This window comes from Phalacrocorax carbo, chromosome 2 (genome assembly GCF_963921805.1).
Source record: "Phalacrocorax carbo chromosome 2, bPhaCar2.1, whole genome shotgun sequence".
Lineage (NCBI taxonomy): Eukaryota > Metazoa > Chordata > Aves > Suliformes > Phalacrocoracidae > Phalacrocorax > Phalacrocorax carbo.
Window position 1 is genome coordinate 20,992,696 of NC_087514.1, and position 576,716 is coordinate 21,569,411.

The 576,716-nt window shown below is 40.2% G+C and overlaps 3 protein-coding genes across 13 annotated transcripts in view; 1 reads left to right on the forward strand and 2 right to left on the reverse strand.

Annotated features, from left to right (window-relative positions):
- The first annotated feature begins 75,983 nt into the window (after positions 1-75,983).
- Positions 75,984-84,498, forward strand: ABRA (actin binding Rho activating protein). Its single transcript, XM_009502367.2, has 2 exons — positions 75,984-76,796; positions 82,210-84,498. Exons 1-2 carry the CDS (start codon positions 76,048-76,050, stop codon positions 82,685-82,687), a joined length of 1,227 nt encoding a protein of 408 aa, XP_009500662.2. The 5' UTR covers positions 75,984-76,047; the 3' UTR covers positions 82,688-84,498.
- A 7,196-nt stretch (positions 84,499-91,694) lies between these two features.
- On the reverse strand, positions 91,695-382,066 carry OXR1 (oxidation resistance 1). 9 transcript variants are annotated; one of them, XM_064442238.1, is made up of 17 exons: positions 381,930-382,066; positions 344,115-344,194; positions 235,843-236,039; positions 164,877-164,959; positions 156,442-156,549; positions 155,179-155,298; positions 149,144-149,296; positions 139,817-140,001; positions 135,718-136,505; positions 131,690-131,858; positions 128,430-128,592; positions 107,640-107,720; positions 104,145-104,270; positions 103,308-103,460; positions 94,991-95,086; positions 94,331-94,404; positions 91,695-93,568 (listed from the first exon to the last, which is right to left on the reverse strand). In XM_064442238.1, the coding sequence occupies exons 2-17, from the start codon at positions 344,129-344,131 to the stop codon at positions 93,433-93,435; spliced, it is 2,649 nt and encodes an 882-aa protein (XP_064298308.1). In that variant the 5' UTR covers positions 344,132-344,194; positions 381,930-382,066; the 3' UTR covers positions 91,695-93,432. The 9 variants fall into 9 exon arrangements, with proteins under 9 accessions (XP_064298308.1, XP_064298307.1, XP_064298309.1 ...); XM_064442237.1 differs by lacking the exon at positions 381,930-382,066 and adding an exon at positions 244,849-245,014; XM_064442239.1 differs by lacking the exons at positions 107,640-107,720; positions 381,930-382,066 and adding an exon at positions 244,849-245,014.
- A 177,295-nt stretch (positions 382,067-559,361) lies between these two features.
- Positions 559,362-576,716, reverse strand: part of ZFPM2 (zinc finger protein, FOG family member 2) — a 322,358-nt gene continuing 305,003 nt past the window's right edge. For all 3 annotated transcript variants that reach the window (XM_064442248.1, XM_064442247.1, XM_064442246.1), the window contains 3 exons: positions 571,490-571,696; positions 566,853-567,077; positions 559,362-563,707 (listed from right to left, as the gene is read on the reverse strand). In XM_064442248.1, coding sequence (XP_064298318.1) covers positions 561,219-563,707; positions 566,853-567,077; positions 571,490-571,696 — 2,921 coding nt within the window. In that variant the 3' untranslated portion in view covers positions 559,362-561,218. The remainder of the gene's footprint in view (positions 563,708-566,852; positions 567,078-571,489; positions 571,697-576,716) is intronic.

Sequence of the window (576,716 nt, forward strand, 5' to 3'; positions counted from 1 at the left end):
ATGCAAACCCTCTGCCCCAAAGGCCATGCACACATTGGCAGACATCTCACAGGGAGACCTGCTGTGATACTTACTAACCCAGACCATGATCTCTTCCAAGCATTCATAAAAGACACTCACATGCTATGCTTCAGTATGAAATGCCACAAAATAATCTTTGCCTACACCCCCTTGAAATACTGGATCTGTTATACTTACTAGAGACGCACAGGTGCCAAAACAGGTTAAGACTCTTGTTATTTTAGAACATGAAATAAGAATATATGAAAAAATGTCACTAGTTTGGACAGTAGACGATGTAGGCATCTAATCAGAGTTATGCTAGCTAGTATAAGATTTTATATGTTATTCTTTCCTTCAACAGGCAATGAATTGTGATAATACTAAATATGGCGTATCAGTAAACAAATAATTACATTTTACCCTAGAACTATTAATGAAGAGAGTGTGTGCTTGGAAAAATCCATTTCATTATTGTCTGAATGACATAATGCTTCATATTATGTATTTTTTTCCTTTGTACAGTGGTAAATGAAACGTAAAAGAGAAAATTCTAATCCAGTCTGTAATAGCAATGTCCTTGCATTTGAGTCACTGACTGCTTTTTTTTTTAACAGAGACAAGAGCTCAGTCATAGCCAGCTGGCCAATCTTTTATGCTACAATTCCACTGTGAGTAGTAATTTCTATATAAATGTTGTGCAAATTTTAGGAGGGCATGGGGGATGATTTTCTTCCAAGATAAAAATATAAATAAGGTATTTTTATCTCAATTAAGCAATAGCTAACACAGTTGTGATGACACAATTTATGCTTGAAATACCTGTAAAATAATAATGGTAATTAAAGTGTAATAGCCTTCATACAGGATCCAATTTACCAAAAAATTTATAGTAGTGCGTTATTGCAGTGTGGTGTCCACCTGTCCTGGGCATTTATGTATGAAGAACCTTGTTGTGAGTTCTCTAAAATGTAATAAAGTATTATTAACACAGTGAATTCTGGACAAACGTCAAACTGGTCCCAGCCTCTGCTGCTAAAGTGTTGCCTGCAGTAGACCGCACAAGGGCTGGAGCTAAGGTGAGGAATTTAAACTCAAGGTTTAAATCATGCAATACCATGTGCCTCTGCTGCTGATGTGCTGGGAAGCACTTGCATTTCCTACGGGCCCAAGTTCCTTCCAACAAAACTACCCAAACACCTATCCAAATACCTTGCCCCTGAGTGCAAATGAGCTGGGTATTTTTATCAACAAGCAAGATACTATGTTTGAATGTGGTGTCACCTTCTAGGTTTTTTAAACTGTCTTGCAAAATGGGAGGCTACAGTGTCCATCATGTTTCATGATGGGCATCTCAGAGTCCTGCTATCTGAAATTGCACTTTCCCGATAAAACAGTTACATTAACTTAGTTAAGAGCATGAAAATGGCTCTGTAGGTTATTGCATTCTCTTGGACATAAAGCATTCTGTCCCGTTGAATTTAGCTGAGTATCTCGTTTTCAGGGGACTGATTAGTTAATGAAATTACTGGTAGGATCAGTGAAGTGTCTTCTCCAACTACAATGACCCATTTTCATGAAAGTGAAAGATTTGATGTCAAAGCCACCTTACCTGTCTTCTGGAAAATTTAAGGAGGTTCTTCAGGGCATTTCAGAGGGGAAAATAAACCTGAATTTAGTCTAATCATTGTTTCTGAGGGGCAGAAATTCTTTATAAAGCTAGCTGAATTTTTCAGTCCAAGCATAACGTGTGGTAGGCTGTCCTTAAATCTACTGACAGACACAAAGTGTAACTTTATACAACATTAAAGTTGTGCTTGGCTGAGAACTCATTTTACACCAGAAAAACTTTTTTTGTAGGGTTCTCTGAAAATGCCATTAAAACCAGGAAAATCTCATGATCTTTCCTGTCTTCTGTACATCTGTCACCCATTCAGTGTAATGCTTGGAGCAGCATGATCTTCTTGACAAAGTACTGGGGATGTGTATTTTTACTTGAGTTGACACTTGAATTATGACTTTGGGTATCAGAATGCCACAGTTGTTTTCCATCTGAGATACGGTCTTTTCCTAAAATGTTGAGCCAGGCAATTCAGTAAGCAAGTATAACCTGCTTAGTATGATGAATTACCACATGCCCAGAATTTAGCACCGTGTATATGTGTGTGTTCTTTGTTGGTTCTTTCCCTTGCCCAGCAGAAACCTCACAGACCCTTTTGTTGAGGATGTGTCATGAAGAAAGGACTTTTTTTTTTCCATGATTGACGGTTTGTTGATGTCATGATAGCTGGATACTGTGCTCTAATATAACAAATATCTTTTGAAAATTCCCAAGAAAAAACTAGTTCAGAGTAACTGACTTGAGAAACAATTTTTAATACTTTTGTATCCCTGAACTTTAATTTTGAGAATTCCCAGATGTTTACGTACGGTACTGCAGGAACAGTGTTGATCCTGTATGAGGACTCAGACAGGGTTATGTAAGATACTTCACAATCTGTTAGAATGTGACAGTCCCAATCCCGATGAGGTTTTTTTAAAAAAATAAAATTAGAAAAAAATAAATAAAGCCAAGTCAGACAAAAAATAGAAAAGGAACCAATACAGAGATTATATGAGCTTTTCAGACAGCAAATCATTGACAGTATCAGAAAAAGAACTGAAATATTGTTTGCTTGTCCCAACAAATGCTTATCTGGGTTACAATCCCATCTGATTAACTGTCAAGCATGTCTTATATTTAGCCTGTTGAACTGAAATGCCTACATTAATAGCCTAAATATTCTCACCTCTCTTTAAAAACTCCAAGGAATAAATGCCTAAACCATATTGGGGTTTCAAAGTACCACCTGGTAACAGAAGTAGACTGAAATTTTTTTGTACCAACTGGTACCTCCCTGTTGGTTTCACATGGGATTTAGAGATCACTTTGCTTAAAAATTCCAGCTCTACCTGATTAAGCTGAGACAGCATTATTCTATGTAGATTAAAATAAACAAATGACCCAATGCATTCATATAAAGAGGAGACAAAAGTGTGACCAAATTGGGAGGTAATGGAAACAAGATATGAAAGCTATAAATCTATTTTAAATGAAAATTTATGGAAATATTTATAGCTAAGGCCAGAGTAGAAGAAACCTATACAAATATTACCATTTTGTGCTGCAGTGGACACCCGTAGGTGCTCTTCTGAGAAACCAGGAAGAGTATGGCAGTCTAAGATTTACATTGTTTTAGTCTATATAAATTACACTATTGAAATAAGCTTTTTTTAATTTACTCTCCTTTCCATTCTGTGTCTGTTGCTGGGTACACTGACTGTTTTTCTAGTGAAACTTAGTCACATAGTACAAATATTAATAAGCAGAATGTGAAATATAATGAAAATACAATTTAGTTATGCTTGGCTAGAGTAGGCTAAAGAATATCAAACACTATCAACAGAGATTTTCCTTTTATGGTGGAATGTGATACAGTTGTAAAAGAGGGCATGGCAGGAAGAGTTTAAAGTTATGCTAAATTGGCTACAGCAGTTTAATTAGGGATTTGGACATAAAATGGTTTTTATTAAGTCCATGCCTATTTTTAACAACTCCTTTAAAATTGTGTAATACACAGATGTTTTACAAGCATGTGTTATTTACTGAAGCATGTTTACTGCTGAAACACAGTAGATTTACTGCCAAATAATGCTCCCTAGCTGTTTTAAATGCCAATAAGTAACAGATATGTTTTTACTGAAGTTTATCACCACTGTTTGGGCTGCCGAAAATTTCATAAGGTGACTAGAGGTCTCCAAGAGGCCTCAGCTCATAGAAGTGAGAATACAGATGTTTGTTCTTTCACCCAGCTTAGCTCAAGTTGGATGTAGGAGCTCACATCAAGAGTGCTTTTGAGCCTGGGCCTCCTACTTTAGAAGTTAGGACTTCCTTGGATTATGCAGCAGTGTTAAGCCATCATCACAGCCAGTAGTCCTAAATAATCCTGTTCTGAAAATCATCATGGAGATAGCAGATATGTCTGAAAACTTAGTCTGCACCCTCCTCAGACATCACAGCTCACAGTTACATCAAACCACAAAAGGCAGCTTCAGAAAAGATGCTAGCAGAGTATGAGTTGTGTTGAATGTCTTCTCTTCTGCTGCCCATGGTATGGTGTTGGTAATTTACAGCAGACGGTCAGGGCACACAGCAGTAGCCTACCACCACCTTTAGTGCCATGGCTAGATTCATCTACTTAAGCCCTTGTTAAAGACAAGCGTGAAATGCATGCGTTCACTTTGGTAATGCAGTTTTATTGTAATGTTACTAGGCAAAAGTTAGCAATGTATTTTCCCTCTTCATTCAATGATGATTGTACTCAGACACACAGCTGCAAGCTCAGGAAGTTCTTGAGTCACAAAATATTGGAGGCTGGAAGAATATTTTGGAATGACTAAATCCCTGACTGAGTATATCACTATATGTTTTCTCTGTTCTGAAATTCCTTATGAGACCTCTGGTTTTGGCCCTAGTAAAGGAGATGGAGTTGGTGGTGGTGTCAATGAGGTGTCTGCTCTTAGCACATCAACCTCTGTTTTCTTTGAGCTTAAGCAAAGACAGGGTGACAGCAGAGAGATCAAGCAGTGCTTGGCAACTAGGAATCAAGAAAAATAATGAAAAAAAGAGTACCAGTTCCAAGAAAGGACATAGAAAACAAAACCACATGGTAGGAAAGCATTTATCTAACCACATATCATAACCACACAGAAGGCAGGAGACCTACACAGGCAGATGCTAACATCCGAAAGAATAAAGAGCACCTAAAAGTAAGATGGGACTTGGTCTTCACCTCAGTCTATAATCAGTCAGGATGAGGCTCTGTATGATCTTGCAAGAGACTTTAATGTTAACATTCTGCCACAGAAGATTTACTTACCTTATTGATAAATAATGGCAACAACTGAAGCAATGCTGTAACTCAGAAAAGCTGACTAGAAAAGCAAAACACTAAACTGTCTAAATAGCCATTTTGTCACCAACATCAGGAATAAACCTCATAACACCGAGGTAGTGTTAAAAGGCAGGCATTCTTTATTTGCGATGCCAGATGCACAGGGGATTGCTCCTCCTAACATGCATATCTTACACACCCTTCCCATGTGATTTATAGACCAAAAATATACTTATTCATTTTATCCATACATATTTTTCTCTTCGGTGATTGGCACAAACTTGCTCGCTTCACACGTAAATTATTGCGCAGACTCAGTTGTCCTTTCCCATTGTTCTCTTTTGAGTAGGTGGTATTGGGTAGGCGGTCCATGAGTCAGTGGTCGTGATCTCCCCCTGCCGGAATTACCTTTTACCTACTTGGTTCTTAATCCTGGCAGTCCTGGACAGTTTTCTTGGTCCACTGCACACAACCACATTTTGTCATCCTCTTCTGACATTGTCTCTTGTTTTGTTTGCATTAATGATTACCTAGAGACTAAAATACAGATCAATGACTACACTGATTTGTATACTCCATGTCCCCAGACTTAATGTCCATTGGATAGGGCTGTACAAGGAGTATAGCAACATCCATGGCTGGTTAATTCCATCACCCTGGTTACAATTTCAGGAAAGTTTTATATGAGAAGGTGATGAATAGAGACTGAGAAAAGAATTTGTGAACCACTGCAACTATAATGACAAAAATCCCTCAATAAAAACCAAAACACATTGCTTGACCAGCAGTGTTTCATTTCATTCTTACTGTATGGATGAATATGCATTCCCTACTAAGTTCCTAGAGGACACCAGTTACCATAGTTTTAATTTCACTTGTATCAAGCACAGTGAAAGACTTTATCCCACTATATTGGTACTAATGATCATTACCAAGGTCCCAGCCTATTGAGTTGTGTAATGTGGATAAATTCCTGAAGACATACAGAAATCTTTCCGTGACAACCACACATTGATCTCAACAAAGCTGTGCAGAATCTGGAAACAGACCATGGCTACACCCACCTTGAAAACACAATGCTCAAAATGTGAAGGCATGGAAGGTATATTCCCTGTCTTCAAGAGAGTCCTAGGTAATTATCTACTATTGAGGCACTTTAGTCAGATTTCAACAATGACCCATCACGAATCCATGTCAAATTGTTTTAGGCAAGTGTACAAAGTGTAATAATAATGATGGCATCACCGATGGAAAATAGGAATCTATATGATAACAGATGGGTAAAATTAAACAAGACAATAATTGAACGATCTAATAGTTCATACTCTGATCTTATATAAATGCTGTCCTAGAATAAACAAACCATTGATTTGTCCATATAGTAATGTGATCTAACAGATGTTCTTTAGTAATCCGTTTAGTTCTTTCAAATGAAATCAGAATTTGCTAGTCAGTGTCTGTTACAAAGTACCATAACAAAAAAATGCAAGTATCTTTAACTTTACTTATTTTTTGCGTATCCTTTTGCTCTAGTTTGAAGTCATAACATTGTCAGATTTCACAAGCAGTAGCTGCTCTTATTTTCAGAGCAACTGCCTTTCACTACACAATGGCAGCTGCAACTGTATTTCCTAATTAAGGTGCAAATCTTCCTCCTCCCTCTGCGTGCATGGCACCTGTCTAGAACTACCATTTCCCAATTATCTTTACCAGTCTGAAGTGCTGCAAGGGCACAAAGAAGTTTATTTTTCAACCTCTCTCTCCTTCACCCCTTTTTTGTGTGAAGCTGTGCTTGGAGCAGAAAGCTAAAGGCTGCACATTCTTTCCATTTATATGCACCATTAACTGCAGCTCATTCACAGAACAAATCACTAATTGCTTCATAATCCTTTCTCTCTTTTGTTGTGTATTTACAAATGCATTTCTTTCAACAGCACTATCTTCTGCATCCGGAAGTGCAAACATTCACCTTTAACTCCCTGCTTTTGCAGCATCATGGCACCCAATCAGATTCTGAAACAGCTCAGACATCATCTGAGTCTTGCCATCCCACAATCCTGAAACGCCCAATACTGGGAACATTAAAAAAAAAAATAAACCAAACCAAACCAAAACACTTTTACACAAATTGTAGGGGTAAAAGAAAAACATTAAACGATAAAGTAACAAACGCTAAGGAAAAGATAAACTGTTTCTCCAGTCAGTTTTCCTGATGTTCACCTATTTACGGTGAAGGTGAGAAATTCCTGAAAATAGACTGCAGTGTAACTGTGTTTAAATGTTGTTATGCATTTTGCCTGTTATGTGAAAGTATCCTACAAGACCTGGAATGAAATGAGGTGCTTGCTTGCCCTCCAGCCTCACTTTCTTCTGAGAGTAAAACTGGTCACAAATACATTTGATTCTACTGATTTCTTTTTGTAGGAAATAAAAAGATCAAATTAAGTAACAATGCACTGAGCCCAAATCTACTGTGTTACTGAGGTTGTTCCAGTGAATGGGAACAATATGCAACTGAATGGATGGTATTGTGAAAAGCAGTCTACTTAAATGCAAGTAATTCCCAAATCTCAAACCAAAACTGAATTATTGCAGTATAATGTTTATTGTATTCAATTTTATTGATAACTCTGCCAGATATAAGTTTCAAAAAGCTATTGTATATGATAAAATAACATAAATCAGTCAAATACAATTTGGACAAGGAAAACCAGGATGTGTGATGTGTGTACTGAGTTTGTGTATCTTATGCACAGGGAGCTTTTCTGATTTTGATTTTCATGAAGATGAAATTTGATTCTAAACACATAAATGTAGCCAAGCTAGAAAATGCATTATCTTGGCCATAATGTGTATGTAGACAAAGTGTTTGCATGCAAGCTTTAGCCATTTAAATGTTCAGTTTGGTCTAAGATACCCCTTCATAAAGAAAATCGCTACACTTCTTCCCCCTCCCTCACTTCTCCTTCCTCCATTTCACTACAGTTCAAAATACTCTCATCTGAGAAAATCAAGGTTATGTTATTTGTGTCCTTTGTTCCTTTTTAGAAAACGTGAGGTCTTCAGCAATGCTGTTCTGCTGCTGGGGTGAAGGAGGGTACGTTATTTGTAAAACAGTGGTTTCTTTAGTACATAGAGAATTAGTAAATGCTCCAAAGGGGTGAAGGCGGGTACATGATTTATAAAACATTAGTTTCTTTAGCACATAGAGAATTAGTAAATGCACCAAGGGTTCTGTGGTCACATTTGATTTATGAACACAGACAAATTAATTCACCATATTCACTTGGAATATTTAACATTTTGTACACTCCTTTTTATGCTCCTACACTTGCATTTCAAAGTCCAGAGAATACCTGATATTCTACAAACACAGGCACAATTATCCAAACTAATGCATCGTACCAAGAAACAGAGAAAGTTTGAGGAAAACTGGACCACAGGATTGGAGGGGAAACTCCTAGATTATGAAGTCCAGCAACCACATTATAAGATTCCTTTATAATTTCTCAAATTTGTCAAGCACTATTGGGTCATTAGACCAGAGCTGTTAGCCAGCAGAGCAGTCTGATTTACCAGATGCCCTAAGGAATACTTGTACCACACATAGTACTAATATCACATGCCAGAGCCATGCAAGTCACTTGTACTAGAGGCACAGACAGGACTGTGACAGGGCTTTGCTGAGCATGACATAGACATGACCTTATGACAGCAGAGTTGACTGAATGAGAAAAAAATGTAATAACTTGGCAGTGACTCAGATGAAGATAAATCTTAGCAATAATTTAGGCTGCCCCTTTCCTTTCCTCTCCATGCAGGGTAGCTGCAACAGAAGTGTCAGACTAGTGGGTTTGGCCCAATAGCTTCTCTTAGACACCTATGGCATCTAGGGGAATATTTTTAAATATTCTGAAGGCAGAAGTTACACCAAGAAAATAGTATAAGAGTCAGTAAGACAAAGTAATATTTTACATGTGCTTTGTGATCCTTTCCGGGTTAGGCCCATGAGCTTTATAAAGGTGAACAATAAAAGCTGGTGATGTTGAGTATCCATATCCTGTACAGCATTCTTTGAAGGGAGGTAAAATGTCTGCAGAAATGGAAAATCAAAACAATACAATCTTGCCTCAGAGTATTTTAAAAATTATTTTACTGGGCTATTTGCAATGTTTCATTGCATTAATAGTAGAAAACAAAAAAGGTAATTTTAAAATTATTTCCTATTGGTCTTCATGATTTTGTCACCAAAACTTGCTGATGACATCACGAATATATTTCTATTGCACACCTCCATCACCCATCTTGCAGCACTTTCTGGGGGGCCAGGTGTCTCCAATTTGGAATAAATTATTAAAATCTGTTCAGCTGGTTCTGCATCAAAAAGCTCTGTAATTGTTTCGTTCTAGGGCTTTCTGCCATCTGAGGCTGAAATGGTAACCATCTGTTAAGAATTCTTCCACTGAGTAATTTTCATATTCTGCAGAACAACAGAGAAAAAAAAAGGCTTTAAAAAAACAAAAACTTTCTTAGCTATAGTTTGTTTTTGAATGAAGTTCTGAAACATGCATCTCTCAGTCATTCTTGTTGTCAAGTTTCTGCACTGGCTGATTATACAGTAGAAAGAATAATTTACTTACCATGAAATATAACTACTTTATGCTAATAATAACTCACAGGAAAAAAGAAGCATTGTTTTGCTATTATTCATTTATCAATATAATGCTTACAAGGTGCTGAGAGCTCCACAGATTAAATTAAGGAGAATTCCTGGTATAGGGAGCATAGGATTTGAAGAATGGTCTTCCCTATAAAATAGTTTCTGTAAAATAAATGTTCACATTCTACTGTTTAAAGTCACTTTGTCATTTAGGGTAAGGTTTAACATAAACAACTTGTGCCATCTCAAAGTTAGGTGTCTAATCAAAACCTAGTCCTCTAGGTTTCCTCTATAGTCAATACTAAGGCACAACACATCCACCAAACATGGGCTCATGTTTAAGCTGGAAGAGGTGAATCAGCTTGTGGAAGTATGTCTCCACCTATTCATCTCTATGCTGCAGAAATCCAACTTTGATGGCCTTGGTGCTTCAGATCTCTTTCCATAAAAAGAAGTGCTTCATTTCTCCAACTCTTTATGTATTTTCCCACTTTTACAACTGATGAGGCCACATACAGCTCCTTAATAGAACTTCATTTTCAGACACCGACTTCCATTGCGTTTAGTAATGGTGAAGAAAAATGAAGGAAAGATTATATGATTAAAGAAAATATCATAATATATTTACATACAGGAATATTAGTTCTATGATTTCTAGATTCTGAAAACTGTACATTTTGGGTTTTGATTTTGTTTGTGCTTGGAGAATGGAAGGGAGGAGATAGTATCACTCTGTTGCCTAAAACATCTCCTGTCTTAAATGACAACCACACAAGACAACTTTCCCCTTGAAGACCCTAAAGACCAAAAAGACAGTGTGAGTGGATGATTTTACAGGTGGACAACTGAGGAACATAGAGGGACTGATCAGTGAGTTAACCAAAGATTCAAATGATATCTAGAGCAAGGATTCGAGTCCACTCTTAATTTGCAAATTCAGGTTTTTGCATTCATCACTGGAACCTCTTCAGCTTTTCTGCAGGGCTTCTCTTTGTCAGTTCAACACAAAACTGCCAGCTCATATCTGGAGAAGTCAGCACTCTGCCATCATGTCCCATGTGCCAGGCTCTTAACATGTAGCTTTATTCACAATTCTCCTAATACAAAATCTGTGGAAAAGACTAGAATTTTGGATTCCTGGATGTTTACAATATTTCAGAGGGAGGACAAAATGTTGGAATGAAAGCCAGGAGATTGTGGTAGAGTGAAACAGAAGAGTTCCAGCTTTTATTGCTCACCTTTGTAAAGCTTATGGGCCTAACATGGAAAGGATCAGGAAGAACATGTAAAATGTTACTTTTTAACTTACTAAACATATTAAGTATTTTCACCCATTCTCCCACAATTCCCTCCTATGGAAACGTTTAAGAACAAGTAGGCTGGAGGTATGCTGTAATGACTGCCTGCCTTGCACATTTGAAGCAGCAACTGATTTCTTGTCCTCTACTTGTACAGTGAACAACACAATAAGGCCTTGATTGTGAGTTTGCCTCATTGATACTGTATCCTTTAATGCATTATTTCAAAGTTGCTCTTAAATTATATACATTTTAGATAAGTATGAAAATAGCAAAGTAGGGACTTCAGTTTTCCTTTGTCTTTTATCTAGGTCTGAATCATTACTGATCCCATAGGAAGACCAGCTGATCATATACTAATGTGGGTCTTATTCCTAGACCCAGCAATATAGTAACAGTTCATAGAAGTCACTCATAACCTGACATTTTTTACAATTTCTTCCTGTCATATCATTGTACCAACTTCTCTTTAGTCTCCCTGGTGAAGAGAAGCAATAAAAAGGAGCTTTCTACCGTATCAGTCTCTAAGCCATCATAAATTTCAGTCAGATCCTTGGTCAAAAGCCAAGCCATTCTCACTCTTCCCCTTCTACTGCAAGCAACAGGGGATTCAAAGTGATAAAACAAGGGCTAGGAGGTACCCACAGACAGCTAAGGGGACAATATGCATACACTTTGGTTGCCACTAAGACAATAATCTCATAGAGGCATAACAAAATGCTGGACTTTTGTGCAGAGCAGTGTTCATCTATCACTGGAAGGACAGACAGATGGCCATGAGCATGTGTTTTCAATTCATGTGTTTTATGACATTTGGAAAGTGTATTTTACTGGGGATTGGGATACTGCTTTGTCCTAAAGCTCCTCTTCTCGATAGAGCTCTCCTTACCAGCAAAGCCCAGTCTGCAATTCTTCCCCAGAGCCCTCTGAACGGTCTTTTCTGTCCTGCCATTTCTTCAGGACTCCCAGCCCCTGGCAGCCTGTGAGTTGATGCCCAATCAAAGCAGAGCACTCTCAGACAGCCCACTGAGTTGTGGTTAGCCCCAGGGCTGGCCACTTACCGATACAGCCTGCAGTCATCTCACCTCAGGCAAAATGTCCTCTGGGGACTGTAAACTAAGCCACGTACTCCTTTATTAATTCATTAACATCCTTTAGTGGCTCTCAGATCATTGTGGTAACAGAATTACTGTGACCATGAATGCTGTTTTATGGCAAAAAAATAAAACTGGAGCTAAATTGAGTGTGACAGTGACCATAGAGAAGAATAACATTGCTAATGGAGCTCTTGCACTGCTCAGGTTCCACAGACAACACTGGGATTGTAAAACAAGACTCAGTTTGATTTTATACATATCAACAACATCAAAACTGACAGAAACAAGGGCTGCAAGAGAGAAACGTACCAAAACCATGCTTGTGTCAAAAGAGTTTTGGCTAATGAACTGAAGACAGGAGGTCTGAAGTAATATATTCAGTGCTAAGGTTAGTAGCAGCACTATAACTTAACCAAATATGTTTTTCTCGGCTCCATTTTGCTTCTAGTGAGAGACCTGCCTTATTTCTTTGCTGTTGTTAAATTGAGGAGACATAATGCCAAAAGACACTGCTTTATGGAACAGTATTATCACAGCAAGCAAAACACTGAACAATTGACACTACATCCTCATGCTCAGCCCTGCCACCTCCAGAGCATGGCATAAAGGACAATGGACCAAGATATGTGAGGAGCCATCACTAACAGGTGGTAGAGTGCAGAACACTGGGGTGACTTGTAAGAAGGAGTCTCCCACAACAATATGGCTGGCAACAAACCAAGAAGCTGTCATAGGTGTTTTCAGTTAGTTAACAGAAGTCACGTTATCATCCTGGTTTGAATGAAGCCTGTTGCAATGTGGAGATCTCTGTTACAGAAATCTAAAACAGCAATTGTAGCATGCAGGTTCATATCAAAGACGGAAATGAGAGAAGCAAAAACTGAGATTTGGTCTAATGCATAATGTGCCATGCAAATACTCTCTTCATGTAATCACTTTTCAGAATTCAGAGAATACCTTAAACTTGCAATAACAATTGCTGGGATAATAACCAGGCAGTACTTTACACAGAACTTGGAATAAATTCTCCTTTCTTTTCAACAAAGATTTAAGTAGAAGAAGATACATCCGGCAGCAATCAAAGTGATTGAATTTGTCAAAGTTCAAACAGGTAGGTAAAAAATAGAAAAAATTAAAAGGCTATTCTTCAATTCTTCATATTGAGCTGTCAGTATCATCATAAAAATAAAGATAAATTCCAACTTTAATAACATCCAGCCATCCATAAACTGTGTTGGCACTGGTAGTGTCTTTCTGGGGAAGGGCAATAACCTCAAAGATTCAAACTTGGAAGTATTTGCAAAATTCTGCTAGCAAAAATATTTTAGAGCCTGAAATCCAAAGGAAAAATAAGTGAGAGAAGTAAATGTAATAATCATGGTTGTGCGTGCATAAGCCTATGTAGAAACTCTAATGCAGAACACTTGTACACTTCTTTAGATTGTTTAGCTGACATGAAAACTTCCTCAAGGGAGATTTCCAACCCTTAAAAAGCATCCACACCCTTCAGAAAAATGCCCCTCAGAATATAGTCAGATTCAGGGAGAAATCCTGTAAAAATGGTGTGCTGATGTAATTCATCATGTGTGTACACTCACTGGGAGCAAGTGAAGCTGGCCGTGTAATTAAGTTTTTTACAGGGTTTTTTCTTGTTTGCTTGCTTTTATTCAAACTATGGAAAGAAGAAACCGGAAGGAAGAGAGAATTCTGATAAACTCTCTTCTGGGAGACCTAAAATTAATTTTTATTTTTTACTTTCTAGGTGCTTGAACTTTTTTCCCCTTCTACAACTGAACAGGCTGCTGCCCGCTGGAGCTGTGCCTTTTCAGTGTCATGGTGGCTCCAGGCCTAAGCTGCCTGCCTTCTGGGAAGATAGCATAGACTAGTGGTCTGAGAAGCTTCTTCCCTGGGAGAACAAATGCTGAGGGCACCCCAGCTTGAATGACAGGGCTGATGCATTCCCATGGGTCAGCAGTATCCAGTGACATCTAGCTAGAACCAGGGATGACAGTGACACAGCAGAAAGCCATCTACCTGACTTAGAAATGTTTCCACCAATGGCTTTCCAAGAACTACTTCAGGAAGCAGTACTACATCTGTAAAATAGTGAAGGGATTGTGTCTGAGCATGCTTCCCCAAAAGCCTGTAAAGGCACTCCATTTTCTTTGGTGTACTAGTTTATGCTATCTGCTGGTGCACGAGGCCAGTGACTGGTGCACACATGTGCCAAAAGCATATCCCTTTATCTGCCAAGATTAAAAGAGAGCTCCAAATACAGGCATAACATTTATCTTTGAAAGGATCTGCTAGTGTTAGAAGCCAACTGCATGCTCAAAACCACTGCAGACAAGTTCATCTAAGGGCAAATTTTGGCCCTGAAATTGCATTACATGAAGGAAGTGCTATGGGGAGCAGTTAAGAAATCAACATCTGCCAACAAATACACAGTTATTTTCTGTTGGAAGTATAGGGAGGGAGTGATATATTAGGTACCATTTTGTAATGACAACCACGGTACCAATGTGAAAGTTTTAAAACACTCATGAGGTCTTTCACAAACTAAATCCGATGCCCTTTGTGTCATCAGAACAAATATACGGCACACAGAGGAAAACCAGGACACACCAGAAACTGTGCGATTAGAGCAATTACGCTCAGACCACAGTCACTAGGCGAGGTTGCAAAAGCATGAAGGAAACAAGACTGTATAATATACAATTTCAGTTCTAAGGATTTATACTTATTGAATGTTTATAATTAAAAGTATAATGCAGTTGGAAATTACACCTTAGAGAAGTTGCAGTTGAAGTTCAAATCATATAAAGAATTATAATGTTTTTAACAAGAACACTAGCAGGCATTTCAGAGTTTTGTGCTACCTCTGAAAAGCCCCATAGCTTTACTACTAAGTATTAGTAAGATTCAATCAGAAAGTCTAGTTCTACCATGAAAAGACAACTGCTTTTCTGATTTGGTTAGCTTGAACAAGGACTTGCTTTTGCCAAGTTACAGATGCAAACATAGACTACTATGATTGTGAATAATGGCCTCCTGCACAAGCTTGTCCATATGACTTCATGAAGGTGTATTGTAAGTGAAAGCTGCTGATGAACAAGTATGATTTTAAAATTCCCAGAGATAGAGATTTTTATAAGCTTTGAGACTTTCTCATTATTGCTTAACTTTTCCGTTACGGTATCCAACTACCGTATTACTTCTGTATATCTCATTACATTATCATATTGCTCTTATACATAAAAATTCAAATTTTCATATTAGTCAAAAGTATTGACATTTTATTTTAAAGTGAATTTGCCTCCTATTGACTTCTATCCATCTGATTTTCTATCTTTTCCTGTTACAGTACAGCCATCCACTAGTGAAACAGAGCTCTTATAGAATACTTACAAACAGTGATCAATCACCATGTCATTTTCTCCTCGATAAACAGTCTATTTTTCAACATCTCACTATGAAGTATAACTGTTCAAATATTTAATTACACTCTGCATTGTTTTTTGGAACATCATGCAGTATTTTAATATCTATCTTAAATTGCATACACTAATGAATACCTGTGAGGAACTCAGAAGCACAAAATACTAAGCTCTACATCACGTACCTACTCCTCCTTAATATTTAGCTTTCTATATAAAAGATAAAGATTGTATTAACAGTGTCAGTCAGAGAAAATCTTCAAAGCTTTACAGTGAACTGACTGTGCTTATCCATCATGATCAAGTCAATTTAGTCTTTGCTCCTCCAAAACGTCATCACTGTTGTAACCACAACTTACTTTTTTGGTCCCTGTGAATATACCCTTCTCCCTTGGCTGTGAAATAGAGTTGTATACCATAGGTTAGGTGTCATCTACAAGGTGATCCACACCACTCCAGTCAGTTACTTTACCTCTCTCCTAAGCCTGGAATCATATGTAACTAAAATCAGTGATGACTTTATCTTTCTTTCAAGTCATTTATGATAACATTTAAAAGCCTGGGACCAAGAACCGTTCCAACAAAATGCATTTTAACACAAGTTGCCCTTATATGCCAGTAATAAATCCCAATTTACGTTCACATTTAGTCAGAGTTTAATTCATTTAAAATACATAATTTATAACACTCTGGTTTCCTAAATGAAACCACACTGGTATAATAATTCGAATATTTAACAGAACATTCAATACACTATTTCATTAATGTTCTGTCTTTTGAGCAAAGAGATTATACAGTTTTAATATGAATAGATCTACAAGTCCCTGTTGACTATTATTAATGTTACTGCCCCTCACTAATTCTTTAATAATTGATTATCATACCATCATTTATCAAAGTTATGATGACAGGTCTATGAATTATTCAGATTTTTCCATATCCCAATTTTGGCTTGACGTTAGCTTAGTTTGGATTTTTTCTCACTGTTCCCTGTTTTACTGAAAATAAATATGAATAAATGAGGCAGCTCCCATGCCATATCTTTTAAATCTCTTGGACACAGTTTATTTGGACCAGTAATGTGAAAATACCTTAGCTTTAGTAATTACCTTATGACATCCTGCTAAGTTTCTACTGGAAAAGAAAGTACATGTGTAACATTATGTGATACAATCCCATTCTATTATCCTAAATATAAAAAATAATTGAATTAACACTTTCAAATTTTCTGCATTATTATGAAATCCAATATTAGTATTTTAATATTCCTTGTTTCTAACATAATGTATGAAAATTCCTTTGAGTTCTACTTTACTTTGCTTGGCTAATACTTTTCCTTTCATTTCTTCATTTCCATAGCATCCTTTATGTTTCATTACAGGTATATGCTTCATAAAAGAATCACAGAATCGCAGAACGGCAGGGGTTGGAAGGGAACTCTGAAGATCATCTTGTCCAACCCCTCTGCTTGAGCAGGCACACCCAGAGCAGGCGGCACAGGAACGTGTCTAGGAGGGTTTTGAATGTCTCCAGGGAAGGAGACTCCACAATGTTGTCTAAAATTTCTGACTCCTCATTTATAGCCATTGCTATCAAATTCAATTTAGATAATTCTATTTCCTCCCTACACCAGGTTGTTATGCTTCTGGGTTGGATTTTTTAATCAGCTTAGACTTTTTTTTCCCAGATTGTGATTTCTGAGGAATTCCGAAAAGTTTTCTTTTGCATTTTCAGATATGAATCATACTTTTCTGTTTAAATTTTATTTTGGGTTATTTGACTCATAATTAACGTGTTCATTTTTATGATGTCATTTGCCTTAATTTGCTCACAATCTTTATAATCACAGAATCACAGAATGTAGGGGTTGGAAGGGACCTTTGGAGATCATCTCATCAAACTCCCTGCTTGAGCAGGGACACCCAGAGTGGGGGGCGCAGGACCATGTCCAGGTCAGTTTTGAATATTTCTGGAGAAGGAGACTCCACAACCAACCTGAGCAGTCTGTTCCACTGCTCTGGCACTCTCACAGGAAAGGAGTTTTTCTCATATTTCTCTCTACTTCTGATAACCTTGTTGTCCTCTACATGCCTGGAGATGACCTCCAGGATGAACTCCTCCATCACCATTCCAGGGATGGAGGTAAGGTTGACTGACCTATAGTTCCTCAGGTCCTCCTTCATGCCCTTTTTGAAGACTGGAGTGACATTGGCTACCCTCCAGTCCTCAGGAACCTCTCCTGTCCTCCATGACCTTTCAAAGATGATGGAGGGTGGCTTAGCTGCCAGCTCCCTCAGCACTCATGGGTGCATCCCATTGGGCCCATGGATTTGCTAGGTTATAATCTAAGTATCCACCAAATTTTGATTTTGGGATTAATTCTTTTCTATCTGACAATACTGGAAGTAACAGAATTTCCCATATTCACTGCAACTCATTCATTTAATAAAAGTCATCTATCATTTCCAAAAATTGTGATGTTTAAATATAATCAATAAGACAGCACAAGCAGCTGCTTAAATTGAATTCCGCCACGATAATACACATTTTCCCTTCAGTCTGTCATTCTGTATTTATGTATAATTTGCTGATTAATACTAGCTGCCATCTAAGTGACCATATTCTGTGGTATCCATTGAAATACTCATCCTGAGCAGAAATTAAAGTAGACGATGTATCTTTCCTTTTCCCCTAACAGATTAGAACTCATGACTTTTAATACTTCAGTCATGCAAAGCTTCTGAAGATATCTGATTAACACTACAAGACAAATTTCACCCTTCCTTTTTCATCTTAGCAAAATGCTTTTCTGCCTTATGCATCAATTTGTTCCCTCCGGAAAGGAAGATGCTGTTTTGACTGAGCTGTGAATGGATTCAGACCACAAAATTTCCATCAAAACTCAAACTGAGAGTGAGTTTAGGCATACAAGTCCTCAAGTCTCAGGATTCAGATCACCTGTTCTCCTGCACCTAAATTTATTCAGTAACAACTTTTGGGGCCATAACATGGAGTTTCTTAAACGGGATCATGAATTGCTTTGCACTGGGGAGCATGTCTAAGCCCTGGTGAAAGATACGTGATTTAAATCTAAATTCCCACAGGGAAACAGTCCAATAGGTATGCTTAAACTCCTAGCTCCCTTGGACAGAATTGAGTCCAATGCAAAGCTCACCCTCTCTAATTGTGAAGCGTGCACAGAGGAGCACAAAGAGAGGTGTTTACCTAGGAAGAATGACCTACTCATGGGAGCACGTGCTCAGGAGATTGGAAAACAGGATTTTTGATTCACTTCATATTTAGATGGTTTGAATTCACTTTGCTGAACAGCAAAGTGACAACTGTGAGGTTAGAAGTTTTCCAACTTTAATTTTAAGGCTGGTACAGTACCATTTAACACCAGAAATAGGATAATAGAGAAGGCAAAGACTTGAATGAGGATATTGACTCTGTGCTGATCAAGGATCAATGATAATTTTGGTACATGCTGGAGTAAGATCAGCAAGGAGAGCATGTGGGATCATCCCTGATGCCTTAGCTTACCTAGAAAGGAGTGGGGAAATATGTGACAAATGTAGAGTTATGCTGTTATAGGCAACAAATATCACAGCTCTCTATGGTTGGTTACTAATTCCACAGATACACAACATATTACGCTAAACCCCTTTTTTATCTCCATTGGTACATTACCCAATATTTTATTTTGAAGCCTCTGTCTGATTGCTGGTCCCAAAGTGAAATCGTGCAGAAGCCACGTGCATGTGGTCCTGCTGCATAGCACAGCTGCTGTATCACAGCTCTGGGCTAGAAAGGGTTTAGACAGTGGGGTCTGAGCCAGAGAGGCCAAATTGCTCTCCCTTGAATGAGTTCATTTAAAGATACCAAAAGAAGGCAAAGATACATGGATGGGGCTGAACAGCAACACCCCAACCTTCCCACTGTGTAAAGCAGTGTGACTCTGCCAAAGCGTGACCCCACATGGAAACACCCCACTGTAAGACAAGCCCAAAACACAGAGGCATTCCTCCAGCCAGGGACTCCCACTGAGTCTCCCCATCTGTATTTGTCACAGACATGCTCTATGACCACGAACAGGACAGTGATACACATCTGCCCCTGCTCCCTGTAAGACATGTAGGAATGACATAACAGGGTGTTAAAATCCCCAACACAGCTGGGAAAGCGTTCTTTCAGAGAGGGGAAGACAACATTGCACATACTCCAAGGACTCAGTCCAAAGCCTTGGAATAATTCAATCATGTGTTATGTTTTCCTGGACCCCGAGTGACTCCTAAACTCAAGCACTTTAAAAGATGACAGCACAAACACCTCTGGGGCAAACAAACACTCATGTAAAGGCATACTTACAATTTCCCTTTCCCCAAATATACTTTTGGATGCTATCTGAGATAAGAATTTCTGAAGGAGAGCAATGTCAAAGAAAAAATTTTGCGTTTATTCAAATGAGTGTTGAAAGATCTTGTCCTTGTTATTTAAAAGCTGAGTTTGTGACACTTAAAATAAGACTGCAGCTTACTTTGCAAATTAAACCATTGGTGAAAACCTGTGATTCTAAAGGAATGGGCTACATGCAATGATAGAAGAAAGAAACATAAACAAAGAAGATGAATACTGAAAATGTTAGCCTGACAACGGCATAGTGAGGCTATGTATGTATTAACAGAGAACACTACTTGGTAATAAAACAGTAAGACCAAAATGTATCTGATAAAAAGGCTTTGAGAATGAGAGAAACCCACATCACAGAGACTATGTAAGTTTCATTGCTGTGTTTCATAAACATTGCAAATGAAAGATAAGGAGTGAGACTGATCAGGGCTATATGGCACTTTTATTTATAACATTTAACACGATGTATACTGCGTTAAATTTTTTTTGTGCCCATTAAAATGTGGGATCACAATTTACCATCTAGAGCTATTCTCACTGAATTCAGCCTACTGAGAAATGCAAACACTGGCACATACATGGTAATTAACTACAGATGTGATTATTTGACAAATAATCATAACAAATAATTGTCACTTCCTTGTTTAGAAACCACTAATTTAAAACATGTGTGTGCTGACCTAACCTCACTAGTGCACCCTTTTCTAATGTGGGGAGAGAAGAGGGAGAGAGGTTCAAGCTGTTATCCTTTCTACAAGAAAACTAACCTTTTGTTCTCTAGTTCTAACTTTCTGCTTCACAGAGTTACTTTGCTCAGAAGCATGTTTCACACTGGCTTCTGTTTTGCAACACTTGTCATAAAAAGCCACTTTAGGAGAGTGGAGTGGGAGGACAGAGGCACAAGACACGATGTGTTGTGATACTGTTTCTTCCAGATATACCAGTGACAGTCATTTACACTATTAGAGTGCTGCACTCTTCCAGACATGAAGAATACATAGCTATCTTTTCAGTCAGAAGAATCTTAACTTAGATTAAGGCAACAACTAAACTGAGAAATGTTTCATGAGTGAGAACATGGGTACCTCATCTTACATTTTGCACTAAATACCAGCAACAAATTTACTTTGAACTGGGCATACCAGAAGGTTGCCCAGGACAGACTGGGGGCCCCCGTCCATATTTTTGTAGAATGATTGCCTAGAGGTTATAACATGGTTGTAGAAAGCAAGCAGCCATAGAAACCTATGGATATAAGGACTTCAAGCAACACATACAAGAAGCAATTAAATATTTCAGAGAGAGCAAGCCCCAAACGACATTCATACTTCATACATAGAACACCCCCAAGTTTTTGGTTTGTTCATGAACCAGAAGTCAATTAAGTCAATATTGCCACTTGATAACACCTCCTATGTTCATAAAAGACACATGAAACTTAGCTGTTTAAATATTATAAATTAAGAATTTTAATTTGTCCACTTACATCTGTAAAATCAAAGGTAATTTCACTTCAGTTAATGATGTTAAACCAAGGATAAACAAGCAGTGTCAGCAGTAATGATCAAAATGGTATATTCCTAAGGTTGCACATGTCATGTAGCAGTGTTCACTTTGAAGTATGTTGTTTATCTGTACTGAAAAATGTTCAACCCAGTCTTCAAACAATTTAATTTAGGTTCTCAATCAAGTGATGGTGTGGAGTCTTTAGGAAAAAAGAGCAAGACTCTTGGTGAGTGTTTACGTAAAAAAGCACTGTTTACATTTCAGCTTCCCCTCCAAATCTGTAGTGTAATGTTTATGGAAAGCAGCCAGAAAAGTTTTATAATTTGATTATAAAGAACAATACCTTTTTAACTAATTATTACAACTTTCTCTCATATCACCATTGTGAAAAATGGTGATAAAGGAGGTCTTGTATCCTCACAGGTTGTGGACTTCGTTCGGTTTCTCTCTTTTTTTGTAGATACTTCCCATAACACAATAGAAATCCAAGTTTTGATAAGCCATTACGTTTGAAATCAACATATATTGCATTTATATTAGCTAAGGTCTTGTTTAACCATTCAGTTGAAGCAAGGCTACTTTCCAGGTTTTATCAGCCTTACGCTTGCTAAAAAGGATGCAGTGAGGACATAATATAGTCCCTTAGGAAGAATTCTGCTGTCTGGACAAAAGAAGGGTGACCAGGAAGGACACAGCATTCACTGTGGTAGCAGTAATCAGAGAGGCATACTCCAAGTCCACACAGTGCTCCTCTCCTGCAGTGAAGAAATGTGATGCTTTGCTCTGCCACTTCTTGCCCTCCACAGGCAGGTCATATCCCTTAGGACACTGCCAAGATCTACTCTTCCTGGTGATATCAGTGCTGTTCTCCATGCAGAGCCCCTGGCTACGGCAGTGATCTATGGCAGTGATCCAGGATGGGTACACCCTACACCCCTGGTCCCCTGAATACTCTGGCTGGGAAGATAACAGTGCACATCACAGATTCCTTCCTGTCCAGATCTCCAGGTGGTCTTCAAAAGGAAACTAATGTACATAGAAAGATGATAACCATACAGATTGCATCTTGGAGTTGAGTGAGAGCAAAAGGGTTCATGGTAAGAAAACAATCAGAACTGGGGAGTGAGATGTGAACCACATCCTCCCACTCTGCAAGGACACGATGTGTGTTGTGGGTGCAGTCGAGCTTCTTTGTGCATCTGAATCTGCCTAGAACAATGGAGCATGCAGATAACATGCTTTCCAACATGAATTAATACTTCAGAATACTCTTCTCAACTATGATTTAGGAAAATATATATTCAACTGGTCCTTCAAGGCAGCTTTAAAGAGCAAAACCCACTTGAGATGAGGGAAATATATTCTTCTATTATATATTCTACTTCTGAATTTATGTTATGACTACATTCTCAATGTTAATGTCATAGTTAAGTCATCCAGACTATGTACAGCTAATCTCCCATCCCTGGAAGTGGTGGAGACAGCAATCCCAGATGCGTGACCATTTATGGGGCCACAGAACCACAGAAACATTCAACTTGGGAGGCACTGGGGCTCATACTCCAATCTCTTCTTCTCTCCTACAACATGCCACTGCGTTGGCACTATCTTCCTCCTGCCCCCTTCACACACACCCCCTCAGCCTTTTTCTCTCCCCCACTCTGTTTTTTTGTCCCATGACTTTGCACTCACTCCATGGAGCAGCCCCAGAAGCCCACTCCAGGAGAAACTGTGAGCCTCTCTGGATACATGAGATTGCAACCTCAGCTGTGGAACTGAGCCAGAGCCACAAAGCCAGCAGCTGTGGTTGTCCCAGCAGCTCTGACCTTCCACCACAACCAAGCAGCTGCTTTGGCTCCTGGGACAGGGAGTAAGCCCTGATTACTTCACCTGCTACTGCTTGACCTCTCCTCCCTTCTCTCCTCTGTCCTTTTATCAAAGACAGAAAACGACTAAAAACAACCCTCTGCTTCAAAGAGATTCATATAAATCACCAGCAGAAACAGCTTATTTTTCTCTACTAATAAGGATGCTTCCCAGATCAAGTGTCTCCAACACACATCTCTGACAAAAAGACTTGGGAGACTCCCAAATATATTCGCTTTGCACAATCAGGAAGCTTCCTAACCTTTCAGCTTCAAAAACCCATACATTTTTTACTTTGGTTGGTTTGGGGTTTTTACCTCCTGTACAGTTTAATCAACATTTTTTTTAGTGTTTGGCATGAATATTCCAGTCTGTTTACCATGGGAATTAGCAATTCAAGGTCTCTGTACTCAGATAACCGAGCTACTTGTGACTGTTCACAATGACATGATCAGTTTAATACTTTTGTGACCCTGGGTCCATTTACTTTATCAAAATTAAGACCACAGAGTTTGTTTCCATAAAGATTTTACATGTCTTTAAATATGCCATTTAAATGTATCCATCTAAAGGAGTTATTTTGGCCCAGCTTTATTCTACAGAGAGACTTTCATTTTCTGAATAAAGTAGATGATGTTTCCTCAGAGAAATTTCTCACGGAAAAATATGTATACATTTAAAGCTAAGCCTATTATTTTCTAGATTAGTCCCTACAAAACTGCCAGGAATCAGACTTGATATCAGGAGAACTAGTTCAACATAATTTGATTAAATCAGGAAGAAAAAGGATAGAACACAACCCTGTACTGAGATTGTCAGAAAAGTAAAGCACTATTGATATGATGTCTGTCTTCCCCAGCTCCCCTTAGTGTCTGGTCTCAGCATACTGAGACTTGATCTCAACATACTCAGACTAACATACTGAGTTATTTCTGCATATGGCTGTGGTCAGAGAAAGAAATTACCTTCTTCTGTGCCCTGACACAATAGGAGAGAAAATATCCAGTACTGAGGTAAGCTTCTCCTCGTCCTCGTTCCTCGTTCCTCGTCGGAAGACAAGGACCAGTGGAAGCAGGGAGTAGCTGACTGATATAGTAAGAACAAGAAAAAATAAATTACTTTTTTTGGTCCACCCTCTTAGGAGAAAGAAATGTGTAAACTCTACAGTGCCAACAAGAGAAGTGGATTCATTTAATTTGTGGCCTTATCCTTGACTATGGCGCTGGGAAACACTGTTCTATGGATATGTGGAAAAGGGCACCAGGAAACCACACCAGATTCAGCGGAAAGCTGAAATTCAGGAAATTTTCACAGCTTTTCTAACTGGCATTGCAGCCAAGTAAGCTGGCTTGCTAGGGTACATTAACCTGATGGAAAACTTTTCTCAGTGTCCTTAATTAACATGCTTAGAATCAATCTTTATCAAATGCTACTCTAATACACCTGCTCTGGCTTTGAGAGCATGATTTGATGGGGTAGCTATCCAGAAAAAAAATTAGTACTTGACTCATAGTTTTCACTGACTAATGGTACCCAACCTGATTCTCACTTGCTCTCCCCAATCTCTCTAGCTTATCTTTGGAGGGAAGATGAAATACTAGATGTTCCTTTCACCCTCAGTCTCAGTGAAACAGTCAGCAGTTCAAGTTGTCTCTTTCCTGCCTTCTACAATCCAGCTAAAGGTTTGTCTCAAAAAAAACCCAAAACAAAATACAACACATCACCACTGCAAAGAAAAAAAAAACCACAAAAAACCTAGCAAAAACATGATCAATCATACTGAAGGCTCAATGTATGTGGTTACCTTGTTATAAAAGTCTTAGCACCTTACATTTCAACAGCTCCTTCACAGAAAGTCCCCTGTGTGCAACTTGTTTCTTGAAAGCTCACATGCAATTTTTTACATTCCTTCAGACTGGGGCTCGCTCTCAAATGAAAGAGCTCGTCTACACATCCTCTTACAGGTCAGAAGGAACAGGCCTGCAGAAATTTATTCACCGTAGCTCATCCATGGAATGAGAAAAAGCTTACTGCAGAACTGTGCAATAAAACACTGGCATACAGGGCAGCTATGTTGTCTGATACACACTTCCTTCAGTGAAGTTTTTTGCAAATTCCTTTAGAAACTACTAGACATAATTTTTGTAAACATGTCTTTTATACGTTAAGAAATTATAGTGGTGCCTTTCACACAGACAAAGAAAAAAACTTGTGGTTTATCCATGAAAAATTGATTCTTAAAAATACTTTAGTATTTTACATTCTAAATGACTCTTGAGTATTTTAGTTATTCCAGGATGTAATTGTTTTTCTCTGTTGGTTTATGAATTGTTCAGAATGCGATCCCAGTTTCTGTACTGCATTATTTACAACAAAATGCTTGCTGTGTGGCTTCAGGAAAGTAACTCTGATTAGCAGCTGACGAGTAACAGCTGAGTAACACTTAACTAAGATTCCTCAAAAAGACTGTCCAAAATCCTACTGAAATAAAGGTATCTTCATGTTTACTTATTTTTTTATCTCAAAGGATATTTTCCACCTTTATAGAGAGAAATTACAATGGTTCAGCAATCTCGCAGATTGAGTAAGAGATATTTGCAGGAAACTACTGGAAAGTGGGTGGAAAAATATTGAAAATTGTATTTAGTGTATAGTTAATTATGATTTATCATCAAAATATTTCAATTTAGGCATAAAGAATGGGGAAAACAAACCAAAAGGTTATCTATCAGTTCTGCAGAAACAGTTATGTATGTTATTGTGAACGACAAGCTGAACATGACGAGACGATATCACATTGTTCCTTCCAGAAAAATGTATAACAGCTGGAGACACTCTATGAGAAAGTAACAAAGATCAGAATCTTGAAAAAGACTTCACTGAGGAAGGGCTGAAAGAAATAGGATTGCACAGCTTAAGGAAGAGGGGGATGGAGGAAAGAGTGGAACATAGCACTCTTCCAATAGGGAGATCAACGTTACAAGAGAAAGAATTATTTCATTGGAAGTTCTGCCATTAGCTATGTCCATTATGGACAGGAAAAGAAAAGAAGATCAAGGAGGTTATTCAAACAGTTTTTCTAGTGTTTACAGTAATGAAATACCAGGGTAGCTTACCTGGAGAAAGGTTTGGGAGAGTCCATTACTGGACACTTTAATGGCTGGTTAGTAGATGTATCTGTCAGAAGGGACACAGGTAGACAGGGCTCAGTGACAGGTCCTGCACTTGGGTCATAACAGCCCCATGCAACGCTACAGGCTTGGGGAGGTGTGGCTGGGGAGCTGCTCCGTGGAAAACGACCTGTGGGTGTTGGTTGACAGCCGCCTGAACATGAGCCAGCAGTGTGCTCAGGTGGCCAAGAAGGCCAGCAGCATCCTGGCTTGTATCAGGAATAGTGTGGCCAGCAGGAGCAGGGCATTGATTGTTCCCTTGACTCAACACTGGTGAGGCCGCACCTTGAATACTGGGTTCAGTTTTGGGCCCATTGCTGCAAGAAAGACATTGAGGGGGTGGATCGCATCCAGAGAAGGGCAACAAAGCTGGTGAAGGGTCTAGAGCACAAGTTTTAAGAGGAGCAGCTGCGGGAACTGGGATTGTTTATTCTGGAGAAGCGGAGGCTGAGGGGAGACCTTATCGCTCCCTACAACTACCTGAAAGGAGGTTGTAGTGAGGTGGGTGTTGGTCTCTTCTCCCAAGTAACTAGCGATAGAATGAGAGGAAATGGCCTCAAGCTGCATCAGGGGAGGTTTCAATTAAATATTAAGAAAAATTTATTCACTGAAAGGGTTGTCAAGCACTGGAGCAGGCTGCCCACAGAAGTGTTTCACTCACCATCCCTGGAGGTATTTAAAAGACATGTAGATGTGGCACTTGGGGACATGGTTTAGTGGTGGACTTGGCAGTACTAGGTTAATAGTTGGACTTGATGATCTTAAGGGTCTTTCCAACCTAAGTGATTCTATGTTTCTATGAATCTACAAAATTGAATGATCCAAATTCTATGGTTCTATATTACACACCTGCAAGATGAATGCTGCTGACTTCCTAGTATTTACTGTGCTGTGATCTATGATAGAAAACCAGTAGGGTAGAATATAAGTTTGATGAAATGTTAAGATGTGTATGGAATTAGAATTTTCCATCTCAGTGTCACACATTACTATTCCCTTTGACTCTTCATTAGCTGTGTTGAGGGAAAGGTTACTTTGTATTCTTTCAGGTCCTCCATGGATAACTTCGAAAGCAGAATAATAATGAACAAAATGACAAATAACTATAGTAATACATACTGTGACCAGTGAATGCTCTTTCTCTTTGATAAATGTGCTTGTTTGCATGTGAATATGGGTATTAGTACAAACAGAAACCATTATTCAAAGTCTTGTGTGAAAAGAAACCAGTTGTTTATTGGAAGAGAATAGGTTGCAAAATGGGTGAAGCAAACAACTATTTAGGATTCCATCCATTCTTACAAACCATATTCAGGGTTCATCCAGCTCCACCCTAGGACAGGCAGGCAGAGTCAAATCTACCATGGATGCAGGCACTATTCAGCACTTAATTACACTAGTTAAACACAGGTAAAGGTCACCAAAATTCATCATCTCACTGAGATGATTACGGGCTAAGCTATATTTTCTACCACTAACCCACTGGTTTTGTCAAAGACATTATGCACTCACAAACCTGTCACTTCATGGAAGTGCAGCATTCTTTTCATCATGTATTACAGTGCCAAGGTCAGTTCTGGTTCACTAAGCCAGAGGAAAATCTATCATTTCCATATCTAAGAGTCACAGTGAAGTGTGTCATTTTTGGCTCCCTTTTTCTGATGTCTTCAGCCTTCTGTAAGACTCTTATTCCTATTTCTCTTATCAGCTCTTGTTTAGCCCATGTTTCTCTTGGTCTGAGATGCTCTTCACTCTGTCATTACCTCCACTGTCCTCCCACAGAATAGCCATTCCTGGGCAGCTTTTCATCTCTCTGTCTCTCTTTAACTTGAGCTGTTGGTAATTTATAAATGTGATAGCTGCTTTCAACAGAACTGAACTACTGGACATCGCACAACATGTGTTGGGGGACATCTACAGGCTGATTCCTGCCACAGAAAGTTAATGGAGATGCACTGCTAGGTAAATCAAGGATATCTCAGTCACAGCTAGGTTATCTTCCTTTTTTCTTTTCATCGGTCAATCTTGAAAGATTATACCCTCACTCCAAAAATAAAAACAATAAATCCTTGATTCCACATAGATATGTGCAATTACTAGAAACTGCTTATTACCATCAAAATAGCTGGAAGGCAATTATTTGATCTCAGAGGACTTAACATTTTTTAAATAATGATATGTTGTAACACTATAGCTCTTATGTCCAAAGATTTTTTGATCATTTGGATGTCACTTGGCAAAGAAAAAAAAACAAACCACAACTCTCACCTCCAAAGCAATGTTTTAAATACAGTGCTCCAATATCAGAGCTGTGAGGTAATCAATAGGCAAGTTTTTCTACAAGTTAGTTATTACAGCTTTTTTTCCTTGTTACTGGCTTCAAAGAGCCAAACTAGTGAAAGAAAGGAAAGTCTGCTTAAAAGGGTAAGAATATAGGTAAATCTAGCTGAAAACTCAATTTCCCATACATAAAATGAATATATTTCTTCTTAGCCTGTGAGGATGTCATTAAGGCAGTGAGAATCAGATTGTCAAAGAAATGCAGGCATTCAGCTCATAGGGAACCCCAAGATGCTGAGAAGAAGAGTAGGCATAATTAACCTGTAAGAAGATGCATTTTGAAATGTATACAGTGTATCATAGTCGTTGTTAGCATGAAAAGATTTTGTGAGAGCCAAAAGTATAGACAAGCTTGGAAGATTTCCACCTAGAAGAGTGCTATGGCTTCCACATATCCTCAATGGCAGTAATCACCTATCCACTAGTATAGTCTGCCTCATATATAGCATAACTTTGCTGAAAGGAGTGTACTGATGTCATTACAAAGTGTTTAGCTTACATATTCTCTAATTCCCTAACTGTTTGGTCATATTTCATGTCAGCCATCACTGCTGAGATGTCTCTTATTTGGGAAAGTGGACAAGGCAATTTCTTAATTCAAACCCCTCAGGCTTACCTTTCTAGTAGTTGAGCATCTGATGAGCCTTTGTCCTAAATAAAACAGGAGTAGATGAAGCAGCATCCACTTCTACAAACTGGCTCCTGGTATAGTCTGCTTAACTCTAGTTTACACCTAACAGCCAAGAATGTTTTTATAGAGGTAAAGGTTGTCTCATAATGAATTTTTCACTAAAAGCTTAGTTTGTTGGGTTTTCAGTGGGCAGAAAGAACCCAAACCTGATATTATCTTGAAGACTGGTAACCTAGAAGCAAACACAAAGTTGCATTCATAGCACCAAGTTGATCAGTCCTATTCTCTCCTCTGAGAGCTGGTACCCAGATTTCAGCAGCAACTTGGCTGCACGACTGCCAAGCGACTAGTACAGACAAGGTTTGTGTGCTTTCAACAGATGTTCCTGACTGTGCTCATAGTGCTTACGCAGCTGAGCTATTGGCAGCATCTCATTGCATGTTTTCCAGAATAGATAATATTTTCCAGACCATTGATTTCTTTTTCTCCACATGTCCCAATGCATTCAAGTGGTTCCACACAGGTGAAACAGTTTTCCCACATGAGGCTGAAGGATGTGGGTTTTAGGCTGGGAGCCCTTTGTGGGATACAGACATCTCCTTTCGTGACTGTAATTGTTAAATAACTAACTAATGCCAGGGTCATTTCCCTTTATCCTATCTCTACAAAGACTGAACTCTGCTGAAAGGTGACCAAACGGACACAGAGCTGATAGTGGAGGAGGGGAGAGGAAGTTTTGGGGAGAAGTCCTTAGTAGACTCTGATAGTCTATTAAGACTTCTGTAACAGAAGGTTTGTGGAACACATCATGGTCTCTTTGGGCTCTGTTAAAAAGATAATGGGACATTCCCATTTGAATCTATCCTAGACATGGAAGAAAAATACAAAGAAGTACAAATTAATTTTCAGTTTCTAGTTAAAGACTCTAGTCAACCAGGTTAAGGTGCTGTATTTTGTAATTTTCCCAGAAACACTACAGAACTTTTTTAAAAAAAGCCAAAGTGGTACTGTTATTTGATATGAAGCTCATCATAGAGGTTTCCAGTCATAGCTTAGTTGTTTATTCACCTTCTTCTTGTAATTATTCTCTATCCTCTCTAGAATACCTAAAAGTTTCAATCTGCTTTCCTAACTCTCCTTGTTGAAATACAACCAATGCATGTGAAAGACAAAAATGTCAAAAACATTTTTCTTGTGTCTGGAGTGAAAGGTGAGTTCAGTGGTGTATTGGTGATATTCTTAGTTACGTCAAAAATATAATTCACAGTCTCATACCAAACTTCAGAAAGTTGTTTTAGTATTGAAATTTAACTCGTACATCTAAATGTATTCTTCCCTAACAGCAGCCTGTGCTAGACAGATTACAATACAGTCATTAACATATGGGTCAGTTTTTAATATAACAATATTTTCTACGTTAAAAATATTTAGCTGTGCTACATGCTTACATGACAGCCACATATATAATAAAACTATTCCTCACTCTCAAGGTTTTCAGTCAACATGCAATTCTTCTGAATTTACTGAAAAATAGCTAACTTACAGACGTAAAGATCTCAGTTGCTACATGAACTCATATTCATTATTTATTTGGCTGGGAATCTAGACACTGACAGCTCTCTGCAAGTCATATAGCAATATAAGAAGAGCAAAGGAGGAAGAGTGCCAATATGAGAACTATGATGCCATTCTAAGCAGCTAGATTCCCTGGCACTTGGTAACAGTGTCAGAAGGACCATTCACAAGCTGGGAGATGCTCTGTCTTTACATTTAAAAATCATAATAATTTTGAAGGCAGATTGCTTTCTCTAAATCTTCTGATATGATATTTAGGAAAGAATTTCTCTTTTATATGATGGTAAATAGTTTTCTACATTAAGGACATCATAAAACATGATGCAATCTGCTATGGTTCAGAAATTCAGAACAGGGAATTATTGTATATTACATTTCAATGTTAGCATTTCACCAGCCATTAATTACAGTGTTTCCTAATAGCACACACACTGCAGTTCTCAGAGGATCACTTGTCTTCTGAACATCATAATGTTAAACTAGAAGGGAGACCAGGTTGCCAACATACTCTGTCAAATCACAATATGAAACTATCAAAAGGGTAAGTAAAAAAAGTCCTTGTTAGACAGAAGGACACCATTATAGGGTCAGTCAAGTGCTAGCAAAAATCAGCTTTGCTTCTGTTACTTTTGCACCTCATAGGAAAAGTGTATAATAGGCCACTGAGCAACAACATCTCTTCGAATAGTTCTTTTCCCCCCTGCAACAGAGATGGAAGCCCAGCACCGCACTATGGAAGTGAAGCCATGACAAATTCATGGACCCACCTACCTTGTATTTCTTCACAAAATATTCACCAAAATAGTCCCTATGAAAAGCTAAGATTATAAATCTACATCTTCAGTCTTAAAGTCATACCAAGGTGCCAGCATTGTATAGTATGTCTTTCTAAATAGACTCCTGGAGGATGTTCTCTTCACAGAGGTGAAAGCTAGCAGCTTTCAATTTTTTCCAAGAGAAACATTTACCTCTGTCAGTCTAAGATATTGTCTTAGGAGTACCTCTGTCCCTCATCTGCCTCCTTCAGCAGATACAAAAAAGTTTAAACCTCCATTAGATACTTACCTTTCTGAGAAGAGGTGAGGTTTTCAGGCATGGCAAACCTCCTTTTCAAAAGGTCTTGTTTGGTCAGCTCCTTTATTTTAATCTGGGATATATGTCTACAGTGGTATAGGATCTATTGTAGTGCCATCATGTGCAGTCTGATAACACAACGTAACTCTTCAACCCAAAAGCCAAGGTTACACTCCCACATCAGCACCCTGATGATATAGCAGCTCTGTGTTATCTCAAACACTGCATAGACTGCTTTCCTGACTGTCCTTGTCAGTGGATGATATGAATCTGTGTCTAGCCACTAGAGACTTTCTATGACTCTATCACCTCCTACATCCTTTCATCAGATGGAGAGCTCACGCCACATCCCCCTCCTACAAAACCTGACTTTCTCAACCTCTTATTGTGCCCTCTTCACTTGGCTAGAAAAGGCAACCCCTGTGTCCCAAAAACTGTGCTCTTTTACTTCGCCTGCATTGCCCCTGCCCCAGAGTCCCTGAGAGAAATGTGGATCATAGGACTAGGGGTGTCCCCAAGGCAGGCACCATGGGAAGAATAAGTTAAAGATCACAGTGGCAAGTTATCAACATTCAAGTGACCAGCATTCAATAACACCATCTGCAGTAACTGCCTATATGTGTCTCTTTGTAGCACAGGTCATCTGAGCCTTGGGGTAAATTGAACACAGGAAGAAGCCACAGACCTGAATATGTAGAAATCTGCTAGAGAAAGATCTACTTCTCAAGTAAAAAGCACCAAGCAGATAGGGATGTTGCTTTGCCAGGATGACAAGATGACTTTATACAGAGAGATAATGCCTAAAGGAAGTCTGAAAGGAGGTACAGGGAGGAGCTGCACCTACAGGTCAGGGGCAACATATCGGAGTAAACTCAGTTGCAACAGGGAATGTATCCAGGCACAGACACTCAGTTACCTTTTCTAATAAATTATTAAACTGGTTCCTGGACATGTTTTGGCCTTCCGAACAATCTGCTTTGCTCTCTCCTGTGCATGTTTTTGGGAGTCCAGGTGGGCCACGTGTCACTCCCAACAGGCAGTTGTCCTGCAAGTGGCCATCTTGTTTTGAGGAGTGGCAGAGTATAATAATGAAAACACACCAGGCAGTTTCAGTGCCAGAGAATGCACATGGACACAGCTGGAGTGGCTGAGAAACCCATGGACTGCAGCTACAGCACTAGCTAAGAGAATTGAGCCAGGAAAGCTGCCACAGGCAGGAAGCCCAGCTGAACAACAGGAGACAGGGATGCATTCTGCTGCATCAAGCACTCTCAGCTGCTCTCGCTGTCATCCAAGGCTAAACAACCTCAATCAATTACAGGCCTCCCTCCCTTTGCTGCAGGCTCAGCAAGCCTATCCCAAATGATCTCCTGAAAATAGCATTTCCTGTGCACTGAAGATTTGCCCCAGAATGCTATAACTCTATGCAGTATTGCTACATTCACTTTTAAGGGGTTCATGCATCACCAGTACACCACAGCGTGGGAACTCTACTTCATGTATCATTAATCCTGCCTTGGGATAGGAAAATGGACTAGGTGACCTTTTGAGATCTTTTCTAGCCCTTTCTTCTATGATAAATATGGATTCAGGACACAAACTTTCCATTTTCTTTTCTTTTTTTTTTTTTTTTTTAAAGTCATTCTGTGATTTCTATATTTCACCAAAAAGAAAGAAAACATTTAAGGAGATAATCCAAGCCATGCTCATTTAATGCCTGAGAAAATATATGGGTCTGCCAAACTCTGTCAAGCTCTGAGACCAATCAAGGAAGCCAATTTTAAATTCTATGGACCTCCCATGAGAATGCTCTGCTAATATTTATATCTCTGCTCTGATTTGGGTGACTGCCCAACCTCCTCAGCTGAACTCACCCACTAACCCAGTGTCAGGAGAAAAGAGACAGTTGTTTCTCCCTTGTGAAAGCTGCACCTCCAGGCATCCAGTCCATTTCCAAGTCTCAGGGAGTAGCCACCAAGTCTAAAAGATGCATACGTCTAACTGTTCTTTTGGGTCAGGAGACTTGGGGTTTTGTTGTACTGATGCTTGCTAAGTGAGACTTGTAGTGACACCCAGAGTAGCATAACAATTTAATTATGCTGTCATACCTAAATTCTGAGAGGTGTTCACTGAATATACAAACATGGATACTTCCCCTTGAGGATTCAGGGATTCCTCCTGAGTAGCATGATCAGGGTGCACTTTCTGAGGCAGGATATGGAGTATCGATGACAGTTGCTTCTAATACTACCTCTCCAGCTGTCCATCAAGACACTGCTATTACCAGCATATGGGAGAGAAATCACAATATAGGAAGATGCTGGTAGAAGACTGCTTTCTAGGTTCTTCATTAAGTTTCAACCATGATCTATCTGTCTGCATTGTATAGATATATACTATGGATCAAAAAAATTACAAAAACCTTTGACCTTGCAGAAAAAAAACTCTAACCAAACTAAATTTACAATGATCAGTGACACAAAAGAGCTTATCAACATTGAGTATATCAACAGTTACGTGTAAAATCAAAACATCATAACAATCATGGCCATTGAGCAACATTTCCAAACACCTGAAAGTCAAAAAAACTGCAAGTTTTTTTACATGGATATTGATCAAACCCAACTCAAAGAAGAGAAGGAACGTGTTCTTTACTTAAGAGTATTATTTTACGTGTTCTATATCTATTTCTTTAAGAAAGCCCTTTTCAAAAGCAGAACTGAATATGTAGTATCTTGGCTCAGCTTTAAGCAAGACACCTGATTTTACCAGTTCCATCAGCTTTTCCATATAGCTTCATTTTTAACATACCAAATTGCTTAGAAGCAAGTGCTTCTTTTAAAGTCATATTGTAACACAAGCAAAAGAACAGTCAAAGGTCCACCATGAGAAATGAAAGAATATGCTTCATAAATCAAAGGCTCTGCAGGTAGATGAAATGAAGTCAGATCTCTTTGTTCATCTACCAAAAAACCTACAAGTGCAGAAAAAAAGATTTTCACACCCTAAATACATCAGAATGACCACAAACTTTCTTGCTTTAAAATATTTATAGAACAAATGCAGTAAATTCCAGGAGAAAGAGTTCTTACACGTCCAAGTTGGTGAATAACTTCCATACAAGTTGAACGAGTTTTTCCCAACATGAACACCACAATCCTAAACAACAGCAGAACTGAAACTACAAATATGCATTGCAAACATGGTCTAAATCTACTGTGGATTTCTATTCAGAAAATACAGTATTTCATAATTCATTAATATGTGATTGAGGGACATCCCAACCTTTACTTGAGAGAGAAATCCACTCATCTCTGGTAACTTGTTCTTCTTCAGCCCTGTGTCACGAGAATCTAATCCACATATGACAGCCATTCTTGACAGCCCCACTCTGTTAAGGCTTATTGAATTCTGTTAAAAACATCACAGAAAAAAACTTTGTCACAAATTGGAAGTAGACGAGGGGAAAATGTGTGGTTTTTCCTTACACCTGAGTAAAAACATCCTCTAACTCTGAAAATCATTCTGCAGTTGCAGGTGTTTTTCATAGAAGAGTGGAAAATGTTATTTTCATTTAAAAGCCTGGTCTGGACTTCAGTTGTACAGAATGCTACAGGTACTGCGCTTCACCCTTGGATTGTTTCCCTTCAACGAATAAGTTGTTCCTAGCAAAGAGATCTTGCTCATTTATGGCCACATAGACATTGTACTAGACACCCTTAAGTAGCTTGACTTAAGTCAAAAGCCAATTCATACCAAAACCATATGGAGACAATGGCAGTGAGGCATTATCTCTAAGCACAGAACATTTTCTAGTGCATCAGGTCAGAAGTCCTAAAGAAAGCTTCACAATTTGTATCAAATTTCCTCAGGTCTAATTCTGAGCTAGATATCTCAGTGTTTTAAGGGATGTCAGGAAAATAATATTTTTGAATCCCTTTTGAAAGAAGAAAATTTAGTTCAAAAATTGCCTGAAGGGAAGGGTAAACAGAAGCTTCTCAAGAGTCACCTTCAGAAAAGATGAAATTAAACTTTATTCTTCTAACATTAATTGTTGCTTTACTGTGGCCTGATATTGCACAGGATAATCCTGTTCTACTGCAAATCGGCCTGACATGTGGACCAGCTCACTAGTTTTATTTACCTTTAATAGAAAAGAAGATTGGCAAGTGTCTGTTGCTATTTCATCATAATGCACATCCCTCCAGGCACAGCTTTTTATGGTTTTGTTGCAAATAAAAGGAGACCACTTTCTCATATGTCCTATTCTTCAAACCCAAGCTAATTGCTTTTAAAATTTCCCAGACAGGCACCCAACCTAGGAAACATCATTGCTTAACTTTAGGAAAACACCATAGCAGGGAAGAAGTGAATTCTTCTTTATTTCTTAACAGGACTTTCATAACTACAGTGACGGTACTGTGTCCAGCTCTGGAGCACATGGACCTGTTGGAGCGGGTCCAGGGGAGGGCCACAAAAATGATCCAAGGGCTGGAGCACCTCTCCTATGAAGACAGGCTGAGAGAGTTGGGGTTGTTCAGCCTGGAGTAGAGGAGGCTGCGGGGAGACCTTATTGCAGCCTTCCAGTACTTAACGGGGGACTGTAGGAAAGATGGGGGCAACCTATTTAGCAAAGCCCGTTGTGACAGGACAGAGGGTAACAGTTTTAAACTAAAGGAGGGTAGATTTAGACTGGATATGAGGAAAAAAATTTTTTACAATGAGGGTAGTGAGACACTGGAACCGGTTGCCCAGAGAGGTGGTAGATGCCCTATTCCTAGGAACATTTAAGATCAGGTTGGATGGGGTTCTGAGCAACCTGATCTAGCTGAAGATGTCCCTGCTTACTGCATGGGGATTGGACTAGATGATCTCTAAAGACCCCTTCCAGCCCAAACCATTCTTTGATTCTATGAAAGCTATAGCCATTTTAAAGCAGTAGTCCCAAGATGCAAACTGCCTTGGTTCTGATGTCACCCCTTCATGCCAAGCTGGGGAAATTGTTTTGTCCAAGCTTTTTGTATAATTATGCATTTACACAAACCTCTCTTTCTTTCTGCTTCCTAACATACTGGGGAGACTAAACTCTCCACAGCCATACCTGCCTCTGTGAGTGTGGAATAATCGCTGGAGGTGACTTAGAAATTAAACTTATGTTTTTAGAAAAGGTACAGCACTGAAGGAGCTGGCAGGGTGAAGTGCAGCTGATACATGAGGAATCCATTCCACAAAAGTTCCCTAGTAACCACAGATGTCGGCACTGCCAGGAGAACTTGGCGTACTCGCTCTAAGAGGAGCTGGCCAGAGGGTGGAGCGGCGTGGAGGCATCGCAGCCAGGCTCTGTGATAAATGGAAACTCGAGGTACCATGGAGCTGGTGTGCTGCTTATTTGCCACCCTGGGCCAACAGTCCATCATACTTTTGACAAAATGCTGTCCTTTTGGTGAACTTTGCTCATTATGATATCATTATAATACCACAACACACCTCCATCCCAAAAGTTACCTGCCTCTAAGGTGCAACCACCCCTCATTTGGCATGCGCTTTGAATTTCTTCTAGTCTACACTTTTAAAAGTAAAGCAAGGAAATTTTACACCAATCATAATAAAGGTATGGATGACTAGAGTCACTCAAGCTCCACCTGAAAGATTAAAAAGTAGTATAAAATGAGTGAAGAGAAAGATGGTGTTAGGGAAGATACCATCGCGTACCACCCTGACTTCTGGGACCAGTCAAGGGGCTAAGACTCTCTTCCCCCCCACTGGGACACCTTTGGGTTGGAAACCTCTATAGAGTCACTTTAAATCCCTAACGTATCAGAGTTGCTTTGCTTCACATTAGAGTCCCTTCATATTTGTTTAGCATACTTGTAGCCTAGCAGTGTACTCGTATCTTCTTTGGTATTTATGTGTGTCTTGTAACCAGCAATCTTACCACCAGTAACCCAAAGAACCTGTGTGTCTGTTGCTTTAATAAATTGCACTGTTCGTTAATCTAGCTGTGATTGCTCTCATTGGACGCGACCAGCCTGGGCATCTGCCAAATTTGTTACTAACAACAAATACTCTAATGAGTGGACTTAGCCGCACCTAGACTCCATTTGAAGAAGGAGTTTAGAAAGCAAGGGGGTCCTGTCTGAACCTTGTGACTCAATGGTAGGGTCTCTCCCTAGCCATTCCTTAGGCTCCTACCATTAACGCAACAGTGAGTCTGTACAAAAATGAAGTGCATGTTCCATCAGGATGAAGCACAAAGTCCAGAGTCTCAGCATCAAGCAGTAGAAAAGAGATATGCATCAGTCACCATCCAGCTCAGAAAATCTTATACTATGAAACCACACAGAAAAGTTCATGCCATAAAGCTGATGGCACTAAAAACAATTTATCCCTCCATTTCTGGGTACTACTGTTTTGTCATCCCTACATGGACAGAACTAGTGAGCAACTAAATTGTGAAGAAAAGCATATGGGTTTGACATTTTCATCCATGGATATTTGCCAGAAGATTAGTCTGGTAGGAGGTCTGGGAGTCAGAGATCCCCTTTTGCTAGTTCCTGCTGCTCACAAGCGAAGAGCTGTCTCTGCTAGACCAGTTAGCTTCCTTTTTATCATCTCTGTTACATGTTGTTACAAAAAAAACTTTTGCATTTCTAGAGTTTCAGGTGGGACTGCCTTACTTCTCAGACTGGGGCCACACGAGCCATTGCGTTGGGTACAGATTTAATCATTCCAGTCTCCAGACTGTCTCTTAATGCTCATTCCTGGTATTCCACTTCCGTGATGCCAGCATGATATACCATTTGTTTGACCATTTTGAGTCAGATTGATAATGAAATGGGTTTTATAGCAGGCATAACTGCAGGAACAGGAAGTTCAGGCAGGTGCAGAACTAACAGCTGGGGGTGAACTGAGGATGAAAATAACATAAATCAGATCTTTTTCTTTAATGAGTTAGCTTGTGCAAACAGCCTGGGTGTGCATTTGGCAAGACATTGTGCATTTGGAAAAGCTGACCAGAAAACTTCAAAAAGGAGCCATCCTGGTGTAAAGGTCAGTTTCACAGCTTGTCCAATAACAATTTTTGCAACACAGAAGATGGGGGAGGAAGCTGTGGATGTTGTGGAATGGGAGTCATGACTGTGGATGGGAACAAGGAGGCAGGAGGAAAGGATTTCCTAAATGAGTGTCTCTGCTGAGACCACCACAGAACCTCATCCTTTGCAGTGTTCCTACATTGGTTTACCCCCACTCCAGTATCAGGTTCTCAGGAGTGACACAAGGCTCTGTACCTGAACACCAAGCATGCAAACTTCAGAACCATGAAGCCTGTTTGCAGCCACCCATGGGGAACACAGCCCCATCAACCTGTGGTCTGCAGAGCATCCACTGCCTTCCCCACAATAGTCCTCTGAGGAGATGACAAGCTGCTTTCCCAGTCAGGGTTGCCACTTGCTAAACATCCCTGCAGGCTCATACAAGAATAAAATTTACAATTCAGAACCAAATCCCCAGTAGAGTTTATCATTTCATACGGACTTCTCATCTTCTGTCACAGATTAGCTATCTTATCACTTCTACAGATGTCTGGCTCTCCCCTCTGCGACCGGTTCCTGTGTCTATACAGCTCTCACAGAATCACAGAATGGCAGGGGTTGGAAGGGACCTCTGGAGATCATCTCATCCAACTCCCTGCTTGAGCAGGGACACCCAGAGTGGGGGGCACAGGACCGTGTCCAGGTCAGTTTTGAATATTTCTGGAAAAGGAGACTCCACAGCCTCCCTGGGCAGCCTGTTCCAGTGCTCTGGCACCCTCACAGGAAAGGAGTTTTTTCTCATAGTGAGGTGGAACTTCCTGTGTTCCAACTTGTGCCCATTGCCCCTTGTCCTGTCACTGGACACCGCTGAAAAGACCCGGCCCCATCCTCTTGACACCTGCCCTTCAGGTATTTATAAGTATTGATAAGATCCCCCCTCAGTCTTCTCTTCTCCAGGCTGAACAAACCCAGGTCTCTCAGCCTTTCCTCATAAAAGAGATGCTCCTCTCCCCTGATCATCTTCATAGCTCTCAGCTGGACTCTCTCCAGTAGTTCCCTGTCCTTCTTGAACTGGGGGCCCCAGAACTGGACACGGTACTCCAGATGTGGCCTCACGAGGGCAGAGTAGAGGGGGAGGATGACTTCCCTCAACCTGCTGGCCACGCTCCTTTTAATGCACCCCAAGATACTGTTGGCCTTCTTGGCCACAAGGGCACAGTGCTGGCTCATGGTCAACTTGCTGTCCACCAGCACTCCCAGGTCCTACTCAACAGAAATACTTCTCGGCAGGTCAGCCCCCAGCCTGTACTGGTACATGGGGTTATTCTTCCCCAGGTGCAGGACCTGACACCTGCTCTTGTTGAATGTCATGAGGTTCCCCTTGGCCCAGCTCTCCAGCCTGTCCAGGTCTCGCTGGATGGCAGCACAGCCTTCTGGCGTATCAGCCACTCCTCCCAGCTTGGTATCATCAGCCAGCTTGCTGAGGTTACACCTATCCCTTCATCCAGGTCATTGATGAATGTGTTGAACAGGACTGGACCCAGCACAGACCCCTGGGGAACACCACTGGTTACAGTCCTCCAACCAGACTCTGCCCCATTGATCATGACCCTCTGAGTTCTGTTGTTGAGCCAGTTCTCAATCCACTTCACTGTTCACTCATCCAACCCACACTTCCTTAGCTGCTTGTGAGGATGCTATGGGAGACAATGTCAAAAGCCTTACTGAAGTCCAGATGAACAACATCCACTGCTCTCCCTTCGTCGACCCAGCCTGTCACACCACCATAGGAGGCTATCAGGTTGTTTAAGCTTACTGTAAACCTCCTTCTTCCATTTGAATTTTTCTACAAGCTCTTTGCTTATCCATGCGAGTCTCCTTGCTCCTCTGCTTGACTTCTTCCACACAGGGATGCACCGATCTTGAGCTTGGAGGAAGTGGTACTTGAATATTGACCAGCTCTTTTGGACCCCTACCTTCTAGACTCCTAACCCAAGGGATTCCTCAAAGCAGGTCTTTGAAGAAGCCAAAGTTACCTCTCCTGAAGCCCAGGTTTGTAATCCTACTTGTTGCCCTGCTTCTACTACACAGGATCCTGAACTCCATGGTCTCATGGTCACTTCAGCCAAGGCTACCCCAAACCCTCACGTCCTCAACCAGACCTTCTTTGTTAGTATATGGTCCAGCAGCACATCTCGCCTTGTTGGCTCCTCCACCACCTGTGTCAAAAAGTTATCCCTGATGCTCTGCAGGAACCTCCTGGATCACGCATGCCTCACCACGTTGCTTTTCCAGCAAATATCAGGGTGGTTGAAGTCCCCCATGAGAATCAGGGCCTGAGATTGTGAGGCTACTTCCAGCTGTCTGTAGAAGGCCTCGTCAACTTCCTCATCCTCTACAGGTAGCCTGAAGCAAATGCCCACAACAGTGTCAACCATATTTGCCTGCCCCTTAATTTTACCCATAAGCTCTTGCCTCCTTCTTCCTCCACCCCTAAGCAGAGCTTGATGCATTCCAGTTGCTCCCTCATGCAAAAAGCAACTCCCCCACCTCTCCTTGCTGGCCTGTCTTTCCTAAAAAGTATGTAGCTGTCCATCACCACATTCCAGTCATGCAAACTATCCCACCATGTCTCTGTGACTGCAATGAGATTGTGGCCCTGTGACCACACACAGATCTCTAGTTCCTCCTGTTTATTGCCCATGCTGCTTGCATTGGTGTAGAGGCATTTCAGAGAGGTAACTGAGCATGCAGGTTTCCCTGAAGGGGTGCATGAGGCCCCAGTATAGCCATGCACACCCTTGAGGTGGTTGGTCTTCTGATTGTCATCTCGTGAGGCAGCTAAGGCACCTTTGTAGCTGCTTTGGTTGGCCCAGCTTATTCCCCCATTGTATGTGACATCATTAACATTGCAGCTTTGGACCCCACCCCCCAAGTCCTTCATTCCTATGCATGGTGATAAGTACTTTGTTGTGACAGAGTTTTTTGTCCTTGCAGGCCTGGGAGCTGAATATGGTCCCACCAGTGTTTGCACAGTTAGCTTGCTAGGAAGGAAGACAGACTGGCTGACACTGAAGTACACTGAAATTGCCGGAATAGTTAGATCCCAAGATGTAATTCCTCTGTAATTGTAGTATTCAAAAGCTGTTGGAAGCTATTTGAAAAATCACAGGAGGCATGGGCATCTCACAGCACAGAAAAGTGTGTTGAAGATTGGAGCAAAGGAGCAGTGAGAGCTGAAGGGAGAAATTTGGTTCATATCTGTGCTCCTCTGCATTGCCAAGAGCTCCAGACTAACCTTGATTCATACTGCCACTACTCCTCGTTTCTGTTACAATCCATGTTACTCCATAGGTAAATGATATGAGTAGATAACAGCTCAAGGAAAGCAATGTTTCTAGCTGCAAGTGCTGAATCTGGCTTCCAAGCAGAAAAATTAGTTTCCTCTCCCTCGCAGGTGGTCAGAGTGTGAATCGGGAGAGCCATAAGGGGCACTGGTGATCATAGACTTGTTAGGAAACATAAGGCTATTGAAATCCATCTTAATCCCCAAAACTGAGACAGCACTACAAAGTACTCTGCCTAAGAGGGAGTTGGCCTTTCTACCTTAATTCACATAAAGCAGTGGTTTATAAGCTTTTCAGCATTAGTGCCAATGATCATTATTTCAAAATGTCAAGGATACTATTTAAAGTCTTTCTCCCCTTGCCACCCCACCTCCCCTTGCTTTTCTTTTTCTTGCATTCTTGAGAAATTCAATGGGAACTTAAAATCGGTTCCAGTTCACCTCCCCTTTGACAGATTTCAGCTTCCCCATAACAGTGCATTAGAGTGCCATGATCTGTCTGTTAGGCTGTTTACTATAAGCCTAGGCTACATTAATTCAGTAGTAGGACTGGGAGGAAATGAAAGCAGGAATGAGAAAAAAGGTGATAACCAGATAGCAGATTCTTAGCAAAAACATCAAAGTAATGCATTTTATGTCACTACTTTAGTTTATGCTTTATGAGTATTATTAAACTAGTTCATATGCCTCAGCTAAGACATGAAAATAAAAGTCTTTCTTTCCAGCTATAAAAATGCAGAGTAAGCAACAGAAATGATTGTGTAATAAACTGGCATCCAGCCCACAGAAGTGACAAACTCAGTCAGGTAGGCAGTCATGCACTCATTTAAAATTCTAGACTTAAAAAACTCCACTGTGAAATTTTATGTTGTGGTAAGAGCAAACTACACTTTGTTTAAAGTGACTCCTCGTTCTCCCAAATCACTAAAAGCTCCTACAGGAAAACATTAGCAAGAATAATCTGGCTGATCTTCTGGATTAACAGAGTTCAAACACATTGTATGTAAGAGTAGGAGCACCACAGGCTTCCAATCTGGGAGGCAAAGGCACAAGGCCTATTCCCTGACAGATGCACTTGGAGAAGCCAGATAGATGTGTATACGGCACCAAATGCTAGCTTCAAAGCTCTTCACTTCTTTTCTGATATGGATTTGAAGAAAGAAGTAAGGAAGAATTCCTTTTCAAATCCTACTTTTAGTGTATCCTTCCTTCAAAATAAACTTATCAGTCTATGTAAACGATCTCCATGGCCTTGGGCCCTAAGAAACATAGGTTTCATTTTCCAGTTCGCCCACATCTGCCATCTTCTGAGCAGCCCAGCAAAACTTGGCCACCTCTAGCCCTCTGGCAATGCCAGAAAAGTCTATTGGCAAGCCAAGACTCCTGCCCTGTTTATTTTTTTTTTAAACTTTTAATAAGCTACGTGTCTTAAATGGTGTCCATCTTGAAAGATCAACACCTTCTATCCCAAACTGCTTCCTTATGCAACTCTGATATTTTTGTTTATTTTTTCTGAGCAAGGAGCAGCACCGAGCTCCTTGTATTATCCTACTCTCTCTTGTCATGGGGAAAAAATTAAAAACACCCTAATGCAGTTCTCAAATAGAAATTACCACTCATCTCAAAGATTCTGGAGAGCCCATGTGGACCATACCTTCAAAACGACTTTCATTGGTATGTAGTCCTTATCATGAAGAATGATTTTCAACATTTCCATACCATCATTAAAAATACTAATTATCCTAGAGTTGTCTTTTTACTAAACAAGGTGCCTCCAGAAATGGAGATAAGGAGTAAAAATTAAGATCGTAAATAAGTAAGGTTATAGGAAAACCTGGACAAAATGCACCACATTGTAAAGCTTTCTAGACAGTCAAGTATACTGACAGTAGCAGTAGACGCTAAGCTTTAAACTTCAAGCAGGATGAAATTTTGTGCTCCTTGTTCTGGCTCTGCCCCGCTCTAATGTATGTTCAAGTGATTTCTGAAAGCAAAGAGTATATGTTACTCAACCTGCAGCAACATGCCCATACAGTCCAACTGGAAAAAAGGGCTCAACTATGGGGAAGAGTCTGAAAAAGTGTAATGAAACAGTCTGTAAGTCAGAAGAAAAATACAGCAACTCGTAACAGTAGTGAAACATAATGTTGCTTTGCACTGAGCATTTTGCAATCATTTCATAATGAATTAGAAGAGCAAAAAATATGCCAGCTTCAGCTATGTCAAATTTAAGTTGGACCAGTTAAACAAATGGCTCAAGATCTCTGCATATTAAATGCAAGAATCTGGATGTGTCTGGTTGGGAAAATGACAGGAGCTGGCTGGAGCAGGAAGGATACATTCATTACCACCAAAGTGTAAAAACTTTAAAGTAAACAAAAATGATAAAGCTACCAAAACAACAACAACAACAAAACAGTTTTATAGGATCAAGGCAGTTAATGTCTGCAGGAAGGAAAGATGTTTATTGTAAACACCTAGTTGGGGCCACAGAATACAAAACAGTTACTAGAGTTGTAAGAAATGGATTTAAACACATTGATATGCTACAGGGAAGGGATGATATACAGTGGGACCTTGACAGGCTTGAGGAATGGGCCATGCAAACTTCATGAAGTTTAAGGCCAAGTGCAAGGTCCTGCACCTGGGTTGGGGCAACCCCCAGTATCAATACAGACTGGGGGATGAAGGGATTGAGAGCAGCCCTGCTGAGAAGGACTTGGGGGTACTGGTGGATGAAAAATTTGATATGAGCCAGCAATGTGCACTTGCAGCCTAGAAGGCCGATCGTATCCTGGGCTGCATCAAAAGAAGCGTGGCCAGCAGGTCAAAGGAGGTGATTCTCCCTCTCTGCTCTGCTCTTGTGAGAACCCACCTGGTGTACGGCATCCAGCTATGGGGTCCCCAGTACACAGTACAAGGAAGACATGGACCTGTTGGAGCGAGTCAAGAGGAGAGGCACAAAAATGGTCAGAGGGGTGGAACACCTCTCTTATGAAGAAAGTCTGAGAGAGTTAGGGTTGTTCAGCCTGGAGTAAAGGAGGCTCCAGGGACACCTTCAATACTTGAAGGGAGCTTATAAGAAAGATTGAGAAAGACTTTTTACCAGTGTGTGTAGTGACTGGACAAGAAGCAATGGTTTTAAACTGAAGGTAGGTTTAGATTGGATAAAAGGAAGAAATTTTTTATGATGAGGGTGGTGAGATGCTGGAACAGGTTGCCCAGAGAAATTGGAAGTGTTCAAGGTCAGGTTGGATGGGGCTTTGAGCAACCTGATCTAGTGAAAGGCGTCTCTGCCCACAGCACAGGTGTTGGACTAGATGTTCTTTAAAGGTTCCTTCCAACCCAAACCATTCTGTGATTCTATGGTTTATGATCTGAGTTCTCCAGCACCGCAGAGCAGTTCGCACAGCTGCCTCAAGTTTGAGAGGAAACATTCCTTAGTCAACCTGCTGAGTATCTCACTAAATGAGACAAATGCTCTGCTCAAAGAGTTGCTATCTTCTCTGTGCAGGTTTGAGATGTGTACAGAGCTCTGTACGTGGTGGCTGTGCTGGTTAGGCTCATCAGTCTCAAGTGAGTACATTTGCTGCCAAGATAGAAACAACAAGTTACAACAAAGAAACACAAAGTATTATTTTTGCAGCCAGCAGTGTACAGGCAGTAATAACACTGTGTGTGATAATTAATGAAAGACTTTTCTCCAGCCATCTAGAAGGGTACTATAGATTCAGTCTTGAAAGAGCTGATGGATGGCAATTTGAATACGTAAGAAAGAATTTATTTGTTTAATCACTGAATGCAATAAATTAGGATTGCACATTATTTTAATTTCATGGGAAACATGGTGCACTGCATTTACATTTTCAAAATTATGTTTACAAAGAGCCAGCTCTGTAGCCTAAGAACAGAACTTTTTGCTGCCAAATAAGGACATGCATCCAAATCCCAGGCTTGGTAGGAGTTAGGTAATACAATCCAGGGTGGGAATGAACGATCTTGATTTATGCCATTGAAATGTTATGAGCTCACAAAGGTAGCATTAATTGATTGGAAGAAAGTGTCGTAATCCTTTCCAGAGACCCCCATGCAACATCAGCCTAAACTGTGTATATAAAAACAGAATTAAAACAAATAGAAATACAAGGAGGTTTTATCTTTCCATTTTATTTCATCATCAATTCAGTGATTTGACATCACTGCCTCTATCCAAAAAGGCTCAGTACATGTTTATGCTTCCCTAGTGTAAGGAACCACACAGAAATTTGCTCCATTGTAGTAGAGTATATCAGGTAGTAAATGGAGACAGTACTTGGAAGTACTGAGTATCTACCAACTGAGCTGGTCAAGCATATCTTAAATGCTCAGGTCCTTTGAAAATAAAGCCAACATGATTTAGTGGCCTTAATACATGCTAAAAAGCCCGTACATCTCATCTTAAACATATACTTGAAAACAGAATTCCAAACTCACCACAAGGAAACTTTATCTTTTGAGTGTTAATTTAAGGCTTATTCTTAATAAATTTCTTACCAAATTGCCTGAGGAATATCTTGATATGCTGTAAGATCAGCATAGTGTTCCTGTATTTAATTACTTGTGCAGAACCCAGAATCCCCAGGAGAGAATTAAACTGGATGAATCATGAAGGATTCATCTTCCCAACAGGTATATACAAGGTAACTCCTAATTAAGTCACTATTTGATATGGATACTCAGATTTATCTTAGGCAAATTAACTTCATAAGCTGTCATTCCTCTATGGTCAGGAACTTGGGTGATCTTTAACAGTGGTAAAATTGTCCTGCTGAATTACCTGCCCCTTTTCCCAACTACCAGTTTTGAAAAGCAGGTGCTTTTTAAAGCATATTCAGGACTTAGTTCTGGGAAAAATTAAAAATTGCAAGGAAAGGATGGAAATTGCAAGGTTATCATCACTTTGAAAGATTTGGCCAAATAGTTACAACCGCAGATATTGTCACTGTTCTAGCAACCTGATACATATTGCTAGATCCTTCCTACCTTCTCTCATTCTTTATTTTAGTATTTGCTACTTCAACTATTATATAGAAACTTTTATTCAGTTGTATTTGATAAGATTTCCTATTCATATGTATTTCTGTTCATAATGGTTTCTGCAGTACAGCAAACTTTGGTGTTTTCTTCCTACCTCCTTTTTTCCAAATAATATATAATATGAAAACAAAGCAGCTGAACTTGTCACAGGTTACAGCAGCCTGAAGTTCAGGACAGAGTTTATAAACATAGGTTGCTCCTGCTGACTAAGCTTCTCTGGTCCATGGAGGAAACTTCACAAAAAAGACACAAGCATTTAGGTGAGTCATTTCCTTTATTCTCTTGGGGATATGCAAGTGAAGTTATCTTGACTGGTTAATGGCCTTCCATAAACTAAAATAGGCTGTCTACATCTGCTTCTAGAACTGAATTTAAATAGCTGAAACTTGATTACACATACTTTACATGTAAAAGCGTGAATATTTCCGGTATGTGGTTAGGGTTGCAATTAGAGTGTTCCTTGATTCATGCGTATAAGCATTAGCATACTAGAAAATGGGATAACGCGCAGGTGTAATTCATATTTGCATTTGCCTGTATGCTGAGAGCTTCTCTATGGTTTTAAGAATAGGTCAGATTGAGCACAGTAATGAAAATTTCCTAATGTCACAGTAGATACTACTTTTATTTCTAGCCTGAAATACTTCTTTAACGCCTACACTCAGGGTAATATAGTCTTTATTCAAACTAGGAAACTGAGACATGAGCATCAGTCATATAACACTGAAGGAGTGGGAACATGGAATCACAGTCTAGGAAGGATTTTTAATATATTTATGAAATGATGGTACAGAGGAACAAGTATACTATGTATGTTTAAAAAGGAGAAAAAAGTACACACAACTACAGATCTCATTTCTCTCCTCCCTCATTTGTGGCTGAGTGTGTTCTCTTACCCCAAGAAACATTTGATAGGCTGAATACAAGAAGAAATAGAGGTGCCCAGTAAACGGCTTAACACATCACGGACAGACAGTGCCAAATTGAGCCTGTGCCTGTCTTTGCTGGTTTTCTTAGCAATCTGATCTATCTGGACTTCAGTGAATATGGTAGACTATTGCATGAGACATTAGTAGATAAACAATAAAAAACAGACAATAAAGGAATTATGAAAGGCTGAAAACAGCTGTGGGTGGTGTTGAAAGGTGAAGTATCAGGCTGGGAGAAGAAAAGGAGCTACAGTGCAGCCCTGCAAGGCTTTCATTAAAGATTTTGGCACAAAAAGTAGCATGCTTCTAAGACTTGTTGATGACACTTTGTTGGAAAGCAGCACCAGAGGGAGATCAAAATAGCATACAAGAAGAACTGGTGATCACTGGCATTAGATGGCCGTAAGGAATAATACTGGGAACAAGATGAAATTCCAGGTGCATGTCCATGTACAAAAAGACTAGTAAGAATTTCAGGTATAGAATCAGACAAACATAGAACCATTCAGTTTGGAAAAGACCTCTAAGATCATCAAGTCCAACCATCAACCCAACACCACCATGCCCCCTAAACCATGTCCTGAATATTTTTTGAACACCTCCAGGGATGATGACTCCACCACCTCTCTGGGCAGCCTGTTCCAATGCCTGACCACTCTTTCAGTACAGAAATTTTTCCTAATATCCAATCTAAACCTCCCCTGATGCAGCTTGAAGCCATTTCCTCTCATCCTATCATTAGTTACTTGGGAGAAGAGACCAACACTCTCCTCTACAACCTCCTTTCAGGTAGTTGTAGGGAGCGATAAGGTCTCCCCTCAGCCTCCGCTTCTCCAGAATAAACAATCCCAGTTCCCGCAGCTGCTCCTCTTAAAACTTGTGCTCTAGACCCTTCACCAGCTTTGTTGCTCTTCTCTGGATGCGATCCACCCCCTCAATGTCTTTCTTGCAGCAATGGGCCCAAAACTGAACCCAGTATTCAAGGTGCGGCCTCACCAGTGTTGAGTCAAGGGAACAATCAATGCCCTGCTCCTGCTGGCCACACTATTCCTGATACAAGCCAGGATGCTGCTGGCCTTCTTGGCCACCTGAGCACACTGCTGGCTCATGTTCAGGCGGCTGTCAACCAACACCCACAGGTCGTTTTCCACGGAGCAGCTCTCCAGCCACTCCTCCCCAAGCCTGTAGCGTTGCATGGGGCTGTTGTGACCCAAGTGCAGGACCTGGCACTCGGCCTTGTTAAACCTCATACAACTGACCTCGGCCCATTGATCCAGCCTGTCCAGGTCCCTCTGCAGAACCTTCCTACCCTCAAGCAGATCAATACTGCCATCCACCTGGTTGTATACCTGGGGACATTCTCAAGGTGTAAAATGAGAGACAGTGAGACACTCTTAGGTAGTCATAAAATGGCTAAAATGTTCTCAAATATTATAATCTAAACATGAACCTACAATGTAGACAGTCAGTTATCTCCAACAGAGGGTGTGTCAATACTGTTTCATAAGGTAGCAATGAGATGTGAGGGGAGATCTTGGGGCAGCTGTGTCTGACAAGATGTAACAAGTGATCATAGTAGATTATGTTTTACAGAGGAAAGGTAGATGATGTCCACTGTTCTCATTGATACATGTAGGGTTTACTGAAGATAGTTATCTGTTTGTAGTGAAACACTGCTGGGTCTCAAGAGGATTACAGGAAAAGGCAGAGATAGGAAGTTAAAGTCTATCTTCTGCTTATCATTTACTAAAAAGTAAGGACAGAAAAGCCAAACTGTCACTGATGGAAGTAAGAGCAGATGAAGAGTGCAAGAGCCCCCTCTCTGGTCTTTCTCAGTGGTCTTTGAAGAAACACTTAAAAGGTTTGTTGTGAGGTGGGACAACAGAGTAAGCTGTAGCGTGTCCCTAATTATTCAGGGTAAGGCCTTCAGAAAGGTCAACTTCAACAAGAAATAAGCAAGTTTGGTGCTGAGACACCTAACTCAGCTGGGTTTCCTTCCTGGTGCCACTTTAACAGCAGACGGTTTGAATTGTTTCCACAGGCCCAAGAATAAGTGTACTGTTTATTTAGTTGCATTAACATAAAGTGTTAACTTGACAAAGCCAGTTGGATAAGGACTAAGACCACCATAAGTATTGTCCTTAAACTCCAAATTAAAAAAATATTATGAGATTGTACAAGAGCTAGCTGGTTTTGGAGCCCAAAATGTTAGGTTTGGATTTAACCAGCAACTGAAGTCAGAAGGCTTCTCTCTAAAACTCCTTAGCAGTAAGCCCACAGAGATAACCCTTGTCCACACAGTTTTTAAAAATTCAGCATCCACCAGCTCATGTACTAACATCTACTGTTAGATTATTGCTAAAGCTCTGTAGATTTTCCATACAGTTGTCACCATGAAGAGGTTGACCTGCTCTCTCAGGATCTCCCTTTGTAGCCCACCTAAAGGAATAAAGTTTTCATGGTTTATCTGTTACTTTTCTGTCTCTCACAGACCTCAAGTATACCCTATCTCTGCAGATTCTACTGCTAATAGAATGTAGCAGAAATCAGATAAACTCTTCTCCAGGAGGCCTGCACCATCTGGTTCTCAATGGGAACTTTATAGCAGGAAACAGAACTAATACTGGCAAAGACACTTAGAGGAAAGTAAGCTTGACAGAGCAAACTAAACCTTTCAGTCTCCTTTGGGTACTTGACAAGCAGAAGTATGTGAGGATATGTGGTTTTGGTCTGTGTCCTGGTTAGCAGCTGCAGGGTTGTCACCTCAGGATTCTGGGCTTTATTGGGGATGTGATAAAACCAGTGGGCCTACTGCCAAACACCAACAGGTTTTTTCTCACAATAGTACCTCAGACACAAAGCCCACCTTTCCAACACAAAGACATGCTCTGTGTCTTGGCTGAGGTGTTTTTTTTTTTTTTTTTTTTTGCAATGCAATGTCTTCTTCTGGGAAAAATACAGATGTTGACATATATTCTCCTTTATTTTTATCCATATTTCTGGCTTAAGGATGCAATTTTTTTGGTAGTCTTACCATCCTCTGTCTCGCCACTTACCACGATCAGAGATTCCATTACCATTCCCCCATAAGCTTATGGGGAACTCTTTTCTTCCTCCTAGGTATTACGTACACAGTTTTATCACAAGGTCTTCATGTCCTTGAGTTTGGTTACCACTGGTAACTCTCCAAAGGCAAAAGCTAAGGTAAGGATGTTGCTGTACTTCCTGCTGCTGGCTCAGTGGCTGGATAAGACTCCAGCATCATTCCTGTGTAATGTAGTAGGGGAAGATCCCTGGCTAAACAAAATGGGGAATACTTTCTCTTGCTCATCAGTGGCAATGCTCATGATCATCTCTCATCTGAAACCTGTATGGATGTAATAAATTCTCAACAGCACCTCTGGGGTAGCCTCTTTAGGTGTCACTATACATCTCACTACATTTGTTCACTGACAGAGGCAAGGAATGCAGCCATTGCTGGTGCACACAGGATCGATAACTTGGTGGACAACACAATGATGGACAGCGCCAGCCTGCCCATAGCAACATTCCAGAAACAGAGCATCCCACTTTCCTTGCCCAGGGCAACCAGAAGAAGAGCAGGTGAGGGTTTTGCATACAACCTTGTCCAGCTGGGTCTACTCACAATCTGCTACTATAGCTCCTATATTCAGTCTTGCTTTTAGGAATTAGGAAGGAATGGGAAAACAGAAACTGGAAAAGTATCTCTGTTCTTCCAGTATTGGCAAGGACACGTCTTCGCCTGGTTGTGCTAAGAATCCACATCCAGCAAGAAAAAAATAGAAGCAATGAACTCAGATCCTACAAAGAACCTATTAAGAGGCTTGGAGAAAGATGCCTGCTACCATTTGATTCATCAACATCATGTAACACAACACAAGCTTGTTTGTGATTACAGTATTTTATATACAAAATTATACAAAGATATTTTCTGTATACAGGTATGGTATTCCTGGCTGCAAGACATCCTGCTCCATGGCCAGCCAGCTCTGCTAGCTGCTGCAAAGAATGAGTCACTGCTGCTACTTCCTCAGCATCCTCCCAGTGAGGTTGCAGTACTTGCTGAAATTATCTTTACTTAAGGAGTTTCCGAACGTATAATAATTTTTAAAATGTCTTATACTTTTAGCCTCCTTTAGTGCAATCTCAGTTCCCCACACAAGATGGCAGCTCTTTTTTCCTTCTGCTCAGCCATTCCTCAAGCACACTGAAAAACATTTCCCTTTCACCCTGATACTGCAGGTGCTACTGCAACACCAGAATAACCAAACTAGGGACCAGCCCTGGGACTCAAGTCATTTGTGACCCCAAAACAGCATGTCACATGGAACAGCATGATTTGCGAGAAGCAGCACTGTTTCGTGGAATACTCCATTTGTCTAATTCCGGCAAGTAACAGTAACTCAGTTGTACTACATGTCACAGTTTTTGCAGTTTGAAAGTGCCACATAAAAGGAAAGGACAAACACTCTTGTTTCAATTCAGATTACAGGATATTCACGCGTAGATAAGGATATGTAACCCTACACTCAAACTTTTTGATCATGTCTCCTACTACCCTGGCTGTCATTTAGAGAAGTGGAAAGTTATTTACATTTCACATTTGTTTTAGCATACTAAATAAATCAGCGTATTTCAGGCAGGGCAACAGGGAATTAGGTCTTTGCATCTCTCAGGCTTGCTAGAAAACAAATACTGAAATTTATCAAGCCTAATATCTGTTTGACCCCAGCATTGCATTGAGTGCCTCTGTAAAGTCAGAAACTCTGAAGCAGATATAACAATTAAATTATGCTAAGTTGCCAGCATTACTAACTGTTTCATTTTGAAACAAATGATGAAACAATTTAAATTGTATGGCTTCTGCTCTGTTGAAGCTCTTGGCTCCTTGGGTAGGTTGTGGGATGACTCACCCTGTGGTGAGCCAGCCCCCTGGCTGGTGCTGAGGGTGTGGATCCCTGCTCTATTGTCACCAGCATGGTCTTTCCCTCTTTAAGAAGAGCCTAGAAGAAATGCTGAAGCACCTAAGGGTCAAACTTATGGTCCTCCCAGGTGCTGAGGAGATATAGCCTGTACTCTTACACCATGTTCAAGAAGTAATGTACGCTTGGCCCAATAAATATATGTTCCAAAGATATTCATCTCCTCTAAAGGTTCAACAACCAACAACGCAGAGAGTAAAAGGCAGCAGCAGTGGGAAGACAACAGGGCTAGCCCACTTTCCTCACCCAAATTTCTCCCAGCACCTTGAGTTTTGTGCGAGTGGGAAGCCAGCAGGTGTCAGCAGGAGCTTGGGAATGGGATGGACACTCACAGCTCCCAGTACTCTAGGAGAGGCAGAACCTGCTCATTGAAGGAAAAAACTACTTGCTTGCTGATGAAAAAATGACTTTTTAAGTGGGTGGTTAGCTTAAAAGAATTAACGAGCCCTTTCCTCCGGCTGCCCTCAGAAAGCAGCGGCGCAAAGGCAGCCGGAGTTGCTGGCAGGGCACTGCTGCACCACAAGGCCCCCCTTCCCCACGCTGGCACACGAGCTTGTCCATGCAGCCCCAGCTTTACACTGGGGAACTTACCGGGAAGCTGCAGGGTTTCGACAGACCAACTGAGTGCTATGGGTTTGGGGACTGCCTGTGAGCATGCTTTTAACCGAAGGCCAGATCCAGCCACACTGTAAGTAGGGAGGGTGCGGGGAGGGGAACAGGCAGCAGCTGCTGCAGCAAGGGGAGAGGGATGTTCGGGCTGCTCTTCTGAATGCTGAAACTGCCGTAACTCCCCTCTTTACTTCCCTAGTTAATCCATGCCTGTGTACCTCATGGCAAATGTAAGCCAATTAACTGAAAGTGACTTGGTTCTCAATTAAGGTAGAAAATAAATTTTTTTTCTTCTCTTGAAGAGTGCCTGAGAGCTGAAAAACACAGGAAGTTACCATAGAGAAGCTAACATACGGTAACTTGTCCTTTGATAGCTTGCTTGTATATCAGAGTCTTTATTTAAATCTCTGTCTTCCAAAAGAAAACCCTGACAAATCTGGCTTGAAAGACGTAACAGGTACTGCACTTCTAGGTTAACTGTCAATCATCAGCCCTCTGCATGGGTCCTGCACGGCAGCTCTCACTTCTGTAAATACCAAAAGAATGCTTCAGAACACTTCAGAGCAAAATCAACGCTGAGGTTACTTCAATATTAATTCTCACAACAGGATCAGAAAGAGCCTTTTATAACAAACAAATTTCTCAGTTGGAGTATTTAACTGCCAATTACTAGAAATGGCCAAATAGATATGGTCTGCAATTGAGAGAAAACAGAAAGTACATTGTTTCTGATATTTTCAAGAAAAGGTATGCAGTCTGGACATCCTAAACACAATGCTTTACATAGGCAAATTTTCAAGGGTAGAAACAACTAACAACAAGTTAAAAAAGGGATCCCTTTTGTTCCAAACTACCCACCAGCAAATACAACATATTAACAGCACACCAGACAGGTGAAAATCCATCACATTATTTCCCCAAATGTTTATTCCAAATTAAAATGAGTCAGGCCTTCTGATTCTTAATAAGTTTTGATCTGTTTTCCTTTTTTTTATTTTTTTTTTCTTTCTTCTATACAGAAATACAGCAAGGCAGCAGTATAACTGCTTTAAACAAAAATGTGAAATTTACTATTAACTTGGATCTCAACCACTCAAAATATGTTACTTTAAGCATATAAGTAGGTGTAATGTTCTATCTTGAGGAAAAGAACAACAAAACCATTTCAGTAACAAAAATCTCAGGTTATGAACACAAAAATATTGTTTTTCTTGAAATATTTTGATCTGACACTTTCAGATCAATTTTTTATGTTAGGAGAGGGTAGGTGTAATAAGGTTTTTCAGCACCTTTTCTGGCAGACTAAGTAGAGGTAGAGTACAAGTGGTGTCACATCACTTCTCTTCAGGCTTTCCAGGATGTTGGTGAGCCAGTCAGGCTCCGTGTGTATCCTGTAACCAAAGCGCAGAGAAAACTGTCCCATGACTCATGTAATTACATTGGGAAAGGAAAAATGTTTCCTTGTATCAGCTGCTTTACACCAACTCATAAGTTATTGACAGTCTCTGAATGTGTATCTTTTAGCCTTATTCTCAGTTTTAGAGAAACATTTTCATTACCAAATAGTAAAAAAACCAATACCTATACAGTTTAGTAACTAGTGGGATGAAGTTTTGAGTGCATAATGATTTTTACTGACAGCGTCCTGATTAAAAAAAAAAATAAATCCTTGTAGAATTAACATAAATATTGTGAAGTACAAGAAAGATCTTGTAGAAAACAGTGCAGGTTGTTTTCATTTAAGGTTTGTCTCAGGAGCTGTTAGGATGCTTTCCCTGAGATAGCTATATGAAGTGTAACGTTATACTGATTTTAAAATTTTTTAATGCTAGAGTTGCAATCTCTATAGATAGCAACTTTACAAACTGGAACCAGCCTGCTACTTCTGGACAAGGTCTTGCAGTCAGTATGGCAAAGTGCAGGCGCTCAGCCACAAACTGAAAATACCCACTGACCTCAGGGGGAGTTGCTCATTCCAAAAGACAGTCTCAAGAACAACCCTGAGACATCTCACGGGCTGCAGCCAACCTTGGTGGCAGCTTAACATGCCCACCCCTCTGTTTCCCTCCTGCATCTACTCCATTCGAGTCTCCTGAACTCCTGAACTGTGCGGGCATGTGGCCTGTCACCACACTAAGCAGAGAGAAGCCGTGTGCTCACCTGGGCATCAGAAGATGAAGGAGAGGACCAAGGCCTGTCGGCACAGCACATCTCCCAGTGCCTACATGTAGCCCAGCACCAGTGGACCCTAATGCCTGCCCATACTTCCACAATCTCTTCCAATGAGCAGCGTAAGTGAAGAAACCACCTAAAGGGATAGCTGCAACTTCACCTGGGAAAGGTACTAGCCCAAATATGGGCCCAGACTCCAGGAGATAAAATGGTCCCTGCTGTACCGCCAAGCCTCTACCATCAGGGTGTTTCTTCTCTGGAAAATTTTACCTTGCTGCACCAGAGTGGCAGCTCTACACACACAGAGGAGACAGTTTTAAGAATTAGTTGAACAAGCCTAACGCATTTTGTGCTCTCTCTGCTTGGAAACAGCTAGGTCAGGTTTGCTGGGACTTTCCGAATAAGGTACCCAGAGGAAATGTCATGCTGAACAGTGGGAGTTACAACACAACGGGTTGCCACTGGAAATGTTGAGTAATCTTGCAAAAAAGTGCTACCAACACTACCTTAAAAAAATATGTTATCATCTTTGATCCAAGTTTATAGAAATACTTCAAAAATAATTGCTCTTTCATTTGCTTGACAAGCCAGGTTCAAAATTCTGTTTCCCTGGCAACAGCTGAGGACATTAAACTGTGCAGTATGTGTAGGAAAGAAAATAAATGGGAATGGAAAATTACTCCTGAAAGTTAGTTAAAAGGATTTGCAGAGAGAATGAGAAGCAAGAATGGGGAAGCAGTCACACATCAATAACCTCAAAGATCAAATATTTCATCCTTCTAAGTTATGCGGGAAATAAAAGGCTAAAGCTGGTTGTTGCTGCTGTTGCTTTTATCGTCCAGTTGATTTGTTTGCTGCAGTTAGTGATATGTGCCAAAAGCTGTTTTGGCTGCTTCTAAGAGACAAAAGAGGCTAAACACTGCATGCTTTCCTTCTTAAACACCGCTGGCCAAGGCAGCATTGCACATGCTGTGCTAGGTAGCCATCTTCAGAAGCACCCACTGTGTCTTTTGTTGAAAGAAGATTGATTCTACATGCAGGGATGAAAGAGCCTGGGCAGCCATCCGTGGGACTCTGAAGCTAATGATCAGAGAACATGGTGAGGGTCTTTAGGGTCCCACCCTGTGCCCCAGTGTGGCCTCCTGCATACCCACCTTGCACTGCTCCAAGACCCACGTGTGCTGGAGGGAGGGAAGATGAGTTGTGTCTGCTGCTCCGTCCATCCGGCATGACCCACAGCACCTGACCAACAGCTCACTTTGCCATCACAGAGCACTTCACAGGCATATACCAACAAAGATACTGCCAAGCACCCCACAGCCAGGTGGAAATCTTGGCAGCACAATTTGCACAGATTGATACTGCTTGCCATGTGGCCTTTTTCAGTTTTTCATTCTTATTAACTATAGATCCGGATTTACTAATCTTTCCCATTACCTGAATTCTCATCAAAGGACTGGCATAGTTCACTAGCTGAAATATTTCTGGAAAGTCACAGAATATCAGCTCATTAAGAGCTTTCAGAAATTTTTCTGTACTTTTCAAGAGTGAAAAAATCTCAGAAGAAAATGGACAGAACCCAAGCCACCACACTGAAATGACAGAAGCAAGTTCTTTCTATACAGAAATATTTTTTTTTGTATCGAATAAATCACTAACCTTCACTTACCATCTGAATCATACCAAGAGGAGAATATTACTGCAGAGCAGTGGTACAACACCTGAATGTCCTCCATATACCATTAATAATTACCTGGAAAGACAATCTTGGGAGAATGCAAGTTGTTTAAGAATTGGCCACCACCTGTGGCATCCAGGATGATTCGTGTCCATCCGCCCCAGTGCTCAGCTCTGCTAGCTGAATAATAACAAAAAAAAAAACAAACAAAAAAAACCCCCCACACACACATACAAAAAAATCTGAAATTGCAACAAAGTACCAGGTATTTATAGAGACGTTTATTGTGTTTCCAGCCTGTTTGTGTCTAGATTGATTTAGGAGCTCCTCTCCATCTTTTGTAAATTAAACTTCTTTTCTAGCCTCATTTCACACTGAGTGATTTTAGAGTGATCTGGCATATTTACTGCCCCTTTCCTCAGGGAACTGTGAACGTACTTAATGTGAACTAGATTACGCTCAGTGTCAGCTATCTCCCTCTGCCACGGGAGTCTCTCGTTGTCTGTAAGGCATCTTCCAGTAGCCCGGTTAAGGGCTGACAACATCAATTGTCAGATTTCTGGTGAAATATCTCCTCTGCAACTGCTAGCCACTGCCAGTTGATAAAATGCAGAAAAGCAGAATGAAAACTGCTGCAGCAAGGAACAAGAGGCTTTATGTATTTTCAGGTTAAGAGTCCGGTGTTACTGATGATGCTGGAGGGGGGGCAGCTAATACCTCTTATGCAATTGTCTATAACTGTGACACTTTATTGTCAAGCTCTTTTTGATTACTTTTAGCAGGAGCCAGTAGGAAGAAATGAGTGCTGCACGAGGTGCAAGATCCTCATTTATCATAGTTTGAAGTTTCTTTCAAGAGAAGTTCTTGTTGCCACACATGCCTTCCCTCCGTAAAAATTAGAGGAAGGAGATCAAATCTGATCCCTGAAAAGAAAGATCATTGCCCTAGTTATGGGGAAAAAAAAAAAAAAAAAAAGAAGCTAACGGAAAAAATGTCTTTAAAAGCAATAAAAAGAATAGTCCTAAGGATCAGTCTGTGGCTGAGAACCATTCAGGTGATACCTGCTAGGATGTGACCTTGCTGTTGATGTGAAACTCCCTTGGTCCTCAGTTCTGTAGCCTTAATATGATTTCAGGATGTTAGGACTAGAAAAGCTGCAGCTGATGCTCTCAATGCTGAGTTATGTGCCACTGACAGAGAAGCAACAGCTGCTTGTTCCAGCCACCAGCTTCGCTCCCTGATAATGGGAGAGCAGAAACAACTACCATTAAGGTAGCACGGCTGTGCCCACCTCTGCCCATGGTCCAGTTCCACGATCTTACACAGCCTGAAGTCATCCTCTGCCTCCAGCAAAAAAAATGACGACGCTTTTTCTAGTAAGCAGATGGGGGAGCTTTCCACTTTTATTTTTAACAGTGCTGGGTGATTGCTAGTTAGCTAAGTTCTGCCCTTAGTTGCAAATCAATATTGACTGAGGCTGTTCCACCAAACTGACCTCTCTTCCTTGGCCTGTACCTTTTAAACCTTAGAGGCTGCTGAGTTGCTTTAGAAACAGTTTAGGTAAGCAGGAGCTGTATATGGAACAGCGATACATGAACAGTCATTTGCAGAGGAAGGTGACAAGGCTTATCCTTTGCTCTTGTGGAGTTTTATTTCACAGACAGAACAGCCCCAGGAAAGTCCTCTGCCTCCCACACATCATTATTACAATACATTTCTTGCACCAAGGAAATTATTTTTTTCAGTGATGAACTTCATCCTAGAGCTTTACACAATCATTTAAAAAAATATTTTACTGTTTCCAAAATAAGAACAACGTCTCAAATCAACTCCTTTTCTATGGAAAGCCACATTGGAGAAACAGGAGAGTTTTGAGGTGCTTGTAAAAACATTTGGGGTTGGTCATCTGTGCAGCAGTGCTTACTGCTGGCTAAAGCTTCCTAAATATGATTCCTGTATTTCCATTAATGTCATCTGGCTCCTGCATAAGTATATAACCTTAAATGAGGACAATTCTTTATCCATCAGGTTGGAAGACAAGCAGTAGAAGACTTGTTTTATTAAGGCTGAGAGAGGACACTTGTATTGTTTAAGGAGCCTTCATGCGTTGGCTTTCCCAGTAAATGGTGATAAACAGCTATGGGAGGAAAGAGGGAACGATAACATGACAGCCTTCAGCAGCTGACATCCAGTTACAGCCTTCATCTGTTCCCTTCACAGCTTCATACAAGTTTTGATAGACTTGTGCAGAAAAAAAGAGATTTACAGAATATGGCAGTAGGAAGAAGACGAGGTCTAGTGGCAGACATTCCTTTCTTAACCTTTTCGGGACCCCCAAGAAGAATCTATCAGATTTTAGTACACTTCTCAAGGTCTTACTGTTTTTCTGTGGTCTGCAGAGAGGTCTAAGAACCAAGGATCAGTTCCTGCCCAGCATCTATTACCAACAGGGGACCATCCATCACTGACTCTAAAATTATTTCCATTCCTTGTCATGACCTGAATCCATGTAGTGACTGATCTAAAGTGTTATCTTCAATCAGAGAAACTTTTAACAATCTTAGCATTTTCTTTGTGGTTGCTGGGGAACGGAAGGTTTGGTACTCCACAGCAATGCTAGGTGGCATTTCTTCAGAGCTGGCCCCGCTACGACATATTAGCAAAAGGAATAGGAAAGTTCTCCCTGAACAACGTGGTGCTTATTTTAATCAAATGTGGCAGCAGTTCTCCATGATTCTCACATTAGTTAAAAGATCATGGAACAGAGTCACAAGGTTTGGGTCAAGATGCCATTAAGATAGTCTTTCATCACAACACATCACATCACACTTGGTGTTTCTTTTTTTTTTTTTAATGTTTTGTGCCTATGGAAGAATTTAAGACCAGTTTCTTTTTGGAGTAAAATGCAATTAGGAAATGTGTTGATGCTTAACATTTGCAATCTAGTTTAAAGTACTTGATCGGAAATTTTAAGCCCAAGGCTCTATTTAAACAAACAGACAAACAAAAAGGTAAACCCCCCTCATCTTTGATGCTGATTCTGTTTATATACTATCAGCTTTGTTCAAAGGACTTCTGCAGAACAGCCCAGAGAAAGACTATATCAAATGGAAATGCCAATGAACAGCAAAGAAGGAGCCAGCAAGGTGCAGTAAAGCAATTAAAAATCAACACAAAGCATGACCATAGCACTTTGTAAAATCCAAATTAACTATTACGGCACTAATACACGCTGCATTGTTATGGTTAAATTACCTTAAGCCTTATTCAGGTCTGGTGAAAACCACCCTGTGCAGCCAATGATGCAAGAAAAAGACAAAAGAAATCTTAGTCCAGAGAATTACTGAGCAGCCTAATTTCAGCTTAACAAACATTTGAGTTCACCGAGCTCTATTAGCCCAAGTCAAGATGAAAAAGGCCAGAGATGTGTATGGAAATGAAATTCCACTACATGTCATTATAGCAACATATTAATAGGCTATTTCTAGAATTTCTGGGAGAGTACAGTACTGCTGAGGTCTTAAAGGGCTTCACAACTGTTGACTGAAGGTATTGCAATTCTCATCAGTTTTATTTTGGTAAGACAAAGCCTGGTTAGTGTGGCAAGGATAGTCAAGGGGAGGGCAGAAAGTCTGAGAAGGACTGCAGTAACTTCAGCAGCTGGCAGTTCTCATGAAATACACGTGTCTGAGACATTGGGAGATACAGGGAGAAAATAAGTGGTTTCCCTTTTCAGATGTAGCAAAAATTAAAGTCTGCTTTCCTTTTAAAATGAAAGATCTGTGGAGGAAGCAAAAGCATTTAATTAATCTTTTAAAAAATAAAAAAAGACGGGTGGGGGTTGATTTTTGTTTTATTGCAGAAGGTTGTGTTTAATATTACATATAGTAAACTGAAATAAAACACTGAAAAATGAAATGCAATATTTTTTCATTTTCAAGCTCTGAAAGGGAAATGTTTTGAATTTTTACAAACTGTTTTGAGTTTTTCCTTACAAAATCTTTGGGCTTCAGAAGGGCAGGTGAAGGGCAGGGTCTTTCTTATGTGTCAGCAGTTCTGAAAATTCCTGATGTTCTTTCAGACTCATTTTGAAAGTGAACTATTTTCAAGAAACATTTGATTTTTATATAAGTTTATATTTCTATAGAGAAAGTGTTCCATAGAAAATTTTCTAGTAAACTTCAAAAAAAATGTCTCTTGGCATGTAAAAAGATGCTTTTGTTGAAGTTGTATAGTCAAGCACAGTATTAGGAGTACTAATTTACAAAAGTAAAAGAACCTGTGCTTCTGCAGCTCTGCTCACCCTCTGCCCCAGGCGTCTGTCTCAACCCAAGAACTCTGTCCACCTTCCACAGAAACATCTCGTTCAGTGTACAGGGCAGAAAGTGTTTTGTAACAAGCCATTATACTTCACTTTTGTTATCTGAGGTTTGCTATCACACACCATCCAGAAAACATCACCAATAAAAAAATATTAATAGCAGCATTCTTTCTAATGTGTAATGTAAAATATGGCATTTCACATAGTTCAGATAGAGGTGACGGTCAGATAAGTGGAAAGTTAATATGGGTTTTCAAACAGAGTTTACTAAAATTCTGATAGTCCTTTTATAATTTAAAAAAAGGGGAAGTTCCATTAGTGAATCTTTCTCCTTAACAAACATGTTTACAAAAAACACGGAGGGAGATGACCTAAGTAGTTTCATGCTCAGAGGAACATGTGTCATCTGACGATGTGATGCAGCAAGATGACAGCTCATGGAAGGTTGTTTCAGGTTTCTGAACAGATTGGTGCCAGGATGGTATTGCTGCTAAGTGAACGTGCCAGTCAGGATCAGAGCTGAGTCTTTCATGTTATAATAAACCCAGACTGGACCCTGGCAGTATGACCTCATTAACCTCGTGACTCCTAATCTCTCAATTATGTCCAACTCTCCACTCACAGAAGAATTTGGGACAAGCCTGACTCCAACAGTAATTTGTTTATTTCTATAAATGATCTATTTAGGTTGGCTTGGAGGTCAGCATCTTTTTTTAAAGACAGTCACACTGAATAGGGATTATCTATTCTTTTGAGATGTTGTAATGGTCTAATAACACAGATGGAGGACAGATAGTGTTGTACAAAGAAATTTAACCTGTGAATTCTTTTGCCATCTGGAATTTCAGCAAGAAAACAGAAAATGATGAGACGTGCTGAAAGTGGCACTTGAGATTTACTGCAATCATGCAATTATATGAACTAGACCTGACTAGACGATGAAAATCCCCTTGTTCAGAAGGCAGGTGGAGTTTAAAGAAGAGCTAAGCTGTACTGGAAATATGTAGAGCATGAGAATGAATATGCAATACCAGTGTGCAAAGAGCCGGAGCTCGTAGCTCCATGCCTACACAGAAGTTTCCCACACAACTCATTAATGGAAGAACATTTCTGGTTGGTTTTGTCCAGTAAGAGAACGCTGGATCAACGTTGGTGTCTTGTCATTATTTCTTCTGCAGCTCCTGGTGACATTGTTAGAGTAAAAACAGGTGCAAGGACCCTTGCTGCTTGTTCTGTCCTAGAGCCACAGAGAATGCAAATCTCCTAAAACCAAAATGGGTGCATTTGGCGGAGAAGCATGCTGGCCTATTGCTTAAAAGCTTCACGTTTCTTACAAATTCTGTCTAAATGCAGCCACTACATTTTCACTACAGAAGAACCTGAGCAACCTTTCATCAAGAGCTTGATTCTGATGAAAGATTAAAGTCGTCCTGGAGTTATGCATGTATTTGACTGTACTATGGAAAATGCTCAAGATTATTCATGACAGTAAAGATAGACAAATTCAGTTTTTATTAGAATGGAGAGGGCAGGAGCTAACTCATGTAACCTCCAAAGGTATCTCCAAAAATGACTTGTGATATGTTGATGATCCTCTGATTTTCAGGGTCACTAAGGTACTTTTAAAACCATTGCCATGGTTACACTCAAACACTTTAAAGTTAACAGTTTCCAAATGAACTAAAATTGATATAATAAGATGTACTATCTCCTCAATAGGGAAATCCAGCCAGCACTCGAGAAAACATTGATCATATATTCAGATTACTATGGATGATTACGCTATATGTATTTATCCTTCTGTTTGCATGTGATATGTGTATTCATTACTGCCATCATTTAGCTCTGCGCCTCTAGCCTGGGCTGCCAGGAACCTTTCAGGGTGGTGAATTCCATTCTGTGCTGCATCCTGTGGTTTCTCCACGCTTCTCCATATCCTCTATTCCCAATAACATGGGCTCATCCCTAGTTATCTATACTGCCTATACTTACTGTGTTTTTCAATTAAAATACAAGGTTTTTTCATCTTCTGATGGGGCACCACCCTTCATTATATCAGATAATGATCACTTATCTTGCCACTATGCTCACTGGTATTGTTGGGACTCCCCATATAATAAGCCTTAATTGACAGCAATATATACCAGAATCTAACCCTTTCAGATTTCCCTAGATTTGAACTGCTTCCTGTACTAAAACATTAAGTATGCATAAAATAAGACCTCCAGTGATGTAGAAAAAATATAATATTGTTTAAGTAAGAGAGCTACAGCATTTTGATCTGTATCTAATACTGAGATTTCCTAAAAGTACCGTTTCACAGCTGGACCTTAGTCACTGGTTTATTTTTGGTAAATGTCAAGGAACCATCCCAAACTAGAGGCAACAGCACGTGGAAGTGCAATGGCTCAGTATAAGTATTTCCTAAAGACTAGATAAAATTATACTCAGAAATACTAAATAAGTTTATGATACACATGTCTGAACATGCTAAACAAGTAACTAACCTTCCAGAATCACCAAGAATTACTTTTAAAATAAACTGTAGCATTTCTGTAAGAAAAATAGAATGCGGTGTCATTCCCCACCCCCACCCCCACCCCCCAAAAAAAATAGTGGAAAGAAGATCATTCCTGGCATTTTTATTCTGTAATGCAAGTTTAGTTTTTCCACAGGACACAACAGAAGACTTCTTAGTAGATGCTACTTTCACAGTGTTGCAGCGTTCCCTTGAACGGTTAGCGCTTTCCAGCCGTAGATAAGGGAAGCAGTTCTTACTGTCTTCTTTGTGTTGTCACACACAGGAGCTGCAGCCATGCTTAACATATCCTTGGGGATCCAGAGAGTAACTTACCAGTCAGTGTGTCCTTTACAGTACACAGGTCATGCCAATGCCTTCTGCAGTCTGCTAGCTTAGTCTGGCACAGACTTCGTTGCTGTGACCCAGGTTGCTTTTGGTCATGCCCATTCATTCAGGCCAATAGAAAGCACAGCAAGTGTGTGCAGACAAAGTTCTGGGTTGAAGTCCCTCAGTTGATGCCTGATTAGATAAAATGCATAAAAGACATAGAACATAGGGCAAAAACCCCAAATAGCTCTTCACAGTGCAAGTATTCTCCTATGATAGATATTTTTGGGGTTGCTCTTTGCCCCTCCCTTGCGTCTTGAACACTGGGTGTTACAGGTTACAGCTTTGCCAGAGCATGAGGGATGTGAGGATTACTCCCTTTTCCCAACCTCTTGGGTGACTGAGCTCTCTCCTGGCAAGCCAGGGATGTTTGTTTGAACCACTTCCGCTTGAGGAGTGCTTTAAAATGCTGAAGAACTTAAAGGAAACTTAATCTGGCATGGCTAAAATTGGAGAGAAGCACCCTTGAAAGTGCCTCAATACTAAGGACAGCCCATGTTATCTGACCACAGTTCTCTGTCAGAGACTGGAGGCAAGGGGAAGCCTATGTGTGAAATCAAACAAGAAGCAAGGAGTCATTTGTAGTGGCAGCTACACTGGCAAAAAGGGACTGCACAAGAAACTCCCTCTTGGAACTGCTCCTTCCTCCTCTAAGGTGAGCACCAACCAAGGCAGACTTACTAAAAGAAGACAATTTTAGCTTCTTCCACAAAACAGAAGAGAGGAAAAACAAATATCTTCCGAGACCTTAGGGACAAGGAGGAGATAAAAATTACTTTATTACTACTTTATCAGATGGTCTTTTTGGACAAAACTTAATGGAACAGGACATGAAGGCATAAATACCATAAGATGTTTGGGGCTCATAGGAGCTTCAGGACATGAAAAGGCATCTAAGAGAGAGACTGAGAACTGTTAATGTATTTTTCTTTTGCAAGGGAAAAATATAAGAACAACTAGTGATTTTGAAAACTTGTACCAAAATACAGGCCCCACCTCAGACAAATTTTCCTGTGTGAAGTAGGTGGTGTTACCAAATCTAATAGATTCTGTGACCAAATAATTTCAGTCATAGAAATCAAATCTTCCTTTAGAAATTCTTCTGTATTGTTAACCTACTTTATTTACTATTAAATATTATTCATAGTAATAAGCTCAGAATGAAAAAAATTTATTAGTAATCAACTGAAGAAGGTCTTCCTCCCTTTTACCTCCTCAGCTGGCCAGTTATTGTGGACCCCTGCTCTGGACACCTGACTCTTCCCATGATGTTCTTGAAAGACCTTTGGTGCTGGGCACCGTGAACTCGGCTCCCGGTGCCAAGCACAGGCAATCGCCAGCTGCAGTACTGAGCCTCGCTGGCGTCCGCGTGGATCCAGTCTCACCCGCACAGCACCGCAGAAGCAGGACTCACAAGCAGCGCGAGCAGGGAGGAGCTGCGCACAGAGCCAAAAGACTGTATGTCGCATGAAAGCGCAACGTGGGGGGAACCGATAACAGAGGTGGAAGGGATAGGAGCTGCACCAAGCATTCATCATAGCGCTAGGCCTCCCTCACATATCTTCATTGCGAATCTCTTGAGAAAGTGCCTTGAAGGCTTATAACCAGCACCGCCAAAACAATGACAATGAGAAATGTTCTTCCTACATCCAACTATTTTTATTGTGCTTTTAATGTACACACAGCAGACAAATTTCCTGCTAAGGATTTTTTCTAATTTGATTGCCAAATGTGTGGAATATTGTAGCCCTGGGGCTCAGCTAAACCTTGCCCTTTTTACTATTCAACTCTCAGAATAGGAGAGCCCTTAAAAGAGAGCTTAAGTGTAGGTATTCTGGCTCAGTGTGTTGCCTGGTGCCAGCCTTTGCCTGTGGGTTCCACTCACTGAAATGTTTCTCACATGATTCCCAGTGGGATTCAGAGTATATGACAAGAAATCTTTTATCTTTATTACATGTCTCCTACCATGCACAATCTCCCAGTCTCTTTCCCTTTCTTTCCTAAATCACTATGTGAAAAGAAATACCAAGAGAGAAATAAAGACCAATATTGATACAGTGCAGCAATTTCAGCAAAAATATTTATTGGCAATCATCTGGCTAAGAAAAGAGCAAAAATAGATTACTTACATCTGACTTAAGTTTCTGATACCGTTATTATATTGGAAAACCTGTTAAGCCCTCAGGGACAGATGCATTGGCCTCTGCCACAAACCTTAACAGGCTCCACAGAGAAAAAAAGGTGAATGCAGTAGCCCCAAAATTGCCATACCCAGTCGAGTGATGTAAGTACCAAAACACTCTTCAAATGTAAACATGTGCTTCTTCTTTCTCTTTATTTTAAGAAAAAGTGTAGAAAAGCTGAGGTTGAATTCTGGGGCTGTTAAACAATACCAAATTTGTTATCGTTCAGTCAAATCGCACTCCTAATCATTTCCTGAGATATACAACACTGGACTAAGTCAGCGGTGACTAGTGATGTAGGGAATGAACTAGAATGGTCCAGTCCAGTGAGAGGTAGCAACACTTTACCAGCCTGAGAAGCAAAACTTCTCAAGACAATCAGCCATGCATTTTCAAAAATCAAAAGCCATTCCTGAAAAATTTACAACTTCCTCAAATTTTCTGTGCTTAAATGGTTGATGCTACTTGTGAGGGAAGTTGACTTGGTTCAGTCAAGAAAAGGGGGTGGGGAGTCTGTTTTTCCCTACAAATCTCTGTTAATACACACTGATCTACATTTTAAATCACTAAATCATCCACTGGAATTCTAAGCATACCTGTCTGGGTGCTTAAACAGAGCACAAGGAAGCCACACAATCAGCCCACCAAACTTGCGAGAAAATTGAGTTGTTATACCTGTGACCCCCTCCCAGAACAGTTTGTTCCAGTTTGGGTGCTGCTACCAGCAGCAAGGTATCCTTGTATCTGAGAGGAAAGCACAGCTTATTCCTGTACTGCAAATCAAATGATGGGTGGTTTTAAGTAATGCTTGTGGGGTATAGTCTTCAAGATCCCACTCCTCTGCTCTCATCTCCTTCTTGCAAAGAATTTTACTTCTTAATTATGGCCAATTAATTACTCTTATATAATGTAAGAAACAAGGCAGATGTCTGAAGAGTAGTTTAAAAATGAGGTAGCTGTGTAACTTAATCTAACATGTCTTTGAAGTTTTTGATCAAAACTAACCTCGAAAGAGCCTTGGGAATCTCAGCTCTAACTTCATTGGCAACTGAAGCCCAGTTGTGAGCCATAGAAATACCCATATGACAGTGTAAATACCACCTGGTCTCCCGGCAATTCCCATCACTCACTTCTTGACACTGAATGTCAGCCGGGCTCATGCAAGTAACTTCACAGAGCAGCGCTCCTCTTGTAGACTGGCCACAGGACTTGTGCTTGGTTATAGACAAGCAAAGTTAGGGCTCTACCTCTACTAACAATAACACAGCTGCATGCTGTTAAAGCAGTTGGTGGTTAAGTGAGAACTAATAAATAACGGTATGTCCTGCCTGTTGCAGTGGAATGCGATAGCGGGGGGAGCAGAGAGCCGACAGCACTCAGGAGACTTCGTTTGCATTACCCAAAGGTCAAGAATCACAGCCCCAGTTACAGCTTCAGCATACTGGTATAACTTTTAAAATGAGATCCCCTGTGCTATGAGAAACATCGTGATGAACTAGTCAAGAGGATTTCTGCTTTCTATCGCAGATATTTCCAAATCTGGGCCATAATGTCACTTGTTTCAAACAATCATTTGTGTCACGACCCCTAAGGACACAGAATACCAATAGAGCCAAGTATGATTTTGATTGAGGCACTGAAAATATGTTAATTGCTTTAGCTAATTGATAGATTAAAAAAAAGCAGCATTTGCCTAATTCTAGGTATTTCCCTCAGTCAATATTAAGAGACCTCACGAAATACACTGAAATAGGCCTGTTTCCTCAGTTCTGAGCCTCGTCCTGAATTACACCACTTTAAAGCAAATCATAAAACATTGGATTTATTTCATATACAAATTCTGTTTTCCTGTAATTTTTTTCTATGTGTAGGTTCTCTGCGTTTGAAGAGCTTGGAACATATTTCCTAAAATGTCCAGTCTGTTTTCTTCTTCCTCCTCAAATAATGATTTCAGAAACTATGACTTTTTCTTTTTTGTTGCAAGTTGCAAGACTTACAATGTAATGACTCTGTTAGAAGTCAAATGCAAATTTTCAGCAGTCCTTCAAAAACCTGTGGTAGGTCAAGTATGTGCATCAAAGGCACAATCGTGTATGTTTTATACTCAGTATTGTCAGATTTCAAATCAAACTAGTAGACTGTAGAAATAATACAGGAGAACAAAATGATGCACACCCAGTAATACTTGGAAGTAAATGCATTTCAAAAAAAAAGATAAAGAAAATACTTAAAAAGTTATTAATTCAGTTCTGCTCTGTACTGCTCTAATTAACAGAGGATACCATCTCTGAAAGGAAAAATTTTTGAAAATTGAGAAAATTCTTTTTTCCTCTCACATTTGTCATGCTGAAATCTGAGAAACACCAATAATGAGAAATATGCAGTTCATTTTAACAGAAGAAACTGACAGCCATAATGCATGGGAACACTGCCTTAATAATACCTGGAAGATGGTGATTTGATTATACCTCTTATCTCTGGTTTTGTAACATCCTTCGTCTATATAGAACTGTGTCTTTTTTTAAAAAAAACACCTTGTTATTCTTTCTTGTAGATGTTTAAAATACATTTATCATCTATCCTATTACATCTAGGTGTCTGATTTCAGGTTCTCCTGTTCTGGTATGGCTCCCATCCGTCTCGCATTGCAAAGTTATGTGAAGACTTTAAATTCCTTGTGTCCAATGTTCTGCTTAGGGACAGGTTTCAATCGCAGCCAGTAATGTCATATTCTCAAAGCCATAAAGCTATTTCTTGGCAAATTGTAAACTAAGATACGTCAGCAAGTTGGAACTGCAAAATTAAATTGCTCATAATATGAAATTATTTTCTTATCAGAAAAAGATAATCTTCCACTGAGAAAGAGAAACGATCAATATAAACTTGAAAAATAACATATTTGTAGTATCTTTTAAAGGCTATCTTGTTTTCATGATCTTCAGAAATGCTCTCATAATGTGAATAGAACTGAAAACCTAATGCAAATGAAGCAATTTAATTTAAAAGTGTAAACAAACATTTGCAGGAAATCATTAATGCTTGTTCCTTGTTTCTGTTCACTCAATACAGATATTCAGATAAAAGATGTATTTATGCTTGAAGGTACAATGGCACTAAAAGCATCTGAGCTTACCTCCGCTTTCTTTTCCTGTATAAATTTGATTAAACTGAATAGATTCCTTGCAGACATCTAACTCCCAAGGAAAGCAGTGGGCACTATATGCAAATGTAGGAAGAGAATGCCAAAGTTCTTTAAGGGTCTACATCCTAATCTTAGCTTTCTTCTTCTGTAAAGAGAAGACAACTTTAGACTAGTAACATTTTCAAGACAGCAAAAAGTTTTGTCACTTCAACAGCAGGGCTTGTATCGGAACTTGAAAACATATGGATGCATCTCTGCATCTTGGGTTGGGTTTCTCTCTAACAGCTAGGTCTCTCTACCAGACTGGTGAAAAATCATCCTGAATTCTCATCTTCAGCCACTTCAGATTCTACGGGGCTGTTTTCTATTATTTGGCTGACTAATATTTAAGTCCAGCTCACCTAGAGTGAGAGGAGATCTGGGGCTATGCGCTACAATTCATTAGCTATAGTTGCCGCTACGGATGGTGGGTCTTCCCTCTCCTGCAGTTACCCTTCCACAACTAAGAGTCTTTCAACCCTGGTTCTGACCAGGGTTTCTTGGCAGTTTGTTGGGTGTATTTTCTTCACAAAGCAGAGCTGTCATGATAGGTCATGGATAAGTCCCCATCTCTTATAGCTGAATTCTGAAATGACATAGAACCACATGCAGTTTCAAGATTCTGTGTTAATTTCACAGGGATAGTTTACTCAGTACAACACAATTTTAGCAGAAAAGACTATGGGTATATATAGGATGCAAACACATGGAACTGCACTAGCAAATACATAGAGTACTTTCTGTCGATGCCTAGAGAGGAGCCAGTCCAAAAGGTCAGGATCAGTCCATTTTCTAGACACCTGGATTGTGCAGGAAAGTGCACTCAGTGAGACACAGTTGCTCATTACTACTGTTAGAAGTTATATGTTTGACGTGGACTCTAAAACTAAGGAAATCCAGAACTCTAACCCTTTGCCCAAGTTCTCTGTAATCACTGGCAATGTATGATGTTCTGACACAGTGTCTTGACGAAAAGAAAATTCAGTCTTGAGGTTCCTGTTGACAATGGCAGCTGGTTATACTTTCCCATGGAACACAGCTTGTTTTTGTTATTCTCCACTAACTCTGAGGAGGAAGACAGCATCTTTCATACACTTACAATTGGTTGAAAATTGAATTCTTTGTTTTAAGGCATCAAAAACATTGAATAACTTACATCAATGTCTGACAAGGTAAAGCAATGGGTGAAGGACACAGTCCTACTTTTAAAATTAAGCATCCTAAAAAAATGTAAAAATAATAAATTAATGACAAACTGGTCTCTCAGAGACTGTTAATATTATACAGCATGAGAGAGAAAATAAAAAGATTTTAAAATAGTATATAACTGTACAGAGGACAACCCATATGGGGGTGGGACGGGGGGGGGGGGGCGGGACGGGACACAACAACAAAAAAAAACACACAACAAAAGAAAATCCCAACTTCTAACACTGACATTGGCAACCTCTCAGCTGTTCCTTCATAACTTTGGATTCAGGCAATCAGAGGTGTTAAGTGAAATGCAGCAATCCAAAAGCAGCATGGAGGTCCTAGGAACACAAGCAGACTTGTCTCAAGATGTCAAAGAGATTAAATCCCAGGACCGTATGCAGCCAGGGGCAAGGAAAAGGGAGTTTACAACTTTCAACATAAGTTTCAAGCCCGCTCATCTATCTACTTTCTCCAATTGTTATTCCCCCTATATACCTTCTGCAATAAATCGTCCCTCAGCTCTGACTTCAATCACAGGTTTTGAACTTCTGAAAGTCTGTGGCAGCCACCCTGACCAACCCTTGCTGTGCACTGGAATATACCTTGTGAGGTGTGAAAGACACACAGAAAATGTGTCCCAGGCTCAGCCAGCCTAAAATATACCCATGCCGTAAGGGCTGGCATTGGAACTGCCAGTAGGGAAATTAGGCACAGAAATTTAGGTGGAGCCTTGGCCTGCTATTCCACTAAGAATAAAATAAAATAATAATTAAAAAGTAATAAATTCTACTCTTACTGTAGTTAAACATATGTAAAGTAAGCAACCCTCAGAGTATGAATCTGACTTCATGACTCAGACATTATTTATACTTTTCTTATTATCACCTTCTTGCTGGCAACATCACCGTATAAAATAAGACACCATTCAACGCTTTCAAGGCAACATTGTACATCCTAAAATTAAGCATCATAAATCTAGTTATCCTCAGAATAATTACATTAAAGATTCACTGGCACTTTGGAGAAGTATGTGATGTTATAACTTCGGATTAAAATAGTGACCAATTTAAACTAAACAATTGTTTAACATATTGCCATGCAACACGGATTTAATAGTAGTTTAGAATTGTAATCTTGGTGTTTTTCATTAGTCTGTAACTTTCCGTTGTCATTTATCTAAACTAAGTAAGCATTAAGTCTGTGGTGTTGATGGTAACATGACCAGTACACTGAGGTCAAGTCCATTGGAAAAAAGGAGTCTCTTTATTAAGAAGGTCTTTGAAGTGTGCTGCAATTTCCAACCATTCCTCAGGAATGTAATTCTTGTTTAGTACCATGAATTTCAGTAAAACTACTTGCAAGTATAGTATGAGAGTAAATGTGCCCAAGAACCAAAACAGTAACTACAGTAATAAACCTAGCCGAGGGCTTTGTAACAAGGATGATTACAAGCAATTTTGATTTGACAAATTACATTAAACAAATCTTAATTCTGTTTACAGCAAACTAGCAGACTTTCGAAGATCACAAAATCACAGAACGGTTAAGGTTGGAAGGGACCTCCAGAGGTCATCTGGTCCAACCTGCAAAGATGGGCAAGAACAGCAGATGCTACGTATCTTGATGTTGGTCAGTTTTTTATTTTTATCTCATATGAAAAATTCTTTGCAATAGTATAAAATTAACTGGGAAACCACACGAAAATAAATAGCAATAGCTCTCCATCAAGCTGAATGTGCTTGTTAACTGGGTCTACTTTATACTTACCTGCTATCTTTGCTTGTGATTCTAAAAGGAGAATAAATAGTACATTTATGAAACATGAATCAAGTTGCAAGAACATTGGAACAGGGATTCAAAAATCAAATTAATCACAATGAATTGAAAAAGCTACCTGAACAAATCAGAACACAATTTAATAACAGCAAAGGTGATCACATATGAAGGAACTGTCACTCTGTGAATACAGATAGCCATTTAGCAGGAAAGTCTTTGGAAACTTTGGGGATTAAAGATAGAATATGAACCAGGAACACAATGTACAAGACATCTGTTCCTTTTAATCAGTATGGGCAAGCTTAAACCAAAATACCATCCCCATTTTGGGCATCGCACTTGAAGAAAGATGTGGACCTAGTGTAGGGAATCCAGAAGCCAGCAAAAGTGTGATCAGGGATGACAAAAACACACAAGATGTTGGGAAGAAGTGAGGTAATTTAGCAGATTTAGGAGGAATACAGCAGTCTTTACAAAGAAAGGCTGCCTTAGAAAGGGTGGGATTTGTCTGTTCTCAGCACTCATAGAGGCTTACAGTGCTGCGACAGAGGTGGAGGTTAGACCTCAGAAAAAGTTTCATTTTAGCCTGTTAACCCCTGGAACAGATTGCCTAGGTAGAGTGGGGAGTGTCAACTTCTGGTAGTCTTTAAGAACAGGTAAAACAGGAACCTGAACAGATGCAGGTAGAGCTGATCCTACCTTAGGACAGGGGTCCTTCTTGGTCTTACAGTCCATGATCGTCCTTCCACAGCCTTTTCACTTAAGTTTCACTGCACTTCTTCCCTGGCCTCACCCCTTACCTCCGTAATTAGCTTTCAGCTGATTCCTGAAGCTTTGGCCACCGTTACACTCAAGAAATCATAGGGAATGATGAAACGAGCTGGTGTCATACTCCTACTCTTCGTGTGCATTATTCTCTTCCTTCACTTGCATCTTCCTTGTATATTGGGAACATGCACCACCGTGTGTGCACGCATGCATGTGCATGTGTACTTTTTAAACACAAGAAGCTCCCACTCCTGATTAGCCTTAAAAAGCCACCCGAATAAATGTTTAGTAACACATGCTTTTTAATCAAGTTGCATCAGTACATACACCTCACAATGCCGTTTCAGAGTTATGATGCAGTTGGTAATAGCTGAGGTTGTACAGTATACAGAGGTGACACATTTTTTTCTAAAATAGAAGTATGAGTAAATATCAAACAGCAACACTAACTTACATTATGTCATCAGTTCTGAAGAGGAAATGACTCCACAGATTAGTGAGGAATTCTGCCTAGAAGTCAAAGGTATGATATAGTCTTGTATTATTAAACAAGAGCTAGATATGTTCCAACATACTTCAAGCACCCAACCTTTAATAGAGAGAAGAGAAAAAGGCAGAGTACCAAGAGTCCATATTTATCTCTGGTGTAACACCAACGAGATCAACAGAATTCCTTGAAGTTCAGTGTGCCACATGGCAAGTGTCAGAGGTCATCCTGTAACCTGCAAGGTATGATGGATAGAAAAAGGAACACCATTTTCCGTTCCTATTTAGGAAACATTATACTAAGAAATACGATACCACAGAACTGTATCTCAGAGAATATCTGTGTATCATTATGTATAATTGATGTATCAATTCACTAAACAATTTTACAAATTCAAATATGAGCGTGCTCCAGAAAGTCATCTGGAATAAAGAAATCACAAACTTTCCTAGGAAATTTGATTGTTTTCTATACTGTACGTGCTCAATATAATTATGCTGTAAATAATACACAAGTAAACACTAAGTTTTGCATACAACTTCCTTGAAAAGCAGTCAGGAATCAAATTGGCTATACTTTATTTTTCCAAAATCCTAAAACTAGGAGATCGTTCATCCATTGGATCAAGTCAGACTTACTATATTAATCCCCAGAATAGAGATAGTGACTCCCTTATCCTTAACACTGACAACAAACATGATAGTGTTCCCAAACCTCCCTGAAGGTATGTTCTAAATAGATAGACATTAATAGATAATGACTGGGAACAGAGCACATAAATACCTTATAAAAAAATTAACAAACCTGGATTTCCTTGGACATATGAGCAATAAGAAGAAATCACCTAGCATCTTTTTAGAAAATTAATCTAAGCATTTCTCATTCATAGTCTGCTTCTGGCTTTACGCTTCATGACAAGGGCCACTATTTACTTGTGATGACGAGGGGTCTCTACTCTGGCCAAAGTTGTCAGCAACTGACAACACTTCACATTTAGCAGTTTCAGACACTGTTCAGTATCTTTAACCCAAGTTCTGCACTTCCAGAAGAACAAGGCCCTTGCCAACAAATTGAGAACTAAGCAGTCCCAGGGAAGGGGGACTAAAGGAGCTATAATTTCCAACTATTTCTAGTGCAGGTCTGTGTCACCCTGTTTACATCATGCATCATTCATCTGCTGTGATGAAATGCAACCCTGCGTTTTAAAAAAAGACCTCCGTAACAGTGAGGATACTATATCTTCATGAGAAGTGTTTCACATATTTTCCATGGGCACAAACCACTCCTGCTTCTATTTAAATCTCTGTAGCTGTCTTGGGGGGACATTATTCACTTCAGGAAGTTCATTCAGAAGGTGCTTAGCACAAGAAGAAGAAAAGCCAGCATGGCAGCAGACAGCAACATGGCTCCTGAAGAAAAGCCAAGCACTACTCCTGCGAAAAGGGCTGTCCACAAGATCCGAATGGCCAGCATAGTCTTCAGCTTGGCACGAGGTTGGCAGCAGTGGGTATCTGACCACCATGTAAAGCAAGCCCAAGAGCCCCCTGGATGGGTCCCCCCTGCAGAAGACTCATCAGCTCAGCCTGTACAAGAAAGACCCTTCAAAAAATGGCCAATTCCATCTGTCAAGAGGGATCAAGGAAAAGCTGATGAAAAATCCTCAGCAAAAGAATCAGTGACAATTAGAGATGCTGAAAAAAATTCAAGGGAATCAGACGAAGCCCTCAAAAAGTTCAGCATTAAAAGCAGAGAAGTGACCAGAACAGTTGTAAGCAAAGCCTACGAACGAGGAGGTGATGTTAGCCTCCTCAGTGAAAGATATGAGAATAACAATAGCTCAGAGATGACCAAGCTCAAAGAAGAATCAAGTGCTTTTGACAAAATTCTTAGTGGCAAATTATCTCCAACCATAAGAAGGAAGTGTTCAAACATGGTATCAGAGCTGACCAAGGGCTGGAAACAGATGGAACAAGAGGACAAAGAGGGGCCTAAGGAAGAACTGCTGCTTAAGCATCATGGTGACAGCCTGGATGCAGAAGACAGTGGCTATGGGGAAGCAGAGGACAAACTCGAGCAAGACGACGGTGACCGAGAGGTGACAGCTGTGAGGATTAAACGACCTGTACCTTCTTTGTAAGTAAAACATCTTTATTGTATTATCACAAATGGTCAGCAGACCCTGAGAGAGGTACAGGCTTCCATGCGGTAGATGGGGGAGGAAAAGGTAGGAAATGGTCGAAGACGAAAAAAAATCCAGGAAAGCTTTCACATATCTCTCTGTGCTTAAGTAGCTAGTCAGCAACATCTGACTATAGCCTTGGGTTTTATGTGCTATATACATAATAGACACAGGTAGTTATATTTGGGAAAAATTAATTATATTTAATTTTCACACTGGATTTGCTGGTTCATCAAAATTGCTACTTACTTCTTAATACTTCAGTCCATATTTCAGAATAACAATTTTTACCTCATCAAAAGTTCACAGCTATTCATTTATTTCAACAAATGTTAAGTCTAAAGAAATATACCTGACAAGTAATATTTCCAAATACTTATTCAGTATTTTGCTTAGCATAAATTGTAAATGTTCTCAGGAGTAATTTGCAGAGAATGTCCAAAACAGACGTTGCAGGAATTGCTTACAAGTACATCTTAACAAAAGCTGGGTTCATTGATTCTCTTTGGAAGTTTTCCACGGCTTTGGAATTCAGCAAGTCAAAGAACGGAAGCTTTCACAGGAGTTGGGACCCCAAACATACATTAGAAAGCATCCAGCCTGCCTCGACATCTGCAGGAGTGATTTGAATCATGCTATATATCATAAATCATTTGACAAAAAAGAACATTTGAATCACCAGCAGATTTTTCAAATTCAACGTCTCTTTTTGGGTACGCTATCATAAGGGGTGAGGAGGGGGAAGTGAAGAAAAAGGAAGCAGAATCTGTTACTTACCTATCGAGTTATTACAGGTTCTACTTAAAACTTTGAATTAATTAGCAAATTCACAGGGTCAGACAGTTCTGAGTAGTACTTCTTTCAGTAAGAGGCTCATGCTTGAAGATTGCCATGCAACAGCAGGTGCCTATTAAATTTGGAGCCCAAGTAGTAAACAAGTAGAGTTCATCCATAGCCACGCAGTGCTCGGGAAGTCTCCCAGAGGAGCAGAGGAACAGCAGAGGCTAGTAGAAATTCTCCAGTTTCCTTTCCCAGAGATGTCCAGCAGAACCACCTTTCCAGAAGACAGCTACAAACAGTTGTGCTGCGCCAGACTTGCCAATGGGCAAACGCCAAACTAATTCATGACTCCTTTGTTGGTAAAAGATTAGAAGACCCATGTGTCCCATGCTTCAAGATGAGAAACTGTAGGCAGCTGTTATAAACAAAACACGCTGTCTGCTCCAGTCGTCTGTTTTACAAACTTAATAATTCCCCAGAACAAAGACAGCAGAAAGGAGGGCGTAGTTGAGCCTGAACTGTTTTGGTGTAAAACCTCACATCTAGCTGTAAAATTGCTATGAAGGAGAGCGCAGCCTCTGAGGCCAGGGTGCACCGAGCCGTGGCCAAGGCGCAGCCCACGCGCTGCCCGCTGGCTTCGCTGGGCTGGGAGGACAGCTGGAGGCGTAACTTGAACCAAGGCAGGGTTTGGCAGAGCTCGTCTGCCCAAGCCTGCAGGGAGGGAACAGGCTGGCACCAGCACATGGGCTCCTACCGGGAGCCATCCCTTGGTGGGGCCCGAGTCTCCACTGCTTCTACTCTGTGTCCATCACCCACGTGCACGCACTGTGAGCGCAAGCTGAGCATGAGGCAATTTGAGATGAGAAGGCAGGGTTTTCACCCAGCCAATTAGCCTGTGTAAATGACTAGCAAGGCAGCAGGAATCGGAGGACCAGGGCCGGTATGTTCATACCATACCCTAACTGCCATTTCAGAAATGAAAAACTGGGACTAGCAGTGATGAAAATGCCAAAAGACTTCGTGAACCCTCTGCAGGCAGGCAGGCAGACAGCACCATTCCCACTGACGTATGCAGGTTTTATACATCACTACTAATGAGCATTTACCATGACCAATATTAGACTATGACTAACATAGTAATGGATTTCAACCATACATTACTTTTTAGCACATCTATCTCACCACACACAGTTATTTTAACTATTCAGCTTGGGGATTAGAATGATGCTTTGCTGTACAGCTGACCAGTCATCCACCACAAGGAGCAAACGGTTAATAGCCAAACTGAAAAAAGCTCTCCAGGATCCTACCACTTGAAAGTTTGTGGCCCCTGCTTTTGGGAGAGACCATGTGCCCTTGCCTTTGACAAAAGTCAGGACTTCAAATCAAAGTTTTCACAAATATGGTGGAGAAAGAGGATACGTTTGCAGCAGGTATTATCTGTAAATAACCTCAATTAAAACAAATTGCTCTTTTTAAAATGCTACGATAGAAACAAAATAGCTATCTTTCTGTTAAACTTTACATATATTTTAGCCATAGTCTAATTTTAGTGCTGCTACCTAGGAAAAAAAAATTATTAGCTGTATTTACTGAGGTGCAAATGATTGAAGTAACACCTGCTTTGTTACTTACAACTATCTCTTCCACTGAAACCTGACACAAAAGCAATTTTCTGCACTTACAGTGCTGATATCAGAAATAGATTTTTTAACTACTTATTTTTTAAAATTTATTTTATAGCCTTAGAATACATTATTTCAGCTTGCTACTTTTATGAACCTGTCAGTATGGCTTAATCTTCTTCAAAAAGGCCATAAGTGCACGGCTGTTAAAGCGACTCTCCCATTTTCCTCTCTATATTCCAGGAAAACAGCATCAGTACCAGTATTTTTTTTTCCCCTCACATCAGCACTTTCATAATTTCCAGCTGAAATATTTACTGGCATAAGGCTGCCTCCTTAGCAGAAGGCACATTAATGCCTACAGGCGTAGGAAATGGTATTTTGTTCCTGCTTAGGGGTGCAACAGTGATATGAAACTCAAAACATGAAAAAGGGATCCATACTTTTCCCCTACAAAAAGGATCCTAGGGAACACAGAACATAGACACTGTTCTCCTAGAAGTTCAGAATGTATTTAGGGTGATCATTCTGGTTACCAGCTTAATTTATTTGATTGCTACAGTACAGGTAAAGCACTTTTTACAGTGGCTCAATGCTCGTAACCTTCATTTTGGATCCACTATCCATTGTGTAGGTGCTGTAGAAACATGAAAAAAAATGCTTCTATATGTATGTAGTTTACTGTGTTAACTTGTCATTAAGCTAAACAATAGGGAAAATTACACTTCAGACATCAGAAATAGTTAAACTAGAAGATGCATTAAAAACAAAAAGATAGTAAGGTTTTTCCAAACCCACATGGGCCATGAAAAAAGCAAAGGGATAGATAAGATGGCGCTTTTCTCAACCACTGAGAAGATGACTAGAATAAGAAAGGTGATAATAGCATTTGGCTAGAAAAGAGAATTAAAGGTTTCAGTAGGAAAAGACAATACTTACTAGACTGTTACATAAAAAGACATAACAAAGCCTTTACAGAGTTACACTATCTCCCTCACTGGCTTCTTTCCCTTCAACCTGGGGAACTGAAGCTCCAGGACTTTCTCGGGTCATAGCCCTTGGAGAGAAGGGGGACCAGCTGGCTGTGGCTGAGGGATAAGCTCTCTGTGACGGGATCAGCTCATCCACTCTACTGAAACTGTTGGTATCACTTCTACGCAACTTTGATTCACTCAGGGTTCCCCCTCCCCACCCCCTTCACTCGTAACTACTCATGTGAAAAAGCTGGGGTTAGCTTGAGCCCTAACTCCAATCTGAGCTTCAGCTGGAGATAGGACTGTGCTGGCACAGGGTGTCTATGGCTTTTGGGAGATCTGTAAGTTTCAGGAGACAAATTGCTTTGTGTAACCAAACCCTGGGCCCACAGCTCCTCTGGGCAATGAAGCCACAGTTCAGGGCAAGGGGCAAAGGAGCACAGTTTTCCCTTTCTCTGTGTGATAACAGCTTATATACAGGGGGATTTGGCTTGTTGTTGGAAAACAAAACTGTCTAGCTTTACCCCACTGATATATTTTAATGTTTTCCTGCCAACAACTATCTGTTAATCATTTACATGCACAAAACCACAGGTACATGCACACTGCCTTCTCTCAGGATGTGCTGCAGTCACACCACAGAAGAAAGGTGCATTGACTTGGCAGCGCTCTGTGCGTGATTCTTCTGATGCTTTTCACCATGTTGATGGGGAAGAGTATTTTGGATCTTTTTAAATACAGTTTCTCAATATAGCTAAGCCAAGCTAATGGCAACTCCACAGATAAAAAAGTGGTCCTGTTCTCCTGTTCCTTCTTTTATCCCTGGCACCAAGTATCTGCACTTCTTGCTCTAGCACTGTATTGCTGCCCAGTGCTGGCATCCTTCTGGTGCCCAGACCTGAACTGGGGACGTGTCTACCATTCCTGTTCTCTCTTTCAACAAGATTAGTAGAAAACAAAGGAACGCCCAAACAGCAGGGAAACAATTTTTTCTGCAGGTTTGCGGTCCTCTGTACTGTTTTACTGTCTGTATTTTGGCTCTCTGGTGTTACTGTTAATATTCAGCTGACATTACTGGGGAGGTTTCAGAGCAGCATTCTGGGGAGAAAACAAATTACTTGGCACAGCCACAGCACAAGGTAGCCCCTAGCCGAGCTCTGTACAGACACAATGACAGGATGTGGACAGCACAGAGGCTAGGTCAGACTATCTATAGCTTCCCCACAACATATGAGATTGGCCACTAGACGAAAGAGTATCAACAATTTGTCCGCCTGGACAAATCAATAAGACTTCTGAAGGTCTTTTCTCATCCTCTGACCTTCCTTGACAGAAATCTCAGTATCTTTATATGTCTTTCAGGTTTGCACCCTGCCAGGGAATGTGAATTTTGGACTTTAAGAGTTGTTCAGAGCCATACTTCAGATACATAAGCGTAGGCAGAGCTACTGCACTCTGTTAGATTTTTATTGTTTTAAACATTGACATCTATTACAGGGCATAGATTTTTACAGACACTACCTTCTGGTTTTCAGCCAAGAATAGCTGAGGAGCCAGTCTGTACACTTACAGTTATTGTTATCTATAACATCAGGGCAAGCAGATTTCAGGGTTTGCTAGGCAGGCAGAAACGGGGAAGTGTGTGACTGACCAAAGGTATGCAAAGTGCAGGTAATCCGCAACATACTGCTTTGCCCCCCTACAGCATTAAGTCATTCTGGGAAAACATTTTGTCAAAATGGGCTCAACTCTAGGCTGGAGGGTACTAAATGTAGATGAGATCAAACTGTGAGCAGCAAATTCACTTTTGAGTGCAAACTGGAACATGGACTAAAAGGCCCAGAGAGCTAATTTAGAAGTAGTGAACTCATGCCACCTGGTGGTTAGCATCTCATCTGGAAAAACGTGGGAACCAAGCTAATAGATTAGTGGTAGAACTGTGTAATTAGATTATGAAATGCAAAGCTCAAATGGCCTGTTTCTTTCAGCGCTAGCAGGTTTAGCGAAGAAGCAAGCACCAAAGCGCACAGGAAATACAGCCCTGTTAACAGCCTGAAGGACAGATGGCAAGAATGGGCTGACCAGCACATCATAACACAGAAGCTGAATCCCTTCAGCGAGGAGTTTGACCACGAGCTGGCGATGTCCACGCGTCTGCACAAAGGAGATGAAGGCTACGGCCGTCCAAAGGAAGGAACCAAAACTGCTGAAAGGGCCAAGAGAGCCGAGGCCCACATTCACCGGGAGATTAGAGACATGTGCTTCATCATTGAATCAATGGCTAAGCCACGGCCCGATGGCAAAATCCAAGTCACTTTTGGGGAACTCTTCGAGAGATACGTTCGTATTTCGGATAAGGTTGTTGGGATTCTCATGAGAGCCAGAAAACATGGGCTGGTGGACTTTGAGGGAGAAATGTTATGGCAAGGAAGGGATGATAATGTTATAATTACTCTACTAAAATAAGCATGCTACAAGAAAAGCACCTTGTTTTGGAAAACCTTTCTTTACTTCTCCCTTGCTATTAGAGTTTGCACATTTTGAATACAAGATTTCCCCTGTGCACCCACACAGAAAAGACATTGAGCATTTTTCTGAATACATGTAACTCCTGCACGATAACACAAGCATCCAAGTGGACTTTTCTCTGTACCAGGAGGGCTTATAAGACACTTCAGTTAATTACTATGTGAAAAATAATAAGAAAAATCTATACTGAATATAAAGCAGCTGAATATCGAACCCATAGCAATATAAATAGCTTAAATGAATCCTAATTTTTACTTGTTCTTACATTCAAGATCTTCCCAACTATTTAAAATGGGATATCAGGAATAAAAGACATGCCAGATTAGAAGCTGACTGACAACATAAACTCAGACCAAGTTTTTGATCTGTGAAAGTGAACCTGTGCATGGATTTTCTATTTAATCAATTTAAATGCTGATAAAAATAGATTTATTTGAACACAGAATCAAGGATGCCACATTTGTTTCCTTTACAGACAGGATATGCAAATACTACTGCAGCATTGTCTTGTGACAACTATTGACAAAACTTTCTTTAGTCACACACAAACTAAGAAAAAAATCCTTCTTTTACAAATGAGGTTTTATATTTAAGGTATTTATATAACTTATTTATTAGAGAGTTTCATATTTAGAGTTTTGGATGTTGGAGTGAAAACACCCAATAGAATGCAATGAACAAGAAAGTTTTGAACAGATAGCCACATAGAAAATAGCTCCTCTGCAACATTGTGCAATGTATCATCCAATTATCTATGTATATACAGTTCTTATAAATACAGGAGAAAATAACATGTAACATAAAAAAGTCAGGTACTTTTACTGTGGTGTATAGTAAAAAACCAAAAGTGACTACTATCGGCATCCTCCACAGAAATGCACTCCTGTGAGAAACAGTGTTCATAACTAACATCAACTAACTTTAAGGAAAATGGCGTTTCACACTGCAGAGAAACACTGGCCTGATTATACAGCATTTGCTGCTTGAACCATTCTGATGTCACTGAAATAATATATTTCAGTCCAGGTGATGCTGAACGCTAGTAAATGCTAATGAACTAATACTTCTAGGTCTTAAAATTGTTTGCATTATGCACAAATCTGAGACTTCCATAAGGTCTACAACACTTCGGGGATTATATAGATCACTGTTTCTCTAAACTACTACTGTAAGAATGGCTACCCTGGTAAAAACATGCTTCACATGAAAAGCATTTGGTTCAGAGCAAGATGCCTGGGCAAGTAATTTCTATAATGAAAAATAATTTTTTTTTTCTCCCCCATATGATTCTTTCAAACTGAAAGAGCAAATATCTTCTTACAGAAGAAAAGGTATATGAACCTCTCGTCTCGGTGACTGCTAACTTATTATGAGAGTACGGGTACTCCAGTTTGAAGCTCCAATGAACATATAAATAAAGTAGTTTATAAGTTAGTGATATAAGAACTGATTACTATGTCTGTTATAAGTCTATGTAAATCATTAATATTTTAGGCACAGTTATATGTTGTTGATCTAAGGAAGAAACAAAAATTTACAAGATGGATTCAGTGGAACTTATTTAACAACATTTGCTTGAGATCTCTCAGACTACTCAAGTTGACCCACAAAATTGGCCTCTAAGTGTAACCTACGTGTTCTTACTTTACTCTTTACATCTTTATATGATGATTACAGCTGTCTAAATTGTCTTGAGGAAATTTGTTGTCAAAGGAATACATAAACTATAAATAAAACCCTTAATTGATTGTTTCTTGGGTTTTTTGTCCCACACACTAGAGAAGAAATAAATGTGAATATTCTGTGAAGAAAACATCAGTAAGTTTTTTCAGAATAAGTACATTCTCCTGTTCATAGGCAGTTAAATTATTTCCTTATGAAGGTTTCTCTGTCCAAAGAACTGGAACAAGATTCCAGAGTGCATGGAAATGAAACAGTTCTTTTACAAAATACCTGTACAAACAATACACCCTAAAGGCACATAAGTGTTAAGTGAATTACATATTTCTGCTCACAAAAACTCATCCTACTGCAGGACAACACAGCCGAGATACAGTTCACCACAAATGATTTTTTCAGTGTTATGTTCACGAGTGACTTAAACCCCAAGACCACCTCACCATCATATAAAGAATCATCTACTTCATTCACTGACCCGAGACAGTAGGAGTGATATATTTTTGTACTGAAACACATAGTATACCACTAAGAGGTGCATTTCAATATTATGCTGGTTTACAGCATGTATTAAGAGCTTGTGTTCTGATACGAAGTCTATGCCATCTACTACTTCACCTTCAGGGAAGGTGCCGAAGCAGGAATAAAAAAAAGAAACACCCCCCCCGCCCCCAAACATCAAAAAACCCAACCCAAAACAAAAACCAAAAGAACCCACCAAAACCAACAACAAAAAAAACCCAACCAACAAAAAAAAACCCAAACCACCACATTCCTGGCTTAGGTCTTGAGCCAATAAATTAGCTTCTAGAAATTGAAGATTTTCCACTTCTTCCTTGCTGTTTGATAGGAACACGGAAGCCCGAGTGCCTCTTCTACTTTATATTCTACTTGCTGATCACTGCTTCTAATGAACAAATCATTACATGAAAGGAAGGGACCAATTGTTGCCAACAATTTTCGTTCATGAGAGTCATCTCTGCCCTGTTGCATGCCTACTGATAACAAAGTTTGGGCTGACCAGATCACAAGCAGTTTTAACTCTGGCATTTTACTGCTCTCACCCCAAACGATGCAGGGAGGCGGACATCCAACTTGGACTGAATAAACTACTGGCATTTTCAAATGCAGCCATCTTCCTCCAGGTTCATTAGGGCAACTTAAGTGTTTACTTTGGAGGCCACAGTTGCTCCTGACTGTCTTAATGTCTGAAATTTAGGGGTATCTGCACCTAAGTTAATGCTGAGATTCATAGAAATTTCATCACATAAGCATTTGAGAGCAACAGATTATTGGCAGACATTATCTCCTATAAAGGAAAGGCAAGTAAGTGGAGCAAGAGGCTCCCGTGGCTCAACCATGACCTCCTGGGTCTACTCAAATCCAAAAGGGAAGCATACCAGAGATGGAGAAGTGGAGGATTATCCATCAAGAGCTACAACGGCATTGCCAGAACATGCAGAGATGCAGTTAGAAAAGCAAAAGCCCAGCTTGAATTGAAACTGGACGTAGATGTCAAAAATAATAAGAAAGGGTTCTTCAGGTATGCCAACCACAAGCAGAAAAGAAGGAAAACATAGGCCTGCTGTTAAACAGAAAAGGAGAATCAATCACCAATGATGCTGAACAGGCAGAGGTCCTCAGCACTTTCTTCACCTCTGTCTTTACCAGCACTGCCAGGTCCCAGGCTTTGGGAACAAAATTGACGGTTAATCCAAACACTGACCCACCATCAGTGAAGGAAGAGTTAGTACATGAATTACTACAGGAGCTTGACCCCTACAAATCGATGGGCCCTGATGCCATCCACCCGAGGGTGTTGAGAGAGCTGGCTGACATCATTGCAAGGCTGCTCTCCATAAGCTTTGAGAAGTTGTGGAGAACGCGGGATGTCCCAGAGGACTGGAGGAAGGCAAATGTTACCCCTATCTACAAGAAGGGCTCGAGGGAGGATCCAGGTAACTCTAGGCCCATCAGCCTGTGGGATATCTTGAAAGCCAAGGACGCGTAGTGAACAATCCAGGCTCAGACTCTGTGGACTTAATCTGCCTGTGAACAAGAAGGCCTCAAGGATGTCACAAGTTAAAACCAATGTATGTAGCTATTGCTAACAAATGTGATTTTGTATTCTCCAAGACTTACAAGGTGGCATTGTACAAACTTACTGTGGGGACGTGCAGGACGGCATTACGTCTTCCTAATAAGTTGCAAATTGCAAGGTCGGCCACAGGCGCTACTCTGTCAACAGGGGCCGCATCCCATATCACCGGCGGGAGTGTCTCGTTACAGCGTAGCAAAACCAGGGCAGTCCACATTTGGGAGTTGCTGATGCTGCTAGTGGCTATCCTTATGATGAAGCCCAAGGCCGTACTGACCAATTAACAATAGGCTTGTGTGTGATAAGGTGGTTAAAGAGCTATATTAACCGTGCTGTGTCTGCAATAAAATGACATTTGCTTGATCATATTGGTCGTGTGCTGTGTCCGTGACTTCCGCGTCAGCATCAGCTTTACTTCAATCCCTGGGAAAGTTATGGAACGAATCCTCCTGGGGGCCATCACAAGTCAAACGAAGCACGTGATTGGGAAAAGCCAACATGGCTTCACTAAGGGCAGACTGTGTTTGACAAACCTGGCGGCCTTCTATGACAAAGTGACTTGCCTGGTTGACATGGGGTGGGCGGTGGACATTGTCTCCAAGGCTATTGATACAGTCTCCCACAGCTTCCTCCTGGAGAAATTAATATGTTATGGCCTAGACAAGTGGTCTGTGCAGTGGGTGGGCAATTGGCTGACAGGCCACATCCAGAGGGTGCTGGTAAATAGCTCTTCTTCAAACTGGCAACCTGTCACTAGTGGAGTCCCCCAGGGATTGATATTGGGCCCAATGTTATTCAACATCTTTATAAGTGATCTGGATAACAGCATCAAGTGTAGCCTGATGAAGTTTGCAGATGACATCAAATTGAGTGGGGAAGCAGACACTCCAGAAGGGAGAGATGCTCTGCAGGAAGATCTGGATAGGCTGGAAGAGTGGGCTAACAAGAACCTTATGGAGTTTAACAAGGACAAGTGTAAGGTCTTGCACCTGGCAAAACATAATCCAGGGGTGCAGCACAGACTGGGATCCACCTGGCTGGAGAGCAGCTCTGTGGAAAGGGACCTGGGGGTCCTGGTGGACAGGAAGCTCAATACGAGCGATCAGTGTGCTGCTGCGGCCAAGAAGGCCAACAGGATGCTGGGTTGCATCAAAAAGGGCATCACCAGCAGAGAGAAATAAGTCATTATCCCACTCTACTCAGCGCTTGTTAGGCCTCACCTGGAGTACTGTGTACAGTTCTAGTCCCTGCTAAACAAAGAGGATATGGACAGGCTGGAAGGGGTCCAGAGAAGGGCCACCAAGATGATCAAAGGACTGGGAAGTCTGCCATACAAGGATAGGCTGGGAATTCGGTTTGTTTAGCCTTGAGAAAAGGAGGCTCAGAGGGGATCTCATCACCGTGTACCAGTACTTCAGGGGTAGCTACAAAGAAGATGGAGACTCCCTTTTTACAAGGAGTCCCATGGAGAGGACAAGGGGGAATGGACTCAAATTGCTCTTGTGAAGGGAGAGAAATTTTTCACAGTGAGGACAGTCAAGCATTGGAATAATCTCCCCAGGGAAGTGGCTGACTCGGCCACATTGGACACTTTTAAGATTTGGCTGGACAGGGTGCTGGGCCATCTTGTTTAGACTCTGCTCTTCCTAGAAAGTTTGGATTAGATGATCCTTGAGGTCCCTTCCAACATGTGATTCTGTGACTTCTCTGCAGGCTTCTGCATGGCCACCAGAAGTCATCATGGACAAGACTATGTTTTAACAGTTTCATGTAATGCATATACCAATACTGGGGACAAGAGAGGAAAGGACAGACCAAAGCAGAAGGGCAAACTTCACAGCTGAACTGTAGTTCGGTGACAGAGGAGATGGGGAACCTTCCCATTTTCTCCTTTATGGAACATAGATAAAACTAAACTTCCGTTTTTATTCAAACATGTTCAGCAAAAGAATGGGTCAGTGGTACTCCACTTCTTGAATCTCGGTATTCCATTTAGCTGATGTCATCCTGCATATTGGAACACCCAAGTGTATGGTAAGTATAAATCCATGTGTAAAATAAAAACAATATTATAGCTTTACAGAAAGGTAACATTAGATCAATCGACTTTTGACGGAAATGAAGACTAGCCTTCAAGGTCAGAGCCCTCTCCAAATCTCTCCTTGCCTTTAAATCATTTGATCAGCTGTATAATAATACAATCACAACTACATCATAAATCTACAGCTCACTGCAGATAACTTCTTAAGCATCCCTTTCGTAGTCATCCCAATGCAATGTTAAAAGCATTTCTTTCCAATTGGGTATGAAAACCACACACATGGTATGACTAACAATTTGCCTCATAATGTCCTCCACCATTTATCTTTGAGCAGGCAGCACCATGCACAGGCTTGTGAAGTACACAATTATGTACAGTTTTTGTGTAAGAAATAAATATTGATATAATTTATGATATATGGAAGTGTTTAATGTAGATTGAATTTTTTATAACTTTATTTACGTAAGGATGTGTGACAAGTTTATCCATGCAAAGTAGGTAGAGAAAAAAATCTTAATTCATTAAAATACAACTAAAGTACACCATGAAGTATCCAGTCTAACTGTTCTGCTACCTTGTAACTTTTACATTCTTGTGAAACCAGAGCAACCTTTGCCAAATTTGAATATTCTAACTTAAATTCTAAGTAGTAAGATGATAAAGGTCAGAAACAGCTCAATTAAAGCAGTTTTTTGTAGATTAAGACCTGCTTTCCTCTTTCTGACTTGCTTCAAAAATGAAACCCTTAATCTTTCAGCTGAAGAGTGAGCAACTCTTACTTGTTCTTATGGTAGCTTAGTACATTATTTTCTTAAATACAGTATTCACCCCCCAAATGTTTTATTTTAAACAAATTTCCTTCCTTTAAACAACATTTCCCTCATTTTCCTGTATGAGGCTTGTTACTGCTCTTCCAAGTGTTACAAAGGAAGGCAAAGTTCCATCCTTGGTATTAAAAATTTGTCTCTTCTGTGGGAACTGTGAGGTGCATTTTCTATATTCTGGATGTGCCTTTCCTGCTTAAGTGACAGCATGGAATTTGTATGAGAAGAAATAAATTTAACATCTTTGTGTTTTTTTAAGTTTTACAACAGTTGCTGCAGCAGCTAGAAGCAAGGAGATGGTTCACTGGATGTGGATCCCACCCCCTGGAAATCTACTCCCTCCTCCATGGCAGTAATTCCTTCTTTAGAACTCTCCTGTACAGCCAGGGTTCAGTATTACAGCTGGTTTTTAAAACAAGGGAAGACTACTGAAATACGATTTGCTATATTGGAAGGTATAACATTTGTGGTTCAATCATCACTGACCACGGAGCAAATAGTGACAAGCCCTGTTGCCACAGCTCCTTCCAGTACTACGTACACATTACACCACACCAACATCTCAACTGAAGTCACTCTTGCCGCCACAGGGCGCACTGGAAATAGCACACATGCTGTTGAACACTAAGCTACTGGCACCGTAACTATTACAACAGAAACTTAACAAGGATTACAAAGCTTGTCAGATAAGCAGGACAGCAGAAAGCAGAGCTTAAACAGACCTGACAGTGGTGGTACTGCAGTGGGACAGCCAGCAGGACCACTTTGGTTTGTACATGCTACACTAAGTGTACACCATTCCTTCGGCTGGACTATCTCTCCCTGCTCCGGTACCACGGTGTAGCTCTATGTCACATTGCAGTAGCATGTGCTCTTAAAGGAAAAAAGAATAGAGGTTTGTTCTGTTAATCGAGTTCCCTGTTGCTGTGACAATTGTACAACATCCTGATGACGTGTTCATTTACAAAGGAAGAACATAAAAGTGAGATTTAATATTCAAGTCCTAAACAAGGAATACTGAGGAGTATCCAAATCAAGTTTTTTTTCTTCTTTTTTAATTTGAAACTGAGTGAGTAGTAAATGTTTTTTACTTCTCTTGAAAGACTGGATTTTATGCAGACATGCTAACTCCCATACAAAGAAAATAATCTCATTACTATATATAGGTGAGCAGGAAGATGCAAGCACAAGCCATACGTGAGAAATCACATCCTCTTGCAGTTTATATGAAAGTAGTCAGTAACATAAATAGGATTTAGAGCTGAAAGATGATGTGGTAAGGATCCCAGGTATCTGAGCAAAACATCAATTTAGTCAGTGAGTACATCTGAGTAGCGTATGCTGAGACACAGTCTTCTGGCACCGAACTCTTTCAAAATGTAGCTCATAATGCCTTCAGCATATGTCAAACCTCAACTCTTTACAACCACAGAAACAAACCTTGCCAGGGAAGATGAAAAAGAATTATACTGCAGAAAATTCATACTGAATTGAAGGTAGGAGATACATCAAGTGCCTTTGATCTCATCTATAGTCTTTTATATAGGCGTTATACAGAAGTTAAGTTCACGGTCTTTCATTAGCAGACCTGCGTTACTCTGTAGCTCCTTTACACAGCTAGTCACATCATGAAGCGTTACCATAGTCATTTATACTTTAACATCTTTCTGTTCCTTAACTAATTTAGTATTTATACAAGCATGACTGCTGCTGTACTGCTCACTATACTCTTCACTTCCACTTTTTGCCCCCATGTGCTTTTCCAAGACTGGCCCAATATACAGAGACGTTCAGCTACTGAAGATTTTCTGTGCTTTTATACAATTCTTCAAGGTATAACTCTTCATAAAATTCTTTGCAGTAGCATTTAAAATCTAAAATAGGCTTTATTTGCAGTATGAGCGTAAGATAGAGACTAAGCATTTGAATTAATGGGTTTTGTCAACAAGGATTATCTGAGACTTTTTTTCCTTGAATATGGCTGAAAACAGTGTATTTCACTCTCACCACTTCCCACTGGACTTTCAAAAAACAAAAAATCCCCAAAAGGATGAGCAAATGCATCCTATATATTCAGTATAGTTATTAAATGAACAACAATCACCTGCATTTGTGCTTCTAAGTAAACTCCAACATCTAAATAAACTCCAACTCAAGTTTATTTTTACATATATTTAGATTTATTTGCTATACATCACTGTGACCTTAGAGTACTTAAAATCCATTACAGGATTTTTTGTTGTTGTTGTTGTAATAATCTGTCTTAACTCCACAAAGACAATAATACTGCTGTGGAAGACCAAAGGGGAGAAAAGCCATTTCAATTTATTTACAGTTCCTTATTTTGTAAACATTTAGTCTACACATTGCACTAAGTTCTAATAAGGATAAAGAGCTATACATAGAGACAGGAAACAAAGCCCTGTATTCCTATTCATATCGAGCATTAGCATATTATAGATGAAACATCTGCCCTTTCTCATTACCATAGCAGTAAGCTGTCTTCAAATAAGTTTTTAAAACTTTCCAAAGATGTAAATATTTTGAAATAATATACAACTACATCTACTAAAGCCAACCCATTTGGCTTTTATTCCATTTCTAGAATAATTTAAAGTGCTATAAGCAACCCGTCGATCAACACTTCTATAATAACAAAACTACTTTAAACATTAATTTACAAGATAATATACAATGTTCATCTGAAATAGCTGAAATTTCAGCACAAAGTCAGTCACTGTCACACTTAACAGCAATTTTTTTGTTTTGGTTTTTTTTTGTTTTGTTTTTGCAGAACATAGAATGAAAGCTTTGAAACAAACAGTTTTGTTGAGCTGTTATTGCCACAATGGCTTATCAGTTTTCCTACAAAAGTGGACAAGAGCTACTGGAACTGTATTCTAGCCTGTCATATTTTTTTTTTTTTTGAGGTCACATGACAGTTAAGTTTGCATATTCCACGAGTCTACTGAATTACAATATTGTCTACCTATAGTACATTATCTCATTTTAATCAGAGCTGGTGCTAACTGTAAATGTACAACATAGACCCACTCAAAAACATCACAACTATTTTTTCTTTGGACAGGAATAAGCTATATTCTTGGAGTTGATGTGCTACACGGCTACAACAGTATAACAGTATATATCTGACACTTTATGTTGAAGAAAGATGCATCTGTTTCTGTACTTTTAATGCCCTACTATAGCTACAAATTGTTCACCGATTTTTGCTTACTTTAGGCCTTTTAGTTTTGTGGAACTACCACATTCTTACATTCCCTTTATTTTATGAGTCCTTGCCACGTAGCTCAACATTGTCAGTACTTGTCCCAAACCTGCAGATCATTAACAGCATGTGCAGAACACTCTAATACAGTCAGCATGCAGCTAGAACACTATTAACTGACTTTTTTCTAAACATGAACAATAAACAAGACAAGTGGCACCGTTGAATTTGGATATCTCCTAACTTCACCATATGTGTACTGGTATGTGTTAAGAAGGAATGCTAGGCTTGTCATCTATTTGTGGCACCATATGAATTAACCTGTCATTGGTCCAGACCAATCTCCGCAGTACTGCTGCCAAACACCCACACGCAGCTTTCTTGTATAGGTTCAGAGGGCAACTTCATTCATAGACATAATCTGAATACAAAAATAACAACCTATATTCGATGAAGCAGCCCCCTTGCAGGATTGCAGAAAGGTGTGTGTGGGAAACCTGGGAGGCAACTGTAATAAGGATAAGAAAATTTTGTACGCTGCAAGGCTCAAAGTAACTAATGTTAATTTTTAGTCCACATAGCCTGTATTTTGCATCTATAGCTTAGAAAGAGTAGGACAGTATGTTACAGATGTGAGAGCACGAAAAAGTCTGCTATTTCAAGATAATAACTAGATGTTCACTAGATGGACATGCTAAAAACTTACAAAAAATCAAAAAGGTAAAACGGTGCATTATATTGCTCCTAGGGATTTCTGAGCTGCACTGATTCTTGTCAGGTTTGGGACAATACCCTGTAGAAATAGTTAAATACTCATTCAAAAGCCCAAATTTCTATGTCTTGAATAATGAAGTCTTCTCGCTTTGAAAGCGTATGATTCCCAAATGTTTTACATGAATGACTTCTTCCATGGTAGAGATCACCATCGAGCCAAAGAGCAAACTCCCCTCTGCAAGACAGACAATATATTAAAAGCAGAAGGCTGAAGGAGTAAGCATTAAACTTATGAATGTATTTTTCATTCAGAATTCAGAAACGAGGAGGAACTATAGAATTCTTTTTCAACACACATACCTCATAGCTGTTGATAAATTTGAAGCTGCAAAAGACTTATATTTTTACTCATTATTAATTTGGGAATATCCCTCTTTCAGATATTCTGAAATAAAAATCTAACCAGATTTCCTCAGTTTTCAGCCCCCTCTCTTTATATTAAGGAAAAGGCATAACATTACTCTCATACATGAGATAATGAATGACAGAAAGATCCCAGAAACTTATGCACTCTCATAGGGGAAAAAAACGGATGAGACAACATAAAATTTCTGAAGACATTGGCAGTCTTGGGATGGTATACTTTCAGTTCAAGCCTCTTCTAGTTATACATAATTTTCATGTTTGCATACCTTCAGAATCATACTACCTTGTGCCCATTCTGAAAATAACAAGACACACACACAAGTAGAGCATGTGAGGCATCGTAACCTTGCAGGGCTGAAACTCAGTGCCACACTACACTGAAGACAAGCCTCCTGTTACAGTTTCCTGAACACAGGAAGCTAAATATCTGACATACTAAATCTTTCCTAGCTGGGAATCGTGGAGTCCTGAGCTATCAAGTAAAGTCAGCTCCAAGTTTTCTTTTCAAAGGTGTGCAGACACACACTCTAGAGTGTGCAGACTCTAATAACAAAAAGGAATTATAACTTACCCTCCTCCACCAAAAGCAAGGGAGTCCATGTCTCCTTTAATGAAGAACATGTTGTCTCCTGTCCATTTGAAAACCTAATGAAAAAAAAAAAGAAAACCAAACCAAAACGGTAAGTTGAAGTATCTGAACTTTTTGTTTCGGTGGAAGGGAGACCAAACAGCAGTAAAGACACACTATAGGGGGCTAGAGGCCAACTTAATGAAGTTACCAAGTTTACACAGAAAATTGAGGGAAAGATACATGCAGACAAAAACACTTATATTTTATACTATTTAAAATAAGACCATTCCAAAATAGGTCGTCTTTGAAAACTGAAAGGCTTCTACACAATGAAGAATACCCAGAAAATATGCTTAGGTTAGATGACATGCCCTTTAAAAGGATGTAGTCTGTGAATTTTCGGACAGATGCCTGACAGAATTTATAATAGTAGATACATCTTCAATACAACAGAAGAGTCAGGTTGAGTAAGTTTTTCACTATGCAAACACTACTGATTTGCGGTGCACTTACAGGTTCTGTGGAAAAACTAGTATGATGACATTTTGGGGGCCAACTCAGAATTTTTCAGATTTTTTACTGGTAAATTTATTCAATAATTATCTTCAAATAATGTATATGGGGGGAAAAACAAAAGCGTATGAAGTTGTTAGTATTTACCTCAAAATCTGGAGAAAAAGTGAACATAAATGTCTCTCCAGTCCCATAAAATCCATCACTCACTTTAAATGGTTCGGATGCTAGTGCACCAAAAACCTGGAGGCAAAAACATGCAAGAGAAAATAATTAAGAAAAACTACATGGAATCTGAGAATCCCTAATGATAGTAACTGATAAACAAATTGGGTGGTACATGTTGCCAGATTTGGAATTCACTACAGGAGAAGCCTTACATAGTATCACTGTCCCAAGTACATTGAGATAAGGTATGGTGCTTTGTGATACAATAAAAAGAAGGTAAGAGGACTCTTTATCAATGAAAAGTCAATGTAGTAAAAAAAAAAATCAAAAGGGATAAAAACTAAACTGAGGAAGTTTTTGGAAACAATATATACATTTATAAAATTTCAGATCAAAAGGTTCTGCTCCTTCATGTGTACCTCCTCTTCCACTTGAGCTAGGCTATTTTCAGCAAGTTCCTAGCTGTAACTGAGTTATTTTTCATGTAGTTTTTTTGTTCCAGTCCAAATAACAAGTGCTGGTTACCCTGTCTTACAACAGAGACAGATTTTAACTAAGCCTTTGCTGGGTAGTAAAAGTATTTATAATATTCAGTAATAAGAACATTGCAACAGTAGTTAAAAAGGTCTATGGACTGATTATTGGATTTTAAATCAGATTAAAGTAGTCTCAATTTATCAGGAAACAGCATAACTAGAGAAAAAGAACCCCGCATAATTATACAAAATCAACTATATCCCATGAAGTACAACCCTCCTCAAATCAGTATTTCTGTTGCTAGAAGGAAGCTTGTTTCAACATTTGCAAGAGCAGAGTAGATGCAAGTACCAAAGCACCCCACTAGCACATTCTCATTTGTCTGTATGAGAAAATAAAAAAAAGGAAGGTGAAGTTTCTGCGTTTTTGTTCACATTAAGCAGTGAGTTTGTGAAGCATGGGACTGACGAGAGTGAGGCATTAAAGCTAGTGTCCTAGCTTGGATTATGTTCAGAATATAAAGCAGAAATTATTATTTTCTTCTGCCCATCCTAAGAAACTCCTTGGCCATAGGTAGGTTTTCCAAGCATTCCTTTCCATGGTGAGCTTTGTAGTAGCTGTTAAACACAAAACTAGGTGATTGTGAACTTCAGATGAGGAACTCGGGGATTATATACAGCTATCATCATCTAATAAAGACTGCCCCAGCGCAATTTTGAGTTACCAGTTCAGAAAAAAACAGTTAGAAATTTCCCTATTTCTCAGGAATTTTATGTCATCCAGAAGGTTTCTTATTCAGAAACTTCTAACTGGAACAGAAGATAGCAGGCCTGAAGGAAGAGTCATGTAAACAAAAGACGAGCTCATTATGAAACAAAACACCCTCCTGCCCTCAGTACACAATTGTCCACTGACTGGTTATGAGAAAAAAATTGCTCGTCTTCTGAAGAGTATCAGGGATAATTTTCTTGAAGCATCCTGATAGACATAAGACACATTCTGATGTGCATTAACAGATTAATCATGTCAATAGCAGATGTTTTGACATTTTTGCTGAATTCAAGTCCTATTAGAAAGAACACTAACTCCAAAATCCTCTAAAAAATAGATGTGGCTCAGTTGAAATACGTTCTAAGCTGGTAATTTGGGTATTGCTGGAAGTCTCTATAAGTAAAGGCTGGGACAGAGATTCTTCTATGCATGCTTTATCTAGTGTTGGCTAAGACTTAATTACTTCATTCATTAAAAAAAAATCCATTCTTCCATCAGAACTTTACAAATTATTGGTTCATTGTCCTTCAAAGACAACTGACCAAATATTAAAGCCTTAGATACTAGGTATTTGTTTACCCTAATCCTCAAGTTTCTACCACTTGAGTTGTTCAGCAACATAATTTATTTTTTTAGGGTTTTATTTGATTACTTCAGTGTCATAAAACAATAACCTCCAACCCTGATTTCACGCATATTTTCTGCAACACGAGAATATGAACTTCAGGACAGTAGTACCTGATCTTTACTACCTGTTCCATTAACTATCTGTCAAAAAGAATGTATAATTGCTGTGGACTATTCTATCTATTGCCAGAGTTCTGCAGAAACTAATACTCAATTGTTTTTTCTCTTTGTTACCTTTGCACATGTACTCTCTTAACAGACAGAATACGTAAGACTTTTTTCCTTCATGTGATTTCAAGTGCCTCGGGCAGTAGGCAAGATTTCGGGAACCTGGGTGTAACTTTTCTCTGTCAAACATTTTATGACCTTTGACTGTGCTTACTGTACACATGTAACTGAACTTAAATAGAGCATCTTTTAGAGTAAAAATCCATATTGAATTCCAGTTAAGAAAAAAAAGTGGGCTGCTGAAATAAACTCCATGTTTGAATAATACATTAATATTTCCCAGCAACTCCACAGCAATGTGAAGCCACTGAACCCTTCCAGTTATTCCTGATTTTATATGTACCTTCAAACTATCTGAGTCTCTGGATCCTAACTTCATTTAAGGCCTCAGGTTATTCAAAGACAAGCTCTGGTAGCTACATTTGGATAGCTAAGACATCTTAGTTCAGATCAATACCTGACATTACATCTAGTAAGTAAATATAAGTAAAAATGGAGTAAATATAAGATTTCATTAACAGTTGTCATTACTTGAGAGGAATTAACCTTCCATTAGAACAACATACAGAGTTGTGCCAATCCTTGTCACAACACTTATTTCACTGTCTCAGATCAGCTCAGGACTGTTATTTGTATACCACTGAAACACAAAGCTAGCACATCCTAACCCTATGGAAAACCTTACATGTTTTACTTAAGAGACTCTATAGCTTACTTCACAGATACAGGAGTATCTATTCTATATTATTTCTAATTATAGTAGATTACAGTAATAGTATATATAGTATATTTTTATATATAGTATAATTATATAGTAATAGTATAATTATTTCTAATTATAGTAATTATTTCTAATTATAGAACAACTTAGGTTATATATAGAATGTCAGATGGTCTCTCAAACAGTTCACAGCTCAAAGGAGGACTAATTCTAAAGCTATATCGGTTGACTTAGAGTCTTGTCCAGTTAAGCTTTGAGTACCTCCAGGAATCAGGATTCCACATTTTCTCTATGTACGTGTTCTATACGCTTCTATCAATAAATCCGGGTCTTGAAAGATCATGTGTTTGCTATAAGCAACATTAAAAGAATCAGGCTTTACAGCAAAACAGCAATATGCTTCCCAATGGTTATTTTAGTCCTTTGAGAAGTGATGTCTACAGGGTTTCTGCAGGAGATTGGACTGTTGTGGCTAGTTTTTGGGAGCGGGTAACTAAAACTCAAGTTCTAGGCTCCATGTCTCACACTTTTCCAGTATACATAATACAATCTGAAGAATGACTTATGGTAAAACTAGACAATCTTCTGGGTGGTTAACTGCCCAGAGGTTAATTCCACTTCTGGAACACCACTTGTTTAGTGACTCTTGTTCAGGAATTAGGTGTTAATTTCTTTTCCAGTAGCTGTCAGAGTAGACAGCTTGATGTCTTCACTAACAGAAGCACATACCAGTAGACAGAGAGCAGTCCATAACAACTGCAATGTAGTTACCTATAAATTTCTTAGGCACCTTTACTAGAGGATCTCCAAGAATTGACTACAGCAAGCAACTTAGGTGACTTCAGATTCCAACCTTCAACTAGACAGTGCTGAGTGTTGATACAAAGCTTTAGTTTGTGAAAGCTGAATGTTTAGGTTGCTTTTTTTGACAGCCTTTTAAGTAAAAGTTGTTAATTGATTTTAAAAAGAAATCAAGATTGGAGGTGGTTTTGGAAAAGAAAAACAGGGTGAGGCTTAGCAGCCTTTAACAAACCATATGATGAAAAGTTATAAGGTACACTTGCTCCTTACTCAAATGTCAACACCAGATAAAAGGCTGTCTTCATAAACATGGACAACAAAAACAGGGTCTCAGAGGAAGTATCCTAGTAAATAAACTAATTCTAGTTCAAAGGAAAAGTATCTCAACCGAGGATAAGACAAAACCACTATCTTTCATAAACACAGAAGCTACAAAGTGGGCAGAACAAGGAATGCCAAAAAGGAGTGTGGAGGTATGCTCAGCAAATGGCAAGAAACCATCTGGTCATAATTCTGTCATTCTTCAAAAAGGCTGAATCTCATCTGATATCTTCTATGAACTACACAGCTTAGAAAACAGGCATTGATCTTTGAGCATAAAATATGAAAAGACCTAGTCTCTCTTAAAACAGATTCTGGAAGGGCATAAACAGCATTTATCTTAGCATATTGTTAGTGAACTATTTCTGGATACAATCTCCTGTAAAAAAGGTAGTCAGGTTCTACTTCAGTCATGGAAAGCAGATTTATAGGACTATCTGCCAGGAAGGTATAAGATATTAAAGATAAATTAACCACTTTCAAAAAATCAATAGCTTCTTTAAAAAATGGATGACCCTGATTAATTACTGTCAAAGGGCATAGTAGACTACCATTGTCTTACTTTCCATTATTGCAGATCCTTGCATCAAGAGGAGAAAGACTACACTGAATTTCCATAGGTTTTGAATTAAAAGGTAATGTAAAAGCAAACTTTCAGCCGTCAAAGACATTTCATAGGATATGGGAAAAGCTAGGAGTATAGTCAGGACCCTGAATTTTAAGGAGATAGTCAGCAGGACCCCCTGGGAAACAGTCCTCAGGGGCAATAGAACAGGAGAGAGCTGGCAGATCTTTAAGGATGCGTTCCACACAGCACAAGAGCAATCAGTTCCCAGGTGTAAGAAATCAGGCAAGCAAGGGAAGAGACCAGCAGGGCTGAGTCGGGGCATACTGGTCAAACTGAAGAGCAGGAAGGAGCTACACAGGCAGTGGAAGCAGGGACAGGTATCCTGCGAAGAGTATAGGGATGGGGTCAGGAGGGCCAAGGTGCAGCTGGAGCTGGATTTGGCAGAGGATGCAAAGAACAACAAGAAAGGCTCCTACAGGGTCTATAGTCACATAAACCAGAAAAGGAAAGTCAAAGAAAGCATACCACCCTGATGACCAAGAATGGTGGCCTAGTGTCAACAGACTAGGAGAAGGCTGAGGTACTCAACAAATTTTTTGCCTCAGTCTTCACTGCAAACCTCTCTCCTCACCCCTCACAAGCCAATGGACTGCAGGATGGAGACTGGGGGGATAAAGCCCCTCCCACTCTAAGGGAAGATCAGGTTCATGACTGCTTGAGGAACCTGGATATACACAAGTCTATGGGACCTGATGAGATGCATCTCAGAGTCCCGAGGGAACTGGCTGATGTAGTTGCCAAGTCACTCTTCATGATATTTGAAAAGTCATGGCAGTCAGGTGAAGTCCCTGGGGACTGGAGGAAGGGAAACATTGTGCCCATCCTTAAAAAGGGGAGAAAGGAGGACCGGGGGAACTACCACCCTGTCAGCATCACCTCTGTGCCTGTGAAGATCATGGAACAAATTCTCCTAGGAGCTATGCGAAGGCACACGGAGGACAGGGAGGTGATCTGAGGCAGCCAGCAGGGCTTTGCCAAGGGCAAGTCCTGCCTGACAAACCTAGGGGCCTTCTATGATGGAGTAACTGCATCAGTGGGCAAGGGTAGAGCTACAGACATCACCTATCTGGACTTCTGTAAGGCCTTTGACATGGTCCCCCACAGCATCCTTCTCTTGAAACTGGGGAGATATGAATTTGATGGATGGACTGTTCAGTGGATAAGGAACCGGTAGGATGGTCGCATCCAGAGGGTAGTGGTCAATGGCTCGATGTCCAGATGGAGTCCAGTGATGAGTGGTGTTCCCTCAGGGGTCCGTACTGGGACCGGTACCATTTAATATCTTCATCAATGACATAGACAGTGGGATCGAGTGCACGCTCATCAAGTTTGCAGATGACACCAAGCTGAGTGGTGCAGTTGACACACCAGAAGGACAGGATATCATCCAGAGAGACCTACATAAACTGGAGAGGTAGGCCTATGAGAACCTCATGAAGTTCCACAAGGCCAAGTGCAAGGTCCTGCACCTGGGTTGGGGCAACCCCTGGTATCAATACAGGCTGGGGGATGAAGAGATTGAGAGCAGCACTATGGAGAAGGATTTGGGGGTACTGGTGGATGAAAAGCTGGACATGAGCCGGCAATGTGCACTTGCCGCCCAGAAAGCCAACCATATCCTGGGCTGCATCAAAAGCAGCGTGGCCAGCAGGTCGAGGGAGGTGATTCTGCCGCTCTGGAGTACTGTGTCCTGCTCTAGAGCCCTCAGCACAGAAAGGACATAAACCTGTTGGAGCGGGTCCAGGGGAGGGCCACAAAAATGATCCAAGGGCTGGAGCACCTCTCCTGTGAAGAAAGGCTGAGAGAGTTGGGGTTGTTCAGCCTGAAGAGAAGGCTGTGGGGAGACCTTATTGCGGCCTTCCAGTACTTAACGGGGGACTATAGGAAAGATGGGGGCAACCTCTTTAGCAAGGCCTGTTGTGACAGGACAAGGGGTAATGGTTTTAAACTAAAAGGGAGTAGATTTAGACAGGATAGATCAGGAAAAAATTTTTTACAGTGAGGGTGGTGAAACACTGGAAGAGGGTGCCCAGAGAGGAGGTAGATACCCCATCCCTAGAAACATTTAAGGTCATGTTGGACAGGGCTCTGAGCAACCTGATCTAGTTGAAGATGTCCCTGCTCACTGCAGGGGTGTTGGACTACGTGGCCTCTAAAGGTTCCTTCCAACCTAAACTATTCTATGATTCTACAATTTCTCATTAATAGTTTGAGATGGAGAACTACTGAAAACACCATTCACAATAATGGTGAAAGACTCAGCCTGTAAAACTTGTCTGAACCTTTCCTTCTGTAGCATACATTATATGCTGAACACACAAGGATTTCACTCACTCTTGTGTGGAACCTAGGTAAGACCTGGCACGCACTGCGAAAGAGGTAAGTTCAGGTGGCTACTTGTCCCAGAAGTCCAAGGAATGCTTTCAAACATGTTCCTGGGCATGAGCCTGTACGTTGAGATTTGTCATGTTTTGTTTCACAAAAAAATGATATGTCTATGAATTACCTGTTTTTGTTGGGCAACCATGACACTTTTTGAACTTGCAAGCTGAGGTATTCATATATGGAAGGTCATCTATATAACTGCAGCCACAGAACAATATTACATGCTGGTGGCAAGACAGCCCCGTCAGGAAAGGGACATTTTCTTTCTGGGCCAGATAACCATGTTGTAGGAGAGAGATATCTTACAAATTGTTCTTGAGAAGCTAATAAGGAAATCAGAGAAGGAAAGTTACTGAAGTACATTTATGAAGCTGATGGGCCTATTGAGACATCTCAAGTCTACTGAATAGCTTTTATCTTCAAGACTGAAAAGTAAATGAAGTTCTCTTTTAAAGAACTTCTGGGAAAGACAGCTCTACTAGCAGAGACTTCGAAAGGATTTTTCTTTTAAAGAAATCCCTGAGGCAGGAAACAGAAGGAAAAAACCAAGCTGTGACTTGAATTAGAAAGTATACCCTTCATTTACAGTTTTCACGCCCCCTGAATGATATGAGGTCGTATGAGCCCATGCTTCCTGAAAATAAACAGTGGTTACCAAAGTGGGACAGTTAAATCTGTGGCAGTAACTGGACTTTGCAGCGGTTCTGTCAATTCTTCACAACAGCAGTAACTTGCTTCCACAAGAGAGCACAGAAGTTTCAGAAAGAAAGAATCAAAGTCTCATGCTTGTCTGTAACATTTACTTGTTATTAGAATATTTAAAAATCTATTCAAATGGTGAGATGTGATCCACTTTCTGTAATTCATTCCCCAGTCAAAGGAGAATAGAGCACAACTAGAGACTCAAGGAACAAAAACTCATGATGCAGCAAAGGTCCTGCAGCCCTTGAATGGGAGAGAGATGTTGGCTGCAGCCACAGAATGTGCCAAGAAGCACTGGCCGCAGCTTCAATGACAATCCAATTCAACAAGATCTTCTGATTTTAAAGACTATTTCTTGTGCTTTAAGTGCATTAAAGAATATTAGTTAATCAGTAATTGGGTACTATGAGACTCATGCATTGGGACAGTGAATTTGTACCATTGAAGTATTTCCTAGAAATGTAGTATGTCAGATGATTGCTTGACAGTGAAACATGTTTTTAGAAGTCTCTACATAACTATCAAGGAGAAAATCAACTTGATGCCATGATTTTTATCTCCCATGATGGACTGACATGTCAGCTATTCCATTATAGTCCTCAAACATTTTTCTCCACACACACGCATTTTCCTACCTGTCCATCACTGTCCTTGATGACTAACAGCACAGGTGTGTCTAATCCCAGCATAGATCGATACAAAGTCTTCAGGCTCATGCCATGCTTTGCAGTACTGTAGACAAGAGTCCATGGATATCCAATGGTCCGTGGTGGAAGAGATTTTGTGAGCTGTTAACAAGGTAATGACAACTCTTATTTAATACATTTTTACTATTTTTATGAATATATTACATACAAATGAAAGCTGATCATGTTCTTCTGAACTACCGTTAGTATCCTTAAAATGTAGTTTAAAACTTCACACCAACCCTGAAGTTTCACATGTATATTTGCTATGCTTAAGAGACTAAGAAAGCGGGTTTCTCTTCCTACATCTACCAGTGACTTGCAGCAGAAGAATGATTTACCAACTGAAGAACATTTGTTTGGTGACGTCTTTAAAATGTTTATCTAAAGACAATAGAACTACATAGTTATTCTTGCAGAACAATACTATGTCTCAGTACTGGAGAAACTACATCTCTCAATTCAACAGGTTACAAGCTGAAGGATAAAGGACGCTTGCTCTCCTGTTCCTGTACTTTTGAACACAGCCTTGATCCAAACCTTCAAACACATATATTTAATGAGATGACTTTGGACTGGACAGCAAGAACTGCAGTGAAAGCCAAGCTGTTTTCAAGGAAGAATGAAATAATGGCAAAGACAGTAGCATGGTCACAGCGTACTTAAAAAAAGCAGCATTTTAGCAATGAATTGTGTTGTGCTTATGCATTTAATATCACACAAGGTCTTCCTACTGGTGTGTTTCACACTATCGTCTTATATCATTTACACGATATAAGTTAATACCTTTTCAATTTGTTCTGCCTGTAGTAATTCACTGGGATCGCTAAGATTTGGCCGGAATGCTTCAGGCTCCAGGTCTGTTTTGATATTTGTTGCCTGTTTTGAATTGATATCTTCCCTTGTTGTTATCTAGAAAAAGAACAAGAAGAAAATAAGTATTTGCAATTCTATTAGCAGGGAAGATAAACTCTGCAGGTTTAAGAACATGCAGTTGCCAATTTACAGTTACGCAACTCCTTCAAAAATTTAAGAAGTCCATTAGATTTATCTGACCAAGATTTCCACTGCTTCCAATAGCAAGCTAGTACTATACATTAACGATAAGTTAGAGACACTTACTCAGAAGAAAACTATGGTTTTATCCTAATAAAACCCCCAAAACAACAAAAACAACCCCAACCAAACTAAAACCTCAAGAAAAGTCCTCGTAGACAGCTGAAGGACTCCAAATGCTTTTCAGAGGTCAGCTTACAAAGTGCTTGTATTTTCATACTAACGTAGCATTTACATTAAGTGTAATTAAAAAAAAAAAAGACAGAAAAGGAGTTGAAACTTCAACATGGACATTTCTCAGTAGCTTCTGAATCAGTACTCTTTTAGAGCACATGTGAAAGTTTTCAGATATGTAGCAGCCATGTGGAAAGATTGCTGTCAAGTATTTTGAGTAAAGCATCTGAATGGAACCCTAGGAATACTGCTGCTCCATAAGCCGATCTGCTAGAGTACTTATGGAAATCAGAGAAGTAAGTATTGAGAGGGTGGGAGGGGAAAGCAGCAGTAATACTTATGCTGCATAGTGAGCTCTGGGGTCTGGCAAAGAAGCACTATGCACGAAGATCCTGTATAGTTTAAAACAACTGCCCCAAAACTCCTCATCAGATAAGATAGTTTACAACAGCTTCTTACACCTCAGTCTACTTCCATTGGCATTTTCAAGCTAAAGTGCCACTTGTTGAGAACTAGACTAGCTGAGACCCAAACAGGTTTCCTTCTATAAATCTTGCTGCAGAAGCAGTTAAAACTTGCTGTGGGGATAGTGAAATCTGACAGAGGAGTAGCACACAGTGACGGAAGTTCGTAACTTCAGCCACTGCAGCAAGACTCATTAAAATCTTGAGAGATTTGCTAAAGAAAAAAATTGTAACAAGAATGAGTGCATCTGAACAATTTATCAGCCTGAACCAAGTTTCATTGAAAGCCAAGAGACTGTCCAAATTATTTAAAGCTATTTTCTTGAAATTCTCAGGATTCATCTGCCAAAAACACCTCCCAACTTCAGAATAATAACCAGTGTTTGCCACATACCTCATACTCTAAACATACAGGACAACTATGGTATTTCACATACCACCATGATAAACTTTGCCAAGCTTTTGCTATGAGAGCTTTCTTAATTAACAAAAGAAAAGCCAAGTCAAAGAAAACTCTGAAATACAGATAAGACTATTTAAACAAATACAGCCACCTGAGCCTAAAAAGGATATCCCTTTCCTCTCCCTCAAGGGCTATGAAAAAAGTTACTATCTCAAACTCCTGTTGCTTTATAAGCATATTTTAAAGTCAAAGTATCAAAGTATATTCATACAATAACTTAATTACCATGTTAATTCTTAACTCAAGAAAAGGTGCACTTAAAATGAGTATCAAGCAGGCAAAAAGCTCAAGCCTTCCATTTTTCAACTGAAGGTAACAAGTATTTCCAATGTGAACTATGCGTTAATTTCCATATCAAAACAAAAAAGTATATGCATTTATCCATACAGCTTCATGTACAAAATGATGACCCACGGACTGCCATTACAGAGTGCTATTTTTAAAACATGTTATTTGGTAGTCCAACTCTTTTCCACCTCAAATGCCTTTCATACATCAACTCCATACAAGTTCAGCATTGTTCAAGTATAGAGCAGACGACTTATTCACTTGGTGCACTTTATTCAGAATTAAAGAGTAACAATGCAAAACAAATAATTTGGATTGAAGTGGGGTGGGGTTGTGGGTTTGAGAGGGTTTTTTGTGGGTTGGATTTTTTTGGATTTTCTTTAAGTAGTATTATTATTATTACAGTAAAGCGACCTCCTTTTAGGAAGAACACTGCTTTGTAGAAGTGGACAAAGACACGTGTCTGTTCAAAGGTATCTAAGAAAATACAGTGCAGTTCTGAAGCTTGCGTATTTATATCCCGTTAAACTTCGACAGAGTAGACTGACCCGCAGTCAGATTCCATGGGCTTCTGAGGTTTGTAACTGCCATGCAGTCTACACCACAAACACTTAAATGGCCTCAGAGCAGAGAGTTTATAGGCTCCAGACCATCACATCAGATTTTTCAAGTCTGCCTAAACCCTGAGTTTAGGCATTCCAGGTTAAAGGTATTTGGAAGGAGCTCTTGCTCTTCCAGGATATATTAATATAAGGATTCTCCACCACCACTCACCCAAAACAGAACTGTTTTGTTCTCAAGTGGGAAAGAAATTTTTTTTCAGCAAAAAAATTTTTGGTGGGTTTTTTTCATACAAGTAGAACTGCAGCTTTTGGGTTCATGCTCATTATTAATCTATGCAACTGTACTACTTACAAAACATTTTAAAGCAATTAATTACTGATTATTAAGCAAACAGAAATAAGAGATAGGAAAATGTTTTCTTATGTGTAATTGCATACTAGGTAAAAAAAGCCAAGACCAAAATAAAGAAAACAGAACTGAAACTTTTTATAGTTTCAGCAGCCAATTACTACAGGAAAACTAAATACCCAACGCTTCTGAGGAGTTCTGGCTATGCTTTCCATCAGTAAGTTATGTATGACGTACACAGCAGCTAACAATTTTATAATCGCCACAGAACTAAGAAACACCTAAAGAGAATGCAAATATCAGTTTAAGTCCATATCAATAAACCATGAAAATTTCAAACCAAAGTACTGTCTTCAAAGTACTGTTTCTGGAACAGACAGTTCTGTTACCAGCTCCAGGTGTGTGACCTTTGCTGTGTTAAATTGCCTCAGTTACCTGCTTGTGTAACGGGAAAAATACTTACCTATTCCACAGAAGTTGTAAAGCTTCATACTTGCCATGTACTGTGAGTTTCTTGATGAAAGATTCCTATATAAAATTAAACACCCATGCAACAAGGTTTGGGATTCTTCACCTGGTTTGCATTCTTTTTAGGAAAGCTTCTATCTAACACAACACACCAGTCTAAAGCGGAAGTTAAGACACATCACTCCAAGTCAAGCAGTACCAAGAACAAGTTTTCAAATTCTGACAGAAAATTCCTGTTTGAAAATGTTGGAAGTAATAATTCCATTATGAAGTTACTGATTCCATCATAGCATTATACAATTAAATACATCCAAAACAAAGGAATTTTCTGCTGGATCCTTGTAGTGCCATAGACAAGACAAACCCACTCAGTGTGGGACTTGCCCTGATCAAAGACTCTACAAAGAAAGATGTTTTAATATCTGGAGATGGGGTTTAAACTACTGAAGAGGGCACCTGGAGACGTCTGCAGAGTGTGCGCAGTTCTTCGCTATTTAGAGCATCGATCCTGCGGTGATACTCAGCCACTGACACTACCTGAATATGGAGACAGGAAGACAATAATTCCACTGACAGTTGAAGAAAAGTAAAAAGGTAAGAAAGAAAAAAGTGGAGGAGATTAATGAAGGGAAAATGTGCAATGATAACAAACAAACAAGAAGTGCTAAAAGATGTTTGTTTCTGCAAGGACGATGTGCATGTAGGTGATTTTAGACATATGAGTAGACACAGCAAAGTTACAGATTAAACACTAATGGCATTAGCAGTCAGATATATCTCACTGCTCTAGGATGAATACAGAACTGAATAGGAGCACAAAGTTACCAGTACCAGGATGCTAAAGTAGAGGTCAATCTGAGTTGCATGCCTTAACCCAAACTTTTCAGCCCAAAGACCTCTCATATTCTCTTTTTACCCAGATCAATGAATTCTGTGAACCTGGTTTGCTTTCCCGGATAAAGACTGGAAGCAAACCTCAGGCTCCTCAGTAGGTTCTGACTCTTCTATCTGGCAGTGAATATACAGATAAAGACACGGTAGCTGGACTAAAGTTTAATAACTCCAACACCACCCCACAAGATCTTTATCCTGTGCTTTCTATTCACCTCCGAAGTTTCAGGAGCTGCTCATCTGTCAACACACTCACTCCAAAGGGCACCTCCACTTTGGCAGGAGGTGTACAGCCAGAAAGCCTTTAGTCAGAAAGCTCTAGAACATGCTGCTCTGGTGCAACAAGCTGGCTAAAAGACTACAACAGTCAATTTGATGTAACTACAGCAAATAATGTGATTTTGAGAACAACTCAAAATCATCATTTGTATGAAAGCATCTTAAAACAGCTGGTGAAGAGATTAAATGGATGTCCCATGTAGTAAGAGTGTATTAAAAACTTCTAGAGCCTACCACAGTGCAAAGGAAGACAACCACAAGTCCAGCAGCTCCCCATCTACCTGCCCTTACTACAAGGAGTTTGGCCAGATACTCGCCACTGTCCTGAGTACAGAGCCCACAGTCATGCATGACTGGCTCTTGAGCAGCGATGGTTCACTCTACCCCATGCAACTGCAAGGCAAGGAAAAAGGAATACTTGTGACATCCAGTTTTGTTACTGAATAATCAGTAATTACTAGCACTCATTTCTACCATTTTCTACTGTTGTCTTAAAAAATAAGGAAAAATTGTTGTAAATTGTATTGGTTTCTCAGAGTCAAGTAGCTATATGCAAAGCTTTAACAGTATTCCACTCAAGCATCTAAGTGATAGTGTAATGAAGTCTTTTACTTGCTATGGCAGTTCATTGTAAATTACATTTTTCGCCCCAGCACCTTACAAATGTAATCCTGAAAAACAAGATTGGGAACACCCTTTAGCCTTGTTGCTTTTTTAAGCTTAGCCCCTACCACACGAGATGCACTAGTTAACTTAATGGGCCATAAATATGTGGTTACTTAAGGAGATTCTTGCAAAACAAAACCAAACAAAAAAAATCTCATCATCCCTGGCACCGATATATAGATGCTGTTTCACATTCTGGAATGTAGATAATTTTACAAGCAATGCCATCCTGCCTTTGACTTGTCAAACACATACTCTACAATATCCTGTACCTGGGAACTGCTTATCGACCCTTTTGGTCAGTGATCAAGATCTGAAACACCTTTTCATATGCCATGGGGGTACCTGCATACTCAGAACATTGTGCATAAGGTATTTTGATAAAATTCTTACCTGAGAGAAACATGAATACTTATCCAAGTATGTACACAATAATAGCTCTTTGGCATCCTGAACCCGTTGCACACCATCACGTTACATCTTTACATCTGTTCTGTGAACAAAAGCCTGCATAGTGGCAGACCATTGGTATGCAATGACACACATCATAAGTAGCGTGTCACAGAATGACAAACTCAACACAAACATTAAGGGCAAGGAATCCACCCTCTCAAACCCAGTGTTTATTTCAGTACAGTCCATGCTAAATTCTAGTAAGTAAACCACAAGACAAACTGTTTTAATGTTATCCACTCATCACTGAGCTAGGCTTTAAATGAGTACGTTAAGATACCTCAGGAGCTCAGCTACAGTACCTGACCTATAAAATACTTACGGTTTATGTCAACATGCTTTATTTTTCCTCTGAGGTGGACAAGATTACATACCTCAGGATTCCATAGCTCATTTAATCATGAAGTCACATATGTCTAAGCCTACTGGCAACTACCTTTCCATTCATGAAGTGATAGAGGTATATCTTGCAGACAGCTAGCATTTTGTCCCTGCAAGGCTTGAGGGGGCTGTTTTGAAATTTTAGTAGTACCATTAGAAGTTTATTCTGGTTTATAATAAGGTTGAATTCACAGTTTGCTTATGCTGTTTCCTCTTCCATCAAGATTTCCTCATTTTCCTTCCTTTTAGTCATGTTAATCCTCTATTCTATTTCACCAAGCTAAATAAACCAGTTATTTTCTTCCCTTCACCACAGTCCTACATCAACTGTCTGTTCTCCTGATCATTCCAGGAGTCACTTTCTACCTCATTCCACTTTGAGCTTTCATTCTTAAACACAGAACTCCATTAGTTTTTCACAGTATTAGAAATACCTGGAAAGCAACATCGTTCACTTGGGAAAGACAAATGCAGTTTCGTATGCATCGTACTGGACTGTGGTTTTCAGTACAGAATGTTTCTTTGCAATAAAATTCTTTTATTTTGGGGCAGGTAGCGGTGGATGCCATTAATCTGTATTTCACCAAGGCTTTTGATGCTATCCTATAGTAGCCTTGCAATTGAATCGGTTATGTATCAAATGCGTTTAGAACAAGGCTGAAAAAGCAGCTGGACCACTGGGCTCAAAGGGTTGAAGTTACTGATTGTTAATGACTGGAACAGGCTTCCCAGGGAGGCTGCAGAATCTCCATCCTTGGAGACTTTCAAAGTTTGACTGAGCAAGGTCCTGAGTCAACCTGGACAAGTTCTTACATTCAAGTCCTTAAGGTATAGGGAAAGGCTTTCAAATTCCAGTACAGTTCATGTCCTTATGCAGAAATTGCCAAATAGCCCAAAATCGTACTGATCTAAGTATCCTGCCCAGGATTAAAGAGCAGGCCTACCTACACGAGTTTGGTACATGCTTTATTTGCTGCACTCTTCACAAACGTCAGATCAGCCTCCAGTTTCCTTGATGTCCAAAGCTACTTTTTGAGGATCAGGAAGTGTTCCTGAAGGACCTTCTGTTTTCTCTCTAGTTATTTTCTGCTTCAAAAAGAATGCAGGAGGAAAGAACAACAGCTAAATGCCGTATGGTTAACCTGGGCACTGGTTGGAATAGACAAAGCAACAATGTGTATAGCCAGGAGATTGGCATGCTTCAGGGCAAAAATGATCCTGCTTAGGGACTTGGAACAGTCTACCACCAGACAATTCAAAGGGCTAATGAAGTTTATAATGATGTGGGAGATATCCTTAGAGATCTAATACTACCTGCTCTATTCATAATATCAGCATTGATGAGAAGACATCAGATGAGTCGTATGACTCTTGTAGCATCAATGTCTTCCAGCTTGACAGCCCACACCATGTATATGTGAGTTAACCACTTAGAATGGACAACAGTTTTAATATTTAATGCATTAAGTCAAATTGAGGGTTTGCAACCAAGAGGCTTAGGATTCTTCTTTTGGAGAAACTCATGTTTCTAAACCTTGTTCTTCTGAAGGTATGTCAGAGTACCTAACTCTTGCAAGATATGCTGGCACATGCAGTGAGCAAAACAGAAATCGAAATTCCTACTATAGAACTTATTTGTCCTTCAACGATACACATGAAAGGGCAGTTACAATTGTTTGAATGTCCATGAAGGACAGTTTGCCATGCAGGTGGTGACACATTAGCATGTTATGACACTGGTCATAACAATCCACTATATGCAGCTGTAAACATGAAACTGTTTACACCAAAGAGGCAATCCTCTGACAGTTTAAAGAAGCCAAGAGTGACCAACCCAGACACACTTAATGCATGTTTGCTAGCAGGGTGGTGTAAAGACGTGGCACTTCAGGACATGGTTTAGGAGGCATGGTGATGTTGGGCTGATGATTGGACTTGATGATCCTAGAAGTCTTTTCCAACCTTAACTTCTATGATTCTAATTGCTGCCCTCAAACCAAGCAAAGCTAACATTTGACTTAACAAGTAGCTGAAACTGTCTCCTTCGAGAAAGGGAGGGTCTTATTAGAGGTAAACAGTGTTTCTGAAAGATAAGAATGGAGAAAGTGCAACGGTGTAAGTGGTTCTCTTAAGTTACCTATATCTTCATGATTAACTGTAAATATGAAACAAACACAATATTAAGAAAAAATGAAGGCTGAACAATTTTACTTTGGACCTTAATACATCTGTGTAAAATCAGGTGAACTGCAAGCTTCATGAACATTCTTCCTCGAGAGTCAAAAAACAGTTTTGCCTTTAAAGTTCCAGGACACTTAGTTGAAAAAATAAATGCCAATGTAATTTTATCAGGCCATTTACAAAGTTACTCCAAAATATCAGTGCATCTCCAATTCATCAGTAAATGGGGGGGAGAAAGAAAGGATCAAACCCTTTCTAAAGGCTGTAAATACCTTCCCGTTGAAAATAAAAGGTGCATTTGTGAACTGAATGCTGTTATGAGTATTTTAAGAGAAAACCCTAACTTTGTTTTTCAGACAAATTTAATTTCCTCCCAAAATGTTAGACACTGCTTGAGAGAAAGCAATTGAAGAAGCAGTCTTCTCCATTCCAAATACAATTAATTGGGACATATTGATTACACTACAATAATGCATTAACACATGGGATTTACCACATCAGATAAACAGTTACAAGGTATCACCCTGAAAAAACTTAAGACTAATTTAGCTCCATTTTTATCGAGAAGGAAAAAATCCATGCGTAGTGTTTCCATGTGCCTCCTCGTATATGTAAGCCTCAGTTTAACAAAACAGGTAATATGAAGAGTTCAGCTGCATCTATCATAGACTATTTACATGCTCATACCATCAGAAGCGTTCCTAGATATATTTCGAGCTAGGACCCAAAAATAAAAATTATAGATGAAAGCTATTGTAGATGCAAGTCCAGCCCTCCACTACATCAACAGTTTAGGAAAACGGATCAGTTGAGGGAACTAATATTTACCTGAATTCCAACAGCATCTAAGAATTCAAAACCTAGACACCATTCTTTTAGACAGGCACTGCCTAAAACCAGACCAACCAAAACACCCAACTCCCTCCAAGAAGGAAAAACAAAAAAGACCCACCCTCTGGGTTCAAGCCAGTCTAAGAAAAAATGTGAAATACAAACATATGAGAAAGCAAATTGGGCAGTATCAGTCATTCTGAGAGCATTAATAAAACTGCTGCGAGTCTAAGGAGATGCACACGAGAGCAGGAATTAGCACTGAAGCAAATACTACAATGACACTGAGGGACATGATCCCAATGCAGCTTTGCAGGACCACAGTGCGTGTAGGCTCTTGGGGTTCTGGACCTTCTTATGGCTAGGAATGCAGTTCATGCAAGTCTGCTCGGGACACTGGGGTGGCTGCAAAGGTAAGTAATTTTCTATCTGTGGGTTTCAGCCAGTTCAGCTCCCTGTCACTAATGGTGACAAGGAAGGGACGGTACAAGAACTAGCCATTTTAAGCAGAAGAGAAGGACTAGAGAATCACAGGAGTCCCCTGAACTGGCTGGCACTGCAGTTCTTTCTCTCTTTCAATTCATTTAAAACTGGCCATCTCAGAACTGTTCTGCACGCCAAGGTGTTTTCCAGAGCAGGGACTGAAGAGCTAAGTTACATGACCGGAACATTCTCCCTGTGATCAGTATTGTCTCCACAGCTTTGCAGGACAGACTGTTAAGTATCTGCCTCAAAGTATTCTAAGCCCACAAAAACTGTACCAAGTAATAATTAACAAATACTGAAGATAAATTAAAATATCTGCAATAACCAGAATATATGAACTTGAGAAGGGAGCAATCAAAGCCTTCAGCACCCAGATACTGTAACACTGAGTCTCAAAACCTTTATAACACTATTTTTTCAAGATATGAGAAAACACTAATTTGAGAGATAATGACAGCGAAAGAACTAAATTTAAACATGGTTCAACATTAAACAAAGCTTTGGATGTTTGTGCAAAGAATTAAGAATTAGATTTATGAAAATTTCTTAAAGAGGCAGGTCAGACAACTTGACTCACTTTGACAAAAGAAAGATCTGTAGCAGCGTTACCAATAAAACCCAGCTGTCTAGGCGTAGCTGATCTGTCTTACAAAATAACTTAAGGAAGTTTCAGTTTCTAGCAAGCAGAGAAGCTACCAATTCAGTTGCCAAAACCACAGCACCTGGTGCCTGGCTTTAAGCTGCCATCCCAGGAGAAGGCAGGCTGAGCACGGTTACACCTCAGTTCTGACAGTGCCGTGCAGAGATCCTCTCCGGTACAACAAGGAAGTACTGTACATGCTTTGAAGTAGGTAACTGAATTACAGGCCGGCATAGAAATATTTGTGTCTTCCACCAGAAATGATGAAATAAGGATCAACTTCTGATTGCACAGACCATTAAAAACATACAGAGGAAATAAGCCTCTATTACTCATTTGTTTTCTCTCAACTTATAATCAACCTTTCAAATGTTCATCTGCTACTGTACTTTGATCACATTTTTAGGAAGGCCTAGTATTTAATGATTATGGAAGATGTAAGTAATCTAACACCTAATAATTAAATGGAAAATCTAGTCAAGGTATGATGCATAACTCCCCTAATTTTTTAGGCAGTGAGTATGGCAAATGTGTGTCATCAAGGAAAGGTTCTAGGTTTAGTGATCAGTGTAAGAAAGTACTGGATTGCTTTCTGCTTTTTGTGTATTTATTTTTAAAGAGATTCAGATAATCAGTTCATTCTATTACTCTAAAACAAAACTTAGTCTGGAAACATGACTTTAAAAAAGATCTTTGTAGCAGTATTATTAGATTGATGCAGCTTCTCAGTTCTGCCATCCACAGGGATGAAGTACTAAATTCTCATCTTCCCATGGAAAGCCCCTATTATTATATCTCCGCAAAAGCCAAAGAACTACAGCCATTATTTTACAACTACAGTTAACCAATAAATCAAGAACCTCAGAAGTTGTGCAAGTCTCAAACCATTCGAGCTATTAAAACCAAAACCACTTTAATTTCATTTGCATAATATCATAAGAATATAAAAAACAAAAGATAAGTTCTCATTGTTTTTGTCCCCTTTGGCTGCTCTGCCTATTGAAGCTCTGCAAAGCATTTGGGGCAGGACAAGCATTCCCAAAGAAGGCAATCACCTTTTGTTCTCTTGCATTGTCTGATGTCCTTTGTCTAAAGTGCTTTGACAGCAGAATGTCAAAAATGCTGACAACCATTCTAGAAACTGACTGGCATCTCTTCTGTTGCAGTACAATAAAGGGACACAGTAAATACCAAACACATTTACTAAAAAAGTGGGAAACCAACATTAGTGGCTTTTTGAAGGGGGAGCATACAACCTTGGTTAGTTACTATCGTTTTTGCCTTTTTTTCCCCCCCTTCTGGGAAAGAATCAAACCCCTACAGTGCTCAGCCCAAATTTACTCTATTACCACAAAAATAACACAGGCCTTTCAGGTAAATACTCCAGATCAACTTAGTTGATTCAAGGAAGTATTCTTGTATTGTATCACTCCATTTGGTCCAGCTATTATGTTATTTCATGTCAAATGGGGTTTCATCCAAATTTCAAAACAACCACTAATAAAACATTTAGTCAAAAACCTGTATATCATATATGCTGCCAGTCTTTCATATGCTTCTCACGTGTCTTGCATAACACAGAAGTAATGTTACCAATACTCCTTCCCTCTTTTCTATAAGAGTGTTACACTTGCACATAGCTTTATGATCATTCATAAAAGGAAAAAACCCAATTTCAAGAATAAAGCATGCCTTGTTAACATAGCAACATTTTAAAAATATTCCCATCTGTAGATACTTATATATTCTTCTATTCATTTCACTCGTTTAAAATAACTCTTCGCTACCTCTCACAGCAAAGGAGATTCTCACAGTCGTCTTCCGTTCAACCTCTCCATAAGAACTGGTAACTATTGCTTTTATTAGCATAGTTGGACTCTGGCTAAAATGAAACATTGGTCCTATGGGAAATAACTATAACAAGGGATACTGCTACTTTTTCAGTTAGCTGGGGAAGGTATATCTATATATTTTCATATATAGGTATATATTAAAAAACACATTTTTAGTAAGCTTCAGGTCTCTCTTACACTGCTAAGGGTATGCTCAAATTACATTTGAGTTTATTTAGGAATTACACGTCCATTCTACATTCCATTGCCACAGAGAAAAATTAAGTCTATTATTTTAAAAAGGTTTTGTTAGAAACACATTTACAGAACCAGTTGTTGCCACATGACAATTTCATATTCTGCAAGTAACCTGGCTACAAATAAAGATCAAAATAAAAACCAAAGTCAACAGCACCTCCAAAAGAAGTATGCCCCAAAAGCCAGTTCTGTAACTCTTAAAGATGGTAAAAAGCCTTGCGGCAGGCATAGTCTGAATGAAAAATATCTTCCAGATCTACCAGCTGGTAAAAGCACAAATATATTGTCAAGATCACTTCTTCCCCATCCCCAAGATGTTACTGTTTTGCAAGGCTCACTGAGAACCATTTCCTTTACACACTACTACAAATTTAAGTATTCTTGAAGAAAATAGCACTGAAAACACACCACAGTTACTTTAATAAATCTAACAAATTGTGGAAGCAGTCGTATTGGTCCCCCCTTAATTTTAAGTGTGAGAGTGGGACTACAGCATACTCATCTCCATCAACTGGGAAGTATTATCAGACCTTCATATATTTGAATGACTTCTGAGAAGGTATAATCAAATGGTAACTCAGGAGATTTACACTTCTCCAATTAAATTCCAATGCAAACTACTGTTCATGGTATCTAGCTATACATCAGATTTTTTTTTTTTTTTGGGGGGGGGGGGGGGGGGGAACCCAACAGTACTCAAAAGGAAAAAACCCACCCTAAAACTGTTGAACCCCTTAATGCCCAAAGTTTCCCTCATCTAATGCCAATGGAATACCAGCAATTAGGTTATGCGCTCAAAAGTAATGAAAATTTGTGACTTGCATCCTGTTTACCCATTCAAAATTTAAACTTCCAGAAACTGTCTCTTCACCACAACATTACAAGAATGCAATAACAGAAATGAACATACTACACTGAAAATTACCAGAGCGTATTTATGATTAACTGGCTGGTGCTTTCTTCCCTTCTTCCCATACCAGAGACGAGACATTTCCCTTCTAAAAATAAAATGAGACTAAAAAAGAAAAAATAGAAAATCATTCAAGGCTGTTTGAAAGCATTCTCTGTACCTGCTGTCAGTTCCAGGCACAGGCAGAGCCCCACGATGGTGACAGGATAGTTTGCTAGATGCACACATTTGACTGACATGGCAGGGAACAAATGAACGACTGTACAGTAGGGGGATGTATCGTAAATGGTGACGGTACAGAAGAAGAAAGGTTTCCTGTATTCAAGTGTGGTTGCAGAGCACTAGTTTGTTAAAAAGGCTAAAATATTTAAAGATACAGAACAACTTAATTTTTCTTATACAATACCGAAGAATGAAAAAAAAAAAAACAACCCCTAAGAACTGCTTGCAATATTCTGCTATACTATAACTGATCGTAAGCAAGTTCTAATGGTTACAAATTGTAACTTAAGAAATAAACTATTTTTATATTATGTTGACAACTGTATATAAATCCTGTCAGTTATTTCTTACAGTCCAGAATCAGTTAAAAAAGTGGTCAGTAAAGTTTTTTAAAATATATTCTTTTTTAAAAAGGGTTTTAAAGCATTCAGAAACTGTTAGCCTCGCAGCATTTTCAGTTTTGTAAGCTACAAGAAGAAAATGAATCCTTTTGTCTATAAGCTAAACTTGCTGTACGGGTTAAATGCTAGTCCCAGCAATAAAGTATTTTTGGAATAATGACTTTATTTTTTCCTTTAAGGAAGGAAGTTTATTTAAAGAGGTGTGCGCAACAGTAATATGCACAGAAACCCTTTGAAAATTTCATTATAATAGCAGTTGGAAGCTTTTTTTCCTCCCATTCTCTCTTCCAAAAAAATCATCCAGTGCTTTGAGTCCTGGGTAAAAGTATTAAAAAGGCCAGAGCAGCAGCAGGCAGTATCACAACATTAAAACATTGCTTATTTGTGCTGTTGCACTGATCTAAAAAGCCAAGATGCCCAAGCACAGAAAACCGGTACAAGAACTTGCACTTAACCATACTGCAGACTGTGCAGTGGAACGCCTCACCTTGCATTAGTATTTAAGTCACTGTAATTCAGATGGATAAAATGTTGGGGGTTTTTATTTGGATGGTTTTGGTTTATTCCCCCCCCAGTAAAAGCTTCCTCAGGAGCTGGTAACTCAAAATCAATTTGTTCCAACTCATGAGAATTATTAAGGTGGCGAGTAAGAACATTTTTATCACTAGGACATTGAAAGCTGGGATTTAGGAAACTCAAATATACAGTAATACACTAGATACATATCAAATGATCTAAGATGCAAACAATAAACCATATTATGCCTTTTTTTTTAAAGCAAGCTAACACTGAAGTAAAACAAGAACAAGAGATGGACAGCCTTAAAACTGTTTCATCTGATAAAATTACAATCAATATAAAAAAAATAAATACAAGCTACAACCTTCCCCCTCCTCCCCCTCCTTCTGATAAATCTTAAAGGCATACAGAATATGGTGAAAAACTAGTTCAAACTGCCTCTGGACATGCAACTGCTAAGCCAAAATACAAAAAGCTAGCCACACAACTAAAGCCCCCCCCCGCCTATTTTAGCAGTCTCCCCCCCCAACCCCCCTTCTTTTTCCCCTAACAAATTCTTCCCTAACACCAGCCAACACACTGTTTCTCCAAAACTTGGGGAGGAAGAAAAGAATCTGGGCCACCACACATTTTTTTTTTCCTAGAACATTTAATCTTAAACAACTCAAACTACTTGGATGTTTTCAGCTTCTCTCTAAATAAAACTGGCTCCTCCCAGAGCTTCTCAAAAGGACTTACACTTGCTCAAAAGAAAAGAGCAATAAACTTATTTGTTAGATCTGACAACTCACTTTTTCACTTAATTATAGTTGCAACGTTTAATGGGAATAAACGTACTGGTAACTCTCTCTACCAGACCTCCTGTCAGTCTGTTTTGATGCTCAGCTTTCCAGCAGCAGCAACCCCCAGCACCCAGGAGCTGCCCTGTAGCCGGGAGCATCTGCCGGAGAGGGAGGGCAGGTCTGGAGAGCCTGAGCACCATCACCAAAAGTGCAGCCCTAAAGGTGGCAAAAGCTTTCTCTTGTGACTGACCTCCAACCCAGCCCTGTAAATCTTTTTTTTTTTTCCCCAAATTGGTGGAATATATATTTCTATTAGCTAGCAAAAGAAGCACACAAGAAACTTGAACCCAGAAATGTCCCCTAATTCAAGATAAATAAACTGCCCTTTCAGTCTTCTGTGCATTTGCAGGTTATATTACTGATCTGTTAATTTGAATCAGAACCTTTTATCTTGTTGCTAGTAAATACACGCCTTGCCATAAAAGTTCTTAATTAAAAAAATCCTAGAGAGGAGTACGAGCTCAGACCTGACATATGCGCAGAACAGCAGCACACACTTAAGAGCATCCACCTATTTGCTACCTAGACAACAGAGCAAAATAAAACATATCTAATTACATGGAATGATAATCTTGTTATTGCCATTGTTAATTTGTAGCAAAGCTGAAGTTGCCACACAATCAATGTTCAAGGCAGCAGCACACAGCCCTTTCAGTAATTGTTACTCAGTGTTTTTTCTAAGACACTAATCTGTCTGTCTTAACAAATATTAAGAGTAGCAGCAGAGAAAAAGGAGACTGCCAACAAATACAACTTATGAAATATCTTGTTTTCACTCCAAATCAATTATCTAGTTTACACCTTTTGCCATATCAGATTTAAAGTTATCAGCTGACAAGATCTCATAACCTAGAAAAAGGATAGTAAGTGTGATGATCTCTATAAGCTTATGTAGGAAGACTGGATTCTGGGTGTGAAAGAACATCTTTGCAGTTTGATTAGATGGCATTATTCTGTTTCACCTAGTAGCTAACACAACACCCTGATATCACAGCAACAAAAAAGTTGTGATGTGGAATTCTACAACCCCAAATATTCAATATGCATGGTTTTTGATATGCATGCTTTCTGACCGATATTACATCAGTAAAAAGCAATTTACTTCCCCTGCTCCTTCCCTCTTAAGGGAGGGAGGTTAGCCCTGAGAAATACTGGGGCTGGGGGGGACATAATTACTTAGTTTATTTAGAACTTGCTCTTCATTCCACAGGAAGGAGCTGTGTCGGTGACCAGGTTTTGTGATGAAAAGCCACAAATGTGATGCGCTGAAGATAAGTGCCCCCAAGCATCTCCTGAAAAGATTATATGAGGCACATGCATAAAATAAGATTGTTCTCAGAATTTAATACTTCAATTTCAGAAGCAGCCTTGAAAATTGAGAAAAACATATACAATCTGGTTCCTGTGATTTGTAACTCAAGTGCCTCAGTGCAATTCGTAAGTAATTTGCATTTTTGACTGACAAGAAGAAAGCTCATTTTTATGCTGTTGTGTTGGTTTGCCTGGAAACAAACAAATCATTAAGCCATGACATTAGTTTCACTTTCAGTAGCCTATCTACTTGTTAGAACACACTTCAAGACATGAGATTGCTATTCAATTATATCTAACAGGCATGTTTCACAGATTATAATAAAAACTCACATCACCAAAGATCCCAAAAGAAAAAAAACCTGAAAGCTGCCTCCAATAGTGTTTAAGACACATTAGCGTAACACGACGGAAAACTACTCTATAATTCTAAAGTCTTATAGTATTGCAATATTTTAAAATGTAGAATAGCACTTTACAGCTGTTATGAGATTTACATCCTGTATGTCTGCTCCTTGTATTATAGTGTTAGGATAAAAGTTGCCAAGAACTTCAAAATCAGGCAGACACCTAATTTAGATGCTCAGGCCACCCAAATTGTCATCTCTGGAAGGAATCCCACTAGGTGAAAGGCAGGCCGTTTTGCATTTTGATGATACATGGCACAAAAAAAGTCAGCTGAATTAAGGTCTGGTTTATCTTTAATAAGAGGCAGACAAGTTCTATTTGGTACAAAAAGCCTTTCAGATGACTAAGGAAAGAGTGCCAAGTTCAGGAGTAGTGACATTAGAATGCAGTTAAAAAATAAAAAAACCCATCAGGTACTGGCTCCTAAGCAAACCACTACTTTGTCTCCTGGAACAACTGGATCCTTGTAAAAGTTGTGGCAGGTGAAGCTAACACGGGATTACAGTTAACTGGAGTCTGATCCCTTTCCCCTTTCCTGCTAGAAGGAACACACTGAACAGTACAAAAACCACCTCCTGTGGTATCCAGTAGAGCACAACTGGCACAGCTGCTTAGTCGACAGATAATGCTTCCATAAGAAAGGAAGTTTTTCATTTGAGAAGTCATCCCTTGTTTCCTTCCAACAGCTTAGGGGAAGGGGGGAAAAAGCAGCATTTTTCCATCCACAAAATTTTACTCAGGATTTTCAAAGGTATGCTGAAAGCCAACAAGTGTCTCAAAAGCAGAACCTTTTTTTTAGTTGAATGATACCACTTCAACTTTTAGCAGAGCTACTGCCCCAGTTCTATTAGATACATGAAATAACATCAATTACAATTCCACATTCATGATCCCAACTACAGGGCAGCTTTGAGTAGTGAGAACATCTGAATTTCCACTTACAATTTATAAATAGATTCCAAACTGATTTAGTATAGAAAATAAACAGAGCAAAGCAAGAAATATCCCATGCATGAAGTTGAGAGAGAGTACAGTATTTGCTCAATTTAATTGCAAAAGCAAGAATGAGAGTTACCTGTCTCTACAAAGGATATTGCATTATGTTAACGGGCACCTGAGTCTCTCTTCAATCACAATAAACTAATTAACAGAAACATGTCTAGTGTTGCACATGACTGCTGAAATTCAGGAGACTTTCCTCCTCCAGTACCAGAGCAAAACCTATTAAACATGATTGTTAATGCACAGCAACACGTACATAGTGACACATGCAGCTTAACAGACAATGCATGATGTAAAAACCAAACAATCTAGCTTTTCTATCCAATACACTATCATAAAGAGACAACCTTTCAAGAAACATATTAGAAAAAATATTGTTCTGAGGACTGTTAACATGGGTCATCTTTATACACTGTGTGGACAGCTTCATTTAAGAAGCTGACAACTTCCAGGCTTCCTCCTCTCTGATGATCCAGTACTTTTCCAGCTTGTCATACAGCATTATGATCGTACCACATTTTAAAATTAAGACACAACGAGTAGCTGTTTCACTAGCATCCAAGTGCTGATGTGTAGAGTAGGGAGTTGAACCAAATTTATAGAAAAAACATGATTAAGAATACAAAAACTTAAGAAAGCAGTGCATACTGAAACTGAAATGACCCTTTTTGTATAGAAATGTTGTAGGTTACAGTCTAGATCCCATAAAGAAATTCAACGCCTACATCCAATACTCCAGTCTTGAAAAACCTTCTTCAGATGTTATCTGACCAGGAGATGATATCATTGTTTGTGACCTTCATGTTTCTACAAACACACAGAAAGAGAATTGAGACACTCCAGAAGTTAGTTTTGTTAATGTTGAAATGTTGAGTGCCTAATTCTAATACTGTTTCATGAAGGCAGAACTTAATTTACAACTAATGGCTTGATCTAAGTAAATGTTTTCAAACCATGTCTAACACTGCAACAGCAATTCAGTTTGACAAATGAGTTACTACAGAGCACTGCTTTCCAGAAATACTGTATCTATATTTTCTAGAGAAATGTAATGTGCATAACCAAAAGGTAGTGACTACAAAATGCTAGTTCAGAACATGACATGGTGAATCTGGAAAAAATAATTTGCAAATATTTATCAACTCATGCTTTGTTTTGGCATTTAACTTCCAGAGAGCTTTAAATCAAACTGTTTTTTTCCTGTATTTTCTAAACAATTGAAAAGGTAATAGAAACAATAAAACAGATAAGCTTCCAACTACTTTAAGACCAGCCTGCAGGTCCTAAGACAAGAAATTTCCTGTTTTCGAATATCTTGTGGATGAGTATTAAGATTTATGTGGATCTGAAGTATGACTCAATCCTGAATATAGCAATAAATAACAACAAATGACAGGGGGAAGTGGAGGGGGAGGGAAGGTCGAACACTTTGAATTAAGAATTATTTAGTACAGAGCAATTCTACTGTTTTCTTAACAGATTTCAGGTTTAAATAGGAACCAATTTCCTTAGCAAGTCTTCACAAGTGCCCAAGATGAAATTTCTTTAATGCCTCAGACGTTTAGCTGTGGCCATACTCAGTAATTATAACTTTTTTTGCATCAATACTCTGATGACAAGAGATCTGATCAATGCAGCATAAATCCTGTATTTCCAATATAACACGATGATAAAGACACTTAGCAGCTGTAGTACCTTACATAGATACTGTTTTGATTGTTCTAGATTCAAATCCAGAATCTAAAGCTAGATTAGTATCCTATGTCAGTAAGTCATTATCACATACAGAAATAGGAAGTGTATTTATACACATACAGTCAATCTCATGGTGCATCCCAGCTTTCCAGCTCCCTATTAAAAAACTTAACTACTTAAAGAATACAAAAGACCAAGTCCCCTTCTTGTTCAAGGAATGTCATTGACTTTCAGAATCAGCTTCACAGACCAAGAGATGAAGCATTAAATAAGCAAATTAAGGTATTATGATCTCTATAATTTCTTTTCCTTCTTCCCCTCCCCCCCAAGAGACCAACTAGTCCTTTCGTTAGATATAAGGAGAAGGTGCAAAAAATTTTATCATAAAACTCACATGCGAAAGCACAAATTGTGCTATTTCTCCTTTATGCACTAATGTTTCTTACACAAGTAGTCGTTTCCATTGTTTCTACTCTAATGCCTTCCTCCCTGCACTGAATCGTTAGAGCACAGGGATTTCCTTTGTATCTCGCATTATTAAAACTGCAAAAACCTTGCTTGGAAAATTAGTTTCACTTGTCCTTCCTCCCCAGATACAGTAAACTGATTCTCTAAGGATTTTAATGGATTATTTACACATGCATGACAACTTCCACAGAAAAATATTTGCGCTTATTGGTACACTTTATGTGCACAGAAGTTCAGTGGAAAGTTGATTTACCTCATTTAACTCTATACTAGATCCTTGGTATGGTTAATGACATTTTACATGAGTACTTTTTTCCCCCTGTTTTTTTTCCTCCAATGGTCAACTTTCAAAATGCCACCTGCCACTTCATATAGCAACAGCAGTGGAAACAAGCGTGTCAGTTTTACAATCCATTCTAGAAAAAGAACAGAGAAACTGGATAATTGGAATTTCTGAATTTCTGGGATTGATGCATCAGAGATACCAGTTGGCACCCCCACACCCCTTTTTTTAAAAAAGAATGCTTTTTTTTTTCTTGAATTAAGCAAGAAAGGTTACAGAAAATAATGGATACTGGGCAGCCCTTCTTATAATCTTCTTTCAAGTTGTTCTATGACAAAGTATGGTTCATAATTTGTGCTCTGACCTGTTGGGGATTTTTTTTTGTTTCTGTTTTTTAAAATATACAATGTACATGCAATGGAATAACATTTATCCTTTTCAGGGAATGTCAACAACACTTCTTTTAGAAAAGCAACCTTTTATGCAGCCATAAGAAACTATTAGCAGTTATTTTACAGAAATAGGATATAGTTGTGTTACTTGAAAACTATTTTCTCAACCAGGATTTAGAGACTGTGGGAGAATTCAAGCAATTTTTCCTTTCCTCTCATCTTAAACTTCTTCAAGCATAAGACCAATCTTATTAGCAGTGCTTGAGGACCCATCCCCACTTTCAAACACTGTGGTACCATGCCTTTACCAACACCAGGTGACAACTCCTTAATGAATTCAACCTGTGGTACTAACTGGCACCAAAATGACATTAACACATCAGCAGCTATCTAACAGCAAGCACCTTAATCCTACTTCATTAATTTCTATGCGCATTACTGTATACACAACTTCAACTTAAACAAAATTAGACCATAAAGTACGAATGGAAGTTGTTTCTGAGTCACTGCACAACAGAAACAGTAAGTTTTGCTGTCAAAGCTTGCCATGTTTAGATGGAAGTACAGGATATGCTTTGAAGAAACTATTTGTTTATTGACACATAGGTTTCTAAACAGTATTATTTGTGCTAACAGATAAGAAAAGCCATTAGCACTTGAACTTATACACACTAAGTAAAAAACCCCATGCAAACGACAAATATAATTCTATACCCCCAAGGCTCAGTAGGTATAGTTAACCCCCTCCCCCTGCCAAAATCCGTAACCCAAAACAAAAAAAAACCCACCCAAAACCCCCCAAAACCCCAACCAACTCAAAACCCAACACACAACCTAAAAACACCCTCTTCCTTGGTGCATACCCATTCACTGAAGTACAAGAAGGTCAAAGAGATATTAGAGGAAAACGTATGGGGATAACACCACCAAGAACCTAGCAGCAGTTTCATTTCTTACATAATACATAAAATAAAAATTCTTGTCTATTTCCAGTGGACAGGAGATGAGCTTTTAGCAGGAACTGATCTTCAGTGAAAAAGTATCCTTTTTAGATCACTTTGCCACTGGGACAAGCAGAGACCTCTCAGGAATGCAGATACTGAGGAACATCAGCAACAGAAGCTATGAAGTACCCCACAGAGAGTTTAAAACAAACTAAGTGACTGATGACTATTAATCTGTCAACCTTTACTGATGCTAATGTTAGAGAGTAGTAGATTCATTGTTATTTCTAACCTGTTAAATACATAGCATTTATTACAAAAAGAGTCAGCTAAAGGATTCCCTGGATTTGTTGTTGTTTTTGGACACTTCCTGCAGTGCAGGATTTGATCAAACCAATGTTTAGTATTACAGCAGGAATCTTGATCTCTTTGCCACTAGATCAGCTGAGGTTATATCTACTGGATTACTTCAGGGAAAGGCTAATAAGAAACAGGTAGAAGAAGAAAGCATAAGCCAATGAAAAGTTGAATTTCAGGGTTCAATCCTATTCATTGATCTATTTAATAAACTTATAAACCAACCCCTACTACTTGCTTCATATGCTACTGATCTTTCCTCTTGCTTGTTCATTCTTCCTCAAAGTCTCTTGATAAAAAGCTGCAGCCAAATGCATTAACATAGGACTATCAAAGAAGTCCTAAGACAGTAAAAACTGTCTCAGAGCACCACTCCTGGGTTCACCATTAATCCTCTTCCCTGTTTCTCCAGTTTTAAATACTGTACAATGACAGCAGAGAACACTATTTGGAAAAGAAAGAACGCTACTCCACTACCTTCCTGTTTTGGTAAATCAACGGTACTTCGTGATGCATTTGTACATCAAAACTTTGCTTTCCTTTTCCCTTCCACCCTGAGTTTTCCCATCACTGAAGAAGGCAACCTATTTTTCATCCCAATACCCACAAAAAGGTTTCAATGATACTGTTCACCTATCTTAGATTACACCTGGATCAAGAGCTGACAGAAAAAGCTTGTTGGGTTAAAGGAAGTATATTGATTGAAAATAATGACTGAAATTCAATGGGAATAATGGGTATGACAGCAGCTACAATTCCCTGTATGTACTGATACTTTCTAGCACATGTGTTAAAAGCCACTAAAATGCAGTTGTATGTAATGACAGGTTGAGCCATCTGGTACTGTCAAACATTTCTGATTAAAAAGTTAGTTTTTAACAGCTTTCAGATTTGTGCTAGAAGTCAGTCATAAGAAGTCACATTACTCAAGTTAAAATGCACAGAAGACCACATTAGCATATTTCTAGTACTTGCATAACATCTTCTTTAAGAAGTTCTCACTAATCACACTAACTTCTAAATCCAGAAAGTTATTTTATAATCCAAAGAGAACCAAACTTGACATACTTTTCATGTAACACACGGAAATAATATTTTTGAAATATGCCTTCTACAACTGTTTCCAGAGGAGACCTAAATAAAGGCTTAAGGCATGACCTCATTCTGTAGTAAATAACTTAGAGATTTTAATACATGTAGGAAAAGGATTGCCTCTACTATCTTCAGAAATAACTCCTAAAAAATTAGAATGTTTAATCCTGAAGAACTGTTTATACTGTTTTCTGTGGAAATTATTCTGTAATTGTATTACCATGCAGTTACTGAAAAACTCATTAAGAGAGACACATACTGTGCCTTAAACCATAACAATGGTCACTTGCCACTGATCCCTGTGTTCCAAAAGGCCAAATATTAAAACATCAAATACTTATAAAGGCTTTGAGCAAGAGTCAACAACAAAATACATTGCTGGTAAAAATACTCGAGCAGTATATGTGCTGAAAATAAGATTCAAAGAGACATGGGTTTGCGATATTAATTTCAACATCTCAAACCAGAAACATTCCATGCACTTAGCTGCAGAGATAGTATTCTGTAACCACAGCCTGATACTTCTGCTAAATAAGCGAGAAGTTTGAAGTCAGAGTTCTGCTATGAATCTAAATTTCAGAGTCAAGAAGAAAACTATTACTTGTAGTTAGACTACTGCAGTTTTTAAAGTTTCTTTTACACTCTACATAAAGCACAAGTATTGACTTCCTTCACTTCAACATGCTCCATTGAGGGGCAGGTCAGAGTGGGAAGAAATGGGAGCAGGGGGGAAATCAGTCTTACAGTCAGAGGCTGCAATTGATGTCCTGAGACTCAAGTTAAACAGTGCTGATGGGATACTTCTACAATATATATGACAAGAGTAAAACTTTTGACTGACACTTGAATGCACAAGACTACAAGTGCTTTAACTGTATGTATGCTACAAAACAAAATCATGTAAACATGTAAAGATGTGTCCATAAAAACACAGTGGACACAGATTCACATGGGAGAAATGTGTTTGTTATACAAAAAAAAAAATAGAGAGTTCCAGTTACAGTATATTACTGAAATCCATACAAAGCATCTTAATGCACAAAGAAGTTATAACTGAGAAGTTAATTCCTGGAAAAACATGTCATTAATAGACAACAAAAAGGAAAATTAATCTCATCCCTGTTGTGAGGCTTACCAATAAGTATTCAACATTCTAGGTACATGAATAACAAATATCAGAAAACTGTCAGTCTACTTGACTGAAAACTAAGTCTGCTTCATCAAAGTTGCAACTTCTTTGCTGTGCTCACATTCCTTTCAGCTCTCAGTTTTAAGTTACAATTTGCTCCATATAAAAATGGCTTGTAATTGTGAAATGTTACCCTGAACTGATGTTAGAGCAAAGCATTAGGATGGCATAAATTAAACAGTCATGATCATATTAAGCAGTCTAATAAAACACATTGCTTTGTTTTTCTTACTGGAAATTATTTAACACTATTTTAACTATATTCCTACTGAAGTATTTAAAAAAAAAAATCTTTGACACTGCTCTTCCGTACCTCCCACTCCCTAGCAGCATCTTCAGTTGTAGATTCTTCACTGGTTTCAGGCTCTTCCTTCTTTTTTACCACTATAAATCCAGGTTCCTGAAAAGATTCCCCAGTATCTTCTGCATATATCTCTGGACTCCACTGGATAAAGAATATATACAAGTGATCTGTCCTAGAGAAGTCAAGTAATGACACAGAAAAGAAAAATAAGGTAAGCTTGTAATTCTTCCGGGTCATGTCTAATAATTATGAAGTATTTAAGGGTAAAATGAAAATACTTACTATTTCATGTTTTACTAGATATTAAAGGCAGATTTGAAAAAATCTAGTCAGTATTTTTTTTTTTCCTTTTTAATTATATGAAGCTGACACTGGGGGAAAAACTGGAAACAAGTTGGCAATTGACTAGCTGTGTTTTCATACACAAGTATGGTTCTTCAACCACTTCCGTCCCATTGGGAACCTCTGTTTAAAATTGAAATAACTTCCAAAATAGATACTAAGATTATTTTATTTTAATTAAGAAGTGTTACATAAAAACCTAAACAAAATTGGAATTTAAAAATGTCTGCTTTCCCCACCCCTGAAGAGCTGAACACTCCCAAGACATGTAACTAAAATTATACAGACCGTGAGCACTACTACAGGTATGAGGAAATAAGACTGAAAGTGTGCGTATATATATAGCTAGATCATAAACTGCAGGCTATTTTCACTGTAGTACTGCAGTAAGTACAGAGATTCAAAGCTATCTCCTCTTAAGTATTCTGCCACGAAAGGCATGGTTCTCTAGTTTGGAAGAACAAAATGCCCAAGATCCCAGAAGGAAGTTATTTACAACCCTGCTAGATGTCAGTCTATACTGTTTAAGCATTTCTTATAGGTTCACAGACAGAGCATTTCGAAAAAGGACATGCAATGAATCCACTAGTATTTCTTCAATATGGAAAAGACAGCTTCAGAGCTAGAGCTTTATGGCTCTGGTTTCCAAGAGTTTGAATACTCCTTACGCCTCTCTTATTCGTTACAGTGAATCTGCACACTGGATTAGCATGAACAATATTTGGATTTCCCTCTCTTCCTTCCCCCCGCCCCCTGCCAAATCCTTGCAGAACTGAATACTGGAAGATCAGCAAGAGATAGAGAGCAAAGCATCTCAGAATTACAGCCATACTTTTTATGTGCCTCTGTCTAAAAGGATGCAGCACACAGATATGTAATAATAGTCTCTGAACAGGGTCAGTTATTCAAAGCCACCCTTGTTAAAATTAAGGTTCCTGGATAGCATTGATGAAAGGAATAAAAAAAAGACAAGTCTTTCTCTAACAGTGAGGGAGAATAAAACATTTCAGATGCATAAGGCTAAGTAAGTTCTACGACAAAGTCAGAACAAGAAGCTGCAGACTCCTCATGCACTGAGCTAAGTATCAATTTTAAGAAGTCTTGCAAGTAGGACAATTTAAGAAAAAAAATTCCTGATTTTAACTTTACGAACTTGAAATTGTGTATAACAATTAAAAAAGTTAAAGCTTGATGTTTAAGGAACTCTAAGACACTCCTCCCCAGTCTGGCTCATTTGATATTAAGAATACTGAAATAATGCAGGTTTGTCAGACTTTTTCTCTTTCTTGCCACTAGATTACAAAAGACAACTGAGTTGACCCTAAATATTTTGACCTATGCATAGTAGCACTCAGCAAGGTTAACACTGAACTAAGAAAAACTACCACATGTGACTTCTTGTGTACAAAAACATATGACACACATTGGATGGATAAAGAAGAGATTATTAATTCCCCATGCAGTTAGAGAAATCCTTCATAGGTGGAGTGATTACCAAGGAGATCAGATACAGACTGTAAACTAAGAATTATCTTCTTAAATAGGGGATAAATTCTGCTTTAAGCTGAAGATAAGTACTTGCTCTGCTACATTAGAAAATGAACCAAAGAGACATTAGTCATTTTAATTAGGTGACCTAGATATCATTGCCATACATGAAACATTTATTTGTTTTCAAATTAAATACAATACTAAGAGAACAAGAAAATTTGAGTTGACTGTAACCACAAAAGGTCACCTGGCCCACAAAGGATAAGCTATACCAGAATCACCGTGACAGATTTTTGTCTCAAGAAATTGCATCATCTCCACCGCTTAGAGGTAGTGGGGGTGGTGTTTAAAAGCAGGTTAGTGATGCACTAGCATAGGCTCAGTTCTCCCTGTTGGAAAACTCCAATATTTTGATGTAATTTCAGTCCATTACATATCTCCATTCACAGTGGACATAAAAAAAGACTACTGCCTTTCTTGTTGCAGCCAACTTTTAAATATGAAAAGATTTTATGTTTGTAATCAACCTTTTCTCCTTTAGATTAAAGAACCCCACTTACTTCTAATTTTCTTTATATGTTACACTTTCTAGGCATTAATTAGTCTTGCTGCTTTCCTCTGGACTCTCTCCAATTGATCCATATCTGTCCTCAACTGCAGTGCCCCAACTGGACATTCTATGCCATTCAGCTCAAAAGAAAAGATGGAAAAGTGACTTGATCATTGTGTATAGGTATTTATACAAGATGATAGCTGATAGATTTTTGTTGTTGTCTCTTTCTTCCCCCCCCCTTCTGACAAGGATATAATAATCTCCAATACCCCCAAAAATTACATTCAACTTGAAAATAAGTCACAGTTGCCTAGCAGTAGAGATCATTTAAGAACTCAGACTTTACCAGTGAGTGAGCATGGACATCTCATGTCTTTGAATCACTGCAACAGAATTGGATATTTTTCCAGTAGACATGTTTAAGTTGCTTCCTGGAAAAGTTTTATGTTCCATATGCAAAGATAAGACAAAAGAATCCTAGCTAGCTCTTATGAACTCAGAGCTCCAAGAAGTAGAGAGAATTTTTAAAAGGTTTCCAAATAATGGGAAGCACAGAACATTAAAACATTTGTTGCAGAACTTAATTCCTTCACCAGACACCACTTACTTGGATCTTTCTTTCATTATTTACTCACTACAAACACAAGCCTAGGTAATACCATGACAAACTACCACCTGAACCTACAAGTAACTCAGTAAAACTTCAGCATGGTAATGCGGTATTCCAGTGTTAAATACAAGCCAATCATGAATATCTTCAGTTGGTGATCCTTTTTTGTGTTGCTTGAGACACAGTCACTAAAAAATTTTGAATTGTGCAGAAAAAGAAAAGCTTAAAGACCTATTGAAAAGCATTGGTTTTTACAGTCTACCTCCTTCTTACCTTTCTTGTGGAACAGCAAACCAGTACTCATGTTTTTTATCCCTCTGTGCATACTGTTGCATTGATGCACTTGCTTGTGAAACAAATGTTTTTCTCATGGGTTTTCCAACCCTGAGACACAGAAACTTGTGAGATCGATGCCGTCTTTTTTCTTTTGTAAGAGAAGAACCTATTGGTAAAGAAAAAGCAAGCTATGCACAATGTACAAAAGAGCTTAACACTTAACAAAAATCTTAGCTAATTATGTATTAGGTAATACAGGTATTTTGGACACATATAAGTAATAGGAGATGAGGTAACATAGGTAGCAATAATTACCTGGGTTTTTTTGTTACGTAAATTACATCAGCAGAATTAACTTCAGAGTATAACACATCTGAATAATTCTAACATTCATTTCTACTTCCATCCTAGATCACGTTATGATAGTCTTTCACCCATGCTTGAAAGTATTTCAGAAGGTATTCTCAATGCATATCCCTCAGCACTGGATCAGAGAACCCTCCCACTGTTAAAAAGATATTCCATCTACATGCAAAAGATACAGCATTAAACGAAGTACTTAGGCTTGATTCACAGATGTCAAAGCTGTTCATTAGTTACTTTTCATTTAAGAAATGAAAAGTTCTGGCACTACTAATAGAGGTTTGAGTCTAATTTTCATTTGTTAGCTATAGCAAATGCTTCAAAAGGCATGAAGGCATCCTTCAAAAGGATGTAGTATACTGGATATTGCGGAATGTTTTTTTTCCCTCCAGTAGTGTATTTAATTGAACTAACAGAATTATATGATTACCCTCAAGGTCTAGATAGTCATGTTAGCAAAAGGTGAAGGAAGAAGCCTTCTCAAAATTGTTTCTTTGCTAGATTAATTGCCCAAATCTTAGAAAATGAGCTCCAGCCACAAGAGACTTTAAGGCAAGGAAAGAAAATGTAAATTTAAGAGTTCTTGCGATCAGCTATGACAATAAAGGATTTATCCTGCCTCTGGTGTTACATGTACATACAGATACCTTCCAATTTTCTAGGACACTCATCTTTTCTTTACAGCTGAAGTTCTCTTTCATTATCTATGCAGACTACAGATATGCTAAACACAGAAAACATCACCTTCTTGATCTATAAACATCTCTACTACATGTTTTCCTCAATCAGATTTTCACCATAAAGTATAGATTAGCATTGTTCCACAAAGGAATATTTTTTTTCCTCCAGTAAATAGTTACATGTGAGCCTTCTAATTTTCAGTTACAACATTTTAGAATTATACCTGCAGTATACAGTACGGTAGAATAGTCATAATATGCATGACTTGGAAGTATCTTATAAATCTGTAAGCTCAAACGTAAACTGTCAGATTAAAAAAACCCAAACCAAAAGAACCCAAAATAAACAAAAAACCCTGTTTCATAGGACTGGCACGTGAACTTCATGGCAGTGTTGGAGAAGTATTGTTAAAGTGATCTGATATTTGGAATTTTGGTCCTTCGGATGCAACAGTTTAGGACTTCTCTGACCTAGAGCTCAGAGAAGTGGGATTTGTACCATACCTTAAAAAAGTAAAACAAGTAAGATGATAGTTCCAGCTAGTATAGAGAATGAAAACCATTTAGTCCTGCCCCCAAGTCTCAAAAGGACTATTTAAAATGCTCACTTTTGGTGTCTTCTCCAATATATTTTTGTAGATCTGACACAGAATTCATCAGAAAAAAAAATTTAGTAATGGCTATTGTGTGTCTCATGCTTTTTCTTCTTTCCTTTCAATCTCTGCTACTATCCAGCTAACTAAGCAGCAAACAGACCTGTTATCCTTAATGAGATTTCAGCTTGTTTATACACACACAAGAATATAAACCATTACAATTTCTCCGAAGTATCAACTCCATCTAAAGTGTCTATAAAAACAGAAGAGAATACGAGAGTCTGAGGTAATAAAAATAAAATATTTAAGGGAGACCTTTCTAGCTGTTCAACTTTACTCATGGTTATCAACTTGCACAGCACCACCTGTTCAACATTTAGAACAAATACATCATTAATTCCAGACTCAGAAACATTTGACCTCCATGAAGATCAGGAAATGGTAGTTCCCACAAACCTAGATGCTCAAAACTCCCACAAAACGGAACAAATTCAACTAAGTCCTTGCTATATGCAGGAGATAAGACTGTCTAGGTAACTTGATACAAAACTCATAGTATGACTAGTTTAGTCTGATAGACACGATATCAGAAAGTGTTTACAGTGTTTAAATTTTTTAATGGCCTAGTGTTTTTAGTGACTACTGTTAATAGACATGTCATATTTAGTGTTTGATGACTTCAAGAGTTAAGCAATAGATCTATGCTTTTACCTGGGCTCTAAACTCACCTGTAGACAAAGCCAGTAGAAGCTTCACCAAATCTATCTAGATTGAGTTATGAATTAATACTTATCACTGTTTTATTTACATTCTGCTAATACAACATACAAGAATAAGAAACATACAATAATTCCAGCTGAAGTTGGACTGAAGTCATTGACACAAACCTCCAAAGAGTAACCCGTGCTGCCTTTTTTTTTTTAAAAACTCTTTTTGCTTTCTGTTTTACCCCCACAACCTTCAGTGAGGCTGTAACACCATGTGCAGAAGGATGCTGGCCAGCACTCCTCTGCCTGACTGTATGCAGACAATTTGATTATTTATGTATGTACTCTGTGACTGTACAGATCACATCATGCATGAAAAAAACGGCACAGTCACTCAGTGATACCATCTTTTAGAAAGCCAACAAAACTAAAGCATCTACTACAACTGAATTACAAATAACATTCAAGAAAAGCAGTAATTTTTTGCAAAGAACACTTGGTGCTTGCATATTTTGTTTTTCTCTGAAGTCACAACCAGCAACTACTGCTAGCTGACATTTTTGCCCAGAGGGTTTCCTCTAATATTTTTTCCTCTAATATTTAAGGCATAAATGCCAAACTTATCACAGAATGATACAACTATTGACAGCTTCAAATTTCAAAATTCGGTTACTTCCTTAGCAGAAAGGAAAAAAACCCCAAAACTATCATATCAGATTCTGAAGTATAAGATTAATTTCTGTCAACCAGAGAACAGACCCCTCAATTCAGTAAAATCTCAACTTTTAATAATTAATGGAAACAAACTGACCTTCAAATGCACTTCATATATAATTTATTAGAGACAGGCATTAGAGATATGTTTTCTTTCTAGCCCATAAAACTGCACAATCAAAACAACTATTTTGTCTCCATTAATAAGATGGTACGGCATCAGAAAGTAACCTATGAATTTTTAAAAAAGCAAGATCAAATAAAGATGTTCCTGTATGTAAGTTACTTAAAAAAAGAGACAGCATTTTTTTCTTACATGAATTGAGTAACTTTAGATTTTTAAGATAACTTCCAACTAAGTAAAGGTACTCAAGAAATAAACCTAGATGTTCCCCATATTAATAGCATGGTTTTGCATCATCTAGCTCTTGTTTATTCTGAGAAACACTTCTCGTATGTTTAACCTTGTTCTAGTTAGCATAAAAGTATAACAAGATGCAAGTGAAACGAAGTACTAGAAGCATCACTTAAGACTCCAGTGTTTGTTGCTCACATCATAAACCTTCACCATAACCACAAGGTAGACATGCTATAAATAAGATGAAATACATTTCCTGAAATTCATTCGTACACATGTACACTGGGATCAGAATTTAAGTGACAGCTAGCTGATTGCTAAAGAACATTAATTTTGAGCTCTACAGTGACCAATAGATTATTTACTATGACCACAATGAGGAAAAATGACAGTAACAAAGGTATGTGTTTTCCGTTTCCTGAGCAATATTTTACTCACTGGTTCATCTACGGCATAACTTAGGTATATATTCAAGCCAATGAGAAAGATAAGCAATATATGGGGAGATCTGTTCTACAGAATGAAAAACAACACAAGCTCTGATAAGCTGGAGGAAGATACACTGTAAATCTGAAGGCTAACACTGCATCCATAAATACCGACTCACCTTCTAATTGCCCATCTCCTGCAGTCACAGTTTCATGACTAATTTCTTTTTGTGAATCCTGTTGCATGTTTTCTCTTTCTTGTTTGATTTGTTGCATAGTATGGGTCTTCCAGAGTTTGCGGAGTTCCTCAACTTCCGAGTCTTGAGTTCGCTCTCTTACTACTTTTCCTTTGCTAGTTGGCTCTTTCTTTTGAGAGTCTGCAGTATCTTCACAATGCGGACATTCCACTCCCATCTTACTATCTCCTTCTGGTTCTTTTCCTAGTGAGGAATCTTGACCATTGCCCATTTCTGCCTCTTTTGCATGCTCTTCACTACCCTGTGATCCTTGCAAAGACTGCTGGAGGACATCTGCAATATTTTCACTAGGTTCATGCTCCCTCTTTATAGACATGTCAGCACTTTCTGAACCTAAGCTGTGGGTACCAGATTGTTTAACATTTACAACCATTTCGGCACTGGGTTTTAAGTCACTGGCAGCTTCATTTGAGTCCGAAATGATTGTTAAACATTCAGCACTAGTCTGATTTATTGTTTGGACAGATTCTGATGATGCTCCAGAAGATTTGTCTTGTCGAAGCTCATCTGAGGAAACAAGTTCCTCACGTATTGGAGAGAGCTCTGATTCTGTGAAGACATCTTCTGAAAGAGACTCCTCTGTACTCCTTGGGGCAGTACTAGCACTGTCATTGCCTGGATCCTGAATCTTGGAATCCATTTCATCTGCATTGCTCTTTGCAGCTTTCTTGGGATGGCAAAGTTCCCTCACAGACAGCTGTTCTACATCCCTGTTGAGCAAATAAGAACGTTGTTACAGTAGATGCCTTTTACATCAAGCTCTTTTCTTTACTAAGTTTTGTGTAATGCTGGAAAAAAAGGTACTTTTAAAATAAACAAAAACAAACTGAAAAACAACCTTAATCCAGAGCATCAGTAATAAGCATAAAATACATTCTTGTAATGGTAAGCTTATGGCAGACCTTTTGCCAGCATGACATCAATAGGACTTCCCAACTTCATGACATTACTTTCACAAGGAGAAGCACTCCTACAAAACCAACAAGATTGTTTGAGATGCTTGAAGCATAAAAATAAATTTAAAAAAAGGAAAAAAATCCAAAAAGCTACATACAACCATAATCTCTAAAGGCAGAAGTCTTCCACAATCTTTTAAGCTTTGTCTACTAAAGAGGCCAGTACAATTGAATAGATATGTCCCTGAAGTTGACACCCAGCTCACCACTGGTAAGAAATGAACGGCACAAATCATCCAGTCTATCTTTAACTATCTAAGCTAGTCAATCCAGAACAACAGGAACCATCAAGGTAGATCTTGTCATTCTGCCTATGGGAAATACCTAACAGGTACCTCACCAGTCAGGTACCTAGCTTCAAGGATACAAAACTAACAGTGGTATTTATTTTGCCTACTTGGTACAATTGAACAATTTAAAAAGCAGATATCACATGTTGATAAATAGTGCAAGAAAAAAGTAAGCATAAAAGAACTTATTTTTCCCCAAAGGAAATAATCTTATTTAAACCTGCCTTTCAAAATAAGCTAACTAGAAATTATTTGAGTTTTAGAAAATGAGGACTACAAGGGGACTGTGAACATGCTCAACTATATGTACAGGATTCCAGCTTTCCACTGTTGTAATAAAAAAAGCCAAGAAACTGAGCCATATACAACTATCATAAAATTTTTCTCATGTTTAAAGATACCTTTGCCTAGACTTCTCAGTGCCAACTCCCTTGCTACCACAAGCACATTACATCTATTACTTAGTATCAAATAGTTTTAAGTTTGTACCTTAATCTCCCATCCTGAAAAAGGATAAATCCACTCCACATTTCTACGTAACTTTTTATTCAGTTAGGTCATATCGCTGACATTACTGAGACAGTGCAAAAATTCAGGATGTTTGCAAAGCATATGCACCCTCTTACCCAAGTGTTAACATGAACCTCGTACTAAGCTTGTGCTGATGTAGTAATTCTATTTACAAAGCATCTGGATTACAGTTTAGGATTTATCACCTATTAGACTCTCATTTCCTTAATTCTTCAGGATTATGCTGGTAATAGGTGCTCTTGGACAAGCCCAACCTAAGATTAATGAAATATATAAAACATCTGTATGTTTTCAGATTGCACAGTCCTCCCCCCCCCAGTTTCAGCATAGATTAAACCTGGAAAAACAAACAGGTTCGAGAGTTGGCAAAATTTGGAGAGTAAGAGGGTAATTTTAACAGTGGAGTATTTAGAGAAAAACAAATAGTGGGAAAACATGATTTAGGTCTCAAATATCTTGAGACACATGGGTCTTGTCAGATCTAGCTGTAGCTTTTGGGATTTCTGGTTATAGACTTAAGAAATTTGCATTTTATTTTCCCCCAAAATTTACTAACATGCCTCAAATTTTGATAAGGTTAAGGCATAAAAGTGCTGGGGCTGAAGAAAATGCTACAAGTTAGTGTTCCATTTAGTAGTTTATAAAGCTGACAAGGAGGACAACCCAGATTGGCTGTACAAGGCTCTGAATGCAGTGTGACCTTTCATTATTAACATAAATGCATATGGAATGAAACCATGTCTAGAAATAAAAGCAAAACAGAAAATGCATGTACTATAAGAGCACAAAAATCAACAGGGCATAGAAGGTAAATTTGTAAGTCAACACTGAATCATTAAGAAACTAAACTTACTAGGAAAAAGACTTGTTTTGCAACTGCAATATTATGATTCAAACAGGTAAATTAAAGAGAGTAATCTAATTTTCATAACCTCATTACTTGTTCTATACATCAATTGAAGTAGGAACTATGAGCAACTCTTTAAAACTCCATCTGGAAAATAAACTTCCAGAAAGCAATAATGCTGAAGGCATCCTCACTATACACAAAATCCCCAAAAGTATTACTGTAGTAACACATAGTAGCTGCTCTTTCAGGAAACTCATGACTTCAGGCAGCAAAGACAACCATGCCAAGATACCAGTTTACTACCACATCTCTGCTGAAACTGAACTTAATGGTGAGAGACGAGTTTTTCTTCTGGGTATCCAGATATGTAGGATTATCAAGATGTGCTTAGCCTACTACCTGTAGGAAGTGTAAAAGGGAATTTTTCAGAGTTACTCAGTATCTTTATATTATACCTTCCTTAAAATGGTTGCACTTTTTAGAGTTATGTATCAGAGAAACAGCTTTACTATCTCATACACACAGACAACTCTGCCTTGATTAAAGGAGTCTACTTCCCTGCACCTAGACGGTCGAACTAGTCTGCAAATTTCTGTGCTTTATGGGCTGTAATAGGTAAAGTGACATAATTTCTTTTTTTTTTTTTTAATCCCTTTTGTCTCTAATGTTAAGATTCATCCTATTCCTGAGGACAGTATAAAAGTTGGGCAGACAGAATGGAATAAAGATTTTTGTGGTTTTTTTTAAAGCTGTTTAAAGTCAGTTTTAAATGCTAAACACCAGCCATTAAAGCTCACTGATCCAAATGCACCCTGTTTGCCCCAGACAAGGCTACACCCAGAGACAAATCACAGTTCCTGCCCTTGCCAAAGAGGAAAAAAAAATACTCCTAATGCCATAAAAATACAGAAACCTCAGAAAATTAGCCTTACAATCATTTATCAGAGGGTATGTGAAGGTAGTTTAAGAAGCAAGCCGAAAATGGTAAACAATAAAGATTTGCACCTAAAGCTGTTTAAGCTGGACTTTCCTATTCTGTACATCAGTTTTTACATTACCGACGAACCAAACATATCTGTTACTGTTTTCATAGTGGGGAAGGGGCAGAGGAAGTGCTGTGGTACCTCTTGGTACACTGATTTTTAAGAGACTATTGGAAGAAATTAGAATCCATGTATACAGAAGAGAATATATTATTTATTCTATACAGTATACAAAATGTGAGAACTTAAGGTAAAGCAAGCTTTTCCACGGGTCTTTCCAAGCCAATCTTTGACATTCTTCTTAAAAAGGAAAACAAGAGAAGAAAATGTGGTTTTGCTAGTTTTGTATGGTCAGCAACATGGCTACAGTTCATATTTACTCAAAGTTTTATAAATACTAATCTATCTTACATGGTTAATGAATCCTTAATTTTGCTGTCCACAATTTCCTTATACAGAGCAGCTGACATCACTTCTTCCATTGGACACATGATGCCATACTCTTCACAGCCGTTCGCTTGGACCAGAGGATCCATTTTATGAGGATCAAACATTATGTTATTTGGCGTCACTAGCAGCACACCATTGACTGTACCCTAAAATGAGAGGGAAAAGAAGTGGTAAATTTTCTCCTTCATATTTCATCTCATTTTCCTTTTGCAGGAAAAGAAAGTGTTTTCTAATTTGTTTTTAAAGTATCTTTGTAGTTATCTTTGTTTAAGCAACTTTATACAGTTTCATGCATTTTGCAGTCATCTGGAAACATAACCATTTTTCTGGGGTAGCAAATTAATGCCACCTACTTTCCCAAAAGAAAACAGTTTTGTTCCTCACAACTACAGAATAGCTGGGTTGAGTAAAAAAGAAGAAACCCTTGCACCCTAAAGGATAGGCTAAGGCAGCTCCTCAGAGGTAAACATACATCCTGCCCAGATAACGTCAGGGCTTATTGCTAGTTTTGCAAGAAGCTTCAAGCACTGTCTAAAACCTGACTCTTAACTCTTCTCACTGTCTACTATTTAATTACAGGAACAATAACGACAAAAGAGATCTTCAAAAACTGATATTTATCTTCGTTTCCTATACACAAAAGCAACAGCAGTATCCGACACAAGTCACTCTAACTTAACGGACCTGTTGACTGGTTAGACAAGTACATTTATAGAATGAAACTAGATTAAAAATACTAAGGATTTTTAAAGATGCAGCTGCACCACAATGCAGTTTTGGATGGATTTAACCATAATCATACTGCTGCAGTACACGAATACAAGTAGATTTTAAGCTTCCAGTGTGAGAAAATGTGAAGAAAGTTGATACTTGTACTATGAGCTGTCAGGTTCTTACGCAATACAGGTACGAAGCTAATTTCCAATACGTTGAACTTTTTCCTTACAAGCATCAGAAAATACATGCAAACACCAGTTGCCTGCTCAGGAAATTCATTAAACTGTTAGAATAGCAGAGTTTAAGCAAAAACTATGAACTGGAAGAAATATAGCTCTAAGCAGGATGATAGCTATCCTTCAGTTGTACATTTGGAATCCTAAGGACTTTACCAGTTTTGAAAGACATTCAGAACTTTTGAAGCAACTCTTATGATTCTTGCCCATGTGCTGCTGAAGCTTATCAGAAATTGAATAAATATCCAGCTCACTGATGAACTATTCACAGCGATTACAAACATTGTGTATTGGGGGGATTGCTTGTTTTCAGTTCTGTTTTAAGAAAACATATCATCAGCACATAAAATACAATTACATTCCTTCCTATTTCCAGAAATTTGTTCCCAGCACTGTGATGGTTGATGACCTTCACAGCAGACAAACAAAGATGCCATATAGCGAGCAGAAAATTACAAGTTATAAAAACCAAATCAAAAATAGTATTAAAGCCTACAACAATGACCAATAGTATCACTGTTATGGAAAAATGAAAACAGTCTCAAAAGCAGCTCAAGCATTTGTACTTAAGTCCTTTTAGTCGTTCAGTGCCGGGTCAGGTTTTATATCTGCGTTTTAGCATACAAAGCATACGCTGAAGACTTTAAAGTCAGCAGAACATATTCACATAGTTCTAAGGTGTTTGAAACACCAAAACAAAACTGTCACTGATATTTCTTTCCCAGCACTGTATTGTGGAAATCAACTTTCAAGGTGCAAAAAGGAACTCCAAGAGGATGACTGTCACGAGAAGTTTGCATTTTGTTATATCCACTGTAATCTAGAAAATAAATTTAACATGACTGCAAAAGTCCATGAGTCTACTCAGAAGAGCTGCTTCTTTAAAAAAATACTACATCCATAAACTCAGTACATAATGCAAAAAGCAGCAGCATCTCTAAATTTGAGCTCTTTCATTAATGACCATACATGAAAGTGGAATTTTATCAATATTCTCCAGATCTGACCCAGAAAAGTCAAGGCCATCTCCTTGATGGCCGTTGGACTAGATGATTGTTGTAGGTCCCTTCCAACCTAAATATCCTGTTCTTTCACTGCCCACATGTTACATGTGAATCTTCAGAACAGTCAGGCTGGAGAGGAAAAAAACTGTTCTAGCTGAAGGATTTAAATGTTCAACACCAACTTCTAAAATGATGTATTACTCAGTAGAAGCAATCAGTAAACAAGTTCACTGGAGAACTTTATTTCAGCCTAAGATTCTGTATTCACTTGTTCACCATTTCATGAACAAATGATCCTTCCTTGATAAATTAAGTACACAGGAAGTCTAAAGCTTTTGAGGCTGCAGAAGACTGAGTAGTAAAACGAGATGACATCTTTCTGTCAAGGTGACCTGTGACAACTGGCAAAGCGCCCATATCATCAAGGCCCCTGGTTTTATTAAACAAACACAAAATCCAATGCTTCACCTGTGGTCTCAAAAGCAAGTTAAAGACTGCTTCAACTGCCAGTCCAGGTCAAAAATTGATTGAAGAATACTTTATTGCAAAGTAAGTTAGAAGCTTCATAAGTCCATTTTATATTGCTTAACTGAACACTAGAGTCACAGCATTAGAATAAGATGTATGAAGAACCAGTTGCACATCATCTTCTCATTTCAGTTACCTTGCTTCAGCTTCAATTTTAGCAGTTCAGAAAACACCAACTTACCCCTCCCAAAACCCACAGGCCAGGCTTGTCAATATCTTAAAGAAATGCCATCATATCCAGGACAAAATATGTTTCCAGGGCAAATTTGAATGTGTTTAAAGAAACCGTATAGTACCTTGTGGTGTTTAGTCTCAGACACTGAGGAACAGTAGATACAATCTTTCTGCAGGCAAACGTTCAAAGTGTGCAAGACTACTGACTACAAAAGGAGAACAGGTTGTAGAGACTTTCTATTGTAAATAGAAGCTTCCTAAACCGTCTGACAATGACTTGTAAGATGGCAGAAAAATCCCAAGCCTGTACATCAGGCCTTGACAACTGTCCTTGACACATATGGAAGATTCTAAAGCCTACCTCTGCAGCCTCAACAAAAGACACAGCTAGAAACCTAAAAGCTTGCTTATCTTGGTCTTAGAAGAAACCCTCAACACCAAGAGGTGAATACTCAGTAAAAAAATTTAATCTGAAAGTATAATTCCATTTAAAATTTATTATACTGATAAACAGAGAATTAGGCCTTTAGAACTATTAGGCTTTTATGTGAACTTGACTAAGAAGCTGATCAAACACTTCATTTGCAATGACTATAAGCAGTTGGAAGATCATACAGCTGTCTTGAAAACACTGGCTTTATAGCACCTCAGCAAGAGATGACCTATTTCATTGTTATCTATTTAAAAGACAACAGGAGGCAGATCAACGCAACATTTCTGGCTCACAAGTTATTTGTTATGGTCCACAGTTACTACATGAACACTTCAGGGTAATTCTCTGAGAAAAGTTACTGTCCCAAATTTACAGGCTAGAAATGAGATCCTTAATACCCTAAGCATCATTAATATTTCTGTCATTTTTTTATTATTATTACCAAGGATCACAATGTTAACCTAGGTAGCTAGGTAAAGCTCAGGAAACAGCCAGATAAAGAAACTTTTTGTTTGGTCCCAAGTTTTAATTATTCTTTTTCAGACATACCAGTGTTTCTGCGACTTTCCCTAGCTATTTCTGTGACTCTCTTGTAAGACAAATAGCTTCTGTCTTTACCACTTTCTGACTTGTTTGCAGGAGAAAAGCTTCCCTGAAAACCTGTTGGACATGTATTACTCACAGATGAGTTCCTAGCATAGGCAGAAACCAAGCGCTATTCATACTGTGAGAAGAAATTGAATAACATCAGAACAAAACCTGTAAGCAGGAACATACCTGCATCTAGCCAACCACTGGTCAAGAATTGTTCATTGCATTATGCTAGTCTTCCACAAAAGATGGAACCTGAAGCAGCTCCAACCTTTGAGAACTAACAACACAGTTTTGCTTAAGTAAAGACAAAAAGGTCATACCCTCTTTAGGAGTGAAAATCCATTCCCTTCATTCCCTTGTTGGTTTGCCATTATGGCTCAGACAAACTTCTATGTTAGCATTCCTATAATACATTACTTCAGAACTATTGTCTCAGAGTAAGCCAGCGATCAACTTGTGAGCATTTTAGTACCATTGTGATGGGTTGACCCTGGCTGGACACCAGATGCTCACCAAAGCCACTCTATTACTCCCCTCCTCAGCTGGACAGGGGAGAGAAAATATAACAAAAGGCTCATGGGTTGAGATAAGGACAGGGAGAGATCACTCAGCAATTACCATCATGGGCAAAACAGACTCGATTTGGGGAAATCAGCTTAATTTATTAACAATCAAATCAGAGTAGGGCAATGAGAAATAAAACCTAAGTCTTAAAACACCTTTCCCCCACCCCTCCCTTCTTCCTCAACTTTACTCCCTGTTTTCTCTACCTCCTCCCCTCCAGCAGGGCAGAGGGACGGGGAATAGGGGTTGGGGTCAGTTCTTCACGCATTGCCTCTGCCACCCCTTCAGGGTGAGGACTCCTCACACTCTTCCCATTCTCCAGCGTGGGGCCCCTGCCACAGGAGAGAGCCCTCCATGAACTTCTCCAACATGGGTCCTTCCCTTGGGCTGCAGTTCTTCATGAACTGCCCCAGTGTGGGTTCCTCCCATGGGGTACAGGCCTTCAGGAACAGATTGCTCCAGCATGGGTCCATCACAGGGTCACAAGTCCTGCCAAAAAAGCCTGCTCCTCTCTCCACAGGTCCTGCCAGGAGCCTGCTTTAGTGCAGGCTTCCCACAGGGTCACAGGCTCCTTCAGGCACATCCACCTGCTCCGGTATGGGGTCCTCCACAGGCTGCAGGTGGATAGCTGCTCCACCATTAACCCCCATGGGCTGCAGGGGCACAGCCTGCCTCACCATGGTCTTCACCATGGGCTGCAGGGGAATCTCTGCTCTGGTGCCTGGAGCACCTCCTCCCCCTCCTTCTCCACTGACCTTGGTGTCTGCAGGGCTGTTCCTCTCACATATTCTCACTTCTCTCCCTGGCTACAACTGAGCATGTTTTTTTTGTCCCCCCTTCTTAAATACGTTATCCCAGAGGTGCTACCACCATCAGATCAGCCATGGCCAGCAGCCTGTCCATCTTGGAGCTGGCTGGCATTGGCTCCATCTGACACAGGGGAAGCTTTTGGCAGCTTCTCACAGAAGCCACCCCTGTAGAGCCCCCCCACCAAAACCTTGCCATGCAAACCCAAAACACTCACTTTAGGTTCTGAACCGACTTTTCTGGTTACTCATACACATTTATGCACTACAGCAGCAGATGTCACAGTTGTTACTCAAAATATCCAGAAATGGGTAGCAACACTGATGCCAGGAAAAAACCTACAGCATACTGTTCTTTAGTGACTTTCTTTTGATAACCTGACCTCCCCTGCTATCTTACAAGCACTAAGGAAGACTGATAGCCTGAAGTCTCCTTGCCATAAAATCTTCTTGGTTCCTTGCTTCTGCAGCAGGGAGAAAGTTCCAAAGCTCCCCCTCTGGCCTGGCTGAGCTGCTGAAAATATTATCAGTGTGATTATATTCTTCAGAGTAAAGAACAGCATGGGGGCTTAGTGACTAAGTAAAGCCCTTCCTATGCCCTCACCTACCCATATCAACACAGGGAGATATGTACAGCACCTCCTTTGTGGTTATTGTCTGTCATGCTATGTCTACAGCACAGAACCCTTCAACGGTAATCAAATATTCATTGAACATTTTAGAAACAGCTCTTTGTATAAAGGTAATTTTAAAAACATCTTCAAAAAATTTGTACCAAAAATGTAACTAGAGACAGATCAGCAAATCAGAGCACAACCATAAGCAAAAAGACTGGGCAGTGGCATGCACACTGCAAACTCCTACGTGACTCCAGTATAGTGCCAGCATTTGCTTTTATCTCCTAAATTTACTAGTCCTGAGGAAAAGACAAAAAAGAAAAGAAAGTCTACAAGCAGCTCAATTGTTGATAGAGAACTGTAATGCAGTTCTTTAGGACATCCTCCAAATAGCCAATGACTTGTTTCTCCTAGATCATACTTCTTACTAGTTGAAGAAAAAATTTAAAAAATCTGTCAACAAAAGTGATGTGAAAATAGCATATAGCTACTAAGTAGTTCAACGTGATACTCTTACAGGAAGTTCTGGTTCTTGAACAAAATTCCCCAAAATACCAGTTGTAGAGTTCAAGTTTCCTGTATGTAAGATAGATTTTACTTCATGTCTTCAGAATCTGAACTCAGCCTGAGCAGAAATTAACAGCCTCCATCATAGAACAGTCTGGGTTGGAAGGGACCTTTAAAGGGCATCTACTGCAACTCCCAGGAAAAATGCTGAGCTACTTCGCTGAAAGCCACATGGACACTAGGTTATTAAAAAAAGATCCTTTTAAGTCTTAAAGCTGGTCCAGAAAATATTAATCCAGATAAAAGCAAAAACATTCACATTGAAAGTAGACTGAACTGCACCTGCATGCAGATGTGCAATTCTGAATTGGTTTTAACTTCTTTCTATTGAAGTTCCTTAAACCTCAGGAAGTGGGAGCTCTAAATACTACACAATATCCAAGACAGAAATTTGAACAACCATGATACAGGGAGGATTAGAGCCAAACTTTATGACATTGGTGAGCTCAAACATTAAGATTAGGCAGTTCAGTAAAGCACACTTTTAAGAATGTTTGAGAGGACTTCTGGCAAGCACTTTTCAAACAGAAGTTAACTCTAAATAATTCCATTATGTTCTTTGAACACACACGGTAGAACAAAAACTGTAATTTGTGATTTAAGAAGCTGTTATCGTGAAGATAACAATTTAGTTTTATTTTTATTTCCTTGTAGAGTTATTGAACCTCGGCAGTGTCCTCCTTTTCACTTAATGAACAATGTGTTTGTGCTTTTTGTGCCCCTATTGCCAGGTTGTTTGCTTGGTTGTTTTTTTTAAGCCTTATTGGTAGTAGGTTTTCCTTTACCTACTATTCAAAACAAGGCAAATAAACTAGCAAGCATAAGAAAGAGCAAAGAATTTCAAAGCTTCTCTATTAGGTTCAGTTTCAATCAAGCAGACTATTTAAGAGACCTTTTTCTGCCTCCAACAAACAGTGCAATGAAAAAAAACCAGAGTAGCATGCTTTTCTACAAAAGAAACAAACCGTGTGGCTACAAGAAAGGGCATGCCTACATACACAATAAACATTGAGTTAAGGTGTGACTCTGCAGCAAACTGGTTACTCTACGCTGATTTATTGTCTGGCCAGGATGCAGCATATTCACACAACCCTGTTTCTAACTGTGCCCAACACCCTGCCTCTAAAGTAGTCATAGCAAGGTAACAGAGAACAAATATAACAGCAAGTGTTTCCAGGCCCCAGCCATTGCACCTCAGAGAAGTCCTGCATGCTTGTCCAGGAAGTCACAGGTGTGACCAACACCAGCTCCAAACACATACAGAATAAGTGGTTTTGAAGAGTGAGAAATGAGACAGTCTCACATTAATGCAAGCTCTTTTGCAGATATGAAATCAAACACATTGAAAAAAAGAGGCTTTCACTAGATGTGTTTTATGAGCATCAGTCAGCAGTGACTGAGACTTCATATCTGAAACCCTATAAAACAGTTAACAATGAGCTTCAAAACCACTTCCAGGGTGGGAAGCAGAGAATGAATCTTTTAAGCTTTCTCCAGAAAACCTTTGAAGATTTGTCATCCTGCATCAGGAAATATACCAAGGAGAGGATAAAATGACATGCCAGAGGATGTTCCTACCATATGTGACACAAAGGCTAAATTACATACTAAACTTATGAAATCTAGCACTCAAATCTGAGCAAGTTAGCATTCATTTCTCTCCCCACCCACTTCCCCAAATATGGGCCGATACTGCGGTGGATTATACAACTCTTTAGAAACAGAATTCTCCTTGAAGCTTTTAGAAAATACGCTGTAAAGATGCAAGTCCAAGACAGATGCTGTGAACTGTGAGTTCCTCATAATATTCTGATGAGGAATTACAGCACATAACAGGCCGGAAATTTTAACCCTAGACTGTATTTTTCCATTATACCCAGTTTCTAACAGAGGTTCACAGTTCTCAATTCCTCTCCCTCACAGCACTTAAAACTGAGAAGTAATGACTTGTCTAGGATCAACCTGAAAGAAGTCACCTAGGGTCAGGATGCAAGGAGTCAAGCTAATTAACTGCAAAGTAGAGCAAAGTAACAAAGCTTTTCCAGTACTAGTCTCGCCTACTTCTAACGTAACTTTTGCCAATATGCATGTCAACAGGCTTCAAGTCTAGACATATGCAGATCTGCAATCTTTTCCATCAGCAAAAAAAAAAAGATACAGTTTTAGAAGGTTCTTATTAATCTGTCTATCATTAGTGTAACTTATCTGCAAACCTATTGCTGAGCAATACAGCATCAGCAGCATTTGTATATACATACCCAAACCTCAGGTGAAGGAGGAAGTACTACAAGTACTTTGAGTTTCTTTGCATTCATTCAGCTTGAGTGAAGGCATGATTTTTCATAAGTATCTAATAGTCATTTTTCTGAGGGGTAGGAGAGCAATACGTTTTGGTTTTTCCTAAAGCTTTCTGAGGTAAAGTCTTTTGCCATGACCTCAGTCCCAAAAAATCTGTGCAAGACTTGTGCACCTATGAGCTGAATGGAAGTTAATTAAGTGCCATTAACTTGGTGGTGTTTGTGTAATGACAGAGAGAAGTGTAACTACTGCTTCAAAGGAAAAAAAATAAAATCAAGATTCCTACCATACCATACCCAATACACAAATGTGTGTTTACAGAATCAGAGTTTAATTCCGCTCACACTGTCCTGCTTTAGGGAAATGGAAGCGAAGCTACCAACTACATAGGTCTTTATAGTTTAAGGCATTTTCTTCTCCACTGTAAGTAAAGAGAATTACTTATGAGACACACTAACATAAGGAAGAAAACAAAACTCATGCCCTCAACACAAAAGAATCGCTTAACAGTATGGCTAAAGGGAAGTTTGTCACAGGTTAATTGCATATTAACTGCTTGCATCACATCTAAGAAACAAGTGGTCTGAGAATCCAAAGGAAACAGTGAATAAAAAAATATATTTACAGACATATATATATGTCTATAAGCTGTTCCACCTACCTATTAGTAACTAAATTTTACTGTAAATTTATGGTTTAAATGTACTTTGTTTTTACATCCCATGCAGTAAGACCTGAATGTTTAACTACCTTGCCATTAGTGATGTACTTGCAATTGATTTTTAGAAATTTCTCTGTAAATGCTTCCTCCTCTTCGGAGGTGGATGATACCACTCTTGTAGGACGAACGCATGCATGTGCTGGTGAAGCAGCCGACTCCTTCCGTTGGACTCCATCTGGATCCTGAAAAGGAATATAAAAAAAACCCCAACTTAGCAACCTGCCTTTTTCCATATAAAGAGATCTTCTGTTGTATAACTTTTGTTGTTTTTCTTTGACATGAAAACAAATGTAAAAATAGGGTTCCAAATCCACTGCAGTCTAAAGGAGTGCTTTGATCTGACAGCGTATGTAACTAATGAAGCACAGCTTAACCTGCCCATGATAAGACATGCAAGTGGTCAAATTTATTCAGAATCAGCCTGGGAATAAACAACAAAGTAATGATCAGAACTCACATAAGGAAACCATCCAATACATTGTCACATGCAAAATTTGACCAGAAGTTAGCAGAAAGGATTATTTTCCAACTTCAGCAGAAGTCCTACTAAATGTCTTCTGTTATCCTTCCATAGCATTATACACTACTTTATGTTGGAAGGTTGGAAGCTAGCCCAAATCTGCATTCAAAGTAGGCCTAAGCCCACATTAGATCAGGTTTGCTCATGGCCTTTCCAGTTGAGTTGAAGTCTTCAAGGCTGGAGAATCCACAGCCTCTCCAAGAAACCTGCTCCAGTGTTTAACCACCCTCCTTGTGAGAAATACTTTCCTGTTACTTAACTGGGACCTCTTGTGCAGCAACTTGTAGTAAAATGATGGGCAGCAACAGCTATGAACCTCTGAAGACCCTTCTCCCTCCAGCCTACCTACTAGGTAGTACAACACAGAAATCAGGTTGTCCGTTAGTATTTTCTTCTCCATACTAAAGAAACACCAGCCCTCTCAGCCAATCCTTGTGCCTCAAATGTTTCCATTCCCTCATCATCTTAACAATCCTCCACTGGACTCTCTCCAGTCGTGTTAATCTTTGTCATGTACTGGAGGTGTCAGAAGTGGACACAGCACTGCAAATGCAGCTTCACAAGCCCCCCAAGCAGGGGAATAATAACTTTCCTTAACCTGCTTGTATTCCTCTTCCACCTGCTGCCTGGCATGTGATTAGCCTTCACCACCACAAGTGCACATTGTTCAACATGACAGCCAGGACCTCAATCTCTTTAGCCTTTCATCTTCTGCAAAGCTGGTATGTAGCTAGCCAGCCCTCACCCCATACTGCCACATGGGGCTCTTTCTGTCCCAGGCAGGTCTTAGCTGTTGTTGAACTTCATGTGGTTTCTGTTACTTCACCTCTGCAGACTCTTGATGGCCCTTGATGAGTAGCCCTTGCCCTTCTCTCCAGTGTACTGACTACTTTCCCTAATTTTTGCTGCCTGCCCCTCCCCCAGGCATGCTGACAGAACATTCTCTGTCCTCTGTCCCACCATTCAGGTCACTGATGGGCAGATTATAAACAATATTAACTCTTTAATCTCTTTGTACTATTTGATCTCTTAGTTAATTACTTGGATGCAGGACTTAATTATTATTTAAGTTTGCTGATGACACAAAATTGCGAGGAGCTGTTGACACTCTCAAGGGCAGGGAGGCCCTGCAGAGGGATCTAGACAAATGAGAGAGCTGGGCAATCACCAACCATATGAAGCTTAACAAGTGCAAGTGCCGGATTCTGCACCCGGGGCACGGCAACCCTGGATATACACACAGGCTGGGGAACGAGAGGCTGGAGGGCAGCTCTGCAGAGAGGGACCTGGGGGTTCTGGTCACCAGCAAATTGAACAGGAGCCAACAGTGTGCCCTGGCAGCCAGGAGGGACAACCGTGCCCTGGGGTGCATCAAGCCCTGCATCGCAGCCAGTCGAGGGAGGGGATTGTCCTGCTCTGCGCTGGTGCGGCCTCACCTTGAGCACTGTGTGCGGTTTTGGGCACCACAGTACATTAAGGTTATGAAGGTACTAGAGAGTGTCCAGAGGAGGGTCATGAAGTTGGTGAAGGGTTTAGAGGGGAAGCCATACAAGGAGCGGCTGAAGTCCCTTGGTTTGTTCAGCCTGGGGAAGGGGAGGCTGAGGGCAGCCCTCATCGCAGTCTGCAGCTCCCTCCCAAGGGGAGGAGGAGGGGCAGGCGCTGACCTCTTTTCTCTGGTGACCAATGACAGGACCCAAGGGAATGGCAGGAAGATGTGCCAGGGGAGGGTTAGGTTGGATATTAGGAAAAGGTTCTTCACCCAGAGGGTGGTGGAGCCCTGGAACAGGCTCCCCAGGGAGGCAGTCACAGCACCAAGCCTGACAATATTCAAGAAGCACTAGGACAACCCCATCAGAGACATGGTATGAACTTGGGGTTGTCCTGTGCAGGGACAGGAGCTGGACTTGATGATCCGTGTGGGTCCCTTCCATCTCAGGACATTCCAGGATTTTTGACTGTATACCACAAAGAAAAACAACAACAACAAAAAAACCACACACAAATGCTGAATCGCTGTATGCCCAAAGATCCTACCAATTTTTCCAGCCCATCTAGTAGTCCACCATTCAGTTCACATTTCCCCAGTATTCTAACAAGGCTACTTTGGGACAGTTTCAAGGAGCTGGCTCTAGACAAGGTAAGTAAACATGTACTGCTCGCCCCCCATCTGCTGAGCCAGTCATCACAGAAAGGAATCACTTTGGTCAGGCATGATATACCTTGGAAAATTCACTCTGGCTGTTCCTAGCCATCTTTGTCTTTCACATGCCTGGATATAACTTACAGAGGATTTCCTCCATGACCTTCTCGGGCAGATAATAGGAAGAGTTATGTATCTTGCTGTCTAACAGCATATCCAACAAAGTAGCTAACATGGAACCCTACCAGGGACAGGACAGTGAAAAAGTAGTTTTCAAATAGAAGCTACATGTATAGTAGACAGACTGCACCAAAGCCTATTTTATAGTCATAGCAACCCTGGTTTGGAGCTTAATCAAGCTTTAAAGACTTCAATTTCATACATAATTGCTATTTTTAGTTACTAATAAAATATCACTATTTGTAAAAACTATGAACTTTTATGTTCCCTCTGGTTTTCTGCTTTTCTGTTCAGTTCTATTCACTAGTACAGATTGCAGCTAAATGCTTTTAATTATACCCAGGAACATTATGCACAATTGTCGTCAGTTCATCATCTCTCTGGCACTACTTTAGCCTTTGCCTGCATCTTTCAATTTTAGTTAGAAAGCAAACAAAAACCCAAAACAACTTACAGAACACTGAACTGAATTTTGCTTTAAAAAGCTAATAAATATTTAATTATAAAGTAAGCTTCCTAGAGATGAGCTCTCCTTCTATACACCTTTCTCTAAAAATTGTGTGGTCACCTTTGTGACCACATATAACTTAGCAAGCGGCTGCAAGAGTCCCCAGCTGATATCCAAGTCCACTGAGAACATGTCAGCTATTTCTGAATATATTGCCACGTTATACAGAAGCAGGAATAATACTGGTGGCAGACTTTAAAATTTAATGACAACACCCTTTGTCACTACATATTATTTTGAAGTGTATTTTAAGTTTTATAGGTAGTAAAGCTTATTGGATCTTCTCAAATACACGCATCTGACTGCTGAATGAAGATACCCTTCACAAAATCCAGCAGCATAAGGCAGGCTTAAAGATCTAAACACTGACACTAACTTTATGAAATACACCCTGAAATCTTAGCTTAAGTGTAGCAATAGTCACGCGCTGGTTTGCATTTAGCCACGTGGTTGTGTTAAGCTACTCCAATGTTTGATAAAACAGAAGCAAAAGAACAAAGCACATCATAGTTTATATTTTGCCTCAGAGGTTGGTTAGTTATCTTATTCAATTTCTAGCAAGAACTCATCGATATCAGTGACCATAGTATAGAGAAAAGACCCTTTTACATTATACAGAGTAACATATCCTCTTTACTTTGAGACGTGCTTAAATTTAAACTGCAAATCTGGAGTCAAAATTTGAGGAGAGTCAAAGATGACAGACATCAACAGAGCATTAGAGAATGTATGCTAGCATTTGTGTCGTTCATAAGGATAGCAATCAGGTAAGAGAGAAACAGGTACTATGATGAAGAACAAAATCCTCCAGCCTTAACTGCTCCCATGGAAGCTGAGTGCTCTGCATGTTGCTGGACAGTTTAAAAAAACAGAACTAAACACACACACAGAGTCCACACACAGTCCACACACACAAGTGCAAGTGATTTCTGTTCTTTGCTTTCTTTTGACAAACAATACCTAGGAACATCCCTCCCCTCCTTGCATATATTTCAGAAGACCTCAGAAACTAACTTCCATAAACACTTTGTTATATATTGCCACATTGCTCATTTGTTTGACTTTCCCTGAAACATTTAAGAACTGCTTGTAGTGATCCACAACGTGTAATGAGATGCACAAAGTAGTTCTGCAACAATACAGTAAGTGTCAGTTAAATGAAATTTAACACTCAGATCGTTGCCAACATTGAACTGCCTACACTAAGCAAAATAACCTTTTGCATAAGAGGATTTTAACTTTGGAAGTATTTTTATCTACTTTGTTTCTCCTATGCTTTCAAGCTTTTATCTCTGCTATGTGCATATAGTCAATAAAAAAGGAGGCTTAATAGTGCAACTATACCGGTAATTTTTTTAAAACTTATCTACTATATGCAGACAAGCATATAAAAAATAATCTACAAAAGCAAGACGAAGGTCATTTTCTGGCATGAGATATAGTGCACTGTAGGAAGAGCTCTGATTTCTAGTAGTAAAACTAACAATTCTCCCTTGAGTAACTTCTCACAACATATGCTATAGGGGTAGGCCTATCCTAGCATTTACAGTAATTCTGAGACCAATATAGAAGAATGAGTTCTTTCAGACTAGTCTATTTACTGTGCTACAACACCTTCAGTTTGTCATAAAACATAAAAGAAATTATTCAGTACAAACGAGAGCAGACACCTTGTGAGACCAGACATACTATGTCAGAGTAAAGGTATAACTGCAAAACCAACAGTAATTTTCAGCAGAAGAGTTATCACAGCCTTTGTAATGCAGCTTGGTAAGCTATTCAGCAACAAACAATACCTGTATATTTAACCTTCTCTGGACCAAACGCTTCGTCTCAAACCTTCCTAAACTTTGAGCACACAGAATCCTGCAATGGACATTTGACAACTTGACTGAGAACTATCAAGAAGTGCTATCAAGAAATCTGTTATGTGAGGGGAAAGGAAATAATAACTGGGAAAAGAACAGTAGTGACATATTAAAAAATATCTGAATAAGGTCAAAATTGCATAAATTGCAGAGAAGCTCGGCTCCAATACTACATCTTCCTGGTTGGAGTTCTCCCCATGGTTTGCTGTCAACAGAATTCCAATGTTCCTGGAAAGATATGCTTTTCAAAGCTAGCTCCTAGCCAAAACCTACATCCGAGCTGAATTACAGAGCAACTTTGATAGCTAAGCGATTTTAGTATTTCAAAGGCTACAGAGGTAGGACTACTGAGTAGAAGTCAGCTAAAATCAACTCTGTTTTAGCCCTTCTCTGAAACAGATGTTTTTTCTTTACTTCATTTTGCTGAACTAAAGTAAAGAACACCCTCCCACACCTCTACAGGGAGCCCTTACCTTTTAGCTACTGAGTATTCTTGCCAATGTACCATTGCTAAAAAAACTATCAGTAAGATTAGAAACAAATGTTTAGCTAGTTCTAAAAGGTAACAAGTACAGAAATGCAACAGGAACTAGTATTTATGATATTTGTGTACAAGGATAGTATTTTGCTACAAATAACTTGCCTTCAAAAACAGTTTTCATGTAGAAAACTGTCACCTACAATGATTAAAAGCTTGTATTTACTTTAAGAATGTACTATTTTACTTTTCAACTTCAAGTGTTTTACTTTCTCCTCAAAATAAAAGGATAGTTTAGGAAGAAAGCATAGCATCTGTAACATTCATCTTGTAAGGGAAAATTAATTTCAAGGATAACAGGTATACCTACATTTACTGTAGCCTTGTCAAGCTCTGCTTCGGAGGATGTAGGTGATAGGGGACTTACAGGACTTAGAGAGGGGGAGCTGTCCACACTAGAAATGTAGTCTGGGTCAGGAACATACAAAATCTATAAAAAAGATATAATGTAGTTAAGTTATGCTTTCAGGTTTACTTCAGATTTCCCACTAGTTCAGGTATACTTGCTATGCTTTCTCAAAATAAGTTATACAAAAATCATTTCTGCTCCCATTAATTTTAACGGAAATTATGAGTTTGAGGGAATAAACAATACCACACAGAGTACTTAATTTTAGCTTTTAAGTTTTATAAATGCTGTCTTGAGAAGATAGATCTTTATTGAGGAAGAAGCTTAGATAGAAAGTACTGAAAGTATACAGCATTCCAGAAACACCCAGTGTACAGGGAAGACCTGCCCAATTTTTTCTCTTGTTATTACTCTACTATTTGAGCAACCAAGAAACAGACTAGGGAACAAGTTCATAGACATAGCTCTTAGTACTGAATGTAAAACAAAACGCCAGATCAAACAAAAAACCACATACGTTAAGTTATTTACCCCGTAAATACATAATTTTGCCTATCATAGGCATTCAAGCTACTTAGACAAAGCTTTGCAGCAATCAGAAATAAACACAGGTTTTTTTTTTCAGTCAGAGAGGTAATACCATAGCTGACCTATCACTTGTCTCCAGGACTGGCTTTCAAGGAGAAGTGAAAAGTGAAGGCAAAAAAGGGAAAAGAAGGAGATGTAAGCAATATTAACCTATAACAAGTGAATGATAGTTCCTATACTGCCAGAAAAGACAGCAAGTTTTCAGGGTGGAAAGGAAACATTATTCAGTTTATGAAAACAGAATTGCAGGCAGAAACATGCAGTCAGGAATGTTGTTTGTAAGCTGTACGCTGCATTTGTCTTCTGAGGTAGAGTTGGCAAACAACCTACTATATTTGCAAAGTAACAATTTAGCTTGTACCCAAGTGCTATTATACCATTAAGTATATTTAGTTTTAAAAGTCCTCTAATCTTATTTAAGAGACAGGTAGCTTCATTACATGTTCCCGTTTTAGGCAGCTATTTAATAGGCATGAGGAATTAATGAACTAAAGGAAAAAAAAAATGAAAAAGTCTTTTTACAAAGCCAACAGGAAAACCTGTAAGAGAAGTACTTTAACACTTTCTCTGGTAAAGATGAGAAATATAGGGGAAAAGGCCTTTGTTGGATAAGTAACATATATAGGGTAATAGTACCTGTCCAGGAACGACTGCTCTGGAGAAAAGCTTATTTAATTGAACCAGTTCATTGGGTGTTGTATCAAATTTCAAGGCAATACTGTTTAAGGTATCTCTTGATTCCACCTGTACCAATTGGGGAAAAAAGAAAAACAAACCTATAAGCAGTTAGTTCAAACAGTGGCTTATAAATTTTTATCACACATAGATTTACTGAGATTTTAATGAAGTTTAAGTCTTCCTATCTTATGATTGCCCCCTCCCCCCAAAAAACACCCCACCAAACAAAAAACCTTATACCTACCCACTGAATATTAGTCTATTGTAACCCCACACAAGGACACCTGCCTTCCAGTGATGTTGCTAGGTGGCCAAAACTGTCAGTCACATGCCCTGAGCTGTACGCTCAGCTATTGCACCAGAACTTCTGGTCTGTGAATCCACTTCTGGGTACCGCTAGACCAATACACAATTGACTTCTTTTACAGAACCCTTCATTCTCCCTCTTCAACTCCTCTTCTCGGTTCTTCACTTACAGAAAAGCTGCAGCTACCTCTATAAAAACGCAAACACACTCTCTTCCTACTGAAATAAGCTTCTGTTAACCTGACTTTCAAGTAAAATCCATCACTGAGATAAAAAGTAGAAACACTGATGCAAAACAGGTCAACCAGTATGACAGCAGATGGAGCATAAATGTTTTGAGCAGGTGATTCCCAAGTACAGAAAGAATCTTGTCAAGCTCTTATTTTCACGCCCATCTCCCAAAATGTATTCCATATGAACAAACAGAAGAAAGCAAAGGGAAAACAGTTTTATTCAGAATAAAGAACTCATATCAAGCATTTAAGAATGGTGAACATCATATGACAAGGGAGCATAAAAGCAAAAGTGTATTGCATAATGGCACAGTGCTTCATAAACAACGTACCAGGAAAAATAAAATTTATCAGTTAAGATGAAGCAATATAAGCAAAGCCACATTTGTGTTGCTAAATATGGAGTACAGCTAGAAAAATTCCAGTGATTCCTGTCTTAAATATTTTTTCATTCGTCCCTCTTGTTATATCTGCAAAAAATAGTATTTATATAGAGTGGAAGGTCAGTAAGTATTAGACTATTCACAGATTTAATTTTCCTTCTATTTTCAGGCTATCGACCTAACTTTTCTTGACAATCACAGGAAAGAATGCTTTAATTCCCTTTTCTTTATTTAATTTTCAAGGGAAAAGTAGGGAAGGGAGAAAGAAGTGAAAGACAAAACCATGTTTTTCTTCATTGAAAGAAAAAATAGAAAGAAGTTTTCTGTATTAGTTGACTGCATACCCGCTAGACATCTCCTGCTCTTCACTCACTTTCTTAACAATAATGTGGGAGCACCATATCTTGTATGCCTTGTCAAGGATATCTACCTTTAAGTCTAGCAACAGTTGACTTCTGCTGGAATGATTGAACCAGGTCAGGAAAAAAGTAGGGTAGGGTGAGGGGAGGGAAGGAAAAGTCTGAGCATTTATGTTTTAATAGTTTTTGGTACTGCCTGCTCTGAGGGTAGACCTTAACCTTACACAGTCACACGGAAAGAGACAGCGTTTGGAACCAGAAGACTGAACTGCTCTATTTCGGTAGCTGTACTGCAGTGGGGGTAAGTAATAAAAACATACATTGGGCTAGCCTGCTTCCAGCTGTACCCTACCTATGGACTGTTCCATTGGATTGGTATATTCCACCTAACTGATAAGCATTATATGTTTTGCTGTTGGTAGAATGTAACAAGGCACATTCTTTACAGAAACAGCAAAAATATTGCTAGAGTGGAAAAAATGTATCTACATGTTATATTGTTAGTTAATAGTGGGTGATTAAATATTTTGATACATTTACATTGTGAGAATAACTGGCAAACAGAATTCCTATTGGCTGCAAAGCAAAAGTAGTATATGAGAAGTTAAACAATTGCTCCTTAAAACGCATTTCCACTTAAACATTCCAAAACATAACACTGAACAGAACACTAACCCTGGAAGAATTTAGGAAAAGAAACATTTTATCTTCATTAACTTTTTCAAAGCTGTGTCATGTTAGTGGACACATATTGACAGCACAGGAATAAAAAAACCTGACAGAGAAGCAAATTATCCTTTAAGAAGTGGGTTGTCCTGCAAGAGAAAGTGCTACAAATATGATGTACTTTGAAGGCTGTTATAGTTCAACAGATGAAAACAGAAGGAGCTTTGGGATAATCAAGCTTTATAAGTAAGAGTTAAAGAAATCCTTTCCACACAGAATTCTTTACCATTTTGTAAAGATGCATTTGTCAGCCTAGATTCACAAAAAGAAAACCTAACTAAAAACCATAGTTTTAGTATTGCCAAAGAAATGGCAATTAGCTTTTTTGTTTTAGATAAATTCCTAATTCTGTTATAACAATTTTCTTTATAGGAAGCCATTAAGCTAAACAAGCAGCAAATATCTCTCTACTGGTATTTCAGGTATGAAAGACTACATTGTAGTACCTCTTAGTAATTCAGTACAGTATAACAACACAGATATGTGAAAAACAAGAGTATTCTTGTACACCACTTTTAATTGGTACTAAAGCAGAAATCAAACCAGGACCCCAACCTGACCAGATATATACTACTAGTTCCACAGACAATAACAAAACTGACAACCAAGTCAAAGAACAATTGTGCTTCCATCAGAAACTGTACATAATACAGAAGGTTTGCTAAAATAAACCATAAAGTGATATTCAAAAGCTTTGCCTAATTCAAAAGTTTGTTCTCACATAAGTGTTGGAGGACAACAGCTGCTAAGTAGCTATTCCTTAGGTATCACTTCTGATTGAAATTTTAAATTTTTAGACTAGCTTATGATATAAAATTAAAAGCATTCAATTAAAACCCACAAAACAGCCTTTTAAGAGTGCATTCCCTCTCCTCAACCTTGAGAGATAAAACCATTCTGTGAGATCTCTTGGCAAATAAAGGGTCTATCTCACAAATCATGAGCACAAGAATGGTAAATATAGGCTTCCTTTTATTTGGTTGTAAAGCTTGCACAGGCAAATCTCCTCACTAAACGGGATTTCAGAGACCAGCACTGATATCTTCTTAAAACAAAGAAGGTGTTAATGTAATAAAGACTTCTTGAAGTATCTCCCTATATTCAAAGGCCTGTTTTCCAATTCTTGGGCTTTCTACAATCCACAAAATAGAATCTGAACAGCAAAAATGGAAAGAATAACTTTGTGGAAAAGCGTAGTTTAAGAACTAACAAAGAAGACGCACCACCACATACCACAGACTTTCCAGTCATTTTCCCCCATCAATTCAATACTTAGCTCCCTGCATAATGTATAGAAAGTTTGTTTCCTAGGAGAGATCTAAATGCTATTCTGACTATTAAGAATTTTATGTAATTATTTGGATATTAAAGTACTATGCTGAATCTTCATGGGACAACTGCTTTTGAGAAGAGAGGGACAACTCCAATCGTTACATGATTGTACACTATTACCTTGTTTCATGATTTTTAACAGAATGGTAAGATTCGTTCAAGTACAAGTAAACCCCTGAAAAACAACCAGCTGACATGGGAAAACATCTTATACCCTGAAACAATCTGAAATGGATCTGAGCAGGCCAGCTGGTGCTTTGAAATGGTTAAATACATATCATGCATTAATTGGCTTTGTTTCCTTCAGTATACTGACTTGAGTAACAAGATTGAAAGATACTAATTAATGAAAGTGTAAAAAGAGAACAAAAATCACCTAGTCAAGACTGTGTTCAACTTAACACACATAAGCTTCTGTTGAAAAACAGCTTCTTAAAATATAAGTAGCTTTCCTATACTCAGTAGCAAGAGCTTCTAGTCATGAACACTTATGTAGAGATAAGACACATAAGGTCTTACTACCTAGTTACTTATCTTATACAGCCACTTACATATGTATACAAGTATGTCTGAAATTATAAGTTAGCTAAAATCAGTTTTTATAGGTATTACTAGATGCTTGAAGAGCCCCACCTTCCACCTTCCTTTCCCAACAGAATCCTAGATCAAACACTCTTCAAATCATTGTGTCCCCCATTTGAGCAGAGGTACATCCCATTACACCTTTTCCACTTACGGAGCAGTACTTGTATACCCATGTTTGCCAGGCATGCTTGTGCACACCAGCAGACTGACAGCTTCAGAGTCACCACTGACTATGGTTCAAACTGCCTTACTTTGTCAGTTTAGCAGCTGGCAAAGTTATTTAAAAACTTTATTTAAAACTAAATTCTCTACTGATATTTTAATGAACTTCACTATCATTGCGCCTCAACAACTGGTGTTCACTCTTTCTTCTGTTAAAAATTCAACATTGGATACATATGAAATAGAGTGCACAACGACTTTTATTTTTAAGTATTTCAAGATTAGCTGGCCAGAACCAGAAAACAACAAAAGAATGGTTTAAGAGTATTAAAAGGAACTAACAAAATTAAAGAAATGGAAGACTAGAAGGAGAGGTGAGGAAAAAGGGGAGAAGAGGACACAACAGCAATTTTGGTGCTGTACTCAAGCCTTTAGAAATAACAGATTATGACTACATTTAGTATTTGTTGATAGGTCTAAGCTCTAATTTCTATAATATGCAACACCAGGAAAATGCAACCTGTAAATAATAGAAATAACTCAAAAAATAATTTTAAAATTAGGCAAAAGATACAAAAGATACAGTAATATGCCATCATTATGATCCACATTTTCTAAGTTTCCCAAAATTGGGAAAAAGACTATGACAATGGCATGCTCAAAGAAAAGTGACAGTCAGACAAGAACACAACCCCTGGCTTTGAAATGGAAGCACCAAGGAAAAAAAGTAAGAACTCTTAAGCGTATAGTAGTCTAAACATCATGTAAAGGCTTACAGTGGCAATAAAACTAACTGCACCAGAAGAGAGAACCTTTAGCACTCTCTATCCAAGCTACCCGATGATAAAAAGCAAAACCACAGTTACTATAGAAGGATATTAGTAGATACTCATCATTTATCTACCCTTAAAATAAACATTTTCAGCAAGTCATTACATTAAGAAATTACTAGAATTTGAACCCACATGAATACTTGGAAGCTTTCACCGGTTTGATGGTCACCACAAAAATATTTGCCACCCATGCCCCTTGAGCTAAGAAAGGATCAGGAATTCCTCCTTGCTTTACATTAAGAAGCTGACTTCAGAAGCCCCTGTATTTTTGTTCTCAACTGGTGTTTAACTAAAAAAGAGTCAAGACCCAGTTTTCAGATGTTGGACTTACCACTAAATAACTGGGAAAAGATCACATGCAGGGAGACCAGCAGTTCAACACAGAAGAGTCTGGCTTAAAACTCAGTCTTCAAGTCTAGTCTACTCTAGGCTTGTGTGACCTTCATTAATTGATACCAGGCTCTTCTCATGATCTGGACAACATACTCATGCTTTAGAGGGCTTAGCTGCTATTTCAGAAGAGCACAGCTTTCAATCGCCAAAGCGTTATAGGGGAAGGTGTGGGACAGGGGAAGGGAAGTCTTACAGTGGAGCCCCCAACAAAATCAGATCATCCACCTCCATTGCTCACTTGTAATCCCCACCCCCACCCCCCCCCCCAACCAAAAAGTGCTTTTGCTGTTTAGTCTATTGCACTTGAGGAAAAAAAAGTATCTGTAAATAGGAACAATTATTTCCTTTTTCTCCTCAAAAGGAAGAGGGCTTACAAGGCTTTTGTTGAAGTCATGAAACCGCTACCACACTAGTATCATTGGTGATCAGTGGTCAACACTGTCTGCTTATGCTCCTTTATTTATCTGTAGTTGGATCTTCTAACACTTGTAGGCAGACACTGGTTGTGTTTGTACAACACAAAATACTTCTAATGCAATGGGAATATAATGACGTCAAATAAGCCATGTAAAATGCTATTTTCACAACGTAAAAAGGGCTAAAAATTCTAGCCAGTAACAGTAATTCACCTAAACTAGATACTCGGTCCTTAGAGCCTGTTCACATGTGTCAGCTGTGTGCAGAAGGGGAAAACAATTGGCTTGGAGCACCAGCTGTGAATTTCAAAACAGGCAATATTAATTTGCATCTAAACTATTGACTGACATTCGGAAGAAAAACTATATAACTTCAAAAAACCAATCTGTTCACTGCCTATGCAATAACAGTGAAAATAAACCAGTATCCTTTAGAAGCAGTCTCTGAAATTTAACTTTGTGACAGTCTCTTAAACCTACTAGCCTGGGCAAGCTTAGGACTCACTTCCTTCACTTAATACCACATCTGTTGACATCTCCTCACTGGTGCTACATACAGAACAGCAGCCCCGAGTTTTTATGCTTTGGAAATTTTAGGTTAAAGATAAACCCAAAAGGCAGTTAAAGATTTTTAAAGAGAAAATATATTTTTAAAAAATCATTAGTTTGAGGACGAATAAACAATAATTCTAGTGAGAAGTATGTTTCACCTTAAAAACCCATAGCTTGCATCTGTGAGATTCTCTCTCACTCTGCACTTCAGGAATACAAATAAGGCCTTCCCATCTAAAATGACATAGCCACTGGAAAAACACATTACGTTATTAAAAAAAACAACAGCACACAGCAAAAAACTCCAGTAGCTTCTCAACAATATGGTGGGGGAGCCTGGTTTCTGCCTTTGTCCTTCTGCTACTTCTCAAAGCAGCAACACATACAGACATATAAATATGCATGGGTGTGTTGTGGCTTTTAGAGGTAGTAGGATGAAGGCAGAAACCAGACAGAAGTTCATCTCAGCACATTGTATAAAGTCATAAATAATAACAGTAGCAAATTATCACACTAGTTACCAGACCTCTCTTATATACAGTGAAAGTAACCTTCGTTCCTAAAGGTTAGATCTGTGTATTGTATTAAGACATATGTGTAGGACACTTAACTGAAAGCTCTAAAAACTTCATGTTTGTTAAGCACTTCACAAGTGAGAGGTACAGCAAGAGCAGAGAGAACACTGCACTCATGAGGCTGAAATGCACCATGTTCTGTACATGCAACAGGCTTCTTTAGAATCTGGACTAAGTTTCAAGACAAAGCCTTTGATTCTTGTGAATCGTCTTTCTGACTCACAAGGAATGATACATACTTCAGTAGTTAAGAAAGTTATGTTGGCAAATAAAACCCCACCTACTGGAACACAAAAACCTGCAGAAGTACATGACAACTTGACACAAAATGCTAATTTAAAAAAGGGAAGCTTGGTGCTTTAGCTTTGCCTGGGATCTTACCTACCAAGGTAAATACACACACGTGGTGGCAGGAAACAACTTAAGGGATTTACTGACTGAAGAGGAACCCCAGTTTTAGAGTTACACCGGAATACATTTTTTTCCAATTATTCCAGACAAAATGGTGTCAATGTAATAGAAACAGTCACATTTACTTTTCCATTCTTCAACTGCTAGACCTTAAGCAGAAGAAATTTATTTTCTGAATTTCAGCTTCAAGGAAGTCTTTAGTATAGGGTAGAATGATATTCAAATTCCTCATATAGACCATGCCCATGAAGTGCTTCTTGCTCCAATACATACACCCTCTGTCTCTCTCCAAATGACTATCACAGCCTTCTCAGTAGTTAAGCCATATCACAGCTTGGCTTAACGTAACATTAAGAGTTAAGTCTCCCACATACCTCTTATTCTTGGATTAAGAAAACACCAAGCGGTCAAGTAAAGACTTTTTATAGAGAGGTTCTCATTTTTATTTTACCATGTCCAGCTTCAAACGCATTCAAAGACATCTCTGACAGACTTTCCTTAGTTTAATATCAACCCTATAAGCATTATTTATAGGCTTAATTATATTTCCAGCGTATAACGCAAGACAGATACTTCTCACTTCAGTTTCCCTTAGTAACCACAAATGTGAAAAGCTGACTGCAGCACAGATTGAGGGTCATTTCAAGAACAGAACAGGCAGAGAAAGGCTCCATTTTCAGATACTGCTGCAGAAACAGATCTAGACCAGATCTACAAAAATTAATAGAATGCCACAAGGTCAGCATCAAGATATAGCTGCCTCCCTAACAACTTCATTCTACTCTTTGTCCTGATGTCAACAGTTTATTAGTAATGCTGAAAGCAGGGAACTTTCACATGATTTTATAATTAATGTTATTTATCATTTTTAGCTATTTACCCAAAAGTGAACTAGATAGATTGACTACCTTGGTTTTTTTTGAAGGAACAAAAAACAACTTAAAAAAAGCATTACTAAAATACTACTAGCTAATTTCAGATTTAATTCCTGTCAAAATAAACTATCAGATACACAGAATTCTAAGATTAAGGGTAATGCACATTACTGTTTTGCTTATATTTTGTAATGAAACTTTAAGGCTGCACTTGCTATGCAATGACATTCTAACAATAAAGCAGTAACTTACAGAATATTCAATAGTCCCTCTAGGCTTTTGAAAAGACATTCGTCGCCCATCTTTCTTGTCTGGGGTCTTCTTCTGGCCAGTGTCTGAAAGAAATTGAGGCAACATGCGTGTTAAATTCATTTTGCTCTCTCAGTACTGTCACAGGCTGCTGACTACAGCCCCGTGGGCAGACATCTAATTCACCAGTTACATAGCTTGCTCCCGGTGACTCTGTCTAACAAACAACCGGCTGCTAGAATAAGGACTTCATTCCTCTGCAATGCTTTAAGAATTTGACCAATATAAACCACTGATAACTGGGAAACAATTAAATGCATAAGTGCTTGCTGCTATCCAGGAAGCTATTAATGAAGGAAGACTAAATAGGAGGTTAAACCCATGAGGCAAGCAACATTTAGAATCATTGAATCATAGAATCACTTAGGCTGGAAGAGACCCTTAAGATCAAGTCCAGCCACTAACTTAGCACTTCCAAGTCCACCATTAAACCATGTTCCTAAGCACCACATCTACACGTCTTTCAAATACTTCCAGGGATGGGGACTCAACCACTTCCCATGCTTGACAACTGTTACAAGTGAAGAAAATTTTCCTAATATCCAATCTAAACCTCCCCGGCACAACTTGAGGCTGTCATCCTATCGCTTGTTACTTGGGAGAAGAGACAACACTCACCTTGCTACAACCTCCCTTCAAGTAGTTGTAGAGAGCAGTAACATCTCCCCTCAGCCTCCTTTTCTTGAAACTAAACAACCCCAGATCCCTCAGCTGCTCCTCATAAGACTTGTGCTCTAGATACTTCACCAGCTTCATTGCCCTTCTCTGGACACGCTCCAGCAACTCAATGTCCTTGTAGTGAGGGGCCCAAAACTGAACCCAGTATTCGAGGTACAGCCTCACCAGTGCCAAGTACAGAGGGAATAAGTTTCTGGAGCTACCGTGTTTAATTAGGTTTATATCATACATGTCTGCTTTTGTCTAGAGGGCAGATGATCTAGAATTCCTGTATGTTCAATCTAACCAGTTGGGATTTTTTTGTCTAAATGCTGTTTGATAAGTACCAGGTATTTGAAGCGTTTTTCATAAAACAAAGAGCATTAGTGTTGAACTTCACACTTACCCCACCTGTAACACACACATACAGCCTTTGCATAAACAATGAAGATTGCAAGTAAACAACACAAGTTAAGAACTCTTCTTTTTATTGGGGCAGCATATTTGGATGACCTCTAGTTCATAAGCCAAATCAACAACAATCTCTACCTGAAGTATACTCTACTTTTTGATATTAATTGGTTTGATATTTAAAATAAAGACAAAGTAACAGTATTTAGATTCAACAGAAAGCATTAAGTTCTGTATCTTTAGTAAAGTAGTTTAACATACACATTTATATACACACACATGCATTTTTTGAGATGAATCTCTTAAGAATTTAGGTCTCTGTCACAATGGCTCCTTAACAGCAGATATTTAACTGTTGATGGTGGAGATCAAAATACTTACATGAGATACTAGGCTTTCATGCTACAAATAGGATTAGTTATATTCCCATTTTGATCCCTTCAAAATTCTGTTACCATAACTGAATATATTTAGTCAAATATTTCAAACCAAATTAAATAGAAAAAAGCCTTGTAAAATGTATTATTTGAAAATATTTTAGCATGGCTAGATTAAGAATAGAAAACACGCTGTATGTCTATTTAAGCCTCTCCTGAGGTACTAAGGAAACTTGCTACAAATCAACAGCAGCTTCTGTACATTACCATTTTTAATTGGCATCCTGACTGTAACACTGGAAAAGAGACTAGACAAATACTTGCATGAATTTCATATGCCCCCCATCATTTCTATATGGGTAATTGAAACTATCAAGACATGGGAAAGGAAAAAATCCAACACAAAATATACGAAGTTCTGCAATGTCAAGTACTAAGAAACAAAACACAAAAACCTAAAACCGCAAGTATCTTGCATTTGCTATATTGGGGAAGCTGCCAAGGGCAACAATAAGTGATTTCCAGCAGATTCGACATAAGTACTCTCCTGAAGTGTTCTTTGCATAATAAGGAAATAAACATTGGACTATTTCTAATTTTCTTAATATATCAAAAAAAAATCTGGAGGAGAATGCTCCCATACCTACAACAAAAACTGATCTATAGATGGTATTAATTATAGTACGCTATGAATGATAGTCAAAATGATAGTCAAGACTAAGCCTACTCTTAGATTTTCAGAATTTCTAGGAAGTTTTTAAACACTAATTCTACATCCTACTATCTTCATTAAATACATTAAAAGGTATTTCTTCCCTTATTTACTAGTTGCAGCTTTTCAAAAAGCTACCTAAAATAAACCTTTACTTCAAAAACTATTAATAAAGCAGAAGATGCTACAAGTATTTCTAGGGGAAACTAAACCAACTCAGTAACAAATAAAATACACTACAAGTCTGTGCGCAGACTAACAGCAGCCAACATTTTCCTCTTCCAGGTCAAATATTTTGTTACCAAAGTTTCTACCTGACCTTGCAACACAACAGGTGCCTCCTCACACAGCTACTGAAAAACTGGAACAGCTGCTTCACTGTAGCTGTTCCAAGTTTTTCAGCCCATATCAAAGCTTTGCCAGCAGCCTAATCTTTTTCTTTCGACAGCTGTCTAGTTCAAATACTCTTAAGCAAAAGTCAGAGGCTGCAGCCGAAGAAAGACTGATCTCATCCAGGGTCCCATACATGTGTTAATAATCTACACATAGAGCACTCCTTTTGTACAACATGCATCATCTTCCCCTGTCCCCCACCACGCTGTTAAGTAGAAATAAAGATGACCCATACTACAAATGTATATACACACTTCATTTGTATAAAGCCCAACTTTTTTTTTGTGGGTATTTTTTTCCTAACCTAAATTTAAGTTTCCTTTTTCTTCTTACTAGTTTGTATATTAGCGTCTAAAGAGCTTGCAGACAGGTGCCACTCAAAGAGTTATCTTCTCTTTCTCCAGCAAATGAACAGTAGCATAAAGTCTTGCACAAATAATTTCTGTTCCTTCTGCCAGAAATAAAAAAGTTATTTTTTTCTTCAGGGCAGAAGGACCTACTGTGCTTTAGACTTCAGACCACTCTGGTAATTTCAGGAAAGTAAGAGCAACCAGGGGGTAGGGGTGGGGAAGGAAGGTCCCTGTTGGAGGCACCTTGGAGGAAAGCAGATGCCAGAACTCTTAACACAGATTTGCCAGATTAATCTGCAGTTTTTCATAGCTTTTTTTTTTTTTAAGTATCATCACCTCCCATACCTAAGATAGTAATTCCTTCCCTCTGTGATAGCTTTAGTCTCCCCTTGCTATACAGATACAGGATACAAGTGTTTCATAACCTACTGTGACCTAAGTTCCCCAAGTCAAGAAGAGAGGGAGGCAGGCAGCGCTGAGCTACGTGTGGGCTGACTACCCAGCTGGCCGAGCACCAGGCACAGCTACCAAACACCACACCTCTGCCCACAGCCCTGCCGCTTGAGCTGTCTGCTCATACAGAACCCATCCATTTCACCTAGCGTCTCAAACAAAACTAGGAGGTATATCAATTGTGAAAATAGGTCAGAGTAGCAGAGACATGAATTCAGCCTCCCTGATGGCATACTGCAAAGCCTCCAACTATCTCTTGCTGAATGAACAGGCTATTTATTTTTGAGAGGAAAGTAATTCTTTCAGCCGTCCTTGTGCCCCTATAATTCTAGGAAACGTGAAAGTGGAAACAACTGCCAGCATAGGATGCAGTGGTCTGAAGAGACCTCAGCACCAATGGGAATCAGTCTCTATTTCATTTTACTTATTTTCCTGATAACTCTGCTGCATGTGAGCTCATCTTGTTAGGTTATGCACAATCATTACCTCATCTGCCACCAGTAAGACAGCGAGAGTCTGAAAGGCTGATGTTCTCAGACCACAGCTATAAAAAAAAACCTTACACCACCAGCCACGCTGCGCACAACCTCAGAGTCAACAGTAACTTGTTTAACAAGGGAATCTGTAGTGCTAGGTCATCAGATCTCTAGCCCTGCTGTTTTAGACAGAAACAAGATCAGACCTGTTGTAACATCAGGGTTGATACTTTAATTCTAATACCGTTTTGCAGGACTGGGCCTCTACAGCAGCTTGAAACACTGAAGTGAAAAAGTAGATTTAATATTTTTATTTGTGCATCTGACAACTGCCTATGATTTAAAATACTAGAACTAGAAAGATACAGAAGGCAGTGTTCAAAATGACACCAGACCAACATTTAGTCTGAATGCGGGATGCACACATACAGAAACTTAAGATCAAATGACTGCAGCATAATGGTTACGTATAATCAACATAACCAGAGATTACTTACTGTTCCAACATATTGACACACGACAGGAAAAGGGGTTTTAAGAACATACGGCTTTCAATGAGGCAGCTTTGACCTTAGAAACAGATAATAGTCAGTGGCATTATTAAACTGTAATTTGAAGACAACAGGAGTTAAATGCCAAGATTTATAGGTGAGTTCCACTAACTGCCCCTATACGGCCCCGTGCCACTGAATTTTGGTTGACTGAAAACATTCCTGTGGCACTGATAGTTCAAACTGACATGACAAGAGTGACATTTCTCATTCTTAGTATGTGATTGGAGCTGAATTGTAGGCTTTCAATCTTCTGTTTGCTGATGCTTCTAGAACATCCTTTGGACTTCTGGCAATTGAAGCCGGTAAACAGAACTCAAGGTTTGTACTGTGAGTAGCAATGCAAAGATATATACTAAGAACTACTTCAAGTACCTTCAAGTTCTGCATAGAGCAAAGCGTGCTAAGTTTTCCTTTACCCTACTACTTTTCTGCATTATAAGCTTAAGTTTCAAATAACTTCCAGTGTTTCTCAGCTGCTGATCTTCTATTCATTGTTAACAGAGATTACAAAGATAGTTTTTTACCCAGAGGAATAAATTGATAAATCAAACAAGTATCCTTTGAGATAAAGCAAGTAATAGGGACACATCAACAATTAATGCAAAATGTTTAAAATTAAATTAATAAAATTGAGCTTATTATGGCCAAAAAGATGAGAAAAAGATGATTTACCCCAACCCGCGAGAACCGCAAGTTATGCATTAGATTTACATGTGTTTAAGAAAAAGGCAGAGGCGGCAGCCTTGTTAAATGCTTGTCTAGGACACAATTTTTCACAGTTCTTAAAAAAAACATACAGCACATATGGGATAAAGATTTTAAAAAACTGAATCACAAGAAGTTAAGGAAAGAAAAGTAGTCTGCCTTTGAAATATTCTCAAGTATGTTGTTATTTAGCAGCACACAAACTTTTTAATTGATAAAATGGAGGAAGCATAGATATTACATCTTTGATTAGTTCAGCTCAATAACAATTAGATCTTTTTCATCTTTTTTGTTTCTTTATGAATAAAGTAGGAAATCTTTATATTCTGTAAGACTTGGTGATTTGGTGTTCCTAACAGCAGGGGCTACATCTCAGTAGAGCAACTGTCTCACTGACCCTCCTCCCTCTCCTGCAGCTAGATATGCTTACGCTAATTATTGGAATATTATTTTCAGTTATCTTCTGTGTGTTAGGAACTAGAAACAAAGAGGTCCTAACAGTAGCCTAGAAGATGCTAGTAACCTGCAGTTTTCTAGTAAAAATGGTAGTTTTTGAGACCAACACGGTGTCATAAACAATGTCCCCCTTAGTCTCCTCTTTGCTAAGCAACCGCTACTTATTCTGCAACTTGTTTTTCCTAGTAAGATGTGTTCTTAAAACTTTTGATCCTTACCACTGCTCTCCACATGATTGTGTTCATTTTTCTCAAGCAAAACTCCAAACTAAATGTATCTCAGACCTTGTTAATGCTGCATCAATACTTCAAACATGTCAAAATAGCTGTTTCCTGCAATACAGATTCAGCATTGATTCAAGTTCATTTTGTGATTCCCCCTAACACAAGACCCTCTTCTCTGCTAACCAGTCGGCTGTATAGCATGTAGGCAGAAAGAATTAAATGCATGATTTCAGGATGAAAACAATTGAATAGAAGCAAATTTAAGGCAGGCCACCTCTCCAAATGGCTAGAAGACAAAGCCATCTCCATGCATGACACTCCTGGTATATGCATCACAGAGGCTTTCTTCTAAAATAAGGCTTCACAATCAGGGTAGCCAGAAATGGTTCACTGAATTTTCAGATTATGCCACAGTATGTGTTAACAACAGTACGTTTCCTTCCCTGTTCCATCTAAAATATGTATGTATACAGTTTAATACTTTAGACACTAACTGCAATTTCCACCTACTGCACAAACTCTCTGCAAACCAAATGTATATATCAGTGAAAACTTGCTAAAATCATGACTGCTCTACTGAGGCAAAGGAAGTAAACTTTTCTGATAATTACCATCCTCCTCTTTCAGATATTTAAGCCCATTTAGTTGTACATCTTCAAGTCTACACAATACCCCATATCAGCAATCCCAAGTTATCCTTAGACATCTTTAATAATTTACACTATGCCTTATCACACTTAAGCAAGTGGTACCTAATTTTTCTAAGAGCTCAAAATCAGTCGGTTTATTCTAATGATATGGCAGACTTGTGCAGTTGTAGCTGCTCTGCTAACATGCAACAGATCTCCTGTTTATGTGAAGTTAGAGCCAATGCTTTGGTAAACACCTTACTGTAAAAGTTTATTGCATTAGGTTTGCGGATGACATCAAACTGGGGGAACCAGTCAACATACCCGAGAGGAGGGTTGCCATCCAGAGGCACCTGGACAGGTTGGAGGAACAGGCTGACAGGAACCTTGTGAAATTCCACAGGACAGCAGTCCTCTGCATGGGAAGGAAGAGCCCCTTGTGTTGTACAGGCTGGCTCTGCCTAGCCAGGGGCCAGCTCTGCTGAGAAAACCCTGGGGGCCTTGGAGTCAGCAAGATGAACACAAGCCAGCAGTGTGCCCCAGCAGCAGGGAGGGCCAACAGCATCCTCGGCTGTATTAATAGGAGCATAGCCAACAGACTCAGAGCACCAGAGAAGCAGCTATTCTCCTTAACTTGGCACTCCAGCTGCTTTCACAATACTGGCTCTAGTATCACCATCTCATTCTGCCCCCTTCCGCCCTGACCCTTTCAATATAAAAAAGTAATTAAGGGCCACCAAGGTAGCCTCTTCTCACAGCCCCTGACTAGAAGAGAGCTTCTCCACGCTGAAGAGACAGTTTTGAAGGACTGTAACAGCAGCCTTCCTGTATCCTCTAGGTAACTTCCCCACAGGTATCAAGATGACAGAGCCGGGATCTTCAGTGACATATAGCGGGATAACAACAGACATAATGGACAAACAGGAGAGTTTCTGACTGGAAAAAAGTAAAAATCTAGCAGCCCAGAGCAGTTGTACAGTTTCCATCCTTCAACATTTTCAAGGAATAAAGCACTGAGAAACCTAGCCTGAGGTCATAGTCTCCTCTACTTTAAGCAGGGCTAAAGAGTCTTTCTTGCAATTTAGTTATCTGTAACTATGATTCCTCCCACGTTTTTCTGGCAGGCAATGCAGATGCATGAGGCCACCACCAAAATAAGTTGTGCAGCTGTTTTTAAGGCCACCTCTTCCCTTGCATCCCCAAACAGAGCCTGAGGGAGATCCACACATAACACAGTGAGGTGTGTTGCTTACTGATGAACAGAAAGGTATTATTCACACACATAGTAAGTCAAAAGGCAGCCACAAGCATGCAGGTTCTCAATAAAACATCAGCTTCAAAACTGTTTTAATGTTAGAAATGGAAATTAACCAGAAAAGTTAAGGTAAAAAAGCAACTTGACACATCAAACATTAAAACAAAAATGCAACATAGTCAAAGGATACCAGATTACTAAACTGTACTTTGATTATAAACTAACAGATGACTGAAAATGATATAAACTGAACTTCAGTAAAATATCCAATACATCAGAATCCTACTTAACCATAAAAGACGGGCCAAGAATTGTAAACTATGTCAAAAATTCACTAAAGGGGAGAATGAGATAGAAACAAGCAGAATGGAGGTGTATATTAATGAGTTCCCAGTAGATTAGTGTAAAACAGTTCAATTGCACATCAGCAAACAACTCGGAAGCACAATCAACAAACAGCAAAGGCTGTGTAAAAGGACACACAAAGAATTCTGTAGCCCCAAAGCCTGGAGAGAAAAAAAAAAGAGGCAGGGTAAGATGTAGTAGTACAAAGCATAACATAAGTAAAAGATCATTTAACATCACATACACCCAGGGAATAGTCAAAAATTTCTATATACTAGTAGCACATAAGTCGGAAGAAGAGATTGTGCATAATTAACATATCACAAGATGACTGAGTCACCAGCCTGATACATTCCAAGATCACATTTGCTTCTTATGCCTGTACCAACTGAAGTATTTTCAGACATGAAAACGAAGCATTAGCGTCCTTGTAAAGGGTGCTGGTACATTTCACATGTGCTTCATCCGGAACAGTGCGTACAAGAAAACTTGCAGAATTTTGTCTCCTCAGTTCAAGCCTCTCATACTTTATCATACACCTGTTAATTTCTTAGAAGTGAAGCACTGAATAAGGATGAAGTGAGGAAATAACCTACCTTTTTCTTATGTCTGCTTTATTATGAGCCAGGTTTTTAGAAAGGAAGATACTAACTTTTACAGCAGGACTTGACAAGCGTACCATAACTTGGCCCTGCACATTTATCTTCCAAATGCACTGCTGCTACCTTTCACCATAGCACATAGGACTGACAGGCCACATGGCACACCAGATCTACTGTGTATAGTTATCTTACCAATAAAGACTTGAAAGCTGATAAGGAAAGAATGTAAATAAACCCACAGGCCATATCGTTCAGAACTGAACAATCAAGTTGAGCCTGAGGGAAAAAACAACAACAAAAAAAATCTTTTAATAGAAGGCAGCTAGAACAATTTCCCTGACAGACTGGTTAAGATGATTCTCTGAGCAAGGAGTTCTGAATGACTGATTTTAATTTAAACTTCTGTACTTAATGAGACACATACTGCAGGATGTCAAGACTGCCTGTGTGGTGTATCTTCTCCCTCCATGAAGTGACCGCAGACAGAAGTGAGGTGAAAATGTCTAGGAGGGAAGAAGCAAGAGACTCCAGATATGGATGTACATCCTCAAAGAACCAATATATTATCTGGAAGAAACTTCTTGAGTACATCCACTCCAGCCTCCAGTCTGAAGCAGGAATATTGTCAACATCAAATTAGGTCAGCTTAAAACTGTAACCTGTCCCAGTGATGAACCAGTCTCCTTGTAAACTTTTTTCTATTGTCCAATTTGAACATTCCAAGTTAAAAATTATGGCTGCTGCCCCTTCTTTATCATCTCTTACCACTGAGAAGCTTGTGCCCCTTTAGGTAAATGTAGGTCACAATTAGATTGCCTCTAAGCTGCCTTGGTCTCCTCTTTGCAAGACTGAAATGCAGCTCTCTCAACTCCTCCTCACAAGTCATATGCCCTATGCTCCTAAACACGCTGTCTGGACCCTCTACATTTTATCAGCAGCCTTCTTCAACAGTGGCACACCAAATCAAAGAGCATATTCGAAGTACAGCCTCACCAGCATCAAGAAAAGAAACAAAACCATGTCCCTCACTGTCAGCCACACTCCCCTTTACACAGCAGACAACGCAAACAGCATATTAAACTACGAGACATGATGTTGGCTCATTTAAGAAAGAGGTTTATATAGATGAGGCTCAAATTAAACTCAATGTTCAAGTCAATTCTACACTAAAGATGATCCTTAACCACACATTCCTGAAGCCTTCAGTTGCATCTTAAGGCAAATAAAAATGCATGCAACTTCAACATGCTAACACCTACAATATATACTGATAAACAAGAAAGCTTATGTTCTGTTCTAGCTAAAGTTTCTAGGTAAATCCAGGCCTTGAATACATACATACATTCTAGCTCTTTCTAAAAATTATCAATAGATTAGCTTTAGAAGCAATATTTCAAAGCCCACATGGTCCTTTTTTTTTTTTTAAAGGGATTTTACACTCTGAAATTAATGGTAATGCCTTTACTAAAGCCAGATGCTTCCTCTAGAATTTCTGGTTCTCCTCAAACTTTTATCCTCCATCACAATCATTAAAAGACAAAATACCTTTCTAAAGTTATTTCACTGACTTGGCTGCTGACACAAACAATGTAAACTGGTTAAACAGGTTTACAGCCTCCTATGGCACTACTCAGTCTCCCAGTGCCTCCTTTCTCCCTAGTAAGAAATACTATAAACTCTTCTGCATGTACCGAAAGAAGTACACAGGCTCAGAACAGTGATTTAAGGCACAGCATTTGAACAGGCTTGCCTCCCTGAACTTGGAAACCTCACAGAAGAGCTCTTCAACTGTTTAGAAATACTAGCAAGAAATCAGTAAACATAAATCAACTAATATTACATGAATAAATTTGAGATACTTATTGTAGAAGTGAAATTAAGAATAAAAAGTGTTGTTTCTTGTTTCAGAAATGTGAAAACATACATTATGTTACATATATTTATGAAGAACTATTCTTTTAAAAAGTAGTGCTTAATCACAGCTGAACCATGCAAAGAAAAAAAGAACACTGAAAAGATCCTTTGCAAAGTCCTAAGTGGGGAAAAAAGCTAGAGTTATAGGTAGGCCTAGATCCAGAACATCGCATATAGAGACTGAACATTTGGAGTAGTTAGAATTTGCCATTAAGGTTTAAGTTAACGTCAGGGGACCCATCTTTAATTAATAGATAGGCTGGATTTCAACTGAACTATTGTAATTATTGCTACAGCTTCCACAGCACCTATTACCAGGGCACAGGTAGTTTGTGAAAGCCAGCAAAATGCCTGCCAGAAGAATAATTCTACAGTCACGAGAATTTGTTTCTGCCCATAACTGACAGAAACCCCATGAAGGAGAATTTCCTGGCACAGTGTACTTTGCCCAGGTTAGGGAAAAACTCAAAGCATGGTTCTGTCAAAAAGGCACATCAAATTCTATAGACACAGAAATCCACCCTGCATTCCAGAACTGCAGCCATTCTTCATTAACGCAAATGTAATTATTACATTATTAAAGTATCTGAGGAACTACACTTCCTGCTCAAAGCTAGGGAAAACCCAAAACATTATACTGCAGTCTAAGTTAATGCTTTGTCCCAGAGCAAGGGGGGAATAATAGTCATAGAGAGCTTCTCCCTCCAGGAAATCACATATATCACAGGAGTCTCTTTAGACTAACAGCTGTACACGTGGCCAGAAAGCTGAGAAGATGCTGAAAAGTTTTACTGCAGGTTTGCTTCTGCAAAAGAGCATAAGTAGTCTTCATCAACAAGCCTTTAACAGTTTGTAGAGCCCTTATTCAAGGTAGTTCATATCACTGCTGAAACACAAGTTGCTGTCTCTTTCTCTCCCTGTATGCATGGGGGAAAGGGACACAGAATAAAGAAAGGAAGAGCAGCACTGTAAATATAGCTGGTTACCTATTACCATTTCTGTGTAAGAAGTGTGATCCATGACAGACAAGACAACATTATCGACATCCGACAGACTGCACGGACATTCCTATTGCCTTGCCTACTACACTAAGTACCAGGTCTTATTTCTCTTGATAAAAAGAACTATTTTACTCTTCAAAAATAATCTAAAGTAACAAAGAAACTTTGTGGTCTTTAACATTAACTTTCAGTCTAGAGATTTGACTTCAATCCTACCTACAGACAAACATGCAGTCATCCACTTCGCACAGAGCTTCTTGAAACAGGAAAAAAAAAAAAGGATATGATTTACCATTCATTGTACACTGCTCTTCAGATTTTTAGAAAGCATTTTCACACAGGTACCTTTATATCATATGTCTTTTTCTTTCCGAGCAGTCTTTAGACCCTACTGCTTTTACTAGTTATGTCGTGGTTTGTTTTTAGTCTCCAGTCAACAGCGTTACTTCCCTAGAGGCCTTATTGCCCCGTCCTCTTCCGCACGCAGTGCCTGGGTACGTTCACTGTCCGCCCCTCCAGCTTTCATGGGATTTCCTGGCAATCCGAGCACTCGCTTCAGATGAGCGAGTTACAGGACCCACACTTACAGCCCGACGACATTACCAAGGAAGGGGGTGACAAAAGCAGCCCTCTTACTCCCGGCCAGACACAGGACTAAGAGAGTCACTTACTGTCTCCTGACCGAACTGTTTGACCACTGCTCTGCCCCTACGGCCACCGAACCTGCTTCCAAAGCGCTGCCGCCCGTCCTTCAGGAGCACACGAGAGGCAGAAGCCACCTTGCACACAAGGGATATCCCCAGTCGCTTCCCCTCGCCCTGGTCAACAAAAGCACCAGGAACGCGTGTGTGGGAGGAGATAACGAGCATAAACGCAGCAGTACCGTCACTGAAATCGGGAAGACGCGCAGCACGAGCGAAGTTGGTTTTTTCGTTACGAGCCCTGTCCCTCTGGGGCAGCACCCTCGGGGCGCAGCCCGGGCTGGCGCCGGCGCCCGGCGGGGCAGGCCGTGGCCGTGTCCCGGTCCCCCACCCCCCCACCCCGTCCCCAGGCCGCCGCTCGGAGCCGCCCCGGGGGCGGAGGGAGGGGCGCAGCCCGCCGCGGGACCCCCCGCCACGGCCGGGCTGGGCGAGCCTGCGGCCGCTCCCCGCTGGGGGGGACCCTCTGCCCCTCCTGCTCCCGCTCCCCCGGAGCTCCCTCCCCTGCCCTCCCCGCCAGGAAGGCTCGGAGCGGGTGAGAGACCCCGGCGCCCCGGGAGGCCCCCGACCGGCCGCCCCCCCCCGCCCCCGCCCCGGCGCCTTCCCTGTGGTACCTGTCGGCGGCCCGGAGGGGCCCGCTGCCCCGCGGCTCCGGCTGTCCTGGAAGCGGACCTGGCGGAGGCCGCCGGGCACGGCCCCCCAGAGGCGGCTGGCGGTGCCGCGCAGGAGGCGGCCGCCCTTGCCGGTGAAGGTGGTGAGGTAGTCCATGGCGGCGGGGCGGGGGGAGTGGCGCGGCGCGGGCGGGGGGCTCTAGGGGCCGGGGGGGCCCATGGCCGGGCCGGACGCGCAGCTCCGCGCGGCCGCCGGCCCCGCTCCACAACTTAGGCAAACTTTGGGGCTCGGCCCCGCCTCCATTTAAAGGGGCCGCGGCCTGCCGCTGGGCGCGGGCGGTGCCACCCGGAGCGGGCCGGGACAGCCGCCGCCACGGGCGTCTCGGGGGTCTCCCGCCGTCCCACCCCCTCGCAGCCCCCCCAGCACACACACCGGGGCCGGGGCAGGCCCGGGGCGCTCCTCCCGCAGCCGCGCCCCCGCTCTCGGGGGACCCTTGTTGCTCCGCAGGGCGGCGGAGGGGGGCGGCGGAGGGGGGCGGCGGAGGGGGGCGGCGGAGGGGGGCGGCGGAGGGGGGCGGCGGAGGGGGGCGGCGGAGGGGGGCGGCGGGGCTCCCGAACGCCTCCCCGCTGCCGGAGCGGGCTCTCAGGGGTGCAGGCCCCGAGGGCGGTGTCATGAGGGGCAGGGGCTGGAGCGGCGGGCGCCCGGGTCTCCTTCCCTTTGGTCTCAGCAGACTCGTGGCTGCCTGTGAGTCTTTATGAACTTTTCTACACTTTGGGGTTTTAGTTATCACAGAATCACAGAATGGCGGGGGCTGGAAGGGACCTCTGGAGATCATCTTGTCCAACCCCCCTGCAGGAGCAGGCACACCCAGAGCAGGGGGCACGGGAACGCGTCCAGGCCAGGGAAGGAGACTCCACAGCCTCCCTGGGCAGCCTGTTCCACTGCTCTGGCACCCGCACAGGAAAGAAGTTCCTTCTCATGTTTTGTGTTACATCTGTGAAAGCTCATTGCTTTACAGTGATGTGCTGCAAAGCTTTCTGTTAACGTCTAGCTTCACATCTCTGCTTCCCTTTACTAAGAATCATTAACACCATGAATCAAGGCAGTCTCTTCAATCTTCTCGCAGGCGTGGATGTTAAGATATTTTACCAGTGTGACTGTAAAACAAGACTAGCCGTGTGGTTTTGCTCTTTCGCTTTGTATCCCTCACGTTCTCAGACTTCAATGCCACCTGGGCTGCTGCCACCCTGGCTGTGCTGGCCCAGCCATATCCCCTCGGCCTCCTTTGTGTGTTAGCCAACTTCGGTACCTGACTCAACCTTCGAACTGACTATGTCACTTCAGTCTTCCAGCAGAACTTTCTAGGTGAACTAATGCTTCTTTCTGAAAAAGACATTTGATTTGCAGTGCTCATTTGTAACCTCGCGTTCTTTGCCCTCGCAATTCTTGGAACTATTAAGGTCTGAAGAAATACAACCAGTTAGAACATGGTCCAACATTTTAACTGAGAAATACATATCACAGGCATTGAATCTCATGATTCAGATCTGCCCTCCGAGATACATTCTGCACGTATTGAGGCTGGAAGAACAGCCATATCATTATATTTCCTACCTGTGCCATAGACCTTAAGAACGCAGAACTGTAAGCTAATGTGCTTATATTCTAATCAGAGCATGACGCAATTATATGCTGCATCTAGCTGCAAATGAAAGCATTGTTTAATAAGAAATGCTCTTGTTGAGCCAAATCTATTGTGTACATGCAGAACAGAGGAACAAAGTGCTGAGTTATCTCAACTCCTATTCACTTGTAGCAGCTGCTCAATTAAATCAGAGTTTAATGTCAGCATTTTGGAGTGCTGATTTCTGAGGGTAAACAGTACACTCAAATCAACCTTTCTACTACTTAAATCAGTTCCTGCTCAGGAGATAATGATGTTCAAGATTTTTTTTCAAATAAAACCTTTTCACTGAAAACAGAACAAGAAATTTTCAGCGCAGTTAGCTCTCCCTCCCCCTGAAACTTGCCGGTAGAAATGGGTGTGTTATCTGTCTGTTCCAAGACTAAGGAATAAATCAGGAACTGCAGAGTCACTGCATGGTCGAAGTACCACTAGATGTTTAGTATGTAAACTCCTCTGCCTCCCAGATCTGTCTTGCCCTAAACATTGTAATTAGTTTTCATTTCATTACAGTGTATCTGCTGTGAAGACTTTATGGTTGGTCTTTTCCCCTGTTGCTTCTCTATTAGGCAAAATTTACCCACGTCTTTACACCAGGCACGAGTTTACAACTGTGGTGGTCAGCACTTTTGAACCTTTGAGCTGGCTTGTCTGCCGGTATTCTAGCCACACACGCACCTCCGTTACTGTATTAATTGCATGTGTTTCCTCTGTCGTTTGACATAGGTATTTTTTTTCAAGCCCATATCATGCAGCATTTATCATATTGCAGTGATAGAGACTACTGATTCAGATTCAGCCAACATTTTGATGAAGTCTTCAAGGTAAATATTTTGATAACTATGAATTTGCTACATTTTAGCTGCTTTTGTCTGCTTTGTTCCCAACTAGTCTAACTGAAGTATGAAACGATCACCTATTACTGCAATGCGATTTTCATAGTATTGAAAATCATTGCCCATGCTCAAAAGCATCCTTTTAGCAATGTTTTTACTTAGGAAGAACAAATTCTCCAGCTGAGCTGTCTTAACTATAAGAACAAGATTTAGGTTTCTGTGATCATAAAAGCTAATAGTACTCTTTTTAAGAACTGTGATACTCATTGAGTACTGATAAAATTTCAAGGCATTGAGGTAATATACTGTCCTGGTTTCAGCTGGGATAGAGTTCATTTTATTCCTAGTAGCTGTTACAGTGCTGTGTTTTGGATTTAGGATGGGAATAATGTTGAAAACGCACTGTCCTGGTTTCGGCTGGGATAGAGTTAATTTTCTTCATTGTATCTATTATGGGGCTACGTTTTAAATTTGTGCTGAAAATAGTGTTGATAATGTGGAGATGTTTTAGTTGTTGCTAAGCAGTGCTTGCGCAAGCCAAGGACTTTTTCAGCTTCCCATGTTCTGCAGGGTGCACAAGAAGCTGGGAGGGGACACAGCCAGGACAGCTGACCCCAACTGACCCAAGGGATATCCCACACCGTATGACATCATGCTCAGCATATAGAGCTGGGGGAAGAAGAAGGAAGGGGGGGGCGTTCGGAATGATGGTATTTGTCTTCCCAAGTAACCATTACGCGTGATGGAGCCCTGCTTTCCTCGCGATGGCTGAATGCCTACCTGCCCATGGGAAGGGGTGAATGAATTCCTTGTTTTGCTTTGCTTGTGGGCATGGCTTTTGCTTTAATTATGAAATTAAATTAATCATTAAACTGTCTTTATCTCTACCCACAAGTTTTCTCACTTTTACTCTTCTGATTCTCTCCCCCATCCCATGGAGGGGGAGTGAGTGAGCAGCTGTGTGGGGCTTGGTTTCTGACGGGGGCTAAACCATGACAGTCATTTTTGGCGCCCAACGTGAGGCTTGGAGGGTTTGAGATAAAAACAGTTTTGATTGGAATGCACTAAATTGAATTTATAGCTGTTGTTGCTGTTTAACTATCAATCGGCAGGCTCCTGTGCTTGCCATGGGGCTGCCTTGCCTCACTGTATGTTAAAGTCTAGTGCTCGTCAGTGGCTGGTTTTTGCTTTCGCTGTTGCTGTACTGCTTATCACCTTTCTCTGCTGTGCCTGGGAACATTCTGATAACAGCAATGGCCAGGCGCCTGGGCTGGCATATGGCCAGGGCATCGCTGCTGTTTCTGTGCTACTGCACCGGACAGCTGGAGCTCCAGTGTGAGCTCGAGTTGAAGGGACTGTGACCTGTGAATGAGTCCACATGGGAGCAGGACATCCTGAAGCATCTGTGGCCATGGATAAGCCCATGCCAGAGCAGGTACATCTCAAAGTATCTGTGGCCTTTTTTATGTCTGTGCCACAGCAGGTATACCTCTGAGGGAATTGTGGCCCAAGAATAAGTCCACACTGCAGAAGGTACACCCTGAAGCACCAGTGGCTGTGCATGAGGCTGTGCTGGAGCACCTCAAAGCGTGTGGCCATGGAAAAGACCACAACAGAGCAGGTTTAATTCTGGAGGGACTGCAGCCATGGGTACGGCCATGCTGGAGCAGGTGTATCTGTGAAGGCATTGTGGCCCATGCAGAAGGTCATGCTGGAACAGGTGCACCTCAAAGCGACTGTGGCTGTGGATAAGTCTATGCTGTAGCAGGTACACCCCTGGAGAGACCGTGGCATCTGGGTAAGGCTCCACTTGGAGCAGGTGCATCCCTAACGGACTGCAGCCTATGGATAAGTCCAAGCTGGAGAAGGGGCAAGGGGAGGAGTTCACTGCAATGTTAAACCCGACGGTCTGGTCCAAAGCGACCAGGGGTGGAGATTGTAATGGAAAAACCTTTAAAATTGTTCTAACCCAGGATGTGAGTTACATGTTATGGGAATTACCATAGCAGAAACCCCTTTTTGCTAGCCAGGCTAGGAGCAAGGGGCGGAGTTCACTGCTATGTTAAAACCTTTAACCTGAATCAAAGGGACCAGGGGTGGAGATTTTAAGCGTTCTATCTTTAAATTGTAGTAACCTGTGATTTGAATTTCATCTTATATGAATTACTATAGCAGGAATCATCTGAACCAATGGAGGACGAGCCTTACAAACAGCAGTGCAAGTGCAGCAGTGACCCGACCTGAGCTGGCTTTGGTGCCAAGTAACTCCACCCAACACACCACCTCTCCTGTCCTGAGTGACCACCATAGCAGATGGAGCCCAAAGTCATGGACTAAGTGAACTCAATGGACATTTTGTGCATATACGTGGACATTTTAAAGACATTTTACAGGGCTGGTCCGTAGACTAAGGAAATTATTTCTGTGTATTATATCAAAGGTTGGGAAGGAGGGGTGGTGTTAATGAGGATGTCTTGGATAGTGTGGGATTTGGGCATGATGCCAAATGGTATGGAATAAGCGGTGGAGAACGTGCGGGTTTCGGCTGGGATAGAGTTAATTTTCTTTGTGGTACCTAGTATGGGGCTGTGTTTTGGATTTGTGCTGCAAAACAGTATTGACAATGCCAGTTACCCCCAGGGTATTCAGTGCCCTGAACTGCAAGGAGGGATGGGAAGCGGAATACACCCCCCATAATCCAGGAGGAAGCAGTTTATGACCTGCTGCTCCACCTGGACACTCACAAGTCTATGGGTCTGGATGGGATCCACCTGAGAGCACTGGGGAAGCTGGTAGAGGAGCTTGCCAAGCCACTCTCCACCATTTATCAGCAGTCCTGGTTAACAGGGGCGGTCCCCAACGACTGGAGGTTTGCTGATGTGACACCCATCTACAAAAAGGGTCAGAAGGAGGATGTGGGGAACTATAGGCCTGTCAGCCTGACCTTGGTACTGGGGAAGGTTATGGAGCGGTTCATCTTTAGCGCGCTCACCAAGCATGTGCAGGACAACCAGGGGATCAGGCCCAGCCAGCATGGCTTCATGAAAGGCAGGTCCTGCCTGACCAGCCTGATCTCCTTCTATGACAGGGTGACCCACCTAGTGGATGAGGGGAAGGCTGTGGATGTTGTCTACCTGGAATTTAGCAAAACCTTTGACACTGTCTCCCACAGCATCCTCCTAGAGAAGCTGGCGGCTCATGGCTTGGACAGGTGTACTCTTTGCTGGGTAAAAAACTGGCTGGATGGCCGAGCCCAGGGAGTTGTGGTGAACTAAGCTAAATCCAGTTGGCAGCTGGTCACGAGTGGGGTTCCCCAGGGCTCAGTGTTGGGTCCAGTCTTAATATCTTTATCAATGATCTGGATGAGGGGATCAAGTGCACCCTCTGTAAGTTTGCAGACAACATCAAATTGGGCAGGAACGTTGATCTGCTCGAGGGTAGGAAGGCTCTGCAGAGGGATCTGGACAGGCTGGATTGATGGGCCAAGGTCAGCTGTATGAGGTTTAACAAGGCCAAGTGCCAGGTCCTGCCCTTTGATCACAACAGCCCCATGCAACACTACAGGCTTGGGGAGGAGTGGCTGGAGAGATGCCTGGCAGAAAAGGACCTGAGGGGGGTGTTTGACAGCCAGCTGAATGTGAGCCAGCAGTGTGCCCAGGTGGCCAAGGCGGCCAACAGCATCCTGGCTTGTATCAGGAATAGTGTGGCCAGCAGGAGCAGGGAGGTGATCGTGCCCCTGTGCTCGGCACTGGTGAGGCCGCACCTCGAGTACTGTGTGCTGTTTTGGGCCCCTCACTACAAGAAGGATACCTGCCTGCCGATGGGAAGTAGTGAATGAATTCCTTGTTTTGCTTTGCTTGTGGGCATGGCTTTTGCTTTAATTATGTAATTAAATTAAGCATTAAACTGTCGTTATCTCAACCCACAAGTTTTCTCACTTCTACTCTTCTGATTCTCTCCCCCATCCCACTGAGGGGGAGTGAGCGAGCGGCTGTGTGGGGCTTGGTTGCTGGCTGGGGCTGAAGTATGACACACCCTGATGTTTTAGTTGTTGCTAAGTAGTGCTTACACTGGTCAAGGACTTTGCAGCTCCCCATGCTCTGCCAGGTGCACAAGAAGCTGGGAGGGGGCACAGCCGGGACAGCTGACCCCAACTAGCCAAAGGGATATCCCACACCATATGATGTCATGCTCAATATATAAACTGGGGGGAGTTGGCCGGGGGTAGCGATCACTGCTTGAGGACTGGCAGGGTGTCAGTCGGGAAGCAGTGAGCAGTTGCATCACTTGTTTCTCCTGGGTTTCATTTCTCTCTCTCTCTCTTGTTCTTTTCCTTTGCTTTACGTTACAGAGCTATACTACTTCAGCAGGCATCTTCAACAAAAACATCCACTATTATGAGCTTTAAGATGCTGTTTCTACTTAGTTGTGCAACCCCTATGGCAGCAAGATTTTTGACAAAGATCTTCTGTCTGAAAACTGACCAGGCTTAATCCTGTGTCATATTTAAAATCAAATGTACTGAGATTTAAGATGATAGCTCATATTTTTGTCTGACAAGATTTGCAGCATTCCTCAACTTTTTAATTGGTAGGAGCAATATAAACCCTACTTATAAAAGCAATGTGTGTCTCTTTTGCCATGAAACTAAAACAAATATAGATATGTTCTACAACATTTAGAATAATTTTTAACACTTAGATTGATTCTGAATAGCTTTTCAGAAGCTTGAGCGTACTGCCTTTATGTCCTCAATGTCTAGAAACAACAGGATTTTGCTGGGGGGCAGGGCGCGAATAAGTTTGTATTTGATCTCCGCATGTACAACAAAGCGCTCTCCTAGGGTTATTTTCTGGCCTGTGGTATCAGCACGGAAAGCATATCTCTGTAACTCTACAGTCACTTAAAACGCCCTCCAAAAGAAGGAGCTGGTCCAACCTGCTCTTAATTGCTTGTGCCTGTTCCCCTGCTACCTGTGTGAGCACGAGCATGAATTTGGCAGGTGAATGAACAAGGCATTAAAGCTGTTTCATTTAAAAGTATCTTTTAGTTTAGTCAAAACTAATGAAACTTTTTTTTTTTTTGGTGGGGATAATATTAACCCCAGTTAGATCTCCAGACATGGTTGAGTTTTGTGTAAACACCTGTGGAAGCACAAGTTGCAAAGCAACAGAATAGTAAAGTGGGTGGAAGAGAGGACAGGGAGGGAGGAAGTTGCAGGGCAGCCTCTGTCTTCAGTGCCAGTGTACGTTAGCTCGAAGTGATAGTGAAACTGTGGCTCAAGTGGAGATGCCTTCATATCGAAACTACACACAAAAACACCTTCAGTAGCCACAGAAATGTCTGACAATACATCTGCATTTATGATGCAACACTTCCTAACGCATTATGCTAATGTGTTGCTGTAAATAAAGGCACAACCTGGTCTTGTAGTTGTATCCCAAAGTCCCAAACCAGAGCAGGCAGAGAGCTGCTTGAGCTGCATCCTAGGAGGACTGGTAGTGCAGGGAAGAGAGAACAGGGATCATTTTTGGTCAAACAGAAAAGGACACAATGAGGAAAGACTATTTCCGAGGTCTGAACATAGAATTACATATAAAGGTATTTCAAAGGAGAAAAAAACATAAACCCACAGCAAGTGGTAGTGACCTATCATTTCTTTGGGGACAGGTGTCCCTTGTGAAAATATGTGCAAATTGCAGCAACTAATCCAGGCAAAACGCCAGCAGTTTGGAAACTTTGGAAGTCCTTTTCCCAAAAGGAAGCTGCACAAGCTTCCTTAGGTCTTGGCCAGTTCACGTGCCTGGTGTGCAGGCTATGGGCCTCTTGCGATTCATCTTGCCAAATTTCCAGTGCTCCCAAGCTACAGGCAAAAGTACACTAGGCACTAACACAAACCCCCTATTTTATTTTGTGAGAAACGAGGTTTGTACATGCTTTCCAAGGTGAAAAGCTTGATGTCAGTAATTTGGCAGTCAGTCAGTGTTCATTTGTATGTACGCAACCTATACACGAGTATGTAATTTTGACAGTTTGAACCAAATGCCTCATTTAAGCTTCCTTACTCATTCTGGAGGCACCGACTCTCATGTGATGCTATGAGGATGCTGTATGCCTTTGTTAAGTATTCTAAATTACCATGTCTGGTCAAGACCCTACCATTTATGTGGTTGCAAAACCTATAATGAGTGGCTAAAATAGGGATTTGAATAAGAACATGCATAAAAGCCTAACCTCTCAATTTTTAATGAAACCTATTTTTAATAATGTAAAATAATTCAGGAATTGGGGTTTTTTAGTGAAAAAGATAAAGTCTTAAGACACAGAAACCCAGACTGCAATCTGTTTCCAATGCTGTTTCAGTAAAAATTAAATACAATGCAGAATGCACACACAGTCCGCAAAGGAGGGACTAGAACTGAGGCACGCAGAACTGCCACATTCTCAGGCATATTTCTCTATGAACCCACTAATTTGAACGATGAAGTATGGAAGTACACAGAAGTAAAAACAGTTGCACAAATCTGTTTTTGTGATTAAGAAGGTCCAAATAATTCCAAACCACAACTCAGTGTCACTATAAATTTGAGAAAAGTTGCAAAGAGATAACCAGTAGGTGACACTAAGTAAATGGGTGTGTTTAAAACAGGGTTTTTACAGAAAAGTGTGGGTTAGGTGTGCCTGTCCATATGGGTTTCACAATACCACATCCTCTTTTCAGATTAGATACTTGGCAAGAAGGAAGCTATTATCTGCATTCTAGCCTCAGAACTGGTAAACCTGGAACTTCAGACTTCAGCAGGTAGGGATATAATTCTGTTTTTACTAAGCAGCTTCCTGTAAGATTAGAATGAAACGGGGCCAGTCTCCACCTTGACCATTGATGCTGTTCACTGTTCAGCAGAAAATGTCACATGGGGAACAAGGGAATTTGGCAGCCCCTGGTTCTGGACTGGGATACTTCAAGTATAGGTTATCTAAGAATCCTTGAAATAACACCGAAAAAGACAGGAAGCCATGACAGCATCTCTTTTAGGGGAGTTATTTTCTCAGTAGAAAACTGAATCAAACTCCTACTGTATTAGTATTTCAAATCTGGCTCAATAAATCTTTCCTTTCCTTTTGTAGAAGTGGTATAAAATAAAGGTACCACAACTAGACATTAGGTTTCTCCAGGCTGAGGAGAACATTTGGACCTTGGGCACCACAGCCTCCCCCTGCAATGCATTTAAGCATCAAAACATGCAGTCCTAAGCCCTGCTCCTTAGATTAAATTCCATAATATTTAAGTACTGTAACATTCACTGTGTTTAGTTTTTGTTTTATCAATTCTAAAAAGTTTCAAGATGCCACTACTACATCTGACCTGTTTGTGCTGTGTCTGTTCTGATACAGTTACATAAATTTTATGTTTTTCTTTGTTAGGCTGGTATCTAACGTAATCCAAGTTGGACTGTTTATACTTAGGACAGCCCAACAAGTCCTTTTCACCTTTGAGGAGAAATCAGTTTTTGCTTTTCTAGCTAGATTTCAAAAATCTTCATACCATTAATTTAAGTTAGATAGTAAAGTTAGAAACACCGTACAAATAAAATGTCCAATCAAATCTAGGACATTACCGAAACAGAAAAAAAAAAAAATTAAATTTATTCACAAGTGTCCTGTACTGGCATAATAGCATAGTTACAAAATGCATACCAAGCACATGAAATTCAGTAGAAGTGGGTTTAAAATGAGTGAGTGTATTTTACTTCATAAAATACACTTAATATCATCCTGCAAAAAAATTTGATCAGATTTCAAAAGCATGCCACAATTTTTTTGACACTTTTGAAAGCACCAAATTTCAGCTGCATATGGTCTGAATTTTCAGAGATTCAGGTAAACAACACCTTTGTTGCCTGCAGTTACCCATCTTCTCTGAAAAATTATATCACATAGTCACCATCCAACTCTCATTTATGCTAGAAGTTTTTCCCAGAAAGCAGTGGCAGAATTAGCATTACAAAAATCTATATTCTAAAACTAAATCTGTATTTTTCTTATTTCCCCGAAGTGCAATATTTGTGCTTAGATCTTCAAACGGTCCATTCTACGACAACGTATCATGTCAGTATTTGCTAGAATATCAAAGATACCAATGTGGAAGTTTTCAAATATGGACTTGAGGACAAATGCATGTCATACTGGGACTTTTCCATGTTTATGGCAGAACTTCAGTTTCAACTGTGATTACACAGCTCTCTACAAGGACCACCTTATAAAATAAACATGAAATGACCTCCATGTCTTCAGTTCATACTTATTTGGTCAACAGTGGCTTATTATAAACAGAACATTCTGTTCTGTTCAGGGAATTTAATGAAAATTAATTTGGACCCTGAGGGGTATGCATGCATGTGCATGCATATACAGACACCCGTGCAGTTTAAGGATGCTCACTAGATATAACACCAGCTGAACAAAGTTCATTTTCAGTAGGCACAGATGTCTCCCGGACTTCATGTCATCATCTCATTGACATTTTGTTCTTTCATCATGTGTTTTGAAACTGAATGCAGAAAGCACTGACAGTATAATTGATGACTCTGTAGTATTTACTAGCTAATCCCATCCTCCACTGAGGCATAAATTATGCAAATGATAAATACTTGCTTACAAAATGTGATCAGAAAATTGATTATTCATCAAGTATTTGAATCTTAGACAAAAAGTCTTGACTTAATCTTTTTTTTTTTTCATTTTTGCAGTATAACTGTAACTGTTCTTTCCTTCACACTCAATAAATGCTTATCACGTTGATGTACTGTATCCCTGTAAGGAGGTTGCTGGTACTTTCTTAGATACAATAGAACCAGATCCCAATTCACAATAGAGCTTTTTACATTGCCAGATTGGTTCATAATAAAATAGGATGTCCCTCTGGTAGGACACAGTTGTTAAAGTTCAATTCTGTTGTACGCCGCTTCTGAAGACTAAGCAACCATAACACAACTGAGATTTCAAATCAAAGCATTGATTCATATCATTAACACAAAAAATGTCTGCTTTGTGATCAGGATCTTGCTACCTCATGACCAGCTGGATTCCTTGTATTTACAGCAAGATCCACCTACTTTAGAAAGTTATAGTCCTGTCTTGGGGGGAAAGCTTGCATTAATAATCACTGAAGTGACTATATAATGAACACTTTCTGTCTAAAGACAAAATTGACTGCTTGTCACTTACTCCCAGTATATTCAGCTGGCACCAGATCAGTTTCCAATTCAGAAAACACCATTGCTTTTAGTTATAGGTTATAGATGCAACCTTTAGACACGAAGCTATCTAAGGTACAAGGATCCTCTTAATGGATCTGAACAAAATGATTCTTCTCAGACACCTGGGAAAAGCAGACTTAAGGACAGCTGATGAGCAGCCACAGAATGCCAGTTATAAGTAGGAATGCCAGCTGAAGTACAGTGATTTTTGTTAGATAAATGTATTAAAAATATCATCAGAATTTATCAGGAGCCAGAATAAGGCTAATGGCAACAGCTGGTCCTTCTGGTTGCAATTTTATTCTTGGAATAAGAATTACTGATTTTCTATTTTACTTGCTCCTTCTTAGGCAGTGCATTCTAGGATTAAGGATTAGTTAAAAAAGAGTGAATTCTGTTCTATTCTTTGCTACCTGTTCTTCTGTTTGTTTTCCTTAAGTACAGTAAGTGTATGGAAGCCTTTTGTACATACCTTTTCTTGAGCCATCTAAATCTGTGCACGACATTCCTGAAATTTTCTCTTGAATCAAAACCAAGAAGGAGTATGTTGACCTTATTAGGAGGAAGTTCTGCTTTTTCTTTCTTGTTAAATCATGCTTCTTACGGAACATCTGGTCTCTCTCTCCTTCCCTCCCCCACTGGCTCCACATCACAAGCATATGCCTGATTCATTTGCTCCCATAATATCATGTAGAAAACCTGTGGATGGTTACTCACTCTGTCCTTTTGGGGATAATTACTACAGTTTACCCTCAAAAATAAAATATGTTGCTTCTAGCTAGCTACATCATTTGAATGCTGCCCATTACTGTATTATCTCTAAATTAAGAAACTGTATCCTATACACATCAATTTTCCCCCTAAGATTTTGCAGCTTAACTCTCACCTCTCTCTCACATTTTAGTATCTTGTCTTTGATTACTGTCAGTTTTCCCCAGAAATGATTTGCAGGATGTTGTCTCTCTTGCATTCAGCCGTGTTTAGCTGCAATGCTCTATACACCATTGAGAAGCTATGCACATACACAGCTTTACAGATCCTATTTGCCTCTGATTAATTTCTTTCTATTTGTTTAGATGGGCTCTTCTGTAGGCTTCATTCAGAATGCCTAATGGGATATCTCACTGTCTTCCTTGTATTTCATCTGAGGATGAAATACTGTGTACTTCTATTGTGTACACAATCCCAAAGAAACACAATTGTTTTGATAGGTAAATAATGGTTATCTGTCAAGGTTTTTTACCCCAGTGCCTCAGGATCAAGACTTGGAATTGGTAAGTGATTTGGCTGACAGTGGTTAAGTGTGAAGCACTAGTGACATGCTTCTCACCAAGGAAACAGGTTGCTGTGTTCTGCGGAAGTCAAAAGCTTATTTCTCCCAACTATGGGTCCTAATGTTGACGGATTATACTAGTTCCAGGCTGGAAATATATAAAGCATACTGGTTTAGCCATGAACCGTAGTAAGATCAACAAACCTCAGTGAATGGAAAGGTGGTGCTGAGAATAGAAATGCTACAAAACTATTGTCTAGCCTTGATCTGTTTTCTTATGAAATACAAAAGGAAAAATTCAGATATTTGAACAATGATGGAACTGTCCTCTCAAGTTCCTGCTAATCTGATGTTGAAGTCCTGCACTGGGTACTGCTCATAGCTCAAGGTAACTGAAGAAGGGTGTGCTTTCTAGTAGCACAGTACCCTAACGGTAGCGTAGTGCAACTGTCTCATTTTTGTTCCAGAAGTCTGAACGATTAGTCCAGCTAATCAGCTGGGCTGGGTGCATGATGCACTGGTGCAGATAAAGGGTAGTGTGCTGAGATGTTGGTGCTGTTGCAGGAAACCAGGGCCATATAAGTAAGTCTCACTGCATAAAATGCAATTGCTTGATTTTTATTCGTAACCCACCATAATACTGGCTGATTATAAAGACACAGTTCTTAAATCTAGAGTATTACATATGCTGTTGTGGTCTTTCTCATCTGCCTCTTCAAGCGCCAAAATTACAGCTGTTCATTTCAAAGTTCAGTAGTGCTGACAGATTCTTAACGGCTGTAATTAAATATCATCTTTATTAGAAGCCTGAAAGCAATTCTGAAAAAAAAAACCCCAAATATTAATATTTTAGACTTGTTTTAGATCCCCAGTAACTTTCTTTTTTTTTGCACAGAAAGCTTTGATAGACTCTGTGGTAGTAAAGGACCTCTGGTGTTACTCAAGACTTTGTGAAGAAATTCAGTTCTAATAATAGAATTAGAAGACATCTGGAGAAGTAAAATAGCAAAGTATCAATAAAATTTTTAAGTCTTGGTTTGTAAATCTATAGTTTTTCTTTGGAGTCAATAAGCATGTGGATAAGAATAATCAGCTGATAACAGTGTACTTATATTTTCAGAAAGCTTTTTACAAAGTCCCCGACCAAGGAAACAAAGCTGTTGTGGCATGAGAGGGCTCGTCATTTAATATCCTTTAAAGTACAGTAAGTAAGAGGTCAGATTTCACAACAGAGGAAGAAAGATTATCGGTGCAGCCCAACAGAGATCCATGCTTTTCAACTTACTGGATTATTAGGCTAAGAGGAGAGAACAAGAAGGTGATGGAGTTTGCTGATGATACAAAATTAGGTGGGAAAGTCAAATCTACCAAAAAAAGTTAAAAATTATTTCATAATACAGATCATAAACAAAATGGCAGGTGAAATGTTGATAAATGCAGAGCAAAGAGAAGCCTTCCTCCAACTGCACAACTATGTTTATACATACACATAATGATGAGCTTTTAATGAGCTATTACTATCCAGTAAAGAGATATATGAAAATGTCAGTCAACAGACATCTGAAAGGCAAAATAAATATGAATTATTAGAAAAATATAGTTACAGTACTCTTTAAATTCTTCTAATGAATATAGATTGTAACTGCTGGTCCCCCATCTCAAAAAAGATGCAATGTACCCAGAAAATGTACTGAGGTGAGCAACAATGGTGTCAAGGTGCTTCTCTCTAGGAAGGCAGAGAAAAAAATACAATGTAGGTAAGTAGAAAATAGATCAAACTATTAACTGTTTCTCATGATAACAGAAGTAGGGGCACCTAATGAAATTACTGATGAGATTTAAAGAAAAATAAACATTTTGTTACACAACATAGCTGAATCACAGACTTCATTACCACAGGATGTTGTGTATGCCAAAATTATGAATGGTAATTAGAAAAATCCATAGAAAGTCCATCAAGACCCATTAAGCACAAGAATGCAGATACAACCTGTGGTTTCTGGAAGTCCCTATGCCACAGACAGCCCAAACTCAGAGGAAACACCAGAAAAGCATCTTCCCATACTTGCCCTCTTCCGTATTCTTTCCCTAATTGCCACCCGCTGCTGGCCACTGTGGGAAATAAGACACTAAGCTGCACGTGAGCAAAACATTACTTTTACCTCATCCCGCCAGCCATTCTGATGTCGGGACTTGCCATGACACTGCCCCAGTCCCCTCGCTCTGGAACCACAAGAACTCCTCCCAAAGGTCTTTCCTTGGATCCTTTGCAGTGTGAAGGGGGTGACTTCTACAGACTGAGGAGGCTCAGAAGAACAGGTCTAGGGGCTCAGATATATGGGAGACCTCAATTGCTACAGATCTTGAAGCACAAAGGGAGGAAAGCCATTACTTTGCCTTCGTTTTTCTCCCTGTTTTAATCTCCTGAAGTGAACAGAAGTTGGTGTGGCTTCTCCAACTCAGTTGTCTTATCCAGAAAACTGGAAATCTCACCAACTGCCAGTGTTGATAACTTTGTTTAAAGAGGAGTCATAAAGTGTACGGAGTAGCAAAGTCAGGAACCTGTACGGAGGAGAATCCAAATGGACTGTCAGGAAATTCTCAAACGTCTAAGCATTAAGGGCTCTGAAGTTGTGCTCTACAAAGGAAAGCAAATGTGGAAAAAAGAAGGAACTACAGGACAATGACCAGATTTTCCCATACATCCTGGGTATGTTACAGTGGCTGTAGACTGGCCTGAGAAGCAAACTGACTCTGAAAGGGCAGAGAATGTATCCTACAGCAGCTTTAGATTTAGCACAACAAATATCCCTCCGTGCTGGCACAGATGCGCTGCCAAGCTTGGTGGCAGGCAGGGAGAGGAGCCTGCCCACGCCCGGACTCCACAGATGCTGCTTCACACTCTGTAATACAAATAGTTGGCACAGGAGTATCACAGTGCTGTTCCTCCACGTGCAGACATAAGATAACTGATTCTTTGGTTGTCAAAAATTACAGTGAGTCTTCAGAATTCAGGGATTTTAGGAAGAGAGATCATATTTTAATTTTTTTGTAATCCAAAATAACATTTTACTGTCATGCAAAGTTATTGTCAGGAACAGAAGAACTATTACAAGTGAGAGATTAAGTAGCCTACAGAAGAGCGTGTTACCGAGAAAAGTCTGTAGCCCAGTATATAGAAGATGAATATTTCATCTTTTTTAAAATTGAACCTGCAAACAGTCTATCATCAAGTAAATGTTTTACTCATGTATGACTTACCAAACAGGATATGACACTTTACCAGAAGGCAGAAGGAGCAATACCCAAGGTTTGCCAAAGTCTTACAACTGTCTCAGTCAGTCCTCTAATAGTCTACAAAATTCCTACTTGCAAAATGTACAAGATTGAGCTAAAAAAATTTTAAATTACAGTCAGAGGGAAGATATTCCTACTGTTGATGCACAGCACAAAGCACTAGGAGCAGTTGCTTTGCTTTCTTTGGCCAAGCACAGAGACTATGAGCATAACCACACTTTTTTTCCCCAAAAATTGTGTTCCATGCCCAAACGGAGAGAAATCTGAGAACCGAGCCAAACAGCTATGATTAGTTGTGGCTTAAGCTGCCAACACTTAGGTGTTCTCATTGCTCAGCACTTTGAGAAACTGCTGAGGAACTGTGGTTTACTTTCTATCAGTTTGGTTCAACTACCAGCTGTATGATCTGGCAGAAGGCTACATTTTACGTTACTTCTCTTACTGCTACTACATTTTCTCTCTTGACACACTTGTTGCTGATGGGACAGTATGGGATAACGTGGAGAATGTCAGCCCTTTCTTTAGAGCATTTTTCTGATAGCTCAGCAGCGCAGTGCTGCTGGAGTGACAGCACCGAACTACCCCTTGCAGATCCTATGGGAGACCACAGGAATCAAATATTGAATTATGAGAATGAATAAAGTATTTTAATAAATACCATCATTATTCTGACTTTTGTTTTCAACACTTCTAGGAAAAGTGAAGGAAGGCAGAGAATTTGGATTTGTTTGGCATTGAGATTGTACTCAGCTCTTTAAAATACACATATATAGAATTGCTGGCCCGAAAAATTCATAATCTAAACAGATTCCTGCAAACAAGTCATCCTGGCTTCCTGATGTTGAAATCCGTTCTCTTGAAGTTATTTTGCTTCAGAGATGAATACAGACATTGAAGGTGCAATTTAGTAGATGCATAACATCCACTCACCTACAAATATTTTTTATTCTTAGTATCCTTCATGCTTCCCATGTCCCCTCGATTAAGAATATTCTACATTATTATTTTTTTTTGTGTATACTTCCTTATATGACTACTTGACTTTGTATTTAAGGGAATTGTATTTTCTCTGTTTTTATGAAATTCAACCGTCAGAAGCCTTATTAAATATATCTATAATTTTATTTAAGTGCACCACTTGTTTTCATATGATGCACATTTTCAATTTATATGTAATAAGCAGTTCTTAAACTGAGGTATGCTCCTCTAAAAAATTCTTTTAGCCTCAGCACCATGAAAATCGAGAGAGGTTATCCTCCCCCTCTATGCAGCCCTAGTGAGACCGCATTTGGAGTACCATGTCCAGTTCAAGAAGGACAGGGAACTATTGAGGAGAGTCCAGCAGAGAGCTACCAAGATGATCAGGGGACTGGAGCATCTCCCCTATGAGGAAAGGCTGAGAGACTTGGGTTTGTTCAGCCTGGAGAAGAGAATGCTAAGGGGGAATTTCATCAATACCTATAAATACCTAAAGGGTGGGTGTCAAGAGGATGGGTCTAGACTCTTTTCAATAGTGCCCAATGACAGGACAAGGGGCAATGGGCACAAGTTGGAACACAGGAAGTTCCACCGCAATATGAGAAAAAACCCCTTTCCTGTGCGGGTGCCAGAGCAGTGGAACAGGCTGCCCAGGGAGGCTGTGGAGTCTCCTTCCCTGGAGACATTCAAACCCCACCTGGACGCGTTCCTGTGCCCCCTGCTCTGGGTGTGCCTGCTCCAGCAGGGGGTTGGACAAGATGATCTCCAGAGGCCCCTTCCAGCCCCTGCCATTCTGTGATTCTGTGAAGTTTCCAGGATTTTTACTATGCAGTTTTTATTCAACATTCTCTGCATAAGGACATCAAACTCAACACCACTTCTGGCATTATCTTTTTTTCAAGCTATTGTTCTTTTAGTATCAGATGTATTTTGTTTTATAAGTCACAGAAAAAACAATATTCTTTCAAATGAGAAGTATATTAAGTTTTACATGGAATACTGTTGGCCATTCCTTAATGCTGGGAAGACTAGTGTTTTGCCTTTGCATTTTGAAGCCAGCAGGTACAAAACAAGAGAGCAAAAAATCTCATTTTAGAAAGTATGCTTTATATGCTTTTTATGCATGCAGTGTTCACTTATGTGATCAAAAATGTTGAGGTCAATTACAACTTGTAGACAGCACGTTATAATTCACTATTTCTCAATAGACTTAATATTTAACATTACTTTTAATAGGCGTGATGACATCAGGGAGCAGAAGCTATAGCAATCACTTTCCAAGGTTATTCAGACTGGATGACACAAGGACTTACTTGCCGGTACCATAAACATTCCCCACCCCTCCTCCATGGACTGCACGTAAGCCTGCAAAACAAGCTTGCAAGTGCTGCAGGGCCCTGGATGCGTGGTTTGGCAGATGCATAGAACAGATTTTTACTGAATGAAATAGCAGAGGGGAGGAAGCCTTTAGTGGTTATATAAATAAGGATTTCAGGAGCAGTGTAATGATCTGTGTTCACCATAACTAAGTGCTACCCATGACACACTATGACCAAATGGTCTGGATGTGGAATTTGTCTTTCCATTTTGTAAAAAGGTCTGGCTCAGGACAATGGTGTCTCAGTGAACAAACCAGCACCAGGGGGTGGTTAGTCTAGACAATATTCTGTGCTGGAAACACAATTTATTACACATGTTTGATATCCACAGCAGTGTTTTCACTGCTTAAATGCTTTTCTGTTTGTTTGGATAGCAAGATATTTCTTCAAGTATCAGCATTATTACCCTAAAGAAAAAGAATTAGGAACAGAAATTGTGTGCAGCTTGCACAATCACACAAGTTTTGAAAGAGATAATTAGACCTTAGAGGGCAGATTGCCATGGCATATTGCAGATAGGAAAATCTTGCTCAATTTTGTGGTCTGCCATGCCTCTTGCATTTTCCAAAGGCATTTTGCATCATTTGAGGCTAAAAATTCTTATAAATATTAAAAAGCAGAGCAGCTATGGTTTATTCTATTGCAAGGCAATATTGTCCTTCCCCCCAAAAAATTCATTTTTCCTTTTTCTTAACAAAAACGTTCATATAAGCAGATGTTAGCACCACTACATTCTCTGTCACTCTCCTTTAAATGAACTGCTCTTCTAACGCTTTTCTAGACTTAGTATCAAACAGAATCTTGCAGAAGTTCTGAGGCAATGAAAGGGTAACCATGGTGGCCAGTCAGCCCTGCTGTGAGTGAAAAGGCACCCCACAAAAAAATATTTTATTGCAATTTACATATATAGTGCAGAGAGTTGGATTTCTTTAATATCAGGATCTTCAGACTGATCTCCAGTGTTTGAAAGTGCTTTGTTTGTAAGGTCTTTGCCTATTGTTTTCCAGAACTCATGCTTCAGGAAGAAAATCCAAATATTAGTCTAAGGTTAAGTGCAAATAGATCCATAGGGATGATCTCCAAACCATTTTCAGATGATGCTCTTCCTCCTGTCTGTCATACTGATAGACACTCAGCCACACCCAAACTTACATGAGATACTGCTCTTTACATTTACTCCCTGTTACAGGTAGTAATGAAGATTTTAGGAAGAAAAATAGAAGTGAATTTCAGCAAACAGTTGTCAGTAAGTGCAATAATTCTCCTTCCACTAGTTTGCAGCTGAAAGAGCCTGCGTGCCACTTCATTACTTACAGCAAAGTACCATGTGATTGATTCTGTTGTACTTCAGTAATTTACATTCCTCTATAGTCATTTTTTATCCTCTTTTATGGTTTCACTTACATAAAACATCTGAAATACTTTAACTACTGCCATTGCACTTCTCTAAATTAAGTTTTCAGATGTTCAGTGGGCTGGTTCTGTAATGAAAATATGGTGCTGGGGAGAGAACATTTGATTTCTCTAATAACTGATCAAACTATCATAGCAAGGAGTCAGCAGAAAACTCTAAGTGGCAAAGTGTTTTCATGTACAACAGTAAACAAATTGCAAACTGCCTACTTGGAAATCTCATTCTTTACATAACCAGCGAACAAACTATTGAAAAGAAAGTGTACAAACAATCCCAAAAGAACAAATTTTCCCTTTAAAAATATGGCTGTCAATTAAAACCGTTTTACTAGAAAACAGTAATAAACTGCCTGACTCACCCCGTTTTCTCAAGGAGACATTCTGTTACCTGCCGTGAACAAAGTACAGCCATTTTCCAGTGTTGCAAAGCTAAATGCTTAGTTTTTTCCCCTCCCTTATCTTTGATATCCATGTTGATGAGAACAGTCTCTCTTCCCACATAAACACTGTCTGAGCTAATAATAATAATTTTATACAGCTGACGATATAGATACACATAAAGGGCCTGAAGCTGCATTGAGGAGACACTTACCAAAGAGTGTATTAGCTTAGTATCAAAATAGCATCTTTAAAGGCAGCTTTTCTTCAACAGTTAGCTTCACTTGATCCCTTTTAATATGAAGGACTGTGTACTGGATCATTCGGTGGGGATACTGGGGGGGGAGGGGGTAAGAAGCTAAAACCCATCTGCTCACAAGAAATGGAGTTCTATTGCCCTTTTTTTTTTTTACTGCTAAAAAGGTTTGATGAAGAGTGTGTACATTTAAGGTCGTACCTTCCATTACAACCCATGGCTATTGCTCTGCAGGACAAAATTTACAAGTGAAGGAAGCAGTTGTTTACCACATCTGATATAATTTTCCAAAGAAAGGTCACAGTTTCATGATTCACATACTCCGAATGAATTCCTTATATGTTCATGAACAAATCTTGCATTGCTGACCTCTAAGAAGGTACAATCTCTGGCATTAGCTTTACAAATCATATCCTTGAAACTTCTCCTAAGAGCAGCCTCATGCTGGTACATTCCTCCAGTGCAGAAGTGCTTGATCGGAGATGGCATTGGCTTAACTCCAAGTCGCATGAATCTAGTGAATGGGCATAGTCAGAAATAAAAAAGGTGCTCTGGACCAATGTCTTCTGCCTTCTTGGGTCACACTCTTAACTCAGCTTTGGTTTTGGGTCAAGAGGGGGGTTGTTTGAAGAGCACAGAGTGAGATGCTTGGAAAGCACTGAGTGGGGACCCATAAGATTTTACAGCAGAGCCCCTGTGGTGCTACTGCACATCATTTACTTTGCTTCTCTCATTCCACTGCAAAATCTTATTACTAAATGTTAAACTAGCTAGTATCCTGGGCAGAAGAGGGTTAATCAAGAGAAAAGTGAAAGGGGGACATTCTCTTCTTCTTAATTGTTTTCAGAGCAAGCACAGCATGAAGTAAAAGAATTTAAAGCATTTGACCAAGATTTGTTCATGCCAGACACACCTTTTCTTGCCTCCTTACCAAATACAGAAATGCCTGCCTCCCTGAGGGCATTCTGCAGAGTTTTGAGATGCAACGTTTTGACAGTGGAAAAGTACAAGTCTAAATTCAGTACATTTTGTCAAACTTTGCTTAAAAGAATGTTCCAAAAGATATCTGTTCAAAACTGTACCTTGCTATAGGCTTCTATGCAAAACCCTTTATTAATGGGGATTCTGCAAGCCAATAATACCAAAATGTGGTCATAGAAGGGGCTGATTGTTTTGGCAAGTATTCAGGCCACACGATAGACCTTAGGTTCACATTTATCTTTGTCATAGTCTGGAGTGCAGGAGGTCTCACTTTTTTCTCTTCCTTTTTGTTTACTCACTGGTTCCCCTTCTCTGGCACATAAGAAACTATGTCCTTGAAAGGCACAAGAAGTACAGTTAGCTACTTCATTTCCAGAGCATTTCTTTCCATGATGGATTCTAACCCACATCTCACACATTTCTATTTATACAGAAGAAGGAAAACCTAGCAGTGAGCAGGCAAAAAGAAGGAGACTATGACAAATCTTTGAGGCACGGAAATTCAGTATCTGAAAATTCACACAGCATTGAAATAATAAATATCAGACATGGAGAATTTTAAGAAAAAACAGTAAAACTAGTAAAAAGACCACTTTCTCTAGCAGTCTATACTTTCAGCATTAGAGTTCCCTCATACACGGAATTTCAATATACCACACATTTCATACATAATACTATGAGGGGGTTGTGGAGGCATGGGCACAGTTACTCGAAAAGAAGGGAGGAAGCATGTCCATGGAATTTTTATTGCTCTTTTTAAAGGTTGTTCTTAGAGCAAACAAAGGATTCACAGATGGCACTTCATGCTCTCCCCCACTTCTGTTTTGATGGAACCCCCTAAGCAGAAGGTGACCTCTGGGAAACAGCATGCAGGGAGTAACAAGCAGGTCAGGATCTCCTCACAAATAATATCACCTTCTGTGGGAAGTCTAAGAAGTGTGATTCTTCATACTTAGTGAAGCTCTAAGTCCGACTTTTGACTCCTCCTCTGTGACTGCAGGCATGTATTCTCCCTCATCTAAGAACCTAGAAAATTCTTCATTTTTCCCCTCTCTGTTTTTTTTATTTACTTTTAAAGCTACATATTCCTCGCAGTAGGGTTTTGCTCACATTGTATAAACAGCTGTGATAGGCACTGCTGTGATACAGCACATGCCTACTGGAATGAGAATGAGAGAATGATAAGAAATGATGAAAAATGATAAAGAGACAAGGAAAAATAGACAAGAAAAAAATCTCAGCAGTGATGAAACATAATAGGGTGCAATTTTGCAGCGTCTGAAGTTACAAGATGAGATTTTAGATTTTTAAATTTCTTTGGAGCAGAAATGATGTCTTCTGCATACTCTTTGATGACAGCAATTCTTTTTACTACCTTTCCTTGCAGCGGCCATACTGTGCTGGAAGACAAAACTCCAATTTCAATGTAGGAAACATAAAGTAATTGGGGGGCACCCTCCTCCCACTTTCCACCAGCACTTCTTAATAGCAGGGGAAGATCCAGCAGGACGCAGAAAATGAGCTGGTTTTTTCAGCTCTTCTTCCCTGTCCCACAACTCAAGAAATGCTTAGAAAGCCCCCTGATCCGGCCCTTGGCACCAGACTATCATTTTCCTGCTGAGGAAGCACAAACATTTCAGTGTTCCCATTCCTCTTTGGCAAGTCCTGCGCTGGCACTGTGATGAGCTGACCTCTGTAGAGGGGCTCACAGCCTCCATCCACATGGGTTATGAGAAACTGATGCCGCATGTGGCACCAAAATGGCACAATCTGAAGAGAAATACGCAAATGCTCTTACATCACATAAATCTAATCACAGTCATTTTTAAAGGAAACATGCACATACTGGAATGGAACAAAATAATGAAACATATATGGTGCATCAAAGTTGTTTAGGGAACAAAATAAATATTTCTTCCTGGGAAAGGACGAAAAATATTTAGAAGATAAATGTTTCCTACATTGCTGCTTGTAATTAAAATACATAAACAATCATTCAGTGAAGCCTCTTTTTGCCCCAAGATCTTCTTTGCCATTTCAGGCATCACTTATAGCTGACTACTGTAATAATTTATGGTGAGGTTATTATACACTCATGCACATTCATATTTTAACCTTTTTTTTTTCCTACAGCAGATTGTTTCTAATTATACTAGTAAAATACTTCAAGCACTAAACTCTTTTGCTAATCTTTTGTAATACTTGGTATTCTAGAAATAATTATTTCAAATTTTTATTTTCTTTTTTCACATTCATAGCTACACAGCTTTATATAGGAGATAAAATCTCTATATAAAACTCTGAAATGTCTGAAACACTTGAGTGCAGTCCCAAAGCACGCTATGGTTATCATAATTAATTTTATAGAAATTAAGTGTGTGTTAGGCACTTTACAAAAATAGGGTTAAATTCTAAACTACATCTACAGTCTGCTGAGTCACCACTATTCTAAGGATGGTTCATCACGAGCCCCAGTCTACAGTAATCAAACAGCTATTCTGAAGTATGCCTGCTGGGAATGCCCCTAAAATGCCACCACCAGCTGGGAACAGCTAAAGCACAGTAGCAACTGCTCTGATCTTTTCTGTTTCTCTACTTTTCTTCAGGGGAAGAAAAAAAACCAACAAACCCAACCACCACCAAACCTACCTCAATAACATTATTTAATTAATGAGTATCTGCTTTCAGCATTTGTCTAGCGTTGTAAACTTTCTTGTTATTTTGATTGTCTCCAAGTTATCCCCAGCTTTCCCATTCTGACCTCTTTCATGTCTACGTCTTCACCCACATCAGCTCAGTGAGGGTGATCCAAAGGCACTTTCAGAGCCACATTCTCTGGGTATCACATAATGAATAGGCTTGGGCTGCTCTCAATAGCACTAGAAGAAAGTCCTAACAGGCATAAGGGGCTAAGACCTCAGGACTGCTGGTCCTTTGCAGCCCTCTCCACGGGATACTCACTGGCAACTTGGGATAAAAATTTGCATTTGAGAGTACCTTAGGTGACTCCCATGTAGTGACCCACAAAGTACCATCACCGACCCTGTGCTCCCTCAGGGCTCACAAACCTTTGTGGTAGGAGGGTTCTTGGAAAAAACCAAAATGTCCCAAACAAACAAAAGAGTTTCTTCAGCTTGCATTAGACTATCTCGAAAGCCAACCCTAGCAGAGCCTGGTTTTGAGCTGGGACAGATGATCTGCACTGGCCACACATGCTTGGCCAGGCTGGGGCTGGGGGCCCTCCAGCAAGCTCTTACTGGTCCTCTTCCCCTCCCTTCACTCTTCATCTGGAGGCTGATGGAAAAATACAGAGTATCATTTTCTTTGGATGGTTCCTATCCTGCTCACAGCCAAATGTTGCTGCCAGAAACATGTAGTTTCTTTGGGGGAAAGGTGAGGCTTCTGCAGAGGACAAGAGGCTGTTCTTCCCTTCATACTGGTGATGAATCACATACAAAACAGGGAATCACATATAAAGTGAGCTTGAAAACAAGAAAATGTTTCCTTTTCTGATAGACTTGCCAAGTGGGCCTAAGGCACTTGAAGAAGAGGTCTTTAACATGGTCTTCAGAATACACAGCCTGAAGAGGAGACTGGTTGATAGAATGTGAGATTTACGGGAACGTTGGTTTTTTGTCATGTGTTTCCAAAGTTCATACTGAATTGTGACACGTTAACATAACATACAGATGTGGTTCATCTCAGGCAAAGCATCATCTAAAAAGGCAGGGCGTATACAGCAAAATCAATAAAAAGTACCAGAAAAGAGGGAATAGTCTTGCTTTATAACTCCGCTCTGTGGTCCAGGAAGCATCACATGCTTTGGTGTTCGAAAGTATTGATTTACAATTATATCAAAACTAATCAATTCAGCACATTTAAATTGAGTTCTTTTGCAGGTATATATGCTACTTATTCACTCTTTGGTATTCTGAACTTAATTCTTGTTATCTGGCTTTCACATCTGGTCCAGACTGGAAATAACAGCAACAGATTTGACAAGAAACTAGTCTATTGCAAACATGTATTTCCTGGTTGCATGCACTATGTAAAGAAGCCTGTTATCCCCAAATATAGGTGCCTGTGGAACCGAAACCATGAAAGTCAAACTCAATAGCCTCCAGTGGAGCTAACATTTCAGAAAATCTTTCACAGTCAGCAGAGTTTTAATATCCCAGCACATCGGTCTGCAGTGAACTCCAAGCATATGGGCCATAGGCTGAAGCAAAATCCCACTACAGCTGATGCAGTGTCATGATCTGCATTGTCCCAACACCATGAATGAGGAAAGATGGCAAATTATGCGCACAAAAAGAATGCAACCCAACGTAACATTCATTCCCTCTCCTCACAGCTGAGTAATTTCTACAAGCAACACGCAGTAGCTGTGGTTGCTCTAGCCAAAAGGCAGTATGCATCCTGCCCACACCTTCCTGCACTGGATATGTCAGTGAATCAACGGCAATTCCATTAATCAGCAGAGATTCCCTCTCCACAGTTTTAACAAAATTCTGAGAATTACTAATCAGAAAATAGCTTTTCATTTTCACAGTGAGGTAAAAATTCCATCTTTTATTGAAGCATACAGCTTAAATAAATTCACTAGAACTCTTTTTTTTAACATAAGGCTATAAATGCACATACAGAGATCTGCAGCTAAAGTAACTGACTTGACTTTGCATTATCCCTGCTGAAGTTAGTTAGATGTTTAACTGACTGTATATTTCAAAGAAAAATAAAAAGCATTTTTTTGAGATGAGGAATTTTTATTACTAAATTCTTTTCTTTTTAAGGGTTAGAACTTTCATACCTATTTTTAAATCGGGTGAAAGAATATATGGTTTGGAATTCATTAGCAAGTTCACTTAACAGCAAAATTAGTGTTCCTTCCTTTAAGAACCAAGGTAAAAACAGACTTTCTTTTATATATGCAAAGAGTTACTGGTAAGGAATTTATTCTGTATCTTGGAAATGCAACAAATGTTGAGCCAGATGAAAAATAAAAAGAAAACAGAGAATGGAGTTAGCAGTATTGAACTGATGTTGTCTTGTTTTCTTTACCTATCAAAAAACGCTGCAGTAATAAATCAATGTTACTTGATCTTTCTTAACAGACCATTAGAATTGTTGTCAGTGGACTTGCTGACTGTGGCAGGGCAGACTGCAGACTTGCTTTGCGGGCACATACTGAATGATTTCCTGATATTTTAAGAATAATGTATGTTCAGGCACATTTTGTAAAATACCAAAATTGACTGTAATACATAGAAATAGGCAATAGAGTAGTTCAGCTTTTCAATGAAGGATGCATAACATTGTCTTCCTCCAGCCAAAAAGGTCCTTGATTTTAAAGGCAGCCACTTCCTTGCAAAGTTACCGAAAAGTGCAGCTCTCCTGCCCACTGATGACTGAAGTTTTCCACACAGTTCTTTTTTTAAAATAAATCAAATTCTTTTTTTTTAATCCTTCTATCCTGCAGTATAAACTACTACAAAAAATTTTGCAGTCCTACTTCTTTCTTCCTTTGAAGAGAAACAAAAAGATTACTCCTCTGAGTCCAGCATAATGTAGTAAACCTCTTATTTATGGTATCAGTATTTTTGGTACAGCAGTTTCCTTGTAATCATGGGTGCGCTGCCGGCAGCAGTATGGCAGCCTGCAGGCAAAGCATGAAGAGCTAAGCTGAAGCACTAAGTGCCTCCTGACAAGTGACCCTCTAGCTGGCCCATCCGTCCCCCGGACGTGGGGTAGGGACCAGCCACCAGCCTGGGGCACCCGGATGCATGTTGGAAGGGATGGGTACAAGGTCGTGGAGATGAAGAAGCCCAGAGGAACATGACGCCCTGGGAGAGGAGAAAGCTCTGAGGGGAGGAGCAGGGCACAACATGGGTGCTCTAGTTTTGACCTGTACCTTGCTTGCTGAAACACAGATGTGTGAATACTATTTACAGAGTCACCTGTTTGTTGTACGCTGACCCAATTTGTATTGAATTACACTCAGATTCTAACAGAGTTGATCTGAACTAATTTTTGCAGTAAGCATGTCTTCGGCTTGATTCTGCATTGACTTCACTTGTGGAGGGAAGCAGATGACACCAGAACACACCCATTCCTAAGTAGGATTTACCAACTTATGCAGGGGTAGAGGTTGGAAAGATGTAGTCATACAGAAATTTGAAAGAATGATATATGATAATGAAATCTTACTGATTCCTAAAGTGTTCAGCAGTTTTTTGATCAGAACCAACCTCCCCTGAAGGCATCATCACCACCTCATATGATGACCCAGGCCCTTTTTCTGCTAAGTTATCTTGCCTTCATGTACCTGTTTACTTTCCACAGTGAAAGAGGTGGTAACTTTTTCTAATGATTCATTCTCTCTGCCTTTTACAAACACTATTTTTCATGTTTTTCCTGCATGGCTTTTGAAGATAAGAGATAAAAATATAAATACCGGTGTGTGTGTATATATATATATACACACACACACATATAAACATATGTCTCTCCAGTACATTCTAAATGACTAATCTGAAGCAACATGATTCTCCTAAAATAACAATGTCTCCAATGAAGTACAGCAAAGCAGTACACTAAGGATCACCAGACAAGTCAGGAAGAAGCATCAGAAATAATCCAGCAGGACATAAGAGAAACAAGCATGCTACGATGAGGCAGATATTTCAAACCCTGGAATTGTGAAGGGCAAGTCATAGTCTTACTCAGCATTCATGTTCCTTCAGAGTTTGAACCACAGCACATGTTAATACTACTGTTGTTGCTACAACAATTTAGGATGAGAACTCAAAACAGTGTAATCTAAATCAGGCAAACTTCAATTATTATCAAATACAAAGGAATAATGGAAAAAATAATTGTTAAAGGAGCTGGTATTATCTACACAGGCAGAAATCTGCCCCCATTGGTGTCTCGTAACAGGGAACAGCTGCAGTGTATGGCAAGCAACACCCCATAAGCAGAAGCTCTGATGGTGTCACCTTGCTCTGAGTGCCTTCTTATGCCTTGGGAGAACCACAACACTGACACCCGTCAACTTGTATTTCAGGTTGTACATAAGAGGAAGCAAAAGGCTCAAAGGGGGAGTATCACAGCAAGAAACGGTGGCTGAGCAGGGAAGTTGCCTGTGTGCAGAGCCACTGGCAAGGTTGTGAGGATCCAGTGAGGATCCACACTGATGCCTCCTGGGACAGGCAGTGAGGAAGCAGCTGCCCCACCACCATGTCCCCAAAGGCACACAGCAGTGACTGAAGCTATGGGCACTGCAATACTCAAGTGAGATGAGAAATTGTATGGCTGTATGGCTGGAGCTGCTGAAGAAATGGGAACTACCCGACAACTAGCAGTGGTGATGCAGAAGAGGTTTTGAAGAGATATTGTGGTACGGTCTTACAATATGTCTACACTATTTGAGAAACTAAGAAGCTACATATGCTTCCTGCTAGGACTCCACTTGACTGCCAGCTGTATCTGCAGGTGATTTGCTGTGGAAGTATCTACCATCAGTGTAGTATGAGGAAACCAGATCAGCCCTACACACTAGCTTGGACTTGCCCAATTTACTTTAATTAAACTCTAGTGAAATTTTACAAAATATTGCTAATGTATCCACCTATGTCACTGAAAGCAAATCCCAAACTCATTCACCCATGCTTTTTTAGAAACGGTAACCTAAATCAGTACACCCACGAAAGCAGTGGGTTTTTCAGTTGAGTGGCTCAGGATACTCCTTCCTATTTTCCTAAGGACCTCTTTGCAGAAGGAAGTTTCCCTGTAAAATATACCAACCACAGTATTTTGGCTGCACTCAGCTGATGGACATCGAACTTCTTCCTACTACTCACACTTCACTTCTCTAAAGTTAAATCTGTGATAAAGACAACTCTTATGACACTCTTAGTCTGTCTGAGTAATATAAATATACCACAGATATCTCCTCCATGTGTTTCAGTCATCTGCCATGTATTGACCATGCAACGGGGGTGGGAGAGGGGGGAACAGGCTTGGCTCTTTCAAAGTACAAAGTGAAAGGTAGGCTCCTCTCACCTTTCATCTGAACAGCAGTGGGAAAATCCCTCTATTCTCCCTGCACTGACAGCGCATCAGGCCTTCCAGCACAAAAAACAGAGGAAAATTTGATGTGCATTCATGAAAATGGGTTCTCACAGGTACAAACTCTCTGCCTGTTGTATTCAAATTTCAGGGTGATCAGCATCTGAGTATAATGAACATCCTGAAAGCTCAGTTGCTTAATTGAACCAAATCTCTCCGACACAACTGGACTTATTCCTGGATGCAAGTCAGGAATAATGAAAAAATAAGATCTTCAACAAGTAAACACTACAAATCCAAGTGGTTCAGCTCATGAAATCAAGGCTAGAGATCTTTTTTCCATATTAAATATGTTATTTGTCTTTGACTATGTAAGTGTAAGTCACACCAGCTGTAAGTAAACCCAGCCACACTAACTGGACACCTAAACAAGATCCAGTCCGGCTCCCTTTTTTTTGGACATTATGTGTTCATTTCTCCTTGCAGAAACACATTATTCCAGCATCAGTGCAAATACAATGAGTCCGCTCCAAGCACTGGTATGATCCTATAAATACCTTCTTACCTTAGCAAAAAGTTTCAGGCCAGCAGAGTCTCAGCTCTTGGAGCAGGGGCTTTCAGACACCTGAAGACCACATCAGTGCAGGGAACCTCCTGAGGCTGCAAGTGCCCAGGACTCAGCATCAGGAGCCTCCTGGATGTCAGACACTGACCCTTCATCCCAGTCCAGCCCGGCAATGCATGTGCCTTCATGTGCAAAGATACACTTTGGATCAAAACATACCCTTTTGGCCACTCTGTTTGCAAGATGGACTCATGACAGAGACAGATTCAGTAGGAAGGGCTTTCGGTCCCAAATTAACTGTCATCAAATATGGGTACAGAAGATTTTAATTAGTAGTTTATTAAGAAACACTTCATTAAAGAGAGAGAGGAAAAGAGAAAGAACAAAGCAGCGTTATCTCCTAAATTATGAAAGGAACAAATCCACAAATGCTGACAAATTTCTTCTAATTAGTCTTTAGTAAACAGCTGATGCCTCATTAAAAAAGAAAAAAAATAAAACAAAACCCAACAAACAGCCCCCCAAAATGCTCATTCTGCTTAGTAATGAATCTGTCTTATCTGTCATAGCTTCCCTGAGGGCAGAAAACTGTTCTCTTCTGACATTACTAAGGTTATTTTTATAAATTATATATAAAAATTATATAAATTATAAATATATAAATATAGATTTATAAATATAGATTAGATATAGATATATAATATTTTCTTTGAAGTTCATGTGAAGAAGATCCTAAAAGGTCCTAAAAGGATATAATCTATATTTTACCATTAATGACTACACAAGGTTAATGACTCATTCTTGATCTTGCCCTAATCAATGGCATTACTTACTCACTTTGGTATGCACAAGATGAAACTCTGAAGTTGAAATCCTAATTTTCTGAAATCAACAGAATGTTTCTATCCATTTTACTGGGTTCAGGATTTCAGCCTGAAGCTTTCAAGAGAACAGAAGTTATTCACTCCTTTGCAACGGCCTAACACAGTGTCTGTGTGCCTTAAATCCCTCTTAAATCTGAGCTGAGGACTCTGCTAATGTAAGTGCTTTCTCCTCTCATCTGAATAATAGCCAACTTCTCCCCAGAAAGTAATCGAGCCACAAAGATTTATGGCATATTTTAAAATGCAAAGGTCTACAGAAAGAGATACAAGTCTGCTTTTTTTTTCAAACAAGAGCGCATACCCTGTACATGTACCTGGCTAGCAGTCTACATTCATATTTAGCCCTGTGCTGAATGCCAAGATCTGTTTCCTACGTACACTCCAGTATCGTTTACAGACATTGTGGTATCAGCTTCATGGATTACACATGTGCTGCCCTGGGTCCCTTGTTTAACCACTAGCCCCGGGAGCAAACTTCTTCTTCCATTAAAAAAAAAAGCAGGTGCACATTCCTTTGATAAAGCCAGTTGTCTAGACAGTATGCATTATAAATAGACTTCCATATATATATCTTCCATATATATTTCTCATTCTCATTTGACTAAGTAGGAAGATGTGAATACCAAAGACTTAGTGTTTTTATATCTATTTATATTATATATTCAAATGATATCTTGTCCACTACAGAGTCAGTCTAAATGAACATATGAAAAACATCAGTGAACTTACTGGCCCACATGTAAATGCTGCATAAATCTGATTTGCACAGTTCCAGCCTCCTGGAGGGAGCTGGGCCATCCCCCTTTTAGAAGTTTTTCCTATTTGCTAGGTTAGCATTTCCTCCCAGTCAAAAAGCACTGATGTGGCACATATCTCTAGAGAGTCTTCTTGGAGGGGGAGGGGGAAATGAGAAGGAAAGTATTTATTTTTCAAATGGACCATTTAACATCGGGCATGCATACTTTCCAGTTTTATTTCTTCTAATAAGTTTCAGGTGGCTTTGGATTTGAGAAAGGGACTATTAGACAAAATGACAAAAGACAGTGGTAAATAAGAAATCCAGCTTCAAAATACAGGTTATTCATTTACCTAAGGAAAAATAAGAAACATTTTTGCTATACAATAAAAAAAGCTCAGGATATAGTATTGTGGCTTTGTGCTATTCCCTTTCATGTATTAATTCATATTTATCCACATTATATAGTTTAAGCTCCTCTATATTGTGTTATTTTCCAGCTGCAATCACTGCCTAAAACCACAAGATGAATTATCAGATTCCAAAACATAAAGACCCAAAGCATAGTCTGTCATGTGCTGAATAGCTGCTTCTTGTGATACCCCTCCTCTCCAAACCACTCCCAGCATCAGCGGTAGGTCTCTTTTAATTAGTAGCCTTCAAAAACTCTTCTGTTTCTCCCCTTCACTGATGGGGGAAGTGCTGACACTGATGTCACTGACGCACTTAAGTGCTGAGAGTACTGTAGTCAGAACAGCATGGACAAAGTACCTAGCCTTTTGGCCATACTGTCTTTTAGATACCAGGTTTCATGTTGTCCAAGCTGTGTGGCCAGCAGGACTTCAAGCTCCTCTGGCTATGCCTCCCATGAGCCATCAAAGCTCAGGAGGTGTCAGGATCCTCAGTCCATGGGCCATAGCATCCCGCATCCCTACGATGATTACACAGTGGACTCAAGACTACTTTAAGTGTTCACCAGTAATATGCAGGGTGACCCAAGCAGCTTTTTCACAACAACGTATTCTCTAACCACAGCAGCAGGATTGGGAACATAACAAAAGAGTGAGGTGTTAAAAATAGCCAGTTCACAGCAAAATGTATTTCTTTTTAATTGAAGGCAAAATACAAACACTAGTTTGTTTTTCATGGGTGGACCAAGAACAGTATCTTCGTGAAGATCAAATCTCAGTTATAAAGTTTAAGACCTAAGCCTTTATTGCTGTGTAATTATCTCATGAGGATCACATGGATCCACAAGAGTCCATGGACTGAAAACCACAGAATAACTTAGGTCAGGAGTAGCCTCTGGAGTTCACTCCAGAATATCCACTGCTCTCCCTTCACCCACTGAGCCAGCCATCTTGTCAGAGGATGAATTCAGTTTGCTCAGACACTACCTGCTCTTGGTAAATCCATGCTGGGGGTTCCCAGTCATCACCTTATCCTTCATGGGCCTGGGCATGCCTTCTATTTGCTCCATCCCACGGACTGAGGTGAGTCTGACTGGCCTAGATCCTCCTCCCTGAAGATGAGTGTGATAATTGCTTTTTTCCAGTCCTCAGGAACTTCCCTGATCTGTATGACCTTTCAAATATGACAATTGGCCGATTCCCTCAGCACCTTCAGATGCATCTTGTCTGGTCCCATGGATAAGTGCATACCCTGGTACATTCTCCATATTTAATAAAAGAACTGCCGAACTGACAGTTTGACTTTGACCTTATAGACATTTTAGACATGATCTTGTGTATTTACAAAAAGCCACTTCTTACTTAGTTAAGCATACCCGAAAACGTAAGGAATATATATAAACATGCTTTAACAGTAAATTATGTAGATTCAGCTTATCCCAGACATCCTAGGCCCTGGAATATGAGGTCTATTCAGTTTCCTATTCATCTCTTCTACCTTTTTAAATTTGTTCTTCTGCTCTTTCTTTCCGTTTTTACCTGTCCCAAAGCTTGCAGATATTTTTTTCCATATCCCACACCATACCACAGCCACTCCTACTGATGTTACAAGCCATAACCCTAAACTCTGGAAGGATAAGATGAGCTTTCAATACACTGAATAAATGAAGGCATCTTTGTAATTAACCTTTCATAATCATATAGAAAATAAGCTAAGAACAGAAAACACAACACAGAACTCTTCCATCCTTCAAAAAAGTAGTAAGCAAATTTCCTTACTGACGAATAATATTCCATTGTAAACAAACAACTTTTATAATACTAGTGTTGCATTCACCTAGTCCTGGCACACGGGACATCCAGATGATGGTACTATAGTAATTCTTAATCCATGCACTTTAACTATATAAATGGGAAGCCCTTTATCTTATTTATAAATAATACTGCAAAGAAGCAATGCAGAATGTCTCCATCAGTTCCATGCCCATAGATGCCTGTTCCTCCACAGCACGGCACCATGCCTTGACTTCAAAGCATCCTTACTGGTACCAAAGAAAGGACAGAACCTGAATGAGTGACACTTGTATTGTTGGGGAAGCCCCATTTGACAGTCCTGGTGTAAGGCAGCCACTAATTCACTCGTGTTAATGAAACAGTTCAGCTATCTTCCCAGTCTAGGGGTGAATTCAGAGGCAGGATCACATAGGTTAACTGAAAAGATATTGAAACTGTTGGCCTGGGTAGACAATGTGGACATGAAGATATCTTGAGATGGTGTTAATGGCTACCATCAATCAAGGCTTTGATCTCTAAACAAAATTAGATATTGTCTCTGGGCAATGACAGTTCTTAAACTTAATGGGTATGCTAACAGCCTTCATTCAGGCTACATGAAAGCAGCAGCTGAATACTTCAATGGACTGAGATAAAGAGACAATAGAAGCTACTGCCCAAGGCAATCATGCACATGATAAAACCTAAGTAAGGGGATGCTTTTAATATCCCCAACTATCTTATTTGAAGAAATGTTTAATTCGTTCTCCATTTATCCAGGAAGAATAGAAGTCAGCATACCCATTAGCTTCCACTGTATCTGAAATTGCCTAAAAAAAAATCACAGTAGAGCCAGCACAGCTTATTAACTCAAGGGCAATACTGCTGTTGCTTCCAGGATCTGTGGACAACCTGACCACTTCGTGTTACCGAGGGCAACCATCGTGCAAAACCAAGGCAACTCACAGGCACACTAGACAACTGACTAACATGGACATACAAATGGCTCTGCATAGTCAGCTAAATCCGATGGGATTTTCTTGGCTCTGCAAGGCCTAGCAGAATCACTGTTTTGCACCAATTTTCTCAGCATGCATGGCTTTGTCAGCCTTCTCTCAGCTGGGTCCGAGCCAGCTGAGTGCATCTCTGTTCAAGTTAATGAGGATTTCCAGAAACAGGAGCACTGAAAAGTAAAGTGAAGAGACACCAAACGGCTCTGTGAGAGGCAGGCTGTGCTTGGCAAGGATGGTAGGCAGATCCAGCTGCATCCTAAGCAGCTCCACGCAATGCTGCTCACATGCCTTTGCATGACACTTCTCATGCAGGCCTTCCCTTATCCAGGTGCCACAGGTCCCTCTCTTCCCCATTCCATTACCCCAGGAGATAAAAAGCAGGCTGCCTGAGGCAAGTCCTCAAGGAGCCACTTTGCCAGAGAGACAGAAGAGGCTGCTGGTTATTTTGTGGGGTCAGGTTAATTCTTTTTCTGCTTATTCTTTCAGGTCTTGCAGATTTTGCCAAGATTATTTCATAAAGAAAATCTTAGATCTACTCTAGCGTGGAGTAGTAAAATACTCACCAGTCCTCTGAAAGCTCAAAATCACCCCAGTCTACGAATGCAAGAGAAGATACATCAATGAACAACCACACACACACACACACACACCCCCCAACCACCCGACAAAAAAACTGAGAGGAATCAAATGAACTCATATTTCTTCCTGATTTTCTCTAATGTGTTTTTCTCTGTCAAAAATAAAAAAAAGCTTCTAGTTCTACATAGTAAAACTGTGAGATTCCAGGCCATATAAATATCCCCAGTAATTAATGTTACATTATACAATACTGCTATTGTATACAGATTTTAAAAGAAAAAAGGCGGTGACAAGTAATTTACTATGTTTCTAGAAGCCTAAGGCATAGATTTACTTAAAATACACTGTAACATGATTGTTTCCTCAGAATTATGATACAGCTAACATCTCATATAAAATTGAATGATTAACACGGTAAAACAAACTTATTTAGCAAACGAAAAGCTCTATCACAACATTGTATTTTAGGCACAACACTGTATTTATAAACTCTCCCAAAACACACTGGAAATGCCAAATCTACTCTTGACACACAATTCATACAGCCCTGCTAAGAAATGGGTGAACCCAGGCAGTGCTACGGTTGTAGGCGTCCAAATACCATTTGAAGACATCTTTGTGGGAAAGTGCTATTTTGGTTGTGTAACCGGAGGCCCAGATTTCACATCAAGGAATAATTATATCCTCTACTACAGTGGCAATGATCTGATTAATTCAATCTAGTTGATAGATGTCACTAGTGATTTTTATTAGCAAATTGGCCCTGTTGTATTTGCAGACATGACACTAATGCTATCTGGGGGCCGTTCCATGTCAAAAGAGCAGGATTTGCGCCTGACCCATGTCTGAGAAAGTCATCCACATAATATGTCAAGAAGGAAGCTCGCCGAACACATTATGCCCTTAAAAATGCTATTCCAGGAAGAATCAGTCACCAAACAAGTTGTTTCCACAGTTCACTACTGCAATTGAACTCCATAGGCTAATAGGAATGATCTCATTAGGAGAACAAAACTAGAAGAGAAAGCTGGACTAAAATATCCAGCAAAGAATCACTCACAAAAAAAGCCCTGGGATGTTTGTGCATTAGTTTTAAAGGTTAAAAATCTTTTCAGGCAGCATGACAGAGTTCTGCGTGCTTTTTGCAGCCAGTCAGAATCTTTGTGGTTGCTGCAAAGCCATACATAACAAACATGATACAGGCTTTTCTTAATTTTAAATTACCTTTCCATTATTCAGCTCTTTTTGCATGCTTAGAGATCACAGATCCCTCATCACCTCACTTCTGCTTATTTTGTATCATCACAGAAATTTTCAGCCTGCTGTGCCTGCAAACCTCATAGGCATTTAAATACATAACCAAACCCTGAAGGCTCAACTGTGTGCACTGAGGGCAGAATAAAGCTACACCAAAAAGTTGTACATGCTGAGAAGACACTTTACCTAAGGAACACTCAAATGCCCCAGTGTTTGGGAGTGACTGCTGCAGGGGCTGTGAGGCAGAGCAGGCAGTTCGCCTGTTCAGCTCCCCGGGTGCCAGCAGTGTGCTCTGTACAAGCCTGAATGGGTCTTGTTCCAACTTCATCCCAGGAGTAAGGTTGTGGGCCAAAAATAAAAGGAAGGTCCTCAGTAACCTGCTCCTTCATATAACCAGTCTGAGGCTGGAAGCAGTTTATCCTTGAATCCCTGTGCACATTCATAAACGATGCATCACTTCTGAATGAATGTACCTTACAGTCATAGTGCATAGATGCTTTCTCTTTAATCATACAGTAACCGAGTGTTTAGGAAAAGGAAACAAAGAGGCATGTTGTGTTGATATTTGGCCTGTTTTCAAAGTGCCTAAATGCTCAAAATTTGGGCCAGTGTCAATTAGAATCACCAGATTGCTTAGGCTGGAAAAGACCCTTAAGCTCATCAAGTCCAACCCTTAACCTAGCACTGCCAAGGCCACCAATAAACCATGTCCCTAAGTGCCACTCTACATGTCTTTTAAATACCTCCAGGGATGGTGACCCAACCACTTCCCTGGGCAGCCTGTTCCAATGCTTGACAACCCTTCCAGTGAAGAAATATTTCCCAATATCCAATCTAAACCTCCCTCACTGCAGCTTGAGGCTATTTCCTCTCATCCTATTGCTAGTTACTTGGGAGAAGAGACCAACACCCACCTCACTACAACCTCCTTTCAGGTAGTTGTAAAGAGTGACAAGGTCTCCCCTCAGCCTCCTCTTCTCCAGACTAAACAAACCCCGTTCCTTCAGCTGCTGCTCATAAGACTTGTGCTCTAGATCCTTCACCAGCTTTGTTGCCTTTCTTTGGATACGCTCCAGCACCTCAGTGTCTTGTACTAATTATGCCTGACATCCCTCCAACGTACAAGCACAAGTTAGGCAATCTTCAAATTGAGCTGTAGGTTTTGTTGCCATGAGTGAATAAAATGCTTCCTTGTGCCATACACAACTGGTTTTGTAGTTCTTCTCCATGACTTGCAATTGAATGTAATGGCAGTGATGTGAACATTAGACCAAAACACGGAAGACTGGAGACCCTGCTTTATTAGCATGACAGACAGACCGCACAACCACAGCCAGAGCGTATTCTCAGCACCTGCTTACCGATTAGGTTAAATGCAGCTCTGGAGACATCACTTCATGGGTGAGAGACTAATGTTTACTTTATGATTCTTCACCTTTCAGTTTCTGTGCTGTAGCAGCTACTACAGCAGCTCATTAGTGTTAATTGGGATAGTCTTTTATGAGACACTTGACCAGTAGAAACCATTCCCATATTACCAGTTTGTTCCAGAGGCACAGATTCCACCCAGAGCCACCAGTCCAAATTAGTTCTGGGCTAGTGACCAGAGTGGAAAAGCTCAATATCCTCTTGTTAGTTCAATGAGCTTTTCCTAGCATAATTGCAGCATATTAGCTCAAATAAGAGTAATGTTACTTTTCCTAACAGCTTAAGGGTTTGGGGGTTTGTGTTTGGGTTTTTTGTTTTGTTTTGTTTAATTTTTACTAACATTCAGTATTCTGTTGGGAAGCTAGTTATATTCTCTACAGAATCACAGAAAAATATTTCACCTCTCAAGAATAAATTATATGTACTTCTGTAAATTAAAAATATCATAACACTGAGTTATCTTTACACACACAAAAAAAAAGTCCCAGGGTTTAATATTTCAGAAGACAAAGGCTTTGGTAAAGGACATGCATGGCTATAACACACGAGATTGTAAGGTGAATTGCTGTTTGTCTTTTCACAATGGAGGACAGATGTGGAACATTTCCCGTATATACTCCCTTGGCTGCACCAATAATATCATCTCATATAAAGCATAACATTTTGTATAAAACTTAAAAACTAACAACAGATTTTTAAATACTCTTCTGAAAAGTACAAAAGCATTAGATAAATAAACAAACTCTAAGAAATCATGAACATCTACAACTTTGGGACATCAAAAACTTCAGTTCAAGCTCTCGTCTCATCGCTCATAAGCCAACTAAAGACCTTACTCAGCTTGCTACAAAAAAACCCAAACACCCAACCAAAAACAAAAGCAAAAAAGGAGAACAATAAGGTTCAAAGACTCCTGATATATCCAGTAGAAGCAACTCCCTCCATGCCCCATAAGTCCATATTTTAAGCAGGTAAATAGGCAAAATCTGTTCTGTTTATTTGACATTTTAAAATATCAAAATGAGCAAAATTATATCCTAAAAATTTGTAACCATCTGTTATAATTCATTCCTCTTGGTCCTGAATATTGTATACCTTAAAGTTATTGCCTCCTGACTCTCATATGCCTATAATAGAAGAAATTGGTTTCTGCCTTGGACATGCCAGTTAGGCCACCTTTAATTAACTACTTTTAATTCCCCAGTACTTTTGTTCTTCTTCTAGTACTTCTCTTTGGAAGGACTTTCTTAAGCATACTTCCAAATCTCCACTAAGCTGCTGGTTAAAGGCTCTTGCTCTACTGCCTACAACAATGCTGAGAGCAGTAAGAGCAGCTGCGGTCGTTGCCTGCCTAGCACGTAACGCAGCACTCTGCCCAGATCTCCAAGCCTGTGTGAATCTGATTTGGCAAATCCATATGCTATGGCAAAGCTTTGTGCAGAGGAGCAAAGGGTGATGTGGAAGCTGAAGAGATGCAGTTCTGCAGGCACAACTTGCACCTTTATGTCTATGGTTGGATCCCCTTGGCTCCGTTTATCACATCATACGCAAACCCAGATATCTACAGGCAGGGCAGGTGCCTTCAGCCTTCTGGGCTTGTTCTTACTCCCACAGGGCCAGCTCCAGCACGGCATCGACACACTCACTGTTCCCTCTGTGTTGCTTATCCCTGTGCCTTCTCGGCAGCCTCTTGGACTAGAAATCCTTTGAAGCGGGGGACTATGTCTCTTGCCCCGTTTGTAACTCACCAAGCACAGGAGATTCGCTAATGCGACTCCCAAGTGTCACAGTAATTAAGAGTTTGATGACTCACTATTACTCATAAACTACTGTGTGAGATAGCCCCTGGGAATACGCTGTGTTCATTCAAGATACTGTCATTGCTTTGTAAAGTAATCTTATAATTAGTTTGAATCAGTCAAAATTTTTAACTCAGGAAGTAAATCATGGCCTTAACAATGTCAAAGGTGTCCTCACTATCAAATTTCAGTAAGTGTCCAGTCTTTGAGAGACTTTGCATGACAAGGAAAGCAGTTAATTCATTATGTGCTCATTAGTAAAATATTTAGAAAGATATTCTTAATCAAAATCTTCTAAGGTTTGAAAATAGAACACAGAGAAGTATTTTTGACTTTTGGCATGAGCCAGTTTTCCACATTTACATCCCTTTTCTAGATAACAGAAATAGTTTATGTTCATATTTATCAATGCTATAAGAAATCACAGCATTTATTTACATGATGGACATAGAGCTTGTGTCTCACAAGTTGTACTTCCACACTGACAATCCGGAGCAGGAGCTCTAAGAGAAGACCTACACTTACATCTTGAAAAAGTATTTTTGCTGCCACATTAATGATACAGCAGAATTTAAAATCTTTTTGATGTGATTACACACAGGCACAAGACAGATGTCTACGATGGTTTTGGCCGGATGGCTGCAACAACCGTGCAACTGCATGCAAGAAAGTCTGGAGCAAAAAGCTTTATTTCCTTCTCTGTTTCTGACTGCTTTACACAGCAGCCAGAACCTAATTTCCACTCCAGTTTGTGCCTGGAGAAGTTTTACTTCAGTGATCAGATCCTGATTCACAAAGTTATTAGAAATTCACAGGTGGTGCTCCCACTGCGTGTTTTTATTTGAAAGAGGTCTGTGGTCTCCAAGTGGGCCACATTTTAGCTCCACAAATGGTACAAACTGCTCCTTCCTAGGCTAGCTTCAGTAATGCGAACTAGTTTGGCTGAATTCTTTCCTTAGTGTTGTTCAAGGTTTGGATTTTTTAAAGGAAAAATTAACACACACAAAATAAATAAGTATTTAAAAGCACCCATTTATTAAAAATCATCATCATTTGGAGGGCCCAAAAGCAGATGTGGAAACCATTTGGGCACCACAGTGGTAAAAAGTGACAGAAAGCAGAATTAAACATTTCCAATTAAGCTAGCAAATTATTAAAGTTGTAAAAGAAATTGTAGTTCTTGGACTGAAGCTGTGAACTCAGTGGGGCTAATTTATTATTCCACTGTCAGTGCAAACGTGTTGGGGCAAGAAGTGGGGGAAGAAACAAGCAAGTTGCATCCCCGTCTCTCCTGCACACCTCTCGGCTCAAGCAGTGCATTATGCACACACGTCTTGCCTGGAAGGTAGGGAGCTGCCGGGCTGTTCCTGCTACCAGTGTAATTCCATACTCCTGTCTGAATCACATTAATTCCTAACGAAACACTTTTATGAAGGTGAAGCCAATATCCCCCTTACCCCACGCAGCCTACTGAATAGCACTGCGCAGAAACGATGGGCCACAGCCTGCTTAAAACTTTGACAGAGCAAACTCAGAGTAAACTTTACAAACACTGACAGCTTGTGCAGGTTTATACCTTTACCTACAGATCACGACTGGATGTATTAGTGTAGATTATATTTGCATTAAAACAAATTGTACATTTTGGTATCTGCCCCCAAGTTTTGTGAAACGTACTTGTTTTTAAATTATCTGTGTTCACAAATTCTACATGGCTAAGCAGAAGGCATTTAACCTAATTTGATAATCAGATTTGTAGGCACTGATATTTTGAAGTGGTTAACTGGGTAAGAGCTAATTTCCCTGTGGGATGTGTAATGCACTAACTACCGTCTCCTTTCCCCAAAGAATGGCAGCATATAAATACCTGCTGCATTTGAAAAACTCTTAAAATCACTAGCCATTAAGAAACACTAATAACTTGACCAGTTTCATACATAATTAATTATGAAGAATCTACTACAGCCTGTTTCAGAGCATGTGCATGACCTCTGAAATTCTTGTGGTTTCTTCCCAACTTCAGTGACTTCTGCTAGGATTGCCAGTCGATACAAACTCCCAGGCTGCCAGTACTCTCATTTACCAGGAAATTTTACTTCTCTGATTAGGATGGTCTGCCCTCAAATATCTGTATGGTTGTTCGCAGTCAGTAATCAAATATGAGCTGGCATCAGGAACAAGGAATACTGTAAGATACCAGAGCAGATAACCTGCCTTGCAAAGCAACTAGTTTACCTGCTGCTACTGCTGGCATTATGAAAACGAAGGGGATCAGCATTCATACAAGAGAAGAAACTCACCCATTCATTTTAGCCCATGGTCGTAGCGACTGAATTTGAATTTCACAGGAGTAGTTCAGTTTACTTGATAAGGAACTTGTCTATATGTCAATGCAAAATTTAAAGCACTGAGGAACTGGAAGACAGACACTTAGTTTCTAAGTAAATGAAATTATGTCACCAATTGCAACAGCCTTTTGGGTAGGGTACTCCTAAGAAAGGTCATGGCAAATTGCTTGATCCTGCTTGCACCAGTGAAACAAAATCTCTTGAAATAAAATTTTAAACCATACTGAGGTGAACAGAAATTATCTGTATTGCATAGTTTAAGCTGAAACTGTTCATACAGATTTGATGGCAGTGGGATTACAAGAGTTTGTCAGATTATAGCCTAAATGGACCAAAAACATCCTCATGAAGATGGCTCTAAGTCACACAAACACAATAACATAAAAGTATATTTAAAACCTCTACCCCACCAGCAAATACCACAGCACTTTACAGATTATGTTTCTATCAAGCTGTGTTTAAAAAGAGAAGGAAGAGGCTTTCGAATGTCTTTATCTTGCATACAATCCCACTTTTTCAAGTGAAGAAGGATCTGCTCCAAAACTCACATAAAGTAACAAAATGACAGGTAAGGACCCTCACAAACTTCAGGACAGGTACCATGAATTATACTGTTTATAGAAGTTTACGAAAAGAAAGTAATTCTCCATTAGTTCTTTGCTGTGATTTTAATGCTGATTAAAAAGAAAAGGCAAATATCTCCTTCCCTCCCTCTCCTGAACTCCTAACTTCAAAGAGTGGGAAGAGTTATTCTCTGTTTCTTTACATCCTTACACCCCAGTAAAGCACAAGCTCTGGTAGAGGGAATACAAGTATTAAACTGGAAACACATTGCTTCCCCCACCCTCCATTAATTCAGCAATTTGTAGCATTTCCCTGAGTGGGATGTGCATCGGGGGCAGGTTGCTTCAAGCAATGAAATCCAATTACACTTTAACCGAAGACCCTGTTTTTATTAACAAACATGAATATAGCAAAAGAGGAAATTATTTAAAAACCTTACTCATTCTGTCTTACCTTTATCAGTGCTTCCTGAATATACTGTCTTGTAAGGGACTCCTGTTTATTTAATTTTCTCTTGCTGTGATGGTAGACTGCATGACAACAGCTTTCCCATTATGCTAATATGTCTCAAGTGTTAGCAAACAACTAACACTAGCTAGCTAACAAACTCCTCAGAGTTGTGGATATCTTCTCTTATTATTATGAATTTCCCCACTAGGATGGGATCATATTCCTAGCAACTTCTCTACATAAATCACTCCAGCAGGATCATCACAGATGTCACGTAAATTAAATTTGCTTTCAAATAACATTGTTCAATGCTAAATAACCTAGATTAGTGGCATCACTAACAATTTATCCTGTATGCCTTGGGGTTTCACATAAAAACCTTAGACTGTTATTTGTTAGAATATTGTTCTGATTCTTTTCTTATCTGTGCTATATCAGAAGTAAATAAACTCAGAGAGACAGATCCTTCTGCCACAACCTGAACATGCCTCCCTGAAACCCACAAAAACTGCAAAGAATCCCAAAACCAACCCACTCTTCTGTGGCAAAAAAAAAGCCACCAGTAAAACCCCTATACATAGACACTATCTTTATGATGGATCTTATAGCAAAGCCAGGTTAGTTATGTCTGAAGATCTACATACACTAGCCTAGGGAAGAAAATTATGCTTTACGCTTTACAAAAGAGCTGAACTGCAAATAATTGTTCAGTTGAATTACTCTGGCACGAAACCCTACATTTTATGCTATCACCTGGTGGCACTGTTATACAGCCTGCTAAATCTCTGTTTTCAGCGCCTGGCTCCTGGGAAGGCTCATCGTGCTGTTGTTCCCTGGGGTCACACAGGGCCTCCGCAGGAAAGTCTGGGACGGAGGAAGCCAACTGACCCGGACATTGGCTTTTGCTTTGGACTTTAAAACACAGTTGTCCTCCCCAGGCATGTTGCTGGCTTGACATTTGGGGACGAGCATGTATCTACGTTACATCTCAGGACTGATGTTGGTATAAATAACAGCAGTTTGCACAAACGCTCCATATTTCTGATAGTTCTGTCTTAAGCAACCAGCTAGCAAGCTAACTGAAGACCTGGATGGTTTCAACAGGATAAATATCACAAGAAACCTGTAGTATTACTGCAGATGGTTTTAAGGGAACTTGCTTCACTGAGCAGCTGAGCACAAAGATCGTGAAATATAACCCCCAGAAATATTTGATAACCCAATATTAGAACCAAGAAATGCAACTGAATAGTTGCAAGTCTTAACACTCTGTCCTGTTTGTAGAAATAATATTTTTTCACTGTTTCATTTAGCAAAGATAAAATAATCAATACATTGTGATTAAAAGAAGAGAAAAGAAAGAAAAAAAAAGAAAGAAAGAAAAAAAGAGCACAAAACCACCGTAATGTGCATCTCGTATCTTCCAGAGCACAGAGATCGTATACTAATTTACAGGTAGTTTATGAACATTCAAAAGTGAAACATCAGTAGTGCTGTTAAGCAACAGATGTTATTATGCATAGTTTTGTATTCATATGTACTATGTGCTTTGGTTCGAAAAACACAATCCCACTGAAGACTCTAGCAACTAAAACTCAAATTATATTTAGGCTTTTTCCTCTCTATATTTACATCATATTCACGCATAAGTTATCCTGACAGTAGAAAAGGGGCAAATATAACGACTACGAGTGGGTGTATACCTAAAACATGCAAAATGTTTCCATCTTTTCCCCCTCACAAGAGTATAACTGAATGAAAGCACTTCTTATTGGTATATTTGAAATAGTATTTCTGTATTTTTACTAATAAAGTAAATTAGCTAGAAGTTCTCTCCCTGTTCTTTAAAATTAAAAATGTCCTAATACCAAATGTGATTGACAGGAACATCATCAGCAGAACATGAATCAGAAGCACAATGACTGATTTTATTAACAGAACATGGGATTACAGCATGAGACGAGCTTTTTTGGTATACTGCATCATTATTTACACCCTTCTCAGGTGAACTTTTTTGTAGCTCCTCCCCTCCTCGCTCCCTGGGCTCCTTTCTCATTTGCTTGCACTCCTAACCCTTTTGCTGCTTTCTTCTTCTATTGGTGCTTCACTGACCCTACGTTCTTCATACCTGCTGTGCTGCCCACTCCTTGCCTCCAACACCTTTACCTCTGCAATCGGATATCTCTTCCTGTACCCAAGCAGAGCTTATTAACTCGTGGTCTAATCAGATGAATTATAGATCCCCCAGGCATACAATTTCAACCATATGAAATCATCTCTCCACCTTTCTTTTCCAAGTACTGTAGATACAGGTTGTAACAAAGAATTTTTGTTCTCTCCCAATGTAAGACAGCTTCACTATTCATGTTTAAAAAATAAAATTAAACATCCTGTTTTCAAGTTGTCCCTGTCATTTAGCCAACCCTCACACAAAAATACAAAAATCAAATAATTACAAAAGAACGAACTTACAGCATGTTGTTCTTGCCAATATAGAGCAAAATGTTTATTGCCCCAAAGAAGAAATTGGCAAACTATGCGAAAGAAAATTGTCCGTCTCTGGTAAATGAAGTAAGAAAATCAATTTGATGGTGTTTATGGCTGTAGAATAGTGAAGGAGTGAGGCTTCTAAAAGACCACCAAATGAAGGAACCCTGTTCAATGAATACTGAGACACTGTCCCAATCCACCTTTATTAATGGAGTTTATTGGAAAAAGAGTTTTCTGGCAAGTTAGTTACAAACAAGTGCAATAAGGACTTGCTATGCCTAAGAATATGCTATTCCACCAGATGCATTCTCATTTAAAAAGCCAATCTTTCAGAACAACCTTGCCGTGGAAAAACATATTCTTTCTCTCTTGCAGAAGACTGCTGTAGGGTTTGAGGTGAGCCCTTTACTTCCCGTATTATCTATCTTAACTCTCATGCTTTTTACTTGTGAGGAATTACAATCCCATCTGTAACCCTTAAAAAGAAGTGTAGTATGTAACAAAGGCCAAACTACTCATGTTACTTGACTTGGTTTATTTTCCAGCAGACAATGAAATCTTTGCTAATATGAAATAAGGTTTATCTTTTAAACCCCTTATATTATCCTCTTCTATCTGTCAGGTTTGCAATATATGTATTTAGTATTGATAAAACAACCCACAACGAATCAGTATAGGTTTAGATCGTCAGATAACATGAGAAAGTCGTTCTACGTTACCTAAAAACTATCAAACCAAACTCAGCTGTGGATTATGTCATTTCAACCCCACTTGGATTCACCCCCTTCTGCTGAACCTGAGTTTGGGCCACACCATTAGGTGACTTTCTGTTAGCTCAGTGTTGGCAGTGATATCATTCAGTAGTTTCTCAGGATCCACACTGGCACCAGTTTCTCTCTCACATCCCAGCAGGTTTCAATACCCAGCCGATGTTAACGTTAGCAGCTACACCGGAAAGTCTTGACTTGTGAACAATCAGTGTTTCATGTTTTATTAAAACAAGAGTTTCTTGCTCTTAGATAGAACATTTGTCATTTAGTTTGTAGAATGAATTTAAGTCAGTTTCTCAAAAAATCATTTAATTTTCTTATTTCTTTTTGGTTGTGTGTTTTCAAAAATGACTATACACAGGGCCTATTTTCTCTCAGACTTATTCAGAGCAAGAATATCAGAAACTTGGCAAACTATCGAACAACCAATCTCAGCACTGTTTTACATACAAATGAAAAGGGAACAAAATAATTTAAACTATAAGTAGACCACAAAAGCACCTAATTACATACCCAAGTAGTCACACATGTTCTTAAGCAAATGTATGGCTAAGGTGGCTAAGAAACTGCAATCAACAACTCTCAGAACAAATCATGCTTGCCACATTTCCTCTGGCAGACGAAAGAGACTGTCATTCTATCTTCTGCAAATTAAAAGAATAAAAGAATCTCTCAAGCATATTAATTAACAAGATTCATTGGAAACATAGTGGGCTGCTGCCACTATTTAGTTTTCATGAACATATCTGCCCAATTAGTATCTAGATTTATAAAAAGGCTTCTTTCATAAATGTTGAATATTTTATACTTGTAAAGTCTTTGCATGCTCCTATGTGCATACTAATGCTCTGTAATTGTGGAACGCTCAACAGTACAATAACTCTGTGATAAATTCCAGCTGTTCTTCATGGCTCAAGACAAAAATCAAGGTTTGGCAACAACACTCAGTTCCCATGGGGTTTTGGGGAGAAGAGCATAATAAGCCAGTTTGTTAAAATCCAAAAGTAACTTCACAGAAAGGTGTCCTGGAGGTGAACCTAACCTAGAAGCTCTGTCTCCTGAAAATCGCATCTTGTTCTTATTTATCTAGCAATATAAAGAGAAAGCTTGAATACAGGAAAGGGTAAATATTAGTTGAAAAAAAAGGAAAAAAATGGCAGCAGAAGAGGAAGCTTTTCAAACAGCTTGTTTGGAGCCCAGTGTGTGCTGGGAGATATTTCATAGCCCCTCATGTTCAGGACCCACAAATATTAAATGGTATGTAGGGTCTGTCCCAGTGCAGAAAGAATGGCTTGAATTAGATGCTTGCCGGACTCGCAGGAAAGCAATCTGCTTGTAGGGGAGGGAGACAGTCCCACGCATCAGCACAGGCCGCCTTGCCTCGACACAGCTGCAGTATTCGAAACACTGTTCGTGGAGAGAGAGCCTGGTTGCGCCCCCCACACCAAGGGTCGTGTAGGGTTGGTTGGAGGTTGTCTGGTGTTACCCGTGCACAGCAGCAGCTGGATTTGGTCACTCTGTCACTGTATTCCAGACTGACTTCTGCTTTAGTGTAGTTATTCTAGAATAAGTAACATCAGACTTTGATCTTAGATTTCATGCTCACATATACGTTGTACGGAAGGAAACTTACTGGCTTCACTATCTCAACACTAGCTTCAGAGGGAAGGGAAGTCTCATTCCATACTGAGCCAAACTGAGGCTACCTGCACCATTTGTGTTTTGGTCCTTTTTTTCCACACACACACACACACACACACACACACACACCCCCCACCCCTGCAGGCTTTTTTATGGATCGAAAGAAAGCTTAAGGGAACAAATAAAGAATATGCCAAGAAGTCTGACACTATCAATAAAACCGAGTCTCTGATTAACACCCAAAAATCAAAGCTTTCATAATACTTACACGGAGAACAGAAATCATCCCTACAACAGATATATCAGACTCCCCTTGTACTAACAGATCTTCCATGAGACTTTAAGAACTTTTAAACATTCCTTTTTTTAATTTATTTAAGATTGGGGAATCAGAAGAACATGTAATGGATTCAGTTAGTGCATTTTTTTAGCTGTATAGAATTATCAAGCTGTCTGGAAACCTCACACTTGACTTCAGAATGAATAAAATACGAATAATCACAACAGGTGCTTTGGTGTGATAATATTTCCTCTTCCCATAGAGAAGTTTACCAGATAAAATAACTGGAAATCAATGTAGCCTAGCAGTCCATGATGAAGACTGCCAAATTTGGGCTCTTATAAGTGGCTGAGGAGAGCGTTCTCTGCTGATGAAAGCAGTAAGCTAGGAACAGCCCTCTTGCCATGCAGTAAAGGTCACTTCCTCAAATTCCAAGTTTGAATCAGGTTGGGAAGGACCCCAGGAGGTCTGAAGTCCGATCATCTGCTCAAAGCAGGGTTACCTATGATATGACATCTCAGACCAGCTTTTTCAGGGCTTTACCCTGTTGCATCTTGAAAACCTCTAACGATAGAGGCTGCACAACCTCTCTGTACATCCTGATGCACTCTTTGGAAAAAGTTTTTATGCCATGGGAAAAAGTTTTTCCATATATAAAGTCTAAACCTCTTATATTTCAATTTAGGCCAATTGTCTCCTATCTTCCTGCCATGCACCACTGCAAAGAGTAGACTACCAGATATCTTCTGGGTAGCCTCCTTGCAGATAGCAGCAAGCTGCTGTAAGGTCCTCCTGAATCTGTCTCTTCTCCAGCTCCCTCAGCCTTTTCTCAAAGGGCCCATGATCATCTTGGTGACTACTGCCTTTTGAGTTTTTCCAGCCATCACGTAGTCCAACCACCTAGGCCACAATGTCCCAACATGTACACAGGGGTGCTCTGGAAGACTATGACCATGACAAAGATGGTATTTCCTGAAGTAATGGTTGACGGTATCTACCAGTCTTCCATCATCCACAGATCTCTTCACTTCATCCCAGAGAGCAATGAAGTTCAAAAAGCATGATTCACCTATGGTAAAGCCATACTGGCTATTCCAAACACCTTCTCCTTCACTTGTTCAGAAATAAGTTCCAAGATGATCTGCCCCATGATTTTTCTATGGACTAAAAGTGAGGTTGAACAGCCTATAGTTCCCTGGAAAATTCTTCCTGCCCTTTTTGAAAAGGGGTACAGCATTTGCCTCCCATGATCTCCATGACCTTTCAAAGATGATGGAGAGCAGCATCACAATGACCTCAGCTCCTTCAGCGTCCTTCGTATGTGTCCCATTGGGTTCTATGAACTTCTGTGATAAAGATTTTCCTCAAGAGATCCCTGACTTGGCCCTTTCCCACTACCAGTAATTACTGTCATCCCTGAACCCTGTCTGCAGGCTTATCTGCATGTGCCATCACTAAATCACCCAGCTATTTCAGCAGTGAATCCCCATTTTCCTTGTTTGTTCTTTTACTGTTAGAAGGAAGGCTCTGCTATTTCACAATACTTGAAAGAATGGTGCTGAAGGCACATCTGAGGTGTCAGAAATCATGTCCTTTTTTTTTTCAGCCATTTTTCCCTTATACAGAAGACCTCCAAGGAGAGAGAGACAGAGGGTGACGCACCTTCTTCAGCCTAGAGCTTACAGGTCAAATAATTTTATCTTTTTTTCTCCTCCAAATATTCAAATTTTAGTAACCCAAGAGTATATACTATTAGCTGATCTTGCAAGTTGAGTAGCTTGCTTATAGAACTATAAAAAATTTCAGCTTTGTTCTGATGTAAAGCAGGGAAATGATAAAATCCTGAAATACTTTTTGCCCATAATGACTCAGCAGATGATATGATAACAATCTATATGATTAAAAACAAAACCAGGATGCTAAGAAAAGGGACATGCTGAGATGAAAGGACATTAATGAGCAACACTCTTCTTGTGGATGCTGTCTCTATAGCTCAGAACTCATTTATATTCAAAGGATACACCAGTATCTGTAAAGGACAAAAGAAGGACACAACACTAAAAACTGGCTTTTAATGGCTCCAAGTTTTAAATTCTAAAAAGAGAAAAACAAAGACGTGAACAAACACTTGCTTGCTCATCCACTGTAGCTATGTGATCTGAATCAGTAATAAAAATCTTCGTGAAAGGTGAATGAGTAAGAATTTTGCATAGTTACTGTTGCTATGAAAGCCACTTTCCTTATTATCCACATGTTCCACAAATTATTCCCCTTTCCTTATCACTCACAAACAGGTAATGAGGCGCTAGGAAAATGGCTGCCGCCTGTAAAATTTCTGAGATTGTGTTTGAAACGAAGCAGTCAGAATGATGTTCCTCAAAAAGCAGTAGGCGTTCAAGAAGGAAATTGTACGTGCATTGAATGGGCCAGAGTCAGACCCTGCAAATGTGTGTGAACAGCATCTGGATCCTTTGAGAGAGAGTTGGCAGCTTCATCTGCCATCTGTCCTTCTCTAAAAGGGAGCCCAGATTTCGAGCATCTACTGTACCAGATTCCACCACTAATCCAACAACTTCTAATATACCTACCTACGCTTCATGCTTTGCTAGTATTAGCAACAAACAAGAAAGGTAACTGCAAATAGGAGAAAAATTGGATATTCGGGAGCAACTACAGAAAGGAACCACATTCAATTCTGCAGAAGAGGAGAAACAATTATAGTCAATTGCCAAATGATAAGAAGAACATTCCAAAGACGTTTGGAGAGAAAGTGAAGTATTCTTTGCAGGAAAACCTCTCTACAGTAAATACACCACTTATTATCAGATCATGTCCCCTAAAAGCAATAAGGTATTTCTAGAGCACCCCAAATAAAACCTCTCAGAGCAGGAAGGGATTTGAGCACTGAAAAAGAAACAGCTACAATGCCACAATGTCTGCCCTTCAAGTAAGGTTGGTGCTTGTTTTTGAGCAAGTAGTCCCATGAGATAAACCCCATAAAATTCTTAGCTTGCTTGTAAACAAGAATATATTTTCAGGTGCAACAATATTCTCCTTTTCCAGTTTGAGTCCAATAGCAGAGCCACTGTGATGTCTGACCAATGGTCCATGGTGCCCTCACACCAGCTCTCCAAAATGGCTAAGCTGGTCCATGAGTGACAAAGCTCCACCAGGATAACAGATCCCTGCCATACGAAATCACCACTCAAACCACATAATTTTATATTAGCAGACAGTTTGACACCATATAAATTTAGTTACAAGTGTGGATGAATTCACACTGAAACCGGTAGCTCTGAAATATTTTAAAGCAAGTAATAATTTTATGGAAGTAGCCCGGAATGTATGTAAACAGAAAGAAAGTGAATCTACTGCACATGTAAACAATATGTTATTTATTTATGTTTCCAAATAATTGTAAAAGTCATGACTTAAATGGACTCAATTGAAAGCATATAGCACAAGGCTTAGGTATAGTTATAGCCGCTAAACAGCAGCTGATGAGTTCCATTTAGTTCTCCCTTTTATAACAGAAGGAACAGACTGTGACTTACTAATCCCTTGAAAAAAAGATTTTGTTCTAGGTTTCCCCATAAAATCTTCTCTATTACACTCTCTATCACTCTGTAAACACTTCCTTACGCTGTTTTGTGCATTAATAATAATTCTTGTGACCAGACATTACTTACGCCATTAAATTCTTTAGACGATCCATCTTCTTTTCACAATAATATATTTTGAAATACTATATTAGTAGTAGAGACTTAACTAATCCCAACGAAATTTAAAGTGACTAACCTCTGAAACTTTCTTTCTTACAACCAAGATTAGGAGCCCAAAAGAAAGTCTGTTTTTTCCTATTTATCACTGTGCCATTAGCTAGTAGGAACTTGTTTTGGAAACCTTGTCAATTAATATGTATTTATTTAGAGTTGCTTACCCCAAAAGCTTCATTTTTCTTCCACACTGCATTTATATCAGTTAATTCCACTACTCTGAATAGGTAACATGTTGATATTCAAGGACTATACAAGTGTAGAGTACCAATACGACCAGGTCAAACTAGCAAAGAATATTTTCTTTGTTAAGATTTCTGCTGACCTAATTTGCAAGAGAGGTGGGAGACAAAAACAGTTAGTTCCTATTTGGGTTTTTTTGGCTTTTTTTTTTTTTTTTTACAAGTGGAACATGAAATAAATGTAAAAAAAATGAACCACTGAAGGGAACTTTAGCAGTTAGTATTTCCCAAGTGTCCTCATGCTGTATATTATGTACACATAGAAATACCCATTAATTCTGTCTAAATTATCAACCCTGTGTAGCTGTAGCAGCAGTATCTTCTACTGAAGATAGAGAGTATACCAACAAAAGATGCTTCCTGAGATAGGTCAGTTCTAAATGAAATAAGCTGTGCTACCAGAAGCCTGTACAGCAACATTTGCATTAAGGCTTTTATAAGTTATTAGAAGATATAGCAAAAATTGCTGCATCCCTCCTCTCCCCAGCAACACTGTACTCTAACAACATTTTCTTGTATGAACTACTGTCCTGCTTCATGATTTCTTTTGCCTGATTCCTAGAATCAGGAACCATGCAATCATCTTATTTTTAAATAATGTATTCACTCTATTCCAGTGCTGCAGTTACATTTTAATGGCACATAGAACAAATAAAGGCCTTTTACATCTACAAAAGCAGGGTTACTAGGTAGATAGTCTACTGGGTATATCCTCTCAGAGGTATCTAAGCACTGTACACCAGGTTTTAATGGCTTAATGCGAACCACAGTATACACTTCAAGTGCGTGTCTTCATAGGGTAACAACATTAGCTACTTCAGTCACCTTAACAAATTGCTAAACATATATCCTGAGGCATCACTCCATGAAATCAGAAATACAGCCCTTCAGTTGGGTCCTACAAGCAACACAGCCATGATGCTGCACCTGGGATAACTGCAAGCCAGCTGAGAAGAGCTAGTTCGAGCCTGGACATGGCATTAAGCTGATACAGCCCTACTGCTTTTGAATTCAGGTTACCCATATAATTCTCCATTGTATAATATTCCAGCCCACTTTTTAGAGTGCTGAAGACCTAGATACCTTCTTTTTCTCTTTCGAGGGAGTTGCTCAACAATGAGCACTTCAGAAATAAGTGGCCTGAATTTTTAAGTGCCTGCAGCATCTATCTAAAAAGTCTAATTTTAGGTTTTTAAGTGTCTTGGGTGCTGTTTCTAGAGTTCTTCAAAAAACTTCATCCAACCCACCATGCAGACTGTTTTTCCTACACTCGCCTTATTAATCTAGGAGTTCCCACTCAATTTCTTCACACCAGTTCAGCACTGGAGGTGCAGGAGCCTTCCTGACTGCTGAGCCTGCCATATGGAACTTATTTCTCCCCCTCACCTACTCTCCATTTTCTATTTCATTTCATCTGAGCACACAACTTGTTACCCATTGCCTGTTCCTCTCAGTTCTTTCCCCCCACTTTTAAAAAGTGCAACTGCACTCATTAAGTTTGGGAAGCATCTGAGATGCAGTCTGTGGGAAAGATGAAATGCAAAATAAGTATCTTGTGGATAGTGTTCTGAAGTAGGAGCAGTGCTGATGAAATTTTAAAATCTCTTGGAATTACCACGATATGCCTTCCTCATTCCGCATTCAACTTCAAAAGGTCCGAGGTAAATCTGTGTACGTGTACGGTGACACAAAATACTAAAAACTTTTCTGATGCTATAGAGTATTTCGGAACACAGTCTATTAGACAGTTGCCTGTGTCTGCTCACAGTACCAGCAAGCATACACAAGCTGCTACAATTTCTTCTGCAAAGTATGTGTGTGCAAGGTAAATGCTCACATCTCTCTGGGTCTGCAAAGCTGAATGAGATCACATAAAGATCTCTGAAGTGTTTTCTGCATAGCCAAATTAAAAAAAAAAAACCACAGAATTTGTAAATAACTTTGATTTTACTCTTTCTGTGAGTTGATAAAGTAAAGCTGGATACATTTTTCTTTATATCTAATTTTAAGCTGCGTGGCTATTCAATAAAATGGGCAACCATTAATAAATCTGGCTAGGCCTTGAAGTTCAGTTTTAATAGGCAATTTGATGCTGACGTTTACATTTTAAAACATATAAACTGTATATAGGCACATGTCTAATATTGATTTCATACTTTCTTTATATACCCAGATTTGAACTCAGTTCTCATATCCTTATCATGATAATTACTGAAAATAAGTTATTAAGGAAAATGAGAGTAACGCAAAACACAATTGCCATTTGTTTGTTTAAGCTCCAACCATAAACACTGTCATTTGCCAGTTTGGTCTGAGGTTAATATAACAGAATACTAATTTTAAAATGAAAGAAGCAAAGCCAGTTGAGAACATCAGCTTTCTAACACATTTTCTTAATCCATTTATCACAGTAACGATTAGTTCATGTTGCTTGATCTTGGATACAGATTGCTTTTAGTAAAGAACATGCAAACAAGGGCAAAACAAGGTAATTGTATTAGGCAGGCAATAGGTCTAACATGCTCGTTTAAGCTACAGCCAACTGTACACAAAACATCACTAGAATCCAATATTTTTCCATTTTAGAGTCCCAGCCCATTGCAGGTGTGTCAGTACATTCACCCTCAGAAAGTAACAAACTATTTGATTAGACTTTGACTATTAGTAACAATTTTTGAGAGAAGTCACAGAAAATTACTTTTAAATCAAGAGGTTGATATAACTTTAAGCTGAAGCTGACAGGAGCTCTGAGAAGATAGTTATTGTTTCTCTCAGGTTATCAAAGCCATAGACCCAATACCAGAACCACTCAGAACATGTTCATCTGGCATCAGTACTGGTCCGTCCAAGATCAAACCTTTCATTTTCACAATATTCAGGAACATGTGCCATTAAAGGTTGTGAAGATACAATGAAACTCTTGATTCTTCTATCTGCCTGTTAGTAAAATTCAAACATTATACAGGATGCAGTAATACTGGCTCTAGCAACTTACTGCTTGTGATTTAGGCAAGTCACATAGACAAGGCTGTATGTATAAGAACATAAAATCAATACGACTCCCATACAGGGTCAGTCCAGCTGGGCCACCTTACCCAGTACTCTGTACAAGACTAATAAAAGATGCTATTTAAGAAAAACATGTAAGCTTGGCCACTTTCTGCAGTCCGTTCCCCTCATACTTTCCCAAGGTCTACAACTGTTGTTCACAAACGTTAGCATCTGTTTATAGGCAAGTTGCCCATGAATGCTGCTGTCTACAGACACGCTGTCCATGTTCCAGCATGATCCACAGAGAGGCTATGGAGTATCCACCCCTGGAGATCGTTACAACTCGGCAAGACAAAGATTTGGCTGTTCTGACCTAGTGTTGGCTGGAGTCCCACTTCCGACAGGACACCAGACGATATAACCTTCAGAGGTCTGTCAAATCAAGTGCTGCACAATATTCAAGCAAATTAATCAAATGTATGAACAACACTCTGTTATTCCAGCACTGAGGTTAGATCCCGAGCAACTAGTGCTCAGACCCTGAGATCACTAGAAGCATGTCAAGGTTACTAGCATCGATGGAGTTCACATTATAACGATTTTGTAACAGTTTCCAAAAGAAAAAACAGGTGAGTCAAATTTAACAAGTAGATAAATGCAAACCTGAGTCTGTGCTTCCATATGCAGACTGTGTTTTGGGTGATAACAGAAGAACATTCAACTATGGTCAATTTATCAATAATATTTTTTAATCCTGAGTTACATTAAGAACTCATTTTGATGATGTGGTAGATTTGTACTTTCATTATTACTTTTATGCAAAACTCCCCCATTCCATCCCCTGCTTTAGGTATGAAGAAATCTTGGCATATCTTTGATATTCCTCTAAGATTATTTGGAGGAAGGAGGACAAAAAAACCCATAGAGCAAGACTTCTTAGAGAATACATTTTAAAGTAAAAAGCCACTCAAGCGCACTGATTTCACTATGCCTTTATTTTAGGGTGCTATTCTCACACATGATACAACAGAATCTTCTTTGAAGACGGATTATGCAATTTGAGATTTTTAAAGTAAAATTTTAGATCTGTTGTCCAAGATGCTAATGAACCCATCAATGCCTTCACTTTGCCATATTTTTATCTATTTTGGGATAGACAAGACTGAGTGATAATTGAAACGTCTGTGAGTTTTCAGAATGCAGTTGTGCAGACCAATTTGAATGCAGGGCATCAAAAAATGCAAACACATACAATCATTCACCACATAAAATACAGCCTTCATTATTAAAATGTGTAGATTGCTAATGCAGTTTCCTTCTTTAAAAACAACATAACTTAAAATGACAACCAACTTCAAGAGTTCAGGCATAACACAATGAAAGATGTTTAAGGCAACACATTTTTCTTCACCTTTTAGACAAGTTAAAAGACACACAAATAGTTACCTCAGAACAGGAAAAAAAATCACATTATACTCCAATAATTCAACAGCACACAAACCCAAAATTAAAATATATAAACCCATAACTAAAATACATAACTTCTTTTTCTTATGTTCCTCTCACAGCATTAACAACCACCTCTCTCCGTTGCACTGCCCCCATTAGCACACCTGCCTCTTACAAGCGCTAATGAACCTGACACGAACACTACAGAGCCACTCTCTGGTCAGTTTTGATCAGGTGAGAAGCAAAATGTTGCCAAAGGAATCAGTCGGGCTCAGTCCTGAAATGATTTATCGGGATGCAAGTTATGAAGCATTTTCTAGGGTGCCTAAGATGGTTTTATAAGAATCATATAGATCCCAGAAGAATACCCAGAAAACCAAAATATTTAGAGAAAGGTACCCAGAACCCCACCAAATTAATCCTTCACACTCAGCAGGCCTCCTCCCTCTCTAAACTGGAAATACTTTCTAACCAGAGGCCTTCTAAACAATCTCTGCCAAAACTCTGATGCAATCCACTGTCAAAGGCAATTATGCTTTTCCTATATACCTCCTCCAAAAATTGCTTTTTTTGCTTTCTTCAATACCTCTTCTTAAGAAAAAAAAAAAAAAAAGCAGAAAGAATGCTTGTAAATGGTGCAAGACAAATAAAGCAGGTTAATTTTTCAGGGTAGTTTGACATCAGGATTCAGATACGACATCTTAATGCTCACTGTGGACATTGGTAATCTTAGTAGCCAACTGCAATTAACCAAAAGAAATAAAACACAAATAAACAGGAAGACCTTGCCTTTTTAATAAGTATATTTGATTTTTTTCTGTGAATGAAAACTCACCAATGGTGTAATATCTCTTCAACTCGCTCCTCCGTGGATTGCGCCTTTGGGTGTTTGCAGTGTTGTTCTGTTCCTCCTCAGAAGTAGCTGTCTTAGTGGCAAGCAAAGATTTACTGGGCTGAGGTGTCTGAGCTTCAGCTGCCACTGGGTTGCATCCTGGCCCACTAATATCCACCGACTGGGACTTTTTCTTTAATCTAAAGGCAATTTAAGGCAGTAAGATATTACTAATCATCATTCTATACCTAGATTATGTATAGAATAATAGCAATATATTCATCATACAGCAATTCATGCATGTCACAGCAAGCTACACAACAGCAGTGATAAATTAGGCCCTGTATTAATTTCCCCTTTCAGCTCCTGCTAAATCAGTTACAAAACTTCCATTTCACATGTAGCTACAAATGGTAAACTGCCCTCAGATCAGCCTGCTGAGCTGCTTGAAGGATCAGTCCCTAATCTACCTCAGAGAAGATGAGCTGCCAACAACTATCCTATCATTAAGTTGCCTGGCTTATGTTTCCACAGACAGGGGAGTACAAAGAAATTAAATAATTTGCACAAAGTTGCTGAATGCCCCAAGAGAAAAGAACTACCTTATGATCTTCCAAACTCAGACGTGGCTCTATAACTGCATTTCTCATTCTGCCACAGTTTCAACATGTTTTTTCTGCCCAAAACTCAAGAATCCCACTAACCCCAGGTACCATTTTGTGCATTGCAACAGCAGTGGACAGAGGAAAAGAAATTCTCTGTCCTGCAGAAGAAATCAGTGTTACTCAACTCGTTACTGGCATCCAGGTAGAGTACCAGTTATTAACCACCATCCTCTGTGCCCGACCATCCAACCATTTTTTTACCCATCTACTTGTCCACACATCCAGACATAACATCATAACTTGGGTACAAGTAAACTGTGAGAGACAGTGTCACAAGCCTTGCTAAAGTCAAGGTAAATGACATTATCACTCTCTGCTCCTCCCCAAATCTAGGCATTTTATCAGAGTTCTGCAGGAGAGACTTAGAAAAGCTTTCAAATCCTACTTCAGAGTGGTGGTGAGTACACCCCCATCACTGAATCACTGTAGTCCCAGCATCTCCTCTATCTCTAGCAAGATAAAATAGAGGTTATTACGCTACTAGAGTTATTGAATAGAGACAAGTGCTCTGTTATGATGAAGCTCACTACATACACACTGGATTCTGTCAACACTTTTCTTAAATTAAGTCTCTATAAATGTGTATAGTTGACTACATGATTTGACCCTGGAAATAAAAGGGGTTTATGGCATTGCAGTGAGATACTGATCTGAGATTAAGGGATCGTAATAATTCTGAAATTTTGAAGCAAGTGACAAAAAATGATAAAGTTCTGTAATGTCAAAAGATGATTTTATTAGGGTAACAATTTAATGCTAAGCAGCCTCCCTCTTAACTCTGTGCTTCCTTATTTTTAAAACATTTTCTCCATGTACTGGTTGCAATTAAAGAGCATGGAAACCTGCACTGAGAATGGAATCTGCTAGTTTAAGATATTAACTGATTAAATACCATAATAATAATTACTGCTGTTAGTAGACTGGAAAATTTTCAGGTCATGATTAAGCTCTAGAAGATACATTAAAGCATCAAAGTGTATGTAGAATTTTACAAATGACACTATGAAGGTGAAATTATACTCATATGGGGTATTGCTAGTCCAGGGAAAGGACTAGCAGTTAGAAAGTTAGCAGTTAGAAATTAACTTCTCTATGTGGTCCAATGAGAAAGACTACTTCCACTATAACCTTTTCCCTAGGCTGGCCCAGGATGTCATGTATTTGAAGCAACGCTCCTCAGCTCCAGTGCCTCTGCACAAACAGTTCAGAATGACAGGGACCTTTATCCCTCCTACACAAAAGAAAGGCTGTATTGGGTCAAAGCAGGTGTTCATCTAGACAAATGTCTTGTCTCTAATAACTCTATCAATGGAAAGAGTACAGGCAAGTGCACCGTGCTACCTCCCCAAGGATATCCTTCCAGCCTCCAGCAAAATCTGGTTTATGGGTTTCCTGAGTTAGATGATGCACCTTTTTTAGCTCTTGGAGTTATTTTTCTCGGTTTGTCCTTAATTAGTCCAGAACACATCTAAACTTCTGATATAGGCGGCATCCTGTTTTGATGGGTTCTGGTTTAACTATGCACTGCTCATTTTAGTGTACAGTAGCCACAGTAGCTTATTTTAATGACTTGTAGGAGTGGCATTATGAGAAACAATGAACAACTACTACTCCATATATACCGGCTGCTTACATCAGCTCCTGCTGTTCAAAGAGCCCTACAGATATGGGAAGAACAACTTGTCACTGTGATAAAACTATCTTTACCTTGAGGATCTTGGTTGACGGATCTATATATGGAGTCAATGGGGAGAGCATCCTGAACAGCTTGCAATGAACTAACTGAATACATCTATGAGCACTGATACATATAAAAATCAAGATAAGACTGTGCAGGTCATCCTCTCTGAGTAAACACTGTGTGGGAAGAAAAGAAAGATCTGTTGTTCAAAATGATGCTCCAGGAACTGAGACCTTGTTTTGAGCAGTTCTAGCTTTAAGCCTACAGCTGGTCAAAAGCATTTACCTAAAACAAAGGCAGAAATATTTCATCAAATCATTAACAATGAAATGGCGTTCCATGATGATGTTAAATTCTGCTTTGTTCTTGAATATGCCTTACTTCAGGGGATATGAAATGCTAGCTGATGTGACACCCATCTACAAAAAGGATCAGAAGGAGGATGTGGGGAACTCTAGGCCTGTCAGCCTGACCTTGGTACTGGGGAAGGTTATGGAGCGGTTCATCTTTAGCGCGCTCACCAAGCATGTGCAGGACAACCAGGGGATCAGGCCCAGCCAGCATGGCTTCATGAAAGGCAGGTCCTGCCTGACCAGCCTGATCTCCTTCTATGACAGGGTGACCCACCGAGTGGATGAGGGGAAGGCTGTGGATGTTGTCTACCTGGAATTTAGCAAAACCTTTGATACTGTCTCCCACAGCATCCTCCTAGAGAAGCTGGCGGCTCATGGCTTGGACAGGTGTACTCTTTGCTGGGTAAAAAACTGGCTGGATGGCCGAGCCCAGGGAGTTGTGGTGAACTAAGCTAAATCCAGTTGGCAGCTGGTCACGAGCGGGGTTCCCCAGGGCTCAGTGTTGGGTCCAGTCTTAATATCTTTATCAATGATCTCTAAGTCTGCAAATGACACAAAGTTCGGTAGGAGTGTCGATCTGCTCAAGGGTAGGAAGGTTCTGCAGAGGGACCTGGACAGGCTGGATCGATGGGCCAAGGTCAGCTGTATGAGGCTTAACAAGGCCAAGTGCCAGGTCCTGCCCTTTGGTCACAACAGCCCCATGCAACACTACAGGCTTGGGGAAGAGTGGCTGGAGAGATGCCCAGAAGAGGACATGGGGGTGCTGTTTGACAGCCGCCTGAACAGGAGCCAGCAGTGTGCCCAGGTGGCCAAGAAGGCCAACAGCATCCTGGCTTGTATCAGGAATAGTGTGGCCAGCAGGAGCAGGGAGGTGATCGTGCCCCTGTACTTGGCACTGGTGAGGCCACACCTTGAATACTGTGTGCAGTTTTGGGCCCCTCACTACAAGAAGGACATTGAGTTGCTGGAGCGTGTCCAGAGAAGGGCAACGAAGCTGGTGAAGGGTCTGGAGAGCAGGTCTTATGAGGAGTGGCTGAGGGAGCTGGGGTTGTTTAGCCTGGAGAAGAGAAGGCTGAGGGGAAACCTTATCGCTCTCTACAACTACCTGAAAGGAGGTTGTAGTGAGATGGGTGTTGGGCTCTTCTCCCAAGTTACTAGCAATAGGACAGGAGGAAACGGCTTCAAGCTGCATCAGGTGAGGTTTTAATGGGATATTAGGAAAAATTTCTTTACTGAAAGATTGGTCACGCATTGCAACAGGCTGCCCAGAGAGGCAGTGGAGTCGCTATCCCTGGAGGTGTTCAAAAAATGTGTAGAGATGGCACTTCAGGGCATGGTTTAGGAAACATGGTATTGTTAGGTTGGTGGTTCGACTTGATGATCTTAGAGGTATTTTCCAACCTTAATGATTCTATGGTTCTATGATTCTATATAAAAAGTTTCTATAATTCCTTACCACTTGAAACCTTTGAAGATTGCAAGGATAACTTTTGGGAAGAAAATCACTAGTTTTCAAGGAGTAATGCTCTAACTCAGACCAAAGCTTGGACAGTCATTACAGTGTCTTGCTTCTGTATTGTGCAAAATAGTTGTGGGCAAGGAAGCTACTAAGTGTTTAGTACCTCCATAATGTCAAACCAAGGCAAGCAAGGTTAAGGATTTGTGAGTGTACATATGCCTTGCATTACACATTTCTGTGTTCTGCCCCAGAGGAAGACAGACAGCAGATGAGTTGAAATAAATTGTACAAACTGAAAAATACCATTATGATTTATATTCTTAACTAGGTTGTGAACACATTCTTCACCACCAAGGCTGTCTGAAGGATAGCCCAATTAATAAAGCTGTAGATTACAGTGTAGAGGTAGCTAATAAAACAGGTTGCTGCACTTGGGGAATATCAGATTGTTGTTACAAATACACTGTGTCTGTTTTTCTACAATCACATAGGAATAAAGGGCTAATACCTCTCATCTGAGCAGTAAAAATGTCACATGGCCTTTTTCATGTAATAAAAGACTCAATTGAAATGCCTATAGCAAATTAATGTCCAAAAAGTTATCTACCCTTGCCATCAGAAAAATTTAAATGTAAGACTTCCAGAGTCATAGGTACTCAAGTACTAAAATTAAAGAAGAGGAGCATGAAAGACAAGCAAGTGCACATAATATTATCAAACTGTTTTTGAGAGACCATGGTAACAGTGCTTCTGCTGTCAGGAAAGACAGAAGGATACAGGGTCTGAATTAATCCAGACTCTGCGATAACAGGGTCACCTGAGTAGGACACAGGTTCAAGTAAGGACACAACTTCATAGGAATGACTTGACAAAAACAAGCAACTTACTCAAATGCATCTTCCTTCAGCCCATCTGAACTGTATATTGATACAGTCATGGCTGGCAAAGAGTTTGAAAAAACACTGCAGCCTTTGAACTGTGTCTTCACTAGACTACCACGTCTTGCAAAGAAAGCCTGAGTTCTGTGTGTTTTGAAGCCAAGAGAATGAACTCACTGTAAGCCTGACCCTTTTCCAGCACCCTGCTTTATTACTAGCTCTGTGTTGCATTTGGTTTTGGTTTTTCATATTAAAGCTGCACAGTCAGGCTGAAACAAGATTTATTCTTTGTCAGAAAGGAATCTGAATGTGAAATGCCTTAGGATCACATTCATGCTTCTTGCTTTGTTTCAGGTTGTATGCTTGTAGAAAAATAAATAAAAGATACAAGAAATACTGTGGCAAATCTTTTTTATCTTTTACTCTACGCAGTCTGCAGCAGCCTTCAACTAACTTTTCAACCACAGGCAACACAGGTCTTTCAATGTTGCCTGGTGTGACCCAAAATGATGCTGCCGCAGACAGCCAGCAGACAGCATGCCAGCAAGGATTTCAAAGTCAGCACTGCACTAGCTGGGCTTGGAAATTAATATCTGACAGCAAGGACAAAGTCCTAACTTGACTGAGCTCTGAAGTAGATGAGGCAAAGATTTCTTTTTCTGCAGCTATCCTTAAATTATAGGATTTCCAGGGGAGGGAAAACTATGTAACAAAAAGAGGAAAATCTAGGAAAATCTGCAGCCTTTGAGAGGTGTGAAACCCCGAGCGGGTCACTACTCTTGTCTTCTGGTTACTGGCGGCTTCTGTGAAATATGGTTGTGCTCTCACTTTCGTGTTAAAACAGACAGGCACCTTCACAGCAAAAGCGGTAAGTTCAGAGGAGAGGCTAACACGGAATGACTATGAAGGCCCAATTGTTGACAATTAATTGAGACAACCCATCCTGGGTCAAAGTTCAAGTAGGGCCAGAGGAAGGTTACTCAGCTGCTGCTGACTGGACCTGGAAATGCCATGTTTGCTTGGAACGTGGCTGAGCAGCACCTCGGTTTTAGACAACCCTGTTCAAACACACATTTCACATGTGTGCAATTCAATTGCACTATTGCTAATAACCCGTTAAAACCCCATTTGCTCCATTTGTATCTCGCTGTATTTTCCTAGAACAGATGTTGCTCACCCCAGTAACTCCAGCCGTCCGAGACCTTCTATGCAGTCAACTCCTCGGTGCCTCTAACCTACCAGACAGAGGCACAAAGCCGTATCTGCCTCTCAGCATCCTGCCAGTTACTGATCGCAGAGGATTTGCGCATTTAGCTAACCAGGAGGAACGTGCATCTCCAAGCTGTGTGATGTGACATACCTGTAGGTAGACACACTGACTAGCTTTTGAACTTGGGCTTTATTTCACTTTCCATCCTCTGCATACAACTGTAAAATTTTCTACTGCATCTTAGAATCAGCCTAACAGATGGCTCCAGCTTTTACCTCCTGTTGACCAGCTGGCACCCTGCGCTCCCCAGCAGCACCTCCCAGGAACGGGTCACTTTGAACAGACTCTTACCATTGCCCTCAAAAATAAAATGTCATTGGGTGGTCGGGTGTTTGGGCATCAACCACCAAGTGTTCTGGGGAGTCCAATCCTATGGGAAGTCCTGAAATCCTGGAGCTAGTGAATTACCTGGGAAGCCTGCTATAGATTTTAAGAGCATTAGGATTTTGTCCCTGGCTTTCACTAACACAAACCTATTCCATTCCTTACACAATCCATGCACTTTTTTACGTTATAATTGCAAACTGAATTTTTGTAAAGCAGCATGGGAGAAAAATAAGGCATTATTCTCAGAGCAGATCTTGAAAGCACCTAAAACAAGCATGTCTGGCATTCCAGTCTGAAAGACAAGATTAAAAGGTATTTAAACCATTTATGTTGGAAACAAGTAAGCATATGAAGCATCCCAGGGGCTGGGAATCTATACAATTTGGTCTTCGTGAATTTCTAAGTAAAAATCCCTTACTGCAACAAAGATTTGGAGGAAAGCCTAGCCCATTCTTATCTACCTAATACAAAAACTTCCCTGTGCCTCTTGTGACTATCACAGAGATTTTACTACACAGTTAACAGGAGAAGCAAAATCATTCATTTGAAGAGTGATGCTTATTCTTCAGAGATGCATTTAGTATTTTTGAATGCCCAGAGAGCTGGTTATGAATTTGATTTCTTTGTAGCAAAAAGTGTGATATAAAGTGATGTTGACAGCCAGGATTTATCTGATTCTGGAAAAAACTTCTGCTACGGCTTTCAGTACAGCACTGTAAAGGTCCCACAACCTAAACACAGAAGGCCTCACACCCCAGTGCCTGCACAGCCCCAAAAGGAGTTACTTTATTTCCCTGCAGACACACAGACCCCTCAGCTTCCACACAAATCTGCCTTTGCACATGGCGGCATTTTGTGGCTGCTGTGGCAATCTGGAGGGATCAGGTAAAAGGCTTGTGGTCTGCAGTGAGGCTCCATTTACTGCCTGAGGCTCCTTCTGCACGCTTGCAGTGTGAGGCAATGCCATGTCTGCTGGAAAATCTTTTGTTTAATGCTCCTGAATACCACCTGCAGCTCTGGCCATGCCCTCTTGAAAAGAAGATAGCAGGATTAGACTGATACAGACAAAAACCACCCGTGATGACAACGACGAGTCGGTTCCTCATGGGGCAAGACGAAACAGACTGCGGGAAGGAGCTGCCCGTGGGGAACCAGCGCACGACCTCTACAGCCATCAGCCATGGGAAAGGGGAGTGGCAAATGGTTTTGCATCACAGGAGATTGAAGAAGCACCAAATGAAGGCCAACAGCAAGTTTGAAATAAACACAAAGAAGTACTTCTTTGAACAGTATATAATTGCATGATGGAAATAATTGTGCAGGCTAGGAGTACCGCTCAGAAGAAGGACTGACACGAGTCAGGCAGAAAACATCTATTAGGGCTGTGAAGCTTGCAGGTAGTTCAGCTCACAAATTCCTTGAGCCAAGGGTTGCTGGAAGGTGGAGGGGTTTCACAGGGAAAGAGCCACTCAGTAGGTTCTCTCTCTGTCCTGTTACCCCTAAATATCCGCTACCACCTAAGCAGGACACCCACCCGAGTGCAACATACTTGCAATTCAAACCTGAATTGGCCTTTATGAATTGCAGAGGGAAACAGAACTAACCACCACAAAGCAGCTAGAAAATACGACACTGCTGAAGTAGACGGCTGTCAGTAAACAAACAAAAAAACCCAGAGAAAAGCCCTTCAAACGGTTACTTCATGTGTTGATCATGCAGCAGTTTTCTGATAATGCAAGCAGCTTACGAGATCGTTTGATGGCAGAGAACAAGATGACCGTTATGAAAGGATTAGGAATGAATTCACACCTACACAGCCCAAAAAGCATTTCAAAGCGGCAGCTATGTATCAACACCACAACATTCAGCCTAGCTTCAGGAAAGAACACAGTGCTGGCACAACAGCTATGTGCAAAAAAATAGCGGCATTCCAACATTATTCTCTCTATATACCCCCCAGCATACGTATTTGACCATGTAGAGCAAGCATATAAAACACACTTTTCTGTTGCTTTACACACACTATCAAAAATTACCATGCAAACTAAAAACACGACAGTTGTTAATTGTCAGAGTACCAGAAAGCAAACAAAAACCACCCTCTCTCCACTTCCCAGACATCTTTATGGAAGTAGTCCCAGCACATGCAGGAAAACTGCCACCACCCCTCATTCTGTAAAAAAAGACAATGCCAAACCAGAAGTTTCCACCAGGCATCAGGGGAAAAGATGAGGAGTATCTACTACTTGCAAATTGATTTTGTGATGTGTGGAATAGGCAATCCACACCCTCTTAACAAAACTACAGACAATGCTGGTGCCTCCTGAGTTTCAAGAGAACACCACAGAATAAAGACTTACGAAAATGAACACAAACCTTGTGATTATTCCCGGGAGCATGACAGCACTGCTACAGGTAAACCCTTGGAGGAGCATTTACAGAAGACATATAGATTGGTTGCTGCCAGGTTACATCCATGAACTCCAAGCGGGAGAATCCAGAATCCACTTGTGGTTCAAGTGTGACAAGGCATTCTCACTGCCTGGGAGAGAAGCGTTAGTGAGTCCACGGGCAAAGGAGTCAAAGCACTCTACACACCTCAGATGGGCCTGGAGATGTACATTCGCAGGAGGGTGAGGCATGGCAGAAGTGGGGAGGGAGGTGATGATGATGATGGAGATGAAGATGGCAGCAGTCACGCTAAAAACATGATGTGACTCAGATAGTCACAGCATCTAAAGTTCATTCTTTTTTTCCTGCCTAAGCTTTTGTAAGGATTAAGGGCTCAAGATCATATGGCTTCGCCATGGCTGTATAAATTTTACAGCTGCTTTACATGGTGGAAGTAATATGCTCTGCAGCTAGGGTGTGTGTTTTGTCAGGGATGAGAATTTCTTGATCTTTTCTTTCAGGATTTTGAGACGGGGTTCCAATGCTGTACTATTTGCTGACAGTTATCTTAATTCTGGATGTGTTTTAGAAGTGATGTGTAAAGTAAATTACTATTTTGAGTCTTGCTATTTTGTTAATAGCTGCTATACTGTTATTTAAATAACTCCCACTAGTTCCTTTTTCACAAAAGCTCTTCCAATGCTTTATGCAAATCTCCTTTAGTACAATTTGCATGGGTCTTGAAATTTCCAGCTCTGTCATATTCAGCACAGAAAAATTTTGCATAATGGTTTTAAAGTGACGGTAATTTCTATTTCATTCTTATTTGTCTCTTTAATGCCATAACATTATATATAATGCAACTTTATTTATAAGGATGGATTCAAACTGTTCAAAATATTTTAAGGTTGTATCACTAAGGAAAGTCTTTACTTCACCTGATTAGATGGAACTATTTCTGAAATATCCTTATTATCAACTGCAACCAGCACCCAGCTCCTATTCCCCTGAAAATTACCGTGAGATTTTCACACATCTTATATTATGCAGGACCACATCCTGTATTACCATCTTCTCTCTCGCAAACATTGAATCCAGAGTTTTCAAAGGCAGACGTAGCCGGTGGTCTGGGAACTGCATGGCATACCCTGAGACATATGGAATACCTCCCGTGCAGTGAAACCATATAAACTCGGAGCATTTTTCCATCTAATTAACTTTTCATAATATGAATTATTTTCTGTGCTAACTGCAAGTAATTTATGCATCAACAAAGCTGTTTTATCCATAGCCTTTAATTTAGGCAATTGCATTTGCATTTCTGATTCCAACCCTAGGCTTGACTGTTTTCCGAGCTGTTTACAAGTCAGCTGCAATATCCCTGGGCACTTAATGTTCCTGAGATTGCTACAGTATGTGCAATCATAGCATGCATACATTTATGTAGTCAAATTTGGAAGCAAAAGGGCCTTTTAACTTCTCAAAGAGATGTCAGAGGAGGTTGGAAGTTACAATACCAGATATGTGTGTTCTAGTCCTACCATCTCAACAGATAAGCATCAGCACAGCAGGCAACCAGTGCTCAGCTTTGAAGACATGCTGTGGAAGTGCTTGTCCTAAGATATGGAAATGCAAATCTGCACATTCTTCTGCCTTGCCCAGTAGGTCAAACGTACACAGTGAAACAAAGACTTTTTTAAAAATATAAAACCAATTTATACATCATTATTATCCTTATTCCACAAGACACACATGGGTAAGACATTCTGATCTCATCACTGAAAGTTCAGTGAGTTGAAAAGGTATTTTGTAGAAGGGAAGAGAGAATAAATAAACAGTGAGTGAGAACCAGCCGGGAGCATCTCTTTGTGCAACAGCCCATCAGCTGGAGTGCCTCCAGGCAAGTGGGGACTTTCTGGCCTGGCCTTCCTCCTGCAGCTGGGCAGCCTGCCCAGTCACACCATGGCATGCCACTGCCACGCTATGCAGTGCTGCTTGGCAGCTGTGAATGACAGTCCTGGGACCAGAGCTGCAGCAAGCAAAGGAGCCTCCATCTTTAGTCTGAGCATTAGGACACACTGCAGAGAATGCAAAGACCACGCTCCATGACCTGACACCAGGCCATGGGGCTGGGGAGGGGGGTCAATTCAGGGCAACAGAAGACACAAATCTCACAGGTGATCATCCAAACTCTCCTCATTCTCCTTCCCAAATGGACCCTCCCCTCCTAGAGCCTCAAGACTCATCCTCACACTGCGGTTCGAAGTGCCCTTTCGGCAAAGCTATCTGCTTCCCGCCAGGCACGGAGGCTGTGGGGCTGCACTGTGAAAGCCATTACTGCTGTTTCGCTTTTCTAGGAACCAGCACATGTTAGGACTGAAAAAAACATCTATACCTGGAAGTCCTTGGAAGCACCCACCAGCCTTCACTGAATACAGGTCAATGACAAGACTGGACAAAGGCTAGCAACTTAAACTGTAAGCCGAACAGGCAACTAAATTACCCAATTTGTATAAATACTGTGTCTTCATACTTTTGCAATACAGGTTAGCCTTGAAACGAAGATTACATAGATCTGCAATGTGTGCAGATCTATATATATATATAAATATATTCTTCTATAAGTCCTCACAGGACAAAAAGCAATTTTATGAAAATGAAGCAATTAGCACTGACTCACAAAGGGCAGACTCTTGTTACAGGGAAGAGAGAGACACAAGCTAGCATTTCTCCTTGGTAGGAACATAAATTGGTTCTCAGAGTGCTCTGCAGGATATAATAATACCTGATAAATCTCTGTGGAAGCACCTAACTTGTCAAAGGCAAGGTAGAAACTAGGCAAAATGAGAAATCTTTCATCATCGTAGCCAAAGGAGAATTGAGTTTTTGCCTTTCAACTCATGCATAACTCAAGTATTTTGAATAGTAAGTATAAATTTAGCACTTCAATGAAATGTGCAGAAAATGTATAGATTGTATAAAATGAGCTTTATATTGGTTGGCTTTTTTTACTATGATTTGATATATACGCCGCACCCTCCACTGAAAACATGTTCATCCAAGCTACTATTTCTTGAGGGAGTTTCACTGGGCACTAGCCATGCAAGTTTGAAAAGTGCTTGTCTTTTTCTTTTTGTATTTCTGATTCATAAACCAGGTTAGCCAAGCTTATACCAGATGGGAGAGAAACACCTTCAAAGATCCAGAAATATTTTGTACTTAAACAAGTCAAAATTATCTTCCTACCCTTCTGGCAGGAGACCCTCCTGCTCTAAGTGTTCAGCTCCGACTAACCCCAACCAGCACTCTCTTTTCACACAGGGTCAGTAACATGGCAAAGCAGTTACCCGCATTTCCTCCGGAGCTCCCGAACAGCCCAGAGGGCTGACTGGGGATGCCAGCCCATACTCTATTCACGCGGATCCTGCAGCCACACAGCAGAGAGAGATCCAGAGCCTTGTTAAGGTCCCATCAGACGCAATTAGAAAATGGGAACCCTGTTAATTGCACCTATTGAGAAAACGCTATCACAAGCATACATGTTTTCATGTCTTGTCATCCCCAAGAGTAAGCAATGCCACTTGATAAGCTGATTAATAACAGGTTGTACTAAGAGAATCCATATATAAAGGAGAAACACACATCTGAACAGACAGGTTGTGAAATAGTGCCTGCTTATTTAAAAGCAAACGGAAAACCCACACAACTATTTTGTTTCTCAGTTCTGTGGTAGTAGGAGGAATATTTTTAACAACTTTTTACTTTGTGCCCACAAGAGTGTAAAGGTTGTAAAGACATTTCTTTACGCCTTCACCCTCCAAGCAGAGCCCACAGCACAGATGATACACCGCCTTGGTCGCAGAAGGGACCCCCCTGCATGGGGGGAAGCTCTGTTGGACAGAGATGCAGGAGCCGCAGGAGCGACAACCGGAGCAGGAGTGTCCCCAAGAGAGAATGAAGTGGCTTAGGCAAGCACAGAAGTTATGTTCCACCTGAACCCAAGCAAACGTATTCTGGGGACAACAACCTATGGTAAAAAAAGGAAAAAGAAAACCCTTCAAGAACACAAACATTTTTTGTAACTATGAGAATGTTTGAGATTTCAACAGCAATTTCCACATCCCCTAACTGTGAGGACAGAAAATAAATGTGACATGATCGCAGCGAAAATTCCCACTTGGTAAATTCTAGGTCTAGGTCTGCAGAGCTGTAAGCACGAGGCAGTGCTGTGGTATCTTTCCTATACTAAGCATGTGTTTTTTATTTGGATATTGGCTTGCAATGGGCAACGTCTACAAGCTTCATCAGGGCCGTGAAGGCTCTCTTCATTCCCATCAGTGCAGTTTTCTCCTCATCTTAGCTTTCGTTATAAACTAAGAATTATGACAGCCAATTTCTCCTTTCAAGTTTCCTTACAAATGAGATTTTCTCTTGCCTCTTAAGATAACTTAGTCCTGGGTCCTTTCAGGTTCACCCCTTATAATCCTGTTTTCTGCTTCCATTATCAAGCCACTGTGCTTTGATGACCCAATGATCAAAGCATATCACTGGCTGCTGGAAGCCACCAGAGATTTCGCCAGCAATTTTCCACTATTTAAAAATATCTATCTTCAATAAAAGTGTCACCATTCATTTTGATTTCTCTCATTTACTGAATGTAAGGCACTTCCAGACAACAGAAAATGTTGCCACCATCAGATCTCCCGCTGGACAAGGCAGCAAGTGCCTTGAATGCTGTGCCTGGACTGCGGGCTGCTGGGGGTGGCACAGGCATCCACGTGCCCTGAGCTTCACGCAGACAGGGTGAGGAAGCCACTTACGACTGTGACAGACAAAATAAATATGTAGTCCAGTACTTATAGTTCAGATTTACATAAAGATGTAGAACTCTAATAAAGTGTATGTTTAAAAAGTTTTACGTGCTTTAAAATATTTAAATAACAAAATATATTTTTCAGTCTTTCCTATCATAAAAATATATACCCTGTTTCTACACCACATTTAACAGAAGGAAAAGAAATTGCCTAAGAAAGGAAGGGACTCTCATATTTTATATCCATAGTAATGATATCAATAAATATTGAATTTTTTTTTTAAATACAGCAAAGTTCATTTTGTTAGGTACAGACTGAAGGTTTCATTTTTAAGTTGGGTGTTTAATAAACCCACCTTGACATCAAGTACTGCAGTTATCAAGTTTGTCAATATTTCCTCAGAAGCTGAACTTTGTTCTGACAGGTGTTGCCAGTCAATTAAATTAAAATAGAGAGCAGCCTGATGAACTGTGTTACTGCACAGTCTTTAATAAATGAGCTGTGTATTTCTGAGTCTCTCACAGCTTCCCAACAGTGGCCCTGATTCAGCTGCATCCTTAGGTCCCTGCCTGAGGCTAAGAACAGCAGCAGGATGGCTCATCTGTCTCCATCCTAGGAAGGAGGTGACCACTAACGCTCAGCACGGCTTATCAACAGATGACTGTCCAACTTTTTTTTTCTTCATATGTGCAATGTAAATTTCTAGCTGTCGATTTGAACGCTAATAATAAAAAGAAAGATCAGATTTGCAGGTGTTAAGGTACCTGGACTCTTTTCAGCTTCCTGCTACAGCAGAACCGTATCTTCTGAACTGTTTGTGGAGGCGGGTCACAACTCCACGCCAAGGACCAGTCATCTCAGTAGGCACATGTACATGATGAGATTCAGGAGAAGACATCTAGCATCCTTCCATAGAGTTATCTACCAAGCTGCTATACCATAAAAACACTTAAAGAGCAAAACTCTTTATTTACGTTGCAGAGCATCTAGAAGCCTTGTGAGAAACTGCATTAATAAACACAAAGTAGTGGAGTGCCCAGGATGGTACAAGCCTGTTCAGATCCTCACCTTAAGGATCAGCTCCTGTTAAGCAAAACATTCCTGCATAATACCAAAGCAAAGTGATCCCACTCAGCTTTTTCCTCACTTTCTTTCAGGATGCATCTTGCATCTCTGCTCCTGTGCTGGAACGAACCCTCTTGGGCCAGCAGTGTTTGAGCCATTCTAAGTAATGACACTCTGTCATGGGCATGAGGAGGATCATTGGGACCACAACTCCTGGCTTTGCACATTGCAGTAAGGACAGGTGTTATATTCATTTCCTCTCAGATATTTACGGATAGGCTGCCTGACCGCTTTAGGGACAGTTACCAGTACAACCCTGATGGATCAAGCAGGGAGGAATGCACCGCCAGCAAGACATTAGGTGAAGATGCCAAGAAGAAAAGTAACACTGCAACAGTATGAGAGAGATCATTACATTTCATCTGCAGATTGGGTATCTTCTTAACCTTTCAGCTGCAGACAGAGGGGGAGACACTGGGGGACAGAAAGGAAAAACGGGAAGGCAGAGGAAGGCTAGCAGCCCTCCTGGGCAGCCACCAGCTTTTCTGTGGTGGCAGTAACGCCTGTCAGCCTCAGCTGCTTGGGCTGCAGCTCGCGCCCAGATACACTATGAAGAGCCTCACCACTGCTTAGTTCTTGTTTTCCTTCTGCAGGTGGGACTTACAGGCAGCACATGATGATGTTGGGATTCAAGAAGAATTGTCTTCTTTTCTTCTTCTTTCAAGAACCTAAAACCATAATTCAGTTTCATGCTGAAGTAAAGACATGTCCTCACCAGTGGAAAAGGATGACCTTTCCCTTGACTCACCATTTAGATTTATGCCTGTGACAAGCAACAACCTTCTCCTATTTTTTTCCCCACTCACAATGACACAAAATAGACTTGGAGAAATGTAGAAACAAGAAATTGTAGAACACAGCTGCCCTGCAGGTTTTTTATTATTATTTTTAAATCAATAAGCCCAGAGAGCAGAATTGCTATAAGTACGGCAGCTACACCTCTACCAGACACTAGCAATCTATAGGCATCATAGTAAATTACATTATTTAAGGAAGAATCCAATCAAAAAACACTATACTGTGGATTTCCAAAGCACAGTGAGGCTTTCTTCCCCCTTAGTGCAGAATAAAGAGCACCTCAAGGCTGATCTGGCATTGCCAGGTTAAGATCCCCATGATCAGACTTAAGCCTTGACAGGTGCCTGAACAGAGAAGGTACAGGAGACGAGAAACTAGTGTCTGACAACACGAAAAAGAGAAGACAAGGAGAGATTTAAACACAGCTGGAAGTGATCAAACCAGAGGCCAGAAGACAAATGAGGCAAGTGAGTTTGGAAACATTTATGCATATAGCTTCCTAACTAGAGCTCAGCTCCAAGGCAGATCTGTTGAACAACCACCTGATCTGAATTTGTAAGAAAACAGCCTACGAACTAAAACATGGCATCTGACTTTAGATGCATGCAATAAAACTGTCAACATTTTAGAAGTCCTACCAAATAAATCAGAGGCTTTTCGTCTAAATGCAAAATAAGAATCAGTAAATCACATTTTCTTTTCAGGAAGTACTGGCAGAATTTCAAAACATATTTAACTAATCTCACAATGTGTGGTTCTTTCCTTGGCTAATATTCCATGAAAAGCAACTACTAGGAAATCAAAATATTATGGCTAAGCCTTATTAATTGTTCTTATGAATGGAAAGATAAAACCTCTCACTCACATGTGAAAAATGTGAGGAAGAGGAAGAATTTAGGAACACAAATCAACAGACAAAATGAGGAGACTGTATCCTACTCTTTCCATGCTCTTTGATACCCCTCTGCATTTATGTGTACTCAGTTCAGATCCCAGTAAAGTTGGGGCTAACTTAGAATCACAGAATCATAGGAAGTCCTGAGATGGAAGGGATCCGCAAGTCCAGCTCCTGTCCCTGCATAGGACAACACCAAAATTCACACCATGTCTCTGACGGGGTTTTCCTAGTGCTTCTTGAATATTGTCAGGGAGCCATGACTGCCTCCCTGGGGAGCCTGTTCCAGGGCTCCACCACCCTCTGGGTGAAGAACCTTTTCCTAATATCCAACATAACCCTCCCCGGCACATCTTCCTGCCATTCCCTCGGGTCGTGTCATTGGTCACCAGAGAGAAGAGGTCAGTGCCTGCCCCTCCTCCTCCCCTTGGGAGGGAGCTGCAGACTGCGATGAGGGCTGCCCTCAGCCTCCCCTTCCCCAGGCCGAACAAACCAAGGGACTTCAGCGCTCCTTGTATGGCTTCCCCTCTAAACCCTTCACCAACTTCATGACCCTCCTCTGGACACTCTCTAGTACCTTCATAACCTTAATGTACTGTGGTGCCCAAAACCGCACACAGTGCTCAAGGTGAGGCCGCACCAGCGCAGAGCAGAGCGGGACAATCCCCTCCCTCGACCGGCTGCGATGCAGGACTTGATGCACCCCAGGGCACGGTTGTCCCTCCTGGCTGACAGGGCACACTATTGGCTCATGTTCAACTTGTCGTCGACCAGAACCCCCAGGTCCCTCTCTGCAGAGCTGCCCTCCAGCCTCTCGTTCCCCAGCCTGTGTGTATATCCAGGGTTGCCGTGCCCCGGGTGCAGAATCTGGCACTTGCACTTGTTAAACTTCATACGGTTGGTGATTGCCCAGCTCTCTCATTTGTCTAGATCCCTCTGCGGGGCCTCCCTGCCCTTGAGAGAGTCAACAGCTCCTCGCAATTTTGTGTTGTCAGCAGCTTAATTAGTATTCCTTCCAGTCCTGCATGCAAGTCATTCATGAAGAGATTAAAGAGTACTGGCCCCTGTGGAACCCCACTAGTGACTGGCCACCAGCCCGATGTAACCCCATTTACTACGACCCTTTCAGCCCGACCCATCAGCCAACTGCTCACTCATTGCACTACGTGTTTATCCAGCTGTGTGCTGGACGTTTTGTCCAGGAGGATGCTGTGAGAGACAGTATTGAAAGCTTTACTGAAATCCAAAAAGATCACATCGACTGGCTTCCCTTGGTGAACCAGGTGGGTAACTTTGTCATAGAAGGAAATTAAGTTTGTTAGGCAGGACTTTCCCCTTGTGAACCCATGCTGGCTGCAACCAATGACTATGCTGTCTTTCAGGTGTTTTTCAATAACTCCCAGAATAATCTTCTCCATAATTTTGCCAGGCACAGAAGTGAGACTAACTTTTACCATATTAGTAGCCCTCAGAAAACCACCTGTTAAAAACCTTGTAAGTCTTTACAGCAAATTTGAAAGAACAGAAAAGGGAAGAGGCAGTAGAGTTCCTCACTTTCCTGCCCATCCAGACTGGATGCAGGCACTGCTTGGCCCCTGCATTCATCAAGCACAGACGGGAAAGGGCCAGCAGTCACCCCATGCTCCTGCCCATTGCAGTGGTGTGCAAATGGCTCTTCTCTAGCTCTGTGTGCCAGGCAGGGCTCTCTCCTTGAAATCCCAGCAGCATAAATACCTGTGCCCAGCTCCTTGAGCATAGCCTTTGAAGGCTCCAGTGTTTCATGCAGTCAAGAATTCCACTTTCAGAATGGTTTAGGCTTAAAAAATAAACTTTCCACCAAAGTCACAACCCAGACGAAGTCAAGCTTTGGATTAGGCAATTCTTATGCTTCCCAAATTTGGGGTAAAATAATACTTTTCTTTAGAAAAATGCATGGATTTGGTAAATGAAATCCAGACTGAACTGGCTTAGTTTGTCTGTAAGATTAATGCTGGGTTTGTATATTTATAGAAATATTTTAGAGCAACACAAAAGATTCATTTGGAGATACCTATAATCGGACAGGAATATGAATTAGATGCACCAGCCAGTGTCTGTCTTGGTATTGATCATTACAGTGACCTCCTGCAGATCCAGTCCCATACCTTTTCCAAGAAAATTGGGTGTCCAAATGACATATATTTAGAACATCATAGTATTCATAATTTATGTGAACAAAATAAAGAGTTCCTTGACCTTCCATTCCATTTATTCTCCACTATATACTGGCGAAGAAAATTGGCTTGGAAATCAGTAATTCATAAAAGTACACATATTCTGAGAATATAAAGCTTTTAATGTTAATATGGTAGGAATTAGTCATCTGCTCCTATAAAAAATATAGGACTTGTAACATAGAGGTGGAAAAGGGTAGACACAGTATTTTATGTAGGAGAACTGACCTCTTAATCTGTGCTGCAGATACTGCATTTCATCTTTACAGAGTGCTAAGAAACCAAGAAGTTATATAACTTAGTAAAAAGCTGATAAGGCCAGTGTCATTTTAAATCTCACTGTGTGAAAATCAATTACAAGATGTGAAAAGAAAGAAAAAACTACGCAGGAACCAAAATCTCCATCTCATAATATACCCCTATATATATATTTTTAAGTAAGAATGAGCAATAAAACTTTAAAGGAAAAGAGAGGGTGGGAAGGAAGTAGAAGTACAGGCAGAGCAGAGAAGGAACAGAATGATCACAGATCATTTCAGGATGCTGTTATGATAAAGTAAAAAGACAATTTTGATTACATCATTTTGATTCTGCTTATGCTAAATAGTAAACAGGTAAAATAATAGTGATTTACAGTATGGAGCTAATTGGAATAAGAAAGCAAAACAATTCTTGCATACTTTTGTAGGAAAGCATATGCTCTTTTAACCTGGAAACAGTCCTACTTAGATCACTGCACTTTTCTAAGGGAAAACAGTCTCATCAAAAAAATGTAAAGCTATCTTTGGTAGCAAGTTAGGCCAAGACAACAGATCTGTGTTATTTTCCAGTTGTCTCAGCAAGGAAAAACAAAAGAGACAATGCTACTGGCTCAGGAACCATACCAGAATCTCTACAATCCTCAAAAATAGAGCTTTTTTTAATCCCTGCATTGACAAATCTCATCTTTTATCCATTCAAGCATAGGCCACTTGGAAAAAAAAATCTGGTAATTCTCATTTGATTCATTTACAAGTGGAGTGAACTTCTAGAGAAGGAAAGCAAAAGAAGACATTTTCTGTAAAATGTGTACAATGGAAGAAAAAGGCGCTAAGGCAAAATATGGCGAAAGCACATTAAAAGAGAATTCACTGAACTAAAGTCAAATTAAAATGACATTGCACAACCAGGAATTCAGAATAAGTGACACATTTTACTTCAAGAAAGTAAATGTATGAAAACATAGACTCATATATTCACAGAATTGTTTGAGTTGGAAGGGACCTTTAAAGATCATCTCATTCCATCCCCATGCCACGGGCAGGAACATCTTATACTAAATCCGATTGCTCAAAGTCCCGTCCAACCTGACCTTGAACACTTCCAGGGATGGGGATTCCAGAACTTCTCTGGGCAACATGGTCCAGTGACTCACCACCCTCATTGTAAAAAATTTCTTCTTTATGTTCAATCTAAATATAACTTCTTTTAGTTTAAAGCCATTACTCCTTGTCCTATCGCAACAGGCCCATCTTTCTTATGAGCCCTCTTTACATATTGAAGGTCTCCCTGGAGCTTTCTCTTCTCCAGGCTGAACAACCCCAACTCTCTCAGCCTTTCTTCATCAGAGGGGTGCTCCAGCCCTCGGATCATTTTCATGGCCCTCCTCTGGACCTGCTCCAACACGTCTATGTCTTCCTTGTACTGGGAACCCAAGCTGCATTGGTTGTACCTCTTCTATGGTCTAATCAAGCTTAAATTCCTCCCAACACAAATAATTTCAAAAGGGCAGGGAAGTACCAAACAGGGAAAACCCTAAAATCACGAGGGAGCTTGTGAAGCTGTGACAGAGTTGAATCTGTTCAGACCAGCCATCTGTATTGCAAGGACTTTCAAGGAGGCAATTCTGGACTTGGGTATCAAAAATCTGCCCGAGTGCCTTTTTAGGGGGAGGAGAATTGTCTGCCTCTATGTAACACGGCCACAGTTAAATGCACTCTTCACATCAAAAATTAATCTGTGGCCGCAGTGAGTCACCAAACTGCTCTATAAATGGGGAAACTACATGTCTCCCAGCACCTTTTAAAAGAAGTACCAGACACTGTGTTTTTCTGAGGTATTGCTGCCAGTCCATTAAGCAGCTCCTGAAGATGCCCACCACATGAGTCTTCACATGCTTAGGCACAGAACTCCTTCTCAGTCTAGTCCTGTGAGCAAAGGCGAGCACTGCACAACCGCATGGAGACAAAAGACACCACTGTCCTTACCCAGAGAAGGAAAACTTTACATTGAGGATAATGCCAAGAGTTAAAAAACTTGCTTAATAATCAGCATCAGCAGACTACAAGTATTTTGGTCAGCTGGTCTGTTATAAAATCAAGGATGAGACTCAAGCACAGCAAGCTGGAGAAACATGTACTTGCCCCAGCTGCACAACGCTGCCTGAAAGGAAATAAAGAGCACTTTAATTTACCAGTAACCTTTGCGTGAGCAGGTCAGCTGCCAAGTGGATCTGGAATCTGCTAAACTTGCTTTCACAAGAGTGGTTTTTATTTCCAGCGTTATATTTAGTATATTTTATAAGCATAAAGATAAAGAAATGTTCACTGCATTTTGTTCAGCCATTTCAGGATTCCCCACCACTCACACAGCACCAGCAGAACTTTAACGACTGGGAAACTGCAGCAGTGCCGTAAAAGAAAATTGTAATGTAGCAAATCACTGCTTCTGTGGGTTTCCTTCACCGTAACTCTGATCTTCTAAATTTGCTACAGTACCAATATAGATTTCTTTAAAACACAGCTTCTAGCAGAGATTAATTAAAAAAAAAAAAAAGGCTTGAGAACTTCTTACTCAAGTTCTGTAAGTTACAATACCTGAGAAAGATCTAACCAAAAGCAGAATTCTCAAATAGCTCCCACTGCCATCTGATGATATGATTTCTTTCTTTACCTCCTTCTTTTTAACTAAAATGCCTTTGCATTTTAAAATAGCCACATGTTCACTGTACCCTCCTGCCAAAGATGCCTTCTGGGTAGCAATTAAATGCATAATTGAGATCTTCAAGACATTAGAAGGCAAATTCAGCGTCTTTTTGAATGGCTGCAGGGAATGAGATAGCACAAATCAATTTTACGCCAAGACACACTTTTGCACGCATGCATTCAATATGCATCGCACGACCCCTTGTAAGCCTGAGGGGCTGCTTCCTCCACAAATAACGCTTCCAAGGTTCTCAGAGAAGGGATTTTCAGAGCTTTAAGATGAAGTTTGCAATTGTACTGTGGATGAGTTCATCACTCGAATGTTAAGATTTTAAACTTTTTACTGATGGTAGGTATTTGAGGCTAGATTTGTAGACAGCTATATTGGTCCAAAGAAGACTTGACTTTCTCCTCTCATTTTGTTCACAAGTCATCAGTGGAGCTGGACTGATTGTCCTTTGAGATTCATTCCCCCATTTACAACTTCAGACTTCTCACAGAAGACTGACAGAAAGCACTTTAACCATATTGCTACCTTTTTACAGTTGATATTCTCGTTTATCCATCAGTGCTTTAGTTCACCACTTGCACAGAGGAACAGATTATTTAGTCAGTCACCGCTGCTCAGAGAAAAGTCATTGATAAAACTTGTCTCACTAGGGGTGACAAAACTAAAAGTTCAAGATGCTGTGTCCAGCTTTGTCAGTGCACTCAAGAATTGCAAGAAAACAACAATCCTGCTGATTATCACTTCTTCCTATCACTAAATGTCTAAAAAGTTTCCAAATACAATACTAACTCACTACAGCTCTTTTCATCTCCCTATCTTCATATTCATAGAAATGACCCACAATTCTGGATTTGAAATTAAGCTCAGCAGACAGTAAGTAGTGTCCTTCATCTGGCCGACGCAGTAAAACCACAGCAAGCCTTCTGCTTCCCATGCTTAGCTGCCTTCTGATTCCTCCTCCTCCCATGAAGCGGACAGCACTACTCTGAAGATGCCCCCCATCTTCATCTCCTTGTTTCTCTCTAATATTTCTCAATTCATATTTCTCCACTTCCTCCACGATTACAGGACTAAAGGAGCACATAAGAAAAAATCAGATTAAAAAATTCATGGAACTGAGCTAAGCCACTTCAATGCTGTTTTTACCTGGACTCTTCTCTGCAGGAAGGATTTTTTTTTTTTAAGACGACAAGATGCATGGAGAAATAATATAAGCAGTCAAATTTTGGAAAGCTTCCAAGAGCAGAAATGTCAGGAGAACTACTGCAGAGGTAGTAGCCTGTGCATTTCAATCAGGAATACAAATAATGGCTACAAAATCCATTTAAACCGGCTGCACACAACACTCCGATAAGAAATCAATCCCTTTTTGATTCTTAGGCCTTTATCCTGGCAGCATTTTGAAATTATCACCCCCCAACAGAGGTCTTCAGGCAGGGCTCTACCATGAAAGATGTGCCCTACAGAGCTGGGACATCCCTGCCTTGCCATTTCAACTTCTCTCCCTCTTGCTCCAGCAGACTCTTCTCCCTCCCCAAAGGTCCATCCTGGGAGTCCCATGCCTTATACATCCTCAGTTTCTCCCCTCTCCTCTTCCTTTCCCCCCTCCCTCTTTTATTCCTTCTCTTGGGAGGCAATGGACTGCAGGACATGGATACCCATGTAGTCTCTCTTGAGACTTCGGACTCCTCTTCTTCCTCTAGGAGAGTTTTCCTGGTTGTACCCCCAATAGTCCATATTAAAGCAGCCCCACCTCCATCTGCTTTGTTCTGATGGAGCAATGGGAGGAAAAGAGAAACAGGGTGCCTTGAGCATTGAGGGCAAAGCAGCATCCAATGGACAGATTAAATCTTTCTGGAGACTATGGTGTTACACACACACACACACACAGACACACACACACAAAGTAAGAGATTATTGATGTCTGTATGCTTTAGTTTCTGGTGTATCACTTATTCAGGCTACCTGAAAAATTAGGACAGAGAAAAACAAGCCTGTGTGGGACAGACTTTCCACTGCCATTTTGAAGATTTACATTTATACACGGAAATCCTAAAAATGAACGATCATTGTACAGCAACAAAATACAAGAGACACAATTAATAAGGCAACAACCTCTCACTCCTCCCACTTCCCTCCCCATATTTCCTAAGGGGGGATCCAAAGAAACATGCCCATGATTTCAGCCTGGAAGATGCTGTGCTTGATGCTGGACCAATGCCCACTGAAATATATCAGTTTTGCAAGCCCCTCACCACAGACATACCCTGGGCTCTCCAGATCCCCAAAGAGGTCAACACAGACACCTGGCTGCATGTAGCATCTTACATGATCACTGCCTATTTGGGGGTGGTTTGTTGTTGTTGCTGTTTCCCCACAAACGGCTGTTAATGTAATGTCCATGTGTCTTTATAACCTAGCTGGAATTTTTTACTCATTAGCCTGCTTATGAGAAAATGAGAGAGCTTTAAAACCAAGGCATAAAGTTAGAAGCATCTTTGTCAGTCAGGATGCTGTCACCAGTCTTAAAGCAAAAAGCCCACTCTGTTCAGAAACTGTGGGTACTTCTAGATACCATAGACCAAAAGGAAAAGATGTTTTAAATATATTCCTGCACTCAGCAAAACAAGGCCTGCATTAAGAAATGACAGCGTCTTTCAAAAATCGTTTCTTCACAGAGTCGCTCTAATCCAGGAACCCGCGACAAAAGCAATCTATTTGCTAAGTGACTTTCTTGGCAACCACTTGCCGTGACACTGACGTCAGCCATCTCTCAGGTCAGTGCCTGTCATAATCAGAGTTTATCTCTTGTCACTCCAGAATAACTGGTGCCTTCACAGCTGCCAAATCAGGAGAGTGTTTAATTGGTGTTATGATCTAAAATGCCCACTTGCTATAAAACTGTATGTTTTAGCAACTGGTGTAAATTCAGCTCTGAAATTAATCAAAAAGAAAGGCTGAACATTTCCTTTTCCAGGTGTAAGTCTCTTGACCTTCCTCTGCCCTGGGAACCAAGTCTGCCAAAGAGGCCACATTGCCACTGTCATAGCCAACTCCCCTCATCAACCCTGTTAAGCTTGTCAAGGAACTACATCCAGGGTTTGGGTTTGTTTTCTTTTACCCCTAGATACTCTGTGGAGGAGGAACACCTCAAGTAACTGCTTTTCCCTGCCCCTCATCCCATCTTTTGTCCCTCTACCAAACAGGCCACATGAGACAGGCTGGAGTTACAGCTCTTGGAGCCAGTTGCCTTCCCTCACCACAAGCCATCACTTCTACTTGTGACTCATCCAGGACAATCACATAAATCGGAATTCTCCAGCTTTTCTGCAAGTCACATTTCATTTTTCATGCTCTTTGTTTTCACCAGAAGTTGTTGAGTGTGCTAGCTAGCTCACAGAGCCAGCTTGATACATGAGATGTGAGAAGATACCAAGGCAAAAAACTTATCAGCAATAACAGGCTTGTGAAACTGCAGTTTGAAAGAAAACTTGCAAAAGAGATCAATCCCTTATAGACCTGATGAATCACACTTGGCAGTTTTAGAGAACAATAGGTTTTTATCCTGTTAGAAATTGGGGAACTGCAATATGTCTTTTCTTCTGATCATAGCTAGGTTAGAAACATTGAAGGTCAATTCCAAAATGAGGCATACATCCCTCATTTCCCAGAAGAAAACCAGTTTGAGAAATAAACAACTTTCTTGCATTGACATTAACTGTAAATAGCACAGGGAGGCAAAGCAATACCAGGGCTGTTAGTGAGCATCTCTGAAGTTCAGAAAGCAGGTGGCTAAAAGTGACATTTGGAAACAGATAGGCAATTTATTCCCATTTAGCTGTCATTTACAGGAAGAGGGAATATAAAAGTATGAACTAATTTGGTTATTTACCCCATAAAATGAAGTAAAATTGACAACACCTAAACTTTGACAACTGTCTTTTAAAAGAAAGTTTCACCAAAAAAAAAATATTAAAAAAAAGACACGGCATTTATGTTTCTACTTGATTCCCAACTCCTGTAATAAAACTAATGTTCCAAAGGCCATAACAGTAAATTTCAGTGATGATTTTAACCGTTTTGGCCTCTTACCTGCATCTTGTAATAAAGGGTTCAGTTGGGAACAGGCTGATTCCTAGTACAAATTTTACTTCTAGAAACGGTATTTAAGGGACATATATTGTATTTCAGCAGACTTTTAAATGTGGAATGTAAATTTAGGAACTCATATCACCAATGACCTTAGGCTTCACCATTTTCCTTTACTAAAACAGCACTGGTCATTAAGTTCACCTTCAAAGCAAACCAAAACACATTGTGCAGCCCATGGTGTTAACATATATGCTATTATAGATCATTAATGCAGTTTTCTTCCTCCCTAAAGGTTTCTTTCTTCCTGTCCTTTCAAGGAGAAATACACGGACAGCCCTGTAACTAATACAGGCCCTGTCCATTGCTCTTCTTCACTTCCACCTCAAAATCTGTCAAATCAAATTTCTCCTCCTTGCAATCTATGAAACAGAGGTGCATCATTAGAAAGGCTCATTTCCTAAAGTAAGTGGGTTGCTAACATCCTTCTTTGCATTACACAAAGGACTTTACAAAAAAAAAGTACCCAAATAAGAAATAGCTATCAACAAAAAAAATCAGACCAACCATGCTATAATTTTTTCAGCTTGGTATTTTCTAAGAAGCTATATGTACAGCACCACCTGCAAACCCAACACTAAATTGCTCAGTGTCCTCTCTAGGAAAAAGTTGTCATTGCAACTTCTCTTGTACCCTCATAATGTAATGGTACAGTAGGTTATAGACATTAAACCACATAGTCATGACTGAAAATACACTCAGGCAGAAATTAATATCTAAAAATGTGGAGCAGAAGTATTTAGATTCTCTGTAAATTTTACTTATGAATGCAGACACATGAGCAAACTGATACAGCAATCACCTCTTCCAGTAAGTTAGTCAGTGCTTAAACTCAGCTTCCCACTAGGAAACTTGTTGGATCACTGGTGAGAATCCTCCCAGATGAAAACCTACAGGTTCACTTCTCCATGCTTGCCACACTAATCCATCACACCATCTCATTACTCCCCTACATTCACCGAGTGGGTGTAACACCTTTCTCTGAAACATGCAGGGAGCCCACTGTGCTCTATTCCGGATGTTCCAGATGCAAGAACTTGTGTGCTAGGAAATTAGATAACATTTTAAACGTTAAGAAGCACAAATAAGCAAATAAGAGGAAAAGGGATGTGCTGTGGTATTCATGGCACGGGCAGTGGGGGTAATATTGTCTTAGCAACAACCTATGAGAAAAATGAGTGTACATACTGTATCCACAGTGCTTTGCAAAGCAAAGCTTTGTCAAGTGTACCAGCTCGGCAGGTATTTTCCAACTTCAGTAGATAAGTGGTTACACAGTAAAGTACAATATTTATTCTCTCATTATTTACATTGACAAGTCTCCTGTGCATTCAGGAGGAACACTTAGAATCAGGCCATTGAAAAAATACAAGTTGTCTCCCTTTTCTGTTCTCTGCAGTACAAATGTTTCTCTTCTGCAGATTTCTCTGCTTTGAAAGGCAATGGAATCAGATGCTGAGCAGTAACATGGAATTATAATTTTGGGCCATGAATTGCACTCTGCACAGGAACTCACAGTGAAACAACCATATTCCTGTCTAGAGGAACATCCAGATGTTCAAAATCACTGAACACATGGAAACACCTACTGAAATTAGAGCTACTTAGTGCTCAGAACCAAAGCTAAGTAGTGTTTAATTTTAAATTTTTGCATTGAATGAGGAGTCTAATTTCAGCATCCAAGATCTTTAATCCATTATTAACCTCCAGAATTTGGGATTCCAGTTTGGTTTGTTCATAAACAGAGTGAGTGACTTCACCCCCATCTTTACCAGGCAGTTGCTCACACCTCCATGTGTGGTGCAGCGTGGTAGGCAGAATTCTGGGCTAACGTAGCAGGGCTCCTGAAAATCAGCAATAAAGCAGGCAGAGTGCAGGAGGGTTCCCATGCAAAACCTGCCTGCATGGCACACCTATGGCATCCGCCAGTGCCACTCATCTTCCATGGTCATAATCACCACCAATACAAAGGGAGAAAACTAAGGACAAAACAGAAGCTACCAGCCACTCAAAGTGAAGGCAGCTAATGGGGACACCGAGTAGTTCTGGGCAGTGACACCTCCAGCAATTACAAAAAACACTGTCTCTCTCTGGCTGGAGCCTAACGGCTGATATGAGAAATTCGTTTCTATTGCTGTAAATCTGTGATGGTCTGTGAGGACCCTTAGCCATGGAATGTGTGGCCTAACTGACACAAATTGAGCTGGGAGTCCAGGACACAGAGATGGAGGCTGGCGTGTGGTACACAGGCATATGGTTCCTGAGCTTCCTTTGGAAGACCAGGCCCCTCCTCACTCCCCACCATGCCACACCTGTAGCAAAGCTGAGTTGTGACAAGACTATTTATTAGTAAATCACTGCTACTGAGAAGCCGCCACCGCCTCTGCACAGCCACTTTCACAAAGCTTGTATTTTCTGCCACTGTTCTTTAACCTTCTCTCGGCCTGTGTTCAGTCTCACACTTGACCCACAGCTTCCCAAAACAGCACCAGCTGCCTCTAAAGCTTCATGTCATGGAAACCACCCACAGCTGAAAGTATCTTGTTATACCCAAGCCTTGAGCCTGTCCACTCCACGGATCCAGAAAGGAAGACCCTACCATTTGATTCAAGCTGTTCCCTTCTTCCTCAGGGCCATATTTCATTCCCAGCGCTCATTGCTTCACCTCAGCTCCTTTGCTGAAGTGGTATCTGCGTACACCAGAGGAACTGTTACCTGTATCCCCACCTCCAGCTCCCCAGAACACCCACCTCAAAATGGACAAGTAGGAATCAGCCAAAAGGGGAACATGCATGGCAGCATGGACGAAGGTTCAGGTACTATGAAATCTCCAGAGCTTCCACCACTGGTGCTGATGAAAGGCAGGAGTGATAGCCTGCTAACACTGCATCCTCAAAAGCCTCTGAGAAGAGAGTAAATAGCATGCAGCTCCTCCTGCCAGAAGATCTGACCTTTCACTACTCTAAGTGGACAGCGATACCACAGAAGTATACACATTCTTCTCCCTGTGATGGTCGACATACCTATTACGTATAAACAGTTGCTTTCCTCGCATGTTCAGTACCTATGCATCCTGTTGTGCCTTGCAGGGCAACAAGTAGTCTAGATTAGCAAAGCTGGATCGGCAGTGGTTAAGGCCTAAATATACCTCAAGTCATATACCTTCAGCTGATATATTTTCCAAACCCTTAGGGCAAAGGAAAAAAAAGTTTAAAAAAGCATTACTATTTTTAATGCCAACTTTTTATTTCTTTTTCTAAAGATGACTTTAAAAGAATTAGTCCTAAATTACAGCAACCATCTCCCATCTTAAATAAGATGTTTAAGAAACCATAACTTGCAGCAATAAAGAAACGTGCTAAGAAAATCCAGAAACTAAGGTCCTGATGTGGCAAAAATAGCAGAAGTATGATTGCAAACTCATTAGGGGTTCTTTTGGTGCGAGTAAGGGATGATGACATGAAAACCAATTTCACTCAGTTCAGGATGCAATCTATTTTGACCCAGCACATGTTAAGGCCAAATTCTCGTACCAGTGTAAGAAGACGCAGAACCATTTTCCTGATCCAGTGCTACACTCATGAAGATGGAACTGAGGCTTGCGTTTCTGTAGGCACATGAAAAACCAGCAGGTGCCAACAGAGATTGTGGCACACTTCCCCGGCCACCATGACTTGCTCTGACTAAGGCTGGACTCTACAGGCACATGGAAATGTCCATGGCAACCTCACTACTCCACTCTGCCAGGAATACGAGACTTATATGTAACTGGAGCAAATTCATAGACTTCAAGATTTTAAGCCCCCCCTGAGGCCTATCTGAGCCCTATACCAGCTACTGAGGAGAATGAGAATCAGGCCCATTGCTTCCAGACAGTGGGCTCCTGGTACCTGGTAGAGCTATGCCAGAGAAATAAAGCTTGGCCATAGGTAGGAATGTTAACATTTAACTTTCTAAAACAAAAATAAATATTTTGTTGGCCTCATTGAATTTGCTTAAAGAACTGTCTGTAACTCCACATGTCTACTACTCATAAATCTTCCATAGTGGAGATGCAAAGTAGGGCAAGCAATAAAATACCTGCCTTTGTAAACTGAGGGATAAAATGAAATACTAGCTGAGGAAAGCTCTGAAGAACCGAGTGCTATTTATTTATTCACAACCTTTTAACACGTGGAAGGTGATGTGGCCATTCATTCTATGACACTACCAGGTATAATGTGTCCCTCACTAGCTAGTCACATTATTTAGAAGACCTCTAAAGATTTCACAATTCTAAATTTAAATCTAACATTTGCATAGTAAGCACACATTTGTCTGCAATGGGCAAACTTCGGATTTCCTTTAGGCTAACTGTTCGACTCTGCCCTCCTGCACATTATCCCAGATCAGTTAGCTGACAGAAGATACACTTTTGGTGAAGAATATTATCTGACATGTACTGTAAATTCTCAAAACAGTTGATGCTACACCTCCACATCATGGGAACATAAGATGTTTGTACTCCACTGCAAGTGTGAGCAGAAGCTATATCCAGCTGAATGTAAGGTTATGAGGAATTAATCCTTCCCATCTCACCTTTTCCATGGGTTTTCCACTTTTTTTTTTTTTGCTTCTTCCTTTTAAAGTCGCTCTTGATTTTCTGCACAAGTTTTAAGTGACCACAACTATTGTACTGGTCCTCAACAAATAATACATTTTGGCTCCTGTGCATTACCACTTTCTTTAGTCTCTGTCTTTTTTCTTCCTACATATCCTACATCTTACTTCTTCAGAACTTTTGTCTTTGTTCTTCCTATTCTTGCATCTTATTTATTTTATTGCATTATTTTTCTTGCCATTTTCATTTTTTAGCAGACTAAAAAAAAAGTTTGCCAGAACTTCAGTTTTACAATGTACTAATGCTATTTTAGGGACACTTTAGAAAAAACTCTGAACTCATGAAATTTTTTGTGAACCTCTGTTCTCTCTGCGGGAACATTTTTACATCCTGTCATCATAATGTTGAATAATCAGCAGTCAGAGAACATCATGTGGACACGGATGAATTCTGCCCGCAGCAGTGGGCTGCATGGAGGGCTCAGACTGACGTTACAGTACTCATCACATGTCTTTTCTATCTGGCATCTAGAAGAATCTTGCAGGAATTTACTTTCCCACAGAAACAGGGAATTGTTAATGTCAGAACTGGAATATTTCTCAAAGAAAAATTTGGAGAAGGCTCAGATAAAAGAAAGGGCAACAATTTATACCACATCCAGATGAAGATGTTTTTCTCCTCATTCTGCTGCATTACTATGGCAAAGCCTTCCTCTTCATGGCATGTATTGACAGCTTTCCTCCCAATTTACTCCATTCCAAACAAACCAGTAATACAAATCAGAACTGGACCTGGCAGCCTATTAGCATGGCACCCAGGCAGAAGCTCAAAATGTCAACTATATTCAGCAGTGAAGGGAGCAGCAGCTTTTCACAGAAAGAACTCTGTTGGAAAAGATTTAAAGAAACCTACCAGAAGAGCAAGGAAGATCTCTCTCTACAGTTTAATTGGCTTAATTACACTATGGTAGGGCTGCTTTATCCTGCTGACCAGCAGGTGATCAGACATGTAAGAATATGCCACTGCCCGTCATGGTCTTCAGTGCATCAGAGCATAACTGTCCTCTCACTACTGAATGGGACGAGACCCATAATGTATATTGGGAAAGAGACAGTACAATACATGCTCCTTTACCTGCTGCTCAAACAGCAGCAGCCAGCACCATCTCTGTTCACAGCATGCACCCTCCATGAAACCTCAACAGGCATAATTTCTTCTGAAACCCAAAAGAAACCTCTCCCTCTTCCCAGACTCAGCTTCATTCCAGACTCCTCTCCTTCCCCCCTCCTGGTCTCTACTCCCCTTGTTATCACTGCAGGTTACACTCAGTCCCTTCAGTGAGGTGATGGGAGATGCAGGAGTGGTCAGAGCATAGCAGTTTGCCTCAGCTGCCCTCTGCTTCCCACTCTTCTCTTCTGCTGCTTCTTCCTTCTTATTTGTTTCCTCTGCTCCACCATGGTCCTCCACAGGCCGCAGTCTCTTCAGGGGAGCACCTGCTCCAGCATGGGTTCATCTATGGGCCACAGTTCCTCTGCTGTGGAGTACCTCCTTCTGCTCTGGCTGTGTTCTTCCCTTTGGTTCCTCTGTCTTCCTTCTCTCCATATTTTGCCCTTTCTTAAATATGTTTTTACAGAGGTCCCACCAAGTTGGCTGATAGGTTCAACTGTGTCCTGTGGTGGGTCCGTTGTGGAGCTCGCTGGGACCTGCTCTGTTGAGCACAGGGCAGCCCTGGCCTCTTCTCACACAGGCCATCCTGAAAGCCCCCTCTACCAAAACTTTGGCATAGACACTAAATATAAGTGTTAAGTGTAAGAAACAGACCAATGATTTAAAACATTTGGAATAAGGTTTTTGTAATTGTAAATAGGGAGCATGGAGGGTAGTTTTAAAATACAAGCTGCATTCTCAAAAATGTAAAATATTTCCTTAGCAAAACCAATGCAACAGAAAGCTCTTACAAGAAGTAATAAAACTAGTTAAATGAGAAAAATAAGATGAAAATGCATTTCCTAAGATTTCACAGATTAAGCACTGATGCGAGACATACACAAACCTGCAGTTTGGCACAGCCTTCTTGCCCACCACCTGCTGTCAGTGGCAACACGTCTACTGTTTTCAAAAAGAGCAAAACTGGATCTTCAGCGTTTAAAGAAAGGCAATGGTGGGAAGCTTGCACTGGCAGTGCCACACCTCTTAAAGAAAAAATACTCACAAAATTCAGCATCCAATAGGCTCAGGAATATTCCCAAAAGGAAGTTATTAGTCTGCAACCAATTGCTTATGACTGTAGTAGTATAACCTTAAACCATCTCAATTTCTCAGAAAGCATTGATGAAACTAGAATTGCTTATTGTATTGATATTAACAGGAGAAGAATCGGTATTTTCCTCTGAAAATAAGGTTTCTAAAAGTTTTTCCACTTCTTAGATCTCTATTGGTAAGATTTTTTAAAAAAGGGATGTTACATAAGTTGTTATTCCATCATTAAAACCTTCCCATATAGTGCTATTTCTTAGCTTTATCTTTATCCTTGCTTTGTTTGATGCATATTTAATAGCAGAAAAAGAACTCTGGACAAATGCAGTTGACGGATTTGGTCATCTGTTTCTGAGGATCTGTTTAGGAAAATTGTAAAGTTTTGAGAAACAGCTTCTAAAAAAAGTTTTCCTAGTCAGAGCTCCTTTTCAACCCTCCCTATTCCAATTTGATCTTGCAGCTTCCAATTATTATGCTCGCCTAGAAGCAGGGTGGGGGGAAAGCCCCACAAAGGTTTTGTTACATATGCCTCTGCACATCATAGGGTGGATTGGCCACAAACCTTTAGGGTGCCCGGGATTCTTCTTTCAGACAGCTTATTTTACTGGCTTCTTGTGGAGTTCAAAGCCCACGTGAGCTACTGCCGAACACACTATTTGCATACACCACGTGGTGGTGTTTTGGAGAAGATCAAAGGATGGCAAAATGCACTGGTTTTGAAACTCTTCTTGATATTTATTGCAAGTAAAGCAAAGAACAATTGTGGGAAACTTCCTACAATAAACTAATCATCCAATAAATCTGATACGGTCAAGCTATATTCTGACATGAGCTATCAAAGGGTTGAATGCAAACATGAAAATACTCCAAAGTATTGTTTGAAAATGGCAATGGAAGAGTTCAGGTATTGAACCAGAGGTACTTTATCTAGCAATAAAGCAAGCTCCAGGGGGTTTCAGTGATCAGGTGATTCACATTCTTAGGAACTTGCAAATAGCTTCTCCCATAAAAGCAAAGTCTTAATAACATAGCTGCTGCTTATCTTTCCCACACAACCTAAATCTAAGAATTAATCTCAAACCTGAATTAGATGTGAATAACAGACTACTGCAGAACACCGATCTGTAACACATTTTGGATATCAATCAGAATGCTCTTAGACCCAGTAAATCCCTCCACCCAAAGTGTGCTTCAGCAGTGATCAATTTTCTACACATTTTCCTGAAAGCCAGAGTGCCTGGGGGCAGCTATAGGAGAGGAGACAGAGGCAGTTCCACCACCTGTCAGTGCGCATCCAACTGAACGACTCAGGCAAGGCCTTTCAAGGGTATTTCAAGCTAACAGAGAGGTTCGAGTTCTGATCAGAGACATACTGGGGATGTGCTGGCAGGCTACAAAGTACGTTACAGCATATTCCTAGTTCTTTGCTGTTCAGCATCAGTGGCTCCTCCTCTGCCTGGCTTGACTAATAACAAGATACCACACATACTTTAAAAACCCTGCAGCACAGCTGGACTGAGTAGTAGGTTTAAGAACAATGACCTGATCCCAATTTCTCACTGTGTTCAGACGTAGGCTCTAGGGTCTGCTTCACTACCTATTGCCAGTGACTTCAAAACTGAAAAGCAGCTGATATGAATATACACCTTACATGCAGAGTTATAACTTCAGGAACAAGTGGCATTGGTGCTTGTTCTGGATAGGGAAATGATGCCATGAAAGTACCACAGTGCTGATCAGCCTCAACCTCAGCAACACAAACAAGGCTATAAAACATGTGCAGTGACAAGCGCATGTGTCCAGAGAGCTCAGTGATATGTTACACCAGTCAGGACCAGGCAGATCTGCAAAATTCTACCTTCTTTCCACCAGTGACAGGAGGGTTTAAGGACCTATCTCCGAGATAACTCCTCCTCCTTACCTCTCCTCTGCCAGGAGGTCAGCTCTACCACAAGTCCCTGCTAGGAGTGCAGCAAGGTCACCAGGTGCTTCATAAGGGCCACATCAAATAATGAGCTCAACCCAGCCCTACTTATTCAAGGTACGTGCATCTTTGCTACAACAACTGGTCCACACATACATCTGCTTCAAAGATCAGAGAATGTAGAATGCATCTAGAGCACACACATACGCAAGCTTGCCTTTGCTGAGGTAGAGAATGACAGCATAAATCTAAAAAACATTTTCAGCTTCTGTTTGAAGACAAATTTCCTTTCTTGGATAGCAATATTTATTCAGTGCAGAAGAGTCACTGAGTTTAAAGGGAGGATGACTCATACCTGTTTAGAGGTTTATAAATTACCTACAGTTAAGGAAGTTGTCAGGAAAAATGTTAGGAAGGTTTAAATACTGTTCACTGAAGGTGTGGTGAAGTGATAGCTAATGTATTAATTTCTGAAAGCAGCTAGTTGAGCATTAAAATCAAAGTGACTTAGCTCATCCCTTCATCATTTTATCAGTGTACACCGCTTGCTAACAAAGACCTTTTAAATATAAAGCAGAGAGTTTTATAAAGAAACTTGTACTGTTAAAACAAATCTAAAACCTGATATGGATTGTCTTGACATTACAGCCTCAAAAATGGCATCTCAGCACTTCCATTTTACAGCCAAGACACATAACTATGGCTGATAGGACTATGGGATCGATGTAATTATGCCCAAATTACCCAGAGGAAGGTTGTTTCTTAGTCCCGTCAGTATAATTAGAGGAGCATAATTTAGCTGCCACACAGAGCAACACATTCATTAATGTCTTTGGTTCCTCTACTTAACTTGCTCAGGTACCAAGGGCAGAAGAAGAAAGTTGTACCGTACCATCCACTACCAGCTACTCCTGGTCTCTGGTCTGAACTCTGCACAGTCCCAACTACACACAGAAGATAAGACAGACAGATAAATAATTTTTTATGCCAGGTGGAACTGGTTGTTCTTCTTACTCACTGGATGGTCTCCCTGAGGCTTACTCCAAGCCTTCTTTTCCTATCCCCTAGAAAAGGAGGCAAAGCAACGCAAATGCATAGCACACCCCAAGAAAAATCTCCTCTCCCCTGCCCTTCATAAAAGCTGAGTAAAGACAAACTAATCAGAGGATAATTAGTTACAATTTGCACAATTTTGTCGCTATAAGTAAAAGAACTTTTTCACAAGATTAAAGGGACTGGAAAGCACTATGTAAAATCTTTCTTGACTTTCTTCTCAGGGGAATTTTTGTAAAGCTTTCTTACAGTACTTCATGCAAGGATCTGATTATGTATTTTAATTTATTTTCTCTGCAATTAGTTTAAAAAGCTGGGTCATATGAATATTTAAGCTACTTTAATTTCAGCAAATCTTCTACAGGGATACACAATACATGAGTTGGAATTTGGGGCACTGAACTCAGCATGCCCACTGGTTTAAACCGGACTAAATAATCGTAGAGGACGGGCAACTGCAAACCAGATTCTGGTCCTGTGCACCTCAAAGCAACTAAGAATGCATGCATTTTCTTAGCTTTATAAAAGGTCTAAAGAGCATGTTCTCAGCATAGCGATCTGTCAAGCATAAATATATGGTCAAATGTTCACCTATCAAGCAGCAGCAATGATTGAAAGGAGTTGCTCCTCTGCTGCTGAGATGTGGTAATCCACCACAGAGCTCTCACAATCTGTGTGAAACTAATTTGTCTGTCTTTCCACTGAGACAGACCACGGACACTCACATCTTTCAGTAAAGAGCACAGCAATATCTTGAACTACGTTGTCTCATAATGGAACAACTTTCTAAGAGGGAGACTTCCTGGCTGTATACCACCCTAGCTGGTAGTTGATGGGTCATTACATAGTGCCCACCGCACAATGAGCTGGCCATCTCCTTTAGCTTCCACTTGAATCATCTGCTCCATGGCCAAAATAAACATTTGAAAGACTCATTAGCCTTCCTAAACACCATGCCAGTGGCAGACATGGCAGAGACACACACAGCCACAACACTGATTTTATTTAGGATCGAGAGAAAGGGTTAAGAATTTTCTCTGATTCACCGTAATGGAGAATTGCACACAGAAATCATTTTGCTTTGCTCTGAATTCCAGACAGTATGCTGAAAAGCTGCATGATAACTGATATACCTACCTCTTAAAAAAAAAATATCTGTGAAGGGAGAGTTTGCTTGTTGTGTAGCATCGTCAGGAGGAGTCAAGATTGCCTCAGGGGTTTTAGGCTTTTTTTCTTCTCAGCTTAGAGTATTTCACTACTACAGCAAGATGAGTGGTGTTAATATCCTAAAAGCCTAAAAGTTTACAATCTTCTGTTACTGTGTTTGGAGGGAGAAGTGATTATGCCACTGGCAAGTTCGATAAATCTTTTCCTTTAGGAAGACTGACCTGAAATATTGGCCATATATTTTTCCTTGATTGTCTTACAATGTCATCACCATGGACTAGTGTATTACACTAACTGTGTTACTAACTTCTTATTCTGCTTTCATAAAATACACAAGTCTAACACAATATTAATGTGCTACTTGGTTTGGTATTTTAAAATTTTAATCTTTAAAAAATGATCAAAACTATGTGTTCAAAAACGTTGTGAATGTAGAATCTGACAGCAAGTCTTAATACCCCAAAATTTCTCAACCTAACATTCTTTTAAAGGGAACTATTTATTCCACTTATCTACTAACATCTGAAACAAAGTGATTTCAAATCAAGTGCCCATTTTAATAAATGAACACCAATCTGTCAGTACTATTGGCAACTGTCAAAAATACAGGATTTGCATATGCAATGATGAGCTCAAGTCAGATGATGGCTGACTGAAAAAGCAATGCTAGAAAGAAAAGCAGAAGAAAACTGGAGGAATGTTTTTGCACCTGTGATAGGAGAGAGGCAATTGCAACCTGTTACTACTAGCAGAAATGGGGATGAAACTGGAGAACTGAAAAAATCTAAAACAAAATTAAATCTAATTTAAAATGAAAATCTAATCCAAAAACAAAAATATAAACCAGGGGTAGCAATATTTTACATTTAAATAATACCCCAGCCTTTTCATTTCTGTTGATACCTACTCATACCTTATCTGTAGCAGAAGTATGAACATAGTACTGATACTGTTATTTTATTCTTTGCTTATACCTGTATTATCCAGCACTGTGCTTTAAGCAATATTGCAGAGAAGTATTTCTCCTTAACACCCAGCCAGAAGCTGAGGCTTTTTTAGCTTGGACAAACTAGTTACTTTGCTGGAGCACGCCTCATTATGGTCAGCCCTTCTCTAATTAGGTCAGCTGTCAGGTCCTCTATCCATGCTTACTTCAGGTTTCTTATAAATTATGACAGATATTTTTCTTCCCACACAAGAAGCCCAGTGACATGTCTTTTTTCCCATTATGCATGAAGTGGATTCATGCCCTATCACAGATGTGGTGCAACTAACACACACATATCTGTTCTTTAACATTTTTTCAATACAATATGCATCAGATTTTATAAAAATCAGCTCTAATCTGCCTTTCAGAGAGCCTCATCATCAGTAAAGGTTTTTATCATCTTTGCCATAAGGCACAGAAGAAACATCCCCACTTTACACTTCAAAGCTGAGACCCAAGACAGATTTAGGCCTAAAATGCAACCTGGGTAAAGCCTTTGCCTGAGCCCGTTCCAGTCTGACATCCAAATTACGAAGATCCAACCAAGCTTGTGCACAGCTGTGGGCTCTGTGGAAGCTTCAGAAAAGCAGCAGGAGCTGATCTGAGGAGCAGGCTCATGCACAGCTGCAGATCATAGAATCACTGAGTCATAGAATCATTTAGGCTGGAAAAGACCTTTGAGATCATCGAGTCCAACTGTTAACCTAGCACTGCCAAATCCACCACTAAGCCCCACATCTACACATCTTTTAAATACCTCCAGGGATGGTGACCCAACCACTTTCCTGGGCAGCCTGTTCCAGTGCTTGATAACCCTTTCAGTGAAGAAATTTTTCCTAATATCCAATCTAAACCTCCCCTGGAGCAATCTGAGGCTATTTCCTCTTATCCAAGCCTGTTACTTAGGAGAAGAGACCAACACCCACCTCGCTACAACCTACTTTTAGGTAGTTGTAGAGAGCGATAAGGTCTCCCCTCAGCCTCCTCTTCTCCAGGCTAAACAATCCCAGCTCCCTCAGCCATTCCTCATAAGACCTGTGAATAAGTAGAGCCTGGCCAGGACCACCTCTGCTCAGCCAGGTTTTTAACATACAGGCAATACTCTTCTCTAGTGATAACGTGATATGGGAGACATTCAATAGACAGGATGGCAAGACTTTTTCCAACATCACAGGCATGTGGGATTTGCAGACATTGTGGCCTTTGCAGACATTTCTCTTGAAGACTGCATTTACACATAGTACAGGACAGGGGGCGTGCTGCTTTGCAGGCCATCTCCTGAGCTGTAACACTGCCAGTGGCATAGATAAGTAACACAGACAACATAAATGAATAGAGATCAGGGAAGAAAATCTATGGATAAACAAGGAGGTGAAACAAAGTCGAGCAGCCCTCCCATTTTTCCTCAGTTCAACCTTCATATCTTGCAGGATCACAAGATGTTTCCTTCCTCCCCCCACCTTCTGGACACTCAACCAACTCTTAGTCACAGCTCCTGCAGAAGTTTACCACGGCCTTTCCTGCACAGAGCTGGAAGTTCATACTTTGTTTTGTTTGCTGAGACACTTCTTCAGTCTATGCAAAGCACAGACATGTAGATCAGTTTGCACATTTCTCTCTACAATCAGCAGACTGTCTCACACCAAAATGCTGCTCACCATCACAAGTCTATGGCTGGCTATAAAAAGCTTTGCGAGGCACTGATGGCAGGCAGGCAGCACTCCTGCAGCACATTCTGGAGACCACGAAGCAGATGTGACTTCAAAAAATGTGCTGCCTACATTAGGTCCTGAGCTTTGGGGAGCTTCATATCTCAGGGAGCACATGGAATAAGAATGAATTAATGTCTCATTAAAAGTTTTAAATGACAAAACACATTGTGCTCACTCCCCTAAGGCAACTGGGAATTTATCCCTGTCTCCAAGCTGTGATTTTCCTTCTTGTTAATGGTCTGTGCTAATTTCACAAGTCATGCGTTTGGTGAAGTCAGCTTTGTCCAGGAAGATGAATCCAGAACAATAAAAAAGGTGTCCAGCTCCTAAATACTGTTTTATCTGCTGTTTCACCTTCTGCTCAGCTGACAGTTGAGTTCACATAGTCCATTTCTCAATTACTAAGTGGGGCTCGGGCTTTCTAACATCATCCAAGACTTGTAATGTCTTATTTAAGCACTATATACCAATGGTGGAAAGAAACAAAGAAAACTGGACACCAAGTGTGAAGCTTCATGTGTGACACTGATTTTAGAAGACAGAGTCTGACCAGGAGGACAGAGGACACAGGAATAGGAACCATCGTGCACTATGTGGGCGTCCACATTTGGCACAATGCTCGCTTCACCCATGGGCCTCGTGGCTCAGAGTTGTCAAGTTCCCCGATTTTGCGTGCTACTTCTGTATAGATTTTCTATAAAGAATACGACCCTGATCAAAAACACTAAGTGACTGCTTCGTGTTTAAGCCCCACTGTGACCCCTTTGAGAGAAATGACTGAATGCAGTTGTATTTTTTCATATTGGATGCACAGGTTTAGGATTAGTATAAAAACCTGCCTCTGTTATTACAAAGGCAGTTCAAAATATCCTTATATACAAACAAGACATGCAGTCAAAATACAGCAGAATTTTCAAATATTTTCTTTGGGCACTAAGATACCAATTCTTACACTTGCAATAATCAACCTCTTACTATAAATCAGGTAGAATAAGGAAAAAAGATACGTTATCTGTTTCTAGCTTTTCTTCTTTTCTTCTTGTAATTGAATTGTAATTAAATGTAGTTACAGTAAAGAAAAGCACGGAAGACAATCATGGAACTTTTCATAGCCCAACAGTACAAAACAAATACAAAGGTTCACAGCACTAGTAAGAACTGAAAATTAAAGGCATTTGTGCTGAAACCTCATTTTACTCTAGTAATTTGACTGTATGAACAAAAGTAGCACAAAACTATTCCGATGAACTATGTGAAATTTTACAAAGTGGTCATTATGTAAATTACAATACGCATACCATCCTTAAAGCAATAAAGAAAAAAACCCCTTAACAACTAGAGTATTTCTGAGATTTCATCTCTCCCAGGGGTCTGATCCAAAACCTGCCGACATTCAGCTCCCTTGACCACAGTTGATTTAAACGGTCCGACCCAGAGAGCTGCTCGGGCTGGATCCTCTGTGACACACCACGGGAAACGCCCCTCTGAAAATCAGAAGGGTAAGAGTCATTTCACTTTTCACTTGGCTCTATTCTGCAGTTGTGCAACCAAAGTCTTGCGCAGTTCTGGTTTAGAAATAATGCTATTTTTAAAATATCTCTTCCCTCCTAGTATTTCCTGTAATTTTGAAAAAACTTTAATTAAAAGACAAAACCAAAAACATTTTATCGCAGAGAAGATACCAGTTTAGAGTAGTGATATCTTCAGTGCCTCAACAGAAGAGCAAAAATGTGCTATGAAAACAATCCTTCAGAAGCATAAGACGTTCTTTTACATTTTAATGCACTTTTCAGTACCAGCAATTTTCCTTCTCTCCACATTAAATCAGAGGGTAACTGGCATTAGTAACTTCAGAAGGAGCAATTACTTCAATTCCCATGATACCTGGCACACAGTGAACACTGGCAATTTCAAACATTTACAAGAGCACATTATACCTGCTTTACTGCTTGCTACTCTCTGCGGGATATAATTTTCGAAGAAAGCACATTAAAATGTTTAGGAAACAAGATGCAGAACAGAAGTAACTTATAGCATTATGAAACCACATGAATAATTATCAATCCTGATGTAAAGTATATTACAGACAGCTACTGTAAATCTCCTTAAAATTATCTCAGAACGTTCTAAAAGATCTATGCTTCACTTGATTGCAAACTAAACACAAAGCAACTACACATAAAAGCTCTTGGATACTCCACATATGCCCACATTTTCCTGAATACCAAAAATCCTGATTTTCATGCAAGTTTCATAACAGCACAGTTATACACCTTGCTGCCATGAATTATGCAAACTCTGCGACATATAGCACAGATATTGCTGTGAGAGAAAGGAGCATGTGCAATTTAGACTGTCCACTTGCAAAATGTTTAAAAACGTTGATGTCTTCAGCAGAATTGGTATTTCCAAACATTAATATTGAACAGCACTGTAACTGGCGGTCCATTATGCTACATGTCCAACAGCATGCAAATAGGTATTCGTTATTACATTTATATTTTTGATCAAGCGTTTGCAGCTGAGCAGTCAAAACTCCAACAACATTTATAATGGCTACAAAATGTCGGTCTTATCCTCCAGGAAGTCACTATAAATTCACGTGTCAAAGACAGCCAGCAGCAATTCTGTGTTCCTCATCACAATCAATGCACAGGCTCATCAATATTACACTGACCTTCCTAATTTCATTCAGAGCCTTAGAAAGAAGCAGGCAGGCACAGCCCAGCTAAGCAGATAGGTCTGTACTAGCAGAACAAGTGGGGGGTTCTTTTTTTTTTCCTTCCTCTTTTGTTTTGTTTGTTTGTTTATTTTAAATATTGTTTCTCCTGCAGTTTATGTACCCAGTTTGACTGTGACAGAACAGGAACTGCAACACCAGCCAGAACAACTCTTTCTCTCTTCCTCAATCCTATTCTTATTTCCAAGCCAGAAACTACAACTTAGAGAGAAAGCATAAGAAAAAGGGCAAACATTATTATCCTTCTGTATTTTTCCTCCTGAAAATTAGTGGCTTAGGATCTTGCTGAATAGATTAAAGAGATTATATCTGGACTACTGTATTTGATCCCTTTTTCAGCTGAGTTATGCTTTTGGCCTCCGTGGGAACCTGTGGCAATTTACTTTGGTTTGGATGAAAAATAACTTCCTCTGATCTGTGTCTGGTACCCGCTGCTCCTGACCCCAGTAATACAGTTAGCATAACCAACACCATTTTCTAAGACAGACGTAACGTGTCGGTGCGCTGATCACGCATCACCCCCTTCTCCCTTCCCCTTTTCAACACCGTGGTTGTCACCAGGATGTGATGACCCCCATAACGGAACAGATAGCTCCCCTGCCAGCACTGCAACAAGACCATTTGCCCACCAAGCACTGCCACCAGGATGTGGTAACACCCGTTAGGGAACAGGGAAGTGTACCAGCACATGAGATATTGCCTATAAAATCAAGGAGCTGCAAGTCCTAAGTGGGACACAGACTGTAACTGCTGCTGGATGGCAAAACCCATGATCCCCTGGGGGTCTGGGACACCCCCACCATCACCTGCTTCCTCCAAGACTGAGTGACTCGTATTGTTTTAGGGAAAGTCTGAGTCTAGATTATAGTTATTGTATCACATGCTGATTATTAAGAATTTGGCCCGATCTGCAGATGGTCTAGGTAACTAAAAACTCTAGACAGTACAAGAAAGCTGCATTAATTACTAGAAATTCTGTTTAACTAAAAACACTAAACACACTCTAACTGATAGAAATTTTAGATAACAATAACCTATGTTGATTATTAAAGTTTTATGTAATAATAAAGCTCTAATTATAATTACAGCCCTGTGGTCAGTCCTCATTCTGCCAAGGATCCCTAAAAGAACCTGCATGTCTCTGTAGCGTCGGGTGAGAATTTCAAATTTACTGACAGCTAAATTTAATGGATTCTCTACAGACATAATATACGTATACATGTGTATAAACATATTTATATCTATTCTCGAACTGAAGAGTCCCTGCTTACTCTCTCCTTGTACAGCGGCCACACCATACCTCTGAGCAGCTTTGACTCCCTTCTCTGCCAGTTTCTGGTAAACACTGATTAAACAAACAAAACTCTACTAATGCCAAAATTTTGATACATATAGCAACCATGCATCCCCACTGGTAACCACTTGCCAAAGCAAACATGAAAAACTGCTTGGAAGTTTTTCCACAACAGTACAGACAGGTGAAGCTGGCAGTGCACCAACTTTTTAGGTTTGTACCTTTGCTGCACTGTTGATGTAGTTGCAACAGCTAAGAAAACAACTCAAAGTAATTTCACTTTACTTGTTATAATACTTCTATATGTGGCTTTCCATACATGAGGAAACACAGCTTTAGGATACTCCTTAGTCAAAGTAAGCATGATGAATTACAGAAATACAAATTCATTAAATACTTTGAACATAAAGCTGCCTTTGGAAAGCATAATTTGAAATAAAAATCTTAACTTGGAGTTACACAGTAAAAATCATTACTGAGACTTTGAGTTCCAGCACTGGTAACACTTATGCATTCTGAAGCCTTCTTCAGTGCTCAAGCTGAAACCTAGGGTGGATCTGTCTGCTGGTTAACAAACTACTACAGCTCAATTTACACCGTATAAGAGTGCCCAAAGGCTTACATTTTCCGCTTGAAAGAGCCATTTCCATCACCGTGGAACACATGATTGCACCTTTCCAGGATACAGGATAGTGCTTTCCCTTCAGCTGCTAAATGGTTGTCCAAATTGTTCATTTTCCACGTGTAGGTAGACTGACAGCCAGCCATCCTATTTATTGTTCCTTTTTTTTCCCCAGTGTTCCCAGGCTTAACAAAGGGAAGTAACAGCCCCCAGAGACATCTATGACAAGCTATCAACACACTACAAACGAGACAAGATCTTCAGCGAATTCTAAGTAGTTCCATCACCACCTTTCCCTTCTGTGACCACTAAGAAACATGCATCTGTTTTGTTTTGAAGTCTAACTTAACACACAGCCTGTCACTAGATCTAAGCAGGTGGGCGAAGGCAAACTTCGCAGCTCCAAGGCGTGCTCTAGTTGGAGACTGAGCCACATAGCAATGGCCTCACCCAGACTTTGGTTATTTGAGAAGGAGACAAAGCCATTTGGGTGAGAAGGAATAGCGGTATGTCTCAGGTCCTCATTTGGGAGATTGAGGAGCTCAGAAAGGGAACACAGGCACCACCACTCAATTCAGAAGCAGATGTTCAAGCGTCAAGTTTGCCGGTCAAGGCTAAAATCTGTAATGCAAGGCTCCGCAAACTCTGTAGGTTCACTGCCAGGCTTTCCCACTACTCTACCCAAAAGGAATACATGATCCAGACATGAGTTTAAAAAATTAATTTTCAAACAAACTGAATGTTTCTGGACAAGAGTCAGTTAAACAGCTCTGTTCACATGTACAAAGGACACATTGCCTGATATTTCAATACAACTTGAAAAAGGAGCTCAAACCCTAGGACAGGCTCCATTTTGCTGCGCGAACAATGCTCCCGTCCAGGCATCTCTGGGGTCAGTTTATGCTCTTGGCCATTTGAGAAGCACCAGTTCCTCAGATCTTGAAAAGAGATGCAATGTGATATGAATTGACAGAATCAGCCTTTAAAAGAGCATTCACAGGTTTTAGAGAAAAGCAAGATATGCAGAACATGTCTTGCATGCTAAAAAGGTCCTCTCTTCCTTCAAAATTATCTGTCTTCATGGAAAGGAATCTCAGACTTTGGCCACTAGACAAAAGAACGTTAGACCATTTAGACCAAGTTCCTGTTTCTTTCCTCAAAATTCTCCATTCTTAGGCTTGATATTACTTAATTGAAATATTCCTGTTCAAGATACTAAAAGGAAAACTGAAAAGGTAAATAGACAACAGGAATGAGCAAGACACTACCAGTGCCTGAGGCACCTCTGCTATCAGGGAATTAATTAAGTTAAAAATGCCCAGATGAACCCAGCAAGGAAATCACTAGGTCCCCGGGTAAAAGATCTGGAAGACGTAAGATATTAAGAGGTCAGAACTGTCATTTTAACAGCACGAATACAAAGAAATAAATCTTGAATCAATACCTCAGCAACAGAAAATCTTTCTACAAATACTTTTCTGAACATTTAGTCTCAGCCTAAAATTGCAGTCACACTGAGAAATTAATTCTGTTAATATTAAGGGACTTGGGAACTTCAGATTAATTCCCTCTTTGATCTTTGGAGGTGGGGCAGGAAGGAACAAGAAATACAGAGCTGTGTTGTGGTTTCATCGCCATCCCTTTAAAACAAGTATGCAAAAGTACACCCAAACAAACCCAGAATAAAAGAATAACTGAGAAATATACTGAGACCACTGTAAACTGAAGAAACAACCCATTCATTTCTAAACAGCAGGAGTTCTGAGGATTGCACAGAATTATCAGGGACTCATTACTGCAGATGAGTTTGCATGAATCATGCTTAGTTGCTAAGGAAAGTACAACAGTACGAAGCTCCAGCATATGTCAGGAAGACCTTGGAAGCAGAGAGCCCATCAGTTTTGCATCATTGTCAACTTGTTACTGTGTCTCACCAAGTGTCACTGAGACCTGATTCTTTCACCGTCCAATGCCTAAATTTTGTAGTTGCCCCTGGGACCTGCTCAGAACAGCCCAAGGAAAACAAGAAAAGAGGGCCTTTCAGGCTGCTGCCACCAAGACGCTGTAAGAACCACAATACCTCTGTATAAATCACTTCAAGTCTGTCAAAGCGTATCCAGACAGCTTAGAGTACATGATCACGCTGTGTTCCCTCGTGCTTATATTGCATACCATAATAGATAATATATATTATTATTAATTAAACCATAATAGAAGTCACTGACACTAGCAGCACACACCGCTCTTTCTTACATATGTAACGTAACATCATGCCAGATCAGGCGTGACAGCTGCCTGCATCTGCTGGGAAGGGGACAATTTTGGCATGGGAAGCTTCACCTGCCCTCTTCTGCCCACTGATAGCACCCCCGAGAGAAGAGGGTATCACCAGCAGTCCTTGGCAGAGATCTGCAGGGGTAGCACCACCAGCAGCTGCTTCTGACCAAGTAGGAGACCTCTGACCAAAGCAGCCACCAAGGATGGCGTGACCCTGAAGAGGTTCAAGAGAAACAAGTTCACGCTCCCTGAAGGCAGCTGAGGATGGCAAGCCCTACTACAGCGGCTGCATCTCTGCGGGGGTCAGGGCTGCCCAGTGCTGCTGACAGTGTGGTGGCTCTGCAGTGCGTTTGCCTTCCCCCACTGCAGCTTATGCTCCCTCTCACCCTTACCAACACAGAGCACAAGTTAGAGAGTGGCTGCAGAAAGACATGAATGCTCAGAGGCACAGGACACCACGGCCTGGGGGATGCACAGCTCCTCAAAATCTGGGTCAGGGCATGCAGAAGGGCCCCAGTGGGCACCTTCTAGGCTGAGCACCCTTTAAGGATGCTGCTGAAGCACGGACTCTTCTGATGAACTTCAAGGTAGCATTAAAGGGCCTCCTGTGTAAGAAAAAAAAATACAATACCATATAACAATACAACAGATATATATTCCCTGATGCACATTTTCATATTGTTTGCATGCTCTTAATGTGACAGTATGCGAACAAAGTTATTTTGCGCTGATTTCACTAAGAGTTGTGCCACAGGATTAATGGCAATAAGATCAAAGTAATAAGCCTTAAATAGATTTTTAACAACATTTTTAATTTGTTGATTAAGGTTGTTAGGGGATTAGAAATGAGTTTAAGTCACTTAGGGAAAACGATCTTAATTTCTGTTTAGAAATGGATTCAGACAAATAATTCCTTTCTCTTCAAGAACCCTGGATAAATTTGGGTCAGGCTGTTATTAAGGTAATTTTCTTTCCTTCTTCATCTCAACATCTTAAAAGCTTACAAATTGGTATATTCCTGCAGGAAACATATATTGCAGAGCCCCTCATTCCCTGTAAAAAGCATATTGTTTTCCACCGCCTAAGCACCAAGTCTGTGCTTCAGGAATTCACATCTTTGCTGAGGTAACTGGCTTTTGTTTATTTTATATTTTGAATATTTTGGTATTCTATAAAGCACATCAGTAAATAGCTCAATCTCTGTGAACTTGTTCAAATGCTGGGAAATAGGAGAAGAGATAGTCACAAGTCCTGCCTACTGATTAATTTGACTTCACCTGACTGAGGGTGATTTAATCTCTCTGTTGATGAGGGGGGAGCCAAGGGAAATTTGACAGCAGAGTGAGGTCCCAAAAACGTCACACAAATGAATGCAACTTGGTGTGCCAAGCACTGTGCAATTCTCTGGATTCAGACAGAGAGCTCATATGAGCGGATGCTGTGCACTGGGGATTAGGTTGCTTTTGTTAGTAATGCTCATAAATCAGAACTTTCCTCAGATAGCAACAAAATTAAAATTAGGAGGTGTAAGAAGATCAAACATCTGTATCTGAAAAAATAGCTTGTGATATCATATGTATTCTCAATTTTCAGTGTAACATGGATTTTCTTTTCCCAGAATGCAACATCGAGTCAAAACTTAGCTTTCTGGGAGGGGGAAGGAGGGTAGAGGAAGTTAGAGAGCATAATGAAACAAAGCAAGAACTCTTAATAAAATGAAGTGTATAGAGCTGATGTACATACGTATGCTCTGTGCATCTATATGCTGATGTGCACATACACCTGTTTTCCTAATGCCTCCACTGATTGTATATAGATCACACAGAGGGGGGGGAAAAAAAACCTTAAAACACATGGAGGACAAGGGATGCTCTTTTTTCAGTTTGATGCCTGGAATTTAATAGGATTTTGTGGAAATAAATCCTGAGTTTGACATTATAACCAATTTTCTAAAGGTGTAATTTCTTCTAAATGCTCAGTTAAGTAACCAGAGCAGATACTTACTTTATTCATCGCAGTCACTAAATCATTATTTAGGTTCCTGCAATGGGTGTATGGGAAACTATTTCTGAACACTAAAGCCAGAGAAAACAAAGCAACAACACAATATTAGCAACTGAGAAATTTCCCACAACTTTTCTTCATATAAAGCTGGAAGTATAAGATACATTAGAGCCTCTGCCTCATTAAAGCAAATATTTTACATCGAGTCAAACCAACTGCATGGGAATATTGTTTGTCCAAAGTGACTCTGTGTTATCAATGCTTGATATGAAGATCAGCTCTGATGCACTGGCCTGAGAAGCTGTATTTGCATCAGACATGGTGCCAGGTTTTAGTGATGTATTTATCAGTTCTTGAGGCAAGTTAAGCAATGGACCATGAAACATAGCAGCTTACTTACAACTAATGAGCCAAAGTCACAAAAAAATTTCTAAAGCTGGCCCTAAACGGACTGTCCAAATAAACAGAACAAGCACGATGAAAAACACAGTGGTTTTGTTTCTTTTTTCCCTTCATTCTTAAACTTCTGTAATGCTTTCTATACAAACAAGGGTTAAAGTCTTACTGTTGAGTCTAGATATAAAAAGTGATGTTAAACATGGGATTTTGTTTTATTTTTTACATCTCAGAGATCCCTTCCAAAACCTTTTTTTTTTAAATCTGGTCGTCTTAATGGCAGTAAAGAAACGTTTGTCTGTTGTGGGTTGACCTTGGCTGGCTGCAAGGTGCCTACCCAACAGCTCTCACTCTCCCTCCTCAGCAGGACAGGGGAAGAAAATAAGATGGAAAAGCTCATGGGTCAAGATAAGGACAGGGAGATTACAGAATCACAGGATTGCTCACCAATTACCATCACGGGCAAAACAGACTTGACTTGAGGAAAATAATTTAATTTTATTGCCAATTAATAACATAGTAGGACAGTGAGAAATAATAAATAAATTAAAAAAAACCAAACCACCCAACCACAACCAAAAAACACCTTCCCCAAGCCTTCCTCCTTCCCATGGTCAACTTCACTCCTGACTCTCCCACCTTGTCCACTGGTTTTTGCCCTTTGTTACATACATTATCACAGAGGCACCACCACCTTGGCTGCCGGGTTCAGCCGTGCCCTGCAGTGGGTCCACTGGAGCCGGCTGGAACCATCTGTGTCCAGCACGGGGCTGCACCGGCCTCTCCTCACAGAGGCCACCCTGCAGCCCCCACTGCAGCACCTGGGCACCGACACCCAATGCACAGCGGTTGGTTTAAGACACATGAAAACTCATTTGTTTGAATCTTATTTATAATCTTAAGGAAGAATTGTAAAATCATGCTAATTTACATCTCCTCTAAGTTACCTGAAGAATTCAGATGCATCCAAATACCTTCAGAGAGGTCTGTGAAAGAGAAAACTGTTGGGAGTTACAAACGTGGGCCTGCACACCCAGAGCACCTAAACTGTACAGAGGTTTCACTGAAAAGAGGCCCTCATAGCTTCTCTTGGTGCAAAAAGCTGCATTTTGCAGAGAAGAGGAAAGCCTTACAGGACATCCGTGACACAAAGTTGGGGTTTGGAGGGAGGAATAGGAAAAACAGTACCTCAAGAAGAGAAGGGGAAATATTTTTGCGTTACTAAAGTTCTATGCTGGGTCCAGGCCAGGCGGAGCAAACATGTCTTGGACAGTTGTTATTAAACAGGAGCTCTTCAGAGAGCAGAGCTTCGCAGGGCTCTAACATTTCACCGTGTGGGTTTGTATGGTTGAAATACAAGTCCTATCCACTTTGTGAGGTTTATTGAAAATACTGCCATTTCACAGAAGGAGTTGCCCTCTGCAAGTCACTCCCAAGTCAAAGCATCTGATCATCCTTCCAGGGTATTCATCTTCCATTAAGCTTTCAAAGCCTACTGCAGGTACAGATACTTTTCCACATGCATATGAGCTAGCAGTATGGTAATAGACTCATTGAATCATAGAGTTTGGGTTGAAAGGGACCTCTAGAGGTCAACTAGTCCAATGCCCCTGTAGTGAGCAGGGACATCATCAAAGAAATCAGGTCGCTCAGAGTCCCGTCCAACCTGACCTCAAGTGTTTCCAGGGACAGGGATGTACCACCCCTCTGCGTATAAATAATAGTCTACTTCAACTTCCATAAAAAGTTATTCACCTTCTATATACAGAAGTTTCAGTAAATTAATATATTTGCACTTTAAGAAAAGAGAATGCGCAAAATTTCCACATAATTACAAATATGCTCAATTAATTGCAACATATGGAAATTATGGTTCTTATCAAGAGGCCTATAATAATTAAACATTCCTTTGTGATATCCATGCTACATATCCAAATGTACAGGCATTTCTTTTCCAGTTCCAGGGCAGACTTCATTGCCCCACATCTTCGTAGCATTTGTACAAGCTTGTAGACAGTCCAGTCACTGCCAAAGAGGTAAAAAGTCAAGATCAGAACAACGCAGGCCAGGCTCTTGTCTATGATATAGTTATATCCTCTGCAGCACTACAAGAGCTGCTCAGCTGAGCTGGAGCAGACTGTAGTATCCACTACCCCCCAAAGCCAGGATTCTGGTGGTCGGGGACAGCAGCGAGACAGGGCTTGGCTCAGCCTGTGGTCCAGGGCAGCACCCAGGGAGCAAACCACAGCTCCTACCCATAGGAACCATTTTTTTTTATGTGCAGTGCTGTAGGGCTGCCACATGCTGGCTGGCCCTGGCCCCGGTGGGCCCCAGCATGGAAAGGAGGGATTCTACCAAGCTGGGGCGCAGCCCACTGCTGGCAGGTACACTGGTGTTTGACAACCAGTGATGGAACACTGACACTGTGTGCAGGATCAGCTGAAGTAAACTGGAGCCCCGCATGTGGGTTCAGCTGTGTCTCATAGCCATGTCAAATTTTCTTTTATAGTAAGCTTGACTCTGCTCTGAGTTGGGTTTATTCATCAAAGCCAAAATAAATTTTAGTGTTATACATAGGGCTTCCATGTTTTTGCTTGTTTGTTTTTGTTAACAGTAAGTCAGCTTACTAGAGTTTGCCCATAACATGTAATGACTTCTTCCTACCTTTAAATAAACTGATCACTGCAGAAAATAACATTTCTCTTGCATGTATCACCTGGTACTTTCAAACCAGCAGTGTGAAATAAGGCATTACAACATTACAGAATTATTAAGGTTGGGAAAGTCCTCTAGGATCATCAAGTCCAGCCATCAACCCAACATCACGCTTCCTAAGCCATGCCCTGAAGTGCCACCTCTACATATGTTCTGAACACCTCCAGGGATGGCGACTCCACCACCTCCCTGGGCAGCCTCTTCCAATGCCTGACCACTCTTTCAGTAAACAAATTTTTCCTAATGTCCAGTCTAAACCTCCCCTGACACAACCTGAGGCTGTCTCCTCTTGTCCTATCGCTAGTAACTTGGGAGAAGAGACCAACGCCCACCTCACTACAACCTCCTTTCAGGTAGTTGTAGAGGATGATCAGCTTCTCCAGGCTAAACAACACCGGTTCCTTCAGCCGCTCCTCATAAGACCTGCTCTCCTGACCCTTCACCAGCTCTGTTGCTCTTCCTTGGACATGCTCCAGCAACTCCATGATTTCCAAGGGACCTGCAAATTAATGTTTCCAGGCATCCCTTCAAGCCCTCATCCTGATAGCAGTACATTTTAGACAGCAGAGATGAGAAAAGTAATTGGCCTACCGGACAGTCACGCTAGCAAGACTGGGAAAGAGCTTGGATGTAACAGCCTAATAGCTGGAAATGAAAGGATGGTGTGCCGTCACCTGCAGGCCTTCCTCCCTTCATGCACAGGCAGTGCCCAAGGGTAGGACGGGGACATGTTTCCTTCTTCAGCAGTTGTAATTCTCAAGTGATACTTCTCAGTCTCAGGAGCTATTTCACCTAATCCTTGCTGCTGCCCATGCTTCCTGAAGAGTTAAATGCAATCTTCTGGAAGCTCACAAAGGCAAATGACAGCTGTCTCATCCAGGGAACCCACAGGTATGCAGGATAGGAGTAGGATCGCCGGCCTTTCATTAAATAAAGTACCTGCAATCTTATGTCAGGTAAGTTATTAATCACAGTAAGTCCTAAAAACATCTTCCATTTGGTCAATACTAAATGGATGTTTTACTGCAGATCAAAAGTTGACATAATTGTTCTCAAAACCATGTTTCCACATTATGAGAACATTCAAACTTTGATGCAAACCTCATAAGCATAGAGGACAAAAATCCTCTGCAGTGGGAGGGACTAAGAGCACCTCAGGTGATTATTTTTCCTGGGAGCTCTTCAGCTTTGAAAGTGAGCCTGCCTGCCACTCTTCATGTGCCAAACCACTGGGCTGCAGGCTGATCAGCTCTGGCACCTGTACCTAAGAGTAATGTATCACTTTCTAGCATGCATTTGAACTAAGCACAGTTTTATCAATTTGTTCTTTCATACATGGGTTTGTAGCCTGAGGAACATGAGTAAACATACTTTGTTAGCATCCATTGCCAAATTAGGAAAAAACAAATTATAAGGTCACCTAGGGAGACCTTTAGCTTTTCTAGGTATCACTTGTAAACTTGACTGACATTTTTGTTCGTGTTAGTTTTTAGTGAGACATTTGGTTCCGGGCCTGTCATTTTTTATATCACCTAGCAGGCAGTGCTAGATGCAAACTTGTGGCAGAAGGCTGGAAGCCATAGTATATTTTTAAAAAATATACCTGTAAGGCAAAATAGTCCTGCTGACAAAAAGAAAAAAAAAGAGAAGCAAACAGATTGAATTAATCCATTTACTCTGAGATTTTCTGAGACTAGATCTTGTCAAAACTTGACAAAATGTTTTGGGTGGTGGGTTGGGTTTTTTTTTGCAGAGAATTATGCTGTTTCATCAAGGCTGAAATGTTTCACAGGGATGTATCAGTTTCAGTGGAGAGGTTTCTGTAGTCACAGTACATTTTTGTCACTTCCAAAGGGAAATGCCAAATAAAAAAAATAATTTTTCCAATCTGAAAATGGATACTTTCACACAATTTCATTTTGTGATGCTGCTTTGAAGGTTTTGGATCTGTTCCAGCACAGAGCAGAAACACATTGCAAAATGAAATTGCCATTGTTCAGAAAGCTCAACTTGGAAATCCTAGATCTGTGTCAGGGTGGCACTTATGCGGCTAGAAGCATATAGACATAAACACCTCTCTATTTGCATGCACCATAGCAAATTCTTGGTCTTTTAAAACACATTAATTTAGAAACAAACATATGTAGACCTTCCTTCAGAGTCTGTTAGTTAAAAGGCTGTAGCTGTTCTGACAATTTCCATGTGGCCCAGGCAACAGTTAAGAGTGATGCTCTAGAAATGCAGACTGTATTTTCATATTTCACCATTGAGCAGTGGATGTGGACTCTTTTCCGTCTTAGGATCTATATCCAGACCATATGTCTGTGCTTCATAAATCTGTCAGATTTGAGGTTTATGAAACTAACCTCTATTGCTGCCCTCCCCTCTCATTTCCCTGACACTGCCGATTTATGCATTTTATTGCACTAATGCAGCATCTCTCCTCCTACAGAACTCCACATTTCAGATGGAGCTCGTTGGCTTGCCCAGCCAACATGTCCCTGGAGAACAGGGGAGGCTGCGATGCTGTGCGGAGCTGGTTACCATACGTCTCCTACAAGCATTTCATGTTCAAAGGGTCCCCCAAGGCAAAAGAAAGCCCACATTCTTGCTGGTTACAGCCTTCTGTCACAGCCTACCACATGGCACAGGGCATAAAAAGTCTAATCACAAAGGGATAAAAAGCTGTTAGACTTAACCCAAGTCTGAGAATTCATGTATAAGAGCTGGATAAAGTGTCCTTGGCCAACATAAAGAACCAGTGACAAGACGGAAAAATAAAAAAGAAACCCAAGCCCAGCAGCGGAGGTTCAGCAGCTGGCTGAGCAGCTGAGGAACGTATTGCTCGGGCACCTTGTTTTGCATGTCACAGAAATCCAACTAGTCCAAAGTAGGAGATCTAGTTGTAAATGTCTTTTTAATAGATTTCCATCACACCACTCATTTCAAGTTTGCATATATTCTTTTCCTACAATGGACTGAGAAAAAAAAACTTTTCCTGATGAGAAGGAGCCAGTTTCAGAAATACCCACCCCCAACGCAGTAATATTTTGCTAATAGTTTTGCCAGGAGTTATAGGACCCATAATATGTGCTTTCCACATTCCTCCCATATAGTTACAGGTTTGAGAAGCATGACAGATAGAAAGAACAAGAATTAACTGGTTTTTTTTTAATTTCCAGTGCACTTGATCCGTAAGGAGATTTATTCCTCAGCACAGGAGAAAATTGCTCACAGCAGCAATGTAAATTGGAAGGAGTTACTAAGGTGACAACTGTCGTCATTCCAAATAGGGATGACCCTATTAGGGCTAATAATGAAAAGTTTACAGCAAATACATAACTAGTGCATGGAATTAAATTTCTCTAGGTTAGCCCATTCTTGCTAAAAACCTCTGCAGCTCTGCTCCTAATGTACATTTTCTTTCTACGTGCATTCTTATTGCCCATGCAGATACAGAAGCCTGCAGCTAGCAAGCTTACATTCAGAATAATGAACAAACAGGAAACTGCTGTAACATAGCTAAAAATGAACAAATCTCCCATTCATGCTATTGTTGCTGAAGTGTCATACTATTCACATGCAGAATGGACTGGGAACCAGTTTGTTTCTAACTCCCTTCTTCACCAAACAGGCCTTCCTTTGTTTTCCCTGGCAACCATTTAAACACCATAAACGCAGAAGATACACAAGCCTCCTGAATACAGGGTTTTATGCTCATGTTGCTGTTGTTAGACCCCAGCCATCACGGACAGAAGGAATCATGACAGCTGGATCAACACTTGGCGTGTGAAAGTCAGGCATGCTACGTCAGGATTATCCAGTCTGCCATCACCCATTACTGAAGTAATGGCTTCTTCTGTTTAAAAGCATATTCTGCTAATTTCTGAACTGTGAAGTGGTATTTATTTTTCCACTCATTAAATAGTGCCTTACTAATAACAGGCTAGAGATTTTTATACAACAGAGGAAAAAAATCCATACCAAAATAAACCCAAAAGTTAGAAACACAGCTAATAAAATCTACAACCTATTTTACCCCTAAAGGTACTGTGAAAACAAAAGAAAATTTAAATATTCTGTCTGATTATTGTATAATCTCTTCTAGGGATCATGCATTATTTTAGGCAAAAGTAGACATCTGCCTACTAAGAGCAGCAGACATCTGAGATTCCCTGGTAAGAATTACAGCAGTGCTGCATCTGCTCCAAATCATCAGTATCTTAACTAAGGATGCACGAGTTTTCTTACATCATTCATCTCTGGAGAGCTCAGAGAGGCTAAAACAAGATAAATACTAAAGCATCAGTAGATTTTGCGTGCACAGCCTGAGTGCTATGCAACCTTAAGAGTAGACGAAGAGAAGGAAGAGAAGCTGGGAAAGGACCCCTGCTCTGCTCTGTGGCAGTGTCCAGCAGGGAAGGAAGAGACTACATGCCTAAAACAAGGCTTGGGCGCTGCTGCCGCTGGAGTGTTCAGCTCAGTGCACCAAAGGGAGATCTGTGGGGTGGAAGTCTTTCGCCTGCAGTGAGGGATGAAAGAAGTGATGATTCCCAACTCTCTGAAAGTGTTCATGAGGAGGGTACCACAACAGTGGAAGTTTCCAGATATTTTCCAGGTTCTTTCTCATGTGCAAGATTCTTGCCCAAAATATTCACTTTTGTTGCTTTTTAAATCACCGATGAAGTGAGACTGGCGTAAGTATCCAGTCTCTCAAATGGCACTGGGAGCCGCCCTCACAGGAGGAACAAATATTTGCCTGAACAGACAGGAACTGCTGTCTGAATTCTAAATCAGTTTTAATATTCTAATAAACAACCATTTCTAGCTTTCCTTAGTCTTCACTGCCAAGAAAGAAAGTGTGTTTTGTTTTATATTCCCAAAATGAGTTTATAGCTTTTAACAAATCTTTCGGAAATAGGTAATAGCATAAATACAAAAGATTAGTCTTAAAGGAAAAAAAAACCAGCCTTAAAATTCAAACAAGACAACACATTAATATTTACAGAAGGAATATGGAAGGACAGGAAGGGACAAGGATTACACAAGGGAGAGACTGAATGCCAGTGTAATGATCAGCTCTGTCCTGCAGAGCAGCAGCAGACGCCCCAGCCCCTGCAGGGCTGCCGCTGGGAGAAGGCAGGAGAATGAGAAACTAGTAAGATGTTGCAATAATTTCATTTGCACACATTTACAGCCTTCTGAGGACAAAAGCGGTCAAAGAAGACTTAAAGAGAGTTCCTTTTCTTAGTATTTTCACATGAGATATGTTAATGTGTGATGTGCAGAAAGCGCTTTTTCTTCCAGAACAGGCTAGTTGAAGGACTGAAGCAGCAAGCAACTTCTTTGCTATTCGTTACACTTCTCACAAAAAGACCACAGAAAAATCCCACAGTAAACTGCTGTTTCACACAGAGACCCGTATTCTAAGACTAATAACTTGCTCAGCTGCTAAAAAAGGATGCTGCCTTATTACTTCCCTTCCATAATATTATTGTACAAGAAATACTGAACTATTTCCAATGCACCATTTAATGGCAGACTCGAGCAAAACTAATGTGTTTTAATAACAGTGCTTCTGGTTTTGAATATAAGTTTTATGGTAGTACAGTATTTTTTTTGGATACTGAGTAGCTCCTGACATAATAAAAAATTTACTTTAAAAAAAGAAATAAATATATAAAGTAATAAAGTTATAAATCATTCAGGAAGGTGTTTGACTTTAACTTTTGCCGCTACTTGCTTGGGTCTTATTTAGCTATCAGTGCTAACAAAATAGCTTCACTGAACAGTTTCCCAAACCATCAACAGCAAATTTACATCAGCTGAGAATGAAAAAAATATGTTTTTCAGAAATAAAAATTCACAGATTGAAATAATTTTTAGAATGTCCCTAGAAATTTCTTCCTTAATAAAAGCCAAAGATTTTTGTTTAAGTTTCTAAACTTTCAATCAAAATTTGCTTTAAATACAGACACAATTTTCTTTTCTTCTGCTTTCCAACTGGAAATGCTACCGAACTAATATTTCAAATGTGATGGCGACTTGCTTAATCTCTCACTTAAAAGAGCAAAACTTCAATTAAAAAGTTCATAAAATATTATTTAAGATATTTCTATTAAAAACTATTATACTATTCAAATTGACTATAGACAAGTCAAGGCTTCTCTTGAATTTGTATTGAAGTTTTGACAGTATTCAAAGGTATCAGATGTTCATTGGCCATTAATTTTTATCTGGTTTTAAAATAGACTAAAACCATTCTTAACATTTTTGTCATTTTTTTAGCACAATATGACATCTGCAATATTCGCTGAATGAGGCTTTTAGTCCCTACTCCATTTCTGCAAACGCAATGAGCATTCTTCCTGCATTTCAAAGATTAATTTTGCAAATGACACTTTAAGCACTCCAAGTACAATGGACAAAGTCAAAAATAAATCCTACAAGTGCAAGAGGCCAGTGCAGATGTGCATGAGCCTCAGACGCATTTCCCTCCCCATGCTGTCTTATGTGTCCAGTAAAAATGGTTATTGAGACCACCACAATGATAACATTAAGCTTCATCCTCTCCTCCAGCCGGAAGGGCATTCAGGTTTACGTAATGCAGCTATTTTATTTTCATCATAATTCACTTGCATGGCCAGGAGATCTGGGCAGAAGGCAGAAATGGTTGGCCACCCACATCTCGAAGCAGATCAGCCTTCTAGCAAGGATATTGGGGGGTTCAAAAAAATTCTCATGAAACTGCAAATCTGCCAAGTTGCAAACTCTCCCAGTTTCCAGCTTAAGGTTTATGCTACACCAGTTCTTGTGCCAGTGCTTTAGCTATTCCTCCCAGTCTTCAACCTCTTGGACTACAGAAACCAGACTCTGATATAAAAATAGCAGACACCTGAGCTACCAGAGACTGTCAATGCTCTTTGGGACACAAAGTGAGCAGGACAACTGCTCCAGCTCCATGCCACACACAGGGAGTAAGTGCTGCTGAGACCAAGGTGTTTGTGCACAAGCAGGCAGGATTCCTCACCATTTTATAGCTCCATATGAATTTGTAGCTAACACAGACCTATGCTGCACAACAAGGAGCAAGGTGATGCCATCCCAGCAACGAAAGCAACACCACCTGAGTCTGCAGGAGTCACCAGGCAGCTGGGACATATATGTGCTAACTCTTTTTAAGAAATGGCTGGATGGATTCTTTGATTTGTTTTTGAATCCTTACTCACTGGGTATAAAAAGGTTGATTTACTATTTCTGTTGCTTTCTAACTAGTTCTATAATACTCAGAAGAAACGTCTTATAAAGTTTCTAATGGGTCAGGCTCCTTCGGGCTCACTGCAGGAGCTGGAGGGAGGAAAAGGGACTGCAGGCAGAGCTCAGAGCCAGGGCTCAGTACTACTGAAGATTGTCTAACAGCCACAGGCAAAAACACCCCGAAGGTCAGTGACGTTCCCCTCTCTATTTCCTGAAAGCAGATGGTGGAAGAGTTTGGAATTAATGGCCCTGTGGCGCCCGGCTTGGCATCAGCTCCCTGCAGAGGCAATCAGCCTTTTCTGCTGACAGCCCGCGAGACAGCTCTCAATCCACGTGGCAGTATGTGTGCCCAAGAACCACAGTGTAAATAAAATTAGGGAAAAAATACCATTGAATGGCATCCAGCGCATTAAGAAAATCTGATTTCTTCTTTATAGTAGATTTTATTGTGTAATTCTGTCAAAGTCACCAACACATCTTTTTTTGTACAGTAAATGTAATAAAGGAATGAGCATATTTAATCAGGCCCAATCCAGTATTTTTCCCCAAAAAGAATGTCGCAACATAAAACATTGCTTTAGAAAGACACAGGGTAAAAGGCCCCCCCTCCTTTCCCCCACACACTTTAAAACTAACTGTAAATCTTTACCTTTAGATTCAAAAGCTAGTTCAAAATCTTTTATCCTCACTAAAACATGATAGCATTTACTCTTATCTAAAGGTATCATTACCACCCACAGAAAAATTCAAGGCCTCTAAGGTTTTACTTCACTGTTGTCATCATAGTGACTTATCAATAATTAGATGCAAGAAAACTAATTAATGCCAGTCAACATGGGTTTTTTTAATAAGGTTTTGTCACATCAACATTCTTTTTTTGTCCTCCAAGATGACATGTTTCCAACCAAGGATGAAAGATCTTGACTTGGATAGGAACAGCTCAAAGACAGACTTAGTTATTGAAAGCCATGCCTGCCTATTCATAAAGGTCTGGGTCCAACGCTGGGGTAAAAAAAAAGTTAAATCTCTCTCTTTTCGTATGTAATTGAATTAAAACACTCCTGTATTAGAATGACATGTCATCGGGGTGACAAAAAGGATTACAACCCTCAGCTTCACGAGAGCTAACTTTGGCCTCTTCAAAGACCTGCTTGTAGGAATCTTCTCGGTTAGGGCTCTAGAAAGTAGGGGGATCCAAAAGAGCTGGTCAATATTCAAGTACCACTTCCTCCAAGCTCAAGATCGTGCATCCCTATGAGGAAGAAGTCAAGCAGAGGAGCCAGGAGACCCACATGGATGAGCAAAGAGCTCCTAGAGAAACTCAAATGGAAGAGGGATGTTCACAGTATGTGGAAAAAGGGACTGGCCACTTGGGAGGAATAGAGGAATGTTGTTCCTATATGCAGAGGTGCGACGAGGAAGGCCAGGGCCCATTTGGAACTAAATCTGGCAAGGCATGTCAAGGATAACAAGAAGGGCTTCTTCAAATACCTCAGTAGTAAAGACTGGGGAAACTGTGGGCCCACTGCTGAACAAGGTGGCTGCTGTGGTGACGCAGGGTGCAGGGAAGGCATTCTTACTGAATGACACCTTTGCTTCAGTCTTTACTGCTAAGGCTGGCCCTCAAGGCATCTCAGCTCCTAGAGAAGAGAGGACAAATCTGGAGAAAGGAAGACTTACCATCGGTTGAGGAGGATTGGGCCAGAGATCACCTAGGCAAACTAGATCCTCACAAATCCATGGGCCCCAATGGGATACACCCACGAGTGCTGAGGGACCTGGCAGATGTTCTTGCCAAGCCACTCTCCACCATCTTCGAAAGGTTGTGTTGGACAGGAGAGGTGCCCCAGGACTGGAGGACAGCAAACATCACTCCAGTCTTCAAAAAGGGCAAGAAGGAGGACCTGGGAATCTATAGGCCAGTCAGCCTCACCTCCATCCCAGGAAAGGTGATCGACCACTTCATCCTGGAGGTCATCTCCACGCAAGTGCAGGACAAGAAGGTTATCAGAAGTAGCCAACATAGATTCACCATGGGAACATCATGCTCAACCAACCTGATAGCCTTCTATGATGGCGTGACTGGCTGGGTTGACAAAGGGAGAGCAGTGGATGTTGTCTATCTCGACTTCAGTAAGGCATTCAACATTGTCTCCCATAGCATCCTCACGGGCAAGCTAAGGAAGTGTGGGTTGGATGAGTGGACAGTGAGGTGGATTGAGAACTGGCTCAACAACAGAACTCAGAGGGTCATGATCAATGGGGCAGAGTCTGGTTAGGGGTCTGTCACTAGCGGTGTTCCCCAGGGGTCTGTGCTGGGTCCAGCCCTGTTCAACATATTCATCAATGACCTGGATGAAGGGACAGAGTGTACCCTCAGCAAGTTTGCAGATGATACCAGGCTGGTTGGAGTGGCTGACGCACCAGAAGGCCGTGCTCCCATCCAATGAGACCTGGACAGGCTGGAGAGCTGGACCGAGGGGAACATCATGACATTCAACAAGAGCAAGTGCAAGGTCCTGCACCTGGGGAGGAACAACCCCACGCACCAGTACAGGCTGGGGGCTGAACTACTGGAAAGCAGCTATGTTGAGAAGGACCTTGGAATGCTGGTGGACAACAAGTTGACCATGAGCCCCTTGTGGCCAAGAAGGTCAACAGTATCCTGGGGTGCATTAAAAGGAGTGTGGCCAGCAGGGCAAGGGAAGTTATCCTCCCCCTCTACTCTGCACTTAGTGAGACCACATTTGGAGTACTGTGTCCAGTTTTGGGTCCCCCCGTTCAGGAAAGACAGGGAACTATTAGAGAGGGTCCAGTGGAGAACTACCAAGATGATCAGGGGACTGGAGTGTCTCTTTTATGAGGAAAGGCTGAGAGACTTGGGTTTGTTCAGCCTGAAGAAGAGAAGACTGAGGGAGATCTCATCAATACTCACAAATATCTAAAGGGTGGGTGTCAGGAGGATGGGACTGGACTCCTTTCAGTGGTGCCCAGTGACAGGGCAAGGGGCAATGGGCACAAGCTGGAACACAGGAAGTTCCACCTCAATATGAGAAACAACTCCTTCCCTGTGCGGGTGCCAGAGCAGTGGAAGAGGCTGCCCAGGGAGGTTGTGGAGTCCCTTCCCTGGGGACATTCAAACCGCGACTGGACACTTTCCTGTGCCCCTTACTCTGGGTGTGCCTGCTCAAGCACAGGGGCTGGACAAGATGATCTCCAGCGGTCCCTTCCAGCCCCTGCCATTCTGTGATTCTGTGACATTTCTGATGAGAAAGTGTATTATTTCCACTTCCTTCCTGAAACCTTCAAAGGAGAACAAAGGTAACACTGCAGCTGAAAAATAAGCCTTGCAATGCTAAATTAAAGAAGTTGAATCTATTCAGCTCATAAGGGAAGGATGGAAGGTGTACTGTCACTGAATTTATATGATTACATATGGGAAAAGCTTAGAGTAAAATTACTTTCCATGCTTGCAAACGAAGGCATAAGATTCCATAGCTGTAAACAGAGCTTAGATGAAAGAAATCTTAAACAGATTACATTCCTGACAGTAACAGAAATTAAATTTTGGAATAATTTATCAGAGGGAAATCTGGAGTACAGGTGAGCAATGCTGCAGTGGCACTGCTGCCTTTGCACCCACTGATCCAGATCCCGACCTGCAAGCCCTCATTCCTGCCCCAGCACCATCAGCTTGTGGGGTGACTGCCGGACTCGGGGCTGACGCTGGCTACCATCACCAGCCCTGCCTACCCCACTCACATGGGGATGACTACCACGCTTGCCTCCCCACAAGCAGCCTGTCCTTTCTCCCATCCAACAAAATTCTTCCCAGGCAGTGCTGGATTTGTGCTCCGTTGTTGCCACCGGTTCGTAAGCACTATCGTTTTGCAAGATCAAGCACTGCTATGTGTTATTGCTCTACATCTGCCTATAGTAGAGACACGGAAAAGAAATTAGTAAGGCTGTGCCAAGCCTGGTGGCTCTCATTATCCACAGCATTGATACAAACTGGCCGTTATGTAAAATGATGGCAAAACCCAATCTGAATAAAGGGCACTTACACTGAGGAAATTCTTTGCTTCATAGATAATATATGCATGTTGCTGTCACACAGCATCCAGGAGAGTCCCCCTTTATGCCGCCTGCCTCTTACCTCCCATGTCCTTTATGAACAACCAACCTCTGGTAACATCTACATGTTGTTACCTAAGCAGCTTCCCTTATTTTGCCCAGCACATTTTCCCGACATTTAGAGTATCTCCGTATTCTCCCACTCAAAAGAGCCTGGTTTGCTCACTGAGTGGTACTTGCTCTGTTTTCATCAACGGAAAGATGCACTGAACCCAGCAGGAGTTAGGAAAGTCCAAAGCAAGGTGCCTGCACTCTCTGTTCCAGAAAATGTTTGTAGTTAAAGGACAGTGGAGAGCAATGTGCAGAAATTCAGGACCTACCTGTAATCTAGCTCAACGCCTCCCGGGTCTTCTATACACAAACAGAGAGTTCAGCTTTCTTGGATTTGTCACCATCCGGCCACTGCTTCTTCTGCACTCTGCCTCTCCGGAGCCTGCAGAATGCCTTCTTTCCTACTGCTGTGGGTACTTTGTACCCCACACCTGCCTTCCCATGCCAGCACTTTTTGCAAATAAAAGACATGAGATGCAGTAGACACTGAAAACAGGGTAACACGCAAACCGCAGTGTCCAGCAGAGATGTAGTGTAAGAATTTTTACGAATAAAGACTACTGGAGAAAAATCAATATAGTGCTCAATTTGGGGGGTATTTTAGTTCTCCTACCCAAAAAAAATGCAATTACAAATAAGTCCCAGTAATAGCAAAAACCACTCCTGAAATCATGGTTAAAACCTGAGTATCCTCAGGGCTACCAGTACAAATTGGTTGCTTGAAAAACAGAACCACTATAAAAAAAAACATAACAACAAACTACCACAACGTACTTTTCAAAACAATCCAAGCATCTACTCTGCATGTCACTTGCAATCCACCACCAATACATCAGAGCAGTCCTTCTCTCTCTCCAGCATACAAGCTTGGCACTCCGCAGGCCTCCCGGCAGCACTAATCACAAGGGCTCTGGCCCTCTAAAAGTCAAATACTAGTAAAAGAGCAAAGTCAGTCCTTAGAAACTCTAAGAACTGCTCATGAGGAATCCTTGCATGCCCAACAGGACTATTTCACAACCCATCATGAAACAGTATTTTTGATTATGAATATTAGGGAAACCAAAAATAGCTTTTTTTAAAAAAAGTCCTGCAGACATAATGTTTCACAAAACGATGATTTCTGGTGTCACAAATTACTTTTTTATCATTATTCATATCATTGTTAGTCTGCTGAATTATTCCATGTGTGACACATTTAAATATGCAAACTGTTTATCACAGTGCCATAATAAACTAGAAAATTAAAAAAAAAACCCTTGTAAGTCCTGTTCTTCTTTGGATGACTTATCTGAAGAACTCTTGGTTGAGCATCTCTGCAGATTTTCATGAAGTCTATTACATAGTCTGTTACAAGCTCTGTAAAGTACTTCTGTTTCATATCCCATCCTGCTGTTACGAAAACAGAAGGAGAAGAGATGGAGAAAAACACCACAGTCTTCAAAACGCAACTAAGAAGATAACACCAATTAAGAATTTGCAGGTTAAGGTAGGTAGGACATACAGTAAGTTATATAAATACAGCTTTAACATATGCCCAGAATCCCTTCCCCTGAATTCCAGGGAAAAATCAAACATCCCTCTGGGAAGAAAAGGATATGCAGTTTTAGGAGGTTGGTTTGTTTTGGGAAATTTTATTTAATTGAAAACCAGGTTTATCAGAGTAAAGCAGGCATCGGCCTTAACGGTGGGATGGCTATCACAACTCCGTCGTACCCCCTTCCCCTGGGAGTCAGCTATCAAAGCTGTCTGTGAGATGCTGTCAAAAACTCAGTGCCATTCCTACTGGGAGTACAACTAAAAATACCAGTCCAAATTAGCAGTGTGCAAAGACAGTCATTAAGTACCTTAACACATTCCTGCCAGAACACATGCAGAGCATCTGCTCAAATTATATTACTATGTATCTTTATGAAACCCCCCACAATAGTTCAAACTATTTTTAGGCTATTGCTGGGGGAAAAAAACCAGCCAACCAACCAACCAAACAAAACAACCCACCAACCTGACAGCAACAGTGATAAAAGGAGCCTATTTCAATAAAAGTTTCTCTGTCCTTTCATATACCCATGAAACAGATATAAGTAACATATTTAAGTGTATCCACTCCAACAAAATACCCAATATCCTTTACAGAAGGTGACGTCTGGAGCCATGAAGCTCCGCTGCACTGTCTTCAACTCCACAAACTCTCTTTTCCTTCTTATTACCAAGACACACTATTAAAAGCATAAACCATATATTGTATGCATGAAATTACTTATATTTCCTGCCACAGCTGCAGCTGCTCCTGTATCATTGCTTGTTTTCATCTTCTAAACTCCAAATCTGCATATACAACAGTAATAAAATTTTTAATAACAGGAGCTGGTGCAGGTATCTGACTCAGAACTGCTGAGGACAGCTGATGTCTCTAGTTTATGTTATTAGTGATGCTGTGTCACCTTACCAGCTAGTTGGTTTTGCTTTTTCCCCCCAAGCCCATTTCTGTCAAAGTGATCCACAGGAATGAGGCAGCTTGGGCTTTTCTAATTCAGAGGACGTTGGTGTTTGACCAGGGCAGAAGGAAACAGCTATCTACTGTGTCTCTGCTAGGAAACAGTGGCAACAAAACCAGCACTGTAATTGTGAACCTGCTACACATTTTATATCACTTCTGTTGGCTTCTACTGCTTGCTACCTGACTGCCATTAACTGCCCTTGTTCTGGGTTTATCAGGGTCAGCCCCACCTCTGCCCTTACCTCTACCCCTTCCCCCTTCCATCAGACAGACACGTGTCTTGAGAGATCTACAGCAATCGTTAGTAATATTAGTAATACTATCCTCACCCAGAAATATTCCTTTTGTCCTTTTGCTGTCATTGTACATCTCCTTGTCTTCAGGCAATGCCAATGTCATTTTGATGTCATTTTTAGTGCCACTCTTGATGTTGGAGGCTGAGCTACGCAGGCAGCAGAGCATTCCCACCCTCCCTTTTGCTACAGATGATAACTTTATGGTTTCGCAGCAAGGAAGTGAGCAGAAGCAAATGCACCATATGCTAAACTGCCCCCTCCTCTAGCCATGTTGCTGCTGCTCCTCTGCTGCCTGTCAGAGGCAAGTACTCAGATAAAGACCACAGATTAATTTTATAAACTTGAATAGAAGTATCAAAAACTTCAGTTCCCCTTCAAAAATAAATGAATTCAACTCTTCACTGAATCACCTCAGAGGATTGTCTGGTTCTACACAGTTCAGGATAGAAGATGGTAACTGCCACACTATCTTGTATCATATTCTCCTTTCCTTTTTTCTTCAGATCCTCTAGCTGGCAACTACTTCACATTCAAGAGAGATAGGAAAAGGAAGGGAGGAACCATCATACTTGTTCCCTGATCATTATTTTGGAGTTTTGTGAAATACCATCTCTCGTAACTCCTCAGGTGAAGCTCTGCAAGGCTCTGACAAATTTTTTTCCTTGCAGAGCCACAGGCTGTGCTAGTGATGCCTCCATCCCCTGGCATCAGCTCCCTCTCCTCACCTTGCAGGGGTTGGCTCACCAAGGCAAGGTAAGAAGGCCTTTTTCCTGCTGCAGAAGGAAAAGCAGCAACTGCCTCAGCTGCTGCTGAGCCCCTGCAACAGGGTACACGTGCCCTGTCCGACACGGACCCAGGAGGCTCCCAGCACAGCCCTCTCCCACCACACCTCCCAAGAAGAGCAAGCAAGTGCAGCACCAAAGCTGCATGACAAATTTTCATACGTGAAACATCATACATAAGCATTTGGTCTGATTAATCTTGTACTGATTCAGTTACAAATTTTCATACGCTAGGGATTCTAAATCCAGGCACTCTCATTGCTGAGACCAGTGCTAAAGGCTTTGCTTTAGCTGCAGTAGAAATGCTCGTCAAGATGATGCGATATAGCTTGGGATTGTAGCACTAAAACAAAATGGATGGAATGGTTACTTTAGCACTCCATCAATAAGCTGCAATCTAATTTAAAGCGACATTTTTACAGTCCTTGCAGAAACATGAAAATTAGAGGGTCAACTTGCTTAATAAAATATGACAGGGGGTTTTACTATGACATTTTTCTTTTTTATATTCTTATTAGAAATAATTAGAAATATAATTAACAACTGATGATCACAGTTAATGTCTCTGATGAAGCCATTACTATCCATGAATAAAACAGGCTTTCCCATCAGTGCCCTAAAAATAAATAAAAATTAAGGTAAAAACCCTACAGACAAGATTCTCAGTATGCTTAAATTGATGATGTGCTTGTTTGTAATGGGGTGGTGTTGACTTACATGAGCACTTCTGGCCTTACACCTCCTGGGTACAACGTTCTGAGCTTAGGTCTCTTGCAGTCTAACATTCCTTGTGAGCACCTTCTACCTTCTGCTTAAAAATGAACCTCTAACATTAAAAATACTTCAAAGTATCTGATTTCATTCTGAAGTTCTGTCTTTACATAGAAGTGAAAGCTGTCTTGTCATTTATTGCACGTATAAATCAAGATCTAAACAAACAAACCTTATTTTAGAATACCAGCATGACAGCAGCAGAACAATAACTGTACTATATAACAATCGTTTTAAGTATGTCATCAAAATAATTACAATGACAACAATGACTCAAGTGACAATTTAACAAAATACTATTCATTTTTCATCCAGTTACCAGTTTGCAGTAGTCCAGGACGGCTATTCAGGCCAAATGAAGTCCTCCTAGCCAGAACAATAAAGTCAACACAAACTGATAGCAAATATCTGTTTCCAGTTTATCACTGCCCCCAGGCTTTTGTATCTGAATTTCCTTCTAAAAGGAATATCAATCAAAAGCAAATCTAATTTGAGCAGAAAAAAGAAAGGGGATTATTTCTCTGATATTCAGAATGAGAAAGAAGTTTCAACAGACATGGGAACAATTCATTGGCGCTTGCATATTATTTTGAAAAATCAAAGCTCGTGCTTTGATCACAAGAATTACACCACTCACTCATAAAAACTAGCCTGCAGTTAGGAACTTAGAATGTAATTTTTAATAACTGAAGTACACAGAAGTGAGCTTGAAACTCTCAAGGCAAAGGGAGAATGAATCAGTAAGGATATCAACAGCCACCACTCCTTGCCCTTCATTCCCCGGTACTGCCGATCCACCCTAGCTGGACTACTGAGATGTCTCCTCCTGCACTGTCCTGATTGCACAAGGAAAGGGTCACTCCCCTCTCATTTGGCTGAGGGTAGAGGGTTTCACACATGGATGGCCACAACCACATGTGCAACGTGATGATGTCCCGGCCAGTACAATTTCTCCACCCACAGAAAATCTGTCCCAGGCACCACAAACAGAGGTGACACTAATAGGGAGGAGAGAAAGCTCTTCTCCCACTACAAGAAAATGTCTGAGGCCTGGCATGGACCACTATATGTGTCTCATCCATCTCCAGTCAAAACCAAATTACTTCATCTCTTGATTTGTTATCACAATGGCGAGAATATATCACACGGTACAACAGGCAAACTGGAGTAATCCTTGACTTCCCATGGTATCCCTTCAGGAAAACTGGCCTCAGGGCCTATGGATATATGCATCATTTGAGATTAAGTTCTAGATTTATAGTCCATTTTAGCTTTTTGTTCTTTTAAACTTCTACAGAGATGGGGAACAGCAATAAATTCTGATTCAATAAATAAGCCAGCGACTTGTAATGTGGAACAACCGAAATTCTGGAGTTTTGCACAGCTGCCCTGTTCATTTCCCTGAGTCAGCAATCACATACTCCTGAGCACAGAAACACTGGAAAAGACGTCAGGTGCCAATTTCTTTAGAATACACAATCATTTAAAGTTCAGGCCTAGCATTAGTTCAGATGCTACATTGCAACAAGCTCACAAAGCCATGGCATCACATTCATGTGGCAGAGATGTTTATCGACATTTCAAAAGTCATGGCAATACTGATACATTATTTCCAAGTCACTAATGGTTTAGCAACTAGAGACCTCAAAAAACATGCAGCCTTACTCACAGGAAAAATTTTCTGGAATAATATATTCAGATCAGTTACTTACTTGTTTTGGGTTTTTTGTTTGATTGTTTGTTTTTAATAGCTTTAGGCCTATAAAACCTCTGGCTTACCACAGGCAAGGAAGATGGCCATGACCGTCTTCCTTCCATATGTGTATTTTAACCTAGCAGGGACACTCAACAGGGCAATGTCACTATAAAAGTACTTCTGCATAACACAAAACCTATTTTCATGCCAGCCTCCTTTGGAAGGAAACGTTTACAGTGTTCCAAAGAAGTAACCATGAACAAGAGCCACTTACAGAACAACGTCAAATACCACTCTCTGCTTGCAAAACCAAACTAACACCACTCGTTTCATCTCAGATTACGGACACTGCTGCCTGGACCTCTGAACGTTTGATTTACCCAGTAGAAGTTCACTTTGCATTTTGTGACGTGGCTCAGGCATCTCGGTCTGCACCGTACCATGCCCGATGCCTTCTAAGGAAAAACAGCGTACTAGTATCATTCATGTCCCTTCCACCAGTATTAAAAAAAAAATATCTGTGGTTTGTCCCTTCATGGTCTGAGTGATGATGTTAAGCGGTCACTGGATCATTTCCTGCAATCCCACCTCTATTTGAGGACATCATTCCCAACTGTAAATATAAACTGTATAATTTTGTAAAGTGGCAGTAGAGTCCAGGATACTAACCATATTGATTTTTATTGTGTTTATCTGTCTCTTTATATCATTTTCTAACAGTGCATTTTTCCTGTTTTCCGCTGAATTAAATGTCAGCAGATGACAACTTATACTTTGTTGTTGCCATTTGGTAATTTAACTGCACTAAATAGGGAGCAGCATCTGATTGCATAATCTTTTTGCACTAGCTCCGTGTTTTTTTAACATCTTTTTTCTGCCATCTTAGTAGGCTGAAGATCAAAAGAGTAAATGGTAAACCTGTTAGCAGCCTGTATTTCACTGCTAACCACTTAAACTGTGATTCAGCAACTTTACAAAGCTGACAGGGAAAACTTACTTAAGAATCACAAATTTGGCACACATGGTTAGCTGCTCAGATTGAAGAACTTTTGATAAAATTGTCTCAGGGAAATATGAATAAGCAGCCCAGCACATTATATACTATTCCCACCAATGTAAACAAATGTCTGCCTATTTTCTTGTACAATACTGACTTTTTTATCATCTGCCACCACCTCTTCTGTTTAATTTGGCCTATACCTCTGATGCATAGAACCAGCCATAGAGTTGGTTGAGCATCCCTGTTCACTTGAAGTTTAAATAGCACAGCTATTCTTTTCAGTACCTAAATCCATTTATACTGTATTTCCAGAGACACTTTAGGAACATTTTCATAAAGACTAGGAGAGCCATGGCACCTTGAAAGAGTTACATTGCCTCTAGTGGTCTTTTAACCACTATTTCCTCACCTTGTTCATGGGGGGTGCAGACTGTTTCTGGAGGACCCTCACAGGCGTCCAGGCCAGTGGATGTGCTGGTGGGGGGAGATGGACTAAGATCAGCCCCAAGAGTAAGGAACAACCCATGGCTCTGGGAAGCTTGTGACTCAGGAGGTGACTGTGTGATTTAAACTGGCCTCGAGTTGTGCTGGACTCAAAATCCCAGAATACTTTCTCCCACACTGGAAAACGCAAGGTAGCTTAGGCTGGAAGTTTCAACGTACTCAAATTTTAATCTGGGCAAAACAAGAAATGGAAGGATTTGATAATCCTACCCCGTAGCTCCATAGATGGTTGCATGGTAAGTTTATGATAATTCAGTATCACTAGCAATTTCTACCCAGGACACTGCAAAAGCAGGAATACTGCAAATGTTAGCCAGTTTATATTACATTAATGCTAGAGGAGAGCTTGTTTTAACATGTGCTAATATTATGCCTGACTCCAGCAACTGATTTTAATGTTTCCTTGCAGATGCACCAGAGTCTCCAAATGAAAGCACAAATTCAGGGTTATTTATTAAAATTAACAGTTTTTAAAATGCAGATGGGAAAAAATAAAGGACTAGAAGATCAGAAATCAAGATAGAGTAATTTGCTCTTTGTTTTCAACTTAAGGGAATGAATGGGCCTGCAACAGGGTTTGCCATAACATTTCTAGGCATAAACATCTCATTCTTGTCATCAAGTGACTGAAGACATTTCAAACCCATGCAAGCACCTATAGGAATTCACCTTCCTTCAGAAGAATTTAATAAAAATAAGCATAACTTGGCAGAAATAACATGCATTTCAGCATTATTGTCTATCCTAATGGTTTACAGATATTGTTCTACATCTTGAGTAGCTCTGAGAATTAGGCCCAAAAAGTAAGTGAAGGAAATTTTTAATACTTTCACAAGACCACAATCCCCAAATGTTAATGTCTGCAAGTAAACCAGAAGTTTCAGTGGCTAAAAACGTAAATGGCTTCCACTAAGCCGCATGCCTTAAGACCATATCAAGGCACTGTCAAATCAGAGAAAATCACGTATGCACAAAGTTGTCACCTGTCACCTTGGATATTCATTTGTGTTTATTGGAGCTTCATCTCTTGTGCAACGAGTGACTCAGGCTGCTCTAGGATCCAGCATCTTTCACAGTAATGGGTTCGCTAAAGCTGTAGCACTGCTCTCGGCTTCTGCTCAGCCGTTGGCCTGAGGTTACAAACTGTACTGTATATTGAGCCTCATTAAGACTGCTGTCATGTGGAATCGGCTTAGCCTGGCTTTAGAAAATATTATAGAATTGCCTAAATGTGCAATTCCTTTTAAAGTCAGAAGACTTAGTTTGTAACATATTCCGGTGATTCTAATACATCATATTCTATGAGTAATAGGCAGTCACATGTGTTTGTTCATTTAAAACCTGCCTCCAATGAAGGTAATAATTATACCAAAATAATCTGAAGTCAACTTGCAGCAACCCGATCATTTGTCTAAGGTTCAAAACCCAAATCCCGATCACGCAGGAGTTGCAAATGCACAGTATGTGTCCGATACCTTTGGCAAAAAACCAAGGAAGTATTTTCAATTTCATATTCAATGTTCAGTTCATCTAGGCTGGCCCAGAATATTTATTGAACTGTTATCTCACATACTATAAAGAGGTGACAAAGTGGGTTCTGCATGAATGCTATTAATCTCCTCATGGCGCCATTACAACTGGTAGCCTTATTGTAGAACAAGACCTTAGCAGCTTGTGATATATTGTACAGTAATTAATATAACAACCCGGTGATATATTATCATAGTGTTCCTGTTCCAGAAGTGGGGCTGGCTTCTGGGAGATATGGAGAAGAAAAAAAATAATCTTCCCCTTATATGTTTATACATTCCCTTCGAACTATTTTATATGTCTGTACAGAAAGTCTTAAAAAATGAGGATGACAGTAAGGGGTATTTAAGCAATCGCTATAAAGATGGAACATGGGTAACAGTTGTAAGTGGCAGAGGGACAGACTTAATAATCCTTTCCAAGCCTTTTTGCTATCATAACTTGTGATAAAGAACACAAGAGAAAGAATGAATTCAAGCTAAAGTAAAGAGATAATTCCTAACACTAACATCAATTAATACAGAAATCATCCAGGCATTGAATCTGCTTCTGCTAACATCAGCAGCAAAATTCTCAGCAATTTTGTAAGATGACATCCAATGCAGAAAAATTAAAAGCTCCTTTATCATACTAAATGCCCCAGTAATTTCCTCTGGGAATTAGGCTTTTTTTTTTCCCCTCAAGTCATTCCTATTTTAAACAATATTCAATGAACTTTCACCTACACAGGGAACAGAGTTCCTCCCCTGTATTACACAAAACCATTTGGGGTTGGGACTTAGCATTAAGCTCATGTAACTTATAAATGAGAATCTAATCTTATGACCAGAAAGCCCACTGTTAACCCACTGGGTGACTCACGTGAAGGGAGGGTGGTGACGAGAAACAGGAATAAAGATATATTCAGTATCCTCAGGGTATAATCACTGAGAAGTGTTACTATATTCCCACGGAGCAAAATCACCTCCAGAACTTGTCAATCCATCTTCTTCACATTCCTTTTTCAAATTCTCTTCAGTTTATCCGTTTTCAGGTTCTTCCCTGTACCTTCCAGGGAATTATTCTACACTACTAGAAGTCTACAGAAAGAGGAATGTCCCTCAGAAAAAGATCAAACATATCAATTCCAACTTGTATACGGAATATTTGATGACTTCTACATTTTGTATGTGAATATTTAAATCCAGGTATAAAATGTGAGGAAGTCTATAGAACTTCTCTGCTAGATGCCTCACAGGAGAAAATGTTGTGGTTTCTTTCTCCTTTTATTCTCAAATACATTTTTTTTCTGTTACACAGTGAATGTAAGACTCAATAGTGCATAAGGAATTAAATTCTTCCAATGTGACATCATCTTTACATTTAATCCAGGAATTTTCCGACTGCTTAAATTTAGTGCCATTATGGTTCTTAGCTCTAAATTATAGTCTCAAGTAATCATTGTTGGGAACCATGAAATAACCAGATCAATTCAAGTATCCTTTCTTCAGCTGAATTTTTTTATGCTTAAAAGTTCAACATGAGAAAAGAAAATTGGAACCTAGAGCAAGAAGTGAGCCCACCGTGACTTATCATCCTCCACTAACTCAGCAGGCCAGAGAGAACTGTAAGAAAATAAATGCAAGACACTTCAGCAAAACATTTGATACAATGATATCAATCTTGTCTTTTCTCTTTTCCTGTTTGAGAAATTATGCAAATTTTCTTTTTAACTCTCTATCACTATGATCATTTCAAGTGAACAGTAATCTGATAGACAGTTTTACAGCCTCTTTAGAATATTCTTAAAAGTATAGGCTCTCTTTTTTTATTCTATCAAAAATGGTTATTATTATATTCTGAAAGATAGTTTAAAAGTTAGTAATTTTTATGAAAGAAATCAAGACTGGGACAATCCCACTCAGCCTTATGGTATCACTGATCCATTTAGACATGTAAAAGCAACACATTAAAAAGAACTGGCAAGTTTAAGAACAAACAGATTACGGAGATGGATATGCAGTAAGAAATAATAAAGCAGCACTTCAGCACTGAAAATCCAAACTCATACCTTTCATTAGCACAACAGAGCAAACATTTAACTATTGTATAAAGGCAAACCAAAAATAACCAGGAAAAAACTCAAAACCATTCTAGTGGACAAAGTAGTTCCATGCTGAAATAAAAATGCACACCCTTTGTATGACCCAAGAGAAACTAGAACAGAAACAAAGAAGTAATAACAGCAATACGTGTCAATTTTGTAAATTTTTGTTCAGTTGCACATGAACACCACATATAGAAATATGAATTATTATGTTTTGACTGTGGTTCATTATTATGGCAGATGAAATGCCAGCTGATGTGACTCATTAGACCTTCATCTAACATGCTTTTCCTTCACTGCAGAAATGGGAAGTGGCTGGAGTGGTGGGCTCTAGCTGTGGTCTCCGCACTCTCCTCTTTGCTTGGCCGTGACCTTAGAAGTAACCTTGGCAGAAGACAATGCTTTTAGAATATTTCACTTTATGCCTACTTTTTTTTAGCATGAGTTGTGTGTCCAGATTTAGCCCCATCACATAAAGGGAATTAAAACGCCACAAAAAGCAATGCAGAAATCTCCATGCGTGAGAACTGAGGTCCTGTTACTGACAAGCAGCCAGCACCAATAAGCAAAACCCAAGGAAAGCTTCCTCCAGACCAGTCAGCCAGAAGTTTCATTCCCTGAACAATGAGGATTTTTCTGGTATTCCTTAGAAAAATCACCACTCGGTCTTAACAAAATACTGAGTGTTTCATTACCGCTGAGTGAATGTGTAGCTCTTTTTGTACTCCCTTGACCTTTTGCCTCTGTGGCATCAGCCTCACAGGTTGATTACTTTTTGTGTTGAAGAAATACGTATATGCTTTGGTAGGCATAAATCCATCACCTTTTAAATTCTTTTAAATTAATGTTTTGCCTTATAATAAAAAAAAAGTATGAACATTAAATTGTCTTTTCAAATGCCGTCCATTGGTTTGTGTACCTCCCCCTTTTCCTGTTCTTCCACTTCCTAGTGATTTAAACAAACATACCATTGCCTATATTCCCCACTGACCTTTTCCACATTGTAAACATCAAGAACCAGCACAACCTTACTTCCCCTGTACAGACACAGGTCAGCTGTCTCAAAGTGGCATTGAAAATCAGGCCCTGGCAACAAAATACTCATTAACCAGATGCACATTTTTATATGTGCACAGAGCTGATCAGACAGGTATGCTGTTTTCAAAACCCAAACTCTATGTAAGAAACATCTGAATTAATGAACTATTATTAAGGTAATACTCTACAAAGAGACAGCATATATGCAAATAGGCACATGTTCCTATATCACAACAGACAATATCACTGATATTACCCTACCTAATTATATTTCAATATAGGAAATGGCTCATAGAATGTCTTGAGTTGGAAGGCACCTGCAAGGATCATCGAGTCCAATGAAATCTTCACTAATAAGTGACTTAAATTATAATTCTATCTTCTGTTCTTAGCACTACTGATTGAAATTAAGACAGCCTCTAGGAACAGGGCAAACTATTGGCATATTATCATATCAGCTCATTCACACTGGAGTTTTGCTTCCTTCCAACTAAAAGATCACTTACTTAGAACCATAAAATAGTGTAAAGTTCCCATTAATATGAAAAAGGCTACAAATAGGAAACAAATTTAAGATCAGGAGAAACCTAACAGGAACATTAATCTCATGCTCATAGAAAAACCAAATACAGTTTTGAGAATATATGTTTAAGGTTTCAGTCTAGGAAAGAAATTCCTCGCATTACCTAGTTACCAGGTTAGAAAATTATTCAAAACGTCACTGGAAATGGATTCAGAAGGTTGGGATAGGCAGACAATTTTAGAGCGCCTTATCCTGTCAGGTGCAAGCAACTCTGATGCTCCTTAACTCCTGCTTTTAGCAGATAATACGGTATGAAGAAACATCCAGCAGGATGCTTTCTGGGCTTTGCAATTCTAACTGTCGGAAGCACTGCATCTACTAATTATTGCCTATAACAAAACAAACTGCAAATGTCAGTCAAGAAACTTCCTTGTAAGGCAAATGACAAAAATAATTCTCTTCAGAACCAGCAGTATCACCTTGAGCTGGGCTACCTGTATACTCAAGTAGATCAGTACACTGGTGCATTTATTGCCTGAAAACAACAAGGAAACAGAGATGCTTTCCTTCAATTACTCCATCATCTTCTTCATGGTGTTACAAATGTAGCAACATTAATTGTAAAATTGAAAAATAGAAAGTTTATTAGAAAAATAAAGCCCAAGAAAATCACCTACAAAGAGGTTCTGGCTCCACAGCAACAGTCATGCTACAGGAGTCCTGTTACGGGTTTTGTTTGTGTTCCTCTACCAGAAGGTTTCGTATTGCAGTGATGCCACATGATACCAAGGTAACAATGATATTTCTAGTACAACCTGTACTGAAGAGATACTAAGGGTAGTTTTAGAATTTTCTAAATGGAGAACTTCCTTCCAAATTAATCACATTAATCAAATATCACTAGAACTGATAAATTTTTATACATTAATAAACTAATCAATAGAGAAAATATTTTGACGTTCAAGAGGACAGAGGCCCTGGGCTACAAGGAATACAGAATCATAGAATCACAGAATAGTTTGGGTTCGAAGGGGCCGTTAAAGACCACCTAGATTAAAGTCCCTGCCATGGGCAGGGACATCTTTCACTAAACCAGACTGCTCAAAGCCCTATCCAACCTGGCCTTGAACACTTCCAGGGATGGGTGTGTGGAATAATCACTGGAGGTGACTTAGAAATTAAACTTACGTTTTTAGAAAAGGTACAGCACTGAAGGAGCTGGCAGGGTGAAGTGCAGCTGATACATGAGGAATCCATTCCACAAAAGTTCCCTAGTAACCACAGATGTCGGCAATGCCAGGAGAACTTGGCGTACTCGCTCTAAGAGGAGTTGGCCAGAGGGTGGAGCGGCGTGGAGGCATCGCAGCCAGGCTCTGTGATAAATGGGAACTCGAGGTACCATGGAGCTGGTGTGCTGCTTATTTGCCACCCTGGGCCAACAGTCCATCATACTTTTGACAAAATGCTGTCCTTTTGGTGAACTTTGCTCATTATAATATCATTGTAATACCAAAACACACCTCAGTCCCAAAAGCTACCTGCCTCTAAGGTGCAACCACCCCTCATTTGGCATGCGCTTTGAATGAATTTCTTCTAGTCTACATTTTTAAATGTAAAGCAAGGAAATTTTACAGCAGTCATAATAAAGGTATGGATGACTAGAGTCACTCAGGCTCCACCTGAAAGATAAAAAATAGTATAAAATGAGTGAAGAGAAAGAGGGTGTTAGGGAAGATACCATCGTGTACCACCCTGACTTCTGGGACCAGTCAAGGGGCTGAGCCTCTCTTCCCCCCCACCGGGACACCTTTGGGTTGGAAACCTCTATAGAGTCACTTTAAATCCCTAACGTATCAGAGTTGCTTTGCTTCACATTAGAGTTGCTTTGCTTCATATTCGTTTAGAATACTTGTAGCCTAGCAGTGTCCTCATATCTTTGGTATTTATGTGTGTCTTGTAACCAGCAATCTTATCACTGGTAACCCAAAGAACCTGTGTGTCTGTTGCTTTAATAAATTGCACTATTCATTAATCTAGTTGTAATTGTTCTCATTGAACGCGACCAGCCTGGGCATCTGCCAGCTTAGTTACTAACAACAAACACCCTGATGACTGGTTACTTCTACAACCCTTAGAAAATAAACCGTTAACCAAGCCGGAGACTAAGACTGGACTTAGCCACACCTAGACTCCTCTCAGAGAAGGAGTTTAGGAAGCAAGGGGGTCCTGTCTGAACCTTGTGACTCAATGGTAGGGTCTCTCCCTAGCCACTCCTCAGGCTCCTACCATTAACGCAACAACGGGGTATCCACAACTTCTCTGGGCAACCCGGCCCATTGTCTCACCACCCCCAACATAAAAAATGTCTTCCTTATGTCCAGTCTAAATCTACCCTCTTCCAGTTTAAAACCACTGCGTCCTGTCCTGTTACTAGAGGCCTTGCTAAAAAGACTCTCTTTATCTTTCTTTTAAGCCCATTTTATATATTGAAAAGTTGTAATACGGTCTCTCTGGTGTCTTCTCTTCTCCAGGCTGAACAACCCCAACTGTCTCAGCCTTTCTTCATAGGAGAGGTGCTCCAGCCCTCAGATCATTTTTGTAGCCTCTTCTGGACCCTCTCCAACAGGTCCATGTATTCTTGCATTGGGGACCCCAGAACTGAATATGGTACCTTGTGCCTGCAAAAACCTGGAGAATTAGCTACTGAAACTTTCAAGGTAAAGCTAGTCCATATTTTCCTATGGTATGCTAACTGCTGCCCCCTTTCCTAAAGAAAAAAAAAAAAAATAATCATAGTTTCTGTGAAGGGACAGAGGAATGAGGGGAGACAGCTGCAACGTATACAAAATAAATTTTTTTAACTACCATGTTTTGAATTGTACTTCAAAAAGAATGAAAAACACAAAATTATTTAATCGAGCATTTGTGTTCTTAAAAGAAAAGGGGGCAAAAACAATACGAGGAGAGGCAGTCTGAAAATGTTTGGGGTCCTAATATTGACCTGGAGCATAAAATACACTAGAGCAAAGTGAAGTTAGGCAGCCTTCACTCTCTGCTCTTCCTCCTTCTCTCATGACCTTCTCCATCATTCTGCAGTCCACTATTCAGATTTCCTTTTTCTATTTTTGCTTCAACTTGATTTTCTACACTTAAATACGTCAGAAGAAACTAAAACTTACTACTATGATGTCCGACTCCCGGAATGTTTTCCCCATATTTAAAAGATTTTAATTTCTGTTGTACTACCTCTTTCCTTGATTTACAATCCTGAATCTATTAATTTTCCTAGAGCCATCAAAATGTTTATAAATTTAACTTCATTTTTTCTCATCTCTGTCCTCTGTTTTCATTCATCTTCTCATACTCCCTTAACTCCTTTCAACCCTCTTTTGTTTGCCTCCTTCCTTTATTCATTCAGTCGTCTTCTTGGCCCTCATTTATTTACCGTAATTTGCACAGAGAGGGAAAACAAGGAAACCAGAGTACTTATAAACAATTAGATGTTTTCAGAAAGGAGTTATAATAGAAAATTTTATGAGAATTTCATGACAAACAGATTGGGAGTTAATCAGCATCTGCAGGCCTGTGTAACGCTGAGGTGCAAGACGCAGCTCTGGCTGAACGACGCCCTGTCTTCCTGAAGGACCCATGGGATGGACGTGGCTAACAGCAGTGCCCATTATAAGTCCAGGAGCCCCATGCCAGCAAGCCATAAAATCCACGTTACAGAAAACATCTGTCATTATTTTCATCTCATAGATCATGGTCTTTAGAAGCAACAGGCTCTGCACAAGCACAGCGAGAGACAGAAATCTGAGCCAGAGCACTAGATTCTAGCGCATTTACCAAATTTAAAAGTGGCTATTAAATGGCTCTTTCTCCTGTACCTGGCAAACATTTAAAAAATTTTATTGGGTAAAACTATCTGGCCTGAAGACCACTTTAGCTGCCAACATGTCATAATTCCAGATTTTTAGCACCACAGAATGCAGCTCTACCTATATTTAATGAAACAATAGAAGGACATTATTTTACTCTTGAATGCACCAAAGCAGTTTCTGTCAAAGCTAATGGACTACTCACAGTGGTAACTGCTGCTCTTCATAATTACTAGCTGTGGTTGCTGGGGACTTCAGACAGGGCTCTACATTTGTGCAACACCCCATACATCTCATCTCATAATAAGTGCCATACTTACTGGCACTTTCAGGGATTGTCCATGGCCTAGGTGGGTCCACGGGGCTTTGGGTAGATCATATACCTCCCCTATACTTTGACACCTACCTGGAAAATAGAGCAGGTTGTTCTGTGGGAAGCCGAGAATAAAGTACATGAAAAGCTTTGCGATATCGTTATTCAGTGGTAACTGAACCCTTATGTTTATCTATCATACTTATGATTTTCAATTCCTGAATCCTACAGCTCATCTTTCTGAAGCTGAATGTCATCTTCCTTACATCCACAACACATTCACAGAGGGCACCTCCCACCTCTTCTACTTTCCTATTTACTGAAGCAACTATTACCCTGATGTTATGCACAGAAAGAAGGGGCAGGGTGTTGCCTTTTTTAAAATGGCCTTACAAATACAGCTGTACATTTCAGCATGAAAGAAAATACAAACAACACTACACAAGTATTAGAATACACATAATTTAACACAGAAGATCCCAAATATTTGCCAACAGAAATTAGATTTTTATTAAGTAACCATCTAGGTAATGCAACTTTTTATTCTTTCTATATCCTCACATCACTGCTTTCACTAAAATGCAATGTTGCAAAATTTAAAAGGGCTCAGCGCTCCTCTCCCTCAGAAGACACCTGTAGAGATCCCACTGGCGAGGGAATAGAGGTGCCTGAAACCCACTGATAACAGACCTGGTTCTGATCTCACTTCAGCTGAGATGAAGCCCATGTAGCACCACCAGGTTCAATGGGTTATGCCTCACATGCAATAGCATGAGGCTACAGAGATCTCTCACTAGGAAGAAATACATGTTACTACAAACACCCACAAAAAATTGCTGGAGATTCATGAGGCTGTAATCTTGCAGTAAGCCACGGGCCACCTGCCTTTACATACATAAACCTCAGAGATTTTCAGGAAGAGGTTACAACACATAATTAAACCCTTTTGCAGACATTGCAAGGAATGCCAGTTGATCTCGTCACTACACTTACGCCTCAAAACATGGCTTCAGTTGGCGATTCCAGGCTGACTGCCTCTAGCTAACATTACGAGCAGCAACGAGCACCTGAGAAATCCTTAATCACAGCATTCACTGAAATTATGTTATATTCACTGGTCAAGGCCAAATTTTTTCCTTACAAAATACATAGAAGACAGTTAAAGGGACAATTTACTTAAGCCCGTAAATAGTAATATCTGCAATGATTTACTGCAATAGCAGAACAACATGCACATTTGAGAAAAGATTATCTTCTCATCTAGGTTACAATGCTCTTTAAAACAGAACCGGAAGAGCATTCACTTCCTTTTGGTTATAGTGAATACTTTGAAGGTTGAAATTACATTCTCTGTAGATCACTGGAAGACAGGCATAGGGACAGACTATTGAAAAATTTCACAGTGTCCTTTTGGCTGCCTTCCAGTCCCATCTCCAAGTGGCTACTATTCTATTTAATGTAACTGGAGTCTACCCTTAGGATGAGTATCTTTCTTCCTGACAGTTTTTGTTCTTTCTCAAGGCACAGAAACAGCCACAGACCAACAAAGACTGCCTCTCTCCAAGCCTCCATCAAAAAGCTCTGAAATGTAACAAACAACATGGCTAAAATGCTGCTGCATGAACGTCTTGCAAGCGAGTTTCTCTACAATTTCACTGAAAACACAGAGGATATAACAGCTGAGGTTAGGATAATCCCAGAAAGAGAAAGGCTTTTCAATCAAAAAGATTTTAAAATAGGAATGTGTTTTGCAGAAAACTTGATCCAAAGCTGCAATACATGGTGACAAGTCAGAAAAAAGATAATGTATTACTAAAAGATTGTAAGCTATATCTGATATTTGTAGATAACAATGTGAGTATTTTTAATACAGACCACAGGCTAAACTGGCCACCTGGCTGCATGTAGAATGACAGAATCATAGAATCGTGAAGGTGAGAAAAGTCCTCTAGGATCATCAAGTCCAGCCATCAACCCAACATCACGCTTCCTAAGCCATGCCCTGAAGTGCCACCTCTACATATGTTCTGAACACCTCCAGGGATGGCGACTCCACCACCTCCCTGGGCAGCCTCTTCCAATGCCTGACCACTCTTTCAGTAAACAAATTTTTCCTAATGTCCAGTCTAAACCTCCCCTGACACAACCTGAGGCTGTCTCCTCTTGTCCTATCGCTAGTAACTTGGGAGAAGAGACCAACGCCCACCTCACTACAACCTCCTTTCAGGTAGTTGTAGAGGATGATCAGCTTCTCCAGGCTAAACAACACTGGTTCCTTCAGCCGCTCCTCATAAGACCTGCTCTCCAGACCCTTCACCAGCTTTGTTGCTCTTCCTTGGACATGCTCCAGCAACTCAATGTCCTTCTTGTAGTGAGGGGCCCAAAACTGAACACAGTACTCAAGGTGCGGCCTCACCAGTGCCGAGTACAGGGGCACGATCACCTCCCTGCTCCTGCTGGCCACGCTATTCCTGATACAAGCCAGGATGCTGCTGGCCGCCTTGGCCACCTGGGCACACTGCTGGATCATGTTCAGCTGGCTGTCAAACAACACCCACAGGTCCTTCTCTGATGGGCAGCACTCCAGCCACTCCTCCCCAAGCCTGTAGCGTTGCATGGGGCTGTTGTGACCCAAGTGCAGGACCCGGCACTTGGCCTTGTTAAACCTCATACAGCTGACCTCGGCCCATCGATCCAGCCTGTCCAGGTCCCTCTGCAGAGCCTTCCTACCCTCGAGCAGATCAACACTCTGCCCAATATGGTGTCATCTGCAGATTTACTGAGTACGCACTCAATCCCCTCATCCAGATCACTGATATAGATATTAAACAAGACTGGACCCAACACTGAGCCCTGGGGAACACCAGCCGCCAACTGGATTTAGCTCAGTTCACCGCAACTCCCTGGGCTCGGCCATCCAGTCAGTTTTTTACCCAGCGAAGAGTACGCCTGTGAAGGCCATGAGCCGCCAGCTTCTCTAGGAGGATGCTGTGGGAGACAGTGTCAAAGGCTTTGCTAAAGTCCAAGTAGACAACATCCGCAGCCTTTCCCTCGCCCACTAGTAAGAGCTTCCTACTTTTAATCAGGGATTCCAGAACAATCCCAACCTGCTTGAAGAGTCTTCAAAACCTTCACACATCAAAGGTTAAATTCTCTAAGTGGATAGTCCTGGGTTAATTGCTAACATAATTATGCGCTGTTTGTACTGACCAGATATTAAAGATATAGCAGTGCACAGGTTCAAAAGCATGGCCTAAAAAAGCAAACTCACCATAACATCAACCTGTGTCTAACCCACAGCGTCCTCGGGGCATATACTACACACATAAGGGTAAGTTCTGCTATGTGACTGTTTTTCATGGCTACTGGCTTCAAAATCAGCCAAGCCTCTAACTGACCCATTTTTGTTGGTTGAGTTACAAGCTCTCCTGGCTGTCAGGTTTGGCCAATTACCAACGCTCTTTGCAGACTTTCCTCCTGCTCTGCACTGCAGATCTTTGTGCAGCACGGAGGCTCCAATGCCCCCAATAAATTTGCACCTTCTGCTTGTTATATCTGCAAGAAGCAAAACACTAAGGAGTTTAGCAGACATTTATGTTCCCCAAAATAGCCAGGGCTGGTTAACATTTACCCTGGCTCACATAAGTTTACCACAATCACATTACTTGCAGCAAAAGTATCAGTTAAGAAGAATCTGTGTCAGGACCACAAGCAAAGAACTATTCCATTACAGAATGCCTATGCTGGGAAGTTCTTAACATCTTCAGCAATTCCTTTAGTAAATGTCAACAGTAACACCACAAAAACAAACATATTTGTTTGTCTAAATATTAAGAAGAGCCTGAAACAGTTTCTAAAATGTCAGCAAGACAACCACACTTAAAACCAGCACGATTTCTTTCTCTTGAAAACATAAATAGTCCTCGTGTTAGTTTGGAGAGCAAATGATGGGGAGTCAGCATGGATCTCGGAGAGAAGCAGATATTCCCTCTTCACAGTATGCAAGGAACATATTAATCATGCAAACAGAAAGTCTTTTGAGGGGAAAAATAGAAGAAAAACACTATCTCTATTTAAGATAAGAGAAGCAAATGTGTAAAGATCTTGCTTTTAGAAAAAGAGGGAAGCCTAGGGTGATGGCTAATATTTGCCAGTTACTGGGTTCTGTTTTCTGTACACGATGAAGGGCTAGGTATCTTGCACTTAACATATTACTTTTACATACAGCATAACACATTCACAAGACCCTAGTATTGACAACTGCATTAATGAACTCCACTTTCCAAACATACAACACTCTTGAGAAATCCACTCTTCACGATATGCTAATAATTAGATATTTTAATATTTTATTATGTAATAGATATTGTATAATTATTATTTATCATTATCACCATTGCGTGATAATGACCTGTGCTGCACTTGTTGCACTTTTTTTATTGCAAATAAGCCCATATAAAATCAGCTGGAAGTGTGTTACCTCTGTCCTCTGCACCTAAGAAGCAACATTTGCTTGTGTATCAGAGAGCAAATGGCCACAGGCCCGGTCCTTTCCATCTAGAGAAGAGAAAAAGGCTGTAATATACAAAAGGAGGTACCAAGCACAACTAATATCCAGTAACAACAGGTTTGGAATTTACAGTTTTCATAGAATTTTCCTAAGTAGGAAGCGGCTTTATCGCATGCAAATATAAACCAAGCCGCAGTCAGCTTACTGTCCTTTTTTCAAAGCTTGTTTATTACCCTGCAAAAATCTGGAAGAGCCAATCATGTGCAATACTCTAGATAATCCCATACAGTTGTCCCTCCTCCAGCTAGCAGGAGGCAAGCCCTTCATGAGCTCCCCCTTCACAAACTCTATAACATCCAGCTCTCCACAGACAAGTCTAACAGCCAAACCCTGTTTAACCCTGTTTAAGCTAAAACTTCTCTACCATGTCTCAGACTTCACAGCAATCACCAAAAGAAGACATAGGACCTCCAGCAAGGGTTAGGCAATAAAGTACTTTTATCCCTGGTTCTTCCACTTGAGAGTCCGGAAAACAGAATAGCATCTGATTCTTTTGACGTCAATTGATTACCATGAGGGTGCAACACTTAGCTCCTTCAGGTTCAATACTTTGTTTGCTATTGCCTGTACAAGTAAGGGCAGAACTTAACAGAGTATAAATGTGGAGTTGTGCTTGAAATATTTTAGGAATTTGCCATCTAAAAATTAAAATAAATTCACTGTTAAAATATAGTTATTCTGTCATTACAAGTTTCCATGCTTACCACATCTTCAATGATTTACAGATTCTCTTTTTTTTTTTTTTCCCCTCCCTTTTCCAAACAAGCACAAGGATATTTTTCATTGCTAGAACACTTGAGCTGGAAGCTGAAAGTCAGGTTAGATGCATAGGTGCATACTCATCAATTAATAATTAGGACTTTACAGGTCAGGTTTTGCCCCAGTGTCAGCTGTCAAGTTACTTTTTTACTGCAGCCAGGTTAAACACACACTCACATGCACACCCTGTATTTATAGTCATAAATGTAACTACTTTTATCCATGGGAGTTGAAAGGTTACTGGACAGAGAGAGGACAGGTCAGGAACAGGACTCAGCTTGGCTCTTCATCCAAGTTTGTTCTAATGGAAGTGAACAAGAAATCCACTCACTATCCTCACAGCTCTTAATGACTTACCCTACACAGGAACAAAAGCCTATACTCATGACTCTTACGAACAGCAGACATGATTGTTAAAATAAAGGCAGTTCTATCTTTTTGTTTTGAACAGCTCTCCAGTTTACACTTTGGAATTAAAAGTATGAAGAAAAAAAAGTTATTCCAGCTCAACAGGCAGCAAACACAGAGCAAAGAGGTCTCCAGTTGGTGCTCAACTTCATGATGAAATAGTGATTTGGGAGGGGGAAAAAAAGCTGGTATTCGGCATCAGTTTCAGGGGATAGAAGGAATTCTCCCTCCCCTGCCACACACACAGATGCTGTACCTCTTCTGGACCCTGCTGATAACATATGCTCCTGAGGCATTTTCCGTTATCATCACAGAGGGCAGACATGCTATGCCAGCCTTCTCTAGTATTCCCAATTTCCTATAACCACCACAGGGTTCCACACATTTAATCTGCTTTATATCTTCAAATGTAGTTTACTAATTTTGGGAATTTCAAGGAATGTACTTAATTCAAATGAAGTTTATGAGCATTTGTACTTATAAGGTGTTTCAAGGATGAGTTATTTAACAGAGAAGAGCCATGAGTGACTGACGTGACTCTATAGGTGAATAGAGTAAGACAAAGATAAATTTTTTTTCTCCCCCCTCAAATCTCTAATTCCTCTGGAAATGCTGGAATACACCCAGGACAAAGCCTCTATTACTATTCAAGCCCATTCCTACCTGTGACCACTACAACACTTAAGTTCTGCTGCAAAGCCATCTGGCAGCTGAGATACATGGATCCCATGCACAGCAGTCTTGTTTCTAGCTCATAAGCTGTTTCTGCTGCTCATGTAGATAGGTTTTTAATATAAAGGTGTAACTCTAGTCCCTGAAGATTACACGGAGCAGGAAGAGAGCTTCCCAGGTTCCTGACAATATTTTGAGTCTATGCATTGCTTTCTATTACTGTTTGTGCAACCAAAAAAGGTCTGAAAACAGGACTAGTGATACCTGTAAAGTTAAGCACATTTGCATTTGCAGAACTAGGGGCAAAATGTGAAGTTATAAAAATATTGAAAAGGCATTATATTTTTAAAGTAAGTGCCCATTTAACCACATGTAATCTCATTATCATCCATATAACATACTCCACTTTCTCTTTGGCAGGAGATGCATTGGTCCCACAGGATTCAGCCATTCAGGATTCAGCTCTCTCAAAGGGAGAGTGCTGAAACATAAGGAGGAAAACAACTCTCCTATTCAGAGAAAGAAAAGGACAAAAGATGCTCTCACTTTCTAAGTGATTTTGATTAAAATAGGACAGAAACCCAGACCGGCCAAGGAGGGGCTATCAAGTGACAGAGGAGGGATAGAAAAGGTGGGAGAGAGGCCTCTGATATCAAGGGACGTTGTGATGCCTTTTATCTCCAGTGCCGCAGATGCTGGACCTGGAGCATTTAAACAGATAGACTGCTACTGTACACTGACATCAGTGTAAACCACTACAGCACAGTAAGCTTTACCATGACATTTAAAAGAACTATTTCAAATTCAGTATTAAAACTGCATAGCACCGCTAAATTCAGACCCCTGCAGCTTCACTGGCTCTGGACACAGTTGTACAGGTGTAAGCTTAGAAAGTAAGTTACCTATTTCTTTCTCTTCCCAGCTGTACTGGGTGAGAAGCTTACAGCCCCAACACCTGCCAGCTTAGCTGACCATTCCGCACATCATTTCAGCTGTAAATAGTCTTGGCTTAAATCTCTTTCTCTAGGAAGTGTTTAGGGAGTGACAGCCAGAAGCTGGAGCAGAATCAGAAAAAACTGTGTACCCACATCCAAGTGTGGAGTCTGGCCACTCTTCTGAATTCGGAAACCCCTTTGTTGTTACCTGTTATTTCTGAATTTTGCCCAAAGTAAAACCAGAATTTACAAACTTTGTTTCCCTTTCTAATTGTAAAGGGTTTTATGAAGCATCATGTAACATCCACAAAATCATGAACCTCATCAACTGACATTACAGGCAGGTACAACAGCTGTAAACTCAGGAGGAAAAAAAAAATACAAATAAAAAAAATCCCAGTATTTTATTGAGTTCTATTTGAGGAAAGGCGTTCTCCCCCAAAAATGTTTCCTGTTACTCTGATTAAATCCATTCATTCACTGTAATGCGAGCAGCACTTGTTCATCAGTGTGATCATTGACAACATTTTCACATTAGCTTATATGGGTTTAGCATCACTCTTAACTTGATTCTTCAAATGTGCTTTCAGAGGACAAGTCATTACTAAGGATTTTATTATGCACAGCCACATTAAAATTATTTTTCAGTATTTCGCATTATCTCATTGAACGTTCTAGAACAACATTAGCTGTCATCATGTATTCCGAACACTAAACTCAGACTTCGCACTGCTTTTTGTTACGTACACAAATAATGCAAAATGGAATCAGATCTTCCCCAAATATACTAAGAACAGGAGTCTGTTCAAGAAATTTTAGGTTGGGCAGCAGCACAAAGATGTATGAGGGAATATCAGTAAGGATACCCAACAGGACTGAGTTTCCTGTTCTTTACCTGCTGTCATCACAACATGTACTTGCGTGATGGATACACTTGACCCCTAGACCTGCTTTGGTTCAGGCTGAATAAGGAGCAACAGGCCTCGCGAGCTGGAAAGCTCCTGGCTCATGTATTAGGGAGTGAAGGTGCCTCAGAAAAATATTTCAAAAGGTGGTTTCAAATCCCAAAAATGCAAGTTAATCAAAGCACAGAACAAGACACCAGAGCTAAAACGAAGACATCTGTCTTGTCTATATCATTGACTAGCAGCCAGCTACTTCACTCCATAAATACTACCATCAGGATGGACACAATTTGAGCTCTCCCTGAACTGCAGCTGGACTGCACACCAGGTGACTTCCCCCTTGAGCAGAGATACCTCTCAAGGTTTGAGATTCCCTACTTGAGACTATGAGATCTTTCCTTGTCCATGACAGAGAGATCCCTTACCCACAACAGATCCTTGGTAAGTGACTGATAGAATGCTCAGTTAATACTAATGAAACATTACTAATCCACGTATCTACTCAATATTATTATAGACTTTGTATAGACAATCCCATTAGGCATAAACTGTTGTCCAAGTATGACATTAAGATTGGATCCAGCTACATCTAGACTCCATAAGGAGTTTAGAAAGCAATGGGGTCCACTCTGAACCTCGTGACTCAACAGGAGGGTGCTCCTTACTCTTTGCATCTCTGGTGCCTGTGCAAATCATTCTAACTCAATTCTAACTAAATTTTCCTTTCTATGTTTCTTCCATGCAGTAATTAGTAAGGGAAACCTTGCCATCAAGCTTATTGAACCTTGTCAAACCACTTGAATGTTGATAAATTCCCTCAAATTTACTAAACTGTGTCAAATCATTATTTTACCTTAATAGAACATATTGCCGCTTCTTTCTTTTGAGTAAGGTGCATTCTACTCATCTGCAACAACTCATGAACCAGTAAAGCTAATCCTTCCAATGAATAGTACCAATGCACCTCACATCACAGGGACTTTTCAGTAGTTGAGGAATACATTTGCTGGAACCCATCAACAACCTGCAACAGAATAACCTCCTGCCTCAAGGCCAATGAGTCTGGCCATGTGATGGACAGGCAGTTAGTTAAGTCTGTGTCAAAGCAGATGGGGAATACCTACATCTTTACAAATATGCAATTTGTATTGAGGTTTCCAATTCACTTACTAGAGCACAATCCAGTATCACAACTGCTGTATAAAATGGAGTCGTGGGTAAGCAATCGGGGCTGAATCCACCCTTTGCAAACTAAATACCACTACATTTTGACCAGCAAGTTAGCCAGATCAGCAGATTTTTGGGCACCAGCCTGAGAGTTAACTACTGAAGTTCTGGGCCAAAAAATTCTCACTGGTAAAGGAGACGCTGGTGCTGTCCAGGAGTAGGCTTGGGCTGATTCTTCACTGAGGTCCCTGTCTGGTACGCACTTAATTCTGCAAGAGCCCTCCTTGTGTGATCCACAGTCTTGAAGATGATGGGTAATGTTATCGTTATGACTCAGACTTGATTTAAATTAAGACCTATTTAGTTCCTTTTCCCAGCCTTTCAAGATACACTTAATCAGCTTTACATCATCACTGTGTCTTGAAGTAGTGAATATAAGGTTTTGGAGCTGCTGGCTGAAGACCAAAACAGCTATATGCTGATAGGAGAAAGGGTGTAGGTTGCAACCCCAGCTCATTCTGGAGTTGCTACTCCGTGAGCAATCTTTGATGGCCGTAGCTCTGCCATCTGTATTTCTGCTTATTGGATTCTGCCCATCTTGCTACAGGGGGCAAGGCAACTTACCAACACTGGAATAATTCTGTTTCTGTCATTATGGTGGTCTCTTTCCTTCCCTTTTTCTTTCCTTCTTTTCTATTCTCTTCTCTTGTCTTGTCTTTTCTTTCTGTTCTTTTCTTCTCTATAAAAACCACGGTCTTAAATTTAAATGGGAGACCTAATCATCTCAGCCTAAAGAAGGGTGCAGTTCAGAATCCAACCCCCAAAATCTGGTGGGGTTTCTCCATCCTCCCCTTCACCATGCCTGCTCTAGCCCTGCATCTTCGCTGCACTAGCTCTGATGATGTCAAGCTATATACTTCACTGACATAGCAACAAACATTACACTCCTGACCTGGTCATCTGCTGCTTTAGGGAGTGGGACCCACTTGCCAAGCAACCGCTTGGAAAGCTGTGGCACTTGCTTAAGTAGCAAGAGCCAGGGAGTGTCTATAGCAGAGCATGAGAGGGAGAAGCCAGAACCTACCTCCCTCACCCTCTGCCAGAGGTGAGCTGTTATTTTGGCTCCAGATGTTTCCTAAAACTACAGCTTCCATCTCAAAACTAGCTGTTTTGGGGTTCTTGTGGGTGGTTTTTTTTTTTGTAGGTTTTTTTTCTTTTAACTTGCCTTCCCAGATACTTTGGATATTGCATTATCTTCTTGTTTTGTTAAAATTTAGAAACCTCTCAAAAGGATGTATGAATCAGTAATTGAATTAAATTTTCACATTACATATTTAGTTACATAGTTACGTACACACTAAGTGACATTCTGGAATACAAAGTCTTTCTGAAAAACAAGGTCACAAACATCAGTCACAAGAACACCGTTCCCATGAATGAAGCAGAAGACTAGAATTTTTAGTGCCATAAGCTGTAAATGTTAAATATCCAGTACTGCAAACACTCAGCAGACATGCAGTAATGACCTCTGAATCATTATAAATTTGCAGCTAAAAAAGATGAATTAATGAATTATTCCAGAGGAAGAAACAGACTGAGGAGGTTTTTTAATTATCTGATATTAACACAGACTCTGACAAAGGCAACCAATGCTTTACATCTGCAAATGCTACCAAACATTCCTTGACTAGAGTTGTTTACCTACCCAAAACACTTATGACCACACCCTGTGTTCAGAAGATACATATCTGTTTTTCTCCACAACCTTAACCCATGGGATGGAGTTAACCCATCCATTCTTACTAGGCAAGCAGCGCTACAGCCCATCAAAATATACAGGGATGTTTTGCAGAACATCCTCACAGAAAGCAATGTTAAGATCACCATCTCCTGAACTGTTAATGCTAAATCAGTATTTAATTCCATGTTCCAGAGAGCAATTCTACCAGTATTCTGAAAGCAGCACATTTGCCTGCTATGAATACACAACAAGTCCGACGTGTTTGGGCCTGCCAGACATACAACAAAATCAATAGGCTGCTGCCCAAAGCAGTAATCCACAACTGTAAATTGCAGGGTGAGGGATTGGCTGGTCTTCCTGTGGGATCCATTTTGGATGAAACCTGAAATCAGCATCCTGGTTGGTTATAGTCTTTCAAGTCCCACCAACACAATCCACAATGGTAGTATATTATCCACTTTATACAGGCATCAATCCAAGTATTATTAAAGTTATTTGATCTAAACTGGTAGTATAAATTCTTCCTAATGTTTAAGGAAAAAACATGAAGGGGAGGGAGAGGGGGAGGGACCATTAAATAATTGTATGCCACGAGCAGAACAGCAACTTTGAAGTCTAGAACCTCCTTAGCTTCATTTCAATTATAATGTGAATATTGAGATAATATACATTAGAACAGATGTACCTGCAATATTTGAGATGCTTTAAGCATCATGGAAAACTGTTAGTGAGAAGACATTCACTAAATTGATTATGCATTCAAACACCTATTCAGAACTGGAGCTTTTTTATACAGTCCTTTCCTGACCCTACTTTAATCCCCACTGAGAGGCTTGCATGGGGGGAGAGAGAACTGCACAGGGCTCCAGCCACCGTTCAGAATAAGAAAATCCCTAACTCCAATGGCAGTTCACAAGTTACTTCAGCGGTCCTAGGATTTCATTATGGATCAGGCTGCACAGGAGTTGTTGGACCTATGAAACAGCAGCAATGTAGCAGGATGCACAGAGCCATGGGTGAAAAAAGCTGCAGCCATGAGCTCTGCATAGGTTGTAGTTAACCACATTTCCCTTCTAGTAACACACTGTAATGGGTGAATTAGGTATGCAGGTGAGATTTAATTTGGGTTTTCAATATAATTACACAATAAACCACAACATTCTGCCAAGTCAGCTCTTCCATATTCACAGACTATAATAACGGACAAAACAAAAGGGGGAGAGGGAGGGTTAAATCCAAGGCCATCATAAACAACAAAGACCACAGGATGTCATCAAGAAATCCCTGTAGAATGTTCAATTCTTTGTTCTCTAGCAGATCATTTATCCTGAATTAAAGGCCTGTACAGAACAAAAAATCTGCCAAATACTTTGTTAATACATTATGCAGGTTACAGTCACTATTAAGAATATGGACCAAATTGTGGAAAAGCACACGTTAACTGATAGTAACGAGTTCTGTGAAGACAGTCTCTTCCTTTTAAGTTGACTTTCAGAAACTTTCACAAGATGGTCTGAACAGAATCTAGAGAGACATTTGAGGGAAAGAAGAACAATTATTTTTTAAAAAAATCTGATGATCAGTATGTATGCTAGCTATCTCATAGTCACACGCCAATATCTGCACTCTTTTATGTACAAGCTGTTTAGTGAGGCTGGGTTCAAACTCTCCACATGAATGTGTTCAGCTCTCTAGCCAATTTAAAACCAAAATAACCATACTAGCTCAACAAGATGCCCAGACTTAAATAACTTCCATTATTAAAGACAGCACATGATCGACTTTTTCCGAGATTAAAACTACATACATCTTAGCTATTGCTAATCACATGGACTGAGATAAACTCTCAACATTCGCATATGCTGTGAATACTTCCTGTGAGAAAATGTCACAAGGAGAGAAGTACAGAACCACAAGCAGCTCAGAAATCTTTTATCTCTCTGAAGTGGTGCACGAGGTAGTGCTTCTGGTAAATAAGATACAGGGAATGACAATTTTTTTTTTTTTTTTTTTTTTTTTAAGAAAGGGACCATACACTTTTTCAAACAAACGTATTTCAGGATGCCAGTGCAAAGAGGAGGTAAAAGCCACAGAAGGATGTTGTGCTTTACCAAAGAAGCAGTTTTCTTTCAGCAAGCCTCTATTAAATGCAATCTTTGAATTAATAAGGAATAAGGATTCCCTTATTCCTGCACTGCAGCTGCAGCCAGAGATGTACCTGTGAGCACAGCCCTTATTGACAAGCAGGGGAAAGAAGAGAGGCAGACTCCACACCCTATGTGAAAACCACCTGAAGGGGTTTCAAGGAAATAGATAACTTTATGGGCAAGCCAGGCTTCTACCATTACCACCACTGCACCTTCATACATAAGAGGATATTGCCACAGAGTATTTTTTCCTTTATGTAAGATTTTCTCCAGCAAACAAAAGGCTATCACCAGAGTTTTCTCATCCTGCCTTCATTAATGTTGCCCATGGACTACAGAATACAGCAAGGTAGAGACCATCTCATTATATGCTCATCACAAAGCATAAGAGATACCCAGACCTGATCAGTGCTTATCACTCAGCATGAGTGACTGAATGGCTGAAATGGATAGAAACTGCAACTGCTTCCAGTATTTCTCTCCTGACACCAAATCCACACGTCACTGAAAAGAATTAGATTAAGTTCAGCCAAGTATACGCTAAGTAGGTGGACACTGAGGGACTTCTGAGATACCTCATTATTTCTGCTTCTCATTAGTGGATAGGACAGTTTATTGCCAACACTTTGTGGTCTTCAAAGATGTTAATTTTTTTTTAAACAGAAGTAAAAGAAATAATCAGGATAACATGGCTCGCCTGCTCCCTTTTTCAATGAAACAAGCCTACACTGACAGTTCAAAGCACATCTGAATTTGCGTTTATCTTACTGAGAAACAATCCATTACCAGCAGCTAATGATCTTTTTTGCCCAAATGAAACTACCTTGAAAGGAATCTACCTGGGGCTCCATGCTGTTCACAGTTATTAAAACATGAAAGCTTGACTAACTCTGCCAAGGACATTGACGGTTAACTCTGGTGTCAATTAAACATCAGTTTTATGAACTGGAATCAATTCAGACAATGCAAGTCTATCCTTAAAGATGACGCACGCAGAAGCTCTTCTCTCAGTGCACAGGTCCTGGATCTCTGCTGGCATAAGCCACACTGCAGAAGGGCAGGCCCAAAGGGCAGCTTTGGCATGAGGAAAGAGAGACACCCAGAACATGAAAACAACACATAGCTGTTTCTGGCAGCCGAGGAACGCAGGCAGAAAGCTACCTGCTGCAAGCCAAGCTTGCATGTGGATCTCCTATGGACAGACATCATCACAATATGGGGCAGCTTGTACTTTTTATAACACATCAAATGATTGGCAACAACAGTATTTATTTGAAGGTATGCCTGTCCTGAAGCCAAAGTCCTGCTCCACTTGCAAAAGTCACGTTCCCCTTTGAAGGGTAATGCTGCCTGTTTACTGTGGGCCAATCCACTGGCTGTTTGCTGCTAGAAATGCTCGCCATCACCTCAGAGTGGGAATTTCACACTTGTGTTTAACTGGAATTAATTCCAGTGCTAGTGCTAGCTTCTGGCAGCTCCTGCTCTCCCCAACACAGCACAACATTAGCGGATGGTCCCCATTGCTGCTGCACAGAGACTCCCCACCAAAGCAAGCAGGTACTCTAAAGGCTCCTCAAAGAGGAAGGCCCACAAGCCTTATATCATACAACCTCTAAGAAAACAAAACTACACGCTTTCCCACCTTTCATCAACTAAAATGAGAAGCAGAGCTATATTGCAGCCTTGTGGCAATCATCACTGGGCAAAACAGAAGATATCCAGGCAACAGCAGTGTCGATATCCTTTACTCAATACCTGCTGTGGGGTTTACTGCGTAACAGTAATAAAAAATAATTCTGTGTTGCCATGTGCAATTTTGCTTACCTCCTTTTTTATATGAGGAACACTTAATTTTCAGGAAAGACTATTATAAACACCAACTGGAATATAATAAATAAACAGCAAATGCCTATAAACCTGCCTCTTTATCTGACTGGTGTCAGTTCAGGTAAAATAAAAATTAAAATCTCTTCGTAAGGGAAGTGGGTTTAAAAACAAAACCCAATCTCAGAAAGTTATATTCAACTGTCAAAGCAAGTAAACTATCAGATGAAAGGGAGGCTGGGTCTGAATATGATTAAAGCCTTATTTTTTTCCCCTAAGAGCACACATTTAGAGTTGCTGAAGTCTGCATATTTAAAATAAACAATAATAAAGATGAGCTATTGAGTCATGACCAATTATTTTAAAAGAGCAAGTTGCTTATTTATAAAGAAACTGACATTTAAAAAGAAAGACAAGAAAGACTCACAGTTGAAGAAGAAGCAATCTTTGGGGTTTGGTGGTTTTGTTTTATTTTTCTAACAATTTACTTTGCGTCATCTACATTTCTAACTTAGGGAGTACCATATTTCAAATCTTTCCTTGTTGGCTTCTCCTGCTGTGGTCATTGTAGGTTGTGGCAAACCTTTCACACACCTTAACAAGATGTCAACCATTAACATGATAGTCCTATCTATTAAGCAGGTGAAACTAAGTGTTATAACACAAATCAAAGCCTCCCAGCTGCTCAGCGGTCAAACGTCACAAACATCAATTTGTTTAGCTTTTTGGGTAATGTCAGGTCCCCACCAACTGGACTAAATGCAGCTAAAATCAAGAGGAAGATGTGTTGAGTTTCATAGAGAAGAGGTGAGCGCAGGGCACTGGTCTGCCTGGCAATTTAGCTGCTGAGACCCACCAGCAGCCCAGCTGGACCAAGCGGAGGACACTGGTGTTGGCCAGATTTCCAGCGCCTCCACCCTGAGTTCCAGTGCCCATAGGAGAAACATGGCTTCATGTCAGGACTCTCCCCCGACTGCCCTGCATGAACCACAGCATAGGTGCATTGCTTTACCCTCCTCTCCTAAATAACCTCTCCTCCATAATTAGACTTACTCCTTATCTGCACTCTAGCCAACTATCCTCTTAAGACACACAAGAACATCCATGCTGGATCAGACCAATGGTCAGCTTAGCTCAGCATCCTCTCAGACAGTGGCCAGGACCAGACTTAAGGGAGAAATCAGTACAGACAATGGCAAACAGTAGGACAAAGCTTCCCTGCTTCTGGGAATTTGGGGTTCAGAGGCATCATAATGTAGAGGTATCTCTTTGTGTTTCATAGCCTACAACAGACTAGAGAGTCACTGAGGCTGGTGGGGATCTCTGTGGATCCTTCAGCCCATCCTCCTGCTCAGAGCCAGCTGATGGGTGTTGATTATCTCCCAGGGTGGAGACCGCAAAACCCCATGGTAAGCTGTTCCACTGTTTGGGCACCTTCACATTAAAATAAAAAAAAGTTTCTTGCATTTCCAGAACTTTTTAGCTTTCACTTGCTGCTGCAACAAATTCCAGAGCCCACCTGCCTGAGGAATAGCTCGCAAGCCTGGAGTATGGGGTGGGGGTTACAATAAGGGAAATGTTTCTCATGTCTCCCTACACTCTGCACAGGACCACTGCCCTAACTTAATGGGAAGTGGTGGTCTTACAAAGGTTTTAAGACCACAGTAAAGGTCTTAAGACCACAGTATTCATTATTTTTATTGGAATACTCTGAGATACTTCACTTTTCTGGGTTCTGGACTTTCCCCTTTTTGTTCATAAGGATTCCTTTCTTTGTCTGTCTTTGTCACGAGCAGTGGAGGCATCTAGCATTGCTCCATAATACACAGAAAATCAAGATAATTCTATTTAAAACCAGTGTCTGATAATAAATGCCAAACTATTTCTCATCTCTCAGATTAGAAAAAGTTAGGCAAAATGCAATCATTTGCCAAAAGGTAAATAGCCTTTTGATGGCATCTTCCATTCTTGGAACTATTCTTATAAATAGCTTTTTTGCTCTTATGACGTATCTGTTGCATTTATTCCTCTGCTTCCCATGAGACACCCCATCTGCTGTATACATCTGAAATGGTATCTGATAATTCATAAGAAAGCAGCCTTATATATTCCAGTCCTCCAATTCACTTTTCATAAACATCAGAACAAATGAAGCAAGATGTTAGGAAATCAGACCCAGAATTCAGTGTTCGGAAAATAACTTAATACATGTTAAGAAATAACACAAAACAAACAAAAAAAACCAACCCAAAACAAAAGAGTTCACCATGACAAGGCTTAAGCCACTAGTGTCATTCTTTCACTGTGGTTATTTAATGCAAAGGGTGTTTTAGAGTTATCTTAAAGATGGAAGATCAAATAGGGACACAAGCCAAGACCACATGGCATCTCCAGCCCCTCATGGAGTGTTGCTCAGTTTTGGATTGGCTCTTGGGAAAGCTCCTTTTCTTCTGGAAGAAAAGTTAAGTGAATAATAAAGCAGGTTTTCTACCTTGGTTGAAAGATGGATAAAAGGGTGGAAGTCACGCTGTACTGAGGCCATAAAACAATGACAGGGATTAAGGCAAATACAGTAAGGCATAACAAACCCTGTACAAATCTGGGCTGGCCCTTTTGGCTTTGCTATAATGCAGACAGAACAATGACTCATGCATCAAACATTATCCAAAATAAATCATACACCATATCTAGTGGTAAATTAATTATCTTTGCTTCTCAGAACTGCTCTTTTCATAAAGAGCCATCCTTCTAGACAGTCTGAAGAGAAATGAGTGAATTTTCTTCCTGTAACTATGAGAACCAGGAAACAGAGCTAAAATTCCCATGTAATAAGTTCAATTTCAACAGCTAGGATCTTAATATGGCTACCTAGTTATAAAAGATTTGCTATAAAAATTATACTTGTATAAACAACTAGTTTTTAGATGCTTATAAGCTTAGAAACAGTTACAGAAAGGACAAAAAAAATACTGGCTGTAGGCAAACTAGCTTCCAGTGTTGTTCTGATAATTACAATTAGGGAGCTTAATGAAATCCAGCGTATCAGATTAGTTTCACAATCCCTACAACTCTGACTTGTACTACCATGACATCTTCCAACAAGTATGGGGCAAATGGATTAGATTTACAGACTAATTTTATAGTCTTCCCTTCGGACTGATTTTCTTGTACTTCCTAACAATATTTAAGAAAATATTTTCCAATTAATTGAAAGTCATTTAGTGCTCTCACCAAATTACTTCTCAATGAGTCTAGAGCAGATACACTTTCTTTTTCCCAAGTGCCTTTGATTTCTTCTCTGCACGTACAGCCATGCACTTAATTAAAACTTTCCATAGAAGTGGCATTTGCTAGACACACAGGGCATACCAAGTTGCTCTTAGGCTTCCTGCCAGAAAGCCAGCAGTGCTAATGTCTTCCTTCATTCACTTTAAAGTGTCGGCAAAACAGGCAATTTATGACCACATAAATATGGAGCCAACAACCTGTGACCACTTTCTGCAGCAATACAGCACAGAGGCAGCCATTTAGTTGGTTCTGTTCTCTTGGACTGGGTCATGTTGCCACACTTGCAATCAGAATGCACTTTACTAAGTGTCTTCTATAACACCATAATAAAATAAATCACCAGTATGAGTGCTTAAAAAGGTTTCAGGGAGCAGCATGAACAAATCCCATTAGCAGACAATGGGATTTGTGCAGATATCTACTATCCACCACACTGAAAATTTAACCCCAGGGCTCTACATATACAAGCAAGACAGAGATGTATCACATTGTGAAATGAGGTTCATTTTTTATCAGGATATTGGCATTTTTGTTAGGCAATAAAGATACAGGGAGAAAAGCCTTTTGCTCTGATATATGATTGTGGGCAGGGATTTTAAAAAGCATCTGAAGAAAGCAAGATATCTGAGAAATCATGCAATTGCTACAATCATTTTATAAAGTCCGTAGGACATGACAACAACTCTCACTATGTGGTACCAGTTCTGCTTTGAAATGTTTCAGACATGTATCTGGCAAGCAACCTGCAAGAGAAAATGTATTTCCAACCACCAGTGTAGTTATTCTTACCTGTGAAAGATGCAGCAGAGTCTAAATGATGACACTTAGCTTGGTGAGGTGCTGATTGTCATACGTGTGCCTTTCACATTAAAGTTGAAATTAAACTAGAGTGGTTTTAAATTGAGACTAGGTTTCACATGCAGCAGCACTGATAATTCTCTAATCTACAGGCTTCACTTCCTAAAAATAAGAGAAATCTTATGAAGTTATTTTTACAGCCAAAATCTAAACAGGAGCAGTTCTGCTAACACTGGAAACATAATAACAACTGGAGATATCTGCAGGGCACTGAGGCCCAAGCCCAACACAAAATCTGAGCATGAGGAAAAGTTCATCCTTGCCTGGGAAATATCTTCATGCTTTCCTGTGCAAGGAGAAATGACTGAACTGGGGCATGGGTACCTCCAACTGACTTTATCATTCAGCAAGACTGACCTTCAGTTTATAACTTGGCAAATTTTTCTTCCAACTGAATTTCTTGAAAAGCAAAACCAAACATTTTCCTCATCCTGCACAGTCTTGGTAAAGAGTACTGTTAGAACACTCAGGTGAAATCCTGACTTCTATAATAAGAGCAAAAGAATTTCACTGACTTCAGAAATGCCAGGGTTTTGCCCTTCAGCAGGAGCTTGAACAGGGTGTGACGGGGAACACATCCCTGTACACTGAAGATCCCAGCCGTATATATGGCATATCTTAAGGGTCTCACTCAGAAACTCTGTGCCTCCTGCATCTTCTAAAGCATAAGGGAACCGGAAACATCACAAGAAAGGTATCTGCAGTTCTGTTCATATGTTAATTGACTGAGATCGACTGGAGAAATAAATACATACGCTAGCACTCCAATGCAAAGAAAACCAACCAAACAACAAAATCCAGTCCCGGAGATGTTAGGTCTTCTCTGTAATTTCAAGTGCCAGCCACTTTTGAAGCAGGAACTTACGGTATAAAGGTTGTAACTGGAGTGCAAGTGTAATCCTATAGTTAAAGAATCTGCAGGCAATAATCAGACACTCTTACAAAAACTCCAAGATATAGCAAAGAAACACAATAGGAGAATTAAATAATTCTGACTATTAGAGCTAGAGCATGAAGTTGGTGTAGAAATCGAGATGAATTTCTCTAACAAAAAGATACATGCAGTTGGCTGGTTAGCTCGTGCAAATGCCTTTGAAAGGCTCTACACGAGGCGGAGTAGAGCCTTATTGTAAAACAGACTTCTGTAAAAACAAAATTGAGAAAACATTAATCACTGAAGATAAATTTAAAGAGACTTAAATTTCTTTTATATTTCATTTGTAAAAACAAATTATATGCAAATCAATTCATATTTTATAATTAAGGGTGCACTTGCCTGAAGCAAATTTTTTAAAGCTGCTCACTATAGCTTATAATTTTTGTGATTTTATTTGTATGTATAGGAAGCCAAATTTTTATTAGATGGACTGGTACACTAAAAATACGTGTTTTCCATATTTTGTTACATATGCAACCATTTTATTAGAGCTTAAGCTCAGTACGTGAACACTGACTGGGCTTTTTACACTGTACTGGGTCTGGCTGGCAGACACAGCCCTATGGTGCTGTGTTTTGGATTTGTGATTACAACAGAACGGATAACACATCGATGTTTTGGCTATTGCTCACACAGTGCCAAGTCCTTCTCTGTTTCCCACTGTCCCCCCTGTCCTGTCTCCCCCAGTTCGGCTGGGGGGCAGGCAAGAAGCTGGGAGGACACACAGCTGGGAATGCTGACCAGAAGTGAGCAAAGGGATATTCCACACCCATACGATGTTGTGCTCACCAATAAAAGCTGAAGGAAAGGAGCAGGAAGAGAGGACATTAATGGTTATGGCATTTGCCTTCTGAAATAACTGTTAGGTGTGTTAAGGCCCTGCTTTCCAGAAAGTGATGAAACATCCACCTACCAACAGGAAGCAGTGAATGAATTCCTTATTTTCCTTTGTGCACTTTCGCTCCACCTATTACCCTGTCTTTATCCTGATCTGTGCATCTTCTTACCTTCCTTTTCTCCCCATTCCATGGGACAGTGGAGAGAGTGAGCAGCTGTGCGGGTGTTTGGTTGCTGGCTGAGGTGAACACACCATGTAATCTGTAAACTCTTCAGGACTTTTTTTGCAGATCCACAGCAAATGAAATTTTTCATATCTTACTAGTTCATTAGTTAAACGTTAATACTTTGGAGTTTAGTTTCATTATTACCAGAGGAAGTAAAAAAGATCAAAATCCTCTTCCCTCCAGTAGGAGGAATAATATTCAGAGAAGTGAGACTCAAGGAAGCTAACAGAGGACAAGGTCTCAAGAAGTGTAGGTTTAAGACAGCTACCATGTTGCAGAGGCCCAAATGAACTTGGTCACAAGGAAATCATTAACAACTTTGGTGAATTGAGATCAAGTGGGTGAACTGAGTGCAGGAGACAGAAGATGCACAGCAGATGCTCAGACAAGGTAGAGACAGAAAATAGTAAACTGTGTGCAAAGGGATCAGAGACAGTAGTGCATGGCAAATACCAAATCCAAAGAGGAAAACTAAGCAGACTGAAGACTTGACAGAGGAAACACCTGACAAAGATAAATTGCCAGTCTACAGGGAAGCTGAAGTTCTGCTGTATGGTTAAGTTCTGGAGCTACAAACACATAAAGCTGTCAAGAAATACAGAGAGCTTGGCCTCCTACATCCTGGAGCAATTGGCGCTGAGGTTGTGTGAACATTTAAGGTGAAGAAGAAAAATCATCCCCGCTGCTATCTGATGTGAGCAAGCAATCATTCATAACTGCAACACGCTTAGGTCCACTCCCTCTCCTTGCTTTCCCACACCTAGAACAAATGCTGCTGAGAGAAGCTGTGGGTTATCAGAAGAGAGCCACAGTCCATGTTGTAAGGATGAATTCTGCAACAGAGACACCATGTATGCACTGAAGGCTTGAGTTACCCCATCTAAAAAGTTATGTGATCTACTAATATATCTGAGCTCTCATTAAGCATAGCACAGGCTGGAAAAAATGGCCAGGTGTGTTAAAGGGAAAAAGAAAGTCTTGAAAACCAAGAGACAGTCAGTATAGGTGTTACACGTTCTGTTGCCCTATATATGTCTGTATAGTAGACTGTGTCTGTTCTGGTTGAATTAGAAACCAAGTTGCTCAGCTGCCTTATCATTTTGCGTTATTCAGCCTCCAGACCTCGAAAGCAATAAAATAGTGCAAGGCATAGGAAGTTCATATTTAGGAAACAGTAGTAAACTTAAGAAGAGTCCATGTCAATAGATATTATTTTGCAGTTCATTATCATAAGAAAGTTCAGCAGTAAGAAAGCTAATTCCATAACAGAGCAGAAGAGACAAAGCACGTTATACCTTCATCCATGTAGTGTCACTTCCAGTTAAAAAGCAAAAGAAAGGAGATAGTGGCCACCATGTGAATTTAGGTCAAACCAGATAATTATTTTTGTACACTTACAAATCCCAAAGAAAAGAACTTCGACACATGCTCTTAGTGTTCAGTAATGGACAGAGTTTCGTGGCCATCCACTGGCCACGCTTTAGAACCCAGCAGAGGTATCAGAACAAACAGAGTAACGGTCCAGGACTAATGCCAATAAAACACATGAAATTTAGAAACCATGCATAAACATAGCCTTTCTGCAGCTAAGGAGCAAGCATTATATTATCTTGAAAACACTACAGTCTGTTCATATCAGGAGCTTATAAATGAACACTATTTCCTTAACTTTCTAATCAAAACCAGATATAAGAACAGGAAATCATTAACTGTCAGTGTCTAAAAAGCTGATGTGTCTTTCCAAATCTCTTCATCCTCCTTCTATACCAGTCACATTACTTGCCCAGCTCAGCTATCATCTAAGATTACAAACATGCCAATATAAGTAGCTACTGGAAGAAAGGTTCATTTCTCTATTCATCACAGGACTCAAATTGCTGCTGACAGAACTGGCCTAAGAAAATTTACCATAACTTTCCAGGATGGCTGATTGGAATATGGTTTGGAAAGGAAACTATTTGCCTCCAGAAACAACTGCTGTGTTATGAAACTCTTGGACCACTGGCCAAGGCTGTCAGCACTGCCATTCACACAACCTGGCCATCCATCACAAAGCACCAAACCAGCCATCAGCACATAACAGAAGCTATCAGCTGCATTAGGCACCAGGGCCTCAGGCTGGAGTCACACCCTATAAATAAAATGCTCTTCACAAAGACCACCACAATAAAAATAAACCCGGAGTTCACATCAGGGCGATCTGGAGAGTGCCTGGAGATCAGAGTCCTCTCCTCTTTTTGTTTGCCGCTTCTTTCTTTCCTCCAAAATAGTTTGAATTAAACCTGGTAACACTACCCTCAACAGCCTAAATGCTGACAACAGATCACACATGCTCTAGCTGCTCTTCTAGCTTTATGGACCTTCTTGAGGTTCAAACTAATAGAGGGAGAAGGAGACATCACACACGGCAGGAGACAACTCAGACAGACTTGGATGTTGCAGCTAACTTCCAATTAGTCAGAGGTACCAGCTGCAGTCTGTGCACTTCACAGGACCATGGTGGTATCCTCCACAAGCCCAATTCAAACATATGCCACGTGCCAGGCAAAGGAACAGATGGATGCAGCTCCAGAACTGGAGCTGTATCACATATACACTTAAGCAAATGTCCTCATACTTCTCACCTCCAGCTTTTCACAATTGCTTCCTTCAGTCACCTAAACTCATTTAGGGCCAAATGTCTGGGCACTGAGGGTTAGATTTCTCACTGCGGCCATCATTTGAAGCACTCCAATCTAGGCTAGAGAAGGAAGAGAGAACTGAGCATGCCATCCAGGAGAAATACTTTCCAGCTGTGTTGACATTGTTTAAAAGAGTTATACAACATAAGGTTTCCAAACTGAAGAACGTATGTAGCCACAGCTTGGAGTCCCCCTGAACATCATGGTGCCACCAGTAGGTAGGCATAGTTTACTGCAAATCCTGAGGATGTGCTAATTTGGGGCCTATCTTTGCAGAGCAACTTCCACACATAAAGTTGGTTCCCACAAAATAAAAAACCCATCTCTAAAGCCGTTTACACACTTTTCCCTTCCACAGGAGGACAATGGTATCAGCAATTATTCATGCAAGACTGAAATAAGTACATAACATGAATAATACAACACATCAGAACTTCATTGCTATACATACTGACCTCTGCTATTTCATTGCTGGTGTCTATTGTAGATTTAATTAACTGGAGAAAAATTAACACGACAGAGGAAACAATGAAAGCAGAATACAAGACAACACAGAGAAACCACAACAGTTCAGTATTTAAAAGCATAAGATCAGCTCTCAAATTAAATTGAAATCAAGAGGAATTCACCTCTTCGTTAGCGATGTCAGTTTACATTAACAACACAGCTTATAGAGCAGCTGAGAAGTATCTTCCTCACATACAAATTTTGTCAAAGGTGTTCTGATAGGACAGTCACCTTTATCGACTTCATTATTTAGTCTGTTCAACAGGGATTATCTACTAAAAATAAACTTTGTATGCAAAATTAAGAAAAAGGTATATATAAAAAACAGAACTGAGATACTATATACCTGACAGCTTCCAAAGATCTGGTGACAGGACAGAATTCAGTTTGAGTGAGAGTTTTGTAATTTTGTTAAATGTTTTGTGGAGATTATAATTAGCAATTTATTATTAGACCTAATTAAAAACAAATTTTGCAAGAAAATAAACCTTAAATCATCCTTTCCTACAGAAAAATAGCTTTGTTCCTCATGATATTTCCAGGGAAATAGAGTATCTTTTTTTAGGAAGAAAATTAATGTATCAAACCAAGATTATCAAAAACTCTCAATAGTTTTAAGCAGTCTATTTGTAGGAGTTTATAACCTTTAAAAATGATCAGTAAAACCTCAAAATTTTCTTGTTCACAATTAACAGTCTTCTGTGAAAATGAAATTCAAAATGCACTGCAATTGGGAGAACAAAATACCTGACCAGAACTCAATCACTGCTTAACTACAATATGCTACCAATCTCAAGAATACTTATGTAATTTCCCAGTTTACACATAGGAGGCTACTATTATGGAAGACCACTCCGCCTCTTTCCTTCCTGGAAGCAGAAAATCCTTTATTTATTGTAAGTGGTTCAGAACAGCCAGTATAAAGTGAGAAATAGCAGAACACGGTATAGCAGAGAGGCAAAGAACTGTTGCCCAGATGTGCCTTTTTTCATAAAAACTCTTGTCTGCAGACATGAATTTCATACTGTTTGTAATATTCCTTATGAGGAATTTTCAGTTGCATAGTAATCAAGATTCAATCTGGGAGAAAAAAAAGATACAGAATGAAATTTCAAGGCTGCCAATCAAACAGGATTCTTCATTTTGCTATTGCTTTATAATGATAAGAAAAGACAAAGAGACGATCCTGAGAGTGAAAAAAATGTTTAGATGAGCCCAGAAGGAGTTCATACAGGGTAAAATTAAACACTGGCAAAAATAACAAACCCACCTGAATATAATGTAATATAATAATTTATTTCACTTAGCAGAATGTCTTTGGCTAATTTGAGTGTTAATGTTTTGCAGAGGCAACCAATTAGAAGCAGAAATCCTCAAATGGGAAGACTGCAATTCCATTACTATACCCTCAGCAACAGTTATCAAACTCATCATACTGACAAACAACAGATTCTGTACTTACCTAAAAATAAGACCAAAGTTTCCTTTTCCTGAAAAGTTTTCCTAAAAATATACTGCATTTGCATCTCATATAAAAATAGAAGAGTAAACAAAGGTAAAAGAGTCTGGAGTCAGATGCCAGTACCACTTCAGACACATAGAAAACATCCCATTGAATGTGTTGCCGTGTGAGGCAGCAGTGCCCACGCCTGCAGAAGCACAAGGGACCGGGCAGCCCCTGCCAGCACCCTGACTCAGACAAGGCTGTTGCTCACACTAATGCCTTGTGCAACTGGTGCGGGAGCTGATGCCTCAGAAAACGAAGCTGCTTTTTCTAATTATTTGCCCCCCTCGATTCCTGCAGGCATGCAGGATGCTGCTCCATATGTGCTACTTCTTAAGAGCAAGCTAGCCTCCCCTCTTGCCAATAATTCAGAAGAGGTGAGCTACTCTCCAGGTACTAGATTAAAGATGCTCTGCCACTACATGGGGCAAACGTTTCACTAGGCTGCCATGAGACTGGGGCACAAGTGTTGAGTCCTTTACTAGCTTGTACTTCATACTTTACTAGCTTGCCAGAGCTCTTTAATCTCTTCATAAATGACTTGGATGCAGGACTGGGAGGAATACTAATTAAGTGGCTGACAACACAAAATTGGGAGGTGCTGTTGACACTCTCGAGGGCAGAGAGGCCCTGCAGAGGGATCTAGACAAATGAGAGAGCTGGGCAATCACCAACCGTATGAAGTTTAACAAGTGCAAGTGCCAGATTCTGCACCTGGGGCACAGCAACCCTGGATATACATACAGGCTGGGGAATGAGAGGCTGGAGAGCAGCTCTGCAGAGAGGGACCTGGGGGTTCTGGTCGATGACAAGTTGAACATGAGCCAACAGTGTGCCCTGGCAGCCAGGAGGGACAACCGTGCCCTGGGGTGCATCAAGCCCTGCATGGCAGCCGGCCGAGGGAGGGGATTGTCCCGCTCTGCTCTGCGCTGGTGCGGCCTCACCTTGAGCACTGTGTGCTGTTTTGGGCACCACAGTACATTAAGGTTATGAAGGTACTAGAGAGTGTCCAGAGGAGGGTCATGAAGTTGGTGAAGGGTTTAGAGGGGAAGCCATACAAGGAGCAGCTGAAGTCCCTTGGTTTGTTCAGCCTGGGGAAGGGGAGGCTGAGGGCAGCCCTCATCGCAGTCTGCAGCTCCCTCCCAAGGGGAGGAGGAGGGGCAGGTGCTGACCTCTTCTCTCTGGTGACCAATGACACAACCCGAGGGAATGGCAGGAAGATGTGCCGGGGAGGGTTAGGTTGGATATTAGGAAAAGGTTCTTCACCCAGAGGGTGGTGGAGCACTGGAACAGGCTCCCCAGGGAGGCAGTCACAGCACCAAGCCTGACAATATTCAAGAAGCACTAGAACAACCCCGTCAGAGACATGGTATGAACTTGGGGTTGTTCTGTGCAGGGACAGGAGCTGGAATTGATGATCCTTGTGGGTCCCTTCCAACTCAGAACATTCTATGCACTGAAAACCTAAAAGTCTACCAACAAGCAAAGAAATCAGGGAGTTCACACAGGGAAGGAATGGTCTATAGTACCTTCGTTCTACAGAGAAATCAAACTCTCCTGCAGAAGACCCACAGGTGTAGAAGCTGGTACCTGGTAGGTGCCTCAGGTACCACAACAGCTTGTATGGCTGCAGGAACTGGGGGGGGAAGCAAGGCCATGCTGTCTGCTGATAGAGAAGCACAACTGCACAACCTGATGCTTAACAGGAACACTTAAAGAGTGCAGAAAGTAGAGAGCACAGATTAAATAAATGTTGATTTTTGAGACATTTGGGTATGACATTGAATCATGTATAATAAGAGATGGATGTTACCTTATATGCAGTATGAACTCGCTAAAATGGCAGGAAATAATCTATCTTCCACTGGTGCTTTGTTCCCCTGGTGTTATTTTCTGTACCCAGAAAGCAGGAGGGATGCCCTCCAGCTCTAGTACAGTATCTTCTTTGGCAATCTCGCTGTGACCCATAATGCCTTGGGGATACTATCTGCCCATGTGCTACGTGGCCCATATGCCACATACTTGTCAATTAAAGTACATCAGAGTTGTCAAAAAAAAAAAAAACAACCAACCAATATAACAGAAAGAGGAATCCAGCTCAGGTATTTTATATAACAATACATCCAGAAAATGTAAAATGTTCAGATTAGAATCACAACAGCTATACTATGTTTTTGGACATTAAAAGCATAACAACAAAGGTGAAAACTGACCTCTTAGTGCCAAACATGATGGTGTGGGCTTGTTTCACATTTATGAATGCACTGCTCTGCACAAGGCTGTTCTTGTTGACCTGGATAAGAAGACAGAGAGAGTTTTTTAGACCAAGCAACTCAGGACCTTGATTTTAATATCCTGAACAGTAAGTGCATTAGTAAACATCTTCCAGTGCAACTTCAGAGAATAACTGGCAATTTTACAGAAATACAAAGGTTAACAAAATAATGTGAAGGTTAACAAACAAAAGATAAAAGTTAAAAAACTTAGACCAAAAGCTACTGGTAGAGTTTAAACCTGAGGTTGTCAGAGTAGTTACTACAGAGTAGCAAAAGAGTTAGGTGTAATGCTATCTGGTAGTTCAACACCTAAAAGCCCCTGCCTCTGAAAGGAGAATTCATATGCCTGAGTGAAATTCAGGTGCCTCAAAGCAACTAAACCAGACCTTCCTAAACTACCAGCTATATAAATTTACATCTTAATTACATTTTGGTGCTCAATTTGTTGAATGGCTACCTTAGTAAATTAGTCGCTTTTCCAGAAAGAATCCATTAATACAAAAAACTTTGTATAAAAAATAAAAATATGAAAATATTACAGAATAATAGAATAATTCAGTTGGGAGGAGCTGCCTAGTCTGACCCTCAGCTCAGAGCAGGTGTAATCAGATCAGGTTCTGCAGATATACGCCCATTGAGACTTCAACACCTCCACAACCTCTCTGGGCAACCAGTTCCAGTAATTCACCGCCATCACAGTAAAAACATTTTTCCTAATACCTAATGAGAATTTTCCATGTTACCGCTTGTGTCCACTGCCTCTTATCGTATCACTGTATACCTTCGAGAAAAGTCTGGCTCTTTATAGTCCTCTATATCCTCCAGTCAGGAACTCATTGACAGCCCCCTACGGTCTCCTCTTGGCCATCTCTTCTCACAGCTGAATTGATCCAGCTCTCAGCATCGTGTCATATGCCATGTGCTACAGCTCCCTGACCACCTCCTCTAGTCTCCGTAACTCAACATCCTTGTTCGGGGGAGCCCAAAACTGGACATGGGTCTCCAGAGTCAGTCTCACAAATGTCAAATAGAGGGGAAAGATCTTTCCCCAACATTCTGGCTACACTCCTCCCCATGCAGCTGAGGGATGCAGGTGACTTTCTTTGCTGTAAAGGCACACTACTGGCTCGTGCTCAAATTGCTGTTTGCTAGCCCTCTCAGATCCCTTTCTGCAGCATTGCTTCCCAGGCAGTTGATCTCCAGCTCAACTTTTTACACAGGGTTATTCCATCCCATGGGAAGAGCTTGCATTTGCTTTTGCTGAACTTAGTGAGGTTCCTGTCAGCCCATTTCTCCAACCTGCTCAGGTCCCCTTGAAGAGCAGCCCTGCCCTCCAATACATTGACTGCTGCTTGCAATTTGATGTCATTCACAAACTTGCTGAGACTGCACTCCATCCCATCACTGACGTCATCAATGAAGATACTAAACAGTGTCTGTCCCAGCCGTGAACCCAAAGGGACCTCACTAATTACTAGCCGGGTGTAACATCTGCTGTTTTCCAGTGATCAAGAACCTCCCCCAGCTGCCATGACTTTTCAAAGATGAGAGCAGCCTTGCAACAACATCAGCCAGCTTCTTCAACACCCATGAGTATATCCCATCTGGTCCCGTGGATGTGTATATCCAAGCAGTCTAAGTGATCCCTAATGCTGTCTTCCTCTACTGCAGGTACTGCTTCACTCTGCTAGGAAGCTCAGACACCTGGGAGGCCTGAGGACAAGTCTCGCCAGCAAAATCCAAAGCAAAAAAGGCACTGAGTTCTTCAGCCTTTTTCCACATGGCCACACCGAGCAATGGGCCCATGCTCCCCTTGCTTTCCCTTTTGCTGCCAATGTACTTAAAGAAACCTTTCCTGTTGATTTTCACCTCCTTGGCTAGTTTTGATTCCAGCTGAGCTTTGGCTTTGCCAACTGTATGCCTATGTATTCCTACATGTCCCATATTCCTGCCACGTAGCCTGCCCCTGATTCCACCATCTGTGTTCTTCCTTTCCATGATGGAGCCTGGGCAGCATTCAGGCCTGTGGGGACCCCAGGTATCTCCTCTTCATCCTCCTGGTGGTGCTGCTCCTTCCCCATGCAAGTTAGCACCTCACTCTGTGTGCCCATCCCCAGGAGAAGCCCCCATCACTCCAACCCCAGGAGAGGCCCCGAGTTCTCTGCAGCCCCACACCAGGCCAGCGGCAGCCTCCCTCGGTGTGCCATCTGGGTCGAGGCCTCCAATATGCCAAGGACAACTTGCTCCATGCCTGGTGCCAGGGAACATCCCTGTGGGGTGTTGAGACCATCACTGTACACCCTCCAAGCCACCCCAGGCGAGCTTAGGCAGAGATATTCGTGTCCCTGCTGTGTTAATGGCTGCGACAAGGGTGTTGCTGCTGCTCCCCATGAGCTTAGCCCTCCCAAAGCAGGGGTCAGCCATTCCCAGCAGCAGCCTGGATGCAAAGGTGCCAAATGCAGGTCCCAGCGGAACTGGAAGCAGAGACTCAAACTGCTGCACAAACTGGGAAGAGCCACCACAAAGAGCAGCCCGGGCAGTGCTCTGGGTGCCCTGCATGCTCCCAGCCCCACAAACCGAGTCCCTTTTGCCCCTGTCCACAGCACTCCAGCCCTTCACTGCCTAATGAGCAGCTAAATAGCAACTAGAAAGCACAGGCAGGCGCCAGCCCCTGCAGCTCGAGGCTTCCCTACCGGGTCCCTTCCCACAAGACTGGTTCACTTCCCTTGTGAATGCCATCACACTCACACACTGCCCTCACAACATGTAATTTTGATGCTAATGCATAATTTTGATGCCCTACTTGCAAATGTTCAATTTAAAGCAAAAGATGTAGCTTACAAAATAAAAAATTCTATCCTAGTTTAGTTGATTTTTTAAATGTAAATGTGCAATCTAAATACAAATGTTTTCTTCATTAGGAAGAAGCTGTGATTACATGATCTTGACTGACAGGAGCATTTTTGTCTACAAACTCCCTCCTAAATTCAGGAGATGCTCAAGGGGACTTCACATCTCCATGACACACCAGGTAAAATGACACCAGGCAAAATATCTTGCTACCTCCAGGCAAGGAAGTGGTATTTTCACAGCTCCATATTTCATTATGGTTTGTGCAGTGACATTTTTGTCTCAATTTACCAGTTACTTTTAAAGCATTTCCTTTTTTGTTTTCTGTAGGGTTTTTTGTTTTGCTGTGGCTCCTTCACTTGTACAGCTGCAAAGAATTGAAGGGAACCTCCCTCTTCCTTTCCATGCCCTCTTGTTCCAGAATCACAGCCTCGCAGCTGGGCAAGCAGCACAAATATCAGCCTGAAGTACATTTTCCTTCCCATGCAATCATTCTCCCTGCCACTCACTAACATCAGCTGCTCTACATTGAGAGCATAAATGCATGCTTCGCGTTAGCCACCTTGACTGGGAATTTCTAAAGCCTCTAAGTAAGCCAAGTGTCCACTCCTATTGAAAAATCAATGGATTTGGGGCATGCACATTCCTGCATGTCTTGGGAATTCACACTCCAGTTCCCAGCTTACGATTGTCAGGCTAACTGGAAGCCTAAGCTTTGCCTACACTGTCAGATATACAGCTCAGAGATGGAACGTGGAAGAGATTAAGGACTGCAACTCAGCCCCAGTGTGTGACCCAGTGTACACATTAAGTATCTCAAGCCATTTAGGCAGCTGATTATACAATGTAGGGCCTGAATCTGTAGATGCACTACAAAGATCTGGGTCAGGCATTCCTTTTCTCTTAGAAGTAGCTAGGTTCAAGCTCCTTAATTTAATTTTCAGAAGTATTTATTTGTGGCCTGGAAGTCCAAGTCCCATATTTGAAAATGAGACTTATGATCCCAGAAGCATTGGTAGAACTCCAACACTGAAAATTTTAACCCCGGTTTATTCAATCACTTGATGATCATCTCTGTATCCACTGAAGAACACCATTCACAAGCATTTATTACAGTTTAAGCTTCGTGTATTAGTAGGTAAGACTGTCTTTATGTTCACAATAACTTTAACTGAAGGGCTCTGATGCTTTCCGTCTCTTCTTGGATATAAATAATATTGTTAGTGATGACATAAGGTACTGCAGTTTCTCAGAAAACAGGACAAGTTATCTGAGGAAAACCAACAGGTATAAAATCGCTGAGTAGCTGAAGCATCCTCCCTTGAAGGCGACTGGTGCAAAAGTCAGAAGAGCAAGGTGTTGGATATGCTGCCACCTATCTCAGCAGAAATTTTGCTGGCAGCATCACCTTCCTTTTCCTTGAGACACAACCATATCCTTTTGGAAAAAAACAGACTCACCAAATACATTAAATGAAACATTAATTCAGACTTTGGACATTTTTCCCCTTGCACAGAAAGTTTTTGCACAGAAATGTTTCCCATACCATTTCACTGGCTTCACAAGTGAAAGGGTAACTGTGTGTCAGCTGCTGCCTTTCAGCCAAACCTCATCCCTCCCTGGTGGAAGGTACAGTCACCAGGGCAAAGTGGCAGAACAGCCTCAGAACCACCCTCACTCTCTTATGGACAGCCACACTGAACTGCTGAGAGAAGCCTCAGTAAGTAAGCAGACACACTTTGCACTGGTGCAGATGAGAAATAGCATTTATCTGCTTGGAGATAAATTCTGATGGCTACAACTTCCAAATGAGAAACTTTTTAGTAGCAATAGGGATTTCTAAAATGTCTTAAGATGCCATTTTATAGAGTAAAACTGGCACAAAAACTCAGTAAACCTTTTCATTTTTAGCATATATATTTAAGCATAATTTACTGAGATTCACATTGACTGCTCAAGCCCATGCAAATCTGAGAACAAGCATCAAGAATAAAAATATTATCTGTTAAGAAACAGTTGTATTATAGTGATAAATATAGCATAATGTGTTCATACAGAATTACAAAAGATCTTTATCAGTGACCTGGAGGAGGCAACGGACTGCACTGTCATCAAGTTTGCAGATGGCACCAAAACAGGGGAGAGCAGTTGATATGCTTAAGGGCAGGGCTGTCATCCAGGGAGACTTGGACAGGCTGGAGGGATGAACTGACAGGGACCTTATGAAATTCAGCAAGGACAAATACGAAGTCCTATACTTGGGAAGGCTGAAACTCCTGCAGTGGCTAGGCTGGGCACTGTCTGGCTGGCAGGGCCCCGGGGGCAGCAAGCAGTACGCGAGCCAGCAGCATGCCCTGGCACAGAGATGGCAAACAGCATCCTGGACTTTACTAGCAGGACCATGGCCAGAAGAGAGAGGGAAAGGATCATCCCCCTTTATTCAAAAATCCTAAGACCATTCCTGAAATACTGCATCCAGTTCTGCATCCTGCTCTCAATGCCAGAAGGACGCTGATAAACTGGAGTGAGTTCAAGGCACGGCCTGCCCAAGTTGGTCAGGCTGGAGCACTTCCCCTGTAAGGAGAGGCTGGGGGAGCTGGGCTGCTCCAGCCTGGAGAAGGGGTCGCTTCAGGGGACGTAATGATTCCTTCCAGTACCAATAGGGAGGTTATAGAGAAGATGGAGCCATCCTCTTCACAGTGATGCATGGTGGGAAGATGAGACAGCAGGTGTGAACTGAAATGAGAGGCTCCCACTGGATATAAAAGAGGTGGTTTTTTACCATGATCACAGTTGAGCAGTGGACCATATTGCAGCCTCCCTCCTTCAAGCTTCTTAAAACCTGTCTGAATAAAGACTTGAGCAACCTGGACTGATATCAAAGCTGACCATGCTTGGAGCAGGATGATGAGCTAGAGCCCTTCTGAGTTCCTCTCCAACTTGAGTTATCCTGTGATCCTATGAGTCTATGTATAAAGAAGGAAAAAAACGGAATAGGATGTGAAATGATGGTTGAAGCTGGGATAATTAAAATATAATGCTGGTACAAGTATGATGACAGGATGACTACAGATGATTTTTTTTTTTATTTTAAGGAAATGGCAAGAAGAGGACACTTTAAAATTTCTGTTCTGAAGGGTTAGAGAAACAAATTATATTAAATTCCTCTCCAAAGAGGTAGATTCAGTATATTTATATACATGACTAAAAGCAGCAAACAGGAACAAAATATATGACTTAGCTGAGTTGAAAGATACTGAAAGCTAAGAGGGGGCAATAAGCAGATAAGGCAAGACCTGAGAAATGACACTCTACTATGCACAGTAAACCCTGGGAAGTAGGAACAGAACAAAATGTCTTCCACAGGTAATGGGAAATACTAAGTCATAAAACAGCAACCAAATCCAAAGATTTTAAGAATTTTTACCTTTGAAATAAGAACTCTACATGGAATGTTACCAGCTCTAAATAAATAACCTAAAGAATGGAAAAGGAGTGACTCCAGTACCCAGAGCACTGGGGACGCCTAGAATATATAAGATGTTTATTATCAGCATCACTATTCTACATTTTTTTCTGCAGAAGCAAACAAGTGAAGAAGAAAAATATATAAATAGAAATAAGAAAGAGAACCCTAGTTCAGTACTTAGGCAAGTAAAAATTAACATGGATTTATACAGAAGAGGTCATGCTTACTTAAGTTACAGTATGACAAAGTGACAATGAGACCTAAAGGGGATGAAACAATTTTTGCACTTCAGGAAAGCTTTGATAGACTGCCACGTTAAAGACAATATGTGATGGCTTTTGATATAAGTACTATGGAAAATTCTAAGAAAGACTTGGCAGTCAGTTAATAGAGGCTACGTCTGGAAAAAGACTGCTGAGAAACAAATCAACAGACAAGCAAAGCGTGAAGATAACTAGAAATATTCCTAATTCTATCCTTGCCACAAAGCAATCGCTCAGTGGAAACAAAACTTCTGCATTTACTAAAATCAGTTACTGCTATATTTCACTAATCATAATCACTTAAAAAAACCCCAACCATTACTAATAATGTAAAAGAATCTAAGGCTCCTAAACATTATTCAAACTTCACAGGTTATGTCACAAAGTGCCCATACCATATTTAACAAATACGTTGCTCTCTTTATACTTGCACACCAAAGGCAGGGCCTCTGTGTTGATGGGCCCCTCCAAAAGATTTCAGTACTACCCAAACACTTTCCTGTGCTCAGCTAAATCACCCACTAAACCACATTACATTTATTATGCTAAACTGTACTTTCATACATATGAGGCTTTTTGAGTAATTCTACCCAATGCCATTAGAGATTAAAAACTCTGTGTATCTCAACATACAGCATTAAACCTAAATACCATACCTTAATAAAAGTTACTGATCTGCTGCACTTAGGGGAAAAAAAAAAAAAAAAACCACATTCTGATAAATTCACCAACACCCTTAGAGATACCAGAAGATGAAAAAACCCACAGGAGAACAGGATAAGATCACCTACAAATGCTCAGAAGAACATTTTTGGTAGGTCAATGCTTTTTTCCTGCACTCTGTCTTGAAAACGTTGGCTTTCTCCCGTAGATGTCTCCCCTCTTCCATACCTGAGGAACTCTAGCCTATTTGAATCTAAGAGCCTGAACAGCTCAGAGGAAAAGGAGCCAAGTGATATGCAGATACATCTGAAACATATAAAACAAGAAAATGTCACCTGAATTTTCAGGTACTTCACACAGAAGTGTAAAAAAAAACAACTAATGCACAAAGCAATGTGAGAAACAGTTTTACAGCAAGTAGCCCTTTGCAGTAAAATAGGATACTTAGGTAGGATCACAACATTTTCCTAAATGCTGTGCTTCAAAAAACATAAGTTATGTCTAGTCATAGACACTAGGATCATACAGGGTTAACCAGGAGAAATGTAATGGCCTGTGGATACAGTGAGGCTAATTACTTCTGGTCTTAAGCTCTGTGAAACTCTGCCTTAGATCACTTATTTCAGCCTTCTTAGTAAAATGCACAACCAACCATTTCAAAAGGAAAATAAATAACTTCTTCAAACCTTTACGAAACACACAACACATTTATTCTCTACATAGTCTATCTTGGTTGTTTTCTGTTTTAATTACCTTAAAACCTGAAGGAAGTATACCTTAAAATTCAAATAAACAATTAAAGGCTTAGCTTAGCAGTTCTTGGAGCTAACTTGTTAGTGGCTGCTTAAGCAACTAAGTGATAAATAAAAATAAATGAGCCAAGAAAATTAAGTCCTAGTTAAACAGAGAAAACAAAGTGTAGTTACTAATGTAAAGACTGAGATTTATTAAATGTAAATGAAGTCTTTAACAGCAATTCTCATGCATTGAAATAAACCTGACTGCCATCTGTTGTTAATCAAAGGTCAGTTCAGTATCAAGAGTTTAATAACTAACTCATTTTTGCCTACTGTAAATCATGAGGGCAGACAATATGATGGCCATTCAGAAGTATGAATTCTGTTACATGTTTTTTCTAATATCTGAAAGTATTTTAGAAATACAGAAATTAGCTTCATATATTAGACTATTGTGATTATTTCATCTGACAGCAGTCTTTTACAGCAGCTACATGGTTGCCAAAGATCTAATACTATTGTCTGTTATGATTACATTTGTAATCCTGTTAATTTAATCTTCTTACACTTCCATTTTTTTTCTTTACAAATTAATTACATTATGACTGCTGTATGCTTTTCATTTGAATCATACAGTTTCCATGACAGATGTTTTCTTCTTCCAAAATGAAGTTAAATATTTCTGGTTTTAAGACAACAACAATAACAAAAGAGAATTACCAGTTTGCCTCCTCATCCCAGTGACAGCTCGGGTGACCTCATCTGATAATTCTTTTCATCCTTTGTTTTTAAATCCTCATCTTTCATTCTTTAAAATAATACGATCAGCAAAGCCTGACATATCCTTCATTTCCATTTGCTTCCTTTTGTTTCCCTTCCTTTCCTACACTGTACAATACCATATATGTACCTTCCTCATGTCATAGCTACGTGTAGCTTCTGCCACAGAATCAGCATAGTATATACAATGCGGTGATGTAGGCGTGCTCTATCACTTATTCCCTGTTAGATCATCCACCTCTGCCTGTAGGTAATTCAAGGCAAAACTTAACTACTGTAGTAGGAAAGGAAACCTTTCTTAGCATACTCTCTGTGAGCATGCTAAAGAAATGTACTGATTTTCAAATAAGACAGATAAAAAAAAAACCACCATTTGCCCTGGGTATTTTGCCCTCCTTCACCTTCACAGCAGCACACACATCTTTGTTTCCTATGATTTCAGGATAAAGGGACACTCCTCTACATCCTTTAGATCATCTCAAAATCCAAGTTCCTTGGAAATCTAACGGGGGTGGGGAAGAATGCTGCTCCTTCTCTAGGCACAATTGCTGGAATATCAATTATTTATTACTAATTAAGTAGTGGATGTGCCTATGAACAGAAAACAGCACACATACAGAGAAGACTCACAAGGAGTAACCAGGACTGATCAGGGTTTCACTATTTTTCTTTATTTACAAAGAGTTCTAAAGTCTGCTGAAGTTGGGGGCAGGGAGGAAGAAGCTGAAAATAATAGCAGGCTAAAAAAAATAAAATAAAATAAAATAAAAACACCTTTCCAAAAGCTCACCTGAAGTCAATGAACATTAATGATAAAACTAAATCTGCTAAGACATAAATGGTAGATGCAATGATTCTTTTACAGCTGCTGTGAGGTATGAAGTTGGTGCTATTTGTCCACCCCTCTCCTCTCTGGGAAAATCAAGAATATCCCAAGTAGACACAAAAGGATCATGAACTTAATGCTCCTCGAACCTGAAGAAACCAACATCACTTGCAGCAGGCGGGCTGCTGCTTTCAGACATAGCTCAATGACAAACCTCCTCCAGTAGCAAGCGAGGTCTCAATCTCTTCAGTCCCATCCTGGTTTTTACCTCCTGTCCCCCGGTTTGCTGTCCCTTTAGTTGTACAAATACAATGACATATAGGACTACACTAAAACCAGACAGATGACATTAATCAGATTAATAACCCCCCTCAAAAAAACCAAACTATAAAAATTCAGTATTTACTTTAGAAAACTTTTTAATAAGTCAGATCATTTCAATGATGTAGTTCAGAGTGCAGGTTGCATTGGCACAAGGAAAACATCTGTGAACTCTGGAATAGTAGTCTCATAAATAGACTTTAAAGTCAAAGACAATATCCAGGCCATAACTTCTAAAGTTATCATTAAAGTTTAAAATCTTTAAGAGATATTTGTACCCTCTGTAAAATTAGTTCTAAAGGGCATTCTAAAGGCTCCTCACACTCTTCCCCTGCTCCGCCGTGGGGTCCCTCCCATGGGATCCACTCCTTCACAAACTGCTCCAACGTGGGTCTGCAGTTCTTCAACAACTGTTCCAGTGTGGGTCCTTTCCACAAGGTACAGTCCTTTAGGAATGGACTGCTCCAGCATGGGTCCCCAGCAGGGTCACAAGTCCTGCCAGCAAGCCTGCTTCAGCGTGGCTCCTTTCAGGAGCCTGCTCCTGCATGTGCTCTCTGTGGGCTGCAGCTTCCTTCAGAGCATGTTTACCTGCTGGGGCATGGAGTCTTCCACAGGCTGCAGGTGGACAACCTGCTTCCCTAAGGCCTGCTCCGCAGGCTGCAAGGAACCTCTGCTCTGGCACCTCCTTCTTCATTGATCTTGGTGTCTGCAGGGTTGTTCCTTTATTTTTTTCTCGCTCCTCTCTCAGCTGCCACACAGTTTTGTGGTTTGTTTTTTTTTTTACACTTTCTTAAATATGTTATCACAGAGGTACCACCAGCGTCACTGATGGGCTCAGCTTTGCCAGCAGTGGGTCCACCTTGGAATGTCTGGAACTGTCAGACATGGTGGCAGCTCCTGACGTCTTCTCACAGAAGCCACATATGAAGCCCCTCCGCTACCAAAACCTTGCCACGTAAACCCAATACAACAGTCTTACTTCTGTCTGATTACAAACCATTTGAGAAACTGCGTATCGGATTTCAGTGTATCATTTGCTAATGCTGCAGACAAGATATAACATAGTTATATAATTTACAGCAGCAGAAGGAGGACTGCAGGAACCGTAAGTATTCCCACTGAATTAGAGATTTAGAGATAAAGCAACTCCTGGGACCAAAGCACATGAACTGCTGTTTTTCCTCTACTCTTTTGCACTGTTATGAAATATAGTGGTACTGTAAGCTCAGTTCAGTATTTCACAAGTATTGTACTTTAACAGAAAAAGTCCTTTCACCTCAGAATAAAATCATGTCAGCTAAATGTGATCAACAGCAGGGAACAGAACTATATTATACAGACCTGAGCCTCTAGTCAGACAAAATAAAGATAGAAACCTTTGGAGGATGAAGAAATGGAGATGAGCTTTGGCTGTAGTTATCTGGACTCATTCAAAAAGGAGCAGAGTGAGTATGACTCGGATAGACAAAGCAGAGCATGTCAAGCACACAAATTTATAAGCTATCATCATAAAGAGAGGCATTACAAATTTTTTTGTACCTGATTACAGATGGTATAGACAACAGTAGCAGATATATCTTAAAAATACATGGATTCTGTTTTTCACATTTCAATTTTCAAACTAATGCTACGATATCGATTCTCATTTTAACTACTAGTTCCAGTGATAATTACTTATATCTAAAACTAAAGAAATCACTTAACTGTACATAAAGATATAGTCATTTCAATATATCAATTTCTTATTAAATAGGCACTTAAGTACTTTAACTTAATCTAGTCTATGACATTCAAAAGGAGCGCCATTTACTCAATACAATGCGAAGGGTGTTTATGCTTAGTCATTAGCTGGTTGAAGGATATGTCCCAAGATACAATAACGTGTGTTTTCCTGACAAATGCTTCTTCTCAAGACAGTTCACTGACTAAAAGTTTCCCCTAATCAGCTGGCATGTCTACCTATTTATTCTTATATTATCAATCCCCCAAAATCCCTTTCATTCATAATCACTGTGGTTGTCCCATTCATTTAATTACATTAATGGTTTTTATCCTTTTGAAAGCCATAAATACAGAAATGACAAAATAAAATATTTACAATACCTTTGTCTTCCACTTCTGCTCATTTTCAAGAAAAAAGCTGACTATACAGTGAAGTTCTCAGCTGGAATCAGATCTAAGACTGCTGCAGACTGTGCCACTCTCAAACCTTTTGGGCCACATCTATAAGAACTGGTGAACAGGTTTTTTTAGATCAAAGGTTACGCTTCCAATTTTGTAAATAAAGTATTCCACTTCATGGCACTATACAGCTTTCATGCCACCAAGCACAGCTGAAGCGGATTCATCATAATGGAAAAGGCTCATACGTGACTGTGGCCCCTCAAAGTGATTTCTCATTGATTTATCTCCCCTGGTCCTATTCTGAAGAACACTGGCTGCAGCCACATTGTGAATTTCTACTTCTGAAGATCAACAGACAAGTCCTACTGTTTTCCTTTCCAAGCAGAACTGAATTCATGGTATGCTGGGAAGTTACAAAATTAACTCTCTGTTCTCGTTTCAGCCGGGATAGTTAATTTTCTTCATACTAGCTAGTATGGGGCTTTGTTTTGGATTTGTGCTAAAAACACAAGCATTGATAATGTGAAGATGTTTTCGTTGTTGCTAAGTAGTGCTTACACAGAGGCAAAGACTTTTTATCAGCTTCCTGAACAGAAACATGTCCTGCCAGGCGCACAAGGAGCTGGGAGGGGACACAGCCAGGACAGCTGACCCCAACTGACCCAAGGGATATCCCACACCATATGACACCATGCTCAGCATATAGAGCTGGGGAAGAAGGAAGGGGGGGACGTTCATAATGATGGTGTTTGTCTTCCCAAGTAACCGTTATGCGTGATGGAGCCCTGCTTTCCTGGAGATGGCTGAGCACCTGCCTGCCCATGGGAAGGGGTGAATGAATTCCTTGTTTTGCTTTGCTTGTGGGCGCGGCTTTTGCTTTGCTTATTACACTGTCTTTATGTCAATCCATGAGTTTTCTCACTTTTACTCTTCCATTCTCTCCCCATCCCACTAAGGGGGAGTGAGCAAGCAGCTCTGTGGGGCTGAGTTGCTGACTGGGGCTAAACCACAACACTCCCACAGACGAAACAATTCTTGAAAGACACATTAATTTACTTTACAAAGTCAGCAAAAACTAAAGAGAAAAAAAGAGGATTAGACTAAAACTAAAAACATCCAAAGATGTGCTCAACTCTGTTAAGGCTGTGTTTGGCAGACAGGTGGAATGAAGAATTGCTGGATGACAGGACTGTCAGAAATGTAGTGAACACAGAAGAGGGCTAAAAGTGATTAGGAGACTACTTATTTTATACTCTTTGCCCAAAGCAAAATGAGATGTATTTAAGCCATTTCTAGTATATATTGGCCTAACTATAACCTGTTCTTACAAACCTCAAATGATAGAGGTTGTTATTCTAAACATCAGAAATTTGTTCCAGAAAATAATATTCTTTGCCAGAGCTCAAGCTCGTTAGTTGTCACTTTCCCAGCAGACAGAGAACAATTCTTTACCCTCTTTCTCACAGAAGTATTTCACACATTTGAGCACTGTTCTCCTGCCTCCCCAGTGTGTCTCTTTTTTAGGTCAAACATTCCCTCAGAATTCAATTTTTCCTAGATGTCATGTTTTCCAGACTTGTGATCATGTTTCTTCGTGTTTTAAAATATGGATGCCGAAACCTGGAGACAGTATTCCAGGCAGAATGGAGTAAAACAGGAATTCTTTGTGATCTTACATATGGTAACCCTGGTTCTACATTCCAGTTTGATATTTCCTTTTTTCTTCCTCAGCAGCCTACATCAGTAGCTAACATTTGGTTTCCTGTTCTTCTCTCGGTTTTTTCCCCTAGCATTCCTACACAGCTAGTTATTCCCTGTCTTGTGTTTTGTAAATGCTGGAAACTCAACAGTATATCATATTTCTCACAAAGAATTTATTAATGTGTTCTGCGATTGCTTCAGCTACCTTCCTATATATTTTAGAGTGAAAATCATTAAGTTCATATGATTTAAGGTTTGACTAATAAATAAAAATAATAAAATACCCAGTCCAATCAATTATCTGTGGGGTCAAAGGGTCTTTGACATTAAAGCTAGAACAGGTAGTCTGAATGAAGCATGTTTTACCTCCATCGCCATGCTCCCTGTCATGTAGAAGTACAGGAAATACTGCAGTGCTGTTATACCTTTGCTGCCCTCAGGCTAAACACCAGTAAGAATAAAACAAGCTAGAGAACAGAGATTGAGATGATTTTCCTGTCTCTTACAGCTTCAGGTAAGCTCTGAAAATCACCTAGAATGCAAGATGTTCTTGCTCATTTTCTTGGCGTGTCTCCTTTCACCTCTAAATTCTTTAAGCCTTCAGTTTACTTCCCCTGGTTGTACCCCCCACAAAAAAAAAAGTCAGACATGGACTGCCAGAACCTCATAGTCTGCAACAGCAATGTAGCCTTTGACTGGCAAGGCAGCTAAAAGCAAGATCTGAGCTGACAGAAGTTTGCCATGTCTCTGAACAGGTACCTATGTTATCTTTCTCTAGCAGCTCTACAAGCATCAGGAACAGATGATGCATTTCATTTCTTACTGTTCTCTTCCCTCTCTATTTTTGTGCATTCACCTCTTTTTTCTTCACAGACAGGATCTGACTCACACAGTAGCAAGAACAGCCACCACTTCAACCTGTCCCAGTGAATCTTCTGTCATTTCCCTGAGAGTTAACAAAGTTACAAAAAAAACCAAACAAAAAAACCAACCCATGAAACAAAACAAACACAAACCTGGCTCTAGCTTAAAAAGGTGGGAGAACAGAATTGCTAATGTGAAAGTTTGTGTTAATTACAGGTTAGACAAAATTTTGCTAGAACAGAATAGTTTAGTGGGAAGGGCCCCACAACAATCACCTAGTCCTTCAGGGCTGACCAAGTTAAAGCCTGTTATTAAGGGCATTGTGCAAATGCCTCTTAAACACTAACAGGCTTGGGGCACTGACCACCTCTCTAGGAAACCTGTTCAAGTGTTCGACCACTCTCTCAGTAAAGACGTGCTTCCTAATGTCAGGTCTGAACCTCCCCTGGTGCAGCTTTAAACAATTCCACCTGTCCTATCACTGGATCCCAGGGAGAAGGGATCAGCACCTCCCTCTCCACTTACCCTCCTCAGGAAGCTGTAGAAAGCAATGAGGTCGCCCCTCAGCCTCCTTTTCTCAAAGTAGACAGGTCCAAAGTCCTCACAGCTGCTCCTCATAGGGCACACATTCAGCCCTTTTATCAGCTTTGTTGCCCTCCTCTGGATGCATTCAAGGACCTGAATATTCTTCTTAAATTGGGGGAGCCAGAACTGCACACAGTACTCCCAGTGAGGCCACACCAACACTAAATACAGCAGGATAATCACCTCTTTTGACCAGCTGGTTATGCTTTGTTTAACACACACCCCAGGATGCAGGTTGCCCTCTTGGGCGCTAGGGCCCACTGCTGACTCCTATTGAGGCACCATCAACAGCACCCCCAGCCCCCTTTCTGCAGGGCTGATCTCCAGCCACACCTCTCCCAATTTATACTTATGTCCAACATTACTCCATCCCAGGTGCAGAATCCAGCATTTGTTCTTGTTAAGTTTGTGATTAGTGAGATAGATTAGACACCACGAGTTAAATCGGAGTATTAATATGATCCCTTTAAGTATATAAAAACACCTCTCAGACCATATGCGCCGTTGGAATGAACAGCCCATAAGGCTACTCATACCAAATAATTTATTAATAAAGAATAAGGAGATTATGTTGGTGTTTGAAACTATGTTCGAAGAAAATTATGCATCTAACTCCCCCCAGCAGAAACCTAAACATGGAAATTACAAAACTTAAAATAAACACTCGAGCCTGTCTAGTACTTAAATGAAGGTTCCTTGAGTCAGCAAAGATGGTATCCTTATTGCTGCAAGAGGTTTATAGCATAACAAAGAGATTACAAAAGGTCTAACCAATGGAAAGATGTTGAAGGAAGCTTTAGTTTAACAGACAGGCCATAATTTGTTGAAATTACTTCATTTCAGAAATGTCAAGTTTCTTTTCAGAATTTTTTGCATCAAAAAAAAAAAAAAGAGCAGGGAAAGAGCTTTACATGTGGTCCTTCTCTGGCCAAATCTGACAAGGAAAATTATTCTCTACCAAGACACAATACAAGAGTCAGAGATATCTTTTTGCAGCTGTTGGTACGATACCTCACCAAATCTCTGCAGGGAAGAAAAAAAACTAAAAAACCACCACCACCTTTTTGCTAAAGGTACAAGGATTTATGGTCTGAATGAAAGGGGGAAAAAACCAAACAAAAACCCCACCTCATTTTAACTGTTTGGAAGCTTTTGGTAGTATCCCTTGGGTGGCCTTGGTGCGGGGAAAATGATGGGTCATTCATGGAATCCATAAGTTACTGCTACAAACATGCATAGTCCTCACTGCAGTACGTGCCATTATATTGATGCCCAGTAGAAACAACCAAAAATTTTCATCTGAGATGCAAATGACCATACCTGAATTTCAAAGCTATAATATCAACATGTTTCCTGTAGGACAGGTACAGAGAAACATAACATGCATTGGTACCAAATTGTGTAAACCGATGAAGTGCAGTGCTGGAGACACAGACACTTCATTTCATAAGGGAAGAATAAAATCTCCAAGAAAGTACTAGGCAAATCAGGCTTACAGAGATAAGATGTCTTATTACTTGTTAAGTCAAACACATGGCTAACCAGAATACTTCACAGCCTATAGTTTATAGTCCTGAGTTATAACAACATCTGAGTACTGCATTTGCCCTGTGTCATAAGAATGAACAACTCCCTCTCCCCTGCCCCTCCACTGTCATTCTACTGGAGTTTGGTTTTTTGGAGCTCACTAGTGGGCTTATATGCAAGACAAAAACAAAATAGCACAGCTAGATTACTACATGCTGGCCTTCAGCTTAGCTCTCAAAATCTTAACTGTGACAGCAAGGTACATAATCAACATTGAAATCCTAACTTTCAGAAGAAGAAGCCACAAGCTTCAGATCAAACCTTATTTATTTAATGTTTCTCTTTGGAAAGCCCTTGCCTCAAATCCATGTAAAACCAATCATTCCTCTCAAAATATTTGGAATGGATACATTGAGAGGCACCTAAGTTATAAGAAACATAGAAGTTACACCTTTTTTGCATAAGTCATTAGTCACAGCCTTGCATTTCCTCAAGCGCTGGTAACTCATGAATCCCAATCACAGCACACCAGCTTGGAAGACAGCCCTCTGGCTTCCAGATATGCCAAATACAGATGATCGCTCTGCAGGGTTTGGAGAGGGCTGCCCAGATGCCAGCTAGCCCTACTGAAGACCAGATCACTGGCTGCTGAACTAGCTTCAAATGTATGACCTGCAACTTCATTCTTCTAGGACGTTTCTCAGGGAGAGGGTACCACAAGAGGTCAGACTCTCATATATATTGGCTCTGGCACATCCTTGCAACTCTAAATGACAGCTAGTAGAACAATTGAAAAATAATTGTTGTCAAGGATAATGGAGGTATTTCAGGGTTTTCAACCAGAATAAGCCTTTATTTTAGGTAACATGGGAAACTCAGAGACGGTGAAGAATATAGATGAAGCTAATGAATTTGGGGTACAATCTCATCGAGTGGGTCACATTCATCTGGTGAGACAGCTTTAAAAGGACTCAGTCGAGAGTACCTCCTAAAAAACTACAATAAACCAACACTTGGAGCTGGGCCCAGGAAGTCCCATTTGTAGAGACTGAATAGTCTTCAGCAAGCAAAAATACCAGGCAGCATGCAAAACCTGGCAAACCTAATTAAAAAGCTGAGACAGTTACTAAATGTGCACAAGCGAAACTGTTTGTGCGTCTCCTTCTTGGCCTTACTGCATATTACTCAATCAAAATTTATTACAACTATTGAAGAATCTTTGGAAAACATCACTTTTTTCAGGCTCTAGATACAGGAATGTTCCGTTTTGACAACAGCAAGCAGCCGCTATCCTACAAGAGCCTGCAACTTCAGTAAAGTCAGTCTTAACTCCAGGTTTTGTGAGAAAGACACAAGCAATCAATAGCATCAAGGCACCCTGCTTGCCTTCAACACCCTGAGGAATTAAATATGCCTGTCACATAGTAGGATCAGAAAGATTCAGGAACAACCCAGAAGACAGAAGCAGGCAAAAACCTTAGCATAGCTTTGCGGTAACAAAAACCTAGCACAACATAGACCAGAAAATTATTGCTGCAGGATAATCAAATTAACCCTACGATTTTTCCACCCTCAATTTCCATTCTCCTTCCATTGAGGGAGACAGTGTTATGGGGGTGATATTTCAGTAATTAAAAAAACAGCATTTGAAAACTAGAGAATGCAACAGCAGCAAAAGAATTTTGCAAAATCTTTATAATCAGAATGCTACAGTTTGTGACACAAGGTTTTCAAGACACAAGGAAAAACAGCAGTCAAACTAAAAACTAAATGTAAAATAAAAATCAAGCACCAGACAGCTAAAACAGATTTACCTTTAAAAATATTTTTAAATTCAAAATTCATCAAGAACTGATAAAATTACTGCTGCAATTACCTAAATGTATGAAAATAATATTCCTACAAGAAGCTAAATACAGCATTCTTGTATTTATTTTGCCTGATAGAAGAAACCGAAGTCTGATCAATGGGAAGTCTTGATCAGCTTGAATTTATGAGCAGCTTGGAGCAACCATACAGAAGTTGGATGCTAAAATACATTTTTGAAGCCATGGGGAAAAAAAAATTAAAAAATAAAATCACCAAGCTGCATAGAGAAGAATAAATGAACGTTTTTCCTTCACTCATCCGAACTTGCAGTTTCTTTTTACCTCTTAGCAAAATGAATTGTGTTAATTGGTTACTTTGTACGCAACAGTAAAGTGTAACACTCTTCCTTCTCTTAAGTTTTTATTATTTTTTTCACCAGCTAAGAGTAAGTAAAAAAACTGAGGATCAATTTATTAAGATCTTTCATATAGGCCTCCTGGGAGGCACAGCCAGCAACTCAGAAGTGAAGTCAGGAAGGATGTCATTGCCCTTGGGTAGCCAACATTCATCACAGCAGGCAGCCTTTGTTGTCCACCGTGCTATAATAGTTTCTCAGTAGGGAAGGCAGCATGTAGTAGCATGATGACGTGCAAGATAATGCCTAAAAACACAAAACTCTGTTTTAGAGAGAGCCGCTTAGAAATGAGTGGTTACAGTGGCAGCGAAAGGGAAGAAAGGCAGAATGACTCGGTTCTCATTCTAGCCCTGAACACTGGTAAACATTTTTCATTCTTTATTACGTTCAAGGAGCCAAAAGAAGTTTCTTTCCAACATGTGTTTTTTATTTGGTCATTACTTACTTACCTCTCTTCTACAGCTCTCTGCTGAACTCTGTCATTTATGGCATCTTATTTCCCCAAAACCAGAACTGGGCATACCCAGGAAACACCTAGGTCTAACATATTGCAAACTGTTTCCTGGTTCCTTATAAGATATGCAGATCTATCATCACTGTCACTGATTTTCTATTTTACTTATTTAAAATGGCTGGAGAAGCTGAACTAGAGTCAATCATAGTCATTACAGTCAGTTGAGAAAAAGACAACGACAAGGTTTACAGCCAACAGTTTCATACAGAAAAATGGTTCATTCAGATCCAAAGCTTTTTACGAACAGTGGGCAGCAGTAGGGTATGTCAAGTCAAAGTGGAGCTGACTGCAGATTTTCCATCAGGGACACTAAGGCACTGTGCGCGTGTGTGTGCGCGTGCACGTATGTGTGTGTGAGAAAAAGGTAGTGGTTTGCAAAATGGTTGTTTGCCTATTTCTCATTAAATCTCTTTCAGATTACCTTGAATCAGATTTTGAAACTCAATTCACAGATCTGCTCCTAATTTTTTAAGTAGTTCCACTCACTTTAATGGACTCAGTTGTAATTTAGTGTGAACTAGAATAGCAGCAGTTGGCATTCTACCACACTGAGTAAGGGCAGATTCAGTGAAGGACTAAAACACCTGAAGGCAAGATCCAAAATAGCTTCTTTGATGGTTTCGCATGCAGGAGTCCCAGTCAGCTCTTCTAGTGAAGCAAGGCTACACTGCTGTCAGGAAGGCGAGAGGCATGAAGCCAAGACAGCAAGTAGGTGGGAGACAGATGCTTCAGTTTCCTATAGAGCTACTCAATTACGTTTTACAAAGTATATGTCCACTAATTGCAAGAAGCAATATGCCAAGGCATGATGTGCTGCATGCCACCTTCGCAGTGGTGAAATGCTCCCCACTATTAGGGCCTACTCTTTCTTCAGGAAGATGCAGGAGTCTATAAAGTTTAAAGAAATACAGCAGCTCCTGCAAGACTTTGAGAGACTTCACAAAGTAAAGACAAAGATGTTACCTAGTCATCTGCTGTTTGGTCAGCTTCAGGTATACCTTTGGTTTTAAAAAAAAAAAAAAAAAAAAAACCACACATACACAAAAACCAAACCAAGTGTAAATGGGTTACTTCTCTGTTAGTCGTGGGAATTGGCTGCAGCCAGCACTTCTGAATAATGCACACTGACTAGCTATTTTTTCTCTGGATTTGACATTTTTAAATCATGAGGTGAAAAGGTCTTTTAAAATGAAAATGAGCTGCTACAGAGCAGTAGTTACATCCACAGTCACCATTACACTCTCTCTCTCTGCAGCTACAATACACAGATCAAGTGCCGATACCCTGAATGGGCATGAAATATGAAAAGCCCTCCAGGCACCCAACTTCCCGTACAAAATGCAACAGGATACCATCAGCGCTCAGACGGGCTGAAGCACTGCTGACACAAGTACAGACAGGACTGACAGCACATGAAACAAGGTCTAGGAAAATGCAAACAGATGTGGTCTGTGAAATCTGGCCCTACTTTTTTGAAAAAATAGGAACTGTGTATTACCCAACCTGTAATTTTTTGGTCAGCTTAATCTCAGAAGGAAAAAGTCATGCAAGCCAACTTCCAAGAATGAGAATTCTCAGATATTCCTGCTAAGCAACTTCTATTTGGTGCTTTCTGTGTGAGAAACAGAAGATAGGAGCCACTGGATTGAAAAATACTATTGCTGTGGCATGTAAAATATTAATCAATTTAACTCTTTTCAAGTACCTTATTAGAAAACAAATCTACTTGATGTTGCTTCAGTCTTGCAGATGTTTTGCTTTCAAGAAATTATACTGTAGTCATATTGCCTCTCAAGACAGTTTCTAATGAGAAACCCAATTAACATTCAGCACTTTAAAGAGGTAGATTTTAAGAGTTTGTTGTTCACCTTTTCTTAGCCAGCTAGATGATGAACACAATTTATTTTGCATAATAAAAACAAGAATAGAAAGTAATAGACAACAGGTCCAGCAGGGGAACCCTTAAATACAGCTTATTAATTATTTCACACAGTGGCTTCTAGGCAGCACAAGTGTATGTGTAATGTGTGCCCATAAAAATGATAGGAGTGAAAAACTGGATGCTCTAATTCTTAAAGGATGTTGATCACTGAGGATTAAAAGCATTGTGTAAGAACATGAAAACAGCAGTAGGTCTTCAGCTACGGCATAAGGCAGTTATTTGAGAAATATATGGCAGAAAGATCTGGCTTCCATTTTTATTTGTGCAATTTCGGTAATGGGGAAAATGTATTATGATCTTCTAAACTTACAGTGATGAAGCACATCCACAGTGAACAAGGTCAACAACTGTATCTGTTTACAAACAGTCAGATTATGAATCTGCTATCTTGCGATCCTGAAAGCTCCTTACTAAGTCAGATTAATGTGGAGTTTGTTTATCTTCCTGACATAGCTAAAGAACCTCAGGTCCAAAGAACACAAATGGCTCCCTATTTTCAACACTGTAAATTTCAGCAAAAGCGCTCTGCCTAATTCCTGAATTTACAGTAAAATGTGTACAATATTGCCAAACAAAGTATATAGAAATCACAACTCATCTATCCGGGTATGTCAACTGCAACCTCATCTGTTGGCAAAATGGATTTCAAAAGGTTGAAAACATAGCTATTATATTTTATCAATAACTTATACCTGCAGCACATTGTATACGCAAATCAGAATTAAAACCACTTTGGCTGGCAATGAATGAGCAGAATAGAACCCCCATGTTTAAATGCTTACATTTAGTGGGGCAGATACTACCCCACTTATGGGGTTTTATAGTGATTTTCATTTTAAGTGGCTCAGGACTAAGCATAGCTAGCAAACTGTAGTGAGACAAGCAGATTGCCTGGATTACCCCACCTGTCACCCTAGCACAGGGTATTGCTATGGGCCTGCCCTTTCCGGAGGCAGTAACTACTATTTAGAAGCAAATTTGCTTCCATCAAGAAACCAGTTTTGCAGTAAATGCTGTTTTTCACAGCTCTGAGTATGGTTTATTTCCTTCCTTTCACTAAGATTAATTTTAGAGGGGTCAGAATATGTTAGCAAGTAAACACTTGGTACCTATACATACACAGAACTTGAGAAAGATGTTAGTTACATATTTTGGGTTTTAATAAACTAAACATTAATTACTCTTTCTAAGCCCCTAGTCTAACACTGGGTTAGAGAAAGCAAACCAACATTGTTCAAGTCACGCTGTTTATGAACACACACATTCCCTATGTTGTCCCAAAGAGGCAAGGGGCAGGAATTAAAAAAGAAAAAAATAAATTTCAGTACATATGGACTTTGGCTTTGGGTATGTCTCAAAAAAATGAGCTACAGAAGAGCAAAATGGCCCAGATGGCAAGCAGGGGTACCTGCATACAACCTGCAACTATGGTGGCAGAGGCATGCTCTGGGCCCACATCCTCCCCCAGAGGCCCCTGCAAGCAGGCATCCCTGCCAGAAATTACAGCCTCCCAAAGGCCAGGGGTGGGGGGCAGCAGGGCGGTGGACAAACTCCAGAAAGTAGAACGATTGCACATCAGGAACACACTGGATCATCTCCCATGAGACTAGGAGGAAAGAGAGCAAGTCACTCTCAGAGTCCACTGAATATCAGATTTTGTCTCTGATTAGGATTACCTTTATAACCACTACATTTTTATTCACTTCTATATGCTTAGGACCTTGCTATTGTACTTTGCGGCAGCCAAATGCAGGGAAAGGCTAGAGATAAGAAGAGACCGTTCTTTTTGCAAAAATAGTCTTATCTTTTCTTCTTTCTAAACAGTTTACAAAGAAAATAAAATCTAAAATGAAAAACTGCAACTCATGAAACTGTCTCTAAGATGCTGCTGAAGAACAACTCTTTTTGCCCTATCTCAACCACGCATTTTTCCCTAGCTTTCTTCCCCATATGAAATTACGCTACTGGGCTTTTTTTGTTAATTAGAAACAAGGTCTCATGACTAATCTAGCAACAGAAGAAACTATTCCCTCCAAGAATACTTCACACTGATCCTCTGTTATATGAGAGGAATTTTAGATATTGGGAAAAAATTGTTCACAAAAGGCTGACTCTAAATTACCTACTTTCAAACTCTGCGTATAGAAGAGTGACACAATACTTCATCTGATAGTTAAACTGCAATTTAAGAAAAAAATCACAACTGAAACCTTCCCATTCATATTAAACTACAATTTGCAAGTAGTACATGCAACAGCATTTAAAGAATTTGCAAGAGATCTAGGTCAGATAATTTTTTTTATGAAAGAAAAAAGTTGTAAGAAAATAGATTAATCCACTGAACGTGTTTGACAGAGAGCCAAAGTCACGGACGTGCTGAAGACACAGCATATATCAAATAGGACATGAAACACTCCGAAAGTATATGGCCATATCTAAATATACAAAAAAAGACTTCCAAAGAAGTCACTCTTTATTTAGCATACCACTGGTCAAATCGGTCCCACCCCAAAACAAATAACTTCAAAACAAGCTGCACCAGAATACCATTTTGGATTAATACCTTCTCCAGATGGATTTTTCAACTTGATGAAAAACAAGTAGCATGAAATCTTGCAGCCAAAATTATACCCACTGAAGTCTGAACAGGGGAAGAAGCACCGAGGTGAACAGAACACTTATGGCTGCACTAACCACCTTAAATACTTGCTCCTCCTAGAACATTCTTCATCCTAAGCACTTGCAAGGATATGCTACGATGAATGACGATGACAAATGACTCAAAATACTAACATCAGCCCATTCACTGAAAAACAGACTAGAGAACTCCTCAGGAAATGTGGTTCACAAGGCCAGAGCTGGATTATAAAAAAAAAAAACCACCACACACACCAAAAACACCTCACCCCACCCACTATCACACTTCCTAATAAAAGCCTGTAAAATCAGTTCAGCATTTATCATGTACATAGAAATTTGTTTCACTCAAAGAGAAAAAGCAGACTGATTTCACAGAGGTACTTTCTTGACCCATAAAACTGATGCCATAAAGTCACTCTCAGGAAGAAATCAAACTATAAAGCCAATTAAAATGTACCACTTCAGTAATAAAACAACATGCAGGTTCACTGTGTCAGATGAGAGACACTGTAGAAAAAATATGAACCACACTGACAAGGAAGTAATTGACTAAGAACTACCAGCACTTTGAAAAAGGGAGGCATTAAGATTCACATTTAGGAACTCCAGAAATTTAAGAACACAACTGGAGAAATTAAAAATCAGGGTACATTGATTCAAAGACGATCAACATAAAATTTTGCATCGGAGAAATGCTCAGTGCCTTAGCGTGCTTCTAACATCTACCAATTTTGTGGCCAAACACCTAAGAATGACTCTCTGCTTTTAATTTTCCTATAACATGTACATGAAAAACAAAGAAGTTGCAGAGAGAATTGAGTTGCCTGTACTGCCACTTACAAAACATGAAAACATTGCCATTTTCAAACTTAGAGTGAAAAATTAAGACACAGAGTATTTGCAAAGCTTGATTTTAAGAAAATATGGTCACATGTCAAGTAGCTACTTCTCATTCATGGGTAGAAAGACAAACAGACAAACACCTTCATAGAGCAATTCAAGAGCAGAGGTCTAATTTAGCTATCAGCTAGCTAATACAGCAATTAAACAACGGAGCCTTGAAAGATTAGGCATTGTATATACTGTGCTCTGGCACGCAACTTCGTCATGTTTCAACAGTCCTAAATACACACCGCCCTTACTGGCTTCAGTAAAGGTCAAAGTATTTTTGAACTTCCAAAAATCAGTATGAATTTAGCATTGTAGGAAAACCAAGCATAACAATGACTGAATTCAATTCTACTAAGGAATAGCTTCATCCCCAAAACTTAGAACTGCAAAAAAGTATCAGCACAGACACTCTACACTGCTTTGGCCTTAGCAGTGCAAGAGAGTAGACAAAAATATGAATCTTTTACTGTGATATTTCTTTTGTTTTCTGGCCAACTACAGATCTAGGCATAAGACAGGTGCTGGAAGCACTGCACATACTCTTAAGCCATTATATATTGCTTTTATCACTATGGATGCTACCAATACTAGAGTTTTCTTATTCTGAAGACAATTTATGCCATGATACTTAAATTTTCTTAAAGTCCTAGCTTCTGTCTGGTGAAGCGCTAATTCCACTAAAAATTCAAAAGAGAAAGGGTGTTGTGTTTGTTGTTTGGTTTTTTTTTTTTCAGAAAAGCTTGAAACTACAAGCTCCTACTATTGCTTTCTGAACCTCACTGTATCAATTGCACTTATTGAGAACAATCCTAAAAAACTACTTGGGACTGAAAACAGCGTGGAAACACAGAAGGGACTGAAATAACTTTTTATGGATTCAGAGGCATTTGCGTTATAAAACTGAAGTGCAAGCAGCACTGGATGACATCAAATGGTAATTGAAAAGACAGATCTCGGAGAGAGAAACCTCACGGGAAAACATCATGAAAGTGGCAAGTACTTCAATTTTGATATGGATCTGGGACTGTCTAGTTGTGAGCGTTGATAATACCCTAAAATCAACGTGAAAGAAGTAGTGAAACATATGGTGCCTGTATTCGAGTCTCCATTTGCAGAGTTTTAAGGGTTATAAATCCTCACATGGGACATTTTAACTACAACACAGACAAACAAAATTGGACCTAATTATGCCTTTGTTAATAAAGTCAATTGTACAGTTAATCTTTTTCTAATTAAAACTTAGAACTGGTTTAACATGTTTCCTCACTTTTTTCCTAAGAAACATGTATTCAGTTGCTTCTTAGTGTTTTAACTCTATTTTTTTGCAAGTCATTATTAATATGGAAATTAAAATAATTACATTTCTATATGAAAAACATCAAAAAAGATTATATAGAGAGTTGAATTTAACAAAAATTAAGAAATTACTTAATGACATCAGCTATATCATTATCAAGTGCTGTTTGCTCAAGAGCTACCTGAGCTAAAGTGACACCGGACATCCAGTCCACTGTTTAGAAGTCTGATTGTTAGGATTACAAGAGCAGAACTGAAATCAGGATTGAACAAAGACATCACTTATTTCCTGCTTGTCCATTTCCACTTTAACAGCAGTCTAAAAATCCTTAATTATTCATTCTTAACTAGGAGAGATCATCTCTTTTTCTTTCACGTTGGTACAAAACCTTTGGACAGATCACTGCATGAACATCAGAAACCTGCCTGCTTTAAGGGGCTATCCTCAGCTGGTTACAACAGGAGGTGACCAGTATGGGAACCCCCTACATCTCATTAGCTGAGGAGGAAAGGAGTTTTTACATACTCTTGGAGTTGCAGGTATAATTCCAAAGGAGAGTCTACGTGTGCTTGACCCTAAAGCTTAACACCACTGCTCTTTTTTTAGCCAGAGGGGACTTATCTTATTACCCCTCTTAGCTGTGATCTCCACACAGAACCAAAGAACACCATCATCCCGAAGGTACAGGCAGCACACAGGAAACAGGCAATTGAGACACTCCTGTGCCTCTCAAATGCCTAACAGGACTCTGTGGCTACAGTCTGGCTTTGGGCATCCCCTTAACGTAAAAACCATACTGCTTTCTGTCTCTTAATTCAGGTGAAATGGATACGGTGTAATAATTAACCCCAGAGCTACTTTTTTTAAAAACCCATGCTGCGTTGTTGAACTACAGTTAAAGTCACTTGATTTTCTGCCTGGCAGAATGCACACATTAGGTTTTTTACCATCATCTGATGAATAATTCAAGCTATCTATATTTGTGCATAAATAGGTTCCTCTATTCTGTTTCAGGTATTACAATCACAACCATTACAAGTAGCTTCCACATAATCTCAGACTGTCTGCATTAGGTGTTTTTTCCAGCAATATTCAACTGTGGCACCTGCAAAACAATTCAGGGCATAAGAGAAGAGAGAGTGACAGAGCATGTTCTTACCAAAATGACAACTTCACCACTATCCCAACAGAATATACGAGGGCACAAATTACCTTTAGCACACTGTGAAAGCAAGTGCATATGGGGATGCTCAAGAACAACAGAGCCCTCTGACAGAAACAGAACACTGTCACATAATTGAAATAAAATTTCAGCACTTGTCAGAGGTTTATATAATGTCAATGCAGACTTACGAATTCTCCATTCATACAGAAAACTCGCTACCACTACTACCGCCTCCTAAGAGATGCAGCTGCCCACACCGATGTAATTACAACAGCTTCTGAGTCACAGAGGAAAATCTGGCCCATGCTGATACATTATGCAGAGCATCTACAAAAATGACTGCACTGATAGCATTAAGTAAGAACTATGACCATGGAATTGGAAATGTTATTGTCTCCATGATACTAAATTTATCCTTCATATAACAAATATAGGGAAGTGAAAAAAAATAGCATCTTAAAAAGATAATGAGCAATTCAGCAACAAAATAGTCTACTGTCTACTCATTATTTTTATTCAGGTCACTCAGTATATAAGCCAATACCAACCAAAAGATCTGGACTATGAACTGGAATGTTTCAAGGTCATTCTTTTCCAAACACAAACAGGATTTTAGCAGGAATTAAATTAATTGGAAGAGCATGAAGGGGTTTTTTTGCTCTGTTCCTGTAATCTGTTTATTCTACTGGCAAGCACAGTAGAGCTACTTGAAATCTGCAAAACAAAGGAGTAACACAAAATACTATTGTGTAAAAACTTAATTTATGCAAGTTATTTTCCTCCCTGCATCTGGCTTGACACCCTGCAGAAGAACAAAGATGAAATATTTGTTCCTACCTATCCTGCAATCACGTACTCAAGGATCTGTATCACAGCGCCTGTGTCCTCTCCCTGCTCCACCCACAGCAGTATGTTTTCACCCATTCCACAATGTGAAGAACAGCATTTAGGGACCAGCCACGTGTAAAAAATATCATAAAATCAGTGGTGCTGCACCAGAAAAAGTCTGATGTGCTTTTAAAACTAACTAAGGAAAAAAAAAACCAGATTCACTCCCTTGGTAGCATGCATGTCCAGTCCATTGCGGCTTAGTTCCACATTACCAATTAGCCAGAAGGCAGAGGGCAAAAAAATACATATGGATTTAATTTTACTAAATATAAATATACGCATGTAATGCTTGCTTCCCTATTGATGAACAGAAGGTAGGAATATTCTCCACAAATGGCTCAAAGCCTTTAGCAATGCACTATCTGACCCTTCACTAGCACATGGGAAGAACCTGTCTTTTACCACTTGTTGATCTGTGGAGCTGATTAAAAGAAAGTTATCCAGCATCTTCCACATGTTAAAGTAAAATCAGTCAGTCAAAGTCTGTCTCCCATGGCTCTGTTCTAGACTCTAGACCCTGCTGAAGTAGCTCATTTACGGGAGGGTTGAATTTCTTTGTTTCAACACGGAAATGCTGATGTTCTGTACAGTTTTATTGGGTTTAGGTCATAAATTCAGAGTAAAGACTTCTAACATTAACATCTGTTAGTAGGAAAGGATCAGAACCAGAACTTCCAAACACAGATAACTCATGCAAGGAGGAAAAAGTTCACAAGCTTAGGCATGAATTTCAATGTAGTAGTACTCTGTAACAGACTGAGCCTGTAATCACCTCTCCCAAGCTCTATTAACTGAATACCTTAATTTAAACTTGGAATTAAATGTTGTCCCCGTGGCTCACCTTTAACCAACCATACTCAAGTCGTGTTTTACATGACTGGGATCACAGATTACTACAATTTTTAAAGCATCCTCCTAGTGGTCTCACATAAACTACTTTTTTGCATCAGCATTTTTTTAACAAAAAAAGCATAAAAATCAGTGTGACCTATTAGCAATACTGAAACTGTACCTATAATGTCTAAAGATTTAAGAAAGCATGCAGTGGCAGGCTAAATGACTTAGTTGGGGGGGGGCAAATTAAGTTTTGAGCCAAATGGTCACTTCAGATCCTTTGTTGGGATTCATTACTGGGAGTCAGTGACTCTTACAAATCTATAAGCCCATTATTGCACATTATAAATGCAAATACTCACTTGCACAGGGTCAAACTTTTTGTTCATGCAAAGCGATGTATGTATTTTACAGACCCATAAAAGTATCTTCAACATCAAGAGCCTAGTTGAGACAATATCAAAACAATGTAACAAAAGATTACAGTTAAAAGAAAAAAAGAACAGGGACTTTATCTAAATGTCACATGCTAAGGAAGGATCAATACAATATGACAGTAGTCTTGTCTTAGCTGTCATGATCTATCAGCCAAACGAAGATGAGTTTCTTGTGTTCCTCCTAAGTGCTCTTGCACAGCTCAATAGCTGTGAGTTTGAAAAAGCATCTCAGAGGGTTATAGTCTGAAGTCCTTCTGGAATAATATTGCATTTCTAGCCAAAGATCGAGAAGTGGATGGTTAGTTTGGTTTCTTTGGAGAAAGTACTATCATCTTATCTTTCTTTACCTGCTACAAAGGTATGGTTAACAATGCACCAAGGACAGACTGGAAGATGTAATAAGACTGTCATTCAAGTTAATCAGTTACATGTATCTTAAGAATAAACAACTCTGCAGGCTTCAGACCTGCTGCAGCTCAGAGACGGTCATAATCATTAGTTTATCACAACTCAATTTCTATTAAATGGAATAGGAATCTTCCTAAACAAGGACCCATGACAAAACACTCATGGTTTAAATTGCAACACTCCAGAACTCCAAACAAACTTGAGTAATTTAATCCTGGCGTGGAAACTGAATGCTTGATGGATTGAAATTTGTGTGGTGCCACTGTGTAAGCACTGCGGTATAAAATGTCAGGTACAAGCATCTGGAAAACTACAAGCTGCTTATACCAGCTTCACTGCTTCATACTATCTCAGTCTGTATTTTGGCACAATTTATATTTATTTACGCACCAAAAAGCCGTTATTTTCACTTTTTTCCCAGATTATTCTTTAAAATCCTTCTAATAATCATGCACTTACTTGAAGTGACTTAATTCATATGCACTAAAGCACATCAGGGACTGCTTTTGCCCTCACACAGGTATAAATCTGGCTCATTTTGGCAAACATGAATTAATTCACCTTGAAAATATTTACACACCTTTGGAAAAAAGAGATACTGTGCTTGTTATAGGAAGTTATTTAAAGCCAACTTCTATTACCTAAAGATCTACTGGTTTACGTAGAGATTTATATTTAGAAAACTAAATCCAGAAAAGCGACCTACAACATGACTGGGTATTACAAGAACATGGAATAAATAAAGGAAATTAAAAAGATTTTTTTTTAACTTTTATTCTTGCTGTCTGAGTGAATCCAAGAAGAGGAAGAGAGACAGGTACTTTTGCCATAGTGAGTTGTAATTAAAATAACTGGGAAGGGAATTAGAAAGCAGAAAGCAATCAGCAGTTATTTTAAGAATTTAGAAGAGATGACAGGGCGCCTTTGCATGTTTCAGAGACGGAACAATTTCCTCCCTATCAATGCCAACTTTCAGATTTCCTCAAGACTTCACTTATTTCAGCTGAAGAAAGCCCTGCGGGTTCCAGCCAGTGGTCTCATATGTTCCCCAAAGGAGGTCACACAGGATGGCGTGTTGTTCTTCCTTTGGGGAATTCATTGCTGCTGCCCACTGTCACATGATAGAATCACAGAATAGTTTGGGTTGGAAGGGACCTTTAGAGGTCATCCAGTCCAACCCTCCTGCAGTGAGCAGGGACATCTTCAACTAGATCAGGTTGCTCAGAGCCCCGTCCAACATGACCTTGAATGTTTCCAGGGATGGGGCATCTACCAACTGTCTGGGCAACCTGCGCCAGTGTTTCATCACCCTCACCATAAAAAATGCCTTCCTTATAAATAGTTTAAATCTACCCTCTTTTAGTTCAAAACCATTACCGCTTGTCGTATTGCAAGAGGCCACGGCTAAAAAGTTTGTCCCCACCTTTCCTATATGCCCCCTTCAAGAATAGAAAGGCCACAATAAGGTCTCCCCGCAGCCTTCTCTTCTCCAGGCTGAACAACCCCAATTGTCTCAATCCATCCTCACAGGAGAGGTGCTCCAGCCCTCTAATAATTTTTGTGTCCTTCCTCTGGACCCACTCCAACAGGTCCATATCCTTCCTGTGCTGAGGGCTCCAGAGCTGGATGCAGCACTCCAGGTGGGGTCTCACCAGAGCGGAGTAGAGGGGCAGAATCACCTCCCTTGAAATGCTGGCAATGCTTCTTACGATGCAGCCCAGGATACAGTTGGGCCTTCTGGGCTGTGAGCACACATTGTCGGCTCATGTCCAACTTTTCACCCACCAGTATCCCCAAGTCTTTCTCCACAGGGCTGCTCTCAACCTCTGCATCCCCCAGCCTGTACTGGTAGTGGGGGCTGCCCCAACCCAGGTGCAGGACCTTGCACTTGGCCTCATTGAATCTCATGATGTTCACACTGGCCCACTTCTCGAGCTTGTCCAGGTCCCTCTGGATGGCATCCCATCCCTCAGGTGTGTCAGCCACACCACTCAGCTTGGCATCATCTGCAAACTTGCTGAGGGTGCACTCGACTCCACTATCTATGTCATTGATGAAGATAACTTACAAAACCTTTGCCTTTGGGTATAGCCAAGAAACAAAAGTTTCTAGAAGTGGCTGAGGGTATAAAAAGTGATTGGAAAGAGCAGTAACAAGTTTACGTTCCACCTGTGCTACAGTTTTAGGATGTTTCTTACATAGCACCCTGAAAACTGGGGAAAACAGAAGGTAGAAGAATTTGGGGAATACACAATATGGGGAAGTAAGAGTATTTCTTCTGGGGATTTCTCAATACAACTGTATATTTGCAATACCTCCCCTTTAAAGCTTCAACAAGCTGACGTCTAGGCACAAGCTTTGCTCAAAACTTACTGCAACACTGGCTAAGAAGAACATTAGGAGACGGTGACAGAACCATAGTGAAACAATTTGGTGTCCACTGTGCCACATTCCTGTGCCAAACTAGATATGCAGATAGTCTCCGATTACATTTCACCACTGCATCACCCTCCTTCCACCCATGCAGCTTCTCCACCTGGGCAACTCCACCTGCTGCCACCATCACTAGTTTCACCCATTTTGAAGACCTTTGTTGGTGCTGTTGGATATAATGTATGTACATATTAGTCTTCCAGCAGACAAGTAACATAATTTTGATGCATAAAGATGCATTTCCTTCACAGCGTGTATGGAAGAGTATCACCCTCACCAAAACTAAGACAACTAGTATCTTGCTTCTGTGGGACTTGCTCCTGTCTGTGTTTACTCTCCAGTCTTAATATGTAGCAACTGTTATGAGGACCATTATACAGATCTCTTTTCCCATGCTCACATCATCACTACAAGGAGCCTTTCTCCCCTTGGAAAGCATCCTAACTCAGAAGGCTGATTGCAGTTTCATGAGGATTTCAGTAGGTACCAACACCTCATATACTGTGGCTGCTATTTTCACAAAGTTAAGAACCACAGGTCACCAAGTGTCTAAGCAATATTCTCAAGAAGGATGCGTAAACAGCTTTATACAGTTTTCAGCTATGTGTTTACGTAGCACTTCTTGCCACCAAGACCGCTTCAATGCTCAGAGAACAGGAAGGACACTGTTTACTGAGTAAGCAGTTAAGGTATCCAGTGTCTCAACTGATCAGAGTTGTTCAGTCCATGGCCTTATGGTACTCTACTTAAGCTCCACTAGGATGCTAGAAGTATCAATTTCCTCAAGAGCCTCTCCAAGGTGATCATCACCACAGTATTAGAGTATTTAGCCAACATTAATGAACTTATCTTCTCACATCATGCTATGTTGTGCAACTAGCATTGTCTTCATTTTACAGATACAAACTTTAAGTGCAAAGCCTGAAATTAAATGGAAAAGTCCTCTTTTACTTTGGGTATCCAGGCAGCTTCAGCTAATATTTTAAGTCCCACAAGGGTCAGAAATACAAAGTTACAACAATAAACAAGAGGAAGAGGTAAGATGTTGTGACGGGGTAGAACAATGAGGTAAAATAACTTTAACAACAGGCTTGCCTGAATTACAACAGGACAGCAAGAATTAGCAGCTTTGGATTCCTTCTGGACTCTGTAAAGCCCTCACAAGACACAGACTCTACTAATTGCACGCCTTCCCTGTTGTCCAGTACCTTTCTCATCCTCCCTCAACCCCACCCCATCACCACCCTCTGACAACATCATCCAACCAACACTAAGACTTTGTCCAGGCAGCTCATCCAAGCCCTAATCTGACTCAAAGCCAAGACCCTCCTCTCTCCTGGTCCCCAGCTCTGTGGACAGCTCTTTTTGCTTCAGCATTTTAGTCACGATGCTTGGTCATATGGGTTACCTGAACTCCAGGCACATCCCAGTGCCACAGTGCCTTAAGGACATTAAGAACACAAACAACACACCAAGACTTCATTTTTTTTCAGTCACCACCACCATCATGGACAAGAGCTGGAGAAAAGAGCAAATGCGGGGTAAGTCCTGCTTGACACTGTCTTCTTAGACGTGAGTACACACACTCAGCTGAAAGAAAGTTGTGCCCTCTGGGACTCCTGAACACAGGGATGCTTTCAGTGGAAAGCCAGGCCTGGAGCTAGATCCTCAGATGCAATACAGCACAGCGACTCTGCTACTGCTTTACACCCAGCACTTCAGGTAGTCTGAGGATAAAGTAAGCACAAGGTTACACTGGGGAAGTACATAAAGCAGCTATTATGGCAAGGAGGGACACCCAAGAAAAATCTTACATTCAGAGCCTCGAATTTGATAATCTGTATTAAAAGCTTAAATTGAAGATAAACATAAAACACACATTTTAATTCTGAAAAAACAGCTGATTGCATGTAGCCCTCTAAAACAAGTAAATACTCACACGCTCCACTGTAGAGATCTTACAGTGGGGATACACAACATACAGGAAAACACTGGGAAGTAATAAATAGAAAAATCGATTAATCAGTGAAGCCGTAATAAGTGTTAGTTCCACTTCAAAACTTCCCTTATAATTCCTTACACATAGCTACGTCACTGTTTCTGTTCTAGAGGTGTCTAAGTCATTCACTGCTTCCAGTAAAACTTCTCAGTGGAGCATAAACTCAGGTTATATGCTTTCAGGTGAGGTAGACCTTAGTGAAAAAAAATAAGGAGAAAAAAAAAAGGAGGTATGACAGTTTGCATATGGAAAAGAGTTTCACAGTCAAGTGTTCCACATGTACCAGCTAATTCTTGCTATCATCATCCTTTCTGGCATATGGAAAATGCATGCAAAAAAACCCATAATTTATTTTTGCCACGGTGAAATAGTAAGGGCAACAGAAGGTAAGAGTGGGACTTCTATCAGTGGTTTACGTTCACACTTAAAATTAGTGTAATTTTTCAAAAAATATTCAAGCAGAAAGTACCACGAGGGGCTTGAGGGTTCATCTAGACATGAGATTGACTCCTCTATTTTCTTTTTGCTGGATCCAGTTGTTTTCAGGGTTGGACTGATAAATCTAAGCTGATTTATATATTTCTGGTAAGCTTTTATGACCCTTTTGTTCCTTAGGATGGGGGTCCTGTTCTCCCCCCACCCCCCCAGGACTGGTGAAGTAACAAAGTACTTACTGAGTAATAGTTAATCAATGTTGGAAGCCTGACTGGTTGATTTGAAAAGCAGAGTTAAACTTAAAACTTGAAGGAATAAGTGGATTCCCCCAGCACAACCATGAACATTACAAAACCAGAGGGACATGTGCAATAAATTCCCATACAATAGAAACTGGCGGACCCTTTTGAGTAAATTCTTGATTGAATTCACAAGAATTAGCTGGTCCATGTGGCACACCTCCCATATGTGTTTCAATAATATGCCTAATTTAATATTTTTGTCATAGTAACTTAAGAAACAACAGCAGCTCACTAAAGGGTGAATAACAAATAAGTTGCCGTAGCACATCAACAAAAACAAATGCTAAGAAGTCCTTCTTGCAAATTAATAGCTGATAGGTAATTCTGACAATCCTAGACTACTGCCTTCAGCTATCAACCTTAGAGAATAATCACTTCCCTATGCATATTTCCTAGGGTATTATTACTGCTTTTCTTTTTTTTTTTTTCAATTAATCTTTAAAAAAAAAAGTATTTCTACATCTCTTTCCATAGTTCTGTTATTCCCCAAAGTCGTAGAAGGAGGAGTATATATGATTTCGTATAATACAAGACGACACACTTTATTAAAAAAGAAAAAATGGAAGATATTTCCTTAGATTAAGCGAATAATGGAGAGTTTTCAAAGGAAGACATGCAAGGAGAAAGATGATGAGCGTTACTTTTTTCTGCCTGAAGGGAAAAATAAGTATGTGTAAGTGCTGCAGCTGCTAACTAGAGATTCCCAAACAATTAATGTGTAACCCCACTGCCACTCAAATAATTTTTCTCATTTCTAGTAGCTGGGCTCAAACCTGGACAACAAAAGAAGAATCAACCAAGACTCTACAGGAATTATACCACAGCATATATTCTAAGGATATGCTTATACGCTCTATCTGCATATACTCTGACTACCAAAGAACGCTTATCTGGTTAGGATGCTGAAATATTTCTATTAATCTGTATGAGCTCTTGAACTATAATGAGAAGTATTAGAATGCTGTAACAGTAAAATGCAACACAAATGCTACCTACTAAACAAATTATTACTCCAAGAGCATAAGGAAAGGCATTTTTAACACTCACATTTCAAAGGCTTCTGATATTTTGAAATACCTGGTATTATTTCAGCTCAAATCTAATTATAGGAGAAAAATGGCACGCTTCCACGCACAAAAATTTCCCTCCTTATTTTTCACTATATCATCAGCATAGGTAACACGAGCCATTCTTTCCTGCTGCATTCTCTCGTGGTCTGTGCAGCAGGCAAAAGGCATCTACTCAAGAATTCATTTTTCCCCATTATTGCATGTTCATAAAAACAGAGCTGTCAGGACGGCAGTTTATTCACGCACAAGTCAGATCCCAATCGCACGCACTGACTGGCTCTCACAAACCCACAGATCGATTGCTAATGTTCGGAGGGGTAGTTTCATTTGGGAGAGGGGAATAGTTGCAGAGCTACAGAAACAATCACACAGCAGCCTTCCTGTCTCCACTGCAATAACAGTGATTAACAGAATCAAGAATATACACAGTAGGGATGGCAAGTTCCGGGTCTTTAACTACTTTAAAATACGTCTAAATTTTGACGAGGCTCGACATGCAGACATTTAAGCTCATATGAATATTCATCTCTGTGAGTATGCAACAAATCTAAGTCAATGTGCAAAGATAATCACGCCTGTAGAAGCATCAAAAGTCAGGTCATTAAACTGAGAATAGCTACCGGAAAATTAAGGCAGGATCGTCTCCTGTCTGAATTAAGACAGGTCCACCGAGAGCACCTTACCGGCCCTCGCTTAGGCCAATTTTTTCACCACTGATGTGCTAAGCAGCAGAATCTTTCATAAGTGCTGTTCAGTTTCACAGAAAGCTCCTCAAATTCCCCTTCCCCTATTATTTAATAATTTTAATTAGATGGCTATCTTAACACAACTTCGCGAACAGCAACGAGCCGCTTCTGAATAGGGAAGCGGTTTCCAAAACCTTTCCTCATTTCAGGGCACAGGAAAAGACATTAACTAAATCATGCCGCTTCCAGCATCACGAGAGGAACTTTACATTCCCTAATATCGGTAACAAACAGTATCTGAACTGACTTTATGCGTGAAAGGAACAGCAGCAGGATAAGCATTTTTAAAGTTAATAACAAAACCCCATTTTCAGAGGAAAAAAAGCCTCGGGGCACAGTTTGGCGTTTGTTTGCCCCTGGCAGGCAAGGTCAAGCACCGGACCCCCGCCAAACCGAAAGAACACCCGGAACGAATTGTCAGGCGCGGGAGCGAAAACGCGTGTCGTTACAGTTTCTCTCAGCAAACACTTTCTACGGCACCATCTGTTAAATCAGAAACTCCTCTGCCCGCCACAGCCTCGCTAATTCCGATGATGCGCTCGCCGGCCGCGCCGCTACTTGCTCGCTATTTTCGTACCGCGCCCGCTCGGCGCGGCGGGCGCCGCAGCCTCCCGCGTCTCGCTGCGGGGCTCGGACCGCTCCGCTCCGTCCCGCCCCGTCCCCGCGGGCGGCGGGGGCAGCGTGGCCGAGCCGCGCCGCCAGGCCGCGGCCCGCGCCCCGCGCCCGAGGCTGCGGGACCCCGCAACGCGGTGCGAGCCGCCGCCGCCGCGGCCCCGGGCCGCCCCCCGCTCCCCGCACCCGCGGACAAACTTACTTGCGGCGGCGGCACGCGCCTCCCTCACGCGGGCCCCAGCCGCGCGCCCCCCTTCCCGCCCTGCGAGCGCGGCGCGCGAGCGCAGCCCCGGCGCGGCGGCCGCTGCCAGGCGCTTTCGGACATGCTCAGTCCCCCCGCCACCGCCGCGCGGAACCTACCACCGCGGGGGGGGGGGGGGGGGGGGGGGAGACGGGGGGAGCGAGGAGAAATAGGGGGCAGAGCTGGATGCTACCAAGAGGATGAGCTAAAAATAGGCGCCGCAGAAAAAGAACAGCTGGAGCTTAAAGGGACAGAGGCGGCCTCGCTCCCCGCAGCCCCGGGCGGGGGGTGACCGCCCGCCGCGCGGGTCCTCCCCGCCGTGTCAGGGGAGAGGCGCCGACAGCGGGGCGATGCCCGCGCTCCCCGCGCCCGGCTCCTCTGCGCGCCTTTGCGGCGGGAGCCCTGCGGTGTGCCCGTCTGCGGCTGCTCCCGCCGGAGCCAGCCGGGGCTACGGCGCGGCTGTGGGGGGGCTCCGGGAGCTCCTCATGGGGCGGCGGACGCGCTCTGCGCGCCCCTCACCCCAGCGCCGGGCCGGGCAATTTACCTCAGGGACGGGCATCGCCCCCGCCACCCCCCCGTGAAGCGGCAGCTTCAGAAATCAGGTCTAGAAAGCGTGGGAGAGGATGCGGAGCGGCGCTTTCACGCGGTGTTTCTGAGGAGACATCTCCATCCCGCTCTCCAAGTGTTCGCTTTTGTGGACGAGGCGTGGGGAGAGGCACACCTTTGCTAGCTCCCCGGTAAAGCCCAGAGCACTCAAATGAGAATGTGGCGGGCCCAAGGCAAAGAGCTGGCAGAACAGCCCCCTAAATAGGATTTTCTAGGCTGGAAGATCTACGTGGCAAGAGAAATGACGTGATCATACCCTCCTTTCACAGACACTACCGTGTTTCAAACCTGAGAGCGTTAGATAATCGTTAGAAATTAAAAGCCCCCAAAGTATTTGGGAATGGGAGTTTCTGATGCATTTTTTAAGCCATGGCTTACCATTCCCTGCCTTCCTAAAGGACCGGTAAGAATAAACATGTCAACACTGCATTGTTTTAGATTTATAAACATAGTATAAAGCCTAAAATTATATTAACCCAGCAGGAGGTCAGAGTTTTTGCTGAATTGTGCTTTTACAGAAACAGAAAATTGCTGCTGCACAAAAAACATCTTTACAGTATGAGTACTAAATAAGTTCTCACTCAGAAAAGAAGATTGGACAACATCTGCATAGTGATAACTTGCTACTCTGGTGACATAATGTACAATAGTATGTCCAGTCAAAATTACCATGTTTAAAGAGTTTCATTCATTTCACTAGACACGAGAGGAGAGCACTGAAGTTCATCTTAATCTGAACTCTAACACAGCCTTCAGCAAAAACTACTGCAGGAAAAAAAGCTCAGTTACATGTAGGTGAGTATAATCAGGAAAGGAAACGTTACTTGTCAGAAATGTCAAATAAAGTGAGAGCAAGGAAGCAATTTTCCTCACAGACTGACATACAACGGGATAGATTATTAGACAAGAATATGTAGGCAACTCTGCTGCAGTACTTTAAGAAGCAAAAGATGATGTCACGAAGATTATAGTATTGGAAATTGAATGATTCATGTTCGCTAATTGTCTCCTCACTCTGTGTGCTTGGTAAGCCATGAGGTATGCCATAGTCCGCACCTAACAGCAGCCTTCACACTATATATTATAAAGAGTTGTAAGCTATGCAGCTTGCATAACTGTACAAAGTGATGAAAAAAAATATAAATTATGAAATTCTTTCACCTGGAACTATTCATCTTGAGATAGACAGCAGGGGAAATAGAAAAGGCAGTTTTCTGAGTGCAGCCTCAGACTTGGGATAACAGAGGGCTAATGTATTTCTGGCTGCAGCTGGAACTGTAGGCAGCCTCCGGAGAATTTCCTAGAACAGTTTGCACCTTCAGCATACAGCTCTGGATAGATCAGGAGACCGAAAGATGTCCTGGGTCTCAGGAGGGTAGCTTCCAATGGGGACTCTTGCTGTCTAGGGAGTGCAGAAGACAGTCCATCATGAGAACAAATGTCTCTGTTAAAATAATGGTGAAGAAAACATGTATTTTTTTGAGGTCTGCATTATCATTCTCTTCAGGGACAGCTATATTATCATTCTCACGTCTGTCTTTGTTTATGAGGAATTCCTTCAGAACTTGTCTAATATAGCTGTTTTTACAAGGAGAGATAAACATATATGGATCTTTCTTACTCAAGCCATGCTGTTGGAAATTGCATAAAATTATATCAGTTTTTGCCTAAGATAACAAGTTCTTATAATTCCAGCATTCAAAAGACACCATCATCACCCACATGCAAATTACCAGACCACACATTAGCAAGTCAGCAGTGGCAGCACCTGCTGTGCCAAACAGTGAACCACGAATTACTTAGAGGCAGACACCCATCCGAACCTGGATGCTGTTCCTTTCTCCTTCCAGTTTTGCTCAGCAGAAATATCCATAGAGTTGCTTTTCGCTCCTGCACAGCATCAAAGATTTAAATATCTCCTGTGCTGCTCTGCCCCTATCAGACGACAGAAGAGGAACAATTCCTCAGCATGCAGAAGACGTGCAGCTTTGGTCTCTGTGAACAGCACAGCACTTTTTCCCAATCTCTTTTCGTGTTACTTGGGAAGGCTCTAGTAAAATCTTTCTTTTTCAGACATATCTCCTGTGATTCCACATTGCTGATGATGTGAGGCTGTGACATACCAGCGACTGGCTCTGGCTCTCAGACTTTCACTTTGGTCCTCTCAGTTTTCTCCTCTCATTGTTATTCTCACTTTGCTCCCTGGTAGCAGTGTTCAGAATCTCTTTTCTCTACCCTCTCCATGTGTAACTCAAATCTACGTTCCAGCACCGTTACCTTTCAAGTTCACTGCCCCAGTGAACCCTTTGCAGTGCAGGCAAGTCAATAATCTTCCTGTGTGGTAGGTAGACCGTGCCTTTTTTTAATTGCTTACAGGACAAAACTAATTTTCAAGGGGTATAACTTGGAAGTTTTAGTAAGATGTAAATAAAAGGTAAAGGTTGTTTCCTCGTGGGTTACAATCCTTTATGTGACCATTTCTCGTACGTCCTTTTAAACTAAACACTACAGGGAGAGGGCACCAAACCAAAGTTCATATTATTAGGAGACCAGAGAGACATGCACAGAGAGAATCCAGCCATCGGCTGGGGCCCAAATGGGGGATGCTCTTCAGAGCAGCAGAAAGGCTGGCATGACTGTGTGGGTCCCACTGTGCACAAGGGAAGAGGAACAATTTTCCTAGAAGATACCATCCAAATCACTGCTTTTGGGTTACAGTTTAGAAGCACAAAATAAAACCAGATGACTGGTGCTTCATAGTGTATGGAGAGACACCCTAATTTTTACTAAACACCGTCTCAGGCTCTAAGCAAACATATCTTTTTTTTTTTTCCCTCCCCCACCATTGGTTTACATTGCCCCTGAAATTAAACTACTTCAGAAACAATTGTGAGAGAACGCTGAGGAAAATTAGCCCAACCAGAAACCTGAAAAGATTAGGAGAAAAATAAGTAGTGTCTGAAATACTGATTAAAAATGTATGTCAGATTATTATGATGTACCTGTATAATAATTTTCAAAACCCGCACCCAAATAATTCCAAAGTTTAAGAAAATGTTCAAGACATTGTGGGGGACAGAGGGCATAAACCCACTGAATTTTAAGAAAAATCAGGGAACTAAAATAGAAAACAAGTGCAAGGAGGGTGGTTTGAGTGGAGGAAATGGAGCATGTAAGGGCTGTCTGCTGCAGAGGTGGGTGTGGAGCAGGGACCGGGAGGGGACCAGCTCCCACAGAACTCCAGCAGGCTGGAAGAGGGGACACCCCAAGAGAGGGATCACCTTGGGATGCTGGTATTGGGGTGTAAAGCAGGGATCGCTGGCGCGTGGGAGCAGGAATGCAGGGCACATAAAGCTCCCTGCTGTCGAGACTGCCTTTGGAGGGAACAGGAATGGAGGGCAAAGGAAGTTTTTGTTAGAACAGAAGAAGACATAGCACATTGAGAAAGGTGGGATTCCTTTAGGGAATAGCTGGGACTATTACGCAGATTCCCTGAAGTGAAGGGGAAAGAGAAGAAGGCACAAGGCATATGGTAATAAAATTACATAAAATAATCTAAATTGCGCTTACATAAAGCTGAACTCAAAGTTGGCAGCTTCAACTCAGTAAAGAGCTCGTGGAGTCATCAGTGACCATCCTCGGAAGTTCTCTGGCCGATGTGCAGCGGTAGCCAAAAAAGCCACTGAAGCATTGGGCTTCACCAGGGCACAGGTAGCACTTGCTGCTCTCTGCAACCCTGAAGGACAGAGCTGGAAAAGATACAGAGACAGGCAACTGTCGCGAGCAAGCAACTGCCTTGTGAGGGGAGAATGAAAAACTGGAACTCTTCCACATGGCGAAGAGAAGCACGAGAAACATGGCTGAGGTCTGCAAAATCGTGAAAGCAGTAGGTAAGACAAAAATGGATGAGAATGATTGTACACCAAATTCCACGGTACTGGGTAAACTCAGTGGGACTATTACGGCTGTAAAACAGATGAAAGAAAGTACTTGCCTAAACACAGTGGGTGGTAGTCTTCTGGAAAGTATTGCCCCACGAAGTTCTGGCGGCAGACCTCATCAGCAGCTTCAAAAAAGAATTGGCAAAATCCATAGGCAACAGATATGTAAACAGTAAATGGAGAGGCCGAAAATTGCCTTCAGTATCTGAAATCCAAGAGCTGTGGGTTCTAGGACAGTACTAGGTGAACAGACTACAAAATGTTTAGGCTTATACACCGTCTCCAAACAGTGTCCCCTTCCGTCACTGCTGGAGACAGTATCTTGGGCCAGATAATACCTGTGATAAATTCAGTTGTTGCAAATTACACTATGTGTGATCCCCAGGATGCACCATATCCATGCTTTCAACCGCAAGTGTGATCTCTGTTAACTCTAGAGGTAGCTATTGGCATCCTGCTGTGTTATTTAGAATTTAAGTGTAATGCAGCAAAAAGCCTCTTTACTTTTGATAAACCAAGATGTTACATAAAAAAATCCCACTTTCACTATTAATATTCATTAAGCATGATTGGCAAAAGCCTCTGGAGCTTTGGTATAAATAGCTTTCCCTGCACTGGAATTCACAATGGCCAAAATCCTACCTCCCATATAAGTCTTGAATGCAGAGGTATCTTGGTAGGGACATTCAGAAGATTTCTAAAGAAGAGTCTAACCATATCCCACAGTCCTTGATAACTGGCGAATGTTACCGTTGAGTCCCCAGTCCATTTATTTAAAGGCTGGCTCTGCTACCATCCACTCCAGAAGAAATGGCCAGTGGAGACGAGTGGTTTGAAACCCTTGGATACCCGTCCTTCTGAAATCCATTAACATTCTGGCATCCTTTCTTCTCCTCTGACCATGTCAGACAGCCATTTTTGCTTCTAACTGGTTGGTCTGTGTCAGTGGAAGACTGAGCAGCAGTTTTTGGTCCGTGAGAGGAAACAAAGACAAACAACATATCTTCCACAGCCTCCTGCTAGAGGGGTTTGATTGGAGCAAAGCCGAGGAGGTTTGTCCTGCCATTGCTACACAGAAAATGCACTGACAGCAATGTAAGTGTCGCCCCGTGGATGGTTCTTTCTTTAAAAAAGGTTTTCTATGTAAGAAATAGAACTGATAGGAGAAACAACTGAAAATATAGCTGAATTTCAAACAATGGATTTCATATTAATTCCTTATTAAACTGAAAGGAAAATAACCTTATATACTAACCTAGGAAGAATACAGAATGGGTTTTTATGCAGAGTAAGTTCAGCATTTCCTGCATTTCAAATTTGTTGGCCATATTCCCCTCAGACATTTTCTTCACTGTAATCAATGTTTTTTTCCCAGTCAGTCTGCAGCAATCTACTTTTTACTGCCCTCTGTGGGCTTTGAAGTTTTTTAGTTTGTTTTTTTTTTTTTTTTTTCCCTTAGACATTGGAATTTAAATATCCATCCCTGACTTCTTTAACTGAGAGTACTGTCAGGCATTTGGGGGTAAAATGTCAGACATTTTACTTTGAGGTTGTGTGTGTGCTGTTCTCAGTAGCGTATAGGAAGCTTGTTCAGCTCATGCATTGCTTTCACACATTATGCAGATTTGTACATGTGAGATTAATTTGCATTGTTTTCAAAGACACCAATAATTGAGCAATGTGTTATGAACACAGTCACAGGCTTATATCACTATGTAAATGTATTAAATGCTTCAGAAAGGTTTTCTTAGTACTCTTGAATAATAAAACAAATCGTAGGTCAGTTCCAGCCTTCTTTCAACATTACTGAAGTTGTGCCCCTGTAAAATAGAAAATCATAACTCTTCTATTATTTAATTATGGCAGGGCATGCACGTTGCAGTAGGCTTTGTAAACCCTAAAATAAATAGAGGAGACCTTTAATGTGGGCAGAAGTGCATGTGTGCAGCATTCTGCACTGGGAAGCTGCCGGAAGCATCTGCCTCTCAGAGACCGGCAGTAAAAGCAGAGTGCTATTAGTGTTGCTATTAAAAACAAAAGAGGGAAGTGCAGAATACTACTTTGGGACCAATATTTAATCTAATACGGCCCCTTGATTTTCCCTCAGTAATCTCAAACAAGTCATACGGTTGTTTACAAAGGAAGATTAGGCAAGGTCGCCAGTAGTCAGCAGAGCAGGGCTGGGGGCTTGCACTGATGTGATTGAGCCATTGGTTGTCTTCTGTAAATCAGTATGAAGACTACAAGTATGCTGAGATCATCTGTGATATCACAGAATACATACATCCCACTACTGTAAAAACTAACAGCAACCAAGGTATGATCATCTTAAAAAGGGGGGCCTCCAATAACCAACAGGCAATATACCATGGGGGAAAAATGCAGTTGCAAGTTTTCTTTGGAACTAGTTAAAAAGTTTCCTTCCATGAAATTTCCATATGGATTTATAAAACAAAACCCATTAGTAAAAAAAAAAAAAAGGTCTTAAATAGCCTTTATAAAAAAACAACTTGCTGAAGCTAACAATATGTCACAGACGCTGTTCTAAGGAATTCTTAAAAGGAAGACATGTCAATGTTTGATAGACCATTATGAATTTCCAATCAGCTCTGGGAAGTGTGGTTTCTAACCACCTAGAAAACTGGTCCCACCATTAAAAAAACCCAAACAAACAACAGAACAATACAAGCTAAAACCAATTGAAAAATTAAAAGGGGAATGTTGCTTCTCAAATATTACAATATTACATTCCCTCTCTGCTGTTCTCGCTCTGACAGAAAAATACAAAGATGCAGTAAGCCAAAAGGTAAACTTCTTCCAAGCTGGTTTAAGAATAAGTGCAAAATTTAAATTCAAGCCACTGGAGAAAATTATGTTAGCTACGCCAAGATCTATATCTATAGCGTATGTGCTGTTGTATAATGACGTACAGGCTGCCCAAAAATAGCTGGTCAGGGTATGTACTTGAAGGTGCATTTCAGTATTTGTATTCAGGCATCACGCAGGGTCAGCACCCAGCAAAAGCAATGCTAGGGAGCATGGCGGGCGGTAAAAGGCAAGGAAGGCACTAAAAGGGCCATGAAGCATTCATGTATTGCAGTTTGCTGATATATTAATGAAGACGAAGGAATCTGGCAACCCGATCAGATGTTCCCCTTAAGTACTTCACTCCGGGATCACCATGATAAAATTGCCTTGAGATTTGGTAATTTGACTTTGGGCATAACATGCAGAATTCCTTTTGCATGCTTTGTGTAAGCTTTAAGAAAAAACTACCTAGAATGAAGAGTTAACTACAGCTGCTAGTTGTCATAGGTGTCCTTGGGAGCCTTTTGCCAAAGCACCAAGGTGATGAAGTTTTCCTGTTGATGCTACAGACAGCCACACAGGTGTTTTAGGGTCAGGAACATCATATCCCTGCTTATCTGGTGGAGGTTGCATAATAATACTGGCGCATTTCGGTCTGGAGGTAAAAAAAATGGAGAGACTGGACTGAACAGCTAACATGGCTACTATCAAACAACATCAATATGTCTCAGCTGCCAAAAACTTCTTGTTCAACTCCAGCGTTGTTTGAAACTAGACTAAAACAAAAAGCATAAATAGACAAGAAAATTCTCCAACTACCATAAAAATGCTGAACTACCTTAAATAATAATTTACATTTTCTCTCTTTCAATAGAAATTTTATAAGAAAACCCAAAATTAAATAAACAAACAAAAAAACCCCATAGGGAAATAATTGGGGGATGTTTTAGAAAAAATATCCTAATGTTTCCTTTTATCTGAAAAAAAGAAGAAAACCCTCCTCCACATTTTGGTCTTGAAATTTCAGAACCTGTTTACCTTTTGTTCAACATAGGTATAGGAAATTTTTTAAAAAAATATTTCAAAATTTTTAAAAATTTACTCAAAATGACAAAAGTAAAATATTTCAGATTTTTTCAATTCTGTGTTGGAAAGAAAGGTGGAAAAGTACAGAACTATTTATTTTATTCAACTTAATTTTTAAAAGCTTTTTATCCTGTACCTGTGTGTTTGATGCAACCCCCACAATAAATTTTTCCATTCTGTACTTGACACCTGAACATCCATGCCACTTTTTGCTGCTACTGCAAATTCTTGGTTCCCATCATATTTTCTTTGCTGAATGATGCAGAGATAAATGACTGCTATTAGTAATGCAGCAAACAGCCCATATCATATTTTTAAGCAATATTAAATCCAATGCAAACAGGATCTCTGATGGTTTTTCTGTTTGCTTCTTTGTTTGTTGCAGCAGAAACCTGCTGTTTCCCAGCAGGCTAGAAACTTCTGGCATCTTCTGCTTTCAGGTCCCACATTGCAAATAGTTTCTCTTAAAAAAGAAGACAAAGCGTTTCCAAAAACAAGTAAAAGGGTCGCAGGTGCATATTACTGACTGTTTTTATTGTGGATTTTCAAAGATTCTGAGTCACAGTAGATATTTTTAGCTGTGCTTTAAGCCACTCTTTCTGCTACATTGCCTAGATGGAAATTGTTTTAATAGTGGTTTGATCTTGGTGCTCATTTGAGTTTAGGTCTATTGTCAAAGAAGTTAATCTCTCAAATTTCTTTTAGTACAAAGATCTCTAGCTATCTGATCCTTGTACCACTAAGCTTGAATTTTCAAAGGTATATTATTTACATGTCTGTCTTAGGACAGAAAGCTCTGTAATTATGTTTTTGCATGTATAATATACAATTACCTATTGCATTGCTGTAAATTCCAAAAAGGGGGCTGACAGGGCTGACTGAAAATTTGTGAGGTTTCATGAAAAAAATACCTGTGTTAATATTGTTCTTGTATATCTTAAAACATCATATGCTATTAATTGTTGACTCAAATACAGCTTTTGTACAAGAAGCTGAAGTATATCTTCTGCTATTATGGGTAAAGTGAAGTCTAAATTCTATAAGATTTTTACAATGCTTAGAAAAACCTCCCTTCATTTTAGATTTGTGTTCCGTCTGTGCTCATTTGTGAGTTCCAAATGCAGATTGTGATTTTATCTGTAAATAGATGACCATGAGGGATTACCTCCTAATTACGTATTTTTTTCTGATTTATTTCTTCTGAATAAAGTTTTATTTTAAAAATTACCATATTTGGAGGTATTTCAGACAGACTTATTTGTAGGAAACATATCAGGGGCCAAAGGCTGAAATGAAAAGTGATGGAACTTATGCCCTAACAGATCTCCTCTATTTCTGATTTCTGTATATTCTCACCTAAATTCATAAATATAACCAACTCACCCACTGATAATAGTGAGCGGTGTAAGGTGGAAGAGGTATTGCAAAGTTTTACAAGGGACATGGAGAGCTCACTGTGTGAGAAGAGGAAGAACAGTTTGGCTTGTTTAGCTTTGTAGAACAGAGGCTGAAAGGAGAGATGATTACTTTCCCTAAATACATAAAAGGAACAGTTTGACAAGAGGAAGAACAACTTTGTTCTCTAAAGGCAAATTCAGTAGAGGAGCAAATTACTATAAATTAGCTACTAATACACATACAATAAAAATGAGAAGAGGATCCCTGTATGACAAAACAATAAAATTAAGGAAATTTCATGGAAGGGATTATGTGACCCATCTACTTATAATGTTAGGGTCTGAACCCACTGAGTGACGAGGGCTTTCCTGTCCTGTGTTTCTGCCCTCTTCAGCAGCCCTGGACAAAAATTGCATTGTTGAAGTTCCCAAGAGATTTATCAACACTGGCGAGGCATTGGGAACCAAATGTGTTTGTGGTTAAACATTTTTATCTTCAAGTTCTAGCTCTCAGTAAAGTTATATTCTGCTCTCTCCAGGTATAATTTGTTAGTTTGGTTTCTTGCATATTTGTTAAGAATATTGCAAGGATATATACCCTCAAAAGAACCCATGAGCTTTGCAAATGGGTTGAAAAGAGCTTGTACATAAAAACTAGTGATTTTTCTTTCTATTTTGCAAATTGTTTATTTACCATCCTAAGACTACTCAGAAATTTAACCTTCAATTCTGTTATAATTTCTGATTAAAATAATGTTTCATGTGTTACCTAATGTTAGTGCACAGGAAAAGTGTGTTCAGTTCTCTTTTCTGAAGTGAAATCCCCATCAGCCTACATCAGAAAGTACCCCGACTGTATAATCTGTCACAGGATATTCCTATTTGCTATTTTTTGTTCAGATAATGGATGTGAGAGCTGGACCCTGACTATCCCACTGGTGGTCAAATATATTGGAAGGGTTTTTAACCTCACTAAAACAAGAAGGAATGAGGGCCATGAGACATCCAAGACAGAATTCCTATCTAAATACAGTGTTTCAACCAAAAGTTTAATTACTTTGCAGGTAGATGATTTCTCCTGAAAGCTGGAGAGAAGAGAAACAAGACTGAAGTTCTTGTCTGTCTCGAAAGCTGAGGGTCTCTCTTGCAAGGGTACGAATGTCACTAAGGACTTTGTAAAACTGAACATAAGCACTGTCAGGTAAAATCCTCCTGACCTGGTTTGGCAGGAGCTCTGTTGCAGCTCCCACCATGCATATGGACACCCAGATAATGTGAATGATCCTCTTTCTTCTTTGCAAAGAAGGTGCCAGTTTCCTTACCATGTCCAAAGCCAGAATAGCAAGGCTGGGGTATTGTGGCTCCTTCAGGCTAAGCCTGCCAGAATGTCCATAAATCTGTCTCACTGAATCACAAAGACTTACATGATGAGGGAGTAGCTGGCCTTGCAATTTATGTAGCTGAAACCGCTGAATGCATGTGGATCTCACCCACAGCCTCTCCATATTTTGAGAACCCAGAGAGACCAAAGGTCTGCATGATTTAACTGGCATAGCACATGTGCAATAAATAGGAGTTTGGGATGGTCTTGGAGAATCTGGTCACCACTTTGATGCTTTTTTCTACCTCTCTTCTTTTTTACCCTCAGGGAGAAAATGGTCCAGGAGGACAGGTGCCGGTTCATGCACATTAACTCCCCCATATAGCCATCGCATTATTAGGTCTAGCATTCTTCCCTAAAGTGCACTGCAAACTCAGAAGGAGAAGGACTGGGCATTGGACATCATAGAATCGCTCAGAAAGAGCATGATGAGAAACAGGGAGGTGATGGCATCAGCCTTGATGTAGCCACAGATGTGGTACCATCATGTGCATGAAAGACAAAAAAGACAGAGGAGATTTCCTAGAGGGGTCCCGTTTGAGAGAACTGAAGTTTGCTGCTGCTCCAAAAGCCCTGAGCACCGTCCCAACTACCCAATCTGAAGTAAACCCCAAACCATATATAACGAAGTGGCAAGAAACCATAACACCAGTCATTCTCATCTACTCTTTCTGTGTGAAGTTACTTGTTGATGTAAGCATAGCAGCACTTCAGCAAGGATTTAAATGCTTTGTTGTATAAGGATACATCTAAGGTCTAGCTATTAATGGTTTTGTAAGATAGCAAATGTCTTTGAAAAGTAAAAAAATGTCAGTCAACTGTCTTCTTCCAGATAGTGCACCTGGAACCTACTAGAACTTCAAACCAATAAATGGTGAAGGAATTGTGTTTATGATAAGAATTTCCTCCAGAGTTGCATTTCTAACAATTCAGTCACTGTTTGCCTTAGGAATTCACTATGCACAACAGCAAGTAATACATTAAAGCAGTTAACTTTTTAGTAATGGTATTTTACAGTAAATGTTGATAAAAATAAAACATGAATCTTTTTACAAAACTTCCAGGTGCTGCCTTGTTATTTTGACATAATTATCAAATTAGTTTCGTTTTTAAAAATTCAACATTTAGGTGCAATTAGAGGTTTTATTCTGGTGCTGTTCTTCGCTTTTCCAATATACACAATTCTAATATTATGATATGTTGTTTTCTCAAAAGAGACCTGGGGAAGGGGAGGACAGTAAAAGGATGGATAGGTGCAATTCAAATATCTGCTGTTGGATCTCGATGCTACACTGGGCAGCCATTATGTGTTCCTGTGTATTCCTTTTGTCTTGCAATTTTACAGCAAGCTGAAACTATTCCTATACTGTAAAAGAACATGTGAACAGAAAAAAGCATAACACAGCTGTACAGACCCTAATAAATAGCACCAGCCGTAACTGTAATTGAGAATGCTAATTTCAGACCCTCCTAGGGAAATATGTGGGAAGGCAAATGCAATAAACATTTTTCATTTGGGCACAGGATGACACAGTGCATTCCTAACTGAGTTTGTGGGCATCAATACTGACATTTGCTAGCAGAAGAAAAAATCATTGAAGACTGATTAATCACAAAACCCAGAAATTTTTAATAGAAACACAGTTCTTGTTGTTCTTTTGGTTTGGGGTGTTGGTTTTTTTTTATTATGTCTACATTTTTAACATGAGTTGATGCCTCATATTATCACTTCCTGAATTTTGTTAAACTTGATTTTTCTTTGCCCCTCTTTTCTGATTCGGAGTATTCTTAGCTACCTATGCCACCCTGCATAGATAAATATTTGAAAAGCATGGGACTAAATAATAAGTCACCCTTATTTTGGGGGTATTTAACATGAAGCCACATTTGAAGAGGCTGAAATGACTTTTCTTCTTTCAGTCAAAGAATTTAAAGATAAGGGCTCACAAACCTTGTATGCTATATAGTTAACAGACCATACAAGTATTTCATCTAAGGCAGCACTTAAAGTTAATGCTTTATTGATACTATGACTATCTCTACAGCTACTGTTTCTGTCTGCATCCTCAGATAGTAAAATACCAGTTGCTTAAAGGTTCCAGGTCATCTTAACAGCAAAATTTGAAAGAGTGCATTAGAAGAAAAATATCAAAATGAAGTTTTCAGAACTTTCCAAGGTGCAAAAGTAATATTAGGACCTTCTGAAGGATAAAAATGGCATACAAAAACTACAAGGGGAAAAAAAAATTGTTACATTTATTTGCAAGTGAGAACAAGATATGCAAGACTTGTCAAAACAGTGTTGGGGAAGTGTAGGCCCTGCTGCAGTCTTCTAGGCATGCAGCAGAAAGAGGAGTGTCACCATCATTTTAGCACCTGGGGACCTACCAGGAGTTGATCAGCTGTCCACAGCTGGTGTGATAAGACAGATACACCATCAGCTCACACACTCTGGAGCAAATTGTTCAGGCAGCCCTCATCCAGAAATGCCAAAGGGCTTTAAATATCCTGTGATATTTACATACATAATTCATTGATCAGATGGATCGGAATATACTGGCTGACAGTAACAAAGGATAAGACAGGAGTTCAGGGCTTAATTTAGGATTCAGGTGATCTGAATCCAAATTTCTTTTCCACATGGTATTCCCTTATGTCTTCAGCCAAGCTGTTGAGTCCTATTTCAACGTGTGCATGCACAGCATTCATATTGTGGAGTGTCAGTCTTAAGCTGCCCACCAGAATCCATAGCACTGTGTTAGGTTCTCATGATTCCCATACTGGGAAATTCCCCACTGGAAGTCTTTGCAAACTGAGGATGACTGGAGCAACTCCCTTATGAGGAAAGGCTGAGAGACTTGGGCTTGTTCAGCCTGGAGAAGAGAAGACTGAGGGGGGATTTCATAAATACCTATAAATACCTAAAGGGTGGGTGTCAGGAGGATGGGACTGGACTCTTTTCAACAGTGCCCAACGACAGGACAAGGGGCAATGGGCACAAGCTGGAACACAGGAAGTTCCACCGCAATATGAGAAAAAACTCCTTTCCTGTGCGGGTGCCAGAGCAGTGGAACAGGCTGCCCAGGGAGGCTGTGGGGTCTCCTTCCCTGGAGACGTTCAAACCCCGCCTGGACACGTTCCTGTGCCCCCTGCTCTGGGTGTGCCTGCTCCAGCAGGGGGTTGGATGAGATGATCTCCAGAGGTGCCTTCCAACCCCTGCCATTCTGTGATTCTGTGATTCTGTGATTTGCAAATGCAGGCAACTACTTATGCAAACAAGTAAGAAACTCCAGGGAGGGGTATCAGGAAGAAGCCATGTCCCTGACTAAACTAAATTTTAATTCTGTGCAGAATGGTGAACCCTCTTCTAGAATGAGCTATTTAAGGCAAGGGCTAAGCTCAGTCCTTTCTTACTAAAGGGAAAACACCTTATGCTAACACAATATTTAAATTATTTTAATTTTTTTCCTTCACAGCTTTTGCTCAAATGTCAGTTTATTCAAGAAATAGTTCTCTGCACAGGACCTGTACAGATCTGCGCTTTACCTATGTATATCCCAGGCCATCTGGAAGCAAGCACACTGCAGTAAAAAGGCACTGGTTTTGACCTAAAAATCCCACAGAAACAAAGTGTGACAGGGCTGGCTCACCTCCCTCTGGCTTGCGGATAATGAATCAAATACAGGTGAAGCAAAAGGTTGTATGCCTAGGCTGGTTTTTAATGTTAGGTAATGGAAAGAATCCGGGTGAGAGATCTCCTGCTTTTTCCTTGTAATTGAAAATTTGAAGGTTGGAATTTGGATGTAGCGGTTTCCATGTGTCTTGTTCACACAAACCAAAGAAGCAGAGTTACAGTGTTTGGCCAGTGCTGTGGAGCAGGGACCCCTGTCTCAGTTCCCTTTGCAACAAATAGCCCAGCATTCCAGTGGGAATCTCCCCTGCTGAGGTTCTCACCAGATGGTGAGGTCCTGGCTCCTTCCCTAATACTTCATTCCTTCAGAAAGGAAATAGTAGGAAACTTCACAAGTAGCCTAAGTATGACAGATCGAAAGCATCTTCCCCACAGTATTTCAAAAAAATGTAGTAAAACAAATAAGGAAGTATAAAGTCCAAACTGAGCAGAATGGAGATTTAGAAACAGGCTTTCCTATTCAGAGGGAGTGAACTAACCATGAGCAATGGAGTATAATAGGCTTCAGAGCAGCGCTGAAGTCAGTTGTGCAATACTCCACCCTCTGGGTCTCTCTGGAAGCTCCTGCTGGACAGGGCTGCATTGATGAGTGGCAGCTTTCAGAGACCCACTGAAGAGGAGGCCTGAATGACATTCATATCACTTGGGTATACCAAAATTTGAATGTCTAAAGGTCAGGTACCTTGTGATGGGTTGACCCTGGCTGGACACCAGTTGCTCACCAAAGCCACTCTATCACTCCCCCCCTCAGCTGGACAGGGGAGACAAAATATAACAAAAGGCTCATGGGTTGAGATAAGGACAGGGAGAGATCACTCAGCAATTACCGTCACAGGCAAAACAGACTTGACTTGGGGAAATTAGCTTAATTTATTACCGATTAAATCAGAGTAGGATAAAGAGAAAATATAAACTAAGTCTTAAACACCTTCCCCCAACCCCTCCCTTCTTCCCAGGCTCAACTTCACTCCCCATTTTCTCTGCCTCCTCCTCTCCAGCAGCGCAGGGAGATGGGGAAGGGGGGTTGCCATCAGTTCATCACACGTTGTCTCTGCCACCCCTTCCTCCTCAGGGGGAGGACTCCTCACACTCTTCCCCCTGCTCCAGCGTGGGTCCCTCCCATGGGGTGCAGTCCTTCAGGAACAGACTGCTCCAGCGTGGGTCCCCCACGGGGTCACAAGTCCTGCCAGAAAACCTGCTCCAGTGTGGGGTCCTCTCTCCACAGGTCCACAGGTCCTTCCAGGAGCCTGTTTTAGTGCAGGCTTCCCATGGGGTCACAGCCTCCTTTGGGCATCCACCTACTCTGGTGTGGGGTTGTCCATGGGCTGCAGGTGGATATCTGCTCCACTGTTAGCCCCCATGGGCTGCAGGGGCACAGCCTGCCTCACCATGGTCTACACCAAGGGCTGTAGGGGAATCTCTGCTCTGGTATCTGGAGAACCTCCTCCCCCTCCTTCTTCACTGACCTCAGTGACTGCAGAGTTGTTCATCTCACATATTCTCACTACTTTCTGCAGCTGAAGTTGCTGTTGCACAGGGTTTTTTTTTTCCCCCTTCTTAAATATGTTATCCCAGAGGTGCTACCACCGTCACTGATGGGCTTGGCCTTGGCCACCAGCAGGTCTGTCTTGGAGCCATCTGGCATCAGCTCTGTCTGATATAGGGGAAGCTTCTGGCAGCTTCTCACAGAAGCCACCCCTGAAGCCCTGCTCCCCCCCATCCCAAACCTTGCATTGCCAAAGGAACCCAATACTTACATTTTGCTCATACAGGTTTTAGGTGGGTGCTGCCAGGGCCTTGCTTGGCTTCCTTGAGTTGGGCCTCTGTGCCATTCTTGTGAAACACCACAACTTCCCAACTGTATGAGTAGGTTGCGTAAATGTAGTTAGCTACAGTTCTGCTCACAGAATGTAGTGAGGTCCCTGTAAGAGCTATCAAAAGACATATAGGCTATGGCAATATGAGCACAGATGTGTAGCTGTATGAATACTTACTTGTCTAATTCCTCTTTTTTGTGTATGTTAATTGATGGGGAAATACTATCTCCTAAGAACATTTCTACAAATATTAATTATAGCATATGGTTCTATTAGATACGCTCTAGGGCTGAAAGCTCAGGATGTTTCCTTTAACATTTCCTCTGTTTGAACCAACAGATAAATGTTCTCTGGAATGGTAATTTTTTCTCCTGACAAAATAAAAAAATCCTAAAATGCCCATCTCACTGAAGTAATGCCATGAAAGGGCCAATTTTCAGTAAGCTTCAGACCAGCCTAGCATTTCACATGCAGAAGTTTGGGGCATGCAGACTGTGAAGGTATGAGAGCAGTGGCAGCTCGCTGGTCCAAAAGCCTGAAGCTCTGAACTGGAGGCCTGATACCGACTCAGGCACTGACTAACAGGAAGTTGGGCAAACGAAGATGTTTTTCCCAAATAAAGGTCATACGGTCATCTACCATAGGCTATGCCAAAGGTTTGCCTGCAAGGAATGTCAGTTACCTTTAAGATAGATATCCCAGGAGTATAAGCACATGATTTTGCTTTTATCAGCTTTTATTCTGCTTTAAAAGGATCATGAGTGCAGAAAATTTGGATACTGGTATTAGGATCCTAGGGCGAATTGCTGCCAATATCGCCATGCTGTTGGCGCACTGTCACTCTGGTGTACTGCTTGTGGTGGAATGCTTGTTATCTGGGGAGGTTATTGTGTTCAGATATCAGAACTTTGTCTATATTACACAGTTTTAAAACACAGTTGTATTTAAAAATTGTAGAGAAAAAATATGATTATGCTGTACATGAACAGAGTTATGCAGGCAAAAGCCAGTGTAGTTGCAGCCATGTCAAATTAGTGTTACTTGGATAGTGATAAACTCGGGGTGGGGGAAAGCCCTTTTCTGGCACACACTGTCTCCATTCAACAATGGCTTACTGTGGTATGTTTTATTTTATTGTTTAATATTGCTGGAGCACAGATCCAGTAGTCATCATATTCTTGTAACAAAGTTAATGTGTTTTGGTGACTCCAGAGTCCTTTGCACCAGTGTATTCTCTGGTACTGTTCAAATTCAGTTAATAAACACTGCATAAATAATGTCAAACTTCCATCTTAGTTTTCAGTGAAGTATTCTGTTGTCCTGAAAAATGAAATACGGAACGCCATTCACCTTTCCTTCTTGTATTAAGATATATGTCTTGAAATCTTCTTCCTTTCAGTCAGCCTAGATATTCACAGCTTCGAATAACTCACTTCATATGATTACTCTAAAAACAAAAGGAGAAACCTATTATACTGTATCATGTCTACAAACAGGAGAAAAGAATCATTTTCCTGCAGAGAATTTTCCTGGGGAGAAACACATTCCATTGTGGAAGAGAGAATCTAACTCCACATCTCTAGATCCAAGCAGGCCCTAAACACTGTGTGTGAATAACAATGAAGACCAGAATGAGTACAGATTTAATATTAACACTTAATCATAACATTTAGAGAAAAAAAAATTGAAATTACTACTTGTCATTAATTTTCCAACTTTCTCTAAGTATTTTAAGTTTTGGGCCCCTCATTACAAGGAAGACATTGAGGTGCTGGAGCATGTCCAGAGAAGGGCAATGAAGCTGGTCTCGAGCACAGGTTTTATGAGGAGCGGCTGAGGGAACTGGGGTTGTTTAGTCTGGAGAAGAGGAGGCTGAGGGGAGACCTTATCGCTCTCTACAACTACCTGAAAGGAGGTTGTAGCGAGGTGGGTGTTGGTCTCTTCTCCCAAGTAACAAGTGATAGGACAAGAGGAAATGGCCTCAAGTTGTGCCAGGGGAGGTTTAGATTGGATATTAGGAAAAATTTCTTCACTGAAAGGGTTATCAAGCATTGGAACAGGCTGCCCAGGGAAGTGGTTGGGTCACCATCCCTGGAGGTATTTAAAAGACATGTAGATGTGGTGCTCAGGGACATGTTTATTGGTGACCTTGGCAGGGCTAGGTTTATGGTTGGACTCGATGATCTCAAAGGTCTTTTCCAACCTAAACGGTTCTATGCCTCTGTAAGATCTTGCACTTTTTGTGATATGCTTCCTTAAAATTTCAAATCCAAGCAAATAGTCCAGAAGCAGAATCCGAAGCCTGATTTCCTATGGATTTCTGTCTACTGTGAACTAAAGAATGAGTTTCCAAATGAAACATTTGCTGTCGTTTGCAGAATTATAACTATGCTCTCCTTTCTGGATTCTCTGACATTTGATAAATCATGAGGTGACACTACAGCCATTTTTTTTTTCTCCTCAGTCTTTCTGCTTGGCTATGTCATAAAGCTCACCTTTCTTAAACTAGTGGCATCTTCTTGCTTTGGAAGTTATTGAAAAGCACGGAGAGAAATGGACAGAGCAGGGCTGCAGTTGCATAAATTTCACTTACAAAACAAAGCGGGAGGAAACAAAAGGCACCTCAACATTTGTCCCTGCAGTTGAAATATCATTTTAACACCTCTATATGTAATATCGAATTGCTGTGACAATGTAGATGTCCTGCCTGTAGAGAACCGGTAAAATAGATAACACATCTGAAGATAATCCATAATGCTGTCACTCATCTGAAGATAAAAATCCCCACTGAATATATTCAGAGAACCAGAGAATAGAACAGATAGTCCTCCTTCCATTTCCACACCATACTCTTCACTGTTTCTGGAGAGAAAGATGATGGTTTTCAAAGGGACTAAGACACCACATTGTATATATAACATATTGCACTGAATTCATTCAATGACAGCTTATCAGATGACTGACAAAAGCCCCGTGTATTTTAAAAAAGTATATGCTTCAAGACAACATTTCCCAGTGACTGATTGATGAGAATAAGCTAGTTTGAACACAGTGCAGTTAGCAAATGCCATTCTGGTACAGGAATGTGAATCAGACAAACATTTGATAGAGCAAAGAGGAATGCTATATAAGAGTATATGTCACAGAAAGGACGAGGTCACCTTACTTTTACTTTACATTTATTTTAACAGCTACCTTTGATATACATCTGCACTTACCTGATTTGGAAGCTTTTTAAAAAGCTTCCTTTTAAAGAAGCTTAACTGAAGCTAGGCAAGGCTGAGTTACTCTTTACAGTTAAGCTGACAACACATCTTCGAACTGTGAGCTGCAGCACACCCTCAACAGTAGGAAGAAAGAATATGGCCACGTAAACTGGTTTCACCCTTCCTGTGCTGCACTCAGGCCCGTAGCATCTTTGCAGCACAGAAGCAGGATGACTGGTGGCTGGTAAGTGGAGACTGGGGAGGCGGTCTAGTGGCTGAGTCATAAAGCATTCATGACCTACCAACAGACTGTGAGAGGAAATTTACCTGTCTTAAAATGTAGAGAACATGCTAGCACAATATATGATTTTGTAAACCTCTCAAAATGTTGTTCTGAATGTCATTCTCAACAGCCTTTCATGCTGGACACTGGTTACCAGAGATTTAATTGTTCATTACTATTCTTGATAGTCACAAACCTATGGAATTGTTTCATATGTTTAGTAATATGTGTGGTTGAACTTTATTTACACTAGACTTATTTGCAGACATAGTGCATTCTACAGCATTTGAAACTAGCTCAACAGAGAAAAATGAAGCCAAAGATTTAGAAGGTGTCAGCACAAATTTGTTGAGAAAACATTTAAAGCAAACTTAGGACTCTCAATAAGAAGTAGTTCTGAACTATCATAAAAGAAAGAAGCACCACAGCACTTACTGCACTGAATAGGACCTGCTATCTGCAGGAATTTACTTTAGCAATTTGTATTTACAATATGCATTATGGAATTTCATTACTGTGAAGTATTTCAGTACTTCACAATAACCTTGTAGGAATAAACAGCATGTCCCTTCTTTATTTCTGAGTTTAGAGTGTGGAGTACGATGAAATGAAGGAAGGCTTCTGACAAAAGCACTCACTAAGTAGAAAATTTGGTTCTTAATGTTCTTCGCTATGCTACTGCCACATCCTGGTAGTGTCCAAACGCCCTAATTACCTAAGGTTCTGATAGTAGAGTTCCTTATACCTACTGATCTGTTCTGGCAATGACTAGAAGTACTTTTTCAGTCACTCCAAAGATGAGTTTATTTTACAGAAATCCTGCCAGGTTTCACAGACTTGGCATGTTTCTTTTATTTGGGTGAAGGGATGAGTTAAAACCTGAACAGGTTGGGTTTACACAAGAATACAGTTAGAAGAGAAGAGGATGTTGTCATCTCTGCTGTCTTCAGACAGCTGGAGAACTCACCCAAAAAATCTAAGGGCTAATTGCCTCCTCTGCCTGACAGCCCTTGAATCCCTGTCTCCCAGTTCCCCGTAGGATATCCAGCAATCAGACTGTAAGGTGAAGTGCCATGTTTGTCTCTTTTGCAGAAGCTGTTTCATTTCACATGAAATATATAATCAACAGTGCAGTGGACTATCCAGTGAAAACGTGAACGTCACTCACTGCTTTAATGATGGTATTCATCTGGGAAGGGGAATACTTGCAGCTAATGAATCCACAAGTATTTCAGATTGAGTAAGCATTGGAGCAAAATGCACAACACAAGTCTCTCCCATTTCTGCACAAATTTCCTTACCAACAGGCTGGGGAGCAAAGCTCACTTTTACTTGCTCTCTTCAGCATTTACCAGATGGGTATTTAATTATCTCTTGGAAGTGGAATAGTCTTGCAGAGGAGCCCTACTACAGAACACCATACTGCCTCTGCTGCTCAGGGCACTCTTCCAAGAGGTGGGGAAGAGGATCCGATCCACTCAGAAAGAGTGATGAGCGCACAGAGGAGCATTCAGTTGAGACATTAGGTATTTCTCATCATTGGCTATTTTAAACAAATTGCCTCTTAGCATTTTGGGCTCAATAGATTCTACTTTTCTCTGCCTTCTTCCCAGCTTACGGCTTCAGATTTTATTCAATAGCCAGGCAACTGAAATACTGCAATGTGAGGGGTGACTCATTATCAGCAAGTACAGATAATGCAAAGGAACAGGTCTTTATGATGTCCAAGAAGTTACCATCAGGACCAAAACACACAGAATGTGAGGAGCGTAAAGCTTGGAAGCTGAAACCTCAAAAACATGACTGAGAATGTGTGACATTACTTGAATTGTCTTTACTGCATTTTTATAAAGGCTGATGAAAAGATCTACAAAACCTGTTTTCCCTCAGCATGTTTTTATTTAAGTAACCAGAAAAGAGATGGAGGGAAAAGCCTTTTGGAAAGAAAGATACAGGGATTGAAAAGTCTGAAGCAATTTGTCAGTGGCAGATTACATCCTTTCTTTATTGTAGAACAATCTTCAATAAGATTAATGAGACAAACAAAATGAGTTTAATAGAGAAATCCTGTAGGGATCAAGTGTTCATGCTATGTGTCTACAGTTACCGTATAATCTTGTTTTAGCTGATTAGATTGTTTTATCAGAAACCCAGGTAGAAATGTAGAGAAAGATGGAGCTCAGCAGGATACTTCCAAATTAAAGCATATAAGAGTAGACACAGGTCATGCTGACTCATGTGGCTGATGCACATGCAGAAAGAGTAAATAACACTGCATTTCAATAAGCTGTCACCTTTCTGTGTTGTAATCTGGATGTACCATTTTAGTGGGAGGTTACTCAGATAACATAGACTGATACAGAAAAGTCTCAAGATTTGTTCTCACACTGCCTAATAAAGGAAATAAGATTTAGGTGTGAAATTTGTCTGAGAAGGATCACCTGTGGTTTTTTCTAGCTAATATATAGAATGTATCCTCTTTTATGGCGATGCTAAGAGTGCTGTGCTCCCCCTTAAAAAATCATTTATAGATCCCCTCTTCTTTGAGCCTTATTCCTTTTCTGGAATGCAGAAGTATATTCCTTACTGATATTTTTGATGGTTCAAATACAGACAATGAGATCTCTGATGTATGAAGTGATACAATGGTGATATAATCAATTTCTGGACAAATTACTGCACAGTTAGTTTTGGTATGTTATTCACTCTGTGTGTGTTTGGCTGGAGTAAAATAATTTTTTCTTTTCTATAAAAAATGTAGTTAGCCACAGTTAATCTCTTTTCCTTGGAAAAAAATAAAAAACTAGCTTGATGTTAGATGAAGCTGTGGTTGTTTGTATTTACCAGCAGTGTACGGGAGACAAGATTTTGGATGAGGGTGGGACAAAGACAAAATCTGTAACTGTTACTCAGGTAAAGCCTTTTTTTATTGTGTCTATTTGTATCCTATAAGGGGGGTTGTCAAATGCTCAAAGGAGAGTGAGCATTCAACTCTGGTTGCCTGTAATTTTTCTAAACCCAGACATAAAAGGGAAACATTCCCCTACCCATTTGTAACTGCATTTCGGTTTGTAGTGTTTCACCCTCCTCTCTTCTCTGCAGGCAACCATTTTCTATTCTTTTTAAAAATGCGTAGATGCTTGAGGTAAAAGTCGGGTTTGCTTTCTGTCAGAATAAGGAATTAGTTGCTTAACTATGTTGCCCCTCAGCCATTATAACCTACAGCTACCTATTTTTGCTTATAGAAAACAACTTAATAAAAGAAGAAAATAATAATTTTTTAAATTTGTATTAACCTGGAATATTCTTGCAATGTAGTATTAGGCCCTGTTGGGCCTATATTTTTGCTGTGAAGTCATCTAAGTCATATTTATAAGTATATATATAGCTCTAAAGTGATCAGACCTGTGTCTCTGAGCTAGGAGCTGTAGAAGAAGGCTCAGAACAGATGTTCTGAGCTGTTTCGTAGATCAATCACAGTGTGCTGCTTTCTCTTCCTCTGTTCTTATCACCGAGGTCCTAGGCACTCTGCCTGCAGCACCTGTGCTTCCTCCAACCAATGGATTTTATTGAAGTACCACTTCAAAGCACGACGAGATGAAGAGAAATTGATCATGGAGCAAAATTTTAGCAGAGTGTATGGGCAAGCGATCGTGCCTTCATTATGTCTGCTGTATGCAAACAGAACAGTGTCCAAACTAATAACACAGTTAATGCGTTACTACACGTATATCCATACACAGAAGCACACACATTCGTATCTGTACATGGTGGTTTTGTTTCAGAAAGCTATGAATAATTATGAACCCCCATTAGCTGGTAGAATGCCTGAATAGATTGGGGGAAAGGGTTTGTAATAGCAGAGAAGAACTAGAGTTGATTTTAATGAGCATACCCCAACATCGCTCCACAAGTGAGAGGGAAGACTGAGCTGATTAAAGAGTGGAAGTGAGAAGTTCCATTCCAACAGCCTCCTGAAAAATGTGAAAACAGCATCTAGTAAAGCTCTTTGTTGTTTTCTTTTTTTTCCTTCTTCTTTTTTTTTTTTTTTACCAAGAGGCCTAAAACACATGCATTGAAAACAACCCAAAAGGAATCGTCTAATAAGCTTTCTCAGCTATGCATGTTGATTTTTAATAAAGTTTAAAACACAGGGGAAATTACAAAGAACTGAAAAAAACCCTTATCTTAAGCCAATATTTTAAAAGGGCAAACTACCCATCAAATCTCAATCCTAGGCAAATAATAGAATGTTTGACATCATCATTAATAAATAATTTTATTCCCCTCTTCTTAATATCAACTTTATTTTATGAAAAACAAATCTTTTCAAATGAACTTAATATTTTTCTTAGATATACATCTAGTGGATAAATAATATCAGTAACATATGCATTTTTTAAAATTCTGTCAGGCACTTGCCTGAATAGCATCTCACATTTTTATTAGGAAACTACAATCACAATTATAAACTTAGCCTGAAAACATTAAATGGATTCAGAACTTGCTAACTAAGGGCTTTTTTAAATGGGGCTGTAAAGATAAAATGCTAGTGCGGTAAAGTGTCTACAGGTTTCCTACAGGGATTTGATTTGAAATCTGTGCTATTTAACTTTTTTGTCAGGGAAGAAAGGAAGAAAAGAAAATTGTGGAAACCACTTATGAATGACACAAAAGTTTTCAAAATGGTAAGTAATGAACAGGGACTATCACCAATGAAGAGTCACTTGGTTAGTCTAGTAACTTCATGAAAGCAAGTAATTTGCATTTCAGTATGACTGGTATTGGATCATTGAATCATATTGAGTCAAGGGCAAACAGCTGTCACAGCTGAGGAATGAGAGACTACCCTGGGAACCAGTGGGTCTGAACAGAATAAGGCCCTCTCCTAAAGAAGGTTTGATACAAAATTTAGGCATGTGCATGCATAACTGTGATCTTGAAAAGTCCAAGTAATTCTTGTACAGTCCTGAGGCACCTTATCAATATTTTACTTAAATTGCCCAGCATAAATGGAATTGTTTCTTCACAAAAGGACCTGCTTACACCTTAGCCATATCATGTCCTGGAAGGTGGGCAGAGGTCCCAAGCCCTGCTATTCCGCGTGTTCTCACCAGGCACTTGCTGTACCGCAGCGGGACAGGGGACCTCCCCAAATGCCTCTGCATCTGTCCTATCATCATCTCACTACCCCTGCCACCAGGGTGACTTCTTGCCTTCTTTCTTCAGACCTCCCCCCGGTCTATATACGAGCTAAAATGCTCAAAATGGGAAGCACAAAGTTCAGTGACCTCATCTCTCTGCAAGAATTAGAACTTGCTTCTCCTTAGTCTCAAGGCGCTCACCCAGCCAAGCTTGTCCACATACAATTCAGAAAGTCTGTAGCAGTAAACTAAGCGGGGAGGGAGCCCCCTCTCTGGCCCAGGGCACAGCACGGCTCGTGCCCACGCGGTGGCCTCTCCCGTGCTTTCTGTTGGGAAAGATTTTCTGTTTTCCCCCGGACCAGGCACAATCCTGACAATTACTAGCTGACACAGATTAACAAGTAAACATTATGAATGACAGAAATAAATGTGTCCCGGCTTTGTTTTAGCCTAAAGGTGTAGGATGCCTTACAGAATGCACAATATTTAAATAAAACGTTTGTTTCTGAGATATTTTTCAGTGCAGCTTGGAAGAAAGAGAAAGCTCCCCTTCATTTGTTACCTTACCAGTACTTAATTTTGGGGGAGGGAGTGTGGTGTGGAATCAAAGAATAAACAACATATATGTGAATGTTGTTTAAGAAAGCAAAATAGATTTAAAGAAAATCAATCTAAATAGCTGGAACCTCGGTATAGGAAAGCTCTTATTCACATCTTTTCTGCTGTAAGATGCCATTGACTTGTGCTCTGCAAGTTCTGTGCTTTTAGCCTCAGGTGTTCGTTGCACAAGAGCAAAGCTAAAAAAGAAATTATACCTCTGCTGCCATATTTATGAAATTTAGAGAAGTGAGGGTCTGAAAGCTTAATTAAGTAGAGATAGTTTATCTAAGTTCCTACTTTTCCTGAGCTATTGCTCCTGAGGGCTGGCACGCACGTACATCTGAGAGGAAATGGGCAGATCTGTGTGTTTCTCCCTCCGCTCTGCATTATTACAGGATGTTTAGGGAACGAACCAAAAATGGGGGAATGGAGTGAACATGGTGGTTTGAGGAGGAACAAACATGGGGGAAAAAACCTGATTTGGGCATTCTGTCTGTCTTCTCATTAAACTCAATTTCTAACTCTTTTCCTGGGTGAGGGACTCTCTGTTCTGTGAGTCTGAATAGAGACAGGCATGTGCGTGCAGCAACGGGGGTCAGGCTGTAGGTCAGGGGCTCGTGTGTCCGTGGTGCCACCAACTGGAGTGAATGTGGGTGAGTGGGTGAGTGAGTGAATGAGTGATCTCCAGCAAATATCAGGCCAGACTTGCCAGTGAGTAGGGTAGGTGCTTTGAGAGCCAGTGATGTGTGCGCCTGTTGTTGGGGGTGGGGATGAAATAAGGAAGGTTCAGCGTTGTGGTGAGCATGTGAATACAAGTGTGCTACTGAGTTCTGCAAAGACAGATGCTGTCCCCTGGACACAGTCTGGATACAGCAAGCCACAGGGCAGACTTCTCCTTCCCTCCTTCCCATCAGAGAGAAGACTGAGGACTCCAGGATATTCATGGGTCACACACACTGCTTGAACAGCAGTAGGTATGAGCAAGTTTGTTGTTTTCACAAGCAACAAAATGCATCTTAAATAGGGTAACACAGTGAAGACTGTGTGTGTTTTCTCAGTCATCCTACACAAGCTGTTTCCTTTCTTTGTCCCATCCCTAACTATTCAGGACAGCTCTGTTGCAGACTTGCTAAACAGTGATGTGTACATCTGAATGCCAAACACACTGTGGCATCTTTTAGCTTCAGCAGAACTGCTATTTGATCCATTCCTGCAAGACTCTAGTGAAGTAGTAGTTGCCAAGACTTCCTTTGGGTGAAGTCTACAGTCCAGAAGCTTCACTGCTACATATTTATTAACCCTTTACTAAAACTTATGTGTGGCCTGCAGTCATCTGCATAGGGATGCTAAAGTCCTACAGAGGACAAGCACCATGAGCTCGGATAGATGCTAACACTTTAATGATGCTAACTTCGTGTCCATAAGGAGGAAGATAATGCAGGACACACCCCAGTCTATCTGAGGTGGCAAACAGACAAACACTCTGTACTTGTCCAGTGCCCACAAATCCACTGTGATCTGGGAGTACCTGCATTAGCAACACACCATAAAGTCACAGTGGAATGAGTTTTAGGCATACAGACTTTGCTGATCACCTTGCCACCTCCATTGGCACAAGGAACATCAGCGCTACTGACTGCTTTGGAGAGCCCAAGATACAGTAGGTAGCTAGAATAAAGGTGTTCAAGTCTGGTCTGAACAGTGAATTTCCCTGTTTCAAGCCACTGTTATGGTAAAGTTTTAGACAGCCGAAGTTCAACATGTGGTGGCTGCACATTTGGGCATGAGGTTGAGTAGGCTGGCATGGCAGGGCAAGGGTCTTGGAGAAAGGCACTGAACATGACCCTCCACAACCAAGCTTTACTTGCACCCATGGTCTGTAAACTCTGCGTAGAGCATGCATCTTGCTTTGATCTCACATCTCCTGCCTTCAGAACAGCTACTTCTTAATCAATAGTCTGGCCTAAACCTGTCTCTAAACTAGCCCTTTGACTAGGAGGGAAGGAATAGTTGATTTCTCAGGCAACATTATTAATGTGTCCCAGCAGTGGTGTAGGATCTAAGGGCACTGCCTCCATGTTCATCTAGGCTTGCCTAACCCAATGGCAATGGTATTACTACAAAGCAGGAACAGAGACCTGGTGGCGAAGGCTGTGAAGGGCATCCTGAGAGCAGCTTGGGGCTGACTGCAGGTGCAGTAAGCATGTAAGACGTTACACTGTTCAGCTGCAAATGTACACAGAGTAATTCCCACGCTTAATTTTGTCATTACACTGGCTTTCAGCAAAAGCTCATCTGATATGCTCTCTGGCTACCCTTAACACTATAGATAAGAAAGGAAGTCCCTTCTGTAAGAACTCAAATACTGCTACAAAGGAAAATACAGCTATAACCTAATGATATCAGAATTAAAGTATGACTGCAGCAGAACCAACATAGCTGTGATAGCTCTCATCAGCACTGAAAAAGCAGGGAGAATGGGGCTTCAGTCCTGGCTAGTAACCAGAAGACAAAACCTGTAGGGATCCTTTGTGTTTACTCTGTCTAGACACAGTTTATACGCAGAGATTCTGGCATGGGCAACTTTTCTTTGTTATGCAATATGGCCTGACCTGAAAAACTCTTCACTTTACTCAGCAAATCATTATGAGCTTGAATCAGTGAACCAAAGATGAAAGATCAGCAGCTTATTCAGTACCATTCAGCTCCATCAAGCACACCTAAAATATGAGAACGGACATTGCAAAACTAACATTTTGGAGTCAAATTTGGGAGGATCATATTTACATTGTTGCCAGGAAAACGCCTGCATTTTTAAAAGCCTGGTAAGTTTTGTAGCACGAATACTAAACTTGCATAGTAATAAGCTATTTTTTGGCAATAAGATACATTTGTATGAACTTGATATTTACTGAAGGTTAAAATTCTATTAATGCTAACAAAACACCAATACAAAGACACATAATTCAGAGCATTCTTACAGTAGTTACAGTTCGAACTTTATCTAGTGCCTGTTTTAAAGCTAAGCTCTCAATACTTTAGACTTTTCATGAAATACCACGCTTTTTCCATGTCATACATGAAGGTGATCACACAGTTGAAGCATGGATCTAATTCACTGCATTCTTTAGCGAAGTCTCACAGCAAATGCTGTGTCTCTCTCTCCATCCTCAGTACAGATAGTTTGACAAAGCCCAACATGTTCCCAAATTCAGTGTAGTTTAAAGCAACTGATCCACCCTATGAGAGTCTCCTACTTACTAACAAATTATGTTTTAACTCTTCACGCATGTCAAGTAAGTGTCAGTCTAAAGGGTTTTCCTTTCTTTTTCCAGGAATGTCTGGAGACAGTATCATGGGTGAGTTACAGACAAATAATATTTCACAGGATTTGTGAATACATGTATCTGCCTTCAAGGAGAATATAAAAATTTCAAACACTAGTTTTCTATTTCATTTATAGGAGAAAGGTGGGAGACACCCTTTTTGTCAGCTTTTTCTCTAGGAGAGGCTCTCACATGCTAAAGTCACAGCTGCTTATCCATCCCACAATTGCTCTTTGACCTTATTCTGCAGTTCCTAGTCTTATCCCATTTATCTTTTTCTAAGAGAGCATCCTTCAACATGTTTCAAGATATGGTTGGAAGACACAAGAAGCACCCTGGGGAAAAAGTCCCTTGCTCCCAGTTGTTTCCCTGGAGTCATAACAGATGGCAGCGCCAAGAACTCTGAATGAATCTGAGAAGTTTAATATGATCTGTCTCTCTTAGAGTTTGACTGGTGATATTAAATACTGGGACAATTTACAGGTAGCCAGTGACTGGCAGTCAGAGAATATATGAGATACAAAATTTTGAATGATCTGTAACTAGGATGGTTTGGGCTGATTTTTAAAGGCATATTGCTGATGCAAACATTTTTGTGACAAGTTTCAGGTCCATTTTTAAATTCTAGATACAGATTTCTTTACGTGTGAGAAATATATACTTTTCCCTTGCCCTTGTTCTCAAGAGCAGATACATTATCTTAATTTAAAAAGAAAAGGAAAGAACAACCTCCCCCTACATCTTAGTATATAGTTTCAGACCAAAGTTAAAGTTTGGCAAATGGTACAAACTGAAAACAACATGTTATTTAAAACCCAGTGATGTAAAACCCAGGACAGTAGCATACCATGGACAGATAGTGCTACAGCATGACTTTTAATTATTGAAGGACTACTTTAAAGAATGACAATCCCAATACATAATCATCTCTCGTAGCTTTAGTGACCTATTCAATAAATAACAAATTTCACTCCTATAAGAGTAATTTTAAACTATCTTGATCAGTGGAAGAAGTACATAAAGTGACTTTACATAGGTACAATGTTAGTGAATAATTCAGACTGGAATTTACGAGACGCTGATAATTTCCAATAATGGTCTGCTCTGAAATCTGCATATAGCTTTAAGTCTTTTCTTTTCAGTAACGAGAATTACTTGACATATGCCAAGGCAATATATATTTAACCTTCTAATACACAAATTTTAAATAACCATGATATTGTTGAGATACTCTTAATAGAGGTATGTAAGGAAAAAAGGGTTCTGGTGATAATGAAGGTTCATTCATTTTTTAATCTTGTCAGAGGTAATCTTTTAGAAGGAAAGATGCATTTGCCCTGCCCTCGTACAGCACATTCCAGACCAGATCTCATTCATTCAGACTCACATTCCTCTAAGCAACAAAATGCGGCTTGAAGGCAGAAATATCACCCCCGATGCAGAATAATCCTTGCCAGCTCTATGTAGCGTTCAAATATAGGAAGGTACTGTCTTATTGCTGAGCACCTCTAGAGGTTTTAAGTTATAGAAATGTTTTCTGCATGACTGCTGATCTCTCAGGTTTTATTTCACCACTAACAATGACAAAGAACCAACCAACTCTTCCTTCTTCCCCTCACCCTCATCCCGTGCATAGGAGCACACTTCGGGCCAATTTTCTCTCATTTAAGCCTTCATCTTGTGCCTTACTAGAAGGTTGCTCTACTGGGAGACTATTTTTGAAGAGTCACAAGTCACTGTAACTCTTGAAGTACACTGGCAGAATTACATATATAATGTTCAAGTTTTATGTGCCTTTCCATAGTTAATAAATTTCATGTTGCATTTAAATATATTTCAGAGGCAACTTCTTGCCAGAGTCACAGTTAAATGGGAAGAATACAAGAATAATTGATCCAGCACTATTTGTTTAGTGGTTCTGTATAGCAAATGATGAGACAAGTCACCGCTGAGCATCCTGTAACAGAAATGCCTAAAATTGCATAGGGGTTTTCCTGTAATACAACTCAGCATTGTATAATTCACCGTGCAGCATAGTTCTTTGGTTGTTCTATAACTCAGAGACCTGTTATTAGTCACTTATAATCTTATAAACCAAAAAAAAAAAAAAAAATGAATGCGTGTACTTTCTGTAGTCACAAACACCAATGCAGATAAAGTAATTTCTTTCCACTTTGCTCTGGCAGCATTTTGCACTCTCTGTACAAGCACATAAATGTCTACCCTCTTTTTCACCTTGTGAAAACTAGGCCCATAAGTAGTAATTGCTCTGCTCTGTATTCCTTGCACAAGCTGCTAAATATTATATTTCTGGTAAGATACACTTGTATTCTAAATATAACTTAAATGCATCCTGCTTTCATAAATAATATATTGATGACTCACTGATGTATCATAAGACACAGTTAAGTAAGAACCAGCTGGAAAACAAATCAATATTAGGTACAGGGCTGTTTTAACATCTGTTGATTCCTCTAATAAGAGATTGTGGAGACCTGTTAAACAATTAGTTTCCAACTTCAGCTTACACTTACAATCCCATCTAATGCATCTTTTTTGCTTCATGCAATTAAGTTGGTTTGAATCTAAGCACGGTACTGTGGTTCTGAGAGCACTACAAATACCAGTCGTATGACAGGGTTGTCATTAAGTGCATCTGGATGGAGATGTTTGGGTAACAAATAGCCCTTGGTGTGACAGAACAACTGGACTTTGAACAAACTTATTCTCTGCACTGGACATGGCTAGAATAATGCATATAATAAAGAGTAGGCAGCTGAAATCAGTGTAAAAATCCCATATAAATCCAAGTAGAATAGGCTACAGAAAGAGCAAGCGAAAAAACTAGAAGTAACAGATGTTAGGTGAGACCAGCATTGCTTTAAGAAGCTTTTGAATAACTTTTCCTTTGGCAGAGATTTTTTTATTTAATTATTGAAATCCATATGTGTAGTCATTACCAAGTGTATAGAATGATGTAAAAAGCAGAAGAATCTATGACTTTAAGGAGCAACATGAAAACAGAAACTTGGAAATTGACTTTACACTGCTTCCCTCATCCTGCAGTTTCTCCAGTCTTAACGCACACAGCCTCCCCCTTTTTCAGCTTGACAATATAGCTGAAACACCATTGCGAGAGTGTAACGTTTCCCACCAAAAAGGTGTAGTAACCTCCTTTCCTCTCCTCTCAGCTCTATATCCACTGAACATACGTGTGTTCTGGCACTACCCAAAGCGAGAAAGCCAGGGCCAGGCAGGCAAGGCAGCCACTCCTTTTGGTGCTGTGTACTTCTGGAAGATAAAGGCAGACATCACATAGTCTGGGCTTTTCACAGGGACCAGCTGTTTCTGCCTGTGGACAGTCTTCCCTTTGATTACTTGCATTAACCTATGACATATTGCATCAGTTAATGTATCTCATGATGAGGATCAGTTTACAAGTAGCTTCAGGGCACACACATCTACCAGCTCACCTCACCCCACATACATGTCACAGGGAAATAATGATGCCATTAAGCTCAGTGTGAAAACTTGATTTTAGATCAGCCTAACACCTCTCTCCTGCTGTTTCAGTTTTGTTGCTTTGATCCATAATCTTCAGTTTCTCTTAAACTATGACTTCCCTCACACTCCCTTAAAAACTGCACAGGTATCTCCTAAAGGATTTTCTTGCTCCAGTTTTTCTTCTTGGATATATTCCAAGAACTTCTTAAGCTTCCTCACTATCCAGCAGTGATCCCTAAGTAATCTTCATTAAGCCCCAGCTGAGAGGACCCTAACCCTAACCTGAACTCTAACCCTAAATCTATCCCTAACCTTAACCATAACCTGAGCAGGAGAGGTCACCTGTCATGCCCTGCCTTTGCTGCACTCCTGGGGCAACATCAGGAGACCCCTCACATTGAACCAGAAGGGCCCCAAGGAGATCCCCATGGCATCAGGAAAGTTTCACAAGCAGGAGCAGGGTGAGAGCCTGCCAATGCTCATCCCACAAAGGCTCCTGCCCTGGTCTGCTCCCCACATGCTCCTGACACCAGAACTGCACCCACGTTGCAGGTCCTTCTCCTCCTTCCCTGCCTGCGGGTCAGCTTTTGGCTGAACTAAATTCGATGAGCCCTTCCTGCTGCTGACAGTATTTGCCTGCAGAGCACAGCTTTGCCAGGCAGTGTTGTCTCCCACAGCAGCTGCCCACACACCTCCTCTCCTCCCCACCAGCCAGCGTACACAGCCTGACCAGCCTTACAGTTTATTACAGGCAATAAAGCAGCCTGCAGCCACTGGAAACATACACAGAAATGTATTGGTAGAGAAACAAGGATGGCTTTTGTCTGCATCCAAAATGCTGCTTGTGCAGCGCAGTGTCCGAAGGGCCCTTGGCCTCAGCCCCGCAGCCTCCTCGTGCTGCCCCTGCCCCACCGGCAGCGGTGGGAGGCAGGCTCGGCCGTGGGGCAGGACAGCACAACATCTGTACAATCCCAGGTGTGCCCTGGTTTTGAGGCAGATGTCAGCCTGACAGTGAACATACTTCAGAAGCACAGCTCAGTACAGGTTGCAGCATGAAGTGTGGGCAACACACGATGTTTGTGAACTATCCTCACCCCCAGCTTCCAGCATACTCTCCCTTGTCAGACCCTCTCACCCCTGTGTCTTCACCTTGGACTAGTTTGTCTTCCACACAGTCTGGCTACCACATATGCAATGACCATTGCTTTGGAAGGATCCAGCATTTTGTCTGGTACTCATCATCTGTGGGGAAAGCTTCTCTAGGAAAGAGACATCTTCTGCACAGCTGGCCAGTACACAGGGACAGGCATAGTGCTGCTCCCACCCTGAGACACTGTATTTATCACTGGTGATGAAAGAAGTCAGGACAGACAGGGTCATTCTGATAGCTCCATCAGGCACAGTCATGGGTGAAGAGCACTTTTAAAGAAGAGTCTATTCTGTGATAGATGTTGTCCCACTTTTGTGCGTGGGTATCTAAAACTTCCACCTAGAACCTGCTGCTAGAGGTCTGCCTTCCTGAAGGCCTGTGTGGGTATTGCTTTTGTGGGATCAGATAAGACTGCTCCAAAGTAACCCCCTCCACAGTCTCTGTCTCCTCGCCTTCCTGGGACACTCTGAAACCAGACAGCTAACACAGCCAACCTGGGGCTACAAGAAGCCTGAAATGAAGATAATGAAAGGCAGGAGGTGCTATGAAGATCCCCTATGACTATGGTGCCAAAGAAAAGCCCTGTAGATTAACTCCACCTGATATCAAGAGTTGTAGTTTCTAAACAGCACAAGACATCACCAGAGAAGGATGCACTCCACCTCTGCTAATGCTCCCAGGCAGGAATTGAAGAAGATGCAAAAGGCTGTGGGCATTTGTTTGTGCAGGGCCATTTGTTTGTGCTGCGGCTGTGAAAGGGGGAAGCAAGGGTCCTTGCCAGGTACTGATGATTAGGAAGGGGACAAAGCAGATGTCCTCAGTGTGAAGCCGGTGACAAGCCTTCCTTGCTCTTCCCCCCTCCCCACGTAGTCCTCCCTCGCAGCTGCCCAGCCTGCCAGCCTTGCCCGCAGGGCGAGCTTCGCACAGGTTGTGACACATGTAGAGAAAAATGAGTGCAGCTTGGGGGGTGGTAAGGCTAAGAAGTGAACAGACCATGGCCAGGGTTGGACCTGTAAATACTGCTGCCTCTGAGAGGTGGTATGGGAAGACATATATACCTATAAGAATGCTTGGTATCCAAATAAGGATGATTTCCATACGTTTTTTGCTATCTGTGCACTTGTGCATTTGTACAAAATGGTCATGGGAAGAACAGTTACTTTCTCCAAACAGCCAGTGTGGGCTGACTGATGAAAGAGGCATTAGAGGCATCTGAACAAGCTGCAGTATGTGCTTATGTACCATCAAAACACCCTGCAAATTTTTCCTGTTGACCAGGTTCATCAGCAACTGTTTATGAGGTAAATTTGGGTTGCTTAGCAATGATGTTTACACTTCTCAGCTAGAAATGTTGGGCCAGAACCCTGTGGTGTCCCTGAGGAAAGGAACACATCTGAAAACCAAACAGCTAGTGTGGATGCAAGATCTACTGCTCTATCAGTCCATCTGGACCACTCTCATTTCACCCACAGAGGGAGAGGCAGCTCATTGTAAAATGGAAACAGTATAAATGGTCAGGGAATATGGCCTTCAGCAACAAAAAATACACTTACTGAAAAAAGATCATACTGCAGACCACACCTTTTCCTGTCTGACAGCCCAATATTTTGTAGGAAAAAAAGAGAGTTTTAAGAAATTACCTGTCACTGCTGTAGCACATAACCAGTAATATCAGACTGACTCCATCAACTTTGCATGCAAATCTGCTCAAGTACTGAAAGGCTTTCTGCCAACTTAAGTCTTCATTTAAAGCAACTCCTAGAATAATATTGCTATAAAACTTTCAGTGCAGGAAATCAGTGTTCTTTCCTTATCTTAATTTCATAATTGACCAAACTGTTTTGAATGAAATCTTCCAAGAATGTCGTCTTGAAGTAGCACCTGGCAGGCAACCAGTGAGAGTCTAACAAAGTTATATGCAATTGGAAGCAGAGTCTTATAATGGAAAGTGGCAGGCAAACTTAATGATAGGCTGTGTTACCAACCCTCTGTGGAAGAACAGAATATTTTGCTTCACAACATTCATTTAGCTGAAGTTGTGTAGGTGGCAGCTTTTAGCAGGTGCAGAATAAATATTTCCTGAGAAATATCACTGAAGAAGAAGAAATTAATTTAAATTATTAATTAAGGTATTAAGCTTGCCAAATTAAATACAGATGAAGTTCATATTCGTTAGTCTGCCATTTCACTGATCCCTTTTCTTCTCAGATTCTTAATAGCACTGTAGACCTACCTAGTGCTCTTCCACATTCTAATATATTCTGAGCTGACAGGAGAAATTGCATGCAAACTAGTATTTTTTGAAAAAGAGACCTTTCTGCCCTTCAGCAAATGTCCAGCTTCCCCATATAATGTATAAAATAACTGTCATTGCAGTCTTGTAGGGGATTAAAGGAGGATCTTATTTTCTGTGAAGCAATTCATAAAAACAATGGCAATACATATTTTGAAGTGGATCTTTCTGTACTTATCCAGATCCTTTTGATATTAGTTGGAAACTAGCCATAGCTTTCAACAGGTTTGGAGACAGGTTCTAAAATGTTACAATTTATGAAGAAAGAAAGTCTGAATTCCAAAGGGGTGGAGTTGGGTTGTTATTCAGTAGTCATTGTAAATGTTTTTGGACCAACTTCTGAGAAGAAACTGCACACACACACACACACACACACAAAAAAGCCAACTAAAATTGTGACAATGGGAATGCTCTGTTTTAATACAGACTCATGGCAAAATCCACAGAGAGCTCATGCTGCAAACCTGCTGCGCACTCATTTCTGTGCTTGTCACTGGCATAACCTCTATAGCTCTTTCCTTTTTTTCGAAAGAAGAGGTGCAGGGGTGATGTCATACATTTGTTGTGAGGTCGTCTGTATCTGATAGCCCAGAATTCCTCCTATTAAACTTACACTATCTTTAAATGGAAATAAAAGCTAATAGATGATCAATTTAGCTTCACTGTGGGCTGTCTAATCCAGCACAGCCCAAAATATTAAGTTACGTGGACAGTATTTGTTCGCAATATTTTTCTGTCATAACTTCATAGTCTTTTTAAGCACCTTCCTATATTGACTCATGTCAAATCTCCAAATGTTTTGTCGCTATGTAGGCAGCAGACCTATATTTGACAAAAACGTGTTGTGAATCCCTGATCCAAAACAGGATACAGGAAGGTCCATAAAAATATAACTGTCAGCTCTGAAGCAACTCCGGATTTTGGAGGAGAGGATGAAGGTGGAGTTTTTGGCAGGAAGGCAAAGTTCTGAAATCCGATTGCAGTTCTAGTATCTTCAAAGCAAGTCTTCTATAAAACTGCAATATTCATGCTTTCTTAACCCCACGGATACCCTCACAGATGAAGAAGGATTTTGTGAATAAGCAGATTTTTTGAAGACTGAGAGAACAACTGGAAGTTCTGGGGCGGCTCGGCAGAGCGCAGTGCGCTCTTGCTGCTGCTGAGCACTCCCCACCTTGATGCTGCAGGTGTCTGACCAGGAGGTGAAGGCTTTCCAAAGGGAAGAGGCAGAGGAACAGTGCCAGGTTCAACAAGCAGCAGGCTATGGAGGCACAAGGCCAGTTCCCTCTAATGAGTAGCATACTGGGTAAGGGGACCATTGGCACTTGGGTAGGGTTTGTGGAAAGTAAGAAGGGCCTCATTGCAGCTTTCTTCTGTGGAGCAGAGGTGAAGCTGTGGGAGACCTCACTGACAGCTGGGGGAAGAGAGTGGGGAAATGAATGGGGCAGGAGGTGGGTGACAATTCTGGAGGAGGAGATCTTGATAGGACACAGACAGAGAGGCTTAGGGAAAGTACGTATTGACATGTTTGATCATGGTATAATACGTTGGGAATGGGAAGGACAGTGTGTTCCACACTGTGGTTATGTTTAAAAGAGTTAATTGAAGACTGGGAACTGCTGCTCTATGGCTGTGCGTAACAACATGCTCTTGAGAATACAGCTAGAGCTCTAAGGTGGATTGTACAGGTTTTAAAGCCTAAGTTCAGGCCATTTCAGGAATCACTTTTTGGACTTCTGCTCCTTTGAAGTAATTTGTTCCAGAATTGTTATAGGATATGCATTGAGGAATGTATTCAAGAGCTAAAATACCAGCAGAAACGGTACTTATATTTGCATCCTGTGCTCGAACCCAACATAGAGCAATGTTCTACCATTGCCCTGTCCTTGTGGGGAATGGCTGTAGTTCAGAAAGTATTTCCTGTTGACTCACCACATGGTGAGTGGTAGTGGTGAGGAATTAATCAGTCTACACACCGCTGACATGCTTCTTATTTTAACTGCTATTTTAAATCTAATCATGGTGTATGAATGGAAAGCTACATATATTTAATTTTTCTAATTCTTCTAAATGTGGTTACTACATCATTCACTCATGCTGGGGACTTGACAGCAACTACCCTGATGTGGAAACTGTAAGTGCAGTGAGTGTTCAGTCATCTCTGTTCCCTTTTTGAGCTCCTATTTTGTGCTATTAGGCATTATCTTGTGAACTTCTTCATTTCTACTATGGACTATCCAAAGCTAACACCAACAAGCCAGTTAGCTGACAACAAAGAAAACTTCAATTCTTGCAATGGCAGCCCTTTGCTGACAGTGCAACAGTGTGTGGTGGGAGCTACAGAAACTCACTTGGGAGCAGTGCTGGGGAAGAGGGGAACAGACTGCCATGAAAAGATGTCTCTTGTCTTGCAGCTCACAGATTTTATAGTGATTCATATAGCTCTGCATAATGCAAGATGTATTTAAGAAGACAATAGGTTCATATAGGATGTTTCCTCTCTCCCCTTTGTAGAGTTGTTCAGACACAAAGGGAAAAGTAACCAAATATCTTTGTCTTCAGTGCTTCTTCATTGTTCAGGCCAGGCCTCTTTAGATCATTAGACAGACGTTGAGTTTTCAAGTTGGCAGAAGTCATATACAGTACCCTCATGTCTTAATGTTAGAACAGCTTCATTCACACATTACCTTCAACGCTGGAGGCTGAAAAAGGAAGAAGTATTTATGACAAACTGGGAATGATGAGGCAGATGAGTCTTTACACACAGTAGTAAGGCTTTATTTCAACACAGAACAGGGATCCAACACAGCAGTGAATAGGGAGAGAGGCTGTCAGTCCTCTTCTTGGTATTGTCCTAATTCTTTACAGAGCCTTTTTATGTAGCCTCTTCTGGTGCTCCTCATAATGCCAAAATTTGCTTATTGCTGCAAGACTTGCCAAGATTTTCCCAAATGAAAATTTCTTTTCCAAAAGAAAAAATATTCCAAACCTTCAATATCTTAAAAAGAGCTGTTTAAAATAAGAATTAATACAGGTTTAAAAGAACATACTTAGAAAAAAGGCAAATATATGTCTTAAATTCTTTGTTCCCAAATAAAAAAAAGAATAACAGAAACCTCCTCTTTCTTACCAAAGATGTTATTTAGACTACTTTTGTAATATTTCTTTTTCTCTTTTTAATAGTCTTGAACTATCCCTTCGCAGCTTTAATTAGGATAACCTTTCATCTGTTTATGTTCAACCAGTGACATTTGAAGATTGGCCTTCAGTGAGAGCTTTGGGTGATGTGTACACTGAGGCTTCAGAAACTTCTTCTGGACAAGCTGCCAGCAAACCATTACCCTTCTAAATGTCAATAAGCTAGACATCAATTGTCAGCTTGCATCATTTCTAAAAGCCTGCTCTCTCTGTAAATTAGATCAAAAGTCAGAGGAACACTGAAAAAAATAGCACTAGATTTTGAACATGAATTAAGCATTTTTATCCCTTGGGACTTGGGCAAAGAATGTTATACTTGAAAGACTCCAGCCTACCATTGCACAGTTCTAAAAAACAGAATAAAGGTTTATAAATCAATTTTTAGAATATTGAGCAGATGCTCTAATGGATCTTTTTAATATAAAGGTACATTAAAAAGGGATGTCTACTGAGAGGAAAAATACAAAGTAGGAATTTTAAAGAAGTACTAACAGCAGTCTGTGTTGGGAGGGCACGGAGTGGAAGGAGTTGTGACTGAAGTTGAGTACACCTAGTGGTAAGACTATGTGTTTTACAGATTAAAAATACCTGTGTTTAAGAAAACATATTATCTACTTTTCTCTGTCATGTGGCCAGTTTCTTCCTGTCTCATGCTGGTGGTTTACCTTTTGCATCAGACTGAGGGCATCGCTATTTATTACCAGCAAGGTCTCGAGCAATGACTGGGAGGTATTTTTAATTCTCTTGATGTTACACTGTTCCTCTCTTTTGGGACATTCAAGTTTGCCTGGACTGTTAGGAGATGTGTGTTCCTTCCATGGCTAAAGCAACTTCTAACATAATCTCCTCCCTCTTCGTTGCAGTTATATACTTGAAAAAGAATTTACAAAATATTTCTATTGATAAAAATATTAAAAAGAATACAATATGTGATACATATATATATGAATGAGCGGTGCCTTAGAACATGGAGGAAATAATCTATAAAATGATTTTACCTTCCTTCATACCTTTCCTTGCTATGGGACCCATACTTTTTCAATTATTTTGCCTCTGGATCCAGACCATAAAATCATTGTTAGCTGCTAAACCAGCTGCAACAAACATTTACAAAGAGCTCCATTTGCTCTTGATGCTGCTGCCCCTGCAGAAGCTCTGTTGTCTGTTCTTAGCCTAGTACATGGCTTTGCCCTCTTAGGGTTTGTTGGAGAAAGTGAAGCAGACTGTGATAATCCTGTCATTATGGTCCCCGCCATCTCACACGCCTATGCTAAACCACTCCTTTTCACACTCCAGCTTGATCTCCTCCATGTGCTTTAATTGAGGTTCATTTCAGAGCTGAGGAGAGACTTGCCCCAGGAACATATAAAGCATTAATAATCGTATTTTAAAGCTTTATATTTGAATCTATACATCTATGACAGAAGTCCCTCACACATCACCTCTTGATCACAGCACTTTGGCATACGTCTAGCGGACAAATTGACAAGGTTTCCATTCCAAGCAAACCTCTAAACCTTTTTGTGTTTTCCCTCTTTTTTACTTTGACCTTTATCATGACTGTAGAGTTGCAGGTAAACACATTATGCTAGTGCTATCTGGTAATAAAATAAGTGCAGGCGATGGAGAGATCCATTTGGTGTTGACTCCATTTGCAGAGCTTGGCACTCATTCAGTTGGTAATTAGAGACATACTGTTGATGTAATATTACTAACTTGACCTAATACCAACCTTCTCTTTGTATTATAGAGCGTTACCAAGTGTAATGGATGTGAGATGTACTAATGTAGCTCTCAAGGCTATATATCATCACAAATACTGTTATTTTAAGTAAGTGCTACCACAAGCAGCCAAGAAACAGATGAGTTGATGACCTTCATCTTAGTAAGTAAAAAAAATCCATAACATCAGTCTTACTTTTGGTTGCTTTTCTAATACTGACTTTTTCTCTCTGCCACATCATATTGTTCCTATTAATCTCTTGTAACTTGACTAAGCCAAAGAGAATATGAAAATTGTTTGTCTACCTCTGCTGCTCTCTGAAGAAAAGTATGGTTACAATGGTGTGGCTGTGATGCTGTTGGGGTTGGATTTGAATTCCACATAAATCATCCAGCTTTTAGTCATCTAAAACTTAGGCAGCAAGTCAAGGCAGTGACTGAGGCTTCACTATAGTCAAGGGGAGAAGAGTGGGTGATTCCTCCCACCTCTCCTAGACACTAAGTTCAGAATGAAACAAAGCATGCTCTGGAGATGCATCTAGCCATTCATTACACTGGAAACACAGCAATGTAGCTTAGATATAATGCTTAAATTTTAGATTTCTAAAGTTAGATGAGATGAATCCAATTCAAACAGCATACTCATGCTTCTTTAATAACCTGAGTCAGCATATGTGAAAGTGAAAGTTTACCATTGACCTCCATGGGGCTGAAACCCTACTCAGGCAGAAATACAATTATAAAACTGTGTTAATGTCTTATGCTAACAGTTGTGCTTATGACAATATTGATGTGTCATCACTGAAATTACTCAAGACATAAAATTGGCCAACAGTTATTTCTGAGGATGGGTCTATTGCTGACCCATAAATCTCTATTTCTTTGGCCCTCTTTCATCACAAGGCAGCTCACCATTCAGAACAAAATGTCTTTTCCATTTTAGGTTTGGACAGGCTGGATCAGATCACCTCCATTGACAAGTGTTATGAAACTGGCATTGTTGCCTACTGAGTACTAAGTGAAAGTTTTTTCTGTAACTGATTCATCTCTTTATGTGTTCCTAAGCACTTATAAGAAAAAAAAACACATAGGCCTGAAGCAGATCAAATAGAAAAAGATAGAAAGGATTCAGAAGGATCAAAGTGAGAAAAGGTTATTCCCAAATGCTTTCTGAAATGGCAGTCTTCAGTGCTGAACTGATGGTACTCCACAGTTGTTATTATCTATTTGCAGTCAGAGCCTGGAGTATGCTAACAAGGAAATGGTCTCCACAGCAGGAGTCATTCTACATCCCTAATAAAAACTTGTCTCTTAAATTACGCTTGTTTTGCGAATTCTGGTTTTTCAGCTCTCCTTCTGCATTCTTCTTGCATTTGTGTAACTTACCTTATGTATTGCTGTGGTATGCAATGGGCCGGCACAGCACTGAATGTAGTTCTATTGCCCTAGCAGCTGAGTTGGCTAAATAATGTTCTAGCACAGCACAGTATTTGTGAGCATGCATAAAGCTCCATTTAGACTTAAGTTATTGTTTATGATACCTCCTTCTAAGTGTTGTGCATTCACTGTCTATCCTGAATTACAGGTTCAGGGTGACAGAATCTTGTGAAACAGCTTCCATCAAAAACAAAGAATAGACTTTCATTGACCACAAACCCCTAAAAATACATGCTTTTTTCCTTACTTTCTGGAGATTCTAACTACAATGTTCTATATTCATTAATGACTTTTGCAAGTCACTAATAATCTGTTCACTTTAGACATACGCTTTATTATATGACCTATTCAGAACTCTTCATATCTGTCCTTTTGGCTTGTTCTGAATCTTCTGCTGTTCTTATGCATTCCTTATGTAACTCACACAGGCTGTACTGCAGCATTTGATTGATTTTCTTTTTTTTCCTTTTTTGACTCAAGAAAGCAGAGAAGAAGGTGGAAGATGCATTTATTTAGTTATTTATTTACATTTGTCTGTTAGCTTAGGATCAGGCTGTGAAAATACTACTGCAACGCTAACTAACAAGCATTGTAGAGCCGTGGCTCAAGTTGAAACCTCACAAGTCCAAAGGAGTTTTATCAAAATACTCATTCTCTGACTTGGATATTAGGAAAAATTTCTTTACTGAAAGAGTGGTCAGGCACTGGAAGATGCTGCCCAGCGAGGTGGTGGAGTCACCATCCCCGAAGTTGTTTGAAAAACATCTAGACGCGGCATTTCAGGGCATTTTTTAGGAGGCATGGTGGTGTTGGGTTGATGGTTGGACTTGATGATCCTAGAGGTCTTTTCCAACCTTATTAATTCTATGATTCTATGATTCTGTTTAACTGGTTTAAATTTAATTAACATCCAACTCCATATATTCTCCAGGTGATAAGTTCAGCTATAACTATATCACCTTCAGAAATAGCATTTGAGTCTCAGTCCCCCAGATCCCAAGAGGACTGGTTGTGCTAAGGGGGAACGTCTTCTCTTTTACCCATTCAACCTGTTTGACTTTGTATAGATAATTTCTTATTACACTAGAGGCAGGGCAGGAGGTAGGGAGGAAGTAAGAGGTTGTGTCTAACTAGCTGACCTATCAGTTAGGGGGTGAAAAGACTGAGGAGCGGTGTTGCAATAAAGATGCATAAGAATAAAAACTGCTTAGCTGACACTGACAATTACCTGGTTTAATGTGTTAAATACTTTGGTTAGGGGACCGACCTAGGATGTGATTTCAGGTCCCTGATTGGAATCATACAGATTTGATCACACAGATCTGCCTGCCCTCTGAAAATGTTTCCTTGAATGGGGTACTGCGCTAGGTAAGCCTCAGTAGACATTAGGATGCAGGTACTATATTGCCTTGGTTGTATTACTGCTGCAGCTGATGACAAGTATTTTACCATGTTGGCCATTATCCTTAGGGAATTTCTATAGGAAATATAGGAAAGGACGGTTAATAAGTTATGAACGTGCACCCAATAACCATGTCTGTCCTGGGGTGTGTTTATTTTTCCTTTCTTTCCTTTGAATAAGACATAGCGCCTAAAAAGAGTACATAATTTATGATATTTTAAGATCAAAGGACCTTTCTCAGCCTTCTCCAGTGAAATAAAATATTAATTGAAGGAGCCCCTTAGCTAAACAATAGAAATATAGCCTTCAAACCAGTAGAGGGGGTGGCTATCCATGGTATTCAAAGATTTCTTAGGAATGTTGACTTTCCCCTCTCTTTTCGCATTCATGATCAAGGAGTCCATAAAACTTCTGCTTTGATTAGCCCCTCCCCTCTAGGCAGCATAATATGCATTGACTAACTCTGGCCTGGATTTGTAATATTTTTGCAGCTGAACAATTCACCAAGTCGTTAATGTTGGGGACTGTTCATCACACACTAACAAAAGAAGTAAAAGACAAGCAGAGTGCTTTGCTCAAACAGCCATGCCATATTTTCCACTTGTTGTAGGCAGTGTCACATCAGAACATCCTTCTTTGGATATCACTCAGAGACAGTACGGGCAGCATCCTGTACTATCTGATTTCTGAAGAACCTTCTTTTAAAAACTAAAGCTGTCTGTGTTTTGTGGGAAGCCTGGCACTTCGCTCTGGCTTAGACGTTCACCTAGACTGCAGTTAGGCCTAATTACCCTTGGGAATTTTAGCATAGATGCTTCATAGAGCTGCACAGCAAATATTTGCATTATCACAAATCTCATGCGAGTTTATGCAAAAATTATAGCACTTTGGCTACAGTACTGTAGGAATCCAGGGAATGAGGTTGAGAAATGCTAGCAGCAGGCTACTAGCAATCCTGCTTCACCACAGGTTAGAACCAGTTGGTTATGGACATTGGTATGGGAAACTTCTAACTGTGGGGATCAGAGTCTGCTTGTCTGCTAGTGGATTTATGAAAACTTTGGAAGGAAATAACATGCTGCCAGTCTTCTCAGGTATCAGGGTAATATCTATGCTACATTAGGGTGACAATAATGCCAAGCTTTTCTCACAGTAAAATGAGAAAGGAATATATTCATGGGAGTATGCCCAAGTGCAAAAAATAGAAGTGCAATCTCCACTTTGTATTTACATAATAATATGCACCGGTAACATAGGTGAAGTGTAGAGGAGATCATCTGTTAAACGCTTACACTTGATACATTACACATAATAGGATCCTGGAGGTGTGTTGGCAATATGGTTCACATGAAGGAAGACAGGACCGCAGCAGACTTGAAGGCAAAAAAATTTAGCATGACTGGTTAGCACATGTGATTTTTAATTCTAATGGCATTTTCACTTGTACATACTGAGAGCAATAAAAAAAGCTCATTCTTATATAGCATTCACAAGTGCATCCAAGCTGTTTTGAAAAGGTGATCAGTATCGTTATTTCCATTTTACAGAACACATGATAAACCAATATCTCTTGGGGTCTCACCACCAACCCAGCATTCCAGTACAGATTTCCCACAGCGCAGGCTGTGGCAATGAAGACAGGTTCAGTAGGGGAGGATCAGTTTAGGGAGCATTTAAACAAATCTGTCACGTACAAGTCCATGGGACCGGATGGGGTGCACCCATCAGCGCTGATGGAGCTGGCCCATGTTATTGCTAGCCTCCTCTGAATTCCATCAGTTCCACTGACTATCTCACATAATTTTTCATTCTTGAGTTCTTTGGATGCTATGAGCGTTACTTCAATTGAGCTTGTAGAAACCTGTTAGATTTCAGCATGTCATATGTAGTTTTGAAAAGCTAAAAAGCTAAAAAGCACAGATGTATTAGGCAGCTCACATATAAAAAATCTGGAAGGAATTAAACTGTTAGTTGTATTTTCAGCTGGGGTTTTTTTTTGAGACGAAAGTCCTTGGGACTAATCCTACACTTAACTGTACCAGCTGCATCGCTTTATGTGGTGGAGTAACTCCTCATTTACAGCAGAACACAAAGAGAATTGACCCCTTTAGAATTCCTTAGGAAATTTCTGTGGAAAGAAATTGGCATAGCTGTTTGTGAAAGATATCCTTTATGTTAACAAGAGTTCCCAACTGTCTGTCTCTCCCTTGTGTTCATTATTTTCTTTGTTTATCTAGGTACCTTAACAATGATCATAAAATTGGAAATGACTAGCAGAGGTATAGCACCCGCCTAAACAACTAAAAAACATAAGGAGAAAGAGAGACAAGGGACCATCCTAAGGTAGTGGTTCTGCCTCCTCCATCCTTTACTTGAAGACATACAGAAGAAGAGTCTGCTGAAACATGGTGCACAAACTGCGGACGATGGATGTACTAAGCTGTTCCTATTATTGGGACCCAATCTTCATCGTGGTGTTTCAAGTAGCAGAGCATGCCTGTAGAGCACAGTGTTCAGTGAAGGCTGGAAAACCCCAGAGTTTTGTGTCATTTAACCCAAACTGAGTCTGACATAGCTTTCACCATGTTTTGAAAGGAAAACTGGATGGAAATATAGATATACAGAAGGAAAACTTTCTCTCCTTTTGATTAATTTAATCACGTTCTCAGAAGTGAACTTGTTTGTGTAAAACACATTATTTTTCAGTGAAAATAATCCTTTTTATAAACAGAGAATTAATTATACATTGCCTTTCTGAAAGCAGACCTCTCCAATAGAGTGAACTCGTGAATAAACAGCTTATAGCTGTTGTTTCTAAGTACACTCTATTTATAGAGGAGCACTTACATGGCATTGCAGAGGCAATAAACCAAAGATAAACGTAATTTACCAGAGCAGAAATCTCTACTCCAGATAAGATGGTATTAAGCATCCCATATTTATGCGGGTGTATTTAATGTCTTTGGATACAAGCATATTGTTGTTGGCAAACTGTGAGACATAAATCTGAAGCGCTATGGGAAGAAAAAGGGACATAAAATGTGAGTAGCAGAGGACCTACCAGGAACAGTTAGAGGGCTGTAGCCCCCTTCCTTTCTGCCGCCTGGGGTCAGCATGCATTACATGTCACATGACTGGCACCAGTCCAAACACCCTCACCTTATGAGCATAATTGCATTTATCCCCCAGGACAGCTAGATATCTGGCACACTATTTACAGAGTATTCACTTGGGGGAATATATACTTAGAGTTATAAAAGCAGGAACAAGCACAAGGAAAACAGAATCTTGCCTTGTGTGTGCAATTACACTGCAAATTCAACTTTGCCTACTTACCATCATTTTGTATTTATATGTTCTTCATCTCTCTATATGTCACCTGTGGTGACCTCATCGCAGTCTATCTACAGTGTCCTCAAGGGGGGCAGTGGAGAAGGAGGTGCTGTGACAGGGCACAAGGGAATGGAATGAAGCTGCGTCAGGGGAAGTTCAGGTTGGACATTAGGAAAAGGCTCTTCACTGAGAGGGTGTTCGGTCACCAGAACAGGCTCCCCAGGGAAGTGGTCACAGCACCAAGCCTGTCAGAGTTCAGGGAGCGTCTGGACGACACTCTTAGTCATACGGTTTATTTTTGGGTATTCCTGCAAGGAGCAGGAAGTTGGACTCAATGATCCCTACAGGTGCCCTCCAAATTGAGATATTCTATGATTCTATGATTCTCATCTTTTAGTGATGTTTTAAATGGTAGCTCAATATTCTGAGTTTATCAGCCAGAATGGTGAGCAAGGCAAACTCTAATCCAAATGAAAATGAGTTCAATAAAGGGTAGGATTACCTATTATTTTCTTCAATCCATACCAAACCTAAATTGACACCTAATTCCTTTTCTTGCTGTATCAATACATTTGATTAGATAGTTGGTTTTTTTTTTCCAAGATACCACAAGGACTTCTGAGCTTTAACTAATCAAGAGGGATTCTAAAAGATTTTCTTAACTTTGTTATCGCGGAGGTAATAATGTTATGGAAAAGATTCTAACCACCCCTACATTGAGGGGTTTTAATAGAATCTTCCTTCAGTGGGAAATGAAAGAGCATTTAAGGAAAGGTGAGAAGGCAGAAAAAAACCTGACAAAAACTTAAAAACACTCATGCAGGAATAAAATACTGTTTTTGCTTTTAAGATTAGTAAAGGCAAGAAGCTAATTCCTAGAGTTGAAGAGAGACCTTTTCCATGCAACAGGGGTCTGAATCAATCTTCCATACAGATTCATTTACAGTAGTCTGAAAGTAGTTCACGATTTAATGAAGAATACCACTTTATTGATATACGTGTGTTTGTATGACCCTTAGTCAGTTTTTCACTGATAATTATTAACTGATCTACGGGTAAGCAAAAAAAATTACAAGGATCATCTAAAGTATATTTCTCGTCAAAGCCTCTCAGGCTACAGGCAAGGTCTATTTCAATAGCTGGAATAAAGTTCCTAGAAAGCCATACTGTACAGAGATCTGCTGTAATGAAGGGTGAGCATATTGGAAGGTGCTGAAAACCTGTTGTGGAATGACAATTACTTTACACACTGTAATGAAACAAAATTATCACACTACTGTTGGGAGCCCATCTAACCGAGCAACTATAGGTGGAGGAGAAGCCAAGGAGACTGCCAAACTGTTAACTTCAGGGACATTTCCTGAACTACTGTACATTATAGAAGGACACAGGGATCAGATCCCCCCACTACTGAAAACATTGTCAAATCTTGACAAGACACAAGGCAAATCTGAGATGTCTCCATATCTCCTGCCATGCAAAAGGGCTGAAGTAATGTGCTCTCTCAACCCTTCCAATAGTGCACTCTGGCTATTTTTCACTCTTCTAGCACAAGTTGTTGTTTATAGTTACAGCTGAACACAGTGGGTCGGGTTCGGTCTACAGCCATTTGAGATGCTGTAGGCTTTTCAAGACATCTGCACAGGGCTGGCAGAAATGACACTGGACCTGGTACTGCAGACCATTACCTGTCAGTAGGTGTAGATGGAAGGTGACATACGTAAGGCATCTCAAATAAAAGTACACACGTATGCCTGGACAACTGAATCGTACCCAGTAAGTCTAGGCAGGAACACTGCAGGAGTTCACAAAACATCAAAGAGCACTGACTCACTTCTTTCAGTCCTGTTTTAAGGGTATATTCTGGTTTAATAACCTCACTGCAACATGTTTTAAATGATGCATGAAGCAAAAAATCCAAATTACTAGAGGCAGGGGTTTTTGCAGTCATTATGTTGTTCTATGCAATTAGTTTCCCTATTTGGTACAACCAACCACCAGGCCGCTCACCCTCCCTGTAATGCCCAGACTAAAAAGCAATATTTTAAAGTCTTTATGAAATATTTATCTTTAATTTTTCCCCTCTTCATCCTTACAGGATCTTGACTGCCTTGATTTGGAAACCCACTATTTTCTGGGGCTGGAATAAAGTGTATAAGCATATTTGCCAACACAATTTCCCTTATGACAGATTTTAGTTAAGGATAGAGTTAAGTGCTGCTTGTCATGTAAAGACATAGGAGTAGAAATAAACACAGTTCTGAAATGAAAAGACTGACAATTTTTTTTTTTTATTTTATTTTTGTTAGTTCATGTAAACAGTATAAACTGGTAAAATCAGGAATTAGTCAGGTAGACTGGGCAACTACCACAGGCAAGGTACTAGAATAAATGGACCAGTGGAGTACAAAAATGGAAGGGATGACCTTTCACAGTTCCTTCCAGCGCTATTTTCTTTACTTCAAATAAATGGCATAATCCATATTGTGGCAAGCTTCACATTAGTCAAATAGTATCCTTGCTTTGCAGTGATTGCAGGTATTTGAAATTTTTAGAGGAAAGATGAACAGCACTGTTAATAACTACTGATCATTATTTAGAGTCTGGAAACACATTTGAGTTAAAATGCTGACCTGAAGAAATCAAGATCTCACCTCCAGTTCTTCTTTCATTTTAACTTAGACATTGGGCAGGGTCAAATAATTATTCAAAGTTACTCTAAAAATTCAGGCTGGTAGTTTTTTAATATTTCTGGCCTGCTTCACATCCAAATATAATTTTGCTATTCTGTCTTTAGATAGTTATTGTGTCATCTTTCTTTGTCTCTACTGGACGGGAATGTGCATTACTCATTTGTACCTCTTTAACAAGAACAGGTCATCTGGCTTGATGATTAATGCCTTTCATCTTCAATAACAGCACTAAGAATGCTAAAAGCCTCATCAGAGTAATTAGTAAGAATGCCCTTGAGCCAGCCACAAGGCCACAGTACAGATCCCTCATGAGTTCACAGAACTGCTATGTTTGATCTTTTTAGTTCTTCTAAGAAATATCTGGTCATTCAGTGGAGATCACAGTCACAGCAATCAATGGCTTGAGAGTGTCAGTTCTGTCAGGATTTTTCCCCAGATAGCTAATTTCAATGCACTGAGTTCATCACAGTTTTCATTAATGAAAATTGCTCATCAACAGCTGATTATATGGCAATGTAACAAATACTGACCAAGGAAGAAAATTAGATAATTCTGAGCCAACATAAAATAGTTTACTTAACAAATTGAACAGGAAATCAATGAAGATGAGATAAAAAGCTCCTGCCAAAGATCTGGGGTTTGTCCTATAGGAAAAATAAGCGAAGCCACAGTGGTCGATCTATTTCTGTTATTGGTGTAAGAAGGGTCTCAAAATTCAAATGCCATTTTTTCCCTTGTATTAGGCTTTACTAACTTTTCTAAAGTTTGGGACAAGCCTTCCTTTTATTTACTTTAGTTTTGCTATTGTTATTCATGAAGTACTATTATTCCTAATTTAGATTGCATAATTTACCAATGAATCAGGCTCAGAGATCCTTATAGCCTTTCATTGTTAACATCCAGTAAAAGCAGTGAAAGGTTTGCTTGAAGACAGAACAAACAATCCTAATTTATTAGTGTCAGCTTACTTCCCAAGGTCACTACAAGGCTTAATTCACCACTACCTAAGTCAGTATAAAGGCTTCAGGGAACGTAAATGAGCAGAACTCTTTGCAATAAGCAGCTCTAAATTTTGCTATCATGAGCTTTGTGTGTGAAATATAAGTTTTTTTCCATATTTACAAAGTTTTGTCCAGAACTGAGATATCAGTATTTCTGAGAAGTAGTGCAGGCTTCCTTCTTGAAAACTGCAATCTTATTCTATTGTTAACAACATCCCACTAAGCAAAACCCTGTGAGATTTGTATTACTCTTCAATATTTGATGGTGTTACACTAGCCGCAGGATCAGCACTAAGGCATGTCTTCTGTTCTGGAATTGTGTCCCTCAAGTCCCAAAATCCGTATTTTTACACATCGTCTTTTTTGTAGCTGTGGAAATTATCCTATGTGCCCAGCATGCTTTATGATTCGCCAGTTGCCTACTGTGGGACAGGACAATCATTTTAACTGTGAGTAAACCACTTAAGTATTTTTGCCTGCATGTGCTCAGCAGGCTGAAACTTTCCTTTTCTTCACTTCTCTATTCCACACACTATCACACAAACCCTCTGTCAGGGGCCAGTCCATCCCTTCCTGAAATCTACTGGTATATTTTTATTTTAGCAGGAGCTTTGTCCCTAACCCAAACACCCTGTATTCTTCCACATCACGTGCATAGTTTCTGCTTGCTACTTGCTACCTGGCTCTTTCTTATATTATCCGAAATTCTGACATTGACTCGAGCTCCAAGAAATTTAAAACTCAGAGAGAAGGGCTCTCCTGAGCACCTCTCTGCCTCTTCCCTCACAAGCAGAAGACTAAATTGCACCTGTGGTCAGTGCCAGGCATTCCTGACTTCATCACAGAAATCTCTGTCCTGTTTTTGCATTCAGTAGAGTTGCTGCAGGCAGACAAAATGCTATGGAAAGTGATTTTGTCAGTCTTAACATCCAGATGTTTTGGACACACCTGCGAAGACCTTTGTATAATGCATTAAGAAGAAATACTGCAGCAGGGTGACTTCACAGTAAAATTATTTCATCATAAGATGACAGTTCCAAATGCAGGCACAACTGAAGGGGAAAACAAGAGTGACAATTACAGGGCTGTGCCTTCCTTTCACTTGTTGGGAAGCAGATTCGTTAAGATGCTGCTCTACTCTGAAAAGTAGCAAAGCAAGTAACAGCATTGTGGGTTGTATTGTTTTTCAGTTGTTTCCATAACAAACACACAGCACTTGCACGTGAAAAGGTGTTTCAGCCAATGCCTCATTTCAGAATTGAAAGTCAAATTGTACAGGGACACACATACATCATTTATGGGTGCTAATGAAGCCCCCGTGTTTGTAATACATAACCAATTATTTGGCAATTCACAAGAAAAAATATTCCAGTTCACTTTCTTAAGAAGCTGTCAACTCTGAAGCAGTTAATCAAGACAGAATGCAATGTGGCCGTTAGCACAACCTGGTAAGGTACAGAACACATAAAAAATATTTCAGCTTAATAAATTGTATTTTCAACTAATAATAACTCTTTAAAAAATATATTTGAACATACTACTTTAGAAATGCAGTTTTAAAAGATGAAAATAACAGGTGCACTGAATGTCTTTATTAAACAGTCTAAAACTCTGTGAGCAGCTCCCTACAGATGTATGCTGTGTGGCTGATTAACTTCAGTTATGCCTTTCTAATTGTATTTTGGGTCTACTGCAGAAGCGATCGTAATCTCTTTTACCTGGTCAACTGGTTCAAAGCTAAGATATGAAAAGAACGTTTTAGGTCAGGACCTAAACTGCACTGTTCCTTTCCAGAATTACTTCCTGATGTTTCCAGCATGTTACTCTTCCAGTAGTGTTTCAATTCTACAAATATTGTGTCCAGATATGTTAAAGAGGGTGATTGCTCTCCTTCCATCAAGCTTCTAAAATTGTTGTTTTGTTTTTTTTTTTAATTTTTCATCCCTAATGATCAGGTCATGATCCTCTGTAGAGGATGAATACCTCAAACTGATAACAGTTAGTTTTGTCTCAGTGCTTTTGCTTTATTATTTGTCAAAAGTCCTAGCCTAGCTGACAAGTTAGGCAAACCATCCTTTCCAATTAGTTATTGAACACCAATCACGAGCCTTAATTTTACATCAGAAATACATGTTAGTGGTATGTATTTTTATGCATTTCTTTTCTTGGTCCATGTTAGTTTGCTAATCATAAATATTTGCGGAATATTCAGCAGATCATTAATCTCTTAAGAACAGATTGCACAAAGACTCCTAGAGGGATATCTTACCTATATTTCCCAAATTTGTGTGTAGCTATGTGCAGAATGAAAATTCTCTTTTTCATGAAGTCTGGGCTGCAGAAGTTACAACTTCATACACTTATATTACTTTTATATAACCTGCAGTATTTGTCATATTTCCACAATGCAGTATAAATAAAATGTTGTTCATGGTAAAAAAAAAATTCTCCTCAAGCGCAAAGACAAATCAACGATCACCACGTTATCTGAGAAGCTCGGCAAGCTGTTCCTTGCACAGAAGTGAATCCAGTACTTAAGATACATTAAGAGGTTTGCTGATAATGCTCAGGAAGTGTGCATGGGAAGTTAAGAACCCAGATCTCCAGTCCACTCTCTAGTAGATCACTAATCCCAAATTAATACTTACGTCACTGTTTAAACTGAGCAAACACTATTGCAACAACGTACAAAAACTACCTTCCTTGCTTTACAGAAAAGATGCTGACACTCTTGTTCTAATGCCAGTCATTGCTTCTTTCTCTTCAAATATATAAATTTCATCCTCTGCATTTGAATTCTGAAGGTGTTCTGCTTTAGGTCAACATTTTAATACACTACTTTGTTGCTCCAAGATAAATCAGAAAGTAAGATTTTACTTTAGACCTTTTGACCAAGTATTATTTTTTAATATTGTTTGGTTTTAGAGACCAGCATTTAAAAAATCAATATACATTTTCTTGATATGCGGTTGAAAGAAGACAAATAGGAAAACAAAAGGTAATAATCAGAGTGGGTCCCACATAATTTGAACTGATGTGTTAATTTCCTATGGAACTAATGCTGTTAGTTAACTGCTGAACTTAACTGCTGTTTTACTTACCTCATATCATAATCAACTCCAATTCCAGCCAGATGTACACAGATCCATTAGACTCACTCAGTTTCCCAAATAGAGAAGACCTTGATCTTGAAAGGCTTCCTGATTGCTGACACTCTTTTGATTAGTGTGAACTAGAAGTACCATAATGAGCTTAGGAGGATCTGGGAGCAACTAGCTCTGACAGTATGGCTTTTCAACCTCCTCTTGCCTCCAACTCCATTTTTTGGAGGGGAAAAAAAAACCCGGTGAAGAATTAAAGTATGACTCCAACAAGTGTTGAGGTACATTTTCATAGATACTCCACCCTACAAGAGCAGAAACTACATAGTAAGAAAACTTTATATTCTTCATTCTTGACAAGAAAGAAGTTTATTAGAGGATATGAACTGTCATTCCTCTCCACTAAGTGAAGACACACAGTTTACATTTGTTCTTTCTCCTTCTCTATGGGATGGTTCTGTGTACTTTCACTCCTTTGCATGAAGGATCAGACTTTTTTTCTTATAATTTCTGTGATAAGGTGGTGTAAAATGAAGAAGTTTTGTTTTCTGTTTCCTCCATACCACTGGGGGGGAAGGAATGGGAAGAAAATGAGTAGTTTTTTGTTTGCTCTTACATAGAAAATATCTGGCCTTAGGTTCTGTACATTTGCATACTGAAATAGCTAAATGTATATTCATTAAATGCTTTTCTGCATAAACCAATTGTACTTACAAAACTGTGTGGAAAAGATCTCTGAGCATTGTCCTTTTGCCCAGCTTGAATCTTGTTCCTGTTGCTTCATTAGGGTATTAGTCCTTGGCACTAGAAGTATTTTTCAATTACTTACGATATGGGTTTCCTTTGCTGGATATTTGAACATCTGATCATATTACTTTCAAGGTGAGCAATAGAAATCTTGATGTATAATTTAGGTTTTGGAACCATTATAGACAAATTGTGATGATCATTCTCTGTCAAGAAAAATTTGATTTTTTTCTAAAATCAGAAAGGTATATATTAATTATCAATTAAAAATTATATACACAAACAGTAAGATATGCCTACAAATGAAATTGCTATTAATATTTGGTATTGAAAAAAATCTGATTTTTCATTTATTTATTCACAAATTACTCAACACTAATTCTACTATTGTCACCAAAATCAGCTGATGCCATGCAGTTGAATTGGCACATGGGAAAAAAAGAAACTGGGAAGGATTGGGCAGTCCATCGTTCCCTGAATGTCAACTGTCCTGACACTTCCATCCAGTAGAACAGTACACATTTCTGAGTATATGGACCTACAACCTCGCCTGGTAATGCCATTCTCAGATTATTTTTGTCTGGTCCTTGCCAAGTTTTTTACACTTGGCTAAGTGTAATTACACATTTAGACACAGCAAAAATAAACTATGATTGGTACTTGCACTATTAACATTTGTAGTACATTACAGCATGATATCTGCTGTATTCATCAAATACATATGAAATGTGTTTGTGACAGAGTAGTGTAGGTGGGGTTGGTAGGATTAGGAAAGGAATTTGCCTTTTTGTGTCTGTTCCGGAGTTTGCATATTCCTCCTTTGTGTATTGATTAAAAGATTCTGGCATTTCACTTTGTACTATAGCAGCTGTCTCCTGTTCCCTAAGTGACAGCCAACAAACCTGACCGGTGCCCTCCAGATATTTACAGGCTTCAGTTTTTCTAATGGCTCATTATACATTCCCCACATACTGTGTCTGCTATGGGCTATCTAAAATTTAAAATACGGCATTACATCAGCCACTTAGAAAATCCTGTTCTGACTCCATGAAAATCCAAAGTAAAAATATTACTATTTGTTCCCCGAGTTTCAGCACTCACCTCCCCATGCGCTGCGTGCCTTCATCCTACATGAGTAGGAGAAATCCAGTAAATTTGTCTACCTCAGTAGACTGCTGGGAGGCCTCACAAGTTTAGGTCTGCACATTGCATTGACAGTATTCAATGGAAAGTGTTCTAAAACCAGAAATGGTATTCCTATTATTTCACCTATATTATACAGAATGTCTTTAGCTGAACTCTAACAACCTTTTCTCAAATAGGCTTCTGTATCCTTCATTAAAAAAGTTCTGAAAAGTTCTGTTTAGAAAGCTAGGAAATATTTTCTTTGTTTATATAATGCAGATGCCCTTTGTCGTAACTTTGACTGGTCACTACTCACTTCAAAACGGCAGAATCACAGAAGTAACATAAGAAATGGAGCTACTGAATAATTCTGGATATTCAGAATATAATTTACACACCCTCTTTACCCCACTGCTGTGATTTAACCCCCACTGGCAACTGAGCACCACACAACCACTCACTCACTGCCCCCACCCTGCCCCAGCAGGACTGGGGAGAGACTCAGAAGAGTAGAAGGGAGGGAGAAAACTCATGGGTTGAGATAAGAACAGTTTAATAATTCAGACAAAATTGTTGTAGTAGTAGTAGAAGTAATAACAATAACAATAATAATAATAATAGAATATACAAAGCAAGTGATCCACAATGCAATTGCTCACCACCCACCGACCGATGCCCAGCCAGTCCCCGAGTAGCAGCCCCCAGCTAACTTCCCCCAGCTTTATATGCTGAGCATGACATCATATGATATAGAATATAGAAGTTTGGGTCAGCTCTCCCGGCTGTGCCCCCTCCCAGCTTCTTGTGCATCTCCAGCCTTCTCAGTCGGTAGAGCACAAGAAGCTGAAAAGTCCTGGAATTGGTATAAGCACTATTCAGCAACAACTAAAACATCAGTGTGTTATCAACATTATTCTCACACTAAATCCAAAACACAACACTGTACCAGCTACAGTGAAGAAAATTAACTCTATCCCAGGCCACCCTCTGACTAAAAGAATATTTTCTAAAGGAATATGTAAAGAGATATACCTCTGGCATCACAAAGCAACAAGTCATAGGTGGCCATGAAGTTCCAGCTGGTGTGGCGCATAGACCAATGGGCACTGTATTTGGAGCTGACAACGGCATGTAGTATGGTTGCCTCTTATTTTTAAGCCATTTAGCACTTGCTCCCCTGGAGTGATTGCTGCAGAACTGAAGACAATTCAGTGCTCCTTTTTGTAAATGGTTCCAGAAAGCCTGAGACATGCTCTGTCTGGAAGAATTCAAAGCCATCTGCTGAGAAGATAATGTATTCATCTCACACGTACAAAATGGATTTGTGGATGATGTCTCACTGCTTTGCACTAATGTGACTTTACTGGCGTTGAAATCAACTTGCACCAGTGCAAAAATGGAGTTGGAACCTGACCCATGGATTACATTTAATAAAACAAAAAACTCAATTACAGCAACAGAAGAGCACGTGGGAGGACAGAATTCCTGTGATCTCTTCTTTTCCTTCTAATTGCTCCCTTACTAAAATTTGTATTCGTCTCACATTGGATAAGAAACATGGAAGAGTATGCTTCCCTTTTTTTCTTCTTTTTCTTTAGTCCAAATCTCTTGTTTATTCCTAAATTCGTAAATAATTTTGTGACTGAACACAAGTAGTTTTTAAATAGCTCAGGTAATCCCTTATATAGTTTTATCACCATCATCAGGATAAATGCTGTCTGAGGGACATCTTTTATTTTTGCTGTCATGTTGGTGATGAATGTAGTTTCCTGCAAGATACAGAGATTGTATTATTTCACCAGGGTCATCTGCCTCCAAGGCTTGCCCTCTGTGCTCAAGAAAATATATGGAAAAATCTGAGGCTGACACCTATTATCTGGCCCTGCAAGATGTACTGCTGAATATCCTTCATCCCTGAGAAAAATCTCATGTGATACTTTTCACCTCTTACATGAACTATCTTGATCCCTGAGGTCCCTTCCAACCTGTGATTCTGTGATTCTGTGATCCTGAAGTCACCAGAAAGAGCTGATTGATCTCAAGGGAGCAACTTCAGATTTAAACCTGGTGCGGAATCCAAATCTGCCATTTGCAGCCTTCACTTAGAAATAGTCGTATCAAGTATGAAGCCAACATTTTAAAACCTGGTAATACAAAAGGTCATGCACCCCTTTTTCTGACCGCTCATCAAATCAGATCGTTGATATGTTTGGGCATATGTTCATGGCATATGCTGTCTTGTGAGTCTGTAAACATGAAAGAGCATAAATTTTTTTGCTTCACTGAAATAAATTTATACTCAGAATCAGCGTGGAATTTGGCCCCTCTTCTAAGCTCTCTACAGTGGTGCTTTTTGGAAATCTGATATCTAGCCCATAACCTCTTTTCTGTTTAGGTAAATACAGATTACTATCTAAATGTTGTTTTTCATGCATCTTCTTGTGGTTTTCATAAGTAGGACTGAAGAATGCACTAAATAACCTTTAGCCTCTGCCTTATTTCTTACTGTATTCAGGTGTTGCATAAAGGGTTAGGTCCTCTTTTCCATAGCTGTCCTTCTAACAGCTTTACTCATATCAACAAAATGTGTTTCCAAGCATAATATTCTCTTGGCATAATCATCTGCTCATTCAGAAATACCATCTGTGCCTTGCTGGAGACTTCATTCTTTTATGAAACTGGCAGCAGTGACAAAGTTCATTTGAATTCCCAGGATATGCAAGCATCAAACAGTTTGAAATTCTCTTTTCGGAACCACTTTTCCACACTGATAGAACTTTTAAGTACAGATAATTCATGGTTTGTTGTTGTTCAGTGTTTCGTGGTACACTGTCCACCAACCCTCCCTGCATCCCGCCACGATTTTCTCTACCAGCTTAGCTAAGGCAACATGGATGAGACTCTCTGTGAAGCCCATCAGCACTTGTTTTTTAATCAGCAGTACAGATTGCTGTTGATTTAAATGAAGCATATTTCCTACCCTGGAGCTGAGCACATTGCCTCTGAGCAGATCATATTTAAAAATAACCCTATGAAAAGATCTTATATCATATAAGGCTTGAGAATGAAAAAAAAAAACCCAAACAAACCCCAATATCTTTTGAGTGTGAAGGTAAATTGCTTTTCCTGTTCATATTTATGAGAGGGACAGATTCCCTTTTACTTCTTTCTAATACTTTACAAGCACTGAATTCACTGCTAGGCTCATGCAGCTTTTGAACTTAGCAGCTAGAAGATCAGACAAACTCAGCTTTTCTTGCTGTTGACTCTTTCCACTAGATATTTTTTAAATTTCCAAGTTTCAGACACAGAATTCTGTAGCAGGTGACACAATTATTTTCTTTTCTGTACATGTTTTAAAGGCATTTTACAAGGAAATAAAACCTCTGGGCTTGGTACTCCTCAGTTAATAAACACCTGTGCAGTATTTGAAATGTCAATTTTCAACCACAAATGGAAGAATTAAAATCCCTGGTTCCTCACTAGAAAATCCAGTGGGTAGAAGGTGCCTAGTTCCTTGGGTTACATCTGAATCACACACCCTTTCTTAGGGCTTGCTGTGACTAATTTGCAGAAGGTGATCATGTCACATTCCCTGCATATTCTGTTGGCAACCTAGATGCCTGACTTAGAATGTGAATGGTTAGGCTTTTAAGTGCCCAAGTGGTCCTTCCTCTTAATGTGGAGCTCTTCAGGCCAGCAGAAGTCATTATAAAGGAATTTAGCTTGGTCTGTCTCAATCTCCTTCCAAAGGAGTCCACCTCTCTACAGTGATTAAAATTCCTTGTGCTTTGCTCAGAAGGACATGAATGACAGGTCACCACGATGGAGCAGTGCGCTGTCACAGTAAGGTAGCACAATTTGTGTAGGGTTCTTTGGCCTACACAAATAGGCAAAAAGATGAGAAAATTTCATTCTGTGAAGCTGAACTAGAAGTCCAGCTTCACTCAGTGCACTGGGCTCCTGCCAGATTGCTTCACTACTGTTGTTCACTGTTACTTTCCTTCCGTCCTGTTTCCATTGGGTTGTGTGAGGCATTCCCAGAAAGCCATGCTTCCTGGTGATGTGGTTTGAATTCCAGAAAGCCATTGTATGAGCAAGGACAAGCTCTGGGTATTTAACTTGGCTGATATAAAATAGATTTATAGATATATAAGTAAATTAAATTACAATATAGTGCATAATGTATAATGTCAGAACAAGACTAGCCATCCACTGCTTCCCCAGCTTCACCAATGCAGAGTCCTGTGCAGTAGCTTCTGTGTGCTGAAAGGATTATTAACTACTACCCTGCGGAACAGTCTCTTCATCACCTGAAGTTAAACAATGTGTGGGAATAGTTCCAGAAAAATTAAGACTTTTAAAACTGTTAATATTTAAATTCTGGGCTTTTCAGCATGCCTTCCAGAAATGTAAATGGAAATATTCCAAAGAGGGAAACAAGTCTGTGGTTAAAAAAGGCCTTCGAAAATAATACCTACTAAAAATCCTTATTTTGCCAACATCTGATAGAAAAAGAATTATCAGCAGTTTGGGACAAAAAAAAGATTTATTGCACTTCAATTTAAAACTATTTAATTCCTGTAGGTCAATTCCATACAACTCAAGGGAAACTGAATCATATTTAAAAGATCAACATATATTAATTAATCATTGTGTCAGCGTCTTAAATGTACCAATGGGCCTTACTGTCCCTGCCAAGCCTTCTTGGGTGTCTCCTGCCCTGCCCAGGGCCCAGGAACTCATGTCAGCTCCCCTGACCATCAGCTCCTGCCCCAGAGATCCCACAGCAAGGCTGATGTCCGCTTCTCAGAGCTCTGCCCTGTGTGGCCATGGGCCCCACTGAGCAGGGTCCATCCGTGGGCACATGTCCCAGCCTGTTCTCAGCCTGTCCCCAGGGAGGTGCCCAACACTCGGGCTGCCCCACTGGCCCTGGCTGCCTGCTCCGGGCTGGGGCTGGAACTTCTCTGCCCTGCCACCCCTTGGAGCCCCTGCTGCCCCCAGTCCCAGGGAGATGCTGGCCCATGTATCTCCCTGCCACATGCTGACTGTTCAGGGAAAGGTGAGATTTGCCTTATTCTAAGACTAGGCTAGGTTTTTTAACATTACCAATAAACCTAGGAATCTACAGAGTCTTAGGTAGACAGATTTCTGTTTCACTGCTTTACCTTTAGCACGGGAACTGTAATAATTTAACAGATCATAGAGGCATTGCAGGGATTTTGTTTCTTAACCATTTCAATACTACTGACTAGTGCCTTCTTTGCTTCAGTCTTCACTGCTAAGGCTGGCCCTCAGGCATCCCAGCCCCCACAGGAGACGGAAAAAATCTTGAGAAAGGAGGACCTCCCCTTGGTTGAGAAGGACTGGGTCAGAGATCATTTAGGCGAGGATACTCGCAAATCAATGGGCCCCAATGGGATGCACCCACGAGTGCTGAGGGAGCTGGTGGATGTTCTTGCTAAGCCACTCTCCATCATCTTTGAAAGGTCGTGGAGGACAGGAGAGGTGCCCGAGGACTGGAGGACAGCAGATGTCACTCCAATCTTCAAAAAGGGCAAGAAGGAGGATCTGGGTAACTAAAGACCAGTCAGCCTCACCTTCATCCCTGGAAAGGTGATGGAGCAGTTCATCCTGGAGGTCATCTCCAGGCATGTAGAGGACAAGAAGGTTATCAGAAGTAGTCAGCATGGATTCACCAAGGCGAGATCATGCTTGACTAACCTGATAGCTCTCTATGATGGCGTGACTGGCTGGGTCGACGAAGGGAGAGCAGTGGATGTTGTCTATCTTGACTTCAGTAAGGCATTCAACACTGTCTCCCACAGCATCCTCATGGGCAAGTTTTCTTAGTGTGGGTTAGACAAGTGGACAGTGAAGTGGACTGAGAACTGGCTGAACAACAGAACTCAGAGGGTCATGATCAATGGGGCAGAGTCTGGTTGGAGCCCTGTCACTAGCGGTGTTCCCCAGGGGTCTGTGCTGGGTCCAGTCCTGTTCAACACATTCACCAATGACCCAGATGAAGGGACAGAGTGCACCCTCAGCAAGTTTGCAGATGATACCAAGCTGGGAGGAGTGGCCGATACACCAGCAGGCTGTGCTGCCTTCCAGCGAGACCTGGACAGGCTGGAGAGCTGGGCCAAGGGGAACATTGTGACATTCAACAAGAGCAAGTGCAAAGTCCTGCACCTGGGGAGGAACAACCCCATGCACCAGCAGAAGTTGGGGCCTGAACTACTGGAAAGCAGCTTGTTGAGAAGGACCTTGGAATGCTGGTGGACAACAAGATGACCCTGAGCCAGCACTGTGCCCTTGTGGCCAAGAAGGCCAACGGTATCCTGGGGTGCATTAAAAGGGGTGTGGCCAGCACGTCGAGGGAGGTTACCCTCCCCCTCTACTCTGCCCTAGTGAGACCACATTTGGAGTAATGTGTCCAGTTCTGGGCCACCCAGTTTAGGAAGGATGTGGAATGGCTGGAGCAAGTCCAGCAGAGAGCTATGAAGATGATCAGGGGACTGGAGTATTTCCCTTATGAGGAAAGACTGAGAGACCTGGGCTTGTTCAGCCTGGAGAAGAGAAGACTGAGGGAGGATCTTATCAATACTTATAAATATCTGGAGAGTGGGTGTCAGGATGATGGGGCTAGATGGTGCCCAACGACAGGACAAGGGGCAATGGGCACAAGTTGGAACACAGGAAGTTCCACCCCAACATGAGAAAAAACTCCTTTCCTGTGCGGGTGCCAGAGCAGTGGAACAGGCTGCCCAGGGAGGCTGTGGAGTCTCCTTCCCTGGAGACATTCAAAACCCGCCTGGATGCGTTCCTGTGCCCCCTGCTCTGGGTGTGCCTGCTCAAGCAGGGGGGTTGGACAAGATGATCTCTAGAGGTCCCCTCCAACCCCTGCCATTCTGGGATTCTGTGACTGAAAGGAAGAATAACATTTCAAAACCAAAACAAAATAAGGCCCATTTCAATCCTTACAGTTCACTAGCTTTTCTTGTAGCTTCCCAGGAAAAAAGGAACAAAGTTGAGGTATTTACAGATACATTGCTGCCTGAACTCATCCTGACTTCAGGAATTGTTGACACGTGTGAATTAATAATTCACCTTATAATTTATATTATTTTCTGAGCTTACATAACACTGGTACATGCTGTGTAATTGTTGTACTTCAGAGTATTTTGTGAACCAAAGATGTTTATTCAGATTAAACTCGAACCAGCTAATTAGAACTAGTCCTCTATCCTCTACAGTTCTTTCAGAAGCTCTATTTATTTAAGAAGTCTTGCCATTTTTATAACATAATTCCTGACTTCCATAAGCTTATATTGAGGATTTCTATAGCACTGTCACCCTCTTAAGATCAAAGGATAAGGCCAGCACCATCAGGGTGCTGTGGGGGCTGGGTCCTCCTCCAGGTAAGGTGTGAGAGAGGCCAGCACAGTAATATGGGTCAGAGTTAGCACTGAGGAGCTACAACGAGCTCCCTGTCAGCAAGGAGGCTGGGTCTCGGGCTTGACCAGCTCCATGCCTTTGCCCACCAGCTATGCACTCAGGGTCCTGGCAAAGTCTGAGATAAAAAGATACTGCAAGTTAGTTACAAGTGGAAACTTTCATTATAACCATACAACAGGAGCTGAAGCGTATTTAGAAAGAAATTTGTCAAAGTAGGCAGTACTACAGGTTTTTTATTGATTCTCTCTCAGTCCCTAAATACAGGTGATTAATTTACACCCTGAAGTGCGACTTTTAACCAAAATCATTACTGGGAGTATAGAAGGTATTGAGCACTCAGTAAAGGTGGTGATATAACTTGTGTTAGCTGGCATAACTGTAAGGAAAAAAAGTACCAATATTTGTAAAATGGCTAGGCTAATGATTTCTGTGACAGCAGGAAAGGATCACAACTTTTTTCTCATACTAACAAGGCACTTTTATTTTTTATCCCTAAACCTCTTCACCCTGCCATACTGTACAGCATCACTTTAGTGATATCGTAGATAATAATTCTCTTCCAGCTATGGATTTAAGGGAATTGTGAATATGCATTTAGATGATCTACAAAGGTGAGGAGAGGGTTGTTTTTTCTATATGTTAGATTTCTTAGAATTATAGAATAGTTTAGGTTGGAAAAGACCTTTCAGATCATTGAGTCCAACCATTAACTTAACACTGCCAAGGCCACCACTAAACCATGCCCCTAAGCACCACATCTACATGGCTTTTAAATACCTGCAGGGATGGAGACTCAACCACTTTCCTGGGCAGCCTGTTCCAATGCTGGATAACCCTTTCTGTGAAGTAATATTTCCTAATATCCAATCTAAACCTCTTGAATCAACAAAAAGGTATACAAGAGCTCCCAGGCTTGATTAGGCCACTGGTTTATTTAATGCAGTGTCTTGTTCACAGCTGCACAGAACTCAGACTCCAGCATCTTTCTGAATTGTAAATCTATGCACCATAGTGCCCTGCAAATTCACTTCATACAGCATAAATAGCCCAAAGTGATCTTGATGGCTTGGAAAATCTGGACCATACTGTGGTCTTGAATAGCTTTGACTATTTGCTGGGGCAGCTGCCAACTGCAATCAGAAGAGAAGAGGCTGAAAAGCACTTGAGAATTTTACTAAACTTTTTACCTGTAGCCTTGTGCTAAAGTCAGTAAAGTTTGGAACATGTCTGGATCCAGGTGTGGGCCCACAGCTTGCGCTGGCTAGGTCAAAGATTTTATAAGGCCTTCTGACTTTACCTTACAAAACACTCTCCAGAAGCAGTTCAAGACTTCTCAGTAATGAAGGCAGAACTGAATTGTCATCCAAAGAAAATGGCCAGAGTCAGTCCTATGTATTAGGAGAGATAGGTGAGCAGGTACAGCCAGTGTTCTGCTGGGCTGAAGCGAATGCATGGCCTGAACTCCACAGGTTTGTATTTCAGGTGAAGAACTTTCGTTCATTGGATATCCTAAAGTTGGAAGTAAATATTTCAACATCTAGCCTGAATGGAGGGAGGAAATGGGAACAAAATTGAGCTATAAGCTCCAAAACTATCAGAGAAATTTCAAAGATTAAGTTTAGAAATTACTAAAAGTGATTCTGGGAGAAAGGCCCATGAGAAGCATTGGTCAAGACCTGTCAAAGTAAGAGAATAAAAACTTTCAGCTGGCACTCCAAAGACAGCTTTCCAAAAACATCTAAGGAAAGGATGAGGTACAACAATTGATATCTTGTCTTACAGCTTTCTTATAGATAAAACGAGGCTTTGAAGATTTAGTGCATCCAGTATAATAGAATATTCCTTGGCTTGTTGACTTTTGATCCCTCTTTTTTGAGTGAAGAAGCACTGCAGGTACTGAGCCCATGGTGCCTTGACTAGCTGCTTTTAGGTTTATCTCCAGATCTGTGGCAGTATGGAGACTGAGATAAATTAGATCTTCTATCACAGCCTGCTCCTTTTCAAAGTAGCTTGTATCAAACTCTGCAAAAACCAGAATTACTTCTTTTACTCAGGGAAATTTGTACAAAAATCTGTCAACTAAATATACCTTATCAGGATAAATTCACAATATATGGAACTGGTAGTATAACTACCCCTTTTTTAATGTAAGAATGATCTCCATAGAAGATACTCTTTTGATACACAACCCTTGTTAATGTTCTAAAAAAAGTAAGAAGGAGAGAAAGAAGCAATAACATCAAGTCTTTCTAACAGATTTCCATGGTATACAGCAGCACAGGGAGGTTACAAGATCTGCAGTCATGACAGTGACTGTTACCTTTCTCATTGCTGACAGCAGGTTTGTATTTTATGTTCATGGTTGATGACAACAGATCGAAGATACTAGCAACTTGATTGGTATTTTACACACGTAATTATGAGGAAGGCAAAACCTGCAACGTCCCCATCACCTTGGCATGTCACTTGTGACGTCTCATGAAAGCAGGAAAAATGGAGGCACTAGCTTTTCATGTAGTGAACCAGCAGATTGCCGTTGTAGCTTTGGAGCCCTTTTTTAGAAATATGGTGCAAACTAGTATGTTAAATACATGACTAAATTAACATGAAATTATGATTTTTGCTCATGCTTAGAGAGGACACATATTCGTGATCAGTCATTGCTGTCATCTGAGCATTACACAGCCAAATATAAACAGGCAGACAAAATAGTCACATTAGAGGAAGAATGTCAGCATAGCCACCTGTTTGTTTGTTTGTGCTTCCACCAGTCTGCCAGCTACATTTGATCCAATGCATTGCACCAGACTCCCCATGCTTACTACAATTCCTTTATTCCTCAGACAGTGGAATACAGTTTCATGAAGTGTTCTTTTAATTTGGAAAGGGGGGAATCCCTTGTACTTTCCCATCCAAGCAAGTTATATATATTTATATATATACTATACACACACACACACACACACATATATTTTTAAGCAGAGGAACAAATAAGAAGCTTTAGGTTTCTTCTTTCTTCCACACTTTTAGCATCAGGGAATGTCACGTTGCCTAAATAGCCTTTTTTTCACAGCAAGTGATAGAATGATGTGATGCCACAGATGTCAGCTAACAGGTGGATTGTGAATTGCTGACAACTTTTATTCTTATGCGTACTATTTTTGACAGTTTGAAAGGAAAATTATATTTGAAATTTTGAAATAAACATGATTCAGACAAAATCAGTGGCCAAGGGAAAATGTACTGAAAGAAGAGTGATTTTATTTCCTTGTTGTAGAAAAGGCTATTTTCCTTTTCTCCATAAAAATGTTCTATTATAATTACTATAAATGGAAAATACATCTAGCCTGACTTTCAAGTTTATTGTTCCAGGAGCTAAAATGCTGCTAATCATTTTGGAGAAGCAAATCATTATGAGTAGGCAGGCAAAGGCTGTGGCTTTGCTTTTCATATGGATTGCCAGTGGTATCATAGCAAAGACATTGCAAATATGTGTAAAGTAATGCTGCAGTTTAAAAAAATTAATTTCTTTTGAGACATTTGACATCCATTCTAACATTATCAGTCATCTTTGGCAGGAATGAATAAATTATGGGTTTCAAAGTCAAAACCTAGTGACATGAAGTCATATAAGTTAGCAGGAGTAGACTGAGTGCATACTGGGTGCACCATGTCTGATAATAACAGCACATTTCCCTTTGTGAGGAGAGGATAAGAAGTCTCAATATATTGTTATACCTGAAGCATGAAATTACTTATTTTCCAGCCCTAAATTATAAACTTCTAAAACAAATCAAAGGAAAAGTTACCTGGACGGTTAGTTGTTACGACTGAAAATCTGTACCAGCAAAGTAACTGACAGCCTATGCTCAAACAATTAAACAAATATGAACATTTATTCTTTTTCTTTCCAACCTGCTGAACATGGTATAATTTCAGCAAGGTCTTCTTAAATTAATGAAGTCTTGTGGGTGCATCTGACTGGGAAGCACTCTGCATATGTTGATTAATATGCTCATATGTGTTGTCTGTATGGGTATATACATTGCAAATATGAATTAATGTACTCAGAGGTATATGCTGCAGCACTCTACAAAATAATGTCATATTTTATGCTGTGATTTTCCTGACTTTCTTAGGATTTAACCATCTTTAAGATTATACCTACTTCAAATTATTTAACTACAAGCACAAGCTAATGGGAGGGTTTGTTTTCCAGGCTGCTGGTAGACAGAGGCAAATGACTGAGCTCAGGGAGGGTAGGGCCATGGACGTGCTCCATCCCTCCAGCCAGCACCAGCACAGCTCCACAACAGCAGTGGCAGATTTGCAGTGATCTGAACAAATAACCATTAAGTCAAGTCAGGGAAAGGAGATGTCAACTTCTTAAACAAGCTGCACCAGGAAAAAGAAGAAAGCACAGAGAACTGTTTCTAGGAGTGAAACTCTTGTCTATGTTACCAGCTAAATCCTAAAACCAGGAGCACTTTTTAGAGTGGGTTTTCAAAAAGGCCAATATTTTTGCATTTAGTAGAGCATGACACAAAATTTCATTGTTAGTCTTACAGTGTGCCAGGGAAGTGCACTGCATTAACTGTTACTCTGCAACAGACTGGCAGTGTGAGAAACCGAGACAAGCACAGGACCAGAGTGCGCTGATTTCCCCGAGCTCAGAGTTGCATACCACGTGTCTGCAGGCCAGTATAGGTAGCAGCGAGGGAGCTGGCGTGTATGATCAAATGTTCTGCCATGACTGTAAAGGCACGTCGCTGAATCTGCAACTGTGCATCACAAGTGACCACGTCATAAGAACCATGCATGAGAGTGTGTGTATTTGTGATGACATTTCAAAATTTGCCTCCATTGTTCTGCAAGGCTAATTATTTCTTATCCAATATAAGATGGAGAATCAGGCCCGTAAAACTGCTGTGAGAACAAATGGGGGGAAAAAATCTGGCAGCTCAGGCTGTCACAGAATATTTTCGGTAGTGTACATGAATATAATACACTCTGAAGTATGGTATCAGCTAATTCCGTACAATGTCTCTCAAGTGCAACTTTTTGGAGATGATATGTAGCATGTAGTTCTTACTTAGAAAATTCCTCTAAGGTAACTACAGTGATAGAAATATTGATTTTATGTCAGCTAGTTTTACCAATTCTGTGTTTGAATTTATATACGTAGCATCCTCCTCAGAGTCGTTCAAATACGTATATACTTAGTAGTGCAGAAACCCTTAACTACTTTTCAGGTCAGATGAGCCAGTCTTTAAGACTGGAGATGAAATGTTGATGAAATACAAAAGTCTGTCACTCATCATTGCTATCTACCATTATCATCACCTCCACAGCTAGATAAATGCCTTCTGAAAGCTGTTTATTTTCAAGGATTTACATTATTGGAATGGCCAAGGGTTTACAACATGCTTTATCTCTCTCAGAAGAATTTGTCTGTCTTCTAGCACTGTAAGCATGTGATCTCCCTTCTGCCTATTTTTTTCTTCTGGCTATGCAGTGCAGTATGAGTGTTTCTTGATCTTTCTTTTAGATTTCTGATATCTTAATGTATTGTCATGTCCATTCGATTTAGTTCTTTACTTAATTCCCTCTCCCTCCCGTAGCTGGTGAGAACTGAGTGTTTCGTTTTACTTTTGACAGACCACCTCTCCAGTGACAGAATATCAATGCTGGAGGAATTGTTAGCTTTAGGCTTTCAAATTTGTGCTAAAGAGACTGGTGTGCAGAACATGTGTGAACGCACTCTAAATAGATCCTACTTCCATTTTGTTTCTACCTCTATGGGGTAAAAATAACATAGACTTTATTATTGTGTTGAAATTCAGCATCAGCCACAGTTTTGCAAGACTACATTTTCTGTGCTTGCATTTAATTTTCTTTACCATGTCTTTTCTTCTCTCCCAGCAGAACCTCCTCCTGGGTTCTATCACTCATCTGACCTTTTAACTTGCTCAGCCTTATTTAAAATGAGCAGTCATTTACTCCATTATTACTCACTTCAATTGAAATCAATTGGCATCCTATAGGCTATCTTAAGTGCAAAGGCAGAAAAAATTGGTTTTCATATATCTGCAGAAAAGTAATCATCTCTACTGCTTTTTACTAAATTATGCATTTCATGTTACTTATTTACCTAAATATCCATTATTGTATCCATTGATCAGCTTTACATTCCCAGGTCCACTGATTCTCAAGAGCAACCACCAGTATCATTTTCCCTGAAACAACTTTTTTGAGGAGGAGGTGGTGTCTGTTTTTTAGAAATGTATTTCCTCTCCTTTTCTGTTTGATTTCCCTTCATACCCATTTGCTTCCTGATTTCCCCCTTGTTTTCGTTTAATTTTCTCCTTACTGTATTTAGTTAGTTGTGCAAGTTCACTTGGGAGAGTGAGACTGATATATCTCACTGAATTTTAAGCATCTAAGGTTCCCAGTTTAGGAATTTATGATAAATCAAGCAAATCCTTCAATGATTCAGGCTTTCTAACATTTCAATAGTTCCTTGAAGATGATTATTCCTCTGTACTTACTATAAAACTCCTAAATTAGGTACTTCAGTTATTGAGGTAGTGGGTGGGGTGAATCTAAATGCTGTTTCAAGATTTCAATGTTAGATGAATTATCATGTTCCTGGATAAATTATGCCAATTGATAATCACTTCTGTTTGTAACCTGGATTTGCTTGACTTTAACTTCTAGCAACTCATCTTGTCACTCTTTTGCATATAGGTAAACCAGAATGGAATTCATAAGAAAATTGTCTGGTCTTCAAATGATCCTTGTATCTCCCTTGAAAATCTCTTTTATTTTTCTAATATTCTTTCTGCAATGCTGACAGCTTAACAGAAAACAGTCTTCCAGCAATGGCTTTCACAGTACCATATGCTGCAGAAATGCAACGTAGGTACCCGTAGTTTCTTGGCTGTTTCCTCTTCGTATGTCAACAGTTACACTAGGTCTCTCAGGCACTGGGAACATAGATCCTTCAGAATTCCTAAATCTTCTTCATTTTTTCTCAAATGCTACATCTGTTCATGCGAAAGTATGTCCAGTCTGCTGTGGATGTTTGATTTTGTATTTGGCTATTCTAACATGCATGCTGTTTGCATGGATCCCCTTGTGCAACAGGGCCATAGAGACCTGCAGAGCTGTCCATCTCCTGTAGAAGTCTCTCGAGTTATCATAGAATCATAAAATGTCCTGAGTTGGAAGGGACCCACAAGGTTCATCAAGTCCAACTCCTGTCCCTGCACAGGACAACCCCAAAATTCACACCATATCTCTGAGGGCATTGTGCAAGTGCTTCTTGAATATCGTCAGGCTTGGCGCTGTGACTGCCTCCCTGGCGAGCCTGTTCCAGGGCTCTACCACCCTCTGGGTAAAAAGCCTTTTCCTAATATCCAACCTAACCCTCCCCTGGCACATCTTCCTGCCATTCCTTCGGGTCCTATCATTGGTCACCAGAGAGAAGAGATCAGCGCCTGCCCCTCCTCCTCCCCTTGGGAGGCAGCTGCAGAGCGCCATGAGGTCTGCCCTCATCATTATGGCAGTTTACCATTTCTGTTGGTGTTCTACCTCCACTTTAAGACGATGAAATATTTGAATCACAAACCACACCTTGATTCTGCTCAGGCACATTATGTCTGTAGAAGTGAGCCCTAAGAAATAAGCTCCTCAATGGCAGTCAATGCCTCACATTCAGAAAACACCTCTCTAGAAACTAGTTGAGGTTTGTAGCAGTTGAAAAACTGACACAAAGTACAGTGTACATCACATCAAACAAATATTTTGTACTTATGATACTCCTCATTTCAGAATCCCTCCCTACCCACAATATAGTATTTCAGGGCAAATTAACGCACATACATTTCAGTAGTGCTCTATATCCTTGTTTATAGCACTAGAAAGTCTGTCAAATGTTCAAGCCATTTTTTTCTTTATAAATTATACCAATCAAAATATTTCTAGCTATAGGGCTCTGATGCAGCTGGTGCTGTCTCACGTATTAAGTATTTTCACGGACATTTCTGTCATCTGAAAAACTTATGTACTTTTTTAAGAATATATTTTTATCCTTGAAGAGATTCATTGAACCAGCATACTTTCCTTTCCTGTCTTCCTGGTAACTACAAATTAACCTTTGCTGCAGTGCAGGAATGAAAAACAAGTGCATTATGCAACCCACTGTTTATATATTAAATCGATACATCTAATACAGATGTAAGGTTTGTACTGTATATTAAACTTCTGTCTACCTTGTTCACTATTACAGTAGATCAGATTTTTAGACTCCTGCTTCTAACAGGCCAACAGTTTTTCATAGGTGTCATATCACATTTTCAGTTCTGCAGGTAGACATTGGTCAGGTCATATTATAGCTTATCACAGTTGGTAGTTTTCCAGTCTTCCCTACAGTTAAAGCACAGTAGACAGGCAAAAGTACCCACCCAGTAGCCTCCAAAAGTCTTATCTCTATAACAAAAGCATGCAGGTGAATGTACAGTATTTGTGTTAATAATTTTCAGCTGTGTGAATTCCTTGAAGCCATTATCCCACAATAGCACCAGAACGAACATGGGTACTAACTGAAGCCTGGCCGCTCCATTTTGCAGCTGCTAACCCAGGGTTTCAGTTGTCCATGAGCAAGGCCCAGTTTGGTAAAGCCCATCTAGGTGGCTTTGACTCTGCATTCCTGAAGAAAAAAATGTTTTTGAGCTGCAAGTGATTTCATGACTAAAGTGTAAGAGAGGGAAAAAAACACCAAAGACAGACGTGATTATTGAGCTAGTTATTAGTAAGTCAGAAACTCAGGAAAAAGTGAGAAAAAGGTATAAAATCATGAGAAAAAAAAACCAGAATAGGAGGGTTAGCTCAGGTTTTGAAGATCAACCCATTCCAATGAGCAATGCAAGCCAACACTTCCTCGCTGACTCGTCAGCCACCAGGCACCAGCAAGCATTCCTCAGGTGCCTTTTTCAGGGTGTCGGAGAAATTGATGCTTAGCCTTATATAATTTCAGTCCTGCCTTTCTACTGTGTAAATAACTGCTATATACTCATAAACAGTGTATGAACTTGCTTTCAGAAACTCTGTGTGTAGTAAAAGACACCCAGCTCAAGTTTTTGAGTATTATGTTTTGAAGGTAGGCAACAACATACGTCTTAGCCCTACCAATATTGTGTTTCTTAGGGGCATATACAGGCACTGGTCTTTACAGATTATTTTTCCCTAGTAATTCAGCTATTTCACAGTGGTAGAGATAAGATGAGGTGATGAAAAGCAGTGATCCAGATGTCATTTAGATGCGTCTACTCCACCAAACTGATTTCCTACCTGTTTTCTCTAGTGCCCTTGAATGGGTTTCAGCACTCCTAGACTCTGGGAAAATTTGAAAAAAAAAATCTTTTGTTAGAGAGGGAAGAATTCTTTGAATATAGCCTTCCCAGTCACATCATGGAATACTTTGTTAGCTGTACTGATAAATTCAAAAGATTGCTATTGTCATGTCTACTTCTAATGAATGTTGAACTTGTGTGTGTGTGTCGATATGTGTGTGTGTGCATGTGTAAATGTACAGGTAGCTGTGATAGAAATTCTTACACTGCTTGAGTCATTTGTGAGCCACAGAATATGTTCCTATACACAGTGAAACATCCTGCGATTTCCAGTGGGAAAAGGGAGTCTTTCAAATAAACACTAAAAGCTAAATGCTAGCAGTATCACTTGTCCTTTTTTTTTTTTTAATTGTAATGTAATCAACATTCTACATTATATTTACATTTCAAAGAAACAAGGAGCACTGTTCAGCAGCTGTGCAATCACTCTCCAATTACCACTCACATTTAGTCTCACATAGATATTCCTGGCGGCCTATGTTTTACATTTCGTTTCTCTATTAGAATAAACCAGCTTCATTTAGAGGCCAGTAATTATGCAAGTGAATGGCATTTTTATGGGCATATTGGAGAAAAAATGTTTATGCTCACTCCTGAAATTATGATAGCTAGTTCAGTGCAAACTGTCCTACCAACAACAGAATCTAACAATAGAGCTACTCTCATGATTGTTTTTGGCTTAGATTTAAGCCACGGCTAATAACAGTTTAATGTATGCAATATCACTTAGCAGTTTTCTTAATGTGGTTGTGGTCATCATATCTGTCAAAATTAACTATTCAATAGTTCATTATTCAATGGCCAAAGGAGTAGGTCAAACTATTCCACTTTTATTATGTCTACTTCTCCAAATAAGAAGCAGCTTTGCCTCCAGAAATGAATAAACTGATTGTGCGCTACCCAGGCAAGTTTTCTCCTAAAAATGTGTGTTCTGGACGAGAAGCAAGTGATATCATCACAGGAGTAGGCGAACAAGTTCCTGAGAGAATAGTAATTGTGGAATTTTTAGTTCTGCATTTAGAAACAATATAATCTGAAGAGGGTGATTTTCATTGCATATTGATTTGGAGAAGAAATAACACAGTCTTGATGACTTACAGAACTTAGCAGAAATTATGATCCCTGCAGGCTGTGAGAGACTGTGAGAACACCCCACCCAGTGCATGCAGCCCAGCTCCCAAGCATATAAGGTTTCCATTAATACTAGGGCAGAGACTTTGCGGTCTCGAAGAATAAAGGCCAATGAAGAATACAAAATACAGAATTATTGAGAGGCAGAATTTAGACTAAGAGGTTATGATATACTTAATAAAGGCCACTGCAGACCTGATTTTTTCTAAAGTGATCCAAAATATTTATTACTACCTCACAGTTCAGACACTGGGGGGGAAAAAGTCATCCCTCTTTAACATTGTGAATGAGATAAAAAATAATTGTTTTCATGATCGACTCATGTTTTAATTCAAAAAGTATTGTAGAAACCTGCTAATAAAAAGCTCATTCTCTGTCTTTTGTGTTGAACTCTTGCAATGGAATTTCTCTAGGCAGTCTCCTATGTAATATAACAGTGAATTTATTATCTTTTACAGGATGGGTTTCATATTTATTTCTTTATTGGTGCAATGAGATTTATTTTGTCTCCTTCATTTATGAAGATAATTGAATAGAAGGGCCACATTTTCATTCATCCTGTCGTTCTGACAGAAAACCCTCTCTGGGAACTGCTAGGCAATCTAATGCAATTTCAAAACCTGGCGTAACTAAAGGTGAAAATATGTGGATGAGAAAGACAAAGCAAATGTTGCTTGAAACAAAATATCTCAGTTGCAGAGAGGCAAGGTTTTAAATTTATTAAGAAATATTAGTATTCCAGGTGGCATATAAATTGTGTATTCCATATACCATTTAAGAAGTGTAGAGATTTCTCAGAGGAATATCATGTCTGGGTTTCAGCATTTGTGCTGCTTTCAGATTTATTTTGCTTGGACAGTGAAGAAGTGTCTATCCAGCTATTTTGAAGCAATATTGAAGCTGAAGTCTTAGTTTTTGAACCTCTGCACAAGCAGTCTGTTATTTAGTCCTATTCTCTGTCACGTTCACCAGTTGTACCTTCAACACGGCTGCCTTTCGTGGAGGATCACAGATTCCACTTCTAAAGTTTGCTGTCACATGGGCTGCACTGTGGAGTTCATGAAATGAATTTATGAGAAAGGAAACTCACTTTAGAGTCTTATTTGTGTCTTAAACCCACCAATGAAGCAGTGTGCTTCTCTATTCACCAGACGTTTTCCTTTATTGGGTAAAATTTATGCAATTACCATTTTCTTTTACTTCCAAGTGAAGAAATCTGATTAGTATAAACTCTGACAGATAAGTTAGACATCTTTTAATGTGTAAGTTCTATATATTAGCTTTTTGTATTTGTTGATATGGAGCTTCCCAGATCACTGTTTTTTCTTTTATAAATAAAATATTTTAAATCACACAAATAATTCATTTTCCATAGAATTGACTGGGTATATGATGGGAATTAGCTTATAAAACAACTATAACTTGGCCTCTATAGAGTATTAAAAATCTCTGTCCAGATTGTTTCATTGATATTTATTATGTCTCTGGACAGACCTGTATGTCAGAGAGATCATGATGAAAAGTCTGCTGTCAAATGCAGTCATGCCAAGGAAAACTGAAAAGCACTTACTTAATTTAATCCTGTAATGGCCTTAATTTTATTAATATTAGACTGGATGTAATTGCTCCTGGGGAGCCACAGAACTAATTCCTTCCTTGTACCAGAAAATCCTGCTCCTAGATGAGACAACTGTGTGTTTGAAGCTTCGCAGAAGAGCATTTGCTGCAGAGTTAACTCAGATTATGCTTAATGTTCTAGTTACAATATTTGGGTTAAAATATTTCTCTCAAAAAAAAAAAAAAAAGAAAAAGGAAGAAAAAAGAAAGACAACCTGAGGCTAGAAGAAGGTTAGGGAATAATGAAATGCATGTAAACTAGCTGTTTGCATGGCTGAATTGAACCTAGTCATTGACCTTTTTAGAAGGAAACAAATTTATAACACTTTTTTTGTTTGTTTAGTCTCTGAGTTTGGTTCCTGTCGCTGACCAGGAGTGTCACTTAGTGATCACTAAGAGACTGTCATTCATAGTCAGAAACAGCCAACTATTTCTTACTGTGATGTAATCCTCCTTGTAGTAAGCAAGGAAGAGATTAGAGTAACAACTAATGCACACACCCTGTTGAAAGGAGTCTAGGAGGGATTGAGTTAGCATCCGAATTTCCCAATCTCAATACCAAGGTCACAGAAACAAATTGCCTGAATTACACAATAGTTCCTCACACTCATGTTGTCATTATCTATTGATACCCTGCTCTCATAGACCAGGTCAAAACAAAGTAAAATTCTTTTTTCAATTTTGATACCTAAAACAACAAGCTAACTTAAAAGTAAGGAACAAGAAAATGCAGGTTGGTAAAGGGAATAAAAATGTTCACCCTTTTGTCTAAATTGCTTTGTCATAGTGAATGACATTCTTTGCCTGGTCTAACATCAGATGAATATTGATGAGTGAGTCATCTTTTAACTTCTTAAGAGTGGTGAAGTGTTTCTGTTGATTAGTATTTAAAATGTATTCATGGTATATGACAAGTTTCTTTTTTTTGTCATCTGTGTAATCAGTTCCTTACAATGTTTACACTCCCTGGTAAAAATAGGCTGTACATATTACCATTTTCATGTAGAGAGTTCCAACTTAAGAATCAAGAAATAATATTGTCTTCTGTATCATTATTGCATATATTAACAGATTTTTCTCTTACAGCATCAGTGGGGTTTCTTTAGCTTGAAATATCTGAAAAATTTAGATTAAAATTCTCATTTTTATCTCATTCAACTCTGAGTAACAGCTATGAATTTAATGAACACGATCTTGGAAATTTGCCTATGCAATATACTTTTCCTTCTGGTAATCATTTTTGCATCCGCTACCTGAAAAGGATCTGCAGTGATGTGATCTGTAACTCTTTACCCCTGATACCTAAAGCTAGGTTTGTGAAATAATCAAAGACATTCGGGCTTTTTGGAAAATGTCTTCCAGAATCAAAAGGAATACTAGTACAATGTATCAAGGTACAATATGATACATCTGAAATAATGAATATTAAATATTTAAGAGAATGGACCCTATTTGTTTATCTCAAGGTAAAATTACTATCACCATGTGATTTTTGTAGAGTGAACCAGTCAACCTCTTTTGTCACACATAATTTGGCTGATATACTGATATTACATTCTCACAATGTTCTACATTAGTAAGCCTCCAGTTGTTTTAAACAGTGGTGTTTCTAAGGAAAGCAAACTGCTCACTGAGAAAAAATGTAATTCCTTTTAGCAGGTTGCTAGAAATAAAATCTTGATCACCTGGATTCCACCTCTTGCTTTTTCAGAGAATAGGTGTATCATTGCAGCCAAAGAAATTGTATTGTATAATTCAGTTAAATGAAACAGGGTCTTTTATTAAGAAATCTAAGAGGTGGATGAAACTATGTCTTGGGAAAAAAACCCCAAAAAACCAAAAAAACCCCAAACAATAATATTAGACACAAGAAAAATCCCTCTTTTCCTGCTGTGTTTTGTCCATCTAAATTGTCAGCTGGTTGGGTTGATGGAAGGAACTCTGATATCAGGTCAGAATGGGTGAGTGGGTGAGGATTTGCAATACAATTTGCTTTAGCTTAGATGCTCAGATGTGGCAGCAAAAATCTGATTTCACAGTAAGTCACTAGAAGACACTCACATTCCCATGAGTGATTGCAGGGGCGGATGACAAACCTTTAAAATCAGAAAGGAGGCATAACCAAAAGTTTCAAAGAGCTGTGCTAGTTCCATTGGGAAGCTCTGCCATCTTGTGTCCAGATAGAAGATGAATCTGGCTTCCCTAGAGGATGGGAAATGTAAGATTGTAAGTTCTCCTTACTTTTTCTCAAATCAGATAAGCACAGGAGTAATTTCATTAGTCTGCGATTACAGAATTCATACACTCAATGGTAAACTCTTAGATCAGTTGTTGTTTTTTTTTTAAGGACATGGATAGTTCTGTTAATGTCACACATGAGTTTCTGCAAGTTTATCAATGTCCAGATTGCCTGAACTGGACAAGATTTAATGTGTTTGTGATAGTTAATGTTGCTAGCCATTTGAGCTTGTCTTCACATTTACAGAATTATGGCACCATTTAAAGACTTCACTTCTGCAGATTCCCTCTAACAAGTCAGGTGAAAAAGTGCTTCTTTACTTGGTGAAATGTGGGTAGTAAATTGAATCAGATTATCATAGGTCGGTGCTAAAAAATTTAATCATGTCAGTCATTAATGGATTAACTGAAAATGCTATTAAGGTATAGACAGATATTGTGAGTGACTTCTGTAGCCTGCAGCAAGACAGCTTTAAAGTTCTGGTTCTGAAGAGTCCCTCTGAAGTCCTTCTACAGAAGGAAATTATGCTAAAGCATAGAAGGTTATGTTGCAAAAAATAAGGGGCAATAATTACTTATTAGATATATGAAGCAGAAGTGAAGCTATTAGGGAGACAAGATAAAGGTAATATTTTTAATGGAAAAAGAGCAAACAAAATCTCTTAGCCACACAAGCAGATCTGACATGGACAAAGCAAACATCAAGCCTATTAAAGTTTGAGAATAATTGCAAATACACTACAAAATTAGAAAAAGGAGAGATGACAGGTTAAGAGAGCCTCTAGAGCAAAGATAGGAACAGCGTCTTTGGAACAGTGTGAGATTAGTCATACAAAGGTCTGGGGAAAACCATAATGGGCCACAGAAGAATGTTTTTCACAGTCTAATTAAATTCAGCTGGAAAGACTTGTCTTTAGAAGACAGACTTCTGTGTTCTGTGGGTTTCTCCAGAGGATCGTCACTGACAGACTGGAGGTGGCTTGGTTACTTTTTTGAGGGTGGGGGAGTTTGCTTGCTATGACTGTGTTTGTGAGAGCTCATTTTGTTGCTTAAGGATTGTTTGATTTTATCTGGAGAGTTTCCATAAGGGTATTTGATGCAAGAAGAAAAAAATCCAATTGTGGGATGCATGTGTAAGATCTACAATGTCAGTGATTTTGTGTGGGTTGCTTTTACTGTGGTGTATGAGATGTGTTTGCAAATGATGAATCTGCTGCTTTGACAATTTGCTTCCATTTAAATTATTGGTTTTAGGAAAACTTGCTTTGTATGAGAAGTTTGAGAGTCTGGAAAGTTGTCTGAAGGCTCGAAGAGCATACACTGGGACCACTTCATTTGGGTAATATTCATTTTGAGTATAAATCATAATTGCTGGATCATTGTTTTATATAACCCTGTGTTTATTGGTATCTCACAGATTGGGCTGAAAAGGAAAACTTTTCTACTTTTTGAGATTGTACATAAATTCTGTACTGAAAGATTAATCTGTTTCCCTGGGAGAATGTCATTGTTTGGGGCATACACACCACGTGTGAAATGGAGTATCGTCCTCAGAGCAGTTGCATTTCTGAGGCAGAGACTTGGATAAACTAACCATGGCCAGATAAGGATTGGCTTTTTAGTGTGTTTGAGATAATTGTTGGTTCTGTGGCAGTACCTAAGTACCTATATTTCTAGGTTGCTGCTCCTTGTTGACCATGTAGTCCAGGAAATAGAAGTGCAAGTAAGCACTAAAAAACCAACTTGACTGAGAGATAATAGCTACTGATTTAGTAGAGGGGATCAACCAAGTTTTCAGACCTTCATCATCAGGACTGTGTCTTAGTTGTACTCTTAGCAAATCAAAGCTACTAACTTGAAAATCATTGCTAGTCAGCAATTAATACGGTGTATAGGTACAGATACTCCTCAATTCCTCCCAAGATGAATTCTGGGTATTACACTTATGCAAATTAATCACCCTCTGTCATATTGATGAGCTACTTCTTGTGAAGACATGATGCCCTTCTCCCCGGCTCATGTGAATGCCCATGAGACTTTCCAGAAAGGGTAGCCTTCACTGCATGCAGAATCCTGGGCATGGCACATTGTGGAAGTGTGGGATGCTGCACCGTATGCACAGGGAGTCCTGCCCTTTTAACCTATCCTCTTGTGACTTGGAACAATAGTCATTCTAGATTAATGCTGATCAATAAATAAAATAATTTTGGGGCTGATTTTACTTTCAGAAGCACGTAGTAGCAATAAGCACCTCTATCTTGTAAGGCTCAAGAAATAAATTACATGGCAAAAGCAAGATGGATCATTATTTTCTGAGATTAACCTCATGCTTCAGTTGAACTATGTTGAATGGAAACCTGAAACTCAGTCTATTGTTGCTTTTCAAAGCAGCCTCTCAGACAGGAATTTCTGTTTTCTATAAAAATCTCAGCCTGATATCTTAGCTGAATTTAAGATTTAAAAATCTGCAACAGAAATTATTAAGTTTCATACTGAAAAACACCACAAATTTTCAATATGGATGTATTAATTCTGGAAAAAAGTTTGGGTTTTGCAAATATCTGAATCTGTATTAAGTTATTTCCATAGTGATGGAAAGTTAAGCAAATTATGTATTGACAACATTCTTGACTTTTTCTTTCATATTTTCTATATGCAAAACAGAAATGGTATACACTTGTAATGGAGAGGAATTGTTGCTGTTTTTATGAAGCCAGAAAACACACTTAATGCCAATAATACCAGATTTTAGATTGATTAGATATGCAAACACTATGCAGGGTTTCCTGCTGATGCAAACTAAAGCAAAAACATTACAGGAAAATAATCATGAATGGAAAAAAACTTCAGTGCATAAAAATTTAACTGTAATGGAATTACCTTTGGCAGCAAATGTAAACCATCAGTGAAATTTCTTTTGATGCATGAACATCTGTCTATTTCTGCAAGGTCTTAATAGAAAAACAGCCTTTTATGATTTTTTTTTTCTACAAAGCAGACATTAATTGATATGACATAGCCTTCCAGGGTGTCAAGGCAGAGCCATGAAGGAGTTCAGCTGTGGATCGGTTTTTCTGCGTTTTAATTTTATTGTGGGCTAATTTTGAAGCCTGAGTTGAAGAAGTGAGACTCATCAGTTTAATAAGAAAAAGATGGCTACATGTGATATTTGTCATATTGCTTTCTTATGCATTTTTGCCCATAGAAACTAGGGTGCTTTAACCTCTCCAGCCCTGTGAGCTGTTTTGGCTTAAGATGTCGATTAGATTGTTTGTAGCCTCGAGAGTTTCTGCCCTGATTATCTGCTCACACTGCTGCTCACTAACAAGTCTGCATGCAGGTATTAGAGTTCACTTTTACATTTAAGTTTTCCTGGATATAATGGTCACCTCTGTCACTGTTCTCTTTGAGAGGCTAAGTCTGGATTCATTGGGACTTGCTGGCATTTTGCAGCAGGATATGAGCCCCTTTTATTGATAAATGGCATTCTACTTTATACTTTCAAGGTGTTAAATAAATTTGATATCAGTCAACATATTTTCAGTGTTTAAATCCTATCTAATGCACTACAGAAAAAGCCTGTCTTCCAGCTCCAGCAGACTGTCGGCATGAAACCAAACTTTCCTTTCCTTTGAAAATGTTTCATATCGGGGCTACTATCCTACCTGAACTGAATGATTCCGCTTATTTCTGAAACCAGTGTGTGTTCTCATGCCAGGAAGCGAGGTCTAGTCATAATTTCAAATTAAACAAAATTAGTAATTAGTTCCTGGCACTCATATGCATTCTACACATACATGCAGGTCAATACTTTGTGCAAGTGAAACAGCAAAACAAAACAGATACAATGGTGTTATCTACAGAATGACTGGAAGAGTTTAAAGTGTAATTTATAAACCATTGAAAAACTGTACATGGAAATAAAGCATGATTCAATACTGGACTACTGAAATTGGAAAAATGCTATTGGATGATGAATCTCTGACACTAAAATATTATACCAGAGTACAAAGTACTCCCCTGTTTTCTATACAGTGACTGAAAGGAGCAGCAATATTTGCTGATTTCCAAGCAAGTATGAGAATAAAAGTACTGCTTTAGAGAAGCAAAGAGATGGTATAGATTATTCATTACAATAAATGTGTAGGGAAATACACTGACATATGATCAGAATTTAAAGGCCCATTTTCAGATCTGTTCTGTGCCCAGAAGGTCCCATTGTGACACTTCTGGTCAGGCTCATTAGGCAGCTCAGTAGATAAAGTGCTAAAATCTTTTGAAAACTTGGTTACTGTTTTAATTTTTAATGAGAGGTGAGCTTCAGAAAAGCTGGACCACATAATGAGATCCTTCTGCTCCTTGGATCTGGGTGTAATCCAAAACCAATAAAAGTCGCTGAACTCAGTAATCGCTGGGCCAAGAACATTCACTTTTAATTTCCAGCTGGGTTGCCATTATCCTGAAACTCATGACTATGTGAACTTGTTAAAAAAAGAAATAAAGATAGAAAAAAAGGTCAGTACTCCGATCTATTGAAAAGGTTTATTGAGTAATGTGGTTTCCAGAGAAGAACAACAATACAGAAGGACAAAAGCAACTTTGGAGTTTTGTTGGAAAGAAGCTTTTTTGCTTTTATAGCATAGGTTCAGCAAGACAACTGCATTTCATGGAAACACTTAGGAGAATAAATGTATGATTTATGAGAAACATGCTCTACTCAACCTTGTGATTATTTCTTCTGTTGTGCTTCATTTATCATATCCAGTTCTCATGCAAAGCAAGTGACAAGCAGTCCCTTGCTTTTTTTAACTAATATTAATTCCATAATGATGCAGAGGAGTTAGAGATACTGAATAAATTTTAATGACATCAGAAGTTGAGTTGACCTGGTGCCACCAAACATACAGTATCACACTCTAAGAAACAATGCAGATAAATGCCAGCCACAGACAGCTTCCCAAGCATCCGTTACCTGGCACTCTGGGGTGTTTCATGGTGTTTATAGATTTTTAAGGCTGGAAGAGGGTTCTTCAGTCTGACATTCTCCACAGACTCTAGAATTACCGTAGCAAAGGGAATCACTTCTAGAGGCATTGCCTTAAAGAAATGTGGTTGGAATGATGAAGCTTTCCGGACTTTTTTGAGGTCTTAGATTTGCTGTTTTATAGCAACAGGAATTATATATTTGGCTGCTAATTTACACATGAATTATTGCTATCATGACACGTAACTCATTAGGCTTTAAGGGTAATATCTATGGCTGCTCTCACTTAAATTTATTCAACTTAACAACACTCATTGGAGGGCTGGCTCTGTTGCTCCCTCTTGAAAGTTTATTGTATGGAGTAGTAGAACTGTAGCTGTAGAAACATGGTTCTTAATGACATGTTTGGTGGTTATGTTTGTTGGATCATGGTGGGTCACCGTGATTTTTGGAAATATTATCTGTGTGATTTAAAGGAAGGATAAAATAAGTAACTTGTATAATAAACAAATTTCTTATCACTGGCAAAAAGTTTCTTGGCAGCTTGCATGGCTGCATCATGTGAGAATCCATGTTTTGCAAATACTGATAAGCTTGCTTTCCAAAGCTGAAATAAAGTATTTATGCACATGAGAAAAGCAAATTCTTGACATTAATCATCAATTACTTACTGGTTTAAAATCATAATTTTTCAACTTTACTTTTTTTTTTTGCTGCCCAGTCTCCTTCAAGAAGTTAAAATGTAGACTCTTTGTCTGAAATTTCTTTTCCAGAACCATGCCAAAATTCCACTGATGTCACAAAAATATCTATTTAGATGGCTTGCAAAAGTACCTCCAGTGCTCAGTAATTTTTCTATGATACATAAATCCTCTCCATTTTAGAACAAGGGAAAGCACTTTTCAGCAAATTATTATTTTCTAACATGGACAAGAATACAAGCCTCCTGCCTCCGAGATTAAAAGCCTCTCAGGCCTTGGGAATGTTTACCACTACAGGGACCTTTGTTGGTAGAAACAGGAGACCCTCTATAAAACAAGGAGTCATGGTCCAAGAAATACCACATTCTAGTGCCTGCTCTGACTCTACCAAAGAGGAATTTGAAACAGAATCTTTCATAATCACAGGTGAAAGGGGTAACATAAAGGGGAACAGATAGAAAGGTAACTCTTGATTTAGAAATTTCTTCTGCTTTTATTTAAACTTCCATGAGTAAATGACTTGAGTTTTGCCAGGAGGAAGAGAAAGGTTGTCCCAAGCTGGAACAACTCTTGTCTACAAATCAAACATGTAAACAATGCTTTCTAACAAGATTTTCCACTTGGCAGTCAGAGGCAAAGCCCCAGCCTATTTACGTATCTCAGCTAAAGATACATTTCAGATTTAAATTATTATACTTTTGGCTACTTCCCATCGAAGTAGCCAAATATACTTAATTTTCACATGTAAATGTATTTTGTAGAATTTTTATTCTTATAATTTGTAAATATTAAACTAAATTATATAAAACGTGCAGCTGGCTTCACTGTACTGTTGCCTGTAATATATGAGAAGTCATTCTACACAGACTAAATTTAATCAGAAGTGTGTTACCAATCTACTCCTGTATTTATTACTCTAAGTGTTTCTAGAGCAGGGAACGTGATTTCTCACAGACACTGGAGAGTGCTGCTTAATTATTCATCCTGAAATTTAATTTCAAAGCTTGTAATCATTTAACTGTTTAAAATGGAATTTGTCACTGAAACAAGCCAAGAGGAACTAGAGCTTTATTTAACACTCATTCATTTTAGTTTCAGTGTAGCTTGATAACTGGCTCATTTCATGCACAGTCCCAGCAGGCCCTGAAACAAGGCACCTATGAGACTGATTACTTTGGTTCAGCTAAAGTAGGTAAATTTCCATTTATGAATGGAAATGTTTTTTTCCTGAGATGCGCCACCTCTATTTTGCCAGCTTTATTTTTTTATTTATCAAGATGTCTCCTGTAAGTGAGAAGAAGATACATCTTGTTTCTCTGCCACTAGCTCCAGCCTACCAGGGTGGCTGAAATATGTACTTTGCAACACCCTTGGTTTGTGTGGTCCTACTAACACAAAACAAAAGATCTGTGACTTGAAACGTGTATGCACAGTAAATGAAGAAAACCCTTTTTTATGCTGTCAGATACACTTCAGAAATTAGTACTTAGCATGTTACAGCAAGTGGTCTCTGTATGCCCAATATTTCTGCTCCAGCGTAGAATCATAGAATCACAGAATCATTAAGGATGGAAAAGACCTCTAGGATCATCAAGTCCAACCATCAAACCAACACCACCGTGTCTCTTAAACCATGCCCTAAAGTGCCACCTCTACACAGTTTTTGAACACCCCCAGGGATGGTGACTCCACCACCTCTCTGGGCAGCCTCTTCCAGTGCCTGACCACTCTTTCATAAAGAAATTTTTCCTAATATCCAATCTAAACCCCACCTGACGCAGCTTGAGGCCATTTCCTCTTGTCTTATCACTAGTCAGAGAAGTTGGAGCTAAGGCAGTATGCCTTGTCTCTGCACTTGAAATACACCAGCACTTGGTGTCAGCATAAGCTAGTGGCAAACAGCTGTCCTTTAAAGCATCTATGTTGTCTCCTAAGATGGCTTACTGTAGGCCATAGATAGCTCTTTGACATAACTTAGTTTCCTTTTTACAGAGATCTGCTAGGAAAGGTGAGAGGATGTGAAGAGACAAGTATCGTGATGCTGCTAGAGAAGTGCATTAAAACTTTGCTTGCCCTAAGACTTGCATCAGCAGATGTCTTTTCCCTCCTCCCTCTGAGACTGACTGCAGCAAGCGAAGGCCTGTATCACTGTTGGTAGTTTGGTCATTGCCATTACTGTTGTTGGTGGGGTTGGTGCAGTGCATCCCATGTAAGGGAGAGTAAGTCGAAAGCAAGTGTTACTTTCTCTATGGTGTGAGGAGCATTAGTCCTTCAGGGAGGACTGGCCCAGTGGGAGCACCCCAGGCTGGGGCTTTCCACTGGTGCCCAGCCGAGGAAGCTGAACTGCCTTGGACCCATGTGCATTGCATTGGGCACCCCCCAGGTATCCTACCTGTCTTTGCAGCAACCTGGTAAACGCTCATAAGACAGTCATCTAACCACACGCTTGTCCTGTTCATATGCCTGTGTGGCCATACAAGCCCCCTCAAAGCTTTCGCACTAGAAAGCCTTTCCAGTCCAGGGACTGCAAAAGGTAAATCTGGGAACTAGGGAGCTCCCCAAAAGACCTGCATCAAAGACATGAATTGTGTGTTCTTCCTCTGGCTTTGCTTCAGTACCCTTCTGTGAACCTTTCTTAGACATACACCTGAAAGAGTGCAATGAATGGATGAACCTGTTATGTCTTGAATTAAATGTTTAAAGAACATTCTCCAGATCTCTAAATCAGAGCGTTAAATGTACTCTTTCATGTAGATATCCTGATGGAATAATTGAACTCTTCCGTACTTTTGAGAAAACTGGAAGCCCAGGGCTTGAATTAGGTATATACAACTCTGCAGTTTTTCCTACACTGAGTGTGGAAAGTACAACAAAATGATGACAAGTAAAATATGAAACCTTTCTCAGGCTAATTTCTGTGCATCTGTTTTGAGAAAGAAGGGATAAATCTGTTATTTAGATAAAACAAATCTTTTGAGAACAAATTTGTTGAAGTAATATCCTGTAACATAAAGTTTTAGGGGAAAGAAATAGGAATAATTATTTTCATACTATATGCTGCAACTAAATTTTGCATAGACATTGAGTCCTTTTGCTTTGACATAAATATTTAAGAAAAAAATGTGACTTAAACTTCTTGCCATTTTTATTCACTTTATTTTAGTAGTTGATATTCATTACTTTATTTTTGTTGAAGTTTCCTTAATAAGCCATTAAAGTTTAACAAGAAACTCAGCAGGAATAAATGCCAAGAAAAGAAGAAAAACACATTATTGCTTGTCCAATTTATCTCTGAACAGAGTTCTGTATCCTTTCTTGCTATTCATACTCTCTGTGTCATGAATTTTCTCTATTTCCAATGTTGATGTAAAGTTCACTGACTCATAGATCAGTTAGACCAAATGGATTCCTGCTGGGAGAAAAGAGTGTATCCTGGTTTAGAGACTTACTTGAGAGAATTTTAGAGTAACAACCTAGCATCTTTTACTTTGAAATATAATAGTTAGTAGCAGCAGCAAGATAAAGTAAACATAGGCTGCTAAAATCTGACTGTACTTTGGTTTAGGATATTTGCCCAATTGCATTTGTGCAATTACTTCCTTCTGAACACACACACACTTCTTACAGAATTACTCTTTTTGATTCAGTCACATTTTATATTACAAAAGTTAATCAATTATTTTGAGACTTATTTCATGCTAGAAACAGGTGGATAGTTCTTAATGGAGACAGGTGTTTTTGCACTGTTGAGGAAGTGATCTGCTTTTATATTTTTGGTGGTACCTATAACAGCAAAAAGAATATCAGAGATAGTTTACTATGTAAAATAACATGCAAATCTATGCTTTGGTCAAAACTCTTGCTATGAGTACTTAAGTATTATGGAATTTTTTCTGAGTTTAACATGAGTGTTTGGAGAGAAACAAGCACAAACATACTGTCTGCTTAAGCATAGTAGCATTGACAGAAAATATTTTTTATGGTATTTCATTGCACATGACTCATGATCATTTGTTTTCCTGAACCCCATGTAATAGATTCTTATCTCTGTATTCCAGACTGAAGCAGGAGGAACACCACTGAAATTAATACAGTATCACCTCTGCAAAACTATTAGGAAAAATTAGATTCTGATATATAAGTTTTAATTGCCACCTGGGGAGTTGATTCACTTTGTGTCTTTTGTAGCCGTGATGTGAGGATGCATTGTTTCTGAAAGGGAGACAGATGTCAGTAGTATTCCCACTATGAAACTCCAAGACAGACATAGAATGCAGGGCTATGTCACTACTGCTAATTTATTTTATAGAACGCTTAAATTAGTAAGCTGTAGTCTCTCTCTTGTTACAGGACTACTGAAAAAGCAGCACTATAATGGATGAGCAGATCTCCGAGTTCATGTTAGCCAAGCAGGTTAGCTCTTCCACTGCTGTAAACCAACAGCAGAAGTGGAAAAATAAAACCGTACACCCACCAACATTTCTTCTACAAGTATTTTAATAAATATTGGGCAATCCGCCACAAATTGGCTCAAAACCTGGGGGGGGAGTTGGCTGAATTCTTAGGTTTATGCATGGGATTAGGAAAATAGAACAAATTTTGGGAAACCTCATCTCTCTAAGGCCATAAATTATTACACCTTTTTTCTACATCCATGGTCATGTATAAAAGAACATCTAAGAACAGACATGAAATGCTCAAAGAACAACTTCTGTTCTCCTGGGTCATCAAATGAACAACTCGATTCTTTCTAATTATTGCATGAAAGCTCTGTTAAAACATTTGCAGCTCTCATTTTTCAGTAAGTTATCTCCTTTTGATCAGTGTACCTATACAATGCAAAAGCAGTAATTTTAAAGTGGATTGGTGATTAAGAATTCACAAAGTTTTCACCTAATAGATGGTAGTTAGGAACAGTTGCCCAAGTGAGGACACCATGGTAGAAGTATGAAATTACATGAAAACTGTGTCAGATCATCTTTTAAACAGCTCTGGTTTAACTTAATTGTTTCTTAGGATGTTCTTCACAGACTTAATATTTGCCATTAAATATTTTGTTAAATTCCCAATTTGGTAATTATTTGGATAGTGAAGGGACAGATGTTGAAGAAAAACTGGCAGAAAGCAACACACAGTGCAAAGAACCCACGTTCACTTATTCCTACAAACAAAACTAATTCAACAGTGATATTTATCTTTTATAATATGGGAACAAAGGAATACAAAGGCAGCATATTTATTAGAGTGTATATAAATACCACACACATTCACATACTCATACGTACACAATTAGCCTGTGAAACTCACTGTCACAAAAGGAAAAGACTTTGATCAACTTTTAAAAGGAGCAAAACAATATCCAAACTAAATAATTATATTACTTCCCAATTACATTCAGATATCACAGTGACTGTAACGTTATACCTGCTTCCCAAACTCACCTATACAGACAGTATCCTTAAGCCTCTGAAAAAATTACTTTTCTAGTACAAGGAGGATATTTCTCCCTGCGCACAACATTCTAGTGGTTTATCTCTGAAATAGCTGACAATGACTGCCGTCACTGAGACTGACAAATTAAGTAAGCGTTTAGATCACTTGATATGGCAAATTCTTCACTGCCAAAATAGCCATCTGCCAAAACAGTTACACTTCTTCATCTGATCCCTTAAATATAAACTTTTTAATGATGCAGCCTAGCATATGAATCACAGAGATTGCAGTACACTCAGCCACCTAAACAGAGGTTGTCCATACAGTGCTTTAAGCACAGGCCCACAGTGGAACTTGAGTTCCTGCTTGGTTGGAGTCATACTGCCTGGGCACAAATCTGTGCTCAGGCTCAGGAGCCTGGAGGAGCAGGAGCCCCCATCACTGCTCAGCCTGAGTCTAGCCTCAGATGCCCTTTACGCTGTGTGGTAATATCATGCAACTAACCTCAGGGAAACAAGCAAGCCAGGAGCTTCTTCTCAGAAAACCTAGTACCTTGTACAACAAGGAAAGGCTGCTGCAACAGAAATGTAGCAGAGCAAATGCACAGGGTATGGCCAGACCATACTGATCAATGAACAACTCTTGGAAGCGCTTGTGAAGGATACACACAAATAAACAGAACCAACGCAACCTGTAAGTAGTTTTAGTAAAATCTTCATGACAGTAAATGCCAGTAGTAAAGAAATTCTAGAAAAAGGGTATACAATGGATGGTCACAAGAGAATAATATAAGAAAAAATTATTAATTTTTAATTTATGATTGTTGCCTTTTGTCCCCAAATTACACTGCACTATTTTCACTGCATTTCTCACTAACTTTGAAGGACCCCCTCAGAAAATCAACATACAGTAAATCGTCCTGCATTAAACTCCAGTTCCAGCTATTAGTGGGCATGTATCATGTACCTTGCCTTACCACTTTTTTTGGCAGAATAAATTTTAAGACAAGAGAATTGAAGAAAAAAAGAAGAAAAGATTTATGGAATTTTTTTTGCGTTATGCTTCTCTTTGGATTAATCATTTTCTAAAAGTCTGCCAGGTACTGCAAGCCTTCAGGCTTTCATTCTCTATAACACCTGTGAGTATTTCTGCCCACATAGCTACAGCTGCTGAACTGAAAATGACTGCATCTCCCACCATGCAAGTCCAATGCTTAGTCTGCTGAAAAATTCAGCGCACTTGATAGTTTTGTTTAATCTTCAGGTCTGAGGTGCTGAATCTTAAAAATTCAGATTTCATTTTATAAAGACTAATTTTCTAATCCTTCTTGTGAAGAGCTTAACATTTCAAGCTGAATTGCAGGAAACTGAGGCAACATTTCAGTCCTGAGCTTGGAAGGAAAGAAAATCGGACTGCACTTTTACTCTTTTTCAAAAATGAGCAGTACTGCTGCTAAAGGCAGTGACAACTGCTAGAGGCAATTCTGATAATCTCCTCCACTGAGGTTTCTTCCAAGTACGGTTTGCAGTATGACCTAAAAAATGTAGTTTGGTATTGGAAAGGATGGAAAGGACATATATTCTTCAAGGATACTTACAGCACAGTCTATGGAAACTTGCTCTTTCCCGTTTGCTTTCACATTTATAAAAATATCTGAAATGTTCTTATTGCTTCCAGCAGTTGAGTCTTTAATATAATTAGTAGTTAAGCTGTTTGATATTATATAATGTAGCAGTTTTTCTTTAAGCTATACCTTTATGCAGGCAAAACAAATTCAGATTTTATCCAAACAAGCAGAATTCCCACAAGACAATTCAAGTTATACTCAAATTAGAGAGACGTTAGAGGCAAATTGATACTGACCTTCATTAAAGTCTTTTTGTCATTTTGGATGCTTGGCATAAGCATTACTTGTAATGTAAAGCACATATCCTGAGGTGTTAGATACATATGGCAGGATTGTGTCCATATAAAGTGAATTAGAGTCCAAATAGTTGAACAAAAATCCTCCTGATACATGTTTTCCTACCCAGTTTGCCATTTCAGATGGGCATTGCCGTGATGGCAGTATGAAGAGACTATGGCACAAGAACAACACAATGGGAACATCATAATAAGGGGTAATAATACCAAAAACTAAACACGTAGCACAATGCATTTATCAGTACATTCTTAGTAGCTGCCGACAATTTAGCTGAATCAACATCAGCATTTCTTGTTCTAAGGAAGTGTTCAAGTGATGTAAGAATTACTCACTGGATTCTGGATCAAACGATAGCTCTGGTTTTAAGCTTTGGTTCTGCTGGATGAGAATCCTTCCTTCAGATATCCTCTGTAGAAATATCTAAAGAAGAAAGTGGAGGGGCCTCTCAGACTTCAGCTTACTGCTCCTGCATGAGGAGATAAGATATGTCTCTTTTAAAGTTCTTTTGCTGCTGGTGTCGCGCTTAGCTCTGCCTTTAGCCTTTATGTCCAATGATTATATTGTTGTACTGCTGGTGGCCAGATGCAGCCAGAGGTTTTAATGAGCATGGGTTTCCGTGGCTCGGAGACCATTGTGGCTGGTCTTGCTCTGATTGCTGTGATTAATGCCCTCCTTCAGGTGTGCATCAGAAGGTGGATTTCATAGGCTCTGACATAAATGTTCGAACCAGCCATCTCAGCTGTTTCATGCCTAATTGCATGGATGGATTTTTGTTTTGTTAGATTGCTTTATTTTAAGATTATTTTAATTTCAAGGCAGCAATACTTAAAAATAGCTGATATAACTCAGTGCTATCAAGTCTTCAAGTACAAGGTTGATTTGTCTAATGGGACATTGCCCATTGACTATCACCAAGTACTCCTTGTCTTTAAAATTTAGTAATCTAGGGCTTGCGAGGGCTGAGGGCTTGACAGCAAATAGCTATTTGAAGCTCAAATAGAGCTTGATAAGACAACAGGAGCAAAGGTTTTACTCTCAACGCTCCTTCAGTAGGTCTCAAAATGGGGAGAAAGGCTCCATCTGCATCCACTTTTCTGCTGTTCTGGAGCTCTACTCTTACTAAAACATGAAGTGCTAAATAAAGACTACAAAAATTACCTTAGAAAATGAAACTTCTGCAATAAATTTATGTCTGTTCTCTTAAGAGAGTGTCCATCCTCCAATAGGTAAAAGTATGGTAATATAGAAACACAGCAAGTTCACTTCCTTCAATTAATTATAAAGCAAGTAAGTATTTGGGTCTGTGTAATAACAGTGAGACTTCACACTCTTCCTGCCATCACAGTGAAATGTCATAACGTATTGACACATTGCCAGGGTATGAAGTCGTGCTCATGTGTTCCCACTACAGGGATTTTTTTTTGCTGCAGCTTCCAAGAACTTCAATATACTCTGTAGGAAGTCTTACCTGTGGTAATGAGGAAAAAATAACATTTTTGTGGCTGCTAATACCTAGAGCTATGCAAGATATGGAAGAGGATGGGCTTGATTTGTTTTCCACTTGAAAGTTTTGATCCAGGAAATTCACAAAAATGCCTGTGGGTTTGCTTACAAAATGTGGAAAACAATAAATTTAATTATTAAAACCAAAATCTTCCCTCACTTTAAAATATCCCTTACTTTCTTCATAAACAGTCCTTCTTTTGAGAGAAAACAATTTCTGAAAACCAGTTATTTTTACGAGTAGCTTTAGTAAGGTTTCTTATTTAAAATCCCAGGTTCTTGCATAGGAATTTCTTGTTACTTACACTGTGAATGCTGCAAAAGCAGAGTCCTTGTTATACGGTTTTCATGTTTCCTTTGAAGTTCTATACTTTTACAAACATGGAATTTTTACAAACATGGAATTTTTACATTCCTTTCAGTCCAGTCTTCTGCAGCTGCTATAAATAGTTCCTTAGCCCTTAAATAAATTGTCTATGCTTTGAACCAAAGTTGGTGTTTTCTCTCATATTTTTTTTTTTTTCTCGTGAAAAAGCTTCTAAAACAACTTTAATCATTCCAACTGGTAGTTCCCCTCTGGACTTCTACTTCTTACATACAGTTTAGCTAATTAGGGAGTCAGCTATAGTTAGAAAACTCAAAATAAGAAAATAGATGTGCACTGCTATCCTTAAGAAGAACATCTTATTGAGGTAGGAAGAGGGACAGAAACGTCTTTTCTGCTTCCTGATGATCCACTTGATCACTCCTGCCGTGGCATCCATTTCTCCACAGGGTGCAACTTCAACCTTAATCCTGTGAGAAAGGAACCTGCTTTGAGCACACCAGTGCTGCACCTGAGAGTGTACCACGTGGTTCCTCAAGTGTAGACATTGTAGGGGAATAGACAGGGATCGGCGACCGGAAGATTACGGGATGTGACGGAAAGATAGACTCCTCCCCATAGGAGTGGCAGGAACAGGAACCGCAAGAGCTATATAAGCGTGTGACGCAGCTAAATAGACGGACATTTTGCATCCATCATATTGGTGTCTGTTCATCACTGTCCCCAGGGTGGGTAGAGCCCTGTGTCCCGGAGGTATGCGGCCCAAGATAAGTTCTCCCGTAGAAGCGTACAGCTACAAGACATAAAACAAATTTGTCCACCAAAGGAACCTCTGAAATACACCAAGTAACTAATACAGACACACTGTATGCGACCCACACCATACCAGGTGCAGCCACGACCTGGTTTAAGGGGCAAGGAAGGGTTCCTTTGGTAGGTGTAGACCTCTTTTTACCTGCTTTTCTCCTTGCATACATGCCCTTGACCCACGTCCAGCATGTGTCTCCCTCTAGTGACCTGGATAATTTAATAGATTGCATTTGCCTATTGCAAATAGAATGCGTGTGCCTATTGCCCATGCAATAGAAGCCTCAGTTTCAGATCAAGAGGTTCCAGTCTTAAACTCTGCAAATAAATTTCTTGGAAGTTTTATTATTCAGGGAGGAGTAATCGAAGTTAGAATTAAAGGCTTTGAGTTCTACCAAAGGTAGGAACAGTAGATGTAACGTCAACCTACTATTTCACTTAGGCCTGCCTGTGATTTCAGTTCTACTGATTTAATAATGCATAATTTTAAAAAGGCAAAATGCCGTTGACTTCAAAGGACCTTTGGCTCAGACCCTATGTGAGAAACATTCTGAAAATGTAAGTGCTATTATCTCAAATGAAATGTGCTGCATTCCACAGACTAATGTGGTATCAATTCACAGGAGAGTATACGCCTTCAGTCAGACCACGTTTCTTGAAATGTTCTTGTTCCTTAAAATTGCATATAAGACTTTCACTGCACTAAGGTCAAACCATCTTATTTCTAATATTTTAACATCCCTAGAGCTATTTTCAAATAATAAAAGTTTGCTTCAATTGTCCTTGTGGAATTAGTTCTGAACTGTGAATCCTTATGCATGTTCTCTGATTTCTCTCCTCATCTCAGCTCAGAAGTTCTTCTTGCAATAATCCGTGACTTTTCAGGGACTCAATTCAGAAGAAAATCTGCACCAAATATGGAGAAGCTAATCCAAGTAGAAGCAAGATGGACACACAAAAAAAAAGTGAAAATCAACGTGAGCAAAATTGTTACGTGGTTGTACTACTCTGGTACTCAAAACAGTATAGGCAATGCTCGTTCTATGCCCTCTCATTGATGCCTAAATAGTGGGTCATTAGTCTGTGACACTTGGCAACAGGAGAAAGTTCCTGCCAAGACCTATAGAAAGAAGTCCAAGAAAGCACCAGGGTGTTGCAGGTAATAGTGCAATAAACACAATCACTGTTAACACTGTAAATACTAAACTCAGACAAGTAATAGCAAGACTATTATGTTTCTTGTGACATCCTAGAGTAAATGGGACCAGTCAGGAATAGAACTTTATTACAAACCATATAACTTTCACACACAGAGCTAGAAACTATTTCTGTTCTTGAGAGCTTACAATTAAAATGGGTGTAAGAAGAAAAGGGCTAGCAAAAGGCAGTACTGTCAGCCATGATATTTCAGACGAAGAATCCAATACAGAGATAGTACCAAACTTCAGCTCCAGTCTCCCACGTTGCAGCCTGATGCGTTAACCACAATCCTGGCTGCCTGTCTTCATGTGCTTTTAAAAGCTAAACAATAATATCAGCAACCTCTTAAGTATTGTGTAACATTTTAAAGAGTATTCAACCCTAATATCTTGAGGAAATCTCATAATAAATCATTGCAATACCTCTAATGCAATGTCAGCTCACTGCAGATCTTTTTACAAAAAAATAGTTGTGTCCATCTCTCATTTAATGAAAACAGCAATATTCTCAACATGACCTGTATTTCCCATGCTTGTGTAGTATTTAATATTACAGATATTCTTAGAATTTGATATTACTGATCATAATGTTTTAGAATAAAAGCAAGGACTGGTAGTTAGTGACCACTTCTATTTGAAAGGTTTCTGCTCTCTTCTTTCATGATTTTATCAAGATCCGTTTTTTTGCGGTTAAGTAACAATCTTCCCTTTGCAAAGTTATGAGTAGTAAGATTAACCAACAACCTTTGCTTAAAACAAACTCTGCTTACTTAATGGATATGGTACTGGTCAGGTAAGAAGGATTTTAGAACAATGAATGGCTCATTCACACAGGACATAATCTAGTGGTTCATTGTGGTCTGAGGTAGTAGGACCACAAGGAAAGTTTTTTTCTTTCTGTTGAATGCATCCAGAAGAATCCTGTGGACTGTAGAAGAAAGTAGTTTTCACTTTTTATATTTGTAAGGCTTTCATAGATATGGCAAAACATGCCAGTCTATAATAAATGTTCCATGGTGTTCCTTGGCACAAACGTTTATGTTAATACCCTGTGTGTGTACCTATGCTGATTTGAAGATAGAGGCAATTCACTGCAGCAATCCTTGACATTAATGCAGTTTATAATCTATATAATTTTACATGATTCAAATGGATACATTTGGACTAAACACAAGATTATTAAGCAATTTTTTATGTTTATTCACATCCCATTAGCTAGATGGACAATTTAAATCTCATAAATTAGGAATAGAAAATCAGACACAAAAAATAAAGCCAAGGACTGACTGCACCCCACTCCCAATATATCTCCTTTAAACTATGGGCTGTATTACATACAACTATATTTAAAGGATGCTACAGTTTCCAAGTTATATACTAAGAAGTGCAGAAATGTCAGAATTAATAGAAAAAACTAGCTACAGACCCCTCATTTGTGGACTGTGATATAGGCACTCTAGCACAGAAAACCATGAGCAGAACCCAGGTTTCCAGGGTCATAATCCAAGGAGCTGCTAAAACAAAATGCTTTTGCTCTCCAGTACCTTGTAGAGCAAATGAAATAGGAATGCTGCAGAACAAAGAACAAGCAGTCTTATCTTTAGAGACTATGACTGGCAGTCAAAATAAAGTTGTGAAGACAAACTCTGCATTTTCTCAATTTGAGAGCCGAATCCACACTTCCGCCCCTTGACACCATCTTCTACCATCATATTTAGTGCATTCTGGAAATTGCTGAGTAGAGAGTAACAGACCCTAGCCTTCACCTGGGAACTGAATAATCTCACTTCCCCTGAGCGACTTGGTCCCTAAACTGGTAGCTCTTTTTCAGGATGGCTTTGTTTGGCCTCATGAATCCAAGCTGCTCAGTGTGGGGGGGTGTCCAAGATGTTTCCGCTCAGACTGTCCCTGGCCCAGTGCCTAGGGCGAGCTCCTGCAGTGTGCACACCAGCACACCAAACCTCTCCGCTTAGCAGTGTCAGCATCCCCACCTCTCTTTTTTCCGACTGAGAAGTTCTCTGTCCTCGAGCATACTATACCAAAGTGGTTGCTGCCAGATGGATGATTCCCATTCCTCACTACAACTATTCACACAGGACCCAGCAAGTCCTCCACCTGTAACTGGATCATGGCAAAGTTTTAGGGGAGAAATGTGTGTGAGAGAAATGCCCGAAAGTTTTAGATCCCAAGGAAGCAATGCAGTACTAGCTGACAGCCTGCATTACTGTTTGCAACCAAGATAGACTTAGTCCTGGATTTTAATATACAGTGTTAAAGATGCAGCAAAGGAACCAAATTCAAATCCCTCTTAATTTCTGTTCATATTCACGTATTTTAGTCTATTTTAGCATTCTATCTTTTCTCATTACTATATATGCCTTTCATATATGGGGGTGGGGGAAGGGGTGTAGAGAGTGGGGGATTGTTGTTTATGTGTATAGAAGGCGAAAGAAGGCCAGAGACGCAAGTATACAAACATATTTAGCATGTATAATGTCCATGTCACCCACATTTCTCTGAGTTTCATTACAGTTTAGGACTAAGGTCTCCCAAAGCACTCTTGAAGCACACTAAATCCATTTAAAGGCTATTACTGAAAGTCAAAATGTTACAGGCTAATGTCTGACTCAGTTGCCATGCTTCCAGTTACAGCAAGAGGAAGAGAATATTAGTTTACTCTTGACAGTCTGCAAGTTCCTGGGGATCTTTTTAATCTTGTACAAATATCCTGCTATAAAATGTTCCTGCTAACTTTATTACCAAAGGACAAAGTAATTAAAGAGAAGGTCAATGGAAAAGATCTGCAAATCTTTGATGTTAAAACACGTATCACCATTCCTCTGGACTGTGTTTTGTGTAATTTAATTATATAAATCTAATTTTAAAACATTATTTCCAAAAATTTGGATCTATTTCTCTAGAGTAGATGAAGATCTTTAGAACATATGTTATTTAGATACAAGAAGATCAGTACATGCTAGGCTTTCAATTTAAGGAACACAGTTTAAGGAATTGTCTATAAAACAGTGCAAATGATATACTTTAACCTTGCCAAAAAGAGAAAAAAAGTTCCTCTGCACTTTCCAGGCTTTCTGTTGTCACCTCCAGAACTACTGTAATTCTCTGACAGAGATTAAGGGTAGGAAGAGAACAAGTTGGTTTATATTTACCATTTCACTTTTGTTAGCTACAAACCTCATCACTGCCCTGGGACCGTGTCTCAGCTGTTTTCTTCATTAATTTATGGCACCCAGTGGGGCTCACTTTTTTAATGTGAGTGAAGAGGAAAGTGGAAGGACAGTGATTTGTCCAAGCCCAAACAGTGCATCTACAGCAGCAGCTGGAACTAGAGCTGAAAAAAAAAATCAGTAGACCAAAATGCACTGTCTTGTACGGTAGAAAAAAAAAATATTAAAAAAGCTGTATTGTTGAACAAGAATTAATGTGCATACCAGTTTGTCTTTATTAGTTTAAACCTGCATTTTATTGCTAAACTTCCAGGCACCTTGCAATTCAGGATAATGAATGCAAATATCTCAGGCAAATTTGTTGGTAAGATGCCACTTGGAAAATTGGTCTTTCCTCCTGGGAAGGAAAAAAAAAAAAGATCAAATTGTTGATAGCATGGGATGTAGCTGGTATGAGATGAAGGAACTGTATTTTCCGATAGATGTGGCTACCTCAGATTGCATCTGCTCTGGCTTTGACACAAACCTGAATTATGTTACACCTAAAGCTTGTGAATCTACATATCTTTTTTGAGTTAATCATGAGGTAGATTGTTCCAATATCTTATTAATATAATTCCAGTTAAAAATAATGAAAAGTATTAATCTAAAGCTAGTATCCCATTGAAGAGAGGAAAACAAGACATAAGAACAAGAAATATGGTTATGCTGGGAAGTAGGGACAGGCTGGTGTTCCTGAAAGATAAGAGAACCCCTAAAGCTCCTGTTGGTTTTGTGTGAGAAAGGAAGAGAAAACACTGATAACTCACAGAAATAAAAAATTAAAAAAGAAAATTCTAGCTTTTGGATTAAAACACTCAGCAAAGATGAAAACAGAAAAAAATATAACAGATGAAAATGAAAGCGGTGAAAGCAGCCTGACTTCTAGATGCAGTTATGAAAACTGTTAGATATGTAATATCTTTCATTAACAGTGAGCTGTCTCAGTTTGGGTCTCAAGTCTGTGGAATTTTATGCCTCAAAATAAAAGATTTCACTACACAGAACAAGGCAGTTGTTCTTTATTGATTTTTTTGAAACACGGAATACCTAATAATACATGGAAGTAAGGAAAAGTCTGACTTTTCAAAAGATAAGTAAGAGGCACACAGGTTAGCAGGGTCATTAGATCAAGTTCCCTGCTACTTCAAAGAGCTGCCTCATAGATTCTTTTCCATAAACTTACCTAGCTCCATTTAAAATGGGTGACATTGCTAGTTCCCAAGAGTTACTTCTATGGAAAGTCTTGTTCAAGAATATAGGTGGTTAATAAGCCTTCCTTAAATTTTCAACCTAAATGAATTTATTAATCTTATGCCAACATTGCCTCTTAGTTAAGAAGTTAAGCTGCCTTGGACTTACTAAACTAATCAAGATTCTCTAGTATACACTCATTATACAGGTTCTTACCCTCCTCAGTCGTACCAGTCCTCTGCTTCAGAGGGATTCGTCTTTCTGGACCAGAGCTCTGTGGAGTATTTTATATGCACTATATTCATTAGCTTGTCTAATAGTACTCATACTTAGCTGTTTCTAGTAAAAACGCATCCTGTGGTGCACCTCTGTTTATTTTGAACCCTGTGATCATACCCATGTTTATGTGCCATTAATGATTATGTGATTAAAACCCTGGACTTTCTAGTTGTTTCTAGTTGGTAAAACCTTACTACATATGTTCATAAAATCTTAGTGCATATATTCACTTCGTAAGGCTGAATTGTGTGGCTGAATTTCTTTACTCACGTTCTCCAAATCAGCCATGGTTTCCTGTTTCATTTTCCTATCTGTCTTGATTGACAGGCCTTTCAGATGCAGATAGTCCATGTTTGGGAATCAGCCAACTTTGAAATGAGATAGTTACTTAGAAGCTGAAAAACATCGGTGAGATAATTACCTCGGTTTGTGTGGTACAAACTTGTAATGATTACTGAAGCTTACAGATACCACAGCTGAGGTCATTGGTGCGCTTGTAGGTGCACCAAGCTTTAAGGCACTTTCAAGCCCTGTGTCAATAGGGATAATCGCACCAGAAGTCCAAGTCAGGCATGCTTACAAATATGATTTATTTCTCTTAACCAAATTACTTTTGGATAACTTTCTGTAAAGTAAATGTAAAATGAATTCTTGATGAGACTGTCTAGAAATAATACCAGTTGACTTTCCTTTTGGGGCTAAGACATGAATGTTTTGGTGTACTTTTGACGAAATACAGATACCTGTAAAGTAGATAACCTTATATGAGCGGTTGCCATATACTCCTTTGACAGTCAATGAAAAAAAAAAAGCAATTGATATTACCCTACAATATACATATAAAGTAGGTAAATGTACCTATAGTACCTAAACGAACTTTAGGTATTTTATAGTACTTTTCAATGTTCTTTGGAGATTTCTATTTCTCACATAAGCTGTAAAAAACATTAAGTGACTGAGATGCATGTGTCTGAAGTTACTTAAGGTAATCCTACCCTATATTTCATTTGGCTCAGCAGCATCACTTTACATGTTCTGGGAATGGGCTTTATTTCTCTATATTTTGGTCAAACTGGCAGCTTTCCTTTGAAAAGCAGACTGATTTTCCTTTTTTTTTTTTTGACTGCAGTGACTAGGAAAATGATCAAAATTTTGACTGCTCTGACAGAACTCAATCCGATGATGAAAAAATCAGTTTTCAGAGCATGTCAGGATTCTTGGTATATTTGTGCTTTAGCTGACCTTTTAAATATCTTGAGCCTAGTGTCTTGATAAAGGCTTAGACTAAGCGTGTATTTTGTTTAAAATTTTATGTTTAGCCATTGTAAAAACTTAAGGAAGATTAAATATGTTTGGAATAGTTGCAATATTCCACTTTAGCTGGCATTTCCTGGATTCTGAAGGTTTCATACTCATCTCATCGATGAGATCCTGCTGAGAAGCGATGAAGACTCAGTAACTGATAGCAACTCCCTGGCAGACAAAATAAGACAGATTTTCCCTGCAAGAAATGGCAGTTAGTAATACATAGGAATTCTGTTCTACGAGAATTATTTTTTCAATGAGAAATCTTGGAAGACATGTAAACACAGTCTGAGCTCACTGTGGATGGACACCTTTATTTAGCAATGATTTCACCACGGCTGGGGAAACCGTCTCATGATTTCCTCTGCTTACCCACACTTGAGTCATGTTTGGGTTCATCCTTTGCCAACCGTTCTTCAACCAGAACTTGACCTGTTCTTTACTCCAGAGTAATTTTCACCATAATGAGGTAAACACAGGTGGTGAGACATTTTGGAAAGCTGCCTGACACCTGCTGGTTTATGATCCTATCCTTTACCTTATAGCTACATAGGAACTGGATTCATGGCATTCTGCAGGATGTAGCTGTTTGGGGACAAGTATTCTATGGGTATGGATTAAAATCACAAACATACATTATGCTTGGATGTACTCTTAGATAAAATGTCAGTGTCTCATACTTACTAGTTTTCAATGAGATTCAGGAAAACAGTAATGGTTTTTCCCCTCTGTCTATTGTTAGAAAATAAGGTGGTTTGATAAAGGTGGTTTTATACCCAAATTTTGTCATAACTCCAGAATGAAACAGATTCAGAACATTAGTTGTTAGATGCAGTTATAGTGCCTCTTTGGTTAGTTTCTCTGTCAGCTTTTTCAGGATCAGGAAGCCTGAAAAACTCTCTATTATGCATCGGCATCAGCACAGTTTTTCTATTCACTTTGCCCTTTATAAAAACCCTACAATATTGTTGCATTGCTTTGCTCTGTGGTTAGAACAAGATGGTTTCATTACTTCCTAGAGAATCAGGTTTTACTAACTAGTTAGTTATTTTGAGGACATTCAGTTACGTTTGTTAAAGCATAGTTTTTCCATCAAGATAAAAAAGAACCAATTAGTTTTGCATTAATTCCAGTAGTGATATTTACTGCAGCATTGGCAAAGCACTGAAACAAATACTGTAGGTGAACAGGCTCTTAACATGTTGTTATTATTATTGTCTTAACTATTGTTCTCCAGCTGTTCATACAGACTTGGTTTGGTTTTATATAAGCTCAGGCAGAAAATCCAACAGGGATAATTAAAAGCACATACAGATTTGGCCAACCTATTTGCAAAGAAGTATATTGAGAAGGAGCAGTATTTTCAGTCACTCCAGTGATAGGATAACTTGGACATCGTACATCCTCAGTGAGCCCTGGTGAGCTGTGCTTCCTGTCAGTAAAGTAATGATGCATTAGACATTTACTATCTTTGCCAACAGATATCTCATTGAAACATGTGAAAAGAATAGCATTTCTCTTTCTTTCAGAGCAGAAATAAATATTGGATGCTTAATGCAGTGTTACTCTGAACTGGGAAATCTGTGTCCACTGAGTACGAAGAATAACTTTTTGCCTATGGTTTTGCTATGTCTCTAAGGCTGTTTTATATTAAAGCAATGGGCTATCTAATAAGGAACATCTTGGTAAGAGTAACTGGACTGAGGCAAGCACCCTTTTAAAGAATATCATTGGCTGCGTATTCCATAATTTCTAAGCTAGGGTTCATGGCAACTAATTTTAGTTATCCAAACATGAAGCGTCTAGTCTACATTAGATAAAGCTAGTCAACAGAGAAAGGCAAATAGAAGGGCATTTCATTTTAATTTTAAAATAGGTGGCATGAGTGACTGGCTCATCAGAGAGTTTCTGTAGGATATCTCACCTTTGATTATGGAGAGATCCTGAATACCCAGCTTGGACTGGAACCTTAACTGTTACATGGTTAAAGTCAGCTGGCCAAGCATCACTTTTTAGCCTTTTTTAACCCGTTTTGCATGACCAGTGAGTGAAAGCCTTTGTATCCCATAACCATAATGTCCAGTTGCTCGATGTCTTCATTAACAATGTATCTGTTTTTACTGAACACATTGAAAGATAAAAAGAAAAGCTTATCACAGTAAGGGTCGACTTCTTTTTAATGAAAGCTTGAAAATCTCATGGTCAGAGGCATCTAAAATTTACATATATGATTCTGTCATCTTAGCTGCAAATAGTAGGAGAAGGAAGAGAAAAATCACATATTCATATTTTCATCCTGGCAGTATCTATGTGCAGCAATATGTGGCACCGACATGTTATGTAATAGAACTAAACTAGGAACAAGGTTCCTGCTGATTTTTTTCTATGAAAGAATACTTCAAATAACGTGCAGCTTTGAAGCAGTTAGTTGCTCGAGTCACGACTCAGTGGTGCCTGAGCATCTGCGAGGAGTCACATATATCTATAGCGGCTGACTCATTTCCAGTTTTATACAGAGATACGTGCGTCACATCTTTGATTAATGGTACCGGTGGTGAGAAAGATAGTATCCGGGAGAAACTCTGAGGAGGTCACTGCAGTCATACTCATTTGTCAGGCAGAGTCTGATGACGTACATAAATGTTATAATTGCTTTAAATTTTCCTGACTTGAAATCTCTTACTTGAGAGGCAACTTGTACAGAGTTCTCAGATGCAAAGGGAAGAATCTGAGATTTCAGTCTAAGTTGAGGGGTTTTCAGTATTTGATAAAATTTATACTCTCCCAGTTCTGTAGAAGTGCCAAGCACAATATTTCCTAACAGAGGAGCATGGTGTCAAGGATCAGTTCAGCAAGCGAGCTGCTTCCTGCCTGAAGTAAACTCCTTGCGGATGTTCTTATACAAGCAGCAAGACTGTGTTTAACAATGAAGACATTCTGCGTGGCATTTTCTATTTTAGAAAAGTATCTGTATAACGTCAAGTAGACTTTCCAGTATTTTTCTCAGCTCAACTAGATTTCCACTGTCTAGCATCACCAGGGTTTTTCTTCCGGATATCTGTACAATACTGAATACCTGTTTGGTATTTTCCATTCAGCAGCCTTTAGCTAGGAAGTGCAAAGAGGCTTCTCAATCTTCCCCTACTCTGGAGTGAGAGGGATGGGCAGAGGCATCTTGGCAGTAGGACCACATGTGGAGTTTCAGTCATTGCAAAGGTGAGTCAGTGGCCAAATGCCAGAAGATTCCTGCTGTTTGAAATATGAGACAGCCCCTTGCAGGCAGCTGCCTGCATGCTCCTGTGCCTGCCGATGGCAGGTGCAAATCAGTGACAGATGGAAGGCATTGAATGGGCTCCTCTGTCTCTTCCTTAATCTAGTTTGGGGTTCTACACACTGAACATTACTCAGAAAATATTTTTTCTTAATTCAGTTATTTTAAAATATATCCAATTATCTCATGGCAAGATATATTTCTCAAAACAAACGTTACAGCTGAAATTAAGGCGAGCAAATCTCATTAGTCTCTTTTGTTCAGAAGTCTAGGCACAGAAATGAAGAAAAAATGTGTCAGAACATCTTACAGGTTTTGATTGCTGGCATCTACTAGTTTAAGGAGCAAAACTGTATACAGTCAAAATTTAATGCCTGAGTTCTCTTGTAATTGCACTGTTTTAATAGCAAATTATTGTTTCATGTTAATGTGATTCAGATCCTACAATATGAAGCATTAGACGGGCAAATTGCATATTACCTCAAAAACTTTGGTTGCAGCAAATAGAGAGAAATGAATATCTGTAAAATTTTGCATATTCAGCATTGTTCACATGATTAGAGAGCAATCAAAGCACAAGAAAAAAAAACATTACTTGTAGTATTTTCTCAGGGGATACATTTTAAACACTTTAATACTGAACAGACTACATCATCTGTGTCGGCTCACTTACTTAAAAGTTAGTGCTACTCCTCATGTGCAATGGAGCAGGAAATCAGACAGTAAACAGTGTAAGAATTATCAACAATATTTGGCAGTACCTAATGCTAACTGAGTAGATAAGGATTTTGTAAATATAATATGCTCTTCAGAGATGCACTCAGGGAAAATGAGGGGAGCAGCCTGAAGGAGGAGAAACAGGATGATAACAGAATGGTACGTGCTGTGTTTGCTGGTATAAACAGTCTCGTTCATTTGCAAATGAGGAATTAATGAAAGGATTTGTTTTTTAAGAAACATCATTGCAGGGTTATGTGTGAAAGAAAAATTTTGGTAGTTTTCAATGAGACACTTTCAGATTAACTTTTCTGGCACAAAAAATGTTTTAAAAATATTACATTCATTTGCTTCTGGTCTTGATATGTAGTTCTAATGATAATTCATTGGCAATTTCATCTATCACCTCTAAATGCTAGTGCTTCTTCTGTCCTGTTGCTTAGCAAGGGTGCATGAGGGAAATGAGAAGAATAACAACAGATTGCTACTGCAGGTATTTTATTTTAATGATATTCAGAACACTAAATGATATTCATGCAAATAATTACACGGAAAAAGTCTGCAATAGAGACAAATCTATCCCCCTGCTACTTCCTCACCTCGTCTGTGCAGAGTCAAAGCCTATTTTAAGTGCAGTCTGTTTCCCTACATTTTTAGAAGAAATGTATTTGGTCCTTAGGATGAAAGCTCTCTCATCTACATTTATAAGAAGAAAAATTTCAATTTGTTAGTATTCTTAATAAATATATATTAAAAGATGCACCCTATTGAACATACCAACATAAAATCAACTTGCCATAGTTCACATTAGTTTGTAGAGTAAAAACTCAGAAAAGCAACAGACTTTCTGAAAAAGCAAAACAATTCAAAATTGATTCTTCGGAGGTATGTGATTAAACTACTCTCTATATTCTTTCCATTCCCAAGATGAAGATATTTTTCTCACAGATCTTATGGAATGAAAAATCACATTCTTGAGTTAATGCCTGAGTCCACCAATGCTGAAATGTAATAAAATAATGAGGTCCCTAGTGCAATTAAATTTTATGAAGCTCAGACATGGTCAGGGGCTCATATATTAAAAGGGAAAGGTCAGTGACATTCTCTTTTTCAGAAAGTTAAGTAGCTACTAAATTGCCTTAAAATTGGAATAATACTATTTATTCAACATAATCCTCCAGTAATCCATAGGTATTTTTTCTTTTCCCTTCCAGTGGAGAGGCCATTTTTGTGCATCCTCTATTGGATTATACTGGTGAGAAGCGTAGAGACAACAGACTGTCAATGCCCTGGCTGCAAATGGTGCAACATGCAGTGCTTCTTCTGCACAGTCTTCTTCTTATGCCCAAATACTTGCAGCTGAGGGACTGCCTAATCTAGAGGTGCTGTCTCCACACCAATTTTTAGCCTTAGCAACACCTCGCAGCAGCAGCAAACCATGTGTGAATACTGCAGGCTACTGCAAGGCAGACTGCTTCTTAGGGATTCTTTCTTTTCAGGCTCTGAACCTGTAGCATGTGTGAAGTAATTACCTCGTTACATGTGATATGAATACACGTAGGGAAAGGTGTTATACCCTAAGTACATTGTTCAGTTAGACTTATCATGGGTTGCCCATATGTATGGCCACATATGCCACGACTTTGCATGGTAACCAGTCTTCTCGCTGAGATAAATCACTTTGAAGTTTACACATCAGACTTTGTCTTGTCAGAACAAACTTGGGCCTTTTTATTTTCAGTGTCCGTCATTAATCTTGTCTCATTTCTCTTTTTCTGTCTGTCTGTAGCTCTTCTGGCCATATTTTTAAACAAAACGCAAAGAAGGAACTGCTAATTAGACCATCAGCTGTATTACTGTTACTCTTTTTATTATGTGTCTTTAATATAGGGTGGTTTTATTTAGATTATTGATTTTCAAGATTCTTGAGATTTGAGGAAAACAATCATCTGACTTAAAATCACGTTACAGACTATGCAATGAGTTAACAGTTTTTAGATTTCCTTGCTGCAAACAGAAGAAACACTAAAAATGTGCTGTATGGAAGATGACAGAGGGACAGCTCTGCTATTATATACTTAGAGCATCAAAAGAGTAGCAAGATGCACAAGCTGGTCACGTTAATAAGCAAATAATGGCATTTTATGAGCAAGCAGAAAATTATCAAGTGTGTTTGAACTTATAAATAGCAGTTGTATTACCTGGAACAAGGACCAACCTGGAAGGAAGGCATTAAGAGAAAGACAGGATTTATTCAGTGACTATGACTGACTTAGACACTAAATATCACCTAAAATAACAAGCCTGAACCTAAAGGGGTACTTCTATTGTCAGGGATGAGAAAGAATCCTGTTTAAAGGGCATTTCAAAGCCCAGCTCCTGGTGCATTGAATGTACCTCTGGAGAACTTATTTTTTCCTTTTTTCCAGGTATTAAAAGAGGAGTCCTACTGCTGTTAATGCGTGATACATTTTAAAGTGAAAATTCATTTCAGATAAATTTTTAAGTCTGTGATTAGTCAGTTGAGTGCCTCTAAAATATTTTTCCTAGTATTAAATAATGATAGCACTCTCTAAAATAACAACAACAACTAAAATGCTCTAAAGTTCACTTGTGTAAGTAAAGTAAAATACAACTCATATTGCTCATATTGTTCAAATAATCTAATTATATTTAAAAGTTATTGCAGTTAGAATACTCAATACACAGAATGAAGCGGTGTTACTGGTTAGTGCCTTTTCATGCGATGGTAGTAAACAGCCTGACTATTAAGCTGAATAAATCTGACATTTTTTTATTTGCCTCTGATATTTAAAAATGATGCTTTGTTTGTTCATTCATTCATTGATGAAATATATAAGGAATGAAAACTGGAAAGGATAAATTATACTTTAAAATCAAATCAAAGAGAAAAGTCTTAATAACCATTCTGAAGAACTGGATTACTAATTGTGTTGTCTGTAGGTACAGGCAATACTAGACTGACTATTCTGATAGATTATTTGGGGCTACTGGTTGAACCTAAACTAAAAGTAACCTTTTTTTTTTTAATGCATCTCTATAATATATGAAGACCTCATAAATGTGCCTCCAGTTTTCCAGATTTTCCCTTAAAATTACCAGGCTTTCAAATCTGATAGACTCAGTGACATAGATCTGAGTTCATAATGTAAAAAGCAAGCACCAAAAGCCCTCAAAAGTATTTCAGACTTTTCCAGTGTATCATGAAGAAAAAGCAGCTGAATTTCTGTTTACCAAGTCAGGTTTAAAGAAGGCTTCTATTATCATTCTCAGTGGGAGTAAACTGGCAGTTGCAAGCTGGAGGTCCCTGGCCAAAGGCTGACAGAATAGTGGAATAAACCTTTCTTTTACCAGTCTCTGTTAAAAGTGGGTTTCTTCATATGTCTGAAACACAGGGCTGTATTTATTGTGGATACCAAAGGTGATGTTATTTAATAACAAATGACAGCTTGTGGGAAGAAAATAGAAAGAAGAGCTAATTCTGGTGGAGGTAACATACAAAATTCTAGGAGAGATTCACCGACTGCTATAAGGAAGACTGTTCTCCAGCTGGAGCAGCTGTGAAATATGGCAAGGGGAGTGAAAGAAAAGTGGCTTCAAACCTCAAAGATAAAAAATACACTTCTTTCAATAGGTAGCTCTGTCTGCATGATGTTGAAGCCCAGGTCACTAACTACTCCACTGATTCAAATAAACTGGCCAACTCAAACCTGTCAATTGAGGCGAGTTATTCAAGATGAGGCACTATCCCAGCATTTCTTTCTGAATAGCAAAGATAAACAGATATAATATTAAACACAATATCTAGTGCAGTGCTTCCCAAAATGATTAAGACCTTATTAGAGAAGTTAGAGAGGAAACTGTATTGCTGAAACAAGAGATTTCGCCTATTTACACTTATCTAAGTGTTTCAATAAGTCCGTCTTTTACAAAGGTAAAACTACAAGACTTCAAGATAAACCTGGAATAAAACTGCCAGAAGAAGAGAACCTGTGATTGCCATTTACATCAACACATGAAAATGTCGTCTGTAAGTCCTCAGTGAAAGGACAGACGTGGTACCAAAGTTCCAGTGCACGCAATTAGTCATAAATATAATCTTGAGGATTATTCTGAACACTCAGCCTCAAGCCTGTCAACACTTCCTCTAAAAGCTACCCAAGATAAGTGTCATACTTGGGTTGCTGTTCATTTTCAATGAGCAACAGCATGAAATCACCTAAAATGTACTTTTTAACAAGTTTCAGAGGTTTAAAAAGAAAAGTAACATAAATAAAAAGTAATGAAAATTACTACCAGGACCAGAAGGAAAGATAGGGGGTTTAACTTTCTTAACCAAAACAAGGACCTTCTCATCCAAAGTAAAGTCCAGTAGTCTCAACATTTCATGAAGTAGAGTACACTCTATTGACAGTGGAGTGAAAGGATGATGAAATGTAAGACTAAGCAAAAGCCATCAAAATCTTCTACATTATGTCCATGAATGGTACAAAATTTGCAAGTCCCAACTTGTTAAAAAAAGGAGGAGAATTTAAAGAATGCTAAAGTAGACAAAATGAATAAAAGAGTTAAAAAAGCTAAATAACTGAACTGGAATGTGGGAATACGGTGTTAGAGGTAGCTGAATCCTGTGGATTGTAGCATCCATTGTAGCAGTCATTTGTGCTTGACAAACCTGGTGGCCTTCTATCACAAAGTGACTTGCCTGGTTGACATGGGGCGGGCGGTGGACATTGTCTCCAAGGCTTTTGATACAGTCTCCCACAGCCTCCTCCTGGAGAAATTAATGCGTTATGACCTAGACAAGTGGTCTGTGCAGTGGATGGGCAATTGGCTGACAGGCCACACCCAGAGGGTGATGGTAAATAGCTCTTTTTCAAACTGGCAACCTGTCACAAGTGGTGTCCCCCAGGGATCGATATTGGGCCCAATGTTATTCAACATCTTTATAAGTGATCTGGATAACGACATCAAGTGTAGCCTGATGAAGTTTGCGGGTGACACCAAATTGGGTGGGGAAGCAGACATTCCAGAAGGGAGAGCCGCTCTGCAGGAAGATCTGGATAGGCTGGAAGAGTGGGCCAGCAAGAACCTTATGGAGTTCAACAAGGACAAGTGTTAAGGACTTGCACCTGGGAAAACATAACCCGGGAGTGCAGCACAGACTGGGATCCACCTGGCTGGAGAGCAGCTCTGTGGAATGGGACCTGGGGTCCTGGTGGACAGGAAGCTCAACATGAGCGATCAGTGTGCTGCTGCGGCCAAGAAGGCCAACAGGATGCTGGGTTGCATCAAAAAGGGCATCACCAGCAGAGAGAAAGAAGTCATTATCCCACTCTACTCAGCGCTTGTCAGGCCATGCCTGGAGTACTGTGTACAGTTCTGGTCCCCGCTGTACAAAAACGATGTGGACAGGCTGGAAGGGGTCCAGAGAAGGGCCACCAAGATGTTCACAGGACTGGGAAGCTGCCATACGAGGATAGGCTGGGAATTCGGTTTGTTTATCATCACCATGTACCAGTACTTCAGGGGTAGCTACAAAGAAGATGGAGACTCCCTTTTTACACGGAGTCCCATGGAGAGGACAAGGAGGAATGGACACAAATTGCTCTTGTGGAGGGAGGGAAATTTTTCACAGTGAGGACAGTCAACCATTGGAATAATCTCCCCAGGGAAGTGGTTGACTTGGCCACATTGGACACTTTTAAGATCTGGCGGGACAGGGTGCTGGGCCATCATGTTTAGACTGCGCTCTTCCTAGAAAGGTTGGACTAGGTGATCCCTGAGGTCCCTTCCAACCTGTGATTCTGTGAGTCTGTGATCCACAATGTGCTTCCCTTCCTGACTCCAACCTCTCCAGATGACGGCACTCAGAGCTTTTCTATTTGCCCCCTAACGTAGACTGAAGTTCATTAGCAGTTCACACAAATAGTCTCAGAGTAAGCATACACACACAGAGGATGGTCAGACATAGCATTTAATGAGAATATAGGATCTACAGCAATGATCATGCGCAGGGCTCAGCAAGACAAGGGGTGCTGAGAAGCTGGTGGCTTAAATGCCACTGGCCCCTTTTACATCCCTCCTCCATTTTCTCATGCTTGGTCCTCCCTGATCCATCTAGATCTCTCTTCTCTGCCTTTGATCCATCCCTTAAACATCCTATAATAAGTTTTGTACCATACCAAAATTGTCTCTGCTCCAACACAGAATTATCATTCTGCTTATTATGGATCCCATAGTAAATCCTACACCTTTTTGCGCAAAAACCCCCTTCATCTGCATAGCATTCTGGAGAGAGGGTTTCTTTCTTTGAGCTAACTTATTTAAAAAATACATATATTTCTTTGCAAATGCGGGACCATGGCCTGATCCTTCTCTTTTGGTGCTGATTTGTTGTGCTGCCTGCTCAGGTTTCTTGAGCTTCTTGGCCTGTCACTGTTCCTCTGGTCATCACCTAGTCTCTGTGGGTGATTTGATTAACTTTTAATAAGATAACCTAATGCACAGGACTGGAAAAACACTCCCAAGGTCACAAGTCTACTCTCCTTCTATCACTAGCAACAGCATCAGATAATTTTCTCCACAAATTCTTTAAGCTCCATCTTAAAAGTAAAGCTTTTTCAGTTATTGCAGTGATGGGAAAGTTATTTCAAACCCCTGATGCTCTGACTTTAGGAATTTCCTTCAGATTTCCATCTTAGCTGTAAAAACGTCCTGTCTAGACCCATTTGTTTTTCTGTCAACATCATCTATTAGATTAAATTGTTTTCTTTCCATCGTCTGCACTTTCCTTATAGGAACAGCGATGATGCCCCATTGCAGCCTTCTGTTTACTGACCTAAATAATGCACATTCCATTAGTCTCTCCTCATACAAAACATTTTGCATTCTCCAGATCAGATTTTACGGCTTTATGTTTAAACAAAAGGAATAGAAATTACACTGATTCCCCCAAACACACAATTAAGCTGAAAGAACCTAATGATAGTGTCTCCATGCTAATAAAATAATAACATAGAGCGTCTCCAGCATTTTGATTTTATAAGATATTTGGATTTACAATGTCTTAGCTATTTTGTAGAGAGTTATAAATAATAATGTTTCTGTGATACAATTTAACTTGACAGCTTTAATGAAAAGGGAGATGATGGGTTCATAGGGCTCTGTGCTAAGCAACTTTCATATATTAGCACAGAAATGAATCACTTTTGAGCATTGCCTTATGGATCAGTTGCATCTTAATACAGTGATATAATTAATAGTAATGAACTACATTTTGTAAGATACTTTAATTAGATAATCAAGATGGTATTGGAGCCTGATTTAAATGGACTTGCCACAAATAAGTCTTGACCTATAAAAGCATCTACTACATTTTGATTGCCACCTCAACATCAGTTTGAAAAAATTACCGTCAAAGATAAGACTTTAATGGAAATCTGGAGTTAAGGAAACACGAATTAGTCTAGAAACTGGAGGAAACCACCTAGCTGACAGAACCAGGTGCAAAAATAACCTTTGAATAGGATATTTCAGGCAAAAGCCTAGCCAGTTCTAACCTGGAGTTTGGCACCTTATTGCTAACAAGCTACGACACCTCTGCATACACCACCAGAGGACTCAATGCCATCACATTAGATGGACTCCACGTCTCAAAGTAAATAGTCAGCTTTCATCCATCAGTGTGAAAGACCAGCTGCTATCAGCAATGGTGGGAGGGACAGCATTCCAGAAGCCTATGTGGCAGCAAAGGCTGAGGTATAAGCAGTGCCTCTCTCCTCCTGGCTATCTCAGGTTTTGATGCCTTCTCATTTAAATGCATGTGTTCTCTATGGGTGCGAACATGGTGCCAAAGGATAAAATACTGCCACACTGGCCCTCTCCTGCTTCGGTTCTATGCTGCGTGGAGGTATCCAAGGGTAGTCACTTCAGAAACTGACGTATGAGTAACAAATTACAATTCTGGTGCCAACTTGCATGCTACGCAAAGTAAAACCTACAGGAGGAGACAGCATGCATGTAAATGCAGTGTATCCATAGAATAGGCAAAGCTTGAGAGCATCACACCTCTACAGGCCCCCAGAAGAGAGGTGTGCCTCTGGCAGAGGAGCAGGAGAAATGGCAGATGCAACCCAAAATTAAGGATGGCCCAAAATTTATTCATCCAGTAGGTTTTACCAAATGGTCAGTGGAGCAGAAATCTGGAAAGACAGTTATAATTAGGTGTCTGGACCACCACCAGCAACACAGCAGTACAATGAATGAAAAGATATTGAGCTTTGTGTCTGACATCCTACATAAGCAACATTTCACAAATGCTGCTGGAGTCAAAAGGCACAGCTGATGCGTGCGTGATCTGTAGTGCAAGGGAAAATTGCAGGCATAGCAACCAAGAACTGAGATGTCAGTAAGAAAACAGGAGACCTTGAAGTAGTAGTAGTATTGAGCTTACAAAACTGGTCTTGTACCTAACAGATGAGCTGTGATATTTTCTCACAGCTATGCTACCTGGCAGGGTCTTGCTGCAAACACCCGCATTACGGCTCGGCTGAGGAATCACAAAGGCAGGACAAAATCTCTGCTTAAAAAGATTAAGTAGATTTAGTATAATAACATAAAATACTTTATCTCTGTGTATTAACACACACGAACAAGGTGGCTTTAACCACTTTCAGGTTCTCCCAAGCATTTTTCAGCATGATTCCATGCACTGTGAGGACACTGTAGGAAAAGCCTCTGCACTGTACGTCTGCCCCCCTGTAGACATATGTATGCTGTCTGCTGAACTGGGTTTTACAAACTCACATGTGAAGTGCTGCATCCTGATTATCTGATTCTGCTGGAAGCCATCCAGATTGCTTTCCTAATCCCTCTCATAACATCGGTGTTACATCAGTCTTATCACTGGCATACTTCATTTGTGCACACAGCCGGGACTCCAATATGTAAATAGGACAGAGGGGGAATACTGGAAAGGAGCAGAAAGACCTTTTCTTCTATCAGTGTTATTTAAATACCTACTCCAGGCTCAAGTAGCAAAATTAATCCAGTATATGGATCTTCCTCATTCCTTTCTTTTTCAGTGCAATCCTATCAGAGAAGAGATAAAAGGAATGTCCAAGCAAATGTGAAGTTGTATAGATTTCATGGGCTCTGTGTCTTGTTCACAGCTGGGAAACCTTTCTGTAGGCTTTCAAATTTATTCAAACTTTACTATTTACTACTTAGCATTTTGTGATGCAGATAACGAAAAGGTTTAAAAAGCATGCTAGCATGTTTCCATTTAAAATAGGTGGTACACACGCAAGACACCTTTTACAAGATCAGTTCACATTTTTCAGGACTTACAAGTTGACTTTAGAAGATAAGTGAGCTTCAAATCTGGGGTTATTCTAACTTTCAAACAACTCATTGCATAGAACGGCTCATTTGATCAGTAAGTTAAATATGCATGACTCCCGCTTTCCCTCAGGGCATGGGATTTGATAGTTGGAAATAACCTCTCTTGGTAGGAATAATTTCTCAGGTAACTTCTGTGAACATAATTCTGATTTGAGAGGTGATTAAAAAGATACAATTCTATGCAGGTGGGGAGGTGAGATACTATGAGAGCCAAAAATCAACATGGTCTGAATAGGTACTGTAGTTCTTCATAAATTATAATGTTGCTGAGATTTGGTAATTTAGAATTGAATTTGTCTTCTAACACCTAGACAATCTTAATGCTGCAACTGGATGAAACAGAGCCCTTGAAGATCTGAAGAGCTTTCCACCCTCATACTTCTACCTGTGTTTCCCATGACATTTTACCCAACTGGTCTACTACTAGCTATAAATTAAAAAGCAAGACACAAGCCCCACTCAGACACACTAAGTGAATTAAATTCCAGACATAGTTAAGTAAAAGAGTTTCCCCACTGCCTACATTGTAATCCCATTATTTGTATTTTCTAATACTGTATCTTCCAGTCTTTTTCAGGTATGTTTCTCTAGGTGCATATTGGGCAAAGTATTTCTCACCAAAAATGAATGTCAGCAAGGTCTCCAGCTAACACAACTCTTTTCTTAAGGTGATTCTTAGTGAGAAATGGGATTTCTGCCACTTGGCTTGCTCTTCTGCATTTTCTAAGATGATAGCATGAGCAACTCTTGTTTTCTTCCCCACTTCTGTGTTTTTCAGGGTAACATAAAGCTAATACAATCAGCTTTTTATTGTTGTAATGAGATGGGTGTCCGTCTCTTCTCCCTAGTAACAAGTGATAGGACAACAGGAAATAGCCTCAAGTTGATCCAGGGGAGGTTTAGATTGGATATTAGGAAAAAATTCTTCACCAAAAGGGTTGTCAAGCACTGGAACAGGCTGCCCAGGGAAGTGGTTGAGTCACCATCCCTGGAGGTATTTAAAAGATGTGTAGATGTGACACTTAGTGTCATGGTTTAGTGGTGGCCTTGGCAGTGCTAGGTTAATGGTTGGACTCGATGATCTTAAGGGTCTTTTACAACTGAAATGATTCTATGATTCTGTGATTTGTGTGAAACTTTTATTGTCCATACAGTACCACAGTGTTCCAGAAATACTGCTGGGGGCACAGGAAAAATGAGAGGCCTGGCAGAGACTGGTAAAATGAATAGCTCTACAGACAAAAGAAACAGTTTCCAAAACATTGTGTAGGTCCTGGAAGAAAATTAATCTGAAGACCCTACTTGTCTAGCAGAAATTAGGAAAAAAATGCTGATTCATCACACATTTAGAGCAGAGTTTGAATCAAGCTTCTGGGTGCTGGGACTGGGATAGGAGCTCGAATTTTGGCATTCTGGGTGGTTAGATATGCATTTAGGCTCAGGGATGAGTCTGTAGATAACTTTGTTGAAATAGTTGTCCTATTAAGATGGTCTGTGCTGCCTACACAGAGAAGCTGAAAATGCTGCAGGCAGTCTCTTCCATTAGTTATTTTTGTATTTTCCTAGATAGTTGTAAACCAAAGCAGAAGTGATTCTGAAGAGTCACTTAATATGGTTGCAATTGCTTAGCTTCCATTTCTCACAAACATAATAAAAACCAAACTCAATTAAGATAGACAAGGTTCTTAAATATTCTTTTTAATGGATTTTATTGTTTAGTTTTTAAAAGGCTGTTTTCCCAAACGGCATTTTTGGTAGTTTATTTGTGCTTCTATGGGATTGTGTTGGATAATTCAGAGAGCATCTTGGGTAAAATATTTCCTAGCTTTAAAACTTCAAGATTTATTTTCTGTAGGTGTCTAAAATATAATGGTCTGTCAGCTACTAGCTGTTGTCACTTAGCAAAAGCCCGGAAAACAGCAGATCCTGCTTTGATAAAACAATCTTAATTCCTGAGTGCTACATGAATTTCTGCCTAGGTTTTGGCGAGGTTGTAACACACAAGTTCCCACTGCTTGCTATGGGTTTTCCTCTACTGTAATTTGTATGATATTTCAAGTAGTTATGAGCAAATTTATCTGAGTATAGTGCTAGTCTGGTATGGCTGTAGGTTCAAAGAATAAACCCTCTATGGACAATGACTGTGCAGAAAACAAGGCCAAAGACAAGGAGCTCTGCTGTTATCTGCAGTACACATAGCAGAAATGAATGAAGAACTAGGGGAGACAGTGAATTTTAAACCGATTTATATGGGAAAAACCGGTCTGCAGATCATGTGCAGATTCACAGTTACTGTACAGGGACGTAAATCCATATAGATCAGTGGATTTACAGATATTTCCATAACTGTAAAATTTTGAGCCAGCTTATCTAGATCATCATAAACTTTATGTTCAGGACTGAGCAAATGTCTTCAGAAGAATTCAGCTTAATGTCAGTGCCCGCCTGGCCGCTCTAAGGAATATACAGTGGAGTAAAGAAATAAGAACTGTCTTCATTCCCTTCATTTACCATCTGATGGTAACCTAAAATGTGTAGACTAAATATCTTAGCATATCTGCTTTTCATGGAGAGGAGTGCTTCCATTTTAGTGTGCACTTGACAGGTAAAGTAAAAATAACCACAAAAGACTGAAGGGATAATTATCATTGGCGGACAACAAATATAACGCTTAACCCAAGCAAGATGCATTGCTTGCACGTGTAAGGCCACCTCATAGAGTATGAGGCACTTTCCATAGCATAATCACAATTGCGATGGAAGGCCACGTTTCTTCATCTTTATCACCTACTAAACTTAGTGGAAAGCTGGTGTGTCATCCTTCTCAAGACCTTCTGGAAATGTCAGAACAAATGCTGTACAGCCATCCTTGTGGCGACAGTGTAAATACATCTACCACTTCTGCGCTTGAGGCCGATGTACTGTGAGACAAAATACATACAGCTGACAGATAAGGTCATTTCATTCCTTTTGGATAGCAGGTTACCTAAAATTGAAGAGGTCTTTCACATAATGTTCATTAAAGAATGAGAAACATGTCTCAGCGATCTTTCCAGATCCATGATTCAAAGACACCAGCCAAGCAAACAGGCTCTCATAGATAATTCTGACAGCCACGAGTCAGGAACGATTAGTGAAAAACAGGGTAAATTTGGCCACTGATACTAGGGGACAGGTGAAGGAGAATGTGAGGAAAGAGCTACTACTTTATTAAGATTTGAGTCAGGAGCTGCTGCTGCTCACCAGCAAAGTTATTATAATCATAATTTCTTGTATTTTGCTCAGGAATATCATGGTGACCCATAGAATCTGGACACTTATTTATGTCTCTAAAAGAGCGTCACTCATTCTGACAGAGCAGGGTACTGACAGGGAAGTTAGGCATGCCTTCCCTTCAAAATGATGCATGTATAGGTGAAAATGCAAGGATATTTCATAGAAAATGATGTATTGCTACAAACAGAGGTGAAGAAGGAGCTGGACTAGAACTGCACATACTTCTCTCACTCTCATCTGCTTTTCATGATTTCTTAAGAATCTTCAGTGCAAGAGGAGCCTTGCCACAATGAAAGCTTTGCTTCATATAAAGCCTGGCCAGTGTGTTTGTGAAGTACACAGTGAGCCTTCCTGTACATGTTTATGTCTTCATGTAAATCAGAAAATTAAATTTTAAGAAGAACTGTTATGGAATAGAGTAAAAAATTTCCCACTGTATGGTAATTCTGCCCAAGTACTATGAAGCCAGTACTTGCCTGTATGTATCTATAGATTACTAGGAGAGGACCTCATAGGTGAACATCTCCTGATACTGCCTGTAGACAAACACCTTAACTAAAGCATTAATATTCTTATAAGTTTTCTTCCTTTTGGGCTTCAGTTTATCAGCCTCCCTACCTTTAAGTGCCTTGACCTTCTAGATGCCTTCTTTGCCTTCTCTTCTTTTGAAAAGCAGGAAAGGCTAGGAAGATACTTTGAACTCGGGGGAAAGATTATTAAGGTTCAGACTGAATTATATAGATATTTGAGTTCTATTTCACCACAGATGTTGACTCTTCTCAGGTTATAGCATGATCAATAACACCTAGTAATACCTCAAACTCTACCACTTCTGTACATGAGTATTTAAGTCAGTAAATATTCAAGAACCAACAATACAGACCAAAGCTATGCATACTCCAAGCACAAGTGCCACGCTAAGAGCCTCTTAAGTGTAAGATCTTGTCATGGTTTAACCCCAGCTGGCAACTAAGCCCCACACAGCCGCTCGCTCACTTGCCCCTGGTGGGATGGGGGAGAGAATCAGAAGAGTAAAAGTGAGAAAACTCATGGGTTGAGATAAAGACAGTTCAATAGGTAAAGCAAAAGCTGCACACACAAACAAAGCAAAACAAGGAATTCATTCAGCCCTTCCCACGGGCAGGCAGGTGCTCAGCCATCTCCAGGACAGCAGGGCTCCATCACGCGTAACGGTTACTTGGGAAGACAAACACCATAACTCTGAGTGTCCCCTCCTTCCTTCTTCTTCCCCCAGCTTTCTATGCTGAGTGCGATGTCATATGGTGTGGAATATCCCTTTGGTCAGTTGGGGCCGGCTGTCCTGGCTGTGCCCCCTCACAGCTTCTTGTGCCCCCCAGCCCACTCGCTGGTGGGGTGGGGTGAGAAGCAGAAAAGCCCTTGACTCTGTGTAAGCCCTGCTCAGTGATAACTAAAACTTTACTGTATTATCAACACTATTTTCAGCACAAATCAAAAAGACACCCCCATACTAGACACTGTGAAGAAAATTAACTCTATCCCAGCCAAAACCAGCACAGGTCTTTATATGTTAAATAAGTTTTTGCAGTTCTATACAAACAAAAGGACAGTATTGTATAGGGCTTTTGACAAGTCAGGCATATTGACTTCTCAGCTTCTGTACACGGGCATAGTGGATAATAGATGAAGGTATGATTTCTTCTATATAGAGAGTTAAGACAGTGAAAAGAAGGATGCCTTACCTGCCCTGGATTAATAATTGCCTCCAGGGCTCCTTTATGTAGACAAGAGAAGGCATGAAGGTTATAAATGTTGCTTTATACCTTTTTAAGGGTACAGAGAACAAATTGACTCAACTGCTACAATGAATATGAATGTCACTATCAAGTATACATCGACTTACAGTTTCTGAATGACAAAGCCAAGATAAGCTGCACTCAGAGATTGATGGGAGACTGAGAAGATTTGAAAAAGTCTCTCTCTCAGAAAAGAACACAATAACAAAGCCATCACTTTCATATTAAAAGCAGAGCTACATTCTCCTTGATGCAAGTACTGAAGGGAATTAAGTAGTACTCCCCCATGCCTAAGCTAGCTTTAAATATTTACCATGTTATTTTAAAGCATGCTAAATCAGGATCCCTAGGGGTTTTGTTGTTGGGTTTTTTGTTGTTATTGTTTTGTTTTGTTTTGCTGGGGTTTTTTTTGTTTTTATTAGAAAATATAAGTGAAGAGATGATGCAGCTGCAAAAAAGCAATGCTTTAAGTACTGACAGTGCCAGGTGTGTGGGTGGCTGGAATGAAAGATTCAGAAATTAGAAGTGTGCCAGGAAAACTAGCTCTTCTTTAACCTCAGTGCCACTTTCTCTTTATATTTCCAAGTTACATAAACTCTTGAAAACCAGACTCTGAAATGGAAGCCATATAATTCTTAACAGCTAACAGCATCACTGCTACCGGACCGAGCATAAAGACAACCCTGCATTTTATCCATGCTTTTCCGTAGGGATGTTCCAGATATAAAAGACCATCTGAGCTCCTGAAAGAAGTAACTGAAACATTTCAAATAACCTTCCACGTGTACTTAGAGAAATCTCTCTGAGATAAAAGCATGATTAACAATAATGGATTTCCTTCAGGTTTACCTTGTCTCTCCCATTAATAGTTCCCAGTATGTAACTTGCCTCTTCTGTGACAGAATTTTAGCACACCCAGACCTGCAGCCAGTTTCTGATCCACTGTTAGCTCCACATCCTTTCCTGCTATGGTAATGGCTACCCAGTTAGTCTCCACTTTGCTCCTCTCTCTCTCCCCCAAGATCCAGTGCATCAAGATAATTTTGAATTCTGATCCTGTCCCACACACCGCTTGCCATCTGTCCTGGCTTGGAGCTGTCAGAAAATTTCATAAGTGTACTTTCTCTTCCATCATCCAGGTGGCTAATAGAAATATCAAATAGAATCAGCTCTGGACATATTCCCCTGGGACTCTACTTGAGACACCTTTTTGACAGCAAACCTCCGAGAGCAGCTTTCCAACTGACTGTGTGTTCCACCTGGCTTTGCTTCCATCCAGACAACGCATCTCTGGCTTGGGGCAGGATTGTCAAACGGGATGCTGTCAGAAGTTTTTTCTGAAGTCAGATTCTGCTCTCCCCCTTATCCCTTAGAGCAGACTTTGTCACATAGGGAAATATATCTGTTTTAACATTGCTTTTTCTTGATTACTTCTTCCATTTTATCTTTTAAGACCTTATAGATGGATCATGTAATATTTTATTCTAGAACAAAAAGGTAGCTTTGGTGGCTAGTAGATGACCAGTTTGTCTTGATTTTTATCGTTCATTTTTTTATTGTTCATTTATTATGGACAAAACCCAGCAGATTACATAAATGTTCTCCCCATACTCTTTGTCCTATAAGATCTTCTAAAGTCTACTCACAGTAACCAGCAGTTTTGCATGTCAGGGAAATCTGTTTCAGCACAGGTGACCTTTTCTGTGAATCAGTACTTTTCTTTTTTACATGTAAATCAATACGCGTTGACACGGTTCACTAATGGAATACAGAGGAAGCATATGATTAAAATCAAAATCAGAATCAAACATTGTCAATATTTTTAGAGCTTGAATATGATTCACCTCATAAATTGGATCTTCTCTGGAATTCAGTCTTTTCAATTAAGCTTTCATCAAGAAAAAGTTTCAGCTGTAGGATGAAATTAATACTCAGGACAAAAATGAGAATGAGGGAAGTGTCTGTTTCAGTTGTGAGATTTTAAAAGCAATTTGATTTTCAGTAGAGGATATTACCTTAATTTTTTGTCCCATACAAAATTAATTTTTGGAATTTTTTCCCACTTAGTTTGAAATTAAGACTGCTGGGCCACAAACGCAATATAAGGTTGACCCTGAAAAAGTATAAAAGCTATCATAAACTGGAAATAAGGAAAGCTATGAGAATTAAGTCTGTTCAATGCCACCTGTACTTTTTTGTTCAGCTCAAGATGAAATCACATTGACCAGAAAAATCCCTATCAAAACCCATCTATCTGGATCAGAACCAACCAGCCCAGAAAAATCTGGTGCATTCCATATGCAGAAAATTAATAAATCCCTGAGCTGCCTACTACTTTTGCAGCTAAACAGTGACAGGGCACATATGACACAGCACTGTCAAGCACATCTCTTTCTTGTGGAAAAACTCACAAAGCTGTAATCACGTCACATCTGAACTTTGCATGGTGATTGAGCCTGTGCTTTAATTAGTACTCTGATGGGTTGTTCAGCGCAGGTCTGGCTGCAGGTGTTTACTGACTCTGTACTGCCCTGTGCTGTCTCACCGTTCAGCTGGCAAAGCATATGCAACATGTTCCACCTCCATGCCAGTTTCAAGTCAGGCTGTGTCCCCTAAATAATGGATAAAGATACATTACTGGGGGGTGGGTGGTGTGTGTCTGTGTTTCTGTGTATTTGGAAGCAATTAGACTTCAAAAAAGACAGTAAACTCTTTCTGTCTTTTAAAATGTAGATGCTCAGATGTTTATATTGCTGGTAAGGCAGGAAGCATTGAATCTCCTGCTTTTCACCTGCTGATTATCATTTTGAGAATTTTACAAATGTTTCAAAAAGATACTTCCTTTTCCAGGTGCTGCATTAGCAGGAGCAACTTCAAAACTGTATACCCTCTTCAGAGGCTTCATCTTGCTGAGGGCAGAGAGGGGACAAATTATGTTGTTCCTCCCTTAGCTTTCTCTCTGCAATGAAGAACACTCAGCAGGCACTATTGCTCGTAAGGAGAGCACAGCCCTCTCAACCCCTGAGCACAGAACATGAGCAAGAGCTCTTTGCATATCCTGGGCCTCTCAGTCCCTTGGAGACACTCTTGCTTTATCTGGAGGTGAGCTGTGTGGAGAAAGAAAGAATCCAGGATTCTTAATAGGAATGGTTCCTTTGAAAAACTGAGAAAAATAATATTCACAGCAGCAAGTCTCTTTTGTGATTTAGTGAGAAGGCCACAGGCTCTGTTTTAATCCATTTCCAATAGAGTAGAGCTTATATGACACTTCACTTTTTCATTCAAGTAATGCAGTTTGCTGTCTGCTTACTGCTGAGCTCTTATGAGAAGATGCTGCTCACTGCAGACTGATAAATCTTCCTTTAGCTGGGGGTCTTAAATAAAGTAATAAAATTTTAGAACTGCTTTAAAACTTCTGTCAAACTGGTTGCACCTATATTTATCTGGCAGCCTCCTTTGAGAAGTTGTCTCTTAGGGCTGTAGGATATCCAGCAACTCTGTAATCGGAAAATGTGTTGCCAGTTAGCCCAAAATGGGAGCTCGACATTAGAGCTTTTAAGGACAGCTTCTGTGGTTTTGTGGGGCACCATGACATTCTAGTCAAAGTCAACAAACAACACTAGCTCCCTGAAACATACAAAATGTTCGTCAATCAAATTCTGGTCCACAATGACAATCCTCCATTGTACATCGAGTTTGGAGGTCAACACTTCAATTTTCCCAGACCAAGCCAATCACTGGTGCCTTATACCTGGTGTCTGCTAAAGCACAGCTCCCACCAAAGGAGTATGCAGCTCTCCAGGGTAAAAGCACATTGCTACAGCTGTTGGAACCTCATCACCACAAACAGGCACTCACCTGTGAAGGAAGATAATATTGCAATAGTGTGTCATCAGTGGAGAGAGACATCCAGCCTTTATTACAGCTCTTCAGACTACCAGCTGTGAAGTAAAAACCTTCTTTTCTTCCCTTGCAAATGTAGGCAGGCTTGAGGATCTTCAGTTTATCCCATTTCAGAGGAATGGAGATATTAGATAAGGCCAGTGGTCCAATCCAATGTCCTTTTTCTAGCAATGAGGAGATGGGAAATAATCTGTACTAAGGCATGAGACCTCCTTCTCAACCTCCATATTAAAGATGTCACCCTGATGCACAATTACTATTTTTTATTTTCGCCTTTTGTTAGCCTTTACTGCAGCCAGCACCGTGTGATTAACCATGTCAATAACCCAGTCTTTTTTGAACCTTTATGACCACCTTGTCTATTCACCACCTGTGCCTATGATTTAGCTATGGTACATGTGAGTAGATGAAGAGGTGGGAACATTTTGACCACATACATGCAAGAGGGCTGAGAAGAACTTGTTAGCTACAAGGTGAAGGCTGCCCTGTCCAATTCAGAAACAAGTGGGCATAAAGTGCATATCAGATATTTCTGGCTCAGAACAGAGCACACAAATATCTCAGCTGTTGGACCGACCCAGAGCTTTCCCATATGCAAGGACTTTTTCACAGATGCAAGCTACAGGTCCAGGTACAGCACAGGCTGACTACTAGCTTTAACTGACCAGTTTCCATAGCAGAAAACTGAAAGTTACACAGAACTGTCTTGAATAGGGAATTTCCCCTCAGGCCATCGTTATGGCTCCTGTGGTCTCTGCATTTTGGAAACATCATCTTGCTTTAAAGGTGACCATAGGAAAACCTGGATCCCATTGACACTAAAGAATATATTACCTACAATCTACAAGCAAATTATGTTCTCCTGTGGCAACATGCATCATAAAACACATAACAAAGTGAATACACATGTACATTATCACTCAAACCTAGAACAGCAGGTTCACAGAGCTAATGTAAATGCCGTATTTCTATCAGAAAGATGCTAATGTTCCAAGCTGCAACAGGAAACTGGAAGGGCCATAAGGATCACATGAATTGTCAAAAGGTATGCAACACAGGTGGTGAATAAAGGTGGTGAGTGAAACTAACTGAAAGGCAATTATCGACAGAGGAATCAAGAGATTCACCATTAGCTCAGAGTCTGTCAGAGCTGTCTTCCTTTCCACTGAATTCATCCTTTCCAGGCTATTTTTCTTTAGGTTGTATTAGTTGACATCCCCTCCTCCCAAACAAGATTTCACATTAGACATCAACTGGCATGAGCTTCAATCACCATCTTCAGAACTGTTATGCCCAGAGGCCAATTCTCTCACAACTGTTTCACCCGATTATCAGCCTGCCTCCATGGTTCTGCCTTCAAAGATAGCCAAATCAAGGACTATATATAGAGATAAACATTTTTCTTCTGTTTTGAAGTTATGCTTCTTCAAAGACAATTCATTCATTTTCCATTTTTTGCAGCATATGATATTTACATTACTCAGTCCTGTCAGGGGTAGTTTTGAGGAGCTGCCTTCCAGGGTCTTCTTTTACAGGGAAGTGTGCATTTCTGTATGCTTTGCTATTCCTAGCCAGCTACACTCTTCCCAGATCAATACATTTTTAGTAATTTATGATAAATCAGTCTAAGCTCCATAGATTTCCATACATTGCTTTATAGCATTTGCCAGTTAGTTAATCTGTGGACTTGATTAATACATAATCCTGTGCTCCGTGCATTGGGTTTGTTCACCTGTCAAGAAGACAGTGAAAGATGGGATTTGCACTGAAAGTTATAGTCTCACTGTATGCAGCAGCCCTGCCTTATAACTACAGTCCTTAATTTAAGTGTACCAGGGAGACAAAAACAACACTAACAACAAAAAACCTCAACAACAAACCCTACCTAATGAGCATGTTGATAAACTTAACATGCAACATCACAGATCAACAGAACAACATTTAATTAAGGATAATTGCATTTCAATTGCTGTTAGAGGTATTTTAATATTGTATTTCAAGAAGGTTGAGAACTATTACCTAGTTCAGTGAGTTGGATTTTTTCCTGTAGCCTCATGCATTAGAGAATTAGCATTTTCTCTTCCAGCCTTTAATACTACATCACCTAGTATATGACTAATAATGAATTTTTCATTTTTCATAATAATGATGAAAAAAGTTTTGTGATTTTGCCAGTTGAGTATTACGAAATCCTCTCCAGCTACTGAATTTTAGGACAAGATCCTTACACTGTTTTACTACTGAAGTATTACGTCTTTCCAGAAAGCCAAGACCAGTTAATATCTCAGCTGTAAGAAGCCTGGCATTAGAAGCCAAAACCTACACATCTGTAGGGCAGGTTAGCAGCACTTCCCACTGACACTCCTTGCTTTGCTACATTCATCAGAATATTCACTTTAGCAGGAAGAGGCTCCTTGGGCCAGATCAAGTGAATAAAAAATTGCTGGTCTCACTGTGGTGATCCTTATTAATATAATTCTCTGTGTTCTGTGTAGTAGTGGAAAGAAAAAAGTGGTTTGGCCTAGTTTCAGTCTGTAACAACTGTGTGAAACCAGGAATTTCAGAGGAGTTTAAAACCTAAAGGAGAATTTAAGTAGACTTCAGGAGCCAAAAGCTAGAACTGCAACACAGCTAAATCCCTGTTGTAACTCCCCAAAGCCACTACTGTATACTTGCCCATTTGCAGTGATGTCCGGCCATTTCTGCACATGCCTGGGACTGCACACTTCATCCCTAGCACTGCTACCAACATCATCATGAAGGTAGCTTTCAGTAAACATAGACTTAACTTAGTTCACTTAATTCTAAAGTTTTTTTTTCTTAAACAAGTTTATGAGGTTATTTAAATTTTGTGCAATGATGCACATGGCATAAGGTTTACTAATAATTAATCTCAGTTACTTCAGAAATATAGCTTCTAACATATGACTTCTTAATGTGATTACAGTTTTCACTGCATCTTACCTTCTCTTCAGATTTTCATCCAGATTTCTAAAATATTGCTCATTTTGACAAATCTGACTGCATAGGGTCAAGAATTACACAGAAATGAAAAATGAAAAAGAAGCACTAAACTGTTCTGGGGATACTATATCATTTATCATTTTAGTCTAAAATTTTATTAATTCTATTTAGGCCTGTGCTACCTTAGGCACAAATGTATTATCTCTTGTACCCAGCAACTTATCCAATTTTCTTGCCATCCTAAAGGATCACAGAATGTATAGTGGAAAAATAGGGCCTATTATGTTATGAGGCCCTAGCTGGTTCAAGGTACAGTCTGACAATATGGAAAACCTTAAATATAGTACTGATACTTACTTGAGTTTAGCCAAAGAAATGTATTTTATTTGCAAATGCATATAATACAGGATTGAAACAAAGTCACCTGTCAAACTTGCTAGAATATGGCTACAGCAGGAACAGGCTTTTCATGTGTTTTAACCTCTACTTCTTAATTGCCTGTAATGAATTATATATAAAAAAAGAAGAATCACCAAATTCGGAACAATAATCAAATTATTCAACACAAAAAATGCCATTATATTATTTTTTTCAGTTCTTCAGTGTTATTTGGCTTCTCTTTTGTCCTTTTCATCCATGTCTCTAGTCAACATAGGATATGTTTTATAGAAGATAAATGAGAAGTAATTTAAGACTCTAATAAAAAATTTATCATCTAGGTCTGTCTTGTCTCCCCTAAGATGTCGTGGCCCAGCTATAGCTATAACTGCTGAGCTGCCCAGCACTTCCTATGCTTGTTGAATACAGGAGATTGTATGCAGGTTCTGCAAAGGAGAGCTAACTCACCTGCTATGCTTTGTTACTGTCTTTCTTGCAGTGAATACTGATGGAAGGGTGTCAGCTCTGGAAAGCAGCACTCCCAGGGAAGGTGGATGGCTTGGGGAGCTCTAGAGTGGGATCCTGTATTCTGAACTTGACTGTAGGTTGCCTGTGGTCTGGGAGGAATGCTCACACCTGCCAGTTTGAAACACAGTCTTTTGGTCCCCAAAATACAATTTATGAACTTGCAGCATAGCACAGAGACAGTTTCACGTGCTGGGATGCCATTTGTCTATGCATTTGGAGACAAATCTGTGATGTCTGAGACAGAGGAAAGTCAGTGAGGCTTCATTTGCAGTTTGAGTGTTAAAGGTAATCCTGTGCCACGGAAACACATGCTTTCCCTCACAACTCTCCCTGGCATGGCAATGGGATATCTGTCTCCTTGTGGGTGGGCAGCCTTAATTTATAATCCATCCTGCTGCTGACAGTGTCCCTACAACAAACATTGGATATCCAGCAGTTCAAGAAGCTGTGGAAGGGTGAGACTGATTCAGATATACCTGGTGGGCCCTATCTTCACAGGCTAAAACTCCTATTCACTTAAAAATGGACTGAAATCCGACATTCATTTCACACAGACTGATGAATACCAATTAGGTGCTAAGAGAAGATTTCAGTTGCTGCTTGCGTGGTCTGGATTTGAACTACTGGGCTAAGCATAACAAACTGAGGACCACAGCATTCATCAGAGTAATCCCTTTGCTTTTCTACCAACTTTGATATGCTATTTACTTCTCTTCCACCATCCTACCTTTTGGTTAGCAAATATTTAACCACCACCATATCTTACAACACTGTACAGAAGTCCTGACTGATATAAATTTTTTGCACTGCCCAAAGAAACACCTTATTTGTGGCAAATATTAGCATCGTGTTTCAAAACTTAAACCTCAGCCTTCTTATTTTTACTATGCTCAGAACTTTTCCTATGTAGTTATATGGCATGCTTCATCCAGTTATTCGAATTATATTTCTTCTTGCTGGAAAAGATTGGTGTAAATAAAAGAAGAAAACAGTACTGAAAGCCATCAGAAAGGATAAGTGTCAGTTTTGTGAGCACCATTATATGCACTTTGCTAACAGCAAGCCAGAGAATAATTGTATTATTCTCAGAGAAAAATCTCTTCCATGAGCAGACAGGTACATAGAACCAGATACAGGACAAACTCTATGTAGATATAGAATAACTCCACTGAAATCAGTTTCTTGTAGCCCACAAAGTCCATCTTGGGAAACAGTGCTGGAGGGCAGAGCAGCTGCCCAGCACAGCTGCACCAGGGGAGGTTAGGACACAGCTACGCCTCTCTGCAGAAGGCCCACTTGATAGCAGCTGCGTGCATAACAAATCCTACAGCCATCAGTGAACCTTGACCGCTGGAAGGGGAATGGCATGAACTTCACACCAGGCAAGCTTTAGGTCAAGAAAAGTGATCCAGGAGCAGTGAGTTCACCGAGGATCCTCTAAGCACCACAGATAGACTGACAAAAGACCCTTGCCTGAACTAATCTCAGAATCTGAATTTGTGGGATCTGTCCTGCCTTCATTGAAATGGCTTCTTTGTAAATAAATCTTCATCACAAAGCGATGCAGTGCACTAACTAGCAGAGACCGGGCATGAGCTGGCGGAGTGCTATGGATGCATCTCTTTCCTGGTTGCCTAACAGATGAGATATTTAAGAACAGTCTGGAAATTGTATCAGCTTTCAGACCATGGTGAACGAATTATGTACAGAATAAGTAAGACACCCTGCGCTCACAGACATATTGTTTACCAGCTTCAGGTCCAGCAGCATCAGACATGAGTGATGTCTCTAAAGAGTGGTCTCTGGAAAATCTCTGTGTAACTATATTTCATGTTGGTACGTGTGTCATCAGCCTGCTATTAAGATCTTAGTCCTGACCAACATAATCCATACAAGCAGGAGCTGAGCTATGGTACAGCCTGATGAAGTGTGTTTCATAAGCCAGTGTTACTGCAGACTCCCATAGCCATTAATCTCTCCTAAATGGGACTCGGTGTAGGCTGACATTTGCAGACAAATAAGATGTGTCAGAAACAGGGTTTGTGATCTCAGGTTTCTTTGCCAGCAGTATATAACCTTAAAGTACACTATGTTCTTTAATGGCTCTGCAAAGTGTCCTGGTAAGAAAACAACTGAATGCAGAAGAGGTCCATATTACTGTCATTGGTACAGACTCACATTTGGGTATAGCTACACAACGAAATGTAGTGCTATGCAAACATATTCATGATAGTCCTGAATATGTTAGCACAAGCTAGTATGACTGAAAAGCATGGCACTCAGACTTGGCGAATTAGTGTTACTTACAGAAAAGGTTTATTAGCTTTGGTAATGTGCTGTGATAAGGCTACTCTACCACAACTGTCTGAGATAACTCGGAAGGTTCTCCTGGTACAGCCTTGCCTGTTGCAGAGTATCCCAAAGGATTATATTCTCTGGATGAGTGCAATTTTGTGCATAAAGTGAAACCAAAAACAATTTTTACTTCAGTAATGGCTAGCTCAAATTCACACTGCATCCTAAATCAAAGATAAATGTTCTGTAAGTTGTCTTTACGTTCATCCAAGATACGCACTTAGAGATGATATATTCTTCATAAAGTTTCCAAATGCCAAAACTTATCTGCAACTCTGCAAACTATTGAAAACTGATGGCAAGAGCAGGTTTTTGTGACCTTTTACAGATTTGCTTTGTCTGAAAGTGCAATTTCAAAGCATAATCAATTCAAAAGACTACTGCCTTCAATAAAACGAAATTAGCACACTGAGCTGAATCCTATTTAAAACTCATTCTCTTGCTAAAATCTGGAGTTTGTTACCCTAAGCTATTGATTGAAGATTTCCTAAGGTCAGTAAGCCAGCCAAGGTCAATCCACCACGTCAGGCCATGCTGCCCCAACCCTCCATTTTGTGCAGGGGTGCCAGGACACACCATAAGGTGTCATGGTTTTGGCTGGGATAGAGTTAATTTTCCTCCCTGAAGCTGGTATAGTGCTGTGTTTTGGATTTAGTATGAGAATAATGTTGATAACACACTGATGTTTTAGTTGTTGCTGGGTAGTGCTTACACTAGTCAAGGACTTTTCCAGCTTTCCATGCTTTGCCAGGTGCACAAGAAGCCGGGAGGGGAGGGGGCACAGCCAAGAGAGCTGATCCAAACTGGCCAAAGGGATACTCCATGCCATATAATGTCATGCTCAGTATATAAACTGGGGGGAGTTGGCCAGGGGAAGCAGCGATCGTGGCTTGGGGCCTGGCGGTGTTTGCTGGCAGGTGGTGAGCAGTTGCGTCTCTTGGTTTTTTCCCTTGGGTTTTGTCTCTCTCTCCCTCATTGTTTTCCTTTTCATTTATTATTATTATTATTATTGTTGTTGTTGTTGTTGTTGTTGTTGCTATTACTGCTATTGTTATTGCTATTGCTATTACTATTACTATTGTTTTTATGACTATTTTAATTATTAAACTGTTTTTATCTTCACCCACGAGTTTTCTTACTTTGGCCCTTCCAGTTCTGGGGGAGTGAGCAAGCAGCTGTGTCGTGCTAAGCTGCTGACTGGGGTAAACTGCGGCAGGCACGCAGCTGCCTCTCACCCCACTGGGGCCCAGTGCAGGTCCCCAGCCGTCCTGTGCAGAAGGAGGAGCGCTGGCAGGAGCTGGAGGCTCTGCAGGCTGAGCTGGAGGGTGATCAGCTCCACTCCCACAAGCTGTGCTGCTGGGCCTGCCCGAAAGCCCTCCCAGTCACCGGGGGCCATCAGGAGGTGCAGAGCTCCTGCTGCCCTGAGGGAAACAGGACCTGGACCCAGGCAGTGGCCAGGCACTGATCAAGCCTCGGTCTTTCCAGTTGGTGCTACATAAAAAAACCCCAAAAGCCATAGTGCTGGGCAGCAGACAACATCCCAGGCTATGGCGGATGCACTGCTCCCTGTGCCAGAGCCTGTGGGGGAAGATTTGGTGCTTCCTGGGAATGCAAGCAGCCAGCTGCTGGAGCAGAACGCCTGCCTGTAGCATGCCCGGGAAGACTGAAGAGACAACACCATGCCCTTGAGTTGGAGAACTGCCTCCTGAGAAAGAGAAGCTCTCCAGAAGCGTGCAAGGAGGCAGAGAAGCTCCAGCAGCAAAATGCTCAGCTAGCTGCCCTCACTGAGCGGCTGAAAGGTGCAGGCATCTGCAGGAGACCATCAAGCACCTGACGAACACTCCAGTGCCACTGCCCATCCAAAGGTCCTCTGAGGAACTGTTCATGAAATTGTTTCCTCCGCAAAGGGCTGGAGAAAGGAGAGAGCCTGTTGGAGCTTTGCTGGCATAGGACCAGCAGAATGAAGTTTCACAGAAGAAGGCAGCTAAGAAGCTTCAGGCCCAACTGGCTGTAGAGGAAGAGGTCTCATATTGTGTGAACATAAATTAACTCCTCAGCCAAAAGTGTGAGGAGTTGCAGGGCAGCTTACAGAGATGACGGAGGAAAACACCAGACTGGCTGAAGAAATTTCTCATCTCCATGGGCAGATGTGCTGGGCAGAAAAGGTTCAAGATGAAAATGTTGACCTGAAGTGGCAACTAACACAAGTGGCAGAGGAGTGAAATTCTGTCATCCAACCCATCAGCTGTCTTCGAATCCAGCTGGAAGATGCAGAGCGCAAAATGAAAGCCATGAGAGAAATGGCAGAAAGTTCTCAGGCAGAAGTTAAACGGGACCACGGAGAAGCCATGAAACTGTTTTGAGCCCAGGTGATTGAACCACAGAATCAGTTTCAGAGCCGCTCAGAGTTAGCTTGGGCAGAGGACAGTCCTGGGCCCTGCCTTCTTTCAGAGGAGGATGCCACAAGTGATTCAGAAGAACCAGTAGTAGAAAATCAGGTTGTCATCCTGCAGGGTCCTGAACAGCAACTGGGAAAGCTTTCAACATTTATAGCTGAATACAGCCATGATTCTTTTGATGGTCCCAGTGAGCAGCCTGAACTAGAGCTTCCTCTAACTGCTGGACAATAAGTTCATGGACAGGCAGATGAAGACGGTTGGTATGTGGGAGAACTGGCAGATGGCACAAGAGGATTCATCTCCTCTAATTTTGCCAAAGAAGTTTCAAATGATGACCTGGAAAACAAGAACTGGAATGATCCCCGATATTACAATTTTGGTCTCTCACCTGTTCTGGAGGAAGATGAAGAGGATCTAGATGCAGGTGCTGGGGGCTGAAAAGCACAAACAAATGCAGCCCATACGATCCTTCAGCATATCTACAGAAGTGAATTTGTACTTAAAAGTTATTTTTTAAAGACTTTTAGGTTTTTTAGGATGGGGGGACCTCTGGAGGGCATCAGGGGCCTCCAACAGACCCCAGCAAAACCCGGATGAAGCCCCTGAGCACTCTGGATGGTAACTAGGGCCTCAGGACTTAAAAAATCAGACACTGTATTTAAATAACAAAACTGGATAAATAACTTCAAATATTCCCATATGAATATTTGGGCTGTACGCTGTAAGTTTGTTCAACAAATAAGTGTACCAGGAAGACAAGTTGATCCTTAGCTTGCAGCATCATAGCATGATGCCTCAGGCTCTGCATCCATTTAATTCTTGGAGCCTCTATGAGGTATATTATACTTTACTTTTTATCAGATACCTTTTTCTTTTTCTGGTTGCCTATGGAAAATTGCTGTATACATTAGATAATGAAGTAAAATGAACTTGATATTTGCAGCTCTCCACATGCTGTCCAAGCTGAGTAGGAAAGGAACACAGAACTCTGCAAATACTGAGATTCCCTTATCCTATTTATCCAGGTCACACTGTGCAAGTTTTTAGGGTTAATTTCTGTAGGTTAAAGCCAACAGATGTGAATAATTTTGTGGCATTATGTGGTCCAAACAGTAATGAAGTCTAAAAACATGTTGTAAATCAAACTTTACCAAATGGTAGCGTGATTTGGGAGAGTCATAACTTACATGGCAGTAGCATGCTGTAGACATCATCTGGGATGATGTGGGCAGCATCCTGCCTGTGCAATGGTGTTGGTCAAAGGGCAAGGTGCCAAGGGTGTCACTTCCACCCCTTGATTCTCTCAAATCATCACGTCATTTGGAGTTTTAGGCTAGGGTCTTATTTGGTGGTTTGTTAGCTACATAATAAGCTAGGTAAGGTTGGTGTTCTGTTTATACCCAGTGGCCACCAACCCAGTTGTGCGGCAGTGCTTTTGAGAGAGAAGGATGGGCAGAAGGGGTTAACACGAGGGTGCAAGAAGGCAGTACATGGCTCACAGGAGCCACCTTCTGATGGCCATTCAAAAGCTGTAACAAAGCATTGTTTTGCAATTTATCGATCTGTTGAGAGGGGCTAAAGTCCCTTTCCAGCGGGAGCTGCCAAAGGTGTCCCCTCTCTGTTGGGCCAGCAGAGGTGGCCTGTCCTCTGTCCAGGTGGTGGTTCCTCCACATCTAGAGCTTCAGGCACAGAAGCTGTTGCCACAGAGGTTCTCAGGAAGTGGGGGTCTTGTCAAAAACTGACAAGCCATCCCCTCCCCATCTAACAATTTCTGTCCATGTGGGGGATCAGCCATTAGTAGCCTGTAGCTGCCACAGTGCTACACCCAAGGGTGTCAGCTGGGGGAGGTCCCCCATCAGATGTTCAGAGGGCCAGGGGATTCCCTTCAACGCCACCGTGATCACATTTGTGACCGTAAATCACAAATGGCGAAGTGTCACTCTAGTTTCATACTTGTTGACTGTGGCACTGTGCTGGTTTTGGCCGGGATAGAGTTAATTTTCATGCACAGTAGCTAGTAGGGTGCTATGTTTTGGATTTGTGCTGAAAACAGTGTTGATAATACAGTAAATTTTTAGTTATCACTGAGCAGTAGTAACAGTTACGTGTGATGGAGCCCTGCTGTCCTGGGGATGGCTGAGCACCTGCCTGCCCATGGGAAGTGGTGAATGAATTCCTTGTTTTGCTTTGTTTGTGTGCGCAGCTTTTGCTTTGCCTATTGAACTGTCGTTATCTCAACCCATGAGTTTTCTCACTTCTACTCTTCTGATTCTCTCCCCCATCCCACCAGGGGCGAGTGAGGAAGTGATCCTGTGGGGCTTGGTTGCCAGCTGGGGTTAAACCATGATAGGTGCATAATGTGGGTTTGCCTTCTCACTCATCATGACGCAGAGCCCCACCATGGCCAGGGTGGCATCTCACAGGTTGAAAACATTACTTGCTCCTGCACCCTAGGCCCAAGGGGCAGACGGCCACTTCTCCCTCATTGAGGTAAGTTAGAGCTGCCCCAGTGTGCTGGAGACTCCTGAGTTACTCCACCAGCCTTCCCCAGTTTTTAATGAAACCAGTCACCTAGGAAGCATAACTTAAGAAGTGGTCAAGGCAGGTAGGGAAGGGGCTCCTGCTCCTGAGCTATGACCAGGCCAAGGCTGGGGCATGTGGTCTGTAACTTCCTCCTTAATCATAGGATATAAGGAGAGTGGAGAGCAATATGGAGGGGCAGGTTTGTCTTCCTCTGTAGGGTCAGAATGAGTCAGGGTCTGGTCCAGGGCCAAAAAGGTCCCCATCCCAATTATCACCACACCAAGCAGTGTGGTGACAAATGTTCTGTAGTTGTCTCCCAAGATGGGAAACAGAAGAGTAACCACCTCAAGTGTGAATGCACGCAGTCTAGGTAACAAACAGGAGGAACAGGAGCTCCGTGCCCACTCAGAAGGCTGTGACATCATAGGAGTAGCTGAAACATGGTGGGACAACTCAAATGACTAGGGGATCGCAATGGACCGTTACAGGCTCTTTCGTAAGGACAGGCAGGGTAGAAGAGGTGGAGGAGTTGCACTCTACATTAAGGAAGAACTTGAATGTATCCAAGTCAACTATGGTGATTGCAACTGCTCTATCGAATGTCTCTGGGTTAAAGTCAAAGGGGTCATCTCCAAGCAGGACCTCACAGTGGGCATCTGCTCTCAACCTTCTAACTGTGATGACGAAGCCAACGAAGCAATATTTGGGGCACTAAAGCGAGCTTCTGGCCAACAGAACCTGGTTCTGATGGATGACTTCAACTACCCAGACATCTGCTGGAAGAACAATACGGCAGCTTGTATGTCATCCACCAAGTTCCTGGAATGTATAGAAGACTCTTTCCTGATACAGATGTTAGATGTGCCAACCAGGAAGGAGGCACTGCTGGACTTGCTATTCACAAACCGAGAAAGCCTGCTTTGTAATATCTCAGTTAGTGATAGCCTTGGCTGCAGTGACCACAATATTGTGGAGTTTGGGATCTTGCTGAGTGTGCTGAAGGTCACCTCTAAGACAAGGGTTCTGGATTTTGGAAGAGCAAACTTCAGTTCACTCAGGACTCAGTTGGGAGGGATTCCATGGCAAGCTTCCGTGGAAGACAAAGGAGCTAGTGAGTGCTGGGAGTTCTTCAAGACCTCTCTATTGGAAGCACAAAGTCAGTTTATCCCCTACAAAGGAAAGGGAGGTAAGTTGAGCAAGAGGACCCCTTGGCTCAACCATGACCTCCTGGGTCTACTCAAATCCAAAAGGGAAGCATACCAGAGATGGAGAAGTAGAGGATTATCCATTAAGAGCTACAAGGGCATTGCCAGAACGTGCAGAGATGCAGCTGGAAAAGCAAAAGCCCAGCTTGAATTGAAACTGGCCATAGATGACAAAAATAACAAGACAGGTTTCTTCAGGTATGCCAACCACAATCAGAAAAAGAAGGAAAAAATAAGCCCACTGTTAAACAGAAAAGGAGAGTCAATCACCAACGATGATGAAAAGACAGAGGTCCTCAACACTTTCTTCATCTCTGTCTTCACCAACACTGCCAGGTCCCAGGCTTTGGGAACGAAATTGCCGGTAAATCCAAACACCGACCCACCATCAGTGAAGGAAGAGTTAGTACATGAATTATTACAGGAGCTTGACCCATACAAATTGATGGGCCCTGATGCCATCCACCCAAGGGTGTTGAGAGAGCTCGCTGACATCATCGCAAGGCCACTCTCCATAAGCTTTGAGAAGTTGTGGAGAACGGGGGATGTCCCAGAGGTCTGGAAGAAGGCAAATGTTACCCCTATCTACAAGAAGGGCTCGAGGGAGGATCCAGGTAACTATAGGCCCATCAGCTTTAGTTCAACCCCTGGGAAAGTTATGGAACGAATCCTCCTGGGGGCCATCACAAATCAAACGAAGCATGCGATTGGGAAAAGCCAACATGGCTTCACTAAGGGCAGATCGTACTTGACAAATCTGGTGGCCTTCTATGACAAAGTGACTTGCCTGGTTGACATGGGGCGGGCGGTGGACATTGCCTACCTGTATTTCTCCAAGGCCTTTGATACAGTCTCCCACAGCCTCCTCCTGGAGAAATTAATGCGTTATGGCCTAGACAAGTGGTCTGTGCAGTGGGTGGGCAATTGGCTGACAGGCTGCACCCAAAAGGTGGTGGTAAATAGCTCTTTTTCAAACTGGCAACCTGTCACAAGTGGTGTCCCCCAGGGATCAATATTGGGCCCAGTGTTATTCAACATCTTTATAAGTGATCTGGAAACCGGCATCAAGTGTTGCCTGATGAAGTTTGCGGGTGACACCATACTGACCGGGGAAGTAGACATTCCAAAAGGGAGAGCTGCTTTGCAGGAAGATCTGGATAGGCTGGAAGAGTGGGCTAACAAGAACCTTATGGAGAGTTCAACAAGGACAAGTGTAAGGACTTGCACTTGGGAAAACACAACCCGGGAGTGCAGCACAGACTGGGATCCACCTGGCTGGAGAGCAGCTCTGTGGAAAGGGACCTGGGGGTCCTGGTGGACAGGAAGCTCAATACGAGCGATCAGTGTGCTGCTGCGGCCAAGAAGGCCAACAGGATGCTGGGTTGCATCAAAAAGGGCACCACCAGCAGAGAGAAAGAAGTCATTATCCCACTCTACTCAGCGCTTGTCAGGCCATGCCTGGAGTACTGTGTACAGTTCTGGTCCCCGCTGTACAAAAACGACGTGGACAGGCTGGAAGGGGTCCAGAGAAGGGCCACCAAGATGTTCACAGGACTGGGAAGCCTGCCATACGAGGATAGGCTGGGAGAGCTGGGTTTGTTTGGCCTTGAGGAAAGGAGGCTCAGAGGGGATCTCATCACCATGTACCAGTACTTCAGGGGTAGCTACAAAGAAGATGGAGACTCCCTTTTTACACGGAGTCCCATGGAGAGGACAAGGGGGAACGGACACAAATTGCTCTTGGGGAGATTCTGATTGGACACGAGAGGGAAACTTTTCACAGTGAGGACAGTCAAGCATTGGAATAATCTCCCCAGGGAAGTGGTTGACACAGCCACATTGGACACTTTTAAGATTTGCCTGGACAGGGTGCTGGGCCATCATGTTTAGACTGCGCTCTTCCCAGAAAGGTTGGACTAGGTGATCCCTGAGGTCCCTTCCAACCTGTGATTCTGTGATTCTGTGATTATAATCTCTGTAGATGGCAGCCCTATGTTTGGCTGTAAACAGCATGATAATGCTGTGTCTCAACGGCCTGTTGGGCGAAGGGGGCTAACTTATACTCCAGCATTGATACCTGGGTTTAAGAGGCTGGGCAGTTGGATTGCCATGCTGCTGCATCCCTCTTGGTCCCTTGCTTAGGTTCTCCTGCCTGTCTGAGGTTGTCATGCTGCCTGGTGATTTCAGCCCAGGCTGTATCTAGAGCACAACTCAGGAGGCTGATCAAGGCACCTTTGCCCTTACCCCATCTGTAATGGCTGGCCTTACGCCACCATTCGAATTCTTCTCTGATAGCTTGCAGATTTAACCAATTGTCTTTGACCCAATCTACAGCCCATTATGGTGAGCTCCAACCTTACTCCTTTCCTAAAGCTTCCAGCAGGTATTGTAAAGACTCCATCCTGTCTGTGATGTCAGTTAATGTGATCTGAACAGTAATGGAGTCTAATAACAGGTTATAGGTCAAACTTTACTAAGGCAGTAAGAAACATGAGCAACAACACACCCACATGGTGACCAGCCCTATCAGCAGTAGTAAACGTGGTCATACACGATGCCATGGCTTTCATAGGCTGCCAGGGACACTGAATGCCTGGATCATCTGACAGCAACAGCCAATTGCACAAATGTCTTTTGAATGCAGGTAGGAGTCATGATGCCTCTTGGCTCCACCAACAGGAGTGTGATCTGGGAGAATCACTCGCTACATGGCAGCAGTATGCTATCTGGGATGATGGAGACAGCATCCAGCCTATGCACTGATGTTGGTCAAGGGGTATTACTCACCTCAGCTGAATTTTAATGAACCAGGCAGTGTATGGCTCATAGGCCACTGGCATGTCTAATGCTTCCCTTTATCTGTATATGCTGAAAGAGCAGAAGAGCTACTGTATGTCTTACGTGAGTATTGCAGGAAAAGTTATGAGAGGCAGATAAGATAAGCAGGTGCTTCTGTCCATTGCTTTATTACAGACTGTCCTGCTCTGCTTTTTACACGGTGACTGACATGGGATTTGTATGCGCTTCATAGCATGGTGACCCCAGCACAGTAGTTATGAATTCAGTTGCCTCACTGAACAGAGAGAAGTGATCTGTGGTTTGGATTGGTGCAGTTTAAGTCACTGTTGGCTTCCCCTTATGCGTTTAAATAGTAAAGACAATTCTCACCATAAGAATGAGAGAAGTGTCCACATTCTGTTTCTTTTCTTCATAGCTGAGGTTCTCAGTCTTTATATTGGGATCAATTATCCCGCCAAAACTCCTCTGCCTTGATGCATGTGGAAGGGCAGGATGGTAACTGTCCCTTGCTTAAGGCACAAGTTCATTTTTCCTACTTTTGAGAGTTTCCACTTTGCAGTTAATGTGGAGTCACTAGCTGTGATGTTACTACCCGCCCTTAGGACAGAGGCACAACTTGCTGACCTGTGCCAACTGCCAGCGTGAAGAGACCCTGGGCAAGAGGTTGACCCAGGAGTGCAGGAGCTGGCAGGCTTCAACATCTCTTCTGGGTGTTAAAGCACAATCATGACATTTCCCACATATTGCTTGCCCAGTTAATCTCTTTCTGTTTAATACAAATGTTTTCTACTGGATTAAATTCGTACTTAGGCTTTTTTTTTTTTTTTGGCCGCATTACAGGCATAGTACAGTGACCTCAAAGCTGTATGTATGGAAAACAAAAAGGGAGCAGTTTAATTTTTTTGTCTTCTTGAACACCATTAGTTTCTATGTAAATGGGTCATTGGTTTCTATATAAATGACAGGAGCAAGTGACTGCTTCTTCCCTTCTGATCTTTAACAAACAAGCAACAAAAAAAGCTATATCCTCTTACCATAACAGTAGTATTGCTTTATTGCAGGGGCCACAATGGACAGCTTTAATCTAGATGAGATCTGGTTGGAAAGGAATCTTTTGTTATAAACTGAAAGGTTGAATTTGATATTTAAAACCTGCTATTAGGCTTCCCCTTGTAGATGTGTTAGATACCAATGGTCGCCTATTGTACTCCACTGTCCTCCACTAAGATATTTTTATGAATGTTTTGTTCACTGCAATTAAGCTCCATCTATACTTGTCAAAAAACGGCAACTGTGCAATGTGAATATATGGAACACCTCTGACATTCCCGACTCAAGCTCTCCACTACTTTTTCTTTGCTGTCTTTCCAGCCTCGCTGCAAGGTTCAACCAAAACATAGTAGCACCATCTCGTGGGTACTTGAAATAATTACAGCAGCAAAATCATCAAAGAAAGAAGTCTAGTAGGTGGGTTTCTCCTTTAGAGCACTGTCTGGCACTGCCTGCTCAGGGCAGTGACCCCACCGCAGAGCTCAGCTGGGCAAAACTGCCTGCAGAAGTGGGGATTTGTGGGATAGGCTCCTTCACAAAGTATCCAAAACCCAACCTAGCAATTCAAAAACCCAGAGACTAGAGTTGGCTTAACATCAGCCAAAACAATATTATACTGGGCTATGGGGGAACATCTGAATGCCACAGTCAGGAATGGAAAAGATTCTGTGGGGTTAAAAATACAAAGTGAAAATTACTGGGTTTACCACAGGGCACATAAAGACAGAGTAATATCTGTCTGGGGTTGTTCATCAAGCTGACTATGTTTATACTTTAAGTGTAGCAGTCAAACCAAGTGACTGATGGCAAGCTTGTGTTCAAGAATGAGCTTTGGGCACTTCTCCCAGGAACCTGGGGATGCAATGTCTTAGCACAGGTTTACTGCATGCACTCAGCACCATGGGTGGCACCAATACAGCCATGCCAACATGTGCTTGGTCTGTAAACCACAGCAATCAGGATCCATGGAGTTATAGATGGAAAAATACATCATATGTGTCCTTTTCTAGATGGCCTGACCTCATTTGCATGAAGGCAGTAGGCGATAGGGAGGGTTTCTGTGCCGAAGCTACAGGTGGGGAGGCCTGGCACGAGGGTCAGGGAATGGGCCACCCCACAGCCCATGCTTCTGCAAGTGAGGCAAACACAACCAGTGTTTCTTCTACAGTGAGCCCGTTTTCATCTTAGGCTTCGCAATAGGGCTGCATTTCAAACGCTTCATGAAAGCTTGTTTTCACCTCTAAATCCTCACTGAAAATGCTACTTCTCCCATAGTTTTCTTTTTAAATTTCATTAAAATTAAATTAATTTAATTACAATTAAGGTTGTAATAAAGTAATGTATATTTTCATTTTCTTGCTGAAGTCTGTGTTAATCACTTTATTGTTTTAATAAATTCTGTTATTTATTTCAGTAAGATTTGTAATACAGTCTAGAGTAAGAAAACAAATATTTAAACATAGATATAAGTTAAGTCACATATCCTTCACCAAACAGCACAGGAATCATTGAATTAAATTAATGACAGTACTAGAAGTACTCTGACAAAGAACCTCCACAGTATTGCATATGTGCCTACTGCATATGATTTGTACCAAGAAAGGGAAGAAACAAGTGTTGGGAGGTTGCTATAAATCTATATACAATTTAAGAAATATATATTTTAAAAAGTTCGTCTGCAACTTGTCTACAAATGATGTTATGCTACACTCAGAGCACCCCATCACGGTAACTAACACTGCAGGGGGAGGGAATAACGCCAGTTATTGTGGCTGGTATTTGTCGATATAACCCTTTTATTTTTTCTGCTGTTTCCATCGCATTTTACACTAGAGGCTGAAGTTTCAGCGTGGTGTGTTGAACTGCTGCCCTCCTGTGGCTGAAGGTTCACTTTAGCTGAAGCTGAGACTTTACCAAGAGCACGTGGTTTGTCCCAGGAGCCGACAAGGAGGTCACCCACGTGCGGGTATTTTATGAACTTAAAAACAATGCATGAATTAAGCATGAAGCAGCAAAACCAGCGTATCCACAGTCACTTCAGAGGATGTACAGAAGAAGTTAGGTGCTCGCTTGACCAGATGAGCTTTGGGCAGCAATTCTTGGCATGCTTCACTTGAGACCAGGAGATAGTACTTGGTTAGTGCTTGCGGTTCACAATGTAATGGAGTCTTCACAAAGAAGCTGTTTATTCAAAACCAAAAGGGATACCTCACATTCAGGGAAAGAGCTGCTCATTCAGGCAGGGGACTGGAAACAGATGCCGCGTGGTACAAGTTGTGCAGTGTTCGGAAATCTCCTACCAGCCAGCAATCAGGTCTGGGGCCTTTAGACAATGAACGACAGTGATCGCGACTCTGCTGTAAATCAGTCCTTCCCAAAGCCATGATGATATGGTTCGTTTCAAATTGAGCACACACCAGAAATTAAAACATTATCAGCCCTGCTTTTGCTTTCAGCCCCTTTGGGCGGATGTTTATTTTGTGATTCCTTCTTGCTTGGTATTTGGGTCTGAGCTTCTCCAGCTTTTAGCAGCTGGGGCATTTAGCCCCTTTCCTCTATGAGCCAACTCTGCACATAGCTTGGCTGACCTTCCTCAGCAACGATTAGGGACTGGCAGGGTTTTGAACCCGTTGTCCCACTTCCAAAGCCATCCATATTCAGAGTCATCCATACTCAGTGGCTGATGCTCAACAAGACAGGACTCAGCCTTTGCAAGCTGAGTCCCTGCCCAGCCTAGCAAGTGTCGGGGGGCCTTCCAGTTGCAGGAATCCCACAGCTCTCCTGCTCCTTTCCCCCACAAACTGACCCATAAGCAAAAGATTGCACCTCAGGGAGATGTTACCAAAAAAAAATCAGAATTTTTTTAAAATGTTACAAGATGGAAAAATATAAATAAAAATTTAAAATAGTCCACGTGCTTTATGAACACAATTAATTTTATTATGTTAAAATAAGTACAATGTCAAAAAGGGGGCAGGAAGATAAAGAAAATGTCCCTAATTTTTAAATGAAGTTTTCATATTTTCTTTGAAAATAGTTAATTATCATAAGTGCACCAGATTAACAAATAAGATTGTTTCCACTAGAAGAATCTAATAAAAGTATTTTAAAATGCTCATGGATCTACTCTAAATTTCATTTTTGTTATTCAAAAAATCTGAAAAATCATTACAGAAATTTTCATTTTTTTCCATTAACATTTTTGTCTCAGAGAAAAATGTTATAACCGTTGAACAAAATTTTGACTGGCTCTTGAAACAGCAGTCTCATATTCAGGAAATAGGAGCAGACATGAAAGACAAAGTGAATATATTTATTAATGGCCTACTTTTCAAATGCAAATAGAAGGAAATGGTTTTCATATAGTTTTCATCCAAAAAGCAGATAGCAGCAGGTCTAACAAGAGCCTTGAGCTGCAAACCTGGCTGAGAAGTATTGATTGTGCACAGTGCAAGGTACAGATTTCCTCCAGAACAGTATCCCCTACTCATTGTTACCACTCACTGTGGCACCTGAGCTCGCGATCATGTAATCCTGGAGGAACAGCCTTTAAGAATTAGTAAATGGTACCACCGCTAGGCAAAGCTGCTCACCTACACAAATGCAGGGTGAAAATGACTGGTTTAATGTAGTTCGTATACAGGTTTGTCTGTACAATGGTTCAAAATGAATCTCAACAATGCTGTGCTGTTGTAGAAAAGGCAAACTGTAAACCTTGCACGTACAAATAGGAGCATGGACTACGAGGTGCACAGGGTCAATCTTTTTGATCTTTCCAACTCTGGTATGATCTCAGCTGGATTATTCTGTATAGTTTAATGCAGGCCTTTAAAAAAGATCAGAGGAAATGAGGACAATCCAAAGGGAAGCAAAAGGAAAAATCAGAAACCAGAAATTTAGAAAATGTGACAACATCAAAAATTGAATACCCTGGGTTTACTTAGTCTGAAGAGAAGACTGATGGGAACAGGCTAACAAGTACAGAGAGGTTGCTTCAGTATGGAAGGCCATAAATCTGTCCTTCATGTCCATGGTGAGTAGGATGGAAAGAAATTGGCATGAATTACAACAAGAATTGCTAAATATTAAGAAAAACTTTCTAATGGTGAAGACACTGGAATAGATTGGCAAGAAAGGTCCCAGTGTTTTTAGCACTGATATCCTAAAAGATCTCTTAGATAAACTTCTCTTAGGGATAACGTGGTAAATGGTCTGTTCTGGGACAGCAGGATGGATGAGACTGTCTCTGGTGGAGGCCAACTAGCCCTGTGATTCTGCACTTCGTTGGCAAAGTTGCTGCTGGGGCAGGAGCCCTCTCCCCTTCAGTCTGAGGCTGCACCTTCCACATACACCACAGATTGTCCCTCCCCAGGCAAGGGGACATCATAACATGCTGAAGCTGGAGCAAAAAAAAAGAGAACAGTTCTGTTTAAAATCAGTGCTTCAAATGAAAAATAACTTGTAGGAATTTTCTGTCAACTTTCTCCTAGAAAAGCCAAAGCCAAATTTATCAACTCAGGCTGGAAAGCAACATCAAAGGCCATTGGTAACTTTGATGACACCTGCCAAAGAACACACTTGTGCAACTTCTATACCACATCTATGCCTCTGAAACTGGAAGGAAGGGAGTCAGGAGATCAGTACTTCCAGATGATAAAAGACCTATATTGGCACACCCTCTTTTAACACAAAAGTCAGACTTGAAGCAGAGATTATGATCAGGCAATAGGTTTTTTCTCTTCAGAGAACTACTCACTATGTCTCACATAGGGGTTATCTGCAAAACAGTAAGAGATATTAGTGCTATGATATAATGCTTGAATTTTGGCAGGATTTGGCAGGCACTTAGTCAACCCACAAGTTCATACTGTGCTGGGAAGACAGCTCATGCAGGGTTCATGGCAGTGGTGATCCAGCTCTTCTGGCTCCACCACGTTCAGTTCCCAGCTGCAAAGGCATTTATAACATTTTCATCAGCAGAAAACATTCAAATGAGAAGTCTGTGTTTCTTCAATAATAAAAAAATCTCAGATAAAATCCACTTCTCACTAACACCGAACAAATGCTTCCTCCTTTGCTATACATAACTGGAAAAAAACCACAAACCTCATTTTTGTAAGGATATGCTAATCCAGTCTTGGATTTGTTATTATCAAGATGATAACAAGAACAAGAGAAATAAGAAGTGGAAAAAAAATGTGGTACTCACCCAGATCATTCTGTAATCAGTCTTCCATAAGGTCAACACTTTTTTCCTAGGAAAAAGTACTTTCTCTTTCTTATTCTCTCATGAATCATGTAATCAATTCTGTGATTACAACACAGACCTAATAAGCTAATACAAATACTAGCCCCATGGAGACTCCTTTTTCTGCTCTGCATTGCCCACTTATCCTAGACCTATTGAGCTTCCTGACAAACATTTGCAACTTTATTTCCTAGGTGTTCAACTGACACAAGTGTGAGAATGATTAACAATTTCTTTAATCTTTCTACGCATGCATGTGAAAAGTGATTAAAATGGTCTATATCATACCTGCATTTCTCAGAATGTCAAATGTGCACTATCCTCTCTAGGAGGGCTTTGCAAACTTTGCTTATTTTGAGTGAAATGGGTTAGGGAGCACTCATACAATCAGTTCCACTAGCAGGTCTGAAGAGATGATAACTTCAGTCCTATGGCTGATAACGAACAGCCAGGGAAGTTGGGCTGGTAACTAGTTCCACCAGCTAAATCCGGGAGAAGATAAGTTTTTACAGCCTGAAATATTAGATAAATTAATAAAAAATATGTTTTAGATTTATCTAGAATTAACCCTGTTTAGAGATAACATAAATCCTTATTAGAGAAAATGCTAATCCAAGAAAATATTAAATGACTTTGACAGGAGATCAACATACTTCTTCCTCTGTTATACCTCCTTCTCCATGATATGCAAATGGAGAGGAGTCATTAACATTAAATTTCTTGACAGGTGTCTGTAGACTGTGAACTCTAGCTGCCTTTGTTTCTTCTTTATATACTTGCATTGAATTAAGTAACTTTTCAGGCAGTCAGTAAACTGCCTGCTGATCACATTGGTGGCTTACTGAGCCTGTTTCTCAAGCACACAAATGAGGTATTCCATACTATGTTGTAATAAATCACCATTACTATTCCCCTGAAAGGACAGGAAGAAACTTGGACAAAAAAAATTGGTATAGGATCCCTATAATAAAAAAGCTTTATATTCTTAAGAGTAATTAAGGTTGAATGTTGTCAAGTCTAAGTGAACATGCTGCCCAAAGAATTACCTATGGAAGTTGTCTTCATCCTCATGAAAATACTTTGCAACAGCTTTTGCTCATGGGTTTTCTGTAGTAAATGAGCAATGAATGTGTTTTCTGGATAGCAATAGCATGTTACTATGCTATGGACTTTAACAATAGATCCTTCCCATTAAGTCTGATTATTCCTCATCCTATCTCCTAACTTAGATAAAATATATTTCTCAGTGACAGAGCCCTGCTGTGGACTATTCTTTTGATTCTTCTCTCAGACACTGTATTTCCTGAAACATACATTGCACCAGCAGATGACTACTGTGTGGATACATATCGCATACACAGACAGGAAAAATATCTCAGTGATCTTTATTAATTTTCTGCTTTTAAACAATTAAATGTATTTACATTCAAATAATTTCAAAGCTCCAACAGTACATGCACAGAAGATAGACTAGGCAAAGTTAAGATCCTGAAGGGAGGACTTACAAGAGCAGAAGCTGTGTAGAAGCTTGGCTTGTACACTTAAATATTTCAGTGTTCAAAATGGAGGGAAATGTATTCTGTGGTAAGTGTTTGACAAGAGTGGGGGTGAGAAATAAGAGGCAAAATGTGCCAGTGAATGCCTGTAGTAAAAGTTTATTGGCAAAGTCTGCTCAACCCAACGTCTCAAAACCTGCACTGCACTACAGACTTCTACCGGACTCTCCTCTGTCTAGGAACTTATTCATGATTCCCAAGAATATGTTTTTGTATTTTCTTACTTTGCTATCTGTATTCACTCCATATTTTGTTTCTGTGTTTATTAAAACAATGAAAATAAGTGATTACTTCAGATTTATTAGGCATTTTTACTGTTGTGTTTTTTTCTTTCCCAGGGTGTATTTCAAAACTTGCAATACCTCATATAGAAGCAAAGCAAGATGTCTAGCTAGGTGGCTGAGATATAGTAAAAGAATAGCAATCACGATGTAATGGAGAGGGAGAAGGCATTGTTTCTTATGAGGCAGCCATCCCACCATGTGCTTTTTCTAGTATGTTTTTATTCTAGTCACAGTGGGGGATCTATTCAAGATCCTTTCTCAAGGGTTTACAACTTGGATTGAAAACTGACTTTTTTTCCCAAAAGTAGGTAAAAAAACCTCCCAGCATCACAGCAAGTAAATTTAAAAGGAGTCTCTTTTAATATCCTCTCAACAGAAGCAGGCAGGTGAGTACAGTGCAATTTAATCCAAGCAGTTGTGTTAATACAATTTTTCCATGTCTTAGTCCTTTTGCTGAAGCCACATTACAGTAAAGCTCTGAGGCATGTGCTTAACTTAAGCATATGGGCTGTGATTATTTTCCTGGACTCACTTAAGTACTGGCCAACCTATATTTTATTTCTGAGTGGTGGAAGATGTTTAAAAATTGTACTGATTAGACCGAGCTGTTGTAAAAATGTGCAGCTCCTCCAGCACTGGTCCTGGCAGGCCAAGAGAGACTAGGAGCTGTGTGCTGCCCCTCAGCCTTTTCCCTGGAAAACACTGCTTTTCCCTGTTGCACTGCTGGGGGATTTCATTGCCAGAAGAGCCTCACAGGCTATGTGTGTATTTACAAACCTGAGATAGCTTCCCAGTTCCTAGGACTGTTCTCACAGCCTGCATACATATTGCTGTATGCATTTGCACACCCATCGCATCTTCCAGGAGAGAGCTAAGGCTTATCCCAAGCAGGTATCAGTCTGGACTAGCCTGTCTAGAACCTTCCTATTGGGCACAAGAAAAGACAAGTTTACCTGCAACTATAAGGATTTTTTCTCCATTGGTATTTTTTCCATATTTTTTTTCTCAGGAAGTGATGACTGTGCACACTTCTGCTGTAGAGATAACAAGCCTACATGAGTTGCATTTAAAATAAATCTTACAGATCTTACATACTACTTATCTCTGCAGTTCTATGTATCTACGTACCTCTGTAGTTCCCAAAGGAAACAGCTGTTCTTGAAGAGAGGTACTTTTGTCATCTTTGCGTCCATTCTGTGTAAAGGAATAGTGTATGCATTAGTGTAAAGGAATAAGAAATAAAAATTAATAAAAATGGCAGCAGCGGACTAGAAAGCAGCCTAGACTGGACCTTCAGGCTTTTCTGAGTCCTCCTGTTGGACATACACATACCTGTATCTCCAATGGGATACATGTTTTGCCATACTCTGCCACTGATCCTTGCACCTCCCCATGCTCCAGGCATCATGTCAGGTCAGCACATCAGCCCGTAGCGGTGTGAGGGCCCATCACCTGGCTGCCCTCCGGGGGTGTCTGCAGCGGCCAGGCAGGAGCCCTGGGCTCGCTCCTGAACCCTGGGCTCCCACAGAAGCGCAGGGTGTGCTGCCAGCAGGCTGCAAGGCCAGCTATAGTTAGATTTTTCATTTAAATTTTGGCACCATCTGAAGTCATTCCTGTTACTTCCAAGGACTGTTGCCATTGTATTAAAAAGAGTAAATTTGCTGCTGAGTTACTTACTGCCCAGAAAATCCAGCTGAAACCTGCTACTGCCAAATCTGAGGATTCGATATTGGGCCAGGGACTTTAAATAGCTTCTGCTACTGAGGATTTTCTGCTGTCTATGCTGTCTAAAAAGAATAAATAAAAAAAAGGGATTGATGAAGCCTCAGTTTGAGGGATTGGACATGGACTGTTAGAAACTGAAAATTGCCACTTCTGGTGTGGTTACTACCTATCCAGTTTTTTTGATTGAATCATCTGGTTTTTTAAGCTTAGGTTTGGTTGCCGAGAGTCCAGGATAAAAACACAAAACCAGAAAAAAAACCCTAACCTTGACCTCTTAAAGCAGAGGCAAGCCCTATTTATATGCATTGGCTGCCTTTTGTAGACACAACCCCTTACTGATGGTGTTCACCATCACTGCCAGCAGCCCTTCCCCAGTCCTACTCACCAATATGTTTTGCACATTTACAGGCACACAGTTACACTTACTCCCCTCTTGCATCTAAGTATCACCTTTAATTGCAGTCTGAAGTCTTTTAAACTAGGGGATCCAGTTATGGCATGCTACATTTCCTATAGGACAACTGAATACACACCCAACCTATCTAAAGGAAAACCTGCCACTATCCCTGTACCTCATGTCTTTCCACCGTGTCTGTCTCACACACCTATGTAAAGAGGCAGGTGCAGGAGGTCCCCAAGGCAAAAGGTAGCCTTTTATTTTTCCGCTGGTGTTTATTTTTTAATCTCATCCGCTGTGTAGACAGGCGCATCGAGCGCAACAGTGCATTGGAATCTCTGAGCCAGCCAGGAAACCGCCTGCTGCGATCATGCTCAAACACTGCGGATGCACTGGCAGATACTCAACATGAATACTCCTGCACGCTACAGTCTATGAATTTATTATGCACTCTGCTGTGTAGATATAACCTTAGCAACAGCAACCACTGTACAATGAGCACGAGCTGGATTGCTGCTGACTGTTTAAAGGAGCCCTCCCTTATGGGTAATTTGTGTAGAAAATGACGAGAATTGTAATGATTTTGCCTGAAACCAGAGCAGAGGCTGAAATATTCTCTTGTCAAACTTGGTGATCCTAGCGACGCAATGAACTGGCAACACAAGTGCTACCCAGCTTTATAATCAGATGCTGTTGGAAACTCTTTTCTCTATTTCCTTTTTACTTTTTTTTTTCCCAAGAGAACTTTCTTTTATTGGATCTTTCTGGATCTATGTAATCTCTTTCACATGCCACTTTATTTCTTCAGGTATAAACTGAGAGTCTATTTCTGAGCCTTAACACTGAGCATCTGGAAGCTGTGGTTTCCCAGGAATGCACCAGGGAAGGAATGGGAACTGGAAACACTTGTTGCATCCCTTGGGTGCAGTAGACCTCTTTCCCCTTGGTGCAGGGCCACAGGAGAAGACATCATCTTGGGGCAGCCCTTATGAACTTTCATATGTTGGAGGTTGTTTCTGGAAAGGAGTAAATTAATGAACAAATTGAAACAGGTTTTGTGAGCTGCTACCAGAATGAAAGCTCTCTTCCTTCATGATATTGAACACCTTTTTTATTAATTCAACACTAACATCTGTGTTAGAAAAACATTTGGTTTGCAAAGAGGTTCAAGGCAAGTGTTGTGCATATTCATGCAAATACCTAACTGCATAGGTAATCATGCTGGTCATTTCCTTGAAGACACACTGAAAGCTCCTTCTCGTAGCAGTTCACCATTGCCACGGTAGTATTTCCAATTCAGAATATATTCAATCTGGAAAGGGCTCAGTAGATTGTCGTTTTAACTATTATGTGTGCTGAAACAGTAAAATCTAACCCAGTAAAATCTAAAAGGAACATTTATATATTCGATGAGGAGGCTAACAAATTCTAAATGATCGAAAAATAATGGGAGGTAATTAGTCTCCGTGATATGCTATGGTAGAAAGATACGGCTGTCAGGGTGGAAGAAAAGGAGGTTATCACAGCCCCACTGACTTTGACTAGCAGTTAAATTATGTCACACAAATTACATTCACAGAAAAACACATCCACACATGCATATTGACAATATTTGTAATAATTCATTTTGGTTTTGATCGGCTACTGATTAGATCAATTTTACTATAATAAAAAACTGACATAAAAAGAAATAACAATGTTAAAGCCAAAAAATATTCATCTCCTTTTTTTTTTTATTAGGTTTTTCTCACTATCTGTAATGGCCAAAAAATCCTTTATCTGCTGTTTATAGATGTTATTGGGTTGTTTCTTAAACTGTATTCACCACCAGCATCCTGCATCCCAATGGCATTACTTAAAAACAATGCAAACTTTGCATTTTAATTACTATGTGTATCCTATTGACCTCCTATCTGCTTTATGCCAGCTTCATTAATAACTCATGCCCTAGTTGCTCATCAAATTCAGCAATGAGCTGTTTTAGAGTATCTGAAATGAAATCAGGTACTTTTTCCTGTTTTGGTGCAAAAGATACGATGCCTCCCCAACTTCAAAGGCATAAGAGGAAAGCAAATGTGGAAAAATGTACCTTCATGAAGGAGAAATCTATTTGTCAGGGTGTGACTCTGTAAATTGGGCTGCTGTAGTCTACATTTGCTATACAAGCTTTGACTGCTCTACCCACATTGACTTTTATAATTTGCGTGACATGTCACTCACTGGAGGTGAAACTTCATACTGGAATCTAAGCCTTACGGCTGGCTAGTGCCAGAGCCCAGAATAAAGAACTGATTGTGTACCTGTCAGACTGATCTCTGTTTCTCCTATACAAAGCTGTCATTAATTTGAAGAACTCCTTTTAAGATCCTATGTGCTGGATTTCAGGGGTGTATGGCAGATTGTTCCCAGAAACACCTGAACCCAGGGCTGCTCCAGAGATGAGCCACGCTTTGTAGCCATCCCGTGTTCAGTCTCAGCCCAGGCTGCTGACACAGCTCACTTGTGCTTCTTGGCACAAAATCCAAGTGCTCCAGGGAGGTGACCCCCTCTGCTTTGTCTATCTGATGTTGCCTTTGAAAGGGATTGTGGGATACCCAAAGGCTGTGCAGACAACCAAGATAATCCTGAGACCAGAGGGAAAGTCTGAAGCACAGAAGATTTAACTTTGGTGGACAAGGTGGGCAGGCAACTTTAAAACAAACTTTACCTACATAGGTCCAGGGGACCTAATGGGATGCACCCACAGGTGCTGAGGGAGCTGGCTGGTGTCATTGAGTGTCCACTCTTGATAATCTATGAAAGGCCATGGTGACTGGAGGAGGCTCCTGAGCACCAAGACAAAGCAAATGTCACTCCTATCTTAAGGAAAAGCAAGAGGGGGATCCAACAAACTATAGGGTGGTCAGGTTCACCTTAATTCCTTGGAAGGTGATGCAGCAAATAATCCTGAGAACCATTTCCAAACATATGAAGGGTAGGAAGGGGAATGTGAGTTAGTCTCCATAGACTTACAATGGGAAATCATGCCTGAACAATCTGAAAGCCTTTTACAAATAAGTGACTGTCTTGGTGCATAAGGGGAGAGGGATAGGTATTGTTTAGCTGACTTTAGCACAGCTTTTGACACTGTGTCCCTAAACATTCTCAGAGGCATATCGCTGGAGTATGAGCTAAATAAATGGATATGGATGTGGATGGAAAACTGGCTGAACTGCTGGGCTGAAAGGGCTGTGATCAGCAGCACAAAGTCCAGCTGCAGGCCAGTCACTAGTCGGGTCCTCAACGCTGCAGCCAATACTGTTTGCCATTTTCATTAATGACCTGGATGCTGGGACAGCATGCACCTGCACCAGGTTTGCAGATGATACAAACTGTGAGGAGTGGTTGACAGACCAGATGGCTGCACTGCCTTTCAGAGGGATCTGTGCAGGGTGAAGAAATGGACCAAGATGAACCTCCTGGAGTCCAGCAAAGAGAATTGCAAAGTCCTGCCTCTGGGAAAAATAATCCCTTGCATCAGTACATGCTGGAGGCTGACCAGCTGGAAATCAACTTGGCAGAGAAGGCCCTGGATGTCCTGGTGGATGAGCTGACAGCAGTCAGCCCTTGCAAGCAAGAAGGCTGATCCTTCCTCTCTGTTCTGCCCTGGTAAGACACATCTGGGGGGCATGTCTACCGTTGGGCCCCTCAGTACAAGAGAGACATGGACATAGTGGAGTAACTTCAGCAAAGGGCCACAGAGATGATTAAGGGATTGGGCCATTAGACATCCAGTGAGAGGCTGATAGCTTGGCCTTCAAAGAAGACTCATATACAAATATATTAACCTGTATAAACACCTGATGGGCAAGTGTAAAGGAGATAGAACTACACTCTTCGCAACGGCACCCAGTGACAGGACCAGAGGCAATGGGCACAAACTGAAACAAAGGAAAGAATATCTGAACACATGAAAACACATTTTTACAGTGAGAGTGATGGAGCACTGGAACAGTTTGCCCAGAGAGACTGTGGCGTCTCCATCCTTGGAGGTATTTAAAAACCAACTGGACGTGGCCCTGAGCAACCTGCTCTGGCTTACTCTGTTCGAGCAGAGGCTGCACGGGACAAGCTCCAAGGTGCCCACCAGCCTCAGACATGTTGGAACTCCAGGAAGCTGCAAGGGAAGTACTGTCTTGAGGTGCTCTGACATGGAGAGAGCACCTGAACTTCCCTCAAAATGTTACAGGATCACTCCAAACCCAATGGCGTAAATGAAGCCTAGGGACTTTGACAAATCAGCTTGCCTGAGGTGTTAATGTTTTAATAAGAATGTGAAAAGAAGAGTAGGGACCCTCAACAAAGTAAATTTAAAGTTTGACTACTTACAGAATTTATTTACATATTTTATGAAGTTCTAAACCTTGAGTATATATGTGTGCTAGAGTTTTAATTTTAATTGTGTTAATAACTGCTTAATATTTTCTCCTTAATTTCTGGTTTCATGTAGTAATTCATAATGTAATTCTTCATTAATCTATGCATCTAGTGAAAAAAATGCACTTTGTTTATGAACCATTGAACTTCTGAGACAAGACATATTAACATTATTAAGAAGGTACGAGAAAAATTTATCAGTTGATAGGTACCTGGAGTTAAGAACATATCCCCCAGCCAGGTAATCAGTTCACTTTTAGCAACAGGCTGGGAACCAGTTGCATCTATGTGTTTGAAGACACAGAAGCATTTATTACAACAGACTGAGGAGGTGTGCTGTTACAGAACCTAATTCATAAAGGACGTCATCATTAAATACACAACCACCTAGAGATGTTACTATACAGGACCAGACAGAACTGAAGAATTTAAAATCTCCTCCTTCTGCCAAATCTTTCAGTCTTATGTGTCATGCTGTCACAATCAGGCGTAGATGCTTTATTTGTCTGCAACTTAAGAAAGATTAGTGTGCTCTCAACACATAAGGATTTGAATATCAAATACTGAGTTCCTTATAGTTTTTTCTGGTGGGAGAAGAGCTCTCAAAACAAACACGCAACTCTTCCTCCCCATCCTTTTGCAACATAAAAAATTAAGTGATATTTTAGACCTCTGTCTCGGAAGACTTCTATGAACATTTTTATTTGGATTTCCAGTCTTTTTGTTTTAGGATCCAATAGGGTGCTGCACTCTGCAGGAGGCCGAGAATGGTAGTTGCTCAGTAAATGTCATTAAGGCCAAATTATGCTCAGGTTTGCCTGTAAGAAAGCTAGTTAACATGGGCTAAAATTGTCAGGAGACATGCTGGTAGCTGAACAGAATGGACAGTCATGGCACACAGCTTGACCTTAAACTGGTTCTGCTTAGTTTAGAAGTAAAGCTGTTGCTGTGAGGTATATTTTGCATATATTTAAAAGGATTAATACTTGATGTGGCATTTATATTTACTATATAAATTATTTTGGTACTACAGTAGGTCCAGACCTATTTACAAGGTTCTACTCTATAGAAGAAACACACAGAAACATAGAATTTGACATTATTAAATATATATGTATAAAAACTAATACATAAATAGTTCTTAATACTCTTTTTAATGACAGTCGTTAACAATAAATAAAGTAAAAAGGCATCTGGAACAATTGTAATTATCATTAGAGTATGATAAATATTTCTCTAGAGATTTAAAACGCATTTAATCTTTTCAGTCTGTAACCTCAACTATCAGAGTTTCTGCTTTGCAGATGTGTTAATGCTTAGTTGCACCATAAACATTCAAGCTTTTCAATTCAGCTCTGAACTCAGCCTTGACAGAACAATTTATCAGTACAGTAAATATCCACTAATATGGATAATATTAATGGACATCTCTTTTTAATACTTTTAAAGCTGTTATATCAATTTAAGCCTTTATTTGCCTTTCTGCAACATTTTATTGATAACTCAGTTGCCTTTAAATGAAAGTTGGGGATGGATAATGGGAAGAAGAAAAGTATTTGCATCTTCTTATGCAACTCTGCTGCAAATGAGACACAAAAGTGCTAGAAAGTTGATTTTCCTTTAGCTTAAGCCCATGTAACTCATGGAGTTAATAAAAATATATAAAACACCAATGGTATTATTTTATTGTTATTGTTTGTGTAGCTCAGGTGTTTTCATGTTCTCCTTATTAAACCCAATCGTTAGATCTATCAAAATCTTTCAGTAGGAAATCTATAATTTTATACTTAAATTGAGAGGTGAAATGGGTGGAAACAGTTGGCAGATGTGTTTTAGCTTTTATTATATTTTTGAGGTGTTTAGATTCCCTTGATGATAATGATTCCTGGTAGGAATGATAAATATGTTTTCCAATGGCAGCAGAAAAGTCACTATCGACTACAGAGTCTGTACTTTGCTTTCCAGATCCTATCAGACATACTGTACTTACAGTAATCATGTGGAAGATATTACAGCAGTAGTAATAGGTTAGGTGTGATTCCAGTTACAATGCCTGCACAGGATAAGAATTTTTAAAGCTTCAATTTGAGACAGCAAGAGGCTGACATGAAAACTGAAGACATGAAGATGATGATCGATAGACATGATGCCATTTTAAATGACAAGAGCAGAAAAACTCGTAAGGAAACAAGAAAGGAATGGATGACCTTGTAAAAAGGCACAGATATCAGTCTATAATCTATAATGCCAGCTGCAACTGGGAGTGTGGGTCTGCAATGTGTAGGCACAAGTATCATATATTTTCTGTGTAAGGGAGTAAGAAAGTGAATTGAACTGTAATTTCAAATTTTACACACAGTGAGTTATTGTAAATAATTTTAGGGCACAATTCTTGAATGAACTTGAGAAAGAGGTTAAAATAGTTTTGAAAGGTGAAGAATAAGACAGTCCTAAATGTAATCAAGGATCTTTTCACTGAGAGCTCTTACCAACCCATCCTGCTACCTTGAAAAAAGTAAAAAAGATGTGTAAATTACCTGACAATCCAGACAGGAAAGATTTTGATCTAGTTTACATTTTTGATCTCCTTTCATCAGTGAGACAGAAGAGTACCCAGAATACTGGTTCAACTGCTGCTAAACTTTGACCAGAACATAAGGTTCTCAAGAATCCATTAGAAGATGATGTTTGGATTTTTCCTTTGTTCTTCCTTTGTGCACGTCTGCACATGACAGTTTAGAAACTTCCTTTTTCACTTGAATGTGCATTGCCCTCTCCCCCACATTACAAAAGATGTATTTGAGTCTCGTTCACTGTCAAAAGTATTGTTCAAATAGCTGGAGTTAAAGTAATGCTGTGTATTAGTAACCAAGTTAAGTGGAGGCAGTTAACATCTATTTTAGAAGCCAGTCAACCTCTGTGAACTCTTCTAAGAAGGGCTTGATTTTTTTTAGTGACAGAACTAGGTGTGATAAGACTAGGAGTTGCTTGTAATAATATTAATACCGATTCTTGATTGCGTTTTCCTATCACTCACTGTTCTCTTGAGCTAGGTCAACAGCAGCACTGTCAGAGAATATATCCAAGAGAGGGAGAAGTATCTTCATGTGTCCCTTATACAGTGGGGAAATGGTACAGAGCAGTTCACTTCAACATGCTCTCTTGGCTCCTTGCTGGGCCTGGCAGGCCAGATTTTTCCAAGAGTGTCTGAATGAGATAAGGTGATAAGAAGGATTTTGGGTGACAACATCTTATTTAAAAGCACATGGAGAACAGTTGGACATGTAAAACCCACAGGTTGGGCATGTCTGAGATTAGGAAGATCCTAAGGAAAAACACAGTTACATAATGCCTGGTTTTAAAAAATTCCAGTCATTAGGCTGACTTCTTCAGGTTAGGGGTGTGCATTGGCCACGTGCATCACTTCATGGACAAAATCCTTCACTAGGATAAGCACAGAAGTTTCCAACTAAATCTTGGCTTTTAGCCTCAGAAGGACTGCACCCAAGGGAGAGAAAACTCAGGCCATAAACATGCAGGGAGGCATCAGGGACCACAACAGGGAAGGCAAAGGCACATTTAACATTGAATCAGGCCAGAAGTCTATTGGCCCTTAAACAGGCTGAGTTTGAGAAGGCAAAATGTTTCCTCTCTGCATGCCTGAAATTCAAATTGATATTTGAGTTGGAGAGGTTCATGAGCAGACTCAGCTGGCTAGCACAGTAAGAGGTACAGACCTGTTACAAAAATATGCCATGCCTCTGTGATTTTATATGAACAATAAATAATATATAATAATGACTAATTAACTATGAGGGTTCTGTCCAACAGCAAAATATACGTCTTTTCTTTGAACTATATGAATGTTTTACAGAATGCAGTGTTTTCTCATATGACACATTAACACTCCAGCCCTTTAATTTTGTAGCTCAGCTGCTGAACCATAGCAGCAAAGGTTTTCAATGTGAACTGGTATGTTGTTTATGTTTGGTTACAAAAAACCAAACAGAATCCTGAGCTGCTGTCTGCCAAAGCATGGCGTTGTTGCCACCTGAACATTGGCTATGCATGATTAACAGGCAAATGTGGACACTGGGAGTCATAAAAAGGGAGCAGCGAATACCAGGAAAGAACATTTGCTACATAAACCCCCATCAAAATCTGCCTTTATAAAAGATTGAATGCAAACTGCTGTTATCCTGTCAAAATCATCTCCACGGCCCAGCAATGAAAGTACCTACGAATGTGATGATGTTTTGCCTCTTCTTTTAGCTACTTGCACAAAACTAGGATTTTGCTTCCACCTATTGGGAAGCACATATTGATCGGATTGAATGACTTCTGCAAAGTCAAGTCCATGTGGGACACTGCAGTGCAGCCTTTCACAAGCAAGTCCACAGCAGATTGCAATCACACAATGGGTAAATTCTCACAATGTCCTGGTTGTCCAATTTGGATCTAAACCTAAAGAAGTCTGTCCAAATTTGCAGAAATACCGGGCACCTGTTTATCCACCCCGAGTATCCCTGCCACTGCTCAGAAAGCTCACAACCTTTGCCTTGCTTTACTGTACTGCATCAGTAAATTCGAGACAGACTTGTCCATGGATAGCAAAACATGGGCTAAACCCTGCCAGACTCCTAATGGAAAGACTCTCAATTCCATTTTGGCCATAAACATAAATCATGGAGAAGAATTAGGTTTTTTAAAAAAATTCGTAACTGCCAGACAACTCTTGGAAGCTACTAGATGGCCCTTGCTTTTACAGCAAACACGTTCCCAACTATCACTTATAAATAACTGTCAAACCATGTCGCATTTTAGCATTCATCTCACTGTTTTGCAGGCTTTTTCTGGGGGAACAAAGTCTGTACTTTCAAACTATGTGAGAATTATTGAGAGAGCTTCGCAATGTCTGAGCAGTAACAACATTTTTGCATTACTCTTTGGAGACACAGCAGTTTGCGCACCAGCAGGCTCACTCCACACAACCGGTTTTAACATGTTAAAGCAAATCAGACCCAATTCCCGCAACAAGAGCCTGCAAATCCAGCAGCACTCCTACTACAGTCAAAAACAGAGGAGCAGCTGTTTTTAGATGTTCATGTAACAAATTACACTCTTGGTTTCAGTCACAAAATCTGTAGCTATTCATGATTTTCCTCCAAATAGACCTACTTAGATAAGTTCTCTAAAATACTGGGAATACTATACAAAGGAAAAAAAGGAATCTTTTCTACATAACCCATATGAAAGTGATAGAAAAGCTACAGCTACTTTGTAGATATAAGCTGATATGTCTAAACTTATTTTAAAACTTTACAGATTTACATTTATGTATTTACTTATGAATATGAGTCCAGTCCTTGTTTTTCCATGGCAACAAAAATGAAATAATGAAATCCAGGCCTAATGGCACTATAGATATTCACTCCAGTAAACCTGAAGCTGCATGATTTGTCACTCATGCATTTATCTATATATGGTAAAGTGGGTAAACACTGCATAAAATATATTTTGTGCTTCCTTGGTCTTGGACAGATTAGCACAAATTAAATTTCACACTAATCTGCCCATGGTCAGGAGTGCTATATTAGGAGTGAGGGGGTTGCAGCTAATTATAAAGAATATTTTGCTCTATTACAATGATCTCTGAATATACCAAATATATCCTGGAAAGCTATCTTTATCAATATGCTTTATCAATACTGAATCAATAACAGATGATGAATAATATCTGTGTGCAGGAATATATTATGTTTCTTGATATTATTTTAATTTATTCACCGAATTTGAAGTAAGTTTTCTTGTTCTTTTTACTTCATATTTTCATATTGAGTCTTCAGTATTCATCACGTAGGTTACACTGCTCAGTTATGTTTGACTGCTCAAGTCACATGGCGTTTGAGTCACATAAGTCAAGACTGAAGAATATACTGAGCTGCCAGAAGAGGGAGGTCCAGGATCAGAAGTTTGTTCCTCAGAGCAAATGTGAAATATTACATCAGGAATATGAAAACCCTGCCAAACACTACCCTTCTTTAAGCAAAGTTTGCTGAAGCAGGACCATGCCAAGCATTTAGGACAAAGTAGTGTGGATATAATACTTACAAGACAGCTTGTTCCAATGTTCATACTGATTTTTAAAAAACTGGGTAATTGCCTATGGGAAATGTTATATCTCTTCAAAATAGCCAAGAAAGTTCTGGTCAGGTCTGTATTTGGATGAAGTACAAATAAAAATCCGCATGCAGTAACACTGGCCATGCAGGAGGCAATGCTCCTTCTTTTAACTGAGTCAAGATCCATAGGCAGCAATGTTGTACATGGCCAGGGGAATCGTAATGCCCAGTTACCCTGTTCTGGGAAAGACCCACGAATACATCAAGAGTGGCAGCAGCTAGACTGCCTGCCACTAGAAGTAATGGAGAAAAAAATCATGCCTCTCACCACAAGGCTGAAGCTCTGACTAATTTAAAAATCAGTATTTAAAATGCCCCAAATATATTTCTTTTGACTTAAGACTAAATACTTGGAAATATTTGTGCTACACAATAGGGGAACTGAGATAATATTGTACTTTGTTTTTAGACCTAACTTTCCTGCAACAAAACTTAGCTCTGTGTTCAATTATAAGCCAGGCTTTTTTATGACTTTTGAGAAAGTATTACACAGTTAAAAATCAGGAATGAATGGTGGTATGTAAAACACTGATAAATAAATGTTAACAACTCCCCATCCTCTTCAAAGAGAATTCTGTACAGTTTCTGAGTAAGCAAACACTACATACCCACAGAAAAACATTGTACGCAATATAAAACATTATGAAATGTATTTACAATACTCTGAATAGCTTTAAACAAAAGCTGTTAGACTTCTCCCCTGTATTTGTAGCTGTTGAATATTTAAATTTAAATGCAAGGCTTTGGCATAACATTAACACTTCTACTTTAACACATTTCTAGAAACACATTCTCCCCTCATCTTTGCTCAGAGATTACTTTCCCCTCTCTTCAGAACAACGGTAAGACATAGCTAGCAAGTTCTCTCCAGGCCCTGCAGAAGGCAGGGGCTGTGAGGCTGGGACCGCCACGCCAGCACTGAGCCCTCCCAGCACCCAGCAAGAAACGTCTGTGCATCCAATGCAGGATCCGGGGAGGCCAGGAAAGGTACTGGGGTGTGATGCCTTCCTCTCTCAGTCGAGTCTCAGCTAGACAGGGGATGCACAGGCCTCTTAATACCAGCATTTGTAACTCTTCTGCACTGCACTCTGGTTCGTCTTACAGAGGATGACTGGAAGTGAACTATGAGGAAACAGCACCCTGGGAAACACATCTCCGCACCCGCAGGGACAGCCACTGCTTAGCACAACCGTCACCAGCCATATAGCATCCATTTCGGTTTGGTGCTTGGATCCTCCTACGTGATTTCCCCTGCTCCATGTTTTGTACAGAAATACAGGGTTTTACCACTGAAAACCATGTCTCTTTCTCACTGATTTTGATCCTTCCTTTGCATCCAAGAAAGTCAGAACAGTAGCTTTACACAGGGTATATCCACACTGATTTCCTTTTTCATGAAATGGGATGCTCCTTCCACCATTTCAGTAAGCATTCCAGATCTGTTCCAGGAGATAAAATACAGGTCTAAAGTAGCAGTAACTCAGCTTAACCGATTATCAGAACATTTGCCGAAATCTGATTGCCATCCAGCTGAATGGATGATATCATAAACCTCCTTGGGGAATGTCCCTTTCAACTAGCAACAAATAACTGTTATTGCTCATGTTTTGGTCAACAGAAGTACAGTGTGAGTTTCCAAGCCAAGATCCATTCGTTGCAGTTTTCTCTCTCACTCCTCATGAATGTACACCATTGCTTGCCAATGTCCAGTATTTATCCTTTGAAACTTTGTCCCTTCCCTTTTATGGACCAGTACAGCATTATGCTGACATGTTAGACGAAGAGATTGCATGAGTCGGTCATATTTTTCAGCAACAAGTCCTACTGAATTCACTAGATCGTGGCAAGATGTAGCCTGGAATGCACATTAAAGGACTAATGGAGTGTGTATGCTTGAAACCAAGTTTTCATGCTGAGCTGCACTGGTGTTAATCTAGTTTGATTACAAAGCCTAATGTAAATTCTTAGACAGATATTCTATTTTAGCTGAGAAACGAATGCTGACAGTTTACTGTGAGATGACAAATGAATGCTGACATTTTATTCTTACATGTTTATAAATCAGTTTAAAGGTTAAGAGTCGTTAATGCAGGCAATCTGAAGAATCCATATACATAAACAAAATATTCATTTTGGATAACTATATATGTCCAATGTCATTCACAAAAGATAAAAGTCAGATTAAAGAATGAGGGGGGAAATGCAAATTTATCAGTATTAGTTTATCTTTTAACTGGAAACCGAATTACCTGATTAATAGGCCTTCTGATCAAACCCACAATATACAATGAGGTTGGGGTTTTTTTGTCATTTACTTTAAAAATAAAATATCTACCTGATGATTCGTAAAGAATAAAGGTTAACCCCTCCCTTCCCACATCACCCACACTGATTAGAAGCATTTGCCTGTAACTGAACCAATCTTGCAGTCACTCTGGAAGAGAGCTAATCAGTATGGTCTGTGCTAGGACATATCATGGGAATCATTTACATTCTTATTTTTATTCCAAATGCTCCTGATATTACCAGAGCTAAGAAATAGTCATGGCTTCCTCATATATTTCCAAGAAAAAGTCTAAACAGTGCTCTGAGAAGACCACAAATTCTAGTGGCAGTTTTTAAAGGCTGATGAGGGCTGCCTCCAGATGAGAAAGGGGCCAGGGAGAGTAAAAATTATTTATGGATTTTACTGAAACTCTGGTGGAGACAGTCTAGATGAGCATCCCCTATGCACCATGTTAGAAACAATTACAGAGGATACAGCCACCTTCCTCAAATATTCTGACATCGCTTAAGTAATGTAAAGGGGTTTCTCTGTACAGGGGAGTTGAGGCCCATGCCAACTATTAAAAATGTGAAGTAAAATTGGCTTTGTGAATACAAGGCCAAAATCCTGGAATGATACCTGAACATGAAAATACAATGTACACCAATGCACTTGCCTTAGCATAGTTCTCCCTGGGAAGATTACTTACACAGCACCCTTTGACACATACAGTATAAGATCTGAATAGTTTTCCAGATGTTTATGAGATTTTCCTGATATAAATACGGTATTTCATACCTTTTGTTACCCATTAGCTGATGAATGAGACTTACAGAGCTAAAATACACAGCCAGAACAATTTGACTTAAACAATTCTTATGTTCTGTGTTTCACTTATGAGTGAAGAACTGCAGCACACAGTCATAGAATCATGGTTTGGGCTGGAAGGGACCTTTAGAGGTCATCTAGTGCAACCCCCCCTGCAGTGAGGAGGGACATCTTCAACTAGATCAGGTTGCTCAGAGCCCCGTCCAACCTGACCTTGAATGTTTCCAGGCATGGGGTGTGTACCACATCTCTGGGCACCCTCTTCCAGTGTCCCACCACCCTCATTGTAAAAAATTTTTTCCTGATATCCAGGCTAAATCTACCCTCCTTTAGTTTAAAACCATTACCCCTTGCCCTGTCACAACAGGCCTTGCTAGAGAGGTTGCCCCCATCCCTCCTACAGTCCCCCTTTAAGTACTGGAAGGCTGCAATAAGGTCTCCCTGAAGCCTCCTCTACTCCAGGCTGAACAACCCCAACTCTCTCAGCCTTTTTCATAGGAGAGGTGCTCCAGCCCTCTGATCATTTTTGTGGCCCTCCTCTGGACCCAATCCAACAGGTCCATGCCTTTCCTGTGTTGAGGGCTCCAGAGCTGGACGCAGCACTGCAGGGGGGTATCACGAGAGCGGAGTAGAGGGGCAGAATCACCTCCCCTGACCTGCTGGCCACGCTGCTTTTGATGCAGCCCAGAATATGGTTGGCTTTCTGGGCTGCAAGAGCACATTGCCAGGTCATATCCAGCTTTTCATCCACCAGTACCCCCAAGTCCTTCTCCACAGGGCTGCTCTCAATCCCTTCATCCCCAGCCTGTTTTGATACCGGGGGTTGCCCCAACCCAGGTGCAGGACCTTGCACTTGGCCTTGTTGAACCTCATGAGGTTCTCACATGGGCCCACCTCTCCAGCTTGTCTAGGTCTCTCTGGATGACATCCTGTCCTTCTGGTGTGTCAACTGCACTGCTCAGCTTGGAATTTTACTTGGAAGTTATAGCTGCATTTCCTAAATTATTAAACCATATTTCAAACACACACAGAGTATCTGTAAAATAGCTATAGTCAAGGAAAGCTGAGAGCAGAACTTGAGGCATTCTTTAAATGACTCGTTAAATTAATTTTGCTTTTATTTCTCAAATTTCTGAATCACCTGCTTAATCAAAATTACTCAAAAATCTGTTTTATGAACACTTTCTGCTCATTAATTATTTTATAAATAACTGACTAGGGAAATAAATACCATTCAAACACAGAAATCTATTTTATGTTAAATAGGTCACCAGCTGCTTGATGTTGGCCAGCAAAGTATCTCCTGAGCTCACCAACTTCCCCTCTTCAGAGGGAAGTTAGAAAATGGAATCTGCAGCTTAGGCCTAGAAAACATTCAAACTGAACATCACTGTTAGGCAAAAACTGTATGTTCCACTGTAAAACATTCAGAGGCTGAACAACAACAAAAAGTCAGAGTATTGCTAAATTGAAATTCGTTTTCAAATTCAAGACAGCCCTCACTGCTTTCTTCACAGCTCATTTATACTCCTGCTCAGAACACCAGCTGGCATTCAGACTGTTGTTAGGAAAAGTTATGGGGATGAGCTATTGAGAGACAGTCAATCTTGGTAAGTAAGGCCTTTCATTTCACCTCTACAAGAACATATTGCTTTTTCTTAAGCAATCACATGCAAGCAATTCAAATATAATCCTTTTCCTGAACCCCAACAATAAAGTATATATCCTACTCTATGCAGAGCTGTACTTTGCCTGACCACTACATAAGCACCTGCCAAACATAATGAACGCTTGCAGTGCAGGTATATCATTACATATTTGTCTGCCATGATGGCTTGATTAAATTGACCTCTTGTTATTCAAAAGGCTGAACAGACATCTGGAATAGCATGGTGGTATGGCACACTTGTGCGTTTCATACTGAAAATATTTCAACCTTCTGAAAATTGTTACACAGAAGATAGAACCGTCATCTATACATGTTTCAAGTTTGTGTGTTGTTTTTTAATGATTATCTTTAAATATTCTGCACTGAATATAAACCAAAATATCATTCATGAGGGATAAATAACATCTATGCTTCATGTTTAAACTAGATTATTTGCTTAGGAAGAAAACATTCACCACCACTAAATTTGGAAAACAGCAATACTTTGCATTTACATAATGCTTTATGCCTGAGGAATAATCTTTTTTTCAAACATGTCCACTGGTCAGGATCTGAACTGCTCATGGCTGAACCAGTGAGATCTCATCAGTGCATCAGTGATTATATCCCCTAGAGCCAAGCTTCTCTATTTTCTGTGTCCCATATCTACATCTGCACAGCACATCACACAGTTATACTGACCTACTGAATCTGAACTTAAATTTCCTGAATGAACTGCTTTTGTGAGGAGATACTGAAAGGATTTTAAGAAACCTTTGTTATGTCTCAGATTAGTGCAGAAATGGACCATTTTTCTTGTGAGTTCCCAACATTTACAGGGACATCACCTAGAAAATTTCAAATTGTGCATTACTTCTTAGGCCACCTTCTAAACAGAGGCCAGGATAAGTGACACATCTCACTTTTGCCTCAGTGAGAAGCATCACTGATGCTTCTGAAAAGAGGTTACAAAAATACTTAAGATTGCTCTTAAGAGGCAAAAGACCATTTCAAACAGCGCCTCCAGAGAACTGGACATCAGCAGTTGACAAAAATTGTATATGAATATTCACATACCTGTTCAACTAGAAAGCAGTTCAGTACTTTCCTAGAGCATGACTTTTACTGAGAAGAGTGCAATTATGGATGTATAAAAAGCAGTTTGTCCACCCTTCAAGACCATTGTCTTGAAACTTGCAAAAGTCTTTACTGTATCTTTGGAGCTGAATCAGCAGTTGCTGTCAGACAACATATGAAGAGGCACATCTTATATGGTCTGAGGGCAACTTAAACTGTTGGAGTCACAAACTGTGTTGATGTAGTGATGGGAGATGTCATTTTTCTCTGTCTGCTGTCTGCTTATCTAATTGTTCATTAGATGGAGAGGACATAACCATCTGGGGGAACAGGCCTGAGCAGACACTGAGCTAAGTTCCTCTAGATGTACATTGCTTCCCAAACAGTGAATTTTTAAGGTGCACTATGAAAAGTGCTGTCATGTATGTCAGTACTAGTATCAAGCCCCACAGACAGACACTGTCCGCTTGTGGTGGATAACCCTGCACCTCCGCTGGCAACTACCCAGGGAAAAAATAAGTCTTATGTAGATCAAATACTGGTCATGCTCTTCTTACACTCAACTCATCAGACTCATCCTCTAGGTAGAAGACATTAACTGTTGTCTGGAAAGGAGTTTCAGCTATCATATACATTTCAGAGAAGGAAAGAGCCAGAGAATGATGTATCTCCTTTAATGGCAGTAATTCTATAAGCCTTTCAACATGTTGCAGATTATTTATTCCAAAAAATAGATTTATATATGATGGTAGCTGGGCTTGACCCAACATGCATGTAAAACCAAGCTCCTTAATGGTTTTAAAATTATCTTAATAATTAAGTTCTTAAGAAGATGGTGATATGAGTGTTGTGGTTTAGCTGGCAACTCAGCCCCACACAGCCGCTCGCTCACTCCCCCACTGGCAGGATGGGGGAGACAATCACAAGAGTAAACCTCGTGGGTTGAGATAAGAACAGTTTAATAACTAAAATAAAACAATAACAACAACAGCAACAATAATGTAATGGAAAGGAAAACAATGAGAGAGGCATGAAACCAGGGCTAGGAAGGGAAGGAGGAATGAACCACCAAAACCAACAGCACGTGACGCAGCCACTCACCGCCCGCCGACCCGACGCCGCCAGTCCCCGAGCCACAACTGCCGCCCACGCGCCAGCTGCCCCCGTTAATGTGCTGGCCGTGGCGTCACATGGTATGGAAGGAACACCCCATTGGCCAGCCGGGGTCAGCTGCCTCGGCTGAGGCCCCGCCCCTCCCAGCCTCCTGCCCACGCGGCAGAGCTCGGGAAGCTGGGAAGGTCCCTGGCTACTACAGGTGCCACAAGGAGAATTAACTCTTTTTCAGCCAAAACCAGCAAAATGAGGTACGGTTTCATCAACCTAACTGCAGTTTCTGGGACACATTCTGCTCTTGGTGGCATCAGAAAAAATGTGGAGTAACTCTAGTTATAATTTAGCATAAATTAATTACCTTCTTCTGGTGGAATTGAAAGGAGAATCTAGTCTGATTAATGCTAAATGAAGAACAGCGTGACCACTCACTGCATCCATTTTCAGTGAAAAATTACAAGATCTATATTCATTCATTTGTAATATAAATATGGATGGACAGATCTTCATTGTATTCCTAGTGATTTTCTTGGTAGCTAGGCTGGTTTTGTTTTTGCTTCATTCCTATTAGGTGAGCACAACTCTGGAATATCTGTCCCTCAGTAAATTTATATATATGAAAAATAGAATTTGCTTTTTGATGAGCAGGTGGTACAAAACAAAAAAAGGCAAACCAATCCATCAATAAGGGTCTGAATGAATATCAACAAAGTACTTGGAAAAAAAGTCACTTCATCCTCACTGAGCATTCAGAGACAAAACTGCCCTTCTCCCAAAAAGGACTTCTATATTTTGTCAGATGGGGCTTGGAATATGGTGACAAAGATAGGCTGAGGTCCTAGTCTGAATTTAAAAGTTTTCCAAGTTTACCAATGTTCACATCTGAAAGTTTTGCTCACCTCACTGCAAATTACTTCATATTTTTCTTACATACACATTTTCAGCCAAGCTGGAACTGAGCACTGGAGGGATATAGTGCAGAGATGACTGATTTAGAAGATGGAATTACAACCTGTTTCATTGGGACATCTTCCATTTGTTACAGCTAACACAGGAATTCAGTTCCAGTGAGGTTCGAGGTAACCTTAGAGTCCAGGCCCATGATAATAAGGGTAACATCAGGTGAACCTTGCTTTTACTTTTCTAGGGATTCTTTATCTTTCTCTTTGTTTCCTCAGGGGTTGGATGTAATAGGATACAAGGTCTGACTGAAGGCAAGTGGGAGATCAAAATAAGGTGAAGAGGGAAAGTGAAAAGGAGAAAGAGGGAAAGGAAAAATGGGGAGAAAAAGGTGGTGTTACCAAGAATATTGAGGAGGGAGAGTGAAAATGGACTTGACAGCTTACTGGGAGACAGGGTATGACATGGGAAACTATAGACTTTGGATCTGGAACCCACTACTGTTAAACATGGACATTTTTTCATTCCATAGTAATTCTGAAGTCTCTGAAACAATTACTACACACAGAGCCTGTAGGCCTGCTGCTGCTTTCACTGATGCTGCTGATAGTCCAGAAAGTCTTGCTGATCCCTAACAAAACTGTTCTGGATTTCTGTTATTGTAACTGACAACATAGTTGGGGTGGACAATGTACAGACAACCTATGAAGATGCTCAAGAGCAGGAACCTATGCAAACTAAAAATGAAATGTAGGTCTTTTTATAAGGTGATAGAAAATGTCCAACTGAAGTTCATAGAACCATAGAATGATACGGATGGGGAGGGACCTTTAAAGATCATTTAGTCCAACCCCCCTGCCATGAGCAGGGATATTTTTCACTAGATCAAGTTGCTCAAAGCCCCTTCCAACCTGACATTGAACACTTCCAGGGATGGGACATCCACAACTTCTCTGGGCAACCTGTTCGAGTACCTCACCACCCTCATTGTAAAAAATTTTGTTCCTTATGTCCAATCTAAATCTACCCTTTTTCAATTTAAAACCATTTCCCCTTGTCCTGTCAATAGAGGTCTTGGTAGAAAGTCTCTCTCTTTCTTATAAGGCCTCTTTAAGTATTGAAAGGCTGCAATAAGGTCTCCCCAGAGCCTTCTCTTCTCCAGGCTGAACAACCCACACTCTCTCAGCTTTTCTTCATAGGAGAGGGGCTCCAGCCCTCTGATAATTTTTGTGGCCCTCCTCTAGACCCACTCCAACAGGTCCATGTCTTTCTTCTATTGGGGACCCCAGAACTGGATGCAGCACTCCAGGTCGGGGTCTCATGAGAGCAGAGTAGAGGGGCAGAATCACCTCCCTTGAACTGCTGGCAATGCTTCTTTTGATGCAGCCCAGAATACAACTGGCTTCCTGGGCTGCAAGTGCACATTGCCAGATCATTGTGTTCAATGTGGTGAGAGCTGTGAAGGGCAACAAGCAGGGCTTCTGCAGGTCTATCAGCAGCAATGACTAGGAAAAATGAGTGCCAGCTGCTGAATAGGGCAGGTTAAAATGAACCTGATAATGAAGGATGTGAAAAGGTTAGAGGTACTTAAATTCTTCTTTGTCTCCATCTTTACTGGTAAGCCAGGAATCAGAGGCTCCTGAGACCAGAGGAAAAGCTTGAAGCAAGGAAGACTTACCTTTGATGGACAAGGATCAGGCCAGGGAACACTGAAACAAACAGGATATATGTAAGTCCACGTGAACTAACAAGATGCACTCACAGGTGCTGAGGGAGCTGGCTGGTGTCCACTCTTGAATAAGTATGAAAGGTCATAGTGATCAGAGGAGACTCCTGAGCACCAAGACAAAGCAAATGTCATGACTATCTTCAATAAGGCATGAAGGAAGATCCATGGAGCTACAGGTCAGAGAGCCTCACCTTGATCCCGGGGAAGGTGATGAGCAAATAATCCTCAGAACCACATCCAAACAGATAAATGATAAGAAGGTGACTGGGAGTCGTCAGCATGGATTCATGAAGATGAAATCATGCCTGACCTGATAGGCTTCTACAACGGCATGAATAGGGGGAAGTGGTGAATGCTGTTTATCTGACTTTAGCACAGCTTTTGACGCTGTCGCCCTAAACAACCTCAGAGGCATATTGATGGAGTATGAGCTAAATAAATGGATATGGATGTGGATGGAAAACTGGCTGAACTGCTGGGCTGAAAGGGCTGTGATCAGCAGCACAAAGTCCAGCTGCAGGCCAGTCACTAGTCAGGTCCTCAACGCTGGAGCCAGTACTGTTTGCCATCTTCATTAATGACCTGGATGCTGGGACAGCATGCACCTGCACCAGGTTTGCAGATGATACAAACTGTGAGGAGTGGTTGACAGACCAGATGGCTGCGCTGCCTTTCAGAGGGATCTGTGCAGGGTGAAGAAATGGACCACGATGAACCTCCTGGAGTCCAGCAAAGGGAAGTGCAAAGTCCTGCCCCTGGGGAGGAACAACCCCAGGCACTGGAACTAGTTGCCTAGAGAGTATGTGGAGTCCCTATTCTGGAAGATATTCAAAAGCCAGCTGGACACAGCCCTGAGCAAGCTGTCATAGCCGACCCTGCTTGGGCTGGGCTGGGGTTGGACTGGGCGATTTCCAGAGGTGCTCACCAGCCTCAGCTGTTCTGTGGTGTTACCTTTGCTGGGGACATGGCTCTACCCCTCTATAATTTTGAGAAGCCAGTGGCTCCTACTCTACAGCCAGTGGTATCACATAAAAAGAAGCTGTTTATATAGTATATAAATGCAGCAGAACCTGTATAAAGGTCACAAAGACATATTCTCTTTTATCTACTCATAGACACTGCTACTGGAGTGAGCAATTCCATAATTCATTTCAATGGGAGTTTTGTTAGCATTAGATGTAGGTTCCAAATGCCTGACCTGCATTTTTATGGGTGATTTGTTAGCAGCAGTGGGTAATCCTACACAGACAAGAGGTTTTGATACTCAGCAGAGTACTAACTTTACCTCATCTCCATTTCTAAGAGAACTTTAGATAGCAGGGTAATTCACGTTTGAGAATGCTGCATTTTGCATCAGACTGTTTACTGTAATGAAACAAGTAATTTATTTTTATCTGAGCCTGCATCACATCTCTGACTTCACTGTGGGTTCTGAGCATCAGTAGAAGGTGCTTGAACTGTGCTTCTCCACACCAGTGATGCATTCACAACGGGATCTTCCACAGCCCAGAGTAATGGTTCATAAGTGTCACTGGACAAAGCTGTACAACATTTCATTTTTTCTTTTTAATCTTATCTGGTGATAAGAAAGGTTTGGAATTCGTTGCCTGGGAAGGAAAACTGGCATTTTTATCACCTAAGAATGAATCGTACTTTAACCTTGCTGGTTATTGGTATTAATTGTGTTTGTCATGATCTTAAAGCAAATGCAAAAACTAATATTACAACTTAACCATAATATGTGGTAGGCAAATGTACACAGCAGTTTCACATCAGAATGGTATAATGGATATCTGCAAGCTGAAAACTGTTATTTTTGTATTGTGAATGTCATTATCAAATCTAATATAGCAGACAAAAACTATGATATATTTTGATGTTGGAGGAAAAAGGAACACAGAATGTTATCAGTGAGGAAGGTTCCCGCAGTTTCTTTTATGAAGTGGCTGTCACAAAGTGACACTGGATCCCTCTAACACAGTAAACTTCAAATAAGTAAAAGCATGTCAACACCTCTTACATAATTATAATGTTTAGTTCCATAAATTACATGGAAGCTTTGAATGTATTTTAGTGATACTATAGATTTCAGTAACATTATAGTATGTTAACATATAAAAAAATCTTGCAAACATTGCCAGCTTTCTTTTTTTTACTTAATATAAAAATTACCTACCAGGAAAAGACACTGATCATAAAGGAAAGGGATTTCTGAAGTAATTTACAAAACCATACTGCAAGTCAAGTTTTCTAACACTGAAGATAAGCCTCAGTTGCTGATAGACCGACATTTTCCCAAAGTCTACTTAATGTAAAACGACAGAAACCATCACGAGGAGAGAATCCCCAAATCCCTTCCCCACATGTAATAACCCTTGAAGTCCCTCCTGTCTCTTTCTCTTTGTGGTCCAACGCCTCTCTCTCTGTTTTGCAGCGTAATACAGGTGGGAGGAGAGAAGCAGTAACTGTTGACTTCTCTCCGTCCCCGTAGCTGCTTGGGACTGTCCTGACAGCCCTAAGAGCTGGTTAGACCTTGACTGCTGAGGAAATGAGTCCAGTCCCCACTTCATGAATGAGTACTAGGTTATTATATAAACAGTAAGCATTAAAATTATTAATAGTGTAATTGGAAGTGCATGTCCAACCCATTCCTTCATGGAGTTTTCCCATGAGGAAATCTTTCTAAGCAAAAGCAGACAACTGACCGAGGCTCTGCGTATAGTGCCTAGCACTTAGAGAGGAGTGAGTTTCAAGATGCAGGGGGGGGCATAAAAGCCCTAACAAAGGAACTTAACTGGAGGAGATAAGGACTAACAGAGTGCATATAAACCTCTTTTTTGAGAGAAAACGGTCTTCGTGTTGCCAGTGGTGGTAAATTGCATAGCCTGGTACCTTTTAGAACATGGACAGATGTCAAGGCTGAGGGGCAGAGGTCTGAAAGAGGAAGACCCAAGAAGTGGGACAAGCCATTGGTGTATCCATTTTCCCTCGGTAGTCCTTGTGCTAAACTGTGCTCCTTCCCTTGTAGGTATCCCTTCTCCTTCAACAAGACCCAAACACCAGGAACCAAACTGTTCTTACGCAATAACAAAAAGAAAAATCTCTCACTAATATATTTCTAACTGTATTTGAGGATTAATTTGAAAAGCAACAAGGGAAAAACCTATTATTCTGAAGACCTCCTAAAAACTGCTCTTACTTTTGCACCTCCCAATAGGTAGCTTTTTGCCTTTTAGATGCGTAATCCTTTAAAATCAATCTTCTGTTTCTTATAAATCAAATGAGCAAATTAGCTTGGGGGAGCAAGCTGTGCAGTGTCAGCTGGCCAGCAATAGATGTTCACATACTTTGTGGATATACTTGAAAGAAAAGCTTGTGCCCCCAGCACTTCTCTGATAGAGAACAACCCTGTTTCTCCTGGCAGCTGAGAGTGCCAATGAACAGCTGCCCGAGCAGCTGTCCCAGGCCCAGGCAGGTCCCTGGCACTGCGGGGGACCTTATTCACCTGGCTGAGCTGCGAGAGACCTGCCAGACTAAGGATGTGGGAAACGAGGTGTGGTAAGTGCACGCAGGGTAACCCTCGTCACATGTGGTTGCGATCCCTGCACACTGCACCTTGCTCCTGCTATGTATGCCACCCTGTTGTGAGTTGTGCTTTTGGTTTTAAGGGAGTGGAAGGGGGAGGAGTTTTAGGTTATTCTTTGCTAAATTAAATCTGCAGAGTTCCCTTCCTTTGGTCTAGAAAAGAATTCAAAGATTATCCATCTAAACAAATTTTTCTTTTTTCAAATTCTTCTTACTTGCTCTTTTTGTTGAAAGACATCATTTCAGGGGATTCCTTTTCTATTCTGCTTTGAAAACTTATGGTAGTAAACCAACATGTTCCCTTCCTTTCGCAAACTTACCCTAATATTGCAACTTCAATCACAGGCTGAGATGTCTTCTCTCTAAAACAATTTTCTTCCTTGATCAGTCTTTGAACCTACAGGTCTTTTATTAGATTCCATAAATGTATCTCTTGGGGGTAGTTTCATCAGAATTAGCACAAGATTAAAAATGTCAAAGCATCAAAGTGGCAGTCTGTTCTCCCTCGAGCCAAACGCCAACATAATCGGCCCACTGGTATTTTCCTCATATCCCCTTAAGACTCAAGTTGCAAGGGGTTTAACAAGGCTTCCTCCAAAAAGGGAAAGCAAATGAACTGAAGGTGAATCCTCCCAAGTGACTGAATAAACCAGCCGTGCAGGGACACTATTTTAGGGCTACATAGACTTGAAGCTGTATTACCATTTCACATTTCAGCTTCTCCATTTACCACCCTTGAGGCTCATGCTTCAAACGGGACTGGGAGCAGCAGGGCTGCTTTTGTCACCATGTACATTGAGGACTGGCTTCTACAGTCTGCTCAGTATCAGCCAGTCACAACTACAGGAGAGAACTTCTGGCATGCAGAAGTTTCTGTTCTTAAAGCAAGGAAATTATTAGTGAGTGTGAAAAATCAAGCAGAAAACTGTTCTGATAACAGATGGGCTTTCAAAACAGTAGCAATGGTGGTGGTCCTGAAAAGTGATTACATTTACATACAGCCATCACTGCAAGATCATGTGAACCTGGTTTCACAGCTTCAGTAAGAACACCTAGAACTGGGAAAGCTGAGAGGAAAACTACTTCTGAAGGTGTTTCCAGCTTTATCCATCGCCTACCATCACACTTGTGGCTTTTCTTGTTCAGCAGCCTATCCAAAAGTCTGAAAGAAACAACTGTTATTCATAGTCATATTCACCTCCAGACAAAACTGAGCGGTATGTGAGCTATTGTTTTAATTATTAATTGTGCTGTGAAAGGTTCCTGCCAGGCTGAGGTGTTTAAGGGAGTTGTGTGAATGCTGCAGGACTGGTGATCTCCATGGGCTCGCTCATGTACTGCCCCACAAGCTGAGTTGGCAGCAGCTGCCTCTCACCACCTTGCTGGTGGAGATTACCACCCTCTGCAACCCACCAGCTTGGGTGGCTCCTTTCACCTGCCTCCACCCGGAATCAGGCACCTTGATTCACGACGGATTAAACAATTTAAAAAAACAAAACAAAACAATCAGAAACCAAAACAAGACAATTACAAAACCCACTAAGGTGGCAGGTGAAAAAAAAAGAGTGCATGGGCAATTGAGTCAGTAGGTAGGAACAAAGACCTTGGCCTGGGACCTATGCAAAGCAGCTGAGAGCAGAAAGGGGAAAGAGCAGTTTTGTCAGGAGCATATTTAAGGTTGGAAGTGAATGAACGTATCATCACCCTCCATGATACCTATGCAATGAGGATTAAAGGGTCCAGTTATTACTTTTGCAACAAAGAATTTGTCTAATCACCTCTTTCAGCTGCTTGATGTAACTTCTTATCTAGTTTAGGCTCTTTCCCTCTTTTGGACATGCTCATGTCTCTGGATGTTTTATACATAACATGTGTGTGTCTGTGTATATAGCAAGAAAAATACATATTTAGAAGTTGAAACTGTCTGAATTAGAGTCTCCTGTTCACCCCCGCACAAAAGCTCTTGTCTTACACTTCCAGTCACAATTCATTCATCTTGTACCTCCATATTATGAAGAAGCTTTAATTATGTGAGTGCAGATTTCCTGCCCACCTCCCTGCCCCGCGCTCTGTTTCACTCCGTACACAGATGGCACCAGTATTATTTGAGTTCATTTTGCTGTGCTCTAAGGGGTCTCAGAGCTGCCGGGATTCAAAGCACTGTCGGTGACCTGCGTGGAAGACTTCAGACGAGAGGACCAGGCATGCTTGCAGGCTAGCACAGCTGAAGCTTGGGTATCTGACTTATCTCTGATTTACAGTAGGGTCACACACATCCATTCTGTGCGGTGTCTGACCCGACAGCTCCTGGCAGCGCAGCGCCCCGGCTGTGAAGGTGACCTGGAGGGTGGAAGAGGGTTCCTCATTGTCACCACTGGGGAAAAGGAGACTGCCAAGAGCCTGAATCTTTGCACCGGCAATATTCAGCGTTTGGGAGTGATCTTCCAAGGATTTTGTCTCATCAGTATTTTAGCCTTTCTCAGCAGGCCTCCGGGGATGTGCAGTGTTTTTGTAGTGCTGACACCTTGTAACTGCTGCCTTCTGCAGTCATCAGCCTACCCACGCTGCACGCTCCAGATTAGCAAAGTGCTGATTCCCTTTTTCCTTATCTCCTTTGCCCCTCAGTGAGATTATTCCCCCACCACCCTTCTTCCACTGTACTCACCATGGAATTTTCTTTAAGCCAGGTCTTCCTGGCTGTTCAGAGCTCCACCTCAGCTCCACCTTTTTGGAGTGGATGCGGGTTCGTAGCTTTTGCACATTCAGAAAAATTAATTAGCCCACCTCCACCTCACCTTGATGATGGTTCTGGCTTTCGTTTCATCTCTTCATTTCTACATCAGTTATTTTTAGTTGTTCTTATTTTTTTTCCTTCTGCATTTTTCAGTGGTGCAGCATTTATTGTATAGGAAGCAATCACCTTATACATCCACTCAGGTCATGTTTGGGATGCAACTACTACACTTCAGTGGACAGTGTTGGACAACAAATGTAGTCAACAGTTATTTGATAAAAATGAGAGGCGGGGAAAGTTAGCAGTGTGGATCCACAGCAAATATCAGTGATGTAGTTTTATGATTATTTGTAGCAAAGAGAAAATGTCACCGAAACCCTATAGTTCTTACAATTAATTCAAGACAAACAGACATCACCTTGTAGCAATACAGCTTGCATTAGGCATGTCCCCCTGATTTATGGTTAAAATGAAAAAAATCACCATCATGTAAAAAATCCAGATGGCGACATGGGAGAGTGCGTGCCAAATGTGTGAAAATCGTGATATGACCGGGGACTCACAACAGCCTTTCAAAGTCTGAATTTTAGGATACAGACAAATAAACAAAGCAGACATGGACGCAGCCACAACATTAGATCTGAGCACGGCATGTGGATGGGATGTTTTGTGAATAAGGAAATCTTTCTTAAAAAGCCAAAAGGTTGAACGCAACACCCGCCAGGCAATCAGTACAGGAGGAGTCAGGCAGGAATCGGCTCTTCTAAATATTAGGCCTTCACATGGAGCAATTTTATTTTTTGTATCATAAAACCAGGAAATATTTTAATGCCTTTTGTTGAGCTATTCATCTCCACTCGATATCCTCAAAGATTTATTCACTGACTCCAGCCGACAGGGATTGGCGGATCCAAAGCATTTAACCGAGGTGCTCTGCTTCCTGCCGAGTTCCAGGTGCCAAAGACTTACTAAGGATGGACTCTGTTTTGCATAGGTGATTTGATAAATAATTAATAAACCTGTAAAACCGCAAAAGCAGAACTCGGGAAGAGTCTATATTCAAGAGAAGCTTTTAGCACCAAGCAGTTTACCTGTTCTATTATCATCTCAAACAAATGCATAGATATAATCTGAAGAGAATACAAATTATCACTTGGTCAGAAAACAGGTTTAAGCAGTTTATTCCTGTAAACAATACTTATGACTTAAACATAGATATGCTTAAAGCTCCCAGCTGGGATTAGGCCAATATTGTGCAAATTAAGAGGCAGGAGAGAGATTTCTGGCTGGCCAAAGTGTTTCTATTCTTATCTCAAATGAGCAAATTAAAAAATGAGCGCAATAAAGTGAAAAAATGGAAAATAGTATGTAAAGTTATAGGAAAACATGGTTCCTGAGCCCAGCTGTTTGACCGGCTATCTTTATTAAATATTCTCTATTTTTAACAAATGTGTAAGAAATGAAATGTCAGTAATCTATATTTGCTACCCACGTAGCTAGTGTAAAGTTTTACTTTCAGAGAGTGTGATGGTCTAACTTTGGGGTTTAGCACCTGTCAGAGTTGCGAGGTTCTCCAGTGAAGTGAGGAAAATGTGTGAAATGTGTATAAAATCGAGTAACTCTGCACCCACAGATGAACAGGTCGTGCTTGTTTTGAACTTATAAAAATGGGACCGGTCAGGAAAATAGGTGATTTATAAAGAGAAAACGCTACCAGGTATAGTCTGTTGTGTGAAGGCAATTGGACTAGCCAGTGGGAGTAATATAATACAGCATGGCTGGCTTTAATTTACCTCTGCAACTTATCAGGTACCCTCAGCATTTCCAAATCAGAAATGTTTTTTGATAAGGCTTTTCCCTTTCGGCACCACTTTTCAGCTAGGTACTCCCTTTAACCCTGATACTCTCCTTTATGTTCTCACAGTCTAAACACACCCCGGGAGCTCAGCAACTGTAAATTATGCTACCTGTGGCTTTCTGACCAACTTCACCTAAAAGCTTTTATCTATGCATTTAGATCTTTCAGAATTAGCATGTTTCGATCCAGATGTAATCACTTCGTTCTTAAAACCGATTTTGTGTGATGGGTATTCTTCAAAATAATGTTTGCCACCAAGAATGTACCGTCTATCTTAAATATTTTGGAGTCTTAGATACATTAGTGTGGTGTTTTCTAACAAATGTTTAATTGATAATCATGCATGATTTGTCTGTTTTATTCACCCTGTGTTTGTAATACTTTTTCTCCTTCACAAGACTTACTACCCAAAGTATTTACTACAGGACCAATTTTGCCCTACTGAAATTAATGTATACGCCTGTTATCTCTGTTGACAGTAAACACTACCGTAATTTTAAGCACTCTTGTTCTGTATTTAAAACCCAGCTAACCAGCAGAGTGGTTAATAATAGTTTTAGAAGTGTTTATTATTTTTGGTACTGGATCACAGGTAACTGTTCACATACATATACAAATAAAAAAGGATGAATTCAGTTTCAAAATACACAGGGATGGGCTTGCTGAAAGTCCACGGTATTGCATACTCTTACACTGGACTCCAACTGGCTGCTTAGTTGAAATATCATCCTCTTATGTATTTGATTCTGCATTGTTTCCCTGGCTGATATAGAAACTAAATACAACTGTTACGTGACTATTCAGGTCATGGTTTTGCTTTCAAATCTGTAGGACGAAAAATGCATCAATGGGTCACTTTTATAATATCAATCTGTTTTATGAAAACAGTGTACAGGAGACTGAATGGTTCCAAGTGAAGGATATTAATTGTGCATTAGTTCAGACTTTAATATAACAAATCATTGAATAGTACTTCTATATGGAATTAGTGCAGCAAACTGCTGTTCTAGGTAAACGAATGTTATTGTTTTTCATGTAAGACCACTGAAGACATAAAGAAACATACCAGAAGTGTTATGAAGCAGATTGTTCCACTGATTTTGACATATGGAGTTACTGTCAGGGAAGGATGTCTTCCTTAGCTCCCACAAAGGGAAGAGCCTTCCTGGTTTCTGACCTTCACATTTTACATTTCGGTTCACTAGGTTGTCTTAGCCTTAGTTGTATTAGTGACCTGTCAGCAAGGACTCCCTCGAAGAGGAGGCACCCTTTGTACTCATTTTCTTTTTGAACACTTTGCTTCCCTTGAAGTGGAGGCAATGTTAATCTGTTCCTAAGACCTTCTTTATGGTTTGTGAGCTCTAAATACTTCTTGAAAAACAAAATAAAACAAATTTAAAGAAATTACTGCCAAACATCTCCAATGATCTGGAATTTTATTCCATCCATATACATGCATAGTAACAACATTTGTTGAGAAATTATTTCTATCAGAAGTAGAACATTATCTTTGTGATCACCAGTTGCAGTATTGCTACTTTTATATTTAAATATATCTTATATATGAATTAGATTCATAATTGCAGCATCGAGTTTAGGGTTTTGTTTTAGACTGTGCCTTTCAAAAGATAAAACTGATTGATATGACCTCATTACTTACAATACTGCTTCCAGTAATTTTGTTCATTCTTTATAAAGTATTGCATTTAACAGCAAAGGTTTAAAAATTGAGACAGAGATGCATCAGCGAAAGAAAATACAAGTACTATACAAGAAAAAAATTGCCATCTTCATTTAACGTACGTTTCAGATTAAGAAAGTGGACAGAAACATACTGCTACATACAAATGCAAAGCCTAATGACTAAGGTACTGTATCTGCTAAAATATAAAGTGCAAACTGAGCCCAATTGTTCAAAAAATTGAAATTTTAAGGCGAACTTTACAGCATAGTTGAAACTTCTTTGCAAGTTATATTTTAGCATATACATATATCTGCAACAGCATATAAGAAAAAAAATCAGGATACACAAGTGCTTTTGAAGCTATTTCTAAAATGCTTTTCTGTATTGTTTGTGACTATTTTCTTTAAAATCTACTATACAGTGCAAACCATATGTGCTACACAATAACTATACAATAACATTACAAATGACTTTAATATAAAGTTTTTAAATAAAAAATAACATAACTACAGCTATGAATACTGCTGGTAAAATAAATTAATATTTTTGAAAATGGCACCAATAATACACTTTACTAATGGACTGTAATGAAATTACACCTTTAAGTCTTCAGCTTAGCAATAGTGAATTCTCCTGATTGTCCAGATGTAATTCAAACAGCTTTCTTTAGACTGTATGGAACAATATGCTAAACACAGGTACCAAAGGTGACGGCCCAGTTGTTTCATTTGACATGTTCTGCTGCATGTGACGAGCAATAAAACTTCTTATGAGTTATAAAGTTTGAAAGATTGTTGAACTGGATGTCACACAGTCGGCAATACTTTCCACTGGTTGGGGCCTGGGTAGAACCATTCACACCTTTAGCTATACTAGACAACTGTTCCTCTGCTGTAGGGATTGCTGGAGAGACGTTTTCATTTGCAGTTAAGGGATTCTCAGAGATCCAAGAAGGAGACTTGTGCCCATCTTCATGCGGAGGATTCTGGGAAATGTTCTCTTGCTGTGAGTTTGCGGCAGGTCTTTCCTCCTGTTTTAGTCCCCCATTAACTATTACCATGCCTCGGTTTTTCGGCAGTAGCGGAAGAGACTCTTTCTTCTGCACAGCACAGCCATTCGAAGGCGCCTGGCCTTTCGGAGATTCACTTTCCGTATTTGTGCTTTGATCTAAATCAGTATTGTGAATGACGAGAGAACCAGAAATGTAATCACTTGGCTTTATTCCATAATATGGAGAAAGCTGATCTGCTCCTTTAGCTTTCTTTATTGCTCCAGGGTAAAGGCATTGTGGAAGAAACAAATGTTTGTTTTCTTCTTTTGTAGCAATAAGCTGGGCCGCTTCACTAAAGACTTTTAGTCCTTGAAGTGTTGCTAAGTGTGTGGAAAATAAGTTTCCATTAGGAGAGGACTGTTTCGAGTTGCCATTTTTCTCACATTTGATTATGCTTCTTTCGTAACTGACATCTGGGCTGTTTCTTTCACTTTCTGGGTTTTGAAACACCTTACTGTCGAGCTGTCCCAGGTCATTACGCTGATGGGCAGTGACAGGGCAAAAATTCTGCTTGTGAGCCAGGTAGTTCTCTACCTTGTTAAAACTGATCTTGCATACTGTGCACTCATGGTAGTCCAGCAGCCTTTTGGGAGAAGTGGACGTCCGCTCTGACGGGGGTAAGCATTTTTTACTGAGATCTATTGGCACATCCATCTCCAAGCAAGACACAGTGGAGTGGGGAGTATCACACTTTGAAACTGGAACGCACTTGTTAATAGACAGTGATGTTTCCAGATGCTTCGAGACTATTCCTGGAAAGATATCACATCGTGGATGGTAACATTCTCCAAGCCCTTCCGTTGACTCTTGAGTAGATGTACAAGGGTTGCCAAGATTAGCCACTTCTAGAAATCGCTGTTGAACTAGTGGTGGCCTTTGCTCTTGCTCTGGGAGACACATCTCATACATCTTCCTTCGCTTCCGGGTACGCATTGTTCTCTGCATGGCAGGCACTTTGTTGGAAGCGGACCTCTTCAGTGGGGGATCGTGGCGAGTGGCACAGTAATACTGCTTGTGGACCATGTACGTTTCATGTCTGCTGAAAGTAATATTACAAGCTTCACACGTGGTCTTGTTAGGATCACTCTCTCCTTCTACTAAAGGAGCACTGGGATTCTTCACATCAGGTTTTCCATTTATCTTCTCATCGCCGTTGCTTGCAGTTGACAACTTCTTAGATTGTACTGTAAAGTCTTTCTCATGACTTTTATTGTTTGGCCCAATCAAATCTAAAACATTGGAAGAGTTTATGCAAGATGTCTGCAGAAGCTGATTCTCTGGATCTGATGTGTGAGGAGCTGCATTCAGGATGTTTATAGAGCTTTGACCGTTACTGGGACTTACAGCTTCTGGCATTTTTTCTGGAACACTGGAAAAATCTGGTGACTTTGCCATCTGCTGCCATCGGCTGCTGCAGTAATGCTTTTTGTGTACCAAGTAGTTGTCCAAATTATTGAATGTTATGTTACACTCAAAACATGTAGCCCCTTTGGGCATCAAAGGACTATAAATTACAGGAGGATAATTGCTACTTCCATGCCTCAGTCTTCGATGGACCAGTTCAGACATTTTGGCTAGTATCTCTGAAGCCTGAGGAACCACAGTGATGTCCTGGGGAAAAGCAAACTGGGAAAGAAAAGGTCCCATTGGGAAGGAAGGACCAATATTAGGCTGAACTGGCGATGAAGCAAGTCTTGGACTGGATGGTTCAGATTTTATTTTAGTGTATGAAAAACTCTGCTTATTGGTTGCAGGCTGTGTTTCAGGCCTCTGGTTTGGAAGGAAAAGTGGAGCCTTTTTTTCACATTTATCAAGCTCTGTATCAGAACTTGCATCTTTAGTCTGCATGGCCTTTTGGCTCTGGGGAACATCATTTCTGCTCAACAGGTCTGTTGCTGGCTGTAAACCTTCTTCGTTTCTACTTGGAGAGTGTTCAATGTCACTTTCTCTCTGAATCTTGTTGCCAGAGACATGTAACTCTTGGTGCTGCAGTAGCTCCCTCTGAGTTTGGAAGCCAAAATGGCAATGATTGCATCTAAAGGCAGCTTGAGTAAGATGCGAGAACAGGTGCTGATGAAAGTTAATCACTGAGTCTGCAGTGTAAGTACAAACTGTGCATTTCAGACTAGCACCAGGCGGGAGAAATTCTTCCATTTTCACTCCTGTAGAAAAGACAAGTAAAATACAAAATAAAGTGAACATTTTGCCCTTTGCATATACTGGAAAATCAGTTGCACAGAAGGTACCAACACAGTCAGAACAACTAATTTTCTTCTGATGGGATGGTATAAGTCACCCTGAATATGTCCTGAATATAGTCACCCTGAATGTCTTTCTGTGAACTGCTAGAGGATATTCCCAGTCTTCTGCTCGGCTTTGGAGAGTCTTAGTATCTGCATGCACTCAGCAAAGAAGAAGGGAAAGAAAGAACAAGGGAAAAGATAAAAATAGACTGGACTAAACTAAAAGTTCTTAGAAATGACAGTTTTAACTATGGGAGACATAATGTTCTCCATACACAATCACTGGATATTTTGAATGCACGGAAAGCACATCAAGGTCAAGAGGCTCAAGGTTATGATGTGGCTTGAGGTACCGCCCTCAAACTCAGAGTGTCTGAAAGCCACAGACAGAACGCAAGTAGCACTTTGAGTATTATTGATGCTTAGCTCCTTGCTTGCATGACTTGTCTGTAGTGTGGGAACAAGATACAGAACTATCCTCGTCAGGAAGGACTGATGAGTTGTGTTCGTTGTGAATGGAGTGGGGAGGAGTAAGACATGGCTTCACCAATGTTTTACCTTCCACATATAATGGCCATAGGCAGCTACTGCTGTAAAATATCTTTTCCTCAAGAAATCATTACAGCTTTGCCTGTCAAGAAGAGTACATTCAAAGACATCTTACAATCATGCACTGCTGAAACAAACAAATTGTTTCATGGTATTCAGAAACTGGAAATACTTAAAAAGAGACAAGACCAAAGTTCTCTCCTGCAACAACACAGATTCTGATTATTTGTTAGACAGTAAAAACTGAAATTAGTAGGGATGGTATTTGGAATGTAAATGGTAATTTGTTCTACCTACACACACACATACCATGCCTCGATCAGGTAAACTAGGTTTGTGGTAGTTGGACAATACAAAACTGCAAGAATTTTGTGGCTCAATATGTGGGAAGTCATTCTGTTGGACCTGAAGGTCCTCAGTTCTCCCCTAGCATCAGTGACTCCCATAGTTGTAAGTGACGCTTAGAATGTGAACAACGGTGGGCCTCAGAGGCCATAAGGGAAACGAGGAGATACACAGCACGTTAATCAGCACTTGCTCCCTGTCAAGCACTTTTTCACCAGGAGGGCACACCAAGCTTTAGCTCCTCTACTGCCATAAGATGGTGTTTCATGTGCTTCTACATCATGTGATACAGTCATGGTGCAGTGTCTCTACAGACTTTGCATTTCAGTTGGGGCCCTGTGCTCCAGTGGTGTGGGTCTGCTACAGCCCCTAGTGGGAACTGTAACATAAGCTGAAGAAAACACAGCATGAGCTTACAGGGCATTTGGAAGAGGAATGTTCATTCCTACTGCAGAAGCTGTTATAACTTGTGATAATCTGTATAGAAAAATAAAAGATTGACAGGATCTGAAAGAGACCAAGTATGATTGAACTGAGGAGTTTATAACTAAAAAAGAAAGGGAAGGCCTGACTTTTAACCTCTGATCTAAGAAACACCTAAAGATTCTTACTGGAAATTCAGCGGGATCTCACACTTAAGTGTTTCAAGGAACACAGATGCTTATCCCTAGATTGCAAGAAGACATGGCCACTCACAGCTCATGGCTGAAAACCATCTAGACACCTAAGCCAATGGTATGTCATGAATTGCAAAGAGCTGAAGCATTGAACACAACAGCTAAGATTTCAGAATTTTCCTCTGCTTGGGGAGAAGTGAATTTGTTATCTTCCAAAAGTACCTGGTTTTAATCACTAGGCTGTAAGACATGCTGGGCTGCATTCACCCGCTCTTGTTGAAGCTGTTCCTACTGTTCCACTGGTTGAACAGTGAAATATTTGCTAGGCCAGAGACAGAAAATGGCAATAACCTCATATTCAAAGTTAAGGTCTGGAAGCACAAGAAGATCTGACCTCGAAATGAATGGCTAAGCGTTGTCTATGTTGTCTACATAAGGAAGTTTCTCACTCAGCAATCTTCGAGTCCTGTTCTGGGGATATGAAACTCCTCCAAGGCAACATGATGCCTTCTAGATTTGTAATTGATTCCCAAGTGTCAGAGGAACACTCTTCACATCACCAAGTCCACAGAGTAGACTCCCACTCCCCCAAGAGTTTTTACACTGCAGCTGAATAAGGCTTTCTTCTGTGAATAAAGCACATGTTAGCGTCCTTTAGACTCCATCCGTTCAACAGGAGGATCAGGAACTCCTTGCCTCTTTCCAGACACAGCTCTGTATGCTAGACAGCCAACACACCCATACCTGACACTGTACTCATTCTTATTTGTACATTTTCTCTGCTACTGAAAACTCCAATGCAGAATGTTCTGCAAACTCATAACTTGTGTTTCCATACCTAATTCAAAACAAATTCAAACAGCACACTCAAATGACCTTCAGGGAGGGACATAAGATTCCAGCTGAGTTCCAGATTTTTAATCTCAGGAATTTTGTAATCCCACTTTCCCTATATCTAGTATTAAAATTTTAACAACATGGACAAGAAAGTACTATCCCCAATTTATGTTTATAAGGAGGGAAAAGAATATTGGTATGAAATGGGAAGTTTTTATGAAATGAGTGTCCTGGGAAAAGCCCAGAGTTCCGGACCCTGGTCCTTAAAGCCTCCCACCTACGAAGCCTACTGTAGGACCCCAAGATCATCTTTCAGAAAGAGTTGCTCTCTGGTGGTGTGGATTTCTCCACTAAGCATCACAACAGGTAGAGACTGTAGTCTATCAGACTCATGTTTGCTGGATGGAATCCTGAAGTAATTGACTGAACCTCTCATGTGCATACCTTCAACAGTAAAGAAATGCTGCCTGTGTGCGTGTTTATACACATTAAGAGAGAGACAGCATTCAAATAAGGATTAGTAGATAAATGACACTGGTTACCTGGGAGAGGTGCTTGGTGTAGAACACAGGTCAGAAACTGTTGACATTTTAGTAGTATCTATACCCAAAGCTCGCATATATTTGGAGAGACATTGATCCACTGAACGTCTGTAGCCAATAATTCTTCAAACAGCTAAATCTAGAAGATGATATAGCAAAATAGATGGTACTTACCACTGTGAGAGTTTAGGTGCATTTCCAGAGCTCTTGCATTAGAAAAGCTTTTGGTGCACTGTGGAAAGGGACAGACACTGGATATCTGCTGAGCACTATCTTCATTCTCCTCTGACATCTGGGGCCCCTCTCTTTGTCTCCCACTGCAGTAATACATGAGATGGGCCTGCAGGTTCCGCTCGCTTCGATACCAAATGCCACAGGATTTGCAAGGGAATATGTCCTCTACGAGCAAACATAACCAGGTGCAGGTTAGCCGCAGTGCACTCAGTGCCAACCAACTAACACAGCTGGATTAATTCCCCTCACATCCCCATTAAACGCATGTTTATTTAATAAAATGTTGAAAACAGAGCCACAGTTTTATTAAAATGTCACTTCCAGGTGAGAGCCTGAACATGGGAGACAGTTGTTTTTTTCAAAAGGAGATTTTAAAAATAGTTAATATATAAAACCAGCCAGAAGTTTTTGGCATGTAATTATTTTATAAAAGAAATTAAATTGTTTGTTGTGAATATGCAGTACTAATTCAAGAAGCAAGCTGTATTTCCAATACATCACTACTCAATAGGTGACATCTTTCAATTGTGCTTTTTCTTCTGTGCGCACAAATCCTTCCAGCATTGGCCTTAGAATTTTTGAGTGCTAACTGCAGATGATTCTGAAGAAGGTATATTTTCAGAATGCTTATGCAGTTATTACTGTAAAATCCTGTTGCTGTAATATCCAGAAGGCCAGACTAGATTGTGTTTCCTTAAGATCCTGCAGTGTTGAATGTAATATTATACTAAGCAGCATGTTTATTTCCTAGGTTCCTATTGTTATTAGTATTAGAAGTTACAATTTCTAGTGTTCTTTTGTGTGTTTTTGGTAAATTGTTACTGTTCCACTTTTCACTATGCAAAAGGGATATTTGCTAAGAATAATTTAAGTTTTCATTGTCTTCTATCCCAAAGCGTCAGCATCCTCTCTGAGGGGAAGACAATGCAGATGCTGCACAGAGTGCTTCCCAGCAGCAGAGGGAGTAGGTATTTTGATCATGTACTGGAGGCTACATACTTTACTCATGTGAAGAGTAATAATGAATACTATGTATTTACACAAAGCAGGTATTTGGTTGTTAATATCCTGTCAGAAGGATATCTACACAGTACATGTTGTGCGTCTGTCTCAGAAGGGCAAAAGACCTGTTTGATCTTTCTGAAAGCTGAACTTGTCAACCTATGAGTAAGAACAAGGAAGAAATCCCAGCCCTTTAGGGCACATCTACAATAGTAAATTAAACAGTGACAAGGTCCAGACTAGAGCACTGCAACTTCTTGTTTATATTATTAAATCATGAGAATGGTCCCTTCCGCACATTTGGATTAAGTCAATGAACACCTTCCCCATTCATACATACTGTTCAGGAGTTACCATGGGCCTAGGATCATTCCCTGCAACTGGTTTGGACATTTCTTGCCTGTTTTTGAAAGAATAAAATTATGAGTGCAGCCAGACTTCCAGCTGACCTCAGGATCAGAGACTGTGCAATTGCAGTCAACAGCGGGGTTGGAACTAGATGTTCTTTAAGGTCCCTTCCAACCCAAACCATTCTATGATTCTATAACTCTATCAAAACTCCCACTGACTTCAGAATGCAAAAAACTACTAATGATTGTAATTAACCTAGTCTTGAAGAATGGTTGCCTGCTCTGAAAATAATAGCATGTCTAGCTGATGATGTAATTCATTATCATCCATGACAATTTATGTTTCTTTTCAAATATTGATATGTACAGGACAACTGCTGTGTTCCAATTCCTTTGGGTGAACAAAGTCGAAGACTCCAACCCATCGCAATGGATAAGTTTTTTGTTTGTTAAGTATCTACAAATGCAGCCAAAATTTACATTGCTTAGTTTGCTTCTCTGACTGCATTGCTAATGCGTGTCTATTTTTCTGCTCATGAATTTGCATAAAATATTTTCATCACTACCAGTTTCTATTTTTCCATTTGCCACTGAATAATCGTGCATGAATTTAACATGCAAACATTTAATGGAACAGTTAGTATTCCAGTATATACCACTATTAAATCGTTACTGATTCAGCTTGCATCATTTGAAATGTCCATCTCATGTGAAAGCTGACATTTTGGCATCTGTTTTTAGCTTAAAATGGTTTAAAAGAGCTGAACTGTTGAGACTTCCATAGAAGAGAAAGTCCAAAAGTAGTAATAGGAAATTCTGATATGGGCAACATCCTATTTGAATTCATTTGATTACATTCCGTCACTGAATTGAACTTTCAGATTATCTTAATGAATTTGACTTCCAGCCATCTTTATTTCCTATGGGCTAGATGGCCTGGACAGTCTGTAGCTCCAGTTATGCATGGTGAATATGTGACTCCCATTACGTGCCATGCAGAGGAGATGCATTTGAGGAGTTCTGCATGGTGAGAGGATGGAATTCCAGGGAGAACAATCTATAGGGATGGGATCTGAAACTATCAGTCCCCTAAAGGATGCAAAGTAGATAAAGGCCACTTGAAGTTAATGTTTTAATTCTTTATAAGCAAAATATTTCAATTTGTTTCAACGGATAGTTTCCAAATATTTCAATGGATCAGTTCAGGAAATGAAACATTCAAATTCAAGCTGAATGAGCCCAAGGTGATATTCTAATTTTCATTTTTTCAAATAGAAAATGTTAGGAAACGTTAAAAAAACCATTTACAACACTTTATTTTTCTAGAAAATGAATTTTTTTTCAGTGATATAGCAAAAGAATGGTTAAGAGATGTCTCACTACAAATCTAGAGTGCATTCAGAATATTACTGGACTCACATCTGGCTCAGACTATACTGAAGAAACTGAATTTCATCAGCTCAACAATGAAATGTGAAACAGCTCCATTTGGTCTGAGGCAGAGTCAGAACCAGGGTGGAAAGTTCTGGATAGTGAGACTTGTTACTTTAGCAGCCTCCTGGAGTTGAGAGTACACAGGTTACTCCAAGCTGCTGCTAAGCCTGTGTAGCAAGAGCTGATCAACCGTAAACTTTGAGCCCTCTTAGCAGCAGAAGTAGCAGCGATCAGTTCAAAAGGCAGTGCTGGCAGCAAAGGTGTTGCCAGAAATCTGATGCTGTAGATACCTGACTATTCTGCCAAAGCCCAGAGTCGGCCTCGTGCAGATTTGCGCAAAAATACACCCTCAGCTGAAATGAGCTGTGAATGAGTTGTTGTCCTTCAGGCTAAGTAACTGCCTCCCTGGTGGCTCCCTTGCAGTTGTTGGCTATAAATACTGGTCTGCCCTAACTGTGGTAATCTGGTGGTCCCTTTTAGGGGCTTCTGATACCTTCTTCTGGAAAGGTCCTGCACAGCGCTAACTGCTGGCTCTGTGAACAGGTATGTCAGCTCTCGGCAGCTCCACTGCTAGGGCAAACGTGAGTGTGCTTAGCTAAAGGGCTTGAGGCTGCGCCAACTCACTCTCCAGAAGGGAGGCCTTGGATGACTCAAGACATTTTAAGTTTTATCTTTTAAAACAGACTAGTAATAAATGTGTAACTATCAAGACTGTTTATCCAGAAAACAAGCAATTACCAAAAAAAAAAAAAAAGGAAAAGACAGAATGAAAGGTGTTATCACAGATATTTTAACTGGTCCTATCTGTGAGACTGTTCAAGATACTGTGCTATTCAGTGTGAGCCCAAGTGGCAGATCATGGGCCTGTGTGTGCATTCACACCTGTGTTCAGTAGTACACCGTATCTAATTACAATGCTTACAAACCATGGGAAGCACGGGGAAGTACTCCAACATGGGGTCTAAATGGATGGGCTACAAAGTACTGAGAACTAAGGGTGTGCAACAGGTTTAAGTGATAACTGGTGAGGATCATGGTAACAGCTAACGAAAAGTACTTAGAGAGGAGGGTGAGGAATTAGGGCTGTATAAAGGTAAAAAACAGTAATAAGAAAAGGTTAAAGAAATGAAAATTAATAAGCAGAACAGTCAAGCTGAATTGTCCCAGTTCAGGAACTGACTTATGTATTCACGTCCCTCCTCCCTAAGACGACACTTAATTACATGCTGTATTTTGTCCATGATAGGGTCTACTGATGTCCAGAGGACATAAAAACATTCTTGAGTAGCCACATTGAGTGGAGATACTACAATAAATTAGGGCTACTATAAAGCATGATCTCCACTGCATTTCGAAGCAGCCACTGAAGAGATGTGTTCTTTCTTTCCATTGAGTATCATGAATTATTACCAGAAGCTGTAGCTGTAAGCAACAAGCTTACTTGAGCAGCAGAGGCTGGACTTTGTGAGCCAGCGGGACTATCTTATCATTTTTGACAGTTTCTGATCCTGTTGCCTCTGGGAGCAGATCACAGAACCTCCAGAGGAGGGCAGGTCAGGTACTCTGGGTGAGGCTCTTGCAGAGCCCAAATGCCAGACAGCTCTTCTTCCTCCTTTTATGTCTGTGAGTTCATCTGAGATGATGGGGGAATAAAAGCAGGCTTTGAGCTGTGAGTTTTTAAGTTGCGTGGCTTCTGTGGTCTTGAACGCACTATTGCTGTATCAGCTCTCATATGTGCCTTAAAGTACTGCTGTTTTAAAAAAACGCCAGAGAATAGCATTCATCACTTACTGTTCACAATAGCTGTAGGCAAAATAGATGCCATTGCAGCTTGTTGAGGGAGCAATTGTATTGAGTCCAGCAGGCGTGCAGGATACATCCCTTCTGTGAGAGTCATCTGACTAGCAGCTTGCAGCCTTGAGTCAAAATCTACAACAAAGGCAATCAGCTCTTCACCCTCTGAGATGGCCTTGGTTGTGGTACACCAAAGCTGCCCTCCTACAGGAAACATAAAAGCAGAAAGATTTAATTGATGATATCAGATTCCAGAACTTAAAAAACATCAGTGCCATATCTTCACAACCTTTTTAAAATTTTGATGGCTTGTTCAAGGTAATGAGGCAAAGAATTTTCACTTTTACTGTCTTCCTTCTATTAACAAAGGAATTTTCAGTGTACAAGAATAACAGTTTGGGAATACTTTTCCTAATTATTTGCAGCATGAATATTAATTCTAGTTTTTCATTTTGTGTCCTAATGAAAATTAAGATATACGTGAAAATATTTTATACGGCACTTTTCTAATAATTACTTTTCACCAAACTTCCCATATATTTTTTCATAACTCCAAGTTTATTTTATTTTGAATACTAAATCACAGCACAATAAAAGCAAACAGCTGCAAGAAAGAAATCAGATTTCCTCTTAAGGGCGTTCTTCCCCTCCCTTATGTTTGCCACCCTCTTTCTCTAAAAAAATCTTCCCTTATGTAATATTCTTCGTAACATGACTGCTTTATCTCTGCTTACACTGACTGAACTTCCTGAAAAGAAGATATGCCAAAGATCTGTTTCATAAAGGCTTATTCAAATAAAGGTTTGTTTAAAAGGAGGGGGAGGTGGAAGAACTTTCATCAAACAGTAAGATACACTATAGCTCTGTGCTGCAAATGTCACGTGTAGTGCATTAAAAAGAAAATTAACTATGCGAGTACATCTACTAATGTATTTGAATGCGATAGTGAATGCTCATTTATTTAACATGTTTAGACAGGCAAAGCACTTATATTGTGTTATCTACACTCTCAGGCCGAGATACATATCCAATACAGTTATGCCTGAAATAATGTTGCATACTTTATATGTTATAAAGCGTGGGTTTTTTTTTTTCCTCAGGTTTTGTATATATAGAAAAAGCTATATGTTGTATTCATTAGGCAGGCAAAAACTGTACTCGTTTTGATAAGTAATATTGCTGTGTTTATCTTTCGGCATAACTGCCTTTTCAACTGCACTTCATTTTTTTCCCCTCAAAGAGATTATAGTTTTAAAACAACTTGTTGCAAAAATCTGGTAGAGGAGATAACAACAGTGTATGATACGCCACAGCTAAATGGAAGAATTAGGACATTGTTTTAGAGAAATCTTGGACAATTAATTAAACCAGTCTATTAGCTTTCAAAGATGAGCAAACAAAACAGCATCACTGACAACGTGTTTCAGTGTAAAATAAAGCTAAGCTTCCAGACCTCAAAGTGGTGTAAAAGTTTCAAAGCAGAAAAGTGTCTTTGTGTTCACTCTTCGGTAATACAGCAGCTCAAGGTGGCTCCAAAGTTTACAAACAATTTATTGTGATGGGACCAAAGCATACTAAGGTTTACTGCACTTCAAAATTATGGCATTAAATGGTGCAAATCTGAGTAATTTCCTCTGAAGAATAAGAAGATGAAGTGCGAAGATAGAGCCATAAATGTCTACAAATGCAGAATCCTAATGACGCAGGAACTCAAACATTTGAAGAGCACAGTCTGACTTATTGCCTGATATAAGTCAGGAGTAAATATACAGAAGCCTTTAGAGTTAAACTGGTACAAAACCTGTTCAAGAGAGAACTAGGCTAAATGCCTTAAGTGTACTTAATTAGTCTTGTAGATAAAAATACGTGATGCACACACTGAAACTGGGTACTCTCACTGCAAACATCACACAGGGGTTTCCATTATTAATGTGCACTTCTGTTTTATTTATATTCAGAGGGTGTAATAATTAACCAAAATGTTTTAGTATATTTTAATACAGAATAAGAGCTCTTCCTAAACCGTATTATTCACTGGATTTCTTAATAAAATAAAAACGAGTCACTGCAGAAGAACCGAGACTTTATCCCAGCAAACATCTTGACGTGCCATCCTCTTGGGGCGGGGGGGAAGGAAAGTGTAGTTGATTACTGGGTCTCCAGCTGCAATCAGTCTGGATCAGCTAAAAGGCTGACTCAGTCTCCTGGTGTTAGAGCTCCTTAGGGTGTTGACTTATGTCCAGCTGCAGATTAAACTAGGACAGCTGAAGCGGGCAGTGACCTGGGCTGCCTGCTCCGCCCAGCTCCTGGAGGCTGTCACACCTACAGCAGGCACAGCGAGTGGGATGTGCGACAGCTTTGGAAGCACAATAATCTCTAGCTTGGCTTATTAAAGGAAACCAGAACTACAGAAGTGTAATCCACTCCTGCATTTGATTACAAACCTTCAGCCCAGCAGGATTCAGATCCAAGAATGACGTTGTTTTGTTTTCTTTCATCCCACTCTATCAAAAATGAGGCATTTAAGTGGTCATGACATATACGTCCATGTTTTCACCGGTACATGATATCATGTCAAGTTAAATCCCCCGAGGAACTCCCAAAAGATGCGTGCTTCCAACTACCAGAAGTGCAGTATACCACCTCCGCAGCACCCACAGGGACAGGGCGCAGTACAGTACAGTCCCTCTCGTCCCCTTCTGTGCTTGGCTGCATAGGGTTAGGCAATAGCTGCTGTTTTGAAAGATGCAAACAACTTTATTCCCCTTAATGCAGTGAATACAAATATGCTGGCCTTCATGCTCAGCGGGAAAACAGTGGAGGTGAAGTCTTCTTGAGCCTTCTGCTGTACAGTCAGGGAAATGGCGTGCAGAGAACCTGGCAGAGGCTTCCAAATTTAATAGGAAGTTCCAATCATGACTATCATATGAAGTACTATGCTGCCTAGACACCCTTGCCAGGGATGAGGGCATCCTTACAAGTGGTGATTACAAAACAGGAAGAAAGTTCTTGCTTCCCACAAACATTTCTGCAAGCTAAGACACAACTGACATATGCACAGTAATTTCTCAGGAGCACCACACCTTTTCATAAAGCAAAAGGCAGTGTAAATAACAGATTTTCAAAAGGATTATAAGGATGTATCTAAATAGTCTTTGCCAAGTACCGGTGGCAATGGAGGAGATAGGAAGGTATTTGCTTGAGATATTTGCAAACACATGAAGATATCATAAGGAAATGTAAAGCCTTGTTATTTGCATGAGATGAAGTTCTGACTAAGCTGGTTAGAAATTTTTAACCAACTGTTCCTTTTGTCAGAAAGATTTTATGGAGGTGAAATGGTTCTAACAATGCATTACCAGGCTAAGTTTCTCAGTCCTAAGAGAGACACAGTCAGAAGAAGAAGAGAAAGGAAGACCCTCTAGATAAGCTCTAATAGGGAGGAGTGACAGTGCCTCAGAAATCGTGGCTATACTATTTGGTTAGAAGGCAAGACAATGGTAGACTGATGATTTTGGCCCTCTTCTCACCCGTAATGAGTGGACTGGTTATCCAGTTATACTGTAAAGGGTCTTACTGGTTTTACACAGCAGGGTAAGAATAGTCTTACTCTTGTTCCAGTGCAGAGGGGAAGTTTTATAAAATACCAGAAGCCTTTGTGACATTGGAAAGCTGTTTTCTCTACAGGTCTAGTTCTGACTCTGTGAAACGGAAAATAAGCTTCTTGAGCCTGCAACATATTGTTTTTTATCTATGGTTAAACCAAAGAAAATTATGTGATTTTCAGAGCAGAAGAAGAGAATAAAAATGTCCGTAAACACTATGCATTCATTTGAACTCTTTTTCTAGTTCACATTGCAAGGAATTAGAAATGCTCATTTAATCAGCGAGTTGGGAAAGTTAAAGAATATCATGTTGTGCAAACTAGAGCAAAAAATTACATTCCAATTGCATTGGCATGAGTTCTTTATCAAATGACATCAGGCACTGAAGCAGCTATCTGATACCTTCAGAGTTTCCACTAAACAGAAAGGTTATTTCAGGATTCTCTTCTTTGTCTGCATCTTTTGCTGCAAACACTTCTGCTGCTTGAAAAAAACCCAACACCCTTAAATAAAATAAAACCACAAACCAACTTTCCATGCAAAGGAAAAAGTAAGGTCCTGATGTCCCTGAAAAACTGTGGACTTACTGTTCTTTGTAATGTTTATGATCAAGATTCTTGTGCAAACAGATCTGGTTCCTAACAGGAAGCTTATAAATCATACTCATAATTGCTGTCAAAACTGCAGTGGAGTGTACTGCAAGTTTCGATAATAAAGAATAGAGTCACAGTTCAAACTTGATTACATTTTGGAAATTCATGCTGCTCTTACAAGAATCAGTGGTCTTAAATATCTTCTTCTCCTGCCAAATTTTTCACTTGCACTTTTTATTATTTATGAAATCAGTGTCTGCACAATGTCATGCAGACCTCTGCTGATAAACTCTAATTAAGATTAAGACAAGCCTTTTGGAAAGGATCCCATCATTAGCAAACATGATAAACACAAAAATACTCCCTACTTGTCAACCAGGAGCAATTCAGTAACCTAACAGTATTATCTGTTGCTAGGCTACAGAGCTGACAAAGCTTCAATTATATTGTATGGCAATACCTATAGAATACTATATAAGCAAAATGTATCTAATATAAAAGCATTTAACTTCATCCATGCTATCTGTAATTCATGGCTTCTTTCAATGGCCAAAAATCAGGTTAATAATTACATAGCATGCTGGAAAAATCTTAGCGATGTGTCATGTTTGCACAATTTTTTCTAATTTATCTCTATGATTGATAGGCATTTGCTTTGTAAAAATAATAAAATGCAAGCAATGGGATGCTGTAAACCACAAGCGCAAGTAAATCTGGGCTCATCAAGATACGGAACCACACTTAGTATAAAAATATATATAGTAAATTGAACCAATTAAATCATATTTAGATGCAGTAATACTCTATCTTCTGTATTCAGAATAAGGAGTACTGTGGTGATAGATATGCACGCTAATATAAAACTTTATTTTATGTAGGACAGACATCTAAAATACAAGAGAAACTTGGTGTGTTTTTTTTTTTCTTTAAAACAGCCCTTCATTTTTTCCTTTTACATTTGGATTTTTTTTAAACAGAGCGACCTATATTATCCCATTTGGAATCTGCAGTTTGCTCTGAAGATTT

Coding starts and splice junctions, on each gene's coding strand:
- ABRA (XM_009502367.2), top strand. CDS start 76,048: ATGGCAGCAGACAGCAACATGGCTCCTGAAGAAAAGCCAAGCACTACT. Junction 76,797..82,209: donor AAACGACCTGTACCTTCTTT/GTAAGTAAAACA, acceptor TGTTTCTTTCAG/CGCTAGCAGGTTTAGCGAAG.
- OXR1 (XM_064442237.1), bottom strand. CDS start 244,907: ATGCTCCTCCAAGGGTTTACCTGTAGCAGTGCTGTCATGCTCCCGGGA. Junction 164,960..235,842: donor GAAGAGATATTACACCATTG/GTGAGTTTTCAT, acceptor AATTTCTTTCAG/ACACTGGCCAGAAGAAGACC. Junction 149,297..155,178: donor TTGACAAGGCTACAGTAAAT/GTAGGTATACCT, acceptor ATTCCTTTTCAG/GATCCAGATGGAGTCCAACG.